General features: G+C 46.0%; 2 protein-coding genes across 2 annotated transcripts; both read left to right on the top strand.

The window, feature by feature from the left end:
• The first annotated feature begins 145,775 nt into the window (after positions 1 to 145,775).
• Positions 145,776 to 513,677, top strand: GEN1 (GEN1 structure-specific endonuclease). Its single transcript, XM_078647757.1, has 14 exons — positions 145,776 to 145,904; positions 161,707 to 161,907; positions 176,821 to 177,007; positions 183,956 to 184,132; positions 251,709 to 251,819; positions 252,830 to 252,903; positions 253,629 to 253,720; positions 305,053 to 305,203; positions 348,540 to 348,576; positions 348,667 to 348,747; positions 410,723 to 410,853; positions 426,150 to 426,211; positions 490,820 to 490,963; positions 510,962 to 513,677. The coding sequence occupies exons 2-14, from the start codon at positions 161,747 to 161,749 to the stop codon at positions 512,701 to 512,703; spliced, it is 3,150 nt and encodes a 1,049-aa protein (XP_078503883.1). The 5' UTR covers positions 145,776 to 145,904; positions 161,707 to 161,746; the 3' UTR covers positions 512,704 to 513,677.
• Positions 513,678 to 566,996: 53,319 nt separating this feature from the next.
• MSGN1 (mesogenin 1) lies at positions 566,997 to 568,936 on the top strand. Its single transcript, XM_078646774.1, has one exon. The coding sequence runs from the start codon at positions 567,130 to 567,132 to the stop codon at positions 567,670 to 567,672; it is 543 nt and encodes a 180-aa protein (XP_078502900.1). The 5' UTR covers positions 566,997 to 567,129; the 3' UTR covers positions 567,673 to 568,936.
• Positions 568,937 to 576,716: the final 7,780 nt, after the last annotated feature.

Raw genomic sequence — 576,716 nt, 5'->3', positions numbered from 1 at the left:
ACAAACCAGTTTTGCCGGTTCAGAAGCCGTTGGCTCCAGCTCTGGTGCGAAATTATACAAAGGACAAGGGAGTCACCATCCCCCTCTCCAGCTCTTCCCTATGGAGGTGCCCCAGAGCTCCTCCAGGTGGCCACTTGATTCTGCCATGTTGAAACTTGGCCCCTGGTAGCATCTGACTGGCTAGGACATCTGAGTAGCGTCCCTGACCACCTCTGATTGGTGAGAGCCCACAGAAGAGGTTCTTCCCCTTTTTGCGGTAACTTAAGGACTCCCCCGGGCGTTGGCCCTTAGATTTGTCCCAACAACAACTTCTGTAACTGACCGCTTGACTTTCAAAGCTTGTTTAAAGACTCTTCTGTTGGTGCACACTGGAAAACTGCTGTTAAAGCCAGGCCCATGACAAGACTGCTCCCGTTAAAAAGAATCCTGCTGCATCTTTGTCCCTATGCTTTCCCGAAGATCTGCAAGATTTCAGGAAAAGGTAAAGAAAGATTACGCAAGTGTATTCCCCTCACAGATTTATATTTACCTAGGACGGTGTGGAGACCAACCCTGGCCACGGGTCACTTAAGAACAGGAAAAAAAAACAAGGAAAGCGACTGCCAGTAGGCCAACAGGTGCAGTATGGGAACCAGGACAGGAAAACCAGGACAGGACCACCAAAGTTGAGACCAGCACCCGCAGTTCAGTTGCAACGCCTGCGCTACACCCTCTCTGCAGCTATCAGTCAAAACCCCGAATGGGTTATCGAATTCCCCAGCAAAGTGCTTCGCCAGCACTTAAGGTTCTCAAAACCCCGAATGGGTCTGTGAGTCTGTCTGACAGAGTGCTCCGTAGCACCTCTGTTTCTCGATCAGCTATTGAGTGCGTTGGGTCAGTGACAGGTCAGCTATTTGGACAAGTCAGACAAATTCTCTAGCTAACCTAGGCTAGTTATACCGTTTTCAGGTCAGTGTTCCACCCCCCAAATGTTGCAAGTGTAAGGATCCCCAATTTCGATTGGACAAAAGAAAGGACAGGTCATCACACCACCTAGGATTTGACTTTCTCAAGCTCAATATTTGCATTTTTCCAGACCGCCCATCGAACTTCAGGTTCTCATGAGGTCTTCACTTTGCGAAACAATGGACAGTCTATCGATAAATACATTGTAGTCTTTTGACTTCTTCTTAGTGGGGTCAGACGAATGTTCCCAGGCACATCTTGGCTGGTGCTTCTATCTGGCTTGGTTTCAAGAACACCGAGTTAATCCTCTGGCTGGAGACTGTCATGAGCAGAAAGGATTTTCAAAATGGAGTATTCCCGTCCCTCATGCCCAAAGATTACGATACATAAAAAGTAAATAGAAACAGCTTTAGAACACAGAAAAAATGAATGCACTGTATACCATGAATCTCTATACTACTCCCATTATTTTATAATGACTATAGCTTTAGTGATTAATGCAGAACGAACAGCATAGCAAAAGCAGCAATGCAAGCTTCAGGCATGTGAGAACACAAAGCAGCCATTTTAGCTCTAGTGCGCAAGTGCAACAGATTCCCACCAGAACTACGAGTACGTCACGTCACATGGGTATGACCGACGCATGCGCAGTAGAAATTCCTGCGTAGCAGCAGCCATTTTAATCTGCAAGCGTATTACTATTAGTAAACACATAAGCAAGCGTCACTGGGACACCCAAAATGTCAGAATAAAGGGAAAATTAATAAGACAAACACATTGATTATTTTAATTAGGGTTATTCGAGGTTCTTGAATACAAGCAAGGCGCTTTACATGCGAATCCTTGCTCCATCACTTCTCATGTGTGCTGCTGGGACTTCCTTGTGACCAACTGTGCCTGCTGCCAGAGGATCCCCGAGGAGGCTTCACTGATTCCTTCTGTCTCTCCATTGTGCTGAGGGCTGGTCCTGACTTTCCCTTCTGCGTTACTCCCACAGATCTTGCTGGCCGGCATGTTCAAGCATGTACTGTTGTTTGCATTTGCCAAGACTTGTTGGTGGTCCTGCCGGCCACTGACCGTCCTGCACTCGTCGACTGGCGTGGGACAGCTCGTGAGAGGCTCCTGGTCTTCGACAACATTTCCTGTTCTTCACAGCTGCTGTTTTCTTCTCACCGCACCTCAGCAAGAACCTTTAACCAAGGTTGGTATCGTGCTCCTGTGACACCTGGTCACTTCTGGGTGGTTTGGACTATGTCCCCTCTGTTTTCAGGTTCTTCTCGTCTGAATTCACCAGCCTCGTCCACGAGACACTGTATCTGTTGAAATTCCAAGAGGTTTCCGAAACCACTCCACCCCTATGCACACATGCTCCCTTGTGCAGGTATCTGTATCTTCTGGGTATCCACGGGTGGGGTGACTCTCCAACCTTCCTTGATCTAAGTGTTCCTTTGGAGTTCTTTTAGAATGGACCTAAATCTCAAACTTTCTAACCATGACTTACCCTGTGTTGTCCTTTGGACGTCAGACCCAGTGTAACCACTCTGCAACCAGGCGCCTTGGAGTCCCTGGCTAATCACCTTGGGTGGTTCCTTGCTTCCCCTGGGGTCTTCCAACCTGGAGTACTAGTTCCATTTTAGTACTGGCCTCGCATCTCACTCTTTTAGTATATGGTTTGGACCCCAGGTTGGGCCCTATGTGTTTTTCTATGCTACTTACCTCTTTTCTAAGTATTTCTTGTGTGTAATTGATACCTCCGGATAGGAGGTATACCAAGTTGGTGTGTAGTAATAAATATAAAGTATTTTTCTAATTACCTGGTGTGGTTCTTTCTTGTGTGAAAAGCTTACTGACCGACAAAAGTGGAACATGCATTTACTTTACACCCTTCTGGATAAGCCTTAGCTGCTCTCCAGATCAACCACTTAACAGCTTTGGATTTCAGGGTCCTAAACACTTTCACTAAGGGTTGTCTGATCTCAGTGCACAGTGCCTCACAATAGGTTAACCCCTTCAGCGCGGCGCGAATTTTCGCATTGTGCTGAAGGTTCTATTCAGCGGTCGGGGTCGTGACGGAGCGGTTCCGTCATAAGCACAGCCCAACCGGCGCTCATAAGTCCAGTGGGTCGCTCACCACTTATCCTACCAGCGTGTAGCCCCGATGCGTTGTGGTCCTTGTAGTCAGCATCAGCGGGTGCGCCTCTGCCTGGGTCTTGAGGAAAAATCAGTCGCGTTGGCCATCCCTGGACACCGGTGTTTCGAGGTTGTTGCCTCTCGTCAGCAGGGAGTAGGAATGTGTGAAGGGGTGCTGCGTAGGCTGCCAAAAATATTTTCAGGTGTGGTACCGCTCGTGGCACGTAGGAGCGCAACCCGGGCTCGTCAGCCCCACCGGCTCAAGGGAGCCTGAGTATACAAGTAAGTCCAGTGGGTCGCTCACCACTTATCCTACCAGCGTGTAGCCCCGATGCGTTGTGGTCCTTGTAGTCAGCATCAGCGGGTGCGCCTCTGCCTGGGTCTTGAGGAAAAATCAGTCGCGTTGGCCATCCCTGGACACCGGTGTTTCGAGGTTGTTGCCTCTCGTCAGCAGGGAGTAGGAATGTGTGAAGGGGTGCTGCGTAGGCTGCCAAAAATATTTTCAGGTGTGGTACCGCTCGTGGCACGTAGGAGCGCAACCCGGGCTCGTCAGCCCCACCGGCTCAAGGGAGCCTGAATATACAAGTAAGTCCAGTGGGTCGCTCACCACTTATCCTACCAGCGTGTAGCCCCGATGCGTTGTGGTCCTTGTAGTCAGCATCAGCGGGTGCGCCTCTGCCTGGGTCTTGAGGAAAAATCAGTCGCGTTGGCCATCCCTGGACACCGGTGTTTCGAGGTTGTTGCCTCTCGTCAGCAGGGAGTAGGAATGTGTGAAGGGGTGCTGCGTAGGCTGCCAAAAATATTTTCAGGTGTGGTACCGCTCGTGGCACGTAGGAGCGCAACCCGGGCTCGTCAGCCCCACCGGCTCAAGGGAGCCTGAATATACAAGTAAGTCCAGTGGGTCGCTCACCACTTATCCTACCAGCGTGTAGCCCCGATGCGTTGTGGTCCTTGTAGTCAGCATCAGCGGGTGCGCCTCTGCCTGGGTCTTGAGGAAAAATCAGTCGCGTTGGCCATCCCTGGACACCGGTGTTTCGAGGTTGTTGCCTCTCGTCAGCAGGGAGTAGGAATGTGTGAAGGGGTGCTGCGTAGGCTGCCAAAAATATTTTCAGGTGTGGTACCGCTCGTGGCACGTAGGAGCGCAACCCGGGCTCGTCAGCCCCACCGGCTCAAGGGAGCCTGAATATACAAGTAAGTCCAGTGGGTCGCTCACCACTTATCCTACCAGCGTGTAGCCCCGATGCGTTGTGGTCCTTGTAGTCAGCATCAGCGGGTGCGCCTCTGCCTGGGTCTTGAGGAAAAATCAGTCGCGTTGGCCATCCCTGGACACCGGTGTTTCGAGGTTGTTGCCTCTCGTCAGCAGGGAGTAGGAATGTGTGAAGGGGTGCTGCGTAGGCTGCCAAAAATATTTTCAGGTGTGGTACCGCTCGTGGCACGTAGGAGCGCAACCCGGGCTCGTCAGCCCCACCGGCTCAAGGGAGCCTGAATATACAAGTAAGTCCAGTGGGTCGCTCACCACTTATCCTACCAGCGTGTAGCCCCGATGCGTTGTGGTCCTTGTAGTCAGCATCAGCGGGTGCGCCTCTGCCTGGGTCTTGAGGAAAAATCAGTCGCGTTGGCCATCCCTGGACACCGGTGTTTCGAGGTTGTTGCCTCTCGTCAGCAGGGAGTAGGAATGTGTGAAGGGGTGCTGCGTAGGCTGCCAAAAATATTTTCAGGTGTGGTACCGCTCGTGGCACGTAGGAGCGCAACCCGGGCTCGTCAGCCCCACCGGCTCAAGGGAGCCTGAATATACAAGTAAGTCCAGTGGGTCGCTCACCACTTATCCTACCAGCGTGTAGCCCCGATGCGTTGTGGTCCTTGTAGTCAGCATCAGCGGGTGCGCCTCTGCCTGGGTCTTGAGGAAAAATCAGTCGCGTTGGCCATCCCTGGACACCGGTGTTTCGAGGTTGTTGCCTCTCGTCAGCAGGGAGTAGGAATGTGTGAAGGGGTGCTGCGTAGGCTGCCAAAAATATTTTCAGGTGTGGTACCGCTCGTGGCACGTAGGAGCGCAACCCGGGCTCGTCAGCCCCACCGGCTCAAGGGAGCCTGAATATACAAGTAAGTCCAGTGTATCGCTCACCACTTATCCTACCAGCGTGTAGCCCCGATGCGTTGTGGTCCTTGTAGTCAGCATCAGCTAACCCCGAATAACCTACACTCTGCTGACGAGGAACAACTATTCCGAAACACCGGTGTCCAGAGTTGGTGCTGCAACCTTGCTACAACACACTTTTCTTTGATATAGCGCACACGCTATCTAAAGACTGCATCTACCATGATGCTCCTGGGGCACACCTGCTGGTGGGTGGAGTCGGAGTGCGACCCATTTTGTACATTTAATAGGCTCCCTCGAGCTTGAGCTGACGAGCTCGGATCCCGCACCCGCGCCGTGAGAGGTATCAACCTGTGAACACTTGGCAGCCTGCACAGCTAACCCCGAATAACCTACACTCTGCTGACGAGGAACAACTATTCCGAAACACCGGTGTCCAGAGTTGGTGCTGCAACCTTGCTACAACACACTTTTCTTCGATATAGCGCACACGCTATCTAAAGACTGCATCTACCATGATGCTCCTGGGGCACACCTGCTGGTGGGTGGAGTCGGAGTGCGACCCATTTTGTACATTTAATAGGCTCCCTCGAGCTTGAGCTGACGAGCTCGGATCCCGCACCCGCGCCGTGAGAGGTATCAACCTGTGAACACTTGGCAGCCTGCACAGCTAACCCCGAATAACCTACACTCTGCTGACGAGGAACAACTATTCCGAAACACCGGTGTCCAGAGTTGGTGCTGCAACCTTGCTACAACACACTTTTCTTCGATATAGCGCACACGCTATCTAAAGACTGCATCTACCATGATGCTCCTGGGGCACACCTGCTGGTGGGTGGAGTCGGAGTGCGACCCATTTTGTACATTTAATAGGCTCCCTCGAGCTTGAGCTGACGAGCTCGGATCCCGCACCCGCGCCGTGAGAGGTATCAACCTGTGAACACTTGGCAGCCTGCACAGCTAACCCCGAATAACCTACACTCTGCTGACGAGGAACAACTATTCCGAAACACCGGTGTCCAGAGTTGGTGCTGCAACCTTGCTACAACACACTTTTCTTCGATATAGCGCACACGCTATCTAAAGACTGCATCTACCATGATGCTCCTGGGGCACACCTGCTGGTGGGTGGAGTCGGAGTGCGACCCATTTTGTACATTTAATAGGCTCCCTCGAGCTTGAGCTGACGAGCTCGGATCCCGCACCCGCGCCGTGAGAGGTATCAACCTGTGAACACTTGGCAGCCTGCACAGCTAACCCCGAATAACCTACACTCTGCTGACGAGGAACAACTATTCCGAAACACCGGTGTCCAGAGTTGGTGCTGCAACCTTGCTACAACACACTTTTCTTCGATATAGCGCACACGCTATCTAAAGACTGCATCTACCATGATGCTCCTGGGGCACACCTGCTGGTGGGTGGAGTCGGAGTGCGACCCATTTTGTACATTTAATAGGCTCCCTCGAGCTTGAGCTGACGAGCTCGGATCCCGCACCCGCGCCGTGAGAGGTATCAACCTGTGAACACTTGGCAGCCTGCACAGCTAACCCCGAATAACCTACACTCTGCTGACGAGGAACAACTATTCCGAAACACCGGTGTCCAGAGTTGGTGCTGCAACCTTGCTACAACACACTTTTCTTCGATATAGCGCACACGCTATCTAAAGACTGCATCTACCATGATGCTCCTGGGGCACACCTGCTGGTGGGTGGAGTCGGAGTGCGACCCATTTTGTACATTTAATAGGCTCCCTCGAGCTTGAGCTGACGAGCTCGGATCCCGCACCCGCGCCGTGAGAGGTATCAACCTGTGAACACTTGGCAGCCTGCACAGCTAACCCCGAATAACCTACACTCTGCTGACGAGGAACAACTATTCCGAAACACCGGTGTCCAGAGTTGGTGCTGCAACCTTGCTACAACACACTTTTCTTCGATATAGCGCACACGCTATCTAAAGACTGCATCTACCATGATGCTCCTGGGGCACACCTGCTGGTGGGTGGAGTCGGAGTGCGACCCATTTTGTACATTTAATAGGCTCCCTCGAGCTTGAGCTGACGAGCTCGGATCCCGCACCCGCGCCGTGAGAGGTATCAACCTGTGAACACTTGGCAGCCTGCACAGCTAACCCCGAATAACCTACACTCTGCTGACGAGGAACAACTATTCCGAAACACCGGTGTCCAGAGTTGGTGCTGCAACCTTGCTACAACACACTTTTCTTCGATATAGCGCACACGCTATCTAAAGACTGCATCTACCATGATGCTCCTGGGGCACACCTGCTGGTGGGTGGAGTCGGAGTGCGACCCATTTTGTACATTTAATAGGCTCCCTCGAGCTTGAGCTGACGAGCTCGGATCCCGCACCCGCGCCGTGAGAGGTATCAACCTGTGAACACTTGGCAGCCTGCACAGCTAACCCCGAATAACCTACACTCTGCTGACGAGGAACAACTATTCCGAAACACCGGTGTCCAGAGTTGGTGCTGCAACCTTGCTACAACACACTTTTCTTCGATATAGCGCACACGCTATCTAAAGACTGCATCTACCATGATGCTCCTGGGGCACACCTGCTGGTGGGTGGAGTCGGAGTGCGACCCATTTTGTACATTTAATAGGCTCCCTCGAGCTTGAGCTGACGAGCTCGGATCCCGCACCCGCGCCGTGAGAGGTATCAACCTGTGAACACTTGGCAGCCTGCACAGCTAACCCCGAATAACCTACACTCTGCTGACGAGGAACAACTATTCCGAAACACCGGTGTCCAGAGTTGGTGCTGCAACCTTGCTACAACACACTTTTCTTCGATATAGCGCACACGCTATCTAAAGACTGCATCTACCATGATGCTCCTGGGGCACACCTGCTGGTGGGTGGAGTCGGAGTGCGACCCATTTTGTACATTTAATAGGCTCCCTCGAGCTTGAGCTGACGAGCTCGGATCCCGCACCCGCGCCGTGAGAGGTATCAACCTGTGAACACTTGGCAGCCTGCACAGCTAACCCCGAATAACCTACACTCTGCTGACGAGGAACAACTATTCCGAAACACCGGTGTCCAGAGTTGGTGCTGCAACCTTGCTACAACACACTTTTCTTCGATATAGCGCACACGCTATCTAAAGACTGCATCTACCATGATGCTCCTGGGGCACACCTGCTGGTGGGTGGAGTCGGAGTGCGACCCATTTTGTACATTTAATAGGCTCCCTCGAGCTTGAGCTGACGAGCTCGGATCCCGCACCCGCGCCGTGAGAGGTATCAACCTGTGAACACTTGGCAGCCTGCACAGCTAACCCCGAATAACCTACACTCTGCTGACGAGGAACAACTATTCCGAAACACCGGTGTCCAGAGTTGGTGCTGCAACCTTGCTACAACACACTTTTCTTCGATATAGCGCACACGCTATCTAAAGACTGCATCTACCATGATGCTCCTGGGGCACACCTGCTGGTGGGTGGAGTCGGAGTGCGACCCATTTTGTACATTTAATAGGCTCCCTCGAGCTTGAGCTGACGAGCTCGGATCCCGCACCCGCGCCGTGAGAGGTATCAACCTGTGAACACTTGGCAGCCTGCACAGCTAACCCCGAATAACCTACACTCTGCTGACGAGGAACAACTATTCCGAAACACCGTTGTCCAGAGTTGGTGCTGCAACCTTGCTACAACACACTTTTCTTCGATATAGCGCACACGCTATCTAAAGACTGCATCTACCATGATGCTCCTGGGGCACACCTGCTGGTGGGTGGAGTCGGAGTGCGACCCATTTTGTACATTTAATAGGCTCCCTCGAGCTTGAGCTGACGAGCTCGGATCCCGCACCCGCGCCGTGAGAGGTATCAACCTGTGAACACTTGGCAGCCTGCACAGCTAACCCCGAATAACCTACACTCTGCTGACGAGGAACAACTATTCCGAAACACCGGTGTCCAGAGTTGGTGCTGCAACCTTGCTACAACACACTTTTCTTCGATATAGCGCACACGCTATCTAAAGACTGCATCTACCATGATGCTCCTGGGGCACACCTGCTGGTGGGTGGAGTCGGAGTGCGACCCATTTTGTACATTTAATAGGCTCCCTCGAGCTTGAGCTGACGAGCTCGGATCCCGCACCCGCGCCGTGAGAGGTATCAACCTGTGAACACTTGGCAGCCTGCACAGCTAACCCCGAATAACCTACACTCTGCTGACGAGGAACAACTATTCCGAAACACCGGTGTCCAGAGTTGGTGCTGCAACCTTGCTACAACACACTTTTCTTCGATATAGCGCACACGCTATCTAAAGACTGCATCTACCATGATGCTCCTGGGGCACACCTGCTGGTGGGTGGAGTCGGAGTGCGACCCATTTTGTACATTTAATAGGCTCCCTCGAGCTTGAGCTGACGAGCTCGGATCCCGCACCCGCGCCGTGAGAGGTATCAACCTGTGAACACTTGGCAGCCTGCACAGCTAACCCCGAATAACCTACACTCTGCTGACGAGGAACAACTATTCCGAAACACCGGTGTCCAGAGTTGGTGCTGCAACCTTGCTACAACACACTTTTCTTCGATATAGCGCACACGCTATCTAAAGACTGCATCTACCATGATGCTCCTGGGGCACACCTGCTGGTGGGTGGAGTCGGAGTGCGACCCATTTTGTACATTTAATAGGCTCCCTCGAGCTTGAGCTGACGAGCTCGGATCCCGCACCCGCGCCGTGAGAGGTATCAACCTGTGAACACTTGGCAGCCTGCACAGCTAACCCCGAATAACCTACACTCTGCTGACGAGGAACAACTATTCCGAAACACCGGTGTCCAGAGTTGGTGCTGCAACCTTGCTACAACACACTTTTCTTCGATATAGCGCACACGCTATCTAAAGACTGCATCTACCATGATGCTCCTGGGGCACACCTGCTGGTGGGTGGAGTCGGAGTGCGACCCATTTTGTACATTTAATAGGCTCCCTCGAGCTTGAGCTGACGAGCTCGGATCCCGCACCCGCGCCGTGAGAGGTATCAACCTGTGAACACTTGGCAGCCTGCACAGCTAACCCCGAATAACCTACACTCTGCTGACGAGGAACAACTATTCCGAAACACCGGTGTCCAGAGTTGGTGCTGCAACCTTGCTACAACACACTTTTCTTCGATATAGCGCACACGCTATCTAAAGACTGCATCTACCATGATGCTCCTGGGGCACACCTGCTGGTGGGTGGAGTCGGAGTGCGACCCATTTTGTACATTTAATAGGCTCCCTCGAGCTTGAGCTGACGAGCTCGGATCCCGCACCCGCGCCGTGAGAGGTATCAACCTGTGAACACTTGGCAGCCTGCACAGCTAACCCCGAATAACCTACACTCTGCTGACGAGGAACAACTATTCCGAAACACCGGTGTCCAGAGTTGGTGCTGCAACCTTGCTACAACACACTTTTCTTCGATATAGCGCACACGCTATCTAAAGACTGCATCTACCATGATGCTCCTGGGGCACACCTGCTGGTGGGTGGAGTCGGAGTGCGACCCATTTTGTACATTTAATAGGCTCCCTCGAGCTTGAGCTGACGAGCTCGGATCCCGCACCCGCGCCGTGAGAGGTATCAACCTGTGAACACTTGGCAGCCTGCACAGCTAACCCCGAATAACCTACACTCTGCTGACGAGGAACAACTATTCCGAAACACCGGTGTCCAGAGTTGGTGCTGCAACCTTGCTACAACACACTTTTCTTCGATATAGCGCACACGCTATCTAAAGACTGCATCTACCATGATGCTCCTGGGGCACACCTGCTGGTGGGTGGAGTCGGAGTGCGACCCATTTTGTACATTTAATAGGCTCCCTCGAGCTTGAGCTGACGAGCTCGGATCCCGCACCCGCGCCGTGAGAGGTATCAACCTGTGAACACTTGGCAGCCTGCACAGCTAACCCCGAATAACCTACACTCTGCTGACGAGGAACAACTATTCCGAAACACCGGTGTCCAGAGTTGGTGCTGCAACCTTGCTACAACACACTTTTCTTCGATATAGCGCACACGCTATCTAAAGACTGCATCTACCATGATGCTCCTGGGGCACACCTGCTGGTGGGTGGAGTCGGAGTGCGACCCATTTTGTACATTTAATAGGCTCCCTCGAGCTTGAGCTGACGAGCTCGGATCCCGCACCCGCGCCGTGAGAGGTATCAACCTGTGAACACTTGGCAGCCTGCACAGCTAACCCCGAATAACCTACACTCTGCTGACGAGGAACAACTATTCCGAAACACCGGTGTCCAGAGTTGGTGCTGCAACCTTGCTACAACACACTTTTCTTCGATATAGCGCACACGCTATCTAAAGACTGCATCTACCATGATGCTCCTGGGGCACACCTGCTGGTGGGTGGAGTCGGAGTGCGACCCATTTTGTACAACCGGCGCTCATGACGGAACCGCTCGGTCATGAGCACCAAAGGGGTTAACACTAAATACTGAGCCAGCCTCCTACAAGAGGATCAAATAAACAATACTACAAAAGTGCACAAGGCCATCATGCTGAACAGATTCTTGAATATCTTAGATTTTAACTATCTAGTCTGAAATTATGCTGATGAAGAACTAGACTTGTGTCCAGCAATGGGTAAGTCCCTGTGCTTTCTGGTCTGTAACTACCTGACAAATCATTTCTGAGAAAAACCCAGACTGGTGTTTTGCAAGTTCACTATGAATTCTAAAGAGGGCAAGGCATGTTCCTAAGTAGATACAAAAACAAGCATTTGCAATGCAATAGGTCTCACATTCACAAGAGTTTGAGCTATTGGCATTGTAAATGACAATGCCTTTTATTTATGTTTTGGGTTTTAAAACATAAATAAAAGACATTGTAATTTCCAATACTAATAGCTTAAACTCTCGCAAATGCAAGACCTATTGCATTGCATTAAAGGGACTTCTAGACCACTTGTTAGATTGTAAATATCAGAGGAAGAGACTGGCCTGCGACGTCTTCAAAGTAGTGATACATAGTGCTGTGAGTTAGATGTGTAAGTGTTGTAAATTACACAGACACAAAGCGTGAAGTGAAAGTCACATATGATCAGAGTTAGAAACACTAGCAAAGCACTCCAACACCTTTCGCTCTGTGATTACAGAGTTGCGGCTCAGGAGGAAGAGCGGGATGGGGCGGCTATTTCCTGCCCTCTCCGTGATTTGAGTGCGCAGTGTGGCATTGCATAATGTCATTATTATCTTTGGCCTAATAAAAAACACTCCACCTGTAGTAGGGCCCTGGCTTCACCTCCTGGTGCATGGCAGGCTGTGCTTTATGGCAGGCATAGAGGGAGGGATGTCTTTGCTGCAGCTCAGGCCTCGTACAGTGCCCCTGCTATTACTAGTGAGATAGAGGCACTGAGGTATTGGTGGTGGTGGTGGTATTGGTGCATTGGTGATGGTGGTATTGGTGGCGGTGGCGGTATTGGTGGTGCTGGTACTGGTATTGGTGGTATTAGTATTAGTAGTATTGGTGGTAGTAGTATGGTGGTATTGGTTTTGGTGGTGGTGGTATTGGTATTGATGGTGGTGGTATTGGTATTGGTGGTGTTGGTATTGGTGGTGGTGGTATCGGAGATGGTGATATTTGTGGTGGTATTGGTGGCGGTATTTACTGGTGGTGGTAGTGATGGTATTGGTGGTGGTGGTATTGGTGGTGTAGTTGCTGTTAATAAAACAGGCTTTTGAAACAACCAGTCAGGTGTATTTAGTACAGATGACATGTAACACAGCTGTGCTGTTGTCATCTTCAGCCCATTAGCATAGGATTATGTGCTACCTGGAATTCACGTGACTTAATTCGCTAATCAATTCTAAATCCATTTTACTTGGAGGGAATTGAAACAGACACAAGATAATGCTGGGTTAAAGTGATTGAATGAAGGCGCCCAGGTTACGGGGGCGGCCGTGCTGCTTAAGAAAACACAAGCGGTTTCAGCTGAAGCAGCGCATGTCCGGCCTGCAGTAAAAAAACTTAATAAAGTAAATAGTGCTCACAGACTAAATAACAGGTCCTGTGTAACAACTGAGGTAAAGGGGTCAGTAGCCATGGGAGGTTACAAATGAAGACATGGCTGTACTAAGGAGGGACTAATAAGCCTATTAACGAATCTGAAGGCAGCATTTATGAAAGACAATGACACAAGCCAATGAAAGATATGGGTGGAGAGTGGGTACAGCTTCTCTCCCATACTCTATTGTTGGTGGTTTTGGTATTGGTGGTGGTGGTAGTAGTATTGGTGGTATGGGTATCGGTGGTGGTGGTGGTGGTATGTATTGGTGTTATAGGCATTGGCGGTGGTGTTATTGGTGGTGGTGGTGCTATTGGCAGTGATATTGGTGGTGGTGCTGTTGTTGTTAATAAAACATGCTTTTGAAAACAACCTGTCAGGTGGCTTTAGTACAGATGACATGCAACAAAGATGTGCTGTTGTCATTTTCAGCCCATTAGAAGACGATTATTATGCTACCTGGAATTCACATGACTTAATTCGCTAATCATTTCTAAATCTATTTTACTAGGGGGGGTTTGAAACAAACACGAGATAATGCCGGGTTAAAGTAGTTGAATGCAGGTGCCTGTGTTACAGGGGTGGCCGTGCTGCTTAAAAAAACACAAGCGGTTTCAGGTGAAGCAGCGCATGTCCGGCCTGCAGTAAGAGAAACTCAATAAAGTAAATAGTGCTTACAGACTAAGGGCCAGATGTAGGTAAATGTAATTTACCGATTCTAAAATACCGAGTCATACCGAATCGGTATTTCAGAATCGGAAAATGAGATGTAGCTACAAAATCGGTAAAATTTACCGATTCGGATTCACTCGGAATCTGAAATCGGTATTTACCGAATCGGTATATACCGACTCGGTAAAATCCGAATCGGTAAACCCATACATTCCAACGGGCCCATGGCCCATAGGAATGAATGGGTATTACCGAATCAGTATTTACCGATTCGGTAAATACCGAATCGGAAATTTGAAACTGACAAACATGTGAGCCTGTGACCCAATCAGGAACTCCAACCACACCCAAAGCCAAAGGTACTGGGGAATCAACCAATCAGAATCAAGCTCCCCTCCCCAGTACCTGGGACTGGCCACGCCCCTGCAGGTGCAGAAACCAACAGTCAGGAGAGCAGGAGGACAGACTGAGGAGCAGGCTTCCCTGAGCTCACCTGTACAGCACCATGGAGAGTCAGGATGCACAGAGGGATGCTGCTGAGCGCAAAAGAAAGATGAAATTCAGCCCTGAAGAACTGCAGGTGCTTGTTGCAGAGGTTGTCAGACATTACAGCAAGATCTTTGGGAAACAATCACTGCATGTTGCTGAGTCCATCAAGCGCACAACCTGGATTGACATACAAAGCAAGGTAAATGCCATTGGTGTCACCCACCGTGAAATAGATGATTTGAAAAAACGGTGGTATGATCTCCGCATCATCACCAAGAAGAAACTAGCTGCCCACCAGAGGAGCTGGTGGAATCCACCCTTGAGCCTGAATCCATCCACGGCATCGGGGACGCTGACAGCTCTGCTAGAGCTGCAAAGAAACAAGGTAAGATGCAAGTACATTGTCATTAACCCATTTACCTGTTCCCCTTACACACTCTGTGTGCCTACATCATACTCCAGAACAGGTTTTACCAATGTTCTGCAATGCATCATGGGAAATGTAGTCATAGGTAGATACCTCTATGCAGTCAGCATGCCATGCAGCAAGGGATGCAACAGACCACTAGCATAAGCAAATAGGGACAGGCAAATGTGCTATAGTAGTGTGTTTAATCAAGAGACACAGGTGAACCACTCCACTGACACAATGTCCATGTCTGTCCACAGGAGAGTCATCGCGCAGCACAGCAAAGGATAGGGAGAAGAGGAGGGAAGAAGCTGGACCCAGCACAGGACACGGAGGGAAGGACAAAGAACAGGCAGCCAAGTCACCTGAGGAGCCAACACCACCACAGCCACAGTCCCCTCTGTTATTTCGGAGTCAGGAGTCAGGAGCGGCTGCACAGTCCCCCACCCCCACAACTCCGTCCCCAGTGCTGGAAAGGGCAAGGCGCCTTGACGTGCCCCCTCCCCGCATACTGGAAACATCCGAGGAGGAAGAGGATGAGGGTGACATGGCCATCAACCCACAGGATTCAGCCGACGCTGAGCAGCTGCCCACTTCCAGAGCTGTGCGGGCCAGTGTCCGAGGATGAAGGCCACGGGAGGCAGATGAAGTGCGTCACGGTCAGGGGGTCTTCTGCGGACTGGAGGCCACCATGGTCAAAGTCCAGCGCCTGCAGGCGAAAGCAACGATGGGGGTTCAGAGGCAGGCACGCACCACCAACAACAAGCTGGATGAAATAGGCAAGGGCATTGTAGACATTTCTGAGAGCATGCAGTCAATGGCATCTGGCATTTCCGACATGACACAGTGCATGACTGTCCTGTGCGACAAGTTGGACAGGGACCATTTGGAGAGACGCAAGGCTCGTGTCGATGTACGGCAGCAGACAAAAGCCCTGAACAGATTTGCTACAGCAACCACCCTGCTGTGCAGATGGTCAGTGGCGATGCAGGATGCCATTGTGCAGTGCTGCACCAATTTATCAGTGGGAATTAATTAATTAATTAATTAATTGTGGGGTTCTAAAGCGCTAGAATCGACTCCCGGAGGAGTATCTCTGCGCTGTAGACCGCAGGGGAACCCGTCCTGGCTTTCCCTGTGAGATGGTCCCTACTGGGTATCTCCAAGGTGAAACCAGGCATCCCCGGCGTATGTGGGGGGCCGTTGTGGAGATGAGACAAGCTAATGCCCAGAGTTGCCGAGTGTGATCCCTGGTTAGAGTAGGCACCGAGGCGAGAATTATCGAGTCCGCTGAGCCTGGTCCACGACCCTGCCGCGTCGGGGATAGAACCCTGGTCCCGGGCCGTCCTCTGCTTCCGGGTCTGCTGCCTCTAACCAGTGAGCCACACCACTCCACAATGGCCAGAGTGACCTCTGCAATGGAGCTCATGCTCGCACAACAGACTGCCACTCGAGGCGAGACATGTGTGGGTGAAAGTGAGGAGTCCACAAGTAGGAGTGGCGCAAGCACTCCTGTACAAGAAGTACGTAGGAGCGGCAGGCGTCATGCAACTGAGACAGGCCACACCGAGAACATTGACACACAGCCACAGCAGTCCCACCCTGTGGTCCGTGGCCGTAAACATTGAATATGCCCTCCACCCAAGGAACAGGTCACGGTTGTGTTAACCGTGACAACACAGTCATGGACATTTATATATCGTGTAACCAATGTGTGCTATCATTGCACTTGCGTAGTGAAAATTAAACTACGTAAATCATGAACTATGCTTGTCTGTGTCTCATTACTCACTCAGAAATATTGCTGTGTGACCTCTGCCCATCTCAGTCTCCCATCTGTAGCTGCTGCTGCTACTGTACCATGGGGCTCTGCCAGTTCTGTGTCATCATCAATGTTCTCATGATGTGTGATCTCCACCTCTGTGCCTTCCTTGGTGGCGAGATTGTGTAACATTGCACAGGTCGCAATGATTTTGCAGCACAGGATTGGGGTGTACTGGCGTGCCCCTTCACTCTTGTGGAGGCAGCGAAACCTGCTCTTGAGGAGTCCAAATGTGCGCTCCACAATGTTGCGTGTAGATCTGTGAGCCTCATTGTACCGCCTTTCACTCCTAGTGGATGGATTGAGGTAGGGGGTGAGCACAAAGGACCGCAGGGCATATGCACTGTCGCCTAGGGGGGAGAAAGATTGACATTAATTGCATGTTCATGATACATTGATCTGCTGTGAGTGTCAGGGTGTGTCAAAGTCATTTACCTAGCAGGTATCCGTTTCCAAATTCTGCGGCAACTAGGCGTGTGTATATTCCACTATTCTGGAATATGTACGAATCATGGGTACTTCCAGGGAACTTCGCAACGATGTCTGTGATGATGTTGCCAGCGTTGCATATGACCTGTACATTGATGGAGTGCGTTGACTTGCGGTTTCTGTATATGTGTTCTGTGGCTGCAGGTGGACAGAGTGGTACGTGCGTGCCATCAATGCAGCCTATCACATGAGGGAAGTGTGCCAGTTGATAGAAATCAGTCTTGGTTTTTGCAAGTTCCGCAGGTGTATCAGGGAATGAAATGTAATGCTCCATCCTCTGCATCATGGCGTCAAGGAACCTCCTGAAGAAGCGGGACAGGCAGCTCTGGGACACACCACCCACTGCAGCTATCACACTCTGGTAGCTCCCGGAGGCAAGCAGGTGTAAGCTACACAACACCTGCACATGGGGTGGGATGGCATGGGCCCTGGGTGTTGGGTGCTCCAGGAGTGTGTGTGGGTCCCTGATCAAGTCCTGGATGGTTTGGGGATGTAGCCTGTACCTCTGGAGTATTTCAGGCTCTGTCAGTTGGAACAGTGTTATCCTCTGCCTATACACTTGTTCCTCCCTTTGCCATTCCCTCTCTTCTGCTGCCTGTAGTCTTTGCCGCCTTGCAATGACGTAGAAAGCCGCCATTATGGTTCCACAGTTGCATTTTGGGACTCTTTTTATGGCCTTCACCTGGTTACCACCTGCATTCAATCCATGGTAAATACCGACTCATAAATACCGAATTTCCGTGAATTCGGTATTTTTGGGCTTTCCTACATCTCCATGGCCATTTTTTACCGTTTCTTATTTATCGATTCAGTAAATAAGAATTTGGTAAATATGAATTCGGTAAATTCCGCCTCTGTAAAAATACCGACTCATATTTACAGAGTCGGAATTATACCCACTCTTATTTACCGAGTCGGAATTATACCGACTCATGTTTTCCGATTCGGTAAATTTTAGGCTCCTACATCTCATTTCATGGATACCGGTCGGTAACGGATGAAATTACCGATTTACGGCCGTTACCGACCGGTATTTGGCTACCTACATCTGGCCCTAAATAACAGGTTCCATGTAACAGCCGAAGTAAAGGGGCCAGTTGCCAACAGAGGTTACAAATAAATACTAGGCGTATTACGGAGGGACTAACAAGCCTATTAACAAATCCGAAGGCAGCATTTACAAAAGACAATGACGCAAGCCAATGGAAAAAATGGGCGGAGAGGGGGCGCAGCTTCTCTCTCATACTCTACTACAGCAGTCTCGCAGAGTGAGCAGCGCATGCGCGCTGCACAAGGCTCAAGCTAAAAAGACCTGCACCACTTTAAGCTGACCACAGCTGCTCACTGTGCTAAAGAAATTATTTGTATTGTAAAACCTCTTCTTCAGCAGGCGGCCCCGTCGACAACAGAGTATTCATTCACAGTAACTGTGATAAAGTAGTGTTTTTTCAGGAAAAAAACGACTATCTTTATAATAATTGTGTCTCCTAACAACCCCACCATTTCTCTGTTCAATGTTAATACTACCCCTTCGCACCACCCTTCCAAGCTCTTTTCCCAGTCCCTTTCTTGAGCACTTGGGCCTACTGTCCTGGAAGATATTTAGGCAAGCTTTTTTGTTTGTTCCTCAAGCTCAGCGAATGTCCCTTGCACACCACATATCTTAAGGCTAGGTCAGGACACACACATTCCTTTTCTCTGCCAGCTTTTCAATCTCTTGTATCTGGTACAGTTCCTACTGGCTCAGATCGAGCAAGTATTATTTATTCCTTTGCTCAAAAAACGATCCGCAGAACCTTTGGTCTTATCCACCTGTCGAGTGATTTTGTTGCTTCCAGCTATCTCCAAGATCCTAAGCTCCTAGACTTCCTGGAAGCCAAACGCTTGGTGGACTAATCTCACTCTGGATTTAGACCCTCCTGCAAGCACGAAAACGGACTTAGTGGCTTTCATAGAACATCTACCTTCCATTCTGGATAACAGTGGCTCAGCTGCATTGTTTTAATAGACCTATATGCAGCATTCAATACAGCAGAGGTCTTCAATCTGTGAGGCGCGATCCCCAGGGGGAACGTGAAGTCCTGGGAAGGGTGTTTGCATTCCCCAGCCTCAATTGTGCCTGGAATCCAAAACATTTGGTCTCGTTTTGAAAAAAGGCAACTGTCCCAGGACGGCTAATTTCAATCTCTAAAATGCTTCCGCTGAAGTTTCAGTAATTGAGTCTCCTGTGCTGTGAAAAGCTCAAGCCAGGGTGTTGGCTTGCCTGAATGAAATGCAAATGTGCACTATTCGTTCATCTGCAAGTGTAAAGGGTGCTTGGGAGCAGTTAATCAAATCACTCCAAGCTTTGTAATGACAAAGATTTGTTTTTTTTTTAGAGGCAGTGTAAAGAGTTAACTGGGCTGTGAAGTGCTTGCTTTTAATTGTATTTACACAGCCCTTAGTACCCCTAAGGAGGAGTTGAAGGGACAGTTATGTAAAAAACAAATGCATTACATATGCTCTGGTATTACTAAAATATACATTTTGGAAACACCATTTTATCGTAAAATTATTTGCACATTTTGTAGCAGTCTGTCTTATACTGTGTGTAATGCAAGTATAAAATAAGGACTGACATTCACAGTGCTTTCTATCAAAGGCTGTGACCACGTAGCACTAAAAATAAACAAGTCACTATTCTCCACTGCACCACCCAAGATTTAATTCTGTGGCACTCTGGTTACTCACAGACCTCTGCAGTGCATTAACTAATAGAGGTTTCAGAGTAAGATCTTTTTAAATGTATTTTTAATTTAAGCTTTCATTATTTTATATGTAGCTACCTGATGGTGAAAGACCTAAAAAAAAAACGTACAGAATATTTTGGGGCTTATTTATGAGAGGCTTACGCCACCAGAGCATCACTTTTTAATGCTCCAGCGGCGCAAGTGTCTCAACCATACCTCTGAGGCGGTGCAAAGTCATCCTTCATGGCTTTGCATGGCCTCATAGATATGGAGTAAGACAAAGCAGCTCACATCACTGTGTTGCCTTAATCTGCATTAAGGAGAGGTTCCATGGGCGTAGCGTGGGGGTTCCCACGCAACAACCATGGATTTTGATGCTGCCCCAGACTTACAAAATCACGTAAACCTGGGGAAGCGCCAAAACCTTACTCATCCCCAGCGGAGGCGTAACGAGGAGAAATGTTTTAATTTCTCCTCGGTTTTTCCTCTTTCCATGTCTGCTGCAGAATGCTCACACAGAAAGAGGAAAATGCCTCTCTGGATCGTTTTGTGACGGACAGTGCCCCTTCCTGCACGAAAGCAATCCTGCCTATGTTGGTGTTAGGCAGCAATATTTGGCCCAACGCTAGGGAAAGGATGAGGAATGCACAGTTTTTCATAAATACAGTGCATTCCTGCCCTTTCATATTAGGGTAGAGCAATGCAGCAAGAAGACTTGTGGGGCTGCCTTACGCCAATTCCTCATAAATGAGGTCTTTTGTATTTAGCTACACCTTTGACCATGCTCACTGACCTTTGGTTTTCTAAACACTGTTGAATATTATTTCCCCACTGTAAAAAATATTTGCTGTGGGAATTGGGGGAGTTTAAGGTTGTTGATAGTTGTCGATGATGAGGAATACCAGGTTCTAGAATTTTTTGTCAGGAGGGGGTCCTTATGACAAAAATAAATTTGACATGGGGGTCTCGGCATCAAAAAGTTTGAAGACCTCTGCTTAACACCATATTTTTCTAGCTGGCCCTTTGACTTGGGTATCTGTTACAATGCTTTCAAATGCTTTCCATCTGTTCTAGCTGGCCAAAAGCAGGACATTTCCTTATACCCTTTAACACCTCTGACCTATCATCTCCACTATGGGGTAACTAAGGGATCCTTCCTGAGACCTACACTGTTCCACAGCTATAGGACCCCTCTAGTTCATCTGGTGCAAACGTCATTGCAGCCTTTCCGGACAATACCAAACTAATAGTCTTGATCACAGACAACAAAATGTTTTCTTACCCATAGTTTTGCAGCTTTAAGAATTTTCTGGATTCAAATGCTGTGCATTAATCTGCCATCTGGTGGATGGGTTCAGAACGCTCCTCTTTTAGTAGTCTCTCTTTTTGTTGTTATTGTTTGGTGTAGACTGTCCACCATTTGGCGCTTGGTTCAGCCTTCTACTGATGTCAGACTCCCAAACAATAACCCCCTGCACGTGGTCGCCATCTTCAGGTTCTTTTTCCTGGCGACTGTCTGTCCATTCCATGTAACATAGGTCTACTTCTGATTTGTACCATATTTATGTTTCATTAATGCCTCTGTTTACTTTGTCTTGCCTATTTTCCTGGGGAGGTGGGTGGGCCGCATGTGAATCAAGAAAACTCTTCAAGCTGCAAAACTACTCCTACCGGTAAGTAACCTTTTCGTTTTGCACTGTGAATCTTTTCTGGATTCATATGCTTCGCATCAATTTTGTATGTTTTTTCACTGTGGTGGCTGGGTTGGAGAGGAGGATGAGCTTGCAAATAAATTCCTCAGTACTCTTTCCCCACTTGTACTTCCTTTTTTTACCTAGATGTTGATGCAGTAGTGATTTGTGAACTTGTGGAGTGAAGGCCATCTGGCTGCCAGACATATAACGCTCAAAAGAACATATGCCAGGAAGGCTAATGTAGCTCCTTTCTTCCTTGTCGAGTGTGCTCTTGGTTTATTCACTAGCTATTTGGCAGCGTTTTTATGACACGTGAACTGTGCGGGCTATTCATCTAGCGATGGTGTTCTTGGTGACACGTTTCCCTTTGTTACTGTCTGCGAATGATGCAAAGAACTGTTTCCCTTTGTCATGCCTGCCAGTTCGCCGGATGCTCCGAGAACCCCTACGAGCTTGACTGCCCGATGGTGCGCATGCGCGAGGGTGGACAAGCAGAGCATAAAAACTAACTTCCGCTCGTACACGGTGCTTCGCGCTCTAGTGTATCGGGACTTTGTCACGTCACTTCCGGGACTCCGTCGCGTCACTGCCGCTGAGCCGCCTATCTCCGTTTTCCTTCGTTCCTAGCTACCTGGACCTGTGTTGCCGTATTTCCTTCGTTGGATCTTTCCTCTGTACAACTAGTTGGGGACCTTGTTCGCTCGATATTTCCAGAGCTAAGTTTCCCCCATTCCTCCTCCGTCCTTTGATACCCGACGTACTTGGAGGTTATCTGAGTTCATATTTACCCTTAGCCGGCGTTCCTCTCCCTGTGTCCCTGGAGCCCCGCCTGTGTCTCGCGGTTCCGCTCACGGGCCGGACTTGTGTTCCGTCGGTTAGCCGGACTTGTTGAGAGCTGGTGTGTGGTGCTCAGTGGGCATAGGATTCGAGGTGGCCCGCTTGGAGGGTTCTTTTTTCTTTATTATTTTTCCTTGTGGTTGACTCGAACTCCCGGCAGTCATCACAGTGCTCCATTCTCGAAGATCTGGTAACGCGCTTTTAGTGCTTCGTTCTTTCTTTGAATATATGGATTAACTTACTTTGTTAACACTAATACTGGTGATACTGTCTTTCAGATGAAACTGCAGATCTGAGAATCATTGTGTAGACAAGTTACCTTTCACAGTGTTAGCCCTGCATTACCTAGTAAGAGACAATAGAATCCAAAGCATTTTTTTACCACATTTGGTGCTAGTGGATTATTAACTATCTGTCCTCTAACCAGGCAGGGGACAGTCCTCTTTTGGTACGTTCACTGAGAGGAGAAGCACATACATTCACTAGTAGGACTTGGAGACTACACTTCCTGCAATTCAGAAAGTGATATTCTCGGCATTTCATGACTAGAGTGAGGTGAATACACATAGGTTGTACTATTCATAGTGCTTACTTATCACTTGTTGATTATTAACCACCACACCTTCTTTCCAGCTACTGCTTCCAGTGTGAAGAGACCAGTCCGTGGAGTCTTGTTCTTCCCTGCCTTCCCTTGTTTTGTTCCCTCCTTTCCCTCCATATCACCATTGTGTTCTAGGGTTTGATAGACACAAGAGGTGTAGGGGGGAAGGGTTGGGCCAGTCTTCGGTTCCTGGCACTCCTGCCGAAACTACTCTGGGATCCTTACAGAGCGCGAAGCCCACGTTGTTTTTTTCGCCCGAGTGCCATGACCGCTGTCACTATGGAAGACTTGGCTAATATGTTGGGAAACCTACAGTTAGAGACCCAAGCCTTATCCAGTAGAGTAGATGCTCTGCATAGAGAAAGAAGGGCTGAATCGGTGGGGGTTTAATGGCTTGCTGGATCGTTCCACAGGAGCGTCAGGAAACTGATGAATAGTCCTCAGCCTTCCCCTACGGCCTCTCGACTCTATCAGACTCTAGAGTATCGAGTGGCACGCCAGGGGAAAACAGGGAAACAAAACAAGGAAAGGTGGGGGTAAGACAAAACAGTTCTCTGTCAATGGCACCACAGTAATGGATCTTTGTGAGTTGAACAGGCTGTAAAGGACAAGATTATTGCTGCACAAGTGACGTAACACTATAAGACATATGATGGCAATATCAACGTTTAACCTACCACTTTGATATACTCGGTTAGTAGGTAATGCAGAGGGATGCATGCAGAGTAGTCCTATCTGCCTTCTATACGTCAGTATACTGATAAAGCCTCTTGTTACACCTGTATAACAGACAAACAAAGCATATATATATATTCCAACCTATTTCCTCTCAATTCTGGATGAGGAATAAACAGGCTCACCAACTTGGTTCAGCAGAAGTAACCAGGAGGGGCAAGTAGGTTACAGGCTATAGGGTCTCTTCTTCTCTACATATCTGTTTGTTTCTGAGGTGTATGTAGCACACGTGTTAAATGGCAGACTGTAATATATTGTAAAGAAACCAACACAATTGGAGAATAAGCAAAAGGTAGCGTAAACACGCTGTTACCGTGATTCAGAAGATTTGAGCCATAAATACACACTGCACAGGGGTGTGGTCCACGCAAATTCTCCCTGGTACAATATGCTCATGAATCAGAGAGCAACCGAGGAGCGACTAATTAGTGAGTAGCCGAAGAGCGACTTCAGCCGCCAAAGTGAATAACTAGTAATGCCAAGCAGAACAGCAGGAACAATTTCGGTTACCTCACGGAACCATAGGACCGAAACTAAAATAGAACTAAATGGTATGCAACACCCTGCTGGGTAACGGGACAAAATCCGGCCACCCAACAAAGCACCAGGTAGAGAACAGGGAAATACAACAGCAGAGCCTGGCTGCGGGGTCTAGAAGCACCAACCTGACAGCGGAGCACCAGGTAAGGGAGATGGAGACGTGTGCAAGGTTGCGCCCGGCTGCGGGATCGAGAAGCACCAACCCGACAGCAGAGCACCAGGTAAGGGAAATGGAGACGTGTGCAAGGCAGCGCCCGGCTGCGGGGTCGAGAAGCACCAAACCGACAGCGGAGCACCAGGTAAGGGAAATGGAGAGGAGTACCAATTACCGGCACACTACAGCACAGTACCAAGAGAACGGAGGACCAAGTTCACACACGGAGAACGCCATTAAACACAGGAAATGACGTAAACGGAAGTCAAGCAAAATCCCAATAGGACGGAACCGGGGCTAGGAACTAGAACGCTAAGCAACGTTCGCAGGCAATGTTGCTGTTTATATAGGGGAGGGGAATGGCTCGAGAATCGAGGCATTACAGGGGGGAGAAGTAGGTGCCGGTCCTTCATCCCCGGTCATACATATAACCAATCCCACAACAGTTCCTTTAGGTCCGCCCGAACGATTTTATGGCGACACCGCCAAGTACGCTGCTTTTATCAGCCAATGTCAGCTGCACTTTATGTGCAAAGCCAGTTGTTTTCCGACTGACCAATCAAAGGTGGCCTTTGTAATATCATATTTGGGGGGGTCAGCTGCCAATTGGGCCATACCATTAATAGATAGGAACGATCCCTTGTTATACGATTACAGTACCTTTAGGAGAGAATTGAAGAAACTTTTTGATAGACATACCTTTACACATTCAGTTGACTCAGAACTATTGTCCTTAAAACAGGGAACAAAGGAGCTTTCCACATATCTCACTACATTTCAAAGGCTAGTAGCAGAGACCGGTTGGCCCAACGAAAAGCGCAGTGCCTTGTTTTACAAGGGGCTACGTGATGATCTTAAGGATGCCTTGTCCCAAGTGGTAGACCCACCTGAAGATTGCCCTGCCCTCATTGATTTGGTAGTAAAGTTAGACCACAGAATGCAAGAAAGAAAGAGAGAGAGAGGACGTGTAGAACACAAGCTTTATCAGAAAAAGTCAGAATCCAAAAAGACAGCAGACGAGGTAGAGCCCATGCAGATTGGAACAGTAAGAGGCCCTTTGAGTCCCGAAGAGAGACAAAGGAGGAGGGATAACAAGTTATGTCTCTATTGTGGTAAGGCTGGACACTTCTTGAGAACCTGCCCCACCAAACCTTTGCAAGCTAAGAAATCGGAAAACTAGAAAGTCCGAGGTCCTGTGAGACTGGGACTTCGGGTACTTCAGGTTTAATAGTCTCCTCTCTTGATGTTCCGACGAACTCTCCTAGCCATTTTTTTGTGCCGGCTCAGTTGATACATGATGACAAGACAGTGAGTGTTCCTGTTATGGTGGATTCCGGGGCAACAGGGAACTTCATGGATATAGAATGGGCTCGGCAGCATTTCATAGAACAGGAACCTAAAGGAGTATGGGAGAGGGTCACTACAGCATGATAAAATCAGGACCCTTCACCCATCAAACGGTAGCTTTGTACTTAATAATGCTACAGAGACATCAATAGAAGTTAGCATTTGACCTCATACAGTCCCCACAATTTCCTGTTTTACTTGGGTTGCCATGGCTCCGCACTCACAACCCCACTATCGATTGGCTCCAGGAAACCTTAGAGTTTAATTCAGAGGTTTGCAGAAAGCATGTAAGGGGATTAGTGGAGGAGAGGAGGACCAAAGAAATGTACTCTTCCTCTGAGACTCCTGCGTTACCCTCAGAATACCAGGACTTACAGGAAATATTCGATGAGGAGCAAGCTACCAGTCTTCCACCCTATAGGCCATATGATTGCCGTATAGATCTACAAACAGGAGCTAAGATACCTTGCAGTCGGGTATACTCGCTCACAGAGAAGGAAAACGTTTACCTACATGATTACTTAGATGACATGCTACACAAAGGTTTCATTCATCCTTCCAGGTCTCCTGCCTCTTCGTCTCTTTTCTTCATCCCTAAGAGAGAGGGGGGCTTGAGGTGTTGCATCGATTACAGGGCTTTAAATGGCATCACGATCAAAAACAAGTCCCCTCTTCCATTAATATCCTCCCTCCTTGACAGAGTAAAGAACGCTACCATCTTCACGAAATTAGATCTGAGGGGGGCTTACCATCTGGTGAGAGTCAAGGAGGGAGACGAATGGAAGACGGCCTTTTGCACAAAGTTTGGGTTGTACGAGTACCTTGTGATGCCATTTGGGCTCTGTAATGTGTTGTAACCTGTTATGTCAGCCATGGATTGTGGAGCACTGTGCCTAGTGCGTTCCACATTCTCCATAGGCTGATGATTCTATCTCCTGGCAGTTGAGAGCTAACCAGCCAGAGAGGAGGCCACTGATTTTTCCACTCGAAGACTATTCATAAATAAAGCTCTTACCTCTCCACAACTGATCTCCATTTACCTTACTTCATTTTGGCGACGTTCTGGCTGAGGTCTTCACAGTGGAAGTGGCTAGAATCCAGCGTGCTGCAGCAGTGTCCGTTTTTCCCAGGAAGGCGTATGGATTACTTGGGCAGTTTTCTACAGTAGCAGTGACCTGTAGCGCAGTGCCATTTCAACGACCCGTGAGTCATATTTTAATTATTAATACTGGCTTATTCCTCACCCAAATTGTTGCCAGCCAACTGATAGCGCAAGCGCATTGACACGCGAACAATCCGTTAGAAACAGCGCGAGGGCTGAAGACAACACGAGGGCTGAAGGGAGCGCGAGAGCCGAGGACTGCGCGAGGGCTGGAGAGAGCGCGAAGGCTTCCCTCGACCTGAGCATAACACTGCGCCCAACTCACTTTGGAAACAAGACGCTAACCGCGTCATCACGCTACTGAAACAAGACCCATCTTCTTTAAAAAAAAAAAACGTACAAACAACGTGGCGGCCATTTTAATTCACCGCAAATCGACTTCAGACAGAAAAATTTACCGATCAGCACCAAAGCATCGACCTCACATCAAGGAATTCTGCATTGTAAAGCATTTAAAAGGTATTCTTTATTTCCTTTTACTTTTTAAACGTTTCCCAATTATATTATTCCAAAGTGAGAAATAAAAAAAATAAAAAAAAATAAAAAAAAAAAATTTGGGGGCGAATATAGCTACAATTCACACCTAGTGTTGTGAGACATCTGTAAGACAACTATGGCAACTCAAAGTTCTGTAGTCACTCCACCTATATTTTTAGCCTCTCCAGGACCACTTGCAATAGAATGGGAGGACTGGTTGCCTATGTTTGAGACTTATCTCGATGCAATAGATGGATCAAAATTCAGTGCTGATAGAAAAAAAGCCTTATTGTTGAATAATCTGGGAAAAGAAGGACAGCGCATTTTCAAATACTTACCGACAGCAACCCTACCTAATGGTAATGCCATAGAGAATGTTTTTGACGAAGCAAAAAAACGATTGGAGATAAGATTTGCCAAGGAAGTCAATTTAGTGATGAATCGTCATCAATTCTACACTCACAAACAAGGTGAGAATCAGTCTATAGACGAGTTTGTGTCCAAACTAAGAGAACTTTCTTTGAAGTGTAAATTCGGTGCCATGACAGACGAAATGGTGCGCGATCAGCTAATTGTACAGTGTAAGTGTAGGAAAACCCAAGAAAGACTATGGGCAGCCAAGAATCCGACCTTGAAAGTCGCTATCGAGATAGCGAAAGTTGTTGAACATTCACAGATTTGTATGCGTGAGATGAGCAAGAAAGATGATGTAGCTCACGCCAACGTTTCTTCAATACAAAATATGGAATCTGAAGTTGCAGCCATATCAAAACCTGGAAAGTATTTTCAAAAGACCAATTTTCAGAGAGGAAGACAGCAATTTAGGTCATGTTACAAATGTGGAGGATCTCATAATCCTGACTATTATAGATGTCCAGCCTCAGATAAAAATTGCTTAAAGTGTGGACGGAAAGGCCACTTTTCAAACATGTGCAAGAAATCTTTCAAACAGAGAGTTGCGACCATTGACAGTGACAATAATACTACATTTGATGACATTGAAGGTGCTTTTGTACCCTCAGATAAAATCTTATGTGTAGATGACCCTAAAGACCAGGTTGGTAGAAGAAATAGACCCAAAGCAGTGTTTAAAGTCAATGGAGTTAATGTAGACTTGATGGTAGATTGTGGTTCAATGTATACTATCATTCCTAAATGCACATTTACTAAATTATGGCCTAACCAGAAATTACTTCCTAGAGACATTAATCCAGGTGGATACCAAGGAGAAACCATTGACATAATCGGATTCATGGAGTCTACCATTGAGTTTAAGGGAAGAACAATTGATGGTAAAGTTTATGTATCAAGAGATGGACCACCTATTTTAGGGTGGGTGCACCAGTTTGATTTATATATTATTATAAATCCTAGAGCTCCTACACAAGTGTTAGTGGTAGAAGACCCTTCATTAGAAGACATTTTAAATGAAGCTAAAGAGGTGATCTGAGATGACTTGGGTTGTTTCAAGGGTTACGTGCATAAGATATTGTTGAAACCCAACGCTGTTCCAGTACAGCACAAAGTGCGCAGAACACCATTAGTAGCTAGAGAAGCAGTTAAAAAAATGCTCCAGGACATGCTTGATTCTGGGGTGATTGAACCAGTTGAGAGTTCTTCATGGGTTTCACCTGTGGTTATCACGGAAAAATCCGATGGCAAATTTAGGTTTTGCATTGACCTCAGGTCTCTTAACCAGAATGTGATTGTAGACACGTACCCTCTTCCCAATATCAATGAATTAGTTTTAGCATTAAGTGGAGGAAAATTCTTCTCGAAGTTAGACCTTAAAAACGCTTACCACCAGATAAAATTACATAATGATTCTAAGTCATTGACAGCATTTATAACCACAGAAGGTATCTTTCAATGCGTTAGAATGCCTTTTGGTCTATGCTCTGCTGCAAGTATATTTCAGAGAATGATGAATGTGTTATTTAAGGGGCTTAAGAACATCATCTTCTTTCAAGATGATATATTGGTATTTGGGGACACGGAGGAACAACACAATCACACACTTCGTGAAGCGTTGTTTAAAATTAGAGAATCTGGTCTCACACTTAGACGAGAGAAATGCAAGTTTTTAGTAGATAAAGTGGATTATTTAGGGTACGAGATCTCAGAACAAGGTGTCAAGCCCAAACAGAATCTTCTGGATGCTATTCGATTAGCCCCGGTTCCGTTAGATAAAGACAAGCTGAGGTCCTTTTTGGGGCTGATCGAATACTATTCCAAGTTTATTAAAGATTTTTCCACAAAAACAGCTGATTTAAGATCTTTGTTGAAGAAGGGGGTTAGTTTCACATGGAAGAAGGCTCAACAAACCTGTTTTGAAAATATTAAAAAGGATATTTGCAGTGCAGAAATCCTTACACCGTTTAATACGAAACTAAAGTCCATACTTACAGTAGATGCAAGTGCTACTGGTCTTGGAGCAGTTTTGGCCCAAGTTCATGATGGTGTAGAAAGAACTGTAGCATTTGCATCAAGAACGTTAACTCCCACAGAGACCAACTATTCTGTTATAGAACGCGAAAACCCTAGCTGCTGCTTGGGCCTGTGAATATTTTAGAACTTATCTCTGGGGAACCAAATTCACACTTAAGACGGATCATAAACCTCTTATAAGAGTGTTGTTACCAGGGGGTGATGCAAAGTGCTCAGCTAGATTAGCTAGGCTAGCCTCCCGTCTCCAGGAGTTTTGTTATAAAATTGAGCACATCCCTGGTTGGAGAAACATCCAGGCTGATTGTCTTTCAAGATTGTCATTAGATTGGGAATCTGTTGACAAGGATGCTGTACTTAAAAAAGAAAACGAAGGGGCTGTCGCTTTTGTTCGGGACGTTTTGAACTTATGTGAGCCTCAAGCTTTAGACAAGGAGGTGTGGATTAATGCCATGCTTGCTGATAGTGCCATGGTGGAACTCAAGGACATGATAAAGAAAGGGTGTAAAAGGGAGAGTACTGTTTCCATTACGAATAGACCTTTTGTTAAAATTCTTGATGAGTTATCGATTTGTGAGGACAAAGTAATTATGAGAGGGGATACTTTTGTTCCTCCAGTGTCTCTCAGATGGAATTTGATCACTTTAGCTCATGAGGGACATTTGGGGCAGACTCGTACTAAACAGAGATTGAGAATGAACTGGTGGTGTCCAGGCATGGATTCTGATGTGGATCTCTTTATTACGAATTGTCAAATATGTAAGGATGGTGAGAAACGTTTAAAAGTTGGGTCGCAGACGTTCCCTGGTCATATATCTGATCCTGGTGTACCCTGGCACACAGTGTGTGTGGACTTTATAGGTCCGATGAATTGTTTGAAAGAAAATTTACGCTTTGGCATTGTGTTAGTAGATGTACACACGAAATGGTTGATAGTGAAATTTTTGAAGGATATAACTACTTCAACTACTGTAAAAGTCTTAAGGGAAGTTTGGAAAGATGAAGGTTTGCCTTCTGTTTTGTTGACTGATAACGGTACGCAGCTGACATCCTTAGAGATGAAAGCGTTTTTGTCTTCATGTGGTATTAAGCATACCCGCACATCCCTCTATAATCCACAAGGGAACGGAATTGTCGAGAGAGCTAACCGTTTAGTCAAGGGCGTAATTCAGATGGCTATTTCTAGTAGTCAGGATGTAAGTCTTATGGTGTCAGATATGGTTTGGGCCTATCGGTCCAGTATACATGGTGTTACCAACAAAACACCCTTTGAGATGATGCGTGGGAGACTTCCTAACACAAAATTAGTTCCCACGTGGTTGAAAGAACTTGTATGTAGTGATGTTTTGCTCAATCCATCTCCAACTCACTTGCAGAGTAAAGAGAGTAGTGAAAAGATCTTATCAAGGATGATATGCCCAGGAGACTGGGTAAAAATACGGTCTGGAAGACCTGGTGTATCGCTTAAGAAATTTTTAGGTCCATTTAGAGTGAAGCTTACGTTACCTTACTGTGTAGTTTTAGAGAATGGTGAGAGGTGGAACTACAGGCGGGTAGCACTGTACCAGAAAGGAAATCAGCAATCAGCAAATATAGATAGGAGCTGGGTAAAGCATAAGAAGAGCAATGGTAGCAATAGTAATGTATTTTTGTCTATGACTGATCGTGATTTGACTCATGATATTAGATCTCATGAACCACACTTCTCTGATAGTGTGTTACAGGGGGGAGGTGATGCATCCGCTTCAGCTCTCAATTCTACCTCTACTTCAGCTTCTGCTTCTACTTCTACTCTCGCTCCTGTCTCCGTAGATTCCAACATTGTGAGTCAACCCATTCAGGAGGTAAGAGTGTTTAGAAACCGTTTTCCTCCTGGTTATCTTAAAGATTATGTAGGCAAATAAATGTACATGCATATTATTAGTCTATTTTATGCTCAATGTGTTATCAAGAGATTGCATTGTCTTTTTGTTCAAGTTTTATTTCACTGTATTGTTTTCTGTAATTTTGATTTATTAAAGAGAGAGGATATGTTGTAACCTGTTATGTCAGCCATGGATTGTGGAGCACTGTGCCTAGTGCGTTCCACATTCTCCATAGGCTGATGATTCTATCTCCTGGCAGTTGAGAGCTAACCAGCCAGAGAGGAGGCCACTGATTTTTCCACTCGAAGACTATTCATAAATAAAGCTCTTACCTCTCCACAACTGATCTCCATTTACCTTACTTCATAATGCCCCTGCGGCGTTCCAGTTCTTCATCAATGAGGTATTATGGGACCTATTGGATGAGTGCGTCGTAGCCTACATTGATGACTTACTAATCTTCTCTTCATCAATGGTAGAACACTCCAGTCATGTTCGGAAAGTATTACAGAGGTTGAAAGATAATAATCTCTATTGTAAACTCGAAAAGTGTGAATTCCATGTTCAGGCGGTAGTCTTTCTAGGTTTTATAGTATCTTCCACGGGGTTACGGATGGATCCGCAAAATGTGGAAGTCATCCATAAGTGGCCCATTCCACGGTGTGTTAAGGAAGTACAAAGCCTTCTTGGGTTTGCTAATTTCTACCGCCGTTTTATTGATGGTTTTTCTAAGATGGTAGTGCCTATCACGGCTTTGTTAAAGAAGGGGGCCCCCTTCCAATGGACTCCGGCAGCCAATATGGCATTTGAATCACTGAAAACAGCCTTTACACAAGCCCCTATCTTGCGTCATCCTAATCCGGCCTATCCTTTTCTAGTAGAAGCCGATGCCTCTCAAGTGGCAGTAGGAGGCATCCTTTCACAAGCAGATCCGGAAACAGGGATTTATCATCCAGTGGCCTTCTTTTCGCACAAACTCGCCCCTGCAGAAATAAACTATTGTACAGGAGACAAAGAATTACTAGCCATTAAAAAGGCTTTTGAAGAGTGGAGGCAATACCTGTTGGGAGCCAATCATACGGTGACAGTGTTAACCGACCACCGCAACCTTCAATTTCTTAAGTCTGCCAGGGCACTCTCTATGAGGCAGCTTAGGTGGACTCAGTTTTTTGGGGAATACGATTTTGTCATCAGGTATCGAGCAGGGCTTAAGAATGGCAAAGCAGACGCATTATCCCGGTTGGGTTTTGAACCTGTTGAAGAAACCCAAGAACCACCTCCCATCATAGCCAGTGATAGATTTATTGGAGGGGTTGTTTCTGAAGAAGAATTTCTAGATAGAGTGAGGAGAGAACAAGAGACAGAAGAGATGGAACAGATCACTCAGACACAAGATGCGATCAAGATTGGAGACTTATATTACGCTAATGGTGGCCTAGTTCTCCCTTCCACGGAGTTACAATATCAAGCTCTTGAATGGTGTCATTCCCATTAATTAGCAGGTCATCCTGGGTATAGAAAAACCTTCGAAGCCTTGAAAAGATACTTTTGGTGGCCAGGGATGGGAAAGGACACCAAGAAATATATACAGACCTGTCACATTTGTGCCCAGAGCAAAAACTCCCACCAAAACCCTGTCGGATTATTGCATCCTTTACCCACACCTCCAAGACCATGGTACTCAGTTTCTTTAGGTTTTATAGTGGAGTTGCCTCGCACACTCAAGGGACACAATACATTGCTAGTGGTGGTGGACATGTTTACTAAATTGGCTCACTTTATACCATTGACAGGGCTCCCTACTGCTAAAATGGTAGCTTCTGTATTTCTGCAACAAGTAGTCAGGTTACATGGACTCCCGTCTGTACTTATTACAGATAGGGGTGCACAGTTTGTGTCCAGATTCTGGCAAGGTTTGTGTGCACTCCTGTCAGTGGATGTAAGACTCTCGTCTAGTCATCATCCCCAGACGGACGGACAGACGGAGAGGGTAAACCGATGTTTCGAACGATACATTAGGTGTCAAGCAATAGAGGGGTACCTCTGTTGCTTGTTGGAGGGCTGCTGCTTGTGACACGGACCTTGCTTCCTTGACCTGTTTTCCGGCCACTTCGCCACTTTTCGCTGGCCCAGGAACCTTGTTGTTCACGTCCTGCCGGGGATCCAGAGGACTTGGCTGATACTGCCTGCACCACCCACGCACGGATAGAGGCAGGACTGCAAGGACCAGCCTACACAGCGGCGCTGATCGGCCGCAGCTGGTCCTCTTCCCGCCCCCTCCAGCTCAAAAGATCTAGCTGTGAGCGTATCCGGTGGGTACCTCTGTTGCTGTTTGGAGGGCTGCTGCTTGTGACACGGACCTTGCTTCCTTGACCTGTTTTCCGGCCACTTCGCCACTTCTCGCGGCCCCTGCTCCGCGGGTGCCGCTCGCTGGCCCAGGAACCTTGTTGTTCACGTCCTGCCGGGGATCCAGAGGACATGGCTGATACTGCCTGCACCACCCACGCACGGATAGAGGCAGGACTGCGAGGACCAGCCTGCCCAGCGGCGCTGATCGGCCGCAGCTGGTCCTCTTCCCGCCCCCTCCAGCTCAAAAGATCTAGCTGTGAGCGTATCCGGTGGGTACCTCTGTTGCTTGTTGGAGGGCTGCTGCTTGTGACACGGACCTTGCTTCCTTGACCTGTTTTCCGGCCACTTCGCCACTTCTCGCGGCCCCTGCTCCGCGGGTGCCGCTCGCTGGCCCAGGAACCTTGTTGTTCACGTCCTGCCGGGGATCCAGAGGACTTGGTTGATACTGCCTGCACCACCCACGCACGGATAGAGGCGGGACTGCGAGGACCCCTCCTGCGCTTTCTCCTTACTAGGAATACCTATAACGCGCACGCGGGACGCACGCGGGACGGAGCACGGAACGAAGCCCGGACAAAGGGCAGACAGTCTGAGACAGTCCGAGACTGACCGTGACTGGACTGGGCCAGGATCCTCATCCGTTGCTTTTGTGGCCCCCTTGTTGCATCCTTATCGTAAGATTTATTGTTGTCAATACCCTTGAGTACTACTTGTGTTGCGCCCTATCGCTAACTGTCAATTTCAATTTAATCTTGAGTTTCTTGTGCAACTGTGCTACTACCCTATTGTGCGTAACATGTCCAAACAAAAGTCATCCTCTGCCTCTAATACCATGGATAACTACCGAGTGCAGGTAGTGAGCAAAATCAATAGCACAAGAAGGATATCATTGGGCTTGAGCTCCACACCCATAATCCCTACACAGAATTCCTCACCAGAACTTAACCTGGTCGAAGCCCCGATACAGGTTCATTGTAGCGATATCCCGGATATTGTATTTTCCCCGAATGACAATTTCAACCAAACCATGCCTACTGTCGTTAATCTGGTCAACGACTCCATAGATCAATCTAATATGATTATAGAAAATTCCCCCTCCTCCTCCCCTGTGTCTATGCCAGCTACTAGAGCAGTTAGAGCATGTAGAAAGGACCAGAAAAAACGTGGAGGGACTCGCTCTAGTAGGAAAAGGATTGTCTCTCCACCCAAAACTATGGCCACAAAAGATGTAACAGGGGAGTATGGTGGGAAGGTGATATTGGAGGACGACCAAATTAAAAAACTTGTGAGTATGATTGATTCCAAGATCAAAAGCATTGTCAAACCGCTGATGACCAAAATTGATCATTTGACCGCTGAGGTAAATAGGCTAGGGGGAATCATAAATAAGACGGTGGAAGAGGTGGGTAATTTGCCAACTCCTGCTCCAAATAGAGTTGAGCCTACATCGAATGTTCCAGGGGCTGAGATAGAGGGCAGGGATAAAGTGGCCCCAATCCTTCAAATGGCCCAACTCCAAGTACCCAACAATGTCCAGGTGATATTGGAGGACGACCAAATTAAAAAACTTGTGAGTATGATTGATTCCAAGATCAAAAGCATTGTCAAACCGCTGATAACCAAAATTGATCATTTGACCGCTGAGGTAAATAGGCTAGGGGGAATCATAAATAAGACGGTGGAATTGGTGGGTAATTTGCCAACTCCTGCTCCAAATAGAGTTGAGCCTACATCGAATGTTCTAGGGGCTGAGATAGAGGGCAGGGATAAAGTGGCCCCAATCCTTCAAATGGCCCAACTCCAAGTACCCAACAATGTCCAGGTAACAACCAACGAAATTCACCCACCTAAATCAACAGGGGTAGGCATCGAGAAAGGCCCGGTCCAACTTATCGTAGAGGCCTCCCCCCTAGTCTTGGTCCTGGCTAACGTACCGTCCTTGAAACCGGGCCAAGTGGAATCTACTAGTTCCCTGATTAGCAAAGCATTTCACTGGCTATCTAACAACATGATGATATCCACATGGGGTAAACAGCAGCTAGCTGAGGAAATCACCATGGCAAGAAGGGTGGATTGGATAGGGAATGGCGGGAAAAAATTCAAAGGTGACTGTGTAGTTCTACATTTTTTAAGCCCAGAAGTACTCCCTGATGTTTTGAGTAATCTATTTCCTCCTCAACGCAGAAGCACAGATATCATTCCGTTAACCTTGGATTTTTTCTATCATAGAGGTAAAATAGGGAACCCGAGTATTTTAAAAACAAAGTGGAATCCGGTGGCACATAAGTGGGGCAGGGTCCCCCAATCTAGCGAATGGAAATCAACCTTGAAAACAGATTTGGGGCGCTGTCAGATCTGAATGAATGCGATTGACTTGAGTCGACTAACAGTGTAGAGTATAACGAATTAGCTGAGCTAAAAAGCATAGTCACTCCCATAAAGAAGGGGCCTGGTCTCACAAATGTTATTTCTTTGATTGCAGGGAATGGGCCAGATGTTGCATCTACTCTAAGTAATTGAAATGAGAACAGACACTTGGAGCCACAGTCTGTCCGCTCTACGGCAGAACCATGTCTCGCTCCTGGACTAATCGCACCCTTACTCGAACCCTTATGCCCCCACCATACTAATCTAGAACTAGAAATAGGGTTGGTGGATGAAATACAAGGCACTACTCCATCTCAGGTTCCCCCTGGTCTAGCAGTGGATGAAGTAGTAGAGTCAGGGCTGTCCTTTCTTTCCTGGAACATTGCTGGAATCACTAACAAGCTGTCATCACCAGAATGGTGTAAATTTATAGACCAATTTGACATTCTATTGTTCCAGGAAACATGGTCAGTGATCCCAATACACCACTTAGGGTACCTCAATTTCCAAATCCCTGCTATAAAAAATCTCAAGGGTCGCCCTGCAGGGAGCCTGATAATTTGGGTTCGTCAAAACTTATGCTGTAGAATCCAGCAAAGGAGCTCTCCACTAGATGATATCTTGTCAGTCAATCTTATTTGGGCCAATGGACAGGGGATGGCCATATTCAACATCTACGCTAGGGGAGTAGCGAGTGGTCAAACATCAGAAGTAATAACCGCTCTCGACCATGAACTTGAAGCTCTTCCAGCACAGCTGCACTTCATTGTTGGGGGCGATGTTAACACCACTTTTGAACCGCTCGGCCACGAAGATGAAATTCTAACAGAAGAAGAGGACAATAAGTGGGGTATCCCTCAGCTAGAACTTCCCGTAGTTAAAAGATGGTCAGCAGTGGCCATTCAACTGAAGGCTCTATGCCTAGCAAGAGGACTCAGAGCAGCTAATGGACGTACCCCTTCAGATCGACAGGGGAACAACACTTTTGATAATGGTAGGTTCTCCAGTCGAACAGATTATTTTCTAGTAGATACTAGAGCATGGCATAGGCTGATTGACATGGCAGTTAAAATCCGGATAGAGAGCGATCACAACCCTCTCTGCATGGTTTTTAAAGCAAATACAGGGTCAAGAGAACTAATTTATGGGGGTGGTAAAATTACCTTAGATATTGTAGCCTCGAACAACCAGCGCCACATAAAGTGGGGTAGTGATCCAGCGGCCTATAGAAAATATATCATAAACAACGCTACCCAACTTCATAACCTATAAACAAAATTCTACACTAACTTATGGACCCATTTATAAACATGACATATTTGGGCCTACTGAATCAGGTGGTCTGATTAAATCTATATACACATTATTTACAAACTATATATAATTTTATACATCTGCGGAAAGAATGTTGTCATTATAACAAATCCTAACTATTTAAACGACCACCATTGGCAATGGGATCTAGCTAATAGTAACCTACACTTCTGAATAATCAAGACCAGCTTGTTTGTCAAAAGTAAGATTTTATTTACTAAATTATGGTATTTCAGAATATAGTTTTATAATTGTAATTTTATTAGCATTAAAGTAAGCATGTTTGTAAAGAATCATGAAAAAATACAATTTAAGTAAGAAATTCAAAGTTTAAGTAAGTATTTAAAAGATTAGCATTTTTAAAGTCTAAGTCCCTAGCTAAGCTAAATAAATGGAAAATAAAGTAAAGTTCTTTGAGGATTCTTACGTGCTCCACGCAAAGTCCAGCAGCACTTCACCCTCATCGGAAAGTCAGAAAGCAGCAGCCAGCCCATCCCTAAGGGCATGACTTTTTATACCTTTCTATGCTAGCTAATCTAAGCGAAGGAAAGTTTTCAAAAATCCACGATGTCCCATTGGTTGAGAGTGACAAGTGACATGTCACCCACATTTCAAAACTTCCATTAGGTCACATTTCTTAAAGACCATTGTCTTTTCCAAACGTGACTTGGAGCTTCCTTGGATTGCAACAATTGTAAATTAATGTTCTCGCAGTGTTCATTTCATTTCCACGTGTGCCAAGTTAGAGCTTACAAAATTGTCCTTTATCACCGGTTTCCGACCTTGGCCACGTCCGACAGAATGATGACAGCATGTCAGATTTGCTTAGTGAATGCAGCTTTGACGAACACTTTTTCAGAATGGGCATCTCGTGACTTTTGCAGAAGTAAAATTCAGCTTTAGCAGACTCGAGCAAACTAGGCCCAAAAGCAGTCAACTTATGCTTTCTAGTAATAAACAAACACAAGAAAAGTATTAATGTAAGAAATAATGTTGATTCTGTATCCACCCTAGGTTTACTAATTAATTAACCCTCCCGATTAGTCTAATGTTACCTAGCAAATGCAAACAAATAAAGCAGCGTTTATATCTACAAGTCTTCATGAATCCATGAAACTTATGAGCACCTAGAATAGTAGAAATGACACCACATAGACAAGGAAAAGCAAAATAAGCATATGCCTCTTTTAGGTTTGCTGCAGTTAGTAATGACAAAAACGAAAACAACAAGTTATTTTATTATTTTGCACGAACAAAAAGATGCAACACTTATGCACGTTTATGAGCACACATGTTAGTCCCCCCATGTGTAAAGTTTAATCTAGGTTGTATTAACACAACACATTACAAATCATTAATTTTATTATTCATGTTATGGGAAATGTGACTTTGCGAGTTTAAACAGAATTCTGTTTTCTATCTCGCTCCATCAACTCCCTCATCTGGTGATTAACAAATCACCACACTACCACCCAAAATTTTGGTAATTTAAACTTCCGAGAAAATGATTCAAATTCATTTGAGTCAGTAATCCTAAAAACCTGTATCTGCATAATCCTCGGAATTTGCATAACGTTCTCTGTGTAACTCCTGTAACTCAATCTCCCTTTCTTCTTCTTTTCTAAGTTTATAGATCCTTTTCTTTTCTTTCAACTGCTTCTTTCTTTTATGCAACAAACAACCTATTTTTGTCAAAATAAAAATGAATACTATTATAATCAAAGGTGCCAAAATCTTGCCAAGAATTGAACTACCAATATCATGAAACCAATTTTTAATTGCTTGGAATCTTTTTGAAAGTTTCCCAGTAAAATCATCTTCTTCTAAAGGAATTATCTCTGAATGCATTTGTGTAATGTTTTTAATGTACATCTCAATATTCTTACTTTCATCAGGTATTTATGTGCAACAATGTTGTACATGTAAAATGCCACAGACTCCTCCCTCTTTTGCTAGGAGTATGTCTAAAGCAAGGCGATCTTGAATCACCATGGATCTGATTGCAATAACCTCAACATTTACTAATTGGAATCCATCAGCTGTGTCTGTTGACAATCTGTCAACAATTGTGGACAATTTTCTAATTCTCCCTGCATTTAGGGTTATACCAACAAAAGGTATCACTGCTTGAAAAATATCTCCCAGAACTTCTGTGAAAGTTTCTCTTTTGACTCTATCTACATAATTATGAATTTTGAACAATCCTTCTGAATCTCTGTCAACATGAAACACTTTAGGAAAAACAATTCCCACATAACAAGTTCCATACCAATGGTCTGGAAGGTTGTAGTAGGCTTTGTCACCACAAACAAAATAAATCCCAGGGAAGATTGGATCTTTTCCACCTTTGAATCCCCAACCTCCCAAAATCTGATAAGTATCTTCACAGTTACTTGCACCTACAAAATAATTATCAAAAAGTGTATTATCTCTTCTAATGCAAAGCTTTCCACTAACTGGTTTATCTATGTGAATTGCAACATTTTCAAGCATTTTGCCATTTAACTTCTCATCCTCTTTCTGCCAAAATTTTGACTTAGTCTGCTTGACTAATTCATTTCTTTTGTAAATTGCTCTTCTCTCCTCAACCATATTCAAAAATGTCTTTCCTTCAGCACTTAATTTACAGGTTAGATTATTCTTGTAAGCATACTCATAAGTGAGTTCATTAGTAACAAGGAAAAATTCTCTCATTTGTTTGGCTTTCTTATGCTTATTTAAAGCATTCTCAATCTTTATATTCGCAAAAATCTCGTCAAAATCTGAATAGCAATATTCTAAACGTCCAGTTTGATAAAATAAGCTAGTTAACACACTACATGTTACACCATATGTAAGAGGAAGCATATTGTATGTTACTCCCTCAGAAACAGAAGCAGGTAACTTTACGCAGACATAGCAGTCTTTTGCATCCATTACCTTAACATATTCGCTCAAAAGCTTTGTGAATGTATTGCTTGAAAAATCACTAATAGATTTATCTTGATGAATGTTAGGCTGATGATCAATAACTTTTGCAGATGCACTATGTTTAGTTTGACTAACCAAAGCTTTGTTTGTCATATTAACTTTGTGTAATTCTCTATTCATCTCTAATGGGATAATCACAGCTAAAACTAACCAGAGCAGAATTAAAATGAGCAGACACACCAGAGTCATCTTACAGCATCTCTTAAAAACAGAACACCTTGAAGTGCTCTCCTTAACATAAGGCATTTTTGGTTAGTTTTGCCTCAAAAAAATTAAAAACAAAATTTATTTTAAAATTTCTAAGAAATAAACTCTAATTTATTATTACCCCCCTTTTAAAATAATTTTATTTTTAAAACCCTAAACAAGATTTCTTCGACCTTATGTCATACATAAGATTTCTTCAACTAAACAGTTTTTCTTCGACCTTATGTCAACTAACAAATTTTCTTCAGCCTTTTGCCAAATTAAAATTTCTGTACTTTAATCATTGTCACTAATTTCCTCTATTTCGTTTTCTTCTTCACTACTACCATAGATATCAATAACAGGTGGAATTACTAAATAAGTCCACTCAGGAGATTTGTATTTTTGGTTTGGTCTTATTATTCTTTTTCCTTTTCTCGACACCACTTCAATTTTCCTTCCAACTCCCACTTCCTTTCCAGGACTCTTTTGACTACTGATTTCTTCAATTTGCTCTTTAGGTTTCTTGATCAACCTGACTCTCAATCTTCCACCAGGCCAGTAGTCTGCTTTTCTCACATATTTCTTCTTTGGTTCAGAAGCATTTGATTCTGATTTCCAAGCCCTTTTCTTTCTGTTTTCTTTTTCACCATCCACGTCACTTTCTTCAGTTTCGTAGTCTGAAATTTCAATCGACTCAGGAACTTCTCTATTCGGCAGTTTCACTCTTTCAGGAACACCCTTCTGATTTCCAATACTGGTACTTGGTAATTCGTCTTCTTCCTCTTCTTCAATTACCTCCAATTTCCCAGATTTTGGATTTCTGTTCCTTACTCCAGAGCTTGTTTTCTGCTTTTCGATACTCTCCTGGTCTGAAACTTCTTTTTGTTCTGCTTCTCTGTCTTCAACGGAAACAACTGAATCCTCAGTTATCTTTCCTTTTAACAGATTTTCTTCACCTTCAGAATCTATTTCAATAATTTCCAAGTCTTTTCTTGTCAAATTTCCATTCACAGGCACATGTTCCAGATGTCGACTTCCCTGTCGATCTTCAGAATCTGGATTTATTTCACCTTCTACTTCAGAATCAGAATCATCTGTAGTATCACTTTCAACATCAGAACTCTCAGGAGTTGGTACTGGAATAGTATGACTAGGATGAATCCAACGTTTCAATCCTTTACATTTTACAGCATTAGTAGTGATCAAAATTATTTGCCTAGGTTTCTGCCACCTAGGAGCCAGACAATTTCTTCTCCGATGTACTTTTGTTCTGACCCAATCACCAGGTCTCAGGTCATGTGTCAAAACTTTTTCATTTGATTGTGCTTCAGTTCCCACCTGATTAGACACAGAAGTCACTATATCAGATAACCTTTTACAGTAATCCAAAATAGCACTGTCATTTATGCTCAACAGTTTACCTACAGGTACAAAAGCTTGTCTCATAACTCTTCCCATTAAAATTTCATGAGGACTCAAACCTGTCTTTTTATCTGGTGTACTTCTTAATGACATCAAAACAAGTGGAAGAGCATCTGTCCACTTTACACCTGTTTCAAGACACATTTTTCCAATTCTGTTTTTAATTGTTCCATTAATCTGTTCAACTACTCCAGATGCTTCTGGTCTGTATGCACAGTGTATCTTCTGCTCAATGCTCAAAGCTTCACAAATTAACTTCATCAGTTTGTTATCAAAATGGCTTCCTCCATCACTCTCAATAGTGACTGGAAAACCGTACCTTGGGATAATTTCTCTGAGCAGCAGTTTTGCTACTGTAATTGAATCACAATGTCGTGTAGGAAATGCTTCTACCCATCTTGAAAATAAACAAACAATCACAAGAACATATTTTAAGCAATTGTGTAAGGGCATTTCAATGAAATCCATCTGTAACCTGGTAAAGGGACCACCCTCTCGACCAATTATTCCTGTTCCCACCACTGATTTTCTGTTTGGATTCATTTGTTGGCATGATAAACACCTTTGACAAAAAGATTCTGCAATTGTTCTGAATTTGGTATTGAACCAAGTTTCTCGGAAAAGTCTAATCATAGAATCTCTTCCAAGATGTGCTGGACCATGATATAATCTGGCCATATCAGCAATCAAGCAATTTGGTAAGACCACTCTGCCATCTTTGTAAACCCACACTCCATCTTCTTCACGTGGTCTACAATCTGATCTTAACCACAGATCTTTTTCCTCATCATCTGCTTCATTTTGTAAGTCTCTAATCTCATGCCATGTTTCTACAACTGTTGTTAGCATTAATGAATTTGAATCAGTTTCTTTACTTCTTTCCCGATTGTATGCATAACCTTTTCTTGCACAAAATTTTGCCGTTTCATCAGCAAAGGCATTGCCTTTTGAGATATAATCAACTCCTTTAGTGTGCGCTGCACATTTGACAATTGCGATTTCTTTCGGCAATTGTATTGCTTCAATTAATCTCCTAATGAAAACTGCATTTTTAATTGGTGACCCTGCTGATGTCATATAGCCTCTCTGAGACCAGAGTTGTCCATAATCATGCACAACTCCATACCCATACTGACTATCAGTAATGATGGTAACTCTTATATCTTTAGATATTTCACATGCACGAATTAAAGCAATCAATTCAGCCACTTGTGCTGAACGTACTCCTTCAAGACATGATGCTTCTTCAACATCTGCAACTGTAAAGACTGAATATGAGGCTTTCAAGACACCTCCTTCAGATCTCAAACATGACCCATCTACAAAGTAGACAAAATCTGATTCTGATAAAGGTCTATCTTTGATGTCTTGTCTTGGTTTAGTGCAAAATTCCATAACATCTAAACATTCATGTTCTATTTCAATGTCATCAATGATTTCAGAATCAGGCAGTAATGTAGAAGGATTCAGATTCAAACATCTTGAAATCGAAACATTATCTGCTCCTAGTATGATTTTCTCATACTTTGTCAATCTGCTGCTTGTCAAATGCTGAGTTTTACCTCTTGTCAGCAATATTTCAACTGAATGAGGCACAAAAACTTTTACAGGAAATCCCATAATGATTCCTTCACTTTGCTCAAGACTAACACTTGTAGCTGCAACTGCTTTCAAGCAACCTGGTAATGCTTTTGCAATGGGATCAAGTACTGCAGAGAAGTATGCAATAGGTTTCTTTAGATTTCCATGTCTCTGAATCAACACAGATAATGCACATCCTTCTCTCTCGCTGCAATACAGTTCAAAATCTTTCTCATAATTTGGCATACCTAAAGCAGGAGCTTGGCATAAGCTCTTTTTCAAGTTTTCAAAAGATTCCATCTCAACTTCATTGAGAATAATCGGATCTTTTACATCAGACTTCGTTAGTCTCTGTAGTGGTTTTGCGATTACTGAAAATCCACTTATCCATTGTCGACAGTAACCAACCATTCCTAAGAACATTCTGACCTGTCTCTGTGTCCTTGGAGGTTGCATTGCTTGAATCATTTTAATTCTCTCAACTGTTACTTGCCTTTTTCCCTTTGCAATTCTGTGACCAAGGTATTTTACTTCTTGTTTGCAAAATTGTAATTTTGCTGGGGACACTTTATGTCCCTCTTCTGCAAGGCGATTCAACAGTATTATTGTGTCTGTCACACAATTTTCTCTTGTCTTTGCAGCTATCAACAAGTCGTCAATATATTGCACCAACGTAGACCTACCTGGTAAGTCTAGGTTTTCTAAAGATCTTTTTAACAACTCATTAAAGATTGAAGGACTCTCTGTATAGCCCTGAGGGATTCTACACCATCCGAGGGTCCTACCTTGGAATCTGAAAGCAAAGATTTCATAACTGTCTGGATGTAAAGGAACAGTAAAGAATGCATTGCAAAGATCAATGACAGTGTACCATTCAGCATCATGTGGAATCTGGTACAGAATTACTGCTGGATTTGGAACCACAGGGCAACATGGAACAACGATTTGATTAACCTTTCGCAAATCCTGTACGATCCTAAATGCTCCATTTGACTTTTTGACTCCCATAATTGGTGAATTACAAGGACTATTCTCCATTTCTTTTAATACACCTTGTTTGATTAATTTTTCAATTATGGGCGTAATACCTTCAATTGTTTCTGCTTTCATTTTATACTGTGGAATGTTTGGAAATTCTATTCCCTGTTTCAATGTAATTTTTACTGGATCTACGTTTTTCATCAGACCCATATCATTCCCAGTAAAATCCCATATATCAGATTTCACTGTTTCCTTGAGCTCTTCAGGCAAATCTTCCTTTTCAAAAGCAGGAAACAATTTTGTTTCTTCTGCTTCCATCATCATCATTGTCATTCTGTACAAACCATCTTCCTCCATTGTTTGTAATTCAACTCCATCAGGAGAACAATATATTCTGCAATTCATTTTACACAGAATGTCTCTGCCTAATAAATTTACTGGACTACTATTACAAACCACAAATCTGTGTTTGTCTCTATAATTTCCAATTTCAACTGGAACTGGATCAGTTAAATCAGTTTTAATTTGTTGATTGCTTACTCCAACAACTTGGATGGTATCCCCAGAGAGAGGTAGGTTTTCAATTTCCACTGATCTAACAGTAGAACGGGTAGCACCAGTGTCCACTAGAAAAGTGATGTCTACATCATTAACTTTCCCGTTTACAAATGGACCGGACTGGTCAACCTCAAGAGTGGCTCCAACAACACACTCTTCCTCCTCTCTCGGGCACCGTCAGCAATAATCATCAGAATCACTGTCTTGGCTTTCTGTTAACAAAAATTGTTGTGAAGCATTTTGCATTTGCACCCTTTGTTGCTTTTGCTGTTTTTGCGGTTTTATTACCTGTTCATTTCCCTGAAATCCCACACTTGAATTATATTTTTGAACTCCCCCACAATTCGGAAATGGTGGTTGTGGCAATTGATCCTGACGGTTATTCACCTGTTGCTGTTGCTGTCGCTGAATGTTTAACTCGTTTAACCCCTGTTGCATCTGTAGCTGTTGCTGCAGGTCAACACCATTCTGCATCTGTGGATTTAATAAGGGATTCTTTAAGTTTTTAGGAGGTTTAGGACACTCGTCTCTCCAATGTCCAAATTCGCCACAATTAAAACAAGGTAATCTTTGTTTCATCTCCTCAATTTTTGGACTAAATTTTCTCGGAAAAATATTACCTTTAAGCTTTCCTTGTATTTGGTTAGTGTTTCCAGTTTGAACAAAATGTGTGTTCTTATTACCCATGCTGGCAATTTGTTGCTCAGCCACTTTTACCTGAGCCCACATGGCTTTTTCTTTGAGCTTCTTTTGTCTCACTTCCAACTCATCACTGCAATACTTAGCTTTTCTCAGAATATCATCCACAGAAAGTGATTGCCATCCTACAATGCTATTCCTGATCATGTCTGCTTTCAGGTTTTAGTCCATAAACAAATCTATAGACAAAATGACTCATATCTTTTTCATCTAATTTTTCATAGCCACTGTATTGTTTAAAAATTAACAGTAACCTCTCATAAAAAGAATGAACTGATTCCTTTGTTTCCTGATTTGTCCTTTCTATTTTAACCCAATCAACTTCTTTGGGTGGAATTTTGTTTTTCATCCAAACGATTACCTTTTCGTAAAAATCCATTACAAGAGGATTTGGAGCACCTGTTTCTTTGATTCGCTCAGGTTCTGTTTTTGGCCAACTTATTGATATTTTGCATTCTGTCCAAAGATCTGATGGTACGACAATGTCGAAAAATCCATCTAAATCAATCCACAGAACTTTTGAGACTTTGATAAATCTATCCACTTGTCTATACCACTCTACTGGTTTCTCCCTCAATTTCGGAAAGTCATTTGTAAATAACAGTATGTCTTGTCTCGACCAAGGGACATGAACATATCCTCCACCTGCAATCTCTCTCATTGGAAATTGTTTTGATAATTTTTCCAATCTTTCATCTTCCTTCTTTTTCGTCCATTTCACTCTCCACTTATTGAGTTCTCCCAGCTTTTTGATGTAAACAATCAAATCTTTTATATGCAGTATTCTTCCCATTGAGTTCAAACTCTCAATATCGCTTTCTGAAAAGTCTAGTCTGTAATGCTTTGCAAAATTCTTTTGTTTACTCACATCAATTTCAAGTTCCGCTGCTAGTTCCTCTAACTGATCATATTTATTTTTAGTTTTCCACTGAATACTTTTACAAATGAACAGTAGTTCATCATCTCGATAATAATTTAAACTATCTGGACCAATTGTTCCAATTATTAATTCTTCAATATTTGCTTTTAATTTAGCCACATCAAGTTTCGGAGTGGTTACCCTAGCTTCAGGGCTTCCTACATCTGATATTGCACCCATTGGTGTTTTTGGAGATAAATCCTCATTAAAGGTTAAATCTGGCATTCTCGATCTCGAAGAGTTTATTTCAGATATGTCTGAATAAAATTTTTCAGCAACTTTTTGAATTTCTGCATTTAAAGGAATAGTTAACCCTGTCTTGTTTGATTCTCTTTGGTCAAATACAGGCTGAACAGGACCAATTGTTACTGGAACTGTCACAGCTTCCATGCTTTTTGTCATTCTTCTAATTAATTCTTCTTTAGAATTTAAATATTCAGCAGAATCAGCTGTCTCAATATTTCTTGTTTCTCTTGCATAGTCTTTTGGAGCTTCCCTTGGTCTTGGAGTCATTGCAAAGTGTCTACCTTCATTTCGAGCATTATCAAATTCTGGTCTTCTAGGAGTTTCAGTAATTTCACAATTATTTGGATAAAGTTTAGGAGTTTCATTAATTGGAGGTGCACTCGGTGAAGTTTCAGTAGAAACCACCGGAGTAGACCATGATCTAGGAGGTCTCAAAGGTTGATTCTTTCTAGCTGTAGTGTATATTTCTTCCATAACTGCATCTTCAGATTCACTTTCTAAAGATTTCCCAGCAGGAGTACCCATAACCATTTCCTGAATTAAATATAATCCTTCACTCATGTTTCCCTGCCTCCACATTCGCAACCTGTCTTCATGAGTATCTCTTCTCCAAGCAGGAGATTTAGAAGGTCTTTTAATTCCACTAGCTTCTCTTTGTAACTGGTACATCTCATCTTCCCACTCAACTAAAGCTTCAAATTGAGTTGGTCTCGGTTTTGGAATAAGAGCATTCATTTTCTCTCGTAAATTTCTCAAGACTTTTACATTAAATGAACCATCATCAGGCCAAGTTAAAACACCGTCGTTCTTTGTATAGCGTTTCCAGCTATCAAACCATAAAACAGTATGATATCCATATTCACCTTCCATGTACGCTGCAGGTGTTTTATACTTATGAAGTAATTTACCACCTCGCGTTTCGATTTTCTTGTCAGGTGAAAATAAATTTTTAAGTTTCTGAAATAATGTTGGCTTTTTCTCAACATGTTTAAAATGATAACTCATTTTTAAGAGTTAAATTTAATTCGCAAAAACGTTCGTAAAATATTTCCGGGATGTTCCGCAAAGCACCAATCCGTGCGCGAAACACACCAACAAGCCAATGACAGTTGAGCTACGTCACTTTTATGCTCAACCAATAAAAATGGAGTTTTTCTGAAGGACCAATCAGCTTACAGGTCGTCAGAAACTCAAGAACCAATCAGAGTACAGTCTGTGACGTAAGTTACCCAATCCCAGCGCGGCTCTGTGACGTACACAGCAGCTGCGGTTTCTCGCTTCTCACTCCTAGCGTTTACCCCTCCTTCACAAAATCTTTTCACAGCGCCATTTTAAGAACACTTTTCAGTGTAAATTAATTCTTAAACAACGACAATAAGGACTCATCTGTTTGTTTCACTATTTAGGATAGTTTACATACATTCAAGTATCCACACTTCGGAATAGTCGGCGCTATTCACACTAAGGATAATTCTCGATTGTCAGTAGAGTAACTCTTACCCCACCCTTCTAACACGTAAAATTATGAACTCGTTTTCCTCTGAACGCACCGCGAAGTGACAGTTCTAAGAGTTCCACTTGAACATAAATTACAAATCAAACTCGCACTTTCACACGGAAAAATCCCTAAATTCAAACACGCATGAAATCCGTACAGGACTCTCACCTGTTTATAGAAATCATGCACCGTTAGCAAAATAACGATGTTATCTGTACAGGACTCTCACCTGTTTTTAGATATAAAACATGTATCCGTACAGGACTCTAACCTGTTTATAGATAATCATGCACCGACGCTACTCTACCCTTCACTCAAGCTCGGATATAACTAATACTCTTATCACAGTGAGTTTTATGGAAGGCGCTTTGTCCCTATTCTCATGCTGCTCTAATTTTTTAGAAAACCCTCACTATACAAGATTCACACCTAGCCCTAACACTGTGCTGCACGGCGACAACACTATGGTACACGGCGATACCAATTGTGATACTCGGCGATATCACTGCAAACAGAACAGATGACTTGCGTGACTAATTTCTCGCCACACAATCTATACCGGTATAGCTTACAGATAGCACGAAAAACAAACTCAACATGTGTTAAAACATCGATCCTATTTCCATACCATAACACCTTAGTAACCCTTAGCAACCAACATTTTACCTTAGTTACCCTTAGCAACCATCAATTTCTGCTACCAGAGAATTGATCCAGCGGCCTATAGAAAATATATCATAAACAACGCTACCCAACTTCATAACCTATAAACAAAATTCTACACTAACTTATGGACCCATTTATAAACATGACATATTTGGGCCTACTGAATCAGGTGGTCTGATTAAATCTATATACACATTATTTACAAACTATATATAATTTTATACATCTGCGGAAAGAATGTTGTCATTATAACAAATCCTAACTATTTAAACGACCACCATTGGCAATGGGATCTAGCTAATAGTAACCTACACTTCTGAATAATCAAGACCAGCTTGTTTGTCAAAAGTAAGATTTTATTTACTAAATTATGGTATTTCAGAATATAGTTTTATAATTGTAATTTTATTAGCATTAAAGTCAGCATGTTTGTAAAGAATCATGAAAAAATACAATTTAAGTAAGAAATTCAAAGTTTAAGTAAGTATTTAAAAGATTAGCATTTTTAAAGTCTAAGTCCCTAGCTAAGCTAAATAAATGGAAAATAAAGTAAAGTTCTTTGAGGATTCTTACGTGCTCCACGCAAAGTCCAGCAGCACTTCACCCTCATCGGAAAGTCAGAAAGCAGCAGCCAGCCCATCCCTAAGGGCATGACTTTTTATACCTTTCTATGCTAGCTAATCTAAGCGAAGGAAAGTTTTCAAAAATCCACGATGTCCCATTGGTTGAGAGTGACAAGTGACATGTCATCCACATTTCAAAACTTCCATTAGGTCACATTTCTTAAAGACCATTGTCTTTTCCAAACGTGACTTGGAGCTTCCTTGGATTGCAACAATTGTAAATTAATGTTCTCGCAGTGTTCATTTCATTTCCACGTGTGCCAAGTTAGAGCTTACAAAATTGTCCTTTATCACCGGTTTCCGACCTTGGCCACGTCCGACAGAATGATGACAGCATGTCAGATTTGCTTAGTGAATGCAGCTTTGACGAACACTTTTTCAGAATGGGCATCTCGTGACTTTTGCAGAAGTAAAATTCAGCTTTAGCAGACTCGAGCAAACTAGGCCCAAAAGCAGTCAACTTATGCTTTCTAGTAATAAACAAACACAAGAAAAGTATTAATGTAAGAAATAATGTTGATTCTGTATCCACCCTAGGTTTACTAATTAATTAACCCTCCCGATTAGTCTAATGTTACCTAGCAATTGCAAACAAATAAAGCAGCGTTTATATCTACCAGTCTTCATGAATCCATGAAACTTATGAGCACCTAGAATAGTAGAAATGACACCACATAGACAAGGAAAAGCAAAATAAGCATATGCCTCTTTTAGGTTTGCTGCAGTTAGTAATGACAAAAACGAAAACAACAAGTTATTTTATTATTTTGCACGAACAAAAAGATGCAACACTTATGCACGTTTATGAGCACACATGTTAGTCCCCCCATGTGTAAAGTTTAATCTAGGTTGTATTAACACAACACATTACAAATCATTAATTTTATTATTCATGTTATGGGAAATGTGACTTTGCGAGTTTAAACAGAATTCTGTTTTCTATCTCGCTCCATCAGTAGCTTAATTGAGAATACAGAGAGGTTGGAGGAGCTTAAAAAAGTGGTGTTTGAAGAAGTGGAAAAGATAAACTTTCACGCTAAAGAGCAAAATTTTCCCGAATTTATGCCTGATGCCCACATGTCCTTTTTTACCAAGCTCCAGGAGTTTTTTAAGAAGCAGATGAAACCAGGAAATGTCCACAATAAATTGCCCAAAACTGGATGGTACAACAAAACCTGTAGAGTAGCCCGCCAGAACCACAGCACTGAACTTCGAAACAAGAATATTCTAGGTGTGAGAAGAGCGAGGGACATATATAGGAAGGTTCAAAAAGAGGCTAAGAAAAAGTGGGATGAGGCTCAATGGTGTGATCTTAAATCCGCCTGTGACGCAAAGAAACAAAGCCAATTTTGGGAACTGGTAAAGTGGGATAGAGGAGGGGTGGCACAACCCCCGCAAAACAATGTAGCAAAAAATCAATGGGTCGACTTCTTCAAACCACAATACGCTTGCGTTTTAGCTGAAGAAGAGTGTACCCTACCTCCCACAGTTTTTTATCAAAGTCAGTTATTCACTATAAAAGATGTCAGCATTACGCTGGATTGCGTGACAGGGGGCCGCGCTCCAGGAATGGACGCCATACCTGCTGATGTGTTTTTAAGTGATCGTCCATCCTGGTGTCAGTACTTTGAGTGGCTAGCTAACTCTGTGGCCAGAGGTGCTCCAATACCGACTTTGTGGAAGGGTGCAGAAATAATTCCAGTTTTTAAAAAGGGAAATAAATCATTACCCAGCAATTATAGACCTATCAGTCTTATAGACTCTGTTCAAAAGATAATAGGTCGATTAGTGCAAAACAAACTGCAAACCTGGATTCATGAAAAAGATATTTTATCCCCTTATCAAGCTGGGTTTCGACCTTGCACAAGCTCAGTTGATCAGGTCTTTTTCTTCATAGCCCTCTACTGGAGGAACGTGATGTTAACCAATGGAACTCTCTACGCTGTTTTTGTAGATTTAAAATCAGCTTTTGATTTGGTTCCTCGTTCCAAGCTCTGGGGGGTGCTTGCCGAAGCAGGGATGGCCCCGGAATTATTGACGCTACTCGTCCGCTTACATGAGAACAACTACGCCAGAATCAGATGGGGAGCTCAGGGTGAGGTGACTGACACATTCCCTGTAGAGCCCGGGGTTCGGCAGGGGTGTGTTTTGGCACCGACACTGTTTTCTATCTACATCAACGGCATTGTAGACCATCTAAGCCGCTCTCCCACCGATGCACTGATTCTGGCAGGGGCACGTGTACCTGTTCTCATGTTTGCGGACGACACGCTCATAGTTTCCCGTACACCGAGTGGGCTTCAGAAGGCAGTCAATGCCTTCGGGGAGTTTTGCAAAGCACGTGGACTTGAGATAAATACATCCAAAACCAAGTTCATGTGCTTGAACCAACGGAACACCTTCAAGGGCTCAATAAATTTCAATGGTATCCCCCTAGAGCAGGTCGAGGCTTTCACATACTTAGGTATAAACCTCCAATCTAATTTGAGCTGGAAGCATCATATTGACATGGCTGTCTTAAAATTCCATCAGCTGGCAGGTGTAGTGGCCCATAAACACAAAGCCTCATTGACCAAGCCTATTACTCCTGCCCTAGAAATTTATAACATGAAGGTGATTAGTGCCTCTTTATACGGTTCAGAACTTTGGGGTTTCTCCAATTTGAAACAACTAACTCTGGCGGAAAATAGTTTTTTTCGCCGTCTGATTGGGGTTCCCCAAAGTACTCCAACCGTGGCACTGGCATATGATCTAGGTAGGAAAAACATTAAAGACTTGGCACGGCTGCGTCCCTTATTATATTGGAGACGCATCATGTCCACTCCTGAACTTGTGCACTATGCATCTGCCCTAAAGGACATCATTAGGGCAGATCGTTTCCACTCAATCCCGTGGTTAAAAGAAATAAGAGGGCTACTTAGTAAGCTGGGATTAGACCATCTGTGGAACTCTCCCAATTTAGGAAGTTTTCCACCAAAGGCTACACTAAAGAATATGTATTGGGAAATGGTATGGTCGTCCAATCATAATTCAGATTCTATCACAAATCTAACAGGACGTTTTTTGGATATAAAACTCATACCACTTTGCGAGCCATACTGGGACACTATTGAAAGGCCATTTGACAGAAAACTGTATTTCCAATTTAGAACTGGGACGCTCCCCACAAAGGCGTTTACCCGCAAATGGTCAGGAAACCAGTACGATAAATGTCCCCTTTGTAAAGATTTGATAGAGAATACAGCCCACATACTGTTTGTTTGCCCCCTTTATGTTAACCCACATCGTAAATGGATAAAACCAGTGTGTTTAAATCTAGGTACGCGCAGGTGTATAGAGGCGCTAAGAATATTGGAATCTGACTGTACACCTTTTTTGGCGATTGCTGTAGTAAAATTCCTAGGTTGGTCATGGACCATACGCACCCGCACTTTACAACATTCAGACACTGTTGGATAAATTTACTGATATTGTTGATTCGTTTTAATTATGCATCTAAAACTGTAAAACGACAGCACTATGTTTAATGAGTTTCTTAAGAGATAATGATCTTAATATTGTTGTAGTATTTATTATATAGTGTAGGATGTAAAAACTGCTTTTATGACTGCTGTCGAATAAAGTTTTGAAAATTGAAAAAATTGCAATAGAATCCATGCAGGAGTGGGATGAATATGTTTGGTTAGCTGAACTGGCCTATAACAACAGTCTGCACTCCTCCACTGATTACACACCCTTCTTCTGTACCGATGGTTACCATCCAAGACTCATTCCTAGCTTCACTAGCACCTCCCCATCTTCCTCTCTATGCTCTACTCCAGCAGCAGAGGAAATGATACAAGACGTACAAAGAATTCATAAGTTCACACACGACAATTTAGAACAGGCTAAGGCAAGATACAAGAAGGGAGCTGATCTTCACAGACGTCCAGAACCACAGTATACACAGGGAGATGAAGTATGGTTATCCTCAAAACATATCAACCTGAAAGGAGCCTGTAAATTCAAACCCAGGTATATAGGCCCTTACAAGATATTGAAGACAGTGAACCCAGTAGCCATGAAACTTGACCCTCCTTCATCCATGAAAATACATCCTGTTTTCCATGTATCTCTGTTAAAACCTGTTGAGCCTGGGACTAGATTGCCGGCTTCCCCTCCACCCATTAGCACTGACAATGGCTTGGAGTATGAAGTTGAAGCTATAATAGACTCCAGACGGGTCAGACGGAGGTTACAGTATCTCATTCATTGGCGAGGGTATGGCATAGAAGAGCGTTCTCGGGAACCAGCCAGTCGGGTACATGCACCTAGGCTAGTCAAGACGTTTCAACGACAACACCCTAACAAACCCAAACCTGTGGGGGGAACAATAGGGGGGGATGTACTGTCACGCCTGCCAGTTTGCCGGACGCTCCGAGAACCCCTACGAGCTTGACTTCCCGATGGTGCGCTTGCGCGAGGGTGGACAAGCAGAGCATAAAAACTACCTTCCCCTCGTACACGGCGCTTCGCGCTCTAGTGTATCGGGACTTCGTCACGTCACTTCCGGGACTCCGTCGCATCACTGCCGCTGAGCCGCCTATCTCCGTTTTCCTTCGTTCCTAGCTACCTGGACCTGTGTTGCCGTATTTCCTTCGTTGGATCTTTCCTCTGTACAACTAGTTGAGGACCTTGTTCGCTCGATATTTCCGGAGCTAAGTTTTCCCCATTCCTCCTCCGTCCTTTGATACCCGACGGACTTGGAGGTTATCTGAGTTCATATTTACCCTTAGCCGGCTTTCCTCTCCCTGTGTCCCTGGAGCCCCGTGCGGGTCTCGCGGTTTCGCTCACCGGCCGGACTTGTGTTCCGTCGGTTAGCCGGACTTGTTGAGAGCTGGTGTGTGGTGCTCAGTGGGCATAGGATTCGAGGTGGCCCGCTTGGAGGGTTCTTTTTTCTTTATTATTTTTCCTTGTGGTTGACTCGAACTCCCGGCCCTTTCACAACTGGCAGTCATCACAGTGCTCCATTCTCGAAGATCTGGTAACGCGCTTTTAGCGCTTCGTTCTTTCTTTGAATATAGGGATTAACTTACTTTGTTAACACTAATACTGGTGATACTGTCTTTCAGATGAAACTGCAGATCTGAGAATCATTGTGTAGACAAGTTACCTTTCACAGTGTTAGCCCTGCATTACCTAGTAAGAGACAATAGAATCCAAAGCATTTTTTTACCACATTTGGTGATAGTGGATAATTAACTATCTATCCTCTAACCAGGCAGGGGACAGTCCTCTTTTGGTACTTTCACTGAGAGGAGAAGCACATACATTCACTAGTAGGACTTGGAGACTACACATCCTGCAATTCAGAAAGTGATATTCTCGGCATTTCATGACTAGAGTGAAGTGAATACACATAGGTTGTACTATTCATAGTGCTTACTTATCACTTGTTGATTATTAACCACCACACCTTCTTTCTAGCTACTGCTTCCAGTGTGAAGAGACCAGTCCGTGGAGTCTTGTTCTTCCCCGCCTTCCCTTGTTTTGTTCCCTCCTTTCTCTCCATATCACCATTGTGTTCTAGGGTTTGATAGACACAAGAGGTGTAGGGGGGAAGGGTTGGGCCAGTCTTCGGTTCCTGGCACTCCTGCGGAAATTACTCTGGGATCCTTACACCCTTTCCTGATTGGTTTTGTTCTCTCCAGGTAGTAGATTATCGTACTACAGGCGCCCAGTGTATGCAGTGACCATAGTCTTTAGTTCTTGAAAGAATCTCAGTATTTTAACTGTTTGACTTGTATGAAAATGTATCTGTCCTTTTGCAGTAAGTGTGGGTTGGTCCTCATGAGTATCCAGTTCTGGTAAACCCACACCGTGGGTACTCCAGAAATCACTTTTGCATAAAAACTAAACTGGTATTGAAGCAAGACAAAATAGAAAAAGAAAATCTTAAGAATTCCTGAGTGTTGGACCTGGCCCTTTTGGCAGGTTCACCCCGCAACTTTTTGCTTTTGCCTAGCCTATTTCTGTAACCTGGTGTTGGTGATTTTAGGTCTCTGCGCACTTTTTCACTGTGGTACAGTGTAAAGTGTGTGAGCTCTCTGTGTATGTGTGGTGAGTGACCTGCCCTTCCTTAGGAATGCATGGGGAATCTGTGTGATCATGGTAGTTCCTGATGTGTGGGGAGTGCAGGGTCGAGTTTGGTATGTGCGAACTCGTGAGATTGAATGCTGCGTAATGATGTATGCGGCCTGAATGTGTCTAGTGGGGAAGTGCCACTTCTAGACCTGGGTGGGGGTGTGTAGTGAGTGTGCTGACACGTGATTGGCTGGAGCCTGGCTCCAGGATGTCTGGATGGGTCTGCCCAGTGTTGAGTGTTGAGATTAGCATGCTGATGTGAGGGTAGGAGTGCACCTGGGTCCTGAATGGGGCTGGGTTTTCCCCACACTATGCTGGCTCCGCCCCCTGTGGTGCGACTGATGACCCTGTCCTCCCTAGTGAATGGGAGGGGTGGCTGGGGAAAACAAAGTACTCCCAAAACCAGCTGCGACTGGTTTCTCCCCCACCCTGCACCTTTAGACATAGGAATTTCATGTATAAAAAGAGGCTGTGACCTCTTCTAAAATGTTCTTGTTTGCCAACTTGAATTCTGTTAGGGCCGTGCTGCTGCTTGGGCCCAGGGGAAGGCTTGCCTCCCTGGGCCCTGCCCAGCCCCTGGACCCCTGAAGGACTTGCTACTTGCTGTTGCCCTAGCGCCTGGGAGCGCTTTCCATTGACCCCTGGCGCATGAGAGCGCTATTTGTGTGCCTAGCGCTTGGGAGCGCTGGTTCTTGCCCTCTAGTGCTTGGGAGCGCTTCATTCCTGCTGCAAGCGCTGAGAGCGCTTTGTTTGTCAAGCCGGTGCCCACCCGGCATTTGGCCCTGCGGTGAAGATCTCTGGGTCCCCCAGCGAGTGCCTACCTAGCTTATTTTCTATTTTGTTCGTATTCTCAAGGGAGCCTACCCCTCGTTATCCCCCCGAGTGTACCGCCGCTGGCCCGGGACCCCTTGTGACATCCTCCCCGGGCCGCGCTAGGATTGGCTGCCGGCCCGGGATTCCCTTATGACGTCTTCCCCGGGCCGTGCCGTGATTGGCTGCCGACCCGGGATTCCCTGGTGACGCCTTCCCAGGGCCGCGTCGTGATTGTCTGCCAGCCCGAGGAGTTTGGAAGTCTGGCCCCCGAAGCACGACGAGGCAGGGTGCGGCGGGAGCCTACTCCGCGCCCCTGCCTCCCCCCGAGAAACTGCCGTCTCCCCCCCCCCGGGCCCCCAGGAGCGAGGGAGAGCCCCGGAGAGCGAGAAGAGACCGGCGCGTCCACAGACCCGGTGAGTGCTGCAGAGAAGGAGAGGAGGGGCGTCGGGGCACATTGCCGGTGCCCGCCCCTCCACTCCAGCGTGAGCGCCTGGGTGCTCGGAGGCCCGTGGGCCCTCCCCTGATGCCAAGTCCCCCGAGAGGGACTGCTCCTATTTTATTGAGAGCCCGAGAGGCTCCACCAGCGGCCGCATTCTTGTAGAGAGCCCACGAGGGTCTTGGGGGCATTTTCGATCCCTGAGCCTAAGAGAGGATTCAACGAGCGGGAGCAGTAGTGTCGGACCCCCGAGGGTCCCGGGGGGGCCTTTTATTACTGAGCCCTGAGAGGCTCTGGGGTGCCACAGTTGCAGGGCACAGTTTTGATTATTCGGAGCCCCGAGAGGCTCAGCAGCGCCTATCTATCTTGAGAGCCCAAGAGAGGTTCAAGGCGCCCCAAGTGTTCCCGGGTCCCCCGTGAGGGACCCCACCGCCCAGTGAGGCTGCATCTTTGTTTATAGAGCACAGAGAGGCTCGAGGGGGCATTTCTTTTGGTTCTTGAGCCCACGAGGCTCCAAAGTGTGGCCCCATTGTTTGCACCAGTTGCCCAGCACTTTGTGGGCAAATGTCACGTTTAGGCCCCTGACATTGGGACACAGGGCGTCCTAGCCCCAACGAGGCCAGAGGGCCTAGGGACTGCCACAGGTTGTGGCTCATGTGAGTTTTTGCGCAATTGCTTGTGCTTGCACCTCTGAATGTATTTTGATGCATCATGCGTTTCCTTCCTTGCACCTCTGAATGTATTTTGATGCATCATGTGTTTTCTTTCCCTACACCTCTGAATGTTAATGCATCATGTGTAATGTTCCTATGCGTATACCCCTAAATGTTGGTGATACTTAGGTGGTTGTTTTTCTCCTAGTACAGGTGTTGCTAGTGAGGTCTTGGTTCCCTGCGCAATATTTTCCTAAGGTGGTTAGGGTTGCGTAGGAGGTACTTACCCGTTACCAGTAATTACTGGTTGTGTGCTACCTTGTTCTAAAAGTGTTCTATGTGCTAATTACTATTCCTAAAAAGTGATGATTCCTGACAGTGGTCCAGGTGGCCCTGTCTTATACATATCCCCTGTAAATTCTGCCCGTGCCTGTTGGCACATTGTAAAATGTGTGTTCTTATCTAATGTGTTTTGATATAATACAAAGGCTATTTTTATATAACCTTGTGTGGAGTTTCCTTTGTGGTGGGCCTTGGGTGTTGTTGCTGGGTGCGCGCGCAAACACTTAACCTACATAGCCTCCAAGTTTAGCCTGGCTGCTCCCATCACGTTACCTAGAGGGTGAGCAGGGGTTATCTTGGTGTGTGACTCCCTTTCCCTGACGTGGAAGTGGTGGTCTCTGACTGACTCTGGCGCAAGCCTTGGCCAGCCAGAGATCCCGTTTCTAACATTGGTGGCAGGCGGTGAGGATCCGGATTTGTGTTTGCGTTGTACCGCAGTGGCAACAGGCCACACTACAAAACTCTGCATTTTAGATAATTACATGTTGGGGATTATTGTTATGATTTTGTTTTTCCTCAAGAGTGTCATTTTCAAATGGTGTTCCTGCGCTTTATGTTTAGTGGCAGAAGAGAGAAAAGGACAGGGCGGGACGCCAGTAGATAGGGAGTTTCTTCCTTGGTCCAGTGTCCAATCCCCATTCCTGTCCCCAGAGGTGTGGATAGAGGAGAGAGAGTGGGTGTGGAGGAGAAATGGCTAGCTCAGGAGCGTGGTTATCCTTGAGTGTAGTATGCATGTCTGGATTCACCAGTAAGGGTGGGATCCGGTGGTGGCAGCTAAAAAAATGACATCCAGTGCATGTGTTCCCCGTCCCGTTCCCGGAGTAATGGTGCCTGTGTCACGTAGTGGTCAGGTTGAGAAATCAGGGGCGGTAAAAACTTTCTTACCAGCCTGGAGGGGGAGTGTGTGGATGAGTGGTGTGTCACACTGTAGGAGTTGGTGTGAGTTCATTTTCTGAAAAGGAGCTTGCACGGGAGGTGAACCTCCAGTGTAGTGTGGTAGGTCCTGCAGAAGCCCTGGAGGAGTAGGTGTGAGCTGGTTGCTTGACAATAGGCTTGCACGGGAGGTGTACCTCTGGCGTGCTCGAGGTCCAGCAGAGGCACTGGACGAGAAGGTGGATGTCTGGTGGTGTGCTAGATGTCTTGCAGAGGCATTGGGGAGTGATTCAAACAGGAGTGGCTTGAGTATCTTCTAGTCCTGATGGGAGGAAGAGGTTCATGTGTAGCCCAGCTAGGTCCCAGTAGAATGGGAAGGGTTTTAGGGGCCCATGTCCTATCTCTGAAGGAGAAGGAGTGGGAGGGACTGCGTGTCTCCATGAGCGACGAAACCCTGTCTCAGGGCCTGGAGGGTTCCCTAAGGGAGCGCCAGGTCAGGGGCCTAGGCTGTACTTACAGGTCATTTGAGGAGGATCTTCCTGTGTCTAGAGGATGGGGAGTTTCTGTAACCAGAACTCCGGCGGTCCTAGTATTGGGCAGTACCGCTCCTAAGTGGAGGGTGCAGAAGTCCTGTTTGAGGAGTGAGAGGGGGAAAGAGTCCCCAGTGGAAGAACCAGTGGGTCAGGGGCCAGCCAGAAGGGCTGGGCCACCAGTGAGTGACCATGGTAATGCCACTTCTGTCCTGGGGGATCTCTGCGCCCTGCTAGGTGGGCAGGAGGTCGCGAGATTAGAGCCAGGCAGACTGTCACAAGACACAGTAGTTATGTGTCACCCTCACAGGGGGGCATGCGTGCTCCCCGTGAAGTCCTGGTTCGCTGGGCATTTGGCCGTCTAGAGTGCTTGTCCATTTGTGGGGCCTCTGGAGGACGTTCACCGAGGAGGGGGGAGGCCAGGTTCAGGTAGCCTGACCTGAAGGGAAGAGTGTCTGTGATAAGGGTCCTGAACAGTTGGGAGGAAAGTGTGTTGCTGATATGCCGCTGGCGTGTGCTCTGTCTAGCCTGGGACATACTGAGAATCCCACTGTGATAGGAAGTACTGTGGGAGAGTGTGTCGCTGATATGCCGCTGGCGTGTGCTCTGTCTAGCCTGAGACATACTGGGACTCACCCTGTGATCATGGAACTGGAAGGGGGTGCAGAGGGAGGGATTCCTCGCCTCTGACCCCGGTGTAGCCGGAAGTTAGATCCCAGGTGGTAGACCAGTTGATGGAGTGAGGTCCTGATCTGGTGGGAGAGTTGTGTTCTGGTGGGTGCCTCCCTGGGAGGGTGCGGAACCCCAGAAGTAGAGGTAGGGTGGGACATTCTTGCCCGTGACCTCTGGTCAGCCTGAGGGTGCGGACCCTAGGTTGAAGGATCAGTGGTAGTTGCAGCTACACTGAGAGGGAGAATGGAGAGTGGCTATTTGGTGCCCGGGGTTACTGCCCCCCACTCCGTGGATTGGTCAGGACCTGTGACATTTGGATGGCCTAGGGCCTGGTCTTGGCCATGGATGACTAGAGAGTACCAGTGGGGTATCCTAGTTGTGCCAGAGAGCTCTTGTTGAGAGAAATCCATGTGGGTTCAGAGTGGGGCAAAACCGGAGGGTGTCCCTGCCGTGCGGGCCCGTGTCCGTGTTTTGTCGCCCAAAGCAGGGAAGCCCATCAAGAGAGTGATTGGTCTACCCTGCGTTTTGGCTGGAAGGGGGTTGTGTTGGACCTGGCCCTTTTGGCAGGTTCACCCCGCAACTTTTTGCTTTTGCCTAGCCTATTTCTGTAACCTGGTGTTGGTGATTTTAGGTCTCTGCGCACTTTTTCACTGTGGTACAGTGTAAAGTGCGTGAGCTCTCTGTGTATGTGTGGTGAGTGACCTGCCCTCCCTTAGGAATGCATGGGGAATCTGTGTGATCATGGTAGTTCCTGATGTGTGGAGAGTGCCGGGTCGAGTTTGGTATGTGCGAACTCGTGAGATTGAATGCTGCGTAATGATGTATGCGGCCTGAATGTGTCTAGTGGGGAAGTGCCACTTCTAGACCTGGGTGGGGGTGTGTAGTGAGTGTGCTGACACGTGATTGGCTGGAGCCTGGCTCCAGGATGTCTGGATGGGTCTGCCCAGTGTTGAGTGTTGAGATTAGCATGCTGATGTGAGGGGAGGAGTGCACCTGGGTCCTGAATGGGGCTGGGTTTTCCCCACACAATGCTGGCTCCGCCCCCTGTGGTGCGACTGATGACCCTGTCCTGCCTAGTGAATGGGAGGGGTGGCTGGGGAAAACAAAGTACTCCCAAAACCAGCTGCGACTGGTTTTTCCCCCACCCTGCACCTTTAGACATAGGAATTTCATGTATAAAAAGAGGCTGTGACCTCTTCTAAAATGTTCTTGTTTGCCAACTTGAATCCTGTTAGGGGCGTGCTGCTGCTTGGGCCCAGGGGAAGGCTTGCCTCCCTGGGCCCTGCCCAGCCCCTGGACCCCTGAAGGACTTGCTACTTGCTGTTGCCCTAGCGCCTGGGACCGCTTTCCATTGACCCCTGGCGCATGAGAGCGCTATTTGTGTGCCTAGCGCTTGGGAGCGCTGGTTCTTGCCCTCTAGCGCTTGGGAGCGCTTCATTCCTGCTGCAAGCGCTGAGAGCGCTTTGTTTGTCAAGCCGGTGCCCACCCGGCATTTGGCCCTGCGGTGAAGATCTCTGGGTCCCCCAGCGAGTGCCTACCTCGCTTAGTTTCTATTTTGTTCGTATTCTCGAGGGAGCCTACCCCTCGTTATCCCCCCGAGTGCACAGCCGCTGGCCCGGGACCCATTGTGACGTCCTCCCCGGGCCGCGCTAGGATTGGCTGCCGGCCCGGGATTCCCTTATGACGTCTTCCCCGGGCCGCGCCGTGATTGGCTGCCGACCCGGGATTCCCTGGTGACGCCTTCCCCGGGCTGCGTCGTGATTGTCTGCCAGCCCGAGGAGTTTGGAAGTCTGGCCCCTGAAGCACGACGAGGCAGGGTGCGGCGGGAGCCTACTCCGCGCCCCTGCCTCCCCCCGAGAAACTGCTGTCTCCCCCCCGGGGCCCCCAGGAGCGAGGGAGAGCCCCGGAGAGCGAGAAGAGACCGGCGCGTCCACAGACCCGGTGAGTGCTGCAGAGAAGGAGAGGAGGGGCGTCGGGGCACATTGCCGGTGCCCGCCCCTCCACTCCAGCGCGAGCGCCTGGGTGCTCGGAGGCCCGTGGGGCCTCCCCTGATGCCGAGTCCCCCGAGAGGGACTCCTCCTATTTGATTGAGAGCCCGAGAGGCTCCACCAGCGGCCGCATTCTTGTAGAGAGCCCACGAGGGTCTTGGGGGCATTTTCGATCCCTGAGCCTAAGAGAGGATCCAACGAGCGGGAGCAGTAGTGTCGGACCCCCGAGGGTCCCGGGGGGCCTTTTATTACTGAGCCCTGAGAGGCTCTCGGGTGCCACAGTTGCAGGGCACAGTTTTGATTATTCGGAGCCCCGAGAGGCTCAGCAGCGCCTATCTATCTTGAGAGCCCAAGAGAGGTTCAAGGCGCCCCAAGTGTTCCCGGGTCCCCCGTGAGGGACCCCACCGCCCAGTGAGGCTGCATCTTTGTTTATAGAGCCCAGAGAGGCTCTAGGGGGCATTTCCTTTGGTTCTTGAGCCCACGAGGCTCCAAAGTGTGGCCCCATTGTTTGCACCAGTTGCCCAGCACTTTGTGGGCAACTGCCACGTTTAGGCCCCTGACATTGGGACACAGGGCGTCCTATCCCCAACGAGGCCAGAGGGCCTAGGGACTGCCACAGGTTGTGGCTCATGTGAGTTTTTGCGCAATTGCTTGTGCTTGCACCTCTGAATGTATTTTGATGCATCATGCGTTTCCTTCCTTGCACCTCTGAATGTATTTTGATGCATCATGTGTTTTCTTTCCCTACACCTCTGAATATTAATGCATCCTGTGTAATGTTCCTATGCTTATACCCCTATATGTTGGTGATACTTAGGTGGTTGTTTTTCTCCTAGTACAGGTGTTGCTAGTGAGGTCTTGGTTCTCTGAGCAATATTTTCCTAAGGTGGTTAGGGTTGCGTAGGAGGTACTTACCCGTTACCAGTAATTACTGGTTGTGTGCTAACTTGTTCTAAAAGTGTTCTATGTGCTAATTACTATTCCTAAAAAGTGATGATTCCTGACAGTGGTCCAGGTGGCCCTGTCTTATACATATCCCCTGTAAATTCTGTCCGTGCCTGTTGGCACATTGTAAAATGTGTGTTCTTATCTAATGTGTTTTGATATAATACAAAGGCTATTTTTATATAACCTTGTGTGGAGTTTCCTTTGTGGTGGGCCTTGGGTGTTGTTGCTGGGTGCGCGCGCAAACACTTAACCTACATAGCCTCCACGTTTAGCCTGGCTGCTCGCATCACGTTGCCTAGAGGGTGAGCAGGGGTTATCTTGGTGTGTGACTCCCTTGCCCTGACGTGGAAGTGGTGGTCTCTGACTGACTCTGGCGCAAGCCTTGGCCAGCCAGAGATCCCGTTTCTAACACTGAGCATTGTCAAAATGAGGGGTGAAGATTGATGGAGCGAGATTCAGAATGATATTTTGTTCTGACTCGCAAAGTTAAACTTCCATAAAACAGTAACTGTATTAACTGGTTTGTGATGAATTATTAACCAACTTAGTTATAAAATGCATATACATAAGAAACACGAGGGACTAAATCATGTGCTCTTTGTTGCAAAAGCAAGTGCATATAAAATAATAAACTAACTTTGTCTATTGTCTTTGTCAGTATAAAATGCGGCTGTTTAACTAATGGCATGTGCTTATTTATGTGCTTATGTTATGTTTTTACGTCTTTTATGTGGCATAAGTTCGTGGAGAATCCTGCGGCCTATAAGAAGAAGGTAGATATGAAATGCAGCTTTGTGTGCACAGCTAGGTAACATAAATTAATGGGTTAATTATTAGCAAAGGGGTGGGTAACAGAATGGGTCTCAATTCTCTAATTAATTGATGTCTTGTGTTTGTTTAATTAATAGTTTTCGAGTGAGGCCTAAAGGCACATTGAAAAGATGGCGTTTTCGAGTCCTGTCCAGAAAAAGCCCTGCATGGAAGTGGAAACTTTTACCACGTTGACAAGTTTTTGCAAACTCAAATGAAATTGTGTTAAACGTGCTCTTGGAGAGACAGACTCAAGGACAGGAAGCGGCAAAGTTTGCCAAGCTAAGGAAGTCACGGACTGTAACTCGTGAAATGTTTCATTTTCGAGGAAGCCAAAAGTCACGTAAAACAGTGGACAATAGAGTCAAAGAAAAGGCTCGATTTTGGTATGAAGATGTGATAACACGTAATGGACTGACATCAGTCAGCCAATGAGGGCACTGGATGGCACGGAAAATTGTACAATTTAGTGAGATTAACTAGACAGAAAGGTATAAAACTTGGCCCCATGGGCAGGAGGGCGCTTCTCGCTTTCCGATTCCTGAAGGGCGTGACGTGCTGTTGGACTCTTTGGCGCACGTAAGGATAACATGCTTTAATGACTTTCCTTTTAGGTGGAGTGAGTTTTAGACAGGGAAATAGAATTTAGGGAATGGAAACTGTTATTTTCTTGAATTCATGCTAACTGATTTGCCTTAAAAGTGTCAGTCTATTATGTTTTTCCCCTTAATAAACGCTGCTTACATTTTGCTAATAAAATAAAGATTTCTTAATGAAAAATGCTCTTTCTATGAATAATAAAGTTAATAAAATTAGATTTTATGAAACAACAAGTTGGTCTTGTTTATTCATGGTCTAGTTATCATCAGCTGATCCATTTACCTAAGTGACCTAATTAATAAGATATATGATTAAAACCATGGTGAGAAATGATAAACTGCAGTTGTATATAAAATTGTGAATAGTTTGTGAATAGATCTGTTTAATTAGGTCACATGATTCAGTTGCCCAAAGATTGTCTCGTTGGTATATGGGCCTTGTGAGTGATTTATGATAAATGGTGAGTATTGTGGAGTTGGGTAGCGTTGGTGAGACAGTTTTTCCTTAGGGACGCTGGATCAATTCCTTGGTAGCAGAGTTACGGTTGCTATGGTAACTGTCATGCTACATGGTAATTACATAGGATCGATGTTTAACATACGTTGAGTTTGTTCAGTTGTTATATGTAGTCGAAAGTTTTTTACCAGCAGTGTGAAAATTCCTAGTTGTGCCGGCAAGAGTAGTGTGGCAGGTGAAGTTGCACAGTGCATTTGTTCTGTTTCAAAACAGTGGTATTTTATCACTAGTGTTGTGGTCGTACAGCACAAGTTTAGGGATTCTAGGTGTGTAAGGTAGAATGTATAGTGAGGATTGTCTATGAAATTGTAGCTTTTGAGTATAGGGACTTGGGGCCTGTTTTAAAACTCACTGTGAAAAGAGTAGTAGAATTTATCCAAGCTTGAGTGAAGGGTAAGGAAGTTTTGTCTATCTTACTGGCGAGTGAGGTTTTCTGGTGTGGGTTAAAGTCCTGCCAAGATACATGTATGCATGGTTAGGGATTTTTCTGTTTTAATGTGTGTAAATGATTTAGTAATATCGATCGAGTCAAACTTTGATTTGTTACTATATGTGCAATCAGAGAGAAACAAGTTCGTTATTACCTGCTAGAAGGGTAGAGTAGCCTTACTTTATCAACGAATTTAAATATTCTGTGAGAATAGCGTCGTCTATTCCACGCAAAAAGAATACCTGAGTGACTGAAAAAGCTATCACTTTATTTTAGCGAAACAGACAAATGGTTTGTTTTTCTGGAGTTACTAACTGAATTCCATTGAAAAGTTTTGTTAAAAAATGGCGCTGTGAAAATATTTTGTAAAGGAGGTGTCAGTGTCACAGCTGAGCGAAGACAGAGAAGCTGCAGCGGCAGTATACGTCACTAGGGTCGCGCTGTGATTGGCTAGCATACGTCACAGTATTCGCGCACTGATTGGTTCATGTGAGTAGGCAAGCTTGCAGCTGATTGGCTCTTCCAGAAAAGCAGTGATTCTATTGGTTGAGCAAAGTAGTGACGTAGCTAACCCGGTTTGGCTTGTTGGTGAGTTTCGCGCACAGATTGGTTGGATTTGCGGAACAATTATTTCCTTGTTGAAAATAATTACGATCTATTATAAAGTAAGCGGAATCGTTTAAAACATGGATTATTATTATATGAAAGAGAAAAAGAAGCTTACTTGGTTTCAGAAATTGAAAAATAAATTGAAACCTGACAAGAAAATTGAAACGCGAGGTGGAAGGTTACTTCATAAGTATAAAACACCTGCAGCTTATATGTTAGGTGAATATGGTTATTATACTTGTCTTTGGATTGAGAATTGGATGAAATATACCAAGAATGATGGTGTATTAGCATGGCCGGAAGATGGGTCATTTAACATTAAGGTTATGAAAAACTTAAGAGAAAAAATGATGACTCTTGAACCAAAGCCTAGACCTACACAATTTGAGGCTTTAGCTGAATGGGAGGATGAGATGTTTGAATTGGAATGAGAGACTAGAGGCATAACAAGAGGTACCATATTGGACATAAATAGGGAAACTCGTGAGGATAGAATGCGTCGATGGAGACGTAATGCATGTGAGGGTCTGTATCCAGCAAGAATTGGTGAGGTAACTAGTCAAAGCAAAACCCAAAAGAAAAATAATAATGCTGAAGAAAGTGAATTAGAAGATGCAGTTTTAGAAGAGATTTATATTACAAAACCGAAACGACCTCCTCCTTATCAACCAGCTTGTACATGGTCTTCCCCGATGGTTCCTCCAGGAACTTCTCCTAGTGCCCCTCCTAGAGAGATTGTTGATGAGACATCACCCAGATTAAATCCAAATAATGCAAAAACTCCTGAAAGAGTAGAAACAAGATCTAACTCCAGTATGTCTGGTGAAAATAGAACTTATGCTGAAATCCCAGTTCACAGAAATGATACCCCAAGAAATGTAATGAGAACAGAAAGATGTGAGGAAATGCCAAACACTTCAGAATATTTCCGATCAAAAGATGAATTAATACAGCAGTTAACAAAAAGCATGGAAGCAGTAACAGTACCAGTAACGATTGGACCTGTTCAGCCAGTATTTGATCAAAGAGAAATTAGACACTCAGCTTTGACTATTCCATTAAATGCAGAAATTCAGAAAGTGGCTGAAAATTTTTATTCAGATTTATCAGAAATTCACAGAGAGAAAACAATGATGCCAGACTTAACTTTTAATCAAAGCTTCTCGAATAAAACTCCATCTGGTTCCAAATCTGATTCTGGAACTCTGGAAAAAAGCACAAATAAAATAGATTTAACACATACCCCACAAAGCTCAGAATTTAAATTACTTGATGTTGCAAAACTGAAAGCAGATTTGGAGGAATTAATTATTGGCACAATTGTACCTGACAGTTTAAAGCTATATCAGGATGATGAATTATTGTTTATTTGCAAAAGCATACAATGGAAAACGAAAACCAAGTATGATCAATTAGAAGAAATGGCTGCTGAATTAGAAATAGATTTAAGCAGACAGAAAAATTTGCAGAAACATTACAGAGTGGATTTCTCTGAAAAAGACATTGAGAACATGAATACCACAGGAAGAATTATTCACATAAAAGAATTAATTGTGTTTCTAAAAAGATTAGGTGAATTAAGTAAGTGGAGAATAAAATGGACAAAGAAAAGAGAGGAAGACAGACGAGAAAGAGGAGAGGTAGTAAATGAGTTTCCAATGAGAGAAATTGCAGGTGGTGGATATGTGCATATTCCTTGGTCAAGACAGGACATTTTATTGTTTACAAATGATTTTCCTCGGCTGAGAGAAAAACCTGTGGAATGGTATCGACAGGTAGACAGATTTTTTAAGGTTTCAAAAGTTCTGTGGCTTGATCTTGATGGATTCTTTGACATTGTTGTCCCATCGGATCTTTGGACAGAATGTAAAATTTCTGTAGATTGGCCCAAGGAAGAACCTACCCGAGATAGAGTAACAGGTGCTCCTTCAGCAGATGTTATAAATCTGTTCGATAAGGTAATTGTTTGGTTGAAGAATAAGATTCCCCCGAAAGAAGTTGATTGGGTTAAAATAGATAGAACAAATCAGGAGCCAAAAGAATCAGTACATTCATTTTATGAAAGATTACTGCTAATATTTAATCAATACAGTGGTTATGAAAAATTGAGTGAGAAGGATATGAGTCACTTTATTTACAGATTTGTTTATGGCTTAAGACCTGAAATTTGTGAAATGATAAGGTCTGGAATAGTTGGTTGGTAATCACTTTCGGTTGATGACATTTTGAGAAAAGCAAAATATTGTAGTGATGAAATAGATGCAAAACAGAAAAAGCTCAAAGAAAAAGCTATGTGGGCACAGGTAAAAGTGGCTGAACAGCAAATAGCAACTTTAGAAAACAAAAATGTTCATCAGAATCAAGGGAAATTTAAAGGTAATTTTAATAAGCCAAAACTGATGAGAAATATTGAAGAATTAAAGCAAAAACTCCCATGTTTTAATTGCGGCGAAATTGGACACGACACAAGCGCCAGAGTAAGAATCCGCCCAGAAATTTAAAAAATGCATCATTAAATCCACATATGCAGAATGAGATAAATCTGCAGCAACAGCTACAGCAACAGGTAGTGAATCAGCAGAGTCAGATTCCACAACCGCCACTTCCAAATTGTGTGAATGTGCAGAGGTACAATACAGAAACGGGATTCTGCGGAGGTGAACAGGTAAACAGATCACCAAGAGTGAATGTGTCAAATGTTTCTCAACAGTATTTGTTGAATGAAAATGGAGGGAGTGATTCTGAGGATTACTTATGACGGTGCCTGAGAGAGGAGGAAGAGTGTGTGCTTGGAGCCACTTTTGAGGTAGATCAGTCTGGTCCATTTGTAAATGATGTAGAAATCACTTTTCTTGTGGACACAGGTGCTACCCGTTCTACTGTTAGATCAGTGGAAAAAGAAAACCTGCCTCTCTCGGGTGAAAAAATTCAAGTAGTTGGAGTAGCTAATCAGCAAATTAAAACAGATTTAACAGAACCAGTTAAAGTTGAAATTGGCAAATTTAAAGATAAACATAGATTTGTAGTTTGTAACAGCAGTCCTGTAAACCTGTTAGGAAGGGGCATCCTCTGTAAAATGAATTGCAAAATATATTGCTCACCGGATGGTATAGAGCTCCAAACTCAAGAAGAAGATGGGCTTTACAGATTAACAATGTTAATGGTTGAAGCAGAGGAAAGTCAATTATTTCCTGCATTTGATAAAAACAAACTTCCTGAAGAATTAAAACGAGACAGTCAATGCTAAAATTTGGGATTTGACTGGAGATGAAATGGGTTTGATGAAAAATGTAGACCCAGTTAAAATAACAGTAAAGCAAGGAGTAGATTTTCCAAACATTCCTCAGTATAAAATGAAAGCTGAAACTATTGAAGGTGTCATACCTGTAATTGACAAATTCATAAAACAAGGTGTTCTAAAAGAAATTGAAAGTAGTCCATGCAACTCACCGATTATGGGAATTAAAAAGCCAAACAGAACTTTCAGGATTGTTCAAGACCTGAGAAAGGTTAATCAGATAGTTGTTCCATGTTGCACTGTTGTACCAAACCCAGCGGTAATTCTTTATCAGATTCCGCATGATGCAGAATGGTATACAGTTATAGATCTTTGTAACGCATTCTTTACTGTTCCGTTGCATCCAGAAAGCCAACAAATTTTTGCGTTCAGGTTCCAGGACCATATCCTAGCATGGTGTCGTATTCCTCAGGGGTATACAGAAAGTCCATCTATTTTTAATCAGTTGTTAGAGAAATCCTTGGAGAATCTAGATTTACCTGGAAAATCGACATTAGTGCAGTATATTGATGATCTCCTTGTGGCTGCAAAACACGAGATAACTGTGTAACAGATACCATTACTCTTTTAAATCATCTAGCAGATGAGGGACATAAAGTGTCTCCTGCAAAATTACAGTTTTGCAAACAAGAAGTGAAATATCTTGGTCACAGGATTGCAAAAGGAATCAGACAAGTGACAATTGAGCGAATTAAAATGATTCAGGGAATGCAACCTCCAAAAACACAGAGACAGGTCAGAATGTTTCTAGGAATGGTAGGTTATTGTCGCCAATGGATTAGTGGATTTTCAGTAATTGCAAAGCCACTGCAGAGATTAACAAAAGCACACATAAAAGACCCGATTACCCTAACAGAAACTGAGTTAGAAGCTTTTGAGCAGTTAAAAAGAAGTTTGTGTGAAGCGCCTGCTTTAGGCATGCCAGATTATGAGAAGGAATTTGAGCTGTATTGCAGTGAAAGAGAAGGATGTGCATTATCATTTCTGATTCAGAGACATGGAAGACTGAGAAAGCCAATAGCATATTTCTCAGCACTTCTTGATCCTGTTGCAAAAGCATTACCAGGTTGCTTAAAGGCAGTAACTGCAACAAGTGTAAGCCTTGAACAAAGTGAAGGAATAATAATGGGATTTCCTGTAAAAGTGAGTGTACCCCATTCAGTTGAAATTCTTCTTACAAGAAGCAAAACACAGCATTTGACAAGTAACAGGTTAACAAAATATGAAAAAGTTATTCTGGGATCAGATAACGTTTTGATTGCAAGATGTGTGAATTTAAATCCTTCCACATTATTGCCTGATGGTACTGTAACAGAATTTAGAAATGAAAATGATATTGATCATGAATGCTTGGATGTTTTAGAATATTGCACAAAACCAAGGCAGGACATTAAGGATGTCCCATTGGCTGAATCAGATTTTGTTTATTTTGTTGATGGTTCATGCTTAAGAACAGATGAAGGTCTTCTCAGAGCAGCATATTCTGTTTGCACAGTTGCAGATGTAGTTGAAGCCTCTTGTCTCAAAGGAATTCGTTCAGCTCAAGTAGCAGAATTGACTGCTTTGATTCGTGCATGTGAAAGAGCAAAAGAATTAAAAGTTACCATAGTGACTGAAAGTCAGTATGGATATGGCGTAGTCCATGACTATGGCCAGCTCTGGTCTCAAAGAGGTTATTTAACTTCTGCGGGAACTCCTATAAGAAACGCTGAATTGATAAAAAGGTTAATCGATGGTATTCAGCTACCAGAAAAAATTGCTGTTGTGAAATGTACAGCGCACAAAAAGGGCGATGATTATATAACAAAAGCAAATGCATATGCTGATGAAATCGCGAAATTCTGCGCGAAAAATAATATGTCAATCAATCGGGAAAAAAAATTAATGAACATGTTTTGAACTCACTTATGCTAACATCTGTAGTTGAGACATGGCAAGGAGTAAAAGATTTACAAGATGAGGCAAATGATGAGGAAAAGGACACTTGGTTAAAAGCAGGTTGCAGACAGAGAGAGGAAGATGAAATTTGGGTTTACAAAGATGACAGACCAGTTATGCCAGATAGCATGATTGCTGACATGGCTCGAATGTATCATGGTCCAGGACACATTGGAAGAGACACAATGATTAGATTGTTTAGGCAAACATGGTACAATCCAAAGTTCAGACTAATTGCAGAATGTTTTTGTCAAAGATGCCTGATCTGTCAGCAAATCAACCCAAACAGAAAAACAGTTGTGAGCATGGGAACCATACGACGGGAGGGTGGTCCTTTTATCAGATTACAGATGGATTTTATTGGCATTCCACCACATAACAAGTTGAGATATGTTCTGGTGATTATCTGTCTGTTTTCAAGATGGGTGGAAGCGTTCCCAACACGTCACAATGATTCGGTTACTGTGGCTAAATTGCTTTTAAGGGAAATGATACTAAGGTACGGTTTTCCAGTGAGGGTCGAGACTGATCGTGGAACACATTTTGAAAACAGATTGTTAAAATTGATTTGTGAAGCACTGAATATAAAGCAAAAGCTTCACTGTGCTTACAGACCAGAAGCAGAAGGTGTTGTTGAGCAAGTGAATGGCACAATCAAAAATAGAATAGCTAAAATGTGTATAGCTACAGGAATGAAGTGGACTGATGCACTTCCACTTGTTTTGATGTCTTTGAGAAGTACTCCTGATAAAAAGACAGGTTTAAGCCCACATGAGATACTTATGGGCAGAGTCATGAGACAAGCATTTGCACCAGTTGGCCAAATTATGAGCATTAATGATAGCGTCATTTTGGATTACTGCAAGAGCCTTTCTGACGTCGTGACTTCTGTGTTCCATCAGGTGGGAACTGAAGTGATAACCAGAGAGAAGGAAGAAGCTCATGATCTGTTACCAGGAGACTGGGTGAGAACAAAAGTACACCGGAGAAGAAACTGCTTAGTTCCCAGGTGGCAGAAGGCAAGACAGGTGATACTTGTCACAACAAATGCAGTAAAGTGCAGAGGTTTGAAGAGATGGATTCATGCTAGTCACACCATTCGTGTAGCACCACCTGAGAATCCTGACAAAGGTGATACTACAGCTGATTCAGATTCTGAAGAAGAACCTGAAAAAGATCCAGATTCTGAAGATCGACATCTGGAAAATTCAATTGCGAATGAGGCGTTGAATGAAGACACTGAAGAAATTGTGATACAAGATTCTGAAGATAATGAAGATCTTCTAGAAAAAGAAGCAGAAAAAGAGTCTGATCAAGTGGTGATTCAAGATCAGGAGAGTATTGAAAAGCAGATTGGAAGCTCTGAAGGCAGGAACGGAAGTTCTGAAACTGGAAAGTTGAAAGTAATTGAAGAAGAAGAAGACGAAATTCCGAGTACCAGCTATAAGGATGATGTTCCTAACAGAGTGAAACTGCCGAGTAAAGAAGTACCTGAATCTAGAATTGAAATCTCAGAAAGTGAAACAGATGAAAGTGACGATGAATCCAAAGTGAGAAGTTCAAGGAAAAGAGCTTTGAGAGCAGAGTGTAATATAACTGAACCAAAGAAGAAATTATCAAGAAAAGGAGATAATTGGCCAAATGAACATGAGAATCTAAAATTCAAATTAGTGAACAGATCATAGGAGCAGGTTAATGAAGTCTCAAGTCAAGAAGGAGACTCAGATAAGAAAAATCGAGGAGGAAAGAAAATAGAAGTGATTAGCAGTAGAGCAAAGAGATTAGTAAAGCCTAACCAGAAGTACAAGTCCCCTGAGTGGACGTACATTATAATACCACCAGTGGTGGAAGTGAATAGTAGTAGTCAGGAAGATTTAGATGACACAAGTGACAATGATTGATTTTGTTTCCATATAAAGTTGAAATTTGTACTTGGCATAAGGCTGAAGAAATTGTGTTAGGTGACACAAGGTCGAAGAAATTGTGTTAGCTGTAAAAACACATTAATGTAAGAAGCAAGGTCGAAGAAAAGCTGTTAGAAAGTAGGGTTGTCTTAAAAAAAAAAGTAAAACAGGGGAGTATATTTATTAGTAATTATTAGTAATTTTTACATTTTTGATTTTTTTTGTAAGGCTCTTGTTTCAGAATAAAGATGCCTTCTAATAATAATTCAAGATGTTCTATATTAAGGAGATGTTGCAAAATGTCTTCTATATGTGTGATTTTAATAGTTTTGGTTTGGTTAATTTTAGCTGTCATTTTTCCTTTCGGTATTGACAAAGAAGAGTATAAGACTAATATGACAAGTAAAGTTGTGGCTAAGCAAGATAACAACAATGTAGTAGACAAGTCTAACAGAGTTATTGAGCACAAACCAGAGATCCACCAAGATAGATCTGTTGGTGATTTTTCTAGTAATACTTTTTCAAGACTTTTATCTGAATATGTTAAGGTTATGGATGTCAAAGATTGCTACATTTGTGTGAAACTACCTGCTTCTGTTTCTGAGGGGGTTACCTATAATACGCTTCCCCTTATTTATGGCATCACTTGCAGTGTTATAGCTAGTTTATTTTATCAGACAGGTCGCTTAGAGTACTATTATTCTAACTTTGATGAAATTTTTGCAAACTTAAAAGTTGAGAAGAGCTTGAATAAACATAAACATGCTAAACAGATGAGGGCATTTTTCATTGTAACTAATGAACCTACTTATGAGTATGCTTTTAGAAATAATTTGGTACAAAAGGGGGTGGTGATGGACGGAGCATCTGAACCAATCAAACGCTCACACCCAGTCAAAAGATCTGGGTTTGATCCATCACCTTTCTTTAGCCCACTCCGCCAGCCCAGTTCAGACATGGCTATATGCAAATCAGTCTGACCCTGTGCCTCATGGGAACAGTCCAGCCCGAACTGCCAAGCCATGCCTTCCCTGGACGGGAAACAAGCTTCCGAGGACTGGTTTCTGGCATTCCAGCCGACTTCAGCCCGGCTTGCTTGAATCCAGTGGCAAAGTGAGCAAGGGACTCACGTCTGAGCATACCCTGCCACACTTATGGCGGCCAAAGCGGTACAAAAGGGGGTGGTGATGGACGGAGCATCTGAACCAATCAAACACTCACACCCAGTCAAAAGATCTGGGTTTGATCCATCACCTTTCTTTAGCCCACTCCGCCACCCCAGTTCAGACATGGCTATATGCAAATCAGTCTGACCCTGTGCCTCATGGGAACAGTCCAGCCCGAACTGCCAAGCCATGCCTTCCCTGGACCGGAAACAAGCTTCCGAGAACCGGTTTCTGGCATTCCAGCCGTCTTCAGCCCGGCTTGCTTGAATCCAGTGGCAAAGTGAGCAAGGGACTCACGTCTGAGCATACCCTGCCACACTTATGGCGGCCAAAGCGGTACAAAAGGGGGTGGTGATGGACGGAGCATCTGAACCAATCAAACACTCACACCCAGTCAAAAGATCTGGGTTTGATCCGTCACCTTTCTTTAGCCCACTCCGCCACCCCAGTTCAGACATGGCTATATGCAAATCAGTCTGACCCTGTGCCTCATGGGAACAGTCCAGCCCGAACTGCCAAGCCATGCCTTCCCTGGACCGGAAACAAGCTTCCGAGGACCGGTTTCTGGCATTCCAGCCGTCTTCAGCCCGGTTTGCTTGAATCCAGTGGCAAAGTGAGCAAGGGACTCACGTCTGAGCATACCCTGCCACACTTATGGCGGCCAAAGCGGTACAAAAGGGGGTGGTGATGGACGGAGCATCTGAACCAATCAAACACTCACACCCAGTCAAAAGATCTGGGTTAGAAATAATTTAACATGTAAATTGAGAGCTGAAGAGAAATCTTTCTTAAACTTGGTTGAAGAGAGAAGGGCGATTTATAAGTGAAACGAAATGCTGAAACAAACCAAATCTAAGTATTGGCAAAGTGAGGATGAAAAGCTAAATGGTAGAACTGAAAATGTTGCTATTCACATAGATAAACCTGTTAGTGGAAAGCTTTGTATTAGAAGAGATACTACTCTATTTGATAATTATTTTGTAGGTGCTAGTCAATGTGAAGACACTTATCAAATCTTAGGTGGATGGGGATTTAAAGGTGGCAAAGATCCAATTTTTCCTGGAATTTATTTTGTGTGTGGAAACAAGACCTACTACAATCTCCCAGACCACTGGTATGGGACCTGTTATGTTGGTTTAGTTTTCCCAAAGATTTTTCATGTAGATAGAAATGGAAAGGGTTCATTTGAAGTTAGCAATCATCTGGGTAGATTGAAAAGGGAAAGTTTTTCAGAAATTTTGGGAGATATTTTTGGTGCAGTAATACCTTTGGTGGGTATAACCCTGAATGCAGTTAAAATCAGAAAAATGTCTACAATTGTTGACAGATTGTCTACTGATACTGCTAGTGGATTCCAATTAGTCGATACTGAACTTATTGCCATGAGATCGATAGTTATTCAGAACCGTCTTGCTCTTGACATTATTTTAGCTAAAGAGGGAGGAGTTTGTGGAATATTACATGTCCAGCATTGCTGTACATATATTCCAGATAAGAGACAAAACATTGAGATGTATATCAAGAACATTACAGAAATACATTCAGAAATTGTACCTTTAGAAGATGAAGATTTTTCAGAACGCTTGAGTAAAAGATTTGCAGCAATCAAAAACTGGTTTCAAGAAATTGGTAGGTCAATTGTAGGCAAAATACTGTGTCCTTTATTAGTTATAGTTTTTGTGATATTTCTGCTAAAAATTAGTTGCATGTCACACAGAGAAAGAAGTATCTTAGGGAAAAGAAGAGGATTTACAAGCGCAGAAAAGAACAGGAATAAGAAATAGAATTAGAAGAGTTTCGTAGGTCACAATATGAGAGTTACAAACAAACAGCTGAATCGAAAGTTTAGAAACACTAATACTGTGATTGTCCAAAACATGTTCAAGGGTTTATAAAATTTTGCTAAAATTTTTGGGTGTAGTTTGGTGATTTGAAATCACCAGATGAGGGAGTTGATGGAGCGAGATTCAGAATGATATTTTGTTCTGACTCGCAAAGTTAAACTTCCATAAAACAGTAACTGTATTAACTGGTTTGTGATGAATTATTAACCAATTTAGTTATAAAATGCATATACATCAGAAACACGAGGGACTAAATCATGTGCTCTTTGTTGCAAAAGCAAGTGCGTATAAAATAATAAACTAACTGTCTATTGTCTTTGTCAGTATAAAATGCGGCTGTTTAACTAATGGCATGTGCTTATTTGTGTGCTTATGCTATGTTTTTACGGCTTTTATGTGGTATAAGTTCGTGGAGAATCCTGCGGCCTATAAGAAGAAGGTAGATATGAAATGCAGCTTTGTGTGCACAGCTAGGTAACATAAATTAATGGGTTAATTATTAGCAAAGGGGGTGGGTAACAGAATGGGTCTCAATTCTCTAATTAATTGATGTCTTGTGTTTGTTTAAATGATAGTTTTCGAGTGAGGCCTAAAGGCACATTGAAAAGATGGTGTTTTCGAGTCCTGTCCAGAAAGAGCCCTGCTTGGAAGTGGAAACTTTTACCACGTTGACAAGTTTTTGCAAACTCAAATGAAATTGTGTTAAACGTGCTCTTGGAGAGACAGACTCAAGGACAGGAAGCGGCAAAGTTTGCCAAGCTAAGGAAGTTACGGACTGTAACTCGTGAAATGTTTCATTTTCGAGGAAACCAAAAGTCACGTAAAACAGTGGACAATAGAGTCAAAGAAAAGGCTCGATTTTGGTATGTAGATGTGATGACACGTAATGAACTGACATAAGTCAGCCAATGAGGACACTGGATGGCATGGAAAATTGTACAATTTAGTGAGATTAGCTAGACAGAAAGGTATAAAACTTGGCCCTATGGGCAGGAGGGCGCTTCTCGCTTTCCGATTCCTGAAGGGCGTGACGTGCTGTTGGACTCTTTGGCACACGTAAGGATAACAGGCTTTAATGACTTTCCTTTTAGAGGGAGTGAGTTTTAGACAGGGGAATAGAATTTAGGGAATGGAAACTGTTATTTTCTTTAATTCATGCTAACTGATTTGCCTTAAAAGTGTCGGTCTATTATGTTTTTCCCCTTAATAAACGCTGCTTACATTTAGCTAATAAAATAAAAATTTCTTAATGAAAAATGCTCTTTCTATGAATAATAAAGTTAATAAAATTAGATTTTATGAAACAACAAGCTGGTCTTGTTTATTCATGGTCTAGTTATCATCAGCTGATCCATTTACCTAAGTGACTTACTTAATAAGATATATGATTAAAACCATGGTGAGAAATGATAAACTGCAGTTGTATATAAAATTGTGAATAGTTTGTGAATAGATCTGTTTAATTAGGTCACATGATTCAGTTGCCCAAAGATTGTCTCGTTGGTATATGGGCCTTGTGAGTGATTTATGATAAATGGTGAGTATTGTGGAGTTGGGTAACGTTGGTGAGACAGTTTTTCCTTAGGGGTGCTGGATCAAGATGGTATGCAGCTGATACAATGTAGGAAAGAACTATTTTATAAAGGGATGGGTAATGAAAGAGAATCAGTGGGATACTGGTAATCCATGAGGATGTAAAGGCATATCTGACCATGATTCACGGAGTTCAGGTTAGAAATCAAAGTGGGACTCAAACATTTCTGGCTACATTTGGGTTAGTACTGTGCTATGATCAAATTTTTCTTGAAAAGTGTTCAACAGATTCCAACTACAACTGTTGAACATCCAGTTTTCCCTGGGTTTCCAGAATGGCTTGGGTTAATTTGGCTGCACAACGGGCACAGTTTTGTCAGCAATATCTCTTATTGGAGTGCTTCTAAGCTTTCATCTGACCACTTATAAGTGTGCATCTTTTCTCCTCCCAGTAACCTCCATAGGCCTGAAGACTGCAGTCGCACACACAAACCAATGGTTGACATTGCGATCAGGTTTGTCAATCCCAGCCTGAAGCACCATCGGATTAGGGAGTGACAAGTGTAGCAGAATGAATTCAACAAGGGCATTGTTTTAGCTGATGGTATAAAGATCTTTTAATGGAGAGGAGAGGCCAGAAGTGCCACTAACATATGCTAAGATAGGCACTCACACACTGAAGACAAGTCTTATACAGGCACATACAGACAGCAAAGATAACTCTATCTTTTCTCATGCAAACATATACAACCAGCTAACACACAAGCACATTAGAAACACACACATGTACGTTCTTCTGCTTGAAAGGTGTCCTGACTGCTAGACCTAAGTGTGTGCAGAAACACACTCCATTCACAAACTCTGCAGCAAACACACAATCTCTGCCATAGACAATGCCATAAACAGACTTCTATCACAGCCAATAATGATTGTGCAATGGCTGCAGCTTTTGCCTAGTCCAAGAGATGGAAACGGTGAGGAAAGGGGCACTGGGTGGCTGGGTAGACTTGATGTTTAAACAGTATAGGGGGCATGCTGCAGACCTAGGGTAGAGGTGGGCGAGCCAACACATTAACAGGGGCAGTTGAGCCAAGAGTTGGCTCTGGCTTGAAGGGCCTGCGTACAAGCTGAGCCTTGAAAATATTTGGCATCTCAAATATTCAAGCAACAAAGATCATGTTAGAATATGATATGGTGTCTTTCAAAATCCCCAAAAGTGCATTTCTCTATTACGCGGAAGCGTTTCAACTTGCTACACCTGATTGTTTGAGAAGTATTTAATAAAAGTGAGAGTTTTTGAACGTGAATTCATTACCATTTCTGTCCCTGCCATGGTGACAGTGATGTTAGTGCAATAAGCGGTGAGTCAGGGTCATGTGTACTCTATATGTTGACTAGATTATTATTATAGATAGATACAACAACATAGAATAGTAAATCAGATAGAAGAGAGGTTTTTGTACAGTGCACATCCAGCCCGCACATATTTGAAGTCAACCTTATCTGTGATAATGAACAACAAGCACTGATAAAGCCAATAGGTCTCGGCAATCCGAGAGCTATTGGCATTGTCAGTATCTTTTACCCGTGCTGAATAGCAGCACAGCTGCTGTTCAGCATGGCTGAAAGTCATACAAAAATCCTTAGATATGGCGGCCCCTTCAGAGTGTTTAAACTAAAAAAAAACATAAGCACACCAGTGAAAACAATAAAGCAGCATTTGGATGAGGGCTATCTGGCTGGGGTTGCGATGGGGCGGGTGGGAGGTGGGAAAGAGGTGACGGAGGACGGAGCATGAAAATACACAAGCAATATGTGGAATGCTTAAACACAAAGAAAAACTTAGCTGCTAAAGCAAGAGCTGTAGATGGACACTACTTAGCCCATGCTATGGGGAAGTGTTAAATACAAGAAGAGGCATGAAGCGTGCATGCCATGGGCAAATGGGGACAAAGGATATGAGAGCGAGCATGGAGTGAGCAAATGGTAAGCCAATGGACAACCGTGGGCAGGGTCCACAAATTGAACACAACACTTCTCTTCGAGACAGGTCATGCGCTGTCTAGATGAGACCTAAAAAGGGGTTTCGGTATTTGCCTAGGAGCACAGAGTTTTGTCAAAGTGGGATTGATCCCAGATTTTTCAATTTCACACTGTGCATTTCAGTCACTAGATGGGTATTTTTAATGACATCAAAGATTAATGTTTAGTTTTTTACTGGCGGCGGGATTAAGGCTTGAGTGACAGGCAGTATTAAGATTTTACTTTTGGCACTTTTACATAGTGCAAACCTTGCCCAAAGACATAAGAGCTCTGGCTAACAAACGCACAGTGCTAACACGTTTTGTTTCTGCACAGGAAGCTTTGCTGATATTCACACGATGAGCAATGGAAATTGGGATTCAAATATGATCCTCATGTTACATTTTCAGCAGCCATAGCCGCTAAGCCACACCACACCATCTCTTGTTAAAGCTTGGCTAGTTTTGGGTTCTGTCCGAACAAGACTTTGAGTTGCTTGTCCAGAGAAGTGGCGAGCCAATGAAAGCTCAAGCCTGATTCTGGGTCAGCTCGAGGACCTGTTGGTACCTTGTGCCTATAACTAGGTGAGCTTTAAAGTGTCTTTCATCCTGCCAGCCCTCCCTCTACCCGGGATTTGGCGTTACAGCCAAAGCTGCAGACTTTGGCACTGAGGAACCAGTTTCGAGTCTCGGCGTTGGCCCACCATCCTTCGATTCTGGACAAATCACTTAATCTGACATATAATTCTTGACTTCTCTGGAGAAGGAGTTGGCAGGAGCATACTATGCACTAGTAGAGTGTGAGCACATCACTGGGGACTGACCAATCACCCTAAGAACACGAGTTCCCCTGTTGGGATGGGTGAGAGAAGGAGGAGCAGGTGCTAGAGTAGGTAGAACACAAGAGTCTACCCTTGTAAAGTGGAAATGGGATTTGCAGCAAAGAATAAAGCACAGGCTTACGGGGGTGTCTAAGCTGAAAGAGGATATGTTGGAGGCTGCGGACTTGCAGACAATAGCCCCTCCATAAGAAGTGGCTGAGATGCAGCCTTCTCTATTCAAAACTGCCCCGCCTTTTGCATAACTCTCTGAGGAAGAGTAGCGAAATACATGGTTTACTGATGGGGCTTCTAGGTAGCAGCAGGGCAAAAGACAATGGCAAGCAGTTGCATTCCAACTTTCTACAGAGTCAGTGTTGCTGAGAGGAGGAGACAATGGTTCAAGACAGTTTGCTGAATTGCAAGGGGTTGAGGCAGTGAATGAGCAAGCCTCTGTTGGAAAAAAAACTTGTGTGCATGCTGACAGTTAAACATTGTCCATCAGACATCTCCCTTGCATCTCTGTTCAAAAATGAAGTGGATCAAATGACCAAAGCACGACAAGTGGTAAGTAATAGAGAAGCTGAAGTACCCGTAGCAAACTGGGCTCAAACCACTTCAGCACATCTCGGAGAGAATGGCGCGTATACCTTGGCACAGCAACTACAAATCCTGGTCTCTAAGAAGCAAGTGCAATAAGCTTTGAAGGAGTGCCCTACGTGTAACCAGATTGTACAGATGCCCTTACACCATATACCAAGCGGACATATCAAAAGAGGCACTGCAGCTGCTACAGTGTGACAAACAGACTATATTGCACCCCTGCCGAAGTAAGGGGGGGGGAAGCTATGCATTGACTATGGTGGACTATGGTGGACACTTACTCTGACCTCATGGCTTGTAAGTCTGCAGACAAAATATCCACTTTGTGGGGGCTAGATTACCTAATCAGACACTAAAGTACTAACAGAAATCTAGACAAACAGAGGCACATATGCAGACTTTACTTGCATGTTGCGCGCTCGCTTGCCTTGCTACTACCTTGCTGAGAATTTATTATTTTAAAAATACTTTGCACTATCGCGCTGCTCGATTCTGGACGCAGACGCTCATTTTTATTCTGGACATCCTTGGGGCGATAAATAGATCTTAGACCTTACCTGCACTATAATTGTTTCTCACCCCGTACTTTGCGGGACACAGGCCAATTCAGGGCTCGTTGTGACCGCATCGCGGTGTTTTGGCCGCCATCTTGGGTGGGGGAGCCAGGAGGTGTCGAATTACAGGCGCCATCTTGGTTGAGGGGCCAGAGGTTTGCCTCGCAGGACTCCCGCGCTTAATGGCATTAAAGATGTACATCAGCCAAGCGCGCAGCGCACGCGAGCTGCGAGCGCGCCGATGGCGCGCCGGAGGTGCGCCAGAGGTAAGCCCGTTTGCGCCCGTTCGCGCACATGTCGCGCTCAGCGCCAGTCATGCTGTCTCTCCAGTCCCATCGCGACAGATCTACTCTAGAGAGGAGCTCATTCAGGTAGACCTGCGTTCTAACAAAGGCAGCGGGTCGGCAGCTATTACTAGCTGCCCGGGGATGCTGTCTTGCAGCCTGCTTAATGTTCGCTCTCTATGTAAACATCACGTGGAAATCACACTCCTAATAGAACTCCATGGCTTGGATGTGTTATTTCTCACGGAGACTTGGACTAGAGCTGACAGAGAGGTAGAACTCGGACTGGCTTGTCCTCCGGGTTTCAAGATCAGGCAAAACCCTCGAGTGGGGGGCAGAGGAGGGGGCGTGGGTTTCATCTATAGGGAAACGCTGGATATATCCCAGCTTGCGGTTAAAGAGGTTCAGGGGTTTGAACTCATGGGTTTCTCTTTAAAAAATCAGAAGGGAGTCTTATATTCGGGTCTGCTATGCTATCGATCACCCAGTGATGCTGTGATAGCCTCTCTTGATTTGATAGACCTTATTTATGATCTTTCAAACACCCATGTCAGGCTTATAGTTCTGGGTGATTTTAATCTTTGGCCCAATGGGCCCGCAGACACATCCTATAATGATCTTTGTCAGGCCTGCAGCAATATACATCTCCAGCAATTGGTGCTTTCTCAAACCCACCTGAAGGGACATACCTTAGACTTGGTCTTTGCGGATGATACCCAGGTTAAGATCAGGGATATAATTACCCAGGGTTGGACCGATCACTCCCTCGTCCTTTTCTCCCTACTTCTTCTAGCTGGTTCCTCTAAAGACAGTGTTCTAGGTACTACTAAATTTAGTAGGCAGTGGTCTAGACTCCTGAAAAACTCTACCCTCCCAGCGTTTCTACCAGGTGGGTTTAGATTGGGGGAAGGGGTAGAGGAGAGCTACCGGAGCCTCTGTCAGCTAATTAAAGAATCACTGGATTAGATAGTCCCCCTGCGGAAAGCGAAAGATAGGCCTAGTCACGCTACTCCTTGGTGTTCCAAAGATCTTCTCCAGCTGAAACTGCAGTGTAGACAGGCGGAAAGAACTTGGAGGAAGCATTACTCTGAGCTAGATAGAGCCCGGTTCAAACAGTCACTTTTAGGCTATAAAGCCCAGATTAAGTGTGCTAAAGCCAAGTATCTTGAGGATATGCTGGCGCAAGCAACTAATAAATCACAGACCTTATTCAAAATCATCAATGATCTTTTCCATCCGGCGTGTGCGACCAATAACATCCCGGCCTCCCAGATTTTGTGTGATTCCTTGGCTTCAGCATTTGAGGACAAGATCGCCACCATTCTGAGTGGCCTGTCCAAGGCAGGGACTCCCTGTTCCCAGTTGGCTTCCTGTACTCCCGGTCCTCAGTCCCTGATAGAGTCAGCGTCTCCGTCAACATCGGGTGCTCCCGGGGAAGCTAGAGAGTATTCGCCACTGGACAGTTTTATCTTTCCCTCTTATGAGGACTTTTGTACTCTGGCCAATGGGGTGTCTTCAGGCTCTCCGATGGACCCGCTGCCCCATAAGTTCTGGAAAGCGTTCCGCGAGGAACTCTTTCCCCCTTTGCATTCCATCTGTTGTCAGTCATTTAGCACTGCCACTGTTCCTGAAAGCTGGAAACTCGCTGTGGTCTCCCCTCTTTTGAAGAAGGTCACACTGGATCCCACCTGTCCAGCGAACTATAGGCCAATTTCGCTGCTCCCATTCCCCGTTAAGATCATGGAGAAATTTGTCACCAAATCCCTGTCCAGTTTTATAGAGGCTAACACCTGCCTGGATGTGGCTAGTTCGGCTTCCGGCCAGCACGTGGCACGGAATCCGCGCTGGTGGTTGTCCTGGATGATCTTCGTTCGCGGGTCAACACTGGTCGGGCAGCCTTTTTAGTGCTGCTCGACATGTCGGCCGCGTTCGACACAGTCAACCATGCCACATTAATCAGTAGACTGGAAGAGATTGGGGTAGCTGGCCGGGCATGGGACTGGCTCATTTCCTACCTTCATGACAGGCATCAGGTGGTGGCCTTGCCGCCTTTTAGATCTGGTACTAGAAGGGTAGGACAAGGGGTGCCCCAGGGGTCCGCAATCAGCCCCATTCTATTCAATCTATATCTCCATCCATTGATTAGGCTGATCAAATCCTTTGGCATCTCGGTCATCAATTATGCCGATGACACACAGCTAATTTTTTCCTTTGAAGGCAGTGATGCCATTTCTAAGGAAACTTTCCATCGCTGCATGACGGCCACTGCGGACTGGTTGAAACACAACTCCCTCCAGTTCAATGGATCCAAAACGGAGGTGTTGTATTGCTCCACGGATCGTTCCCCTCGCTCTTTGCTGACGGGCTTTTGGACTGTTTCCTTCCTGGGCACAGTTGTGGCAGCGGATGCTGCTCGCAATCTGGGCGTTATGTTTGGCCCAAATCTTCAGCTTGACGCCTTTGTAAACAAAACGATTGCTACATGTATGATGTTACTACGTACATTGCGTAAGATCCTTCCCCTGCTTCCGGCACCGGCTAGACCGGAGGTGGTGCGCAGTATCATTCTTAGCAGGCTTGATTACTGCAACGCACTACTTCTGGGTGCCCCAAGCACTTTGATCAGGAAGTTGCAGTGCTTGCAGAATATGGCAGCTAACTTGCCCTTTCTCGAATACGCTCGGCCTCCTCCTCTCTAGCGCTAAAAGATCTGCATTGGCTACCAATTCACCAACGTATCTGTTTTAAGGCATCCTGTATAGTGTTTAGGGCTCTTCACGGACAGGGTCCTGTTTTATTGCAAGAGCTCTTTTCCTGGTACTCGGCAGCTAGACCTTTACGGTCTTCCTCCGCATGTCTGGTGGTAGTCCCTAGAATTCAGAGGATACGGATCCTTTGGTTTCACTGCCACAAAACTCTGGAACTCTCTTCCCCTGTTCCTGAGGAGTATGAATGAATTTAACACCCTCAAGAAAGGGTTGAAGTCTTACCTCTTCCCAAGGGCAGTGTAAATCCTGTGACGGCACATAGCCAGGTAGAGTCGAAGCACCAGGATACCCTTTGGGTGACAGCTTGCGCTATAAAAGTATGCGATACATACATACATACATTTTTCAGGGAAAGCTGTACATGGGTGGGCTCAAGAGCAAAGGGTTCGGTGGGAATTACACATTAGTTATTCCCCACAAGTGACAGGAATGATAGAGAGATATAATGGTTTGCTGAAGGAACAGTTGGAGAAGCTATTAGCACATCATAACTTGAAATGATGGAATAACAAAAAAAGAGCATTGTTTTAGTTTAACATTATGCCAGTAGGCCAGCAGACCCAATTTATTCAAATGACATGGCAGGATACTGACCCTACACCCACCATAATAATTCGGAAAACAGACCCCGAGCCAGACTTCCATTACAAGCCACTCCTGGCAGGCAGCATATGCCTAGACCCATTTGCCCTTGAGGAGGGTGAAATTAAGACAGGACAGACAAAGGCAATTCCCCTAGAGGTAGGAGTGAAAGAGCCAGTGGGAACATATGGCAGGATTGCCCCACAGTCTAGCCTAGCTATGAAAGGAATGTTGGTGTTGGGAGGAGTTACTGATCCAGATTACAGGGGGGAGTAAAAATGGTACTGCTAAATCAGGGAGATACTGCTGTGTTGTATCAAACACATGACAGAGTTGAACAGCAGATCAGTGAGAAAGCGCAAATCCCACAAATAGAAGAAAGAGCGGGACCCCCAGATACTACCCAAAGAAGGGAAGGGGGAATTGGGGGCACTGTAAAGAAGGTGTAGGTGCATCATCCAGGAAATAAGGCAGAAGCTGGAGAGATACTAGGTCAGGAAGTAGGAAGTACATGTTGTGCTTTTGAAACATTCTAATGTGCCTGTATTTATACCTGCATTGAAGCCTACTCCATGATCGTGGGTTAAGAGATCCATGCCCAAAGATGTTGTTCCAGTTCACCCGCATGATTGTAATAGTAGGAGTCGTATCGGTACAGCCAAATGTATACAAGAACATCACCTCTGATCTCTATGTCTTTTTGTGCACTGAGAGCACCATCACAGCTAAAGAAGAGGTGGTTTCACGATGCAACATGCCGGTTCCTGGACGCCAATGGATGGCTGCCAAAGTGATGACTTGGGATGTGACGAGATAACAAATTCACCATACCTTTGGACTAACTGAGCTACAAGGAACACATGCAAGGGTGTAGGTGCTGAAATCTATCATGAACATGACATGCAAATACTGTAATGAAATTGTGCTCTTTTTGCCATCTTTAAAGTGTCACTGCAGGCAGTATGAGCGCCTGAAGGAACAGATCAGTCTGCCAGGGTATAGGATGGTGGTTATCATGCAAAATGGGGCATTGGGAGCCTTAGGTTCTAAATCCCCTACAAATATTTATTATGTAGCTGAGAACGTATGGCTTGCAATTTAGGCAACAATTCTGAGTTAGGTATCGGATAGGATGCAAACAAGCTCTGCATGCAAGTATTATTAATCAGGTCATATTACAGATCAATGTCACCAAAAGGGAATGTTGCACTCTATGATCTACTATCTGCTGAATGGATGTAACAGTTATGGCCCTTACCAAAATTACAAATTAGGACTCATGAACGGATTCATACAAACCATAGGAGAGTAAGTGATGTGGGTTCATAATCTGACCAGCATAATTGATTTGCACAAATTGTACCTGCCTATTAAATTTACCACAGGTAAGATGAATGTGAAAGTTTAGGGGTTATTTCAAATGGGAAGTCCCATTCACCATTAATTTACCGTATGCACATATTGCGAGACTAAATTAGACACAGCTGCTAAATATATCAAAGACATAGCTATTCTTATGACTTGATGGCAAGCAACTCATGCACACTGCCTCTTATATTCAGCAGTTAACAGAGCATCACTGGTTTGACATTTCTTTTTAGTTAGGCACCAGGTGCTACAAGCTATTAGTAAGCACTAAACAGCTGTAGGTTAGAGTGAAGATGCTTAATGCAATATTTACTGAACTCCATAGTAATCTGCCTGTGAACGTAATCAAATGATTTAGTTTTTGCATGCTCTGACACTCATCAAAATGGGTCGAGAGTAGTATTTAGGGAACAGTGTGCAGAAGACATTGTGACGTGAGAGGGTTAATTACCATAGGCAGCCGTTAATGAGTGAAAATGCATGCAGAAAACCTATGTACTATGCTGAAATAGCAGATCATCTCGTGTTTTTGCCATTCCTACTAGGCACAGTTAGATGATGTGCTGCCAAGGTGCTGTGTTTACTCTAAGAGACCGAGGCATGTGAATCATGGGAGACATATTGTTGAGGTTGTACTGACGCTGAACAAGCCTGTGAGTAGTTTCAAAGTTAGGAGGATGATTGGTTGGTACCACTGAAAGCAAGAGTCAGGAGGATCCTGGATTAGTGAAAACATAAATAAAATCACAAGAACCACTGGTGTGGGAAAGGAACATGATGCTGCATAAGCCAGCTTGTAGTGTATAAAAAGGAGGGGTGCCAAAGCCTTAGTGAAGCTCGCTGACTGACTGAGTTGTGCAGATCGGCCATCACGACAACAGCCACAGCCCCTGCTGCACCGTTCCTAGGTGTAGAGTGGTTGGTGTAGGCCTGACACGTGCCACTTGGCTGGTAATGAATGGGACACATACACAGGGTATTGGTTAGCCGGAAAGACCCCGAGCGGTCTTCCGCCTTGTTTATTTATACCCCGGTGCATGCGTGGATGCATGTTCAAAATCGCAACATTGTAGGGGAGAGCCCGTGTGGCTCTCTACATCCCTCCTTCAATTTAGTCTGTGCTTTTCCTTACTCAGAACTTCGCTCTAGGGAGATGTCCAAGCAAAGTCTCTCAGCCTCTGGTTGGGTCTTGGGTTGGATCGCAGGTTGTACCGCTGACTCCGGGCAAACTGAGACACGGCAATCCCAGCCGGGGTTGTCTCTCCTAGCTCACCACTCAGGGATGTGCTCAGCCGGCTGGATTGGGTGAACTTTCTCCGTGATGCCTTGCCATCGGTGATCCTGGGACGGACGCCCCAAGACCCAAACCTCCATCCTCTCCCGTCTCCTGATCTTCTATTGCTTCGTGGCCTGTTGCTAGTTCTCTCGTTCTCTTGAAGCATGACACGTTGCGGGTTACTGACTGTCCATTTCGCCGGGCGGTGACCATGGTCCCCTGAATCTCGTCTACGACCCACACCTCGGGCTCGTAGGGTGTTCGGAACTTCCATCCCAGGTGTCGATCCCGAACCACCACGGTGTCTCCTACTTGTAATGTTGGCTCTTTGGCGTGGCGTGGCGTGCCTCGCTTGCTTTTTGATTGGTGGTTCGCCTCCGAGCTTGAATGGCTACGTCATTCCTATGTCCAGGCACCCACGTGCTGTCTGTCGGGATGCTGTCTCGGGGTGCTCTCTTAAATAGTGCATGGGCAGGAGCACATTTGGTGGTGCTGTGTGGCGTCTGCCGATAAGCCCCTAGTAACTGATCGAGGGCCATTTCGGGATCCTCTCCGTTGTCTACTGCGATCCTCAGGGCTCGATTGAGGGTCCTCATTAACCTTTCAACCTCCCCGTTTTCCTGGAGCCACAACGGGGTGATCTTCCGATGCTTAATCTGGAGGCTCTCAAGATAGTTCTGAAATTCTCTGCCCTGGAAGGGTGGCCCATTGTCTGATTTGATTTCGTCCGGAAGTCCCATAGTGGCGAAGATGCGATTCAAGGCCTTCTTGACTTGGGGAAATGCCGTCAAGGGTATGACTTCTACCACTGGGAATTTGGAGAATGAATCGACGAGGACTAACGTGTGCCGGCCGTGGGGGAAGCTTCCAAAGTCTATGCTGAGGTGGGTCCAAGGCATCTGTGGAGCATCTTCGGTGATCACCGGTGCTGGGGCTGGGTCGCTGCCGGTGATGGTGCAGGCATGGCAGGAGCGTACCATCTCGTCAACTAGACTGTCCATGGCTGGGAACCATACCTTGCTTCTCAGGCGGGCTTTCGTCTTGGCCATTCCCTGATGACCTATGTGCGCCAGCGCTAGTACCCTCTGCTGAAGGCTCTCAGGTATTACGATCAAATGAACTCTGAGGATGACTCCTTCGTCCCCCACGCTCAGCTCGCTTCGGATTTGCCACAGCTGTTGGCGCGAGTGGCTTACTTCCAATCGAAGGCTTTGCGCTCCGTCTAGGAAATGGGCCCAGCGGTTTCCTTCAAGAGCATGACAAACTCTCGCTAGTGTCTCATCTTTTGCAGTCGCTTCCCCTATCTCCTTCAGCGTCATGGTTTCTGGGCACGCTGCCTGCGAGATCATGTGGACGAATACTTCTGCCTCCGTTCCTTCCTCTTGTGGGGGATGTTGGCTGGTGACATCGGGATGTCGGGATAGGTAATCAGCTGGGTTGTGCGCTCCAGGTCGGAAGACAATCCTGAAGTTATACCCTTGTAGCTGGACGGCCCAGCGCTCGATCCGTGGGGGCGCCAGCCTGGAGGACCCCGCGAACAATGGCAGCAGCGGCTTGTGGTCCGTCACCACAGTGAATTCTTGGCCACAGGTGGAAGTGCTGACACGCCCATTTTATGGCCAGGGCTTCTCTTTCAATTTGGGCGTACCGGGTCTCGGTGTCAGACAATGCTTTGCTGGCATATGCTACTGGCTTCCATACCTCCGGTCCGTGTTCTTGCAGGAGTACTGCCCCCAGGCCCACTGGACTGGCATCCACGATCAGCTCCGTTTTGCGACGGGGTTGGAAGTAGGCCATCACGGTCGTGTCCAGGAGATTTTCTTTGATGTCCTGGAAGTCTTTGTTTGCTGCTACTGTCCATTCCCACTTGTGGTCCAATCGCGTGAGGGCTCTTAGAGGCTCTGTGAGAGCTGCCAGGTTAGTTATAAACCAGCCACAGTAGGTGGCCATGCCCAGGAAACTGCGCACTTCGGGGAGACTCCGTGGAGTGCTAGCTGCCTTGATCGCTTCTGCCTTTTTGGAGTCAACTTTCAGCCCTTCCCTCGTGAAGGTGTACCCAAAGAAATCTATCGACTCCTGATAAAAGGAGCATTTCGACCGGTGTAGGGTCAGTCCACTGTCTACGAGTCTTTGGAGGGTTGCCCTCAGGTGTGCATGGTGCTCTTCAAGGGTCGCGGACTATACCAGGATGTCGTCACTGAGGTTGATTACTCTGCTCAGTCCAGATAACACCTCACGTATGGCGTTTTGAAAGACCTCTGCGGCGGATGAGACACCAAAGCTCAGCCGTCTGTAGCGACAAAGTCCGAGATGGGTTGAGAAGGTAGTTATGTACCTACTTGCTGGTTCCAGTTCAAGTTGATGGTATCCCGAGTTGAGGTCCAGCTTCGAGAACCATTTCGCCCCATTCAGGTTGGCCACTATATCGTCCATGGTGGGGGTGATATGTCTCTCCCGCTTGACGGCCACATTGGGCAACCTCATATCCACGCACAGCCTGATCGCCCCAGGTTGTTTTGGTTTGGGCGCTACTACCAACGGGGATACCTTCTATCACTCCAAGGTCTTCCAATTTCTGGAGCTCTTCCTCCACCTGTGGTCTCAGGTTGAATGGCACCCGTCTGTGTTGGAAGGCTACTGGTCGTACAGATGTGTCGATATGCAGCTTGAACTTTCTCCCTTTGAGTTTTCCGAGGCCTTGGAACAATGCGGGGAAGTCCTTCAAGAGGATGTCTGCATGTGCCTGGTGCACCTGGTTCGCAAAGAATATGAGTCCAAGGTCTTCTGCCGTGTGGCAGCTCAGAAGGGTGCCCTTTTTCCCTTCTGTGATGTGAAAACGTGTTTCAGTGGAATAATCGCCATTTACGACGGTCGTCTGGATTACTCCCCTCAGTGGTAGTGGCTCGGTGCCGCCGTATGTATAGATGCTGGCGTTGGAAGGTGCAAGAGGGGGCTTGGGAGACATCTTGTCGTACTGATCTTTGTCCATGATGTTTACTGAGGCCCCCGTGTCTATGAGGGCTTTTACCTCTGTGCCTTCTATGGATACTGAGCACATGGGCGGTGGCCTCCTCTTGGTGGATGCTCTGCTGACGTATGAAATGACATAGACCTCATCGTCCTCATCGTCTTCGTACAGAGGTCGCCTATCTTGGGCTTGACTATCTGGGGGAGGTAGTTCTTGGTCGAGCGACAGCTGTCGAATAGGTTGCGTCACGGTCCTGGGCCTCGGACCTGCTGGTCTGTACTTTCCTCCTCGGCATACTGCGGCGAAGTGGTTTAGCCGCCCGCATTTCAAACACGTCTTTCCTTTCGCTACACACATTGCTGTTGCTGGGTGATCTTTACCACAGTATCCGCATTGGCTCCCTCGGGAGGTGGCGGATCGTGGGCGGACTATTGGGGGTCTCCTATGGATAGCGTCGACTTTCTCCTCCTTGATCGGCGTTGTTCTAGCCATGGCCGGTGCGATCACCGGTGTGCGTAGCACAACCTCCATCTCTTCTGCTCTCGTGTCCGACAGCTCGTGTGAACTGGCTAGAACTAGTATCTCATCCAGCGATATGCCCGGTTGGCGGAGAATAAGCTTTCTCAACAGTTTCGACCGGCAGCCCACTATGATTTGGTCTCGGATTTCTTCCCTCGGGTTGGTGAATGGGCAGGTGCTGGCCAGCCGGCGCAGCCTGGCGTAGTACATGTCCACAGATTCAGACTTGGTCTGCCACGCACTTTTGAACTTGAACTTCTCAAAGTCGTTGTTGAGTTGGGGATCAAAATGAGTGTTGAGTGCAGCAAACGCGGCGTCATAGTCGTGCTCGGGTCCAGTATTGGGGAGCGTTTCAAACAGGTCGTAGATCTCTGGACCTCCATACAGGATGAGAAGTGACCTCTTGACTGTCCCATCGGTCTCCCTGGTGCCTTTAAAGTAAAGGTTCATTCTTCCGACCCACGCTTTCCATCGCGGCGCCGCCGTCGCAGGGTCCGCCGCTTCGCTGAAAGGGGAGATTGGCGCTGCGCCCGAGTGCATGTGGCCATATGGTATGGGTGCGACGGCCCCGGCCTTGTTCTGGCCTGGCGGCGGTGGCGCGACCACCACGGCCGGCTGGGCGGCTGCTGGGGGTTGATTCTGTCCTGCTCCAGCCTGGCTTGCACCCGGCGCTGTATTAGACATGATACCGCTTCGTTGCGGGCCTTCTGGCGCCTAGCTGAGTGGTCCCTGCGCTGTATCTTCTCACCCAGGTAGTTGGATTGGCCAATGCTTGATGCTCTGGTGAAGAGGATCAGTGTGTGGAGGGGCCGTGAATGCTTGAGGTCTCCCTTGCCTGTGCTCGTGCCTGATGCATATGCGGTTGCTCCCCGGAGAGGCTGCGTAGGCTTGTGGTTTTGCCAATGCTTGCTGGAGCTGTGAGAGCCTGGTTGCGGCATCTTGTCCCTGCCTTTGTTTTCGCGGCCTTCGCGCTGGTGGGGGTGATTCTCAGGCCTTCCGGCGTCAGTGCTGGGCTCTGCCGCCTCGTGCCGCGCGTAGCTCCACCCACCTTGCTCCGATCAGGTGCAGCCGGCGTTCGCGGGCCTCCTCGCGCCTAGTTGTCGATCCGGCGGAAGCACTCAGCGCCAGGTGAGCTGTGCGATGGCGCGCATGCAGGGACGAAGGGTAGACTCACCCGCACCTTCCATAGGCCAGACGGCCACGTATAGGACTCTCGGCGAGCCCCGCCAGCTGAAGGCGCTCCCGACGGGGAGACGCGTGGGCGGGCCTCGGAGCCGGGGTCGGGTGCCGATGCACAAGCGGGTGGGCTCCGCAGCAGGAAACCGGCATGCCGCGGCGCTGGAGGCAGGAGCGGCTTCGTCGCACGCGTGCAATTCGACCGGCCTCGTGGCCAGTGTAGAGTGGTTGGTGTAGGCCTGACACGTGCCACTTGGCTGGTAATGACTGGGACACATACACAGGGTATTGGTTAGACGGAAAGACCCCGAGCGGTCTTCCGCCTTGTTTATTTATACCCCGGTGCGAGCCCGCCCCGGGGTATGAGTGGATGCATGTTCAAATCGCAACATTGTAGGGGAGAGCCTGTGTGGCTCTCTACACTAGGGAGGGAGAGATAGTAGCACAGGGAAGCCGACTCCAAGGGTTGAAAGGTCAGATTTGCCTGCACTATTCTGATTTACAGAAATACTTCTATGCTTTTGATTTACTGCAATGACAGTGATTTCAGCTTGCTTCTTTCTTGCGCTATTATTGTGCTAGCATTGCATTATAAATATACACGCAACGATTCTGCTACTTTGTAACCATCATTGCCAAGATATATGTTTATGCTAGTGTTTTATTAAAGTCATATTGCATCCGCTACCGGCGCGTTGCCCCTTACCGAATGTCCTTATTGATTTGTACCTGATTGATATTGTTTGCGTTGGTTGCCAGCAGCCAGTCCATCACAGGCATACACAAGGTGAAATTTTCTTGTACACATTTCTGGTAGATATGTTACAAAAAAAAGCTTTGCATTGTATTGTTTACAAGGTGGAATTTCACATATGAGTATTTGCCGGCATATCTGAAAGCAGTATCAGTTACACAGAGCATCATAATGTCCTTGACTGGTGAAGTGTGGTCCAGAAATTTAACAGGATAACCGAGCCATGGCTTCTACAAGCCTATGCACAAACTGAGCCCTGAAATGCTTGTTACATCAATCATGCATTAAATATCATGTAAAACTATGATAAAATCTCTTCAACGTTTTTTTAAAAGTGCATTTCTTTAACATGCGAGTGTTTCACCTCAACACATTAGAATATATCACTGCATCAAAAGACATTTATTAAGTGATCGTTTTTAAAGAAGTAATTACAAACATTCATGCCCCACACCTGATGACAATGCTATTAGTGAGCTAAAGGGCAGGTTTGTTGGCATGTGCACCCTACATGTGGCCTTGGTTCCTTATACACATGGAGCAAGCTTATAGTCTATTACACTAGAGGGTTTAGCAGCGCACATCCTGAAATTATCTATTTGAAAGTGATCTAATTTGTGATACCGAAGAAAAAGGAGCTTCTGTGAAAGCAAATATTTTCCTAGTATCATACAACTTGATAAAGTTGGGAAACATGGATTCACGCATGGTCTTTTGTTTTCAAATTGTGCAATGTAGCCACTAGAAAGGCAGTCAGATTGGCAAATGGTTCACCTGGCCACCTTGAATGGCGTGCAGAGTCCAAAATAGCACTCCGTCGATAGCCACCACTACTTCCCCTTGCGAGAAGAGTGTGAATTCTGCTGCTCAGAAGCAGCGTCTCCCATGGCAGAAGTATCATTGTTGTGCCCTAAGCCTGGGACGGGAGGAGACGCACTACAAGCTGTGCCAGCTCAGACTGGCCAATTGTCATTCTATACAGAATGACAACAGCTGGTCGACAGGCTGTTCTAGGTCGGGGAGGGACAGCTGTAGCCTCCAGAGTTCTGAGGAGTAGTGCGAGCTGTCGCCAACACTGACAAAAGTATGTGGAATAAAACAGCCCACACCTGGCCTCAGGCAGTGGCACTCAGTCCCCGAATGAATGCCCACCTTCTAAGATGGGTATATCATTCTCGTGCTTCACAAATGTTTTGTCTTTCATTTGTGGTGCGCGATGTTTCAGTGTGGAGGCAGGCCAAAGTAAAATGAAAGCTCTGCAGGTTTTGGGCTCAAGGACCTCAAGCTGAGCCAGGCATATGTCTTGAGCTGTTCAATGGCTCGCCCACCTTTAGTATGAGCCTTTATAATATTGAAGAAGGTCCAAAAGTAATTTTTCTGCATCTATACACTCTTCTTACAGGATAGGCATATAACATGCAGAATATGCTGCTCATACTTTTGCAGTTCTTCTATCCATCTCTTAGCTTGGTGAGCCCAAGATGCAATTTGAGGAGATAAGGAATATTTTCTCTACTACTTGGAAACTTTTGAAGGAGAGGATGTCTCACTTGGGAATATGAGAGTGTTCTTACATTGTCATGAGGGACAGATTATTCAGACTGAAGCTTTAAGAGGAAAGTGGTACTGAAAAGGGCAATACATTTATTGATGACATCTTTTTTTTTAAAGTTTTTTATTGACAAACTGATGAGGAAGACATACCAATATACATATAATGAGACAACCATTGTTTACAAAATAAAAATAGATCGTTCTCAAGACAAGACTTATTTCGGTTTCCACTTGGAACACATTATAACATAATTCATTTTGTACGTGCAGGAGGCAGAACAGCAAAAGAGGGAAAAAAAACGTTTTTACTACAGTATAACAGCTGTCTACCCAAAAACAGAGCGTCTACCAGATAGGGAGTATTACAGTAAGTGTATAATCTTCAAATAATAAAATTACCCCAAATGTTCTCAAATTTTCTTTAATGAGCATGCTCCTCTAGGTTTTGCAAGGGCTAGCTCCATCGAATAAATCTCAATTACTAGTGTCCACCATTCCCAGATGTTAGGCGGTTTGGGGCAGATCCAGGCTCTAGCCAGTATTATTTTGGCACAAGATATAAGAATCATCACCAGAGCGGGCGGAGGTAAGAAGACAGGATAAATGTTGAGTAATACTGTTAAAGCGGTGATAGAAGGCAGCTGGACCTTCCTAATTTCCAAAACTTTGAGTACTTCCCGCTGAGAGAGCGCAAACTGATATAAATGTATGAGTACATCACACTTACCTATAGTAAGCACAAGTCATGATGAGAAATGCCATGAGTGCTAATAGTATCTGAAATTATATTCTAAATGTATAGCTAATATAGAGATTTAAGTAGAAGTGGAACTAATACAGAAATGTGTGACATTATATGATTTTATTAGACGTGATTATTTTGAATCTATGTCGTGTAGCTGTTAACATATAAGATGGTCTGTGGTAAAACGCAGAACGTGGTAGGCCTCAGGGCCAGAGCTGGAGCTAAAAGGGAAGGTGTTTCTTTTCACGACACAGATTGTTTAACGTTTTTGGTCATTGCATTAATGGGCCGTGATTTAGAGTAATGTTTTCTAAATAATAGAATAAGAGTTTAACATGCTTTAATTAAATGAAGAATTTGAATGCTATAATCATAATGTGAAATATTGTAGGCCTGAAATGTTTTAGCAGTGATTTACACGTACATGTCTGGGCTGAGAAATGTTGCAAGCCTTTTTAGAAGTCTATGAGAGTTGGGTTCTTGGCGGCAGATATCTGTCTGCAACAGGAAAGGGGGGATCCAATTATAAGTGAATGAATAGAGGTCTGTTCAGTAGACGGCCCAGACATGGAGGAGGGTTCTGGAATGTTTAAGGGGTATCAGCGGGCCGGAGAAGAGACTGAGAAGCAAGGTCAACTCTAACGTCTGAGGCCCAATACAAAGCATCATGGAAAAAGCCTGAAGTTGCACCACGTGAGAGGCGTTTCGCAAGGGGCGTCTCAAATGTTGTTGACTGTTTTGTATTAGGGACAGCACCCCTGGGTGGAGTTAGAGCAGAGACCTGAGGACCCTTTAGAGAGCGGATGGGTAGGCAGTGAGGGGTCATGACTGGAGAACTTTAGGTTTTCACCAAGAGACTTAGAGTGGGTGACTTCCCTTGGGGGTCATTCATTGCTGACACCTTTGTTAGGTTGGGATTTGGTTAAGTAGGGATACCATCTAGAACAGGGTAGGGAAGCCTAACCTGTGTTTGTTTTCCTCCAACCTAAATGAAGGAGAGATATGCGTCTATGCTGATAGCTTTGCTATTTTTAGAACTTGTGTTAGTGATTTCTGTTGCTCGTCTGAGGGCTTTTCGAGAGCACATGTATGTAATTGGACCTGTGTATCTCGTGAATCTCATTCTGAGATGCTTGTATTTGCAGCTCATTATATCTTTACAATAAACTTTTGAAACCTAGAAGTTGTCCGTGATCTTTGAGAGTAGAGTCCTTTCTTGGGTGAACTAATTTGCAGATAGGTGTACTGTTTCCTTCCAAGACAGGCAATAAAGGTTCAGTCGACCAGATCGAGGTTTGGATCAATAGATATAAGGTATCGATCAAAATCTCGCCCTTTCAGTTGGTAGCTATAGAGGATGGTTGCCTTCTTGAGGACGGTGACCTAGGCCAGGTTAGCTTACCCCAAGGCCCCTAGAAATCGATGATCGGAAGAACAGCCCGCAGATGAAGATCCGGATGACGTGAGACAGAAAAAGCAGCAGTATCAGAGAGAGTGAGTATAAAGGGTTATGCGTGTTAGATTGCGGTGTTTTTGTATTGTATCTATGTTGTAATGTCTGGCGGAGTTGAATGTTTGTAGAGTGACTGTGGAACAGGTTGTGAGCGCGCGCAACCGGTGGAAATCTTAAGTTCAAGGAGAGCTTAAGTGGTTCGGGTGTATCGGACACCCAGAGTAATTGTCAACTAGTGTGAAGGGGGTCATGAGGTACCATTGATCACCCGAGAGACCGAGATAGGGGGAACGTAAGAGTGAGTGCGTGAGTAACGGACGCTGGTCGGAAGTTACTGTGTGTGTAAGTAACCTATCAGAAAGACGATAGACATCTCGTCAGTTGTGTTGACAATTACAGATAGACTGTGGACGTACAGTCGAGAGAAGTGACCGCTTGGTCGGAAGTAGTCATTTTTCAGTGTATGAATGGGACGCATGCATAACCGGGAGACGAGTTGAGAAAGGAGGGGTGCTGCTGCGAAGCGGAGAAAAGAGACGTCAGGTGGTGTCGCGCAGTGATTGGCTGACCGGAGAAAGACCGCGCTGTGATAGGCCAGCTAGCGAACACGTCATACAGGGTCGCGACGTGATTGGCCGACAGGAGAAAAACCGCGCTGTGATAGGCCAAGCAAAAAAAGCCGCGACAGGATTGGTGGATTGTCATCAGGAAGTAAACAGAGTAGCGAGGCTGGATTTTGTGCGCATAATTATGAAGTGTTTTAAATGGTTGAAAGCGCTGTTTAAGAAAGAGAGGAGAGGATCGTATGAAGGGGAAGAAGCCCCGCCGGAGGGTACGCCAGCTCGTTATATGGCTGTAAATGTTGGGTTGCATACGATCCTTTGGATATCAGAGTGGAGTAAGATTACTGAAGGAAACGAGGAACTGACGTTCCCGAAGTACGGGACGTTCAGATTAGAGGTGTTACATCGATTGAAATCAGTCATGACCTCAAAGAGACCCTTGCCTAGACCAACCCAGTTTGAAGCCCTTGAAGCATGGCTTAGGGCAGCGCATGAAAGGAATATGAACAGACGGCAAGAAAGGGTGAAACGCTCGGTAAGGGCAGTACAGGATGCCAGGTGGGATGCGGATGCTAAAAGATGGAGAGTGCATAATTTGGAAATAAATAAACTGTACCCAGTGTTAGAGGCGCCAGTAAATAAAAGCCCCATAGAAGAAGATGACGAGAGCGAAACAGAGGACAGCCTGATAAACAGATTACTGACAGACAGGCCACCCCCGTATAATAGAGCAGGGGGAGAGGTCGAGAATACTGAAGGAGAAAAGGGGGGCAATGCAGGAGAGCATAGACTGCTTCCCAGTTCAGAGTGGGATCCTGAGCCAAAGAAAGAGTTGCTCCAGCCTAGTCAGGTGCAACAGGTAGTCGGTAGGTTTGTGGTACAAAGAGCGCCGGAAACGGAAAGCGCCACATCCTACCCATTACCAGATGCACTACAGGTACCTGTTACCATAGGTCCTATAATATCGATATATGACCAAGAGAGAGCAAAAGGGGAAGAACGGAAACGGAAAGACAGAGAAAGAGCAGAGCAGGCAAGGAGGAACGATACCACTAATTCCCCAAGTCAGATGCCAATACCCAGAGAGTGGAGTACCCCGATGCACACAGCAGGGGACCCAGGAGGAGATCCTGGGGGCCCTAGATGGCCAAAGGATCTGAGGGGATCTGGACGAAAATCCTTTCAAGAGCTAAATGAGTACATGAAGCAGTGGGATGAGGCAGTGAAGGCTCAAAAGTGCATCAATGCTGCAGAAGCAGAAAGGGAAAGTCAGGACAGCAGAGCACGAACTCACTGCGGGGCTGGGGAGAGTAGCCCGGAGTGGGACTGTAGAGGGAGTAGGGGAGTCACCCATTGGGCCCGGAATGGAGGTAGAACAGACCTGGAAAACGGGGGCCCCGGGAGTGAAGGGGTGGCGTGCCCAATACTCAGTGAAGGGGAGAGGAGAGCGCAAGAGTACAGGAACAGCTTTAAGTGTCCACACTGTGTGCCTGGCACCAGAGAACAGAATGGGAGTTGTGAGAGGTCGCACCATAGTCCCTGTGATGACAGAAATGAGCGCAGCCCAGGGAATATGGGGAACCAGGAAGGATCGTATCGGATACTGAGCGATACGAGGCAAAGGGAGTGTAGCGACCAGAGGGAAAATAACAGAGAGATGTGCGGTGAGAGGAGAGAAGAAGACGAGAGTAGGCAGAGAGAGAGTAGGGATAAAAGGCCCGTGTTCCATCACCTTCCAAGATTGGATGGCCGAGCATGGGACCTGGAGAGATGGGAGCAAGGGAGGCCACCCATTAATTCTCCTGAGCCCAAACGCAGAGCTCGAAGTTGGGATGGTAGGGAGACCAGTGAGCCCCCTTCGAAAGACATATTGCGAGCTGAGATAAAAGCCAAGAGACTGGATGTCTCCAGCTTAAGGTCAGATCTGGATGACATGGTAGATGGTACCCTGCCTTTAGAAAGAATGGAAATGTATGAACAGGATGAAATACTGTACATGGCAAAGGACATCACACGAAAGGCGAGAGCAGTCCATGAGAAGTTAGTCGAACTAGCAGGCAAATATATGGTGGACTTGTCAAGAACCAAAGCATTACAGGGTAACCACAGGCTACATTACTCAGATCGAGACCTAGACGAGAGGAGAACGATTGGGCTGAAAACACACATAAGGGAACTGATTACTGGAATAAGGACATGGAGGGCACTAGATAAATGGGAAGAGAGGTGGTCCAAGAAAGGGACCGGCAGAAGAAGCATGATTGGTATAACACCAGGACAGCAGGGAATAGAAGCTTACCCTTTGCGTGAAGTTGCCAATGGGAGCTATGTACATGTCCCTTGGAGTAGGGGAGATTTAGCTGCTTTTACCACATCTTTCCCCAAGTTACGAGAGAGCCCCGTGGAGTGGTACAAGCAAGTCGAGAGGTTTGTGAAGATCTCAAAAGTCCTATGGATAGATCTGAACACGCTGTTTGACATTGTAGTACCAGGAGATCTGTGGACAGCATGCAAGGTTAGCGCTGAGTGGCCCACAACGGAACCAGAGAGAGATGCTAGGACTAATGGGCCGTCCGAGATCGTGATGGCAAAATTCGAGAGAGTGATGACTTGGCTGAAAGAGAAGGTGCCAATGCAAGACATAGATTGGGTCAGAATAGACAGAACGAGACAAGAACCCAAAGAGACAGTCCATGAATATTACGAGAGATTGCTGAAGGCGTTTAAACAGTATAGCGGCTTGGATGTAATGGATCCAAAGGACATAGGGCAATTCGTGTCCAAGTTCGTCCTGGGACTGAGACCGGATATTAGTTTAATGATTCAGCAACACTCGATTTGTTGGCAAAGTAGACCCCTAGATGAAATACTGAGATATGCCAGGTACTGCTGTGATGAGGTAGACTCCAAGGCTAAGAAACTAAAAGAGAAGCTGATGGTGGTACAATTGCAGGCAGCAGGAAAGGGGGGACCGCAACAACAGCAGCAAGGGACAGGTACAGGAGGTAAGAAGCAGTACAGTCAGAACAAGGGTAATGAGGAGAGTACTACCTTCAGACCCAGAGTAGACATAGCTACCTTGAAGAAAACGACTAGGTGTCACCAGTGCAACGAGTTGGGGCATTGGAAACGCGAGTGCCCTTACAATGTAGAGATAGGAGAGCAAGAGATAGAGGAGGAAGAGGTCCAGAGCGCACCTATGAGAGGGGCGACGCCATACCAAGGAAAGGTGCTCAAAGGGGGGGGGGCTCCTCCCCGAGCCCAGTTCCCGCAACCTCCTCGAGTAGGGAGTATGGGTAAGACCTATAGACAAATGCCCCTGTTTGTGGAAGGTGAAGAATGCTATTATGTGGACCCATTAACCGGACAGAGAGTGGAAAGAGAAGACTGCACCCTCGGGGCAGCCTTAGAGGTAGATCAGAGGGGACCCTATGTGGAAGCAGAAGTAGCAGGGTGCCCTACGACATTTCTGGTGGACACAGGAGCCACTAGATCCACGATCAGATCAGCTGCAGTTCCAGACCTGCCTATGTCTGGAGAGACCATACAGGTGGTAGGGGTCGCAAACAGGAGAATAACCAGCCAATTGACAGAACCGGTACAGGTGAAAATAGGGAAGTACAGCGATGAGCACCAATTTGTGGTTTGCGATTCAAGCCCGGTGTGTCTGCTAGGAAGAGACCTGTTGTGCAAATTGAATTGTACTATATATTGTACACCCCAGGGAGTGGAGGTATTGACTAATGATGATGATGCAGATTTCAAAGTTGCAAACTCAAGAATATGTGTGGAGCTGTACCCTACTTTGACAGTAGACGAGCTTCCCTGGGATTTGAGAGAGACAGTGGCATCAGAGGTATGGGATTTCACTGGGGAAGAGATTGGATTAGTCAAAGGGGTGGACCCAGTGAAAATTGTAGTGAAACCGCATGCTGAGTTCCCAAGAACACCCCAGTATAAATTGACTCCAGAAACGATTGCAGGCATAAAACCCGTGATCGAGTCCATGATTAAACAGGGAATACTGAAAGAAATCGTGGGTAGTCCATGTAACTCCCCGATTATGGGTCTGCAGAAACCAAATGGGAAATTTCGGATAGTGCAGGACCTTCGAAAGATTAATAACATAGTCGTTTCATGTTGTCCAGTGGTACCGAATCCATCAGTGATACTGTTTCAGATTCCATTCCAAGCAGAGTGGTTCACTGTGATAGATCTTTGTCAGGCTTTCTTTTCGATCCCTTTGGACGAAGATAGCCATTTTCTTTTCGCATTTAAGCTGGAAAATCGCGTCCTAACATGGTGTCGTATCCCTCAGGGGTATACAGAGAGTCCATCGATCTTTAACCAGCTTCTGAAGAAAAATCTTGAAAGTCTAGTGCTGCCCCAGAAGTCAGTTCTGGTCCAGTACATAGACGACCTCCTTGTGGCGTCAGAAACAGAAGAAGCTTGCAGGGAAGATTCCATTGCTTTGTTAAATCACCTAGCTGCCAATGGGCACAAGGTGTCCCCGGGAAAATTGCAGTACTGCCTGACAGAAGTGCAGTACTTGGGACACAGAATTGAGAAAGGCAAACGAAAGGTGTCACCAGACAGGATAGAGGCGATCATGAAAATGAACGCGCCTCAGACACAGAGAGAGGTCAGGATGTTCCTAGGGATGGTGGGTTATTGCCGACAGTGGATCGTGAACTTTTCACTGAAAGCAAAGCCCTTGCAAAAACTGACGCACAAAGAGGTGAGTGATCCGGTACCATGGGACAAAGACTGTTTGATGGCGTTCCTACAGTTGCGAGAGGACCTGTGTCGTGCTCCGGCATTGGGAATGCCTGATTACAATAAACAATTCTTTCTTTACTGTTGTGAGAGAGAAGGTTGTGCGTTGTCTGTGTTGGTCCAAATCCATGGGAATGCCCGTAGACCAGTTGCTTATTTCTCGGCTACTTTAGACCCAGTAGCCGCAGCGTTGCCCGGATGTCTCAAATCCGTTGCTGCAACGGGTGTCAGCATTGAGAGATGTGAAAATATTGTTATGGGGCACCCGTTAGAGGTGTGCGTGCCACATTCTGTTGAACTGTTGATGACCAGGACCAAAACACAGCATCTGACCAATAGCAGGCTCACGCGCTATGAGCAAGTTATTCTTGCTGCAGAGAACGTGACCCTCAAGAGATGCTCTGTTTTGAACCCTGCTACCTTAATGCCACTTCCAAATGATATTGATGATGATGATGAATATACAGACCATGACTGTCTCGATGTGACTGAACTATGCACCAAACCCAGACCCGACATTGTGGATGAGCCACTGACGGACCCAGATGAAGTTTTCTTTGTCGATGGCTCATGTGTAAGAGACGAAGTTGGGCAGTTGAGAGCAGCTTATGCTGTTTGTACAATTGAAGGAGTTGTGGAAGCTGGGTGCCTGGAAGGAGTACACTCCGCTCAGGTAGCCGAGATTATTGCCCTAACACGTGCTTGCTTAGCAGGCAATCAAATTCGAGTCACCATCTACACCGACAGCCAATACGGGTTTGGGGTAGTTCATGATTACGGGCAGTTATGGTCTCAAAGAGGGTTCATGACTTCTTCAGGCTCTCCCATTCGCAATGGAGAGTTTGTGCGCTTGTTGTTAGAAGCATTGCAATGTCCAGCAAGTATCGCAGTTGTAAAGTGCATCGCACATACCAAAAATGAGGACTTTGTTTCAAAAGGCAATAGATATGCTGATGAAGTTGCGCGGTATTGCGCAGAACAAGGTTACTCTTTCACAGAGGTGGATGTGGGTGGAATAAATGTGAGAACTGAATTAGCCATGATACTGGAAACTGTTGATACTTGGGATGAACTGTCAACCATGCAAGAAAATGCTCCAGATTCAGAAAAGGAAACATGGGGAAAGGCAGGATGTGTAGTGGGTGAGACTCATTTTTGGGTCTCAGCAGACGGCAGAGCAGTGTTGCCCAATGAGATGGTGAGTCCAATGGCTAGACTCATACATGGTCCCGTACACTTAGGGAGAGATGCTATGCTGAGAGTGTTTAGACAGACTTGGTACAATCCTAAGTTTAGAATAGCAGCAGAAGCAGTGTGCCAGCGTTGTGTGACCTGCCAGCAGCTGAATGTAGGGAAAAGAACACCAGTTGCACTAAGTCACATAGGAAGGTCTGGAGGTCCATTCAACAGAATGCAGATAGATTTCATTGAAATGCCAAGATGCAACCGCCTCCGCTATGTCTTGGTGGTTGTTTGTGTGTTCTCCAGATGGGTTGAGGCATACCCTACACGTAGGTGCGACACCCTCACAGTGGCTAAGTTACTGCTTAGAGAACTTATCCCTCGGTTCGGGGTGCCGGCCTTTTTGGAATCAGATAGGGGAACACATTTTAACAGCGAGCTTGTGAAGATGATTTGTGTTGCACTGAATATCGACCAAAAGCTCCATTGCAGTTACCGACCAGAAGCCTCAGGAATTGTGGAACAAATTAATGGCACGATCAAGTCCAGAATAGCGAAAGTTTGCTCCTCAACGACCCTGAGTTGGCCTGACGCCCTGCCATTGGTACTCATGAGCCTTCGTAGTACCCCAGACAGAAGAACAGGGTTGTCACCACATGAGGTGTTAATGGGGAGAGCAATGAGACTGCCATCTATTCCAGCTACTGCACTGTTAAATATCACAGATGATATGATCCTGGACTATTGTAAGGGGCTGTCTGACGCCATGCGTTCTGTGTCCCTTCAGGTGCAGGCTGCAGAGGTTCCAGCGTGCCAGGGCCCTTGCCATGACCTGTATCCTGGGGACTGGGTCCTGGTGAAGAAACATGTGAGAAGAAGCTGCTTGGATATTCGTTGGCGTGGGCCCTACCAGGTCATCCTGATCACAAGTACAGCTGTAAAGGTGGGAGGCCTGCCCAACTGGATACACGCGTCGCATACGAAAAGGGTTCCAGCACCTCTGGAAACAGCTCCTCTCTCGAATGGACGTCCAGCAGAGGACCAAGAAGCCATAGAGGGGGCTAGCCAAGCTGTAGAGGTGCCAGTGGAAGCAGGGAACGAGTCTGACCAAGCTGAGGACGGTCAGTACAACAGCGAAACAGAAGACGCTACAGAAGGAGAAGACAGCTGGGAGTACGAGTCTGACCCTGACAGGTCTGAAAGAGAGCGAGAACAGACCAGAAGGAGAAGGAGTAGAAGGGCACGTGGAGAAGCAAATTGGCCGCAAAAAAGAAGTTCTAGCCTGAGGTCAACTCCAGAAGCAACCCTTCCTCCGATATCAGAAGACTCAGACCCAGAAGAAGGTGCTCAGGGCGCTGAAGCATCAGACCGAAGAAGGTCAAGAAGAGTGCGTGTGCCTAACAGAAGATACTCCACACCTGAGTGGACATATCTGGCGACAAATGTCTGTGAAACCGGAGACAGGGAGGATCCGAGCGGTGGTGGTGTCCAGTTCTGAGCCCATTATCACCGTGGAAATACAACTGTTGGTACCCGGTGTCGAACAAGAAGGGTCACTAACATTCGTGCTCCCCAGACCTCCCCGCCTCAGCAAGTTAAAACACATGTTTCTTACAGAATTGAAATTCCCCGACTTTGGTACCACGATAACAGCACATGAAGAGCATACTCTTCGCATGGAAATATTGAACTATGCTATTGAAGCTGCAACCACAAATCTAATAGTCGATTGTTAAAGGACTTTTGTAAATAAAGCAAGCAGAAGAAAAGAAGATTACCTAGCGCCCAGGAAGCAGAGAATTTTAGGGAACCCCTTGAGTGGATGGAGAAGGGCTAGGGTTGTCTTTTTGAACTGTGAAAGGACTTTTTGCGAAAAAGGCTGTCAGCCTCCAGCTGTGTGGATTCTAAAGACAAAAAAAGGATTGAAAGAGACTGTAAAGGAACGAGAGGAAAAGAACTTTTTTTGCAAAGAGAAAGGGAAAGCTAGATTGTCTGACGAAATGGAGGCCGGCACCCCGAACCGCAGAGCTAAATGTATAATAGGTACACTAATAGTAGGAGTGATAATATTAATAGCTTTAGTGGTAACAATTTCTTATGTAAAGGGACATGAGGAAGAGGTAAAGGTAACTGATGCGAATTCTGTAGTAACACTTACACCCACTGTTGCAGGTGAGAAAAGGGAAAACACTCAAGAGAAAGCGTTATTGGCTGCAGAAGCCCGCAGGTTACATGTAGACGAGTCCCAAGGAGACTTTAGGTCAAATGCTTATGCTAAACTTTTGTATGAATACGTGGATGCCATGGAGGTTAAGGATTGCTACGTCTGCATGCAGTTGCCTGCGTCTGTAGATGAAGGAATTCGATATCATCACCTCCCTCTGACATATGGCATTACATGTAGCTTATTGCTTAGTATATTTTATGAGAGAGATAGTTTTGAATACTATTTCTCCAATTATGATTCTGTGTTGCCAGAAGTCCCGAATTATAAGCAGATGAATAAATGGGATTACTGGAAGAGTGAAGACAGATTGGCCAAGTTCTTCATTCCTTGGATTACCTTAGATACTTCACATGCCCGTAGAAATAATCTGACATGCAAGGTGTCAGAAGTCGAGAAAAAGTTCATAGGGCAGGTGGATGATCGTTACAGGAGACAAAAGATTTTGAAAAAATCAGGACAAGGGAAATTAGATTGGACCGAGGAAGAGAAGTCACATAAGAGAAAGGGTAGTAGTGGTCCAATAGCTTTAGATAAAGCGCAGAAAGGAAAGTTATGTCTTCACCGAGCCAAAACGTATTATGAAAATGTATACGTGGGTGAAGTTGACTGTGAACATGCTTTTAATTTAGAGTACTACACTAAGGATTTCCTGAAGGGAATGCAAGTGATTCCAAATGTGTATTTTGTATGTGGAAGAAATGCTTACGTGAGACTACCTGACAACTGGTATGGATCATGTTACTTGGCAATTGTCTTCCCCAAAATATATCATGCACAAGACTTATTGATCATTGAGGGCCAGACATCATCGAGGGGAAGGAGAGATTTAGGCGATGCAGAAATGGTTGGAGATGTCTTTGGAGCTATGTTCCCTCTTTTGGGAATAATCCTTAATGATGTTAAAATTAGACGACTGGCAACAGTTGTCGACAGGTTGTCTGCCAGCACTGCTCAGTCCTTAATGCTGGTAGAAGGAGAGATGCAATCGATAAGGGCTATGGTTCTTCAAAATCGGCTTGCATTAGATGTCTTATTAGCAAAAGAGGGCGGAGTCTGTAAGGCTTTGAAGGTTCAGGAATGTTGCACTTACATTCCAGACCTTTCAAAACCCCTTGAGAAAGTTATTAAGAACATAACTAATATACACAAAGAGATCGAAGACTTGAGTAGAGAAAATGTCTGGGAAAAGGTGGGCCACGGAATGAGTACAGTTGGAGGGTGGTTTTCCACCTTAGGCAAAAGCTTTATTTGGTATATCCTAAAGCCTATCATCATAATATTGATCTGTGGGATAATATTGTGGGGATTGGTGAGGGTATTCAAATGGTACAGAGCAAGAAGGTCAGAAAGGGCCCAAAGAGAACAGTTGCAGAGATTGGCTGCCATACAAGATAATCAGTACAGGAGCCTGAGAGCTCTGGAAGCGCAGAGAATGCCAGCAATAACTGCAGTTTAAATGTTAGTGATGACCCCGAGAGGTCATCAAAGGGGGGAACTGAGAGAGCGCAAACTGATATAAATGTATGAGTACATCACACTTACCTATAGTAAGCACAAGTCATGATGAGAAATGCCATGAGTGCTAATAGTATCTGAAATTATATTCTAAATGTATAGCTAATATAGAGATTTAAGTAGAAGTGGAACTAATACAGAAATGTGTGACATTATATGATTTTATTAGACGTGATTATTTTGAATCTATGTCGTGTAGCTGTTAACATATAAGATGGTCTGTGGTAAAACGCAGAACGTGGTAGGCCTCAGGGCCAGAGCTGGAGCTAAAAGGGAAGGTGTTTCTTTTCACGACACAGATTGTTTAACGTTTTTGGTCATTGCATTAATGGGCCGTGATTTAGAGTAATGTTTTCTAAATAATAGAATAAGAGTTTAACATGCTTTAATTAAATGAAGAATTTGAATGCTATAATCATAATGTGAAATATTGTAGGCCTGAAATGTTTTAGCAGTGATTTACACGTACATGTCTGGGCTGAGAAATGTTGCAAGCCTTTTTAGAAGTCTATGAGAGTTGGGTTCTTGGCGGCAGATATCTGTCTGCAACAGGAAAGGGGGGATCCAATTATAAGTGAATGAATAGAGGTCTGTTCAGTAGACGGCCCAGACATGGAGGAGGGTTCTGGAATGTTTAAGGGGTATCAGCGGGCCGGAGAAGAGACTGAGAAGCAAGGTCAACTCTAACGTCTGAGGCCCAATACAAAGCATCATGGAAAAAGCCTGAAGTTGCACCACGTGAGAGGCGTTTCGCAAGGGGCGTCTCAAATGTTGTTGACTGTTTTGTATTAGGGACAGCACCCCTGGGTGGAGTTAGAGCAGAGACCTGAGGACCCTTTAGAGAGCGGATGGGTAGGCAGTGAGGGGTCATGACTGGAGAACTTTAGGTTTTCACCAAGAGACTTAGAGTGGGTGACTTCCCTTGGGGGTCATTCATTGCTGACACCTTTGTTAGGTTGGGATTTGGTTAAGTAGGGATACCATCTAGAACAGGGTAGGGAAGCCTAACCTGTGTTTGTTTTCCTCCAACCTAAATGAAGGAGAGATATGCGTCTATGCTGATAGCTTTGCTATTTTTAGAACTTGTGTTAGTGATTTCTGTTGCTCGTCTGAGGGCTTTTCGAGAGCACATGTATGTAATTGGACCTGTGTATCTCGTGAATCTCATTCTGAGATGCTTGTATTTGCAGCTCATTATATCTTTACAATAAACTTTTGAAACCTAGAAGTTGTCCGTGATCTTTGAGAGTAGAGTCCTTTCTTGGGTGAACTAATTTGCAGATAGGTGTACTGTTTCCTTCCAAGACAGGCAATAAAGGTTCAGTCGACCAGATCGAGGTTTGGATCAATAGATATAAGGTATCGATCAAAATCTCGCCCTTTCACCGCCAAATGTCCCTAAGGTTAGGACAAGAGAACAGCATATGTTCCAGATCTGCTGCTTCAGCTGAACATTTAGGACATTTCGTACGATCGCTATGAATGTTGTTAAGGGACCACTTAGAAATCCTTTCCGGTGTGTAATACAACATACAAGTTGTTCTGAACTGTTGCAGCCTTAAACTAGATGATCGTACCGAATTATTAATATTAGATAAAGAGCATATTATCTGTTTAGTTGTTATGTTTAAACCCATTTTACTGCTCCATTTCTCAGCTAGTTTTAAACAGTCATCGGTTTTAAAGGCACAAAGATGCCTATGAGCTTCACTTATAACTGACTTATTTTTATTTGAGTATAAACAATTCCAGATATCACAGTCTGAAATGTCATAGATTTGATTTTTCCTGATCAGAAAATCATGCATTTGTAGATATTTGAATCTCATTGTTTCGGGTAAGTCATATAAAATTTTAAGTGTGTGAAAATCTAAGAACCCTTGTGTGCCATACAAGTCTCCCAAAACGTTAATTCCCTGCCTAGACCATCTAAGGGCCATGCCATCATTGAAAATCCCCGGAAGACCCGGGTTACCCCACAGCTGGAGTTTCGAATGATAGAAGGAGGTCTTACAAAATGTTAATATATTAGCCCAAATCCTGACTATGTCCCGGGCAGTCTTAAATTTCACCCTCTTGTAATAATTAGGGTCGGTAACTCGAAACAAGAACATGTTTGAGTCAGTTTTTAACAAAAATAAATGAAAGAAAAATGTGTCTTCACTATTAAGTAAAGACCGGAGACACCTGACAAATGAAGACCAAAAATATAACTTAACGTCGGGAAAGTTAAGACCACCCTTATCCGTGCTATTTTTTAGGAATTTCAATGATCTTCTAGCTTTTTTGTACCCCCAAATAAAACAGCTAAATATTCCATCTAATTGCTTGAAGAACGAATTATTTAGTGCTAGTGGAATGGAGCGAAAAAGATACAGGAATTTGGGTAACACCTTCATTTTGATTAAATTAATTCTGCCAATTAAATTCAGGGGCAATCTATGCCATTTTTTTAATAATAGAGTAGTAGATTTAATTAGTTCGTTATAGTTAATGTTGTTAATTTCCCGTATTTTAGATGTAATTTTAACACCTAAATATGTAGTGACTTTACAAATCTCAGGGACCGCTACCACTGGTACATAATTAGCTATAATTTGTGTCTTGTTTATATTAAGCTTATAACCTGATACTTTCCCAAACGTACAAGCCTCAGTGGTGATCCCTTGTAGTGCCTCGATGACATCGGAAGAATAGATGGCAATGTCATCGGCATATGCCGTAATTTTCAATACCTGTGAACTGGACCTAAAAGGTACAATTCGGGGTTGAGCCTGAAGAGCAAACAAAAATGGTTCTAATGAAAGGGCAAATAATAAAGGTGATAAGGGGCAGCCTTGACGGGTGCCCCGAGAAATTAAAAAGTCTGAGGAGGTCAGCCCCCCATAGCTGATACAAGCTGAGGGATTATCATATAATGCCTGTATACCCTTTAAGAAGTGCCCACCAAACCCCATTTTCATCATAGCGTGCCAGCGATAGTCCCACCCCACTCGGTCGAGGCGCCTTCCACGCTTTCGCAATGTCGCGTTTTGCCAGCGTTAACCCTAGCAAGAGTAAGTGGCGCTTATATCTATGGCCCCCTACCCCGGCCAGAACATGGAGCAGGGCTAATCTAGGATCCCTCTGAAGTTCCCATGCCAGGACCTCCTCTAGGCAGCGGAATACCCCCGTCCAGAATCTCTGTAGCGCCCCACAGTCCCAAACTGTATGTAGCAATGTGCCCTCCACCATCCCGCAGCCTAGACAGTCAGGAGACGCCACCATACCCGCCCTCCATAAGCGTTGCCTAGTGTAGTATATGCGGTGTAGAAATCTAAATTGAATAAGGCGCAGGTGCACGGAAATAGCCGCCCCCCTGGGACTCTCTAAGGCCTCCACCCAATCCAGCTCGTCTAAATCTCCAACATCCTGTTCCCATGTGGTTTTAAGCCGCTGCACATCCGTGGAACAGTGTCGTACTAGAGTTTGGTAAATGCGGGACACCTTCTTATCGGGCAATTCCCCCATGAATAATTTAGCTTCAAGCGGGCTGAACTCAGGGAGTTGTTCCAGGCCAGCCAAGTATGGCATCAACGCGTGGCGGAACTGGAGGTACTTATAGAACTGAGTATGGGGCATCGCATATTCCTTCCGCAGTGTTTCGAACAACTTGAGGACGCAGTCGGACTTGACATCTCCGAGGGTAGAGATGCCAATCGCATCCCAGCCTCTGAAGCCCGTCAGAGTGTCCATTTGGGGCAGCCTACCATTGCGCCACAGCGGGGTCTCTTGGGTTAGCACACTCCACCAGCCCATTCGGCGTAAGGCTTGTCTCCATACCTGAAAGACCACTTGCGTGACCGACGGGAGGGAATTTCTGAGCGGCGCCGAGTATAATAGCGTGTGTAGGGACGCAGTCCCCATCAGCACCCTCTCTACCGCGTAGGCTGGATCCCCCTTATCTGCGTATCACCAATCATTCAGTACCAGCAGGTGGGATGCCTGATAATATGAGAGCACATCCGATGTGGCCAGCCCCCCGGTGTATGTTGACAGGAAACACGTTCGTAGGGCCACTCGCACTGCACCACCCGCCCACAAAAACCCCGTAAACGCCGAATTGAGGCCCAAAACCAACGGGGCGGAATCACATGGGGATGATTCTGTAGTTGATAAAGCAGGCATGGAAGTGCCACCATCTTGAAGATAGCGGACCTAACCATTATAGTCAGTGACATTTTAGACCATACCTTCAGGTCCTTCCGTGTGCGGTCCCAGACCGGAGCAAGGTTACGCTCATAGGAGAGTGCTGCGTTTTCCGACAAAAACACTCCCAAATACTTCACCCCCTCAAAGGCCAATTGGAGGCCCGATGCCCAGTCCCCAACCGTCAGCTGACCTCCTAAGAGCCACAGTGTGGATTTGCTCGGGTTCATGTATAGGCCCGACGACTCACCAAATATTTGCAGAATGCGCAATAGGCGCGGCCCAGACCGGTCAAGGTCAGTGAGGAAGTACAAGACGTCGTCGGCGTACAGTGCAATTCTATCTGCGTGGCCCGCCGACCACCTGAATCCTTTAAGTTGGGCGTCAATGCGCACCCATGCCGCCAGGGGCTCCATCGCGAGCGCAAACAGGTATGGGGAGAGGGGGCAGCCCTGCCGCGTCCCACGCCGGATCGGGAACGATCGAGACACGCATCCACCCACGCGCACCGCTGCTGTGAGATCTGTGTACAACAGCCGAGTATAGACCAGGAAGCATGGGCCGAGATTGAGGCGGCCCAGCAGCGCGAATAAGTATGTCCAGCTCAGGGAGTCAAATGCCCTGTCCACGTCAGCCAGGAAGAAGGCCGCTCGCACCCCCAAGTGCCCCCAGGCCGCGACCGCCACCTGGGCTCTCCTGATATTGTGGCGAGTGGCTCTCTGTGGCATAAAGGCCGCCTGGTCGGGGTGGACTAGTTCTGAGATATACTGCTTAAGCCTATTTGCTAAGGCCTTGGCCAGTATCTTGGCCTCCGTGTTCAGGAGGGATATGGGGCGGTATGATGCATGATTCTCCGGGGGCCTCCCTGGTTTGAGGAACACTACTACCTCCGCATGACGCCAGTCAGGGGGGAGTATCCCGCGCTCGCATGCCTCCTCAACCACCGGTCGGAAGTGAGGGCCCAATTGCGTCGCGAACCGCCGAAAGAACTCGCTTGGGAACCCGTTTGGGCCGGGCGCCTTGCCGGGGTTCAGTTCGCCCAACGCCGTGGTGAGCTCGTCGTCTGTTAGAGGGCGGTCTAGCAGGTCCCGCACCTCGTCCAAGACGGCCTTCGGTGGTAGGTCGTCTATGAATCGCTGTACGACCTCTGCCTCCAGGCACTCCATGGGCGCATACAGGCCCTCGTAGAACTCCGCGAAGCTCTCGGCAATCGCCACTGGTTCGTGAATGGGCGCATTTCCGGGACCCACTATTCGGGGTAACGGTTGGGCGTGCATAATGCCTTGGCACAACCGATGCAGCATCTTGCCGGACTTGTCCCCCCATTGGTAGACTCGACTGCGTGTGGCCAGCCAGGCTTGTCGGGCTTCATCCATCAGCACTGACGCGTACTGCTGTTGGGCCAGTGTCAGTTGCCGCCTGGCGGGTGCGCCACCCTCCTCTCGGCCCCTACGCTCCAATGCCTCCAACTCCGCCTCTCGACGCACTAGGTCTCTGCGCTTCTCCCGACGCGCCGCCGCACATTACGAAATGTCCACCCCCGTATCGTGGGTTTCAGGGCCTCCCAGACGGTTGCAGGGGATTCCACCGCACCCACGTTAGCCGTAAGGAAGTGAGCAATTTCGGAGGTTATGTGTGTGCGATAGGTATCCTGCGTTAAGTGCCAGGCCGACATGCACCACCGGAACGGCCGTCTGGCGCCCCCCGTATCTAATGAAAATGTTACCAATTTTATCCCCACCCTCGTATTGCGCGATCTTAAATTTATGTATGTTGGCACTGTTTTTTTTGATGAATTTTGCCTTAGTTTCAGATTTTAATTGGCCAAGTTTAAGACCTATTTCAGCAACCGTTGATGAATTTAGTCGTAGTGCTGAAACCAGCAGTGCTTCCTGAGCTGCAATAATGGAGATTAAAAATTCGCTAAATTTGCGACATTCAGAGTTTTGTCTAATCACGTATGCCTGAGTAAAGCCCCGAATGCTTGCCTTACAGGCATCCCAGACCATATTATATGTTGCAGAGTTCTGATTGATTTCTATAAAATCAGTAAGGTGTATTTTTAGCTGTGATATGTAAACAGAGTCTGACACTAAATATCTGGGAAAAGAAAATGGTCTGGGACATGTACGAGTGTGTGGAGTAGAAATTATCAACATTATAGGGTTGTGATCCGAGGAGATTCGGGGAAATACCTCCATTAAGCTAGTGTTCAATAAATTATCGCTAACTAAAGCCATGTCCAGCCGAGAGCATAGTTTATGAGGTGCTGAGTAATATGTGTACCCAGGGATATTTGGATGTAAGTACCGCCAGGCATCATTAATATTATGAATTCGACAAATATCTGAAATAGAAGTTCTGGTTTTACGCATCCGCTGGAAACTCCCGGGCCTGGTGGTATCTAGTTGGTAATCCATAATACAGTTGAAGTCTCCCATTATAATAAGCTCCCCCTCCCAGTCTAAAAGTTTTATATTTAGGTAGTCAAAAACCCTAGGTTCATCTTGGGTTGAACCGTATACCACACATAAGACGTATTTATTATTTTCACTGCTCAATTGAGCGATAGCCCATCTACCATCTCTATCGTGAGCAGTTTGAAAAATTCCTACCCTGAATCGTTTATCCTTAAGAATTGCTACCCCTCTAATTGAGGTCCCAAGAGTAGAACAGATTACAATATCGTATCCTAATTGACAGAGTAGTTTTTTATCCTTGCCAGCTATATGAGTTTCGGATAGTAACGCAAAATGAGGGTTATGTAATCTCAATTCTTCCGACACAAGACGTCTCTTATTTTTACTGTTTAACCCCGCGACATTCCATGCTAGACATCTTAGTTTATGCATTTAAAAAGAAAAACATACATCAAACCAAAAACCAAGTGGAAAACTTCTATCCTTAAACCACACAAAAGTAAATATTTGCTCGTAATTTTATTCCTGATAGCATGTCTCCCCATCAGATTGAAAATACAGTTTTTCAAATTTTCACCCCCCAAAACCCCCCACCCTGCGGAGAACCCCCTCCCTCCACCCCCTGTCTCCCCCCCCCTCCGGGGAGGGACCACCCTTCAGCTTCTGCTGCCGCTGTAGTGGCAGCACCTACGATAGAGCGCCTGGTAGAGACCCCACCTGCCCCTCTGAAAAGAAAACTTTTTTAATCAGAATAATTATTCCTGAGAGCTAGGAGGAAAAAGTAACAATAAATTAGAACCCCTAAAGTTTTCTAAACTTAGTCTCCCTAGCTATTATACCCGCCTGATAGTAGTTCTACCTAATCAATTACTATAGTTTAGGCCAAACTCTTACTCGTACTAGATAAAAATGCCTCGGCTTCTTTTGTATCAGTGAAAAAGTATGTACGCCCGCCTTTAATAACCTTACGACGGGCGGGTTCCTGAAGAAAAACCTGCCCCCCAATGGATTTGATTGGGTCGATCAGTTTACGAAGCTCCCACCGTCTGTCCATAGTGGCTTTACTTAGGTCAGAGCGAGCAAACAAAGAAAGATTCCCTATAACTATAGGAGCATTAGGACGTGCTTTCTGCCAGACAGCCTGTCGCAATAAAAAGTTACCAAAGCAAATGAGGAAAGGGCGTGGAAATTTGCTCTCTTTGTTCTTTTGAACTAATTGTGGGTTTATATAGCGCTAGAATCAACTCCCGGAGGAGTATCTCCGTGCTTCGACCGCTGGGGAACCCGTCCTGGCTCACCCTGAGAGATGGTCCCTAATGGGTATCTCTAAGGTGCGACCAAGCATCCCCGGCGGTCTGGGGGGCCGTTGTGAAGATGAGGCAAGCTAATGCCCAGAGTTGCCGAGTGTGGTCCCTGACTGGAGTAGGCACCTAGGTGAGAATTATCGAGCCCGCTGACCCTGGTCCACGAACCTGCCGCGTCGGGAATCGAACCCTGGTCCCGGGCCGTCCTCTGCTTACGGGTCTGCCGCCTCTAACCAGTGAGCCACACCACTCCACGAGTGGCAAACGGTGTGCCCGTTGGATTTGGGAGTCCCAATCCCAGTCTGCTAAGTCCGGGAAAGCTTTTTGTAGTAAACCAACAAGGAAGGCCCTCGGGTCGGAGCCTTCGGATCCCTCTGGTATCCCAAATAGTCTCAGGTTTGATCTTCTCTGCCGATTTTCCAAGTCCTCGACCTTCAGCTGAAGAGACGTCAGCTGGATATCGTGTTGGCGTACTACAGTATTCATACGTGTAGTCACCTCCTCTACACCCACCACCCGATGCTGCAATTCTTCGATATCCTGCGAAACCCCACTAAGATTAGAGGTCAGTTCTTGTAGAGAGGTCTGCAGTTTGTTATTGTCCTCCCTCAGCTGTAGATAGTGTTCTTGCGCTTCTGCGCGTTGGGTGGTTAATATTTGCAGTATAATATCCAGTTGGGAGGAATCAGTCTCTTGTTTATCTTCGTCTTCAGGTCCCTGAGACATGATTGGAATTTTATCGGTCATAGAAGTAGCTGGTAATGCTGGGGTTAGGGCAGTAGAGGAGGCAACACGTATAGCTAGTGGCTTTGTGTTGGTAGTAAGCTTCGAGCTATTAGATAATAATATTGCTGGCCCGTGCTCTAACATAGGCAACGCCTCTTGTTCGGTTGGTGCATTTAATGATTTGCTTAGCGCGTTGATCTCTGGTGAGGCGGAGCAGCCTAGAGTACCTAAAGTAGGGTCAAAATCCGTAGGACTTGTCCCCGATAGTCTTAGTGTCATACTTTTGACAAGTCCCTTCGCCTCAATCCATTTTCTTAGAGGGCTTTTATCAACAAGAATTTTCTTAGCAGTCAAGTTATTACTTGTAATTAGCCGATTTAGAGTAGTACCAGTCTTCCCCCCTCTTTTAGCTTTAGGCTTGTTTTTCGCTTTGCGTCTTCTTTCCACCAAAGATTTTGTTGTGCTATCAGAAGGGTCGCCCATCTCTTCCTCTGTCTCCACTTCACAATCTTCACAGTCTTCATAGGAGCCTGGGTCAATGTTCTCCTCTTCCACCTCTTCAGTGGTATGACGAGTAGTTTGCCCATCGTGCACCCCTGTGTTAAATAGTCCAATATCCTTAATAGCCGTGCTGGTGGCCAGTCCAGGGTCAGGATCTAATGGTAATTCAGAAAAACCTAAATTCACATTATCTGTCTTACCAGCATTGAAAGCCGTTTTGTTAGCTTCTGCACTTGCCTCTTCATTGGGTTTTTTCAAATCCATACCCGTTGCCACGTCATTTAAGTTTAAATTTAAGTTCATATCTTTAGCCATAGCCATAGCTAGTGTTTCTGTAGTGGATATCTGCTTAGTATTTGAGTTGGTGTGTGTCTTTGTCGAAGCTGAAACATTGTTGCTAGGCTGTGCTACAACTCCTTTGAGTTCCACCGTGGCTGTTACATTTAGAGCAATTGCATCTGCAGGGGAAATTACGCGACCCGCTTCACCCCCTGCCATAAGTCCTGCTGGTGCCCCCGGCTTTGCCCCTGGTTTGACAGCATTTTTTGTGGCATTTTTCGAGAAGGAACCCACAGCAGTCAGTGTAGGGGGTCGTAGTATTTGCTTACCGGCAATCGCATGATCCGAACCCTTGTCTCCCGCCGCCACCACCGCCGCTGCTGCAGAAGGCGTTTCTTTGCTCGCTATTGCCTCACCCTCCGAGGAAGCCGGTAAAGCTGAGGAATCCAATGTAGCCGCTTCTGCTGCCGTTATTACTGCCGCAGTGGGGGGGGCATAGCTACCGTTGTCGTCACGGCCGCAGGGGGAAGGGGCGCAACAACAGCCCCCGAGGTATTTTTACTGTTGCGGGTGGAGCGAGGCGGGTTCTTTGGTGACATTCTGCCTGGCCTCCAAGCACGAACGGACGATTGGAGACCGGACCAGCCAAGCCCAGAGCCGGCGAGTAGACTGCAGATCGTATGCCGAATGTTCCGTGAAACGCCTAGGAGCCAGAGTGAGGTTCTGAAAATCTGGATTCGTATAAAAGTTCCGGACTCGAGAAATAAAACTTCATCGAAATATGACGAATTTGGTATCAAAAGACCGAGAATGACGAGTACATCATGTACATGAATTTTCGGTGTGTTCGAGTGACGATTTCACCTTGAAATCGTCATTTACATTCTGAACCCTTGGCTCCCATTTACATGTTGCCCTCTACATAGGCCTTAATCCAGTTGAATTTGATTCCACAAGGACACATACTCCTTAATCGACTTCTCCCTGACCTCAGTACAAGTTAGAACCATTGCCCCAGGCCGAACTCGTTAGGTCAGTTCCCTCCCAGTGGCTGAGCAAGATAGCATCTAGGCGCAACCAGCCATAAAACCATTTCAGCGCGCACACCTGCCATATCTCGCTCACATCTTTTCTCCACTCCTTTTCTTCACTTACTTTATGATGGGGAGGTGACCGTTTTTATTGGGGGTCCAGCGATATCTGATGAAATGTTGGGCCTTGCCGGATGATTTGTTATGGGCAGCACGACGTGAAATATGTACATGTCATCATGACTCTGCTTTTCTTTTTTGAAACCAGTAACTATAAATGACATACCACGAATTCGAAGAATGTTTGCCCAAGGCCGAATATCATGTATAAAGAGAGAAGCCTGACTTCGTGAAAGTGTGCAGTCTCCTGAGAATATACCCGTATTGTACTTCTAGGACCCTGCTACCTTGGTTGCAGCCAATAAACTAATCTTTGACTTCACCTAGAAGACTCTGAGTTTCTGTAGGTCTGAATCAGGAAGAACCCGAGGTCTCTGGGTGTTGATTCCCTGACACCGCTGGGTTACCGGTTCTGTGCCGGTTCTTAAAAACCCAGTACCTCAGTTGGCGCCCAACGTTTGGGGCGATTCCAGTGGTACCAGTCAGCCTGAAGATCATGAGGAGCTTCGTGTGGAAATTCCGGAGGAGGGCCCACCACCTCATCGACCCCTGCATGTCGACGTGGTCCGAAGGTCTTTGCTGCGAGGTTCCCCCGCTTCCCGACGGCTACAAGGACTGCTGCCCTGGCTGTCGCCCTGATGTTGGACCCTTGAAGTTTTTGGTAGAGCGAAACACTGAGACGAGTCTTCTGGTGACGCCATCGATATTTTCAGTTAAGTATAAGTGGAGCGTCTCCCAGTCCTTAGTTGGACTTACTTTGTGGTATCTTTGGGATACAAAAGGTTTTGTATTGGTACTTGCAAGCACCATAACCGAAGGACTTGTGTATTCACGAGAAATATCGTAATCGATAATCCTTTGAAGTTTTGGAACTAGACTAGAGAGCGAGGATGCCTAGTCTTAGACTTGGGAATTTATTTTGTCTTGGTAGTAATAATAGGGACTCCCGATTGGAGGACTCATGTCCGGTTCCTCCAGTTGGAACTCCGACTTACGAGCTATATGTAAAACATGGGGTAGGCCCCATCACTTACAACGAAGTATGGATTAAATACACTAGGAAAGATGGTGTTTTAAAATGGCCCCAATATGGTAGCTTTGATTCTGAAATCTTAGACAACCTTGAAGTTAAACTCTTTAAAAAGAAAGCCCGGCCGGCGATGTTTGACTCTTTCCGCTTATGGCGCAAAGAAGCCAAACAAAAAGAAATTAAATTAGCTAAGAAAAATAAGAGAGAAGGGGGACTTTCAGTAATGCAAGCTGCTGTGCAGTTTAAAGATAATGAAGAAGAGCAGATGAATGTGCAGTTGCACAGGCAACGTAAAATGGCAATAGATAAGTGTTATCCAGTTTTGCCGTCTCTTCAGCAAGAGGCAGCAAAAGAATGTGAAAAAGACCCATTAATGTCACATTTGCTAAATTCACCACCCCCCTATGCGCAGAATGCCACAGCACCCCCGCAACCTTTAGTTGCACAAGCTGCGCCTCCTGCTCTTCCACAGCACCCACCAGCTGTTCTTCAGCTGGCTCCTACTTCTTTGGTGCAGCCTCCTCCAGGCCCACCGACCACTTCTGTTTCACCTGTGTTTTCTACGATTTTGCCTACTGTACTTTTTACATCTCCTAATGCTCCCTCTACGATTCTGCCTAGTACCACCTCTATTTTCCCTGATACCTCTTCTGCCATCTCTACCCCCGCCTTATCTCACCCCGTTTTTCCATCTGTTTGTCCTTCAGTTTCACCTTCCATTCGGCAGAAAATGGCCAGCACTGTTACTAATCTTCTTTTACCTCTTTTCGGGTCGCCTGCTACGACCCCTAACATAGGAAGAAGACAGTTGCGAAGTCAACTGCCTGATTATCAAGAGAGAGATTCCCTGAATAGTTTAGCTCGGAAATGGGTTATGGACACTGCAAAATATGATGTACAGTCTGTCATGGAAGTCTTCCATCAATGGGAAGCAGCGACACAGAGATATGTTTTCGAACAGATGTGTGTCTTTCTTGGCGAGGATTTGGAAGACAATGATCAAGAATGCATCCCACAAGAAATGTGTCGTGTACGGTTTAAGTTCGGAGAGGGTATGATTGTAGGTCCAGATGTGGAAAAGGCAGTTGAAATGTTATTATCATATCGGAGTAAGGGAAACAGTTCTGGGTCACCATCTGAATGTAATACATCCAGTAGGAAAAAGGCACGACAATACCCTATGAGAGAAGTTCCCCCACAGTGGAGAGAGGGTGAAGCGACTGCTGTCCCACCTGTTTTGCCACACTTCCAGCGTGTATGGGTACATGTCCCATGGAAGCGAGCTGAAGTTTTAGCACTCAAACAAACATTACCAGATCCGCGTAAAAATCCTGCAGGGTACTATAAAGAGTTGTCACAAACTGCTGGGTCATGTATAATGAATTTAGCCGATATCGATATGCTATTTGGGAATGTTGTTCCACAGCCTTTATGGGGTAAAATTCGTCATGTAGATCATGACCAGGAATTAGGTGACACGTGGGCTAATATTACTGCTGCAGATGCCCGCCAAGTTGGTGGTGCCAAACCCGAACCTTTGATAGCAGAACTACCTGGTAGAATAGTAGATTACATGAAAACGATAATGCCTGCAATACGCGTAAATTGGGATAAGTTGTCTGCATGCAAGCAAAAGAAAGAAGAAACTGTTTCAGATTTCTTCACCAGATTTGAAGAAACATTCATTGACCACAGCGGTCAAGATATGACCACAGAAGGTGGTCAGAGATTGTTTGTCGATAAATTCGTGCACAATCTGCTTCCAGAATTGTGTAGAAAATTAAAAGATTCAGAAAGTTTGTGGGCAGTCTCATCTTCGGCCCAGATATTAGCTACTGCACAGTACTACGAGAATAGAGACAAAGATGAGAAAGATAAAGTAGAAAAAAAAACTAGAGAACTCAAAACGAAGGTTTTGCTACAGCAAGCCTATCCGCCACGTGGTGGTAATCAACATAGTAATGGCCAGAATCACTACCAGAATACTTTTCAGCAGCCTCAACAATATCAGAGAAACTTGCAAAGATTCAATTACACTCAACCCCGTGTAGGTCCTAACCAGTGTTTATATTGCAAACAGGAGGGTCATTACAAGTATAACTGTCCTGCCCTATCACAACGTGCAAATGGAATTTCTGGTGTAAGAGGTCGTGGCAGTCAGCAAGCGCCTAGAGGTAGAGGGCGTGGAAACGCCCCACAGGACACACGTCCCCTTCCACCACAAAACTCTATGAACAGGTTTGATCAGCAAAATAACGTATCTGACAGGACAGCTCAATACTACGTTGATGAGTATTACACAGAAAATGAGCAGTGGGAGAATGAGGATTGCTAGGACAGCCATAGACAAAGAGAGGGAGTTGTTTCAGTTCCAGTAGATCAGAGTGGACCTTACGTTGAGGTGATTACATCAGGTGTGTCAGAACCTTTTCTGTTGGATACTGGTGCTACAAAGAGTTCTATTATGCACTCCAAACTCCCTGGCGCACATTTGTCTGGCGAAATGAACGTTTCTGTAGGTTTTTCTGGCGCCCCAGTTAGAAATCCAATTTCTGACCCTTTATCTCTTTCTGTTGGTCCTTGTGAATTCGAAGCACCCCTTATTCTGACAACAGGTTGTGGTGAAAATTTGCTAGGATTAGATTTGCTAAAAAGATTATATGCGACTCTGTACTGTTCTCCTTCAGGAGTACAACTTACTTTAGGTAAGAAAGTGGTTTCTCCCATTTATTTGTCGAGAGATGCACTTCCAGCAGAATTGTCGATTCTCCCAGATATTCTTTGGGCTTCTGGTCCGAATGATGTAGGTCTTTTAGAAATTCCACCATATGTTGTAACATTGAAGTCGAATGTTAAAATGCCACGAATTCCCCAATACAGAATATCTAATGAGGGTGAAAAAGCTTTGCTAGCGATCGTTTACGAATTGATTGAAAAGGATGTGATTGAGGAAACACGAGGCAATGTTTGCAATAGTCCTGTTCTGCCTGTTTTAAAACGAACTGACCCTTCTCAGCCACCTGTGTACAGATTCGTGATTGATCTTCGAGAAGTAAATAAGATAGTCGTGCCACAATTCCCAGTTGTGCCCGACATTACCACATTATTGACTATGATTCCAGCTTCTGCTTCATGGTTTTCAGTGATTGACCTAAAGAATGCTTTCTTCAGCATCCCAATTGCTGAGGAGAGCAGGGATATTTTTTCCTTTAGTTTAGGAGGTCGAAGCTTCCGCTTTAAACGCGCTCCTCAAGGCTACTGTGAAAGCCCCTCAATATACAGTCAGGCTCTGAAAAATCAGCTTGACACGATTGTTTTGCCAAAAAGGTGCCACTCTTGTACAGTATGTGGACGATTTGCTCATTGCTGCAGATAATGAGAAAATTTGTAAAAAGGCCACGTTGACATTGTTGCGTCATCTGTGTAATCTGCATCACAAGGTGTCACTTTCCAAGCTTCAATATTGCCGACAAGAAGTGACCTACTTAGGTTATCTCTTATCGAAGGAGGGAAGGAAACTGACCACAGAAAGAATTCAGGCAATAGCGAAATTGAGTGTGCCAAGAACACAGAGAGAAGTACGTGCTTTCTTGGGCATTACATCGTACTGTAGACAGTGGATTCCAAATTTTTCGTTATTAGCCAAACCCTTGGTGGCATTAACGTGTAAAAATACACCCAATCCCATTCCTTGGTCTGAAGAGTGTCAGAAAAGCTTTTTCGAATTACGCACAGCATTATGCTCGGCTCCTGTGTTAGGTACCCCCAACTACAGTAAGCCTTTCACATTGTATGTCCACGAGAAGGAAGGCTGTGCATTGTCTGTGCTGACTCAGTTATTCGGAGATAGACAGCGGCCATGCGCCTATTTTTCGTCAACTTTGGATCCGGTAGCACGAGCATTGCCAAGTTGTTTAAGGGCCACAGCAGCAGCAGCTGTTTCCATTCGACAGTCTGCTGGTCTAGTAATGAATAATACACTAATCGTGATGGTCCCGCATGCAGTAGACACATTGCTAAATAGGACCAAGACACAGCACTTAACGAGTGCTCGACTGTCCAGTTACGAATTGACGCTACTAGCGAGCCATGTGCACATAAAAAGGTGCAGTACCTTGAACCTAGCCACATTGTTACCAATTGCAGAGGAGTCAGATGCTTCAGAACAGCACGATTGTTTTCTCACAACAGAGGAAGAGATAAAAGGGAGAGTGGATTTGTTCGACACTCCTCTTGCTGAATGTGATGGTACATTATGGGTAGATGGTTCATGCTTTAAGCTCCCAAATGGGAACGTGACTACAGCATATGCTTGTGAGAAGTTGGCCTGATATGCAGTGCTCACTATTCTAGTGATCACTATGTATCAGTCCAAACAACCCTTATTGACGATTGGTTGTAAGTCAACCTTATAGACCAGCTATCCTAGTAGCATGGATACGAGCAGTCTAAGGCTAAGACTCTAGAGGGCGTGTTAAGCCAGCTGTTTTACCATCACATTACCCCTTGAACACCAAGAGAAAGGACACCACACAAGTTGTTATGAAAATAAACAGATATTTATTTATAACAAGACTACCCTGAACTCTTTATGAGTCAGGGAGCTAAGCACACAACAAAACTCTTACGAAAATACTTTAAGTCGCACAATTTACACAAATGCCCTATGGGCACGAAAAACCATATACACAGTAAGTGGAATGCGAACTTGCTAGCAGGTAAGTAGTACTTTTCTAGACTCAGGAATCGCTAGGCCTACAATTCTAAACACTGGGATTAGATGCAGGAGGCCTGTGGACGTCGTGTGCAGAGTGGGAACTCTCACGCGTAAGGCGGGAAAAAGTCTATGGAGGCTAGCAGTTGCAAAGTTACTGTTCTCGGGCGAACCCGACTAGGTGGGTCGAAAACGGGGGTGGATCCGGACACTTAGGGTGTTGGACTATGCTGAAGCACCGGAGTACTTGGTTTACCTAGCCCAGGGGCTGCGGCTGCATAGGGTTGAAGTTGCGTCGGAAACCCACGTTGAAGAACCAGGAGCCTGAAGAAAGAGTTGCTGGCAGGCGGCCAGTGAAGAGAGTTCGAGGAGATCCAAGCCTGGATCAGGAAAGAAGAAACCTGTAAGCAGAGGGGACCAAGTTCTGAATCACTAGCCAGTGATTTGAGTGGGCACCAGGATGGCACCGGACGAAGTCACCTCAGCCAGGTGAGTGGGCGCTGCTGGGCTCTGCAGTCTCTCGGACCAGGAGGCGTTGTCGGCGACCAGGATGGAGGTGCGAGCTGTCCCACGAAGGTTCTTGTTGTCGACGTCGCTGGACCGAGGATTGGGCAACAAGTCTTGGCAAATGCAAGGCCCACGCGGTGGACCTAAAATGGCGTCTTGAGTGGACCAGGAGGGTCCAGGGTGCTCCTCTGTTGGAGGGGAGCAAGGGCTAGTCTGGAGCAACCAGACCAGCAGTAGTTGTCGTCGTGGAGCGTCGTGAAGGGGTCACAAGCCAACGGGCAAGCGACCTGGACAACGCGGTTGGCAGCAAAGAGCAGAAGGGCCCCACGCAGATCTCGTGGATGCAGGGGGGCTGAACTTCGGTGCTGGAGCTGCTCAGGGTCGGGGCTTCTCTTACCCCAAAGCACTCAGTCGAGGGTCACTCGGGAGTCGTGCTGGACAAGCGTCGTGCAGTTCTGAAGATGGCCGGTCCCTCGAGGTCTCGTCGCACCCACGGATCACAGCTGGGCTGATGATGTAGGTTGAGGTCAGAGGTGCCAGGGAAGCCGGTTCTCGTCGTGCTGGAGCAGTCTTGATCCGAAGGAGAGACTGGCAACAAACCGCGATGCTTGGTTGGTGCCTGCTGCTGCAGGGTGACTACTCCTTAGTCACAAGGGAGAATCTTGGGAAGAAGTCTTGAGTTCCTTTCGTGGAAAGTAGTTTCAGGATTCAAAGATGATCTGATTGGGAAGGGGGCCAGTTCCTACCTTTATCCTGCAAAAAGGGGCTGGCACGCGACTAAGTCCTGCCCTATGGGTGGGACTAGGAGGGGGGTGGTTACACCCCTCTCCTTTGGCGGGCTTCTCCAGGCCAGGGGCTGGAGTGCCCCTGGAACTGGTTTCAGCCGGCCTATGCACAGTGAGCACCGGGTTGCCACTTGCAGTCACCTTCCTCTAAAGACCTGCCTACCTAGGATACACAAAATCCTGTCTGGGACGGTGCTGGCACCGCCCCTGGCAGGAAACCCTTTGTCCTTGCCTCCTGGGCTGGGAGGACTCCCAGCAGCAGGAGGGCAGACTTGTGTCTCGGTGGCAGCATCTATTTTGTGGAGCTAAGGCTCTGTCTGACTTTAACCGGGGTTACAGGTTACATACATGTCGTGTCCCTCTAGAAGGGTGGAATGCTAACCCCGTCGCCAGAATTGGCGAGGGGTTAGTATTCCAATTCGTATGACACCTTACTCGACATGTTTTGATAAAGCGATACCAGAGTTGGCATATAACCGCGAGGATTATAATGCACTTAAGAGTATATGGTATGCGATATCATGGAAACGGCTAAGGGATGGATCCCGAAAGCCGCAGACAGGCTCAGCTCATGCCAGAGCACTATCTCACACGATTCCAAGCACTCTGCCTTCAGGATTGTCAAGGCCTGCCATAGGAGTGACTGATAGGAGATCTGTGTGTCCATTTTAGGGTTAGATATAGGTATACTATATCTAAAGCAAAGGGTGATTACACCACCTTGCCCCAGCTGTCGTGCAGCCAGTTGTGTCAGATTTGGATGGCCAGCCAGGGGTAGCATACTACATGCTGCAGCCCCTGGTAGGCCCTGGGTACACCTATGCCCTGGGTACCTAAGGTACACTGTACAGGGACTGATAAGGTGACTCAGTATCCAATTAGATATGTACCTAGGGTACATGGAATCCATTTTACAGAGAGAGCAGTAGGCCTGGGGTCCTGAATAGCAGGGCCCCAGGTCAACTAAGTCAGAAAACCAGCAAAACACCAGGCAAAAAGTTGGGGGCAACCATAGTCAGGGATCTACCTTCCTACATAACCCCCCCCAAACGAAAGGAGATATGGCTATCCTTGACAGGTAAGCCTTTATTGCCTAAGTGGCCATATAAGGAAGTACCAGCACTGGCATGGTTACCCCCTATCTCATGGTCCACTAAGCAATCCCTCACCCTAAGGGTGTCTGAGGGTCTCCACCATAGGGAATCTCTACCTGTGGTGTGTTTTGGCAAAGTAAAAGGCTAGTGCTGAGATGGAGTACTGCAGTGAGGCTCCACTAATTTTGGGCTCAGCTTCCTCCAATCATTATCCACCATAGAGGCCTTTCTTTCCAAGACTGAGTTGTGTTGAGCTCTCAGGGTCAACCTCTGGCTACCTAAAGCTGGAGGCTGAGTCCCTCTGTTTGGCTTACTGGGGGGACAGGTCAGGTTTGGGGCCCTCAGGTCCCAGGTTTGGCTGTGCCCAACAGTGTCCATCTGTGGGAGTTCCCTAACTAGGTTTAAGGGGGATCCCTCAGGAGTTTGTTTTATTTTCACCTGGCTAGGATTACTAGCTTCAGTGCCCTTAATCTGCTGATTGGGAAGTTCTTTTGGACAGGGGGCCCTTTGGGGTCCACCACTGGCCTCCCTGACCTCTACAGCCCTGGGCTGACTGAGGCAGGGTAGAGAGGGGCAGGTTACCTGCTCCAGACTGGGTCCCACCTTGGAAGGGTCCACTGACATCAGGGGTTCTGCCAGGCTAGGCCTGACTACCTCTGTGGCAGTTTCTTCACAAGGGGTCAGATCAGTTCCCTGAGGAGGCTGACCCTTTCCTAAAGTCTGGTGGGAGGGAGATTTCTCTTCCTCCTCAATGCTCTCTGTCTGAGTGGAGTGATCCATAGTTTCAGGCTTCACAACACTATCATCTGTCTGAGTTTGAGCTGTGGCCATCACAACTCTCCCAACCTTTTCAGGAGGGGGCTCAGTTTGGGTGTGGGCTGTGACCATCACAGCCTTTACAACCTGTTCTGGGAAGGAAGTTGTCTGAGATTGGGCTGTGACTGGCACAGCCCTCCTGACCTGTTCAGGGAGGACATCTTGGACTGGGGCTGTGGCTATCACTGCCCCACTAACTTTACCATGGAAGTTTATCATTTTAGAATGGGTTTCTTGCTCTACTTCAGCCCAGGCTGAGAGCTCTAAATCATTCCCCAGTAGGCAATCTACAGGCAAGTTTGGTGACACTGCCACTCTCTTGTGGCCAGTGACACCTCCCCAGCTGAGATTGACCACTGCCATGGGATGATCTCTCTGTACTCCATCAATATTGGTCACCTGGTATGTGGCACCAGGTAAAAGTTGCCTTGAGGGGACTAGACTCTCAGTCACCATAGTGATGCTAGCCCCTGTATCTCTATAGGCCTCAACTTTTATACCATTGATGAGGGGCTCCTGTCTGTACTTGCCCAAAGTGTTGGGACAAGTTGTGAAGTTGGCAAACCCCATGCCAGTCTCACAGACAAGGGTATCTAAGTTTGGGGACCTGGTTAGGCCAGAGTCCCCAGGAACTCCCAAAGTAAATGCACCCAAATTCTTGGGGGCACTCCCACCACCTGGGGGATTACTACTAGTAGTAACAGGAGGTTTGGGAATGTTACTTGGGGGTATGTTCTCCTTATTGTTGTTCTTTGGGCAACTGCTGTCAGTTTTCAAATGACCCACCTGTTTACAGGGATAACAATAAGGTTTCTTCTGGTTATTAGAAGGATTCTGGGACCCACCCCCCTCAGAGGATTTTTGGGGCCCTGATGTGGTTTGATCTGGAGATTTATTCCCACCCTTCTCTTGAGGCTTGGTTGATTCCTTTTTCTGGTCACCACCTTGGTTCTTGGGCCTAATCCTGGTTCTGACCCATTTGTCTGCCCTCTTACCCAATTCTTGTGGAGAGGTCAGATCAGAGTCTACCAGGTGCTGGTGTAATAACTGGTTCTGACAATTATTTAAGACTTGCTCTCTCATAATAAGATTATACAATCCTGTGAAGTCAGTGACCTTGCTACCCAGTAGCCAGCCTTCCAAAGCCTTAGTGGCACAATCAACAAAGTCAGCCCAATCCTGAGACTGAGTTTTCTGGGTATCCCTGAACAGCAACCTGTACTGCTCAGTGGTTAAGCCAAACCCATCAACCAGTGTATTTTTCAGGACTTGGTAATTGTTAGCATCCTCAACTCTAGTAGTGAGGAGCTTATTTCTACCTTTGCCATCAAAGGAGAGCCACAGTATAGCTGCCCACTGACTTTGGGGGATGCACTGTACAGTGCAGGCCCTCTCCAAAGCAGCCATCCATTTCTGGATGTCATCCCCTTGTTTAAAGGGGGGCACTATCTTTGTCAGGTGTTTAGTATCTAAACCCTTCTCTTTTTCTCTTGGGAGATTGCTGCCACCAGTGGGAACTGCCCCACTCATCTGCTGCTCTCTAGCAAAGGCAAGCTTTTCTTTGGCCAGGGCAAGTTCTTCCCTTTCAATCCTCAGTTTAGCTTGTCTCATCCTTGCTTCATGCTCTCTTCTCTGAGGGGAAGTCAATCTCCTTTGTGGAGAGTTCCTTCTCCTCTGAGAAGAGGCATTAGAGTGCAGAGATCTAATGGAGTCCCTAGAAAGAGATCTATCTCTCCTAACTCCAAGGTTAGGCCTCATCAGGGTCAGTACTGGGGGTCCCCCAGATCCTTGCCCAAGTAGGTCTAAGTTGGCCCTAGTGAGTCTGCTGACTAACTCAGGACCCTTGTTTGCCTCACCCCCAGAGAGTTCCTCAGGATCCTCCTCCCCAACTGCATTTACAGTGTTGTGGAGGTCTGGATCACCAAGGTGTCCCTCTAAGGCTGGCATATTCCCATCTCTCTGAGAAATCTTTCTCGCATCATATGTCTCTAAGAGACCTATCAGAAAGGGAATGGTGGGGTTAGACCCCTGTTTCAGTTTCCTGGAGGTACACACTTGTCTCATCTCCTGGAAACTGAGAGCTGCATATCTTGAAGTGACCTGTGGAGGTTCAACTGCCACAAGGGGAGTCTCAGTAGACTCTCCATGGGTAGACATGCTTTTCTAGTGAGGTGTAAGTGGTGCACTTACCTACACTATATGTTTACCTACTGATCCCTTGCTAGAGTTGTAGTTTAGGGTGTGCTAGGCCCTAGGAGCTACAACAGCTGGTTCAGTAGAACTCAGAGTATTCTAAGCTAAGTTATATGTACCTTAGTACTTATGTGATCTTTCAAATGATATTCTTAGGATATGTGTGGTAAAACAACAGCAAGCTCAAATCCCAACCGCTGCTCACCAATGTGAGAAGTTGGCCTGATATGCAGTGCTCACTATTCTAGTGATCACTATGTATCAGTCCAAACAACCCTTATTGATGATTGGTTGTAAGTCAACCTTATAGACCAGCTATCCTAGTAGCATGGATACGAGCAGTCTAAGGCTAAGACTCTAGAGGGCGTGTTAAGCCAGCTGTTTTACCATCACATTACCCCTTGAACACCAAGTGAAAGGACACCACACAAGTTGTTATGAAAATAAACAGATATTTATTTATAACAAGACTACCCTGAACTCTTTATGAGTCAGGGAGCTAAGCACACAACAAAACTCTTACGAAAATACTTTAAGTCGCACAATTTACACAAATGCCCTATGGGCACGAAAAACCATATACACAGTAAGTGGAATGCGAACTTGCTAGCAGGTAAGTAGTACTTTTCTAGACTCAGGAATTGCTAGGCCTACAATTCTAAACACTGGGATTAGATGCAGGAGGCCTGTGGACGTCGTGTGCAGAGTGGGAACTCTCACGCGTATGGCGGGAAAAAGTCTATGGAGGCTAGCAGTTGCAAAGTTACTGTTCTCGGGCGAACCCGACTAGTTGGGTCGAAAACGGGGGTGGATCCGAACACTTAGGGTGTTGGACTATGCTGAAGCACCGGAGTACTTGGTTTACCTAGCCCAGGGGCTGCGGCTGCATAGGGTTGAAGTTGCGTCGGAAACCCACGTTGAAGAACCAGGAGCCTGAAGAAAGAGTTGCTGGCAGGCGGCCAGTGAAGAGAGTTCGTGGAGATCCAAGCCTGGATAAGGAAAGAAGAAACCTGTAAGCAGAGGGGACCAAGTTCTGAATCACTAGCCAGTGATTTGAGTGGGCACCAGGATGGTACCGGACGAAGTCACCTCAGCCAGGTGAGTGGGCGCTGCTGGGCTCTGCAGTCTCTCGGACCAGGCGGCGTTGTCGGCGACCAGGATGGAGGTGCGAGCTGTCCCACGAAGGTTCTTGTTGTCGACGTCGCTGGACCCAGGATTGGGCAACAAGTCTTGGCAAATGCAAGGCCCACGCGGTGGACCTAAAATGGCGTCTTGAGTGGACCAGGAGGGTCCAGGGTGCTCCTCTGTTGGAGGGGAGCAAGGGCTAGTCTGGAGCAACCAGACCAGCAGTAGTTGTCGTCGTGGAGCGTCGTGAAGGGGTCACTAGCCAACGGGCAAGCGACCTGGACAACGCGGTTGGCAGCAAAGAGCAGAAGGGCCCCACGCAGATCTCGTGGATGCAGGGGGGCTGAACTTCGGTGCTGGAGCTGCTCAGGGTCGGGGCTTCTCTTACCCCAAAGCACTCAGTCGAGGGTCACTCGGGAGTCGTGCTGGACAAGCGTCGTGCAGTTCTGAAGATGGCCGGTCCCTCGAGGTCTCGTGGCACCCACGGATCACAGCTGGGCTGATGATGTAGGTTGAGGTCAGAGGTGCCAGGGAAGCCGGTTCTCGTCGTGCTGGAGCAGTCTTGATCCGAAGGAGAGACTGGCAACAAACCGCGATGCTTGGTTGGTGCCTGCTGCTGCAGGGTGACTACTCCTTAGTCACAAGGGAGAATCTTGGGAAGAAGTCTTGAGTTCCTTTCGTGGAAAGTAGTTTCAGGATTCAAAGATGATCTGATTTGGAAGGGGGCCAGTTCCTACCTTTATCCTGCAAAAAGGGGCTGGCACGCGACTAAGTCCTGCCCTATGGGTGGGACTAGGAGGGGGGTGGTTACACCCCTCTCCTTTGGCGGGCTTCCCCAGGCCAGGGGCTGGAGTGCCCCTGGAACTGGTTTCAGCCGGCCTATGCACAGTGAGCACCGGGGTGCCTCTTGCAGTCACCTTCCTCTAAAGCCCTGCCTACCTAGGATACACAAAATCCTGTCTGGGACGGTGCTGGCACCGCCCCTGGCAGGAAACCCTTTGCCCTTGCCTCCTGGGCTGGGAGGACTCCCAGCAGCAGGAGGGCAGACTTGTGTCTCGGTGGCAGCATCCATTTTGTGGAGCTAAGGCTCTGTCTGACTTTAACCGGGGTTACAGGTTACATACATGTCGTGTCCCTCTAGAAGGGTGGAATGCTAACCCCGTCGCCAGAATTGGCGAGGGGTTAGTATTCCAATTCGTATGACACCTTACTCGACATGTTTTGATAAAGCGATACCAGAGTTGGCATATAACCGCGAGGATTATAATGCACTTAAGAGTATATGGTATGCGATATCATGGAAACGGCTAAGGGATGGATCCCGAAAGCCGCAGACAGGCTCAGCTCATGCCAGAGCACTATCTCACACGATTCCAAGCACTCTGCCTTCAGGATTGTCAAGGCCTGCCATAGGAGTGACTGATAGGAGATCTGTGTGTCCATTTTAGGGTTAGATATAGGTATACTATATCTAAAGCAAAGGGTGATTACACCACCTTGCCCCAGCTGTCGTGCAGCCAGTTGTGTCAGATTTGGATGGCCAGCCAGGGGTGGCATAATACATGCTGCAGCCCCTGGTAGGCCCTGGGTACACCTATGCCCTGGGTACCTAAGGTACACTGTACAGGGACTGATAAGGTGACTCAGTATCCAATTAGATATGTACCTAGGGTACATGGAATCCATTTTACAGAGAGAGCAGTAGGCCTGGGGTCCTGAATAGCAGGGCCCAAGGTCAACTAAGTCAGAAAACCAGCAAAACACCAGGCAAAAAGTTGGGGGCAACCATAGTCAGGGATCTACCTTCCTACAATGCTGTCACAACTTTGCACACAGTTGTTGAAACTGCGCGAATACCACATGGTTCAGCTCAAGCCGCAGAACTCGTTGCACTTACGAGAGCATGTGTATTGTCTAGAGGAATGAGAGTGACTGTCTACACTGACAGTCAGTATGCGTTTGGAGTGGCTCACAGTTTTGGACGATTGTGGAGAGAACGTGGGTTCCTGACTTCGCATGGAACTAAGATTCAGCATGGTCAGTTGGTGAATGAGCTTCTTGAATCACTGACGTTGCCCCTGCAAATAGCGATCGTGAAATGTAGTGCTCACAAGAAAGTGACTGATGATGTTGGTCGTGGAAATGCATTTGCTGATGAAACCGCTAAGGAAACTGCAAAGAATGTGATAAGCCGAATGTATGTTGCAAGCCCTGGAAAATGGACTGGTGAGGTTGGAATATGTGAGGACCCGATAAAAAGTGTGAAGTCCATCCAAGCTGAGGCCACGGAGAAAGAGTTAAGCACGTGAAGAGAAAGTACAGGCAGAATGGATGCAAATGGTTGTTGGATTGAATTGACAGAGCATCAGAGATGGTTGTTACCCGATGCATATGTGCCTGCAGTGGTTACAATGGCTCATGGAATGGCTCATATCAGCGTGAAAGGGATTTGCGAGTTGTTGGCCCCAGTGTGGAAGAATTCAGGGATTCCCAAGTGTGCAGAGAATGTTGTCAAGAATTGCATGGTATGTCTGAAGCACAATCCTGGTAGGGGAACCCCAACTCCAGCTGGTCATTTTGCACCTCCTACGTATCCGTTCGAGGTTTTGCAGCTAGATTTCATACACATGGAGAGGTGCAACAACTTAAAATACGTGCTCGTGGTTGTTTGTGCCTTCTCAAGATGGGTAGAAGCCTATCCCCTAAAAGACAATACTGCCTTGTCCACAGCGAAAGCCCTTGTAAAAGAGTACTTCCCCAGGTTCGGAATGCCTAGAATGGTCTGGTCTGACAACGGAAGTGAATTTGTGGGTCGTGTGATGAAAAGAGTGTGTGAAGGGCTAGGCATTAGGCAGAAGTTCCACGCTGCAAATCACCCCCAATCAGCTGGATTAGTGGAATGTTACAATGGCACGCTTAAACTTAAATTGGCCAAAATCCAAGCGAACACAGGTCTTAAATGGCCTGACGCTCTACCCTTAGCACTCCTATCCACCAGAATGACTGTGCATTCGCGAGTGAAACTCAGCCCTTATGAAATAGTCTTTGGCCGGCCAGCCAACATATGGGGAGTGCCTAGGCCCACGAAATTCAGCGAGCTGCAACACCCTATTTTGCTTGATTACTTGTATGAATTGACGGCTAAATTGCGTATTTTATATCAACAGGTCCACAACACCTTGCCTCCGGTCTCTGAGACTACGGGTCACTCCATTGACCCCGGTTCATGGGTTCTCGTCCGCAACTTTCAAAGAACAAGAAACGACCAGCCCAGATGGACCGGGCCTCACCTCGTCCTCCTGTCTACAAGGTCGGCTGTTAGGGTGGAGGGGAAGGCCAATTGGGTCCACGGGATCCATTGTAAAAAGATACCCTTCCCTCTGCCACATGACTCTGTGGAGCCTGAACTACTATTTCTGGACCAGACAGTACCCGGGAAAAGACGCTACAATTTGCGACCAAGAAAAACAGACTAATCAAAAGCGATTCCTTTTTATGATCTGAGAAAAACCTATGGACTAATAAAAGTGTCTTTTTCCCCAAATCCTATTTTTGAAAGTGCAGATCTCCCATCTAGGTAACTTGCTTATTTTTGTTTTTCGAACCGCCATCCAGGTTCCGCTGCTAGGGTCGCGGTTGATTAAAGACTTTTGGGTGCAGCTGACGACGTTAGGTCAGTAGTTCTGGTTGGTCCAAGGGAGTTGCCCTAGACTGACGGAAGCATCCTTTAGCAGAGGCAACCTACCACCGCGGGCAGCACCTTAGAGAGGATGGAGTTTCCTGATGTGGAGAGGCCTGCCAAACAAACGAACTTTAAGCAGAGACTTTTTAACACGATGACAAAGAAAAGTTTTATAATAGTGTGTATTTTTATGCTATCCAGCGTAATGGTCTTTTTGATAAGCTATGTTTTATTCTCTTTTCATGTGACATTTGCGCCCACTACATCACCCATACCTCCTACTACTGTTTCCTCTCATTCTTTCCACCCTCTGCCTGACCACGAATCAAATAGGAGATTAGAGTTCATTAATAACTCCTTCGTTCAGTTATTCCACCAACACCAACTTGTAATGAACACAACTAACTGTTGGGTGTGTGGTCTCATGCCCCACACCACAGATAAAGGTATCCCCTATTTGGTCCTGCCATTTAGTCACAATGGTTCAGTCTGGGCATATAGGACAATGTTCATATATGCACGAGAAATCCAACCCCTACGTTCTGTAAAAGACAACCTCAAGACTAGCGCCCTAGTCAAAGGTATAGTTGACATGATCAAGGAAGTAACTTCTTACGAAGATACCCCGGATGATGAGATACTTGCATATGTAGGTTGGAACGTGACCGGATATGGCACTACATTAAGTGAGAAACAGCAAGCCAAGAGATCGTCCCCTATCTGGATCGTACCCCATCAAGGTCACCTGTGTCTGCAAGGTATTGGCAAGAATCCCAGAGCTCAGCTAGGGAAGAGTATCTGTACAGAAACGTATGTTTTTGGATCTCAGACTTCCCCTGCGTTTTTAGCCGCTAAGGGTACTTATTTCATCCGCCATGATAGAGCCTATACATGGTTGCCCCCTGACTTCTCGGGCTCATGTTTTGTTTCATTCCTGTTACCTCCCACCTACACAGCGGCGGCGGATTACCATCGGACAAGGGTAGTTAGAGGTGTTTTGAGTAAGGAAGACACCGCAGGTCAAGAATTTGGTGACTTTGCAATGGGTTTTCTGCCGTTCTGGGGAGCCATGGCTAACAGCAGGAACATAAGGCAATTGACAAGGGTAGTTGAATCCACCGTGACTGAAACTGCTGGTGCCCTTAGTAACCTGACTGCTGAGCTCCAGTCGGATCGATGTAATACTTGCGGACCGAGGTGGAGTATGCAAATTGATCCAGTCTAGTTGTTGCATTTTCATCCCAGATAATGCTCCAACCGTGTACAGGGCCATCTCCAAATTACATAAGATTTCTGAATCTATCCATGTGGATAAAGGAGATTGGTCGTTAATGGGATGGTTCTGGGAACTGATATCTGCCTGGGGATGGAAAATTCTGATGGTCATTGGAATGGTCTTAGCCATTCTTTTCCTGTTCTGTCTATGCATACAGTGTGCTCCTGCAATATGTGGCCTCTGTGTTACATCATGTGTCAGGAAGCCTGTGTCGAGAGATGAACTAAGTACTAGAATGATGTTACAGCAACATCTCAATGACTTTCGGAATACAGATCTGGACTTGGACTAGCATGAAAATAGATTAATTGCCTATGTAAGGGCAAAAGGAGGGTTTGAGGTTCTGAAAATCTGGATTCGTATAAAAGTTCCGGACTCGAGAAATAAAACTTCATCGAAATATGACGAATTTGGTATCAAAAGACCGAGAATGACGAGTACATCATGTACATGAATTTTCGGTGTGTTCGAGTGACGATTTCACCTTGAAATCGTCATTTACATTCTGAACCCTTGGCTCCCATTTACATGTTGCCCTCTACATAGGCCTTAATCCAGTTGAATTTGATTCCATAAGGACACATACTCCTTAATCGACTTCTCCCTGACCTCAGTACAAGTTAGAACCATTGCCCCAGGCCGAACTCGTTAGGTCAGTTCCCTCCCAGTGGCCGAGCAAGATAGCATCTAGGCGCAACCAGCCATAAAACCATTTCAGCGCGCACACCTGCCATATCTCGCTCACATCTTTTCTCCACTCCTTTTCTTCACTTGCTTTATGATGGGGAGGTGACCGTTTTTATTGGGGGTCCAGCGATATCTGATGAAATGTTGGGCCTTGCCGGATGATTTGTTATGGGCAGCACGACGTGAAATATGTACATGTCATCATGACTCTGCTTTTCTTTTTTGTAACCAGTAACTATAAATGACATACCACGAATTCGAAGAATGTTTGCCCAAGGCCGAATATCATGTATAAAGAGAGAAGCCTGACTTCGTGAAAGTGTGCAGTCTCCTGAGAATATACCCGTATTGTACTTCTAGGACCCTGCTACCTTGGTTGCAGCCAATAAACTAATCTTTGACTTCACCTAGAAGACTCTGAGTTTCTGTAGGTCTGAATCAGGAAGAACCCGAGGTCTCTGGGTGTTGATTCCCTGACACCGCTGGGTTACCGGTTCTGTGCCGGTTCTTAAAAACCCAGTACCTCAAGAGCATCGGTAAAGTCAGTGTACAAGCTTTCTTTTCCAATTTCCAAGTTTTTTTTTCTTCAGGTTTTCCAAGTTTTCCGGGTTTTCCCCCAGCATAAATCTTGAGTGTGCTATCCGTTCCTCCGTTCTCATCAGAGGAGGTGGGGAGCCTCCAGGTTAGCTACCGCTCGGCCGTGTCCTCACTCTGCCATCTTGGACCGCACATTTATTGATGACATCAAACAAATTCATATTTATGTTCCGAAAGTATGGCTTGCAAATTCTTCAAGAGGAAACAAAGAAAAAAACAGAATCATTATAACATGTTTGTGAGACGAGTCTAAAGCATACTGTCCAGGCGACTTAAGAACGGTTTCAAAAGTATTTTGATTAGAGTTCAGTTTTGTTAATACTTTATGGGCTCACAAGTTGTGTTACTGATTGAGTCTTTACATTATCATCGTGAACTGAGTGGCTGTGTGCAGCTGAACATTTTCTCCCTTCTCTCTAGGTTCTGGGATCAGGATGTCGGCTCTCCACATTTTCCAAATGGATCTCGAGAGAAAGATAAGTATCAATAATGGGAAAAATGAAGTCTTCATAAAGAAAAAAATAAACCTCATCTCTAGGCTACAGAATTCCCTTCCAGTATAGTGTCAGGTCAAAGTGCCAACAAGGGATTTTATTTGAGAAATATGATTTCTAATTGAATATATTGAAATAATTAGGTAGTTCAGTCTGGTCAGATCTTGAACCAAATATTCGCCAATTTACACATTCAATAAATGAGCAGAGAAAAACAAAACAAACACGGGGATATCTTTTTGTAAATGTATAAATGTATTTTCATATATAGATCACATTAAGAAGGGTACAACTAAAATGAAAATGAATTCAGCAAAAAACCATGAAGGAGGTATATTGCAACTTATCCTACAATTCATGAATAAAAACATCCATTCCAAAATAGTCAAAGAAATGACATATATCATGATGCAAATAACAATCACTTAAATACATTAAATATTAAGGAAGTGGATGAAACAGTCAACGTTTCGGTCTTCCATGGCGTGAATCCCTCAGACCATCTTCAGGACAATAAATATTGCATATAGCAAAGACTTTTTTTCTGGGAGAGCCAATTTTCTGAGAATGAATCCTGCACAGTGTAACGTCCTGAACGTCTCAGGATCGGTAAACAACACGTTAATGAGGACGCAACCACTTGTGTATGCTTAGATACTTTAATAAAGGCTTCAAAAGAATACAAAGAGTAACCAAAAGATATAGTCACTGGAGGTCTCCAGTCCATCTACGTTACCAGCCCACAGCACGGATGATGGTCTTCACCGTCCTCTGCAAATACACCGATCCCGGCGTATGCCAACAGAGGACAGGAAACGAAATGGCCGGCAATGCCACTCGGTATGCTGTGCGAGGCTCGAAGAGTGATGGGGGGGAAACGAGGAGACAGGGAAACACCCAGCCGGGGTCTCTACCTGAAGGGAGCAGCCGCTCAACCTCTTCCTCGGACTGCACCGGGACGCGGAGTCACCTCCGGGTGATGCGTCACCGATACCCAAATCACAACAAGGGGACAGAACCGAGAGCAGCAGCTCGATCGATCCTATGGACGCCCAAGCCTGTAACGCGGCAAACACCTCCTGGTGTGCGTTACAGCTGGTAGTCCTTGTATCTCGTGTCTGGCTGGGAGCTACGACTCCTACCAGCTCAAACACCCAAGCGCCTTGACTCAGCCGAGTCAGAGCGGAGCTCAATGGTTGTCCGGTAGAGCTTCCGGGTCAGTAACAGGTTGCAGTTGGACAAGACACGGCCCAGGGAGTAACGACTCAACCTACCTCCGTTCTTGTCTGTCTGGAGCACCTCTCCGGAACGCTGCCCTTCACGAAGCAGGTACGTCGGTGAAAACACAATATCCGACAGCGTTGTACCTCCAGGTTCCTCCCTTTATAGGGCGTGTCTTCCTTGAGTTTATGTAACGTTTCTCCCGATTACATAAGGGCGTGGTTTCCTTGAGTTATGTAACGGCTCTCCCGATTACATAAGGGCGTGGTTTCTTTGAGTTATGTAACGGCTCTCCGATTTACATAACCTCTCAACCGCTAAGCATCCTGGGAGATGTAGTCCGTTTCCGCTGGTTACCGTTTCCTCCTCTCGCATGTCAGGAATCCTTGACAGTACATCCTCCCTCTCAGCGGCTCCCCACGGGGCCAGCACTGGCAGGAAAACGTCGATGGAACAAGGAAACCAAGCGCGGAGCATGAACCCCTTCAGCCGGTTCCCATGATTGCTCCTCCGGGCCATAGCCTTTCCACGCAACCAGGTACCACAGCTTCCCCTTGCGCCATTTGGACGCCAGTATGCCCGACACCTCATACTCCACCTCCGACTCCACGCATACCGGCCTAGGTGTCCCAGACGGCTTGGAGGGTGCTGGTTTGAGCAGTGATATATGAAAGACAGGGTGTATCCGCAACGACTGGGGCAAACACACCTTTACGTTCACTGGACCCACACACTTGGTAATTCGATAGGGGCCCATGTACTTGGGATGGAACACACTGTTCTTTCGAAACCTCATGTTCCTTGTGGATATCCAGACGTAGTCTCCAGTGCGGTACAGCGGCCCGGGCCTTCTCTTCCTGTCTGCCGCAGCCTTGTATCTTCTCTTGGCCTCGATCAGGACAGCCCTTGAGCGCATCAACGTGTCTTTAATGTGTGCCACCCTGTCCGCTGTGGCGGGAATCCTGTCCTCTCTGAACGGATGTAGAAACGGCAAGAACCTGGGATGGTGGCCATAGTTGCTATAGAACGGAGATGACTGTGTGGAGCTGTGAGTGGCGTTGTTGTAGGCTATTTCTGCAACCCATAGTAAGTCGACCCATTCTTCCCTGCCCTGGTCTACAAAACACCGTAGATACTGTTTGAGCGTTTGGTTCAGGCGCTCGGTTTGGCCGTCCGTTTGTGGGTGGTAGCTGGTGGACAGGGCGGTCTTGACGTGCAACGCAGTGCACCATGTCTTCCAGAATAGTGCAGTAAACTGCGACCCCCGGTCCGACACGATCACCCCAGGTAATCCATGCAGTCGTACCACATTCTTAAGGAGTAGTGACGCCAATTCCCCGGCCGTAGGGACTCTCTTGCAGGGGATGAAGTGCCCCATCTTTGTCAAGTAGTCCACGACCACCAGTATCGCCGTCATCCCCTGGTCTGCCGGTAGGCCCACCACGAAGTCCAGTGATATGCTATCCCATGGTCTATCCGGGGTCGGAAGTGGATGTAAGAGCCCTTGGGTTCGGCCATGATCGGCCTTCATGGTAGCACACGTAGAACACTCCTGTCCCCACCTCCTGACATCCACTCTCATGGTTGGCCACCAGAAATGCCGTCCCATGCTAGCCACCGTCTTTTCAAAGCCCAAATGACCTGCGCATGGAGAGTCGTGGCACCATATGAATGCTTGTTTCCTTAGCCTAGGCGTGGGTATCAACAGGCACCTGCCCTTCAGGGGTATCCCGTCCTTCAGCTGCCATTCTCTGTGACTGAGGAGCCACCTCCGCCATGCAAATGACCTGATCCCTCTCCTTATTCCCCTCAGGAACGTGTCCGGCTGGATCACCCCCAATATCATTCTCGGGGAAATGATGGAATGCTCGTTCGCAGGCAATGGTTCCTTAACTGCTGATTGACGTGACAGGGCGTCTGCCTTCCTGTTTTCCGTCCCAGGCCGATATGTGATGCGGAAGTTGAACCCCGCAAAGAAGATCATCCACCTCAACTGCCTGGGAGACAGGTGTCTTGTGGCCGTCATGAACTGTAGGTTCCTATGGTCCGTATACACCGAAACCACATGTCGTGCCCCCATCAACCAATGCCTCCATTCGGTGAAGGCGTCCTTGATTGCGAGAAGCTCCTTCTCTGCAATGTGGTAATTGCGTTCGGCGTCGTTGAGCTTGCGGGACATGTATGCAACGGGATGAAGCACCCCTGTGTCGTGGTTGCGTTGGGACAGAATAGCCCCCAGTGCCACATCCGAAGCGTCCGCTTCCACCACGTAGGGGAGATCCGGATCGGGGTGAGCCAACACCGGTGCTTTACCAAAGGCGCTTTTCAGGGCCTCAAATGCTGCGTTCGCTTCAGGGGACCAGACAAACTCTTTAGACTTCCTCAGTAGCTGAGTGATTGGGGCCACCAATCCCGAAAATCCATCAATAAACCGCCTGTAAAAGTTGGCGAACCCAATGAAACTTTGGACGTCTTTCACGCTTTGAGGCACCGGCCACTCTTTCACTGCCTTGATCTTGCGTTCCGCCATCTCCTGACCCTCCGGACTCAGCATCACTCCGAGGAACTCCACCGATGTGACGTGGAAGTCACACTTGCTGAGTTTACAAAACAGCATATTCTCCCTGAGTTTTTGGAGCACTGCTTTGACGTGGTGTACGTGCTCCTCCACACTGGACGAATAGATGAGGATGTCGTCGATATATACAACCACGTATATATCCAACACCTCCCTGAATACCTCATTCAGAAAGTACTGAAAGGCAGCCGGGGCGTTGCACAGTCCGAACGGCATGACGAGGTACTCAAATAGGCCGAACCTGGTCTTAAAGGCGGTCTTCCACTCGTCTCCGTCTCTCATGCGCACCAGATGGTATGCCCCTTTCAGATCCAACTTGGTGTAGATACGTGCTTTCTTGACTTGTTCCAGAAGTACACTGATGAGGGGTAAGGGGTACCTGTTTTTTATTGTTATCGCATTTAACGCCCTAAAGTCCACACAGGCCCTCAGCTCCCCATTGGCCTTCGGGATGAAGAAGAGCGGCGAGGCGGCCGGAGATTTGGACGGACGGATGAATCCTAGTTTGAGGAGTTTATCCAGATACCCCCGGAGATGCACGTTTTCAGGCTCTGTCAGGGCATACAGCCTGCCACTGGGAACGCTGGCCCCCGGCACCAGGTCGATCTGGCAGTCAAACTGTCTATGTGGCGGTAGCACTTCGGCCTTCACCTCATCAAACACGTCCTCGAAACTGTGATAAGCTTGGGGGAGAGCCACATCTTTCTCTGCCGCTGTAGCCACCGTCTGACTCCCGCTATTTCCTGCGTCCATGGGTTCCGGTCGTATGCCACAATGCAGGGTGCAATATGGTGACGTCATTTCGATGCGATGCGTTGGCCAATCCACCGAGGGGTTGTGTTTCTGTAGCCACGGCAATCCCAATATGACCCCGTATTGGGGTGCTCGGATGATGTTAAAATCAATGTTTTCCAAATGGTTCCTCCCATATTTCACCGGGATGGCCCCCGTGTGCTGCCCGATGGGCCCTGTCACCAATCGCCTTCCGTCCACTGCATAGACGTCTTCGGGTACTGCTTTGGGAATAAGCACTAGTCCTAGCCTGCATGCCTCGTTGTAGTCCATAAACATGCCCGTGGCCCCTGAATCCACCATGGCCACAACGGGTATCCACTGGTCGTGCACTCCCACGTGCACTGTGAGAAACAGGTGTCGTTGCCCTTTGGTGACCGAGTTGGAAAGAGAAGGGATGGATGAGTGACTCCGAGATGCCCCTTCATTGGTCTGGGAGTCCTCTAGTTTTCCGCCGGTACGTCCACTACGGCTGTTACCGACCGGGTGGTCCGATAACGTGACGTCTTCGGCTTGGCAGGGCATTCACGTACGTAGTGGCCTTTTTTGCCACAATATAGGCACAATCCTTGTTTACGGCGTGATTCTTTCTCTGTGGCTGTGAGACTCGCTCGTATAGCGCCAATGTCCATGGGTTCCCCCTTGGCTGTGGTGGATGTTTCAGGACTTCCCACCGTCACATACGATGGAAGGGCCTTTCCTTTTCTCCCCTTTCTTTCGCTTAGCCTATGGTCCAACCGTAAGACGAGGTTGATAAGGCCTTCACATGTCTTGGGTTGAGGGTCAATATGAGCCACGGCGTCCTTGAGCTCATCGCACAGCCCTTGATGGAAGAGCGCCGTTTGTTTGGCAACAGGCCACTTGGTTTCCGCAACCAACCTACGGAACGCGTTGAGATATTGTACCAGGTCGTTGGATCCCTGTCTTAACTCAAGCATTTCCCGGTCCGCCGTGTACGAGTCAGCCCTTCGGTCAAAAACCTTCAGGAATTCTTCGCGGAAGGCACCCCAATCACACAAGATGGGGTCGTCCCTGCTCACCAGAGGTACGGCCCACTGTGCCGCGTTTCCAGCCAAGTAAGAAATAAGGAAAGCCACCCGAGACTGACTCGTGGGGAACGCCTTCGGTTTGCACGACAGATGCAGTGCCACTTGAGTGAGGAATACCTGCACTGTGTTGGGGTCCCCATTGTATCTTTCCGGTGCTGCCAAGGGTACGGCGACCGGCATTTCCACCACTACCGCAGGGTTTTGGTTCGTGAGGGAGGAGCTGGGCGTGAGCGGGTCCAACTGTATAGCATCCAGTCTGGCCTTAACATCGGCTGTTTCTTGTCTAGATGCTGCCAATTCAACTTGCACGGCCGCCAATGCAGCCAGCACATGATCAAGGGTTGCCATGTCTGTTTATCGACCAGGAGACAGTTAGTGTAGAGAAAGGTCGGATATTTTGTAACGTCCTGAACGTCTCAGGATCGGTAAACAACACGTTAATGAGGACGCAACCACTTGTGTATGCTTAGATACTTTAATAAAGGCTTCAAAAGAATACAAAGAGTAACCAAAAGATATAGTCACTGGAGGTCTCCAGTCCATCTACGTTACCAGCCCACAGCACGGATGATGGTCTTCACCGTCCTCTGCAAATACACCGATCCCGGCGTATGCCAACAGAGGACAGGAAACGAAATGGCCGGCAATGCCACTCGGTATGCTGTGCGAGGCTCGAAGAGTGATGGGGGGGAAACGAGGAGACAGGGAAACACCCAGCCGGGGTCTCTACCTGAAGGGAGCAGCCGCTCAACCTCTTCCTCGGACTGCACCGGGACGCGGAGTCACCTCCGGGTGATGCGTCACCGATACCCAAATCACAACAAGGGGACAGAACCGAGAGCAGCAGCTCGATCGATCCTATGGACGCCCAAGCCTGTAACGCGGCAAACACCTCCTGGTGTGCGTTACAGCTGGTAGTCCTTGTATCTCGTGTCTGGCTGGGAGCTACGACTCCTACCAGCTCAAACACCCAAGCGCCTTGACTCAGCCGAGTCAGAGCGGAGCTCAATGGTTGTCCGGTAGAGCTTCCGGGTCAGTAACAGGTTGCAGTTGGACAAGACACGGCCCAGGGAGTAACGACTCAACCTACCTCCGTTCTTGTCTGTCTGGAGCACCTCTCCGGAACGCTGCCCTTCACGAAGCAGGTACGTCGGTGAAAACACAATATCCGACAGCGTTGTACCTCCAGGTTCCTCCCTTTATAGGGCGTGTCTTCCTTGAGTTTATGTAACGTTTCTCCCGATTACATAAGGGCGTGGTTTCCTTGAGTTATGTAACGGCTCTCCCGATTACATAAGGGCGTGGTTTCTTTGAGTTATGTAACGGCTCTCCGATTTACATAACCTCTCAACCGCTAAGCATCCTGGGAGATGTAGTCCGTTTCCGCTGGTTACCGTTTCCTCCTCTCGCATGTCAGGAATCCTTGACACACAGTTAATTCAATTTCCAGGGAATTGAATTTTACTCCACAGCTTCAATGTCGGAGTTATCACTGATCCGGTCATTGAAATTGGTACAGCACGATGGTATCAGTTGCAAGGTAGGTCGAGTTTGCCTCAAGATTCAATTATCTGGACAATCGCTATATTCTTGTAAATGGCTCGCGCACAGGCGTGAAGTCTTGGTAAGAATTCTTTGCAACACGCTAAAAATCCACTTTACATTTGCTTAAAACAGAAGGAACGCTGCATCATCAAATCCTTGTCATTTCTCAAAATGGACAGAAAGGTGTGCAGCTAACTTACGTTTCATGTTATCACTATGCAAATGCATGCTTAGTTTATATGGCAGGCTATTTTTGAAAAAGGTGTATATATTCACTGTGAATTCTTGGTAAGCCCACAATAAGACTTTTGAAACCAGACAGTGGTAGGTGAATACCTGAAAAGCATTGACAAAGCCAATACCTCAGCACTCACTTCCTTAAGGAGCGAGCTATTGACTTTGTCAATGCTTCTTTTTTATTAAATAGAAACAGGTGCTCGTGACATAGGGAGCCTGGAATGATTTTTGTCATTCAGACTCTGCAAAAACCACTGATATGCATACGAGTTCTACATTTCCATGAAAGTTTTTGGGAAGTAAGTTGCAACCTTGGCTCGGAAACAGCTGGATGCCCAACATAACATGCGTGGCTTATTGGCCTAATGAATTAATGGGGATGGATTTGTGTCAGACCCCCTGGTCACTGTTAAGATAATGATGTTTCCACTTTTTCATCCTTCAGCAGCCGATAAAACGAAGACAATGGAGTTGAGTAACAATAAACATCTGTGGTTTTTGTACCAAGACACTCTTCCGCGTGGACGTGTTAACACATACACACAGTTCTATTTCTGTAGATAAAGCGCTTCACCACCAATGCTGCAAAAAGCCTGTCCAGGCGCCTCCATGAATCTACCGTTGGACCTGCCAGCATCCTCCATCTAAGCCGCTTTATTTTTTTCTCCGCCATAACCCTGCCCCGCCTGCATTTCCAAGTTCACACCACGGCATTCGGCGTTTAGTCGACTCTAGCCGCTAATACTCCTAAAACACTCGGCATACTCGCATCGAGTAGAACATGTTTGTTATCACTTCCGGGTTCAGTAACAGGCTCTTCCGGAAAGCTTGAGGACCGCACCTTTTGCACAACGTGATTGGTCAGACTTGTCGGGGCGTGCCCGTCTGCTGTGTTGTAGTCTGCCATTGACGGCCCCTGGGTAGGTTTAGTTGAAACGAAAGTCGCTTTGTGATTGGCTTGCCTTGCCTCCAATATTTGAAGTGGTTTAGAGAGTGCAATTGTGCAGAGCGAGGACTAGCATAGCTGGTGGCAATCGAAAAGCGTTGTATGTGCTGCGATCACCGACTTGGGTATAGTTTATTCGAGTGAAACGCTGGCGGTAAGCTGGAAGCGTTCTTTGTATCTTTTAATACTTCTTTAAATTCAATATGGTGAATAATGGCGATAGAAGAAATTCTCTAATTAGATGCGGTCAGTGCAGTGTGTGCTGCACGTGACGTGTTGTAGTATAGGTAAGTGTATTCGTGCTTGGAGTGTGAAATGTTGGAGAGAAGGGTGGTGGTGTTTGGATGCCTGCGGTAGTTACCGAGAACAGTAGATCTTGCTGGACGCATCTTTGCTTTAGTCTACTTGTGGGTCATGTGTCATCCTATTGGATTAAACCACTTCTTGCACTTTACCTAGAGTGCATGTAGTGAGCCAACACATCAGGAAGCAGTAGAATAATCCTTTTTATTAGTAAGTAATCCCGTACATACAACTATGTTCACAGCTGCAGGTGAAACCACAATGCTCCGACATTCCATGACAAAGCATTAATACAAAATCTAATTCTGCATCATACAATTATACTCTCTACATTCTCTAACATTAGTATACAAATAATCCCACCACTACACATCCCCCTTTTTACAAATAAAAAAAATCGAATAATTATACCAATAGTTATCTACTTTAAAAAATGTAAAAAACAAAAAACTGAACACTTATGAAGCAAGACATACCAAATTTGTGTAACTGGGATACACTTGCATAGTAATCACTCACTCGCGCACCAAGTCAAGTTGACAAAAAGTCAACTGTGACAAAGGATAGTCTAAAAGGAAAATTTCAGAGACTTGAAAAATTGGAAGAATGAACTTTCCAAATGGTGGAATGGGGGTTACATTGAAAAGCTAGTAAGAGAATACCAAGGGGCTTGAGATTCCTAATATTTCCCATTTTGATGATCTAAATAGTGATTTGTTGACTGACTTTGTTGTTTGTGCCAGGACATACGGAATAAAGTACTTTGGAAGCACCAAAGACTATATCCCATCATTACAGGTTGATAATGATGTGGGACAATACAAGAACAGATGCTGCTCTGACCCACTCCAGTGCTTTGTAGATAACCGTTTCTGTATTGTCAGACAACATAAGTTATGAACATGATGGTTGTTAGAAATTGCGTTGTTGGTTGAATGGGGTATGATCTCTGGCCGAGCAGCAACCACAATCCTAATTGGGGTCAGAGGCAGGCAAATCCTAAATTAAGTTCTGCTCAACCTCTGGTAGCTTGGCACAGTGCAGTCAGGCTTAACTTGAAGGCAATGTGTAAATATTTGTGCAGCACTTCAAACCGTAAAAGAGTGAAAACACCACACAAAATGATTCTACAGCAGTTTAACACCTTCAGCGCGGCGCGAATTTTCGCGCTGTGCTGAAGGTTCTAAGAAACATGCGTGGCCGTGACGGAACGGTTCCGTCATAAGCACAGCCCAACCGGCGCTCGTGACGGAACCGTTCCGTCACAAGCATCGAAGGGGTTAAATTAATAGCTCTGATTTTAGTAAATTAAAAAAAAGACAAAATTACAAAAATCCAATTAGTAGAACCGGAGATATTGATTTTTAACGTTTATAATGAAAATTAGCACCAAAAAGCACAAAACGCTATTGGGGTCGTGCCAGACCGGGGCAAAGTCAAAAGTTCAGGCCGACCACAATAGAACAGAGACCGGGTACAGGCACCCAGTTAGGCCCGCTGAACAAAGTACCTTAAATCCTGAGTAGAACTAGACTCTAATGTAGAGAATTTATTTTGGGTGTTCTTGTGTTCGTGGTGTTTAGGTTTTACCACCCATTTTGTAGTTAGAACATCACACTCATAGTTTCAGTAAATGATACCTGTACTTTATACCAAATAAAACTCACCTCTATAGTTCTCAAGTTGTCTGGTGTCTCTGCTGATTGTGGGGGTTTCTGAAAACTGTGAAAATCACCATCCTGCTAAACGTTAAACTTTCTAGAAATGAGTTAAGGACTTGCACAGCAATTGTTCTGATTCTAATCAATCGTAAACTCTCTGGCGTGCAAACAGGTGAGGGCGCTGTCTGTACCTTCCAGCGTAAGAATGAACTAATACAAAGCTCCTCCCGTTAGGCAGGAGACACCCTGTTGCACAGCATTCAATTATGACAATAAGTCTTTTCTCTTGATCATTGAGATTTAACTCTTCCTCATAATGGGGTTCCAAAAAATATTTATTGTTTCATCAGAATTTCCACAAAACCAAAGTTCAGTTGTGTATCCAACAACATTATAATCCAGTATAAATCCTTCCCCAATGCATTTCGGGCCGATTTGCTAGCCCTTCCTCAGGGGACAACTCTACAAAAAAGGAATACATCTCCATGTCAATATGGGTGTCACATACAGTTTCTAAGCATTGTCATCAACTAACATTTCATTCATGCCATTGATTAAATATCTGTGAATCATAGCTCAAGTGTCAAATAAACACTAAGGTGTCAATTATACGTGAAAAATATAAGGTAGTACACCAGGTTGCCCGGTGAAATCATATCAAAAGTGTGTTTTCTCGAACGAGTTAAAACAGAATTCTCAACATGCATCCAGTGCGAGACCTCATGCCCCCGTCACCGACTTGTGAAACTAAATCGAGCCCCTGATTAAACAAGGTTACTAGCGTGAGAACGATACTCACGGGCTGTTTCAACGAGCTGCAGCGCGGTGTCTGTAAAATAACAGCACAGCGCGTGTCAACATTACTGCATAACGCTCGTGGATTCATATGTTAACGGGTTCTCCTGAACGGAGTACTCACTAGGTGATGATAGTGGAAACAAGCATGGTCTTCTCTCGGTCGGGAACCCCAAGAGTGAGCTCGGGTCATGGCGTTTTAACCGTGTTGTGTTTACATGCCAAACAGTGAAAACGGACTACAAAGTGAACAAGCGAACAAAAAAACGTGGCGGCCATATTGAATGAGTGAAATATCGTGCAAACGCAAACTTCAAAAGTGTTACAAAAAATCAACAAGAACAGCACATAAATGAGTTAAAAATTCACAAGACATGTGAAAATGCATAAAAAACTAATTGTTCAGAATTACAGATAGCACAAAAACTCCATCCGATCATTGAGACCGTGTGGCTGCATCGATGCCATATAGCGAATCCAAAAATTTTCTCTTTTGAGCAATGTTTGTTTGTTGTTGTAAGTGGGAGTGATTTGTTCAAGTATCACATATTTCAGTTGGGCTACGGAGTGTTTATGTTCAACGAAATGTGTAGCAACTGTGGATTTCATGTTGCCAGTTCTTATATTACTCTTGTGTTCGAGTAATCGAGTCCTGATCTTCCTTTCAGTGTGACCAATATAGCATTTGCCACAAGGGCACTTGAGCATGTAGATTAAATTGCTTGAATTGCAGGTGGCATTCACTCTTAGTTTCACTGGATGACCCTTCATTGGGTGGCTGATGGTGTTTCCTAGAATGCAATTGTTGAAGTTACTGCAATTGTAACACGGGCGTAGACCTCTGAATGTGGTTGGTTCACTATCTTTCATGGATTTCTTCAACATCTCTTTCAAGTTGCGACCCCTGGTGTATGCAAACATCGGTGGTTGATCAAAAATACCTCGAAAATCCGGTTCAAAACTCAGTAGTGACCAGTGTTTGAGAATGATATTCTTGTAACTGTTACTCAGAATGCTATATTTCGAAACCACCACCATTCTGGTGTTCACTGGCTTGACTGTGGTTTGTAACAGTTCCTCCCGTTTCATGACTCCAACTTGGTTAACTGCTGTGTCTAAATTCTCTTGTGGGTACCCCCGATTTCTAAATCTTTCCACCATGTTGGTAACTTCCTGTTGACAGGTGCTCTCCGAAGATACTATGCGTTTCACTCGCATCAGTTGAGACAAAGGTAAGTTGCGTTTTAACCCTGGTCTATGGAAACTTTGGTAGTGCAACAGTGAATTCCTGTCTGTCGGTTTCCGAAAGATCGTTGTGTTCCAAATGTTATCATCACATTGAATTTCCACATCCAAAAAATGTATACGTGTTCTACCAATGTTCCAAGTAAATTGAATTCGCTCATTGATCTCATTCCAAGTTGTTAAAAATTCTGTCAGTTCCAACTCCGTTCCTTTCCAAAGGATGAAAATATCGTCTATAAATCTCAAGAAGATTTTTCCATGTCTGAGCCATATGTTCTGATTAAGAATGTGCGTTTCTTCAAACGCTTTCATCACAATGTTCGCGTAGGACGGCGCGGCACAATTTCCCATGGCAGTCCCGTTCAATTGGTGAAACCACTGATCAAATACCGTAAAATAACTATGAAAAAGTGTGAAGACCATCAGTTCCATCAACAATATTTTCATGTCAGGATCCATGTTTGAGTTTGCCAACTCATGTTCAATCGCCGTAATCCCCATATCATGCGGTATAGATGTATAGAGTGAACACACGTCCACAGTGCACATCAGTAAGTCCTCATCTTTCGATGTTCTGATCACTTCCTCTAATTTCAAGAGGAAATCTGTTGTATCTTTGATGTGTGATCTGGTGTTCAACACAAAAGGTTGGAAATGTCTGTCCAAAAACTTGCCGGTATGTTCATGGATAGAACCTTTGGTGGATACTATCGGTCTAAACGGTGGTCTCGTCGGATGCTTGTGCATCTTGGGCAACATGTACAGAGTCGGTGGTTTAGGATTCTCAGGTGTAAGGTAACGTCTTGTCCGGTCATTGATGGTTCCGTTATCAAACGCCTTTTTAATGATATCCAATAGTATCACCAAGAATTCATTAGTCGGATCAGCTCCCAATGGGGCATAAGTGTTGATATCACTGGTGTGAGCCAATACTTCTTCCTGATAAAACTTAGCATCCATGATGACTAACGCGCCACCTTTATCAGCTGTCTGACACACTATGGTGGAGTTGTTGGCAATCTTAGATAGTGTGTTCTTTTCTGTTCTTGTCAAGTTCTCACGTCTAGGTTTGGTTTGAAACGGCATCCTCGACAAATCTCTTTTCACCATGCTTTCAAATGTATCGATGATTTTGTGACTCATTGGAGCCATGAATGTGCTGCGTGGTCGAAGCCCTCTTAGCATGTCATCCTCAATATCTGGTGTGGTTACTATGTTCTCGAAGTAATGACGCAGTCTCATGTTGCGAACAAGTTTGAACGTGCTCACCTCAAGCTCAAGTGTATTGGTTGTAGTCGTAGGTACAAATGTTTGTCCTTTCTGTAGTACTCGTAACTCTTCCTGTGTTAGTGTCGTAGAGGAGATGTTAATCACTAGGTTATCCTTGGTATTCACCTCCGGCGGTAAGGTTTCTTGGCTTTGGGTGGTTCTTTTGTTACCTCTGCGGGTTTTGCCCCTCCTGGGTCGATGGGTTGATCTTGACCCTCCTCTAAAAAATGCACCGTGGCTGTAGAAGTACCCGGTTGTTGTTCGCTTGGTACCACCTCCGTTGTAACCCTCGTGGTTTTCGTTGTTCTGGTTTCACCCTCTGAAGACGATGTCTCATTTTCTGAATAGGGATTGTAGGTACGATTAGGGCGTCGGCGGGCGTACACCTCTGCCCAAGTGTACACCACGCCGAGCTTGTAATCAATAGTATCCCTCTTGTACTTACGCAACTTGCGTTCCTGGGTTTCACGTGTGTGTTTCTCTAATTGTGCTTTCACATCTTCCAATAAGGTGGCTAGTTCAGTGGGATCCATGGCTTCGTCCAGTTCCGCCCTAAGGGTTTTAATATCTTTGCTCAATTCTTCCAGAGATTTAGACAGTTCCTCCACTATCAACAGGATCAAATCCAATGAACACTTGTTGAGGATGGCGAACCACCGCTCAACAAACTTCGCATTGTTCTTGCATAAAAGAGGTTTTAAAGGAACCCGTAGGCCCCTCGGGATCCGCTGGGCGCGATGGTACCGCACCAACGTAGACGCATGTAATTTCTGGTTGCATTCCTTTTTTAATAAGTAGAGTAGTTGTTTCAGATTACTCTCAGGGCTGCGGGTGCTGGCAGCCGCTATGACCTCTTCCTGGATCGTATCGTAAATTTTATCCGCATCCCCCGCCGTGAAGGCGAAGGTGTCTGCTTTCAAGTCCGTCATGCCGGTTATACTTTCGTAATTCATATTTGAGCTCTGTAGCGTGCCAAGTCCTATGGACAGAAATGATACGATCTAGAAATGAGTTAAGGACTTGCACAGCAATTGTTCTGATTCTAATCAATCGTAAACTCTCTGGCGTGCAAACAGGTGAAACTGTTATTTTACAGACACCGCGCTGCAGCTCGTTGAAACAGCCCGTGAGTATCGTTCTCACGCTAGTAACCTTGTTTAATCAGGGGCTCGATTTAGTTGCACAAGTCGGTGACGGGGGCATGAGGTCTCGCACTGGATGCATGTTGAGAATTCTGTTTTAACTCGTTCGAGAAAACACACTTTTGATATGATTTCACCGGGCAACCTGGTGTACTACCTTATATTTTTCACGTATAATTGACACCTTAGTGTTTATTTGACACTTGAGCTATGATTCACAGATATTTAATCAATGGCATGAATGAAATGTTAGTTGATGACAATGCTTAGAAACTGTATGTGACACCCATATTGACATGGAGATGTATTCCTTTTTTGTAGAGTTGTCCCCTGAGGAAGGGCTAGCAAATCGGCCCGAAATGCATTGGGGAAGGATTTATACTGGATTATAATGTTGTTGGATACACAACTGAACTTTGGTTTTGTGGAAATTCTGATGAAACAATAAATATTTTTTGGAACCCCATTATGAGGAAGAGTTAAATCTCAATGATCAAGAGAAAAGACTTATTGTCATAATTGAATGCTGTGCAACAGGGTGTCTCCTGCCTAACGGGAGGAGCTTTGTATTAGTAAACGTTAAACTTTGCCATTATGTATCCCAAGTCTAATTGGACTTCCTTGTGCTAAAACCTAGTACAAGATAATATGCCTGACAGAAATTTAACACCAGTTATTTACCTTGGATTGGGCGCGTCAACCTACCAGCCTAGGGTTTGCATTTTTTAGGTCACGTCTGTCAGCTGTGAAGACAACACATTTGGAGTGGGTGGTTGCTGGAAGGTATTTCCTCAAATGGTGACTCCACATATTAAAGTAATAGAAAACAAAGATAGTCTTCAGCTGTCATTTTTATGAGGGCAATTCCTTTACATCAACCTACTACTTCCTGTGGAATAGGGGAAGGATTTTTCCATGCCTTATCGTTGTGTGCCTCAGGTGGGTTGATTGAGTAATCTCGTTCTAACACAGATGGTCTCCAGCTTTCTGCCAGTTGTTCATTTGTATTAGGGCAATTCATTTTCAACAGACTACTTCCTGGGGAATAGGGGAAGGATTTTCCCATGCCTTCTCACTATGTACCTAAAGTGGGTTGATGGAGTAATCTCGTCCCAGTGGTCAGCTCTATGAGATGTAAGGACCTGTCCATAGCATTGTAAATAACACAAATTTGATATTCCCCAATTTACCGACCTCCAGCGAGTGGCAGGCGAAGCTAGCCCTGCAAAGGTTAGAATTTGTGGCCTACAGGCCTCCACAGATGATAACAGAGAATGTTGAACTAGTCAGCTGTCTTTTAGAAAGCTGTCAACTAGTCAGTTGAATATTCCCTGTTAAAATCTGTGGCGGTCTCCAGGCCACAAATTCTAATCTTTGCAGGGCAATTCTTTGCAACCATCTTGTTGATCTGTAGCTGGTGGAAATAAAGGCAATTTGCCTCGCTGGGGCGACCAGAAGAGCTGCTTATAGAAGAATTTACAGTCTGGTGCTTGATAGATGGTTGATGACTATTCTAAACTGCCTAACTCCCAAGCACACGTTATGTGTAGAAAAGGTTTCCCCGTTAGTTCAAAGACACAATAATTTCAATACAAAACATAGGCAATTTCTTTTGATCCTTTCTTTTCAGGCTTTTATTCTTTGATTTCAGCCACAGCCAACACGCGTTTCGTCGCAATTGGGGCGTGATCCCGCGACTTCATCAAGGCGAAGTGTGGCTCAATGGTTAGAGCGGCAGACCCTGATGCAGAGGTCTAGCCTGGGACCAGGGTTCAATTCCCCGCCTCGGCGGGTCTTGGGCTCAAAATTCCACGGACCTGATAATTCTCGCCTCGTTGCCTATTCCAATCATGGAGTCCCACTCTGCAACTCAGAGCATTAGCTCGCTTAATCTCCACAACGGCCCCCACAACGCTAAGGATGCTGGCCTCCTCCTTGGGGGTGCCCAGGAGTGGACACCTCACAGGGAAAGCCAGGATGGGTTCCACAGCGGTATTCGTACGAGCGCCTTGAGACCCTTGCAGGTGAGTAGTGCGCTATACAAGTATCAGTTTACAATTTATTTTATTTACAAGGCTGTATAAACAAAAACATACATAATTCTTCTGTATTCATTCTTTCAAAATCTTAATATGTACATTGTATAATAACTTCTTTTCTAAATGCTTAATGAACTAATTATTAAGCACAAGGTTTCATCATCATAATCTACAGTTCTCAATAGTTTGTGTACAAGAGCCTCTAAATGAAGGCATGCCGTAACCAAACAGCGACGGAGAGAATAGAGTGAGGTGCACCAATTGTTTACAAACTCTAAGTGCCACCTTATTGCCCGAGTGTAGGAACAGAAACAACGTGCTATGTCGGGAAATTGTTATTTTAAGAACTATAAGTAAATTGCAACGAAGTGAGGTGCATAATCCAAGTTTTGAAAATGTTATAATTTTTCTTTCTAAAAGCCAGGTGGGTAACACCAATCACAGCAAATGCTAGTGCCATAACCCCAGCGTATAATCCAAATAATATACCTAAATCCTTCAGTGTAGAAATCTGACAGTAAATTGAAATATGTATAAGTACACTCCAAGCCACTTAATTCAATGACCTGTTTCTCTAGCCAAAATTCTTTGTCCTTCTTCAAATAAAATAAAGTAACACCTACTTTGAATGTGGTGATAATTCCAACCCACATTGGGGTTCCAAGTCAATGCGCGTTATTCCAGATATAACTTCAATATTCAACTATCCTTTGCCATTCACGTCGTTTTCTGAAAACCATATGGAATCAAATTAGCTACACTTTTTATGATTAACTTGCACTCACTTGCACCGTATGCAAACACTTCTCAAATCTATGGCCCGTTTACCCGTAATCCGCCTTTCCATGTCCGATTCAGTTCTAAATGCCCACATTCAGTATACTAGATAGACCATATTCCACCCTTACAGACTTCTTAATTGCCATCTATATCCATTGCTACCCACAACGTACATGTGCTGTTCGTTCAATCAGAATAGTTAAAATACTTTCTCGTGTTTTAATGTTATCTAAAGTCATCTAAAATCAATCACGATGTTTACACAACGTTAGGCTGTCTTGATAGCCCATTTACACGCTTTAAAGTTTGGCTATTATATTCAGCTCACTTTCACGTTTTCCCAATCTAAATGCCCAAATTTACCACTAAGTAAACAATCCGTATCTATTTTACAATGCTCCCCGATCTAGATATTTCCTTACCATGAAATTCAAGAATACGGCATCTCATGTAGTATCAGGGCGTCCACCGAGTACGATCGATAGCTCACGAGTCACAGAGCCAACAACGTTTAAACTAACTATTCTGGCGCCGGTTACGCGTTGATGCTACTTCCGGTTCCCAAATGCTGGAAACCAACAAAGGACTAACGTAAGTCACCCAAAGCGGCCGCCATTTTGAAGTGTACTAAATAACTATGGTCTAAAGTGTGTATTGAAAACGTGCCGATACAGAGTTTCAAACATGCAAAATATATTTATGAAACCCAGAAAGAGTAAATAAATATAATGACTAAGTAACACGCGGTGAGCAATATTCACAATAACAGTAATCTCATAGTGTACTTGCCGATCAGTGTAAATATTTAAAACAGTATTTATGGTTTTCCATCAGGTCGAAGTGGTGATAGTATAATGCCAAATATTGTGAAAAGTAATCAATGTGGGGTGAATATGTAGGAAATTGGTATATCCCCTCAAGGGAAGAGATATACAATTGGCAACATTTCACGTGCTTAACTATGTCTATGAGGCATTCTGATTCATATTGATACAGGCTATCTCTACATCAATTAAGGTTGAACAAAAAGTCACATATAAAACATAAAAAGTCCTTACAATCCACCATATATATAAATTCTCTCTAGTGCAAAGATAGGAAGGTAAAGTCGCTACGTTGCATAATCTCTAAGTACATTGACATATGTTACTTTCTATGCATATATAACCTAGTGATCATGATCCATGTAGTTCTTATGTCATTACATAGTCTACGTTGGTTGTACAAGTTAAATGCAAGCACACAAACCTATCCTATAGTGTGGAGCTATGTATCATTTACCCAAAAATTAATGTAACTACTGGTCAATGTTGAGACCGCATTCAGTACTACGCAGTTTTAATATCCATAACGCTTCTCTCCTGCGCAACAATAGTTCCCTATTGCCCCTCTGGGGTGTCTAGGTGTGTGGTCAATGCCGTAAAACTAAAAGTGTCTATTGGTTGTCTGTAGCGGGCATATGGACATATGTGCTGCTAATGGATATCTCATGTCTCCCTGTTTTACTGCCCGTATATGTTCTCCAATCCTTTCTCTTAGTGATCTGATGGTGCTGCCTATATATCTCTTTTTACATTTACACTCTATTGCGTAGACAACAAACTTAGTCAGGCAATTGATATTGGTCCTAATCTCATATCTTCTCCCATTGGGACCATGAAAATGAGTTTTCTTTGGAGTAGCCCATTTGCAAGCCATACATTGGTTACACCCATGGAAACCTATTCTTTGTTGGGTCAACCAATTTTCGTTGAATGGTAATGTGGGGTAACTCGGGCTCAGGATGTTCCTCAATGTTAGACCCCTTCTGTATGTGATGTTTGGTTTCCCCGTTATATATTTGTCAAGATATTTATCCGCTCGTAATAGATGCCAATGCTTCGCCTCAATACCCCTGACCAATTAGTGTATCCAGTAACCATCCGGATTATGTCCGCTTCCTTTGTAGTTTTTTTATGGTCCCTCATTGTGTCTTCTCTTTTTAATCGGTCTATTCTAGATTCTGCTTTCTTCAGGGAGACCGATTATTTCGGGTATTGGAGGTCCCACGGAGAGAATCTCCGAGTACGTAGATGTCTTTCTTAACCCTTTAGTTAGGAACTTACCATCATTTATCAGGGATACTAAACACATTTTGGGCATTATTTCTGACTTTGGCTGGGATGATAACATGTATATGGTTACTCTAGACGTTACAGCTCTTTACACCAGCATTAAGAGGGAGACAGGACTGATGGCAATCAGAAGAATGTTGAACAAAAGAGCAGCAAGTGCATGGAACCACACCGAAATGTTGATCGAAATGGTCGAACTTATTTTGGACAATAATGTATTTTTGTTTCAAGACAAATGGTTTAGACAAAAACAAGGAGTGGCGATGGGCTCCAGATTCTCTCCCTTATATGCCAATCTCTTTATGGGTTGGCTGGAGGAGAAGAGAATCGGGGGCCCGAAAGGCACGCTGTGGAATGACTCTATCTTGTATTGGGGACGATACATAGATGATTGTATTATGATATGGACAGGCACACAGACCAAACTGACAGGCTTCATTGATTATCTTAATGATAATGACTGCAACATTCACTTCACATCTGAATACAGTAAATCTAAAATTTCCTTTTTGGATGTTGATTTTTTTTTATAACAGACGGGAAGATTCAGAGTAGAATTTTACACAAAAAGAACGCTTGTAACTCACTACTACATGCATCAAGTGAACATCCACCACACCAAATACAAGCAATCCCATATGGTGAATTGGTCAGAGTGAGACGCAATTGTAGCGTGGACACAGACTTTGAGGAACACAAAAGAGGTACAATAACGAGATTCCGTAAGAGAGGATACGATGGGATCACTCTAAAGAAAGCTGAATCTAGAATAGACCGATTAAAAAGAGAAGACACATTGAGGGACCATAAAAAACTACAAAGGAAGCGGACATAAAACGGATGATTACTGGATACACTAATTGGTCAGGGGTATTGAGGCGAAGCATATAGAAGCATTGGCATCTATTACGAGCGGATAAATATCTTGACAAATATATCACGGGGAAACCAAACATCACATACAGAAGGGGTCTAACATTGAGGAACATCCTGAGCCCCCCGCATTACCATTCAATGAAAATTGGTTGACACAACACAGTATAGGTTTCCATGGGTGTAACCAATGTATGGCTTGCAAATGGGCTACTACAAAGAAAACTTATTTTCATGGTCCCAATGGGAGAAGATATGAGATTAGGACCAATATCAATTGCCTGACTAAGGGGCTCATTAGGATCGCGGATTTCCCGCATCCTCCGGGCCGGTGGAAGCCACCGCCGGCCCGGAGGATGCGGGAAATCCGCCACGGATGCTTTAAAGACCCACCGCGAAATTAGGATGGCTGGTGGGTCTTTGAATCTGTCTGCCGCTTTTCCGCCGCGGTCGCCTTCCGACCGCGGCGGAAAAGCATTAACATGGCTGGCGGTGTCTATCAGACACCGCCAGCCATATTATGATGGAGTAACAAGTATGCTTTTCCACGGCGGCTTTTCCGCCGTGGAAAAGCATACGGATCTTCACTTCGGGGGCCCGTTGCGGGCCCCTGAGTGAAGGGGGGCCGGGGGGTGCACATGGGGGGTACCTATGGTACCCCCCTGCATTTGCATGAACAAAGCGGCAGGCACCGCGCGGTGCCTGCCGCTTTGTGCAAGCAAATGCCGCGCATGCATTTTTAACATTTTGGCGGGTGCAGCTTGAAGCTGCACCCGCCAAAATGTTAAAAATAGAGGATGTGACCGCCACCCTGGCGGTCACATCCTAATCTGCATGGAGGGACCGCAGCTGCCCCTGCGGACGGTCCCTCCTACTCTATTATGGCGGACGGACTCAGGTCCGTCCGCCATCATAATCGGCCCCTTAGTTTGTTGTCTACGCAATAGAGTGTAAATGTAAAGAGAGCTATATAGGCAGCACCATCAGATCACTAAGAGAAAGGATTGGAGAACATAAACGGGCAGTAAAACAGGGAGACATGAGATACCTATTAGCAGCACATATGTCCATATGCCCGCTACAGACAACCAATAGACGCTTTGAGTTTTACGGCATTGACCCCACACCTAGACACCCCAGAGGGGGCAATAGGGAACTATCGTTGCGCAGGAGAGAAGTGTTATGGATATTAAAACTGCGTAGTACTGAATGCGGTCTCAACATTGACCAGGAGTTACATTACTTTTTGGGTAAATGATACATAACTCTACACTAAAGGATAGGTTTGTGTGCTTACATTTAACTTGTACAACCAACGTAGAATATGTAATGACATAAGAACTACATTGATCATGATCACTAGGTTATATATGCATAGAAAGTAATGTATGTGAATGTACTTAGAGATTATGCAACGTAGCGACTTTACCTTCCTATCTTTGCACTAGAGAGAATTTATATATATGGTGGATTGTAAGGGCTGTTTATGTTTTATATGTGACTTTTTGTTCAACCTTAATTGATGGAGAGATAGCCTGTATCAATATGAATCAGAATGCCTTATAGATCTAGTTAAGCACGTCAAATTTTGCCACGTGTATATCTCTCCCCTTGAGGGGATATACTAATTTCCTACATATTCACCCCACATTGATTACTTTTCACAATATTTGGCGTTATACTATCACCACTTCGACCTGATGGAAAACCATAAATACTGTTTTCAATATTTACACTGATCGGTAAGTACACCATGAGATTACTGTTATTGTGAATATTGCTCACCGCGCGTTACTTAGTCATTATATTTATTTACTCTTTGCTGAGTTTCATAAATTATTTTGCATGTTTGAAACTCTGTATCGGCACGTTTTCAATTCACACTTTAGACCATAGTTATTTAGTACACTTCAAAATGGTGGCCGCTTTGGGTGACTTACGTTAGTCCTTTGTTGGTTTCCAGCATTTGGGAACCGGAAGTAGCATCAACGCGTAAGCGGCGCCGTAATAGATAGTTTTAAACGTTGTTGGCTCTGTGACTCGGGAGCTATCTATCGTACTCGGTGGACGTCCTGATACTACATGAGATGCCGTATTCTTGAATTTCATGGGTAAGGAGATATCTAGATCGGGGAGCATTGTAAACTAGATACGGATTGTTAACTTAGTGGTAAATTTTGGCATTTAGATTGGGAAAACGTGAAAGTGAGCTGAATATAATAGCCAAACTTTAAAGCGTGTAAATGGGCTATCAAGACAGCCTAACGTTGTGTAAACATCGTGATTGATTTTAGATGGCTTTAGATAACATTAAATCATGAGAAAGTATTTTAACTGTTCTGATTGAACGAACAGCACATGTACGTTGTGAGTAGCAATGGATATAGATGGCAATTAAGAAGTCTGTAAGGGTGGAATATGGTCGATCTATTATACTGAATGTGGGCATTTAGAACTGAATCGGACATGGAAAGGCGAATTACGGGTAAATGGGTCATAGAATTGAGAAGTGTTTGTATACGGTGCAAGTGAGTGCAAGTTAATCATAAAAAGTGTAGCTAATTTGATTCCATATGGTTTTCAGAAAACGATGTGAATGGCAAAGGATAGTTGAATATTGAAGTTATATCTGGAATAACGCGCATTGACTTGGAACCCCAATGTGGGTTGGAATTATCACCACATTCAAAGTAGGTGTTAATTTATTTTATTTGAAGAAGGACAAATAATTTTGGCTAGAGAAACCGGTCATCGTATTAAGTGGCTTGGAGTGTACTTATACATATACATGTTTTATTTACTTTCAGATTTCTACACTTTGAAGGATTTAGGTATATTATTTGGATTATACGCTGTGGTTATGGCACTAGCGTTTGCTGTGATTGGTGTTACCCACCTGGCTTTTATAAAAAAAAATATATAACATTTTCGAAATTTGGATTATGCACCTCACTTCGTTGCAATTTACTTATAGTTCTTAAAATAACAATTTCCCGATATAGCACGTCGTTTCTGTTCCTACACTCAGGCAATAAGGTGGCACTTAGAGTTTGTGAACAATTGGTGCACCTCACTCTATTCTCTGCATCACTATTTGGTTACGGCATGCCTTCATTTAGAGGCTCTTGTACACAGATAATTGAGAACTGTAGATTATGATGATGACACCTTGTGCTTAATAATTAATTCATTAAGCATTTAGAAAAGAAGTCAATATACAATGTATATATTAAGATTTTGAAAGAATGAATACAGACGAATTCTGTATGTTTATGTTTATACAGCCTTGATGAAGTCGCAGGATCACGCCCCAATTGCGACGAAACACGTGTTGGCTGTGGCTGTAATTAAAGAATAAAAGCCTGAAAAGAAAGGATCAAAAGAAATTGCCTATGTTTTGTATTGAAATTATTGTGTCTTTGAACTAACGGGCAAACCTTTTCTACACATAACGTGTGCTTGGGAGTTAAGTAGGTTTATATAGAGCTTATGCTTTATTTTGTAGAGTTTAGTGGTTCTCCACACCTTTGAGCACCGTTGACAAAAATCTTCTATAGTTATAATTTGTGTAAATCCACCTAGTGGCGCCAAAATCCCTATACTAAAAACCACGCAGCTGAGATTTAACGATTCTAAACTGATTGTCAAAATGGCATGTCAAAATCTGTTTCGTTTATTATTATTTTTTACATTTTGTTTAATAAAGCTGTCATTATTCACTTTGATCTATTTCAGGATGGTGTTGCTTTAGGAATTTTGACCAAGAACTAGCAAAATGGGTGTCTCGTTTTTGTGGCACATCCTGCAGCCTGTAAAGGAGCACGTCCCTCTGAGCAGTCTTAGCGGAAAAACGCTTGCTGTGGATTTGAGTATATGGGTATGTGAGGCGCAAACTGTTAAAAGGATGATTGGAGTCGTCACTAAACCCTACCTCAGGTAAATTGGGTTGTTACTTTACTACTTTGCATGTGTCAAATCAGTACCATTGCGTGTTAAAGCAATACCCAAACCACATTCCTTGGGCTTTTTCCAAAAAGAAAAGTTGTCTTTTCTGCTTGTGACATTGATGGCTATGTGTTTGTGGGAGGAGATGTATTCTAGGGCCTAAACCTACAGACTTTGGAGCAGACAGACCTAGGTTCTAATCCCTGCTTCGGGCCTATAGTGAAAAACCTTTAATTCTGAGCAGATCACTTAATCGCCTAAAACTCTATGTAAAATACAATGCAATTATAAGTATTGAATTTAAATCAAATGTGTGATTCCCTACTTGATGTGCACAAATGTGTATCTTCTCTAGGTCCCCAAGTATCTCTACTGTTTTGTTGGTCTTCAGCTTGTTTTGCATCACTCAGAACACAGTGCCTCACAGGTGATAGCAAACAAGCCAATAATAGGGATGCATATGCACAAGAGTATACACTTGCCTTTTTAAGATTGATTTCTTTGTCTAGTGATGCTGAAATTGATATTTAACCAGAACCAGTGTAATGTAGCACTTTAAATGCAGTAAAAAAAAATCTTAACACATAACCCAGAATACAAAAATTGCAGTGTTGCTATTAAACTTAAGCTATATAGTTTGCTTGATACCCTCACAGGTGACAAACAACACACTACAAATCCACCTTACATTTGCTTAAAACAGAAGGAACGCTGCATCATCAAATCCTTGTCATTTCTCCTAAATGGACAGAAAGGTGCGCAGCTAACTAACGTTTCATGTTATCACTATGCAAATGGATGCTTAGTTTATATGGCGGGCTATTTTTGAAAAAGGAGTATATATTCTGATTAGTCTATTACACATTCTAATCTTATTTTTCAGATCTATGGTCAGATTGCACTCCTTAGGCCCCTATGCTGTCTCCTTAATCAGCAGTATATTCTAAACGTTTCTCAAAGTTAAGGACAGGTTAATCACTATCTGACTGGCAAAGAAACATTTGGTCTACAACTGTGTACACACCACAGGACACTCATTAAAATCCCAGAGTCTTGCGTGGGATTGTGAACATTACAAGGAATTGTGATGGATCTGGAGAAAAGTGTGATGCATTAGAGTCAAGTGTATTGCCCTCGCACTAAGAAACAGAACAGCTACAGAACGAAATTACAAGCATGCAGACAGAGATAGTGAAGGCATTGTGATACCAGTCCCGGATCAAACAAAGAATGGGTCATTTGGAGAACATCCAAAGGGCAACAACCTCAAGATACTGAGTATTCCAGTAAATACAGAGGAATGAGATCCAAGTGGGCGGTTGAAGAATTGCTTAGTAGAGCCTCTTCAAAATGCTTCAGGAGTCCGTTGAAGAAGGGATACAAAGATGCTGCTGTTTGAAGTCACAAAAACTGTTCTTGAGGGGGGTGTCAGACTCCACAGTTGTGATGTTACGCAGTGTGGAATAGAGGGATCAAATACTACAGGTACCTGTCAAAAGAGCAAAGAGAAGATAAGGAGTAGTTCAGATCCACGCATCCCAGGTCACAGAAGAAAAGAGAGTTAAGGGAGTTAGAACCCCCGAAAGGGTGAATCACAAGGATATGGTACAGACAAAGATCTTATATCTGCCACAATGCTATAAATAGGAGAATTCTAAAATATACATATTGGAAACATGACGCACAGGAGTTGTAAAATACCCTCACTAAGACAGGAGTTCCATTTCCCAAGATAAGTGAAAACAACCTTCTGGAAAATGCTGGTGATGAAGTGACATATTTGGCTATACGAGAAGCACACTGAAAATATCACTGCTGGAAACTGTAGGCAAAGTTTATCCGCAGGAAACACACCGATAGAGGCAGTCAGCTTGGAGATATTGCATGTTATCAGGACAGAAGCCGGTATCAGAAAACCTTAACGGCAATACCATAATCGCTCCCCAAAACTCCAATGCATTTGAAAGATGCCACACACGGCTCGGAGAGCGAGACAGTCACGAGCTGCGATAGGGATCACACTCGTGACAGCCACGCTCTAAGCATCCAACACACCCCCCCTTAAAAAAAATGATAAAACAAAACAAAATAAATAAGTGAATAAACAAGGTAATAAATATGTAAATACAACGTAGACATATTACTTCATAATGAAATCTTTAAATTTGGCAGGAAGGTGATGATCACGTGTGATCCTGTTAGGTACCAACTCGTGGTTAGTGAAAGCAGTTTTGTGGTTCCTCAGATCATCACTGAACTCTACATCAAGAAACACATTACTGTTGGAATCTTCATGTGTAATTAGTGCACCCTTAAATAAAGATATCCTGTTGAGATTCCAAACACTTCCGCCTTCAACTCTGACAGCATTTCTGAAAGTTTCTATAACTATTTTAGGAGCTGACCAAACAGAAGAGCCTTTACCAACCTCTTCTTTCTTTTTTATGCAAATCAAATCACCAATGGCAACTCTCTGTTTACTCACGCTGCCTATTTTTGTTTCCATGACTTCTTTCATTCTCATTTTGTAAGTTTCAACTCAGTTACGAATTAACTCATAATCAATATGCGAAAAATTTTGATCTTCACCCATGTTTTTTTTAACCACCAAGGAGTTAATATAGTGCTTGGTTTACGTCCTCTTAAGAGTTCAAAGGGACTAACTAAGGTAACAGAATTAGGTGCGGTCCTATAAGCTAACAGCATAAATTGTAGTGCATTGCGCCAATTTAATCCCCCCTTAACTGATAACTGAATAGCTTCCTTTACACGATTAAAGCGCTCCACTTGACCATTTGCCTCAAGATGGAAAACAGCTATTTTCCTATGGTTAATACCATACTTCTTAAAAAACAAGTCTATTTCCTTACTTACAAATTGAGGTCCATTATCTGTAATCGTTTCTTGGGGAATGCCTTCTCTGCAAAAGACGTCATTAAGAAATTCTATAATGCTACGTGATGTGACCTCCTTGACCATCTTAACCTCAGGCCACTTCGAGTAGTAGTCTATCAAAATAATGCCAAAACTCTCATGTTTAGGTAGAACGTGAAAAGGACCAATGATATCCAAACCAAGGGCCCGATCACGGTGAATCATTTTTCCGTCCGCCGCTTTTCCTCCGCGGTCGCCTTCCGACTGCGGCGGAAAAGCTCTAATATGGTGGCGGTGTCTATCAGACACCGCCATCCATATTAGGATGCCGGCGGAGACATGCTTTTCCACGGCGGGTTTTCCGCAGTAGAAAAGCATATGGAGTCTGAGTATGGGGGCCCGGTGCTGGCCCCCAGGGGTGTTGGGGGGTGTACATGGGGGGGTACCTATGGTACCCCCCTGCCTTTGCATGCGCGAAGCGGCAGGCAACACGCGGTGCCTGCCGCTTTGTGCATGCAAAGGAAAACATGCACATTTAACCTTGCGGCGGGTGCTGCTTGAAGCAGCATCCGTCGCAATGTTAAATATAGGGGATGTGACCGCCAGGGTGGCGGTCACATTCTAATTCCACGGGAGAGAACGCCGCAGCCCCTGCGGACGGTCCCTCCACCTCGGGGGTGGCGGACAGACGCTGGTCCGTCCTCCATCCTAATCTATATATGCCCAAATGCCCGTCATGAGCAATTTCCACAATCTTGTTCCTTAAAGCAAAGGGGGGTATGACTTTGTCTCCTCTCATAATAAGACCATTTTCAATAGCCAACTCATCCTGAATCTTAAAATAACTCATCATATCTCCCGACACCCTCCTTTGATCTGGCCATCCTTGCATAATGTAACTTTTAATTTTTCTAAATTCTGCATCCTTTCCCATCTCTGAAATCCAGACGTCTTCACTCAAATTATATTGTTCATTGTACAATAAATTAATGTCAGAAGTAGTAAAGGCAACTTTACACTCATCCTCATAGGTATCTATTTCTTTTGCACTAGGTAATCTGGACATGCAATCAGCATGCATGTTGGCTTTTCCCTGCACATACTCAATCTTGTACTGGAATGATTGCGACCTTGAAGCTAATCTAGCTAAACGAGCTGACATAGAACGTCCTCCTCCTGGAGCCATGAGAAAAACGAGGGGTTTATGATCAGTTTTTATAGTAAATTTTGGCCCCCATAAGAAAGTTCTAAAGTGTTCAGCCCCCCACACACATGCTAGGAGTTCTCTCTCTATAACAGAGTAGTTTTTTTCAGAATCTTTTAGCACTCTAGATGCATAAGCGACAACCCATTCCTTATCATTATCTCTCTGTAATAAAACACCCCCTAGTCCAGTATTGCTGGCATCAACCATGACGATACAATTTTTTCCAGATACAAATGGTTTGAGATATGGGGCGTTAACAATGAAATGCTCAAGTTCTCAAAAGCATGAGACATATTATCAGACCAATAAAACTTAGCATTCTTTTTTAGAAGGCATCTAAAAGGATCAATCTTTGAAGAATAATTAGGTATGAATTTTGCATAGAATTCAGTTAGGCCAAGGAAGGCTACGAGTTGTTCTTTTGAAACAGGGACAGGTGCATTAACAATACTTTCAATATGTTTACTTTTGTGTTTGATTCCTCTTCCGCTGATGGTATGTCCAAGATAATCCACATCTAATGCTTCGATTTTGCATTTGTCCAGACGGAGAGTGAGACCCTTCTCGGATAGGGCAGCTATGACCTTCCTCAAGTTATGATCATGCTTATCGTCGTCTTGGCCATATACTAAAATGTCATCTTGGAAGGAAATGGCACCTGACAACCCTTCCAATGTGTCTCTCATTAATCTCTGGACTAGAGAGAGGCTGCGCTGGCAAGTCCAAAAGGCATGCAGCAGAACCTATAGAGACCTTCAGGGGTAATAAAGGCTGTTAAATTCTTAGACTTAAATTCTTAGACTCTTCCGCTAATACAACTTGGTGGTACGCGCTGGCTAAGTCACTTCCTGATGCGGAAAGCCGGGAAGGTTACAGGACGCATTTTAGAATTGTGTTTTTAACTCTTGTATTTTACCTTTGTGATTTCGCCAGCCAATATTGCAGAGTCTGCTTGCTTCCCGACTGCATCTGGCCCCCCCCCCGCAGCCGATTAGGTGCTGCCGCGGGGTTACACTCCATCTTAGCCGCCATCTTGGGGGTAGCATTCGGGTTGTGGTACAGTAGCCTGGCCCCTCCCACCCTCACCTGCTCATAAAAACGCGCCTGAGACAGCGCGCTTCGCTTAGATCGCTTTTCACTTCCTGAGGCAGAAAGCCGAAAAGGTTAGAGGACGCATTTTAGAATTGTGTTTTTAACTCTTGTATTTTACCTCTGTGATTTCGCCAGCCACTATTGCAGAGTCTGCTTGCTTCCTCACTGCATCTGCCCACCCCCCCCGCAGCCGATTAGGTGCTGCCGCGGGGTTACACTCCATCTTAGCCGCCATCTTGGGGGTAGCATTCGGGTTGCGGTGCAGTAGCCTGGCCCCTCCCACCCTCACCTGCTTGATATGGCCATCATAGCTCGGCCATGCCGAAGGCGCGCCAAAGGCAAGCCCGTCTGCGCCCGTCGGTGACCTTTCCGCGGCCAGGGCCAGAGATGCTGCCCGTTCTAACATATCGGGCAAGATTACTTACAGCAGGCGGGAACTGACGTCCCTCAGACCAACTGGGTGCTCTCACTCCCAGCTACTCTCACTCCCAGCTACTCTCAGCTGAATTCTTAATTAAGTATCACTCATGTAAAGCCTGTGGCTTTTCGAGGGACAACCCCCGCGCTAGGCAGGCACAAGTTCTCCTTGAACCCGAAGTGTCACTTATCCTCTCCGCCGGCTTAATAAATTGTCGGTCACTGGTTAAACACTCCTTCGACTTCTCCCAGTCTCTTAGTGACAATGACTGGGACTTATTATTTTTAACTGAAAGCTGGCTAGGCGAGGAAACCAATCCGGCTCTGACCTTGGCCATTTCTGCGGGCTATAGCATATTATGTGCAAACCGTCAGAATGGTAAAATCGGAGGTGGTATCGCCATTATATATAAATCAAAATGGACTATCTCTACATTCCATTATGAACCAATTGACTCTATTGAGGCTCTCCCTTTCTGCATTAAATTTTCCGCATCGATTTCTTGTTCTGGCCTTTTGGTATATCGTCCTCCCAAATCTAGCCCTTCGCATTTACTGACCCTCTCGGATTTTATCCTCCAAGCGAGTATGCGGTATGCCAATTTTACTCTACTAGGAGACTTGAATCTCCATGTGGATGACGCTACTTGTCCTCTTAGTACTAATTTTGTGTCTACTCTGGGAAGCTGTGGTTTAAACCAACTTGTTACTCTTCCCACCCACAAAGCCGGCCATATGCTGGACCTTATCTGTTCGAATCTCCCGGATATCTCGGTCAAGGAACCTAGACCAGTTATATGGTCTGATCATTATCTTGTTCCATTTGTTATCCAATTGTGGCATCATGATAGACCTATTGTTCAGGCTAAGGAATTTGGCAGAAACTGGAGTAAGATCTCCCCAGAACTCTTGCTTGACTATCTCGCTACTCCCAACCCTCCATGTGCCTCCGATCTAGACTTGCGCATCTCTCACTTTAATAATTGGGTGACTACAGCCATTGATCTAGTGGCTCCCCTCCGGCCCATTAAGACCTACAGATCCACCCCTGCGACCCCCTGGTACTCAGATGACCTAAGACAAAAAAAAGTCCGCCTGCAAATCCCTTGAACGCTGCTGGAGATTGACTTTCTCGATAGAAAGTAAACTGAAATACCAGTTGGCCGTTAAAGAGTATCGAAAATTGATCATAACCCACAAAAGAAGCTACCTATCTGAAAGAATTAATAAAGCTCACAATTCTTCTAGAGAAATATTTAACACGGTCAAATCCTTTACGGACCCGCAGGCTCTCTTATCGCCTACCGCCAGTATCTCAATCCCTCTGTACCCTTCTCTCCGAGTTCTTCGAAGAGAAAATCGCTCTCATTTACGCCTCCTTCCCCACCGCTGACTGTCCGGTTATCCAGGAAGTCCAGCCTGCCAACCCTGCCATGACATCTGTCTTTGCAGACTTCTTGGAAATTCCGGAAGACCTCTCCCTCCAGGAATTACTGACATGTAAATCTGAATCTCCCTCAGACCCATGGCCGGCTAAACAATATAAAATCTTAGCTGCTCTCCTTAATCCACATCTTAATCCCATTTGGAATGCCTCCTTGAGTTCTGGCATTTACCCAGACGTATGGAAACATGCCCTTCTGGTTCCTATTTTGAAAAAAGCCAACGCGGACAGAGAATCCGGCCAATTACAGGCCTATTTCCCTTCTCCCTGCCCCGGCCAAGATTCTCGAAAGGCTTGCTCATAAACAGCTGGCAAATTTTATTGAATCTAATGGCCTGTTACATAACTCTCAACATGGATTCCGTCCTGGCTACAGCACGGAGTCGTCCTTGATCGAAATGGCCGACTCGGTACGGTGGTCACTGGACCGGGGATCGAGGGCGGTGTTGGTTCTGCTGGACCTCTCGGCAGCATTCGACACCGTCTCTCACCTGATCCTTCTGAATCGTCTCAGATCCATAGGCATTCAAGGCACGGCCCTCAATTGGATTGCTTCTTTCTTGTCCAACTGCAAACAACAAGTTCATACTCCTCCCTTCACTTCCCTCAGCAGGCCACTTAAGTGGGGTGTCCCGCAGGGCTCCTCGCTGAGCCCGCTTCTTTTCAATGTCTACTTCACCCCCCTGGCCGAATTAATATCTCTGACGGGAATTAAGATGACTTCCTATGCTGATGATATTCAGCTTCTTTTTTCTTATGATGACCCCTCCCCGACCACTTTTGACCCTTTAAAAAATTGTCTCAGGGATATTACGAAGTGGATGGATCTTAATTATCTTAGACTCAACGCGGGAAAGACCGAGGTCCTATTTTTTAATCAACCCTCCCCTCTGGACTCGAATCTTTGGTGGCCAATTGACCTGAGCCCCGCCCCCCTCCCCAAAGACTCAGTCAGAAACCTAGGCGTTACATGGGACAAGTGTTTATCTTTTCACAATCAAATCCAAACTGTCTCGACGGCCTGTTTTGGCAAAATGAGGATGATAAAAAAAATTCATCAATTATTTGCCCAGCAACACTAGGAAAACAATAGTCCAAGCCCTCATTACATCTCATTTGGACTACGCTAATGGACTGTACCTCGGCCTCACAGCGGGATTGTGCCACAGGCTTCAGATAGTCCAAAATGCTGCAGCCCGGCTAGTCAGTGGCATCTCACTAAGAGAGCACATCTCCGCACACTTGCGGAAATTACATTGGCTGCCCGTCCACAAGAGAATTGAGTTTAAAGCCATGACCCTGGCTTTCCGGAGCACAAAAGGAAATGGATCAGCCTATCTTACATCATGTCTTCGTCCTTATCGCAACACCCGAGCCCTCCGCTCCGATTCTAAACTGCTGCTAGTCGTACCGAGATTCAAAAAAGCACGCATGGGAGGCAAAACATTCCAAGTGCGCGCTTCAAGCCGCTGGAATAAGCTCCTGATCTCTCTTCGCCTGATCCAATCAGAGCCTGTTTTTCGCAGATCCCTGAAAACCCTCCTCTTCTGATAAGTTGCCTCTTCCATCGCATCACTGTTTGAGCTTCAGCGCCGGGACACCCCGTTGGGTAGCTGCGCGCTTTATAAAATACACAAATAAATAAATAAATAAGTCAATGCACGAGAATACTTGAGCACCTGCTAAAGTAGATATAAGCACCCAACAGAAACGACCCTAGACGCGTCTTTGCCGGTTACCTGCTGCTGTTTGGAGCTCCCAAGTTGTCCGCTGTTGCTGATTGCTGGGCTTTCCCTCACCACCGCGGAGCCTGCTTGTAGCGCCCAGTGCGCTGCCCTGACATCGCCGGTCTCCTCCCCCCGCTGCAGCCTCTGACCACCAGTGCTGCCGCCGTGCGGGGGAGTTGAGACCACAAGCCCCAGAAGCCTCCGCGACCTGGACGGAAGTCGCGTCGAGGCTGAGCGCGCCAGGAGGCGCACAAAAAGGGGCATCCCTTCCCGCGTCGCGGGACGCGCGCGGGCAGGCGCCGGGCTAAGCCCGGGCAAAGGGCGGGCCGTCTGAGGCCGTCCGAGGTTGGCCACGGTTGGCCTGGGCCTGGTCCCTTGGTTTCCTGCCCCGTGATCGAGGTCTCTGTGCGCTTTCACGTAAGTGTTTGCTTAACTTTGGTCGTGTGTCAACAGCATAATGCCTTCTAAAAAGTTACCCACACCCAGCAACTCTATAGAGAACTACCTGGTACAAGTCGTTGAAAAAATCAACTGCGACAGGAGAGCTTCGCTGGGCATAGACTCATCCACTCAATCCCCTTTTATAGACATTGAGTCAGAGGATCCCTTTGGTCTTTTGAGCACTTTTAGTACAAACAATGATACACCTAATCCATTTCCGGACACCAGTATTATCCACCCTAGTGGCACTGTCGCTGGTCTTGAAGAGCGTAGCGCGCAGGAGGCAGCGCTAGAGTCAACTACTAGTCTTGAGCGTCATATTTCCCCACTAGTACCTGTTCCGGGAAAACGGGAATGTCTAAGATCAGCTAAAAATAAAGTGGCTAACCTCCCGAGGAAGCATTCTGAGGAAGACGAGCTAGACTTGACCAGTGAAGCTTATTTTACAAACGCCCAATTTAACAAATTACTGGCCATGATGGACTCTAAAATCAAAGGTGTGGTTAAGTCTCTGGTCAGCAAAATAGACAAGTTAACATCGGAGGTCAACCGACTGGAAGGTCTATTACAACAAACTATGGCTGAGATAGGAAAACTCCCTGATAACGTCTCTGCTAAGATAGAGGAATCTTTAAATAAATCGGTATCCACAGCTATCAGCAGACTTATTCCTACCCCCGCTTCAAACCCACCACCAACAAATTACATTACTAATAGCACTCCTCCTGGCGCCCCCCTGTTTGCACCGATCTCTGCTGCTGTTGCTGATGACCCATCTACAGAAAAAGGGACTTTCGAGCTTGTGGTTGAAGCTTCCCCACTGGTACTTGTCCTTGCCAATGTTCCTCCTTTGGCTCAGGGAGAGCGGGAAACAACATCTTCTCTAATTAACACATCTTTATCATGGCTAACCAACAACATGGTAATCACTCCATGGGGAAAACAGCAACTCTCCCAAGAGCTCGTCAAAGCCAGAAGGGTCCAGTGGATTGGGGACAGGGTGAAAAAGTTTCAGGGGGAGTGCGTCGTTCTACACTTCTCTGACCCTGGGGTTCTGCCTAACATCCTACCTAACATCCTACCACCACAAAGGAGATCAACCTCTATAGTTCCATTGACTCTGGATTTCTTCTATCCCAGAAAGGGTAGTGGTCCTAATTCAAACATCCTGAGAACCAAATGGAACATTGTGACTAAAAGAGGGAGGAAGGATGTTGCGTCTGTGGATTGGGGCTTGGGGCTGGAAAATCGCTTTTCTGCATTCTCTAATTTAGATGACTGCGACTGACAACCACCTATCGGTAACCCCATCCCCTTGCCCTGCGCTGACAAAAGAACTCCTGACGCAATCAGTAATTTAACAACAGGCTGTACCCAGGGGTATCCGCTCAATGATCCTCCGGGTCCATCAAATGCAATTACCACTAACCAGGCCAATGGGGGCAGGGCGTCACATAAGCCCACTACACACCCCTGTTCTCCTATGACACCTATCTCGAAGGAAGAAACAGGCTGCAAAATTATTAGCTGGAAAATCGCCGGAATTAGTACAAAAAGGAGCGACAACGAGTGGGTCACCTTCGTCGCAAGTCACGACGTCATCGCCCTACAAGAAACTTGGGACCTGTCTTCCAATCAATGGTTGGACGGCTTTGCAGGCTTTTCAGTCGCGGCCCGCCCCAGTGCTGCAGGTAGAACGAGGGGAGGTCTCTCGACCTTTTTTTCTTTAGACCTCTCTGGCACGCTGAAAAAAATTGATTATGATTCCCCAAATTGTCTAATTGTGGAAAGGCAAATCTGCCCATTAAAAAGCATTCTGTTCATCAATTTCTACAACTCTGTCAATAAGGAATTTGGGGGCAATAACATCACCCAACTGGATGCATTTTTAACCGCTTTTATCCAAAATTCCCCCTCCAGCCATGAACTGGTGTTAATGGGTGATTTTAATATTCACCCCTGTAATCTGGGTTGCTCCGCCCTAGGAGTTACGGAGGCTTGGGAACAGGAGGGTCCACACTTCGAACATACCAGGCGTGGAGAGGATCTGGAGGATTTTCTGGCCAAATTTAACCTCCTTGAATTCACAGCAGGAGAGGTGGTTCCTAGAGCATCAACGTTCAAGGGCTCCCCCATGGGTTCTGTCATTGACTATATTTTTGTGACCTCTGCCATTTTTAAATGTATTATTACCTATTGTACTGTGTTTTCGCCTTTTAGCGACCATAATCCTGTTTCCCTGTCCATCCGCTGGGGGGGTGCTTTGGGACCCATGCCAGGGCATTCTAAACAGGGCTTCACCCTTCGCACAACAGACCAAGGCAGGCGTTTGAAATGGGGGAATGTGGTGGCAGATGAGTTTTACACTAATATCGGTCAACAGATTGAAGAGCATATCAAAATCTGCCAAGACCCGACCGTGCCAGGTAATGACACCATGTCCGCCTTTCAATCAATATGTCATGTAGTGGCTGAGAATCTTACGGTATCAAGGGGTAGGGGTGAACAAAAGCCGCATAAATGGTTTGATTCTGCTTGCACCAGGGCCCTTAGAGCCTTAAAAATGGCCCTTAAAGCACAACCTAGGGACAGGGTTTTGGTTTCAGTATTGAGAAAAGAGTATAGGGCCGCCACAAAGTCCAGAAGGGATAGCATTAAGCAGGAGGCATGGGACCAACTAAACGACATTAACATCTTGAGAGACAGCAGGCAATTCTGGGCTGTAGTAAATCACCCTTATTTTTCAGATTCTCCAAATCTAGATACCGATTGTGTAATACCCGATGAGAAGTGGCTGGCCCACTTCAGCTCTGTTTATGGTGAGTCTGGTGCCTGTTCGCTGCCACAAAACTGTGCAGGTTTTGTGGCCACACCTATACAATTTAACAGTGGGGAAGTGGAAAAAGCAATCTGTGCCACAACAAAGAATAAAGCCCCCGGCCCAGACGGGGTGCCAGCTGACTTTTATTTACACTCCCCCAAATTCTGGGCTGGTATCCTGGCTAATGTGTTCACAGCCGCAAACACCTCGCCCCCCCCAAATACATGGGCTACGTCCACCATCGTGCCAATATTTAAAAAGGGCAGAAGGGATGACCCAGGGTGCTACCGGCCCATTTCTCTCCTGGACTCTGCTATTAAGATCCTGGGCAGAGTCCTTTTAGTGAGATTAAGAGATAGCCTGGAGGATTGCGGTGGCCTGGCTGATATACAGTATGGCTTTAGGGAAAAAAGGGGCACGCTAGAACAGTGCTCAAACCTGCACCTTCTGATTTCTAAGTATACGGTGGCCAAGGAGGGGACCTTGTATTTAGCATTTATGGACCTCTCCTCGGCCTTCGACTTGGTCAACAGATCGAAACTTTGGGAAATCCTAACTAATATGGGAATTGACGCCGACTTGGTGGCTTTTATAGCTTCTATGCATCAGGATTTATTCGCTGCTGTAAGAGTATCCAAAGAGGGAATATGCACGTCAAGTTTTAGATCTCTACGGGGCGTTAGGCAGGGATGCATATTGGCCCCCCTGTTGTTTACTATCTATATAAATGACCTAGGCAAGCATTTACTCGAGGCAGCATGTGACGTACCGCGTGTAGGAGAAGCTAAGATCCCTGCTCTCCTATACGCGGACGATGCTGTACTCATTGCACGCACAGGGGTATGTCTCCAAAAATTGTTGGATGCTTTTGGGACTTTTATGGACCGGTTGGACCTGAAGGTTAATGCCTCCAAATCGCACACCATGGTTGTAGGGACACAAGGGAAAAGTGGCAAGAGAGGTACTAAAATCTTCTTTTGCAAAGGGGAGATTGTGTCGGGAGTTCCCGTGTTTCCATACCTGGGAGTGCTTTTTGATTGCAGGGGTACCTGGGGCCCACAGATACGTGCAAAAAGCCTAGCGGTTACAAGAACATCTAGGGCCATCTTAAGTTTTGCTAAAAGGCTGGGACATAGACCCATGAAGGCCATCATCCAGGTTTATAACAGCAAATCCCTTCCTGTGGCCTTGTATGGTGCCTCCTTATGGGGTTACGCACGACTAGAAGAAATCCAGGTAGCCGAAAATAGTTTTTTACGTTCAGTCCTGTCCCTCCCCCAATCCTCCCCGGTTTTCTCCATCCATACAGAACTTGGTTTGGATTACATCCAGGACAAACTGAGACTGGCCCCATTAATATACTGGCTTAAGACCTGGTTAAATCCTGAACTACTGTTAAATCACACGATCATGAGGGATGTGATGAGTTTAGAGTATAGTCACAAGATACCATGGATGGCGTATTTGCACAAATCTTTTAATGAACTAGGTCGTCCAGATTTATTCACCTCCCCTTCGTGTATCACAAAGCAGGATGTGAGTCTTATAAAAAAACAGTTTATGTCTAGGGCATACATGTTGCGAGAAGAAGTCGAATTGTCAAAACCATCTGTTCGAATGCATTATTTGTCACTCCAGTCACCTGCAATTGAACCCTATTTATGTTTTGTCACTAATCCGTTCCATAGATTTTTGTTAACAAAATTCAGATTTAATACTATTCATTTTTATTTGGGCCATTTTAATACCTGGATGAAACCTGAGTTAGCTCCCCCCTGCACTTGTGACAATTTTTCTGTTCAGGACAGTTTACATTTTGTTATGTTTTGCGATTTCTTCTCCGACCAAAGGAAAAAATACCTGCTACCAGTCTTAAGAGAAGCGGGCTTCTCCCAGGTGAGACCAGCCATGTTATATTTAAAATCACTGGGTAACATCTGTATCACTTTCGCCATGGCCAATTTTCTTGTGGCAGCAACCAGAGCCAGAAGGGGCATGAATTTGGAAATCTGATGTACATAATGTGTTTTTTAAATATTTTAACGTACTGATTTTCGTCTAATTAACTTGCTCATAAATGATATTGTTTAATTCCTTTTTAAATTGTAAATAATACTGTTTTTATGTACTTTGTATGATTTTAACAAATCGAATAAAGTTAATTTGACTGACTTGACTGACCCTAGACGCCAATAAAGAGACACTGGAACAACAAATGTATTGGATGATTTATTGAGGCTCCACCCTCTTTCACTTTGACGTCACCACAGCCCCCACACACCTGAGTTGCTCCTCTTTTTCCTCACCATTCTTCAATAATTTACACATCTCTTCATAATGTAGCATCACTTCTGTGGCTTTTCAGACATTCCTAGTGTCTCCTATCTTGTAGGTTTTAGGGGGAACCATAAGAAGAAAGTATCAAGTTGGTGCCAAGTACTTAAGACCATTATTGGACGACTATTGCATTCTGGGTAGATTTGACATTTAAAGAGAAGTCGACCACATTGTGTGACTAATTGTAGAATTCTGGGTTTGAACTTGAACATTCTTTGGATTTCTGGTACTGTGATAAATATGGTAATAAAATATAGGTGGAAACAAAAGGGTAAATGTATCCTTTAATAATAAGCTTTATATCTTTTCTCACGAAATAGCTGACATGCTTCAGTTTTTGTAATGGTCAGGAGCCTTGTGCATTTGTTTTGCTAGGTATTGTTTAGTTATGAGACAGTCAGACCTGTGCACTTATTGGTAAGCTATCCCAGAGTCTAGATTTCCTTTCCAGCACATCACTCATTTATAATAGTTGCAAACTCCTTAGATATTTTCAATATATTCAAGTAGGAAGTCCATGTGAAATTCTTGTTTTGTTCCACAGGAATCTGTTTTTTAGAATCTCCACTTTAACTTTAATGGGTGTGAAACTAGTATTCGTCATGGAAGGGGAAGCTCCGAAGCTCAAAGCTGAAACGATGAAGATGAGGAATGAGATGAGGTTCGGTTCAACCGAGACCAGTGAGCCTTCAAGACCAGGAAGATCTTATTTCATGTCAATTCTAAAAGAGGTTAGTCACGTGAGAAGTTTCTACTTTTCAGATCAACATTGTCTGGAGGAGCACCTTGTGTAACCAACTTAATTTTTCCATCTTGCTGCAGTCTACAATTTTTTCCGTTGTTTGCTTAATTAATCAGCTCTCCTCTCTTTGCTTCTGTATTTCTTTCATTCTGTCCACTCCAGTTCCAGACATCTTTTTTTCCTAAAAATATGACTGTCTTTAATGATGTGCATGGTTTTGTTTTATATACTGCATCTGATTTTGTAAATGTTATAGCAAGTGGTGTGTGTTAGTTCATGCCTGTATCAGAGCTAGAAAGATTGCAGATTGTCTAGTGTGCTGCTTAAATTGCAAGTAACTAACATCACCACTAGCAAATTCATAATGTGTTGTAGTAGTATTAACGTGTTTAATAAGCATAAATATCAAAACTGCAAATTATATATAAATGGATAATGTGTTGAATGAAAAGGATGCACTGTCAGAGAAGAAAGTGACTTTAACAAGTGTTCTAATATTTCTTGAAGTACTTTAGTAAGTGAAAAAGTTGTTTCCCAGTGATCTTTTGACCAGCCAATGAGTAGGATGGGGCGACACCCACCGGTTTATTCCTTTAACTATGCAAAATGAAACTATATGGATTTGCTTTTTGTTTGTGCAGATGATCTGTCTTCCTAACCAGGACACCAAGCCTTTAATAAAATTACATGTGTGCCGTCTCCTTTTTAAGGAATATTCTGGGGGGCGATCCCAGTTTTTGAGCAGGCTGAGGAACAGGGCTTGAGGTGAAGTCAAGAGCCCTACTCCACCGCTGTCATTAACTATCTTGGAGTGCCCACATGCCTGGATAACATTGCTATTGCAAATTATACCCATAAAATTGGGGGAAGCTCACAAAAGTGTGGTGGTGTATTTTTCATGTATTTTGTTGTGTAAATGTCATCCATGGCAAAGTGAGGTCCCCTAAATGCCATGTTGTTGAGATACGATCTATAGAATTGAAATAATTTTCTGTGCATAGCTGTCAAGCTTCAAGATGCTAATGTGCGACTTTTCCATTGTTTTAGTGTACTTAGGAATGACATTAAGGTGTCAAAATCACATTATTGGCCTCTCTACCTGTGCTCACTCCTGAATTTCTTGGCGCACATTGCTATATATAATGGGTGTAAAGCATGTGCTGTAACTTTAATGCACGATATCCAAGGAGCATCATAATATATTCCATGCTATTTAATCTTCAGCTCCTGGCAACAGAAGCAAAGCAAACAATTGTGAACATCCCAGGGTCAAGGGATGACCCAATTGTGGAAGAGGTGTGGCGCCGCGGCCAGGGCGACTGACGCTGGAATCTGGGGACCACGGTTCGATCCCCGGCTCCGGCGGCAGGTCAGCCCAGCACCATGTGACTCTGGGCAATAGCTCGCTTAATCTTCCCGACGGCCCTCCAGCGCCTAGAGACCCTTACGGGTGATTGTGCGCTTTACAAATGTGGACTTTACTTTTACTTTACTTAATTGCTAACTGGTCTTTGTTTGCAGATATTCTAGCAGTCAGGTTTGCAAAACCTATACAGTGTGCACAAGTGAATGGGTCGAATCAACTGACTCCTTCTGCAATACGGGTTGCTAAACAAAGCATAAATCAGCTGTGATGGAAATTGAAAACGATGCCAATGGATTATAACTAAACTACGAGAGGCACGTAGACCTCTGAAGGTGGCCAAACGAGAAGATCGAAGGAATTCCTGGAACATCTTCAGGGCCAAAATACAATTTGATTAAAGGACCAGTAATTCCGTGAGGTTCTGGCATACCATAAATAGCCTAGGGGGCAGGGCCCCCAAAGTTACTTCATCTAACATCCTAGAGTCAGAGTGGTACCTCTCTTTGCATAATTATTTTAACGATCCCCCACAATCTGATCAGAATTATAAACAGACCAATGACATCGAGGGCAGCATGGTCCTGGAGGTTCAGCTTACGTCAGATCTCAGGCACTCCTTCACAGCGACAACAATACAAAAGCAGATTGAAAAGGGGCGCAAGGATGGGCCCCTGTGCCAGGCCGCATCCCACCAGCCCTCTTCAAGGAGGATCTAGCCTTATGGCCACTCAGCTAGCCCCGCTTTACCTTTCCATCTTAGAAAAATGCACCATCCTGGCTTCATGGCGAGGATCGATCCTCGCTCCGATTTTCAAAGGCGGCGATACAAAATCTCCAGGGTGTTACCGCTTGGTCGCCTTAATCGATAATGAAGCAAAGTATTTCGCTGGTATATTGCTAAACTCTCTACGATCATGGGCTAATGCAAGTTCAATTATTCCACCAAATCAAACTGGATTTCATAAGTAACATCGGAACAATGGTCAATTTTATCACACTCTCTTTTTTGATCGACCAGGCGGAATCCAGTCATAGCCCCATATATTTGGGGTACATCTACTATAAATCGGCCTTTGACAGCGTCAAAAGGAAGAAGCTGTGGCAGAAACTGTCCCTACTGAACATTCCAAATAGCCTACTCAGGGCTCTGCAGCTCCTGTACTAGGATACATGGGTCAGGATTAAAATAGGGGACGGCTCACGACTATCACGACCAATTCCACCAACTCAAGGCCTTAAGCAGGGGTGTGACCTTGCTCCTACGCTTTTCAATCTCTTCCTGTCTGATCTTTCAGCAGCCCTCGATCTAGTCAATTCGCATCCACCCAAACTGAGCAGCCTCCGACTATTCAATCTACTGTATGATGACGACCTGGTCCTTCTTAGTCATACTAAGCTAGGTTTACAACGCCTCCTGGATGCAACTGCAATATATTCTAACAGGAATGGGCTACAAATAAACAACAAGGAAACCAAAATCCTTGCGGTCCGTTCATCTGGGCCCGAAAATCCGGAAAGGATTGAAGCAACCAGATGCCACAGTATCTGGAAGTCATCTTTAATAACAACGGCAAATACGCGAACCAGCTGGGAGAGCTAAAAAAGAAAGGAATTGAGTTGTCTTTCGCACTTGGTTCCATCCACAAAAAATTAAATGGGCCAACATTCGCCCCAACCCTCCAGAGAGCCCCGGCAAAGGTCATCCCTACCCTCACTTATGGGTTCTGAAAGGGCGTGATAGCGGGCAACTGGATAAATCAGTTGCAAAAATCTATAGAACAATCTTCCAGCTAGCCCCCTACACGTCACCGGCACAAATCAGGTTGGAATTTGTCATCTGCAGGCAGTCATTGGGCCGTATGGCGACTTTCTTAATAAGCTACCATAAGGCAGTCTGGCCCACAATTTATGGGCCCAGATGAACACAAGTCGATGGCACCATTACCTGTCCTGCGGCCTTACTTCTCTTGGTCTGAGCAACCTCGGGGTCCTAAATGCAAGCTAAAACGAATTCAAGAGTCTAGTAAAACTAAGCGCGAAACGACTCTCTTCATCAGAAGACAGGGCCAGTCTCTGGGCACGGAGCCATGGATGGTTGACCCTACGAACCTACTTACAGCTGAAACCTCAGAGCTATCGAACGACCACCTTCAATTCATGTATTAAGCTCCTGTTCCTGAGGCTGAGAATGGGGGTGCTTTCTATGAACTGCCATCTGCCAAAATGGAAAACAGAGGGGGCTGAGGAAATGTGTCGGCTCTATGGCCATCATAGGGAAGACATAATTTATGTCCTATGCTTGTGCCCGAATCTTTTAGAAGATAGGAGAATCTTATTGCGAAGGGGCTGGATTGAGAAGGACGTTAGATCCTGCACAGGAGCAGTGCTGGCCTGCTTCGACCCTTCGAACACTGCACTCAACTGTGCCTTGGTCAGGTTTATGGATCACTTCTTAAAAAAGTTAGAGGATCTGAGATATTGATAGGCTAGTCGGCCGAGGACTTGAACCACACTGTCTATTTGTGACGGCTGTTTTCTTTTTTTAATTAACACAACTTACTGCATGTCACTGTTAGTGCATCGCTATAATGTTTTACATGTCATAATGACTTATGTCTTTTCAATAGAATTGCAAGGTCTCTCTTACCAATCATTTGTGTTTTTATATTGTAATGAATTTCTGCTATTGTAGACCATTGCAAGGATTTTAACAAATCATGCAATAAATTCATTTTATATCCCCCCCCCCAAAATACATTCCATGCTATTTCATGGGATACGGACAGCTTGGCTCTTACAGCCGCATGCACCTGAAGTTTGCCAAACATCATTACTTATAATTCAGACATACCATCTACAATCATTAAAGATGAACTGTAAAGTTCAAGTGGGATAGTTTTAAATTCAAGGGGAGTTAGTAGTTCCTTAACCCCTTCGATGCTTGTGACGGAACCCAGCCGTCCTGAGCCACGGGTGGCCTGTGCGCATGACGGCTGGGTTCCGTCACGACCCCGCCCGCGAAATGTCCAGCACTGGGCTGGAATTCCTTTCTATTTTCATTTGTTTTTCTAAAAAGTTTTTTATTTTTGACATAATGAAAACAGACACTTTCTATTTTTACAAAAATTGACTGGTGGGTTATATTAGACTGTGATACCTGATCAGGAGATGTGCGTTAATGTACCCGGCCTCTCATGAGGAAGTGTGCAGGGGGCTCGAGATGTATAAGTAGCTTGACAAAACTTTACTAGTGGATTGTGCATCTGAAAATAAAATATAATGAATAAAAACATGCCTCTTTTTGTCGGTACAGTATCTCATACTGAAAGCCTAGTGTGTTAATGCACATGCTGCAAAAATGAGTGTGTGCCAAGCCCCCACACTTTGAAAGAGCCATCATCTCATTGACTCCTCATGAGTAAACTACAAACAGCAGAATGTACTTGACTGGAGAGAGTGCTAGACATGAGGGCCACCAAGCTGCAGCCAGCAGTAAGAATGATGCTGGTGACTGATGGCCCATGGGCCTAAGTGCTGCTTGATTGGACCTTCATGCAGCAGGCCGGGCTTCCACTAGCGTGCGGAGTGTAGGCTGGCTACTTATCTGGTTGTGTTTTGAACTGCACAGTCTGATGTTGTATCCTTTTCATTAGAGGGTCCTGAGCAGTCAGATGGAGCTTAGCTACAGTGTGACTTGAGTCAGACAGTAAGACCCCTCCCCCTGATCTCCGCACACGTCGGCCTGGATACAAGAGTAATTTTTAGGTCTCGCATACACAGCGTGCAAGCGCTGCTTTGGAGGGCCTTTAGCCGCCGCTCTTCACTTTTTCAAGCACTGTGCTCATGCTTGTGGTGGCATCCACCTCGCTGGATCATGTTCAGGGAATCTACGTCGCACAGCAGTCTTCATTTTTGATACTGATTTGCTGTGCTGCAGAAATACAATTTATGACACACTGGTCACCATAGCAACAAGCTCAGGTTGGCAGCTAAGTTAATTGCCTGTGAATGGCATACTCTGTAAACTGAAGGGGGCCTGGGATTTTGGTAATTATTCTTTGGGTGCCTCATGGTACTTGAAATCAGAGACGCAGTCATGCGCAACGTGGACAAAAACGGGAACCCCGGCACTCTAAACATTCATATGTACAATTTTACAATTTTACGTTTAAGTCTCTAGAGCACGGAAAACACCATACAGATGCGAGAAACCTTCTTTCACAGGAATCATGTGAGAGAACAAAATTTGGTCATTAGTTACAATGATTTATTTGCTAATATAAAAAAGAAATTATGTACAATAGCACTACATTCAATATCTTAACATTCACAAAGGAGAGGTTCTGTGATGTGTGTAAAGTTCCAGTTCTTTGTCAAGTAGAACGAAAACAGCCAACGCGCGTTTCGTCACCACCATGACTTCCTCAAGGTTTAGATCGTGTTGACACGGGGGCCTGAAAACTTTTTCTTTGGCTCAAATGTCTCATACATATGGAAACTCCTTGGTCCTTACTCGAATCTTTATACAGGCGGATTCTAATAACTACTTCCGGTCCCCTTCTAGTCTTGTTGGATCCTTGGCACCGAAGCTCGGTTTTCCCATATGCTTATTAGGTCGTAAATACTTTAAATACAGTCAATTCTTTATCTCTTTGACTGATGTTAAATTAGGTATACATCAAAATAAAGTCCGAATTGTTATAGTATTGGAAAATTCAATCGGCAGAAATGAAGTCTACGTTGTGTTGTCACCCGACAGATAGATGTCCAAATTATTTATGTACCATGGTAAGACCATTCGGCAAATAGAGTTTTTCTCTGTCCTATTTTCAAGAAAAAAGAGCTTCAGTATTCAGGGTGCTGTGATAAGACCCTGTGAACGAGTCCGATACGTCCCCAGCAACCTGCGCCCGTCTGTTCCGCCGACGCGTGGGGTTGGCGCATTTTCAGAGGCCGTGCGCACTGGGGGGGGGGGTTTGAATTAACGTATGCTAATTAAATATTACTTAACGTTAAAAAGATCCTTTGAAATTCAGTGGAAAAATCAAAGGTTGAAGTTAATGTTATATCTAGGTGAAACGTTCAGTTATAAACTCTAAAAACAGCTGAATTTCACCAGTTCTTGTTAGTTATCTCAAGTTACTATAACTTGTGCCCTAAGGTAACTAAAGCTCACACGTTCTCCATGCACTGGTTTTACCCTACATATTACATCACTCAAGACCCCTTCTTTGAGAACATTGATAATATCACTGTGCGTGGCGGGGGCATGAGTAATAGTTACCTTAGGGCACAAGTTATAGTTACTTGAGATAACTAACTATAACTGATGAATTTCAATGGTTTTAAAACTGAACATGTCACTTAACTATAACATTACTTTAACCTTTGTTTTTTCAATGTGTGTGTGTGCGTATGTGTGTGTGTCATTTTGTTTGAACATTTTGTGTTCCCAAACACTAATATTGCAGGTTACTGCGGATTTCTATTATATGATGATTTTCCCAATTTTTCAGATGAGTCACTGTTAACTCAAATTGCTGTGTTTTTTCCTTGTCTCTTCTTCTATAGTGTCTGTGCTTGCTGGAGTGTCTGGGAATCCCTTGGGTGCAAGCGGCCGGTGAAGCTGAGGCTATGTGTGCTTACCTAAATGCCTGTGGCTATGTTGATGGATGCATCACTAATGATGGGGATGTCTTCCTCTATGGTGCCTGTACAGTCTACAGGAATTTCACAATGAATGTTAAGGTAAGCTGGGTTCCAATGAATCTCAAGGTGGCTATTAGCAACTGATTGATTTAAATGTGTAATTTGTGTTAAACTTTTCAGCTCCATGGATCCTTTTGAACTTTTTGTGCAAAGTATTTAGAAGGAAATGAACTTAAGTTACAAATTTCAAATGCATGTGGCAAAGATCCAAGCACACACCTGTATTCAAGAGAACCGATTTGCAATTATTGCAGCTAAAAAGCAGAGAAAATATACAAATTAGATAGGGAATGGGAGAGGATTTAAAAACCAATTAAAAATTGTTTTTTTCTTATTGAGGCCTCCTTTGAGATTGTCAGCATTTAATAATCACAGAAATGCAGACATTAAAATTACCCAGTGTTTGCAGTGCTGTTCTCCTCTGTTCTGTTACTAGACGCAGATTAATTCATGGAGAGATGGAAGTTAATAGCTGGGGACAGGAAATTGTGTTTATTGATAAGACTTATTTTAGATAGTTCAGGTGCTCAGAAATGTGAAGAATAGAAGTGCAGAAGTCTACAGAAATAGACTTGTTCTAAGTAATAGACCAAACGAGTGGAGAAAAATATCAAATTGATAAAACAAGGTAAAGTGACATGCTGTGATATATCTGGTCCAAACAGCAATCTAATGATCAAAGGACATAACGACATAGGGCTGACATAACAATGCACGAAGATAAAAAATGTTCCGAGAATAGTGACGCTCATTGCATGGTTTTAAAAATAGCTATTATGTTTCTAGCAATCGTATTTATATTTCATCTCCATGCACTGTGTAATGGTGCATTGAGATGAAACTTTTGCGGATGATCTCAAAGAGGGCTTAATAGTACGGTGCTAAGGGGTACTATGCAATCTGTTGCTATGCCAGTGGAAGAATGTAACCTTCCCTTTCATTGCATAGAGTCTCCTGAACTGGCAATGACTCCTCAAATGTACAGGCCCAGTTGGTGAAGGAAAGATGATTGTGTGTTGTAGGATTCTCGCTGATAGGCATTAACATAGAATGTTCCCACCAGCATGCGGGGACCCCAGCCACTTCTTTCTAGAAGGTAGTATCACAAAATGTTGAGTTGGAGGTGGCCTCTTCAATGTTCTCATACAAATTAGGAGTCACCTTCAGTTTACAACATGCCAACTTTTACTGAATTTGTTTTCTGTCTTGAAATAATAAATTTAATCTGTAGAGAAGGCTACAATGCCAACCTCAGCTGAAAGAAAAAAAACTATGCACTTTTCGGACCTTACTTTTCAGCTTTCCAGTGAGGTAAAAAAAAGAGAAAGGATGCTTGTCATTTTAATAATGCTCCAGGCTGAAAGATTCACATTGTTCCTTTAAGCAAGCACCCATCATGCCCTGCACTGGCAATTTATATTAAAGCCTCAGTTTTTTTTTTCTGGCTTGTACACACTGCATCTCAGGACACTTCATTTTTTTCCAGCTTTGTTCGACGTTTACAGACTTGTGAGGAAATCACCTTAATTTATGTTAACTTCTGTGGATGGATTTTACCTAAAAAATGCCTTTCATCATACAAGCCCACCTCCAGGTACATTTCCTGTAGATGATATTACTACTTTTCAAGATGTCTTGTTGAGAGGAGAAGTGCGATTGACTATTCAGATAGAAGCTACCCAATCTACAGTTTCTGTGATTATGGAGACATTGCAGCCAATGCTTCACCAAAACTACTAGAGCCTTTGGTTCCGGGCTTCGCTGAATAAGCCGGAAAACAAAATCCTTCCTCCAGCTGCTATTACAATGGCTACCTACCCCGAGGCTTGTTAAAAACTATAGTTAAAACCAAATTTTCCCTTGGAAACTCCTTTTCCACTCTTATTCTTTCATACTACAATCATACCAATGGATACCTAATGTTCCACCTGAACATCAGATATACAATTAGAAGCTCTACTCAGTGAGTGTGTAAGCACTTACAAGCATATTTAATAATTCATATCAAAATAAATAAAATGTATACAATAAAAATACTTGTCATCATGAACAATACAATCAAAATGGTTAAAAACACCTGGGCTATAATAGACCCCAATTCGTGAAAAAACAACTTACCTGTACAGGAAAACTACAAGAGACAATGAAATTTATCTTAGAACTGTTAATTCGAGACTATTATAGACAACACCCCGCAGGGGAAAGGGCTTCCTTCTCTTTTTTGAGGCCGCTGACTCTCCTCAAATTTAACAAAGATATTCTGCGTCGAGGCGTTTAGGTGGGCCAGTTTTAATAGAGCCACCTTCTTCAGGACTAATAATTTTCTTCCCTTATCCAAATAGCGTTCTGCTACACTTGTGAGAGACCGGTGCTACAGCACTCGGGAAGGTGTTGCTCCAATGAAATTTGGTAGATGCACACTTCAGTGATTTGAGGTGGTACTGGAAACTTTATCCTTCCTTTGTTTTGGTTGGATGGACAGTATTTTAGCACTCAGTTCTAATTAAATCACCCCCTCTTCGATATTGAATAATGGTGGAGAACTGTCGGTGAGGTCATACATGGACTCAACCAGAAGACATCTTGGTTGTCCTTTAAAAAAAAATAGTGGATAGAGAGCATAGAGTCACTCCTTCTGCATGTACCCCAGAGCGCGATACCGTTGGCTCCATTTATATACAGGCCTTGCTTACTCCAGGGTCTCTGCTTGGCTATTTTCTGTCATGTTAAAAAATATAAACAATCAAATTAAGACTCAGTATTTTCGAGGCAGGAGCTAAGAAGTAAAGAATTGTTCCACTGCACAACAGGAGAGGGAGTTTATTCTATTGTCTTCATTATCCACAAAGTGAGTAGAGGTTTCCGGGTTGTCATTGACTATTGATGAACAACTACAGCAAGAAAATAGCTTTCACAATGAAAACGTTACAGAGAATAATCCCTCTGGTTCAAAAGAATTCTCACATGGTGATATTAGATATGATGGATGCATACCTACATGTGGCAAGTGTCATCAGAAATCTCTACAATTTTGTATCCGGAGTAGTCACTGCCAATTCGGAGTCCTGCCATTTGGGTTACAAGCAGCCCTCCGAGCGTTCACCAAAGTCATGGCACCTTTGGGTTGCTCTTCTACATGATCATGGAATTCCAGTTTATTCATATACGGGTGTCTGAATAATTCATACAGCACCAGAAACAAAATTACTCCAGTTCTTGCAAAAGAACATAGCTATACTTAACCAGCAAGTATTTCTACGAAATTCCCTAAAGTGTCAAATGATCCTGTAGAATGATCTGATAGGAGCCAGACTCAGGACAGATTTGTACAGAGGCTTCCTGCCAATAGAGAGGATGCTTAATTTATGCGAATTATTGGTCATTCTTTTCTCACTGCAGAAAGCTTTAGCATGGAAGCAAGGATGTGAATGAAAATGCAGGGACATCTGTATCTTGCTTCATAGTGCAGAGAGTAAGAACTTTATTATGACACCTGCAGATGTATCTCCCCAGATTACCTCAGGATCTGGAGAAAAATGTCCAGCTAACATCAGAGATCCAGTCATTATTGCAGTAGTGGATGAATCCAAAATATGTACTTGGTGACTTTCCATCGCATTCAGTACAGCCAATTATTCTAACCACAGATGTCAGCACAATCTGGAGGGAAGCTACTTTAGAGGGCCACTATGTTCAAGCAAGATGGACCCTGAAGAAACCCAGCAAATTCTGAGAGCAGTGTATCGAGAGCTGCTCAAGTTTCAGCAGTATCTCTGGAGATCATTGTGTTGATAAGAACCTACAATATAGTGACTGTGGCCTAAATAAATCACCAGACCAGTACCCATTTAAGTCTCTCAATGAAGTAGCATACAATTTGTGAACATGGGCAGAGAAGCATCGATTTTCTTCTTTTTTTTTTGTTTTGTTTTTTTGTTTATAAAGATTTTGTTGAAAATTCCAGCAATTCTACACATTGGTGACCACAGCTATATTGTTACCCTGAGTCACAGCACATGGGGTAAATGAACAGAACACAGCAGCCAATAAAATATAGCGGAGCGATGCACATTTTACATCCATTTCATTTGTAAACAATAAAGTATTTGGTTTATCAATCAGATTGAAGTAAGTCCGGATGTTCCCGAAGATAGTTCGTTAGGGGTTCCCAAATGTCCGATGGCTTAGAGGTAGTTGGTAGTTCTTCTGCATATATCAGGAAGTTATCTCTACAGTAGACAGCATCTAATAGCCAGCACCGAAGAGTGGGGGGCATTTTGCTGTCCCAGTGCATCGCAATCCTGCGTTTTGCAAGCAACAACATTATGGCTATCAGTTTCTTTTTCATAGCTCTAGCAGGTATGCCAAGACCCAATAAATAGAGCTGGGGTGTGCACGGCAGTGTAATTGACATCAGAATCCCCAAATGGTAAAGCACATCTTCCTAGAACTTCTGTACCCTACCACAGTGCCATGCGAGATGAATAAAGTCTGCTTGGTCAATACCACATCGCTTACAGTGTGCATCATCCCGCAGCCCATACTTACACAATTTAGCTGGGGTGTGGTACGTTTGTTGTATATATTTAAAATGTATGATGCGGAGATTTCCGTTAGGCGTGAGCAATGTTACAAGTGTGCAGCAGGAGACCCAGTCTTCGTCTGTCAGTGGAGGATCTATTACTTTATTCCAATTGTCGTGTGCTTTATATGTATCGGCGCAGATTTCAATTTGTATCATTTTATACAGTCGTGAGACAAGGTGGGAGTGCGATGTAGCGGCTATCAGTGACTGCAGAGGTTGAAGGCAAGGGGTTCCATAGGGAACGAGGGGTACAGTTCCTTTACGGCCGCTCTCAGTCTATGATAATTGAACCGAAACAGTGGTGATTGGTTTTTAATATACGACAGATTGTCAGGGGTAATAAAAGTCCCGACAGTATAGAGATCGCCCATCTCCATTATATCCACTTGCTCCAGCAACAGCATACTATTGTATTCTTGTGTGACCGAGATGCCAGGGTGGTTTGCTAGTGGTAGATTTGCAGTGTATAGAGGAGTTTTGTTTGTTAAGTGACCGATACGCTGTCATGCCTGCGATGTTGTGCGTATTGTGTTGATTTCCCGCGTGGAGAGGTGAGGCCGCGTATGAGGAAGGATATGGGCTAGTGGTATCGGATCCGCGTCGGAGTTGGTGGCGGTATTGGTATATTAATAAATAAATATAGCAGTTTGGGTAACAGTACCATTTTTATTAATGATTTTCTATCTGCTAACGAAAGAGGGAGAGTGATCCATCTATTTATTTGCGCTTCCATGCCATCCTCTACAACACCATAATTATATCGAAGTACTATGTCAGCCTCGCGGTGCACCCATATCCCGAGATATTTAATCGGATCTTCCTGCCATATAAGGAGAAATTCCAAAGTCGGTGCTTTTGACTTTACTGTCAGCGGTATTATTGCAGACTTGTCCCAATTAATTTGCAATTCTGAGTGACGTCGAAATTTTATATATTCTCGCAGAAGTGGAGATAGATTGTCTTCGGGATCTCTTAAGTATAATACCATATCGTCCGCATATAATGATATGCTAATTGCTCTGAGATGGAACCGGAGCGCCGTGTGTGCATAGTGCTGTCTTATTTTGCAGGCTAATGGCTCCAGAGCTATGGAAAAAAGTAGTGGGGACAGCGGGCAACCCTGTCTGGTGCCGCGTTGTTTGGATATGACATCTGAAACGTGTCTATTCACCTTGACTCGAGCAGTGGGCTTAGTGTATAGGAGGGTGATTCAGTTAATAAGCATTGGTGGCAGCCCTATTCTTTTTAAAATCGCAAACATATAGGGCCATTCAACTGAATCAAAAGCTTTAGCTGCGTTCAGGAGGACCGCTACCGCCTGCAAATCGGGATTCAGCTGATGTAGCAAGGCAAATATGGTTTGTAGGTTATGTGCGGTCGATTGTTCAGGGATAAACCCTGATTGATCCGGTAAGACTACTGTGGACATAAGTGGCTGTAATCTCGTACCAATAATTTTCGCCAATATCTTAACATCTGTGTTTATTAAAGAGAGGGGCCTATAAGACTCCGCTTTGTCTGGATTCTTGTCTGATTTCAACAAGGTTACTATGAGCGCTTCTTGCAACGTGGGTGGGAGGATCTTATTGTTATAGGCCTCATCGTACATCTCAAGCATTTGGGGTATTAATAGATCCGAATATGCCTTATAAAACTCTCCAGTGTAGCCGTCAGGGCCAGGTGATTTTTCCATTGGGCAACGATTTTATAGCTAGCTGTACTTCCTCCTCCGTGACTGGTTGGGCTAGGTACTCACAGTGGGAGTCAGATAGCCACACTAGCACGATGTCGTCAACGTATCGAAGTATTTCAGATTCCGGTATCGTATGTCTCGTGCTGTAAAAGTCGCTATAAGTATCCACAAACGTCGACAATATACCTTGTGTGTCGTAGTGTATCAGTCCCCTGCTATCTATTAGTTTTGTAACAGTGTGCTGTTTATGCTCAACACCTATTTTTTGTGCCAATATTCGGCCTGGTCTACCTCCTTCCCCCAGTTTGCGCGCTGTAGAGCGGCGACCGATATATTTTATTTAATCTTCTGCGAGTTTATTGTATTTGCTGACCTCATCACGTAGTTTACCTAGTGTGAGTGCACTGTTGGTGGTCTCATAATCTGCCTCCAGTGCCTTTATCCTATCCTCGCAGAGCTGCAATTGGGTTTCTTCTTATATCTTTTAATATACCAGCATTTTTGCTGATGCATATACCTCGCAGTGTTGCCTTGAATGCCTCCTATAGCAACCCGGCGCTGTCAACTGAGTGTGCGTTATCTGCAAAGTAGTCTTCTATCGCCTGGTGTATAGCCTCCTTGTAAATAGGATCTAACAGTGCTGTTGCATTAAAGCGCCATATAAATGGTGGAGGTAGGTATGTCGGGATCAATAGTGTCAGGAGAACCGGCTTGTGGTCCGACAGGGTCTTAGGAAAATGGCACACGTCCTTAGTCCATGTTAAAGTGTGTTCAGTGAGAAGCCAATAGTCCAATCTGGACCAACTGTTATGAACTGTTGATGAGTGTGTGCTCTTTAATGTAGCGGGGTGTCGTACACGCCATACATCACGCAGGCAAAACTCCGTCATGCCATTCATTATAACCCAAACTGCACGTTTATGGTACTCCGTGGTATTCGGTCTTTCTCAGCGTCTAGTGTGAGATTGAAGTCGCCCCCCCATATCAGCTCCAGAGGCGGCAATGTGCGAATTGTAGTGAAGAGTTTCTGGAAGAAGTCAGGATCGTCTATATTCGGTCCATATACATTAATAATACCGACTTTGGTACCTCGCAGTGTGCCTGTAATATTAACAAACCGTCCCTGCGGGTCTGTGAATGTTTGGTCTAATAGAAAATAGGTGCCCTTACGAATAAGGATTGACACACCCCGTGCATATGAAGAGTAAGTTGCTAATGCTGCAAGTTCTGCCCATCTGAAGCCCAATCTTTCAGCATTACGTGGTAACAAGTGTGTTTCTTGGAGTAGTGCTATGTCAACATGCTGTCTATCAAGATGCTGACTCCCATTCCGGAGTTTATCTGCTGATTTTCTAGGACCCATTCAATTCCCTCGACCGGCACCCGACTGCGCTGCTGGTGGCTTTTTATCCTTGATGGTTCCCCGCTACTCTGTGGAACGTGTTGGTGGTTAGCCTACGCATAGGCCCATGTGCCATGCGATAATAGACAACTTCGCCTCTTTTTTTCACATCGAGTAAAGGCATGAATCAATATGTCCTGATGATGATCCCATATTAAGTAGGGATCGAAACGTCGCGACAGCTTACACTTGATGATTTAAATGTTTTATTGAAAAATCACACAAAGTGTACTCTAATATCAATTGTCTGTTTTAATTCTGAATAATTTGCAGACTGCCCTTCCTTGCCTCTCACTTGTATGTATGTCATCTGTCCTCACATATGTGGTAGTTGGACACAGGCTGTGTCCCGCTTGGAAATTGTCCAACAACCTGGCTATATCTGACTATACCTGCTATTAAACCTGTCCGGTTGGACAGTTAATATAGATTTCAATCTTGGTCTATATTTATTTTGCTTCATTCATTCGTGTGGATGTTTGGGACCATTGTCTTTTGAAATATTGTATACTCCCAAGGTCCCAGACCTATTGCTACTTTGGGTTCCCTTGTTCCTTATAACAGTCTATCAAGATAGGCCAGTACTTGTTCTTCTTGGGACTATTTAGGCCTCTAACATTCCAGGTTAAAAATCGTATTGGTGCAATTATGGACGTGCTATGTGATCCATGTAGCTACAATCATGCATAATTGGCCTGGTGTAGCATAGTTTCGGGATTACTCTGTGTCACTTCTGTATATATTACAGAACAGTTGTATGCACTCAAATGCGTATATTTTAACATTCAACAAGGAGAATTTCACCATTTTTACAAACCTCCCATCCCTCCCACCCTCCACCCACTTCGCCAACCGAACCCTGGCAAAGACAAGTCCCATTAACTATTACCAAATACAAAAACTCTTCCTAGGACCCTCCCAATGATTAAGAACCCCTAAACGAGTGTAAAGTTCTGGCGCACACAGGGAGGCGGTATTCACCAGCTAACAGCCTCAGCAATGACTTAGCTGAGGGACCGATCCAACATCACATGTGTTTACAAAGCATAATAGTTACATGTCACCTCCCACTCAGAGCCTTCTAGTCACCCGCATTCCAGGGCATTGGAGATCCCAAGTTTATCCACACCAGAATAGTCTGCATCTGATATATACTGAACATTACTTACATATCTAAAGTGTTTCTTAGCAGCTCTAGGCAATGTTGTTAATACAGTGAGGAATTGTTAGGAGTCCTGCCATTCGGGATTATTAGAGTCTCTGCTACTTCCTGCGTCCCGTTGAGCAGTCTGGACTTTTATTCAACATCCGAAGGTGCGATCTTGTTCAGCGGCCTTGCTCTGTGGAGATTTGCGACGTAGAACGTGCGGATAGTGCCGTTGTAGAAATTTTATGACTTCTTTAGGATCATTGCAAATGGTGCTCTTGCCATCGATGGTTATTTTCAAACGAGCAGGATATATCATAACGTAGGAGATATTGTGCTCCCTTTGTTTCTTTTTCACATCCATGAATTTCTTTCCTGCCTCTTGAACTTGCGGCGTGAAGTCTGGGTACAGAGATATTGCCATTCCCTCGTGAGTGAGGCTCCCTAACTCCCGGGCCTTACGAAGCGCAGCGTCTCTGTCTCTGTAGTTTAACATTTTGGCGATTATGGGGCGAGGTCGCGCACCAGGCGCATGCGTCGGCACCAGGGACCTGTGGGCCCGCTCCACTATGAACACCGTAGAGAAGGTGTCTCTACCTAGTAGTGCGGTTAATAGCGTCTCAATGTACCGTTCCATGTTGCCTGTGCGTGTTGTTTCCGCCACTCCCATGATGCGCAGGTTGCATCGTCGCGATCTGGCTTCCAAATCTTCTGTTTTGGTTAGCAGGGCCTGTAGAGTCTTGTCCACCTTGGTTTGTTTCAGGTCCAGTTGCTGATGGGAGACCTCCATGTCTGATATACGACGTTCAGCCATGTCAATACGTTCTGTATGTTTATCTAAACGTTCAGACATACGGTCTACTCTGTATGTGAGGGAGTCTATTTTTCCATCTATGTTGGATAAAGTTGATTGTATCGTCGTAAACATTGATTGGAAGTCCACCGTCGCGTCTGAGCCTGCAGTGGACGCAGAGTTTGTTTGGCTCCGGTCAGGTGCTTCAGAGTTCATCTCTGGAGCCTTCTGTTGCTGTTCAAAGTTCAGTTTCGGCTGATGTTCGTCTTGCTTCCCCATTGCTCGTCGATTCTTGTTTAGGGGGCCAGTGGAATAGCACCAGAGACGTCACTCAGGCAGCCAAGCACCTCTCCCTCGCAACTATCTCCCCCGCGAATTTGTTAATAACGCTTGGTATTGGAGCGGATCCAAGTAGAGCAGTCTCGAGAGTTCTGTAATTATAGTGCAGTGGCCGCTGGGACAGTCATTACCCCGGGAATGCGATGGGTGCAGAGAGGTTGCACAGTAGGACGGTGTAACTGCCTCACTCCTGGCGCATTGAGCACCCCACAGTCTATTTACATGGCCATTATATAGCAGCAGATGTATGGCGCCGCTTCCCCTTGTTCGGTATCAGGCCTCCAGACCACGCGTAGCCTCACTGCGTCACACTGCCAGTATCGGCTTTATGGCAGTAACAGGAGAAGTGGAGTACTCCCATGTAGGGCCACACACCCCCCAGGCGTAAAGCAGTGGCCGCCGCGGCTGTTGTGCAGGGTTTGCCCGGGGGCCAAAGGAGCACCACCTAGCTCCGATCGCGGGTTCGCCCCGCCGTCCGCGTCTGTCCGATGCGGCCTTCAATTTGCGCCGTGGCGCCTGTCTCCAAATAGCTCCTGAAGGGGGATGGCAGGAAGCTGTCCTCGTGGGTGCCGCTCCAACCCCGCACACCTCAGGGGCGCAGCATCTACCTCAGCCGCACAGCGGGGGGCACCTCCCAGACGGAGCGGCTATGAATGGTCGTGCGCTGTCACCTCCGCCGTCAAGCCGCGCGACAATCAGGGGAAGCGGCAGTCGCAGCTATAGGGTCCCGGGCCACACATCAGCCCCCACCAGTCCGCACCACTCACCAGGACCCGCGGCGCTGTTTGTAGCCTCAGGCCTGGACCGGGTCTATCCGCCTCCGGCTTGCGCAGGAGCAGCAGCGCGACGTCTGGAGCGATACACACGCCTCCAGCTCCCGGCGCCTTCAGATTGTCGTCTGCGCAGCTCACCAGTTGGTTTTTGGGGCAAGAGTGGCGTGCCAGTCTGCTGCAGGACAACTCTGGTTAGCAATTTCAGAGTTTTGGTAGCATATTGGCAGGTCAGTAACACATGAAAAGTGTAGGATGTTGTTCGGTCGGGAGAGCTTGTCTACAGTGCGGCCATTTCCCAGCGTGGCTAGCTCCCCCCCCCCCCCCCAGAAGCATCGACTATCATTTTCATCATTACATATAAAGGTGGAAGACAAACTGGAAGATCACCTAAGCAGGGTGTTTTTCTCCTTACAGAATCGGACTCTATTAAAGACAGTTTTTTAAATATAATTTCCAACAGATTCAGCACCCCGTTTGTGAACTTGTTTGTGTCCAAAACAGACTGCTTACTCCTGAGATTTTGCTTCAGACTCATGGCAAAAAGGGTATGAGGAGTCCAAGCTTCCTTGCTCGAAAGGCCAAAGAAAAACTTCTTCATGCATTTTCTCCTTTCCTGTAGATTCTGAGAATACTGTTGAAAATCTTGAGGTGGAAACGGATATACTGTTGTACTGTTTTGGTCCCACAGTTTCCGCTTAAAGAGGATGGCCCTTCAAACTCCTTGAGTGCTGCCTCTTTTTCCATCTGTCCTAAAGACTCTCTCGATGGGTCGCCTAAACATTACCCCTTTCGGTCTGGACGTTGAAAGGTTGACTCTTTTGCAATAAGGGCTACCCTCTAATATTGGTGAGGTTGTTCAGGACTTAAGAAGACCTTCAACTCTAAAGTCATAAACTAGGCATTGGGGGAATTTTTTGACTCATGGTGTTTATCTCACAGGGCCTCTTCCACTCCTTGCTTGGTGTCTTCTAGTCCTGAATTCTTGCTAGAAGGAGTTCGTAAGAACCTATCTTTAGCAAAGCTTAATTTGCAATCATTATTAATAAAGACTTTCGTGGTGATGCTCTCTGTCTTTTTATATGGAGCTGATGATCCTGAATTAAGACTGTTCAAGAGCTTCTCCATTGCTAGACCTCTTTCTTGTAATATTGCCCCACTTTAGGATCTCCTTTTTGTCCTGAAATGTCTTTAATCTCACCTCATTGAACTCTTTGACAGAGTAGGCTTCATTTTTTTCTTTAAGGGTGTCTTTTCTTGTAGCTTTTACTTCTGCACAATGTTTCTGAACTCTTCTCCTTTTCTAAATTTCTTGGAGGATGAAACCAGATTCATCTTTTCTTTCTAAAGTAACTTGTAAGCTACATTCTTCTCAAGAAATTATCCTTCTTTCTTTTTTTCTCCTACTTTTAAGAATGAAAGAATATTGAATTTGCTGGATGTTAAACATGCTTTGTTGATATAGCCAAATCCAGTAAGTACAGAAAATGACAATCTGTCACTTATGATTTATCTGAGCAAGGTTAGACGGCATCTAAAAAGACTTTGAGCTTCTGAATTAAAGAAATAGTTTTGTTTGCTTACTCAAATCAAGATTTACATGGGGTTCACGGTCTCTCTACCAGAGGCATAGTTGCATCATGTGCAGAGTTATAGGCTGTTTCACTAGAAGAGGTTTGCAGACCAAGAACTTGTGCATCTGTGTAACCCTTTTTGAATTACTATCTGTTGAAGAATGTTCTTAATGAGAGCAAACTTTTTGGTGTAGGAGTTTTGCAATGTTATGTTATGTTAAAAAGACTTGTTGAGCGCACATACACCAAATGGTTTCTTGGCGCGGAGCGGAAGCAGTTACAGACACTAGACGATGAATTCAGTTGTAAGCCTGGGAGAATAGCCATGTCTTAAGTAATTTCCTGAACTGAGTATAGGAGGTGGCCAATCGTAGTTCAGGAGAGAGAGAATTCCAGAATTGAGGTGCCTAGGTTGAGAATCTGAGCCCCCCATGTTTTTTACGTTTAAAAGAGCTGGAGATCAGTAGGTTTTTATTTGAAGAGCGTAAGTCGCGGAAGGGGATACCGTTGTATCTTTGAGGCGATGAAGGCCGGACCACAACCCGAAAGGGCTTTGTAGATGGTGCAGCCCAACTTGAAGAGGCAGCGTTGAGCCACCGGGAGCCAATGGAGGCTCTTCAATAAAGGTCTCACATGATGGCGTTTAGGTAAATAAAGAAATACTTTTATTGAAATTGTTTTGATTGATTCTTGTTTAAGTACTATATTTGAATTAAAGGTGTTGCATTACATTGCTTCTGTTTATTGAAATGATTTAAACTATATTTGTAAGGTTAGATGCGATTTCCAACTGTTTAGGTCAAAGGCCTGGGATGAGGGACGTAGAGGTAAGGACCTGATTGTAGGAAAGTGCCCTTTTTGCATGGATTCCCCTAACATTTTGTCAAATACCCTATGCGCTTTGACTGAGTATGCCCTGGGTCCCTGTCAATCAGGTTCGCAGGGCCTGTGTTCTTCCCCTGACCTGTACCATTGTTTTCACAATTGGCACAACTCCGGCCTACCTGTAAGTCCCTTGTGAGGGGTACCTCTGTTATCAAGGACATGCTAGCCAAGGAAAGGCCACTGAGGGTTGTAACATGTATTATTCTACCCTCAGGGACCTCTCATCACAAACATGCACCACTGCCATTGCAGCCTGCATGTTGTGGTGCAGCTAATGGTGAAGGGTCGACATGGCACACATCCTTGTGTGCCATGCCTGCCCAGCACTGCTTGAGGCCCAGGTAAGCCACTCTTAAGGCAGGGTGCACTGTAACTCATGTGAGGGCCTGTCTATATGATCAGACAGGCCCCTATAATATCTAAGGGCATTCTTAGATATTATAAGTGCACAGTAAAGCCATACTGAGTGTATGGTCTAGAAACTGGTCTTTAGGAGTTTCCTAGCACCATAATGGCTTTACTCAATCCTGGGATGTTTGGTATCAAAGATCTCAAAATAATAAACCTGCACTGATTCCAGTGCCAGATGTATTATCCCATGCACTCAGGAGTCCCTTCTAGAGAGGACCCCTGAACCAAACCAGTCATTGGTGGGTTCCTGATTGGTGCACACTAGCCTGCCACCACAAGACAGGTTTCTGGGCCCCTGGGGTGGAAGCCTTCGCTCACAGGGTCCAGAAACAAAGCCTTTCCTGGGCAGAGGTGTTCACATCACCCCCTGGTCAGGAAGAGCTATCTGTTGTACGGGAGCTTCAAAGGCCTTGCCGTCTTTGCAATGTGACCACCAGCCTCTCCTGCTATAAGGAGCATTCCCCCTTCCTGTCTCAGCCCCTTTTCAGCTGGAAGACAGGTGAGAAAAATCTGGACAGCCCAGAAGGTGTGCCCACTTCTGCCAACCCAACCCCTCAGGTGGGGACGGCAAGGTGAAGCCCACTCTTCAGTGCCTGCCTTCTTGCAGATGGCAGGTACGCTCCAATATTGGTTCTAGTAATAAAAATAACAAAGTAGCCAGTTTTTATTCAAACAGTTGGTCTGGATTCAGTCTTTGAGTGTGTGACATCATTTCTTGCCTGTGTGTGTGTACAACAAATGCTTAACACTACCCTCTGATAAGCCTGACTGCTCAACCACATGACCACAAAAGAAAGTAAGATATTATCTACTAGCCTCTGCTATTCCTCTGGGGATCCACAGGACTCTGTGCACACTATACTTTTTTTAGGTATATTATAAACAGCCACCTTACTACACTGATTACTTACAGGTAATCTTAATTACTCTTAGTCCTCCTCGTCCCAGTCTTCACATCCACCTACAGAATCTGCACAGGACGGTGGGCAGAGAAACAATGATTATACCACATAAATGCTTTGCAGTTGAATGCCGTCCATCAGGCACTGAGGCATTTTCTCCCTTGTTGTCTGCGAACAGCGTGTTGATCCAAACAGACATCACAACCACAATGGGCTACCATCCATGATCCTATCTCTGGAACCTCAAGCAATTTGACACTGGCTGTTGACAAGGAATTTGTCAGTCCAGGCACTCCATCTCCCATGTCTAATCAACAAGCAGACAGCTTGAGCAAATGTTTCTTCCACAATCACAGATAGGCCCTGGACAACGCCGAATTGCAGGATTTCTTTTCAAGACTAAGGTTTTCTGCAAATAGACATGTTCACCTTAACCCAAACTGCAAAATGCCCAAGCTTTGCATTGACGGTGTGGGAATCACATTTTTGGGCAGTGCCTTTTTGAGCCAACACATTTCTTTATGCTTTTGCACCAATTCCACTGATTAGAAGTGTTAACGAGGTTGAAGTACATTGATACAAAGATGATTCTCATTGCCCCAGAGTGGCCAAGATAATGGTGGTTTCCAAAACTACTTCAACTCTCCCCAAAACCTTATAGGAAACTGCCATAAAACCAAACCTTTTTCCAGGGTGCAAAGCAGAAGTTTTCTCCCCGGTATGCAGTCCTTGAGTTTGGCAGCATGGCTTGTGAAGTTGTACAATATTCTCAATAGATAATATGGTCACCTAAGTTTTTCTCAGAATTACATGAACAAGCAACAAGTATCTCTACCGGACACTCCTATGCATTCAAATGGAAAAGATTTATTATATGGTACCTTCGTAACTACCAGGAGCCAATTTCCTGTCAAAAGGATGTGATTATTCCTTATCTGTACATGTCGCCAAGTCAAACCTTCAATTCTCGATTAAGGTCCACCTTACAGCCAATGCAAAAGAGAACTTTTCCAGAAGTCTAAAAGACTTTTTAGAGCGCTTGAAAATTCCTTTTTCGCCAAGGGGACAGCCTTCTCCTACATGGGATCCTAATTTGGTCCTCTCTAAATTGATGGCTCCTCCATTTGAACCTATACTTAAGGCCTTATTGTAGCACCTATCCTGGAAGGTTGCGTTCTCAATAGCAATTACATCAGCAAGGAGTATTAGTAAGCTGTAAGCTTTTCTGTGATAGACCATTCTTAGTTTTACATCACAATAAAGTAGTTTTGAGACCACATCCTGATTTTCTTCCTAAGGTCATTCCAGATTTTCATATTGATTAGGCAATGTATAAACCAGTATTTTGTACAATCCAACATCTCCAAGAGAGAGAGATGCCTCCACTCTCTTGATGTTGAAGGCTTCTAAAGGATTACTCCGAACTAATAACCTAAGGAAAAGAAATAATCTCTTTATCAATTATGTACGCCTACATACTGTGTTGGGTTCCTCCAAACAGATTGTTGCTAGGTGGACAGTATCCTGTCATTATGTGTCATTGCCAGCCAGCCAAACATATCTCTTCCTGCATAGTCCAGGGCGCATTCAACAAGAAGTAAATACACTACAACTGCCTGAATAAGAAATGTTCCTCTAGTAGAGATTTGTAAAATGGTTACCTGGCAATCTATTCACGCTTTCATTACTGTATAGATGAAGAGTTTATGGTAGACACTTTATTAGGGCAAGTAACCTTAAAGAATCACTTTAGTTGAGATCATTCTCCATCAGAGTTTCTCCTCAGCCTTTATGCTGCTGTTGTTTTTTTACTGTTCACAACTGTAGGGATATGGTTGCTACTCCATTCTGCGTTAATGACTATCAGTGAGGATCCTACGATAGAGAAGGCAATGTTACTTACATGGAATCCTAGGGTCAGACATACTAGTTACTGCTTGCAAATAGTTTTGTACCAGGACTTTTGAGACCAGTAAACAATTTTCTGAGCTAATCTATGTACAAATAGGTCAAATTGGAAATCCAGGATTGGAGTGGGTCGCAGTTCAACCTGCCTAATTAATATTCATGCAGTAGATCGTAAATTGCAGCTCACTCCGATTGGAGACCATCACAAGGATTATGGTCTGCTGGGGTAGGAGACCACCATGTCTATGATAGTCTTTCAGTAAAGTAAGCCTATTTTATTTTAAATGCAAGCTGTTATCCTTTAAGGGAAAAAACTGGATTAAAGAAAAACCTTTACTTTTTTCTGAAAAAGTTCCCTGTGAACCACTCCCTACTCCCCAGCAAACATTTGGGGCCAGATGTAGGAGCCAAAATACCAGCCGTTACCGACCGGTATTTAAGAATTGGCATGTAGGTGCATTTATTTTACAGAATCGGTAAATTTACCGATTCGGTAAATCCAAATGTAGGTGGGACTCTTCTGAGTCCCAAAGGCCTTACAGATTCGGTATTTTACCACCCAATTCAATTGGGCGGTAAAATACCGAATCCAGGTGTGCATGCACATGTGTGCATGCACACCTATGCCATGTGGCAGACAGACATGCCCTTAGGGCATGTCTGTCTGCCACATGGCACACATGCCTGTATTCGGGGTGCTAGAGGGTGTCAAAGTGACACCCCCTGCACCCTTGCAAAAATCGGTATTTACCGAATCGGTAAATACCGATTCGGTATTGCCCATTGATTCCTATGGGCTTCGAGGCCCATAGGAATCAATGGGCATTACCGAATCGGTATTTACCGATTCGGTAAATACCGATTTTTACAGATTCGGTAATTCAATTACCGAATTTACCTAAATAGCCCCCCTTCTATTTTACCGATTCATAAATACCGAATCGGTAAAATTCGGTATTTATGAATCAGTAAAATAGAATTACCTACATCTAGCCCTTGGTCTTTTTTACCATTCAAAAAGGGGAAGGTGATCCAAATGGACCCCATGCCTTTTACGAATGGGTTACCACCGCACCTTGGGGGTTATTAACTTTTCAATGGTTTGCAACCACTATTTCAGTCCAAAACAACTGCTAAATATGGATAGGAATTACTGTTTCGAAGGAACGCCTACAACACGCCCTTTCCAAATAGCCATTCCCTATCCATTTCTAAATCAGCTTGGCTTACTGTATTACACCGAGTATTCCATATATTGATTTACGGTATCCATATAAAAAAACTGATAATATCATAGAATCAGAGACAAATTGTCACTATCTTCTGATATGGTGTAATACAGTAAGTCAAGCAGACATGCATTTGCTTTACCATACATTCCACCATTACAATATGGCCCCCATTGTAAATACCGGTGGTGGAGTGCTTTTTTCCCCTCTGTGTAGTCCAGAGACATATAACAACCTACTACTTCTGGGGGTACTGTCTGTGTCATAAAACTACTTCCACACTAAGTTTTTGTAACTGATTACAAGAAAATGTCAGGCACGGCTATTCCTGGCATTTGAGTGCTCTCACGCCATCTACCATACTTGTTCGTTCTGCGACTTGGGAGGGACGGCGAGGGGGGGGGGGAAAGTAGACCAAAATATTTGAGTGTGAAAAAGGCCGCTTTATTAGGAAACAGGTGCACATTACAATATATATATAACCCTGGCAAAGCCTTCCAAAACTAGACCTCACTAAATAAATAATTAACTACAAACCCCGCCCCCACCCCCTCCCCTAAAATTCTTTGGCCCCTCCCCACCCAACAATACAGCATTAAAACATTACAATAACATTATAAACATAACATCATCAATAAAGCATTACATCATCAATAACATCATTACGTCATCACTTAACACATTACGTCATCAACAACCCCAATCACATAATGAAAACCAGGCCCTCGATAACCAAAACCCTGCCTGACCCTTCACCCCTGTCAAGACCCCCCAAAACCTGAACGGTCAAGCAATGACCAACTTCCCCTTTACCTGTCAATCAATGAATCAGACCAATACTCACCAAAAACTTTAAAATAAACCGCACCGAAACAACAAAAACCCCGCCACCCAGAAAGGTAGGGGGGGAAGGAAAACTACACCACCCCCCCTTTCTGCCCCCCCCCCAACTAGGAAGAAAGAAGCAGAGACTAACAAAATTCAACGCTGCATCGTCAGGGATCGTGCCAAAACTTCACGCAACTCCAACAAATACAGGTCCATCCCTACTCTGGAAAGGTGAACACCATCATCCCTGAAAAATTCCACTGTCTCAAAGCGTATCTCTCTATGAGAAATCCTGCTGAAACCAAGGAAACGGCAACATCTAGAAACCTCAGAATTTACCTTTTTCCTGGCTCTGTCTACAGCTCTGGGATTTACCGCTCCTCTCCAAATCCTACGCGGAACTAGTTCAGTCCAGAAAACATGGCAACCAGCCCAAAACTCTTTAATGAGACTCAAATCTTTCTTGATAGCTCGCAACAATACAACACCCTTAGTGGTACAGAGATCGTTCTCACCCAAATGAATCACCAGAATGTCAGGACATAGCCCGCCCACCATACTGTTGTTGAGACATGGAATTAACTCTCTCCAGAGCATACCACCTTTCCCCTTCCAAACAATGTTAAACATGTGAGCATTAAAACCCAACAGCTCTCCAAAGTAACTCTGCGCCGCCTGGACTCGGGCCCATTTCACGAAGGAATGCCCAACTATCCAGACTGTCACCACTGGAGAACGGGGCCCAGCTACTGATCCTGTAAAAGAAAACATAGTTAAAACTTATGGAAAGGAAGATGACGGATGCGCCTCCTCCGCCTGCCCTCTCATGTAACGCTGAAAGCAGTTCGAAGACCAACGCCCCAACCTCATGATATCCCTTTGCGTCCATCCTCTATTAAAAGCTTCAGTTGCAGCACCAATCCGGAAAGAATGTGTACCATATAAATTCCCATCCAGACCCAATTGTTGTAACGCCTTGCGCAAAACCATGTGAAATTGGTATGCTGTAACAGGAGTGTTATTAATATGCTGGAAAACAAGAGAATCATCACCACCCCCTGAAAAAGAACGCCAGCGCCGGGCTAACAGCAAAGGGCAAGTAATCTTAGGAGAGCGCGCTTCCAACCACACTCCTTTCCCCAACTTCTTCTGATCAGTTTTGGAACTAGCTAACCAAACATGCACCCCCTCATCAGAACAAAACACATCACGCCAAAAAAGTCCACACTTACATTTTGAGCCCAACAACTCCGAAACCCTAAAAGCTCCAAAAAACATAAATGCCATTAACATGGAGAACAAGCAAGACTCAAAGTCATCTGTACAAACTGAAGGCAAAATAGCTATCAACCGAGCCAGCGTCTGCCAAGATAACGGGGCCCTTAATCTATTAGAATGACCTTGTTCTCTAGCCCAGCCCTCAAGCATTCTCCTGCCAATCTCACTCGCCGAAGGGGAATAACCCCAAACCAACTTACCCATGAAAGCTATCCTTGCCAATTTTCCTGCAATAGTTACTCTAGTCAGACCTTTATCCATGAGATCTAAAATGAATTTCACCACATCCTCAGAACGACGCCAAATCTCCTAACGCCTGCAAGCGCCGGACTCCAGAAACTCCCTCCAAGCCAGAGAATAAGATGAACGCGTAGACACAGATAAAGAACCTACCACCAGTTGTAAGACCCGACGTTGCCTACGTGCCACAGATGAATCGGCATCGGGGTTGGTGATCTGTCTGCCTCCCTGGCCAGTCCACGGAATCTCCCCCACTGTGAACGAGACAAAGCATCCGCAATGTCATTGTCCACACCAGGAATGTGCAAAGCACGAAAGTGAATGTCGTGTTTCAAACAGCCCAGCACGAAGACTCTCATGAGCTTCAAGACCTGTTCATCCCTGGCGGACTGTCGATTAACAATCTCCACCACAGCCATGTTGTCCACACGAAAAAGCACCTTCTTGTGTGCCAAGACCTCCCCCCACAGAGTCAAAGCCACCAGTAAAGGGAAAAGCTCCAAAAAGGTTATGCTGCGACCACCATTCAACCACTCATCCGGCCATCGTTCTGCACACCATCTCCCATTCCAATACAAACCAAATCCGTCACTGCCTGCTGCATCAGAAAACATTTGCACATCCCACTGGAAGTCAACATCCCGAACCAAAGGTACACCATTAAAAGAAGACAGAAAAAATGTCCACATTCTCAAATCTTCCTTGACACCAGCAGACAAGCGAACACGGTGGTGAGGCAAATGCTGACCTGCAAGGGCCCTGCCCAATCTGCGACAAAAAGTCCTCCCTGTTCTCACCACCCTACACGCAAAATTGAGGTGACCTAGCAACACCTGAATATCTCTCACCATCACTTTCCGTTTTGACAACATGGCTTCCAGCAACTCCAGCATCTTCACTTTTTTATCCTCTGGCAAGCGAGCCCGCATTGCCACAGAATCAATTTCAATTCCCAAAAAGGACAAAACAGTGGCAGGACCCACAGTTTTCTCAGGAGCTAAAGGAACTCCCAGATCCTCCATAAGCCCTTGGAAAGTGTCCAGAGCAGACTGGCACTCCGTGGAGCCCGGGGACCCGACAAAGATAAAGTCATCTAGGTAGTGCGTTACCCGTGAGTGACCAGACTGATGAGTAAAGTACCATTGTAAAAAAGTGCTGAAACACTCAAAAAGAGCACATGAAATGGAGCAACCCATCGGCAATTGTAATGCACGCACCTTTGTCTCGGAAGTGTCCTGGATGCTCGCCGCTATACTCCCTGATTCCCCTTGTCACCCCTCGGAACACAGGAGTATACACTGAATCCCAAGTTGTAACTAAGGGGAACACAGGGGAACAAAACAAGGGTAGGAAGGGAAAAAAGAAACCAGCTTCCTCTGTCTTCTATGGTCTGTGTAGAAAAGAATATGTCTGCCGCTCCTGGATCTCTGAGAAGACAAAATAGGAAAACGTGAAAACCAACCCCCTCCCTTGATTTGGGTAAGTGTGGGTCTATGTGAGTAATACAATCTTACTAAAGGTACCTTCTGTATTGTAAGAAACCACTCGAACCAAAATAGCCAGAATATTCCAGGAGAATCTCACGTGACTGTCTTGAATGTTTCAGCACACCAAGCGTCTAAATGTAAAATACTCAAATGAGGCAATGCTCTATCTTTCATGCATAAAGAAAGGACTGATAATGTCCTACTACTCACCCCAATTCTCTATTGCAATACGCTATACCATGGACCATACGTTTATCAGGAAAACACCGGACTCCTCAAGGAAATCATAGCCAAACACTAAGAAAATCATAAACCTCCACAGTAAGATCACTACTGTGGCAGACCAGTCACAGATAGCTCATAAAGCAGGAACCGTAAATAAACTATAGAAAACACGATCCCGAAACAAGCCGTTTCGAACCGCCTGAGACTTTGCACAAGTACTAACCGCCCACACTCCGGAATGACCGAGGAACCAAGCCTGCTCGCTAACTCCTCGGACGCCAACACTACACCAGTGACCCGGAACTAATACTGGAACAGCCTAGCTAACGCGAAGCACTTCCGGATTATACGGGGCGGGTTATATTCAATTCCTCGGACTTTTGCGCATGCGCGCATACTGCGCATGTGCACAGACCCATGTAACTGCAAGTGCCAACCATTGCCAACCACCGTGTCAGATGTACAGACACTGCTCTCTTAATGCGCGTAGCCTTATTCCCCTCGGTTCCGGCAGGCATGACAGCAATGCCTTGTCCACATACCATTTTCCTGAAAATTGTATGCCCAATAAACTCCAGTCATCTGGATGGACAGGCAGCAGCCGGAAAGCAGACTTAATATCACACTTAGCCATCTCAGCAGCTGCGCCCGCGGTCACAACAAGAGACATGGCCACGTCAACTGAGGAATAAGAGACCGAAGTAGAATCTGGATCAATAAAATCGTTTACAGACGACCCTTCCGGCCATGACAAGTGCTGAATAAGCCTGAATTGTCCCGGATCTTTTTTAGGGATCACTCCAATAGGTGATATTATCAAATTATGGATCGGCCAATCATGAAAAGGGCCAGCCATCCTTCCTTCATGCACTTCTTTATTCAATTTTTCTTGTACCACTGCGCCGTGCTCAGACGCTGATTTCAAATTAGCAGACCATCTCCTTTGTCTGGAACCCATGTAACCCAAATGAAATCCAAATTCAAAACCTCCCAACAATTTCTGTTTCACAGCTTCATCATCATAATCCTGAAGTGCAAGGCGCAACTTTTCCAACTTAACCGGCGTATGAGCCCTTGGGCCCAACACCCGATGACCTCTAGATCCCCTACCCCCTGAAAACTGCTGGGACGTCCCCGAACCACCTGCACCTGACTATTTCCCCTGTTGACCTCCTGCTGGCTTGTTATCCCAGCATCTAGCCAAGGGGTGCCGCTTACCACAACCGGAGCATTCATGTCTAAACTTACAATACTCTCTGCTACAGGACCCTTTGTTAAATTCCCAGCATGTGCCAACTCCAGACTGTGTGTTTGAGCTACTCCCCACCCCTCCCCGGGTGGGCTTGCCCTGAAAGGGCCGGTAAATTAAGGGGAGACCACTGGCTGTAAAAATCGTCTTACCCCCCGATGCAGATCCCATAGTATGCTGCCATAAATCAGTGTCCAGCTCCCCCCACTTAGCCTCCGGATCCCAGGCCATCCTGGCCCTGAACTCCTCATCATATTGGGACCAAGCAAACCCCCCCCCTCCCAGTAAGCTGCGCCTTACGTATAACATCCATGTATTTAAAAAGAGACACGCTGCGCTCTGGACATTTTTCACAATAAACACTTGTATAAATAAGGAATGCAGCCGTCCAATTCTCAATGGTTAACGGAACTCTAGGTCGTTTTGCAAGCTCAAACTCTTCTTCCTTGGACCCTTCTTTGGACCGGACTTCCCGGTGTAGCAGCGTAAGAATTTCAACATATTCTCCCTTCCAAATTCTCTCTTTTGTAACCAACATTAAATGGGCACCCAAAGGCTTTGTGACCCCCATATAAGGCAATTTGTTAATTTTCAATTCCTTGCTAGCCAATGGCTCTTTTACCCCACTTGAAGCCTCAGTGCTAGTACTACTCTCCACTTTACCTGTAATCTCTAAAACATCGTCAGTGCCCACAGCAGTGTCTTTAACGTAACGTCCCTTCAGCAACCGCCCTTCACCAACCCCAACAGCCCCTTCCCCACCTGTGCCCACAGACACCATAGTAGGTTTAGCCTGTGCAGCTAACTGCTCACCTGGTAACAAAGAGACCACTCTCGCAGACTCTGCCTGTGGTGCCGATACCAATATATACTGTCTTCGAGGCGCCCTGACTGACGGGCCGTGTTCTCTTCTCTCCTTTACTTGTCTTTGCACCGCCTGAGCCTGAAAAACACTACTAGACACATGAGAGGGCCCCACCCCTCTACTTCCCGTAACTCTCCTTCTTCGGGACTATCTTCATCATAATCCAGGACCACTGAATCAAGTTCAGCAGGAAACACCACACTACGGGTCTTACCTAACCCGGCATCAGCAATATTACATTTTAATTGTTGTGAAGAACCACCAGGAGGGGGAGCAGACTGTACACGCCTGTAACTCCCCTTGCGCTGACTCTGTGGCTCCATAGCCGACGGTAAGGCGGACCACCTAGACCTACTATTCGTTGGGGCCAGCGGGGTCACGCCGGACCCTCGTGTGCTGACCGCGGCGGGTTCCCTCGGTGGAACAGAGAGGGACGCGCTAGGCATTCTCCTCGGCGAAATTGGACTGGACCACGCCCTGCCAAGTCTGGACCGCCGAACCTATCCCTGTCCTGAAAAGAAAAAGTTTGGACTGGTGTGCTAGGATCCCTAAATACAACACCTGACGCAGACCTTGTCCCCTGCAAAGTAGAACCAACAACCCTCCCTTGAAACCTATCCAAAGAACGCCCTCTAAGACTACCCCTCAAAGGCACCTCCCTGACCGGAGAGTCGCCTATCACCTCTTCATCCTCACTCCAATCCAAATTATCAACCGCCACCGCTGTAGAAGGAGCCCGAAAAGGAGCCCCTGCACGCCAATCTTGACCCTCACCATCCTTCTGTAATCCACGCTGCGCCAAACCTGCAGCACCAAAATGCTCCCACCCAGGAGAACCAAACATCAAAGAGGGGCCTCCTGCACCCCCCGACCAATATGGAACAGCATCCAAAGGCCCCTGTACAGGCCCACCACTTACTTGCCTGAAACCCCTGTCCTGCTGTGACGTTGTGCCAGGAAAACCAACACCCCCTACACTCCTTACCACAGGTTGCCAAACCCCTGCAGAATTACCTACCACTGCCCCTCCAAGCCCCAAACTCCCTGCACCAGGTACATGACCTGCAACATTGACATCACACGAAAAAGCTCCATGGCCCACCAGTGGCACACCCCTACTCTCCCTCTGAAAACGGTCATCCACCTCCATGACCCCAAAAGACCCAGCACCCCCTGGCCGAGAAGCCTCCAGCCCCAAAGCAACACCAGAAACCGAACCCCCCTCCCCCATTTGAGCCCACTCTCCCTCTCCCCTGGAACCCCCCCCACAGACAATGCAGCACCCACAGAAGAACCAGGAGTAGAAAACAATAAAGGGCTGCCCACATTACCCTCCACCTCCACCTGACCAGCACCAACATCATGAGAGGAAAATACCTGACCAACTTGAGGCTCCAAACCCCCAGAGCCCTCCACCCCACCTGATACAAACCTGCCTGGAGCTATCCTTCCCACAACATGTGTTCCTGGCACTAAATGTCTAGAAGGGGTTAATAAAACCCGAGTGCCTGCATCAAATATAAACTGTGTCTCAGCAACAACCAGCTCTGAAGGATTTAAACTGGGCTCAACCTGCTCCTGGCATACCCCATGTAAATCACTAAATTGTACAGATCCCCTGCGCGCTCCTCGCGCAGCAACCACATGCTCAGTCTCCAACCGACGCTCAATTAAAGGGTCTGTGGCGGAACGCTTCTTGCGCCTGTGGTAAATAAATAATTAATTACCGGTACTATTTTTCAGTATAATCAATAAAACAGATAGCTCAATAAATAAGAGTCAGGATTCGAGGTATCTTGAGTCGACAGGCTTTAATCAGGCAAAAAGGACAGGAACAGGACAGCCTGTACGGGAAAGAAATGAAGGCAGCTGCCGGGGACAGGAAATCGGGGCTCGGGACTTTCAGTAACAGTTTACAGTATATATATCAAAACAATTGCATTACATTCAATACAGTAGGCGTAGCAGTAGGCGTGACTCGTAGCAGTCGCGAAAGATCAGGGCAAAATGATGTAACAAGAAGGCGTGTACAGGGCGTAGACATAGACATGTGATGTAAACGTAACAGAAGTGTCATAAATGAGGCGGAAACATGGAGGGGGCTACCTGAGCAGCTGGGACCTCTAACCTAGTGGTGCGCGCAAACGGGCAATGACGTGTTACCAGGGAGAACTGGGGGCTATGACTTCTGCGCTAGAAGAGGAGACTAAAGTCTGGAGTGTCAGAGCGACATGTACCCAAGGCATATCTGGTATCTGGTGTTTAGAGTACATGTTGATAGAATCCAAAAGTTATCAGGGCAAAGGCTAATAGACATTAGGACTGATGCGTGCATAATTCTACATGTATTGTGTGTGCGAGGAATATTCTATGAATATTAATACAGTATTTCTCTTACAAGGAGACAGAAAGGCTAGACCATGACGGAAACTATTGATGCGATTCAGTAGCTTAGGAATGCAGAGAAGGAGGGCTGGACTGATAACTAGAATCATAACATACTCTTGGCAGACTGGGAGGCAGAGCCAGGCCGGGCCGGGCACTGCGTGGCATGAAGTAAGCTAAGGGTCAGGGATGTAGGTGGGGGCTGTATCGCTCCTCAGAGAGGGTTCAGAAGACAGGAGCTGAATCTGGTGTCCGGGCCCTTTTGAGGCCTAGAACGGGGACAATTCAATGAATTAACGTGCACACTGTGAAATGTGGCAACGTAGGTTTACATAGGCCTAATATTCGTTGCTTTCATGATGACTGGAAACTGGCATACTAGAGATGGACACAACTGTAATTGCGTCTTTAATCGATCAGAGGGGAATACATGCATATCGATCATGCACATATAGCATAAGATGGGGAACACGTAGGCACATACAACATGGCAAAATTTACTTTTCCACATTCCCTCCTTGTGCCCTACGTTTCCATCAGGAAACATCAATATTCATGATACCATCTATCATTTCATATAGCATCATTTGCTCGTCTCGAATTGTCTTGGAACGGGGCTTAGGACTGGGGATACAAGAGGTAGCACACATGCCGCAAATCGCAGGGCCACATTGTATACAGAGGCAACAACTGAATATGATCATTACTGCAATACCTAGGAATGACAATACTTTCCATCCCCAAGCAGATATGATACTCCAGAGCCAACCGGACCATGTCCAGGTGCCTGGATTCTGGTGTAACTGATGGGCAATTTTATGAAGTCTGGTTATAGCTGAATAAACAGACGGCGCGTTATTAGGAATAAAAATGCAACAACTAGATCCGATGACTCTACATGCTCCTCCTCTATCGGCCAGTATGACGTCAAGAACGAGACGATTTTGGAGCACGACAAATCTCATAGCAGATTGCTCTTCGGTTAAGTTACCTAGAGCGGAAGTAGTCTCATTCACTACTGCTTCAAGGGTTCTGGTTAACCTACGTATTAGCTTACTATTCTGGATAGGTCCTATAAAGAAGAAGAAACCTTTATTGAAGTCTTGATATTGTTCTAGAGTGGTTTCAGTTTGATCGACAATTGGGGACTCGATCTCCCTTCTATGTCTGACGTGTACTAGATGTGTGTTTCTGTGATAATCAGATGGGGCTAGGAAAACTGGTGGCAGTAGGAAGGCAATATAACATGTTCCATCCCAATCGAGGGGCAGACGAACATATGCGGTCTGACCACAAACAAAATAAGAATGACGTGAGACTTTGAAAATGGATTTCCAACTGTCACTATACTTGATAGTAGTAGTACAATCACTATGTCCTACATGTGCGGAACCATTCTTTCTGACACATAATTCGCCTTTGACTGGTAGTACTGAAATGGCAGGTAAATCTGGAGTAGTATCTGACTGAACATTCAGGACCATGAAATTTGAAGAATAATTACCTAAATCATATACTTCATTTTCTAGATCTAACCCTGTTCTATGGGAGAGACCTTGCTTGTCTGGAAAACATGTTTGATTCAGAAGGGACATATCATTTGAGGATGATGTTAACGTGGACCATGCTCCACACGAACCATTATGTGAAAACGGATAAGGAAAGAGTGGCAGAACTCCCTTCGGAGTCTGGAAAGGGGGGAGTCGACCACACACCCAACAATTAGTGGCATTGCTGGTCTGGTGTGAATAATGCAACATCCAGATGAATGTATTATTTCGCATAGCAAGACGATAGGATAGCTCGTGAGGAGGCAGATCACTAAATGTGTGCTCTACTGTAGCATTAGAAAACATATTTACATGTGAAACTGGAAAACATAAATGTAAAGCATAACTTGTGCAGGTAACCATAAGACTCAAAAATAAAAAAAAACTTAGAACAATGATACATCTTATAGAGTTTTGACTAACTCTCTCACTATGGGGGTCTATCTCATACATGTCAGGGACCTGTCTAACCGTTTCACCCGAGAGGGACTTAGACAATTAAACTGGCTGACTTATTTTACTAGACCGGAGCTTCTGTTTATACTCCTGTTGCGGAGTTTTCTCTAACAAGGGAACTTTGAGTTCAGAGTCAAGTTCAGAGTCTGTTTTTAGGCAGTCTTTAGGAAAAGTCTGTTTACGCACTCCATGGAATTTCTTTATATGGGTCAGGTGGACCCACCCCTTCCGGCCCTCGAGTTTAACGGCGGTCCTTGTTGTTAGTAAGACGAGGCGGGGCTCCTTCCAGCGGGGCTCCAGCGGACTTGAACGATCAAAATTCCGCACCAACACCAGGTCGCCTGGAATGACTTCATGCGGTTTCACCTCGGTGTTGTCTGGAAATGCGGCGGCAACCTGTGAACGACAAGAGTGTAGGGCAGACATCAAGGAAGCTAGGTAATCTGTCAGCATATTACTGGAAACATCGGTAATACTGCGGGGTCTAGGTGTACCCCACATGTTTGGGGGTCGGCCGAATACGACCTCATACGGGGACAGACCTGATCTGGAATGTGCAACCATCCTCATAAAAAATAAAGCAACTGGCAGGGCAACTAGCCAGTCTACACCTTTCTCTTTACATATTTTCGCAATGCGGATTTTCAGAGTCTGATTATGTCTCTCTACGAGACCGGCTGCTTCAGGATGGCGCACACAATGGAACTTCCACTGGTACCCTAACAGAAGGGAAACATGTTTCATGAGCTCAGATGAGAATGGCTGGCCGTTATCTGAATACACGACCCTAGGGAGTCCATAGCGGGGAAAGAATTCACGAACCAACTGCCTGGCAGTGGTCGCGGCTGTGTAATCTGGAACTGGATATGCTTCTGTCCACCTGGACAAAGCGCATACAACTACGAGAACATACTTAAAACCTCGACATCGCTCCATCTGAATATAATCCATCTGGAGGACTTCAAAAGGGTGGTCAGGAGGTTGGAATCCACCTTGTTCCACCGGGACACTTTTACCTGGATTGTACTGACAACATATCATACAGGTACGGACTTTCTGCTTGGCTGCAGCTCGTAAGTGTTTGTTGAACCAAAGGTTCTGAATACTGTCTAACATAGCTTTCTCTCCTAGATGTGCTGGACTATGTGCGGTATTAATAATGACTTGAACCATAGAGTCGGGGAGAAACCATGTGGCTTTTCCCTTCGTCAACCACCCTTGATCTGTCTGGACCCCTCCTTGTTCGGACCATTTCTTGATTTCTTCGGGAGTAGCATGTAACTGTATGTCTATGACATCTTGTGTAGGGTCCTTAACTGTCATACAAGTAGTCGAATCTGGAGTGAGTGTCTGTGTCGTGTTAACTAGAATGTCTGAAGCCTGAGCTGTAAGCTTGGCTGTTCGATCTGCTAGATCGTTACCTTGGGAAATGATGTCAGTAACTTTCGTATGTGCCTTGCACTTCATGATAGCGATAGCTGTCGGTAAATGTATTGCATCTAACAGAGCTTGAATGAGGAGACCATGCTGAATCTTGGTTCCATGAGAAGTCATGAAACCTCTCTCCTGCCAGAGCACTCCAAAGTCGTGTACAACTCCGAATGCGTAACGTGAATCTGTACATATGTTTACTTTCAGGTTCTTGGCACGTATGCAGGCTTGGGTCAGAGCGACTAGCTCTGCTGCTTGAGCAGACAGGGTGTCAATACGATGTGTTTCTATAACTTCGGTTTCAGTAGTCACTGCATACGCGGCTACTAGTTCTCCTGTACTTGTTCTCATACATGAACCATCCACATAAAGTGTCAGGTCGGGGTTAGGTAATGCAATGTCTGTCAGGTCTTGTCTTGGCTTTGTCATAGTGTTGACAACTTCCACACAGTCATGTGTGGCCGGATTTGAAGTAACTGACGGTAACACTGTGGCTGGATTTAGAATGTTGCAGCGTCTGATTTCTATGTGTGGCTGGAACAGTGTCAGTTCATAACCTGTTAAACGTGCAATGGTCAAGTGCTGAGTCTGTGTTCGGTTTAAAAGAACTTCCACGGAATGTGGAACTTGTACTGTCAGGGAGTGTCCTAATACTATGGAATCGCTTTGTCTAATTGCTAGAGCTGTGGCTGCAACTGACTTGAGGCACGCAGGCAGAGCCTGGGCTACTGGATCTAATGTGCTCGAGAAATAAGCACAGGGCTTGTACTGTCCGGCTTGATCTTGTGTAAGAACAGATAATGCAGTACCATCGCGTTCTGTGACAAAAAGTGTAAAAGGCTTACTGTAGTTCGGTGTTGCTAGAACAGGTGCTTGACATAAGGCTTTCTTTAATTCATTGAATACAAGTGTATGTTCCTGGGTCCAAGGGAGGACAGTCGATACGGCTGCCTCCTGTGTCGTTAACTGTATCAGTGGCTTGGCTAGAAATGCATACTGGGGAATCCATTGTCTGCAGTAAGAAGTGAGGCCGATAAAAGCTCGTACCTCCTTCTGTGTCTTGGGCTGTGGAAGACTCGCTATTAACTGGATACGGTCAGGTGTCAACTGCCTACCCCACTTGGACAGCAAGTGTCCTAAGTATACCACTTGCTGGACACAGAATTGTAATTTGGAAGGGGACACCTTGTGCCCCTGCTCGGCCAGAAAATACAGAACTGTAAGTGACGCTCGCTCGCAGTCACGTTCAGAACGGGCCGTGATCAGTAGATCATCGACATACTGGAGCAGGGCAGTGTCAGATGGCATGTGAATATTGTCTAGTTGTCTCTTAAGTGCTTGACTGTAAATACTGGGACTTTCTGTGAAACCTTGAGGAGCTCGTGTGAATTTATAGCTCCTTCCATTTAAACAAAAACCGAAAAGGTACTGGCTGTCTGGATGAATGGGGACACTGAAAAATGCGTTCTTGAGATCGATAACTGTGAAAAATGTAGCTTCGGAATCAATGGCTGCCAATAGGGAAGAAATATCTGGGACTACTGGGTACTGAGGTATGACACATTTATTAAGCTCTCGAAGGTCAATCACTAATCGATATACTGGAGGTGCATTTGGATCAGTACGTTTCAGGACTGGAATGATAGGAGAATTACATACATTGGAGTCAGTTTCTACAACCACTCCTTGAGCAATAAGTTTGTCAATAATTTTGGATAAGGCTGCTACAGCCTCAGGTGGCAATCTGTACTGTCTGATTCGTGGCAAAACTATACCTTGTTTGAGAGTCACACGATGGGGTGTGATGTGCATACAGCCTACATCAGTTGGACCTTGCGCCCATAAATGCTGTGGTACATTCAATAATCTTGGATCAAAATCACGTAATACATAGTGACCTTTAAAGTCTCTGAGGAACAAACGGACTCCTTCTGGGGAGCAACAAATTACTGCACCTAATTCTTTTAACGTTTTAATGCCTAACAAATTTTCTGGACATGATTTCGTGAGTAATAAATCAGTAGTTCGGGACAATGGACCAACTTCTAGAGAAACTGGTTTCGAAATTTCATTAACAATCGGCTTTCCTGAAAATCCAAGGGAAACATTTTTAGAGCCTGAGAGCGGAGCCCCTGGAACCTCGTCATGACTGATAGTAGTCCTACTTGCCCCTGTATCAATCAAAAACTATCTGTCTTTCCCTAATACTTGACTGTGTACATAGGGACCCTCTTGATCTACAGGTATCTCGATGAGAGGCAAGCCTACCTCCCTCTCTAGGCTGTTTCATGAATATGGCTGATAATCTGGATATTCTGTCTGTGCATACTGGTACATCTGCTGTGTAACATGCTGTGTTGCAGCGATAGGCTGCGATGCTGGAACTGTCTGTTGTGCATTCTGGGGTGACTGTGAAGTCTGTGAAACTTGTTCTTGTCTAGGCGGACGTGGTCTTTCTTTAGTTTTACCAGTAGCTATGTTGTGTTTCAGAACTGCACACTCGTTTATAAAATGACCTGGCTGTTTACAGTAATTGCAGGTCCCTTTAACGGGAGCTGCAGGATGACTGACTTGATTCGGACCCCTCTTCTGACTGTCTTGTGGAACAGATTGTGCAACTAATACTTTCATTTTCGTGTCTTTCATACGTCTCCTTTCGTGTTCTTGCTCTTCCCTGATTCTATTCTGGTGATACTGGAGCATCTGGAGCATTTGTGACGGAGTATTAGCTTGCCAACTACTTTCGACTTTCAAAACTCGATTTTTAACTTGTGGACTTGAATTCTCGACTAGTTTGGTAACAAAAAGATGAGGGAACGAATCACTACTCGTCTTCAGACCACTGTTAATAATAAAACATTTTTCGAATCTAGAATAAAAATCACTAGTGTCTTCCTCCTGTTTCTGTTTACAAGCTGAGATTGCATCCCAATCTTCCTTTTTCGTGGCTAGTAACCTTGGCAAAACCTGTATCAATAACTCGGGCAATTCTTTAACTTTACCCCCAAGACCGGTACCTGGTACTCGTGAATTGTCTTCAGCTTCTAGAGCTGTCCAATCTATCTTTTTCTCTCCCACCTCCCATTTTTTTCCTTGAGTTTTTCATATACCCCTGCGGGCAACAGGACCTTTAACATTTTAATAATATCAGGATACGTGTATTCTCCCATACGGAGCATGTCTTTTAATTCTCGGTGGAACCCTGCTGGATCTTTGTCGTGACAGGGAATTAACTTTTTCATCTCTAAGAGTTCCATCTTTGTGATAGGGGTGTAAACAAATACTCGTTCTAGATCACCACCCGTTGTCCTAACTGGGTGTACTTCTCGTAACGGATGCTGTCTATCTATGTAAAATGATCTACTTTCTGGAGGTGAGACATGAACAAAATGCGGATTCAAAAACGTTCGATATTTGTGGCGCTGTTCTAGAATGATACTAATTAAATCATTACCTAGACCTCTCCATCTATACTGGAGTAATTCGTTCAGAACATCATGTAACGGACCTGGATCAGAATGCTGTCCCTCATACAGTGTAATGAGGTGCTGGATCATATACATACCCACCAGTCGCTGCTCGGCTGGGGGCAGTTTCAGAAACATTTGTGCCACTATTTCGTCTGGAAAAGTGGTAGAATCAGTAGTCCATCGGACTGCTGATCGGGCTAGTTCTTGTTCATGCATGGTACTAAGTTCACTATAACCGATTCGTGATTTCAGAATGTGATCGGTAGCTTGAAATACTTGCTCAAGAGAACCTTGTTCTGGTGCTGGAGGAGGGAAAACTTTCTTGTGTTCTAGGTGTGAATGTCGGTCGGGAAGTCTAGTACTACTTACATACGCTATCCTGGAGGGATTCTCGTCGTCTACCTCTTCAGTAGAAGTGTTGTCTTCTTTCTCGGTTACTCGTGCTGCTTCTCGTTTCTCGTGTATCTTTATTATTTCCCTACGGATTTTCTTGTACATACTCTCTATACAGTTCTGTGTCTTGTGTCTTCCCTCGGCTATATGGTCACTCCACCTGGTCAGGACCTTCATTTCTTCCGGATCTTTATCCGGATAATCTTGTTCCCTTATTAAACAATTAATTAAAAACTTTAAAAGCATGAGTTGAATCTCGACTTTCCTTTGAACCATGGCATCGCCAATACTTCCTGGATCTACTCCTGTACGGATGAAACGATATATTCTGTCTAGATATCCTTTCATATTCGGTAGGGTGTCCAAATATTCGGTCACCCGTCTTACACGCAATGAATACAGGACCATATCATCATCGCCTGGGACTGGATCATAACGGCATTCGGTAAGGGCTCGCTTGATATCGGCGACTGACTGAAGTTTGGGCGAACGCTGTAACGCTCGTGCATGTAGCTCGAGTAGCGTGATACGTCTGGGTTGAGGCGGGGTTCCAGGAGGACTTCCCCCCGTGGCCCCTAGACTAGCATCGTCTACGGGTATTGTACGTGCTGGGAGAGTGACTGATGTGGCGAGTACATGTACTGTAGGCTGGACCGGGGGTGCCGTAACAGGTGCTGTAACGGGTGCCCCGGTGGCTGGAGGAACAGGAATTACATTATTTACGGGAGCTGGCGGAACAGGATTTGCATATTCTGGAACTGTGTCGTCCAAATAGGACGAGAGAAAAATATCAGCTGCGGTTGGTTTGTGACGTAGCTTAATCGGAACTAATGGCGGCGGAAAATTACATGGTGCTTCCGGGGTTGCTTTCGGCAAGCCCTCGGCAAGAAGAGGATACATACCCTTAATAAGGGCATTTCTCTGTCTGTCTGACTGTTCGGCTTTAACTTGTTCACCTACTTCGATTAATTCCCTTTCTTGGGCTCTTTCGGAGGATTCCCTACTTAATTCTGTTTTTCTGATTTCTTTTTCGGTTCTTCTGTGAGATTCTTTGCGCCATAACTCGATGGCATCTTTCTGGGACTGTCTGGATTTCTTTTTCCATAATGCTTCTTCTACTCGCATGATGCACTCGGCATCCCACGTACCTGATACAGGCCATCTATATTTCTCTTCTAATTCCTTGGTGTACTCCACCCATAAGTCTAGATATAATATGGCACTTAAGCCATGCTTATGATACATAAAATGACCTGGACTGTCCCTCGGCGGGACAGGAACTGCTTCCTCTAACAATCCCTTTCTGGTTTTTAACTGACGTAACTTCGAGAATAGAGGCATAGTTTAGGCTGAAGTCTGGACACAATACAATACACGATAAACACAATAATAACTGGGAAAACAAATCACTCATACCACGACATTGAAAACACATGAAATAACATTTAAAATAACAGTTCGGACAGAACACTTGAATTTCTTGAGAACAGAACTTACTAGAATAACTAGATGCACTGCTAAAACAGTACGAACTTACCGGTCCCATAAAGAGACACGTCAGGACCCGCATCCACCTAGGTGGACACTTCGTGTTGGATCTGTGTACCCAATTCCACGGACCAGAGACAAATTAATTGACCCTGTCTAGATACTACCCCAGCAACGGTACTCACCGGGCAGCAAGAATGGAAGGCCTCGGACTGGACTGGACTGCTACGACGACGGACTACGAACTTCGGACTTCAGTTACAGGTGGGCCTCCGGATACCTCGGACCTTGGACTCTCGGCTTGGGCTCTGGTCGGGACTCGCCGCGTTCCTCACCGCCTCGTCTGGATGCTGGACCGCAACCTCCGTCTCCTCCGTGGGCCTGAGGGATACTTGAAGCAGAAATATCTGCACGTGCACGGTATGGTTCCGTCACGGCTGCAGAGGATCAGGGGGCCTGCGTGGCTTCTCCGGCGCGTGGGGAAAGGGCAAGTCCCTATTCGGGCGCCATTATGTGGTAAATAAATAATTAATTACCGGTACTATTTTTCAGTATAATCAATAAAACAGATAGCTCAATAAATAAGAGTCAGGATTCGAGGTATCTTGAGTCGACAGGCTTTAATCAGGCAAAAAGGACAGGAACAGGACAGCCTGTACGGGAAAGAAATGAAGGCAGCTGCCGGGGACAGGAAATCGGGGCTCGGGACTTTCAGTAACAGTTTACAGTATATATATCAAAACAATTGCATTACATTCAATACAGTAGGCGTAGCAGTAGGCGTGACTCGTAGCAGTCGCGAAAGATCAGGGCAAAATGATGTAACAAGAAGGCGTGTACAGGGCGTAGACATAGACATGTGATGTAAACGTAACAGAAGTGTCATAAATGAGGCGGAAACATGGAGGGGGCTACCTGAGCAGCTGGGACCTCTAACCTAGTGGTGCGCGCAAACGGGCAATGACGTGTTACCAGGGAGAACTGGGGGCTATGACTTCTGCGCTAGAAGAGGAGACTAAAGTCTGGAGTGTCAGAGCGACATGTACCCAAGGCATATCTGGTATCTGGTGTTTAGAGTACATGTTGATAGAATCCAAAAGTTATCAGGGCAAAGGCTAATAGACATTAGGACTGATGCGTGCATAATTCTACATGTATTGTGTGTGCGAGGAATATTCTATGAATATTAATACAGTATTTCTCTTACAAGGAGACAGAAAGGCTAGACCATGACGGAAACTATTGATGCGATTCAGTAGCTTAGGAATGCAGAGAAGGAGGGCTGGACTGATAACTAGAATCATAACATACTCTTGGCAGACTGGGAGGCAGAGCCAGGCCGGGCCGGGCACTGCGTGGCATGAAGTAAGCTAAGGGTCAGGGATGTAGGTGGGGGCTGTATCGCTCCTCAGAGAGGGTTCAGAAGACAGGAGCTGAATCTGGTGTCCGGGCCCTTTTGAGGCCTAGAACGGGGACAATTCAATGAATTAACGTGCACACTGTGAAATGTGGCAACGTAGGTTTACATAGGCCTAATATTCGTTGCTTTCATGATGACTGGAAACTGGCATACTAGAGATGGACACAACTGTAATTGCGTCTTTAATCGATCAGAGGGGAATACATGCATATCGATCATGCACATATAGCATAAGATGGGGAACACGTAGGCACATACAACATGGCAAAATTTACTTTTCTCCGCCCCCCCTCCCCCGCCTGCCCGTTGACGACAAAGCCGAAGCTAACGCTTCAGCGGGAGCCACACTGCCCGCCCGCACCGCCGAAGGGACAACAAGCGCGCCTCCCGCCTCACTCGCATGCCCCACAGGAACGCCAGACACCGCCGGAGCTCCCCCCGCCCCAACCGCCACTCGCGCTTGCACAGGAGGGGCCGGTTTCCTCGTACGGGACCGGCCCCTCTCACTTACCTGCCCGGAGCGTCTCTTCTTCGGTGAGGAGCACGCCATAACCGCGGCAGAAACACCTAAGGAGGCCTGGCGCTGAGGGCGCGCCGGCCCCCCTCCCACCAACAGATCCATGCGACCTGCTTCGGACAGAAGCCTCATCGCTTCCAGCACTCGATAGTCCTCCATTTAAAGGAAGAAAAAGTGTCAACAATAAACACTAAAGGGGGCTACCCAAAAACTCTTCAATAATCACCAGACAAAAAACGCTAACTATACTCCTAGCCACCAGGTCACCAAACCTAAAATGGTGGCTAGGAGGAGGGAGCACAGGAGTTTATAATTGGGCTGGCAAAAACCTACTAGACCAGCCCAATTCTAGAAACTTCTACCTTTAGCTTAACCCCTCGCAGCCCTCCCAAAATGCCCGGGGGAGGAGACCTCCCTTCGGTCAGCTCCCTCCCCCAAGCCCCCCTTCTGGGTTCGGCACGGGTAAGACGATAGAGCCTGCACTATTCCTAAGCGTCTTTTCGAAACCGGATTTGGTTCGGCCACTGAGTAATTGCAAAATTCTTTACCTTCCTAGACAACTAAATGTACATGAAGCTGAACGCTACCTCACTTATTTCCCATATATCTTTGAAATGTGGAACACTTCTGGGGGTTTTTTAGTTGCATTATTATTTCGTACTATTCCTTAATGATTATCAATTTGTCGGTAAGCACCACAGTCCTCAACATTCGCTTATCTGAAATGTAGGGACCGAAAAACTTTGTGGACATATATACATTTTCCATCCATATAAATAATATCCCTCTCTTTTGCTTTCTCTGTTGTGTTCAGGCAACACTGTGAGATTTAGAAATTGTTGTTCATTAGGAATCCTCGATGCTATAGCTAAACATTACTCCGGAGTTCAACTTACAAGTCCTCACAGGTTATAAAACGCACATTACATATATATGTGCACTGGTGGTATTTTGTCTTTATCTAGTTTCACACAGCAGGATATTATGCAATCTGCATGCACCATGACAATACAAATGTCCACTCTTGTCTACTCCTTATGTGATTCCGCCGAAGAAGCTTTTTTAGCTTTCTAAGATCACTTAATTACACCCGTTTTACGGGCATGTCATGGTAACAGCTCGACACCGATTTTTGCATGAGCTTCAGTATTCCTGTCACGTTCACGGCACCACTGTTTGGCACACACCCCGTTTTTAACTTAAAATTTTACTTTGCCCATTGTCCATTTTTCCTTTATCAGAAAATCCAACTCTCTGATCCCTATATCCATATTACGTATTTTGAATTTTTTGTCTACAGATACAGCATTGATACATATATTTTGTGGCTTCCTGAAGGACCTGGTTCGCCTAAACGTGCGTAGAGAGAATGCAACTTCTGTTTGTAGCCACAATCTTTACATTATGGTCGTTGTGTTAGAAGGAAATATCATGTTTTGATAGAGCTCGATGCAGTTGAATATCGAAGTGCAACAATCTTTCTCTATATATTTGTGTCTGTAGTTTACATGAAGTGTCTGTATGCAGAGCTATATGTGTGTTGAAGATAGTGATGTGGATGGCATGTACTGTTTTTAGGAATTAAATTGAATGGATTCATACATGTATAAAGAAAGCATTTTAATATAGTTTTCTTAAATAATAAACATATTATTCATATAAAGAATTATGCATGTCTTCCTCTATATGTATGTGCCCTCAGCTTTTCTTGTTTAATGAATAGTTGCTTAGGATTTATTTAGACACTGAAGTAAAAGTAAGCCTGTTTTGATACCATTAGAGATTTGGTAAATTTAGAAGTGTATTTTATGAATTGCAATGCATGTTTTATATTCGCATACCATTCCCAAAACACCCCCTCAAATCTTCCCATAAGCCACCTATTTAGGAGTAACAATTCCCCATTTTCTCACCAGTCCCCTGCTCCCTCCCACTTTTACTACGCAATAGTACACTTGTGTGTACAGAGATTTCCGCCGGTGTGGTGGAGAGCTCTGTATAGAAAAGGTATGAGAGGCGGAGGCCTCTGGTGATAGGTTTGTGAATTGCATTTTGTAGTACTTGAGTAGTAATAGAAATTCCAGTTTCTCACTACTACAATATTTAGCAGCCTGTAAAGACATGTTTTCAATGAGGATTGCTGCTACCCTAAATAGCTACTGAACTCCATGAGTTGCCCTTATCCACACTGGCATGAAATGAAGACCCTTCTTTCTCCCATGATTCAAATAGTTCTAGGACATTGAGATAATGTCTGAGCAGATAACCCTAGAATTCCACTCTAATAAATATATGCCTAAAGGTTTACCAGTGTTACATGGTGGCCAGTAATTTTTCTCCTTTGTAATTGCACATCACCTTTCTGGGTCTAACTTTTTACATTTAAACCTGACATGTATAGGCCTATGAAGCAGAGTAATGTGTAAAAGAGTTTAGCTTACACTGTTTTAGAAAGCTTGTTATTGGAATAAATTATCAAATCACTAGGTGGTGTTTCTTTATGGTTGCAATAAAATATTTAACTGCACCTGATAAGAAAAAATGTATCCATGAAGTTGTCCGATTCTAAGATTAGGACTTGAGGACCTGTTCCCTTCCCTACAGTGTTTCTGGGAAGTATCATTTGAAAATGTAATTCTTACCTCTGCACTTTAATTTTATACATTTGTTTGCCCGTAGATACCCTGATTAGCCTGCTGTCCCAGCATTTCACTATGTGAGTTATCAGTGAGGTCTAATTTCTCTGCATTCGTGGCCTCACTGTGAATTTTGTTGGACTGAATCTTGACTATTAGTGTGATCAAAAACCTATTCTAGCATGTTAATAAAGACATTATCGTCCATTTCCTTACTCGCATTGACCTGCTTTCAATTGTCAGGTATTACACATTTTGTCCTGTTGCATTCCAGGAATGTATTTAGGCTCCCTGTTTGACGCTTATCCAGGTTGTGGGTGGTGCTGCTGACATCGGATTATCAGTCATAAATTAAAGATCTGAAGTGGTCCTCCTTCGCTATCCTCCCCTCCCATCTCCACCCTTCCCACTCAGGTTGCATGGAATTGTTCCTCAGTCTTCCATCATGGCTTGTACTGCTATACAACAAACTGTTACTGTAGTTGGGCAGATCGAACTTTGGCAGTAATGTACGATCCAGAGTGCCAGCCTTCCTGCCTGACTGTACCTGCGATGAGCATCTGCACGCATACCTCATGGGTGTGTTAGTTATGAAATAGGCTTCCTGGTGTGCCAGGGAGTTATCTTGCAATCAAACCAGCACGTTGTATTCGAATTTATTCCCTACCTCCAATCTTGGCTGCTCAGCTGCATCATAGAAATTAAATTATAGTAAATATGAATAAAATTACGAAATGATCCGTTCATCTGCATTGCAGAAGTTGGAAAATCATGCAAACATGTAAATAGCATAGTTATAGAAACAATGAAATATCACTTCCACATTAGGCACGAGGGGTTCAATTACTGAAAGCGCCTTCAGGGCTCAACTGATGTTGTGCCTCAGGGCACTTTGCCATTACAGAATGGCCCACAAACGCTTTTACTGCTTCTGTAATACAGATTGTGCTAGCACTAAATATGCACCAGCACAATCTTAAGAGGGTGTTCCCTCATTTGCATGGGGGCGTGTCTACATATAAGTGATTGAACCCTGTGCTACATTACAGGTGCAGAGACAAAAAGGTCTTCTAGAAGTGCACTGACTGTGCATCACACACAGGTGGCTTCCTTATTGTGTCTGTGGTGTGTTGTGTGTAAAGTACTTCCGCCTGTGACTAGGTGGCCGTGAACAGAATAATAGGTGGTCATCAAGAGCTCTTAATGAAGGTCCGAGCCACCTTTATCCTTTGTGCACGTGGCTATCTACATGTCACTGTCCTTTTTCTCTTGGTTCAAACCACGAAACAAAAGTTGCCCTTTGGTTTGGGGATTAGGGTCGGGAGAGAATTATCTTCAACTCTTCCCTATTAAAGCAGTTTGTGGCCACCACACTGATCCCTGGCACCTTCAATCCTTTACTGTTTGTGTTAACCATCGCCTAGCATCCAGGGAAATATGCCTGGGCCTGTCTGGTTCGGGTTATGCCAAAATCCTTAATTTGTTTATACTTGCCAGACCTGAACCTGTAAAAGTGGTGAAAGGAGATGATCATTATGAAATACACTTTCTTCTGATCTGATTGGAGGAGTATTTCCAACTTTAAAGAAAGCTGGCAGTCTTGTTTATTCTTGCTGTCCGAAAGCCTATGTGGAAGTCCTCATTGATTAGCTTTATTCGATTTTTTGATTTAAAATCATAAAAGCAGCAGCAAAACATAAATAAAATACATCAATATTTCATTACATATCAATTGTTAAAAACATGATTAAATTGATAAAACGAATCAGCTAATCAATATAAAACGATTCCCTATCAAGAGGAGCGCCTATATAAAAAATAAGAAAGAATCATACATTCAGTACTATTTAGTAAAGTAGGGATCTAGGGAAAAACACCAAGCAGGGCTCTGTCAGCAGTTTTTCTGATTGATTTGGATGCTTATGGGTGGGCTCTTGTGAGTAGTGCTCAAAAAGTACAGTATTTCAACAGAGGTTCGAATCTGTTAGGAGCTAAAAAGCTAGGGGCATTAAATGCACAGAGTCCCCCGCCCCAAACGTTATGATTCTTTACTGCTGTTCTTGGTGACTGAATAGGTGGAATGCTCGGATAAAAGTCGTGTAAATCCCAAATACGGATTGGGCCATCCCCCTCTTTCTGCTTGCAGGATCGTAAATAAGGGGCTATTTTCCTGTGCTTAAATTTGATTAGCACCAAGTCCCCAGGGATGGCTTTTGGCATTGCACCCAACCACCCCACCCTCCTAACGCTTAGAATCCCCCCATCTAAATCAGGTGGCAGAGGTCTATTGGTCTATAACCAGAACATGACCTTATTGAGCAGGTCTTGACGTGTTTCATGTTTTCCATGATTTAGTGGTGGGATCCCAGAGACAACAGTCACATAAGGGGCGGCTTCAGGGGGTAAGTTAATTTGTGGCATTCTAACAGGTTCGGGTTCTGGTTTAGCCTCAATACGGTTTATTAACGAGTGCTTTATGGGCAGTTTGGAGCCTGTAGCAAAAGGTAATGTTTGCGAATGAGCGTTCTTGCGGGAATTCAGCTTGGGTTTTTCCGGGATAGTGAGGGGAATAGGAGCGTCTGATAATACCGGTTTGGTACTTGATGGAATATGCGTTTTGATTATCAGTTCAATACTAGATAACCTGTCCCCCAGATCGTTAATTTTGGCCACCAGTGTTGATATGAGAGATGTTAATAAATGCTCAAGCTGTGCCAATAAAGTTGGTTGGAGGGGTGATGGACGGTTTTCTACTTTTCCATGCGCCATATCCCCCGACACTGTGATTGAGTTGGAGTGGAGATGAGAGGGACTGGAGCATAATTTTTGAATTTTGGCTTGCTACTTATTTACAATGTCATCATCGTGCTTCCTTTTAGTGTTGGGCCCCCCCGAAAGTACATTGGCTGGGGGTTGGTATTTATTAGAGTGAAGAGGTGAATTCTGCAGGGTGGTGTTTACATCGTCTGGATTGGTGGCCATGCTTATAGTGGGTGATATATCCGGGACATATTTAGTTCCACACAGGGCGTTCAGCTCCTCCCAGATAGACATGTTATGTAGCGAATCGCCACAGTAGGTCGAAAAAAATGTTAAGGGGAGTCCCAGTACCTTTTAGAAGGAAATGTCAGTGGTGTGGCCCGTCCCGGCCTCTGAGGGCCACAGAGGGCCCGCCCTTTGCCCGGGCTTAGCCCCGGGCGCCGACCCACGCGCGATCCCGTGACGCGGGGGCTCGCGCTGGCCTTAAGCGCACCTCCAGGGGCGGGACAGGATGCGCGCCTTCCTAGGCGCAAGCGGTGCTGGGGAATGTAGTCCCCGATCTGCCGCCTCGCCGCGGTGGTTGGGAAGCGGCAGACAGGCAGCAGGCACCGGGGAGGCAGAGAGCCCGGTGTCAGCAAGCAAGCAGCGCTCGGGCTGCGGTAGTCCAGGAACCCAGGTAGTGACCTCCCAGGTCAGTGGCAATTTCAGGTCCCCCGCTCCCCCGGGGCTCGCGCTGGCCTTAAGCGCACCTCCGGGGGCGGGACAGGATGCGCGCCTTCCTAGGCGCAAGCGGTGCTGGGGAATGTAGTTCCCGATCTGCCGCCTCGCCGCGGTGGTTGGGAAGCGGCAGACAGGCAGCAGGCAGCGGGGAGGCAGAGAGCCCGGTGTCAGCAAGCAAGCAGCGCTCGGGCTGCGGTAGTCCAGGAACCCAGGTAGTGACCTCCCAGGTCAGTGGCAATTTCAGATCCCCCGCTCCCCCGGGGCTCGCGCTGGCCTTAAGCGCACCTCCGGGGGCGGGACAGGATGCGCGCCTTCCTAGGCGCAAGCGGTGCTGGGGAATGTAGTCCCCGATCTTCCGCCTCGCCGCGGTGGTTGGGAAGCGGCAGACAGGCAGCAGGCAGCGGGGAGGCAGAGAGCCCGGTGTCAGCAAGCAAGCAGCGCTCGGGCTGCGGTAGTCCAGGAACCCAGGTAGTGACCTCCCAGGTCAGTGGCAATTTCAGGTCCTCATTGGGAATAAGCACTTAGAAGTCACAATACCTTGCAGCCCACAATAATGTCCACAAGTGGCTGGGGTCAAGAAAGCTGTAGAGATGCTTTCCAGACCAGTAGTGTGACATGCTTGTCTCACCCCTGAATTCCTGCTACCCCCAGGGAATGTGATCTGCCTCTTTGAGGTGACAATGATTTTTCTCTTAACCTTACATTCTCGCATTGTGTCCTATTGGCTGCGGCCAAGCGAGTGGTGTCTGTAACCATTAAAGCTATTTAGCCAATACTGTCTTATTTGAACTCGCTTTTCGATCCTGTTTGTAAATCCTATACACAAATTGGAAGTTATTAAGCATTTGGGTTTGGGACATAGTTTCCTGTCTGCACCCACTCACTGCATTTTGGTTGAAGTAGGCCATTTTAAGATATGAGCTTTCTTTTGGGACTTGCTTTCGCCCTACCTGGTGCCAGAAACGATATTGCTGCTGTTGCTGGGGCCGAACTGTGTGGTTCAACCGGCTCCCTCTCCCACACCCGACATCAAACGAAGGAGGCTCCGCGATCTGTGTGCTGGCCCCGGGACTACACCACCCAGAGTCCCCTGAGGGGCGCACACCATCTGCGGCATCGTAAAGCACCTGGAGGCGCTTAATACAACAACTCTGCGCCTCCTGCGGCGCGGGACGCGCGCGGGTGTGCCCGTTTGTGCCCGATATAGGCCGGGCTGCCCCCCCTGACATTTCATGACCGGTAAAACTGGATAGTGATTCATTTTGCTCCAAGGGAGAAGGGTTGTTTTTTTATTTTATTTTATTTTTTATTTTTTTTAAACCTTTTAACTTTTTATTGTATTTATATTGTATGTGGCACGCACTAGTTATCCCATGGCGGCTTCAAGTGATGTAAATGGGGAACGTGCTAAAATGGGTGGTAGTATGGTTGGGACTCTCAATAGCTTCTTTATTAGAGCTTCTTGTGTTATTGATAGGGAGATTGAAATAGTGGAACGGCAAGTATCACTCGAATTGGAGCATTCCATACGTTCCTCGTTGGGGAAATTTGCTAACATCCCCTCCCCGGCACAGCTACCACCAATAGGACAAAACCAAACACTTTCCGACTCAAACCCCGATTTACCCAATAGTGACCTGACTGAAAATACCCCGCCCGTAGGGTTGGCTAGCCCGCCTGCCCAAGCATCCCGGGTCTCTGCCAGATTCACTATGCATCTGGCCTCAAATAAGACAGAGCATACTACAAAGGGTGGCCAGGCCGTTAAGAGGAAAAGGGGGGGGGGGAGGACCTCAGAGATCGAAAAATGTAAAATCTACTAAAAGCAATAGTGGTTCTAAAATAGGGAGAGTGGTGATAGAGAATTCTCCAGCCCCATTTAGTATGACCATTCCCTCAGACCCAGAGATGAGCCTGTTACACTTGGTTAGGGGGGAATCTGGGTCACAAGGCCAAACGGATAGTTTTTGGGTAAGAATGGAGAAACTTTTTCCTCTATTTTATCTCCACTAAATGATCGCCTAAGGTGTATTGAGGAGCACCTCCGTGTACTTGACACAAGGGTGGGCCCAAATCTAGAAGTAAACCAGACAGTGTCCCACATACCTAACAACTGCCCAGCACAGTGTTATATTCTATGTGTAATTGGTATGGCTGTACATTCTGTGCTGTGTATTTGTCTTAATTATTTATATTAATGATGACAGGCTATTGCTGTCATAGGGTTTATGATGTCATGAGATGTAGAATGTTATGTTTCAATGCTGGAGGAGTTGTACTGGACTGGACTTCAACAGCAGATGATGTGCTGTGTAGAGATCTACTTCTTCAATAAATCCTTCACTTCAACTACACCGGTTTCCAGCAATTATTGAAGGTTATTACAAAATTTGGCGACGCGGACTCTACACAGCAGAACCTACGCATCAATCTCTTAATTTTATCATCTGCTGCTCTTCAAGGCCTTTGTGATATCTACTACTCTAACTGCTGTTGTGGACTATCTTGCCATCATCTACTATTCATCAAGGATTTCATCTTCTCCATCAACAGCGTGTTCTGGACAAGTTGACTGATTACAAGTTAAGTCAGTTATTTTCGATTTTTTTTTTCTACTGTTTCTTTATGGTAATTGTTGTGACTATTTTTTGTGCTGTTTCGATCGATACTAGCTAGGCGTTTCTAGCGTATTTTTACTCTAATGCCTTATCATCTAACTCCTGGCAAGCATCTGTATTAGCACTGTGTTCTTTAGGATCTGACAAGCTAACATCCCTCTGCTGGAACTTAGTTTGCGAGTTTAACTTTCATGTACGCTTGCGTGGTTATCAGTAACGGAATTTATACACCGTTGTGTATGCTTGTCGGAGCACTATTTGACTGTCTGCACCAGTGTGCACATCGAAGCGTTTGCCTACGGTCAGCATTTGAGACTGAATTTTCAAATTTTTATTAACTTGCACAAGCGGAGTCTTTACGTTCTCCCTACTGACGGAGCTGTTTGTGACATCGTTGTGGATGTTTGGAGATCGGACTACATGTTTCTTTAACTGTGTGGGCATCGCTACGGGTGTTTGGTAATCGTACTTCTAGTTACGGTAACCAGTTGGTTGTTTTCATTCAAAGATCCCTCACCTGTGACTTTTCGAACCGAACTACCAGCCTGATTCGTCTCGAGCAGATAATTTTCGAACTCCACTGCTTCTTGCTTCTTCTGCTGCTCACGTCATCGGAGTCAACGTGAGTCAACGCAAGATCTCGGAAATCAAGCATCACGCATGCGCCAGATCTGCTTTTGCCAACCACGCTATTGTTGCCAATCAATCCGCCATTTTTTTGGGATTATTGGCAAGGAGCATTCGATGTCATAGTGGTCATTCTTATTGTACATTCTTTATGCTTTTAAAGGTCCATATTAAGTCACAGATTAGATTGTTTAAAGCAGGGGAAAGCGTTTTTTTCCTGTTTTTTTTCCTGTTTTTTTTCCTTTCATTTCTGCATTCTGTGCTTTATTCAATAAGTATGTAATAGTGATGGGCACACTCTAAGTACCAGTCAGTATCATCTAGTGGGCTTTCAATATATTCATGTAGCAATTCATGTGGTATGCTCGTTTTGACATATTTTAAAAGTCAAAAAAGAAGTGCAATCTTCCAAGATCAATTATGCATTTTAATACTGTATTCCACATGTAATGTGTGGATTTTACACTGTTAGTTTATAGTAATCTAAGTTTTTTTTTTTCCTTTACCTAATTTGTGCTTCTCTTATCGATTTAGACTATGTCCTCTTTGCAATCTGTTAGTGCCCCACCTTCATTTCTGGAGACTCCAGGGGAACCCCCGGTGAAATGGGATTTCTGGTTCGATGCCTTTGAAACGTATTTAGGTGCGATTGGTGCATTAAGCTATCGACCAGAAAGAAAAAAATGGTTATTATTGCATTCTTTGGGATTTGAAGGGAGATCAATTTTCAAGCACTTACCTGATTTACCTGATAATGGAGATGATTATCAGTGTACTGTTGCGAAACTTAAAATACGCTTTGACAAGCAACCGAATGTAATTGTTCTTAAACACAAGTTTTTCAAGAGGAGGCAGTCTGAGAGTGAAGACGTAGATGGTTACGTCTCTGTTCTTAGAAAACTTGCCTCTGTGTGTCTTTTTGATAATTTCACAGAACAATTGATTCGAGACCAGTTTGTGGGAAATTGTAAAGACAAACAGATTAGACAGAAACTCTTAACTATGGACAATCCTTTACTGGATGAAACAATTAAGGTTGCAAAGAGTATTGAAACTTCGCACATTTCTCTTAAAGAGTTAGAGGATAAGCCTACCGAAGTTGTCAATTTTGTAGGTGCTACTAAAAGAAATAATCCCAACAGTAAGTCAGTAAAGAAAAACTACAGTGGGTTTTCAAAAACAAAGTCTGAGAACCCCATACCCAACAATGTTTGTCTACATTGTGGTGGTGCTTCCCATGGCAAAGGGGCTAAGTGTCCAGCTTTGAATTCGACATGCAATTATTGTAAGAAGGTTGGACACTTTGCTGTTGTGTGTTTGAAAAAGAAGTTTATAAAAAAAATCCATTGCCTGTGTCTTGGAATCAGATGACAATGACTCAGATGGGGAGTCTATTTCTGTTGTACAAGACAATGTAACATCCAATGATTCTGGTGTGCCACTTACAGGTGATCCATCAACTTGCGTTGACCCTATTGTGGAGATCACTGTAGGTGATAAGAATATCAATTTATTGGTGGATTCTGGGGACAGAATTACAATGATCACACAGAAGTAATTTCATGACACATGGGTGATAGGAAACTTTTCCCACCAGATAGATCTCCTGTCTCGTACGAGGGACATAAGATTGACTTACTTGGATTCTTAGAAGATTTTCTTGTTTTTAAAGGAAGGAAGATTAGAGGTAAAATCTATGTTGCTGTCAAAGGTCTTAACATTTAGGGCTGGTTTCACCAGGGTTTGTTTGGAATGCAACTTAAACCAGGGGCAAAGGAGCAAGTCGTGCTTGTCTCTTGTGTAGCTGAAAATTCCAAATGGTCTAATGAATTTCCAACTGTATTTGGCAAAAAGTTGGGTAAAATTCTGGGGTTTAAACACAGAATAATTGTGAAAGAGGGAGCCACACCAATTAAACATAAACTCAGGAGTGTCCCGTTCAGCGTTAGAGAGGATCTTAACAAAGAGCTCTCTTCCCTGTGTGAAATGGGAATCATTGAACCAACTGATTCCTCTCTTTGGTTGTCGCCTTTGGCAGTGGCAAGGAAACGGGATGGTAAACTGAGAGTTTGTGTGGATCTCAGATCTCTCAACTAAGATATCTGGATTGATTCGCATCCTTTACCTAAAATAACAGACCTGTTTTCAAGTATCAAAAATGCTAAAGTATTTTCGAAGCTAGACTTGGCTAGCGCCTACCACCAGATAGAACTCCACCCCGAATCACGATCATTGACGGCTTTTGTGTCACCCCTTGGAATGTTTCATTATAAGAGTATGCCTTTTGGGTTGGCATCTGCAGCGTCAGTGTTCCAGAGGGTGATGCAGAACATGTTGAGGGGTGTAGATGGGGTCTTGGTCTTTCAAGATGATGTCCTAATTTATGCTAAGGATAATGTGTCTCATGACAATATCATCAGAGAGGTTTTGGAGATTTTCAAGAAAAGTGGTGTTGTTTTGAAAAATGAAAAATGCTAGTTTTCATGTAACTAAATTGAGTATCTTGAGTATTTTGAATGCAACTGTTCCGAATGATAAAACTGGTGTTAAGTCACTTTTGGGGTTACTGGAGTATTACTCTAGATTCATCAAGAATTATGCATCTATGGTCAGACCTATCAGCAATCTTCTTAAAACTTCCACTAAGTTCATATGGTCCTCAGATTGTGACCGTTCATTTAAGGAAGTTAAAGAAGCACTTAAAAAAAGTAATGCTCTTTCACCTTTTGATCCTGAGTTATCGTGTTGTATTACTGTTGATGCAAGCAAGGTGGGGTTGGGTGCTATTCTAACTCAGCAAGCTGGTAATCAAGAAGTTACAGTTGCTTTTGCTTCAAGGGTGCTCAGAAGTGCAGAAGTACAATACTCCGTTATCGAAAAGGAATTACTAGCATGCTTATGGGCAATTGATAAATTTCGCCCATATGTTTGGGGTAAACGGTTTGATTTAGTCACGGATCACAAACCTTTAGTATCAATATTGTCTTTAGGACCAATTAAATGTTGTACACCTAGGATTACTAGGATGATCAGCAAACTTTTGCAGTATCAGTTTAATATCACGCACATTGCTGGAGGCAAAAACATCAGGGCTGATTATCTTTCACATTTCCCTCAATGTTCGGATGGTGGTGAGGGAACAGCTTTTCATGAATTAAATGATGAAGATGATGAGGACTGTTTCGTAGCATCTGTAGATGTTCCCATTTTGGCTGTTGGATCCGAGGATGAGTGGCCTTTTCGGAGGATAGCTTGTTACAGGATGTGTGTGTGCATGTTAAGAATGGTTGGCCCATGGGAAATCACGCTACGAATCAAGATGGCCGCGTAAGCTCCCGGCTCCGCTGACCTCCGCCAGCAGCTCGATTATCCTGTCTTCAATCCTGACCTTACACCTGATTTCCTTGTTCATGAAGGTCTACTGCTTCTAAAGGTGCAATCCCGAGATTTCTACCTCCTCGGCTGACGAAGATACGCCGTGTTTCCATTCTCGGCCTAACAATGTTGGAAGCCGGGGCCTCGATTTCTAGACTATCCGGGTCAGAGTTGAACAACATCGGCCGTGAGACCTGGACTGAGCCCGGTCTCCCGAAGAGTGCCTGAATTGTTGACTTTTTGTGACGATCCTTTGAACGATCTACACCGAGGACACACCAGCGTGCCACGCCGGCTGCTGTGGTGGGGGTCCGGTGCCCGGAGACCTTGCTGCCCTCCCGGGGTCGACGGGCTGGGGCCCTCTCTGACGGCGAAGGTGTGTTCTGTAAGACGAGGAGCACCCATTACTTGATATCAGATTTGCGTGGCCTGCGACTCCGGAGCAGCCGGCCTCCGGGGTTCAAGTCCGGCTCTGTCGCCTATTGAGAGGGGATGGAGCGGACGGAAGGCGCGCCATCGCTGCAGGCCGTTGTGGCCGCCATTGGGGCGCTCCGTTCGCACACAGTCGCTGTGTTCCGGACACTGATGGTGAAAGTGGACGGTATCCTGGAACCTGAGGACGACACCTCGATTGGTTTCCAGCTAGAGATGGTACCAGCGGTGCATTGCACATCAGAGGTCGAGGTCCCCGTGCATAACCCGGAGTTCATGAACCTTGACGGTCCCCTATTACCGACAAGCCAGCCCGTGCTTCTCGCTAGCGTCTCTTGCCTGATCCTGCTGCCGCCTAACGCGTCTATAGACGGTCTTCCATGTGGCTACGAGTTCCTTGGTGATGGTTTGGGATACTCGCTGTTTTTGGACACCTTTCCTCGTTCGAGCCGTGAACTTTTATCCTGTATTCGATCCTCCTGTGCTGACAAGAACTTTTGTGGACACTTTGCCTTTTCCTTCAAAATGGCGGCTCGAGTGGCAAAGACTCTTATGACGGACCGTACTGGCCAGGGCTGAACTTTATCGCTGGGTTCCGATAAAATAGCTTTTAGCGATGCTGGGGTTGTGCCTATATTGTGACGAGAATTGGGTGGTTGTTGTTTATCCTCCCCTGACTGGTTTGTATAATTGCTAAATATTGATTTTACCATGTCTCAGGGTGGTCGCTGTTGGCGGGGGGTACGGGAGACCGGGAGTGTGTTTGCTTTCTCCTCCTCCGCTTTCTCTTTTCCCTTCCTTTAGGGTAGTTCTTGGGCGACAGGCACGCTGCTAGTGGGGTTAGGCCGTAGCCATTGCAGGGGTGCAGGGTGGGGGGTTAGGGGTGGGGTTTTTTATTTTGCCTTCTTTTGTTCTATGGCCCCTTTTGTCTTTTCTTTTTCCTTCTACGAGAGATGGGCTGTTTATTTTTCAAGAATCCTTTATTGTCCGGGTGTCTTCGCTGGCTTAATTATCCTGTAACATTGTGGACAAGGTCACGCGGGTGGGATTGCTTTGATTGCTTAATAGATTGCTTATTTCCTATTTCCGTTATGTGTACCCTGATGGGCCTTTTACTTCTTACAGTGGTTATTGTTTGTATATTTCCCCCGCCTGGCCCTGTTCTGTATTTTACTGCGAAACACCTGATATCTGTATTGCCTGCTCTTGTCTTACTGTTAAAATAAAAAAATATATAAAAAAAATAAATAAAAAAGAATGGTTGGCCGAAGGAAAGGGTTCTTGCTTGTGAACTACAAGCTTATTGGAAGGTTGAGTCAGAATTATCTATTGAGGACAATTTATTAATGAGGTGCGATAAATTGGTTCCTCCACATTTACTTAGACCCGTCATTATCAAAGAGGCTCATGAGGGACATTTAGGAATTTCTCTCACAATAAGGAGAGTTCGTGAGAATTTCTGGTGGCCAAGAATGGATATTGAAATCAAAACCACAGTGGAAAATTGTTCTGTGTGTTCTTCGTCAGAGAAAACGCTCAAGGTCATTATGCCACCCTTGACCCCTGTTGAGTGTCCTTCTGGCCCGTGGGTTAAAGTTGGGGTTGATATTATGGGCCCGTTTGATATTTTACCTGTGAGTATGAGATTTATCATAGTTTTGATCGATTATTCCTCTAAGTGGCCGGAGATCAAGGTTGTCAGGGAGGCCAGTTCTTTAAGCGTTATCAAGTTTGTGAAGGAAGTTTTTTTGAGGGAAGGGTTTCCTCAGTTTTTAGGTTTTGCCTTAGCAATGCGTACGAAGTACGCATGCGCTAGCAAAACCTATTGAGTTGAATATATGATAGATGACCCGCCTCTGCCTCTCATTGGCTAGCTCCATAAATGGAGGCTAACCATTGGGAGACAGAGGCTGTCAATCGCGCTTTCTCGAGAAAACGCGATTTAGGGGCGTTTCTCGGGCTTTTTTAAGCCCCGCCCCTTTGTCCCGGGCCGCGCTGTCATTGGCTGCCAGCCCGGGACACCCCCGTGACGTCATCCCCGGGCCGCGCTGTGATTGGCTGGCCGGCCCGGGACCTGACTTGTTACATTGGTTTTTACCTCATTTTCCCTTGTGAGTTGGCAGGTATGCCTCTGTGTACTCACCTTTCTACTTAGGCTATCCACGGGTGCTATGTAACGCGGAGCATTAAGAGCTCCATTGAAGAACATTTTTTTAAATGAAAAAAACTCCAGTGATCTCTGGAGCTTCTCCTCAGCCCCATGTCTACTAGCATAAAGTACAGGCTGTCAGAACGGCAGCCACTCTTAGACTGAACTGCCCAATGAAAGTACTGTTTCACCTGCGACCAATGACTGCAGGGAAACCGTGGGCCAATCAGAGCCTGCAATGCTGCCCCGACGGAAAGCGAAGGTTAAAAACGAAAGACTAACGTTGAGGTCCCCGTACATCAAAGGGCGGTAAGTGGGCGTGCTCAAGGGCAATCGGAATCGGCGTTGATCGATTATTTATTTTATTATTTTATTTATGCGTTTTTATATAGCGCGGACTTTACCCGAAGCTTGTCCAACGTGCAGTCATAGTTCATATGTTCGGAACCGTACACGTTTCGCACGTACAGGTTTATGAGCTCCGTAGTTAGCCACCTGCATTCTTCAATACTGAAGCGTCTGCAATAGTCTTCTTCAGACACACCGCGTTCCTGGTGGAGCTCTGGGCATATGTAAAGCTAGGACGAGTGGGGTACAGCACTCAGCAACAGAACGTTCCATTGTCGTAACCACGCTGTAAAGGACGTAGATTTGTTTCTGTGGCGCGGTCTAGTTGTCGAATTGGTTGGTCTTAACTACATTCCATTGGATGCTACGGGAGGTTCGTGCATAGGGTGTGACCAACAACACACTAGGGCGTACCGTACCTTCGGAAGGGAGAAACGGTGTTTTTTTGTTCTGGACCGGTTTCGCTTTTAAAGTATAGTCACCTTGTAAAGTTCTCTCAGGAAGCGGACAGTTAGTATAATATAATCGTAATAACAACATAAAGAAACAGGCGTCGCGTCCTTCCTGCTGTCTTTGGCTTCCTGCTGCGTGGGAGAGGTGTGGCGCCGCGGCCAGGGCGACTGACGCTGGAATCTGGGGCTCCGGCGGCAGGTTAGCCCAGCACCATGTGACTCTGGGCAATAGCTCGCTTAATCTTCCCGACGGCCCCCCAGCGCCTAGAGACCCTTACGGGTGATTGTGCGCTTTACAAATGTGGACTTTACTTTTTTTGCAATTGTCGTTGAATTTGGGGTCTAAGATCCTATGGAGAGAGGGGCAGACGGCTACAATTTACCCATCCAAAAGGATCGACAGGTGGTGCGCCTAAAAAGCAGGAATCGGATAAAGAAGAGTGAAACAAGAGAGCAATGTCAAGCGGTTGGAAATGATAACATGCGTTCATCTTTTATATGTTGGTGACTCGTTGACTAGACCCTAAACCTACACAGACATCCCGTCACTCGGGGATACATTAGCTTTTTTTATTCTGTAGATCTTCATTTTTTATGTGGAGGGGTTTGGAGAACATAACCGAAATGCACAGTTTATTCATTTCTAAATCCTAGACTTTTCTGGCAAAATATAAAAGTGGGTGTTGCATCGGGTCATTAAACATACTTTGTTGAAGCAGTTACACAAAGTGTGGTTTAACATCAGTACCTCACAAGAAATGTATTCCAGGGTTTTTCAGGGTGCCACTTCAATAAACTCCTTTACCAAAGCAAGAGTTTTTTCACAGTAAGCATCTTTGAAACTGCCAAGCGAGCGATGATCTGCCCTGTCATGCTGTTTAGAGGTATTTTTCAAGAAGGTTGGATTTTAGGAGGCGCATAAAATGGCTGGAGGAGTTAGATAGCCTCATGTACAGGTAAAGAGTACCTCAAATGAGACGTGAGGAGAGGATCCTTTCTTGGTGTCTTGGATTGGGAGGCGATAATATTATTTCCCAATCAGACGGGAACCCATGGAAAAGCACTGTATTTTAAAGTTATTTATTTAGACGTGGTGCCTTATAAGTTATATATGCAATTTTATAACTGCCCCCCCCCTTTAGTCGGGACCCACTTTGCAGAACACAGAACATAATTGATGTGGGCATATTTGCATTATAGTGGGATTAAACTTGTAGCTGCATGTAGAACACCTTTAAGAGGTGCTAGGTTCTTTATAGTAGTGTGTAAAGGGCCTTGCCGAAATCTAAATGTGATGCTATGAGTTCTTGCACTGTTATTTTACATCTTCAGGTTATAAAAATGTTTGCATCTACAAAGTAGTTAATGCTGGTAAAATTCCACCTTTTGCCAGATTTGTAATATAAGCGTATTTTTTTTTGTCTGCTGCCAATCTTTGAGACTTGCTAATTATTGGATTGTGTGTACACAGTTCTCATTCATGTATTAGGTTAGGGTTCTTGAGAAAAGTAGACTCTCAGCTTTAAAATCATTGCGTTTTAAATGTCTAGCCATTCTTGATTTTGGTTAGAGAAAAAGACCACACTGAGTGGTCATAATTTCATGTTCAACTAGGTTCAATCCACATTAAAAGAATACGTAGTTCTGTTAGTAGAGGTCCAAGGGGCTCAACAAATATATTAAATAGTAATGTAGCTAATATTAAACCTTAGGGGATTTCACATGTTACAGGAGCCGGTTTAGAGAGAGCCTCATCAATTTTTACACGTTGGAACCAGTTTGAATGGTAGAATTCCAGCCGACTTAATACAGCATCACTGGTTTCTAGCCCTTCTATGACTATGTCTAGGGTGATTTTGTGATCCATCATATTAGTGGTACAAAAGGGGGTGGTGATGGACGGAGCATCTGAACCAATCAAACACTCACACCCAGTCAACAGATCTGGGTTTAATCCATCACTGTTCTTTAACCCACTCTGCCACCCCAGTTCAGACATGGCCATATGCAAATCAGTCTGACCCTGTGCCTCATGGGAACAGTCCAGCCCGAACTGCCAAGACATGCCTTCCCTGGACCGGATTCAAGCTTTCTAGGACCGGTTTCTGGCATTACAGCCGTCTTCAGCCAGGCTTGCTTTAATCCAGTGGCAAAGTGAGCATGGGACTCATGTCAAAGTCAAAAAGGTTTATTTCATAATTATTACAAATTTCACATGATAAAATAACAGTACAAAAATTAATTAAAAAAATTCTGGTCTTGTTGCTACTCAGCGTCTAGGAAATGGTATAAAATCCGATATTTAAAAACTTTCGTCCGGGGCAGCTCCAGCCGTCTCAGGGTCTCAGTCAGTTTTTACTGTTTATAATTTCCATGAGAGACCCTGGAATTAGGGTGGCCCTAGTGGCCCACCTCCTCAGTATTCCCCCTGCTCGACTTGACCTAAGCATTTTCTCACCTCTGCCAGGAATTTGACTCCCCGGCATGCCAGAATTATGGAGGAACCTCCCATCCAACTTGTTACTGCGTGTCTGCTGGATCGGATGTTTAGCTCGTTTAAAATGGGTTTCAAATATCGTCGCCTCTGAGCCATGAGTGCTGGACATACACAGAGAAAATGGGCTAGGGTTTCGGTTTTATAACCACAGAGACGACATTGCTCCGTCTGTTGAGAGCGTTTCCAGGACGGTAATAAATCTTTCGAGACATGCAGACCCATCCGGTAATCTGTAAATGCTCTTTTTAAATACCCGCTAAAGTGAGATGAGAGATATGCTTGAGGTTTTAGTGCTGTAAAGGAGTTAATGATGGTCCAACCATGCCGACGTTTTGCAAGTGTGTTTTTATCCTCCAGAAAGGATTTCCTTTTTGCTGCCACGTTGGCTGATCTGCTTAAGCATGCTTTGTCCGTCCCAGTTTTCCATGCTGATTCCAGCTCCAGCTCTTTCAGACAGGTTTTCAAACTCTTTCACCAGGTGCTCGGGGTTTCGCTGTACGCCTGTTTTTTGATTTCTTCCCAGCTCAGCCAGTCCATTGTATCTGGGTCTGCAGAGCGAAGTTTGTGACAGAGCTTCACAAAGCCGCTCATGCTCCGGAATTTCTGATTTTGCAGTCCAAATTCAAGCCTGACTTGTGATCCTGAGGCGGATTTTGGGAGGTTGAAGACAGCTTTGTAGGTTTTGATCTGTAGGTCATTTAATAGATCGGCCTCCTTGCCACACCAAGTTACTAGACCGTAGGATAGGGTGGGCATGATTTGGGCTGCCATAACTTTTAATAGGTGCTTGTAATTAGGGCAGTCCATTTTTTTTAAGCGAAGATTAAAGATTGGGCTTTGGCTTGTATTGCTGCTTTGTGCTCCTTGTGTTTCGCTCCTTGTGATATTATTGTTCCGAGGTACTTGTATGACCCTTGTTCTTCCACCGTTACCCCATTCGCCATCCATTTATACTTGAGCTTTTGTGGATCTACTAGACAGACCACTTTTGTTTTTTTGGGTTTAGCCTGCCGAAGGCTGCGCTCTGCGCAGCTTTTCGGCGCAGGCGAAATCCTTTGTTTACAATAAGGACTTCGGGAACGTCCCCCGGCTCCCATTGGCTAGCTCCATAAATGGAGGCTAGCCATTGGGTGCCGGATCTGTCCGTCAAGGCCGGACCAGATTCGGGGGTGTTCCCGAGAATTTTTCTCTTTTGGCCACGTCATGCGGCGGTGGGCGGGGCTTTTTTTTTTGGCTCGTCGAGGTTGTTTGGGCCATTTGGCGGCCTACCGCCGGCCGAGAAAGTCCAGGTGAGTGGTTCCTTTCCTGTCCCCCCTCCCGCTGTCCGTTCCTTTCCCGCCCCCCCCTCCCTCCCGTATGCCCGTTCCATTTTGTAAATGCTTGTTTCATCCTTCTTAAAGCCCTGCTCACTGATTAGATGCAACTTGTCTTGAATACGAGAAACAACAACCTCGACAGACTTCAGTAATCATTTCGCATCGCGCCCCAGAGACGCTTTCGACAGTTTATAACAAAGGCATTTTACGCTAGGAGAAGAGGAACCTGGGTAGTGTAGTTCACAGAGATTAACCCGCCATAAGTTATTAAAGAATAGATCAATACGCGCCGCCCGGGCATTTTGACTCCGTTTCTTAATATTATGTTCCTTGCATCCCAGGGGCTGTCTAACCAGCTCTATCTACACCAGCAGCTATGAAGAACGGGCTTCGTGTCGACTTTGGCATTTCACGTGGCGGATTACACTCCACCGCAGCTTCTGTCTCCATGTCCATGGCAATAACTGACAGTCGAGTGACCTCGCAATAAGCGCTACTCTGATTGGACGAGACTCTTGCAAAGTCGGCGTCTGATTAGAGGGAGTGTATCGAGTACCGAACAGGCATAGGTGGTGGAACTAATAAAGCAACCAGCAGGGTAAGTACTTTCTCTTCCTTTTTGGGGGAGAACTCTAAAAACGTACTCCTCAGTTAGATTACAGTGGACAGCCGGTGTCTACATTGTTTGTATTTGAATACCCAGAGAGAAGCCACAACGCATATGTTTTCGTGCAGGCCAGGCCGCACAGCAGAGCGCCAGATGTCCAGCCACAAGCTTCAAAACAAACGTTCGACCAGGTCAGGCAGGCAGGCAGGCGCCTGGACTGTTCTCCAGCTAAGGCAGCTTCCAGCCCCCCTTACGAAGATACGCTTGCTAGGGTATGAGTTCCTGAAGCTGGCTCGTTATAATGTACATAAACGTATCGAGAGCCATTTTCCTTATTACTATTAACTTTCGCTGTTTGATTATCTAAAAATACTTGAGACAGCCCATTTTGCAATTCATTTTGGAAGTCAAAGGCGGTCTGTACAGTAACCAGTTAAATGCATTGTGTACTTTTAGGGGCTTACCCGCTTTAACTCCAAGTGTATAATGCATTGGCTGCAGTAAGAATCTTGCGCGGTCTCGGGTTGAACCATACTTTTTTCAGTGAGTGACTCCACCAATGATACAATACATTTGGATAGCAACGTGGATTTTATGCCACTCCTAGCTATGTGATTGATTACTGTAATAAATAACCCTATCAAGGATTTTGTGGTTAAGATTCATCCTCCACGCAAATTCAATATATTGTATTGTATCGCAACATTTATATAGCGCTTACTGCCCCTATGTGGGACGCTGAAGCACTTGCCTACATGGGTAGCACTGTGTAGGGTGTGTGTGGAAGTGTGTTTTCTTTGCCTTGATTCTATGAGTGAAGTGTTTCCGTGTCATGGATGATGACCATTGAGGAGCGGTTATGTCATAGGACAGAGCACTTAGCAGAATGATGAATGAAGAGGTGTGAGTTATGGTTTTCAGTTATGCTTTTAGTAGCTTACCAGTTCCATTCATAGTATTTCTTATTATACTTAGCTGGTTGCTTCACTAGGCTGTCCATTCTGGGATATTTTCTCTCCTGTTCTGGCCAGCCAATCAAGCACTGGACCTTCACTCCTGCAGTAGCTAGAGGGCCCAAGGGAAAAAAAAACACCCTCTAGGCCATGGGTACTCACAAACTTGCTCTCGGGGTGCCAAATTTACAGTGTGGTTTGCGGCCGAGGGCCGCACCGGTGGGGGCGGGGTCAGAGGGGGAGGGGGCGGGGCAAAAGCAAAAACAAATTTTGACCATGAGGTTAAACACAGGTCCCTGCAGCAGACACCTTCGTCCACTGAGCCACCAGACCCAGCATACACACATCTTACTCTCTCTCTCTCCCTCCTTCTCTCTCTCCCTCTGTCTCCCTCCCTCTCTCCGTCTCCTTCCCTCTCTCTCCCTCCTTCTCCCTCCCTCCCTCTGCATCTCCCTCCCTCTGCATCTCCCTCCCTCTGCGTCTCCCTCCTTCTGCGTCTCCTTCCCTCTGCGTCTCCTTCCCTCTGCGTCTCCCTCCCACTGTGTCTCCCTCCCACTGTGTCTCCCTCCCACTGTGTCTCCCTCCCACTGTGTCTCCCTCCCACTGTGTCTCCCTCCCACTGTGTCTCCCTCCCACTGTGTCTCCTTCCCACTGTGTCTCCCTCCCACTGTGTCTCCCTCCCACTGTGTCTCCTTCCCACTGTGTCTCCCTCCCACTGTCTCCCTCCCACTGTGTCTCCCTCCCACTGTGTCTCCCTCCCACTGTGTCTCCCTCCCACTGTGTCTCCCTGCCTCTGTGTCTCTGTGTCTCCCTCCCTCCCTCTGTGTCTCCCTCCCTCTGTGTCTCCCTCCCTCTGTGTCTCCCTCCCTCTGTGTCTCCGGCCCTCCCTCTGTGTCTCCCTCCCTGTCTCCCACTTTCCCTCTGTGTCTCACTCCCTGTCTCCCTCCTTGTCTCCCACTCTCCCTCTGTGTCTCCCTCCCTGTCAGCCACTCTCTGTTTCCCTCCCTCCCTCTGTGTCTCCCTCCCTCTGTGTCTCCCTCCCTCTGTGTCTCCCTCCCTCTGTGTCTCCCTCCCTCTGTGTCTCCCTCCCTCTGTGTCTCCGTCCCTCCCTCTGTGTCTCCCTCCCTGTCTCCCACTTTCCATCTGTGTCTCACTCCCTGTCTCCCTCCTTGTCTCCCACTCTCCCTCTGTGTCTCCCTCCCTGTCAGCCACTCTCTGTTTCCCTCCCTCCCTCTGTGTCTCCCTCCCTCCCACTGCAGAGATTAAGCTAATGGCAATGTAAATGACAATCCCATTTATTTATCTGTTTTCAAAACCAACACATAAATACACATTTTGTCATTTACAATGCCAATAGCTCTAACTTTTCCAAAGGCGAAACCATTGCATTGTAAATGCTTTTTGGTTTCTGACAATGGCTCCCAGTTTGTGAGTCAGGAATTTGAGTGTTTTCTTAAAACACCTCAAAGGTTCTTTATATTATCCACAAGGTAATGGTCTTGTGGAGAGAATGAACAGAGTTATTGGTGAATGTATTAAGTGGGCTGTAAAGGGTAAACATGATGTTTTGTCTACTTTAGAGAGCATGGTGTGGTCCTATAGAACGACACCACATTCTACCACGAAATGCTCTCCCTTTGAAGTTTTAAGAGGAAGGAAGGCCAATACTAGTTTCCGTCCTGGATGGATGAATAAGTGGATGGATTCTTTGTCTGATATCGAGACAGTTATGGAGAGTGTGAAAGCTAATGTAGATTCCATGCAAGACAAAGAGAAAAAATGGTTCGACAGGAAGAAAGGTGTTAAAATAGTTCGTTTGTGCGTGGGTGATTTTGTAAGAGTCAGGAATCCAGTGCATGTTAGGAAAGGAAAAGGTAGGTTTAGTAACCCACTGAAGGTTATTAGAATTGGGAACAACTGCGTCCGAGTGGACGGTGGATTTTGGTGGAACGTGTCTAAGGTGGTCAAAGTTGAGTGTGATGGTAACAAGTTACGAGTAGATGATTACACTGACCACTCTAACTTTTCTGCTCTAAAAGGATATACAGATATTGTTCGTTCAAGTTCTTCTGTACTAAGAAGGAAACGTTCTAGAGTACCTGTAATTCCTCGAAGGTTTCGTGATTAGTTTATTTTAGTTTTTGCATTCTTATTTTCCATTTCATTTTATCATAGAATGTTTTATTTGTATTAGGTTTCCTTTGTAGAAAAGGAGGTATGTTATATTTAGGCTGTCCTGTTTTCAGTTTCTATTTTTGGTAAATTCTGGTGGGGTTTTTTCAGTGTTTTCAATATCTTAAAAAACTGTTGTTATCAGTGGTTACACATTTTCAAGGCACTAAAAACAACAGAAAAAGTGTTTTCCGGTGTTTATGGAACGTTTTGCTTTTATCATTGCTTTATTTCTGCACTGAAAGAACATGGTATATAGACAGTGTACGTATAGTGTATATGAGGTCCAAAGAGATTTTTGCAAATTAATCTTATTGCAGTACACCATACAATACTTCTTCAGTGAGTCTTTGGTCATGTGCGCTCGTGCTTTCCTTCCCATGTAAACGTCTGTGAAAAGGCCCTCTCAGCATTCATAGCCCCTTGGGCTGAGAACTGTCAGCTAAGGGACACAGTTGGGATGACTCTTTCTTTGATGCCACATAAAGCACGAAATGATAAATATTTGCGTTTTAGTTTCTGCACATAAGAAAACAGTGCACCAGAATGTACTAAAAAGTCAACAGCATCCCTCATTAACTCTGAAGATTTCAAAGATTCTTTCAGCATACCATCTAACAAGTGGCAAGGATCTCCTACAGGGAATCACTTCAGCTCGGGTATCAATTTTGACAGGTCATCACACAAATTTTTATATACGTAGCTGAATCACTACAAATACACACAATATCACTCCAATCTTTGTTGAACTTGCAAAAAACCTTTTTTGCAGAGCATAACAAGTGACACTGCGTTCCATGCTTTCCAAAAGTCTGGTGTCACATTTTCACCACTATCCCAGATGCTTGGTGATATATATACTTGTCACTATACCTTGTATTTAATGTTTAAAGACTGAGGTGTTGGCAATTCACCTACTATTGATACTGACCCACTAGAAACTATGGTCAGATGTATTAAGGTTTCTTACCCATTCTCTGTGGGTAAATGTGATGACACATATTAGGAAACATTTTTATGAAACTAGCCATTTTACCTATCAGTGAAAGAATCAAATGCAGCCAAAATATCAAATGTAAGTTTGATATGTCCTGATTCTCTACAGTTTATAAAATAATTAAACTAAACCTAAAACCTGATTCTAACCCCTGCATCTTTAGACCAAAGGCCTTAAAACTGAAAAAAGTAAAAGGAAGAAGAAACAATATTTTAGTGGCATCCCTAAAGAACAAAACTCAAGCAGAATAATGTTAGCCAGTCTTTCTTACTGCTAGCTTGTATTACAAAGTTACATTTTATTGACCCCTTCAGTAAGAACAAAATGACTCTTTCACTTTCTTTTTCCTTTCTTTGAATGGTATTTAGTTTGTGGTTGTGCAGGTGTTTTTTCAGTGTTTATATGTTTTCACCGGTGAGGGCTATTTTTCTTTCAGTGTGGTTTTATCAGTTATTATAGGTTTAAACCTAAAACCCCACAGCCTAGTTATATTCTATGTGTAATTGGTATGGCTGTACATTCTGTGCTGTGTATTTGTCTTAATTATTTATATTAATGAGGACAGGTTATTGCTGTCATAGGGTTTATGATGTCATGAGATGTAGAATGTTATGTTTCAATGCTAGAGGAGTTGTACTGTACTGGACTTCAACAGCAGATGATGTGCTCTGTAGAGATCTACTTATTCAATAAATCCTTCACTTCAACTGCACCTGTTTCCAGCACTTATTGAAGGTTATTACACACAGACACCCTTGACACTCAACCCTGGTCTATTACTTGAGCTAGTTGGGGGAAATACACAAAGCCCACCGGACAATACACAATTAAAGAGGCCAGTTGTTGCACCTGCCAGAAGAGTGCCCGCTTCCAGTAGCCATGGGGCCCAAGACCCCCAAATTCCGGATCATCAAGTGGATAGCACTCGAAATATGTTGTGTTCAAAACTGGTAGAAATGAGACCTAATGTAACAGTTTTGGACCTCCCCCCAGATTGTACGCCCTACGTAGTGGTCCTTGCGGGGGTTCCCGATTTGGGTACAAACACCACAGAATCTTATGAAGAACTTACAAATAAGTCTACACATTGGCTGAATAAGCATAGGCCCCTTCCCCTACATGTGTCTAGTGAGATCATACTTGTACGAAAAGTAGGCTGGGTTGGGAGGCGTGAGAAAATAATGAAAGGAGATTGTATTGTGCTAAACTTTAGAGACATGACCACAGTAAAGTATATCTGTGATTGGGGAAGAGTGGGCATGGCCACCGGTATTGAATCCTATCCTCTCTCCTACTTTTACCCGATTCAAAATCTCGTGGTGAGAAAGCGTGTGGTGGAAGCACCTCTTGCCACCCGATGCCCCGATAGGAGATGGGGAAATGATTCCATCTATAACGTCCCAGTAGTGAACAGATTTGGAATACTGGATGAGGTGGATTGACTTGCCTGTTCTAGCACCCAAACCCCACTCCTGGTCCCGGATGGCACTGGCCCACCCCATGGGAATGTCACATTGGATGATACCCATTTGTCAAACCAGAACCTTATTAACCAAAGGCATGCTAGCCCCCACTGCAATAGGAGAAACCACCCCCTGGCAACAGTGGGGGGCATTAGAACGGATGCTGGCGAGCCCATGAGGATGGATTTTGGGTCCCCTGAGTATGGGTGCATTAGCATGAGTGGGATGTCTAATACAGATCCTCAATATGTCAAGGTTCCCCCCCAGCCTAGACAAACAAGTGAAAAACACATGCTCACGTTGGCCTCCTGGAACATTGCGGTTCTAAAGAGTAAAACATCTATAGTTGAGTGGTCAGACCTGGTGGAGGAACACGATATATGGACTTTCCAGGAGATGTGGTCTGTTGACCCCATCTACCGCCCAGGGTACCTAAATTTCCACAAAGCGGCAGTAGGAGGGAAGATAGGTAGACCATCTGGGGGTTTAGTTATCTGGGTCAGGCAACCTATCAACTTTAGACCATTGGAAATTGCTGTAAATAGTCCAGATATCCTTGTTGTAAACCTGCAACGGCCAGATCAGCAGGATATCCTTATTGTTAACGTGTATATCACAGGACAGCCAGGTGGGCGTGGCTCTAGCACATCTTTGGATCTGTATACTTTCTTTGATTCTGTTAGGCTTGATTGTTACACGATAATTGCTGGGGATTTTAATTGCTCATTCGAGCCCCTAAACCTCGATGGGGAAAATCTTTTGTCAGAGGAGGATGTCCAGTGGAATATTCCTCCCCTTGATCTTGAGCCAATCAAGAAGTGGACAGAATCGGCCCTGCAGTGGATGGGTTTTTGCCTAGAGCGTGGTTTTAGGGCAGCAAATGGGCGATCCATCTCTGACAAAAACGGTAGGGCAGCCTTTGATAATGGTATATATATAAAGTTGAATATCCTTATCAAGATTGAGCAGTGGTCATTTTTAGGGGATATGAAGATTCTGGATCGCCCAGAGAGCGACCATAACCCACTCCTATTGAGCCTCCAACTTACCTGAGGCCTAAATCGTACTAACCAAACTGAGATAGCTACTGCGGAGCCCTGCTTACTAATGACCTATGCAGGGTTCGCTGGGAGAGGATTATTGATGATCCAGGGGTTCTGGAAAAGATAAAGGTGGAGGTAATACGGTCTCTGGGTGTTTTGCGTTCACTTGAAACCCAGGAAGATATAAATGGGAAACTAACTTCTTTACACAGCGAGTTATTTAAGGAATTAAAATCCCACTTTACTAAAATAAGCAAATCATTAAAACCCACATGCCAACCTCCTAGTAAATCATGGTATAATAAATCATGCCGTGAATCTTACAGTCTACTGGCGATAGCAATAAGGTCGAAAAACATGATAGACATCAGGAAGGCCAGGTTAAATTATCTCAAAGTTATAAATCGTGCAAAAAAAGACTGGGATGAGAATCATTGGCAAGAGCTTTTAGATGCTAGCAAGTTGAAAAATCTGACAAAGTTCTGGCATATAGTCAAATGGGGAATGCATCTCACTCCCAAGTTCCTGCCAATCATGTCTCCACCGAGGACTGGGTTGAGTATTTTGGTACTCAGTTTTTAGGGTTGGATTTGGAAAAATCATTGTCCCCCCTACGACCGCCGCCCACCTCTCAAGTCTTAACGTTTTCCAGTAAAGAGGTTGAAGATGCTCTAAAAAAGGTTTCTTGTTGAAAAGCCCCGGGATTGGACTGTATCCCAGCAGATCTCTTCAAATACGACCTAGTTAACTGGGTGCCCTACATTGTATTCCTTGGAAATGCTATTGCAAGGGGGGCATGTATTCCGGATTCATGGCGAGGAGCTGAGATTCTGCCAATATACAAGAAGGGGGATCGTTCCATCCCGGGGAATTATAGACCAATCAGCTTGATTGATTCCATTCAAAAAATTGTAGCAAGGTTGGTTTTAGCAAAAATCCAGAGCTGGATTGAGCTTGAAGACATATTGTCTCCTCTACAGGCAGGGTATAGATTATGCACAAGCACCATTGAGCAGGTCTTTAGGTTTTTATTGCTTTATTGGGGAGTAGTAACTTTGGGAGGTGGCACTATTTATGACGCCTTCATAGACCTCAAGTCAGCATTTGACTTAGTGCCCAGGACTAAGTTATGGAGGGCCCTAAAAAATATGGGGATGCCCCAGGAGCTCTTAGATATAGTGATCTAGCTACATGAAGCAAACTTTGCACAAGTTTGCTGGGGAAAGCAAGGGCAGGTTACCAACAGATTTGCAGTGTCCCGGGGTGTTAGACAAGGGTGTGTACTAGTGCCAACCCTGTTTTTGTTGTTCATCAACAGGGTTGTGCAGTACTTTTCTGCTTTTCCAACCGATGCCCCCTCTCTGGATGGCATTAAGATTCCGCTACTTCTGTTTGCGGTTGACACCCTAATATTATCAAAGACCCAGATGGGGCTGCAAGCGGCCCTGAATAAATTTGAAGAATTCTGCTTTGATAACGACCTATAGGTAAATGTAGCAAAAACTAAATGTATGATCCTTTCAAAGAGCAGGTCAGTGGTTGGTCATGCTACAATGAATAACATACAGCTAGAGCAGACCAATGTTATGACCTACCTGGGGCTTGTTTTGGAGAGTAAACTAAGCTGGAAGCCCCAAATTGATACTCTTATCTCTTAAGTTTGCCCAGCTAACAGGGAGCTTAGTCAAAGAACAGAGATCCTCGCTGACAAAAAGGATAGGTCCCGCTTTAAAGATCTATAATTCCCGGATAAGTTTAGTGATCCTGTACGGAGTGGACCTCTGGGGTTTTGCGGACCTTTCCCAGTTAGTTAAGGTCCAGAACAAATTTTTACGAAATCTAACAGGTCTCCCTCGCTCTAGCCCATTGAAGCCACTATTAATGGACTTGGGATGCCACTCAATAGAGGATGTGGCACGTTATAAGCCCGTGGCTCTATGGAGGAAGATCTGGACAATACCCAAACTGGCACCTTTTGTAAAGGCAATTCTGGATGTTAGATCTGTTCTGAGTTCGGGTAACATCTTATGTTCAGACAAGTAAGAATCCTCCTTGAGAATATTGGATTGTGTAACTTGTGGCTAGATCCTGCTAATAACCCATTTCCCCCTAAAAAAGTCTTTAGAGACCTATATTGGCTATCAGTCCGCCAAAAATATATTACACAGCCCAATGCTTCTTCTTTGACTGGAATGTTCCTTGAGCACAAACTTGACCCATCAATAGAAGACTATTGGGACACTATCACCAGGACTAGTGATAGGAAGTTATACCACCAGTTTAGGGTTGGCTCCCTACCAATAAAAACATTTACAAAAAACTGGAATGGTCAGGAGGATGAATTTTGTCAATGGTGTACCGATCAAAAGGAATCAATTGCCCACATATTTTTGATATGTCCCGCCTACAGAGCCCCACGGAACAAATGGCTTAAACCTATTTGTCGGAACATTGGTACACGGGTTGGGATAGAGGCATTGAGGATCCTTAGGATCGACACAAAGGAACCTCTGGTAATAGCTGTAGCGAAATTCTTAGGTTGGATGTGGATCATTATGGCCAAACACTAAGATATGGGTTGGTCCTGTACTATCCTGTAATGTTCATATCGTGAAATAGTATTACATTCCTTAATCCACTATATGCTGCTATATTCTATGCTGCTAGCACCTTTTATGGTACAAATTGTTTTAAGTGTACACATAGTTTTAAACAATTTTTTTTAAATTTGATGTGTATTATATGATGTCTTATTTTTATGTTTGTGTCTTTTATGATGAAATATTCGAAATAAAGACTTATGAAATTATTGATATGGCCTTCAAGTTTGATACCTCCGGGGAAATTCAGCACCTTTCCCTGCTCATTGATTGATTGAGATAAAGTTGATCCTGAAATGAACCCCTTTACCCCTAGCATTGGTCTTTGGTTATCCTATTAACCAGACTTTACAGTTGCTAAGAACTAGTCTTTGCCACACTGAACTCTTTTTGTCCTCAGTCGGACCCCATTTCCAGGTTTCAGTGGTCAGTTTCAAAAGTGTATAATTTTGGAAGACTGTTTTCACTTTGTACTCCGAAGTGTGGTCTACAGCCCGTTTAATAGCTACATTCTGCACCAATAGATTCAGAGTTATGAGCATGAAAATACTAAAACAAGGCAAAGAGTGAAAAATGTTAATTAGAAACCTTTTGGTTGAACTAATAGCCTTCTTTGAGTTTGATTAAAATAATAGCAGTGAAAATTATATTGATTTGTCTGGCTGTGGATTTTATCCACGTTTAATTATTCCCAGGACTCCGCTCTTGTTTCACAATCTCTTTTAAACAGTAGAGATGTGCGCTTTGTTCTAGTTCTGTGCAGTAGGAGCTCATGCTGCGGTGGGGGGTAGTCTGGCTTTCATGTGTATTTCCAGACGTTTTGAGATCTCCTTGGTCCTATCTGGCACTGCAATCAATATTGTACATTTCTAGATTGAATGGCAGATAAAATGCTTATTGTTAAATAATCCAAATGTCCTTTTCTTTCAGGACCCACACGTAGATTGCTACACCATGGCATCGATTAAAGAGAGATTAGGCCTGGATCGAGATGCTCTCGTTGGAATTGCTATTCTTCTTGGCTGTGATTATCTTCCAAAAGTATGTCATTTTTAGTTTTTACATTTCTTTGTGTAGTGTATTCTTGTTATAATAATGGGTTGAAATGCCACTTAATTGATATGTGTTCATCTTGGGAAGTGCCTCCTGTGTATCTGTGTGTACAGCAAAAGGCTACCTAAACAGTGCATCCCAGCGAGGAAAGGAACAGAGAAGTGGATGCCAAGCAAACAGTTCCTCAAAGGCCAGTGTCAAGGCCCAAGGTGTTAAATGAGGAATGCATGCGTTTGTTATTATATACTCTCCCTAGAGGTCCTTGCGCTCTGCCAATCTAAGTTGTTATTTATTTCTAAAGTGCCCAAAAGTAGAGCAGGAGGTAGATCTATATCCTTTCTTTGACTAGACTGTGGAACTCTCTACTTGATTATCTCCATTTTTAAAGCACACTTAGAGACTTTTCTCTTCCGTAAGATGTAACTAGCTAAGTCTTGCTTTCTATCGTAGCCCAGCCCCAGGACGATTTGTTCGCTATAAATGTAATTTAATTTAAATTTTTGCTTATTTTGTATTAGCAGCACGGAAGACACTTTACCTATTTTTAGGTGCAATATTTTGCCGTCTCTTGGTAAATTGTTGAACATGATGTTTTTGAATTTTGGATGTTTACTTGTGACGGTTAGATCTATTGCTCGGGGTAATTCTTATGTACTTTGTGCATAAAATTGTATTTTGGTCATTTTATTTTTATGTATGTATGTATTTTGAGATTTTGTTTGTGGGACCTCTTCGGAGTTGCGTAGCATAAATAAAAAAGAAACTTATTAATTCATTCATTCATACATTCATGAGATCTTGTCTTCATACAGCTGCAGTGGCAGGGTCCTTTCTCTATTCTTCATAAACGGCAACGATATCCTTCTTATCATATGTGAAAGTAACTGATGCACCGAGAGCACCACAGTGGCAGTGCTTAGTAATCTTTTCTATTTGCCACTTCAATAGTTACTTAAGTGACGAGGCTTCTGATATCTTAACTTTTATTTGTTTCGAAGGGCATTCCAGGAGTTGGGAAGGATCATGTTTTGAAGCTAATTCGGATGTTGAACGGGCAGAGTATATTGCAGAGGTAAATATACGAGTCAGCTCTACATTTTCGATCTGATCAGTTTGATCACATGAAATAAACAGCATGGGTTTCTTTAATGTACAAGTGGCAGATTTTCTACTTGGAGGTAAATGCATATGCTAACTCACCACCTATTTACATATTTGTACTCATACACTGATGGGCTGTAAATATAGTCTTGCAGTTTGTTTTTCTAAAGATTTCAGCATTTGTTGCTTCATGGTGTTCACTTGCTTGTATGTTCTGTCTTTCATGTTCTTTAGCTTCTCTTTGTGTGGACTTAGGCACTTCACTTCTTGCAGCCTTGCTCTGTCACAGCTTCATTCAAGTGATGCATGCACTAAAACCTCTAACTTGCACTCACAGACAAGATAACGGTATGGCAGTGGGAGGCTCTTGAACCTCCCTTTACAAGTTACACTAACTAGAGGTTCAACAACAGATCTTACACTTCTGCCTTATCGAGCAAGTCATTACTTACTATACATATAATTACTTAGCTTTTTACAATTAAATGTATGCAGCACATAAATAAATAAGGTAAAACCCACTGCATATGAGATTCAAAAGTGCAGAAACATGAGTAACTTCAAAATTAAATATTGATCAGACATCCACATCGTCTGTAAATAATTCCCATCAGGCCAAAATTAAAGGAATAAAGTGAAGTACCCGATGCAATGAGTTATTGCTTGTATTGCTATATATGAATGTTGTTCTTTTAGGTTTGATCATTGGGCTGAACAGTTTGAAAATGGCAGAAATTCAGCTAAGGCTTTGAAGAAAGTCGCACATTGTCCCACATGCTGTCATCCAGGTATGTGCCATTATTACCATAGGACTAATATGCAACACATTGTTATTGTGTTCTTGTTGTCTATTAAAGTATCTTACCTTTATATAATTCCTGGGCATCGCTATGTTGAAAGCTGTTTTTCATGAGTGGGTACCTGCATAGAATCCTGCCAATAATGCTTGACAGTCAGCATTTATTTTGCTATAATATTTCTGTAGGGACTATCTGTCATGTTTTAATAGACCAAAAGTCGAAACAGTCTGGTTTACAAAGAGGATCTTTCGCTCAAAAATTTATTTTTAATCCTCCTTAGTGTTCATGTCCGGAGATGAAAATGGATCTATCCAGAACGCTGAGAGTTTGAAAAGAACTCTGTGCATGTAGCTTAGTATGAAAAAGCAGTGACAAGGGGTGCCTGGAATGAAATTAATGCAAGATGGGCTTTTAGAAGTAATACAGACTTGTTCAAATCACAGTTGCACAAGCAGAAGGGGCTTTTCTCTGCTGGTTCTTTCACAAGAGAAACTGATGAATTTGTAGAGTGAAGTTACTGATCATTAATGCACACTGATATCATTAATTTTAAAATTAGTTGATTCAATAAATCTGCTAGATAGACTCTTTTGAGGATCTTTATTCAATGATGTCAGGATTTTTTTTGTAGTCAGTCAGAAACATTGAGAGTAAATGAAAGGAGTTGCCTAGACTGGACACAAACTAGAGACAGCTTTGTATGTAAACAAAAGAAAATCAAGGCAGCATTCACTCCCTGAAACTATGTTTCCTGAGTGTGAAGTACATCATGATGGCTCTTGAATACTACCACCTTTCATCTCTGAGCAATTTTGAACATTTGTGTGAATAGACTTGGAAGATTATTTTATTTCGCGCTTGCGTGCAAACTCTATCAGCATATGTACATCATCCTCCCGTGCCTAGGACTGTGTCAGCACTGTGGAGCGACCCTTGACCTTGCCTGGTAAGTCGCCCCCCCCCCCCCGCTGCAGCTCCACCAGCGCCTGTGCACTGCATCCTGGTCTTGCTGCCCATTCCTAGGCGCTGTTTTCCTCGCCCCCCATGCCCACTGCTCTCTTTCCCGCCGCTGCTGCCCCTGCGGCCCGCGCCCATTCAATCCCCTGCCTCCGGCCTCCCAGCTGCTCCTCCCTCCCAGCTCCCCCTTTAAATGGCGGCAGCTGCGCGGCCGCGCATAAGGCAAGCCCGTCCACGCCCAGTGCAAGAACCCCTGGCCCCCGCGAACACCACGACACCAGACTCCACTACGACGCCAGCAGCCTCCACGCACTCAACGCCGGCCGAAACCACACCTGCTTCCAGGCCGCTCTGAAATGGACCCACGGACCCTTCTCCTGCCGCACCTGCAGCTTCACCTGCGACAGAACCACCAAACCTCCAAGGACTGGACCCATCCACCTCCGCTGCATACTCCTCAACACCCGCTATGCACGCAAACAAGCCGTCGAGCTCTGGGATCTGCTCGACACCTCCGCCCCAGACGTTGCCTTCCTGACCGAGACCTGGTGGAAAGACTCCTCGGCGCCGACATCGCCATACCCATCCCGGACGGCTACAAAATCACCCGCAGGGATCGCGCCAACGGAACCGGAGGAGGAATAGCCATCAAGTCCACCCTCAAGGTCGCCACCCACGCAGATGACACCCTCAACACTGCCGAACACCTGCACTTCCAGATCCACACCGACCCCAACACCACCCTCAGAGGAACACTCGTCTACAGACCCTCGGACCCCAGGCTCAGTTCAGCGACTCCTTCGCTGACCTCGCCAGCACCCACGCACTCGCTTCCATGGACTACATCCTCCTCGGGGACCTGTTTTCCACCTCGAGAACAACAACGACACCAACTCCGCCACCCTGATCGCCAACCTCGGCCTCAAACAACTCGTCCCCGCACCCACCCAGGCCGCCGGCCACATGCTGGACCCCATCTTCTCCTCAGGCACCCACGTCGTCTTCGACCACACCACCAAACTCCACTGGACCGACCACCGCTGCATTAATTTCACCTTCAAGAAACCAGCCATGCACCACCGCACCCAACAGCTGCCTCACCGCTGCTGCAGCAAAGTCACCGAAGACCGGCTGATCACCATCCTCACCCAGAACCCACCCACCGACCCCACCAACCCAGACTCGCAGCCCGCAACCTCAGACAGTGGATCGACGACTGCGCCAACACCCTCGTCCCGCTCAAGAAACCCTCCAACAGCCATGCCAGCAAGAGAGCAACCTGGTTCACCGACGAGCTCCAGACCTCCAAACACGCATGCCGGAAACTGGAGAAAATATGGCTCCTCGAACGCACACCGAACAACCACGCAGCCCACAAGGACGCCACCCGCAGACATCGCCACCTCATCAGATTAGCCAAGAGATCCTACTTCAAAGACCGCTTGGACAACAACGCACACAACAGCAAAGAGCTCTTCAGCATCATAAAGGAACTCTCCAACCCCAGCGCCAACGACATCCCACCCTCACAAGAACTGTGCGACTCACTAGCCATCTTCTTCCACCGCAAGATCGCTGACATCCACGACAGCTTCAACACCACAACCGCCCCTACTACGCCAGACTCCACCTCCCCTGTGAACACCACCAGCGCCATGCGCCTGACCTCCTGGTCCAACGTCAATGATTACGAGACACGCAAGGTCATGAACTCCATCCACTCAGGATCTCCGGCAGACCCGTGCCCACACCACGTATTCAACAAAGCAGACGCAGCCATCACACCCCAACTACGGAAGATCATCAACATCTCTTTCGAAACAGCAACATTCCTGGAAATCTGGAAGCACGCCGAAATCAACGCCCTCCTCAAGAAGCCCAAGGCGGACCCCAAGGACCTCAAGAACTTCCGGCCCATCTCCCTGCTCCTGTTCCAGGCAAAGGTCATCGAGAAAATCGTCAACAGGCAATTGGCCCGCCACCTGGAAGACAACAACATCTTGGGCCCATCCCAGTCCGGATTCAGACGAAACCACAGCACTGAGACGGCCCTTACCGCTGCCACAGACGACATCAGGCGCTTTGACTGGATCACGTCCTTCCTCTCTGGCAGAACCCAGAGCGTCCGCCTCCCACCCATCCAATCCAAAGCCACTGACATCATCTGCGGCGTCCCCCAGGGCTCATCCCTCAGCCCGACGTTGTTCAACATCTACATGGCCCCCCTCGCACAAGTGGCCCGCCATCACAACCTCAACATCATCTCCTACGCCGACGACACCCAGCTCATTCTCTCCCTCACCAAGGACCAACACACCGCCAAAACCAACCTCCACGAAGGAATGAAGGCCGTCGCCGACTGGATGAAGACCAGCCTTCTGAAGCTGAACTCGGACAAGACGGAGGTCCTCATCCTCGGCTTCAACCCTTCAACCTGGGACGACTCCTGGTGGCCGACGACACTGGGGGCAGCCCCGACACCCACCGACCACGCATGCAACCTGGGAATCATCCTCGACTCAACGCTTTCAATGACGAAGCAAGTCAACGCCGTCGTAGGTACTCAACCTCGGACCCACCCCCTCAGCCTGGGACGACTCCTGGTGGCCGACCACACTGGGAACAGCACCAACACCCACCGACCATGCACGCAACCTAGGATTCATCCTCGACTCCTCCCTCTCCATGGCTAAGCAGGTCAACGCCGTCTCCTCCGCCTGCTACAACACCTTCCGCATGCTCTGCAGGATCTACAAGTGGATCCCGACCGAAACAAGAAGAACAGTGAGGCAGGCCCTCGTGAGCAGCAGACTGGACTACGGCAACGCACTCTACGCAGGAATCCCAGCCAAACACCTACGACGACTACAACGCATCCAAAACACCTCCGCCCGACTGATCGCCAACGTCCCCTGCCGCAGCCACATCACCCCCCACCTGAGAGACCTACACTGGCTCCCCGTCGACAAGAGGATCACCTTCAAACTCCTCACCCACGGGAACAAAGCACTCCACAATGCCGGACCAGCCTACCTTAACAGCAGACTCAGCGTCTACACCCTCACCCGCCAGTTCCGCTCTGCCAGCCTCTCCCTCGCCGCTGTCCCTCGCATCCAACGAACGACCTCCGGCGGCAGATCCTTCTCCTACCTCGCCGCCAAGACCTGGAACACCCTCCCTACCCACATACGGCGGACCCAGGACCTACTCGCCTTCAGAAGACTCCTCAAGACCTGGCTCTTCGAGCAGTAGCAGCACTCCCCCGCCACCCCCCCCCTCCCCTCAGCGCCTTGAGACCCTCACGGGTAAGTAGCACGCTCTACAAGTGCTCTGATTGATTGATTGATTTCATTATCTTATCATCTTCTCCCAATTGCTATCTAAACAGAATGCAGGATTTTGACGAACTTATTGCCAATGGGGTGCAATATTTCAGGTGTAGGTCAAGCACATTTGAACTGAATTTGGAAAGCTGCTTTCATGTCTACTAGATTTTATCGACAGTGTAACAGTAGTTCTTCCCTGGAGTGGCAAAATTGATAATCAAATACAGCACTCTTAACAATGTACTCGAAAGTGACAGAGGAATAAACTTTGCGAGCAGGACAGCAGTGACTTTCTTTCTTTGTCAGGTAGGATTACGGGAACCAACTCTAGCGCACGCCAAGCACTTGCGCTAGCTAGCTCATGGAGCGACAACTCAATTTAGCAAGCTAACTTTTTCTTTTTTGAAATACTGTAATATGCCATAATAGCCGTTTGTAACCGGGGATTAATGTGCACCGAGCAACGCTACTCCGGTAGCATTGTTCTAAAACGCATATAAGTTGCCTTTGCTGATATTACAGTTGGTATGCAAACTCCTTTGAGAAGTGCCTACTTGCTGCCCACAAAGTCTCATTGGGTTAACTAATGTATTGTTGTTAAATATGACGCCTTTCACCAACTTATCAAATAATGTTAGTCTCAATATGGTTTTGTCGTTTGGCTTACAAATAGACGGTCAAAATTAGCAACTAAAAATTCTCTAGCTGACATGTCATGGGCTTTGGCCTACATATATTGTTATAACTACTTTGTTATTGTTCCCTACGGATCATATATTAAGGACAAATTATAAAAGGTCTGATATTAGCATCTCTACCTTGGAAAAGGTAACAAGGTTAATGAGTTAGAGTGCCATAGGCCCTAAATAAAATTTTGTTATCAAAACTCATAACAGTTCAAATTAGTCTAGTCTACTCTTACTAACCCTCGCGAGCTTTAAGCTTGTTTTTTTTATATGACTATAATGTCTTATGATTTTATTTGGAATTTTGCTTTTCCAGTATGCCATATACTTTCATTAGGATCAGAGCGATGAACAATATAGTCCACCTCTTGATATCTCCAAATTCTAAATACCAGGAAAGGTTTTAAAACGATCAAGTAAGGAAAAGGGTAAGAGGGAGGGAACCGAAGAGAGAAGAAAAAAAAACTGAAATGGAAATCGAACAAGATTAACAAATGAAAGAAGCCCTACTCTCATAAATTATCTCTAAAGCGTATCAGATTTACCTGAGACTTACTAGAGAAATCATCTTAGCAACCTCTGCGTAATCAAAACTCTTGTGATTACCAAGCATTATATTCCCTGTCTGAACCTGTGGATACAAAAATAAATAAGCCTGCAAGCCCATACTACATAGTCCACGACAACTCATCAAGGTAATCGCAAAAATTCCTCATAGATACCCAAACAAGAACAGCAAAAGGTTTATGTAAATTTCTGCAAAACTATTGGAAACGTTCCTCAACACATTGTAAAAGAAAAGTATTTCACGATCAATGCTGCCACCATTGATATAATATTCATTGGTTCATCATCACCTAGTTCAGTCTTTTACTTGACTATGTTAAGCAATTAATTCTCATTGCATGTGTCCCAGAAGTAAAAATATTCAAAGGGCCAGAAAAATAAAGAGAACCCAGTTGCTTTTGAACACGCCTGACCTTTACTTCAACTCTGCAGGTCAAAAGAATACAACTTTTTCCAGTCTGCTGATAAGGAATAAGTTTGAAGAAGCTGAGGGAAATAAGAACACTGCTACTGACCTAATTTATTAACCCAGGTTCACTTTGATCTGATGGGGCAGTGCTTCTTGCACATTCTTCAAATACCATCTTTATAATAGTTTATACTGGTAAGGTTTGAAGGTGCTAAGATGTTTGAATCCTTACAAATTCTGCTTTAAAAGGAATTTAAAGATCCTTTTCACTGAAGGTTTCCTTGAGCACGAGCCTGGTCCATGATCACAATTTATTTTGTGCACTGTGCTTCACAAAGAGGTTTTATATCTTGTGAAGAGTTATGTATAATTTTGTCAAACATGTTCTATTTTAGCCTTGAAAAAGCCCTCGCCTTGCAAGCAATGAATGTGCTGCTTACGCCTAAACATCTTTTTTCTTTCTGTGTTTGAGGTGACTCAGTTTACATTCCATTGCACACTTGGTACTATGCAAGTACTCAGAGGGATTCTTAAAATCGCTCACTAATTTCTCTGCCTAGAACAGTACCTTTTCTGGGTCTGAAGTATATACTTTCAGCTTGTTGGTATGCATTACTACTTTATTACTGTATCCGTGGGACTGGGCAGGGAGCAGATCCTCATCCATTATGAAATGTTATGCTAAAGGTTCAGTTAACAGATCAGAGAGGATCAGTGACAGAGCACCACTTTGTCTGATTTCTAGATGTGAGTTACTGAGTCAAGGTCCCTCTTACCTTAAACTCTGGCTATGGGAGATCTATACAAAGACTGCGCTGCTACAATTAAAATACCTGCAAAATTAGGATTCCGCATTTCCTGCCCCATAAACAACCAATCTCTCTCTCAAGACCGCGACCTTCCCAGAGATCTGGAAACACGCCGAAATCAACACCCTACTCAAAAAACCTAAAGCAGACCCAAGAGACCTCAAGAACCTCCGACCCATCTCTCTGCTCCCCTTCCTGTCCAAGGTGATCCAGAAAACCGTCAACCGACAGCTAACCCGATACCTCGAAGAAAACAGAATCCTGGACACTTCCCAGTCAGGGTTCCGCAGCAGCCACAGCACTGAGACTGCCCTCATTGCTGCCACCGATGACATCAAGACCCTGCTGGACAACGGTGAGACCGCAGCACTCATCCTCCTAGACCTCTCTGCCATCTTCGACACCGTCTGCCACCGCACACTACGCTCAAGCCTCCACGCCGCAGGGATCTGAGACAAGGCTCTTGATTGGACCACCTCCTTCCTCTCCGGCAGAACCCAGAGCGCCGCCTCCCCCCATTCCGTTCCAAAGCCTCCGAGATCATCTGCGGCGTATCCCAGGGATCTTCCCTCAGCTCGAAGCTGTTCAACATTTACATGGACACGTAGCCCGACAGCACGACCTCAACATAATCTCCTACGCCGACGACACTCAGCTGATCCCCCTCCCTCACCAAGGACCCCATCACCGCCAAAGCCAACCTCCACGAAGGAATGAAGGCCATCGCCGACTGGATGAAGACCAGCCGCCTGAAGCTGAACTCGGACAAGACGGAGGTCCTCATCCTCGGCTCCAACCCTTCAACCTGGGACGACTCCTGGTGGCCGACGGCACTGGGGGTAGCCCCGACACCCACTGACCACGCACGCAACCTGGGAATCATCCTCGACTCAACGCTCTCAATGACGAAGCAAGTCAACGACGTCTCCTCCTCCTCCTTCAACACCCTCCGCATGCTCCACAAGATCTACAGATGGATCCCGACAGATACAAGAAAGACAGTCACCCAGGCCCTTGTCAGCAGCAGACTCGACTACGGAAACGCCCTCTACGTGGGAGCCCCGACCAAGCTCATCAAACTACTACAACGCATCCAAAACGCCTTGGCACGACTGATGATCGACGTACCACGCCACGGCCACATCACCCCCCACCCGAGAAACCTGCACTGGCTCCCCGTCAGCAAGAGGATATCCTTCAAGCTCCTCACCCACGCACACAAGGCACTCCACAAGACCGGCCCAGCCTACCTCAACAGACGGCTCTCCTTCTACATCTCCAACCGCCAGCTATGCTCTGCCGACCACTCACTCGCCACCATCCCGCGCATCCGAAGAACAACTACCGGTGGGAGATCCTTCTCCCACCTCGCCGCCAAGACATGGGACACCCTCCCACTGAGCCTACGACAGACCCAAGACCTGCTGACCTTCAGGAGGATATTCAAGACCTGGCTGTTCGATCAGTAGCGCCCCAGCGCCTTGAGACCCTCGCGGGTATGTAGTGCGCTTTACAAATGATTGATTGATTGATTGATTGATTGAATTGACTTTGTTGAAAGCCTTGACAGCATCAGTGGTGCCAATTACCAGCAGAGCACAGTTATCAGCCCCCACGGTAAACATCAAATCAACTAACGAGTGGGACCCTTGAGATATGAGACATCTACTTGGGATAAACACTTTCTCATCCTTATAGATTAATTATATCTCCAGTGACCTTGCTTAGTCACTTTTCAATTTCAATATAAAACAAATTAGGAAATAGTCTTAGTATTAAAAAAATAATCTGTTTTGTAATCCTAATTCAATGTTGAAATAAGTGTATATGACTCACACAGCAATTTATTTTTATTTCCTTCAAAACTAATGAAGTGATGCCTTGTCCTTTGCGATTGTGGGTTTATTCCGAGGCATAATGGGGTTTAAACAGTCATACTAGATGGAGATCACTGGCACAGAAATAATGGCTTGTTTATATCCTTTAATTTGAAAGTGGTCGGGCCCCTGTCAGGCGACCCGATCTCAAACGTGCCCATTTTTTTGGTTAAATGCTAACTTTGAATTCTAGTTAACCGATAATTAATTCATCTTTAACCACTTGTTTTTACATTTGTATGAATAGACTATATTCGTCATTGTATGATTTGTATCATATCAACAATCATTTTCTGTTAATATATTTCTTAATACATTCATTGAATATTGTGTTAACAATGCTACTTTTTCAGCATCGATTACAGAGTTTCTTGAATTAAGCCCAATGCATTTCGTGACTTAGCGTCCCTTCGTCAGGGGCGAACCTGTAAATGAATAGATAAGTACATTACATTTATCTGCCTTACTTTTTGAGGTTTATATCCTTTGACAGCCTATCTAGGCCCGCTCCCTTTAGCTCTTTAAGTCGGGCTATTGCTTCACATATCGCCACACCCACAATAAGGTAATTCAAAACATTTGACTGTTCTGACACAAATTTGTTTTGTCCTAGTCTTTCTAACAAAGCATTGACTTTTTCTTTAAAAACGTACTCTCGCGCTATAATGCTTGACAAATATTATTAAAAGCACCCTCAGTTTCGCTTCCAGAGAACACATAGACCTTTGAAATTATGTCTGTAACTTCCCAATCTGATCTCACCTTCCAGGCAAGAATATGCTGACCCAGTGTCCTCCCCATATTGCAGTATACTGAAATCTTCTAACTTACCACAGTAGGCGATTACTATTATCTAGCTTACTCCTATACTACATTTGAAAGTATTATAGCCTTAGAGTTATGCGAGTATGTATGTATATGTATGTATAAATAAATTAAAAATATATATATGTGTGTGTGTGTGTGTGTGTGTGTGAACGTATATTGACAGAAAAATAAGAATTTCTGACACATGCTGTTGCTCTTCTGCATGAGCCATGAAAATCTGCAGATGCATGTCTCTGTGCCAGGAACCTTTGAGTACTTTATTGATGGATTCTGGGAAGGACTTCTTAGGGAGAGTCCTGCTTCTAGGTGGCTATTTTTGTTAATACACTACTGACAGTCCACTGGTCCCCAGTGTTCCACAGAACATGAGGTCATCCCAAAGGCTGATTGTTAGTGGCTCAGCACATTTTGATTTTCCAGCATGGAGGATCTTGCATAGTCAAACAAGTCATCCTATAATTGTGAGTGCATATATCCTCCTAGCAGTCCAGTTGAGTCTTCCTTTCCTCTCTTCCAGCTTAGATGCATAATTTCTGAAAAGGTAGGTATGGGTCATCAGGTGGTTCCTGGCAAAAATGTGACATAACAAGAATATCTGGCTACGGGTGCTGTTAGTCCCAAAAATAATTTTTGGCCTTCTTGACAAATTTTTGAGACTACGCTAGAACATGGAACATATATCACAGAGTTCAGATTTCTAGACTTCCTGGCACTTAGGACCCAGACAGTGTGCCAAACCAAGACAGAAAACCACTTGGACTGCAACCACATCTAGGAATGACCATATTTTGTGTGGTTTGCCCCCAGATTTTTACCTTGACTGTTTTTGCTCCTGGAGACCTGTACATGTGCTCCTCCTTTTTTCCACAAAATGAAATTGGTATAAACCTAATTGGTATATTCAGCTTGCATATTAGTTCTAGTATATTGTACAAAATGTACCCAGGACCTTTGCGTTAAATTACACTCATGGACTGCAGCACCTATTGTGCCATCCTTTACAGTGACAATCTAAAACATGGCTAAATGCTTTGCAGTGTAGCCTGGCTGTAGCAGTGTAAAAACTGAAATTCGACCTATCAAAAGAAATCCTTTTGACAGGTCAAAAACCTCTCTTTTAAATATTAAGTCACCCGGGGCGTGGCTAAGCCGAGCTGCGAGATGGCCGCTCGTTGAGTGAGCTCCGCCGGCTACACCAATTAATCCTATTTATAATCCTGCTCCTGGCGCCTGCGGGCCCCCGCTCCCTCGGGGTTTGGCAGAGGACACCTCCATAACTCCGGAGTGTGAATTTGAGACGCACTGCAGCAGCGGTCCCGACACCGGAGCCCTTCAACACTCCGCCGGCTGGACAGCCCATCCTGGCACTGGGCGGAAGTGCACATCCCTGGGCGGCGCGACGCACTGTGGCCCGAGGCTTTGGAGGCCCTGGCGGGCCGGAGGTCGTGGGCGCGATAACTTATCGGCGGCGGCGCCGCGACTGAGGACGTCTCCTAGCGGACCCCTGCTGAGCCCTGCACCGATCGGGTGAACTTTGGGCGGAGTGGAGGCGATCGGGGGCTGGATCCCTTGCCTGGCTGCGAACTCGCCTGCGGAGCGCAGTCCGGACCTGCTGCCTTAGTGGAGAAGACGTGAGGCGATCGGACCTGCGATATCCTGGTGAGCGCCTGTTCCTACCCTGCTGTGTCCACGGGCGGTGGCGGCTGGGGTGCAGCGAGAAGCGCTACGCGCGGAGGGGCCCCTGCTGGTGTCCTCGATGCCCTACCTGCTCCACCTGGAAGAGGTGCATACTCACTGCTAAGCCCATAGGCGTGCTGCCAACCCGGCCACAGGACTCTGGGGCTCCAGCCCTGAGCATATACCTCGGTCACCTGCCCTGCCGCATTTTGGGTCTCGGCGCCATTACCATACCCCGGGCACTCGGCCCGCCATCTTGGACCTGCCTGGCACGCTGCTTGCATAGTGTGCGGAGAGCATTCACGCAACTGGGACCTGTACTCCAGGCTGCGGATCCGAGCTGCCTGGGACTGCCTCCGCAACCCCTGCCTCCCACGGGTTGGTGCTCCTGCGCTGCACAGGGATCCCTGCGTTTCTGGACCGCCCTTTGTTACTGACAGGCAGCCACGATGGGGAAGAACGAGGCCAAACAACCCAAGATCAGCTTTGATAACAAGCGCACTCCGAAGGACCCTGCGGCAGAATCAAGTGGCGCCACGGCGCCGTCACATGGGCTACCGGCCGATATTGACTTTGGGGCGCTAATCATGGAGGTGAGATCCAGCCTGAAAAGTATCGATACTAAACTCGACACCATGTCTGCGCAATTGGAATCCGTGAAGACTAAGGTAGACGCACATGAGACTCGGCTTGACTGCTTGGAAAACAGGCAGACTGAATGCTGTGAATTCCAGCAGCAAGCCAAGAAGCATATTACTTCTCTGGAACGAGAGTTGGATGTATTGCGAGCCAAGTCGGATGATTTAGAAGCACGCTCCCGAAGATCCAATATACGCATAACGGGAATTCTGGAAACTACGAATTTCGACAAAATGGAGACCTATGTGGCGGGCCTTTTGCATGAACTCTTCGACCCGCACCTATCCCCAGTCTTCACGGTTGAGAGAGCGCATCGATCGCTGGGGAAGAAACCACCGACGGGTGCTCCACCTCGGCCAATCCTCGCAAAACTGATCAACTACCAGGACAGAGACTTGGTCTTGCGCCTGGCGAGGGAGAAGGGCAAAATCACCCATAAAGGTAATAACATTTCCTTTTATCCGGACTTCACCCCCCTGGTGCAAGCGGCTCGCAGGGAGTTCCTTCCGGCGAAGAAACTACTGCTGCAGGCAGGCGTGCCGTACTCTCTGCTGTACCCTGCAAAGTTGAAGGTGCTGCATGACAATACCACCCACTTTTTCACGGACGCTAAGTCGGCGCTCAAGTTCGCCAAACACATCGGCGGGGCGGGGTCCAGGAGAAGATCGCCCAGACATGAAGATACGTCAGAACAGCTAAGTGACAATGACTAACTGGTGGTCTGGAGGGGGTACTTGGATGTCGTGAGTTCGCCACCTCAGACTTCGTGTGAGTTGGCGCGGATTCACTGGGTTCATTGCTGATACATGCTCCCTGGGAGCGCAATGGGTGGAACTGGATCCTGCCCCGGGACTCCTGGGTGTGCTTTGTTGTGCCCTACTGAGTACAGTCATCCTGGAGGTGATGCGGCTGCTGGATCCCGTGGGGGGGGCTCGTAGAACTCATGGAACCTTATCCCTAATTGTAGCCACCCCGTTTACACGGGGCTGTTCGCTGGGCATACCACGCCCCATGGGGTGCCTCCCGCTGTTTTTGCTGTTGGTTCTAGGTTGCACCTTGTGTGCCTTGCTATGGGGTATTTCACGACCTGATTGGGAGGTTGCTGAGGGTGGGGGGCAATGGGGAGGGTTTGTTGTTTTGTTATTTCTTGTTCCGACATGGTGCACAGAACTGGCCGCTCTGTTTTCATTTTCAGGTACGCGATTCGTGGCAAGGAGGTATGGGGTCCGTTATGGGGGTGGGGGGTGGGCTGGGACGTGGATGGTCCCAACACTGGAAGTCTTCAAATATGGGTGGGATTAAACTTTGGACCTGGAATATTAGAGGCCTCGGGGACTATAGGAAGGCCCGCTTGATGCATGGCACGTTGGCCAGACATAATGTTGACGTCTGCTTCCTGCAGGAGACACATATTAATACTACTCCCTCGCCAAGGTTGAAGAACTCTAGGTGGTCTCAGGTGTATTCTTCTGTTTACTCCAACTATGCCAGGGGGGTTGCTATACTTGTGCGCAGGGGGTTAGACTGGCGGGAATATGCTCACGTGTACGACGTGAATGGCAGATACGTGATCTTGCATGGCGCCCTGCAGGGGCGGCCTGTTGTGCTGGCAGCTGTTTACGGCCCTAACGTAGATGACCCGGACTTTTTTAGGGACGTGTGGGCGCAGATTGCTTTGCTTGACTGTTCGTCGGTGGTGTTGGGGGGAGATTTTAATGTTGTGCTGGATGATGATATGGACAGACGTGGTGTGAGTAGACCTATGCATGCCCGTGCGCGCCAGGCTCTCCTTGACGTGATGAGTGAGGGATTGTTGTCGGATGTGTGGAGGATTCGGCACCCTGATGTGAGAATGGGGTCCTGTTACACGTGCCATAAAGCGGCTTGGTCCAGATTGGATTTCTGGCTGGCATCTTCTGAGGTTGCTACATGGGTGACAAGGGTCGAACTACAGGCTAGGTCCCTATCAGATCATTCCCCCTGTGAGCTTGAGCTACGCCTTCCTGATACCATTAACAGAGCATTCACGTGGCGATTGCCCCCACACGCACTCACGGACCAGGTGTTCGTTGAGGAGATAAGAGACGACATTGTTAAATACTTTGCTGAAAATGCGGGTTCCGTCGCCTCAGAGGCTGTTGTATGGGACGCCTTTAAGGCAGTAATAAGGGGCCAGTGCATAGCGAGGCAGGCGGGAGTGCTACGATCGATTCGAGACACCCTGGCTAAACTGGAGGGAGAGTTGCGAGGGCTGGACGCGGCCTTTAGCTTGGCCCCGACATTAGAAACGGCAGGTGAAATCAAAACGAAGCTGCTTGCCTTTCGGGAGGAGGCGGAGAGGGAGGTGCGGTTTCTGGGGAAACGTGCTGAGGCCCGCAGATACGGAGAGGGAGATAGGCCCAGCAGAACCCTCGCCCGGTTGATAGAATCTCGGGCACAGTCGCACTACATCCACACTATCTATGACAAAGAGGGGAATTTAGCTGTGGGCCAAGAGGCTGTATTGCGTGCCTTTGCTGACTTTTATGCGTCTCTGTACGCCTCTAAACAACCCACCGCCCCGGCCTCCTTAACTAGCTTCCTCGATTCCATTGCACTAGTTTGGTTCAATAGCAATCACAGACAGTACATGGACTTGCCTGTTACCGTCCAGGACATCGCTCAGGTGATAAAAAGCATGCCGGCTGACAGGGCCCCTGGCCCTGACGGCCTGACAACGTCCTTTTACAAAACCTATGTTAATGAACTAGCGCCGAAACTACACTCCGTGTTTGTGGAGGCCCTTGAATTGAACTCCCTGCCTGACTCCATGCATGAGGCCTTAATAATCACTCTTCTAAAACCTGACAAGGATGAGATGCTCCTGGACTCCTATAGGCCCCTCTCCCTCATTAATGTAGATGCCAAAATATATGCTAAAATAATCGCGGACAAGCTACAACCGATGTTGCCGATTATAGCTTTGCCTGATCAGTCCGGATTCATCCCCGGTAGAGCCACGTCCCATAACCTCAGGACCATTTTCTCGGTCCTTCATTACCTACATCCATCTGTGCAGGCGGCGGTGGTGTTTTTGGACGCGACCAAAGCGTTCGACTCTTTGGAATGGCCGTATTTATTCAAGGTGCTGGAAAGAATGGGCTTCAGTCGCAATTTCATGACCCTGATCAAATTGCTGTATACTGGACCCAGAGCCAGAGTGCGTGTCAATGGCCTGGTGTCCGGATCCTTTAATATAACTAGAGGAACCAGACAGGGGTGCCCACTGTCCCCCCTCCTCTTCGCCATCGCGATGGAGCCACTTGCGGCTCGGATACGACAACATCACACTGCGAGGGGCATCGGGTTTAGTTCTCGGAGCCTTTTGATCTCGTTATATGCTGACGATGTGACCTTGTATATTATCAACCCCAAAGACAACATGAACCCGCTGCTCCGAGAGTTTGTGAGGTTTGAGGGCCTGGCGGGAATATCCATCAATTGGTCAAAGTCCGTAGCTTTCCCATTAACCGATGGGACGAGCCAGCCATCTGCAGACTACCCTATACGTTGGGAAGCTGAGGCTGTTAAGTACCTGGGGATTTGGATTAGCCGGGATGTGCAAGAACTATGGTCTCTGAACTTCGGAAAGGCAGTAGATTGGATGGAAGGGAAGATTGAGGTTTGGAACAAGCTACCTTTGTCCCTAGTCGCGCGGATAGCGCTGGCAAAAATGGTAATTCTTCCCAAATTCCTGTATCTGTTTGTGAACATCCCGCTGCCCATGACATCACACTTCCATGCGCGAGTGCGCTCGTTGCTGTTGAAACTGGTTTGGGCTGGAGGCCAAGCGAGGATCTCCTGGGACCTGCTCACACTCCCACTTAGGCAGGGGGGCCTCGGAGCTCCCGACTTGAAGCTATACTCTCTGTGTGCACAGGCGCAGTTTCTGCATTTTTGGGCCTTCCCCACTCCCTACCAACCGCACGTAGCGGTGGAAATGGCTGCGCTGGCCCCGTTGCCCCTGCGCGTGGCCCTGTATGGGAAGGTTGCGCGCCCTTCAACGGAGATCGACACCGTAGAAATGGTACGCTGGACCTGGCGAGAACTGCAGAGAAGAGCTGGCCTCTCCTCCCTGTATGCACCTGCGATCCCACTGCGTGGGAACCCACTGCTGCCCTGCTTAGCTGCCAGAGGCGATGTTCTCACGCTCCGGGGGCAGAGGCTGCACACATTCGCCGATTTGTACCCTGAAGGCACCTTTGTCGAGTTGCACACGGTTGTTGGGGACCACCCTGAATCTTTTGCGGACACGCTACTGTACCACTCCCTTAGGGAATCATGCAAACAGTTGGGACCCCACTTCCCGGAGGAGCCGCGGGCACTGGATGCCCTACAGAACCTGCTGTCGAAACCCTCTCCCAAAAAATTGGTATCAAGGCTCTACAATTGTATGCAAGAGCAGGCCCCGGTAACTGTGGCTACCGCCAAGGATGCTTGGGCTGCGGACCTGGACGTCCCCCTCACAGATGATATATGGAAGTACTGCTGTGTACAACTGACTGCACTGTCCCCGAACTACCGGCTGCGGCTCATTCACTTTAAATTTTTACACCGATACTACCGGACGCCGATGCTACTTCATCGCATGGGCATCCGTACAGACGCGTCCTGTTGGAAGTGCGGGAGGGCAGAGGCGTCCTTCATACATGTGGCGTGGAGCTGCCCCAAACTAACAGACTTCTGGACGGATATCTTTGCTGCTATCAACCAAATCTTGAGTAGGACCGACATGCCGTCGCCGCTCCTGGGCCTGCTGGGCTACGTCAAGGACACTGACCCTTGTGACAGAAAACTGCATGCACTCCTCCTCCTCTATGCTAAACGACAGGTTGCACTACACTGGGGCAGGCGGGCGTTGCCATTGTTCACTGGGTGGGTCGGGGATGTCACCTATGGACACACGCAACTCACTCACTACTGGGAGACCATGCCCACTGCCTCTAGGCCGAATGACATTTGGGAGCCCTTTCTGCGATGGACAAGAGAGCGGGCGGGATCGGAGGTATCTGGAGGGTCGCCTGATGTGGGTGTCTCGGATGATATGGGCTGAGTGGTTGATGTGAGTGTCTGAACTGACTTGGCACTGCTGTCCCCTTCTGGCACGGTCACGCCCTGGCTCTGTACCACGCTTGCCCTGCTGTCCCTCCTTCACTTTGTACTAGCAGCGCGTCCTGTTCCCCTTTTTGCCTTCCCTTAGACCACTCGTCCCGACCCCTTGCCTTGCTAAGATATCTCCCTTCCCCCCCCCCCCGAGTCACCCCCCCCCCCTCACTACCTCCGCCATGTATGCTAGCTGCCAGCCTCACCTCCACTACTGCCACGGATCGCTACCAGCTGACGGACACGCGCGGCCCCGCCAAAGCGAGGGGAACTGCGTGGTTGACTTACTATGTTTGCACCACTGTTGCGTTGTTTACGTTTCCTTTTTTTTCCTTTTCAATTTTGTTGGGGAAGGTTGGGTGAAAACGGTGCTACTAGATGTGTGCTTCCCACTTGCTGTTTCTGGAGTTGGGGCCTGCGGATTGCCCCGAGACAGCTTCCACAGCTCCTGTTATGGTCGTCTGTCTACTGCACTGGAAAAATGTAAGATCACTAACTGTGCTACGGTTATGTTGCTCACGTATGATACATTGCAATGTTGGACGCCCTGCTGAGAGCTCGGAGCTCCACAATAGTTGTACTACTGTCGACTGTTATCCTGACTTGGATGATGTGCACACCTGATAGCGGCCTGCCTCCGGGTTGTTGGCGTGACGCAGTGTAACCGTTTGTCCCTTTTCTCATAATAAATGTCTTACACCAAAAAAAAAAAAAAAAAAAAAAAAATATTAAGTCACCCCATGTAGGCTTTTAGTTACTTACGAATAAAATTTATTTTTGAGTCAAACCAGGACAATTTTTAACATTTTTTTGCACTTAACACTGACAAACCAGCTCCACTGTATTCCAGGTGTTGTAGCACACCCTGATTTCACTCGGTCATCAGGGTGGACCCCGATGATGAAGCATGTCACCACTAGGCTGGTGAGTGAGTTTTTTTTTTTACAAAAGGATGAATTCTTTCCTTTTTTCAAACACACATCCCATTAAGAATCTATGATTCTCTATGGCGATACTCCTCCTTTGTTAATTATAATACTGTCTTCTAACCAGTCCATAGCTCTACCAAAATTGGCCTGCCATAATTCAGATAGGTCTCTACTAAGATAAATTCCCAAGTATTTTACTAGTCCCGAAGCCCACAGGTATGGGTACTCTGTGGGAAATAAGCAGTGGTGTCTGTCAATGGAAAAAGTATCGACTTGTTCTAGTTGATCTGGACGCCGGAGAGACCACTGAAACGAATTAGCTCGTGAATTAGAGGGGATAAGTTCTGCTCAGGATGGATCACGTAAAGTGTGACGTTGTTTGCGTAAAGGGATATGGTCAGGCTATGTATTGTGAATCCAATTCACCGATTGGCGTAGTGTTGGCGGATATGCGCGGCAAGGGGTTCCACCGCGATCACGAAGAGCAATGGCGAGAGGGGACATCCCTGCTGTATGCCCCTACTGACTGGGAAAGGGTCTGATATTTTTCCATTTTATCGTATACATACGGTGGGTGACATATATAGGAGGCGCACTTGCGTGTGGAAAAATAGAGCCAAGACCCATTCGCATCAAGAGTGGGAACAGAAATCCCCACTCCAAAGTATCAAACGCCTTGGTGGCATCGAGCAGAGCGGCCAGCGCTGTTGTTTGTGGATGTAGATAGTGCATTACCGTGAACATGGTCCAGAGGTTATTCGCTATGGAGCAGCCCGTTACGAACCCGGATTGATCTGGTCGAATCCTTACTGGCAGCAGTAGTTGTAGTATGTTTGCAAGGATCTTGGCGAAAATCTTATGGTCAATGTTTATAAGCGATAGGGGCCTACAAGAATTGCATTGATCAGCATATTTATCGGGCTTGAGGAGTGTGAAGATTACTGCCTCATGCATGGAGGAAGGCAGTGAGCCCACCTCCAGCGCATTTTGAAATACTTCCAGAAGTCTGGGGATTAAGAGGTCGGAATATTCTTTATAAAAGGAGGCAGTCAGTCCGTCCAGGCCCGATGATTTAGAAAGCCATCCTAGGTTGATGTCATCAAAGTATGCTTGTATTTCAGGAGCGGGGATCGCACGGCTGGTGGAATAGAGCTGAGTGAAAAAGTCTACCATGACACTCGAGATCTGGAGCGTGAGAGCATCTCTGGCCTTCTGAATCTATCAAGCTTGCAATGTAGGAGGACGGTCTGGGTTTTTGAAGCAATCTGGCTAATGTCTTGCCTAGACGGTCCCCCTCGCCGTATCTACGTGCCAGTGTTTCCCTACCCAAGAATTTGACCTTCCTATCTGCCTCCTCCTGGTATTCGGTAAGCTTTCTACGGATGTCTGCCAATACCTGTGGGTCATTGGATTGGTGAAACTGAGTCTCTGGCGCGGAAATGTCCGCCTCAAGCTTGGAGAGCGTGCCGCGGATAGCTTTGAGCACCCCATGCTTCTTGGCAATGCACTCGCCTCTAATGACCACCTTAAAGGTGTCCCAAAGGGTGGCGGGGGACTGTACCGATCCAACGTTAAATTTAAAGTAACAAAAGGGGGTGGGGTCGCACACTACTCACACACCGGCGGTGTCGCCCCTAAGGACTCTGGTCAATGTAGTAAAGGGTTCGCGATGCATCATCTTTCGATCTTCTGCTATCTTCGCTGTCTTCGCCATCCCTGGACACGTGTTTTGGGGTATCACCCCTCGTCAGCAGGGATAGGCCGTGTACTGGGGTTGCCGATGGCTGCCCATATCTGGCATGTATAGTACCACTCAGGCGCGTAGGTGCGGGATCCCAGGCTCGTCAGCCCACTGCTCACGGGAGCTTTAAAGTTACAAAAGGGGGTGGGGTCGCACACTACTCACACACCGGCATTGTCGCCCCTAAGGACTCTGGTCAATGTAGTAAAGTGTTCGCGATGCATCATCTTTCGATCTTCTGCTATCTTCGCTGTCTTCGCCATCCCTGGACACGTGTTTCGGGGTATCACCCCACGTCAGCAGGGATAGGCCGTGTACTGGGGTTGCCGATGGCTGCCAATATCTGCCAGGTATAGTACCACTCAGGCGCGTAGGTGCGGGATCCCAGGCTCGTCAGCCCACTGCTCACGGGAGCTTTAAAGTTACAAAAGGGGGTGGGGTCGCACACTACTCACACACCGGCGGTGTCGCCCCTAAGGACTCTGGTCAATGTAGTAAAGTGTTCGCGATGCATCATCTTTTGATCTTCTGCTATCTTCGCTGTCTTCGCCATCCCTGGACACGTGTTTCGGGGTATCACCCCTCGTCAGCAGGGATAGGCCGTGTACTGGGGTTGCCGATGGCTGCCAATATCTGCCAGGTATAGTACCACTCAGGCGCGTAGGTGCGGGATCCCAGGCTCGTCAGCCCACTGCTCACGGGAGCTTTAAAGTTACAAAAGGGGGTGGGGTCGCACACTACTCACAAACCGGCGGTGTCGCCCCTAAGGACTCTGGTCAATGTAGTAAAGTGTTTGCGATGCATCATCTTTCAATCTTCTGCTATCTTCGCTGTCTTCGCCATCCCTGGACACATGTTTCGGGGTATCACCCCTCGTCAGCAGGGATAGGCCATGTACTGGGGTTGCCGATGGCTGCCAATATCTGCCAGGTATAGTACCACTCAGGCGCGTAGGTGCGGGATCCCAGGCTCGTCAGCCCACTGCTCACGGGAGCTTTAAAGTTACAAAAGGGGGTGGGGTCGCACACTACTCACACACCGGCGGTGTCGCCCCTAAGGACTCTGGTCAATGTAGTAAAGTGTTCGCGATGCATCATCTTTTGATCTTCTGCTATCTTCGCTGTCTTCGCCATCCCTGGACACGTGTTTCGGGGTATCACCCCTTGTCAGCAGGGATAGGCCGTGTACTGGGGTTGCCGATGGCTGCCAATATCTGCCAGGTATAGTACCACTCAGGCGCGTAGGTGCGGGATCCCAGGCTCGTCAGCCCACTGCTCACGGGAGCTTTAAAGTTACAAAAGGGGGTGGGGTCGCACACTACTCACAAACCGGCGGTGTCGCCCCTAAGGACTCTGGTCAATGTAGTAAAGTGTTTGCGATGCATCATCTTTCAATCTTCTGCTATCTTCGCTGTCTTCGCCATCCCTGGACACATGTTTCGGGGTATCACCCCTCGTCAGCAGGGATAGGCCGTGTACTGGGGTTGCCGATGGCTGCCAATATCTGCCAGGTATAGTACCACTCAGGCGCGTAGGTGCGGGATCCCAGGCTCGTCAGCCCACTGCTCATGGGAGCTTTAAAGTTACAAAAGGGGGTGGGGTCGCACACTACTCACACACCGGCGGTGTCGCACCCAAGGACTCTGGTCAATGTAGTAAAGTGTTCGCGATGCATCATCTTTCGATCTTCTGCTATCTTCGCCATCCCTGGACACGTGTTTCGGGATATCACCCCTCGTCAGCAGGGATAGGCCGTGTACTGGGGTTGCCGATGGCTGCCAATATCTGCCAGGTATAATACCACTCAGACGCGTAGGTGCGGGATCCCAGGCTCGTCAGCCCACTGCTCACGGGAGCTTTCAAGTTACAAAAGGGGGTGGGGTCGCACACTACTCACACACCGGCGGTGTCGCCCCTAAGGACTCTGGTCAATGTAGTAAAGTGTTCGCGATGCATCATCTTTCGATCTTCTGCTATCTTCGCTGTCTTCGCCATCCCTGGACACGTGTTTCGGGGTATCACCCCTCGTCAGCAGGGATAGGCCGTGTACTGGGGTTGCCGATGGCTGCCAATATCTGCCAGGTATAGTACCACTCAGGCGCGTAGGTGCGGGATCCCAGGCTCGTCAGCCCACTGCTCACGGGAGCTTTAAAGTTACAAAAGGGAGTGGGGTCGCACACTACTCACACACCGGCGGTGTCGTCCCTAAGGACTCTGGTCAATGTAGTAAAGTGTTCGCGATGCATCATCTTTCGATCTTCTGCTATCTTCGCTGTCTTCGCCATCCTTGGACACGTGTTTCGGGGTATCACCCCTCGTCAGCAGGGATAGGCCGTGTACTGGGGTTGCCGATGGCTGCCAATATCTGCCAGGTACAGTACCACTCAGGCGCGTAGGTGCGGGATCCCAGGCTCGTCAGCCCACTGCTCACGGGAGCTTTAAAGTTACAAAAGGGGGTGGGGTCGCACACTACTCACACACCGGCGGTGTCGCCCCTAAGGACTCTGGTCAATGTAGTAAAGTGTTCGCGATGCATCATCTTTCGATCTTCTGCTATCTTCGCTGTCTTCGCCATCCCTGGACACGTGTTTCGGGGTATCACCCCTCGTCAGCAGGGATAGGCCGTGTACTGGGGTTGCCGATGGCTGCCAATATCTGCCAGGTATAGTACCACTCAGGCACGTAGGTGCGGGATCCCAGGCTCGTCAGCCCACTGCTCATGGGAGCTTTAAAGTTACAAAAGGGGGTGGGGTCGCACACTACTCACACACCGGCGGTGTCGCCCCTAAGGACTCTGGTCAATGTAGTAAAGTGTTCGCGATGCATCATCTTTCGATCTTCTGCTATCTTCGCTGTCTTCGCCATCCCTGGACACGTGTTTCGGGGTATCACCCCTCGTCAGCAGGGATAGGCCGTGTACTGGGGTTGCCGATGGCTGCCAATATCTGCCAGGTATAGTACCACTCAGGCGCGTAGGTGCGGGATCCCAGGCTCGTCAGCCCACTGCTCATGGGAGCTTTAAAGTTACAAAAGGGGGTGGGGTCGCACACTACTCACACACCGGCGGTGTCGCCCCTAAGGACTCTGGTCAATGTAGTAAAGTGTTCGCGATGCATCATCTTTCGATCTTCTGCTATCTTCGCTGTCTTCGCCATCCCTGGACACGTGTTTCGGGGTATCACCCCTCGTCAGCAGGGATAGGCCGTGTACTGGGGTTGCCGATGGCTGCCAATATCTGCCAGGTATAGTACCACTCAGGCGCGTAGGTGCGGGATCCCAGGCTCGTCAGCCCAAAGTCAAAGTAGTTTTCAATAACAGTGTGTATCTCCTCGCAAAAGACTTGATCTCTGAGCGCGTTCGGCGGGAGACGCCAGGAAAACGAGCGTGTTGGTGCTTGCGGGGTGGAGTGTCAGCAGAACCGGTAAGTGATCTGAGAGGGTATGTTGAAGGTGGGAAACCTGAGTTATCCATAGATGCATAGTCTTAAATATCAGCCAATAATCAATCCCTGACCATGTTTTGTGCTGCAGGGAGAAACATGTGCCTTCACGTGTGTCAGGATGAGAATCTCACCATTTATCTACAAGGAGGTTGTCTGTAATAATTGTGGTCAGCATAGATGCCGCTTGTGGGTGTGGTCGTCTGGAACAACCTGCCCGGTCGGAGTCACCTGTTAGCGGGACATTGAAGTCTCCGCACCAGATTACTGTTTGCGGTGTGGTGTTTGTAATTTTTTGCCAGACGGTTGAGAAGAACAAGCATTCACAATGCAATGGTCTCGGCATTATTAAAGGTAGAGCTATTGGCATTGCTCATGACATTTTTTTTCATTTTTTTTTTAAAACATAAATAAATGGTATTGTCATTTACAATGGCAATAGGTGAGCATTAGAGAGTAGTAGAGAGTATTTGCGGTCACAGAGCCACACACACACACACACACAGAGCCGTGCACACACACACAGACAGAGCCACACACACACACACACAGAGCCCAACACACAAAGCCCCCCCCACACACACACAGAGTCCCCCCCACACACAGAGTCCCCCCCACACACAGAGCCCCCCCACACACATACAGAGCCCCCTACACACACACAGCCCCCCACACACACACACAGAGCGCCACACACACAGAGCCCCACACACACACAGAGCCCCCACACACACACACACAGAGCCCCCACACACACATAGCCCCCCCCACACACACATAGAGCCCCCCCCCACATACACACACATAGAGCCCACACACACACACATAGAGCCCACACACACACACACATAGAGCCCACACCCACACACACATAGAGCCCCCACACACACCCAGAGCCACACACACACACACACACAGGAGAGCAAGCACAGCGAGGGGGCAGGGAAGCAAGCACAGAGAGGGGGCAGGGAAGCAAGCACAGAGAGGGGCAGGGGAGCAAGCACAGCCAGGGGAATGGGGAGCAACGACAGCCAGGGAAGCAAGCACAGTCCGGGGGCAGGGAAGCAAGCACAGCCAGGGAAGCAAGCACAGCCAGGGAAGCAAGCACAGTCAGGGAAGCAAGCACAGCCAGGGGGCTGGGAAGCAAGCACAGTCAGGGGGCAGAGAAGCAAGCACAGCCAGGGGGCAGGGAAGCAAGCACAGCCAGGGGGCAGGGAAGCAAGCACAGCCAGGGGGCAGGGAAGCAAGCACAGCCAGGAGCCAGGGGGCAGGGAAGCAAGCACAGCCAGGGGGCAGGGAAGCAAGCACAGGTCGGCTCCCCGTTAGAACCATGAAAGAGTACATATATCTGTACATTGGCCCAACGCAGCCAGCATGTACCTTGACTTGTTTATTGGTCTATATCTGGCTTTAACTGCCTGCCGTGTGCATTGGCTTAAGGTGGGTTGCATCTGCCTTGCCCTGTGTATTGGCCCGGGGAGGGGCAGCGCTACCTGCTGTTTGTGTCGGCCCAGGCTGGGGCTCCAACTGCCTCGCTATGTGCATCGGCCTGGGTCAGGCTGCAGCTGTGTTAGCTTTTGTCTTCGTTGGCTCGGAAGCGGGCTGCGACTCCTGAGGAAGCCAGCCTCGTAGCAGCAGAAGCCACTGAGTACCATCCTGACAGTCCAAGGCAGCTACGCTCAGTGAAGACACGAGCTTTGCATGACGTCCATGGTGTCCATTGCTGAGGCAGCATATGAATACCACCGGCCACCATCTGCGGTCAGAAGCCTCCCCGAAAACACTGAGGTGAGTGCGAGGACTAAAGACTGTTTTTCTGTCCAATCAAGCGACGGGTAAGAACTAGAGTGGACAACAAACTGACTGCACATTTTATTTGTGGGAAACGTAATTTGCACCTGAGCCTTATTCGTGCTCTACAAAGCTGGCTAGGGACAATCTTAGACAGGGTGACCCGGGTGACAGAAACATGAAGAGGAGGGACAGGTTTTAGCCCCCACAGTGAGTTGAGATCAGGGGCATCACTCTGTATTTGTCATTGATTTGTGTAGTGTTAAGTACACCTTTGTCCTTAAAAGTACTTTTTTCCAAAAACAAAAAAGGTAGGCTGGGATTTAAAGTTAATGTTGGTCAACAGTCGAGTTGTGATCTTGTGTCCCCACGCTACCTTCCTGGGTAGCATGTAGGGTCAGGGTGGGGTGGGGGGGGGGGCGGCACGAGCACAGCGAGCAACAGGGGGGTCAGAAAAGCGAGCGCAACGAGAGTCAGGGGTGGGGGGCACGAGCACAACGAGGGTCAGGGGGGCGGGGGGCATCGAGCACAACGAGGGTCAGGGGGGCGGGGGGCACGAGCGCAATGAGGAACAGCGGGGTGGGGTGGCACGAGCACAACGAGGAACAGCGGGGTGGGGGGGACACGAGCACAACGAGGAAGAGACACACATGAATGAAAGAGTAGAAGAGGTGAGGAGGAAGAGACACACATATAAAAAAAACAGGAAAGCGAGAGGCAGTCTGAAATCACAGCAGTGGAAGGGACAGAGATAGTCGAATGAGAAAAAGAGGAACGACAGAGACGCTAACGTACTAAAACAGGGGAGAGGGTGACCAGACTGAAACCACTACAGACAAACAGCCATGGCAGACCGGACACACTGTACAAGAAGAGACACAGCAACAGACTGAAACCTGCAGAGAAAGAGACACGGAAATACTGAAAACGCAGTACAGGGAGAGACGCGCGGACAGACGAAAACCGTGACCATTCAGCAGACGAAGAGTCTGAAACATAGCAGAACAAAAGAAAACCACATAGAGAAAACGCAGAAAGGCAAGAAACAAGAGAAATACCGAAACACCTCAGAGGAAAAGGCACGAAAACAGGTTGGAAGCACAACGGATGAAAAGACGGGCGAGTATAGAAAAGACACATATTGAAAACGGAAAAGGGAAAGGAGCCCTTGACGAGGCTAAACACGCAATTCATTAAGAGATAGGGAGAAACAAAAAACCTCAAGAGTTACATACTGAAAGAAAGCAGGGTTGGAATTCACAAAAGAACAGGGTAAGGAATAACGAGGAGCCGGTAAAGACAGGCAAATGGGGACAACTGCTATCGAGGAAATGCGCAACTAAGGGAGAGGGCGAGCCTTCATATCTGAGTGATAACTTTTTAACATTTTCTTGCTGAAAATATCGACGGTACTCTACCAACATTTATTTGAGCGAATTCTATAATAAAAAAGTGCAAATTCAGGAAGTGTGTTCTGTTAAATATATTCAGTTCAATAGTGTGACGATTATTCGAGGAATTAAGTGCAGTGAGCTTTAGAATTGGGGCGAGTGGGGTACTACTCATGAACTCATGGAAGAAAAAATTGCACGGCCACCGACTTCCCAAAATAAATTAATGTGCTCTTACAGAGGGTTTGTTAACCTAACCACTGTGCAATGCATTTCTTTGCCTTGTATTTTGAGGCTATATTGAATTAAACAGAGACGCCTTCTCATCTGAATAACCGCAAATGTGATAGCTCTGTGGTCTTTGCCGCGCAGTAGAGAGGAGCATTGATGTCATCACGGGACGCACTCTTCCCAGTGACTGGCCGGGACCGGTGTCGGGTCATTCAGTGCCCTTGGAGGGAGGGACTAAACACGGCTCTGGGCACTGGCCAGTCACAGGAGCCTCAAGCACCAGTGTCCAAGGTTAGCCACGCGCTACTGCCCTCTGGGCACCGTCAGTCTGAGAGACGCAAGCACCAAAGCTTCGGGTTTGGTGCTTGCTGCGGCTCCGACCTGTCAGCGCTGGTACAGTTCCCGGGTTAAGTTTTTTCAAGTGAATTATTTGGCCCGCGCCTATGCGTTCAGTTTTTATATTCTATTATTTTGTTGTTGTCAGGTGTTTTATATTTGAGGGTTTCTTATTAACTGTTTTCGCAGAGTTTTATTCACGGTTTTACTAACTTTATTTTTAGATTTTAGCTAGCAGCTGGTTGTTTTAACAATTGTGTAATTCCAATTTTACATCTACATGCATGTGTATATTTCCTCGGTGGTTTCGCCTCCCCGTATTTCCTGTACTTCATTAGTTTACTGTCACTCTGAGTCATTAACCCACATTTATACGCAGGTACATATATATTTGCATTTAACACTTTTGTGCGTGTCTCAGTACTGCAACCAGTGTTACATTCTCAAGCCATCTCACCCCACATAGATTAGCATTAAAAAAAGGAGCGCCCGCCCAGTAAGTGGCCCTGAGTGCACGCGCTCGACTGCACCCTGGAAATAGAGCCATTGATGTGTGACGTGGCTGGTAGCATCCCAGGTACACATACCCCCGGTGGCCCTCGTTGTGGCACGAAGATAGTACTGCCAGCATGTACCGAATGCCTCGTTGCTTCATGGCGCACTTCTGCCGTTTCTAAACCACCGATATATCATATATCGCCATTACCCAATTTATGGTCATTTACAGACCTGAGAAGAATTGATGACTCAGTTGGCCCTAACTAGCCGTATATCACCGCAGGTGTCAGCGGCCCCTGGAATGACGTATGTTAACTGTGTAATTTTCGTTAAATATACATTCTGCTTAACTAGGCGCGTGATAATTACATAGCAGTGGCATCGCTCACCCCGACATGACCCAAACAGAGGTTTCTGGCAGCAGCGACTGTGTTCCGTTTATAACGCAACCCCGCCTTTTGTGCTTGTCTTGTGTGACGTGTCCACAAAACACGGCAAAGTGTCGCCATTGAAAAGCAATGGGCCGGTGTTATTTGCACAGTTCAATAGATCAACACAGCACGGCCCGAATGCCAGTAATCCCTTGAGACCTGTAAAACAAGAAAAACGGCACAAACAGGGAAAAAAATGGCGGACGCAAAGCTCCGAAAATTTCGGAATCAGGGGCGTGTTTTGGCGTTCTGAGTGACGGGTGACGTCACAATCGAAAGAACGCAAAAAAACACGCCCCGAATCCGAAAGAGACGGGGCTTTAAAGGAGTGACGCCCGTCTCCTCCAATGTCTGGCCTCCGTTTAGGAAGCCAGCCAATGGAGGAGAGAGGCGGGTTCAAGCCCCCATACTCCAAAACATTAAATCTCCTCCCGGAGACTGCGCAAGCGCAGCCTTCGGTCCTCGACCTAAAAAGGGATTGTCAACATTGGGACCGTAAACATTGGAGAGAGTGATGAGATGGTGGTGTACTTTGCCTGTGAGGATAAGATAGCACTCTTCAGTATCACATATACAGTGGTCTGTGGTCCACACCAGAACCTAACGAATTAGAACACACACACCCCACGCGCGTAGTTCGAGTAGGAGGAGGTATACGTGAGCCCTCATCCCCGAGTGAGGATGGGGGGTGGTAGCGTAGCGTTCTGGAGGTGTTTCTCTTGCAGGAGATAGGTATCTATGGCGTGTTTGTTTAAATAAGCGTGTACTAGGCATATCTTCATGGCATCATTAAGCCCTCGTACATTGCAGGATAGAAGTTTAATCACGCTTGTTTAACCATGGCTGGCAGAGGGGGGTCTTGATAGTGTGTGCACGTTTGTCTCGTGTTTGGGATGACGGATGTGGAAATGAGAATGGGTGACTCTGTGCCAAAAGTTTTATGTCAACGAAAAACATAATGGAACAATTCCCCAACAATCCCTCCCTACCCAAACCTCCTCCCACACCAACCCCCCAAATAGGTTGAGATATCCCCTCTCATGAACAAAACTTCTGGCAATCATCGGGGGGGGGGGGAAGTGGAGACTCCACGGGATCTACCCACCAAAGGCTGGGTGGCTGAGCAAGTTATCGAAAACAAAGACCATCTATCCCCATCCCGCCCCCAAAAATAAATTTCTTGCGACAAAACACTTAGCTGTGACAGCGGCTCGTTTCAGTGTCCCATAAATCGTGACAGAAACAGCATCCAGTCGCTTTGGTTCAGTTCATGGTCGGGCTCCGCGACTACTGTGGTCTCAGTCAATTGTTATTGCTCAGCCGAGCGTCAGCCGCGGAAGAACTGGCACGGGATACAGAGGAGCCGTCCTTGTGGTGTTGCTGCTTCGCGAACTTGAGAGCCAGTTTTGGATCCATGAAGTGAGACATCTGCAGCGGGAAACGTCTATCTCTCATCCGTTTAGTATCTTTGGGTAACAAATGGGTTTCCTGAAGCAAACAGACATCCCCCTCAGCGTTTTCTAAGAGAGAAAGTATTGCAGCGTGCTTAACTGGGTTGTTCAACCCACGCACATTCAAGCTTACAATTTTCAAGCTTACAATTTTCAAGTCCCTAACCATCAAACCTGAAGTGGGAAATCAAGACCTCTAGCTGCCCAAGCCTACCCGAGCCAATACCAGTGCAATTCACCCTCCTTGATCCAGGCCCCTGCCAAACCTGCCTGGGAACTGTTGCGGCGCCCCCAGAGACACTTGGACCGAATAACTGACAATCTTGCCTACGATCTGATGCGAAGCCCCAAAAACCGCCCCAAACCCCCCCAAGACCCCAAGTCGCAAGTGAAACATAACAACAAAACCAAATAGAAAAAAACGAAAATCCAGTGGAGTGACAAACGTCCGTCTGATAGGTCAAATGTTCAAGAGGACATGGCATACCCCCAACTTGGGCCATACCGTACAGAGGAAGATGTGGTCGAGTGCAAATAACACCGGCCCATTGCTTTTCAATGGCGACACTTTGCCGTGTTTTGTGGACATGTCACACAAGACAAGCACAAAAAGCGGCGTTGCGTTGTAAACGGAACACAGTCGCTGCTGCCAGAAACCTCTGTTTGGGCCATGTCGGGGTGAGCGATGCGACTGCTATGTAATTATCACACCCCTAGTTAAGCAGAATGTATATTTAACGAAAATTACTCAGTTAACATGCGTCATTCCAGGGGCCGCTGACACCTGCGGTGATATACGGCTAGTTAGGGCCAACTGAGTCATCAATTCTTCTCAGGTCTGTAAATGAACGTACAGTGGAGAGACACACAAATGACATCACATCTCATGGCAAGCGCTCATCGCCTCCGGGTTGGCGTCTTCGGGACTCCCTTTTGCACACGGAAGAGGTCGCTACTCGAATTCGGAATACTATAGTATACTACCTCGCGGACAATGACCAAGTGGGTACTCCTCTCCCGGCAGTATGGGAAGCCTTGAAACTAGTAGTGCGAGGTGAATTTATCGCGATTGCAGCATCCTTTACGTGGTTACGAAAAGAAAAGCGGGAAGAACTGGAAAGTGAGGTGGGAGAACTGGAACCAGTTCACAAACGGACCGCAGCCCCCAGAGTCTGGAGGGAGCTGGAAACGCGGCGACGCATAAAGAAGCAAACTAGACTTGGACAGGGCAGAGGATGCCATCCTAAGGCTACGTCATAAATTCTATCTCAGCGGGGACAAGGGAGGGAAGATGTTGGCACACAGACTGCGGGCGCGAACACAGATGACCGATATCCAATCTATTCGAGATTCGAATGTGGTGGAGAATAACACAAACACCCTTATTGTCGACTCCTTTCGACAGTTCTATCAATGCCTTTACACGAGGGGGGCGGCCTGCTCACATACTATAAAAGAATACTTGAACTCTTGCGAAATCACTCCTCTGTTTAAATCATCGGCTGACACCTTAGACTCGGCCATTCAAATAGAGGAAGTCATTTCAGCGATTGCACACTTGAAGTTAGCCAAATCCCAGGGTCCAGATGCCTTCCGAGCACTGTTTTACAAAACATTCTGCATGGAGCTGGCTCCTCTTTTAACAAGGCTTTTTAACTCTTTCCTCGATTCTCGGGAGGTGACACCCTCAATGTCCGAGGTGGCCATTTCTGTCATTCTTAAACCTGGTAAGGATCCTAAGGAGTGCGGATCGTACTGGCCAATTTCACTTCTTAACATCGATGCAAAGCTATTCGCGAGTATATTGGCATCGCGACTTAGTCCCTTGATGGATGGCCTTATTGACCCGGACCAATCCGGCTTTATCCTGACGCGGCAAGGAGGGGACAACACTAAACGGCTCCTCCACCTAATAGACTTAGTTCACCTGTCCAGTACTCAGGCCTTCTTGCTTCCAATTGAAGCAGAAAAGGCCTTTGACTGCGTCAACTGGGACTATTTATTCGCAGTCTTGCGGGCTTTCAGATTCAGCGATAACTTTGTCCGATGGGTTCAGTGTCTTTATGCCTCCCCGTAAGGCTGCGGTGCGGGTGAACGGGTGTAAATCGACTCCCTTTTCAATTTCTAGGGGAACGCGGCAAGGTTGTCCCTTGTCCCTGCTGCTATTCGCGCTCTATATGGAACCTTTCGCCCAACGCATACGATCCAATCCTGACATTGTAGGTATCAAATTTGGCGCGGACACACACAAAATCAGTATGTACGCGGACGATGTTTCTCTCCCTCACGCAGCATCAGTCAACACTACGGCATCTATCGAGAGAGCTCCTTGCTTTTGGTGATGTCGCAGGATTCAAAGTTAAATTTTCAAAATTGCAGATCCTTAACGTCTCTATTCCTGAAGCGGAGGTCCAGGACCTGCAAAAGGATTTCACCTTCCAAGGGGCTCACAAAGACATCACGTACTTGGGTGTTCGGCTGACCTCCTCTATCTCTAAAACTTCGGCCCTTAATTATAAATTATTGTTGGAGCAAACGGCCAAGGCATTGCCGGCCTGGTCCCGTCTAAATCTGGCATTGTGCGTGAGGTTAGCAGCAGTGAAAATGACTCTGCTCCCGCGCATCCTATACATCTTTCAAATGCTTCCTGTGAGTCCCCTGACAGGCACCCTTCGAAAATTGCAGGGGCTCCTTAACAGGTTCCTGTGGGACAATGAAAAGCTGTGGCGGGCGCTATCCTTAGTTACCTCTCCGGAAACTAGCGGTGGGCTTGGCTTTCCTCTTGTGAGTGCTTATTACCAAGCATCCTGCCTTTGCTACATTACGGAATGGAACAGGCCCTTATCCAGTAAACACTGGAACTTTATGGACCAAACGGTGGCTGGCTGTAATATCTGGCGTGAGCTGTGGCTCCTGCGCAGACACAGGGCCTGAGGCCTATATTCCTCTCCGGTCACATCGCCGACCCTTAAGGTGTGGGACCAGCTAGCACGCCAGAAGGGATGGACCACATTCCCCTCCCCTATGACCCCTATAGTGGACAACCCCGATTTCCCACCTGGTTGTGCGTCACCAGTCTTCCACCGCTGGAGGGAGGTGGGTGGTAAAAGGGTGGGTTCTCTCTTTGACCTAGACGGCTTGATTCCCTTTCTCCAACTGCGAAAGGATTATTATGAATTCCCAGATTCGGACGCTTTCCATTACTCACAGCTTGCACATTGGGTGACACAGCCCACACACTTTGCTCTCATTTCCTGCCCCTTGACCGCTTTTGAAAAGTGGCTGGTCTGTAAAAAGGATGACCGCAAAGTCATATCTGAACTGTACGCTATGATTATTGCACGCCCTAAGAAACAACGCACAAAAGCACAGGTTCGGTGGGAAACTGAATTAGGGCGGCCCTTAACGCAAAAAGAGTGGGAACACATCTTTTATCGGGCGCATCACACTGCTTCCAACTCGGCGGGTGCGGAACCTTCCTATAAAGTGGTTACTTATTGGTATTATACCCCAGAGCGCATCAAATCGTGGGATCGAACTAAGTCAGACCTCTGCTGGCGGGGGTGTGGTCTTACTGGCACTTTGGTACACTTGTCCGAAACTGGTGCGGTATTGGACAGCAGTCCTCGACGACCTTGATGTTGCATTTCAGATTACATTTCCACGAACACCTGAGCACACATTGCTGGGGCTTCCTCACTCTGGGTCCTTCCCTTTGCGATCACTGAGGGGTACGCAGATTTCCCTGGCACTGCTTGCTCCAAGGCAGGTACTGCTAGCGCAGTGGGGGTCCTCATGAGCTCCAGACCCCAGAGATTGGATCCAGAGGCTATGGCATCTCTGAGCAATGGAGTGCCTTTCGCTCAGTGTAGATGGGAAGGGCACAAAATATGCAACAATATGGGCCCCATTCTTAAGACTCCTTACCAAGGACATGAGGGAAGTTACATGCCCGAAATACTTGAAAATCTTACAGCTTATACCACTGGAACCACTAGGTGCCTCCGACAAATAGTCTGAAAGTCGCTAGCCAGGGACTGGCTGCTAGAGTGCGGTAGAAGTGAAGGTCCTGAACTGATGCGGAGGGGAGGGGAGGGGTGTGGGAGGCTAGGGTGGAGTGGGGTGGGGTTGTTTGTCTCATTTTCTGTTTCATTTTGTACTCTAAAAGTGGTATAGTAGCCAAGTGCCCTATCATTGTGTTAGGGACTGACTCTTATCGCAGGGTCGCCCTCTGGGTTGTAGATCTAAATGCTGTGTAATGTCTTTGAGATTACGCTCTGCCGGCGCCCTGATGTAGGCAGTTAAGCTGTGTATTACTGTGCTTCTACCACGCAATAAAAACGATTGATTCTAAATATAGTTTTATGATTGAGGTTGTTCTGCATATCATGGTTTATGCTAATGAGATTATGTTTCACTCTGTGATTTATGCCCCTAATGTGAGTTATACTTAGGAGGTTAGGGTCTACTGTGTTTAGACTTGTGAGAGGATTGCATAAGGTGTTTATGCTGGTGAGGTTGGTGCAGAATGTAATTTGCGCCTGATGTGACTGTGCATAATGTAGTTTATGTTAAGGCTGATGCTAAGTACAGTGATTACCAGTGTTTACTGGTTGTACATTTATGATCTAGTTTACTTTTACTAAGTTCACTTTGTGATGGTTCTGATAGTGGTCCATGTGGCCCTGTCAGGTGTATATAATCCCTTGTAAATATTGCCCAGTGCCAGTTGTCACAGTGTACAGTATGTGTTAACTATTCTAATGTGTTTTGAGAATACAAAGGCTATTTTTGATATCACGTTGTGTGGAGTTCCTTTTGTAGGGTGCCTGGAATGATGTGTGCGTGCGCAAATGCTTTACACATTGCCTCCGGGATCAGCCTGTCTGCTCGTGCCAAGCTACCAAGGTGGTGAGCAGGGGTTATCTTTGGCGTGTAACTCCCAAGCCCTGACTAGAGTGGTGGTCTCTGCCTGGCTTTGGCGCAAGCCTTAGCCAACCAGAGATCCCATTTCTAACAACGACATTGCGGTCTCTATAGTTCAGGAGCCTCGCCACGATAGGCCTTGGGGGGGCCTCCGGTGGAGGTTTTGGTCCTAGCGATCTATATGCCCTTTCAACGATGAAAACCGGTGACAGATTGGAACCAAAAAGGTCTCTCAGCATAGTCTCCACAAAGTCCTCCATCCGAGAGATAGCTGTGGACTGAGGGATGCCCGTTATGCGAAGATTATTTAGTCTGGAGCGGGCTTCAAGATCTTAATTTTTCTGTTTTATAAGGTCCAAAACGTTTTCCATTTTCAACAGATGTTCCGCCGCGGCCATCTGATTATCTTTAGTCTCACAGATTCTGGCCTCAACTTGCTCGTCTGGTTTTGTGCTCATTCACCCTGTTTTTTACTCTATCCAGGCGAATGGAGAGTGCGTCTAGTTTGGCATCTATTTTGCGCAGGCTTGATCGAACGTCCAACATTATGGCCTTGAGATCTTGCTCCTGCTCCTCCGCTGTGTCATCATTATCTCGAGAGGGTGGCGTGGTGTTTTCTCTCCTTCATTGTCCGCTTGCCGTGCACCGCGTGTTTTTTCAAAGAGGAGCTTCGATTGTCGTCCCTCTGTCTTCCCCATGATTATGATGGCGCACTTGTCACAGTCACCCGTCCACAGAGAATCGTCAGGGCTCCCGTCTATTGGCAGGCCGTGAGCCCGGCGTGATTGTTGCCAGGAGTTCCCAAGTTCTCCAACGTCCACACGAGTGTAGAGTGTGTGTCGGCCTCGATGAGGAGTGAAACCACTGTTAGAAGTGGGGCTCTCTAGCTGGCAGAGGTAGGTACCTTTGACCAAATAGGGACCCTTACTTCTAGTCAGGGTAAGGGGGTGCACACTGTTGATAACCCCTGCCCACCCCCTCGGTAGCTTGGCACGAGCAGACAGGCTTATCCCCAAGGCAATGTATAAAGTTTTTGCACCAACACCCACAATAACACTGTGAAACACCAGAAATGGACACCACACAAGTAGTTATAAAACACTAGATTCTTTATCTGAAAATTAGGCAAGACCACATAACAAAAATGCCAACATTCACAATAAACTCTTGTTGCAAAACAGTCCCTTGTAGTGTTCTTTTGGTTTACAGTTCAGTTATTGTCAAGGATCTTTGGTAAAGATATAGTCCCAGCAGAGGGGACTCAATGATGCAGTTTAAGAATTCACACGGGCGTCCCAGTACCGCAGCTGGTATCTGAAATGCTGCGCTCGATACCAGCTAGGGACTCTGACCTTCAATATGGCCCCAGTTGCCCCTTATTTGCACAAAGAAACAATCGTAGCGCGCTGCCGGTGTGCTCCTCTCAGGGACTCCCAACCCGTGTAATTAACACTTGTTCCCCATATGCAGAGGCCTTGGAATCTGGCGTGTTACCGCCAACTCTCCTCGAGGCAGTGATTGTTCTTCTCCCAAAACCTGGTAAGGACCCCACCTCTTGTAGCTCGTATAGACCCCTTTCCCTGCTGAATCTCGATTACAAAATCCTGGCCAAATTTCTGGCCATCCGACTCTAGCTGTTGATGGAGTCCATCATTTCACCGGCTCAGTCGGGATTTGTCCCACACCGCTCCACTTCCTTGAATTTGAGGACACTGTTCGCTGTCTTGCATAGAATAGATCCCTCCACCCCGGCCGCGGCTGTTCTCCTGGACGCTGAAAAAGCATTTGACTCCCTGGAGTGGCCTTTCTTTTTGTTCATTATGCGACGTATGGGTATGCCTGAGGTTTTTGTGTCCACAGTGGCCTTGTTGTACCCGGCGCCCAGGGCCCGGTTGCGCTTAACCGGTACTATCTCCGAGCAATTTTCACTGTCGCGCGGCACACGCCAGGGGTGTCCCCTTTCCCCGTTGCTGTTTGTCCTTGCAATGGACCCTTTGGTTCGTCACTTCCTGGAGAGACATATGCACCGCGGTCTCCAGTTCCGCACGGGACCGCTTTTGATATCTCTATACGCAGATTACACTATTTTATATGTTAGAGTCCCTCAGGTTAACCTGGAACCCTTGGTGCTTGAAATAATTCGCTTTGGGGAGTATTCCGGCCTATGCATTAATTGGCACAAGTCCGTCATCTTTCCGCTCACCCCCGCCACCGTGCGGTAGACTTGCGCCTTTCCTTTGGAATGGAATGCTGAGTCGGTCAAATATTTAGGAGTGCATGTCCACCTGGACACGGTCTCCATAATCAGATTGAATGATGGTCAGGCTTTGGATTTTTTGGAAGACCATCTTGAGCGCTGGATTTGCCTCCCTCTATCCATGGCTGGTCGGATAGCCATAATAAAAATGGTGGTTCTCCCTAGTTTTTTATATCTTTTTAACAATATCCCGATTCCACTCACCAAGATTTTTTTTTCCCAATTGCGATCCTTACTGTTATGATTGGTTTGGGGAGACAGGATTCCACGCGTGTCCTGGCGTGTCTTAACGCTCCCATATGAAAGGGGCGGTTTCGGTGTCTCGGACTTTGATCTCTATTTTTTAGTGGCGCAATATTCCTATGCACATTCCTGGTTTCATCCGGACGCCCGTATTCTGTATTTGAAACCTGAGGCTGACCTGATGCTTCCTGTGCCCCTTCCCAGTGTTCTCCCCAAGGGTATTCCTCGTGATCCGCAAGACTTTCAGACTGTCTCGTCCACTTGTTGGGCTTGGGACAGAACGCGCAGATTGCTCTGTCTAGACCGATTGTACTCTCCCGCCCTCCCTTTGCCCAATGCTCATTGGCTTCCTATTACCGGTGAATCTGTGGTGCAGCGAACACTGTCCAAATATCAAATCCATACCGTAGGCGACCTCTTCGCCGAAGGGCATGCCTTTTCAATATCAGAAGACCAACGTTTTGCTGACCGATCATTCATGGATTCCTTTGTATTGACTAGAGTATGGTCTATGATGCGAGCGGAATTCCCCACATTTCCGGTTCCCCCTGTTGACACCACGCCGCTTACGTTTATTATACAAAGCCAGACAGGGTCACATATGGTTTCTAAGCTGTATAAATTATGTGTAGCCTCGCTTCCCTCTTTGGACTCTAAGACACGCGCCGCATGGGAGAGTGATTTGGGTAGGCCAATAGCGGATGATCAATGGGCACTATGTTGTAGAGCCACAAAGGATGTGTCCATCAACATTAGACACAAACTCATACACTTCAAGTTCCTGCTACGGCTTTATCACCCCCCCCCCCGCCCTTTCACACAAGATTGATCCCTGCAGGCCTCACTGTTGTCCCAAGTGTAGGGCTCCCCAGGCCGACTTTGCGCACCTGTCATGGACCTGCCCTTTTCTCTATGACTATTGGGCTCAGGTACATCGCATCTTCGGCGACATACTGGGTATTGAATTAATCCCTACCCCCGAAATAGCTCTGCTGGGCTATGTTGCCAACTTCCCACGTTCAGTCCGCAAGCTCACTGCCCTTGGTTTTTTGTTAGCAAAACGCGAAGTTGCATTGCTCTGGTGTGCTAAACGTACTCCAAGTGCACAATCTTGGCTCCGGAGCATGGCGTTCTGTAATGTTAACTCTGGAATATTCCACACACGTCCCTCTGGCCTCCCGCCAGGTTGACATCTGGGGCCCATTCCGAGCGTACATAGCCAAGATAATGGAGGAACAACAATCCCAATCTATGAGCTCCATTGTTCCAGAAGGGGTAGGGTGAACATTAGTATGGAACTTTCTCACTGCTGTCAATTCTGTTTTTGGTATTCATTGCAATTGACGTGTTAAATGTGCATGAACATTTTTTCTAATGATGTATTGTGACGCAGGACCCGAGGCATTAATTGCGTGCCTTTCCTTTTTACTGTCAACGTTTTGTACTGTTTTGCATTGTTATCGTCACAGTGTCATACCTGATTTATAATTATGTTTGATTATACTCAATACCCGAACGAATATTACGGTAATGGTTTGGTGCCACGATACGCTCCTCCGCTCTGATGTTAATGTCCGCCTATTATGATTTGTTGTTTTGCTACATCCTTGTAACAATCGCTTGAATCGATCTCATTTATTTTGTTTATTGAAAATAATAAAAACAATAAAAAAAGAAAATGAACACTTGTTCATCTGCGCCGCTCGCGGCTCCCTCTTCCCTTGTTGACTTCGATTGATCAGGCTGAAGTCAATTACCTTGGGCGTGTTATGTTATGTTATGTTATTTGAATCTTGTATAGCGCACGGCTACTCATAGAGTGTCCCGGTGCTTTATTGTAACTGAAATCACAACATAACAAGGAAAAACAGAACAGAAAAGATAAAAGAGAACCTAACTATAAGATGAAACTGCTACCTACAGGGTGAAGAGCCACGTTTTAAGGCCCTTCCTGAACGCCAGAAGATTGGAGGTACTACGCAGTGCCAATGGCAAGGTGTTCCACAGCTGCGGAGCCAGCAGACTGAAAGACCGACCTCCAATGCGTGCCCTTTTTATCCGAGGGACCACGGCCAGACACAGCGACTCGGACCTCAGAGACCTTGCCGGATGATAGAAGGAAAGCCTTCTCTGAAGGTATTTAGCTCCAGAAGCATATAAAGCCTTATGCGCCAAGGTCAGCGCCTTAAACATTATCCGCTTCTGGATCGGGAGCCAGTGGAGTGACTGCAGTAGGCCCGAAACCCTAGCACGGCCAGATAGTCCATAAATGGCCCGTGCAGCTGAGTTCTGGACCACCTGCATCCTTTAGAGCAGATACTCTGGCAGGCCCAGATAGAGAATATTAGAATAATCCATTCTCGAGCCAATTAAGGCCTGGACCGTTGTTTTCCTGTGCTCCTCCGATAGTATAGGCAGGAACTTACGAAGCATCCGAAGAAGCCCGAAACAAGTGCCAACCAGCCCTAGGATCTGGGGACGCAAGGTTAGACCGTCGTCTATCTTAATTCCCAGGTTCTTGGCTATCCGGGAGGAGGCTGCCGGAGGAAACATGTTCACAGGCCACCAACTTCGCCAGTCTGGATCTGTTTTGCAGCCAAAAAAGAGTACCTCCGATTTATCCGGGTTGCACTTGAGGCTGTTTAGATGGAACCAGTTAAAAACAGCCCCAAGGCAACCCTGGATACTCTCTCCATCGAAATCCGCTCCCTTCTGACAGGTAAAAAGGAGCTGAGTGTCATCGGCGTACGAGACGATCTGGGCCCCGAAAGACTCCGCCAGGGGGGTCATAAAGATGTTAAAAAGAGTCGGGCTCAACACTGAGCCCTGAGGGACTCCGACCCCTAATGACGGCATCACGGCAGAGCTAGTGGAGGCCCAGACCGCGGGGTAAGGAGGTCGCCGCTTCGTTGTTGCTTCGAGGCCGTACAGCTCTCCTGGCGTCTCCGGCTCCGGTTGCAGTGTTAAGCGCTGGGCCAATCCCAGCGTGGCTCCACGGGGCGAGCACCCTGTGACGAGGCACCTCTTCTTCTTCGCTGGGTCAATCCCAGCGCGGTCCCACGGTCGAGCCTCCGGTTGCTAGGCACCTCTTCCTCTTTCTAGGCCAATCCCAGTGCGGCGGAGAGGTGACGTTGTAGGGGTTCTGGGCCTGCGGCGGTGAACCTGGAAAAAGCTTCCTTGGTTGCCTAGCAGCCTCTCCCGCTAGGACCATTAACAGGGCAGTGAAAGCGATGACGTAGGCGGGCCTCAGTGTCGCGGCGGTGAACCCGGGAATTCCAACAGCCGTGGGTTTCTCGGGCCGGCGGCGGTGATTGGAATCTGGCCCAGATACTTTCGGCGAGACGGGGGGCTGGCAGAAGCAAGATGCCGGCTCTCCCAAGCCCCACAGATTATCGTGCACGTCAGGCAGGCAGCACGAAGGGCTCACCCCGGGCCACAGATTACCGTGCACGCCAGGCAGGCGGCACCAAGGGCTCCTCTTCTGGGAACTTTTGTGAACCTGTGTTCCCTAAACAGGAGGCCAGCTCTTCTCATACCCTTGGAGACTTTAGTCAGACACAGCAGACAGCAATGTCTTGGTTTCAAGCAGGTGGGGGGGGGGGGAGACACATCACACCAAAAACAGAATTGACAGCAGTGAGAAAGATCCATACTAATGTTCACCCTACCCCTTTTTCTCTCCTTCAGTTGAATCAGCAAAACTGCAGGTCAGCCCCAGAGCACACAGCAAGGGCAGTCGTCCTCCTTAGTTTCTTCAACTGTCCTTCTTATGGCAGAGGTTCTTCTTGATTGTAGAAGTCTTTGGCAAACTTTTATATCTGAGTTTCAACAGGAGGCCAGCTCTTCTCAGGCCCTTGGAGACACTTATTCCTGAACACAGCACACAGCAAAGTCCTTTCTTCAAGCAGGTGGGGGGAACACAGCACACAGCAAAGTCCCCTGTCCCCTTCCTTAGTAGTAACAGCAAACTGTAGGTCAGCCCCAGAACACACAGCAAGGGCAGTCTTCCTTTCCAGTCTCTTCAGCTGATCTTCGTTGGGAGGGATTCCTCTTGTTGGCAAAAGTAGTCTAATTTTACTGGGCTTTCAGCTCTTACTTTTATACCCCTAAAGTCTTTGTTCTTACATGTGTGAGGGGTCCAGGATCCAGTTCTAGGTGCCCTCTGCCAGGGCATGTCTTTTTCCTTTGTGAGGGTGGGCCAGGGCTATCAGACGCACCACAGGAGGTGGAGCCAGCATTGTAGGAGGCAGGCACAGCCCTATTCAGATCCAGGTGCTACTCCTCCCCACCACTCTACATGTAGATGGGTCTATTAAGCCTAGTGCTGACTCACCCAGTCTCCTGGAGCCGCACCCAGCCCCTGTCACTCACAACCCAGACAGTCAATACACAAACAGGAGAGGCACACAGAAAGGTTGAACAGGAAAATAGCCACTTTCTAAAAGTGCTATTTTCAAACACGGAATTTAAAAAACATCTTTCCTAAAAGATGCGTTATCAAATTCTGAGTTCAGGGATACCAGACTTCATCTTCCCATCTTGCTCCTATGGGGAGATATGCAGGTACACATGGGACACAGCATTCCCCATTCTATCTTATGGGCAAGATGGCCTTTCAATAGTGAAAAACGAAATTGGCAGTATTTCACTATCACGACATGTTACCCACACTAGAACATGTCCTACCTTTCACATACACTGCACCCTGCCCAGGGGGGGTACCTTGGGGCTACCATAGGGGTGTCCGATGTGTAAGAAAAGTGAAGGGTCAGACGTGGCAAGTGTGTACACTGGCCAGGACAACATGGCAGTTAGCAATTGCCCACAAGCACTGCGGTGGTGGGCCTGAGACACCATTTTAGGGCTACTCATGTGGGTGGCACAATCAGTGCTGCAGGCCCACTAGTAGCATTCGAATTACCAGCCCTGGCACACTCAGTGCACTTTACTAGGGACATACTGGTAAAACAAATTTGCCAATCATGGATAATCAAGCACAATAACAATTTATAGAGAGAGCACATGCACTTTAGCACTGATCAGCAGTGGTAAAGTGCCCAGAGTCCTATAGCCAACAACCACAGGTCAGGATACATAAAGGAGGAAGAAGCAAAAAGTTTTTGGATAACCCTGCAAAAAGGGCAATTTCCAACACAACCCCCTTCTAGCTTAAAGCCAGGGTTGACCAAACGATACCTCAGTGGCATTCCCTACTTGGGGCGATAGAACACAGAAACTGGCCCGAACAGCAGGGAACTATTCCTGTTTGACGCCTTCCTGAACCCAGTCGGATCCCTTTATCTTTACTCTCAGGGCCCACTAGGCTAAACCACAGGGGACCCTACTCCTCACCTGGGGACCCCATCTGTGCAGCACCTAACCTTACTTCACTCACAGATGCGTTCACACTGGTAGACAGTACCCATCTGGCCAGCACAACGGTGTGACCCAGCCCACCCACAGAGTGTGACTCCTGCCCTCTTCCGGGGGCAACTCTGTCCACCAAGACAACCAACCACAGTGGCCACTGACAGCTGTCAGTGATGAGAGCCAGGCCTCATGCCTGTCAGGCCTCTCTAACCTCTGTGGCATCAGAAAGTGGGGGGCAGTAGCCCCAGGTACCCGGCACCCTTTCTCTACTTTCCCTTCTGCCAAGTCAGGTATGGCATCCTGACATTGGACCGCCAGCCCATGGTCTGCACCCTCAGGCTGACCAGAGGTCACGGGTGAGGCTCTCCTCTCCCTACCCCTCCTTCTGGAGTCCTGCCCTCTCCTCCCAGGAGAGTCACCCCAGAACACAACTCGCCCACCAGTTCAGGACCTCTTTCCTGCAACTGGTCTCCCAACATAGGGTCTAAACCCTCAGGTTTCACCGAGGTCAGAGGCGAGGACTCCCTCCCTCTGCACCCCCTTCCAGAGTGCTGCACCCTCCCCACTGGAGTGGTACCCCTGGTAGCCAAACCGGTCAGGACACTGATTACTGATATCCTTCCCTCCAGGTCAGGCAGATCCTGAACATGGCCTCCCAACCCAGGGACTAAACCCTGTGGTTGAACACTTGCCTGGCACACCAGGACTTCTTGGGATTCACACAGTACCCCCGAGGGTAACACATGACTCCTGTGTCGTGTGACAGTCTGCCTGGCGCTGATCTCCCGACCCCTGTCCGTCTGACAGTGTGCAAAGATCCCTCAGGACAGAAGTGGTGTTGCCATGGTTACTCCTAGGAAACTCAGCCCTTCTGGCTGGCCCCTGACCCACTGGGGAACACATCCCCCTCTCACCCCGGACTTCTGCACCCTCCCAAATGGAGCGGCACCGCCAGACACCAGAACAACTGGAGCTCTGTTTACAGAGGCTCCAAGTACTCCTGACACTAGGAGATCCTCCTCAAATGGCCTACTAGCACCTTCAGGAACCCTGCAGGCCCTGAGACTGGGTTGCGGGCCCCTTGGGACACACAGTCCCGCTCTCACTCCTTCCCCACTGAGACAGGACATGAGCCCCTACACCTCTCCCACTACGCTGGGACCTAGCTGGGCTACACTGAATCTCTTCCACCACACAGGACTGGAAGATATCTGATCCACTCCTTTTGGGATCACTCGCCAATGCCTCTTCAGACCCTCTGAAATCCACCAAAAGGTCTGCCTCCAACGCAAGCTCCCTGGAATCAGAGAACTCACACTCCACCGGGTGTTGGCATAGCTCTGGAAAACAGGGACTTAAAATATGCTCTCCAACAAATTAATCACACAGCCCCCCACAGTCGTTAACCAAGCTACCCTCTGACTCACCCTCCAGTGCCTCACACCACTCTCCTGAGATTGGCAAGACAGTGTCTGACTGTCTCTGTCACTCAACCCACACTCTTCTGGGCGGTCTTCACACTCACACACCCCAGTCGCTCCAGTCGCCACGTCCCTCCTCACCTGCTAATTAGTAGTGCGCGGGTTTCGATCAGCAGGCACTGCAAGCAGAAGTCCCAGCAGATGGTAAGCAAACCCCAGCCTCCGCCTGCTTTGTGAGTGTCATGCGGGCTCCAGGCAGTCGGCCGCTCTCCAAGGCACCACTCCGGCCGTACAAGCCGCAGCTCGCCGAGGCCGTCTCACCCGCCGAACGGCGAGATCAGCCGCGCCGATTATGGCGATGAGGCCTCCACTGCGTTGCTCTTGAGCTGCTGGGCAGTCGACAGGCACAGCGGGCAAAAGCCTCAGCGGGTGGCACGCAAGCCCCAGACTCCGCCTACGATTTCAAGTAGCTCTTCGGGCTCCAGGTAGTCGGCCGCTCCACGAGGTACCGGGCCGCACCTACAGGCCGCATCCTGCCGCAGCCACCAGCCTCTCGGTACCTCGCTGGGTGTCGTCGTGTAGGGTCTTGAACCGTGTCTTGGCGCTGTTTCTGGTATTTGTAGATCGTTATGGGGCAGACATGGGAACGGATGGCCTCCGTTGCAGCTGGAAATGTACGGATAAGTGCTCAGCCGGCAAAGCTCGCTTATGCAGCGGCCATTCCGCACCACCGCCGAAGTCACGCCCCCAACATGTACAAACAATGTTATCATGCCCTTTCATGACTACCACCCAAAAGTTATATTTCTCTTTGGAAGGCCTAGCTGTTCAATGTAGAAAACCAGAGTAAATATTAAAAATCCTAATACTGTATCTTGGGAATGGAACTAGCTAGAAAAATAATTAAACAACTATTTTTAATAGGTATTAAAAATCCCATTATGTAGACAGAATATCGCTGATGTTCTGTATCTACGGGGAATATTCTGGATACTGAATCAATTGGGGTAAATCAATGCTTTTCCCACTGGCTGGGGGCGACCGAGCTAACTTCTAGTTGTATGGTGCCAGTCAAGGTGAAGTGTTTTACGTATTCAGTAATATTTATAACAAGAAATGCTCAGGAGTTCCATCGCCGTAACCTGGGTTCACAGTTACACAGACTCATCGTAGATGCTAAGCACTGGCAGACCCTGCCTCTCACTCTGATGGGGCGGGCAGCTTTGTTTAAGATGATGGCCCTCCCCCGTTTATTATGCGCCCTGTAAAATACGCAGTATGACTTACCTCCACTGTTCTTTCAAAGAGTAGATGCAGAGTTGCGATCCTTGTTGTGGGGCAGAGGTACACCACAGATAGCGCTAAGCAAACTGCAGAAAGGGGTCTATGATGGAGGATTAGCAGTACCGGATATCCGAGGCTACTATTGGGCAGTTCAATTAGTAATAGTAAATGGGTGGATGTTCGGGGAGCGAACGGAACCAGCATACAGGGTAGACAGACTAGCCGTCGGCAAGGGAGGTCCTCGATCAGTACTGTACACCAAACAACTTGTGATCAATTTACCACGACACACTCAGACTGTGGCATTGTCTTGACATGCTGCAACAAAATAACTGGGTTGGGAAGGAAAGCTTACATGAATGACCCCAATCTGGGACAGTATTCGGCTGAAAAAGGAGAGTGACCTATGGGGGGTTCTCTAAATGGGAGCTGTTGGGCCTTGAGACTTTGGGAGACATATGGAGGGGTCAGGCTTACATCACATTTACAACCCTGCAAACTGAATTTGAGATGGGGAAAAGGGAAATGGTTGCGGTACTTGCAGCTATGACATGCCCTACGAAATTATATCTGTGAAGTGGAGACGTTGGAAGGGGCCTCACCTTTAGAAAACCGAATACTGACTGAGCCATTGCTCGAAAAAGACATTTCCTTTCTATATAAAAAAATAATTAACAACGCCCCTGAAATATTGGGTTCATTGAGATCAACTTGGGAGGGTAAGATTGGCCCGCTTGAAGATGGGAAATGGATGGAAGCATTGCAGGGCCCAAGAGAGGTGGCGAGAAGGGCAAGATTCAGACTAATTCAGTTAAAGGTCCTTCATCGAGTACACTACCCAAGAACAGTGCTATACTGAATGGGGCAGAGTGAGGATACACAGTGTCTGGGAGGGTGCAGACTGTAGGGGACCTTTTACCATTTGATATGGGACTGCCCAAAGTTACAAGAGTTCTGGCAAAGAGTCGGAGAAGTGCTGGCAGCAGTCACGGGCGTAGATGTGCCGCTGGCACCTAAATGGTTTCAACTTATGACCACTGGGGAGGAAGACTGGCCGAGACGTACATGGCAATGGTTGGCATTAGCAACGGGAATCGCAAAGCGAAATGTTGCGAAGAGATGGGGGGGCAGCCGACATTCCGAAAATTGGGGAGTGGAAATTTGATTTGGACTGGTGCTGGCAAGTAAAACAAACAATATACAAGAGCAGAGGGTGCCTAAGGAATTGGGAGAAGATATGGGGAGCCTGGCAGACTTGTAGAGGTTTATAAGGGAAGTAGTGTAGGGACTGTCACGTAGTGAGTTGCTATCGTAAAGAACTATGTACTATTGGTTGTACAGAAAAAGAAGATATGGTAATCCGATGTAACTGTTTCCTGATTGTACTGATTACTGACCATGTATTAATAAAAATAACTTTAAAAAACAAATCCCATTAAGTGATGAGGTCTGATTTTTTATAAATATTAAGGGAAAGTAACACTTACAAATTTCCCAGGGGCTAATTCTGCGTTTATCCTTCCACTTATGCAAGCCTAAATAGGTGTGATAAAATTGGTGTGCATTTAAATAGGTTTGAAAAAAGTAAAAAGTGCCTGCCAGAAGCAAACAGTAGGCTAACCTGAATGGGGGTAGAGATGACTCCTCTGGTCCAGGCAGAATATTCCCAGTGGGAATGTGAGCATCCTTTTTGATCTTGCTGTGTCAGATCCGGTTTGAATATTAAAGCCTGCTTGACATGTCTGCTGGGGAACAGGATGCCAAAACAATTCTTGTGCATCCACCTTAAGGATCACGAAAGTCCTACACTTCTGACGCTGGCTTGTATGTATAAAACTTAGGGCACACTTGAAAGGAAGGGAAACAGTATGCAAATACAATTAGTGTGTATCTACTGCCTGGTTGCTAATAAGAAAAACATGTGTTCTACCAACTTCTGTCTACAGATTTATTGTTGGTACAGTGACTACTTCAACCTGGATTTTAGTGTTAGATCTGGGTGGACATTCGGATTATCTTGTACACTCACAACACACATACCCCCAGAACTAAGTTTACTGTGGCCAAAGACATTCACCTTCTTGAAAATGCCCAAATTGTTAGGGTTAGCCCAGGAACTTTTATTCTACTGGTTAGGGGGTGCCCAAGAATCATTCCTGACCACTAGCTCCAGCCAGGTATAAATGTGGCAGCTCCAGGCACCCACCTCAGAACATTTATGGACCTGAGGAAGAACGTTAGAGGACTGAACCTTTGTCTGTTAACTCAGAGAAGCCTAAAGGACTGGACCTGCTCTTTCGTGTACCCTGGACAAGAAAGTGGATTCCACTGGTCATACGGCTGACCACCTCTTCGCACTACACGGATACAACAAGCTCCAATGGTCCTTTCCTGTAAATGTCCAGCCTGCCAGAGGCAACCGGACCTGGACTTAGAATCTGTCTGTCACCATTTGAGTCTCTACGTGCCTTCCCTGGGGTCCAGTGGGTCTTTAGAAGTTTCCTCCTATGGTGGATTGGGATGTAAAGGACTGAAGCCAAAAAATGTAATCTTTAACCAGGATGAACTTGTTTTGTTTGTCAGACCCACTATCAATCGCTGTCAAATTGCACCTAGGTCCCGGTCTACAATTACCAGTAACTATCACTGACTCATCATTCTTCTTACTGTTATACTTACTTAAAACTTGAACATATCATATTTTTGGTTCCCTTTATTGGATTTTTTTCATTTTGTTTAGTGAATTTCCGTGTATTTTCTGTTTATTATGTTGCATTTTGACTTTATTACCGTTTTGGTACACATTACCCTAAATTAAGGCTGTTTTCCTCAGGCTAATTTAGTGACTTTTAGGATTCACTCTGACGAGGGTTGTGATGAATCCTTGAGGTGGGTGCCCACCTCAAATTCTATTTCTTACACCACCCCAAAAGTCACTGAAGATTACTACAGTGATATGTGTTTCAGGTAGCAATCCCAAGACATTGCGGGGCTACTTAGTGGAACTCCAAACCCTCTTTTTTTCAGGAAGACCACACTAAGGACTAGGAAACAATGGAATCATATTGAAGATTTATTTTTAAAAATCCAACCCTCTCTTAGTGAACGCAATAGGAACTGAAACCCTAATAAATACAAATAGAATGGCTCTAGCAACGTATGCTAAAAGGCTTAAATACGGGAAAATACCAACATATTTGCTCTGTACTTTTTTAACAATCCTACCCTCATTCTGCTACTGCTAGACACTAAGCTAATTATAGTACAACAGAAAATAGAAAGTCTAATTTGAGTTTGAGATGGTTCACACCTGCATACTTGTCTGAACAATAAGGTTTGTGTTCAGAATAATTGCCCTGCTAATCTCCTCATACGAGACTAGCTATGCTGAGAAGCTCAGCGAGCCAAGGCTGAATGCCTCCCTCTCCATAAGCCTTCAAATTGAAATGTGATCGGATTCTGCACAAAATGACCTGGTGTCGCCTGTGTTGAAGGTTCCTTTCTAGCCCTCAGTTCTTGTAGTTCGCTGTTCTAATCTCACTTCCACATTGTTGAAACTCTCAGAATAAACAATTACCAGAGAGTGGCCTGATGCTCTTTTACTGATATCCCTTAGTTATCAACCTTTTAGAAGCACTACAGAAATCAATAACATTTGACCTAGAACAGAATAATCAGCTTTTAGATAAAATACTATGAATATATTCAAGTAAACATGATTAGCACATTTCAAAGAAAAATAACAAACTAAATGTGCATTCTATATTAGTCACACACATTCCCTTTTCAGTGATTTAGCACATGTAACTCAAGATGGGGACTAAACAGAAGAGAAAAATCAACATAATCTTGACAGTTCTTCTATAGTTTAGTTTCCTTTGTTTCATACCTGCAATGGTCAAGTGTTTAGTTACCATATCCAGAGTATCTGCTGTAGGAGTTGATCAGATCTTGGGCTATCCGTTTTGCCCCAAATCTCAGTGGTTGATGCTGGACTTCGAATGTTGGCTTCACAGGTATACTACCATTTGAAAACTTCTTCTAGTTTTCAGCTTGAATTGGTTTTAATCTCCTATTGCCCATAAGTGCTTCTCTGACATTGAATTAGCATCATACAATACTGCCTTTTTTAGACCAGTTTTCTATGTCAGGCGAGCAGGTCAGGTTCACTGTCTATCAACTGAAAGGCCTTAATTTTTTTTTTTTTGCGCAGATCTTGTTGTCTCAAGGATTATCCCTTCTATTCTGGTAAAATCTTTATTTATTTAAAAGATTTATAAAGCGCACAGCTACCCAACAGGGTTTCCTGGCGCTGAGCAGGACAAGGCCATAGTTTGTTGGGGATGAGAAATTAAACCTGACTATGAAGAAAAGTCTTCAACTTTTTACGAAAGACTAAGGGCCAGATGTAGGTGGCCACGGCCGTTACCGACCGGTAAATGGGTTTTTGGGATGTAGGGGGACAATTTTACAGAATCGGTAAATTCCCAAAGGCCTTTCAGATTCGGTATTTTTCCACCCAATCCAATTGGGTGGTAAAATACCGAATCCAGGTGTGCTTGCACATGTGTGCATGCACACCTATGCCATGTGGCAGACAGACATGCCCTTAGGGCATGTCTGTCTGCCACATGGCACACATGCCTGTATTTGGGGTGCTAGAGGGTGTCAAAGTGACACCCCCTGCAACCTTACTGGAATCGGTATTTACCGATTCTGTAAATACCGATTCGGTAATGCCCATTGATTCCTATGGGCTTCAATGCCCATAGGAATCAATGGGCATTACCGAATCGGTATTTACTGAATCGGTAAATACCGAATCTTAACGATTCGGTATTTACCGAATCTGTAATACCTTCTCCCCCCCCCCCCTCTATTTTACCACTTCTTAAATACCGAATCTGTAAAATTCGGTATTTAAGAAGTGGTAAAATAAAATTACCTACATCTAGGCCTAAGAGAGACCAACAGATCCTGCGTTCCAAAGGAAGGGAATTCCACAATTTAGGTCCAAGGAAGGAAAACGAGTGGCCTCTCATACAGGTTTGCCGCACTCAGGGAACCGAGAAAAGAGAAAGGCTGGCTGATCTCTGTTTGCGGGTTGCTTGACAAGGCTTTGTATGTACAAGGGGGCCAAGCCATGCTGAGCTCGAAACTTATAGCAAAGGGCCTTGAACTCAATATGTTTGTTTACCTTGAGCCAGTAAAGTTGATAGAGCAGAGGGGAAAGAGAGGCAACCGAAAAAGCAGACGGGCCGGCACGTTTTGAATGAGCTGGAGACGGTGGACAGAGGCCTTATACGCGCCCAAATCCAGGACATTACCATAATCAAGTCTGGAGATCACCAAGGTCTGGAATACGGTTCTTTGGGCTGCAGGTGGAATTATCCAGAGGATTTTATTTAACTACTTGAGGGCCGCAAAGCAAGCTAAGGTGACTCCAGACACTTGCGCTCCGAGAGAAAGCTTACTGTCGATGGTAAAACCCAAGTTCTTAACCTTCGAGACCGGAGCCGGAAAAGGGCCTAAAGAGGCAGGCCAATGGCTAGCTCCCCAGAGCGCGGGATTGTTCCCCAGGATGAGGACCTCAGTCTTAGAGCCGTTCAGCTTTAAAGCATTTAAAGCAAATCTTTCCTTCCACTTCATGTTGTGAAGAAGGTAGTTCTCATTAAACGTATAGTGGCGCTTTCCTGGATGCTCACATCTGTTTATCCATGATCAATAAAAACCTTACAAAAATCCGACTGACTCTTCAGCACGTTTAAAAAAAAAAAAAACAGCTGGTCGCAAAGCAATGATCGCTTGCTCGACTATGTCATTTGCATTTGAATGTTTCATTAGTCCTCTCGGCCAGGCAGCTTTTGTAAGCAGTTTTCAATGGGTGTTTGCTCAAGGTTTGATGCATCGTGTGATCAGATTGTAATGAACAGCAAGCAGCTCCTTTTTTATGGATTATTGTAACCTGATAAAGAAAGGTGTAACAGAGGGAAGGCTGCCATCGGTGAGTAAGATAGGTGAGGGTGTTGGAGCAGATAAAACAGGCATTCCTCCATAGTAAAAAAATAAAATAAAGTACATGTTTTTACACTGGGAAAGGCTGACATCAGCTCTTTATATTTCCCAGTTTGAGGAATCCTAAGACTGGAAGAAGTTCTGTGGTTGAGATGAATAACAGACGCTACATACAGTAAATCCTTAAAATATTCAATTAAATTGCCCATGGGTTTTCTGGATTATGCATTAAAAGCAAATCCCTTTCTCTCTGTTTGAGTGGCTTTTGAGGCATTATTAGAGTGAGGACAACCAGGCTTGTGGTGTGAATCATATAAATAATTAGATAAAAGAAACTAGGACTGGACAAAAATCAGAAGCTGCTTTGTTCCAACACATTGCATTGGTATTTACATCATTCATAATGTATTTGCTTATGTTATATATTGTTATACATCCTATATTTCCCATTATTATATCTGATTCGCGAAGTATGATTCTGCATTTTCTTCTGAATGTAGTGTCTTGAATATGTAATAAGTCAGTCATATGTCCATTAGGCCTTCTGTCATTGTTATTCATTCTTCAAGCCCAAACACATATATTGCTGCTAGTGTATGCTTAGACAGCAGGATCTAATTATTAACTTTACATTTTCTATTTATCTGTAGGTTCTGCAAAAGAACACGAGAAGCGTGGATGCATGCTTTGTGGAAGTAACCTGTACTGTACACCCAATGATTACAGTTACCTGTGCCCATGCCCTTGGCACCTGGCACAGAGAGAAAAGAAAGCAAATGCTTTTGAGAACAACATTAAACGGTAATATTAACTTGCACACTTTTATGGTAGAAGAAAAGGTGCATACAGAGACACAGACTCTATAATGTATAGAGGGTAGGAATTGTTCTTGCATCATCACAGGGAGGCTGACATATTATTTATCGGGTCCATTTCTAATTATTTTTCCGTGATCAGTTATGAGAATCTCTGACTTGAATTGTATTAGTTGGCTACAGGCTGTAAAATTGTAATGGACTTGCTAAAGAGAGGTAACATTCATAAGGGTCCCTTGAAAGATTTTTCAAATATTTAAATAAAGACTGGACCCTCAAGCTTTGCCACCTTGTCATGTGTTGGCTGTTAGTTTTGCAGTGGTCCACCCTCATTTCTCTTACACACCTCCATTTTAGTTCTTCTTTTTCTGCCAACCAAGGTGTTTTCTCCAGAACTGGATCTTTCATAGATTCACATATTTGAGTCATTCATCAGGTTGGGAACCCAGCGCTACAATGAGAATTGCCTCTTAGTGTAACTGATACTCATTTCTGGGATAAAATAATTTTCCCATGCCTGCCTTGAGATTATTATTATTATTATTTATAAGTTATTTATAGCGCTAGCTACACCCGAAGGTATCTGAGTGCTTTACATACAATGCAAGATCATTAGATTGAGGTACATGCAAAAAAACAGACAAAATCGTTCGGCCGCAGCTGTAGTTACAGTATGCAGACATAGGAACCACTGGAGCTAAAAAAATATAAATGACATAGTGGACCACTGAAACACTAATTTAATCGCTACAACTTGTCAAGGCAGAGTGGGTGTGAGCTTTGGGAACATAGCTCAGTTAGGGTGAGCAGTAGGTGTTTAAGGTCCCGTTTGAAACAGGTAAATGAGGTGTTGCAGCACCTGTCACTAGGGAGTGAGTTCCATATTGTCGGAACATTTCCAGAGAAAGACCGTGTCTGGGAGGATTTATTTTTCAGTTTTGTAGGTATGAGAAGCGCGTGTAAGCTCCTTAGAGATCTGGCTCTACCAGCTTCTGAAAGATTGTTCTCCATATAGTTGGGGTTATGTGTGTGAAGGGCTTTGTGGGAAATGTAAGCGGTCTTGCAGAAAGATCTTCCTTCGATTGGGCGCCAATTGCGGCTCTTGAGGGCTGGTGTGATATGCTCAAACCGATTGCAAACGGTTATTAGCCGGGCTGCCACGTTGAGAACTGAACTTAAGGGGGCCAGGTGAGTTTTCTGAGTTCCTGTAAGGATGGCGTTACCATAATCCAGTTTAGAGAGGACAAGTGATTCATTCCCCCTGAAGATTTTAAGACAGTAATGTGTGTACTGTGTGTTTTAGTGTGAGGAGTGCTCCTTTGGCTGAGGTATTGATGTGGGCTTTCAAAGACATGTTTCTTTTCAGGGTGATACCTAAGGACTTAACGGTGTTGGACAGTGTTAGCGAACAGTTTAGTTTTTCCAAATTCTTGAGTCATGCTTTGATCAATAGCAGGTTATTTTTCAGGGAGAAAAGTAGTAGTTCCATTTTGTTGAGTGGTTGATATTAAGCCAAGTTTGTATCTTGATTAGTGTAATATTCAGATGTAGGATGTTACTGGGTGATTTAATTTTGTAATAGAGTTGCGTGTCATCAGCATATAGGTGATATTTGACCCCTTCTTGGTTGAGGATAACCGTAAGGGGCTCTATGAAGAGATTAAAAAGGGCCGGGGATAGAGTGGAGCCTTAAGGTACACCATGAGGAACTAGTGTAGGTTTTGAGAAACAGTTGTTGATTTTTCTTTGGTGTGAGCAATGTTGCAGGTAAGATGTGAACTATATTAGGACTGTGCCATTGATCCAGTACGGTTCTTGAGTGTCTCAAGTAAAGCTGGGTAATTTACGGTATGGAAGGCAGCTGATAGGTCAAGTAGGATTAGGATGCATGCACCACCTTCATCCAAGGATCTGCAAATGTCATCCGAGATATTGAGCATAGCAGTTTTAGTGCTACAGCCTTTACTGAACCCAGATTGGAAGGTGTCATGGAGGTTGAATTCTTCTATGTGTTGGTTTAGTTGGTTATTAAAGTCATTGAGGTCGGCACCTAGGTTTTTTTTTTTTTGATTTAACATTTTATTGAGAAAGAAAAAAAAAAACAACAGCAGAGTCATCATACAGTTGACCAAGCCATAAAATACAGAATCAAGTATATCAGGTATGTACAGGAAGAAATCACTTTAAAGATCATTACATCGTCTCGATCCAGCCTTATCCATTGCCATTTCCACAGAGGCGGAGGTACAGATCTCTCCTCTACACACGTTCCAGTGTCCCCACTTTGTATCCCACTTCTTGGGGCACCCTCTGATCTTAAATACAGATTTCTCGGCTAGCATGCATCTATCCATTTCGGCCACCCAGCCCACCAGGAGAGGCCGCTGGGGGGCACCTCAATGCATCGCCACTGCGCGCTTCACTAACAAGAAACCCAAGGCTACCCACTGAAGCTCCAACTCCGTGAGGTCTGTAGGACCCCATATATTAATAATCCCTTCCTTAGGGGAAAGAGGGATTGTCTTTACCACCACTTCTGTCATTTTACGAACCGCCCTGTCCCAAAACTGCTGGATAACTGGACATTCCCAGAGGACGTGGTAAAAGGAGCCAGGGAGGCCGCAGCTGCGGAGACACATCTCATCTGGGTGTCTTCCCAACTTGGCCAGGAGGGGGCAGACATATATGTTCTGTGTAGGATTTTCAATTGGATCAGCCTGAAGCGGTGGTTTATCGCTATTTCCCTGGGGGACATCAGTGCCGATCTCCAGTCGTCATCATCTAGGTCTCCCACATCACCCTGCCACTTGTCCCGTAGGGCCTGGAATGAGTTGGGCAGATTGCTGCATAGTTTGCGATATGTCCAGGATATTGCCTTTGTCTGGAGTGGCTCTGAGAGTAGCCTATCTTCTAGGGGAGAGGCCTCTGGAAGAGAGGAGAGGTCTGGTACTGTGGTAGTGATAGCATGTGTTATTTGGAGGTACCTAAATGCCTCGAATTGGGCAAGACCGTGTTTCTGTTGAAGTTCGGAAAAAGTCAATAATTTCCCCTTGTGAATCAAGTCCCCAAGGGCGGAGATGCCTATCGTGTCCCACCTGTCAAACCCCTTCAGATGACAAAGGGAACCCAGCTTGTGTGAGGCCCAGAGCGGGGTGGCCTGGGTGAAAACGTCAGACCAACCTAGGCTCTTAGTAGCCCGGTGCCAAATAGCAATGGTTTGTGTCATGGGTCCCACGTAGCGGTTTCTGGGAAATTTGCCATACTGGGCGCCTAGATATCCTTCTCGCCCTGTCTGATAGCGCTCTAAATGAAAGGCAGGGTTGGTAGGCGAGCCATAGATCCAGGAGTTAGTGGCCACCAATTGGGAGGCCCAATAATAGAGGCGCATGTTTGGCAAGGCGATACCTCCATCGTACCATCCTTGAGTCAGTTTATTCAGAGCAATTCGAGGTGCCTTGCCATCCCATAGGAGGAGCCGCAAGTCGCTCTCCAGCGGACGGAAGAAGGAGTCGGCAATTGGGAACGGGCAATTTTGAAGGACATACAAAAAATGCGGGAGAGCCAACATTTTGGGCACCTAGTTTTTTGAGTATGGGTGTTATTGGCCTAGTTGGAGGCAGTCTGGAACCCTGCCTGAGTTGGTGATTTTAGTCCAAAATGGGGCAATGATATGGTTGAGGTTTTGAACTATTATGGAAGGCATATGATCCGAAGTGTGGGATGTGTGCTTCAACTTTGCAATTATATTGAAGATTTCACTTTCAGTCCTAGGTTCAAATTCGGATCAATTCGCTTTGTTTTTCAGTTGAAGGAGATCAAGTTTGAAATTAATTTTCATAGAGGCCATACGGTCCTTGGTTACATCAGGAGGGGGTACTGCCATGTAGGGGGAATGAGGCAGAGGGGAAAGTTGGTAGGGATGTCAGATTTGTGACTTGAAAGAGGGATTGTTCAATTTTGGCAACTTTATCAGTGAAGAAGTTGGCAATTTCTTCACTGCGTTCATTGGTGGCTTTTGTTTTGTGTGGGGAGGAAAGGGTAGTTTTCCGTTTAATAAGGTTGAAGAGCTCTCTGGGTCTTTTCTTAGCATGGTCAAGTTGGCTGCGAAAGAAAATGGCTTTTTCTCTGAAGATGTGTTTCTTGTAGGAAAGCCGTGCCGTTCTTAGAAGTGAGAGGTGCACTGTAGAGGGGCTTTGTCTCCATAACATTTCTGACTGTCTGAGTTGTCTCCTCTCGTTGTTAAGTTCTGAGTTAAACTTAGATTTAGATTGGATAGATCTAGACTGTCAGTTTGAGCTGTGCCATTTGTTCTAGAGCAAAACACACAAGGTGATGGACGGAATGTTGCTTCAACTGGCTTGACAGTTCGGGCTGGACTGTTCCCATGGGGCACATGGTCAAGACTGATTTGCATATGGCTGGGTTCAACATGGAATGGCATGGGGAGCAAAAAACGATGGATTTAGGCCCAGATCTCTGTACTGGGGTGAATGTATGACATTGTTCTGCATTCTGTCCATCAACTGTTGTTTTTGCATTTGTCACCCCGAGTGGGACAGGTATGCTCAGATGTGAGTCCTGTGCTCTCCATGCCACTGGAATCAAGCTATACTGGCTGATGAGGGCTGAAAGCCCGAAACCGGTCCTAGGATGCTTGTTTCCAGTCCAGGGAGGACCTGGCTTGGCAGTTCGGGTTGGACTGTTCCCATGGGCACAGGGGCAAGACTGATTTGCATATGGCTGGGTTCAAACTGGAATAGCAGGGTGAGCAAAAAAATAATAGATTTAGGCCCAGATCTCTGTACTGGGGTGAATGTATAACATTGTTCCACATTCTGCCCATCAACTGTTGTTTTTGCATTTGTCACCCCGAGTGGAACGGGTATGCTCAGACGTGAGTCCCGTGCTCTCCATGTCACTGGAATCAAGCTATACTGGCTGATGAGGGCTGAAAGCCCGAAACCGGTCCTTGGATTCTTGTTTCCAGTCCAGGGAGGACCTGGCTTGGCAGTTCGGGCTGGACTGTTCCCATGGGGCACAGGGTCAAGACTGATTTGCATATGGCTGGGTTCAAACTGGAATGACATGGTGAGCGAAGGAACGATAGATTTAGGCCCAGATCTCTGTACTGGGTGAATGTATGACATTGTTCTGCATTCTGTCCATCAACTGTTGTTTTTGCATTGTTCCAGAGCAGCAGGTACCGCTGTGTTGTAGTGGGCAGTGAGGTCATCAACTGTGTGAGCGGGAGGATGGTGCTGTAGTTGGGCACAGATCCTGGTCTCCAGTTCTGTCATTGAGATTTGTTTTAAGTTCCTGGTTCAGTGCTTGGGTCTGTCGGAGGGGGTCATTTGGGATCTGAGTTAGATCTCTATATTAAACTGTATGAGATGGTGGTCTGACCAGTCAATGGGTGTGATGGTTCAAAGTGAGACAAGATCTTTTTTGGTGATAATAGCATCTAGAGTGGAGCCTTTGATATGAGTCGGTTCATTGCAAAGTTGGTTGAGATATTCATTTCACAAATGTTAGTCAGGCTGCGTACTGTGGTATCTTCAGAATCGTTCCAGTGAATGTTGAAGTCACCCAAGAAGACATCCTTTGAGTCAGTTAGGGAGAACCGTGTCAGTAGGTCAGTCATTTCTTCTAAGAGGGTGGTAGATGGTGTGAAATTTGATGGGAGAGGAGCCTTTGGCAGTGAGTTCTACTCCAAGGTATTCGAAAGTCAAGTATTTTATGGTCTTGAAAGTGGAGAGATTGATTCCATCTTTGTGGATGATTGCTAATCCACTACCTTTCCTCTTTTGTCTGTCCTGTCTAATGATGGAGTATCCAGGAGGTGCTAGCAGGTCAAGTATGGGGGTTGAGTGTTCGTTAAGCCATGACTCGGTGATGAATGCAATGCCTATTTATGTATCAAGAATAGATTTGGCGATATCTGTGGCATGTTTAACTGCTGATCTGAGGTTAAGGAACATTCAAGTTAGAGCCCTAGGACCATTATTAGTGGTATCAATTGTCTGAATAGTGGTGTATTGAGCTGGTGGCCTGAGCGAGGTGATCATTCGAGGGATTCTATTAGGTCCCATGATAACTGGAATTGCAGACGGAGGCTTATAAACTATTTTCTGGTTCATTGTAATGTAGGATTCGCAGAGTACATCAGCTTCACAAGCTGATACAGGGCTAAGGGCTCGGTGAGGTCTGTGGGACGATCGACTCAAGGTAATAGAGGTCCAGTAGGTATGTTGGCTGACAATTGGAGAGCCTATAAGAGTAGAAAACTTCTCCATGTCCGGGGTGTGGTAGTGGGAACACTTGGCCTGGAACGCGAGGTCTTTCTTTACTAGCGAGAAGTCTTTAGCTAGGGAATCAAGTTTTTCTTCTGGTCATTTCAGGAGCTGAGTGATTCTGCCAGTGAAGGTTTCAGTTCTGAAAGTGGACTGATAAGCGTCGGGTCTTGTGTTAAAGGAAGGTGAGTGAGCTATGCTATAGAGAAGGTCAGTGTCATTGAGGTTGGAAAGGCTGTCAGTTTGTGTGGGCTGAGTCGTGTCTGCATTAGGAGAGAGGGCAAGAGTCCAAAGGGTACTCCGTTGTGAAAGGTCTTGAATTGGGGTTGGTGGACACTGGCTCATGGAGTGAGTAAGCGAGTTGAGTTGCCGTGTGTTGTTTGGTAATTGTGGGTTCGATTGAAGTTATTTTAGATATGACTTGTTGGAGGCTGACGTCCATGGGGGCAGTCGGGTTGCTCATCTTGTCAGAGGGTGCAGCAGTGGTGCATAGCGAGTCAGTGGAGGCAAGAAGGATTGGGGTTGTTGGTCGGGGTGAAGGGGGAGGCGACTTTGGGGCACAAGGTCATGTTTGGTTAAAAAATCCACAAGTGAGGGAAAGTGTCGGTCAAAGATGGTGAGGTGACAGTCTGAAGCTTGTATAAGTATGTTCCCTGTCCTAAAAATAAATGGAGATTTCCCCCTCAAAAGGTTTGTGAGAGGGAAGCAGTGAGGTTGGTTCCATAGGGGATTTTGATAGATTTAGTAATTTGTAGGTGGAGAAGGAAGGTGTTTCTCCACTTTGCAGACCCTTTACTGTAGAAGATGAAGTCGGTCTTCTTGTTGCCGTTGCTCCGACTTTGGTTTGTATCGACTGTTAGGGTTTCCGGAAGTTATGCAAGTAGTCTTTGTTTGAAATTCTTATTTTGCATTATTCGAAAGATTTTTAGGATAGCTTGCACCCCCATGAGTTGGGGCCATATCTCTTGATCGCAGTGTTGCTGGGTTTGTGGCGGAGCATAGCAAGAGATGTTAACAGATTGGATATGGTCAACCAATCAGATAAGGAGAGTTAGGAGTGTGTTGGTAACTTCCAGGCTGGTAGGGGCCGCTGCGAAGGAGTAATGCTTCACCATGAAACCAACAGTTTAAATAATTTAAAGCACAGTGGCACTTCAGTAATGAAAGTAGCTTATTAGATTGTCAAACAGGGATGGGTATCAGTGGTGAAGATATCATCTTGCTATTCTAGTTTTTCTACATACCACCAGCTAAATGTTGATAAGCTATCACAAATGAAGACATAAAAGCTTATAGGAAGATCCAGACAGAGGGTTAAAGGAAAAAAGTTTCACAAGAAAACAATGTGGGTCGGTGATTCATAATTAGGCCACAAGGTGGAGCTCCAGGCTAAAGCAGGATCAGAGCATTCTATTAGTTTGCCGTGAAAAACAGATCTAGTCTGGTGTCGTTTGTTTCTTGAAAAGTAGGGAATTGAAGAGATAAACGGTAAAGATGGCTCCGATGGGATCTTCCCATTGGAGCTAAGGATACTAAGGAGGGGTAACAAATCAAAAGGGGGTGAGCGACCTAAGATTCAGCTGGACTCCATCAAAAGTCCCCGAAGGAGGGTGCAGAGGTCAGCAATGTGGAACGATAATCCTAATTATTTGCATGCATTAACCAACTCCATCATCGGCCCACGAGTACTAACAAGCATTTGCAATGCAATAGGTCTTGCATTAATTAAGTTTGAGCTATTGGCATTGCTAAATATTGCAACACCAATTGCAACAAAAGTCTATAAATTGTAGCTAAAAAAAAGTGTATTTATTTTTGTAGAAATGGTGGCATGCTGCGCTTTAGATGAATGTTTAAAAGTAAAGTGCGCCATACTGCGATTGCCACAATAGGTATTTGTGGGTGCGTTAACAATTGATGTGTGTACTGATGGCTGGTGGTGTGTGTGCCTGTAGAAATTGTGCACTGATGGCTGGTGGTGTGTGTGCCTGGTGGAAGTGTGCACTGCCAGCTGGTGGTGTCTGTGTCTGGTGAAAGTGTGCACTGACAGTTTGGTTGTGTGTGTGATTGTGTGTGTGGTTGTGGTTGTGTGTGATTGTGTGTGTGTGTGTGGTTGTGTGTGTGGTTGTGTGTTTGGTTGTGTGTGTGTGTGGTTGTGTGTGTGTGGTTGTGTGTGTGTGTGACAGTAATACTAAAAGCATCTCAAAATAAAGGAACACAAACATCGAGTTTGTGGAAAGAGAAAGCACGCTCTAAGTCAAACGGGCAGCAGCAAAGCATTAACACATGTTCTTTGATGTTTGATGTTCTTTGAACGAGATCAAAGGGGCACCGCGAAAGTGATCGCGGGCGAAAGTGAAAGTGATCGCGGGCGCTTAATGAGCCTGACGAAGTTTGCCATATAGTGCATCTAATCCTAAGCACGCGCCCGCGCACATGCACTGTAGCTCTAGGCTGGCCATGGTTGCATTTTTTGAGCCCTCACTAAAAGTCTCGCCAGACCAGCGCTTGTGCTGGGTCAGTCGAGGCCTAAAACGCAAGGGACATCTGACTGTTGTGCAGGGTGTCTGCTGTCATGGTGTCACAAACAGGGATGGGTGGCAGAATATATAGCTGAGGTATGTGCATTAGGTTACACAGCGTGGGGGGGTGTATCATTATAGCGCCTCTTTTGTGAAAACTGCAATGCTTACCAAAGTCGATGGAATCAGCACTAGGGAGGCACTCACAGCAATGATGGCTGTGGGGTACTGGTTGCACTGAGGGTGGATGGGGAGAGAGTTAGCACTGTGTGCCTTGCAGAGATGAGTTACAGTGAGGAGTGGGTTTTTTGCAACTGTGGTTGATGGAAGAGGAGCTTGCCACAGCTACAGAGGAGAGAGTTAAACTGCTGCTGGTTGTGCATTCAAAGGATTGGGTTGTTATGCCACAGTTGTGAATGCTTAGTAGTGCTACAGGAGGCACGATTTCCACGCAGTTTCAATTGGGTTTGTGTGACATTGTGTGATTACCTTGGTGTAAATATGTTAATCTGTGATTCACCATCCTTCTGGCCCTGGATAGATTGCCCCACCCACCCACCCCTGGGAAGTGACGCTATGGAGTGTAATCACTAGACGTACATCAGAACCTCAGGAGTTGCTTTTCCTCGCCTTGGTAGCCGTCACACCCGCCTCATACATGAAGTGTTTTCCTGTTGTCAACATGACTGCCAGACCACCTCCAACAGGTGCCCATGTTGGAAACCGGTAAACAGTTAACACATTTAGAACCCAAAAAGGATACCAAGTTTGGGAATGGCAGGATAGAAGGGCTCCTAATGGGCTGATTTTGATGCAGCACCACGTGTCGATTTAGCTTTTCCTTCTTATCATAGTTTGAGGTCAGGCAGCAGTAAATAGTTCTTCCTGGCCATATGTAGTAAAAAAAAAAAAAGTCCCAGCACACAAGCGTAAGTAGATAGCTGGCATTTTCGCCCTTGGTGAATCAACCTCTAAGTGCCTGTGTTTATTTTCAGTGACAGCCCAGCACCCAGGCAGTGGAATTGGAATGAGGGGAGTTAGAATGTTGCAACCCACCCGCACATCTAACAGTTCATCTGCAGAAAAACCAATAAATAGCCCTGCGTTCTCCAACGATTAACTCCTGGGCTACTGGTAGCTCTCCCGCTACCTGTGAGTAGCTCTCCTGTGTACAGCACAGCCTACTGCCCATCTGTTTATTCAACAGGCTTTCTCTTGGACGCCTTCACTTGCGCATCTCTGGGCTTTGTTCTGTGTCATGCGGCTGGCGGGGTGTACTCAGTGTTTCTCAGCACAAAATAAAAGCACAGCTTGCCAGGGTTCCAACCTTACAACACACCCATTAATAAACAACTGAGCTCCCCATATACTCACTTCCCCTGCTGTTCACCACCATTCATACAGAGACCTGGCTTCAGCCTGTAAGGATTGCAGAGAGCACGCCGTAGAGGTAGCAGTACCCCTAGGGCGGTAGCTCCCTTACAGTACACTGCAGTGTACCCAAAGAGCTGGAGGATGGTGCGTCATTGGGCTGTGAGTGCGCCTATTCATTAGCTGCGTAAGTTACAGCTGCTCCGGCGCAGCTTTCATGGACTCCTGCTCTTTTGTCTTTTCTTGATGTGTGTGTGCGTGCGTATGAGATACAGCTTCTCTGCTTCATCTGTTACCTTGTTAGCAGTGCAACTGCACTCCCTGGTTCCGTCCCCCCGTTGCTTCCTAGGTACCTCGGCAGACCCGGGGCAGCCTGTGCCCGATGCCTGTGTCTGCAGTGGGTGCAGTAGAAACAATCCAGCCAATGCTACTTAGAGCTGCAGAAGAGCACCGGGGCTTGAATGACGTCTCATGTGGTCAAAGTGGAACAGCAGTGGCAGAACTGGGAGATGCCGGTGGTAGGAAAGGGCGGGCCCCCAGCTGTAGGAAATAACTGACATATGAGAATCCAAAGCCTTGAACAAACACTTGCCTGAAATCACATTTATGAGACTGGAAAAATAAGAAAAAGAGGGTGCTCCTGATATCGAATCTTCGGTATGGAAATTAACATTTGTTAAAAATACAAAAGCTTTCTACAATTTAGAGTAACAAGCCGTTACTAAGCTGTGGTGTGAGAAGAGACTGGGTTCCAATTAATTTCATGGCTGACCGGATGCACACCTTCCAACTTTATTGGCCTAGGCAGTGTGAGGGATAAAGAAAAGGTAATCTGCTTCCCTGTTTGTGAGGTGAAACACTTCGTCATCTGTCTTTTCCTGCACTGGGGTTTGTGGTTCCGAGCTCGCACACCTTTCACTTTTCGAGGGTTGAAGAATAACAGTAGCGTCTTTGATATCTGGTTTGCCAAGAACTCTGGAAATGAACTTTCCGGGAACGGAGGAATAACAAGCACTGGTGGTGCTGCCCACGGCCCGGTGTTGTGTGGTAACCCAGACCAGATTACTGTCTGAAACCAGGGTGCAGGGGGGGAATTGAGAGCTGTAATTGTTCGGTACTAGACTGCATACGGGCAGGTGGTTTTCACATTACTCGTGTTAACAGAGCGATGCACGGGGGTCATGACACAGTTTTTTGGCCAGCTGCCATGTCTAGGATTAGAAGGAAGAATTTTTAGGTCAGCTGTGAGCCTGACCACGCCTCCTCGTTAATTAGGGCAATGGACACAGAATGTCCCTGATTGCGCAGTAATATTTCCGCCCCCTCCCCCACTGAAGCTCGGGATTGGTGACCCATCCAGGAGGCTGGGATGCTTTCGTTGGTATAGAAAAGTCGTTACTAACAAACAGTTCGCTTTGGCGAGAGGTTGTGACAGGAGTTCACATCCCCGCACACCTTTGGTTATTACTCTGCCTCTGTCCTGGTGCTTGCGCCATCATCAGCCGCGCGCTGGGTCACAAGAAGCGCTGCCGCCTGGCAGGTGTGCCGAGCAGGGCCCTGGGGGGCTGTCCCGGGCCCTGTCTGCCGCTGTCTGAGCCCGAGGCGCTGCCCTGGCACGTGACGCGCTGTAAATCTTCCCACTCACTTCAGAATCACGGTGCCATGGTCTCAGGTTGGAGGGGGCAAAGTAGGCCGCTCAGACACAGCGCCATGCAGTGGCTGAAAGGGTATTCTTTATGGAGATTATGCTGTGGCAGCATTTGTTTAGCGTTTTATATCCCCGAAGTGCGCACAAGCAGCAAATTAAGCTGCACCAACAACCTGTAAAGGCTTCTTTACATTAGAACACAGACCGCGTGCATTTCCAACAATTACTTGTCACGGACATGGACCTAAGAAGGAAAGCCTCACACACACTCTCAATCTGCAGCTAAATAACAAGGCGTTGGAGCACAGGAAATCCAGCGAGGGCCGGCAGTCCAGGAGCAGCGGCCGCCGGCCGGGCGAAACCGAAAGCAGCCTGGGCTGAGAGTGAGAGGGCGGGGGCTGCCCGCGCATGCGCACTCTTTGCTATGGAGAACGAAGTCCGGCAGCTGAAGTTCCGGTGCCAGGAGGGTCCGGGTGAAGACTAGCGCTGAGGAGCTCCCATGCCGAGACAGACCCAATAGCTGCCGAGTGAGAGAGGGACCCGGACGACGCGGAAAGAGCCCGGTGAGTGTGGGAGGGGGAATGTGTGCGAGTGTGTGTGTGTGTGTGTGTGTGTGTGTGTGTGTGTGTGTGTCTGTGTGTGTGTGTGTGTCTGTGTGTGTGTGTGTGTGTGCGCGCGCGCACGTGTGGGCTTGTATGTGCCTGCGTCTGTGTGTGTGCCTGCCTGCGTGTTTAGGTGGGAATCTGAGGCAGGGGATGTGCACGGCGCCGGGCTGCGCGTGCGCGCCCATGAGGTTAAGCTGACGCGCGTGCCCGACCCCTGTCTCAGATTCCCAGGAGACGGGTGACTATAGTTGTCGAGCTGGATGCATGATTCGCATGCTTTCTCCAGCTCGACCTAAAAAGGCTGGGTTAGAAAGGAGCAAGTGACACCCCGTCCCAGATTAGATTAGCTCTGATGTAGTGTGGACTATACTTGTAGATCGACCTTCCCCAAGATTCGCCATCCTGTGACTCTAGCTGGCAGCAATATTTGCCTAGTTTGGGACCAAGTGGTCTTTCACAAAATATAACCTTCCTTGAACTCTTCCTGGTTTTTACAAAATCGGCTGTGGGTGCTGACACTCTGTTTTGAGAACCCACCATTGAGCTGCTTTCTGGATTCCAGGGATGTGCTGTCAGTGTCATCCCACCCTGTTACTTTCCCTTTGTCATCTGCCATAAGCCATGAGTCTCCTGTCCAAATTCTAAATGCTTTAGGTATTTGAAATGTAAAATAGCTTGTAATGTTAACACATAGGGCTCAGTCTAGGTTTAGGATCCGGCTTCCCCCCTTCACACCTGGTGTTAAAATGTACCTGCTCTGCATCGTAGGCACTCAGCCTCGGGTATGTTCTGATCTCAGTAACTTGAGGGATCGCTCCAGTCAGACACAGCTAGGTTTACTTCCCACGTGACATAGTAAGCCAACAATGGCTGGTGTTCTTTCTCCTCCTTTGTTCTAATTGATTGTCCCAGGGTGCTCACAGATTGTCCTCTCCTTTCATTCATTACAGATTAACACTCTCTACAGCAAGGCGTGTGGATAATTTTGTTGATGTAGGGAATCTTTTTTGGAATTGATTGGTTTGGTTCATCTTTTCAAGTGGTAAGGCCATTGGTATAAGCACTTTATGACTGATGCAAAAGGCTATTTCATCTTTTGACTTTGCTGGTTTCCCTGATCACAACTATTGAGTTACAGGACTAGAGTTTTCTTTTTCTCCCTCGAGGCTGTTGGGTGTAGTTAGTTGTCACAAGTTGGGAGTGTTGGTCCCTTCTGTTTTCCCAAAAGTGGCTCACTTCTGGTGGTGGTAGGGTATACATAGTTTTTGGTACTATGGCATACGTCTTTCGTGACACTTCTGCATACTTATACGTTTGTCACACCCAGCTCATCTGCATCCATTTAGTTACTTTTATCTTTGTTTTTTAATGACTAAATTGACTTAGTTTACAAAGGAGCTTGATACCACATTTTAATGACTGAGAGAACAGTGGGTTTGGGAGATATTAAACATATTGACTTTCACCTTATCTCCATGATCCAGTACTATGCTACCTCTAGTTGGACCACAGACCTATTGCGCACGGTGGATGTCTTTATCAAAGTATTCAATGACAAGGACAATGTTTAAATGTACTCACTTGGCAACCTAGGCGCAGCCTGAAGTATGTTGTGATCTCCATCGCCTCTGGCAATCATTAATGGAAGAGCTGGACAAGGATACTGCATAGGTCATCTGACGCCTTGGCAAGGTGGGCAAGTAGACCGTCTGTACTATGGTAGTGAAAAAAGGACAGTTGATTGGAGCCTTAACAAATCGATACAGTTGGAATGGGGTGGTCATAGAAAAAGTTCAGCTCTGCTCTCCATTACTGACCAGGTCCTTTGAGGGCCTACAAGCACAGTGGAGCACCTCACGCTCACTACCTCCCATGCTCAAATACTATTCCATTTTGTTGATGCCAGGGGGCAAGCACATGCTGCAGAATATATATTACACAGTGGTGATAGCCATTATGTAGTTCAGTTTCAGTCCTGCTTTCCATTGAAAAGGCGCTTTTTGAATTGCCTATAACTTTTAACACCCTGGGTGGATTTTCACGAAACTTGGTAATCAGTGAAATGATTGTTACACACACGAAGGAGTAGAAAGAAGTGATCAAAAGGTGGCACATGCTCAGTGGAGAAATACTGTCTTCACTCACAAAATTGTGACAGGCTTCATCATTGGGCTTGCTTCAATACACCCCTGTGCAAACCACTGCCTGGGGTGGAGCTCCACACCAGGCGTTGGTTTGCGCGGGGTGTATTTTGGATCACTTCTTTCTACTCCTCTGTGTGTGTAACAGTTCTGTGATTGGGGAGGTCGGAGCAGTGAAATTTTGCCTCTCCCCGCTTCTGTATGTGTGAGAATCAGCGAAATCAGTAAGCAAAGTTTTGGCATGCCAGGTTTACTGACGATCCATCCAGGAGAAAAAGTAAAAAGGGGGGGGTGCTGAAAAAAATATTTATTTCATATTTAGCTCCCCTAGAAAACATTTGCCATTCTCTACATCCAAAACATCTAAACGGAATTAAAGGAAACTGATCATGAATGCAGAACTTCACTCATACAGATGTTTTTTAGGTCTCGCCTGTCGATGCGCATGCGCATCGAGCTTGCGAGACTATGGGGGCTTAACCACTCTTTAACTAACTTGCAAGGAATCGTGGCGATTCCTTGCAGTGCCCGTGACTTTTAAGCTCAATGCGCATGCGCTTAGAGCTTAAAAGCGCGTGCACATCTCACAGCCTCCCCCAGCTCCGCCCCCTCCTCTCCTGCCCGCCGTGTCGCATTTCTCCTCCCCCCACCCCTTCTCTCTCGTCCAGCCGTCGTGTTTATTTATTGTTTTACCCGCTCCGCCCCCTCCCCTGCCCGCCGTGTCGCATCGTCATGGCAGCTTTGAAAGTAGGGGCAGAAGAGCGCCACTCTCTCTCCCAGCACACCTCCCCCTCCAGCATCCACTCCCCCCTTGTCTCTCTGTGCCCGCCCCCACCACTCCTAATGAGCTGCTTGTTTTCATTTGCAGTACACCATGTGTGCATTTACTTTCATAACGGTGGCTCACCGTTTTAACTTGTTTTAATTTCCCAATCTGACCAAAAGGTTTGCCGATGCCTGACGTGCTACTGACCTCTCCACAGCCATCCCTACCTAATGGAGTACATGCTTGAATATATGTATATAGCCAGGCAAATTTTTTTACCCGCTCCGCCCCCTCCCCGCCGTGTCACGTCTCTCTGTGCCCGCCCCCACCACTCCTAATGAGCTGCTTGTTTTCATTTGCAGTACACCATGTGCGCATTTACTTTCAGAACGGTGGCTCACCGTTTTAACTTGTTTTAATTTCCCAATCTGACCAAAAGGTTTGCCGATGCCTGACGTGCTACTGACCTCTCCACAGCCATGCCTACCTAATGGAGTACATGCTTGAATATATGTATATAGCCAGGCAAATATAAAGTACAACAAAAAAAACATTTGTCGCATTTCTTCTCCCCCCTCCCCTGCCTTCCCTCCGTCTCTCTTTTTTTTTTTTACCCAAAACATTTGTCGCATTTCTCCTCCCCCCCCTTCTCTGCCTTCCCTCTGTCCTTCAGTTGCTTCATGCCTTTGCTTGACCTCTTTTCCTTCATTCTTTTCGTAACCTCTACTCCTACTCCGCCTTTCAGCATCCTTTCATCCCCTTCCTCCTCCCCCTCACTTCAGCCCTCCCTTCTCGTTTCCTCTCTCTTCTAAACACGTCATTCGTCCCTGCCTTCAATATCCTCTCTTCTTTCCCTCATCCGACACCCTCCATGTCCATATTTACCCTTGCCCCCTTCGCCCCCTTCCCTCCCTGCCCCTCCCCATCACTGTTGGCCACACCATTGAATTGAATTAATTCCGCCATGCTGTTCGCAACGGGCCCACCCCTGCAGCAGGCATTGCTTGAAATCAAAGGCGCTTGGAGGTCTCCACGGGGTTCTCTTTGTTTTCCGCCCAGGCGCTGCTTTGATCCGTGGCTGATTATTATGAGAACCCGGAGGGGCTCCTGGCCCCCAGCGTTAAGGGCTCCTCGCCTGCAATCGGATACTTTTAGAGTCTGCCCTTTAGTTTTCACAACAAAGCAAAGACAACCCTGAAAATGTCCATGAAGTATAAAACATCTTAATGTAAATTGTCCGGCAAATTCCCACTGAACACCACCACATCCACCATCACCACCACATCCACCACCACATCCACCACCACATCCACCGCATCCACCACCACCACTTCATCCACCACAACCACATCCACCGCATCCACCACCGCATCCACCACCACATCCACCACCACATCCACCACCACATCCAACATCACCACCACATCCACCACCACATCCACCACCACATCCACCATCACCTCCACATCCACCATGACATCCACCGCCACATCCACCACCCCATCCACCACCACCACATCCACCACCACCACTGCATCCACCACCACATCCACCGCCACCACATCCACCGCATCCACCACCGCATCCACCACATCCACCATCACCTCCACATCCACCATGACATCCACCACCACATCCACCACATGCACCACCACCACATCCACCACCACATCCACCGCATCCACCACCACCACCGCATCCACCACCACATCCACCACATCCACCATCACCTCCACATCCACCATGACATCCACCGCCACATCCACCACCACATCCACCACCACCACATCCACCACATGCACCACCACCGCATCCACCACCACATCCACCACCACATCCACCACCACATCCACCACACCCACCACCACCACATCCACCACCAGGTGCAAATGCAATGTTCTTGGATTTTCGTCACAATAAAATACACTGAACATAATCTTCAAAAAAAAATTAATTTACAAACGTTTAAGCTATTGCCATTATAAATTACAATAAATGTTATTTAAGTATTAATTATTTACAAAATTAAAAGCCATTGTTATTTGCAATATCAATACATCTAAGTCACGTAAAGACAACACACATTGCATTACAAATGCTATAGGTGTCACATTTGCGAAAGTTCAAACTATTGACATTGTAACTGACAAAGCTATTACTTTTGCTATTTTCAAAACCAACACATAAATAAAAAGTGTCATTTACAATACCAATTGCTCAAACTTTCCTAATGCGAGACCTATTGCATTTCCAATGCTTGTTTTGTTTTGTGTAGATTTGTTCAGAAGTTTTGGAGATAGTAGCGTTTTCAAAAAGTGTTGACCGGGCTTTAAATTATTAACACGTTTGTATATCTCTGCTGTTTAAACTTGTGACTTAGTCCTGCCAATCACATTTTCAAATTATAAGACAATGTGATTGGCTGGATTGGGGTTCATATTAGTTTTTGGGCCATTCCATTGCAGTGGTAATGAGTACCTAGTCATGCTGATAATCCACAGCATACATGGAAATAATCACTACATTTGGTATATGAGTTGGAGGTCACTCGCTATCTTGTCCGCGCCCAATTTAGGGGCTGAATTCAACACCTATTTTGCGCCTGACTCGTAAGACTTATGTTTGGCTATGCTTGGAAGGCAGGAGGCCCTGTTCCAAACCCCAAGTGAGCAGTGGTAGGTCTTTCTTTTTAGCGATATCGTCTTGCACTATCTTGTTCCCGATTGCATCTGGAGGTATGTAAACATTATAGAGTATCCACTTCCACATGCTCTTTACCTTTCTCATTCTGAAATTACATTTGCACAACTTGAATGTATTCTGATTTGACTGCAATTGAATCGTGTGAAATTCCATTTTACTGCCATAGGGGTGCTAGGACCGCTAACTACCTTTGCCGCTTAAACTAATCCCTGTAAATTTAGATTCCGAAATTTTGAGAAGTTGGTTCTTTGTTTTGACCAGGATTCTTGGAAGCGAATTAAATCGTAGATATATATTAAATGCAATGTGTCCTTTTTTGTTAAATAGTTTTGAAATTCCTGCAATATTCCACACAATGAATTTGAATGGAGACTTTTTGTTTAGAGAAGATGTCTGTAGCATTAGGCTTTAATGAACTATAGTTTGCCTTCTAGTTAGGATAGAGCATTGGGAGCGTGATTTAATATCGAATCTACCCTCTTCCTGTTAACCTCTGAGTTGCTATTGTTCATCAAGGTTCCTCTTCCCACAAATAGGATCTGTGTTTTCCTGACCGTAGACCAACATTAAGTTCTGTGCGCCAAGATACTCCTTGGAGTGAAAGCTGCGCGGTAGAAATGTCCCTTACATTACATTTAAACTAGAGTCAAAATGTTCCTCTCTTCCTGATGTTTCTTTTAGCAAACCCTGCCTATGCATATGTGGTTTTATTTTGGGGTCGGGAGTGGTGTTTTGGGTTATTTTGTGACCATCTCAGTACCGTGGTGTACCCTATGGTAACTGGTCTGCTTAAGTCAATGTCTCATCCCAATAAGGTCTCTTTGGCATAAACTCACTCCGTGGTTGCTTTTCTTTCCAGACTACTTTGATCGACACTCCAGCTTCCATTACCTGTAGTAGGGGTTTATTATCCTCTGTGTACATTCAACACACTTGGTGTCTTCTGAGATGATATAGGACTGCTCACAAACTGATGTTATTAGCTTTAGGATAGCACTTCTATTCAAACTGTCTCAAGTGCCTTCTGACATATATTTGGGAGTGAATGTTAAAATGGTGTAGTAAATACGACGAAATATGTAAAGATAATTACAAGAAGGCTAAAACTATTTTTTTTAATAATTATTGCACACACTAAGATTACCCACTTTTCTAAAAGGGTTTGCCAAGCCTGTATCCCCCAGCGATGAACCATCAAAATCATGCAAACCTCCATCTGTGGACCGAATCAGTCAACCTACTGTGGTTTTCCGAGAACACTACAATGATCTGAAAGGGTTCTTCATTGAAAAGATATAGTCAAACAAAGAGGCTATCACAGAAAGCCTTACGATTTGGATTAAAAGGTTAGAGGAGAAAGGAGCAAGGCTACATAAAGTTAGCTACATGTTCTCCTTTAAATCAAGAATCCTTGCTACTCCTGCTGACTAAAATGCAATCAGGCTTCTCCCGAGATCCTTGTCTGCGTAGAGTCATGCAGGCTCCAGCCCAGGCTTTAATGACACCTCTCACTGACGTATTAAATTCTATCTTGAGAACGGGAATAGTTTCTGATAACTTTAAAAAAAAGCCATAGTACTACCATTATTTAAAAATAAGTGATTAGGAGGAGCTTAGCGCGCACCCAAGATGGTCGCGTGAGCTCAGAGCTCCCGGACCTTCGCCACCTCCATCGACTATCCTGCAACTAATCCTGATTTGGACGACGGGCTTTTGTGGTCGAGAACCTGCTGATCACTTATCCGTTTGCGAATTTCGATTTGGTCTCCGGGAACCGAAGATATGGATTTTTGAATATTTGCGGCCTGCTCCATGGCACTGCCCCGGGCTTGCCTACTCTGCCAGCCGGGTAGTAATTGAATAACAACGGCCTGCACTAACCTCCCTTGCCCGGTCTTCTACTTTCAGTTTCGATTCTGACGATACTACGTCATTGACCTTGCCTTGGTCGCCCTGGTTGCTTGCTTGACTCAACTATTCGCAACATCGCTCGGAGATCCGGACTTTCATTGCTCTTTGCCTAGTGACTGGTCCTCACTTTATTCTCTGAGCTTCTGCGGGCACATCGAGTGTAGCCATTTTCACTAGGTCTCAGAATACCCTCCGGGGCACACGACCTAAGATGGCCACCAAGCCTGAAGCAGAGAGGCGCAAGACCAGAACGGCAGCTCGAGGAGGTTCTGTCCAATCCAATGTCATGGACCGATATACCCTCACTAAGAGCTCTCCGAGCGGAATGGCTAAACCCCCGGCCGGCATTGAGGACGAATCCCTGCTGGGTGATGACCCGTCGTTGAAAGACGTCATGTGCGCCATTGCTGGGATGAAGGCCGCGATGGGACAACAGTATGAGGCCCTAACCCACAAGCTGGACACTGTTGCCATAGATGTCACTCTGATCAGGGCGGATCTTGCAAAAACCAACGAAAAGGTCAAGTCTCTCGACCTGAAGACTACTAGTCTTATCACCGACGTCTCTGACCTACAGACGGAGGTCGGTAATCTGAGATCCGCCCGTGACTATCTCTCCCGTCGCTTGGACGATTTTGAGGGCCGAGCACGACGGAACAACGTCCGACTGGTCGGTGTCCCGGAGAAGACGGAATCGTCAGCTGTGGACCTACTGGTGGAGGACCTTGTCCTAAATCATTTAGCGCCCAAGGGCCTGAGCAAGTTTTTTGCAGTAGAACGGGCCCACCGTGTCCCGGGTGGCCCGCCCAAGTTGGGTGCCTCTGCGCGCCCCATCATTGCGCGGATTTTCAACTTTCGTGACAGAGATGTGATACTGCAGGCTTCCCGCACATCAGGCCCCACGGAATATGAGAACGCTGCGGTCAGCTTTTACCCGGACTTCACCCAACAAGTCCAGAAGCAGCGTCTGGGATTTCAAGGAGTGAAGAAGAGACTGAGAGACAGGGACATGAAATATGCCATGCTTTTCCCGGCTCGATTGCGTATCGTCCACAACGATAGAACATTTTTCTTTGACCATCCTGAAGCGGCTAATGACTGGTTGGACTCGCTGCCTACGGGACGAGGGCGATTTGAACAATCGGAACCTTCCGGTGGAGCGGAGGGTGGCCCGACGGAGCAGGAATAGGGAGCGACATCGGCTCCCGGACCAACGTTTTGACTTTCGGCAGTGGTTTGATGCTATACTGATAATGATTGCTACTCCATTGTCTTACTGGGGTGTGGGTGAGGGGCGGGTGAGACTTCCTCCTCTGGGGTTCTTTTCGTAGATTAGTTGTATGTTAGGGCGACAGGCACGCTGCGAGTTGGGGTGGCTTTTGAGTCTAACGCAGGGGTGCGGGGTGGGGGGTATGATGTTGTTCTGGGGGGTTGAGAAGTTCAGGGATGTGTTTCTTTGTTTTTTTCAAGGCATAATGCTGATGATCTTCTGTGTTGTGGTGTCGCGGCTGGTGTGGGGGGGGACTTGGGGTGGACTCTGGGATGGGGGTAGGGGACTACGGATACTGTGTTGGAACGTAAATGGTCTGGGAGACAGAATTAAGCGGGAAGTGGTCTTGCAGTTACTGAGACGCTTGTCCCCTGATGTGGTTTTGCTTCAGGAGACGCACTTGCTGGGTAATACGTGCCACGCCATGAATAGGCGTGGCTATCGTCTCATTGCACACCCAGGTTTCACTTCTGGCTCCAGAGGGGTGGGCATTCTAATCCGGACCTCCCTCCCCCTCGCTGTTGACGACATTATACTTGATGATAGAGGGCGGTACGCCGCCATTGTGGGGCGTTGGGAGGGTAGGGTGGTTACATTATTTTCTGTTTACATACCCCCAGGTCTTCAAACTACGACCTATGCAGATCTGGGAAGAGTGATTCTGGGAGTCCCCGAGGGTTTGCTTGTCGTCGGGGGAGACTTTAATTCAGTAGTATCTGGGATGTGCGATCGTTACCCTCCCCGAGTTCTCGCTAAGTTCCAATCCTGGCTTGGGGACTTCATGGAGGCGCTGGGGCTGACCGATTGTTGGCGCTTACATCATCCTGGGCAACAACAGTATACCTTTCACTCTGGGGCCCACGGCAGCCTTTCGAGATTGGATTATGTTTTGATGCCCTCCTCCCAGACTTCCCGTATAGGGGAGGTGAAACATCTTGCCAGGGGTATTTCGGATCATTCCCCACTGTGGTTGGTTGTGAACGCACATGGGGGATCGGAGGGTCGAGTGGCCCCGATCAACCCATGGTACCTCCGTGATCCTAAGATTAGAGCGGAACTACTTAAGACAATTGATCAATACTTTGCCGAAAATGTGGGGTCCGTATCCTCTTCTGTCTCCTTGTGGGAGGCGTACAAAACTGTAATTCGGGGGCAGGCCCTCTCGTCGATTGGCAATGTTAAGAGATGTAGACGAGAGGAGGTTGTTCGTCTTGAGACTGAAATTACCGTTCTTGAGGGAGAGTTTGATGCTGGGGTCTCCCCTGAGAGGCTTCATCTGTTGGACCTAAAACAACATGAGTACAGAGCTCTGGTGACTGATGCAGCGAAGGAGATGAGTCGTGAACAGCAGGGACGTCTGTATGATGTGGGAGATAAGGCTGGGAAGTTGCTTGCTTGGTTGGATAGGAGAGAATGCGCGAGTCGAGTGGTTCCTGTTATAGTTGACGCGAATGGTGAAAGTATCACGGACCCTGCTGGGATTGTTGAGAGGTTCGCCGATTATTTTCGGGTAGTGTACTCCCCTGTGTCCGATAGACCGGAGCAGGACTCCCACATGCTTTTACGCGATATCTCGCTACCATGCTTGTCTGATTCAGAGAGGGACCTGCTGGAAGCTCCGCCCATGGCGGATGAAGTTGCGACCGCTATCCGTTCGATCCGCTCCGGGAAGGCCTCGGGCCCTAATGGACTCCCTATAGAACTCTACAAGCTCCGTCCGGATGTGCTGGCACCATATCTGCGATCTATGTTTTTGGAATCACTGGCGGAGGGGTTTCTTCCTCCTGACCAGAGATTGGCTTCCATAGTGGTTATTCATAAAGAGGGTAAGCCACGTGACCGCTGCGAATCATACAGGCCTATTTCCCTAATAAATGCTGAACCCAAGATCCTGCTTGCTTGCTAATCGTCTGGTGACTGTTATAGGCGATCTGGTTCATCCAGACCAGTCCGGATTTATACCACATCGCAATACGGCACTTAATCTTCGGCGCTTGCATGGAGTCCTCGCGCGAGCGGGGACATTGAGAGAGTCGGCCGTCTTGGCGTCTTTGGACGCCACCATGGCGTTTGACACGATTGAATGGCCCTATCTTTGGGCGGTCCTTTCCAAATTCGGGTTTGGGCCCACCTTTATCCGCTGGGTTCGATTGCTTTATGCTGATCCCTTAGCCCAGGTAGTGGTGAATGGACGTGTCTCGGCCTCCTTTGCTCTCGGTAGAGGTACGCGCCAGGGCTGTCCTCTGTCCCCACTCTTGTTTGCCCTTGCTTTAGAGCCACTGGCGGCTTGGCTGCGATGGGAACCATCCATAAAGGGCATTCGATGGTCTCCGGAATTTGAAGACCGTGTATCTCTGTATGCAGATGATATCCTTTTGTACCTCACATCGCCCCGAAAGTCGTTAATCGTCCTTTTCGACGTTTTGACTTCTTTCCGTAAGAATTCCGGCTTAGTTATAAATTGGTCTAAATCTTGCGTTTATGTTCTCTCCGGTGATACTCCTCTCCTGCCCTGTGATTGTCCTATTCCGGTGGTACTAGATGGTTTCAAATATCTGGGAATCTTTGTCACCTTGGACCCCACATTTCGGTATGAGCGCAATCTGCTGCCCCCTCTCAGACGCCTTCGGGCGGATGTCGGGACTTGGAGCAGACTCCCCCTTTCTCCCTTGGGACGAGCTGCGTTGTTTAAGATGATGTCGCTCCCCCGATTCCTTTATGCGCTTCAAAACACGCTTGATGTAGTGCCAGCGGAATATTTTCGTGAGATTGAGAGTCTACAGCGGCAATTGTTGTGGGGGGGGCCGTCCTCGCATCACCCTCTCGAAGCTTACACTCCCTTGGTACGATGGCGGCATCGCTCTCCCGGACATTCGTCGCTATTACTGGGCCTCTCAATTGGGGGCCATCAACCATGGCACCTACACTCCCCCACTAAACCCGGCTTTTGCGATGGACAGATGGTTGCTACCCGGTGGGGACTACAATAGGGCTCTATATGCGAAATCAGCTGGCGAAACTCTTACGGGCCCCACCAAAACAGCAGTGCAGGTGTGGCGTAGAGCTACGGCGGCCACGGGATGGGCCGACAGGCCGACCCGGGCTACCCCACTATATGCTTCGGATAAACTGGGCTCCCTTTGGCAATCGAAGGGATTTGATCGGTGGGACATGATCGGGATCAGTAGGGTAGATGACGTATGGATCAAGGGCAGGGTCAAGACGTTTGAGGAATTGAAAGTTGAGTATGGGCAGAATGATAAGGAATTCTTCAGATATGCGCAAGTCCGGCATGCGGTCTTGTCTGTTTTCCCACTAGGCTCGGATGTGCCGGAGGCATCCCCGCTCGAGGATCGGATTCTGGATGGTCACGTTCCTGATAGCACGATCTCGCTAATTTATAAAAAGTTGATCAATACCAGGACTGATCTACTAGATAGTCTTCGAGGGTTGTGGACCAGAGATGGTCTAGAACTCGATGATGAGGACTGGCAGTCCGCGATTTCTTCCCCGAAGGAAGTGGCTATCCCGGCACGTCTTCGGTTCGTCCAACTAAAAATTTTGCATAGGGTGTATGTGACTGGCCCGCGTCTGGTTCGAATGGGATTTTCGATGGATGGATTGTGCAGGCGCGGATGCGGTATGGTGGCTACGTTCCTTCATATTACCTGGGAATGCCCTGCTGTGCTACGTTATTGGAACCGCGTGCATGAAGTAATGAGTGAGGTCACGGGAGTGCGATTAATGCCTGAAGCGCGAAGATGCTTGTTGAATGTCTGGGAGCCGAATGACTACAATCAAGCGCAGCTCCGCTGGGCGACCTTTGGCAACATGGTTGCCAAGCGTGATATTGCCCAATTGTGGGGCGCTCAGAAGCCTCCGACACTTCTGGGGTGGACACAAAACATGGATTGGTGCATGTTTCGAGAAGAAACTGTGTATGTTTCCCGTGGCAAACCAGGCAAGTGGGGGAAAGTGTGGACCCAATAGAACGCATACCGTGGAGCTATATGCACTCCCCCCAATGTCGGACTTTGATGCTGATTTGTCTTCCTCCCAACCTGACGTTTCCTCCGCAGGAATATAGTTGTTTTGTATATATTTTGGTCTCCCCTCTCCCCCCCCTCTCCCCCCTCCCAATTATTGATTGCACTACTGCTTGATTCCTCAATGTACACCCCCCCCCACGGGCCACGTGATGACACGTTTTAATGTACTGCCTTGTTTTGTATTGTTCTTTTTTTTTTTATTTTTTTTTTAAATCAATAAAAAGTTTTCAAAAATAAATAAATAAATAAGTGATTATCCAAAGGTTGTATGGAACTACTGCCCTATCTTATCGCCTTACTGCACAAACTCATGGAATCTTATGTTGCTCAGGAATTTATTATGCATCTGTATAATTCTAAGTCCTTTGACCCTCAGCAAGTAGTTTTTTGTACTAAACATAACACTGAAACTGTGATACTATCATTCACTGGTGACTTTAGATAGGACTTAGGTGTGGGCCATGTCTCTGCCTTAGTCCAGCTTGATTTGTCTGTAGCCATAATGTGTTGCCCTGCTGTGCAAGGGCTGCTGCCATTTCTAAAATGGCACATAAATGGATAGTTTTATTTGTAAATAACAGAACTCCAGCAATCCATTTGACCTAATTTAGGGCAGCAGAAGTTAAATTTGATTATAGGGTTCCTCAAGGCTTGTCCCTTTCACCTCATCTGTTTAGCATTTACATTCCACCCGATAAAGGAACTGACTAATAGACGGTGTCTGATTTTTAATTGTGCTGACAACTCCCAGATTTTAATATGTTTTGTGGCCAAGCTGCCTCACAGCCCATAATTCAAGATATGGTGCCCTCTATCAGTGGCTGAATAAGGAGTAAATATTTAAAGGCGTAGAAATCCGAAGTAGTGGTTTTAATGGCAAAACCGCAGCCTGGTTCAATCTTTACTGGCCCAGTGAAATGGGACCAATGGTTTTCAACCTAACAACAAAGTACTTAAGAATAGTAGTAGACTAATAGCATTCTTTAAGACCACAAATTAATGCTGTGGTCTGAAAATGTATTTTTTATTGTACGCATTGTCATGAAACTACAATCATTTTTCTATGTATGCAATGAGGACTACTATAGCTGTCATTGGTGGGAGATTAGATTACACATACTATACTTACCATGGCCTTTTAAAATGAGATATTGCAAGATTACAACAGCTTCAGAATGTAGCGGCCAGTGTTGGTATTCACGATCCCTTGCAGATCACACACATTACCTCTTCTGAAACAGCTCCATTGGTTACCTGTGAAGCAGCATATTCACGTTAAAATTTGCTCCTTAGTTTTTAAAGCTTTGCAGTGCTGGAGCCCACAGGTTCTAGGTCCCGCTGCATACACCAACTGGTCCAGGAAGACTTGTATCTTGGTACCGTAGAGGATGGGAGGAGGTCTTGAGCCTGTTGCGAAAGACCTGGGACTTGCCATCGTCTCCGGTAATTCACCAAGCCATGAGACGGAGAGACTGAGCCATCACAAGGCTGTGGTGATTCCGCAAGGGATCTATCAGGTTATCTGGATATCAGGGTAGAGGGGTTGGAGAATCCCAATAAATAACTGGATACCAAGCTTGAGATTTCCATATGAGTGTCACCAAAACTAGGTTCGTTTTTGCCTCTGGACTTGTGCTGATAACTCTTTACTGGATGACTTAAGGAACTGTAAATCATTTCTCACTTTTTGTAAAATGTTGAAAACGTGGCTATTTAAAATCTGAATAGTGGGAAAGCAGATCTGTGACTGCCTTACACCGGGAAATCCTTTGGGGTAGCTTTATGATAAACGAGTTATCGTTAAAAATGGGGTAAATGTGTACCCCTGCTCCAGGATCCAATCCCGCAGAATTGCATCCATTGCTACCACCAGCAGGTCCAGTCTCCAATTGATGAACCAATCCAGCTGGTGGTCTAGGCAAGACGCAAAGAGATCCACAGTGAACAGGCTCCATCTGCTAACAAGAGACTTGGGAGAGTTTGTTGTTAAGTTTCCACATGCTCAAATCTTGGAGATATCTGGAGTTCCAGTACGCTACCTTATTGGAAGTACCCAAAAGGTGTTCCGCCATCACCGGTACCTTGTGGGCAAGGCAGTATTCCCAGAAATTTCTGGCCAGGTTGACAAAGCTTTGACTCTCGTTCCCCTTAGACGTTTGGCGTAACGGACCGCGGATACATTGTCCATCTCAAGGAGGACACAACATTGGATTATGTCTTTGGCCCAACACTGGACCGAAAAAGAGCCTGCCAGAATCTCCAGGCAATTGATATGAAGGACTGTTTCTTGAGAAGACCAACTTCTGCCTGTGGATAACCCCCCATAGCAGGCGTCCCAGCCCATCATACTGGGGTCCGATTCGATGATATGGTCTGGGCTGGAGGCGAATATGGCTCTGCCGTTCCACAAGTGCATGTGGGAGAACCACCACTGCATCTTCTCCCTTGTTTCTTGGGTATGGAGCACCAGTTCCAGATAAGACAGACTGAGTGGTCTGAAGGTGGAAAGCTATCAGACATTGTAGGGGAAGATAACATAGGGGTCCTGGAAAGATCATCTGGATGGTGGAAGATAAAAGGCCCACTATCCGTGCCACTTGGCGTAGAGACACCTTGGTTTCTGCAGGAAATGTTTATAATGTCTGCCTGATCTTCAGCAATTTCCTGGAAGGAAGTCTGAGGGAAGACTCTACTGAGTCGATGACAAACCCTAGGAAGCTTAGGGACTTCTCTATATTTATGATGAAGCCCTGGGTTTCAGGGTTTGAAACCACCATCGCATTACATCACCAGACAAAGGTTGCTTAGAAACCCACAAGGATGTAGGTGGGAGGTAGTGATGGCTTGGTTTGCTAGCATTTGCGAAATGTCCTCATCTATGAGGATGGAGTCTTGTTGAGAAAACAGAAAGGGGCGTGGACGATGAGGTTGTGAAGGGAAGCCGTAAAATTGTATTTCGAAACATTGTCTGGTCTGCAACACCCATGCGTCTGAGGTAACCTCCCTCCAATCAGTCTGCCCCCACCTCCACATGAGAGGAAAAAGTCTGCCCTCTGCAAGCACCTCTGGAACTGCTGAGGTGGGTTCCACCTCTGGAGGGATAGAACCCACCGAATAGACTGGAGTCTTTTCACTGCATCCGTCTGCCTTGACCTCTGAAAGGGGGCTGTGCTGCGGGGTGGCTAGTATTGCGAACCAAGACCGATTCCGATGAAAACCCTAGGGTTAAAGATGCGCATGATAGAGGCTTGCACCTTATCTAGGGAATGAAAGGTGGACCCTAGTACTTTTATGAAAGGGTCCCCCAAACAGAACCCCCTGGGCTACCTCCCTTGCCTCGGAGGTCTCCAGGTCACTCAGCTTGGGTGTGACCTTGATTAGAAAGGACCGGTGGCGCACCATAGACAGGGCGCAGTTGGCATTGCCTAATAGGATTATCATCCTTTGGGCCTTAGCTGACAGCATCTCAAGAGAAATAAGAGACCTCAATGCCTTGATGTCTTCCACCATGTCTAAAATTTTTGTGAGGGACCCTGTCACGCCAAGGAGCTTGTTTTGGCAAGCCTGCCATGACCGATCTATGCCCTTTTTAGGGTCCCACATGTACTTGCCGAGGAAGGTTGCCATTTTGGAATCCACCTCTGGGGTGAGTGCAACTTTACCTTCTAGAGAGGGGTGGGGACACTCTCCCTCTCCGCAATTTCAGACCTCTTTGTCAAGTGGTTTCCTATGTCGGCTCACCACATAGGGCGCCACTTTGGAAGTTGGAACCCACTCGGATGCATCAGGCTGTCAGGATCCAACATGTCTCTGTCCGTTAGTGCTGGGGAGTGAGAGGCCAGAGGAGAAACCTCAGATGATGAGCGCTAGGGGCGGAATTGCTCGCCGTGCACGTCTGACCCTGCCTGGGAGCGATCAGCATTCTGGTCTGCATACAAAGGGACAAATATATCTTGGTTCCCTGCAGCGAGCGATAGTGTGGAGTTATCAGGATGTAGGGCATCCTTGGCCAGGAAGGCCTATTTATGCCTGTCAAAGGTGTCAGTATCTAGATTTTTACGTTTTGGCTCAGCCTTGCCAGTCAGAGGGATGGGAAACCCACAAGGTTGTTCGTCCATGGGGGTGCCAAAGCCTTCCCTCTCGATCAGGGGTAGAGTGCAAGCCACCGCCAGCCACTCAAGTCTCCTCTCGAAGTGCTCCATGGCATATGACACTGCCTTGTAAATAAATTCATCCACTGCTTTGCAGAATTTGTCATCCATTGGAAAATAAGGACCTGCTCTTCCTCCATGAAGGAGGTCTTTCTTCGTCCTGCATAGCAGGGTGTTTGGGCGCTGGGTGAAGTGCAGGTACATTGGTGGATAAAGTATTGAAGAACCAAAGTAGAGCAGCATGTAGAAAAGTTATAATAAATGTGTTATAAGGATTTGTGTTACCTTATATATATATAGTATAACCAAAAAGACATTATTGTCTAGGCGAGCCCAAAAAAATGAGGTAATCTTCCCCCAAGACACCTACTCGCCATTGGGATACCTGGACTGGGGACTGGTTGTGGGTCCCCAAAAGTGCCTAACCGCCCAATAAATCATACTATTTTACTGACCGTGCAGTAGACTGCGTTATTAGCGTTGTGCACAAGCACTTGTGAGCGCTTTACAGACCTCGCACTTGTAGAGGCTTCACGGTCGGCTTCAGCAGTATGCTTAATTGCTCCCTTGGATGCGCATGCCGAACGGCAAGCCGACGAGGAGCGCTGCACTCTAGGGTAGTATGCAGGGCCCTCTTTAGAGTCAGCGGCACACATCGAAAGCCACGCCCATCACTGAACGTTTCACGAAGGGACGGAAAACGGTCTGCGAGCCAAAATAACAAGGATTACTGAAAAGTTAAATAAAGAAAAAGACAATTGAGCAATTTAAGCCCAGGGAGTGGTCGGTGAAAGCGGTGACCACCCAACTTACGAGAGCGTTACCTCACATTACCTCTAAACTCAGGAGCGCTGCGTTTCGCACCACAAATCCATAAGCATTAGAAAACCCCATCAAGGGCCCAGCAAACACATTATTAAACGCATTGCCTTAACAATCAAGACAGAAAGATTGTTAAACTATACAATTATAAAAATAAAGGCAGTTTCAGGAGAAAAAACTCAAGACTTGACCTGATGACTGCGGAGCTGTGAAGAAAGAGGGAGAATAAACGGTGATAAGGGCCATTATCTGGATGAACTGTTTAATGATTGAATGTTTTCAAGATTGTTCTTTTATTTCTACCTTCCCTGGTGTTTATGGAAAAGGTAGTTTGTTGATTTGTTGATCTATAATATTCCTTGTGGCAACTGTTAATAAAAGCGAAGAAGGAACAGCATAATCCTCATTTACAGTCCTGACATAAAATGTGTTGCGTTGTAATACACAGGTTCCTTTATGCAAGGTTCTGCAGCTGTGATTCAATGTGTTTGACTACAAAAAGCAGTTGTTTTCTGTTTGTATTTGCGTGCAATGTTTAAAGGATGCTTGAAATTTGGTGGTTTCTTTTTATTATTGTTAAGGTAATAACAGCATTTGTAGCAGAATTCCATCTACTTCTGACACTATCCAGCAAACCGAATCTTTCTTTGCCATGTGTACGCCTTTTCCTGTTTTTTTCCACAATGGAGCTCTTCTCTGTTCAACTGTGCAGGAGGGAACGAGTTTGTGATGCCAAGTAGGTGCCTCACTGGGCTGTTGAGTCCATTCACAACCTGCTCCAGGCTCGCTGCCTAGATAGTAGGAACAGTGACGCAGTTACGGCCACACGTAACTTGATGTTCATACACCACCAGTTGCAGCCATTGGAGGGTAACAGATTGGTCTAGGTAAAGAATGGGTTGAAATTACAATCTAAGTGAGCACCACAGTGTAGTCAACCTGGCTGGCTATCATTATGATCAGGAAGCAGAGAGGGCAGCTGCTGTGCTTCCTTGTGCATCACTTGGAGTTCTGGGTGAGTCAGTAGGGCGCGAGCGCAATCTGACTTTCGTTTGGAGTCAGAAGGAAATGAGAGGATGTTCGGATTCTGGGTGCTGAATATGTCTGTCTACCTATCTGAAACCCACCCCTTACATCCTTTTGGGCAGGCTGTGTGCATATAAAGATATTTTGCATGAGTTACTTGTTGACATCCTCTAGGTTGGTTGCAGACCCCGTTGCAGACTTTTAGCAGGGGGGGCTTATTTTCTGACTCCCTTCAGTTTCTCATATTCCTGATCCTCAGAATGAACAAGTAACTAATGCAGTGTGGCTCATCCCACCCTATGTCACTTATGAATGTATATTGTGTAATTCAAATACCTTTCCCTTGAAATGCGGAGTTCCTCAAGGATTGGCACTCAGCCCCAGTCTTTTCAATCTCTATATATGCCCTCTCACTGAGAATGTACAAGCTTTTAGTTTGTCAATTGTTTCTTATGCAGGAGATACCCAAATAGCACTAACCATTTCATCAGAGCAGTGCCTGAAATCTCAACAACTTGCACCCTGCTTGTGGGAAGTGGCCCAAGTCTAGCATGTCTCTATATGTCACATTTCGAAGGACTATTCATTCTCTGTCCAGAGAACCCGTACAAACCTAACATCCTTCTTTGGCAGTGCTATATAAATGACATACTCATCTTTTGGAAAGGGAACTTGCCTACATGTGAGACATTTTGCACCGAGTCAACACCTTAAAACCCTACCTGAAATTTTCAAAAGCAATCACTGAGAAGGAACTACCGTTCCTGGATCTTTTGAGCAGACAACAAGCTAGTAGTAAGCTCATATATACAAAACATACAGACAGGAATAGCTTTCTACTTCACGATAGCCACCTCCCAAAATCCCTTCACGACAACCTGCCATATGGATAGTTTCTGCACCTGCTACGCATTTGCAACAGACTAAACGGTTTTGATATACAGGCAAAAAAGCTGGGCGTAGATATGGACTCAAGAAAATACCCTACTGAATGTGGAAAAACTGCACGTGAACAGGCTAGGAATTGTAACAGACAGACTCTACTAGAGCCACGCACTAGACAACAAGACAGGACTCGAACACGTATCACTACCACACACCCCAGTCAAATAAGATACGCAAAATAATTAAGAAATACTAGAAATTCCTACAAATTGGGCAACTATCATGCATTTAAACAAACTGCTAATCTGAAGGAAATGCTAATACACACATGCCTATGAGACCAAAAGGGGTCAGATCAGAGATTATTATGGGATCTACCCCCTGTAAAAGGACATTTTCCATGTGGATAATGTGTTGCCTGTACTTTCACAGAAAGCTCTAGGGAGATACCTGTGAAGACTAATTGGATGTGGACACAAAAATCACACACCAATTGAAACACAAAGAACTGTGTCTACTTGATCACTTGTCCATGTTGTAAACAATATGTAGGAATGAACACACCCCCTGTAAAATTGAGAATACATGAACTCCGGCGGCAGGTTAGCCCAGCACCATGTGACTCTGGGCAATAGCTCGCTTAATCTTCCCAACGGCCCCCAGCGCCTAGAGACCCTTACGGGTGATTGTGCGCTTTACAAATGTGGATTATTATTATTATGTATGCTGCAAGAAATCCACTTACAAAAATGACACACATTTCCTCACTGAGGGACACACTGCAGAGGATATATGATGGAGTGTGCTAGAAGCATACCCGAACATGAACCAGCGTGCCCTCTTTAGAAGAGAACAATAATGGATATTCCGCCTTTCATCGAATATCATCGGGCTCAATAATGAAATTTCTTTGCCCGTAATATAATTTAGATCACAATTAGTGAGTGACACATGTAGGTCTACATTACCATCGTCACTCACATAATAAACAATTGTTCAAAGGAAAACATTTCTTTGACTCACTCCAGAGCTTCGCAAACTCAGTGAACAGAGTTCCTTAATCCTGGTTGCAAAATTGAGATGCGAGTACAGAAGAGCGATGCATCGATGTTGAGCCTGCAGTCAAGGTGATGTGTCGATTTTCTTCACGCAGTGACGTCAGTGCGTTGGGTCCGTTGAGTGGTTCGCCAGTTCTGAGTGCGGCAGTTCTGAAGGTGATGTGCCCGGTTAATTCCACACTGAAGGGGCGATGCGTTAATCTTCTCCAAGTATTGGCAACACTGCGTTGTTTCTGAAGTGGTGGTTCCGGACGTACGGAGGTGCCAGGTGTGATGCGCCAATTCTATGATCGTTCATTTCTCTGGTGCAAGTATCTAGGTCCACTTCCAGTGAACCAAGCACAGGAGCAGGGGCAGAGACTTTAATAGCCCTGAGTTACAAACAGGAGGCAAGCCAACATGCCCTTGGAGATCCCTTTGATTGCCAGGCTGAGTCCAGCTCTCCCTCAGTAAGGTCAGAGAGCAGCAGGCAGCACAGCAGAACAGCAGGTCTTCCTGATCAGCAGCCAGCAGAGTGTCAGTCTGTGATGCAGCAGAGCAGTTCTTCTGAAAGAGGTCAGCTACAGGTCCAGGTGTATCTGATTCAGTGGGGTCAGAGCCAGAGTATTTCGACCCAGTTGTGCCTTTGAAGTGCGGATGACTTCAAAGAAGGGTCTTTGAAGTGCACAGAAGCCCTGTCTTCCCAGCCCTGGCTCAAGACTATCAGTAGGAAGTAATCAACCCTTTGTGTGGGGACTGCCTATTCAGGTGTGTCAGCCCCTACCTCCCCTCCTGCCCCGAAAGAGCCATCAGAATGCAGAAGGGTACATAGACACACCTAAACTTCCTGTGTTTGTGGTTGTCTAGAGGAAATACACAAAGTGTAGCTGCCACTCACCCCAAATGTGTATTGGAGAAAGGCTGCAGGCACACAGGGCTGTAAGAACAGGAAAATGTCTACTTTCTAAAAGTGGTATTTCTAAAATAGTAATTTTATATCCAAGTTTACCAGTAAAGAGGATTTATCATTACCATTCCAAAGATATAAAGCATGGCACAGCTACTCCTTTCTAATCAGGAATTACAGCCTGGTATTAAGGCATACTCAATGTTTGCCTTTGAGAGGAGTAGGCCTCGCAGTAGTGAAAAACTAATTTGTATTTTTCACTACAAGTGCATGCAAAACTTAAACGTACATGTCCTACTTTTTACTTACATAGCACCCTGCCCTGTGGGTTACCACGGGCCTACCTCAGTAGTGACTTGTGTGTAATAAAGGGGTGTTTTAGGCTTGGCAAAGTGTAGTATTCCATGTTAGAATTGTTCTTGTACATTTCTACTGTAACATTCTCTGTGTGTTCAATAGAACAGTCTCTACTGGTATTCTGCTGAAGGTGGTTGTTCAAGCTGTCTCTCTCAATAAACTTCTCAACTTCTACTTGGCCTGTCTAAGCTATTTACTACATAAATTTGGCGACGATCGGGATCTATGATCTGGAAGGTCTAGAAAAGAACCACGCGCTTCCAAGGATTTTTTTTAAAGAAGGAAGAAGTCAAGAGATAGAGACAGCGTTCGCCTTCACAACTCAAAGAAATTCAAGGTATTTTTTTTTTTTGATGTGTGTATAGAGATTGCACCAGCGGCAGCCTGTTCTGTTTATGTGCTTTGATTGCACCAGCGGGAGTTAAACTTCAACCGTGGCTCATTTTTTTTGCTCTCCCTTCTCTTCATTCCCTTACACGGAAGAGTTTTGGATTTTGGTGTAACGCTGTTCCGTTGGGGCGTAAAACTAGCGAAAGCGCTTTGGTTTAGTTTTAACCTTCTGCTTTTTCACCGCGCTATTAACTTAACTCGCATCATTTGAAATGCATCATTTGAACTCACCGAGGCTTTAGAACGCGCGCTCCTGCCCGCGCCTCTCCAACTGGTTTGTAGTGAAGTGTCACCACACGCGTCAGCTTTACAGCGTCACCACACGCATCACGTCTTTACGTGTGCGTTTCAGCGGCCATCTTTGTTAGTCACTGTCTCTACAGCAACAACTACGATCCAGCAAATCAACTCAATACAGCCTTTATTTCCCTTCGTTTTCACTGGAAATTACGATGATTAACAGCGTTTTTTTTTTTATTTAACAATTTTAACATATAAATTTTGGTACACATTGGATACCTTATGCTGCATTAACTACTCTTCTCCACAGACTACGGTGACTACCTTTATTATTTTGTGGAACCACTTTTATTGTATGCTTATTGTTTTTTTTCAAAACTTAGGTGGTGCAGGACTCAAGGAATTAGAAAACGTACTCCCTGTTGAAAATGTAGGTGCTGGCGATTTAAATATTTTTGAAATTGTAATAAGACAGTTAAGTGTTAGATTCGGAAGAAAAATCAATACTGTAATGGAGAGATTCAAATTTTATTCCAGAGTACAAAAAGAGGATGAATCTATTGAAAATTATGTAGCTGCTTTGCGCACTTTGGCTGGGTCTTGTTCTTTTGATACTATAAATTTTGAACAAGTCTTAAGGGATCAAATTATGATGCGCACAAAGAGTAAGAAAATCCAGGAACGCCTTTGGATGGGTACCGAGTCTTCTCTCAGTGCCGTGTTAAATATTGCCAAAGGTATTGAACAATCGGAATTGTTCGTGAATGAAATTAGGGGCCAGGATATCAAAAGTAAGGTAGTGATTCCTGAGGTATCTTTAGTAAAAAATTTTAGTAACTATAAGAAAACTTTTGTGCCTCCAAGAAAAGATGTTCCTGGAAGGGAAAACAAATTTTCGGTAAAAAACCCCAAATTATATGTTACAGATGTGGTGCCAATGATAATGTAGGAAACTACAGAGGTTGTCCTGCTTGGAACAAGATTTGTGTGAAGTGTAAGAGACCGGGTCATTTCAACAAAATGTGTAAATCTTCTCAAAAAGTAAATTTTCTGTCTTATGAAGAATGTGAAGACATAGAACAACCCTCTGAAATCAACACTTAGTTGTGTGTTGGGGATTCAAAATGTAAGGGTTTTCCCACTGACATTATCATTATCAATGGGGAAGAAATATCTATGCTCATTGATTCCTGTGCATGGTACACCATTATTGGCAAAAATGTTTTTAACCGATATTGGAGTTCCACTAAATTATTACCACCAGATGTACATCCTGGTGGGTATTCTGGTAAGAAAATCGATCTTGAGGGGTACATGTGGGCTGATATTAAGTTTAAAGATAGGACAACCAATGGAAAGGTATACGTTGCCACCAAGGGGGCATCTATATTGTGTTGGCCTCATCAACACGATTTGGGCATTAAGCTTGACCCTAATGCCTCTCCTTCTGTATATGTGGTTCCGCCTGAAAATGATTTTATTGTTCAATTGAAGAACAGATTTTCTTCAATCTTCACTGATAATTTAGGAGTTTTTGTAAATTTTAAGCACCGTATCATTCTCAAAGAATCAGCCATTCCCATTCGGCTTAAAGTAAGAAATGTTCCGTTGGCCTATCGTTACAAATTCAAAGGGATCTTGTCTGATCTTGTTGATAAGAAAATCATAGAACCTGTTGAATCCTCTCCATGGTAGTCTTACATGAAGAATCTAAATTTTTAACTACATTTATCACACCAGAAGGTATGTTTCAATATTGCCGAATGCCGTTTGGCTTAGTCAGTGCGGCTTCTGTTTTCCAAAGACTTATGAAAACTGTTTTGGAGGGTTGTGTGGGTGCTATCGCCTTTCAGGATGACATTCTCATATATGGCAAAAACTATGAGGAGCATGATGAGAACCTAGAAAAAGTTTTAAAATGTGTCCAAGAAAAGGGTCTAACATTAAAATTGTCAAAGTGCAAATTTAGACAAAGCAAAGTCGAATATCTTGGTCATGAGATTTCTTCTCAGGGTATCAAACCTAAGTTCAATCATATCCAGAGCATTTCAAAAGCACCAGCACCTTCGACTAAGGAACAGTTGGTGTCATTTTTGGGGCTGACTGAATTTTACAGTAAGTTTGTTCAGAATTATGCCTCAAAAGTACATCCTTTAAGATTGTTGTTAAAAAAAGATGTAAAATTTGCTTGGGGCGATGACCAACAATCTGCTTTTGATTCATTGAAACAAGAAGTTGTAAATGCTCCTTTCTTAAGATCGTTCGATTTGGGTAAAGAATGCATTGTATGTGTTGACGCAAGCAATGTGGGTTTGGGTGCTGTGTTAATATAGAAAGATAAAGGTGATGAATATGTGGTTTCGTATGCTTCCAGGACTTTGCGGGGTGCTGAGTACAACTACTCTACCATTGAGAAAGAGCTTTTGGCATGCACTTGGGCTTGTGAGCATTTTAGACAATTTATTTGGGGAACAAGGTTTTGGTTAAGGACTGACCACAAGCCCCTTATTAACATGTTGGCAGCTGGTGGTGGTAGAACTTTAACCGCGCGTTTGGCTCGCCTAGCTGTGAAATTGCAGGAATTTCAGTGTATTGTGGAGTATATTCCTGGTCGTTTGAATGTACATGTCGACTGCATGTCCAGGTTACCTTTGGTCAATTCCATTAGTGCTGACCAATCCGATTCAGATGTTGTTTTTAACATTGATGATGTCAATGAATGTAACATTGCAGGTCTGTCTAATGGCATTTCTGAGATCAATTGGAGGGAAGCTATGAGTAATGGTACCAGTTTGTCTTGCGTTGTGGATTATTTACAACATGGTTGGCCCCAGGAAAGGTATTTATCTGGTGGTGATCTTTCTTTCTTTAAAGTTAAGGATGAACTTCTGTTTGATCAGGGTTTCATAATTAGAAGCGACAAGATTGTTCCGCCTTTTGCCTTGAGAGAAAAGATCGTTTCTATGGCGCATGAAGGCCATATGGGGATGTCTAGTACCAAGAGACGTATTCGTGAATTTTACTGGTGGCCTGGGGTTGATAAAATGGTCGACAAATGGGTTAGTTCTTGTTCTCCTTGTGCAAAAAGCGACAAAACTGTTAAACCATTGTCGGCAGACATTTCTCCCATTGAGTTTGTCACTTGTCCCTGGAAAAAATTGGGCATTGATATTATTGGACCTCTTGCTTTGTCTCCCAACAAGGATGTGTTTGCTTTAGTATTAATCGACTATTTCTCGAAATGGCCTGAACTTAAGGTTGTGGACAAAGTTGGTTCTACACAGGTCATTCAGTTCCTAGATGAAGTTTTTTGTAGAGAAGGGATTCCAGCTGAAGTTGTGTCTGATAACGGTCCACAGTTTGTCAGTAAAGAATTTGGGTCTTTTCTTGAAAGATGTGGCTTTGTGCATAAAAGGGTGTCAAATTACAACCCCCAGGCCAATGGTCAGACGGAACGATTCAACAGGGTTATAAAGGAATCAATCCAGTTGGCCATTAAGAGTAATTTAGATTGGAGGAGAACTTTGCGTGCTACCTTGTTGTCTTATCGAACCTCGCCCAACTCCGTTACAGGTTTGTCTCCTTTTGAGATGCTTAGAGGTAAAAAGCCTGGTTCAAAACTTCTTCCTTGGTGGATGAAAGTTAAGCTCCCGTATGAAACTTCTTTTGACAGTGATAAAGTAAAAGACAGGGTATTGAAATACCAGGAAAAGATGAAAAACAATTTCTTGTCCTTAAACAGCCGTTGTAGGAAGATCAGAGTTGGTGATTTTGTTCGTGTTAAGTTTGGCAGGTTTGTTGGGAATAAATGGAACAAATGGTCTGATCCTTGCAAGGTTACAGAAATTTTTTCTAAAGCAGTTCGTGTTGAGGGGGGTAAAGTATGGAATTTTAGAAGAGTGTCTCTTTGTAAAAATTTGAGTTTGGAAGGGGATCAACGATCAGCACCTTCCTCTAGTACCCATGTTTCCAGTACGGATTACATGTCAAAAGATACTGCTGTGCAAGACCATGTGCCTTATTCTGCAATGATTGACACTTTTATGTGTGAGAGTCAAAATTTGAATGATTCTATTCCTGCTGTTAATACTTCTCCTCAAGATGTTTTTACCAGACAAGTTAATGTGGGTAATGATGATAACACTATTTCTGAAAACACTGTTTCACGAAATAGTGATGTTACTGACTTAGTTCTTAGGAAGAGTTCTCGTGTTAAGCAGATTCCTGTGAAATTACATGATTACTTGTGTTGAAGTTTTCTTTTGTTGTAGTTTTCCTTTTGTTTCTTTTCTTCTCTTTTCTTTTTCTTTATTTTTTTAAGGGGGAAGGTGTGTAGTATTCCATGTTAGAATTGTTATTGTACATTTCTACTGTAACATTCTCTGTGTGTTCAATAGAACAGTCTCTACTGGTATTCTGCTGAAGGTGGTTGTTCAAGCTGTCTCTCTCAATAAACTTCTCAACTTCTACTTGGCCTGTCTAAGCTATTTACTACATAAATGGGTTCAAATGCCTAGTCTAAGTGGCAGTAAGTAAATCTGCTCTCACAGGCTCTGCAGTGGCTGGCCTGAGACATGTTGAAAGGGATACTTGTGTGGGTGGCACACTGAGTGCAGCAGGCCTGCTAGTAGTATTACATTTACAGGCCCAGGTATATTGCATACCACTTTTCAAGACACAAGTAAATTAAATATGCCACTCTGTGTCCTAAGCCCAACAAAAAGAATCAGCAACAAGCATTGGCATAGCCAATAGGTCTCGCTTTTGGGACCTTATAAGTATTTAGTTATGCAGCACAATATCCTAGTGCAACAACATCAACTGCTGCATGGCTAAACACCTATAAGGTCCCAAAGGCGAGACCTATTGGATATACCAATGCTTGTTGTGATTGCAATCACAAAAGTCCTGGGCCTCTAGTTCAAGAATCGTTTTATGTAGGCCCACTGATATATCTAGAATGATGTAGATGATACCTCGGATAATCGCCAAAAGCTTTATTTTTACGTTTTCAATGCTGCTGCTTATTATTTCTTCTTCACAGTTACTTTTGTCCCCCATTCAACCCCAATTCAGTCTCTGGCTGTGAATGTCTGGTTTATTTTAGCTCCTCACTAACATTTTGGTGGTCAGCTATATTTTATTTATTTAACCACTTGGATGCTAAGGTGTTTTATGGCTTCCCATGTAATTTCCATTGAAGTCAATGGAAACTCCATGACGAGTTACCCTTGTCATTAGCACTGAAGGGGTTAAAACAAATGGAGAAACTTTAAATATTGTGAAAGAGTCCCTTGCTCGTAAAACATGTTTCCTAACGTCAGAAGGGAAGCAGGAAAACTTCCCCAGGGCCCATGTGCTATAGGCGCCAGTGGCATGTGTCATAATCGCAGCCTTCTTCATGAAACATTCCATGCCCCCAATCCACGTTTGCAGCGGATTGGCTGTGGGCACATGCGTGCATAAGACTCCTCTCCCTCTACACCTCACTCATCCGTGCCCTCCACCTCTGGTGAGGAAGAGAGAGGGGAGGAAGGAGCCTGAAAGAGGAAAGGTTCTAGAAAGAGGGGTGACTCGAAGGGAGAGACAAAAGGTGTAGAGAGAGGAAGAGGGTCGGGAGGTGGAGAGAAAGAGGGTAGTCAAAAACAGGAAGTAAGAGAGCTGTGAAAACGGGAGAAGAAAGGTAAAGAGACAGATGTGTTGAAGTACGTTGTATTGGAAACAGGAGAGTGGGTGGGGAGAAGCGGGTAGCTAAGAGGCGATGTACAGGGAAAGTCAAAACGAGAGTTCATTAGAGGTAGAAAGTAAACAACCTGGAATAGAAAGGATGAGAGGGAAAGGTAGAGTTAACAAGAAACAAACAAACAGGGGAAAGAATAAACAAAGGAAGAATGCGTAAAAGCTAAAACTGCTGACATTGGAGTTGGGCTCGGCGTCGGCTCAACATCCTTTGAGACTTAACATATCACTTAATGTCCTCGTGCTCGCCTAAATCGAATGTGTCCTTGTGTAATGTAATTGGTGCTTATGTAAAGCGCTCCAAAACGTTCGGGTCGAATTCGAGCTATATAAAAGTTGCAACAACAACCAAAAATTACGCCCAACAAAATAACTGAAGGAAGGAACTAGAATGCCGTGGTGAGTCATAGCAATCACCTGAAACCCGGAAAGGTGAAGCAGTGCTTAGGGAGAGTGAGCCAAAGCAGGAGGGTGTTGGGAGACAGAGGACAGAACAGGCGCCTCCCAAAAACAATGTCATGTCAATAAAAATGCACAAAAAAAACGAGCGAAATCGGAAAAGCGAAGGGGAGTCAATAGAGCACATTTGCAAAGCGGTGAAATGTATATCATTGAGCAAACAAAAAAACACGCCAGATAACACTGATGACAGCATGCGGCGTGATTCATTCACGTGAAAATGTATAGATAAATCATTTTGCATAAGTTCCTAACAAATGGTTTGGATCAGTTTTGGAATACATCCGAGCTTTATTGGCTTTCAAAAATGTGGATAGAATACACATTCAGGCGACATAACACTAATAATTACAGACCTGTTTACAGAAGGGAACCTTCTAAAAAGATGGCGCTGTTTACAACAGCCTTGGACCAAGGAAAATACACCAACTTCAAAGAGGTTTTTGTGTGTCGTCGGTATTAGGTGCAGCGCGAAAGCCTCCATTGTCCCGCTCAAGAGAGAAGGAGGCACCAGCTGAATTTTGTTTTATAATTAAAATAACAAAGAGAATCGCACCGGCACCCGGTGGGTCTAGGAATGCTGTGCAGTCATGAAGCCCGCTCGGTTATGCAAATCAATATGAAAAAAAACGCAGGAAAGAGCAAGCTCCGATTCGGGACCAGATTATGTGCTGGTGAGTTCACGCAACAAATAAAATGTCAATAATGAAGCAAAAGACACAGTGGATTACACAGCGGATTATGTGCCGGCGAATTCATACAAAGCAAAAACAGAAAAAACAAGCAAAAAAAAAAAGTTTCACGGCCTTCCGGCCGTGAAAGTGAAAGTACGGCCGGCCGTGAATAATTAGGGGAGGAGCAGCCAGGAGAGAGCAGGAGCGGAGGCGCCAAGCTGGGGAACAGATGGCTGGCGAGTTGATGCTGTGCACGCGCATTTTAGGTCAATGCGCTTGCGCATTGACCTAAAAGCGCACAGGCACAGCACCAAATCGCCAGCTAGTTAAACCTCTGTTTAAGCCCCTTTATATCTCGCTCCCGCTCAAAGTGAAAGTACGGCCGGCCGGCCATGAATAATTAGGGGAGGAGCAGCCAGGAGAGAGCAGGAGCGGAGGCGCCAAGCTGGGGAACAGATGGCTGGCGAGTTGATGCTGTGCACGCGCATTTTAGGTCAATGCGCTTGCGCATTGACCTAAAAGCGCACGGGCACAGCACCAAATCGCCAGCTAGTTAAACCTCTGTTTAAGCCCCTTTATATCTCGCTCCCTCTCAATGCGCATGCGCATTGAGATAGGTCGCTCGACCTAAAAAGGGGAGGTAAGTAGGTAAAAAGTTTGGGGGAAGATCACCCTAAGGCTGACAGGAGTAACACTCACAGACCAACATGTTGTGGGATTTCAGGAGATAAGAGTACCCACTCTAAATATGTAAACAACAGCAACTCTTCCAAGCATGTGCTAATCAAAACAATCATTACAAAATGTTCATGGTCTATTAGTTCAACTTTTGGTCAAGCAATGTTGAACTAATAAATCATAAAAAATGTGGTAAATATTATTTTGATTGCATTTTATTGATCAGGCTTGGAAGTCGTTGGTTACATAAATTGTGACTAAAACAATGGACAATGGTGGGTGGGCTGGTTGATTTATCCTATATTGTGACTGCAGCATTTGCTACACAGTTAGGCATTTTCTAAGCTTGCCTCGTAATTTACAGATCTCTTTCAAAATGTTTTGAGTTAAAATGGATGAATATATCACTGCCAAAGAGAATACCACATAATTTGCCTTTTTTGCTGCATAATTTAGATAACCACGTGACATAATTTGGTCTTTCATGACATTTAATCATAGTAACCCAGGCAGTGATTAAACTATGTTTGGGGCTGTCAATATGATGATGAAATTCCTATTTCATAAGGAACCATGAAACTTTTTGTGCAAACATGTAATGTATACATATAGCATTTAAATGTTCATGGAAAATGTCAGTTTAATTTTATCCAAGTCAATTTTGTTCTGTTTGCTTTTCAGTAAAGCTCGGGCATGTGTAGGCTTTCCGTTCCGAGAGGTAAATAAAAAAGGCACATAATTATTTTTCATTTAGTTGAATTTGAAGAAAACCCCTTTTGAATGTGTTTTTCGTGTTGCTTTTTTCAAGGTGATACATGAATTTCTGGTTTCTAAAGACAAGCTGACTAAAAGGATCACCTGGTTGCGGCCCAATATATTGTCTTTTCAGGTAACAATTTTTTGGGGATATATTTGCAGTTGAACAATCCATAAATGAGGGCACATTGTTTATGTTGAGAAACTTATATTACATTTTGGTTTGAAGACCAGCAAGTTCTTCACAGTAAATTGCAGTAATGAACCTGGTGAAGGGAAAAGGAGCGGAGTGCTACCTCTTGGTATGTTGGCAAAGGATGTTACCTCCTGGGGGCAGACTCTAAAAATTTCGAGAAACATCTTAAGCATTACTTTCCGTAATTCTTCAACAAAATTCCATCATAGATACTTGAATGTGATAGCCTGCCTCCAATTTGAGTAATGTGGAAGATTATGCCGTTTTTCAACGCAGTGACCTGAAAGTGAAACATGACTGGGTGATACTCAACAAATTATATTACTTCCCTGCAGAGTACCCGCCTCTGATGTAAAGGGGGTGCACTCAAAGTGTGCCTCACCCATAGTCCATTCATCCGATTATGGAGTGTCTGCCAGTTGGAGATATCTCACTTATCATTGTTTATCCTGTACCCCTGGACCACTGTTGGCTGCCCCTCTCAGCAAAACAGTGCAGTCTTCCTAAACCATGATCCCCACTCCACCATTGGTGTGAATGGAGTCATTCTGTATATGAACAATGGGAAGGCACTTCCAGTTTCTGTGTCCTTGGAGTAGCCCTTGGCCTTTGTCTCATATACCTCATCCTTGTGCAGGTTCTGCATTTACTTTTCTTCCAGCCCAGAACCATTTATGGAGACAGAAGAATGCCAAAAGCTTCAGCTGTGTCCAGATTGTATTTATCTGCATCCAGCTCGTGGTCATACACAAAGAAAGATGATTGACATATCTCTCTGTCTTAAGCCTCTCTTTGTGGCCCGGTGGAAATCTGGGATCCACTTCCACCTGTATGCCGATCATACCCAAAGCTACTGGTTGAAGGTAAATTGAATCTGAAGGTTGTATCTCTGGACAATATCGTATTCCTGTCCTACACATTGATAAGTATTCATTCATGGATGTCAAATCCCCACCTCAAACTAAACCCTGCGAAACATATAATCCTTGTGATCTCTCCTAAGAAAACCAGTCTTTACAAGATTGGATGGAATTCCTCTCAGCCTTGGAGTGTCAAACCTCCATTGACACAACGCCAAATCACTTGGCTTCACCCTCAACTCAGCCTCCAGAGTCACAGCACAGCAATAGTCGAGAACACTCGATTCCAACAAAGGCTGCTATTGGGAATTGAGCTGCTCATATCACTTTAGGACATAAAATCAGTTGTACGTGTGTTGGTACTTTCAAGACTTGACTACGGGATCTCGATCCTCTCAGGCATCCCCATAGTCCACTCAGAGCAGTTCTTCATATTGCAGCCCGCTTTGTTACCAGTCACAAGAAATTTGACCACATCGCTTCCATCGTGCTGACCCTCCAATGGCTTGGTGTTGTGGCGAGAGCCCAATTTAAAACTGCCTACACCAATCACACAAAGCACAACACCACTCTTCGCCTGCGTACATAACAAATTGTGAAAAAAATGAAAAAATCTGGCACAAAACGGGGTTCAAGAAACACTGAGTCTCTTCTTCTCGAAACCCCCTAACTGCAAAGGAGAATGATTCATGAACAGTCATTTTCCAGAAACTGTACTAGAGTTTGAAACTCCAGACCTCCTTATGACCACATGCCATGCTACCTTCAAAAAAGATCTCAAAGCTCTAGTCTTTAAAATGGACTTATGTTAACATTCTTTTCCTCCCACTCGCTCATGAATGTCTGCTTAGATTTATTCCGATGTTGTATCACAGTTGTACTCCTGCATTGATTGTTTCGGATCTGCACTCATGTACAGCTTTTCTGACTCTTATTCATGATACAAATTTGTATCCCTAATGTTCTCCTGTTCCGATTGTTCTCTAGTAAAGTGGTCTGATGCCACTAGGTCATGTATGTGCATATACAATCTCAACAACAAATAAATTAAGCTTCAGCCAGGGTTTGGCTTTCTTTTGCTGACTTCAAAGTGAGAGAATGTATGTGACAGTCCATCCTGCTGAGTACCCATGTGAATGGACAGGCTGTCGGATGTTATCTTATTTAGCATACAATAAAAATAAAGCTGTGCTCATATTTCAGAATACATCAGAATGAGAAAAGTAGAAATGAGGTTTTTTTTTTAATTCTGAAGTGTGCTGGAAACATATTTCAATATTATCAAAACTAATCAATACATTAGGTGACATTTCCACACATTATATTTTGTGCACAGTAAAACTGTGTCTGTGCAAATTTTAATGCCCATTTTCAATTGGAAATGTGTTGTCTGTAATGGCAGTGTGCTCCCAAACCATGCATACTACACTCTATGCACTCCACTTTACACTACTCGACTCTACAACACTCAGCACCACTTCACTCTGCCCTTATTTATTTTATTTTTATTTATTTAGAGGATTTTATAGGGCCCGAACAAGACCCTTGCGGATATCAGAGCGCTTTACAATGAACAAAGTTGATTATAACAAATGAATAGTAAGACACAATATAGAGAACAAGCATAGGATAAGTAAAATAAAACACACGAAAGTCGTAAAAAATACCAAAGCATGGGATCATAGTTGTTCCAGGAACATAAACAGAGAGTCTCGGAAGAAAGGGGTTCAGGGCCGGGCAGAGTGGTCAAGTAAATTTTGCCATGAGAATCGCTTTTACTTCCTTTTTGAAAGATACAAAAGAAGAATTCAATCTGGTTTCAGGGGGAAGAGAATTCCAAATCCTAGGCGCCATCCCAGAGAAGGAACGTTTATATGTGTTTTTTTAATTGAATCTTTGAGGTTTCAGGAGAAGGTTATCTGTACCCCTAGACGACCTTGAGCCACCAGAAATTGTCAATTTCTGTGCGAGATAAATGGGTGCCTTGTGGTGTAAGGCCTTATGTGTAATGCAAGCAATTTTTAGGTGAATTCTTGATGATTCAAACGGGCAACCGGTTCAAAGCTTTTAGGTCAGGGGAGATGTGGGAAAGTTTTTGGGAACCGGTGATGAGTCTTGCCGCAGAGTTTATTGATGCTCTATGGGGAGCTGTAGATGCTTTTGGTAGGCCGCATAGAGAGACAATACCGTAATCCACACGGGGATAACTAGCGCTTGTACAGTCTGTTTGAAATCGTTGACTGGTAAGAATGGCTTCAATTTTCTGAGAATGTTTAACTGGAAGTTTGCTCCCTTTGTCGCGTAGCTAACGTGTTTCTGCATGGTGAGATTGCTGTCCAGAGTTATTCCCAATGATTTTGCTGAATCCACAATAGTTGGATGCACGTTGAGTGCAGTGAGGTGTTGAATTAAGTTTTGCATCAAAGGGATTTTAGCGGGGGAGGCTATAAGGAGAAATTCAGTCTTTAGAGCGTTCAGTTTGAGATGATTTTCTGCCAACCATGTTTGGGTGTTCATGAGTGTGGAGTTAAGCTGTTTAATGTCTTCTAAGGTGTTAATCTTGAGATACAGTTGTGTATCATCAGCGTACATATGATATTGCATGTTAGTCGTTTGAAGAATTTCGGGGAGCGGCTCCATGAACAATTTAAACAATGTCGGTGAAAGTGAGGATCCTTGGGGGACGCCCAGCCTTACTGGAACTGGGTTGGAAAGAGTGTTGTTAATCTTGAATTGTTGTGTTCGATTATGAAGAAAAGAGGTAAACCAATTTAGCACTGGTCCTGAAAGACCCATCTCAGTCTGAGCATTTCCAGCAAACTCTTGTGTTTGACCGTATCAAAAGCTGAGGAGAGGTCCAGCAGGATGAGTAGGCATGAGCCGTTCTGGTCCAGGATTTGAAGTGCATCATCAATGATGTGAGTCATGGCTGATTCCGTACTGTGCCCTGCTCTGAAGCCTGATTGGTAGTTGTCAAGGAGGTCAAAGTGAACAATATGTTTTGTTAGTTGGTGGTGTACGCATTTTTCAAGGAGTTTGGCCAGGGTAAGGATATTGGATATAGGACGATAGTTGTTAAGATTCGTGGGGTCAGCTGTTGGTTTCTTAAGGATGGGTGAAACTTGACCGACTTTGAGGGTATCTGGAATTCAACCTTGTTGGAGTGAACTGTTGATGATTTTGGTCCATAGCGGAAGCAGCCATGGGGTAAGGTCTTTAACAGCGCTAGCAGGGAGCGGATCGATGAGGTGGTTGGAAGGTTTCAAGGCATTTAGAATCTTACCCAAAGCCTCTTCCGAGTAGGTGTCAAAGGACGACCAGGCGGCATTGTTCTTTGGGACACACTTTGAAGGGATTTGGTGTGTAGTAATTGGAGGTGGCTGGAGGGGTTGTGATTGTGACACCGTATAGAGTAATCTGTCCTTTAAGAGATCACTCTTGATTTTGAGGGTCTTCTGAGTGAAGAAGGCGGAGAATTGTTCCCAGTTGGGTTGCGATTGGGCAGCGTCTTGTAACCGTTGAGGGGCGTCCTTGGATTGAATTTTGATTAGCTCAAATAGTTTTTGGGGGCGATTTCTAGCTTGGTCTAGTTGGTGTTTGAAAACGTCTGCTTTGGTGCGTTTAATCTTCTTGTAATAGGCATTTCTCTTTTTCCTGAGTGATTTGAGGTGAGTAGTCGATGGGATAGATCTCCAGTTGCGCTCAACAACTCTGAGAGAGCGTCTATCTTCGTTGAGTAGGCTATTGTACCACGGTTTTGAATCTTTAGTGGAGACTCTCTTAAGTTGAAGAGGGGCAACCTCATTGATTATTGCGGTCATCGAGTTGAGGTAGTGGTTGGTGAGATCATGCACGTCTGTGGTGCCAGCAGGAGGCAGTAGAAGGTTGTAGCTTGAGAAAGGTAGAGTGTTTTGTGTTGAGTTGTTTCATGTTTCTTTTCCAGATCTTTGGTTTCGTGGCCTGAACTGAGTTAAATTTGACTGTTTCCTTGATAAAGAAGGTAATGATGTGGTGATCAGACCAGTCGCAGGGTTGTATTGATTCCAATTGAATGACGTCAGTTTTAGAGATAATTAAATCCAAGGTTGAACCTTTCTTATGTGTAGGGCCATTGCAGATTTGGGTCAAGGCTAAATCATCCAGGAAGCTTCTGAGGCAGTTGACAATTGTGTCGTTGGTGTCATTCCAGTGGATATTGAAATCGCCGAGGAATATTTGGTTGTTTAGGGTACCGTTATTAGTTGAAATCATATCCATGAGTTGTTCCGAGAAAATGAGATTGTCACCTGGAGGATGATAGATGATGTGCAGTGAGCAAGCTTGTTTGCCGTTGCTGCTGAGGTCTAGGCAGAAGTATTCGCAAGACGTGAAAACCGGGGATGTGGCTCTAATTATCGTGATGTCACTACGGTGAATACAGGCAATACCTCCTCCTATCTTACCGATTCTGTCTAATCTGATGATGTTGTAGTTTGGGGGAACTAGAATGTCCATCAGTGGGGTAGAGGAATCAGTTAGCCAGGTTTCAGTTAACAAAAGCAGGTCTAGTTCCTGTGAACTGATGAGCTCAGCTATGTCCGCAGCATGTCTGGAGGCCGATCTACAGTTTAGGAGTGTGCATTTAAGACTGGGAGTAAGGAGAGAACAGAAGGAGTCTTGGGTGAGAGGGATGTGTCTAAGGTTGCTCTGGACGATCCCTCTATTATTATGTCTGGCAACTCTGAGTGGGTTAGGGAGGAGAGTAGGAATGGTCAACTGATTTGCGGTAGTGCAATTATTGGGAGAGGGTTTGTAGGATTGAAGAAGAGCTAGTATATCGCTCTCGGAGAGCGGATTGACGCTTCGCTTAGGACGAAAACGTGTATTGAGGAGGGGAACTGAATTCCAGTTGGGTGGAATGAGTTTAGGAGAGTGAATTAAATTGTGTGATCGGTAGTCCCAGTTAAATGCTCTTGAGGAGAAATTACGCCCAGGTTGGATGGATATCGGGTCCTTGAAAGATTGTAGTTCCTTTTTAATCTGGCGTAGAGCCAACATTATTTCCACAAATCTAAGGTCGGGGTCAGGTGTGACCAGGGTAGAAGGCTGTGTTCTGCATGTGAGGGGCTGCAGAGGTGCGGGTAAGGCGAATGTTGAAGGTAGTATTGTGTGGGAGGGTGGATGAGTGGGGGGCTGTAGAGGTCTGGGTTGAGGAGGTGGGTGGTTGTAAGGTGGGTGAGGAGGGGGACGTAGGGGGCGGGGGATGCTCGACCGGTAACGTGTTGTCATCGCGGTAGTGTGGGGACAAGACCTGTCCCAACCTAAGACTATGGAGGAAGTGGTTGTTGAGAGGAGAGTATGTATGATGAGAATCATTATAGGGTATAGGTGCCGAGACCAGCGGATGTAGGAGGGTGTAGGTGGCTGAGAGGGTGGGGAGGCTTGCTGTAGTGTAGGAGTGGTGAGGGTGGATGAGAGCAATGGGAGGTCAGAGGATAATGCGTGGTTGTTAAGTTCTTGTGGGGTCAGGACATGTGGCAAGGCATAGCTCCGCGTGGGGAGGCTAAGACGGGGTGAGAGCTTAGGAGGAGTAGCAGTGGAGTGTAAGGAAGACGATACAAGAGGGATGTTGGTGTTAGAGTGGGGGAAGCTGTCGTCTTGTCATGTAGGGGATCAGTATCCGTTGATGGGACAGGTGCTGTGACGGTCGTGTTGAGAGAATGAATGTGTGGGGTTGTAGGGGTGTTGTGGGGTGTGGGGTTAGTTGGGGTCGTCTGGGTGTGGGTAACGTAAGAGTCAGACGCAAGATGTGGACGGGGAGGACATTGAGGAAGGGGCGGGGGGGTTGGGGGACTAAGATGTCAGAATGTTTGGGTGAGGTGACTCCCTGTGCGAAGGTACTTGAAGGAGATGTAAATTGGGAACCCCCATGAGGTTTGGACTCTAGGTTTTTGATGAAAGGGAAGATGTTGTCCATGAGAGAGAGAGATTGCGGTCTGTGGCTTGGATAAGGATCATACCGTTATTGTAAATGGTGATGGTTGCTGTCGCCTGGAAGAGCTGGGAGGGCGAAATATATAGACTAATGCCATGCGTGGTTTTCCTCCAAGAAGAGATAGAGAGTGAGGTGAGGTGAGGAATGCTTTTCTCCATTGGGCTCTTTGTTTTGTGAAGAGAATGAGGTCTGAGGTTGTAGTTGTATGTATTTGTATGTATGTATGTATTTGAGCTTGTAAAGCGCACTGCTACCTGTCCGTAGGTTTCCTGGCGCTGTATAACTCTGGGGAACCCGTCCTAGCTTTCCCTGTGGGATGGTCCCTGCTGGGAGTCCCCAAGGTGGAGCCAGGCATCCCCGGAGTTGATGGGGCCGTTGTGTTGTGTAGTTCCGTTGTGAGTAGAAAAATAATGATCGGCAAAGAGTGTTTCAGGGTGCTGTTTTATAAAATTATGTTTGAATCGTTGGCGGATTTTTTTGTGAGGTCGGAGGGGTAAATTATGTTGTAGGAGTGAGTGCCTGCGGGTTCCATAATACGGGTAGAGGAGAGTCGGTGAGGAAGGGGGGAGGGCAGTCCCTGAGGAGGTGGTTGTGGGTAGAGTCACGAGGGTCTTGGATGTGGACCGGGCTGCGGGATGTGGAGAACCGTCACTGAAGCGGAGATTGTGGGTAGGAAGTGTCGGGCTGGGTGGCGTGGAAGCGACAATCGTTTCGGAGAAGATAGTGGGTAGATAAAAGCATGCTGGGTGGCGAGGTAGGCAAGGTTAGCAAAGAGCCTCTTCTGGATACCGGAAAGCTAGGAGGCGTGCTGAAGGAGAGTGGGAAAAGAAATCCTAATACATTTGGGCCATGCTATAAGAGTCTGCTGTTGTTAAGACAGACTGCTAAACTGCAAAACCTGAGTAAAATAGGAATCAGAAAAATCCAGGCTCGATCAGGAAACTAGGCGCTAAATTTCTTCTGTGGTTATGTAGAAGGTTAGTTACGGAGTGTGCATAGACATATAAATGGGTGCTTGAAAAACATTGCCCCATGTAAGATGGCTGCCATGAAACTGCAAAACCGTGGAGTGGACCTATAACTCTTTCAATGTCCCAAGCTACGCTGTTGCCTAGTCCTCTGTCTATTTCTATAAGCAAAACAAAGAAACTGCAAAACTGCGAAGTGGTCCTATAACTCTTTCAATGTCCCAAGCTACTCTGTTGCCTAGTCCTCTGTCTATTTCTGTGAGCAAAACAAAGATGGCATGATTAACATACTGAGTAAATAAAGAACGAGTAGTCCTGTCTCTATTTTCATTGATCAGCCATTTTGCGGGAGGTATCAGGGTTCTCCTATTGACCAAATCCAGAATTAAATGGTCAGTAGTACACCACGTGGAGTGATGACAGTGTATATTTATGGGTCCTGGTGGGAGATAAAGATCATATTTCTCGCAGGACGACACTTCCAGGCAGCCCTGTGCCTCCTGGTCAGGAAGCCCTGAGGCAAGCAGACTCGGTCCGTCCGCTCCAGCCTGCAAAACTCAGGGTCCACAGCTCTCTCTACGGACTTAGGCTCGCCGACTTCCCTGGGCAGCTTTTCAAATCAGCAGCATTCTAGCGTACCGACTCTCCTCAGACATCTGCCACGTGAGCCAGACTGTGTGAGGCTTTCTCTCACACTAACCCGCAGCCAGGGAGGGCGGTGGGCAGATGCGCGCAGGCCTACCTTGCTGTCTGGATATCCCTTGCTGTTAGGGGAACAGGCCCCTTCACTGCAGCTGCTGGCTGATGACTTCCTCAGGTGAAATCCGCTCCGGTGCAAGTAATCAACCGGACTCTCCTGGCCGCAGCGAAACTGCAGGCAATTTGAAACTCCTCTGTTTCAAACGAGATTAGACGTCAGTACCTCCCGAAAACACTGCAACCCCCCTGCTGCAGAGTCCCACTCGTCCAAGGTGTGGAGGGGGGGCGCCACGCAATTCGCGGCCAACCGGAGACACCAGCCGGTGACTCCTGCAGAATGAGGGGATTAGCAGCAACAAGAGTCCAGCATTAGTCCGGTGGGGATCCTCCGTAGCCGTGCAGCCGTCCCTGTCCTTAGGTGCCAGGATCTGTTGACGCGCCAGATGGAGATGGAGGCTCGGTAAGTATATGATCCAGTTACTCTTGTAATAGTATGACACTGCTCGCCACTCCGAACTCCTCCACTCCACACTACTCTGCTCCATTCTACATGCACTGCACTCCAATATACCCTAACTCGATTTATCCCATCCCATTCCTATTATAATCTACCCCACTCCACTCTGCCATTCCCATCTCCCATATCCTAATCCACCCAATCTGCTCTACTCCACCCTAGTCTACTGCCGCTTATCTCCACTGCAATCTACCCTACTCTACTCCAATCTACCTTACACAGCTCTACCCCAATTTACCCCACTCTTCCCTACTCCAATTCACCAAATCTACAGGGCTCCACTCTACTGTATGCCAATCTACCCCACTCCAGTCTAGCCCTCTCCACTCTATCCCAATCTACCTTGCTCCACTCTACCCTACTCCACTCCAATCTATCCCACTCCAATCTACCACATTCTACTCTAATCTCACCCAATCTACCCCATTCCAGTCTAGCCCAATCTACTCCACTCTACCCCACTCAACCCTATCCTACTACAATCTTCCCAACTTCAAACTACCTGGCTCCAATCGTTCCCACTCCAGTCTACCCCACTCCACCCCAATCTATCTCACTTCATTCTCATCTACCCTACTTTAATGCACCCAATCTACCCCAATCCAAATGCTCCACTCCACTCCCCCCACTACAACCTACCGCACTCCATTCCTATCTGCCCTACTCTAATCCACCCAATCTACCCCACCCCAAGTACCCTGCTCCCTCCACTCCAATCCAAACCACTGCATTCCAATCTACAATACTCTAATCCACCCCATTCCAAGAGCCCCACTTCACTCCAATCTGCCCTGCTCCACTCCAATCTACCCAAGTCCACCCCACTGTTCCCCGATATACACCACACCACTCTGATCTACTGTACTCCTAAATACCGCAATTCACCGACAACTACTATAGTCTACCTAATTCACCCAAACCAACCCCATTCCATTCTATCCCACCCCTTTCCACTCCAATCCACCCCATTCCACTAGTCTATCCCACTCAACTCCAGTCTACCCCACTCTTCTCCAATCTACCCCACTCTTCTCCAATCTATCCCACTCTTCTCCACTCAGTCTACCCCACTACAATCTACCCCCACTACCGTAAACCTATCTAACCTAATCCACTGTACACCAATGTACCCCACTCTACACCAAGCCAATTTACCCCACTCCACGCTACTCTAAACCAACGTTCGCCCTTCGCGCTAACCCAGTCTACTCCACTCCATGCACCTCCAATCTACCCCAATCTACTCTACCAGAACCTATTCCACTTCAGTCTACCCCGCCCCACTCCCCGCCACTAACGTTTAACTATGTGTACAACATGGCTAAAACATATTGCCAAAGCCAATAGCTCTCGCATAGGCGCGACATATTGGCTTTGTCAGCGCGTGTTTTAATCACTTGTGCGCGTGCTTCCTGGATTGTCTAGGTCTCACTGACGCCCAAAGAAGTGGAACAGGGACTGACAATTTTACCGGGTTAAACTAAGTTGTTTTGAGTCCCAATGAATGACGTTTCAGGGGCTGGAATCGGTTTACAGAGTTCTCGCTCCAGTTTAATGTTTTTACAGGGATGTGCGCGGAAGATTGGATGTTTATAATGTGTGGCGCCGCGGCCAGGGCGACTGACGCTGGAATCTGGGGACCACGGTTCGATCCCCGGCTCCGGCGGCAGGTTAGCCCAGCACCATGTGACTCTGGGCAATAGCTCGCTTAATCTTTCCGACGGCCCCCCAGCGCCTAGAGACCCTTACGGGTGATTGTGCGCTTTACAAATGTGGACTTTACTTTACTTTTATAATTGGTGTGTAGTGATAATTTAATTTGCTGGTCTGCCGGGAGGGCTTCGTGCCTCGCCGCGCACACCTGCGTTCCACACCCCCGTGCTACTGCCCAGGCCTCGTTTAATGCCCGCCGGCTCCTGCCCGCGCTGCTGTCGCCATGCGACATCTGGCGCTCACGTGCCAAACCGGGCCTCTGGCCCAGGTCGGCACAGGTGACCAGAAGAGCATTTTCACTTTCACATTCCTGCTCTAATTTTGTGACTGGGGACTAGTGTCGCTGGGTCACCTTCCTGTGAGGAGGACAGTGGCGCCTTGCAGTCTGGCTGCCGGCGTGTGAAGATTGGAGCGCAGGGGTCGTGGGTTTAGAAACGCGCCCAGCACTTACGGCGAAATATATGGGCTTGTCTACTAGCAGGCCGTCTCCCTTTCATTATAGCTGCTATATTTTTAAACCACCCCGCTTCCTGCAGCCCCTGAGATTTTACTCTGAATCGGCACAGCAGCGCGCTGTAAGGTATTCTATAGTGCTTGTTTCACCCAAAGGGTGACTCAAAGCACTCAAACTTCGTACTCCAAGATTAATTATGAAAGTGAAATTTAATCTTTCTTTAAATGTTTCAACCAACATGAAATACCACCATTTAATAGATATTTTGCTTTAAAAATCGTGGCTTAATACCGCGCTCCAACGGAGAATTTTAGGCTCTCTAAAATAAGTCAGCTCAAGTTCGTAAAGTCGCCCACGTTCGTCAGGGCATTGGGTTCGGGACGCACGACTGATTCTCGCTGAGTGCTGGAAGGGGGTAGTGGCAGGCGGCGCGGTGGATTTCTGGTTTCCCACCGCGGGGAGGTGTAAGATGTCTGGCTTGTGGCCCCAACTCTAGGAGCTCCGCTGGCTGGACCGAACCTTTCCGGTCTGCGGGGTATCCATCCATGGAGGGAAAGATACAGGACTATGCCCAAACACGGACGAGTGGGACATAAAATCCTACACAAAAAATAAAACCCTTCAGACCAAAAATCTTATTTTTCCAAACAAATACATTTTAATACGTGCAAATGCATGAAATTACATTTTTTTTAGCAAATTAATTTGATTAAAAAAAAGGAATATGTTTTAGAAATTGCAATTGATACCAACACACATTTGCACAAATAATCTTTAATGCGCAATCCAGATTTGAAGAGGGTTAACTCGTTTTCTACAGTTTTGCTAGTCCCTCGAGTCTCCGATACCTGGAAATACCTCTCGCCAGAGCTGTAACCCGAGTCACGCGCGGCCCAGGGCTTTGCAGATGCATGAATCAGCGCATCAGGGGTACTTTGTTAAGCTGGTCCGTATCCTCCAAGTAAGAATGTTCTCATTAATGTCTGATCTCTGTGCAGCAGGGCGTGTCTGCTCCTCTGTGGCATTGACTACAATATGTGTAGAGGATGCACAGCAGGTAGTTCGATGGGAGGATAATTCTGGGAAGGGTGCACTCCTTGGTGTCGTTTCCGTCTCAAAACGCCCACTTAGTAACTGAAAGGTCGTGTACGCATGGAGCATGCAAGTACATCCCAGGGAGGCACTCCGGGGTGGCTCAAAACAAATGATTCCACTATTTGTTTGAAAGTATTTATTTGTTCATTTCAATGATATTGAAAATCATATCAAAGTGTTTTTAGAATACTGAAGGACATATCGTTTCACGCATATAGCTCCGATGCATTTCGGGCTCAAAACGCCCTTTTTCAAGGAGCGCTGAAAGAAGAAGAAATTAGCGCGGATTAGGGATGTGAAAAACGGGACACGCGATTTAAATAAAGTGAAATAAATAAAGTGAAATAAATAAAAAAGTCACCAGTGTGGGAGTTTGTGGAGTTACTGTGTCTGAAGGGTAAAAGTCGTGAGTAGCAAGAAGTATGATAGTGGCTTTAAATAAAGTGAACTGTGGCATTGAAACATAAGGTAGGCATGGCTCCAGACACCCACAGAGCCTGAGCATTTCTGCTGCCGTCTGTCTACATTACAGTACTGGCATCGTACACTACTGGCACCTTTTTATTTCCAAACAATGTTGCAATTCAAGCTGAAAACTTTGATTTTTTGCGTGTTTTCTAACTGACGCTTTAAGGCGCTACAAGATAAACATAACACCTCGTCATTATTTAAGGCCATCTGCTGTAAGCAATATAGATAAACAATTTCCAAAGTGTAAACCTTTTTATTATCACTAGCAAGTTCCCACTAGATTACTTTTTTCAATGTATTTTCGGAACTCCTAAATCATTGATAGAAATATCGAGTTATTTGGCAGTAGGCATAGAAAGGAAAGTTATACCCATCAAAGCCAGCTCAAGATACATCATTTCAGTTGAGCTGGAAGAGTTTACGCCAAGTTATCGCTCCCATTAAACAGATTCAATATGACAAATAGAAATAAACGAAGAAAGCAACCTTGCTTCTGTACCATACAATGCAACGGGGACACAGTACCAATATACACCGTTATAATTGAATGAACTTTTCCTCTTCCCTGTGCATTAAAAACATATAAAAAGGACAATTCTTATAGACTTTGATTTTGAGAACTGAGAGGAATCACGTGGGATCCAAGACAAACTATTTAAGATGCTTACACCAAGATATGTGTATTCTTTTACCACCTCTAATATCTTCCCGTTAAAAAAACCAAGATCTAGGAAACCTGATACCTCGGGCGCCCATTAGCATAACTTTGGTTTTCCTTTCATTTACAGTAAGATGATGCGCAAAAGAAAAAGAGGCTAAATATGACGTTTCTTCTGTAAGGAGCAATAATACTAAACCGTCTGCATACATTAGGGTGGAAATCTCCCTTGATCCAAACTTAGGAGGATCAGTAATCACCTGCTTTAAATTAGTGGAATAAGCGCTATATAAATGGAAACCCTTTCTTCTATCCCTCTAATATCCTTTCCAATCCAAATAATAAACTAACATGCCCACCTCGCAAATTAATTTCATATTTACCTAGACTAATTCACCACTTATCCTTTTTTGGTTCCACAATAGCGTGCTTCTCGACAAAAAGCCCTTCAACACCGCATATGGGGTAGCAAGCGCTATATAAATGCAAACCTTTCCCTCTTCTATCCCTCCACTATCCTTCTCAATCCAAATAACAAACTAACATATCCACTGCTCAAATTAATTTCATATTTTCACTATACAAATTCAACACTAATCCTTTTGGGTTCTGGAGTAGCGTTCTACTTGCCAAAAAAGCGGTTCCATATTTTCACTATACTAATTCAACACTAATCCTTTTGGGTTCTGGAGTAGCGTGCTACTCGCCAAAAATTGGTTCGATGCCTCGTCAGGGGTGGTAACTGCTATATAAATGCAATTTTAATACAATACAATACAAAGGAGCCAAAATACATTGCCAACAGTAATTTTATCAGAATACTCATTTCCAGAGCCCAAATAAACTCTCATCCAGTTATCTGGATGAGTAGATATGACTGGGAACAACAATTCAGAGGGGATACCCAGTCTCACAAGTTTATGCCAAAGAATGGAATGAACAACAGAATCGAAAGCACTGCTGAAATCGACAAATGCCACGTAAACCCTCATTTTACACAACCTTAATACTTTTCACCTACCATATATAAACACTAGATATTATCCATGGTGGAACATGCTTTCCAGAAGCCTGACTGCTCAATAGGCAATAACCGAGCAGACTCCACCTAGAAATCTAAATGACTTAATAGACATTCAGTGAAAATCTTCCCAGTCACAGTGCCGTAGGGTGATAATTTATAGGAAGATTACGATCCTCTTTTTTTTGTAAAGGGGTAGGATGTTACCACCTTTCCAAGACGTTGGGACTGTTTTTAAACAAAATTCAAGCCGTGGCTTCAGGATACAAGCCCATATATACGGAGCGACTTTAATAAGGCAGGCAGGTATACAATCAGCTCAGAACATTTGGAAGAATCATTTACGTTTGTATCCTCAAAGAGTGATAATGAACCATCCAAAGAACCTTTTACTCCCATTACTACCCTCTGAAGAGAGGAAGATTTCAAGTTATGAATCATAGCCTGATTGTTTCACCAAGCCAATCTGAGCCAGCCCTCCTTTCACACCTGCCCAGGCCCCTTAAGACTTTGCTCGGTGCACCCCAAATCATTCTCCTCCATCTTGTGAGCTGAAGCCCACCTGTGCTTCCGATTGCAGTGAGTAGAGTCCAGGAAGTGGTAAGGAGGCAGACTAGTGCTGTCTCTTCCCTACAAAACGAGTTCCCTACCTGTGAGTGCATCATCTTTTCTTTTTAACCACTTGGAAGCTCATCATATTCTGCTGCTGCGCTGGGATTTACAAAAACCCATTATTCATGACGAGCTGGGCTCGTCATGAGCGTGCTGGGAGGCTACTGCATGACGAGCCCAGCTCGTCATGAGCGTCGAAGGGGTTAAAATGTCTTTAACTGTCTTTGCCTGTGGCTGTTACAGTTCATAATTGTAGTTTTAACCTGCCCGCTATTGCATAATTTGTCACCTGTTTTGTGTTTAAACTTGTGGTTTTTCCTGCCCTTGATTGCTTCCATTTAACCTGTTGAATTGTGGGATTTGCAGTCCAAACTCTGTAGTCTTTCCCCCCTCATTCCCAGTGACTACCAGTTTTTCCCTCCAAATTTCTCCTTTGCTCTGTGCTAAGACCTGTATGTTAAGCAGTGCACCCCCAGCCACCATTTTGTGTTAACAAGTCAGTGAAACCAAGCAGCAAGCAGGGTGCTCTGAGACAGCAATAATCTGCTGTGTGCTGTTTAAACTGTATTTAATAGGGACTGTGCACTTCGTTTTTTGGCCAGGAGAGGGAGTAAAGTTTTATTCAAACATTGTTGTTACAGGATACATTTGTTAGGCCCTTGCCTGCAGAAGTCCAAAGTGTGTATTGAACCTGTCTGTCTCCTAGGAGATTTCTGAATAGAGCATCAGCCTCCAACTCCCTGGCCAGCAAACCTTGTCTGTGGTAGCTGGAACCTTATATAGTCTTTATATAGTCTGCTATTGTTTGGTACATGTACACTGATTGGTGGTTGTATCTGGTGTTTCTATTGGATTAGGGTTAGTGTACTCATTGGGTGGGATTTGAGGGTTCTGATTTGTTCTGGGTCTGTGATTCAATCAATGTAGTGTTGGGACTAGGGCTAGGTTAGGATTTCTATTGGATGTAGGGAATAGGGTTTCCTGTGCCATTGGTTGCTTGGACTTGGGTTAGGACTACTGGTAGAGCTAGAGCCTCTATTGGACATAGAGATCAGGTTTTTTTTTAAAGCTGACTGGTAGCTTGGACTAGGGCTAAGATTGGCTGTAAGGTCCTGGTCTCCTACTGGTTCCAGATTTTAGGGGTAGTGTTGTGATTGTATAGTGTTAGGGCTAGGGTTACCATTGGCTGAAGGGGTCACCTGATTACTAGGGCAATTAAAGGCCAGGCTTACGGCGTCTCACCTAAGGGCGGAGAGGACAAGGGCAGTTGCCTGTTTGAGCCTGTTAAGGGTGGAGAGGACAAGGGCAGTTGCTTGTTTGGGCCTGTTTGAGTCTGGTCGGGACCAGGGCCAGAAATGCTGCCCATGTTCCCATTCAGTAATACCCACCCACAATTTATTTTCACTATAGATATGTACTTATCTTTGTGTATTGCTTTGTATAAACATGTAGAATAATTATGCTGTTAACAAAAAAAAAATCTTTGGTCTACATGTACTTGCTTCCATTGTGCATCTATGTACCTCCATGTACTTGGATCTGTGTGTCTGTTACTTTTATCCTGACAAAGCATATCAAATGCACTACCCTATTTCTTATCCTGTACCTCTATCAATATCTTTAATCGACATATACTTACCTCCTTTATGCATCTATATCATTTCAATGTACTTATGGATCTATATATTTATCACTTTCTTCTAACTTGGAATTTGTTTTGTTATATATATATAGGTCTTCTATAGCGCGCGGCTACTCCGAAGAGTGTCCCGGCGCTTTGTACTATATGACCTAAGGAAAGAAACAGACAAACATAACAAGAAAAATAGAAACAGGGAGAATAAAAGCAGGCAGGCACAGTACTGAGTAGGGTAAAAAGTCTCTAACCTGTAAAGAGCCAAGTCTTTAAACCCTTCCTAAACGCAAGTAAATTAGGCGTGGAGCGCAGGAAGGGGGTTCCACATCTGAGGAGCCAGCAGCCTAAAAGAACGTCCTCCGGTACGAGCTTTTTTTACTCGGGGGACTATGGCCAAAAATAGGGACTCCGATCTCAAGGATCGTGCCGGATGGTAGAAAGCCAGCCTCCTTTGCAAGTATTGAGCTCCCATGGCATGCAGAGCCTTATGGGCTAGCGTCATAGCCTTGAATATAATCCGTTTCCGGATGGGGAGCCAATGTAAGGCTTGCAATAGGCTGGAGGCGCTGTCTCGCCTATGAAGGCCAAAAATGGCTCGAGCGGCAGCATTCTGGGTCACCTGTAGACGTTGTACAAGGTACTCCGGAAGGCCGAGGTATAAGATGTTAGCATAATCCAATCTGGATCCAATGAGGGCCTGAACAGTTGTTCTCCTATGTTCCTCCGAAAGTAACGGGAAAAACTTCCGGAGCATCCTAAGAATGCCAAAACAAGTCCCTGTAAGAGTCATTACCTGGGATTTGAGCGTCAGTCCATTATCAATTTTAATTCCCAGATTCTTGGCTGACTGGGAAGAATGAACTGGCGGGAACATATCAGCAGGCCACCACCCATGCCAATCCGGATCAAATGAGCTTCCGTAAAAAGTATCTCCGATTTGTCTGAGTTGCACTTGAGGCTGTTTAGCTGGAACCAATTAAAAACAGCCCCAAGGCACTCACGGATACACTCTCCATCGAATTCTTCACCCTTCCGGCAGGAAAAGAGAAGCTGGGTGTCATCGGCGTAGGATACGATCTGGGCCCCGTAGGACTCCACCAATGTCGCCAAAGGGGTCATAAAGATGTTAAATAGAGTTGGGCTCAGCACAGAGCCCTGAGGAACTCCGACTCCCAGAGGCGACATCTCGGCAGATCCTGGGGGGACCCAGACCGTTTGACGGCGGTTGGTTAGAAAGGAACAAAACCAGTTGAGCACCGTCCCCCTCAGACCGATCTCATAGAGTCTTAGAAGGAGATCCTCGTGGGGGACGGTGTCAAAAGCCGCCGACAAGTCCAACATGACCAACATCACCCTACCTCCAACATCCAGTGTCTCCTTAACGACCTCCGACACCTCCAATAACGCTGTTTCTGTGCTTAGATAGGGGCGGAAGCCTGATTGTGAGGGATGTAATAACTCATGGGACTCCAAGAAATTGGAGAGCACACCATGTACATGTTTCTCCAAAATTTTCGTAAATGCCGGAAGGAGCGAGATGGGCCTATAATTGGCAGGGACTTCTGGAGCAAGGCTCGGTTTTTTAAGGAGAGGAATGACAATGGCCTGCTTCCAGGACTGCGGGATAAACCCCTGACTAAGGGAAAGATTCAGGACGGGGTTGACTAAAGGGTTAACAGTAGTTGCCATTTTTGCTAGGAATTTAGCCGGACAAGGGTCACGTGGCGATCCAGATTTAAGATTCGACATCATTGTTAGTGACGAAGACATCGTTAGTGGCGGAAAAACCGCCAACACAGGGCCAGGGGGGAATGAGTGGACTGGTCCGTCCGGAAAGTTCATAGAATCGACCGTCGGCCTACTGGGAAAAGAATCCTGTATCAGCCTAATTTTTGTAGTGAAAAAATTGGCTATAGTGGCCGCACAGGTCTCGGACGGAGCTTCCTGAACCGAGTTGGAGTGCGAGGTTGTGAATTCCCTAACAATCGAGAAGATCTCCTTACAGGAGTTAGCAGCTTCCTCGATTCTCCTAGCGAAGTAGCATTTTTTTCCCTGCAATACTAGACGATGGTGAGATTTGATCATAGATTTATAGGTCAGCCTCGCCTTGGTGTCATACTGAGCCCTCCACATCCGTTCGGCAGCTTTACACTGCCTACGGGACTGCGCCAGCACTTCAGTGAACCATGGTGCCGAAACCCGTTTCACGGTAGTTCGAGGGGGGAGCAGAGGGGCAAGCTCATTCAACCTATCTATAAGCCAGGTCTGCAAGATGTCTAGGTCATTGTCCAGGTCACCGGTGTAAGAGACGGGATGGATCTGGAGGGCCTGGGCTAACAACTCCGGGGTCACTCGATGATATGCCCTAAAGGCACATCCCTGCTGTCTCAAGGCATTAGCTGCTGGTTTCTTGGTGCCTAGTATTAAAAAATGGGCTAGTCGATGGTCGGACCTTAATACCGGCAGCAATGCCGTTACCTCAACCGAGAGAGTAGAGAAAATCTGATCTAATGTGTGGCCTTTATCATGGGTTGGTCCCGATAAATAGGGGGACAAACCCAGAGACGCCGTGATCTCATTCATCTTAATAGTTTCCGGATCAGAACAATCTTCCATATGGAAATTGAAATCTCCGGCAAGTACACAATGCTCTGCTCTCAAGGCTAATGTAGAGATTACAGACTGGAGTTCCTCAAAAAACGATCCTGTGGGTCCTGGAGGTCTATAGACTAAAAGCCCCTTGATGGATTGTTGGGGTGAGAGAGAGAGGGAGAAAGCAAGGGATTCGGCGCCCGTGATGGTCTCCGTGTGAATGACGGAACACGAATACATTTTTTTCACCACTAGGGCCACACCTCCCCCTCTGCCCTTCTCTCTGTCTTGCCTGAAGATATTATAGTCCGGGGGAATCGCAGATACGATGTCAGGGTGTGATGACTCATTCAACCATGTCTCAGTCAACATCAGACAGGCAGGTGTTTCAATGGTCAGGAGATAAAAGATCTCCTGAGCATGTCTGTGGACTGATCTAGTATTCAGGAGCATGCAAAGATGTTTAACATTGTGCTCCTACTTACTAGATATGAGGGGGGAGACATTTGTGGGATGCCAGTTACAACCCGGACATCTACGCTTGCCTTTATAGCGGCCGGGGAAAACCGCATGACAGAGGTCAGCAGGATTATTAAAAGAACGAAGCTCCTGGGACGAATAGGATAGCATGGTGACAAAAATAGAGTGTATAAGGAAGATAGCAGTCTACCACGCCAAGCGCCTCCAGGACGCTGACGGGCGCAGACGGGCAGGACTCTGGCGCGACTCCGGCGCAGGTCCGGCGCGTCCGCAGTACGTGTCCGCTGCGCGGAGATGTGGACGTTCTTCTTATAGCGCTGCTAGACCGCGAGAACGTCGTGGCCCACTCCCAATATGGCCGCCACGTCCAGATCCCAGCCTTCGGCGTCAATACTCGGCCGAGGGCGGTCCGTGGGTAGGGGAGGGGGAGAGTGACAGCGAAGCGCTAAGAAGCGCTGCAACAATCTCGAGTCCCTACTTCTGCAGCGCCTATGACACAAGCGCGAGTAAAAGCATACAATTTAAAAGGATCTCAGGCGCTTATTAATCAAGCACAAGAGTCAGCAGAGTCTGCAGCGCCTATAACACAGGCGCGAGTAAAAGCATACAATTTAAAAGGATCTCAGGCGCTTATAAATCAAGCACAAGAGTCAACAGAGTACAAATTCATACACAATTTTTAAAGTAGGGGAAAGAAGAGGGCGAGACCTCCCGGCTTCCGCCTCAGGAGGGAAAAGGTCACAAGATGTTAGTCTAATTTCCAGTGCACTACCCTATTTCTCAGCTTATACTTCTCTCAATATGTCTTCTAGCCCAAATTTCTGACTCATCTCAAACTACTTTCTACCACTGTTTCCAGTGCACTACCCTATCTCTCACCCTATACATCTATCAGTATATCCTCTACATCCACTCACTCATTTATCCCAAACCCCATACCACTACTATGATCCCCCAAATAACCCTTTCTAGACTCTCTCCTACTCTAACCCTCAGTGCATCATCTGACACCTCTTTTACTAAACTGATGCTCCAAAACAAGTCTCTCTAAACTCTTCCCTATGACTTCCCATGCAAAAGCCTCCTCCTACTGCTATGACCTAAAAAGAAATAATTAAAAAGTCCTTCACTCTTCTATGCCTCCACTATCCTTTTCAATCAAAATAACAGACTAACATGTTCACTTCTCAAATTCCATATTGCACTATACTAACCACTAATCCTTTATGGGTTCCAGAGTGGCGTGCTACTCGCCAATTAAGCGTTTCAACACCCCATCAGGGTCACAAGCGCTATATAAATGCAAACTTTTTTTCCCTTTTCTACCCCTCCCCAACCCTTCTCAATCCAAATGACTGACTAACATATCCACCACTCAAATTAATTTCATGTTTACACCATACTTCTTCAACATTAATACTTATGGGTTCCAAAGTAGCGTGCTACTCGCCAAAAAAGCGCTTCAAAACCCCATCAGGGGTAGCAAGCACTATATAAATACAAACCGCTTTCCCTCCTCTATCCCGCCACCTACCCTTCTCTATCCAAATAACTAAATAACATATCCACCACTCAAATTACTTCCTATTTCACTATACTAATTTGCAACACTAATACTTTATGGGTTCCGGAGTAGCGTGCTACTTGCCAGAAAAGCGCTTCAACAACCATCAGGGGTAACCGGTGCTATTTGAATGCAAACCTTTCTTCCCCTTCTATCCCTCCGCTATTCTTCTCACTCCAAATAACTGACTAATATCCAACACTCAAATTACTTTCATATTTCACCATACTAATTCACCACTAATCCTTTATGGGTTTTCTGGAGCCGTGTGGTTCAACACCCCATCAGGGGTAACAAGCGCTATATTAATACAAACTTTTTTCCTGTTCTTTCCTTCTGCTATCCTTCTGAATCCAAATAACTGACTAACCTATCCCCCACTTAAAATGTACTTGCATGTCTCAGTATACTAATTCCACACTAATCCTCTATGGGTCGCGGAGTAGCGTGCTACTCACCGAAAAAAGCGATTTGACGCCTCGTCAGGGGTAGTAAGCGCTATACAAATGCAAGATTTTTTTAGATTCCTGTTCGCAAGAGAGGAGAAAACATTTGGTAAAGTTCGTTTCTTAGAAATGGAAATAATCCATGAAGTCATTTTAGAAATGGTTAAAGGTATCGATGATACAAAATGCTCACTGCTGGAAGTTTGATAGGTGATCGTTCTATTCCGCAGTTCTTTTGAACACAGGGACATATCCACTTATAATTGTAATCCAAACGTGCTCAAGTAGCACAACCAGCAGAAGCTTGCCAACACAACCCGCCCTGGAAACAAACTGAAGATACCGGGTTTGTTGCAGTGGGCCAAGTTCCCTCAAGAGAGTCTAAAAAAAGAATGGATGATGAGAACTATTCTGGCTTTAAAAATTAAATAAATATTCATAAATCATTAGGAGGAGAAAAGATTACGGGCCAAAAAGAGACCAAATAGCCAGATAGCCAACAAACAGCAAGCTCCACTACAGAAACAAGCTGCACCGATCGAACACCAGTTGCCTCCGCTCACTGCTGAGAGCCGCCGGCACCTAGTGCTCAACCGCTGGGTGGTGCAGGATATGGGATTGTCTGACCTTAGCTGCCATCAGCAACCACTGCCACAAGCCGTCAGAAGCTTCAGGCAGGTACAGGTACTGCAGAAGCACACCACATATTGAACACAGTCGCAAACATCTGCAACTGCTATGGGTGTGGGTACTGCAGCAGCACATCACGGTATTGAACACAGCCGCTGCCGTCTGCAACCTGCTGTGGCTGCAATGTGGACCAGAGGGGTCCAAGTGATCCCCTCCCCACCCCCAGTTTTCAGGGGTACTGGGGGGTTTAAAACTCCTATCCCCTCCTGCCCCCGTTAGACCTCTCTGTGGCCTCCTTGCGCCTCGAACAAGCTCATCCTACGCCAGTCAATGCAGCCCATGGCTGTGTGCTCGATCAGCAAGTAACAATGTACACGCTCTATTGCGTGGTCGAACTCACAATGTTGGCACAGGCAATGGAAAATGCAACCAGGGAAAAGGAGCAGCAATTCAAGCCACCATCCATGCTTCTCTTCAGAGAAACCCTACACATCCCAATCCTATGAGTGGGCTTAAAGGCCTCCATGGCTGCGGTGCAGTATCTACAAGCAGGGGCACTAACAACATGGCTCCTGCCAAAAACTCTGTGATTTATCTAGTGCACTCTCAGCTTCCTTTTGGGAGAGGAGGGCAGAGGGGGCAAGGTGTTTGGTATCAATCTGGGACTGCACCTCCAAGTGGGGATCGGGCATCCAGGGTGGCACACAGCTATGGTGTCCCCAGATAACCTTTTTAAACGGATATCCATGCTGTTCATATGGTACAGGTGCATGGACAATGCCTTTCCTTATTTTCATGAGGGCCACACCCACTTGGAAATAAGGTATGCTGCTTTCACACCCGCAGCCACTAAATGTGCCACCATGTGTTAGTTAGTACATAAGGGACTAACAGCCATCTATGTAAAATGTTTTTCCTGATTCTGAGAACTTACCTGCTCACTTATACTGAATGCCCTAGACAAGTCAAAAATCTAAATCCAGTATTTGTAAAGTGCGAACAATTACCCAAAGGTGCCAAGGCGCTGGGGGCCGTCAGGAAGAGTAAGCAAGCTATTGCCCAGAGTCACATGGTGCTGGGATGACCTATCGCCGGCGATCGAACTGTGAGCCCCCATGTTCAGGCGTCAGCTGCCCTGTCCGCTGTGCCACACCTCTTCTCAACAAAATGATTTGGTTAGAGGGCGGGGGTTGGGGGTTTAGATGGGGTGTTGCAGGTTGTTGCGCAGGAGTTTGGAGGATGATGGCAATATAGCATGCTCGGGGAAGCATTGGGGCGGTGCTGGACTGGACATTGCCGGTGCACTCTGCCTCAGGTGGTTTTACTGGGTGTGTTTCTGAACTGAGCCTAGTCTTCTTGCACCCATTAAACATGGGTGCGTAAACATCAGTCCATTCAGTACTTGCTGGAGCAGTATTCCTCCCCACTCCTCCAAAGGATACCATTTTGGACAACTCGTAAACTGGTCCTGCCTGCCTTATAATAAGGCTCAGCCATCAATCCCTTTAGGTTTTGCCTGCACAGCACTTGCGTTGTGCTTGAGAAATCTATTGTTTTCAATATAAACTTAACAGGGACTTACATCCCACCTCCTCTCTTTCCTGGCTTCTCATTGTTTCCTGAGTGTGCCACTTATCTTTCCTCTATTTCTATTGGCTGTAGCATATTTTATTGAATTTACCAATGTTTGTTCCTCATCTGCTTCTCTTATCAGTTTCCCACCACCGAAATACCGTTAACATCCGCTTTAGTGGAACTATATTTCCATAAAGTTTTACCTTTTACTCTTGCAGCATATGTATATAACAATTTATCACCCAGAGAGTTTAAGTGATTTGCATAGAATCACAGGATGTTACCGGGCGCCCCAGTAACTTGTACCGGGATCTCCAGCGCTGGAGTCAGCAGCTCTGGAAGCTGCGCCACATCCTCTTCTCTCCCGTGTTATCTCTCAGGGAGCTCTTTCCTTCTCCCGGACGTTGATTGATGAAAACAGCTCTTTATTAATGACATAGGCGAAACCGATGCATTACCAATGCTAGTTTTACGTCTGATGTTAAACTTCAGTTCCCTGTGACCCAGTCTAGCTCTAGTTCTGTCACTTTTTCTTGTGAGGACAATCGGAATTATGTGGCAAAGGAGGTTGAATTGTGGAGTAGGATTAACTAAAATATTTAGTTAGTGGTATATTAATAAGTAAAAGACTGTAACACATCATCTCATTGATTCTAGTTCATTCACATGCACCTCCCCACTGGCCATTCCATTTCAGATTCACGTTCATACTGTGCTTTCTTGCAGTCTGTTATTGCTGACAGTTTACCACCACCATTTCTCCTATTTCACATGGTGTCCTCTCTTTCTCTGTACCCAACCCTTCCTCAGCACTTTGAATCAACCCTTTAGCAGCTTTCGTCATATAGCATATTGTCCATGTGACTTTCAACCAGGGCCCCATCTTGCATCCTACTTCCTTCTGTGCTGTTCCCTTCATTTCTCTAAATAACCACCTCAACCCCCTTGCCTCACCTTTGCTGTGAACTAATCTCCCTCATGGTATGTCCACGCAACTTTCACCAAAATGTGTTCAGTTTTTACGTCTAGCTTGGCAGCACAGCTGAAGACTTGTTGTTACAATTTCTTTAACCCCTTCCATGCTCATGACGAGCTGGGCTCGTCATGAGGTAGCCTCCTCGCACGCTCATGACGAGCCCAGCTCGTCATGTAACATGCGCTTTACAAAATCTCAGCGTGCGAGCGGAATTCCGCCCGCACGCATGCGGTTAAAATATACAAAGAGTGGGTTTTGGCTTAGCTCAGATGAGTATTACTGCCTCACCTCATGTTACTGACTGTTTGGTGTATCATTCCGCCTCCTATGGATACATGCATTGCAATACCCGAGAGACTCTTTTACATCTTGAAGTACACTGAATCAACAAACATTACATTCTTTATCTCATAGATGCATTATATACATAAAGCAAATGATCTTTTGTTTTGCTCTCCAACAGTTTTTTTCATTGTTTAAACAGGACTCAAACTGCAGGCCTGACTTGTTGGCTTTTCCAATACTTTTTTTCTTTACACATACTTAAGTGGTAAATGCTGATACACTAGCAACTTGTCTCTAGTTTCAACTCATCTGCCTTCTACCAAGTATTCCAGTGTCTCTACACCTGCATATGACCGTGGTGCTACACCCATCTGCTCAGTTTGTGTCCTAAAATGGAGCATGGACCCTAACAGCAAGTTGCACACATAGGTCGCCTTTGTGTTTGGGCCTTTGCCAACTGCATCTGACCATGTCAATAGAGCCTTTCATAGTAAGCCAACATCTCATCCTTTCCCATTGTTTGCATATTCAGTATTAGACCGTCAGAGGTTTTGGGTGCTCTAATACGCTTCTGTGTGTTTTTTATGTGTTAACCAGGCCACAACGTGCCCCCATCTGTTCCCCTTCCATATACTGCCTGGCCGTCAATTCTTTATTGTTTAATAATCTGATGAATCTCACTCACACTATGTTCAGATCTTACTTTCAAGTGTGTCTCCGCAGTTTGTGCTCCTTGCACGGCTTCAGTATCCAGCTTCCTCATCTTCACTTCTAATTTGAGTAGTATTGAGTAGTTATGACCCCATGTATAGTTGTTATGCGCCTGCCCTGTATGAACACCTTAAAAGCTTCCTATTCTAGCAATGTGTTGCTAGTCAAGTCAGTACTGTCCAGAATATATTGTTGCATGTGATAATTAAGACAGAGTCTCATAATGAGGCTGCCTGCACCCTCCATGAGGATGCAGGTTATGTGCATGAGTGGGGGACAGTGATCTGGGAGTTTTCGTGCCAGGTATTCAGCATAAGGTGCCTGTCTTTCTGTCTGCTTGAACTGCACGTTTATGCCCAGTATAGAATGCAGGGCGAGCATTGCATAGGAGATGTATACGAGTATTCTGCTGCAGCAGCGACAGTGTGCAACGTGTGTTAGTTAACTTCCAAAGACTAAGCCATCTTGGGCAAGCCTCTGATATTTTGGCAATCAAAGTGTCAGGCAGAGGGGGTCCAGACCTGTTTTTCAGTGTCCTGTACACTATTAAAATCACCTCCCCATTTGTCAGAGTTTGAATGAATGGAAGTGTGTGATTTTGCAACAAGTCAGAGAAGATGATGCAATATTGGGAGCGTACACATAATTTATCAAACGTTGTCTGACATTAAACAAATTATCAATCTTCACAGATCATCCTTCTGTCTGTTTTTGACTAGATGAGCCACATAAAATGCTCAATGTCTTATCCAACGCTTCTCTAAATATGTGGTATAGAAGAGTTGACTTTTCTATTTCTTTGGAGCCCTCTGCTTGGATAGATGTGTTTACCTACACCACGTCTATGTAGGTAAGCCTGTATTTCATCCTCTTCCTGTGATTACACATTTCCTTTACATTCCAAGTTCAGAATTGGTTTGTGCTAGCATTAGGCATGTGTGATAACCTTAATCTGATGCTTGAGTAATAGCCACATTGCTGAGAATTCTTCTATGGTCTTTTGAGCTGCAGGCAGTAATTTTATACTACACTCTACAAATACCTCCTCTCCTAACCCCATCGCACCAGACCGAAGTTCAAAACTACCATCACTTACAAAAGCTTGACATTTCCTAACAGACACCCATGGACCTCTCTGGAGACCTTGAGGGCTTGTTTTGGTTTGGGGATGATAACCTCGTTGTTGGAAAAGCTATCTTTGCCATCAGAAGTGCTGCTGCTTGCAGGAAGCCCTGATTCTGCATGTTTCTGACTGATGTTAGAATCAGATTTCACAGTCTTGGCATCAGGAGTGTCAATCTTTGGAAGCTGAAATTATTATAGGATATCTTGGATGGTGCAGTCAGGGAGATCATAAGCTCAATGTTTCTTATTTTAAAAACTTTTTGATTATGTATAGAGAATGGACCTATCTGCAAGGGCAGTGGAGTACTTTACAGATAAAAGTTGGTAATTCAGTTAACAAGTAACTGTAAAAATGGGATTTGGATAGAGGAGAGGGAACCTAGAATTAGAACAGAGACTGTTCAGTCAATTCGAAGATACAGAAAACTAGGCTGGAAAATGTGTTTTGGACAGCTACGTTTTGGTTCCTTTCTGAACTAAAGGAGTTACAGGTTCATTCTGAGTGTGTCAGGAATAGAGTTCCAAAGTCTAGAAGCCAGGCAAGAGAATGTTTGATTTTCTGATATCATGGCTGTGACCTATGGAGGGAGATTGGAATCTCTCTTATCCATGTACATTGCAGGAACAGCCAAAGTGCAATAATCCCTAGGGACTCTAAGATTAATCGTCTTTGACCGAATAAGATCCGCCACCTTTTTTGTTTGGTCAGTGTTAGATTGTTACATGGACTACCTGTGGCTTTTTCTCAGTCTCCAGGCTGCGTTGCCTATTCCACTGTGGTTGGTTTTGTAAAAATAAAGCTTCAAACATAGGTAATCTCAATTTGACAGAGTGTTTAATGTAAAATATCAGGAAACAAAGGAAAAATGTAATAGACAAATTTAATTTTAACTGAGCGGACTCACACTAGGAAATGGTTATTTTGATAGATCCTCCTAACCACAGCTTCCTCTCCTTGTGAATAGCCCCAGGCACCATACTGGTTCTGAAGCATTTTCTCAGCAATTCCCTCGCTTGTCGGTAGGTGGTATTAAGTGGGTTTGTGTTGAGTTCACCCTACCCCGGAATGGATGTCAAGGCACACACGCTGTTTCAGTGAATTTCTTTCTGCATCTTACGACACTGATCCAGAGTTTGCTCCCTTGAATTCTGTCAGGCCAGACCGACTGTTTCACACAATTATTTCCAGTGTGTAAGGGACACGCCCTCTCCGAAAATGACAGGTTTTAAGCCGTGCAAGGATTAACACAAATAAATGTCAGTGATGGATCCCAACAAGCTCTATATCTGGTGTCTTGGCTCCAAACATGAATCAACATCATGTGACAATCGGGAAAAGATGAATCCTAGCCCAATCGACACAGCAAATCTAAACTCTGCATAGCAGAATACCATCACAAAATGAAGAAGGCCTGGTCTGGGTCAACATCGAGGACACAGACGCTCTTGGGGCTGCTCTTGAGATCATTCATCTTCAAAGTAAAAATCTTAAGGTAACTCTAAGAAGTCAAAGAAACACATGAAGTTGAAGCACAGCTCACCTTTGTCCTGCCACTGACACACCAAGGAACCATGCGACAGCCCAGGTACCTTCAAGCTTCAAACTCTGTTTCCCTTCTCAGAACTGGCCCTGCTCTCATTCTAATGTGCCCGATGCACCCCGGCCATCAGCGACTGTCTGCAATTTCAAGGAGGCCATGTATGGAATATTTGATACCAGACCGGATCCCTCTGGAGCGTCTTTGGGGCTTAGGGATCTAAGGTGTTCTCCATTCGTTTATTGCCAATGGATTTGTCCCCAACACTCAGCCCAGTCTCAAAACCTGCCTCAGCTCCAGGCAGAGCGCAAAGCCCGATACCATTTAAGGCACCACAACTGAAGCCACAAACCTAGTTTCGATGCTGACACTGATGGCGCCAGAGTGGGACCCTGTAGTCCTTTCGGACACTCAGAGGGTTATTCACCATGGCCTCAACTGAGGCAGCAACCACCCAAACATCATGACCATTCTAATTGTGAGGCTTTACTGCACCAATACAAAATGCCTAATCCTGAAGATAAGTAAATCCATATCTACGAGAACCTTTTTTTGGGGGCCCACAGGATGCCAGTGGACTCTCCTAAAAAGGGGAACCCCCTCTGATTATTCAATTATAGGTCTGGGAGAAAAGGGGGACAACAAGAACCAAACAAACTCTCAAAACCTACCACCTGACATATATTTCTTTCTTTTAGGGCTACATCGGCTCCAATGCGTTAATAACATTCAATCTGAGACATGATGTATGCAGCAATTGTTACTTTATCAAAACATTTGTATTTTTTTTTAACACAATTTATTTCATTGTCTGTATCAAAAAGGTTAAAAGCCAAACATTATATTTATAATTCTTCAATTTTTCCTTTTTTTACATATGTGTTATTAATTTCATAGGTAGGCACATTTCTTAAACATTTTTACACAAAAAATAAGATTTTCTCTGTCGAACCCCTGTAACTCCACCACACACTCAAACTAACCTCTCGCATCCACACTCGTACTCGCTCGTACCATCCACACTATCAAACCCACCCAAGAACACATACAAATGATGGCCATACAAGGAACAAAGATGTTTAAGGACTTGATACATCCACTGTCTATAGCCTCCATTCGCCCACATTGGGTACGGCTACAGAGTAACCTTCCTTCTTTGCCACAGTTATACGGAAGGCAGCAGAGGTACCAGACCTCACCCTACCAACTACAGAAGTAAAGACCAATGTCCTTAGAGAGGGCCTTCACCCTGGATAGACATCTTTCGAGTCTCTTCTGCCTTTTAATGAAGCTCTGACATATACACTGATGGGCGCCAGGGCATAGGCAGGATCTTTCCCCCTGTTAATAGACGGATTGAAAGGTGAATTAGGCCTGCTCCTGTCGACCCTGCTTTCCTCCTCCAACACTCTGTTCCAAAGAGCATTATGATGCAGGCCTTTACAAGTAGGTTAAACTCAATTTCATTTCCGACCACGCTGCCAGACAGTTAAAATACATGGAGGCATTTGAATAATAGATGTTCTTCTTGAACAGCCTTGCCCTCATATCAGTAAACACCAGTTGCCTCTTGAGGAGATACTTGTATACATTATGGGACATGGTGCTTTACAACGTGACAACCGCCCAAGATCATACAAGGCCCAATGTCCAACACCTTATTCAGGATGGTCCCGATGCAGCGAAGTACTCCATCCAATTGGGCCTGGGCACTACAGGCTGCATAGAAGGGGCAGTCTGGACCAGCATGGTGCGGTGGCACCATGCTTGGATTTGCTCCACAGGCTTTTTGAGCAACAGCCAACAGTCTCTTATGGCCATTCCTTCGATGGGACTTGTCTCTTTGTAGACAAGGCTGACTCAACCATGGAGCACTTTAAAGAGAGCAATGCGACCGCGCATACAGCAGTTTCCCCACAGTTTCACCCTTTTCGAGGCTTCAGAAGGAGGTTCCAACAGAGGCAGCATCACACCTCGCATCAGCAGCCTTGGGCCTCTCAAGACTGAGGCCGAAAATCCGGCCATCAGCTTCCAGGCCCTTAGGGGCCTCCCTCCGCAAACACCGCAAAACCACGTTAATTTTCCCTCAGTGGCACACAATCACCCGCTACGAGGTTGCATCGCCTTTTACCTCCCCCTGTGGTGGAGTATCACATGTGACCAGTGGGTGACCCAGTTTGCCGGCATTTGTATTCCTTTCCCTTTTGACCGACCCTCCACCCACTCCAGACATAACTCCTACTACACCACAATGCCTTCCGGAGGACCATTTATCCATTCTCCAAAGTGGAGTGAAAGCTCTCTAGGCCAAGGGAGCTACAGAGAGGGTGCTGGCATCAGGAATCAGAACTGGATGCACTTCCTGTTCTTTTCTGGTGCCGAAAAAGGACAGAGGTCTCTGCCGTATCCTCTGAATCTCTTCTTCCAGAAGAAAAAGATCAAAATGCTGACCCTGGTTCAAGTTTTGTTTGTTCTAGATCCAGGAGACTGAATAGTGGCGTTGGACCTGCAGGACCCCAATTTCCATATCCCTGTCCTGCAGTCCCACAGACGCTCCTGCAGTTTCTGGTAGACCACAAGCACTCCTAGTTGTCTGTTCTCCCCTTCGACCTTACCAGTATGCCTTGGATGTTCCGGAAAGGGATGTTGGTGGTCGCTGCCCATCCGCGTAGGTTGGAAATACCAGTCTTCTTGTACCTCTGACTGGCTGCTCTTGGTGGGCTTGCCTCCTACAGTCTTCAACCACCTTCAGACGACGGCCAGCCTGTTGACATCATTAGGTCTTTTCATCAACATGCCAAAGTCACACCTGATTCCTTCACAACAGCTTGCCCTCACTGGAGCCATTCTGGACACAGCTTTTTTGAGGCATTCCTCCACCTCAACGAGACCAGGTCATTCAAGCTAGTTTCAACCCTTGACCTGAGTCTCAATTCGAGCACTCGGAGACTCCATGGCCTTCTGGCCTCCTGCTGGTGGACCACGCCATGTGGAACATGTGGGCTCTATAGTGGGACCTGAAGTCTCAGTAGGCTCAGCACCAAGGGAACCTTTCAGATTCCATCCTAATGCCAGACCACTTCCGATTCCATCCAAATGCTAGACCACTTTTGAACCGGTGACATATCCATCTCTCTGTGTCTCCCCCAGAGGCGATGATTGTGACGGATATTTTGTTGCTGCTTTGGGGAGATCACCTCAGAAAGGTGGAGATCAGAGGACTCATGTCTTCTTTGGAAGCCTGTCTCCACATCAGTTTGCTGGAGTTGCGGGTGATTAGCTTGTCATCAAGGGTGGAAATGGATCCAGCTTCTCCACAGACAACATCACTGCCATGTGGTACTTCAACAAACAGGGTGTAGTGGGGATGTGCATCCTGTGCCAGGAAGCCCTGTGCCTCTAGAAGTGGTTGAAAAGGAAGGGCACCTCCCTGATCGTACAGAACCTGGCAGGATCTTTAAATGTCAGGGCAGACAAATTCAGAGGTGGCAGTGGGCATCTTCCAACAAACTGGAGAACCTTGCTTGATCGTTTCGCCACCACAAAGTATGTGCATTGTCCAAGCTTTTGCACGTCGAGTTCCCAACGCGGGTCTCTCTCGGAGATGTCTTTCACCACGCGTGGGGATCCCAACTCCTATGCGCTTTACTACCCTGTCCAGAGAGCTAAAAATGATCAGGAAGGATGGTCCCGAGTCATCCTAGTGTCTCCGGACTAGACAAGGAGATTGTGATATTCGGAACTTCTAGCAATGAGCAGCTGACCTCCGATCCGGCTGCCTCTTCAGAATGTCCATCTATTGCATCAGCAGGGCAGGGTCTTGCACATGAGCCTATACAACCTACACCTCCATACTTTAAGATTGAGCTGTGGCAGTTGATGGCCTTCGATCTTCCTGGCAAAGTAGTTGGTGTCATATTGGCAGCCAAGGTGTACCTCCACCAGAACTGTTTATGCTGGATGCTGGGAGAAGTTATCCTGCAGCATACAGCCTCTACAAGCACATTTAGATAATATACTGTTATTTCACCTTTCTTTTGCCCAGCCAGCCCTTACTGTGATCACAGTTAAATGTTACAGACCCACCCTTTCATCCTTTTAACGTATACCTGAGCACCCACCTGTTTTTAAATCACTACTTGTGAAGCGTTCCTTGAAAGAGCTGACTCATATGTTCCTGCCAACACCGTTTGCAATGCTGGAGTGGGGTCTTACTTTGATTCTCGACTTTATGTTTGTGCACCCCATTTCAGCTGAAGCACAGTTGTTACTTATGTTGCCTGATTCTAAAAAAATAAAACATTACTCGTTGCGGTCTACTTCAATTTTTCGAATAAACAATCTACAAACCCTGTCTGTCCAGCAGCTGTATACAAGCTTTTTCCCCAGACAGCCTGTTCCTTAGAACAAAAAACACCTTTCTTGCAAAGGTTGTCATTCTCTTCCACAAAGGGCACTCCATCACTCTGCCATCTTTCTTTGCCCCTCCTTATCCATTTAAGTAGGAAGAACCCCAAGAGGGCCCTGAGCTTCTACGTCGATCGCATCAATTTACATTGGGTGGGCAGTCAACTCTTTGTGGGTTTCTCTGGGGCGAAAAAGAGGAGAGCAGTAGAGAAAATGACCATCTCAAGATGGATTGTCTTGTGCATCAAGACCTGTTTTGGGCTGACCATGAAACAGCCTCTTGATGGCCTACTTGCTCATTCCACCGGGGCAAATGCTGGTACCCCTGCGCTGGTTCGTGGTGTTCCAGTCTTTGGCATCTGCCAGGCTGCTACGTGCGTGTCAGTTCATACATTCGCAAAGCATTACTGCCTGGATAGCCAGGTCTGTCGAAACAGGCACTTTGCCCGGTCTCTGCAGGATCCCCTGGTCTGAGCTATTCCACAGACCCACCATCTGGAGAGGTACTGCTTTGATATATATTCACAAGGTGGGGAATCTGGGGTTAGAATTATACATCAGAAATAAGTTATTTACCTTTGTTAACGCTCTTTCTGCTGGATATCTGCAGATTCCTCACTGATCCACCGTCCTTCCCATTCTGTGGAATTTACTCACCTAAAGCTATTCCAGCCTAGAGATCTGCTCACTGGCAAGAGCTGATTTCTAAGGGCTCTGCGTCTGATGGCATGGACATAGATTAGAAAGACAGTGATGTCAGGGTGAGGAGGTGGTGGCTATTTAAGTGCCCCAGCGTCCCATCCGAGAGGGACATAACATACCAAAGATAAGGGAAAAGCTGGAAAAATTCTTAGGTACCGTCTGACCTCTGGGGTGGTGTTACGTAGGTGAGCAATCTGTGGTTAGCTACAGTATCCACCAGAAAATGCACAAGTAGCTTCTTTATTTGAAAACATGCACATTTTAACCTAGTATATATACATTTTCGTCTAATACAAGTCAATGTGAAAGGATCATGGGACAACAATTAGTTCTCTTTCACAGAAGCTTATCTAACATGCCGGTGCCTGAAACCTTTCATTCAATGAAACACTCAAGGCTCTTGAAGGGAAGATAATGTTCATATCCACAAATATTGAGTATTCTTCTTGCAATAGCCATCTTCCTTTTCCAGGTTTGAAAACAAGGTTACACTTGCTAAATTATGCAATATACTATATCTGGGATTATGGTTCCCAGGGTCTTCCTTGGCCCAGAAAGGCTGTCAGCATATGCAATGCTCTGCAAAGCTTTAAACCGGAGGAAAACAATTGTTTCCTAATGTGCACACAGGAAATGCATGCATAGTGGTGTACTACATTTTCACATATTTCTCTTTATAAGTATACCGAATAAAACAATTTCGCCATATAAATATGTATCTTTTAATATAGGATAATACAATATGTTTTAACAAGTGAAAGAGTAATTTATTTGCAAAAGACAATCTACTGGCCAAAGTTCTGCCCATTCCCTCTGTCATTGGATCTGTAACAAAATGTTAGACTTCCCGATCAATGATTTTTCACTGGAAGAAGTAACATTTATTTTAATCCAAGTGAACTGAGACAGCATTTAAAGTCTCGGGATTGGTTCCGCAGCAGAGACGTCTGAGAACTGAAGCATCTTACTGTTTTCCATGGTGTATGGGCTGTTCATTCAGCTAGTTGGAGTTGTGTCGGAAATTGTCCTTTGCTGTGTGGTCATCCTGGATTTTCGCCTTTTGTTGGACCCTATATTTTTGCTGACGTCAGAGCTATGTGCACTTTATCCCTGCTAATCAGTTGTAAAGTGCCTATGCTCTCCTTTAAGCATGGTTAAATTGACTTATTCCTGATTGCCACACTTGCCAGAAAGTCCCTAGTATGTGGTGTAAAAAGTTCACCGTGGGCCGGGAAGTTAAGTGACACTTGTACACTGCAGAACATATTATGACATCCACTATGGTGACCAGTGTAAACATGGCTTAATGTCAACATTGTGTAGCCCGACTGTTGGTAACCCGACGAGTCACCCTAATGTAGGTGTTTTAGCACACAAAGCAGGGTGCAGGGTATTTGAAAGTTCGACATGCAGGAAATTAATGTTCCCATATCCCTACAGTGACAAGTTCAAAAAGCTATTTTTAATATTGTATCTCAGGAATGGGACCAATTAGAAAAATAATCAAACGACTATTTGTAATAGTTATTAAAAATCAGAAATTACCATTGAACTGGATTCTTGATAAGTATTAAGAAAAAGGAGATTTTACAAATAACATAAGGCTCTGCTAGCTCTCACCTTGTACTCGTGTGAAATGCCTCCCAGGCGCTTACAATTGGCTGTCCTTAAAGGCAGAGAGAACTACACATAATATGCAGGGTTGGGGCTATGGGCATCCTTTTGACAGTACAGTGTAAAATCCTGCATCACAGGTATGTTGAGAGAGAAATGTAATATTTGGGCTGAACTTGAAAGGGAGAGAACAGGATGCCAAGACAATTCTTGTGGATCTCCTGTTTGGTTGCTGAAGGACGGGACCCTGATTTTGCCCTACCAGACCTCAGCCTCTGGGTTTGTTGTGAATACTGATCCTACTTCAAACTGGATTTTAATGGTAGCTGAGGGAGGACACTAGGATTACCATATTAGACTTCCCCCATATATACCCAGTCATCTTTAAAATGCCCTGACACACGGCACTTTGGGCCTGTTTGTGGTAAGGCAAACAGGAACGGCTGAAAAAATGGGTATGCTTGGCTCAACAAGTTTTGACCCCATTGATTAGGAAGTGCACAAAACTCCCAACCACTAGCCGGTGCTAGGCATAAATGTTACACCTCCAGGCACCCACTTCAGAACATTTTCTGGACCTATGGAAGATCAGAAGAGGACTGGACCTGCTGTCTGTGTCCTAACGGGAGCCCTGAAAGACTGGGCCTGCTACCAAGACAAATAAGTGGCCTACAGAAGAAACAAAAAAATGGGCTCCAAGGGACAGTTTGCTGACCTCCTTTGTGGCTGCCTGGAGGCAACAAGTTGTAAGGGGCCTTTTTCTGGACATACCCAGCTAATCAGTTGTAATGAAATCTTGACTAAACACTGCTGTTGGCCTCTGCCTGACACACTGTGATTCTCCTGTGGTCCTTGGGGCTTTAGAACAGTACTTCTGTGGTTGGTTGGGACTTAAAAGACTTTAGTTAGAAGGCACATTCTTTGACCAGGATGAATCTGGGTGATGTTTATTACATGCGTCCGATCGTGCTTAGGTCTCGGGCTACCGCGACTTTTGACCATCATTAGCACTTTGTAGTTTTCGGTACTAATACTACTTAAAACTTTAAAAATTCATATTTGTAGTTCCCCTTATTGGAATTTTGTCATTTCGGTGTCATTTTGTTTGTTAAAATTTACTGTCGTTTTCAAATTCAGTTTCGTTTTTTTTATTGTTTTGCATTTTGAGTTTTCTGTTTTACTACTGCATAATTTACACATTGCCCTATTTTAAGCCTTTCTGCTCTGTTCCACGGTACTAGGTACTGAGCTCAGGTTAATTGACTAGGGTGATTTGGAGGGTTCAACCTAGCAACAATTGTGATTATTGGTTGAGGTGGGCAGTTGCCTACCCTAAATAATAATAATCTACTTTCTTACAAGAATATTGTCTTGATTCTCACTCTATTTAATTTACTCGGCAGGCTATAATTGGATGAGGAGCAGGGGGAAAAGGGATTGAAGGGTTTGTGTGATGCTGTCAGAACTGTGCACTCATTCCAGTGAGAAAAACTTTGTGACTCCCAGGTGGAACTTTCATGGAGAGCAAATTTTCTAAATACAGCTCAATGCTGGGTCCCTCAAATCTTTCCAATCATGAGGACATTTGTTTGTTTCTATGGGATCATCCCTCAGAATCCCTCCCCCACCAACATCCCTCACCCCACCCCATCCCTTATTGCAGACTTTTTTTACTCGTTCCTGCACACAGGAGCATAATGTTGTCATTGTGGAGTCAAAGTCTGTGACTGTCAGACAGCCTGGTTTAGTCTGGTCTAAGGCTAATGTGCCTACCTTAAATTCCAAAGCTTTGCAAGTGTTGCTTATGGCTGACAGGATGGCAACTAGTTTGTCTGTTGGTGAAGAGCCTTTCATGTTGGCCTTCTGATGTGCCCTAGGAGTACGTTTGCTTCTGTGCCCTGTTGTTTCTGAGTTACTGGATTGCGTAACCTTGAGCTATGACAGTTTACGGTCTGATTATGATTTCACCCCAGGAGATCCAACTGAGCAGGGCCCAATGACTATGGTAGAGGCTGGGGTAGGGGTTGAGGCTGCCGCAGTACAGTTTGTGACGGAAATGAGATGAGTGCCTTCCCGGTCTACCCGTCTGAAAGAACTCAGCCATATTTGCTAAACCGTATAATGCACCAGGAGGCACAATTAATCGAAACCATGGGGGCATGATATTCTCAAGATCTGTAGATTAGTCCACTTACATTGCCCAGCTCAGTTCTTCCTCATGCCCGATAAGATCAATGTGCATGCATGTCCACTTTATGTTCCCTTTTTTTTTGTGATGCAAACTAAATTGCCATCAGAGCTCGTCCAATTTGCATAGGTCCTGCACGGCTCGGTTATCCGCTTCCTACCACATGAATTTCAGTCATCCCAAAAGAAATGGGATGTATCAGGAGATAATAATGGCTGTGTAAGAATGTGAGATGCACATCAAGTTGGCTGTCTTGCATGACTATGCCCCCTCCCTTCTTCTTAAATTAGAGTTTAGAATCTTACATTTGTCTGCACACCTTCCTTGTTTTAAAACACAACCCAAAAAATGCCAGAGCCCATCCTGCTGTCAGTGTGCCCCTTTAACATTCTACATACATTTCTGATTGCTGTATGCTTAGCTCCTACTCTGTCTTCACTTTACTCATGGTTATAGTTATTTGATTGGCTCGTGCTGTGTCACAAGTCTTTGTTTTATTTACATCTTTACCTCGCAGCTTGTTGATCTTGAAAGGGATTCTGGTTCTTAGATTCCAACCAGACCATTCTCGGGCAATTGAATTTCGTCTCGGAGAGACTCAGTCAAAAGCTAGCAGGCACTCTCGCGCTTCTTGCGCTCGCTCAATAAAAATTAAATTTCCATTTCATTTGCCCCAGGGACTCTTGGTGGCTAGACTTGCCACTTACCACAGATTTGGTGATAAGTTTAATTTTCGTGTGGGAGAGTGGAGAGGGAGAAGCTTGTTGTGTCTGAGGAAAGCCAGGGAGGCAACAGCATGTTTGCTTCAAAGAACCTTCTCTTTAAAGACATGAGAGCGCATAAAGCGAGAGGCCGCATTTCATTGATAACCTTGGCATAGTTGTGGAAAGGCACAATTTGCATTCAAGGAAACAAGGGAGCCAAGAGACCGTTGGCGCATATATAGCTGCTATGAGAGATTTGGCTAGCAGTGCTAATTTGAGACTAGTATCGATCACTATTTAAGGACCCAATAGTAATATTTTTTCGAAAAAAGCACATAAAGGATTACTGGGTTACACCAACCTGACCTTAAAGCAGTCCACTATCTTTGCCAAAGGGTCCGAAAGGTTAATTGTATCTGTTAATGAGCTGGCTGTAGAAGGTGAGGCTGCTGTTGAAGTGAATGTGGAACAGGGACGCAAGGGATACAAATAAAACAACAGAGAAATGTTTTATTTTTTTTTGTTTTTGTTTGGAAGACCTTTATTGCACATTGTACGTATACACAGCGGTGTGCCTACAACCCACTGCTGGGGCCGGCCGCAATCGGTGTACCACACAAATCATACGAGCTTGATAGCATACGCCAGTGACACAAGTGCAGGAGTCCAGAAGTCCTAGCTCATGAAGGCACTACAGTTGATCCAGATGCAATATTTACAGCACACCCTTAGAGTGCGGCCGTATCGCCCCCATGTGATCTCGGTCTAATTTTCAGTTTTGCATAAAGAAAGGTAACATCAACAAATCCCAACCCCTCCCCCCCCTTCTTATCCTGGTTTCAGTGAGTAGGCCAAGTCCGGTAAGCATAGTGTGATAGGGCAGCCAATATATCAAATGTCCAACAGTGCATCCCCAAGGTAGGGAACCTTTACCCCCTTCTTGTAACCAACCAGAGGACGTAGCGAGGCTCGGGAAGTGATTCATACCGTGCCAGTCTTAGCAATCCACGACATTCCCCCTGTCATGTCCACCGCCCAGTCGCCCTTCACCAAATACAGGTCAATCCTAGTAACATCTCAGGCAGCTCCATCCTCACCGTCTGACAGAGCAGCATTCGCACTCTCGTCGCTGTCGGTGTCTGTTAAGGACAACATATAAAGTGTAAACGGAGCCCACACATCCCTCGGGCGAGATGCCGTAGGTAATTCGTCATAATAACAGTTCAATTGGTCTCTGCAATAGGCCATATCCTTCAGCCACAGGTGCACCTCAGGCGCTCTCCTCCCTCCCCATACCATAGCGACCCTCCTCCTAGCCAATTGAAGCGCCAGCACCACCAGTCGCCGCGATGACGCAGCCACACCAGAAGCAATGCCCAAAAGACACAGGCGCACATCCAGCTTTACCTCAGTCGAAGCCATGACAGTCAGCCTTTCAGTCACCTCCTTCCAAAAATCGTAGACTCGTGAGCATCCCCAGGCCAGGTGTACAAAGTCAGCGTCTTCAGCTCCACACCGGACACATTGAGCAGTGGACCTGAGCCCATAACGTACCAGTTGAGCCGGCGTATAGTACCACTGTTGTAGAAATTTATAATGCAGAAGGCGGAAGTTGCCATTTATCACATACCCTCCGGTCATAGCACAACATTCATTCCAATCTTCATCACTCAGCGGTTCCGGGAGACTCCTATCCCACCTCGCTCTCGCCAGGGTCGCCCCTCCACCTTCATCTTCCTGCGCAGCTTTATATAGTTTAGATAGCAATTTAGACCTGTCCTTGGCCGTATATAGCAACTGCAAGGCTCCCAGGGCCACCGGTTCCTCCGGATACGTTGGGTATAAGTCACGCACGGCAGCCCGAAGCCTGACATACACAAAGGTGGACATAGTAGCATTCGTCGAGCGGGTCGTCATCTCCTGAGATGAGAGAAACGACGCTCCCGGAAATAGGTCTCCCATAGTCTGCAGTCCAGCCTCCCGCAGGATCTGCAGCCCTCCAGGCTCGCCCGTCACGGAGATATCCGAGTGATAAAGCAGTGGCATAGCCGGGGCGTATAGCGGTAATCTGCCAGCTCGTTTACCCAGGCTGTCCCATGCAGTCGCCGTGAGCCGCACGGTATCAATCTCCCCCTTCTCAAACACCGAGTGCTTATTTACGATCATAGCCCTTAATGGAGACGGCAGAACCGCGCTCGCTTCCAGCGCTACGTGCGGGGTGTATGGTGGAGCATTGATCCAGTAACTCGCAAAGTGTGCCTGTGCACAAAGATAATAAAGTCTCATATCCGGCAGGGCGAACCCACCCAGATCGTATGGCTTGATCAGCACCTCCCAAGTCACCCGTGGCTTCTTACCGGCCCAGGTGAGCGCTATCAATAGGGACCTTAGTCTCGCAAAGAAATGTGACCTCAGCAGGACTGGAATGTTTGTGAAGAGATAAAGAAATTTCGGTAGTACTACCATTTTGATCAAAGACACGCGATCCGCCAGGGTCAGTGGGAGACGAGTCCATCTCGCCACCTGGTCCTCTAAGTTGGAAATGGCAACGCCGTAGTTGGCCCGTATGACTTCTTGACAATCCCTATGCACCCAAACGCCCAGGTATCTAACCGACTCCGTCGCCCATTCTAGCGGGAACTCCAATGGAACCCGATTAGTGACATCCGTGAGAGGCAGCACTACAGACTTGTCCCAATTTATGGTCAGTCCTGAGTGACGGCCGAATTTAATGAACTCTCGAAGAATGTTTTCTAGGTGAAGCGCCGGGTCCCTGACATATAGGACCATGTCGTCAGCGTACATTGACACAGCCAACGATCGGAGAGGGAACTTCAATGCTGCTTCCGCATATCTCTGCCGCAAGACACAGGCCAACGGCTCCATCATGATGGCAAAAAGCAGGGGCGATAGAGGGCAACCCTGCCTCGTCCCCCTCTGAATCGGAAAGGAGGAAGAGACATGACCATTGACTCTAACTCTTGCCGTGGGTGCAGTATACAACAGGGCAATTAGTGACGTGAAGAAGAAAGGCACCCCCATCCGATGTAGAACTGCCAACATATACTTCCATGCTACTGAATCAAAGGCCTTGGCGGCATCAAGCATGACCGCCACCGCGGCTAGCTCTGGCTTAAGGAGATGTAGGACGGCAAATAGGGTCCTCAGGTTGTGAGTGGTGGACCGGAGGGGGATAAACCCTGATTGATCTGGTAATACCATAACCGGCAGGAGGAAACGTAGCCTCGTGGCTAACACTTTGGCAATTATTTTAACATCAGTGTTCATGAGTGAAAGGGGACGGTATGAATCGCACCTATTCAGAGGCTTCCCCGGCTTAGGGAGCGCCACCAAGAGCGCCTCCCTCATAGTCCCCGGAAGCCGTCCGCATTCAAAAGCCTCTTCCAGGACCTTTGCCAACTGCGGAATTAGCAAATCTGCATACGTTTTATAGAATTCGGCGGGCAAGCCATCTGTGCCAGCCGCCTTCCCATTCGGGAGAGCTGCTATTGCATCTCTAAACTCAGCCTCAGTAACGTGATGCATTAGGAATTCCTGTTGATCCCTGGATAGCCACACCAGTGCCACATCCTCCAAGTACCGCGTTATGTCTTCCTCTTCCGCCGTTTCCCTGTGCTCATAGAGCTGCGCATAATGTCTCGAAAAACAAGCAAGTATACCATCCGTTGTAGTCACCACATCTCCCTGATCTTCAACTTCCAATACCGTGCAGTGTCTTGCCCAAGGTTCTCTAATCCGATCAGCAAGTCCCTTACCCGGTCTACCCCCTTCTCCATAATACCTGGCTGTAGCACGTTTGGACAGAAATTTCACCTCCTGGTCTGCCAAGTCATTATATTCTGTGACCTTCGCCCTAACATCCGCTAGTATCGTGACTTCCGCCCCCTCCTCCAGTCTGCGCTCTAAAACCAACAACTCCCTTTCTAGTTTGGACATAGAGTCCCTGATGGACGTGAGAACCCCGGACCGCAATCCAATACACGCTCCCCTCACTGAGACCTTAAAGGCCTCCCACACTGTAATCATACTGTCGACAGAGCCCACATTGTTCACAAAGAACTCCTCAACTATCTGCCTCAGACGTTCACACAACACCTGATCAGTTAACACTCCAGGGGAGATTCGCCAAGTAAATGGAGCAGGGGCATGCGTAGGTATCCGCAGCTTCAATGTAACAGGGGCATGGTCGGAAACCGTACGGGGCAGATGTTCTGTATTCAGCACCCATCCACTCACATCTCGGGTCAACAACCAATAATCTAATCTCGACCACGTATCATGCGCTGATGTGTAGCAAGTTCCCTCCCGCCTGCCAGGATTCCGCAAGCGCCAAACATCCAAAAGTTGCAGCCCATTCATACCCTCGCTCACCGCATCCGCCGCTCTCTTACGCTCATATGGCCGGTCATGCCTCTTATCCAACTCAGAATCTAACGTAACATTCCAGTCCCCCCCACAGAGGATAGCCGATGGTGGTAGGCTATACAGCTTGTTCCAGAGTGCAACGAAGAAATCAGGGTCATCTATATTAGGGCCATAGACATTTAGAAGAGTGATCAACGTGCCACTCAATTTACCCTGCACGACAATATATCTACCATCCTGGTCCACCTCCTCGTGCAGCACCTCAAACGGGACATTCTTTTTAATCAGAATCATTACCCCACGGGCATAGGAAGAGTATGCCGTGGCCCACCTCGCCCCCGCCCACTGTTTGCCCACCATCTCGGCCGCTTTACCCTTGAGATGCGTTTCCTGCAGAAACGCCACCTGTACACCATGTCTGTTTAGAAAGGCAAGCATTTGTCGAGTTTTCTGCGGCTTATTAAGTCCTCGCACATTCCATGTAACACACGTGAGAGTGCCCCCCCTATCCATATCGCCAAAGGTAAAAGCAACCCAACAGTAAGTTCCTCCTCGGCAGCCCCCACCCGCTAGACCAGCCCTCAATTTTCACCAACCCGGAGACAACACCAATGGCACTGTTTGAGGTCCCAAAACCCCATCTGAAGCCCCATTCACAGCCCGTAGATTCTGTAGACTCATTCCCCTTGACCAGGAAAAACAACAACATCCCAACAGATTCCAACACCCCTTCCCCAAACCCGTCGCCCACTTCAGCACTCCCAATTTGCCAAAGCCTCCCCGTGTCCCCCCCCTTTGCAACCCCCAACAATGCAAACAGCCATCTTCGGGGATCTCCCATATCCGGGGGCGTAGTGGCGCACCACTCTCGCCAGAACTGACGAGAGCGCAGACCATTGCCGTTAACAACAACCCCAACCCCTCCGCCCACACCCACGGTCAAAGCATTAAACATGTTGGTAATCATATAACAGTACATTGCACTGGGCGCCCCCGGAGGCGTCCATATCCAATAGAGCAGCGCCTGAATCCAAGAAAAGCCACCGCATCCGGCGTTTAGTCACGTAGAGCTCAATCGGGCCACGTTCAGCCAAGGTCAACTGGAGGCGAGCCCCCATTGAAGCAACATGTCGTCATTAGCAGGGCAGCGCCAGCCGGAGCAGTCCCCCTCCCGCATCATGTAGAGCAACAGTACAAAGTGGACCAGGTGCTAAAACACCCGGACGGCTCTCAGCAAGTAATAAATGCGCAATACCAGAGGCGACCCAGTGCAATACTCCGCAGTTCCCCCATCACCGCAGCTAGCAGTGCAATGCAGTTCAGGCTTCCTCGTCCAGTCTTTCATCATCTCCTTCATGACGCCCAGTCGGTTCTTTAGCACGTTTTTTCAGTTTTTTAGCATAGTCCATGGCTGCCTTTGGCGAGGAGAAGATCTTGTTATCCGAAGGAGGCCCAATCCGAAGGCGCGCGGGGTACAACATGGCATAAGCTATGGTCTCGGCCCTCAGCAACTGTTTCACCGCAGCGAATTCTTTACGTGCAGTCTGCACCGCCATGGTGAAGTCGGGATAAAACTCCAGTTTGTTACCCTGGTATTCTATGGAGCCCTTTTCCCTGGCAAGCCGTAGAATAGTGTCCCGGTCCCTGTAGTTCAGGATCCTAGCCACGATAGGCCGCGGCGTCGCTCCCGGCGGAGGCTTCTTAGCCAGAGACCGATGTGCACGTTCCACAATGAAGACACGAGACAGCTGGTCCGCCCCAAAGATGTCGACGATCATACGCTCCATGTAGTCCTCCATGCGCCCCACGTTCGTGGATTCTGGCAAGCCCGTGACGCGAACGTTGTTCCTCCTGGACCTCCCTTCTAACTCCTCATTCTTCGCTTGTATGACCGCCAGCACTCTTTCCATACTAAACACTTTGGACGAGACCGTGGCCAGGCCATCTTCCGTGGCGGAAACTCGCTGTTCCACCTCTCCCATCCGCTCGTTTTGACGGTCAAATTGCGTCGCCATTTGGTCAAGTCGGTGATTTACTGACTCCATGGTGCCCTCAATGGATTGTAGAGTCTTCTGCATAGCCACCAGTGTGGATTCCAAATTAGGCGTACCCCCGACGGCCCCAGCCGGGTCAGCGTCCGCGGGCGCCTGGGAGGATGTATGCGCAGTCTTTTTCGCCTCGAAGTTGATTTTAGGCTGGTTTCTCTCGGTCCTGCCCATGTCTGCGATCGAGCTCAGCGCGGTCCAAGGCACAGCTACGTAGAGCAGGGACTCCAGATAGGCTCTCAAAACTGCAGCAGAGGACCCACCAGTTGCCTCACACCGTAGAGTAGGCCCAGGCCCAGGCCCCACAGTCACTTCCAGTCTAGCCCAAGCAGCTCAGGCACCCCGGCGGGTAAAGCGCGCCAAATCGATCCCTGTGCAGCTATGCGGTGCAAATATGTACAGGAACTCGCAGGACTAAAAGCAACGGAGTGGCCGCCTTGAGAATGCCTCCGGGTCCGAGTCCCCTCCCCGGCAGCACCGATGGTCAGGATAGGCAGCGCTGGATATGCGCCGATCACCGGAGCTCAATGTTCAGCAGCCAGGAGAGAAGAAGCTCCAAAATGGCGGGCGCTCCGCAGGTCAGTAACTCCAGCGCAGCAGGCCTCCCAGCGAAATGTGCGTAGCGAAGAGATCGCTCCTCGGCAGCCCAGGTCGTGGCCCCGCTGAAGCACTTGTCCGTTCCGGCCACTCTGCCCCTCAGCCGACCCTTTCCCCAGCCCCCCCGGCCCGATCCCACGCGGCGCGGGCTATCGCGGCCCGGCACCACCTCCGCAGCCCCGGGCTTGCGCAACGCCCCGCCCCACTCACCGAGACCAGCAGGGCCGAGTCCAGGCCGTCCGATGCGCCGATGCCGCTCTAGGAAGATTCCGCCGTCGCCTCCGCTACACCGCCTCCGCAGATACAAAGCGCCGCCTCCAAAGCACCAATTTCACAGGTAGCAGCGGCGACAAGGGTCCGGACCACAGCGGGACCCGCCGAGGCCGCAGTTTTCAATGTCCCGGCCCGGGACCGTCCAGCTCCAGGCGCCCGCAGCACAGCCTCAAACAAGGCACAGAGCGCTCCAGGGAGCCCCCGATGTCAGCGGAGCAAGCTCAGCCGGAGTGCAGGGTAAAGGCGCCGGGGAAAGCAGGATAAATGAGCGGATTTTCAATGGTCTTGGCGGAGCCTCACACGAGTGCGGCCATCTTGCCCGGCGCCCTCTAGCGCCCCCAACAGAGAAATGTTAAAATAAATAGTGTTAAAGATGCAAGTCACTAAATCATATGGAAAATACCTCATTGTGTCCTGCTATGTAATAATTGTACAAAGTAGTGTTATGTGACCAGGTTAGGCCCATGTAATGAAGCGACTCATTTCTTACATTGTCCTCTTTTTCACAATAACATTACTTCTGTGACCTTTTCCACATATTCGCATGTGTGACAATTTTGTATTAATTTCTCTGAAACTACTTCTGTTTACACATCTGGTTTTGCATAACATTATCACGATGCCTCGAACACCAAGTGCAAGGCCTTTACGCATGAATGTACAAATGTCGTTCTATCTTCAGCCAGGGGGCGACAGGGCTAGCTACATATCCATAACTTTGCTGATCTATACGTACATCGTAAGGATCCTTTTTATTGTAAATAATCAGCATCTAATTGGATTAGTAGAGGAGGCACATCAGATGACACTTGGGGTCCCTGCATTCTGAGACTTCACCATGCAGCGGTCTGACATCTCCGTGAGGGGTGTCCAGTTCGTGACAGATGGGGTTCTACATTCTCTCGCCAGGTAATAGGGTTAAATCGTCCCTTTGGGGGTTTCTTGACTTTACACTTACAACACTCTAGGCATTCACAGAGTAGGGTTTGCATAGTAGGAGTATGCCTGATCACTACCTTGTTTTATATTTGATATGCCTGCATATACACTCTGTTTTAGCACCATGGTAGAACGGTATCTACTTTTAACTCTTTTGTGGCTTATAATCACTTTCATCTGCTTCGTTCTACTGATTATCGCAGCAAATGTATTTTATACAAGTATACCGTTGGTTCATTAAATATATTGGAAATGTCCCAGTATGTATTCTCTGTATATTTCTCAGAGAACAAAAGAGCAGGAGTGACTGAGTGAGAGGTTCTGATCTGTTATCGCGATAAATGAGGGGTCAGGGTTGTCATGTTCAGTGGTTGCCAGAAACCATTCGCTCCCAGTTTGGGTTACCAGGCTTATGGTGGCACTGTGAGCTTGCTGGTCTCTAGACCGACATATCCTGCGGGGGTGCTTGAAATCAGTTTAGGCACCTCACCTAAAGTTTGTTCTCCAACAAACACGCAGGTCCCACAGATTAGTGGGAACTACATGACATTGGGGAGCTCAGAGTGTGTCGAGCCGGAAAAGATCCTGTGTAAATTAGTAGTAAAACAGAGAACGACAGAAATGTGTGAAGCAGGTGCATTTGTGTGCATGAGAGATTTTGAGTTTCCCCGGATTAATATTTCTGATACCACATCTAACAATTATTGGTGAAGATGATCTTGAAACTGAAGATTTGGGATAAAAGAGTGTAATCCCCAAGGGTTGCTTTAAAGAAAGTTTAGAATTTAGAAATAGGACTATTTACACTAAAATAGATGTGGAAGAAAATGTGAAGGTTAATATAGGCGGGATTGGTTAAGCAAGGTTAGGCATAGTTTTAAGGCAAGGAACACATTCTCCAGTGATGGTAGTGGAGTAAAGTGATTTGGATTTAAGTAAAAGTTTAGATAAACATAGTTATGTGTTTGCACAGAGATTGGTTTGCATAACAACCTTAGGGTCCTTGGTATCCCGGAAGGGATTGAGGGTCAGGATGTCAAAATGTTTATTGTCAGAACCTTCGAGAAAGCCTTCCCAGACATCGCCGGTTGGAACTGGTCCACTGAAATTCAGAGAGCACATAGGACACCCTTCAAACTGAGGCAAAATGCCAGAGAGGGCGATAAGCCTAGAGCGATCCTAATCTATATAGGTAACTTTCTTCTCCGCCAGTCCATATCAGAGAAAGCGCGGCCAGACGCCAAAAGAACCTTTGAAGGAGGGTCCTTCTTCGTAAGGCCAGATTTCTTCCACTCCACCGTGGAACGGCGCTGGAGATTAAGACAATTAATCAAACCTTTCCAGGACAAAAGAGTGCAGGTTTATCTCATCAATCCTGCTCAGTTAAAAGTAATTCATCTAGGCAAGACCATGTACTTCTCCTCGGAAATCAAGGCTCAGGAGTTTCTAGACTCTTTATAGCACGTAACATGACCTATATAAGCCAACAAGGGCTAAGGTCTTAATTTTTGACATTGACTGAAGTCTAAGGCTAAGCTTAGTTTAAGTTTGAATCCCACAGAGGTAAGGGCGTCACGTTATGGAGGTTTACGGTTACACATAAGGTCGAGGCTGAGGTCTGACAAATAGATTGCACTGTGTCCGCTGCTGGGCTGCATCCATCACACGCACAGACCCAGTCTGCGCGCCTCACCTGGGAGTGGGTTGGGGTCAGGGGGGTGGGGAGGGGGGGGAGTCTCGAGGGAGAGGGGGAAAGGGGGAAAAAGAAGTAAAAAGAAAGTTCATGCAATAAATATGTTTACTGATATAACTGAGATGCTGAAAGTGGTTATGCATATCGGTGCTAGATTTAGGATAAAATGTGATTGGTTAGTATGTTGGCTTTTTTCTCTCCAGGGGTATGTCAAGGATTAAGCTAATTAGCCTCAACATAGGAGGGCTGAACGATTGGAAAAAGAGGGAAAGGTTTGAGGAGTATGTTAAACTAATCAGGGCCGATATCGTGTGTTTACAAGAGACTCACCTACCCTGGAAAAAGAAACATTGGTTGAATATAAGGGGGTATGAAATTTTATCTTGTTCCTCACAGACTTCAACTGTTAGGGGGGTAGCTATTATAGGCCGGGTAGGTCTGGGAGGAGTTAAAAAATCAAAAGCTGATCCATTGGGCAGATGGGCAATATGTGAATTGAAATTAGGCATTACTCTATGCTCAGTGTATGGATCTAATCTGGATGACCCGGGGGTGATGGATCACATCGAGAGGGAACTTACTAACTGGCCATCACCTATAGTAATGTGTGGTGATCTCAACATCTCAGCAGATTTTACAGGCAACACCCCATATAGTGGCCGCAAGCCCCGGGTATTTAGGGCGGTATCCTCCATAATTCATTCTTATGGGTTGAAGGATGTCTGGGGCAACCAAAAGAAAGATGAACCCGGGTTCACATATTTCTCACACCCATTTAATAAACACACAAAACTGGATTATTTTTTAGTATCAGCTACACATCTTAGTAATGTCGAAATTTCAATGCTCCCTATGTTAATATCGGATCATAATCCCCTTGTCTTGAATATGTCTGTTAATAAACCAAGGGAAAAAACCAGACCCTGGACCTTTGATAGAAAACTCTTAGCGGATAGCAATTATATAACGCATATAAAGGGCTGGTCCCAGTCTTTCTTCGATGCAAATAGATATAGTGCATCCTGGGGCATGGTTTGGGATAGTTTTAAGGCTGGTTTGAGAGGGGAGACAATCAGCTTCTCTGCGCGGCTGTGGAAAAAAGTTAAGGAAGATAGAGAGCGTCTCTTGGCTAAATTGGCGGAGGCAGAGGAACAACATAGGAGAGACGTATGCCACGGGATCCAGGGGACTCAGAGCCTAGAAAGATTAAACAGCATAAAGGCAGATATCCAGCGGCAATTGGCAAAGAAAGCTGCAGCAGAGTATCAGACCCGTAGAGTTGGTATGTATGAAACAGGCGAGAATGCAGGTAGGGCTCTAGCGCTACGGATAAGACAAGCCACATCAAAAAACATTATTACTGAAATCAAAGAAGGTGAGCAGACCTATAAAAAGCCAACTGAAATTCTGGAAGTCTTCAGGAGGTTTTATCAGGATCTCTATAAGGAGGATACAGATCTAGTCTATCCGGGCACAAATTGGCAGGATACAGGTATCAATTTGATGCCTAACGAGAGGGAATCTTTAGAGCAGAATATTACTATGGAGGAGCTTTTTCAGGCATTAAAAGATTTATCTGCAGGTAAGGCAGCAGGGCCCGATCTCATACCTCTGGAAGTCTATAAATACCTGAGGGAAGAAACGGCACCTCTCCTGTTAGACCTATTCAACGGGGTTATTAATACAGGTACCATACCAGAATCCTGGACTAAAACCAACATAGTGGTTTTTCACAAAAAGAGCAAATCGAAGGAAAGTCCGGGCTCTTATCGGCCCATATCGCTAATAAACAGCGACAACAAACTATATGCTAAAATACTGGCTACACGGTTGGGGAGGATTATCGCGGGCCTCGTCTCTCCCTGGCAGCATGGCTTTATCCCTGATAGGGGTACCACTGACCATATTAAAAGAGCTATAACTCTGTTCGACATGCATGCTGCGGGGGAGGGGGGGATTGCGATGATCCTCCTCGACGCAGAGAAGGCGTTCGATCGGGTCAGGTGGAGCTTTCTCTGGAAAGTGATGGCTGGTAAAGGATTTGGCCCTAGATTTCTGCAGGCAATCAAGGCCATGTACTACAATCCAACAGCTAGTATTCAGCTAATGGGCGAAGGCTCCAACCAGATCCATATTTCAAGAGGGACGAGACAAGGGTGCCCGTGCTCACCCATCCTATTTGCACTGTATATAGATCCCCTGATTTGCCACATTAAGAGCAATATCAACATAAAGCCAATTGTTACCAATGGATTTGAAACTAAAATCCTCGCATACGCGGACGACATAGCTATCACCACTGTTGATCCTGCTAGTGCTATGAGGGAAATAATTAGTATTACTTCAGATTTCGGGAGGGCATCTGGATATCGACTTAACGTGGCAAAAACACAGGTATTATGTTCAAGAAATACAGTCAAACTGGATAATAGATATGTGGATTCAGTAGTTTATCTAGGAATTACAATCAATGCCCAGACACAGGAAATCATTAAAGATAATTTTTCACCACTGCTGGCGAAAATGAAACAGGACTTAAAAAGAATCGATACCCTCCATCTATCAATTATAGGCAGGGTCAATGTCATTAAAATGACAATGTTCCCGAAGATCTTATATAAATTTAGGTCCATCCCCTTCAAAATAGATGACATATTGATCAGGGAAATGGAGGCAATTTTTATGAACTTCGTTTGGCAATATGGTAAGGTGAGGAGATCAATTAAATTGATGTCTCTACCCCAGGGACAGGGTGGATTAGGCATACCTAATCTAAAATTATATAATTGGTCTTGTCTCCTCACAGATATGGCTATACTCTTTTTTCCTGTTGACACGATACACTGCCAGCGTGGTATTCCATCTATATACCAGCTAGCACTAGGGAACGAAGCATATGGGGCATTGCTAAGGAATTATGATAAACGTTTCTTCAAGGCCTCAGGCTATAAAATACTGGAAGATATTCGGGTGGTATGGTTGGCCATACAGAAGAATCAGAGCATCCCGAAGTTTAACAAACACACTCCACTCTGGAAATCAGGGCTATTCCCGCACTTAAGCAGAGACGGCTCCTGGAGACATTGGGAAAGACAGGGAATCACCACATTAGGTCAAGTGATGATAAAGGATGTTCTGAGGCCCCTTGATCTTCTGAAGTCACGATATTCACTTCAAGGCTCCCAAGAGTTTCAATACATACAATTGACTAACACAATTAAATCAAAAAGACCCACCATAAACATATCAAAAGACTGTACACTTTTAGATTACATAAAGGGAGGTGGTCGTCGTATAAGGAAAATATATGCATTATTCTTGGGAACGCTACCAGATGATATGCTTAAGACAGAGGCTACCTGGGTTGGAAAATTGAGAGATCCCGATATCGATTTAGACAGAGCCATTCTTATGGATAAAAGGTTCCTACGATCCTCAAACTTAAGAGCACAGCACTTTAAAACCTTATTCAACTTATATTATACACCGGCAAAATTGTTCGAATGGGGAAAGAGAGCGGATAACAACTGCCCTAGATGTGGTAATGGTCCTGCTGATTTACTTCATATGTTTTGTAGCTGCGAGAAACTAGGGCCAATTAAAAATGAAATTGAAAAGTTTTTAGAGGGGCTGCTAGCTGTCAGGATAGACCTATCCCCTACACTCTTAATAATTGGGTGTGACGCCAAATTAGGTTTAAGTGTAGAGTCAGAGGCACTTGTTTTTATAGCAACAGCTGTTTTTAGAATATTAATTGCTGCTGCATGGAAGGACATTGGGGCTCCAACCTTTCAAATGTGGATTTGTAGGCTGCTCGGGATTCATAATATCGAGTCGGAGCTGTATGCACTGAAGGGAGTGAAATCCAGGGATATGGGACTAAGGATTTGGTCGCCCGTGGCATCATGGAGGCGGTCAAAAACTGAGGGTCAATAGTTTTTAACACCCATGGAGATATTCCTTGATACTCTTAACATATTTACTGTATTTAAGCCCATACTCTCTGTTTTAACTTGTTTTAACATCTTTCTTTTACAAGTTGAGATTCAATTATGCGTATTTAACATTCTGTATGCATATCTATTTGGTATTTCTATGTCAATATGTTCTTTTTGTTATGTATAGAAATATTATATTGTCATGAACTTTCAATAAAAAAAATAAAAAAAAAGAGATTGGTTTGCATAAAGGGATTCGAGAATAGAATTATTTTGAAAGAAAATGCTATACTGGTCACTCACAAAGTGAGAGGTGTACACTTGAGCACCAGGAAAGCACTAAAGGAATTGTTTGGCGATTTGTGCAAACAGAGTATCCTTGAGCGTGTGAACGCTGAGGAGTGGTTGTCCAAAGTGGACAATGTTTTTAGTTTTGCTTGTAAATTTTTCCTCAAAGTGGTGCACTATGCCTTTGTGGGTTGGGCAATGATAGATGTAGCCATTCAGTTTGTAAGTAATGTTCTCTCTTTAGAGGGAAAACCAAAGGAACTGATTTCTGACAATGGTGTGCAATAAATATTTGAAAAGATGTTTTAAAAAAAAATGATGTGGTGGAAAGCTTTACACCATTTTATTGTATAGAAAGTAATCTTATGAACTGGTCAAATAGATTTCAAATAGACAGTACACAGACATCACCGGCTTGTGGTAGAGATGTTGAAACATGTATGAGAGAGAAACCTTGGGCTTATCTTAACACACACATTCCACTACAGAAGAAAATGCCTTCATGCTATTTAGGAACCAAGAAGGAAGAATTGATATTGCTCCTGATAGGCTGTATGAGAAAGATTGTACATGACACAGCAGGATCTGGAAATCGCAGGTAAATGTTTTCGATGCTCAGCAAAGAAAGAAAAATATTTATGACATTACATTTGGAGTTGTCGTAAGGTGCATTAAAACAGTTGTGTGGGTGTTGCTCTTGAAGAAGAATAAAAGGGGATGTAACACAGATTTTAAACTAGAGGGACCAATTATGGTGCAAATATAGATGTGCATTCTTCTGTTTTTATAGATGATGGGAAATGGGGGCCCATTTGTAATCTTGTGGTGATAAAGGATACCCAAATCAAGAGTTTAGAGCATGTAAACATGAAAAAGAATTAAGATGATTTATTATTGGGTGTTTGTTGGGTGGAAGTGAGTTTTTTCTGCATGAAGGAGGAACCTTGATTGGGACAACAGAATTGGTCACCATTGAGAAACAGAGTGATTTGTTTAGAGAATGGCATGAGTAGTTTGAGGGACTAGAGTTGATGAGTGAGTTAAGTAACTCACATACGGTTACAAATAATGACAGGATAGTAGTCAGAAGAAGTTAGAGCTAATAATAACAGCGCGCTGCAGTATATACGAAGTATGGAAGAGTGTCTAAACATCCTCATCACTTAAAATATTTTAAACTATATTGATTCTGTTTTGTTGTCAATATGTTGTGTCTTCAGTAATTATATATAGATTTTATTTTTGGTTATGTTTATTGGTTCAGCCTGGGCTGCCTCACAAGACCGTTATATTTGCATGTTTACCTCGTGGCTTGTCATTGACTGGGATTCTGGTTCATGGATTCCAAGTGGGCTGTTCTCAGTCAGTTGGATCCTGCCTCTAGAAGTGTAAAGCCTATTCCATTTCGAATCACCTTGCCTTGGAGACTCTTGGCAGCTAGCTTTACCGCTCACAACACCTCCCTATGAAGGTAGAGTTCAAAGGTGAGTTTACATCTTTATTTATTACAGCCCTGAACATCACTACTTCTTCCTTTGCTCCAGAAGGACTCCCAGTATCCTTTACAAATATCACATTCCAAAAATATGTTCCAAACGTTAATTGGCTACTTAGATAAGGAGGTTCTGGAATCCAACACAACATATCTTTCCCCTTAGCAAAACAAAATGTAATATAAGATACTTTACTAAAACAGTTATCATAATTTAGAATAAAATCTTTAATGCGTGTAGAACGTGGAACAACACAACAAAAAAGTCCTTTGTTACTCCTATCACTATGTTTCTGTGTTCTGACACTTTCTGTTGAAGTCTCTGGATGGTGCTGCCGTCTCCGGAAATAAATGTATCAAAAGTATTCTCAATCTCACCAGAAGCCTCACTTCCACCACCATCAGTATCAACAAATTGAAATTCCTTCTATTCTTTGACTCACACTTCACTTCCTGATTTGCACTTCATATTACACTTAGTCAACCTCCCAAAATGCCATAATTTTCTATTACTCATCACTTGTAAATGTTCATACAATCTTTGTTCCCTTTCCTCTTCATACAGTACGTTTCACTCTCACAAACTCCTTACGTCCACATTCCTTATGCCCTTTTTGAACCTTACCAATGTTTCCTTCACCATATTAACTAATGGTTCCACTTTCTTATTCCCTGCCATCCAGCTCACATTGGGCCATATGTAGGTAATCCAATTTTACTGATTCTAAAATACCGAATTTTACCGATTCGGTATTTCAGAATCGGTAAATGGTATGTAGGTATTGATTCGGTAAATGTTACCGAATCGGTAAAATTCAGTAAATACCGATTCGGTATTTACCGATTCGGTAATTCCAATTCATTCCTATGGGCCTGGAGGCCCATAGGAATGAATAGGAATTACCGATTCGGTAAATACCGAATCGGTAATAAGGGGAAGACTACCAAGGGTGGCAGGGTGTCACATTGACACCCTGTTGCACCCCTGAATAGTGCATGGGTGCACATGTGGCACACATACATGCCCTAAGGGCATGTATGTCTGCCACATGGCACTGTTAAAAAAAAGCCTAAAATTGATTTTTTAACGTTTTTCGATATATATATATATATATATATATTTTTTACGTTCTAAAACCTTTATTGATGGAATATGCATAAGTGTACAATATATGAAGTGAGAAATTATCTGCACAGTAATAACACATTCCAATGACAGTATCAACGTTGAAGTTATCTTGTTAAAGGCATAGGCCAAACATAAAACTTGTAGTTGGTGGTAAATAACGAATCCTTAAATGAGGAATGCACTCACTTGAGTGCTCCCTACATTAGGGATTCGGTAAATTACCAAATCAGTATCTTAAGGATTCAGTAATTTACCTATTCCTTAAAGTACCGATTTGGTAAATTACCGAATCCTTCAATTTGGCCTCCTACATCTGAAAAGCCTAATACCGGTCGGTAACGGCGGAAATTCGGTAAATTCGGCTGTTACCGACCGGTATTAGGCTACCTACATCTGGCCCATTGTCTTTAAAGAAAGGAAACCTACCACACATGATAGTGAAAGGGTTCTAACTAGTAACTGATTGAGTTATGTGCGAAACACAAATACATCGCTTACCTTCAACAGTCCTATTTTTCACAACGGTCTTTGACAACTGAAGGAGCTTATTTTCACTCCATTTTTTCAAAGTTTGCCTTGAGTGCCAACATTTAGTTATGGGTAACCCCTTATGCGAAGAATTATATACAATATTTCAGTACCAGAAATTTGACATTGATACTGCCAATATACTATAGGTGGCCCAGATATCAACAATTACCTCAGTATTTCTGAGTCCGAATTTTCTCATGGTTTGCTTCCTCCAACCCCCTCAGCCCCAATATGCCATGGCTGCCCTCTCTATGGCAAAGAAATGCGTCTTGTATGCCAGCACCAGCATTTTGCCACAGCTGTCCATTTATATCAAGTATTAGTTTCAGTATTTCAGAGCCTGTGCTGTGCCCTGGGTGCCCTCTCTTATACCAAGAATTACCTTCAGTGTCCCAATGGCAGGATTTCCCCACAGGTTACCACTTGCCAAGAATTTCCCCCAGTATGCAAGTAATAACATGTTTCCACAGGGCGAGCCCCATACCAAGAAATGCTTCTAGTGTTTTAGAGCCTGCATTTTCGATGGCTAGATTCTCTTCCTTATGCCACTAATTATCTCCAATATGCCATAGGCAGGATGTTACGTTGGGTGCTGCCATAAGCCCAGAATTGTATTGTGTATGGCATGGCCAGCGATAGACTCATAATCCTAAAACACACAAAAATAATACTCTCTTACTCACTCACTCTCTGACTTATACTCATTCCTCACATTCTGTCTGTTCCCCCTCACACAAACTCACACTCTCTCCCATAATCATTCTCATTCCCACTCAGTTACTCACAAAGAAAGCTACTCACTAGTTCTCACTCTCACTTACAAACACACTTACACACACTCACCCTTTGATACTCGCCTATTCTGGGCCTTTAATCAACTACCAGCTGCACCATTGATAGCTACAAACTTGACTCACTTAAATGCTGTCTTATAATCACTAATCACTCACTCCTTTGAATGCACTCGCACTCCTCAACTCACTCACTCCTTCACATTCACTTATTCATACACTCAAACTCAGATTCTCACTTTCACTCTCATTGATCTTCTCAAGCACTCACACAGTTACTCTTATCACATTTACTCTGTCACTCCGAAGCACACTCACAAACACATACACCCACATGAAGAGTGAAGCACTTACTTACCGTGCTTCCTTTGCTTGCCTCTCTGAGGATCCATGGCAGTAGCAGAGCAGTAATCTGGTGCTGGACATTGGAACAGCAAGCCATGTTTCCCAACGAGGACCCAGACAGAACAGCAAGCCCTGGTTTGAAAAGGAGAAAACATACCGCAGACCTTCTCCCAGCTTCTTGATAGGACTGGATTCACAGCCATATAAGAAGTTGGGGCACTGCTTGGGATCCTGCCTTTGCTGCTCTGTGTGGCTCCTCATTGGCCGCAGGTTTGCACTATTGTGCACCTTCACAGCCACTGAGGCATGTGCAGTATGTTTGCTAAATGAAATGGGTTGCGCATGTGTGAGGGTATTGTGGTTGAACTACACCCCTCACATGTAAAATCCAGATAGATATTCACATATGTCTTTTAAACAACACTCTAGCTAAATTATGCCTCAGTCCCACTCTTCTTCCTGTCATCAGGAGCCTGGAGACAAGGCCAGACGGGTTTACATGCGCACCGGCAGTGTGTATGAAAACATGAAAGTGTGTTTTCATGAATACTGCTTAGTTAAATTATTAGCAGCAGAGGTAAGTGGCAGTACGTGGCCCCTCACAGGAGGCCACTCATTATAACACTGCTTAGAAGTAGTTTTATGTGCTGTGCTATTACATTAAAAAATTTACCGACATTCTCTGTCTGAAAACGAATGATTCTCTTTGGGATGCCTTCTCTCTGGAAAATACTTTGCAAAAACGTTGCTTTTTTATTTAGCCAAAAGTAAAACATACATTATATGAATACTATAGAAGTGTAAACAATACATAACTCTGTAGTTTTTTTTGGGACTTATACAGAAGTCCAGTAAAAGAGGGACCAATTAAATCAGATGTTGGAAAAGACAATCCTAGTCACAATTTAGAGAGCAAAATAAAAGTGGGGGGCTGTGGGGGGTTCTTCCCCTCTCCCTTTCTTTTAACGAAGGATCTGACATATAGCCGTAACATAGCATAATAAAAAAAAAATATATATATATATATATATTTTTTTTTTTCTCTGGACAGTGCCTCATTACCCCCATTGAAGACCAGTCCAAATCCAGTTGAATTTAAGCAAAGAGAGCAGCCCTCTAGCTTTGGCCAAGGCGAGTTCCATCTCATATGTCTGTCTAAGTAAGACCCAGAACTCATTAACACTAGGACTGGTGTTATCAATCCAGACTCTGGTTTCACAGAGCCGGGCACATGCTATAATAATAGTAGCCAACAAGTTAACGTAGCTAGCCGCCTCACTTTTGATCCCAAGAAAAATTTCTTTCTCCGTAAGTTGATAGTTTGGGCCAAGAAGTGAACTAAGAATACTTGAGACCCCACTCCAAAACCTATTTAACCTTGGACGAACATATGACTGAGGTCTGCAGCATACACTTGACACTATGGACAGAATGACTTTTCAGAAGATTGAGAGGCCCACTTAGATATAATCTCTGGTGTATAATACAGCATGTATACAATCCGATGCTGCTGCATACTTTAGATTAACCGATGTTACCCCTCGATCTAATACCACCATGGGTTCTTGTATTTCCTCTGCTAATTTAGCCGCGATCAGTAAGCTATCGTCACTGGCACTAGCCAAAAATTGTTGATAGGATAGACCATTGGCCCCTCGGACAAAATACGTATATATGCCGGACAATATACCCAATGAGTTCGGCATTGATAATACCATTTTGCCTTGTACAAAAAAGGCCCTAACCTGCAAATACTTTAAAAAACGTATTGTGCACCATGCCAAACTCGTCTTTAAGCGCAGCAAACGAACAGAACCCGTCCATCATAAAATTGACCCAACCGGGTAATGCCCTTGCATTGCCAATCATTCCCAATGAGATCCTGAAATATAATGGGCAGCATAGGATTACCCCATAACACCATGTGTATTGATGTAGTATAGGGAGCGAATATTGCTGACGGATATCTTGCCTATTTGGCTAATGTCTTTAACTACCTTTAACGTCACACGTTTGTAGTAGTTGGGATCAGAAGTTTTATACAGCATGAACCCGACCGATGAGCGGCAAGCTAACTGATAACTCAGGAAGGCAGGGTCCGCGTCCAGCCCGCAAAACAAGCCGTGAATCGTCCGACAAAAGAAGCCCAGAAATAAAGCTTAAAATCTGGGACCTTCAAGCCCCCACGTACATGTAGTAGTTTCATAGATTTGAGAGACCTTCTAGTATGCCTGTAAGCCCAAATAAAGCTGCCTATAACACTATCTAATTTATTAAAAAAGGACCAAGGCACCCGCAATGGTATTGAGCGGAAAAAATATAAACATTTAGCGGGAGTCGATGCCAACTGCGCAGTTTAGCCGATACTGTCTTCAGGAGAGGTTTGTAGTTCAAAGTTACAATATCGTTGATCTGGCTACTAAGACAGACCCCGCGATAAGTTGCTGTTTGTGTGACCCCTAATGCTGAAGGCAAGGCATCTGATTGAGAATGGACAATTGTATGAGTTTTAGCCAAGTTCAACTTATAACCCGAAAAGGAGCCGAATAACTCTGCCTCTTGTGTAATGTGTGTAATAGCTTCTCCAGGGTTAGCAGAAAAGACTGCAATATCGTCGGCATATCCAGTAACCTTAAGTACCATGCCATTAAGGCATACAAGTGAGATCCCTCCAGTGAGCATCAAATGCCTTATATATGTCTCTATATAGAGGGCGAACAGCAAGAGGGACAATGGACATCCCTGCAGTGTCACCCATTGATCGTCAAAAATGGCAGATGTCATACAATTCAATTTTATTGTGGCTACTGGTTCCTTGTACAGCTTCTGGCAGAAGCAAAAACTTTACAATAGTATCTGCATCAACTATCTCTTCTACTTCTAGTTCTAGTCATTTTGAAAATGAATCCATCAGTATTAAAATGAATAGTGACTTTCTATCTTATCCCAGATGTGGGCCGGGTACATCTACGCCCACTGTTTCCCATCAGGACACCTAATAGGGATTAAAGGGTGAGTTCATTATGACCTGAGTCTTGTCAAAACTGGCAGTCTATACCCTCCCTCGCTAACTGCTGTATATCATTCTCTGCCCCAAGGAAATCTGTTCATAACATTTAAAACCATCAGTATTATAAACTTACGTTCACAACTTTGCTTGGTTACTCACATCATTAAGTTTTAGATTGAACACAACCCTCCCTCCCTCCCTTCCCTTACCTTATGCTCTTGTTCAACCCCAGCATGATCACTTACATGCACACTGACCTACATGGCTCCTCCCGCCCTCGGGACAAACACAGCTGTCGGTGCAAACATCCAAGATGTAGCATTCTACGAAAGTAACCAACTTTAATACGCACTCGTAAACATGATTCACTCAGCTTGCATGTGCTGTATGAGCTGGGCATCACTTTAGTTTAGTTTTTAGAAGCGTATGCACGTCCTACTATTACCACAAGATGGCACAAGGATCCCATGAGTTGGTAATACAAAATTAGTGTAGTAAACAGCTACCACAAATGATTCTTTGGATGTAAAATAGTGTATTTCCCTCATCTTACCACATAGATTCTCGCATGGTCAGCGACTAGCTGCCGCCTCCCCCCCCAATCCGGCACCCAACACCCAGGAACGTGGACACAAGACATCTTTACTTTTTGGAAGGCGGGCGCTAGTCGCCCGGCCGTATTTATTAAAGTATGAAATTAAAAAAGGTTTTTTAATTGCATCATCAACAATTTATACAAAAATCAGCAGGACATTTAGATACATAATTCTTCAACAAGTTTGAGAGCCTGACCTTAACAAAAACTCTAATACATGTTGTTTCCTAACCGAGACTAAACATCCTCATCTTGATTTTTGTACATTTCTGGCCATATGGCAGGGTCACTACCGGTGTCAGGTCCTACAAGCTGCGCCTCCCCCTGAGACGTGCGCATGCGCAGTGTTACCACGGGACTTGCCCGATCTACGCCCAGAACTCCATTTACCCACTGAAGGAGGGCCCTTACTCTGCGCCGGTGGCGTCATGAGTCCACGCGCGCGGGGTGGCTACCAGCCTAAGGAAAGCGTGAACTACTCCTACCCGCGCTCCTTTGCTTTGCAGCATCCATTACCTTGCCCCTGGAGTTCTGGGAGTGGCCCGCAGGCCCCTCCCCCTGGGCGGGAACCTCCATAGGATGATGCCCGCCCCCTCAGACCCCAAATATGTGCTCACCGATAATGACCTTACCGCATGCCCCATACCTAATAAATACGACGACCTATGGGAAAAATTCTAAAGGACAGCTACACTGGCTAATAAATAACAGTATCAACGTATAGCTACAAAGGGAAAAAAGGCCTAAAGACACTTGGCATCAAATACAATTCATTTCACACATGGTTTGCTAAAAAGGGGAAAAATTCCTAAACAAAAGCATCAACAAAATATACCAACAATTCCATTTTTACTACCCTGTGAGACATGTGGACAGTACCTTCAAAACTTACCAGTCAACCAGACATAAGAACTGCTACAAGACTTTGTTCCAGGGGATGGTGGGTGGGAGAACAAAGAAGCCCCGAGCGCGGGGCACACCGTTCAGCGAGGGAGCGTCCAGGGACAAGGGGGTCTCCTGGGCGCTCCCCACCTCTTTATTCCCGAGGGGCCAGGCGGCCCCTCCTTTAGCCCGCCCCCCCTGACCCGGACCTTCTACCTTGGATCCGGGTCAGGGAGGCCGCCGGCCAATCGGCGGTGGGTCGCGCCCCCAGGGCACGCCCCCACCGCCGAGTGACAACAAAGGGGGAAAAGGGGGGGGCGACGGTCGCCGCGCCGCCATGCGTGCGGGGGGGCCGAGGGCCCCCCCTTTTCATTTGCTCTGCAACCACTTGGTTGTCACCTTGGATGCAGTTTTAAACACATTTTGGGGTATTGTATATCTGGTATTTTAATTTGGTGTTTTAAAAAATCAATTTTTGTGAGTATTTATCGATTTAAAAAGTAAGTATTCCGTATTTAATATACTAAATTGATGGTATTATTTTTACCTATAGCGTCTAGTAACTAAGACGGGGGTACTTGATTGTCATATGCACAAAGATAACAGAGTAAAATCGTAAACTGTACTTCACAGGACATTCATTATGAAGTGTAAACAAAACACATTAATACCCATGCTTTATTATTTGTTTCCTGATTTGCTGCTTTCCCCATCAAGAACTCACTGTCCTTGAGTATGTTACTTTGATTTTTCCCTCCAACAGAACTTTGCTTACAACAGAATGGAGTGGCAAAGGCACTATTCCTGCGAGAAGGTGTTCGTGCTGATGACGTACTACGACATGACGGAGCGAGCTGCAGGCAGGGTGGATCCGAGGCAGCTGCAGGCGACAAGGTAACTTCATTACATTACATTAGCTCGAGGACTTCCTGAGAGTTAATTCAATGTACGCATTGGCGCTACCTACACATCCCTGTGCCACCCCCTCTAGCCTGTGGTACAGGTAGGTGTACCACCTGGCCTTTTTTCCCAGGCATGGCCTGTATGATTTAAGTCCAGGCTGGTACAAGTATTTAGAAAAGCAGTGAAAATCAGTATTTCTTCCTTTCTAAAACCTAAACCTAAAATAGTGAATAGTAAGAAATGCATTTAAAAAGTATTTGATTGCTGTCTAAATAGTTTAAAAAGGATTATTGCAGCAAAATAAGGGAGAAGTGCCTTGCTACAAAAGAATCCTGACAGTGTAAAACAAATTCTATTACACCTACTAGGTGTTGGCTGTTCCAGAAGAGTAAAACTTAAACCAAAAGCAATGGAAGCCCTTGCCACAAACTGTTTTATTTTTAAACGACTTTATTTTTTTTTTTGCAGAGTTTTATATAGCGCGAACTAGACCCGAACCGAATCAGGTATCAGAGCGCTTTACATAGCACCAGTTACGTTACATGAGGACGGACACACATTCATTTTAGGCACGGGGAGATTAAGTGATTTGCCCAGAATCACAGGAGGTTTTGACTTGAACATAGAATTCTGAAATTGATGCACTACAAGCATGTACTGAGTGACTTAATTCGATGGCAGAAAGATTTAATGACAACCTAACTACAATGGCGGCTGCCTTGTACCGAGTGTGGTGTGGCGCACATTTTTTTTTTTAATAGGCCTACCTTGGTGAGTTGCAGCGCGATGTCCTCCTTCTGGTGTTTTCACAGCAAGCTCTAAAGCAGGAACATGAACTACCCAATCCTGGTGCTACTTTAACAGCATAAAAGCAGCACCAGGATTGGATAGAGTGGGCTCTCCCAGCACTCCTTAGAGCGCTGGAGGCCTGCACGTTCTCTAGCCTAGCTATCTAAGACAGCTGGGTTTGAGAACTTTTAATATGCGCATGTCTGGCTAATCGGCCCAAGACAGCCGGCCAAATAGGAACGCAATTTTTTTTTCCCCAAGTCTGTTTTTATTTTAAGAGTTAGCACCCATATCAGGGCCATACAAACACAGCGATAAGCCTACAACCCCATATCCGGGACGGCTGCGAAAGCAAACGACATTCAGGTCATAGGTTTTGCGCACAGAAACAGATTTACACAGCGCCTTGCCTACAACCCCAACTGGGCCGCCGCGTGGCATGAAATCAGCTATGGTATCGATGTGGCATATAGGTAACCCAAATCACAGAGCCATTGGGAATGGACTAACGGGCAACTAGCCCAACACTTAAGGGCGGCCCAACGGGGCTCAGCGATCATGTAGAGAGGTCGAAGACAGAGAGGAGGAGAGAAGAAGGTGAAAGAGAAATAGGAGAGATGAGAGATAGAGAAGGGACAGTGAGGACGGGGCGTGGATGCGTCATGGAGGGGGGCCAGCAGGGAGGAAACGTCCCATGTATCTCCAGTGTCGTGTAAGATGCCTAGGGGAGGAGCCTGTTGGAGTCTGAAGGGACGACGGTGTCGTCAAAGAGGCGCATGGTTCTGAGCTTGGTAGGCATGTGGCGCCCGTGTTCAATTGAGCAGAGGTAGAGCACTAGGGGCCGCCAGTCCACCCCAAAATGCGTGTCGCGCGCATGCAGTCGCGCTGTTAGAAGTTCCATCGCTAGAACGTGCCAAATCTGTACAAACCAGGCTGCTATGGGTGGAGCTTCGGGTCATTTCCAGTATCGGGCTACAAGCTGCTTGGCCACCCCCAGCATTTGGAGCGTCAGAATTCAATCGCTGCGGGTGAGTGCCTTGAGGGTGGCAGGTCTAATACCAAGTAGAATTGTGCTCACGGTTTCAGGTAGGGGGAACCCCAGCACCACCCTAATGTGGCTGAGAACCTCCTTCCAAAAGACGGTCAGGATCGGGCACGCCCACCATATATGGATGAAATCCCCGGATGCAGACTGACACCTCCAGCACTTAGGGGAAACCGTGGGGAACATCTTATGGAGCCGTAGGGGCGTATAGTACCATTGGGTCAGGAGTTTGTAGGCATTTTCCCTTTGCGGGATGCTCCGGTATATCTTGGGGATATCCCTCCAGAGCCTGTCCCACTGCAAAGGTTCAATGTCCGCGTCCACCGCCAGCTGCCACTGGCGCTGGTATGGGCGGGAGGGCACAGTCAGCGGGTGTTGCAGGATGTGATAGATATGAGAGGTCAGCCTCTTTAATCCCCCAAGGGAGCGCGCCAACTTTTCGAAAGGGGTGAAATCTCGTGTGGCTTCCTGGCACATTGTCCCTTCAGAGACCCAATGTCGCAGCTGTGCATATTGCAGTCTTGCCTCTGACGGTACGCGGAACTCCTCCCGACAGTGGTCAAAGGATTTGAGTGTGCCCCCGTCATAAAGATCGTAGATCACCCTGTAGTCTCATTGCGTCCATTTATCAAATGCTCGAGATTGATGCGGCGGTGGGAAGTGCAGGTTCCCCACTATGGGGGTATGCGGAGACGGAAACGTGGTGAGTCCCTTGGACACGGCTACGCTGTCCCAAATGTCTAAGACTGTCCTCGTAGGCACTGCTATATAGGCGCCTTTGGAGCGGGCTGTCCGGTGTAACCACGCTAGGTCCCAGATAGTGCGCCCTGTTACTGCTCGGTCCATGTGTAACCACCCTTTCTCGCTCTCTCGCGCTGCCCACTCCACCACAAAGCGCAGGTGGGAGGCCCAGTAATAGTGCACTAGGTCGGGGCAGGCTAGACCCCCCCCATCCCGTGGTGCCATGAGGATCTTCTGTGAGAAGCTGGACCATTTTCCGCCCCATATGAAGGCTCAGCCCTCCACAGGGCTTGGTCGCCCCACTCACTGCTGCCGCTCCTGCCTGCCTTTGCCGCCTCCTGCCTGCAGATTCCTTCGCTCGCTGCCCGCTGCTCCTGGTGAATTTCCCGCTGCTCCTGGGAATTGCCCACTGCTTCTTGGAATTCCCGCCACTGCCTCCCTGCGGCCCCGCCCCCCTGTGATTCCATTCGCCACCCCGCTCCGCCACCCAGCTGCTCCTCCCTCCCGGCTCCTTACTTATGACGCCCCCAGAGCGACCGCGCAGCGGATGCGCGCAGCGGGAGCGCCGATTGAGCGCCGAAGGTGCGCCAAAGGAAAGCCCGTCTGCGCCCGTCCGCGCCTGGCCCGCGACCAGCGCCAGGACCCCTGGCCCTCCCCGCCGAGGCAAGACGACCCGACTGACCTACGACGCCGCCACTCTCAACGGACTCAATGCCGGCCGGACCCACGCCTGCTGCCGAGCCACCCCGAGATGCACCCACGGACCCATCACCTGCTGCACCTGCAAGTTCACTTGCCTACGAACCTGCCCCGCATCCGTCAAGACAAACACCAGCAGCAACCACCTCAAGTGCATCCTGATCAACACCCGCTCCGTCCACAGACACGCCGTGGAACTCTGGAACCTCCTCGACGCTACATCACCGGACGTCGCCTTCCTCACGGAAACCTGGATGAACGCCTCCTCTGCACCCGACATCGCCATCGCCATCCCGGACGGGTACAAGATCATCAGGAGGGACCGCATCAACCAGACCGGAGGTGGCATCGCCATCGTCCACAGGAACACCATCGGCATCACGACCGACGCCAACGACTCCTTCGCCGCAGCCGAACATCTCCACTTCCAGATTCACACCGACCCTAAGACGACCCTCAGAGGCACCCTCGTCTACAGACCCCCGGGACCACGCACACAATTCAGCAAAGACATCACAGACTTCATCAGCCCGCACGCCCTCCCCTCCACTGACTACATCCTCCTCGGGGACCTCAACTTCCACCTGGAGAACAACAAGGACCGCAACACCACCGCCCTGCTGGAAAACCTCGCCAACCTCGGACTCAAGCAACTGGTCAACACCCCCACCCACTACGCCGGCCACACGCTTGATCCCGTCTTCTCTTCCAGCAAGTACATCACCTTCAGCCACGCCACCGGACTCTACTGGACCGACCACAGCTGCGTCCACTTCAGCTTCAAAAGATCCACGACCCACCACCACCCGCAACAGGTACCTCACAGGAATTGGAGCAAGATCACCGCAGACCAGCTCACCACCTCCCTCAGCCAGAGCCCACCCGCCAACACAACGGACCCCAACGAAGCAGCCCGCAACTTCACACAGTGGCTGACCGCCTGCGCCGACGACCTCGCGCCACTAAAGAACCCTCCCAGCAGACCCAGAAGCAAGAAGGCATCCTGGTTCACCGACGACCTCAAGGACTCATAGAAGACCTGCCGCACCCTCGAGAAAGCCTGGCTCCTCGACCGGACCACCGACAACATGACCGCCCTCAAACACGCTACCCGCAAGCACCACCAGCTCATCCGCACCACCAAGAAGAAATCCCTGAAGGAACGACTGGACAACAACGCCCACGACAGCAAAGAGCTCTTCACTATCGTCAAGGAGTTCTCCAACCCCAGCACCGGCACCAACGACATCACTCCGTCACAAGACCTCTGCGACTCCCTCGCCTCGTTCTTCCACCGCAAGATCGCCGACATCCACAACAGCTTCGGCGCCCCACCCACGCACCCAACCGTCGAACCAACGCCCCCCACCGCCACTCTGGACCACGGTGACCACCGAAGACACAGCCCGCACAATGAACACCATCCACTCCGGATCACCGACCGACCCCTGCCCACACCACGTCTTCAACATGGCCGACTCCACCATCGCACCCCAACTCCGGAACATCATCAACGCCTCCTTCAACACCGCCACCTTCCCGGAGAGCTGGAAGCACGCCGAGATCAGCGCCCTCCTGAAGAAACCTACAGCGGACCCCACCGATCTCAAAAACTTCCGCCCCATCTCGCTCCTCCCTTTTCCTGCTAAAGTCATCGAGAAGATCGTCAACAGACAGCTGACCGCCTTCCTCGAGACGAACGGATCCCTCGACCCCTCGCAGTCCGGCTTCAGAGCCAACCACAGCACAGAGAACGCCCTCATCGCAGCCACCGACGACATCCGGACCCTGCTCGACAAGGGGGAAACAGTGGCCCTCATCCTCCTGGACCTCTCCGCTGCGTTCGACACGGTCTGCCACCGCACCCTAGTCCAGCGCCTCAGCAACATCGGTATCCAAGAGAAGGCACTGGAGTGGATCATCTCGTTCCTCGCCGGAAGAACACAAAGAGTCCGCCTCCCCCCGTTTCGCTCCGAGGCCACCGAAGTCATCTGCGGCGTCCCGCAAGGATCTTCACTCAGCCCCACCCTCTTCAACATCTACATGAAACCTCTCGCAGCCATCGCACGCCAGCACAACCTCAACATCATCTCTTACGCCGACGACACCCAGCTGATCCTCTCTCTTACCAGAGACCCCGACACCGCCAGAACCTGCCTACATGAAGGGATGAAAGACGTCGCCGAGTGGATGAAGGACAGCCGCCTGAAACTGAACTTGGACAAGACGGAAGTCCTCATCCTGGGATCTTCGCCCTCCGCCTGGGACGACTCCTGGTGGCCCCCAGCCCTGGGCACCGCACCCAAGCCAACCGACCACGCACGCAACCTGGGCTTCATCCTGGACCCCTCCCTCTCGATGACCAGACAAGTCAACGCCGTCTCCTCATCGTGCTTCAACACCCTGCGTATGCTTCGCAAGATCTTCCGCTGGATCCCGACCGAGACCAGGAAGACTGTCACCCAGGCACTCGTCACCAGCCGACTGGACTACGGAAACGCCCTCTACGCCGGAACCACAGCCAAGCTACAGAAAAGACTCCAGCGCATCCAGAACGCCTCCGCCCGACTCATCCTGGATGTCCCCCGACGCAGCCACATCTCCAGCCACCTGAGGAACCTGCACTGGCTCCCCGTCGACAAGAGGATCACGTTCCGGCTCCTCACCCACGCACACAAGTCTCTCCACGACCTGGGCCCCAAGTACCTCAACGACCGCCTGACCTTCTACACGCCCACCCGCCAGCTACGGTCCACCAGCCTCGCCCTCGCAGCAGTACCACGCATCCGAAGAGCCACCGCCGGAGGAAGATCCTTTTCTTACCTGGCTGCCAAGACTTTGAACTCCCTCCCCATCCACCTTCGGCTGACCCAGGACCATCTCGCCTTCAGGAAACAACTCAAGACCTGGCTGTTCGAGCAGTAGCATACCCCTCCCCCCAAGCGCCTTGAGACCCTCCCGGGTGAGTAGTGCGCTATACAAATGGCATGATTGATTGATTGATTGATTGACGTGAGTTCGCGTTGTAAACTCCGTATACAGTGAAGCGGGATCGGGGTGGGAAGACATTGAAACACATACAGGATTTTGGGAAGGATCGACATCTTGACAGCGTTAAGTCTACCCAACCACGACAACATCAGGGGCTTCCACCTGCGCAGGTCCTCTAGGACCGCTTTTCGGCATTCCCGCCAATTCACCGATGACCATGCGTCCAAAGAGGGGGTCAGAAGAAGACCCAGATATCGGATATGATGTTCGGCCCACTGGTAGGGCGCCGCATCTTTCAAAGAGGGTATCTCCTCTTTCGGTATGGTAAGATTAAGGACCCAAGACTTGTCATGGTTGATCTTGAGGCCAGAGGCCCTCTCATAGAGACAGAGCACCCTATGCAGGGCCAGAAGCGACTCCCGTGGACGCGTAAGAGTAAGTATCAGGTCGTCCGCAAACAATGCCACCTTATTGTTTCGCCCGCTATGTACGACTCCATGGATGTCCGGCTCTCGGCGGATCATCTCCGCAAGGGGCTCTACTGCGAGAGCAAACAGCAGGGGTGAGAGGGGACACCCCTGTCTGGTGCCCCTGTGGATTGGCAGCGATGGTGTTAGGTGGTCATTGACCCGGATCTTGGCCTGTGGCCGTACATACGGGGCCATGATCCTTGTAATCATCTTCGGGCCCAGACCAAATTTGTGGAGTACCGCCCTGAGGAAGGTCCAGTCCACCCAGTCAAATGCCTTCTCCGCATCCAGCGATAGGAGGCAGGCCGGGATTTTCCAGTGATGCACCTTCCCCACGAGATGTGCAAGCTTGCGCATGTTATCCGCTCCCTGTTGGTCACGGATGAACCCGGCCTGGTCAGAGTCCACAAGCCCCGGCATATAAGGGTCTAGGCGCTTTGCTAGGAGTTTGGTGTATATTTTAAGGTCAGAATTCAATAAAGCTATAGGGCGATAAGATGCACATAGCGCGGGATCCTTCCCAGGTTTCGGTATCAACGCAATCTCCGCCATACCCATGTCGGGGGACGGTCCCTCATTGTCAAGTCAAGTCAAGTCAAGTCAAAGAATTTATATAGCGCACTACATACCCAGAGGGTCTCAAGGCGCTTAGGGAGGGGAGGAGGAATACTTGTCAAATATCCACGTTTTAAGTTGCTTTCTGAATGCTAGGTGGTTCTGGGTAAGGCGAAGGTAAGTGGGGAGTGAGTTCCATGTTTTAGCTGCCAGGTATGAGAAGGATCTACCTCCCATGGTGGTCTTGTTGATGCGAGGTACAGTGGCGAGGGCTTGGCTGGAAGAACGTAGACGGCGGGAGGGGGTGTAGAAGGACAGTCGTGAGTTGAGGCATTCTGGTCCGATATCGTAGAGTGATTTGTGTGCGTGGGTTAGCAGTCGGAAAGTGATCCTCTTATTGACGGGTAGCCAGTGGAGGTTTTTCAGGTGACCAGAGATGTGTTCGTTACGCGGGATGTCTAATATGATCCTGGCTGAGGCGTTTTGGATTCGTTGGAGTTTTTCTGGAGTTTAGCGGTAGTACCTGCGTAGAGGGTGTTTCCGTAGTCCAGTCGGCTCGTGACCAGAGCATGGGTGACTGTTTTTCTGGTTTCGGTGGGGATCCAGCGAAATGTTTTTTTGAGCATGCGAAGGATGTTGAAGCAGGATGAGGAGACGGCGCTGACTTGTCTGTTCATTGAAAGTGAAGAATCCAGGATAACGCCTAGGTTCCGTGCGTGGTCTGTCGGGATGGGTGCTTTTCCAAGGGCTTCCGGCCACCAAGAGTCGTCCCATGCAGAGGGGGATGTACCTAAGATGAGGACTTCTGTTTTATCTGAGTTCAGTTTCAGACGGCTGTGTTTCATCCATTCGGCAACTTCTTTCATTCCTTCGTGTAGGTTAGTTTTGGCGGTGCTGGGGTCATTGGTGAGAGAAAGGATCAGTTGAGTGTCATCCGCGTAAGAGATGATGTTGAGGTTGTGTTGGCGGGCGATGGCCGCGAGGGGGCTCATGTATACGTTGAAGAGGGTGGGACTGAGTGAGGATCCTTGTGGTACGCCACAGATGACTTCAGTGGCCTCGGACTTGAATGGTGGAAGGCGGACTCTCTGGGTTCTTCCGGTGAGGAACGAGGTGATCCATTCAAGTGCTTTTCCTTGTATTCCGATGTTTCTGAGGCGTTGTAAAAGGGTGCTGTGGCAGACTGTGTCGAAGGCTGCAGAGAGGTCGAGGAGGATGAGGGCGACTGTGTCTCCATTGTCCAGTAGAGTTCGAATGTCGTCTGTTGCTGCGATGAGGGCGGTCTCAGTGCTGTGTTTTGCTCGGAAGCCAGACTGTGAGGAGTCTAGGGATTTGTTGGCTTCGAGGAAGGCGGCGAGCTGGTTGTTGACAGCTTTCTCGATGACTTTGGCCGGGAAAGGAAGGAGCGAGATGGGGCGGTAATTTTTGAGTTCGGTAGGGTCAGCTGTGGGTTTTTTCAGAAGGGCGGTGAGTTCAGCGTGTTTCCAGCTTTCCGGGAAGGTGGCGGAGTTGAAGGAGCAGTTGATGACGTCTCGGAGGTGCGGTGCTATGACGGAGTCTGCTTTGTTGAAGATGTGGTGAGGACATGGGTCTGTGGGGGATCCTGAGTGGATGGAGTTCATCAGGCGGATGGTGTCCTCAGTGGAGATTGGGTTCCAGTCGTTAAGGGTGTTCAAGGGGGGAGAATGTTCAGCATATGGTTGGGTGGGTTGGTCTCCGGGTTGGTTGTCGAAGCTGTTGTGGATGTCTGCAATTTTGTTGTGGAAGAATAAAGCCAGGGAGTCGCAGAGGGTTTGAGAGGGGGTGATGTCGTTGGAGTTGGCCGAGGGATTGGTAAATTCCTTGACGATGTTGAAAAGTTCCTTGCTGTTGTGGGCGTTGTTGTCTAGTCGATCCTTGAATGCTGTTTTCTTGGCCTTTCGGATTAGTTGGTGGTGTGTGCGGGTGGCGTTTTTGAAGGCGTCCTTGGTGCTAGTGGTTGGGTCTTTTTTCCAGGCCTTTTCAAGGGAGCGGCAGAGTTTCTTGGACTTCTTAAGATCATCGTTGAACCATGAGGCCTTCTTGCTGCCAGGTTTGCTTTGACGTTTTTTCAGTGGTGCTAGGATGTCGGCGCTGTTGGATAACCATAGGGTGAAGTTGGTGGCGGCTTGGTCTGGGTTAGAAGAGTGGGCTGGGGTGTTTAGAAGGAGCGATGAGGAGATCTGGTCGATGGTGATTTTGTTCCAGTTTCTTTGCAGAGTTGGTTGGGGGTGGTTGATGGGTTTCGGCTTGTTGTAGGTGAAGTGAACGCAGCTGTGGTCAGTCCAGAGGAGATCCGTAGTGTGGCTGAAGGAGACGTGATTGCTGGAGGTGAAGATAGGGTCGAGTGTGTGACCTGCGATGTGGGTGGGGGAAGTGACCAGTTGTTTAAGTCAGAGGTTGGCGAGGTTGTCCAAGAGGGTGGTGGTGTTGCGGTCGTTGTTCTTTTCAAGGTGAAAGTTGAGGTCTCCCAGAAGGATGTAATCTTTGGAGGGGAGCGCGTGTGGAGTGATGAAGTCCGTGATGTCTTCACTGAATTTTGCGCGGGGTCCTGGTGGTCTGTAGAGGAGGGTGCCTCTGAGTGTGGTCTTGGGGTCGATGTGGATCTGGAAGTGAAGGTGTTCAGAGTTGGCGAGATTGACGTCAGAGCTGGTTGAGATGTGGATAGATTTTTTATGGACGATAGCGATTCCTCCTCCTGTGTGGCCGGTACGGTCCTTGCGTGTGATCTTATATTCTTCAGGGATGGCAATGGTGATGTCTGGGGCGGAGGAAGCGTTCATCCATGTTTCTGTTAGGAAGGCGACGTCTGGAGAGATGGTGTCTAGTAGATTCCATAGGTCAATGGCGTGCCTGTGGACCGATCGGGTGTTGAGAAGGATGCATTGTAGGTGGTTGGTGTCGGGAATCTGAGGTGTGATCGTAGCGGAGTTGGTGACGGTACCGATGAATTTGAAGGAGTGGCATGAGAAAGGTCCATGGGTGTGTCCGGGGGCGGCTTGGACGCAGTTGGGGGAACGGCCGGGGTTGAGGGCTAGGAGGGTGGTGGCATCGTAGGTAGTGCGGGAGGGCTGGGCAGCGCGAGGGACAGAGGGTATGGCGCTGGGCGCGGTCCAGTCGCGGACGGGCGTAGACGGGCTTACCTTTGGCGCACCTTCGGCGCGAATTGGGCGCGAACGCTGCGCGTTGTCTGTAAAAGAGTTGAACAGTCTCAGAAGGTAAGGTCTAAGCTGGGACTGGAATGTGCGATAAAAAAGACAAGGGTAGGCAGTCTGGTCCCGGCATTTTTCCCAAGGGGAGATCTCTAATTGCCACCGTGACTTCCTCTTCGGTTATGGAGTCCTCCAGCTCCGCCGCACACACCGGAGGCAGCGGCGTCCCTTCATAGTTGTCAAGGGCAGCCGCAATTGCGTCTGCCGAGACGGCCTCCTTCCGGAACAGGGCGGTGTAATAGCCCATGAAGGCTTCTTGTTTACCCCTCTCCGAGACAGCCCTGGACCCGTCCGGAAGCTGGACATTTGCTATGTGGGCCTTAGCTGCACGTGCTCTCAATCTCCCCGCCAGCAGGCGCCCCACCTTGACTCCTCCCTCAAAATATCTCTGCTGCAGTGCCAGCAGAGAGTGTTCCGCCTTGTTGGTGCGTAGAAGCCTAAGCTGTCCCCTGAGGTTAGCCAACCTCCCTCTCGACACCAGTGTCGGACGTTCCCGATCCTGTATCTCAGCACTTTTAATGTCCTTCGTAAGGTCAGCTTCCAACTTGCAGGCTTCACGCCTCTGCGCTATCGTTAGGGAGGTGATGTGACCCCGGATCGTGGCCTTGAAGGCATCCCATATCACAGGGAAGGGCGTCTCCGGGATGTCATTGCAAATAAAGTAAGAATCTATGGCCTCCCTAATGCTTTCAACATCCGCGGCGTCTCGAAGGATGCTCGGCGGTATATACCAACGTGTCTCTCGGGTGGGGCATGCGGTCGGGTCCTGTAAGAGCAGCTCGACATGAGCGATATATCCGATATGGAGGCCCCCAGTGTATCCCGTACCAGATCAAGTGAAGTAAACAAGAAATCTATGCGGGAATAAGACCGGTGGGCATGGAAGTAAAATGAATAGTCCCTCAGCCCCGGGCAGTGGTAGCGCCACGCATCAATTAACCCCAACTCCTCAATCTGCGTGCGTAACGCAGAGGACATAGCTCCGGTGCCGCTGAATGAGGCATCGCTACGATCCATGTCCGGATCCCAGACTAGATTGAAGTCCCCTCCCAGTATCAAGGACGGGTCACCACATGGAATCTGTTCCTGCAGAAGCGTCTGGAGGTACCTGTCCTGCATCTGATTGGGCGCGTATATGTTATATAGGGTAAACTGACGCCTCCCCATGTGCACCTTGACTTTAAGAAAACGCCCATCTCCACCCCGAAAGGGCTTTGTGTCCCCCCCGCCTGAAGCCAGCCCTGCACAATGTGGCCACCCCCGCTGTTTTAGTGTCAGCAGCAGCCCAAAACTGAAGAGGATACTTGGGATGTGACATGCGCTTCGTGTCTGCCTGGAGCAAGTGGGTTTCCTGAAAGAATATGATATCAGGGCATTGCTGGAGAAGGTAGCGCCATACCTGCCTACGCTTGTTGGGGGAGTTTAAGCCCTTAACGTTAAGCGTCAGGACTTTTAAAGGTCTGGGGATGTTCACAGCCATATCGTGCAGTAATCAGGGTTCACCCACGCTTCCCACTCCCACCATTGTGAGGGAAAGGATATAGGGGCAGCTCCCCCCTTCCCCATCTGCCCAGGAGATTGTAGCCGCTCGGTCCCCACCCAGTCGCACACAAGAAGGGGAAGAGAGAGAAGAAAGAAAGCCAGAAAGGAGAGAAAAAGGGAGGAAGGGAATAGAAGTTCCATAGGCGGCCAAGCAGGCCTTTCAACAAGAGAGGTCAACAGAGGCCAACAGGGCCACAGCATACTGTCCCAGTCACAGGGCATCCTCTACCCAAGGGTTCACACTCACTCAGAGATGTCACTCCCTAGGGGAGAGTTAGGGGGTATCGACAGGAATCACAGGAGCTAAGAACCCCGGAGCCCCAGCACCCCCACCGCCCAAATAGGAGCTGGAGTGTATTGTGCTTACGTTCAGTCATGATTTGCATAACTCGTGAACGGGACGGCCACAAGGATGCCACCAAGGAGCATTTCCGGCCCAGAGTCCCTGCGGGTCACAGAGGACTTTGGTGGCCGTATGAGGAAGGGCATCTCATAAGTCTCTTTAACGTGGTAGAGTCCCCGGCGTGGAAGTCACAGGAACAGCAGAGGACGTTTAGTGATTTCATGGGGAGGGGCTTGTTGTTAGTCCCTGTAGCGTTGCTAAAGTCCATTTAACGAATAAACCTAAAGTCTAGCACTCCATCCTATGTATGGAGTAGGAGCATGTCAGCTTTGCAGAGTTCAGGTAGACATCCGGTCATTTGCGACAGACCCAGGGTACCAGGGGCATCTTTCGCAGTGGCGCGGTCATTGAGGCGCATTTCATCGTTAAGCACCAGGTCACGGGGTGGTCGGATGCGGCGGTGATCCCTCGCGCTCCCCTTCAAGGGATCGGATGTGTGCTATGATGCCTTGTTTAGCCTGTGAGGCGGACCTTTCATCCAGCGGGGGGGAGCGGCGGCGGCGTTGCACTGTGGTCCAAGCCGGTCGAGCTGGGACTCTCTCCTGACGCCGTGGACGAGAGGGGCTATGCTCCAGCGACTCCGGTAGCTTAAGAAGTTGCACCGCTTCCCGAAAGGACCTTACTACTCTGCGTTTATCCTCCCAGTGGAAGATGAGGGCGAATAGATGGCCCCATTGGTAAGGGATGTTGAGGGCCCGCAGCTTCTCCGTCACCAGCCTGAAAGCCCTCCTTCTGCGCAGGGTGTTGGGCCCCAAGTCTTGAAAGATTTGGATTTTGTGGCCGTCATAACTAAGATCTGGTTTGTCTCTTGCAGCCTTCAGGATAGCCTCCTTCTCAGTAAAGAATTGCACTCGTGTCAGAATGACCGGGAGGAGGCTGGCCTCCCCGCGGGCCCAGACACCCGATGGACCTTTGTCCAAAGCCGGCGGAGAGGCGGCCACATCTCCCCAGACCTTGTGGAGGAGTTGTGCCACATAGGTCATAATGTCCTTTCCTTCCGCTTCGAGAGGAACCCCCGAATGCGGAGATTGTTCCGACAGCTTCTATTTTCAAGGTCCTCCTGCTTGACTTGGAGCTCTATGTTTTGTTCCTCCAGCGCCGCAAGGCGTTGCCACAGTTGCTCCTGGTCTGCCGTGCGTGCATCCACTATTTTCTCAAGCCCGTCTACCCGGTCTCCCAGATCAGTGCCCTCCTTCCGTAGTTCCTTGACGCAAGAATGCACCTCGGAGCGTAGGGAACCTATCTCCGTCTTGAGCTCAGACATGAAGGAGGCCATGAAGGCCTGGGTCACTGGCAGCGAGTCCTCAGAAGCCTGCGAAGACCCTCAGTAGGCGCCGTCGCTCCAGCCTTGTCCCACATGGCCACAACCGAGTTGTCTCTAGATGTTGTCGCCGCTTTAATTTATTATAAATATTAAAACAGCTGTTAAATTATTCTGGTAGGTTATCCCAAACCTGAGTTTCTGTACACCTCTTCATGCTTCCTCCGATCCCTAGATCTATCTTGAAGTTTTGTGTCCCCACTGGATGCTCTGTGATTCACTAAACCATCTATGAACAAACTGCTGTTAGTTCTCTGACCTAATTAATCTAGCCATTGAGGGCCCTTTTCAACATCTGGACAACCAGTCTGCTGTTCCAGCAAAAGTGACTAGGGCTTTCCATTTCACTCTATCTTTTAGCTTTGCTGGCTAGTTGCTGAGATCTTAGATTATTGACATTTGAGGGTTTCTAATGACAACCTGGGTTTTCTACAAGCTTCTAGGAGGAGGTCTACAGAGATTCTATACAATACTAAGTGGCTAAGATGTGGCAGTAGTCCTTGACATATTAGGTGACTCTCATTGCAACTTTGGTTCACATCTGCCCATGTCTGACATATAAAAGGAAACATTCTTGGTATAATGAGGTAAAAAGGGAAGGGTCTATACGAATTTGCTTGATTAAGGTTTTCCTTCTAAAACCTTATTATGAAATGTCTTCATTTCCTTCTAGTTTGAAGGCATCATCCTGTGTAAGATTACAACTTTATGCTTTGAGTCTTGGCTTGTAAGCAGTTTGACAAGTAATGCCAAATTACTACTTAGAACATTGTTTTGTTTGATGTGGTTACCTCCTGCAGAGTGAAGCAGTTACAGGCTACATTGTGTCTTCTACTCTTGTTTATAAACAAAAGGAGCTCCCCTGTACTCCTCATTCATTCAATATTGATTACATAATTTTACTCCTTGCGTTTTTATTGCATCAGGCTCCAGATGCAGAGAATTCCTTGCATTGTTTGGATGTCAGGAGAAGCCCAGAAGTAAACAAATGCCTTTTCATCCATCTGGCTTTTCTTTATCTACGGAGGGTCCATTCTTGACAAGTTGACCTCTGCGGTCAATTGCACCTTGCAGTCTTCTTGTATATCAGAATGTTGTAAAATTGTTGGTCTTCCTCTTCAAGACTGCATCAACATGCATGCACTCGGAGCCAAAACAGTATTTGTCACTTTCCAACCTCGTATCCCAATGGATTTCTTCTGCAAAGTATCCACATTGCCTGCTACATGTATCCTGGAAACACAAATCTTTGGATATTGGCTCTTGGACTGACTTCCATGTCAAACAATCTCTTTTTCGTAAATAATTAAACCATGTTGAATTCAATTTATAAAAATGTATTCCTACATTTTGCAACTGATCTACCTGGGCAAAGCTTATACTTATGACTTGCACACATTCCTCCCAATCAAAGATGGCATGATGCATGTTTTAGTGTTTAGAAGCCATTAAAAGGCATTTCTTTAAAAAATCAAGCTAATATGTATATTTTTTGCTACAGGATTGTGAAGATGCGAGTAAGAAATGGCATACCTTGTTTTGAAATACAGTGGGAAAAGCCAGGTTTGTAATTTTGTATTTTGCATATCCGGTTTTATTAATGATTAATTTTATTCCAATAGTAAAATATATTTCATAATCAATCACTTTTACATTGTTGCGCTTGATCTTTTAGCTACGTTAGAATAGAATAGATTTTATTGAGGTTTTGCACTATGTAAAACAACATCATCTAAACATTACAAAATAAACCCTCAAGCTCTTGCTCGCCATCCACCCTCCCACTATACCTCCATTTTTAACAACTTAAGTTGTTATCAATCCTTCAATAAGGTTCATGAACACTTTTGCTTAGGCCTGCAAAATATTATTTTCTGGGGTAACTGTAACGCCTTCTCTTCAGACTTTCACCTTATTTATTATGTTAATTCAGCTTCCTCGATCATTTAGGGTAAGTAAGCTCCAAACATCCTTGGGATATTTATCGTATTAGTGGCACTCAAAGATGTTTAAACACTTTTCTAGTCTTCAGCCAGCACAAACACTATCTTTAAGGTTCCCAAAAAGAAAGACAGTGCAGTTAACTTTTTATGGTAGGTGTGAGAAATTGGGTTATTGGTTGAGGGGGATGATACCCTACTCCAGCAAAAGCCACAATCCATGTCAGTATGAAGCACAAAAAGTCTCTAAATTAACACATGCTTAGCGATAGCCTGGCACAACAGCAGTCAAGCTTAACTTAGAGGCAATGTGTAAAGTAATAAAGGTGAAACACAACACACAATAAAAATGAATTCTTAAAGTGAAACATAAAAAAAATAGCACCTTAAAGATCAAAGCGTCCACCTTGGATTATGGCCAACCTGCTTTCATGCCTTGGTCCCAGGATGTCTGCGGCACAAATGGCTAATGTAAAGTTATTTGTGTGAGGGCTGGGGCAGCTGCTTTGAAGTGCAGAGCAGAGCCCCCCATCCTGCCAGCACACAGTCCCCCTATTGTGTGGGGAGCAATACTCAAAAGCCAACTCCGCCTAGTCACGTGACCCAGGAAACAGCCTAGAAGCACCAAATGATTATGAAGTGGCATTTTCAGAAGTATAATTTAAATTCTGACTTTACTATTAAAGAGGATTTTAAATTACATCTCCTTTGACACCAAACATGATCTTTACACCTGTTTCCAAACAAACGTTAACACTTATTAAATGTAATAATGTAACCCAATGTTATGCTATGTGAGGGGTGGGCTTCCCAGTAGTGAAAAATAAAAGTGTGAGTTTTTCACTACCAGGACATGTAAAACTTAAAAGTACTTGTCCACCGTTTAAATACAATGTACCCTCCCCCATGGGTTGTTTAGGGCCTACCCTATGGGTGTATTAAAAAGGACCCTGGATTCCAACTAGTCCAAGGTTGCTCTACAATTGGTAGATCTCTCCCTCTCAATTAAGAACATGTAATGGATTTAACCATTCAGATCTAAAGAGGCAGCCCACTTTTACAAAGGGTCCTTACAGAAGCAACATCTATTACTTTTTCTTAGATCTATGTTACTGGCTTGCACTGATTGACATGAGGGTTGATAACAGATATGAAAGCAATCACTTTCCCCTGCTCCAAACTCTCAAGGACAACCTCGTTCCAGCAAACCCGGCCAAAAACTTGGCCATAGGGGCTTTGGCTGTCACTAACAATAGGAGAAACATCAGATGGGATGGTATGGTATTGTTTCAAACCCTGATGCCTTAAGTAAAATATACACTCACTTAGAGCCCTTTCTGATGTTACTAAGTAATCACCACATTAGCCCCATGGATGTATTAGAACTCCATGGTGATGTTTCACTGTTCTCAAGAACACTTGTTTCACCAAAACCATAAGAAATACCAACCACAATCATCCCAACAATCACTCTTGGTATAAAAAAGAGTGTAGTGACGCAAAAACCTCCTTTGTTAAATCCATAAAAAATGGCGAAAAATCATTAATCCAGGAAGCAGGGGCCAGGTATAAAGTAACCCACTAAAATAGCAAAAGAACCTGGGATTCCCGAATATGGGAGGATGCCCTAGAAGCCATTCGGCTAAAAATCAAGCCACCTTCTGGCATATATTTAGCTATGAAAGTAAATAGAGTATAATGCATCACAAAACTAATATTCTTTTCATGGACTGGATAGCCCACTTCCAATCCCGCCATAGTAAGGGTAAACTCATTTATACAGAGTGGGACTTGTCTGCCCAGGAGCTGTTGTCCGAAGACCAACCCAGCATGGGACGAAATTAATCTTGGCCATGGCAAGAACCCGCAAATGATATTCTGGTATTTACCCTGGGGAAAACACAACAGACTATCCTCAAACTGACAACTGTAAAGGCTCTTGGGCCAGACAAAATTCCTGGGGATCTGTTTAAATCTGTACCTGAAATCTGGGCACCATACTTAAACCGCATCTGCAACTCTGTTGTGGCAGGTGCACCTATCCCAGATTCCTAAAAGGTAGCAATAATAGTTCCCATATACAAGAAAGGCGTGAGATTGGTCCCGGCAAACTACCAGCAAATAAGCCTGATAGATATAGCCCAGAAGATCCTTTGCAACCAAGTTCTGAGCCAATTGAACATATGGCTGGAGAACAATAATATTTTGTCCCCTTTTCAGGCAGGCTTCCACCCAAAAATAAGCACCGTAGATCAGGTTTTTAGGTTCTTAATGCTGAGCTGGAAACTGTAGATATCACTGGAGGGAGCCTTTACGTAGCATTTGTGAACCTCAAGGCTGCCTTTGATATTGTCCATAGAGACAAGCTTTGGGCTGCTTTGAAGTTTAAGGGCATCCCCGTGCTACTGGTAATTATTGTGAGATTACACCCTACAAAGTATACCCAAGTAAGAGGGGCTCAGAGGGTGAATTAACAAACTGTATCCCAGTAGACAAGGGTGTAAGGTAAGAATACGTCCTTGCTCCAACACGCTTTCTACTTTTAAACAATAGTTGTTTCGAATTCCTAAAAGGGTGCTTAAAGGATTCCCCGGTCCTGGGTGATGTTAATTGTTATTGGGCGACAACACCCTTCTGGTGTCAAAAATCCCTAAAAGTTTGGAACTATTGTTAGAAAGATTACATTGTTTTGCACTACCAACGGGCTAGCGATAATGCTGACAAAACAAAATGTAAGGCTATTCATCCCCACAAACCATTCCGAGGAACAGTTAGATTAGGGGGAATCTAATCTGGAGAGAGTCTCTGACTTCGACTACCTGGGCATAAACCTGTCCAACACCAGCTGATGAAACAGCCAGGCCGTCAAGAGTGGGTTACTTCTTAACCATAGGGCTAATGACACAGTGAATCTTGCTAAGAATACATATTTTCACCCATTGTCCTCACTACTGGAAATTTGGAGAGCCCAAGCCGTGGCTGCGGCTATCTATGGCTCTGAACTATGGGGCTATAGTAATGTCAATTCGCTGGGTGTTGCTGAAGACAGGTTTTTGCGAACAGCACTTTGACAACCCCAAGGCACTCCCCGGGCTGTTTTTTAGAGTGAACCTAAATGTTCTACCAATCAATGCCACAGCGAGACTAAAACCAATTTTATACTGGCTGAGATTATGGTTAGTTCCCGAACTGGAATGCTTCAGGAATGAACTGAAGGACATCCTTCTATTCCCCAGGTTTGTCAATACCCTGCAGTGATTAAGCTATATCAAGCAATCCATTTCTGCATTGGGGGCCTCTTATCTCTGGCAATCTCCAGAGGGCATCTTTGCTTCCTCTGTAAAGGGCATCAAAGATGCTTTCTGGATTAACGAATGGAGGAGGGTATTGGAAAGCACCAGCAGTGGCAGTCTAGCTGACTTTTTACTGCATCACAAATCTGAGCCAAGGTTTGAAACTTTCATGGACCAAATTAACCCGCCATTTCTTAGATCTCTGTATATAATATTTACTTTGGGTACTTTGCCCCTTGCATCCTTCATGTGTAATTGGAGATCTCACTCCGATGGTAGTGCTGCCTGCTCGGCCTGTGGAGCAGTGCAGGAGACAGATGCCGACTTGCTCTTTTTTTGACCAGCATACACCAGAAAATGAAGACGCTGGATTGTCCCCTTGTGCAGACACCTTGGAACACTGCTTCATAAGCAAGCTTTGCCTATTTGCAGGTCAGACAGAGGGTCTTGTGTGGTATTTCCAACAGCGAAATTCTGAGAAGCAGTCTGGCCTGTTAGTACTAGGATATTCATGCCAAAGCCAGAACCTAAACATTGAGTTTATAAATCGATTATAACTATGATAGCTACAATTGCACACTTCTGCCCTGCTAACTATCAAATACAACCTGTCAAGAAAGCATTTATTTATAGCAAAATATTGATTTTATGCAGATCCGCTTTAAAATTGTGTTTTAAACCGTGAAACTGGCATTGCTGTATAGATTTTATTCAATAAAAAATGTAATTGTATTGATTTGTTTAATATAAAATGGGTTTCCTATTTTGTGCTGCTTTTATGGTCGTCAACCGAAATAAAGTATTCAAACGACAAGTGGCCACTTAAGTGGCACCATAAGTGCTGACTGCCCACTAGCTCACGAGTAGTATTTAATTTACAAGCCTTGGGTATAGGGTATACCACTTTTCTAGAAACTTATAAGTAAATTAATTATGCCAATTGTGTTTAAGCCAATTTTACCATGTTTTAGTGAGTGAGCTCAAGTATATTAGCACTGGTTAGCAATGGTAAAGAGCACGGAGTCCTAAAAGCCAACAATAACAAGTACAGAAACAATGGGTTTAAGGCAAAATGTTCGGGGTGACCCTGCAGAGAGGGACAAGTCTGACAGTAGATATTATGTCCTTTTCTTACAATGCCATTAATGAATCTGGTTATTGGTAATGTACTGTGCACTACTCAATCTATTACACTCTTGATTCCTATCGAGATTTCTTTATTTCTTTTTAGGTCTCACCTGACCCAGCGCATGAGCTGGTCTGGCGAGACATTTAGTGAGGACTCAAAAAATGCTACCATGGCCAGCCTGGCCAGCCTAGAGCTACAGTGCATGTGCACGGGCGCGCGCTTAGGAGCCGAGGCTCCAAATGGCAAACCTCGTCATACTCATTAAGCGCCCGAGATCACTTTCGCCCGCGATCACTTTAGCAGCGCCCCATTGATGTTCTCATTCAAAGAACATCAAACATCAAAGAACATGTGTTAATGCTGTGCTGCTGCCCGTTTGACTTACAACGTGCTTTCTCTTTCCACAAACTCGATGTTTGTGTTCCTTTATTTTGAGCTTCTTTTAGTATTACTGTCACACACACACACTCACACACACAACCACACATACAACCACACACTCACACACAACCACACACACACACAACCACACACACACAACCACACACACACAACCACACACATACAACCACACACACACACAAACACACACAACCACACACACACAACCACACTCCCACACACACAACCACAGCCACACACACAACCACAGCCACACACACAACCACAGCCACAAACACACAACAACCACACAACAACCACAAACACACAACCACACACACAACTCCACACACACAACCAACCACACACACAAAACCCCCCACACACCCCCACACACAACCACACACACACACACCCACACACAACCACACGCACAACCACACATACAAACACACACAACCACAAACACACACACAACCACACACCCACAACCACACACAAAAACACACACAACCGCACCCACAACCACACAAACAACCACAACCAACCACACACACAACCACACACACAACCACACACACGACACACACAACCACACACAAACAACCACACACAACCACACACATACAACCACACACACACAAACACACACAACCACACACACACAACCACACACATACAACCACACACACAACCACACACACACAACCACACCCACAACCTCACATACACACAACCACAGACAACCACACACACATCCACACTCACAACCACACACACACACAACCACACACACATAAACACACCCAACCACACTCATAACCACACACACACAACCACACACAACCACCCACACACACAACTACACACACAACCACCCACACACACAACACACACAACCACACACACAACCACACACACAACCACACACACACAACCACACACACAACCACACACACACAAACACACACAACCACACACACTTAAACACACACACACAACCACACACACACACAACCACACACACAACCGCTCCCAACCACACACAACCACACCTAAACCCACATGTACAACCACATTTACAACCACACAGCCACACATAAACACAAACACACACAACCACACCCAACCACACACACGACACACACAACCACACACACAAAACCACACACACAACCACACCCCCACACACACACAACCACACACACAACCACCCACAACCACACACATAAACACACACGCAACCACACACACAACCCCACACACACATACACACACAAACACACACACAACCACACACACAAAAACACACACACACACACACACACACACAAACACACACACACACACACACAAACACACACACACACACACAACCACACTCATACAACCACACACACACAACCACAGCCACACACACACACACAACCACACACACATAAACACACACAACCACACACAAACCACACACACAACACACGCAACACACACAACCACACACACAACCACACACACGGAACAACACACACACACAACCACACACACATAAACACACACAACCACACACAACCACTCACAACCACACACAACCACACACACAACCGCTCACAACCACACATACAACCACATATACGACCACACACACACACAACCACACACACAAACACACACACAAACACAACCACACACAACCACACCCCCACACAACCACAACCACACACACATAAACACACAAACACACACACAGCCATACACATACAACCACACACCCAAACACACACACAAACACACACCCAAACACACACACACACACACACACAACCACACACACAACCACACACACAACCACACACACAACCACACACACACACAACCAACCACCCACACACACAACTACACACACAACCACCCACACACAACCACCCACACAACACACAACCACACACATAACACACACAAAAGACACACAACCACACACACACAACCACACACACACACAAACACACACACACACAACCACACACCCACACACACAACCACCCACACACACAACTACACACACAACCACCCACACACAACCACCCACACAACACACACAACCACACACACAACCACCCACACACACAACTACACACACAACCACCCACACACAACCACCCACACAACACACACAACCACACAACACACACAACCACACACATAACACACACAAAAGACACACAACCACACACACACACACACACACACAACCACACACAACCACACACACACAATCACACACACACACACACACACACAACCGCTCACAACCACACACACAACTGCTCACAAACACACACAGCCATACACACAACCACATATACAACCACACAGCCACACAACCACACACACACAACCACACACACACAACCACACACACAACCACACACACACAACCAAACATACAACCACACACACACACACAACCACACTGTCAGTGCACACTTTCACCAGACACCATCAGTCGTTAGTTCACGCTTTCACCAGGCACAAACACCACCAGCCGTCAGTGCACGCTTCCACCAGGCACACACCACCAGGCGTCAGTGCACGCTTTCACCAGGCACACACACACCTCCAGCCGTCTGTGCACACTTTCACCAGGCACACACACACCACAGCCGTCAGTGCACGCTTTCACCAGGCACACACCCCACCAGCCGTCAGTGCACGTTTCCTCCAGGCACACACACACACCACCAGCCGGCAGTGCATACTTCCACCAGGCACACACACCACCAGCCATCAGTGCACAATTACTACAGGCACACACACCACCAGCCATCAGTGCACTCATCAATTGTTAACGCATCCACAATTAACTATTGTAGCAATCGCAGTATGGCGCACTTTACTTTCAAACATATTCATCTAAAGCGAAGCATGCCACCATTGCTACAAAAATAAATACACATTTTTTTGGCCTAAAATTGATAGACCTTTGTTGCAATTGGTGTTGCAATATTTAGCAATGCCAATAGCTCACACTTAATTAATGCGAGACCTATTGCATTGCAAATGCTTGTTGTTTATGCCATAGAAACCTTCTTAGTCCATTGCCTCTGCATCATTTATCAGAATACCTCATGCCCATGGTCGATAGGTTGTGCCACCTGAAGAGAATTTGTGGAGGCTTTGGAGCCAAACATACCTACTTGTGCATGTCTTCCAAGAATTCAGCTCAGGTGTACAAGACAACCACATCTCGTATGTTGGCATTGCTTACTCCTACCAGGGCCTTTTAAATTCCACTCTACTTTTGTATAGAATCAGGTCTAATTTGCACAGGTCATCAATGGCCTGCAGTAACGTTACAGTGTGTAAGGGGTTTATGTGAGTTGACCATCAAAAAACTCAATGGACCAATCAGCTACTGAAGAAACTGAAATTAAATATTGAATCTTTTTTAACCAGGTGCCATAGTCATCTTAAAGGGGGTTTCAATTCGAAGTAATTGTCTCCAGCACAAATTGGTTAGTGATGTTGTAGGGTTGTGTCCTCTTCTATTTGCCCATTTTCCCATTTGTTAATCTTCGATCTGACCAAATAAGATGAGCAGGATCAAGGCCAATTTTGGAATGGTCTGATTTAATAGTCTTATATCAGACTCACCGGCAGGATCATGAATCAGTACTTCCCAATTGACTTTATATTTATTCCATTATGTAGTTTTACTCTTTCTTAAAAATATGAACTATTAAAGATCGATATAGTGGGACCAAGGGTACTTCAAATTATGGTGTAGTACCCCACAGGTTTGACCGCTAGCATTGACTGCCAGTATTTGGCAGCTGGGCAAGAATATTTCCAAAACATAGTCAATAAGCTTGATTAGTATTTGTTACTGATAAAAGACATCGTTGCATGCTACTAGTTGATTCCGGACACCTAATAAAGAAAGATAAGTTCTTAGCAAAATGTGTGTAGTTTAAATGGTTTGTGAAAACGTCAGTTTCTTCAAAGGTAACTACGTGAAATGCACCTTTTGCAAAAATGTAACCCAGAACTATAAATCAATGATCTAGGAAAAAAAATATTTGTCCTGTTATTAAAAAATAAAATGTAGAATTATGTTAAAAATAATTTAATCAGGATTTCAAAGAAAACGGCGATTCTACAATTATCATACAGAGAGAATCTTGATTTCATTAAAGACAACGGAGGCTGACATTATGCAAAAACTTTTATTGCTCCCAGGACATGCAGCCCTCTAAAGTGTAACAAAATACATCATAGAAAGAATTCCAAATAACATCAACAATACACCATGGCAACCAACTATCTTCCTCTTGGATCTGCGAACGAATAAACAACTTCTTCCAAGATAAAATTACGACTTTATAAGGATGAAGACTCTGAAATAGCAGAAAGAAATAATGGTAGAGACAATGTTCGAGGCATGTGGGCTGCTAAATTCATATCTAGTGCATAGATCGCCGCCTAGTGTTGGGTCCGGATGATTGCACATTGTTGTCCTGGAAGAGTCTTCGAAGTATCACGAGATAGGTGGCTCCTCCCCTGGACTACAGTGCGCATGGGCATCGGCTCCATCCCCAGATTGGTTTTTTCCGCCATTGGGTTCGGATGTGATTTCGACGCCTCCTTGTCGGAATCGAACACTTACTTCCTTAAGGCCAAAAGGCCTTCGATACTCGCGTCGGTATTGTTGCGAACGGTCCCGAGCATCGTCCGACTCTTCGTGTCGGACTTCTGGGGAGTTGCTACTCTTCGGACATCGAGGCCCTGTACTCGCAGCGAGACACCGACGACATCATCATGGAACGGAGTCCGTTCAAGCGCTGCCCCGTGTGTGGGTCCAAGTACCCACACATCGACGTGCATCCAGTTTGTAATAAATGTCTCTCGCCGGATCACGACGAGGACAACTGCATGGCCTGCTCCAAATTCAGGTCAAAGAAGACACTCAAGCATCGGCGCGTGGCGCGCCTCGAGGCCTTGCACGCAGCTCCGGCACCCGACGACATATTCGACGACCCCGCAGAAGAAGGCCTAAGCCATCATCTTCAAATTTCACCGCCATCAACGGAGGTCGAGGCCGATCCAGACAAATACATCGAAGGACAGAGCCAAGACCTTGAATACGTCGATGAGGTAGGGGACGACGACGAAGAAGTCTATGGGGCCGCGGAAGATAGCTCAGAGGAAGAGCTATGCCCCGAAAGTTACTCGACTCAGGCTCAGGTCACGGGATCGCCACTCGGCCTTACCCACGACCCTGCACCGATATCCCCAGCCCCGCCTTCGGGCCCGGCCACGGATACACCGGAGGAGCCGTTGTTGCGCGTATCGAAACTGAAACCGCAACCAGTACAGTCGACAACATCTAAGATGGCCGACGTCACGCCTAAACCGAAACCGAAACCTACGGTCTCGACAACATCTAAGATGGCCGAAGACACGTCGAAAACGAAACCGAAACAAACGGCTTCGACGACATCTAAAATGGCCGACGTCCCGTCCAAAATTACGAAGCCGGCTCCGTCTAAGACTCCGTCGCCCTTAGGCCCTACGAAGCCGAAGAAGGCCGTCGAGTCACCGGCGCCACACGCGGTGGCCAAGGACACGTCCTCGAAGAAGGTAGTCCATCACGTCTCGACGGCTGGAGCGTCAACCTCCAAACAGACGGTCGAAGCGAAGACCACTAAAGGCCAAGATCCGAACGCCGGAGCCATTACTCCTCGGCACAAAGACACCGGATCTGCATCGACGGCGTCGGCGCCTAAGAAAGCTGCAGGGCAGCGAACCGTTGGAGTCGAGGATTCATCGGTGCCTTCTTCTGCCACGCCGAAGGCCTCCAAAGCGGACGGACATGAAGCATCGGTCGTCAAACCCTCGGCTTCATTTACTAAACAGGTCACCGAGTCGCTCAAGAGGATTCAGGAGAAAGCCCTGCCGTCGACAAAGACTGCGCCATCGGATCCGAAACCGATGGAGCCACCTGCCAAAAAGTCGACGAAACTTATCTACACACTACCGCCAAAGGTGCCACCAAAGGCGTTTGCACCCCAAACGGTGCCGAAGACCTCGGGGACTTCGGCACATTCCACGTCCAGTGCTATTTTGCCTCGACAAACAGCATCTGAAGACGAATGTGAGCATTATATCGATGCCCACACAGGGATAATGACACTTTATAAGAGAAAGATCACTTCCCAGCCACTGGAGTCATTTGTAATTCCACTGAAAAAGAAAAGGCAAACACAGGACATACCTGCCCTTGTTGAACCTCTGCAGCCTCCCCCAAGGAGGAGTCCAACACCTTCCCCCAACCAATCAGGGGGTGAGGATGATGACCAGGATGAACAATACAACTTCCCTACTGGCAATGACCCTGATGTGAATCAGGACTCATATGACGACGCTGGGGACCAGGGAAGTCATCAGGTGGTGCAGAACCCACAAGGTTTTGGGGCACGTACATCACCAACTGAGGATTCGGCAGCTTTCAATGCTTTAATTGAGAGGGCAGCTGCAAATCATAATGTAGATATGCATGCTGACCCAGTGGAAGAGGATTTCCTGTTTGACACTTTCTCTGTCTCCGAAAGAACAGTCAAAACACTTCCTATGTTGAAAGGTGTCCTTAAACATGCGCCAGAGATCTTTAAAGAACCTACAAGAGCGAGAGTGGTAAACCCACGTATTGAAAAAAAATACAGGCCTGCGCCTGGGGACCCTGCCTATATTCGGGGACAGTTGCCTCTGGATTCGTTGGTGGTCGCAAATGCCCGCAAGAGGGCAAACTCCCAAACAACTGGTGAAGCTCCTCCCCCAGACAAGGAGTCGAAAGTGCTTGAGGCATCTGGCAAGAGGGTGGCTGCGCAGGCTGCTAATGTATGGCGTATCGCAAACACACAGGCACTGTTAGCGCGTTACGATAGGGCGCATTACGACACCCTAGAACAGCTCCTTCAACATCTGCCTGATGAGTATAAAGAAGCTGGAGAAATGCTCATACAAGAGGGAAAGCTTATATCAAACGCTGCAATAAAATGCGCACTTGATGTAGCGGACACAGCGGCTAGAGGAATTAACACTAGCGTCATGCTAAGGCGCCAAGCCTGGCTTAGTATATCTGGATTTAAGCCTGACATCCAAACTACAATCCTCAACCAGCCCGTCAATCCTGACAGACTGTTTGGTCCAGATGTAGACACCACACTTGAAAAGATTAAAAAGGACAACGAGACTGCTAAGTCCATGGGGGCACTTCAATCACAACAGTTCAGGGGCAACACTTTTCGTCGCTCAGGTGCGCGTAGTGTTACCAGAGGACACATGGGATAACAAACACAATTCACGAAAGGTGGTGCGCAATCCTCGTACCCCAAGCAAGGTAGAGGGGGTTACCGAGGTAACAGTGCCAAAGGCAGAGGCAGAGGAAACACCAACTCCCGTTCCTCTGCCACAAACAAACAGTGACTCCCTGTCACTGCCCCCCGACCATCCAACACCTGTCGGGGGAAGACTCCAGCAGTTCCTGCCGGTTTGGTCGTCCATCACCACGGACAGGTGGGTGAGAAAACTAATCCAGTACGGGTATTGTTTGGAGTTAACATCCACTCCTCCCAACATTCCCCCAAGACACCGTCCTATGTCGGCAGAGCACTTGCACTTATTGCAGCAGGAAGTGCTAGTAATGCTGCAAAAAGGAGCAATCGAACTCGTGCCAGTGGAGGAGGAAGGAACAGGGGTCTATTCCCTGTACTTCCTCATCCCAAAAAAGGACGGATCCCTCAGACCCATTCTGGATCTACGCCCTCTCAACATGTATATACTGTCAGAACATTTCCACATGCTGACACTGCAACAGATACTTCCCCTTCTAAACCAAGGGGACTTCCTAGCAACCTTAGACCTCAAGGATGCTTACTTCCACATCCCACTCCACCCGTCCCACAGAAAATACCTCAGGTTTACCATTCACAACAAGCACTATGAGTTCAAAGTGCTACCCTTCGGAGTGACTACTGCCCCCAGAGTGTTTACAAAGTGTCTGGCGGCGGTGGCGGCGCACCTCAGGAGACAGAACATACATGTATACCCGTACCTCGACGACTGGCTCGTACAAGCAAAGTCGGAAACACAGTGCGCCTCACACATGTCCCGCACTATTCAACTCCTTCACAGTCTGGGGTTCTCGCTGAATTACCCAAAGTCGCACCTTCAACCAGCCCATGTGCGGCAGTATCTGGGCGCGACAATAAACACCCTGACGGCTATGGCTCAGCCAAACGCAGTCAGAATCAACAGCATTCAGTCACTGATCCAAAGATTCAGACCGCAACACTCCCTGCCAGCGAGAGTGTTCATGCAGTTGATAGGCATGATGGCCTCCTGCATCTTCATAGTCCCGCACGCAAGGTTGCACATGCGCCCCCTCCAAGAATGCCTAGCGAATCAATGGACACAGGCTCAGGGACAACTGACGGACCTAGTGTTGGTGACCGGTCGAGCATATAACTCTCTGCATTGGTGGAATCCACACAACCTTTGCAAGGGACGACCGTTCCAAGAGCCTGTGCCACAGATTGTCCTAACAACGGACGCATCTCTCCAGGGGTGGGGAGCGCATGTGCTCCACTACACGGTGCAGGGACTGTGGTCAACCCAGCAACAACGATTGCACATCAACTACCTAGAATTGATGGCAATCTTCATGGCGCTCAAGTCCTTCAAAGTACAAGGTCGTGTTGATCCGGACGGACAACATGACAGCCATGTACTACATCCAAAAGCAGGGAGGTACTCACTCGCCACAGCTGTCTCATCTGGCTCAGAGCATGTGGAAGTGGGCCATTCAGAGGAACATCTTCCTCATGGCAGAACACCTCCCGGGCAAGGACAATCAGATGGCGGATCTGCTCAGCAGGTACAGCCATCAAATGCACGAGTGGGAGATATATCCATCGGTGCTCCACCCGTACTTCCGGCAGTGGGGTCATCCAGAGATAGACCTATTTGCCACAAAGGAAAACGCAAAATGCCAAAGCTTTGCCGGCAGGTTCCCTCACCCGGAATCGCAAGGGAATGCGATATGGATGAACTGGTCAGGCAAATTTGCGTACGCTTTTCCCCCAGCGCCTCTCATTCCGCTAGTGGCAAAAAAGCTAAAGCAACACTCGATGACTCTCATCCTGGTTGCTCCAACATGGGCACGCCAACCATGGTACACCACGTTTCTAGAACTTTCCGTGGTACCGCATCAAAGGCTACATCTCACATCCCGGCTCTTGACGCAGAACCATGGCGACATTCAGCATCCAGATCCGCAACAGCTCAATCTGGCGATCTGGCTCCTGAGGTCTTAGAATTTGGCTACCTAAACCTGCCTCCAGAATGCATGGACATCATTCGGGAGGCAAGAAAGCCCACAACCAGGGCTTGCTATGCGGCAAAATGGAAGCAGTTTGTCATCTACTGTACTGACAACAATATCAACCCGCTAGATGCATCCATTCCTAACATCATCTGCTATTTGTTACATCTTTTACAAATGCAATCTGGCTTATGCTTCCATTCGGATACATTTATCCGCCATAGCGGCTTATCTCCAAAATAGGCAGCACCTCTCCGTTTTCAGGGTGCCTGCCATTAAAGCCTTCCTGGAGGGACTGAAGCGAGTCATTCCTCCGAAAACACCACCAGCTCCGGTGTGGAACCTCAATGTGGTCCTCACGAGGCTGATGGGTCCACCCTTCGAGCAACTGCACTCCTGCGAAATTCAATTTCTAACATGGAAAGTGGCTTTCCTCATTGCTATTACATCGCTTAGGCGCGTTAGTGAGCTGCAGGCGCTCACAATCCAAGAGCCTTTCATCCAAATACATTCAAACAGGGTGGTGCTACGCACTAACCCCAAATTCCTTCCTAAGGTGGTGTCACAGTTTCATATCAATCAAACTATTGACCTACCCGCATTCTTCCAAAACCCACGAACGGTAGCTGAGCGAATGCTCCATACACTGGACGTTAGGAGGGCGTTGATGTACTACATTGACAGAACACAACACTTCAGGAAAACACAACAACTTTTTGTTGCCTTCTCAGCACAGCACAAAGGCAACCCCATTTCCAAAGCGGGAATAGCCAGATGGATTGTTAAGTGCATCCAAATCTGTTATCAAAAAGCTAAGCGCACTTTAACAATACCCCCAAGGGCGCACTCCACACGCAAGTTGGGGGCGTCCATGGCTTTCCTGGGGAACATTCCTTTAGAGGACATTTGCAGAGCAGCCACATGGGTCACACCGCACACGTTTACCAAACATTACTGTGTGGACGTGCATTCCAAGCAGCAAGCAGCTGTAGGGCAGGCTGTTCTCAAGACACTTTTTCAAGCTTCTGCAGCTGGCACGGGCAACCGCCCTTAATGGGGGGACTGCTATGTATTCTATGCACTAGATATGAATTTAGCAGCCCACATGCCTCGAACTGAATATGCTACTTACCAGTATGCATCTGTTCTTGGCATGTAGGGCTGATAACATTCATATCGCCCTCCCTCCTCCCCGTTGCCCGTAGCGGCTGCAGACACTATCTTGCATTCATCATTAGCATGGACATCCTTTACACTATTTCACTCCATCTCTGCCACAATGGCTAAAAACAATCTGGGGATGGAGCCGATGCCCATGCGCACTGTAGTCCAGGGGAGGAGCCACCTATCTCGTGATACTTCGAAGACTCTTCCAGGACAACAATGTGCAATCATCCGGACCCAACACTAGGCGGCGATCTATGCACTAGATATGAATGTTAGCAGCCCTACATGCCAAGAACAGATGCATACTGGTAAGTAGCATATTCATTCATATACGTATTAAAGAAAGAAATATGGGAACGTAGAAGTAATCCATGTAAATAACATTTAAAACAACCACCAGGGAGTGGTGGGAGGGATAATGTCAGCCTACTTTGTCTTTAATGAAATCAAGATTCTCTCTGTATGATCATTTCATTACAAGACCGGAGGTTACATTATGCAAGTTTAAAGCTCTGCAAAGCTATGTTGCTTACATGTTCTACAGGTTTAAGATAAAATTGAACAAAAGTGGAGGAATTTGACCAATCTGCTGCTTTGCGGATATCTGAAATGGAACCACCATTCCAGAAAACCTTATTGGCCTGATGTAACGTAAACAACATAAGTCTTTGAGTTGAATCGAAAAGGAGTTTATTTGTGAAATAAGTTGAAAAAGTATTAACCCACAAGAAAGGAAAGATCCAGATGCGATGCTGTCGAGTCCGGTGTTCAAATCATAATGACACGACTGCAACGCATCTGGAATAGAACATAGAATATGGAATACAGACTACCGAATACACGCGAGCAATTAAAGATATACAGATACAACATCTCCTTTCCATAAACAAAACAAAACAAGTAAAAATAAATACAAATAATAATCATTAAACTTTGATGGATTTACAATATTTCTTTTACAATTAATCAAGTTAGAATTACATCTTGGATTAGCAAAAATTAATACTAATAATATTCATTAAACTTTGCTGGCTTTACAATATTTCTTTTACAATTCATCAAGTTAGAATTACATCTTGAATTAGCAAAAATTAATACAAATAATATTCATTAAACTTTGCACGCATTACAATATTTCTTTTACCATTAATCAAATTAGAATTGCATCTTGGATTCGAAGTGATGTCCAATTAGATCTCATCAAACTCATTAACAGAATTTTTTGAAACATCTTGTTGATTATGACCATTACTATCATTCTTCTCATTTTCATTTTGAACACTTCTGCAACATCAGAAATGTTTGTTTGTTTATTCAAAGACTTTCTTGGATCTTTATATGAATTTTCTTCAAAACACAAAAATTATGAACTTTCCAAATTCTCCTTCTCACGTATTTTTTTTATAATAATGTCTTTTTGAAATAGTTTAATCTTTATGACGGCACTCTTGTTCCACCAACCTTTATTTTTAATCATCACAGATGAACTTGTAAATCTTACAATTTGTTGTGAAGAACTATATTTGGATTCTCCTATATTTACTTTTTTGGGTTTTTTAATAATAACCCAATCTCCAGTTGCATATTCCTTCTTTACCTGAATAGGCATTTTTGATCTTCATTTGTATCTTTTTTCAAAATGATTTCTAACACATTCATCAATTGATCTTTCAGATTTATAATCTTCAATTTTTCTTAATGAAACCACACCGTTATCAAACACAGGTTTTACCACATTTTTTGCATCTCTACCTTTCAATAAGAAAAAAGGCGTAAAACCTGTGATGGAGTGTGGAGTATGTAAATAACTCCAAACTTTCTCATTAATATGTCTTCTCACATCTAAACCTGAAGATAAAGCTGTTTGAATTCTCTCTTTGAAAAATGGATTAGCCCTTTCAACTAAACCATTTGCAGATGGAAAATATAATGGAGTTTTCTCATGCTTAATATCATACTTTTTTAGAAAATCAACCATTTTTTAAAAACAAAATGTGTGCCGTTATCAGACACTAATTTTTTGGGAAACCCTTCAACACAAAAAATCTTATCTAAAAAATCAATTACAACATCAGTTGTTGGAAAACTAACAAAATCATACACAATCCACTTTGAATAATAATCTGTTAAAACAATTAGATATTTCATATCTCCACTCAAAATATTATACGGCCCTGAAAAATCTATTGCCAATTTTTCCCAAGGCTGATCTGGCAATGTATTAGTTGATGTAGCATTTTTTGTATTCTTCCAATGTTTATCTGATAGTAAACATTCAGGACATTTGTTTACAAATTGATCCACATAAGAATCCATACTTGGCAGCCAGTAATATATATTTTCTTATTAATTTTTTAGTTCCTGACATACCAGGATGACCAATATGTGCTTTTTTAATCAAACCATCAAAAAGATTCTTTGGCGGAACAAAAAGTCCACTTCTTGTCACAATATCATTTTCTATACTTAACTCTGAAGACACTTGTTGGAACGGAACCAAATTTTTCTCTTAACTTCTTAATGGTGGCCACCCATTTGTAATATATTTTTTTACTTTGAACATCATCATTCTTGTATCCATCTATCCAATCCTTTTCAGAAAACACCCCCATTGAATTTTCCGAAGCATCTATGGCTGAAACAACAACACATTCCTCATCATTAAATTCAGACTTTTCCATTGTGTTGTCAACTGGCAATGTAGATAAGCAATCTGCTCTAAAGTTCGCTCCACCAGATATGTGCTTAACTTCAAAGTTATATTCCTGCAACCTAGAAATGATTCTTACTAATCTTGAAGATGCTAAACCACTTCCATTTCCATTAATTAAAAATATTAATGGTTTATGATCTGTTAAAAGATCAAAATGACTGCTCCATAAACAACTTTTAAACTTCTCTACAGCCCATGAGCAGGCTAATGCCTCCCTCTCTATGGTACTATAGTTTGATTCTGCTTTGCTTAATGTTCTTGAAATAAATGCAATGGTATTTTCTTTCCCTTTTACATTTTGAGTAAGAACACCTCCAAGTCCTACAGAACTTGCATCCACAGTAACTGTGCATTTTACCCCTGCATGTATAAGGTTGTAAAGCTGGTGCATTTTTAATCATCTATTTTATATTTTTAAAAGCTTCATTGTGTTCAATTCTCCAATCAAATTTCTCATTCTTTAGAGTCAAACATCTAAGTGGCTCAACAGCAAATGCATAACCATGCACAAAACGTGCATAGTACTCACTGAGTCCTAAAAAGGACCTAAGTGAGTCTTTATCAACTGGTGCAGGTGCATTTGTTATCGAATCGATGAGATTTTGTTTTGGTTTTATACCTTCTTTTTAATAGAATGTCCTAAATACTCGAATTCGTTCACTAAAAAATTACACTTATCTTTTGACACTGTCATACCTCTTTTATGCAAAATACTAAGAACTCTATCAAGAATTTTATTATGCTCTTCAATGCCTTTTCCAGAGATGAGAATGTCATATTGGAATGCTTGTACCCCTTTGATGTCTTCAAATAGTGAGTCTATTAGCTTCTGAAAAACACTAGCTGCAGAAGCTAATCCAAATGGGAGTCTCATATATTTGAAGGCACCAAAGGGTGTTACAAAGGTAGTGAGCTCTTGAGATTTTTCTGAAAGAACAACCTGATGGTAGGCTGATTTTAAGTCTATAAGCGAAAAATGTGTAGATTTCCCCAATGGCCATTAACATTTCTTGGATAAGAGGTAACGGGAGGCAATCCACCAAAATGTGTTTATTATATGAGCGTAAATCAGCACACATGCACAATTTTCCATATTTTTTTTTGTTGCCAAAACCACTGCCGAAACCCACTGAGAAGAATCAGTGGGTTTGATGATCCTATCTTTACATACATTTTCTAAAAGTGTTCTTTCAATTCCTGCCTAATACTAAGTGGAACATTTCTAACCTTGCGCTTCACAGGTGATGCACCATCTTTTAGCTTGATCTCATGCACAACTCCTTTCACACATCCTATCTTGTCCTCAAAAACTTCTTTATACTTATCTAAAATCACATCTAAATCACATGAAATATTCTTGTCAATGCACATATCGACTGATGAAATAGGAATAATCCCAAGAATTATTGGAGTATCACTCCCTGATTTTAGCATTATTCCCATTTTTCCTAAATCACGCCAACCAATTATGGGGCAGATGTATCAAGCGTTTTGCGACTCGCAAAAGCCGAAATTCGCAGAATTTCGGCCTTTGCGGATCGCAAATGGTCTTTTTGCATGTTTTAGAATGTATCAAAAAATCGCAAATTAAGAATTCGCAAAGATTTGCGATTCCTTAATTTGCCATAGCATTTAAGGAATCGCAAATTTTGCGATTCCTTAAATGCTATGTATGTAGCATTTTTCTTTTGCGAATTTTGGTTAAGGAATCGCAAATTACCACCAACTTGTAGTTGATGGTAATTTGCGAAGTCCTTAACAAATGCACAATTTTGCATTTATTAAGGTGGCATGTGACGCACACACATGCCCATGGGGCATGTATGTGCGCCATATGCACACACATGTACATTTCAGGGGTGCAGCAGGGTGTCTTTCAGACACCCCTGCACCCTTGAAATAATTCTCAAATTGCGATTAGCAAATTGCGAATTCGCAATTTGAGAATTACTTCACAATCATTCCTATGGGCCTCCTGGCCCATAGGAATGCATGGGAATTTATTCCTTATTTGCGAATTCGCACGGAATCGCAAAAATATAGCTATTTTTTTCATACATTCCATTTTGCGATTTCTAAATAGCGATTCCTTAAAAATCGCTATTTAGGAATCGCAAAATGAAATCTTGATACATCTGCCCCTTAATCTCTTCCTCTTTTTGCTACATAAACTTTAGTTGTTATTGATCTACCCAAAAGTTCTACCTTTTCATTAAAATATCCAACCATATCAATTTCTTGCCCTCCAAACACTTTAGGATTAACATCTGTAATGAAAAGTTCATTATTAAAACAATTCTTATAATAAGTAGTGTCATCCAAAATAGTTATTGGCGATCCCGAATCAGCCATTACCTCTAATTTGACATTTTCTATTGTGGCTTCACCTAGAGGTGCCTTGAATGAAACATCAGAATTAATTATATTAACTACAAGATTATTAATATCATCTTGCAATTCTTCTATTACATTTACACTTGTGTGAGATACATTTCTGTTTTTAAAATTAGTTTTGCATGAACTTTCAAAATGTCCAACTTTTTTACATTTTTCACATCTTTTCCCATGTGCTGGACAAATCGGATTATTTCCAATATGACCTTTTGATCCACATCGATAACATATCAAATGTTTCTTAATATTGAATTTTTCCTCTGCCTTTGCTATTTTCCTGTACTTTAGTTTTGCTAGAGACAGCACAAATTGAATCAGAATTATTCTCAGTTCCAGATATAACTTTCATTGATTTGATTTGATTTGATTTTGGGTTTTGTAGAGCGCATAGCTACCCTAGGGCATCCCAGCGCTAGTGACCACTGTCCTGTGGGGTGAGGAGTCAGGATGGAGGACTCAGGGGAAGAGTAGGGTCTTTAGTTGTTTCCTGAACCTGAGGTGATTGTGTTCTTGCCTCAGGGGGAGAGGAAGGGCATTCCATAGTCTGGGGGCATTGTACGAGAACAGGCGACCGCCTGTTCTGGACTTCCTGATTCTTGGAACGTTTGCGAGGGAAAGGGAGTTTGATCTTAATTGTCTACTCGACTGTTGTTTTGTTACCAGTGGCCTCAGGATGGGAGGGCCTTCGTTGTGCATAATTCTATGGGCTATGCACAGGGATTTAAAGTTGACCCGTTCCTTTACTGGTAGCCAGTGCAAGCTTCTAAGGGCTGGTTTGGCCGAGCTCCTTGCGGCGGTTCCTGTGAGGATTCTGGCGGCCGCATTTTGTGCACATTGAAGTCTGTGGACTACAGAGGCTGGGGCCCCCAGATAGAGGACATTACCGTAGTCCAATCTGGAGTTCACCAGCCCCTGCATTAGGAGCTTCCTGGAATGGAGGGGGAGTAGATGTAGAATTTTTCTTGCCATCTTTATAAGGCCGAAGCAGGTTCCCGCGGTTTTCCGAGCTTGAGTCCTAAAACTGAGCTCCTGGTCCAGCCATATCCCGAGGCTCTTTACTTCGGGCTTAGGGGATGGCGGAGTTCCCATGCATGGTGGCCAGGGGAGGGGAGTGGGGATTTTCTTAGGGTTTCCCAGGAGGAGTATTTCTGATTTCTCCCCATTCAGTTTTAATCGGGAATCGCACATCCATTGGTGAACCTTTTCGAGACAACTGGATAGATTGGGGAGAGCGTTGTCAGACTGGTTGAGGGAGACGACGAGCTGGGTGTCGTCGGCATACATTATTGATTTAATGCCAAAAGGTTTGACAACATCCTCGAGAGGTTCCATGTACACATTAAAAAGTGTGGGGCTCAGGGAGGATCCCTGGGGGACCCCACACTTGAGTGCTTGAGCCTTGGAGGTGGAATGCCCATCTGCTACTTGAAACGACCTGTCTTCAAGGAAGGATGAAATCCAGGCTAATGCGGAGTCCTCCACTCCTATCAGCCCAAGACGGTGAACAAGGGTTGCATGGTCCACCGTGTCGAAGGCGGCACTCAGGTCGAGGAGGATCACTGCCACTGATCCTCGTACGTCCAGTATGCCCCTGGCTTCTTCGACTACGGCTAACAGTGCGGTGTCGGTCCCTTGTCCTGGTCTGAATCCTGTCTGGGACTGGCGGAGAAGGTGATTGGTTTCTAAGAACTCAGAGAGATGTTGGTTTGCAATGCGCTCGGCGATTTTACTAATAGCCGGAAGCAGTGAGATCGGTCTGAAATTAGATGGGTCTGTGGGGTCTAGATGCGGTTTCTTTATGAGAGCCTTGACTGTGGTTTTTTTCCAGTTTGCCGGGACTGAGCCGTTCTGGAAGGAGGCGTTGATCAGGTTGGTGAGAGGAGGGGCTATGGTGGAAGCAACTAGCTTTAGTTTACTGATCGGAGCTGGATCTGATGGAGCACCGCTTTTGACTTTATGTAGGACGTTAAGAAACGTTTCGATGGTGATTTGAGGGAAGGAGGATAGCCTCGGTGTGTTTTGGCGGGGGAAAGGGTTAGGGCTTCCTAATGTGATCGTGGCAGGCGGGAGGGAAGTCAGGATTTTTTCGATTTTTTGAGAGAAAAATTCGGCCATCTGATTACATTTTGCGCCGTCCAGGTCTGGTGGTGACGGTGGGTCCTGAATTTTGGTGAGGAGTTTAACTATCCTGTAGGTCTCTTTTGCGGAGTTTGCCGCTGAGGCTATTTGCTCTTCGAAATAGGAGGCCTGGGCTGATTTAAGAGCGTTTTTATAGAGCCTGATGTGGATTTTATATTCACTTCTGTCTTTCGCGTTCCAGTTCTTTCTCCATTGGCGCTCTAGCCTTTTGCCTTTCTTTCTTAATTCGCGTAGTTCATCGGTGAACCACGGTAGTTTGGAGGATTTCCTGGAGGAAGGGAGGGTTTTGAGTGGCAGGACTGTATTAAGGGAGTCGCTAATCCATTTATGTAGCTGGATTTCAGCTTTAGACGGATCTGGGTCTACTGTAGGTAGAGTGGAGGACAGAGAGCGTTCCCAGAGGGTTATGTCTAGTTTTTTCCATGGGCGTGACTGGGCCTGTGGGCGAGGAATATCTACCATCTTCCCTGGAAGTTGGAGTTTAAAAGGAATCATTGAAACTGATGATCTTTCTATTTCAATAGCAATGTCAATTACTTCATTTAATGTGGGGTTTCTACATGCCAAAAGACGTTCCTGAACTTTTTTTGAGAAACAATGAAAAACGAGCTGATCTCGTAGATATATATCAAGCATTTCTCCAAATTCACATTTAGATGCTAAAATGCGTAAGTTCGAAAAATAATCTTCAATGCTTTCATCAGCCAACTGTTTTCTTTTGTTAAAACTGTGTCTTTCTACCATAATATTTGGCTGTTCAAAGAATCTCTTTTCTAATCTTTTTACTGCTTCTGTGTAAACATCCCACGGTATAAACTGTCCAGCAGGTGGTTCACTTTCAGGTATATTATCAAAAATGAGCGTAAATCAGCACACATGCACAATTTTCCATTTTTTTTTTTGCCAAAACCACTGCCGAAACCCACTCAGAAGAATCAGTGGGTTTGATGATCCTATCTTTACATACATTTTCTAAAAGTGTTCTTTCAATTCCTGCCTAATACTAAGTGGAACATTTCTAACCTCGCGCTTCACAGGTGATGCACCATCTTTTAGCTTGATCTCATGCACAACTCCTTTCACACATCCTATCTTGTCCTCAAAAACTTCTTTATACTTATCTAAAATCACATCTAAATCACATGAAATATTCTTGTCAATGCACATATCGACTGATGAAATAGGAATAATCCCAAGAATTATTGGAGTATCACTCCCTGATTTTAGCATTATTCCCATTTTTCCTAAATCACGCCAACCAATTATGGGGCAGATGTATCAAGCGTTTTGCGACTCGCAAAAGCCGAAATTTGCAGAATTTCGGCCTTTGCGAATGGCAAATGGTCTTTTTGCATGTTTTAGAATGTATCAAAAAATCGCAAATTAAGAATTCGCGAAGATTTGCGATTCCTTAATTTGCCATAGCATTTAAGGAATCGCAAATTTTGCGATTCCTTAAATGCTATGTATGTAGCATTTTTCTTTTGCGAATTTTGGTTAAGGAATCGCAAATTACCACCAACTTGTAGTTGATGGTAATTTGCGAAGTCCTTAACAAATGCACAATTTTGCATTTATTAAGGTGGCATGTGACGCACACACATGCCCATGGGGCATGTATGTGCGCCATATGCACACACATGTACATTTCAGGGGTGCAGCAGGGTGTCTTTCAGACACCCCTGCACCCTTGAAATAATTCTCAAATTGCGATTAGCAAATTGCGAATTCGCAATTTGAGAATTACTTCACAATCATTCCTATGGGCCTCCTGGCCCATAGGAATGCATGGGAAATTATTCCTTATTTGCGAATTCGCAAGTGCGAATTCGCAAATAAGAAAGATTAAGGAATCGCAAAAATATAGCAATTTTTTTCATACATTCCATTTTGCGATTTCTAAATAGCGATTCCTTAAAAATCGCTATTTAGGAATCGCAAAATGAAATCTTGATACATCTGCCCCTTAATCTCTTCCTCTTTTTGCTACATAAACTTTAGTTGTTATTGATCTACCCAAAAGTTCTACCTTTTCATTAAAATATCCAACCATATCAATTTCTTGCCCTCCAAACACTTTAGGATTAACATCTGTAATGAAAAGTTCATTATTAAAACAATTCTTATAATAAGTAGTGTCATCCAAAATAGTTATTGGCGATCCCGAATCAGCCATTACCTCTAATTTGACATTTTCTATTGTGGCTTCACCTAGAGGTGCCTTGAATGAAACATCAGAATTAATTATATTAACTACAAGATTATTAATATCATCTTGCAATTCTTCTATTACATTTACACTTGTGTGAGATACATTTCTGTTTTTAAAATTAGTTTTGCATGAACTTTCAAAATGTCCAACTTTTTTACATTTTTCACATCTTTTCCCATGTGCTGGACAAATCGGATTATTTCCAATATGACCTTTTGATCCACATCGATAACATATCAAATGTTTCTTAATATTGAGATTTCCTCTGCCTTTGCTATTTTCCTGTACTTTAGTTTAGCTTGAGACAGCACAAATTGAATCAGAATTATTCTCAGTTCCAGATATAACTTTCATTGAAACTGATGATCTTTCTATTTCAATAGCAATGTCAATTACTTCATTTAATGTGGGGTTTCTACATGCCAAAAGACGTTCCTGAACTTTTTTTGAGAAACAATGAAAAACGAGCTGATCTCGTAGATATATATCAAGCATTTCTCCAAATTCACATTTAGATGCTAAAATGCGTAAGTTCGAAAAATAATCTTCAATGCTTTCATCAGCCAACTGTTTTCTTTTGTTAAAACTGTGTCTTTCTACCATAATATTTGGCTGTTCAAAGAATCTCTTTTCTAATCTTTTTACTGCTTCTGTGTAAACATCCCACGGTATAAACTGTCCAGCAGGTGGTTCACTTTCAGGTATATTATCAAAAATGTCTCTACCTGCATCTCCTAACAAACCATAAAGTACAGCTTTTTTCTGTCATTTGAATATTCTTTTCTATCTATAGCAATAATATAGCTTTCAGAAGATTTGAACCACTGTTGCCATCTAACAGGTGGTTTTCCTGCATTCTGTAGAAATGGATTAATTTGATAAGGCTGAATCTGGTATGCCATACTTATTTAAAAAAAAATTCTTTAAGGATTCACAAACAAGTTGTGAAACACATTGCTCTCACCTTTAAAATTCAAAGTTTCTTATCCTTCCTTAAAATTTGGAATTTTCACATAAAGCTCTTTTCTTAAATAAATATCCTTCTTTAATATTCCAAGGCTTCGTTAAATGTGACTTTGTTGAGTTAAACGTGTCTGTTTTTAACTGTTCCTCCGTGTATCGGTAAGGTTGCTAGGCTTTTACTAGGATAAACAAAATCTAAGATGACCGGCGTGGCTTGAGGCGTCAAGATGGCGATCGCACTCTGAGAGTGCTCCGGACCCCCTCCGTCATCCGCCTCGCATCGGCCCACTCTCTCTGGCCAAAGATGCCCCGGAGTTTCTGAGACACACTCTGCATCCTACCTGCGCTGCCTTCTTCCGTTTTACTGACCTGCCTGGGGCCTGAGCCGCCCTTTCCGAGCTTCTGATCCGGCCGGGCTGCATCGCTCCCCAAAATGGCGGCTCCCTCGGCCTGACCTCGCGGCCGAGAGCTCGGACTGGTGTCGCCCCCTGGGGCCTCTGGCGGTGGCGTCCTGCACGTGTGGCCTGCCCCACCCGCCCCGGAGCCTGCGGACACGTGTGGGCCAACTCTACCCTGCGGTGGCGGCGACTGAGCAGTGGAGCGACACCTGCGCCCCCCCCGGCAGCTGAGACCGCGGCTGGACGGCACCGGGTGCGGCTTTCCCAGCCCCCGGAGCCGCTTTAAGGCCTAGGCTGGCCCGGGCCGGACCAGCGCTTCACCGCCTTGAGGCACGGGGTGATCGTGAGCCACCGGGGGCGCGGCCGGTGGAGCGGCTATGGAGGGGCCTTGCGCCTGAGACGTCCAGAACCACGGCTGGCTGAGGTGAGGAGGTGTGGGTCTGGGCGCGCGGGCCTCCGCTCCCTTGGGCCCTTCGGTGGCCACGTCGGGCCGCGGTGACGCTGGCCGATGGGACCGAAACAGCCTATGAGCCTGTGAGGGGCTGGTTTGGGTAAGTGGGCCTTTCGGCGGCCGTGTCGGGCTGCGGTGACGCGGGCTGGTGTGTTTGGCACCTATGAGACTGTGTGCTGAGGTGCTGGCGTGCTGGCCGGACCGTCTGGGGGCCTGAATGTTTAGACACCACCTCACGTCCAACTGAAGTGCTTCTCTCTCCCTCCACTTTCACAGCCTGTAAAGTACCATATACCCTCTCGCTGCCTTGGGGGTGCAGGAGAGGTGGGTGTCTGAGACCTGCGACGAGGGTAGGCGGAGTGCCCGGGACTGCTCAGCGTACAGTGGCTGAGGTACTAGTTTGCTGGCCGTGGTAAAGTGGGCCTTCTCCCTTGCTCGCCTGATTCTGGGATCCCGGCAGGTCTCAGGAGAGGCCGCTGCGGGCCGGGTTGTGCGCTTCGAGTGGGGGTGGGGCGGATTGGCTGCTGTGTTGGGTGGCGCACGGGTGTGCCTGCCTCCCCTTCCTTTCCCTTGGAGGCCAGGGCCTAGCAGTTGCGGCCGGTGGGAGGCCATGAGGCTGTGCGCCCACCGAGATTGCCCCAAAGGCCGACATCGCCGCTGAGAAGTGGGAGGAGGATCGACCGCCACGCCGGGTGGTGGGGGACCGCGACAGAAGCGCTGGTGCACCCCCCACCTCTCCCCCCGTCACGGACCCACACCTGCCTTGTCGGAATCATGGGCAGAAACCGTGCTACTTCGGCCGCCACCTCCTCCACCCAAACAACACTGGACCAATATGCCAAGCCTGATCGCGAACCAGCAGTCGGATCTACGGTTGCACCTGGGGCGGCCGGGGGAGACCTCTCCACAATCCTGCAGGCAATCAGTGCCTCCCAGGCCTCAGCGGAAACCAGGACTGGGGAGGTGAGGGTCGATGTGGCACTGATCAGGCAGGACCTCCGCAACGCAATGGCCCGCATTACAGAAACAGAGTCCCGTATTTCCATGGTGGAAGACGACATAGGTACTCTTAAATCCCAGGTGGCCCGTCTGCAGTCGCAGACGGCGGAGCTGCATCGAAGATCCGAAGATGAAGAAAACAGGGCCCACTGCTCCCTTGCTCCCAGACCCCCCCGGAGCTCCCGCTCGCCTTATTATCCTCCGCATCCTTAACTTCCGGGACAGGGACCCGATCCTGGAGGCCGCCAGGGCGCTGGGTCCCTTGCACTTCCAGAACTCCAAAATCATGGTCTTCCCAGACTACTCCAGAGAGGTGCAAACTCAACGCCGGTCCTACGACGAGGTCAAACAGAAACTCAGGGCCATGGGCCTCCGCTATGGACTCCTTTTTCCGGCTTGCCTTAAGGTGTTTTTCCAGGACAAGACCTTCTTCTTTGACACCCCACAGGCGGCTTGGACCTGGTTAACGGAGGAGCGCCCCCTCCTACCTCGTACGGCCACCTCCCCTGTCCGTAAAACAGCGACCCAGCCCGGCCAGGAGATGCCCAGGTCGCAGCGACGCAGAACAGGATCCAGAAAACGAGGCAACCGCCCGAGAAGGAATTCTCAGTCACCGGGGGCTCGGCCCCGACGCTCCCCGACTCCCAACCCGAGCCAGAGGGCTTCTTCCCCCGCCCTGGTGTCTTCAATTATCGACCTGAGCAGCGTCCAACGTTCGGACGTCACTCGACGGAGGGCCATGTCTGACTCAAACCTGTCTGGAAGCCCCGTGATCCGTGGCTCCGGTGGGGAGGAGGCGATGTGACCCGTTCTGCAAGCGGCCTGCCTCCACCCGGCCTCGGGCCTGTTGTACCGAGCCGTCTCCGGCCCCATAAATGGGGCCCTCTCCTGGCTTCTCGAGATGATCCGGCCAGGGATTACTGCTTCCTAACCATCCTGAATCTGTTTTATACTGTATCTCTTTGATATCCACTCCAAGCTTTGTTATTGTGGGCATGCATCCGTATACATGGATGGGGTCCACCTTAGCCATGCTCTTGATTGGCTTTTGCTAGTTGCTAATCGTTTTAGAATAGCGAATCACCTCTTGGTGGGGTAGTTAGTTGTTGGGGGTTTTTAGGGCGACAGATGCTTCCACTTCAGAAGTGTAGGATGGGGGGAGTTGGGGGGGACGGGAGGGACGGGGGACCGTTGTTCCTCGTCAGTTTATTTTGTTTAGCCACCTACGGGCAGCTGGTCGCAGTTCTCCTTGAGTCTCCCAGGAGTTTGTTATTTTTAGCCGCCCACGGGCCGCTGTGATTCGTTCCCATTGGTAGCCACATGTTTTCTCTTCCTTCCTCAGCTGGAGCACAGACCGTCACCTCCTCTAACTTTGTCTTTGAGCCCTGGATCTGGATGGCGATTCCCCTCCGACCGAACATGGCTTTCCGCATGCACCCGCATCACTCAAGTCTCATCTTATTCCATGCCCTACGCCTATAACAGACCCCTCCACATTCTATCCTGGAATGTAAATGGCCTTCTGGACCGCATCAAGCGTACCGCTGTGCTTCTTGCAGCCCACCGCCACATTCCTGACATTTTACTTCTCCAGGAAACGCATCTTCTGGGCTCGTGTTGCCAGTTCTTAGCCCGCTATGGGTTTGACCGGGGCTCCCCTTTACCTTGGTCAACGTCGACTGACGCGCAGGGGACGTTTGTGGCTTTGTCGGGGGTGATTGAGGGAAATCCCGTGAACCTCCTGTGCACCTATGTCCCCCCAGCGCTCTTGACACCCACCCTTCGGCGCCTCACGCAGGTGATCTCCTCCCTTCCCCAGGACCTTATTGTCGTCGGGGGGGACTTTAATGCTGTCTTGCAGCCCTCCCGGGATGTGACGGGTATTCCGTCAGCACACCAGTTGGCCTCCGCGAAGAGCCTCGTCGGATGGGCTTCGGCTGTGGGTCTCTGCGACGCCTGGAGGGTGTAGAACCCCCGAAGGGAACAATACACACACAGGTCGGCCGCTCATCATACCCACTCCCGTATAGATCTTGTCCTAATGCCCGCCACAGATTGCCAACTGGTGTCAGGGCGGAGATTCTGCCCTGGGGAATCTCCGACCATACCCCCATCTCTCTCCGCATTGGGTCCCCAGTTGCAGGCCCTAGGGCGGTCTGGCGACTAAACGCTTGGTTCCTGCAAGACTCTGCATTGGTGGAGTCCCTCGGCCAGGAACTGCGTCACTACTTGTCCACTAACACAGGCTTGGTCCCTTCGCAGGGAACGCTCTGGAAGGCTGGTAAGGCGGTGGTTCGAGGGGTGGTCAGGGGGCTAGTCCACATCAAATGCGCGGACCAAGTCGCCCAGCTGGTGCAATTGGAGTCCCGGGCTGTACAGCTGGAGCGTGCGCAGCTGACCAATGGTACTAACGACTCCTCTAGGCAACTGCCATTGGGACGAGATTTGGCGGATCTCCCTGGGGTCAGCCAAAATGCTCTGGCGCTCCTCGGTGGCACGTAACTACGGCTGGGGGGACAAAATTGGTAAACTTCTCCACAATCTGGTGTCATACCCCAGGACCAACCGTATCATCCCGGAGAACAAATGTATGGTCTAATTAGTGGGCAATATGCAGACAAAGATCGTGTTGAGTACAGCAAACTGACTCCGGACTGTTGCTTTAGCGCTGTGCGTCTCCATAGAGATGCACAGCGTGCGAGTCCGAGTCAGGCCTTCATGCTCCCAAATTTGTGCTTGGCGGGTCACAATAAGAGCACGGAGCGCTTAATTTGTTTAAGTGGGTCACCTCCGGGGGAGCCGGAGTGACCCGGAAGTAGTGCACGATTAATCCAAAGGCAAAAGGCTTGTGTCCCGTTCAAAACGCGCGTATGGGGTTTGAATATAAACACAGAGTCGCGTCAAAGAAAGGGGTGAACATAAAAACTGATGGAGGTCGAAACGGAGGTTTATTCCGTTACGATCATGTCTCGGAGAAGAAGGAGGAAAAAAGAAAGATCAGAGAGTAAGGGAGGTCTCCGAAGGCACTAATACTGATCTGGTATGAAAAGAAGGATTTAAGAAGACGAGTAAGACAAAGGGCCCGACCGTAAATTGGAAGGGTATCCTTGAAAGGTTGTAAAACTTACCTTTTGTTAATAAGAAAGAAAGTGCAAGATTTAACAGACTAAAAGGCACAGTCAGTTATAAAAAAGTAGTATAGACATTTCAAATGTTTGTAAATATTAAAACTACAGCCATAAGTGGTAAATAAAACAGTCTAAGCAGTTTTAAATATCAAAGTCATGAGAGACAAGAAGAAGTTGTACTTAACTGTCCATGGGCGGGGGGCGTGGCCAAGTAGCATGGCCGACAGGACGTGAGCTCCGCCAGCTCCCATCTCGAGGACCCAGTTATCCTTTCAATAGATCCTGCCTGGGCTGTTTTTTCCCGGATTTACATGCCTGAAGCTTCCCTCATGTTGGGGGGACCCCCGCGCTGAAGCGGCGGCTCGAGAGACCCTTGTAAACTGATCTGGAGATACTGCGGGCGCTCTGAGGGCTCCGGTGCGACCTACCTGAGGCCGTGGTCTGGGCCTACGCCGGAGCATTGCAGCGGAGGCGGCCCGTTCATACGCGGCTCCTGACCGGCCCAGAGTCGGAGCCTTTCCTTTTGAGGGGCTGCACCTGGAAGGCGTTGGTGTACGGCCGGGTGTCACCGGGCGGCCTTGGCGACCTGGCGGACCTTGGACCCGGGAGGCGGACTCGCGGCGTTCACCCCTCCTCCTGACGCTGCAGTGGAGCGGAGCCTCCCAACGGGTGAGCGCCCCTGCGGTGAACTTCTGTCTACTCTTTGGGGCCCCGGGGGGGTGTGGCGCGGCCTGTGGCAGAACGGGGTGTTAAGCATCAACGGACGGGCACGACTGGATCGCCGCCCCTCCCCCACTGGGCCGCCATCTTGCCCTTCACCCGAGGCGCTTGTCTCTATGCGCCACAGAAACACACTAGCTGGAGGCCCGCTGACCGGCGCCGCGCTGCCACCGGGCGCTCCCTACGGAAGGGCGCCCTTGGAGCCTTAGTGGTCGTGCCGCTGCTTGTGGGGGTGACTGACGACGACTCGGGCGCCCGCTCGGCGCGGGGGCCCTGCCATTTGCATCAGCCAGATTGCCTTAGCTCCCACTGCCTGTTCCGTCGGGTGGGTTGTGCGCCACTGGACGCTCCATTATTAAATACTACCCAGGGAGCTGGACTGTGGTGCGTGGGGTGAGCTGCCTCTGCGCCCCTGCTTGGCCCGGCTGCACCCCTGTTCTATATGGTCACCTCCCGAGTTGCACCTGCTGGAAGCTACCTGGTGGAGAGCTAAAATCACCTGACATTTCCGACTCCAGGACGTCCTTGCACTGAGTGCCTGCCCGGGGGTGGCTGGGGGGAACCCTCTGTGGCGCATTGCAAAATGTGTGCGACTTTCTCCTCCTGATGGCGACCCGTAAGGAGAGGACCTCGAGGTCTTCCCAGCCTAACACCATTGTACAGTATACTACGCCGCGCCTGCCATCACAGAGGATTATGCGGCAAACGGGTCCGGACGACGGTGGGGATGGTCCGGTAGAGCCGACCCGTGCGGAGATATTGAAGGCCATACAGGGATCCCACTCTGCCCTGGAGAGACAGATAGAGACTGTTTCGATAGATGTCAATCTGCTGCGAACAGATCTCCGTAAGGTCGCGGACAAGGTCACAGACGCTGAGGGTAATATCACTCACCTGCAGGGGGAGGTTGCCTCCTTGCAGAAGTCGGTCGCACACCTTACAGCCACTACACGAGCGCTGGAGAGAAGAGCTGAGGACGCGGAGGGAAGGGCTCGTCGCAGCAACATCAGGGTCCTGGGTGTGCCGGAACGACTGGAGGCGGGAAATGCGGAGCGCTTCCTAGAGACCTGGATCCGCGTCCAGCTGTGTCCGCAAGGCCTGTCCAGTGTTTTCGTCATCGAACGGGCGCATAGGGCCCTGGTACCCCCTCCGCGCCCGGGTGAACCCCCTAGGGCTCTAATTGCAAAGATACTAAACTACAAAGATCGTGATTGTATCTTGAATGCGGCAAGGGAAGCGGAGTCTCTCACAATCGAGAACAGTTGAGTGTCCATTTATCCTGATTATACCCAACAAGTGCAGGAACAGCGGAAGTCCTACCTGGGAGTTAAGCAAAAACTCCGGGAGATGAAGATTCAATACATGCTCTTATACCCGGCTAAACTCAAGGTGCTCTCGCAAGGCCGAGCGCACTTCTTTGAATCCCCGGCAGAAGTGTGGGAGTGGCTGGAGATAAGGGGGGACGACCTGCCCCCCGGTGAACGTGGTGGTCCCCGTGAGTCGTGGGGGACCCGTCCCCACCGACGACGTCGGGGCAGAGGGAGACGCCGATCTGGATCATGGGTTTCTGTGGAGGCCCGAGTCACGGTGGGAGCTGATGGTGCTCTCCGCATGGGATTGTCATCGACGGGAGCCGCTCCGGAGTCCCCCGGAGCATCCGCCCCTGGAGAGATTTTGGTCCCAGATACCCTGCAGGACACTATGCCCGATACAGACTCTACGGCTCCGGGGATCCCTTAAACTGGCCTTTCCGAGCCACGGCTGGAGGAGGCCCCAGCTTGAGGTACTGTCTTGTTTATGGTTTGATGTACTTTGAAGGGCCTTCCATTCGTTCATTGGTGGCTCACTGATGCTCCTACCTTGTACTGGGAGCCCTTGGCTGGCTGGGTGGAACGGAGGACTTGCATCCCACTAGACAGAGGTATGAAGGGTGGGGTCTACATTTCCTGGACGGAGAACCGGCCCGACCTGAGGCTGATATCGGCAGACATGCCTAGAGATTGTCCTGCGAAGCTGGGTCCCATGGGGAGCTGGGAGGGGGCCGGGGGGGGGGGGGGGGGTGGAATTGGTTTGGTTGGGTGTGAGTGTGTGTTGAGTGGGCTGAATGGGGTGGCTGTGTACGTCTGGCACTGGCAGGGGAAGGGCGGGGTAGCATTTTTGGTTGTTGCTGTCCTTTTGCTCGTGGGTGGGGGGGGGGGTGTTTTTGAGGGGGTTCGGAGTTTGAGGGTTTTTGGAGGGTGGGATGGGGTGAGTGCGGAATATGTTACTGGCATTAACTATATTGTGATTCAGGTTTCCATGTGGCTGGCTGGGTGGGCTGTTCCTTCCGGTCTAGCCGGTGTCTGGGCCCGGAGGTGGCAGTGTCGCAATGTATGCATCACACGGCCCGTTCGGGCACAATCTCCGACCATGGGTTTTAAATTCTTAACTTGGAACGTGCGCGGTTTGGGTACTTGCACCAAGAGACACAGGGTCCTTTCCTTCCTCAAGCGACATGGGGTCTCTGTGGCGTATCTTCAGGAGACCCATTTAGATGAGGAGGGTGCTCAGCGGCTGTCCAAGAAATGGAGAGGCCAGATGTTCCATTCCTCTTTCTCCACGTATGCCAGGGGGGTCCTTATCTGGGTGGCGCCTGGGATTCCCTGTGCTGTCCAATATGTTGAAGCAGACGTCGAAGGCAGGTACCTGCTGTTGCGGATCAGGCTAGATGACAGGGAATTCTTACTCTTGAACTCCTATGCACCGAATATCGATGACCCAAACTTTTTCTCCCACCTTCAGGATCTCGTTGTTTCAGACGTAGATGCTCCCTTCCTCTGGCTTGGGGGTTTCAATTGCGTATTGGACCCCGAAATGGACAGACATCCTCCTCGCACTGGCACGAAGCCGCGTATGACGCTTCCTGAAGGCGCCCGTATGACGGCGCGCCTTCAGGAAGTCATGCACAATTTGGGGGCTGTGGATGTGTGGCGCATGAGTCACCCCACACAGAGACTGTATACTTGTCATACCCCGACGCACGGAACACATAGTAGACTGGACCGCGTCCTTGCGGGCAATCTCGCTCCGTCTCTCACTTTGACGGTTACACACCAGGCCCGCTATCTGTCGGATCATGCCCCGGTAACATGCATGGCAAAGTGGGCTGACCAGGCTGCCCGTCCCCGTACCTGGCGGATGCCGATGGACATCCTCCAAGACCAGGTGGGAAGAGAACATGTGGCGACTGCCCTATCGGGCTACATAGATTTGAACTGGGAGAGTGGTGACCTCCCCTACTCCACCAGGTGGGAGGCCCTGAAGGCGGTGATACGCGTAGCCTGCATGAGCCTCACATATGGGGTCCGGAGACAGCTACTCTCTGACTTACAAGATGCTGAGAACGTGCTCCAGCACTGTCAGACTCGGCCGGATCCTGACACTTCGGATCAGGAGGCGGCGAAGACGGCCCAGGTGTCTGTGCATGACATTCTCACCCGCCTTGATAAATACACGTTGGGCCAATATAGACAGCGTCTCCAACGCGAGGGTGACAAATCTAGCCGGCTGCTGGCCTGGATTGTTCGACGGGAGTTCGCACCTGAGAGGATAGTTGCCCTGCGGGCCCCACCTGGGAATATGGTGCACTCGGAGTCTGCTATTCTTGAGGTCCTCCGATCCCATCTGGAGACCGTGTACGCAGCTGACCCCTCGATCACGGAGGCTTCCTATCGGCCCTATCTTCAGGACTTGGATCTCCAGACCCTTTCGAGGGGAGCGGCGGAGGAACTGGATGCAGGGTTAACGCTTCAGGAGATCAGTGCTGCGTTAGCCGCCCTGCCACGGGCTAAGACCCCAGGTGGAGACGGTTTCCCGCCTGAATTTTACCACTCGTTCGGTGAAGTCCTAGCCCCCCTCTTGTTGCAGGTTTATAATGAAGCCCTGGAGTCTGGCATTCTCCCGCCCACTATGAACCAGGGAGAGGTCTGTATGATCCTGAAACCGGGTGGGGATGGTTGTGATCCCGCAGCATTCCGGCCTCTCACCCTGATCAACACGGGTGCAAAGATCCTCACTAAACTGTTGGCTTCTCGCTTAGCCCCCCACGTGGCCCACCCAGACCAGTGTGGGTTCATCCCTGGCCATAACACGGCGATGAACTTGCGGCGTCTGAATCATATCCTCCATGAGGTACGTGGGAGGGAGGATTCTCACGTACTGGTGTCAATCGATCTAGCTAAGGCTTTTGACACGGTTAACTGGGGGTATTTACTGGAGGTGCTCCAGAGGACGGGGTTCGGGCCGGTGTTCTGTAACTGGATCCGAGTGCTCTATAGGGCACCCCGGGCTAGAGTTCGGCTTGGGTCGGCCCGATCTGAGGAATGGCCCCTGGGGAGGGGCACCCAACAGGGGTGCCCCCTCTCCCGCTCCTGTTTGCTCTGGCAATAGAGCCCTTGGCGGTTTCCGCTCGCGCCGAGTTGGAGCAGTGGGGCATTAGGGTGGGCGAGACCACAAACGTGATCTCCCTCTACGCCGACGACGCTCTATTCTATTTGACGGCCCCCAGCGATTCGCTTCCCACTTTGCTGCGGACTATGGACCGCTTTGGCGCAGCCTCTGGACTGCGCATCAACCCTGGAAAATCTTTGATTTTCCCGCTGGCGGGCTGTGCTGCCGACCCGGACGTTGCTCCCCCGTGTCTAGGACTGAGATGGGAGGGCGAGGCGTTCCGCTATCTTGGCATTCAGGTGGCCTTGACCGATGAACACCTTCTGGCCCGCAACGCCGACCGAGTGCTCAAGACTCTTCACCAGTCTGTGTCCTTCTGGAACACGCTTCCTCTCTCTCTTATGGGACGTTTGGCGGTCGCCAAGATGGTGATGCTCCCCAGGATGTTATATATCTTGCAAAATACCCTGTGCCCGCTTCCCCCTCGAATATTTCGCACGCTTGACTCGCTGCTCACTTCTCTGCTTTGGGCGGGCGGGCGTAGCAGAGTTGCTCTACGCACGGTGGTCCGGAGTTGGGAGGAGGGGGGCCTGGAGGCTCCGAGGTTTGACCTCTATTACTATGCTTATATAAATAGGGGGGTTTTGTCCTACGGGTCCTGGCTGGACAATAACATTAGTAAAGAGAAAAGAGAGGTGCCAGGGCTCGAATTTGAAACACCAAAACTTATTTATTCAGCTGGTGTAAACCTTCCTTTCAACGATTCAGGAGGCTGTGTATTTGTCATCTGTTACCGTATTCAAAATATACTCAATCTTATACAATTTTCAGAGTGAGAAAACATTCCTTAAGCTGTGGAAACAGTTTAAACACATTTTTACATCCATTACAATACTTTCATTATAATCAAAAACAAAACAAAGCAGAAAAAATTCTTCATCAATATTTACATACAAAACTTTTTGGTACATAAAATAAAGAACGGCGAATCATGTACACCTAGGTTCATTCGGGTACATTTGATTGTGAATACATTGCCCTATTTTATTTATGCGTCTCTTTTAGACAGCCAGATAGCCGACGCGTTTCCAAACCCTTCTCTCTAATCAATGGGGTTCTTCATCAGGGCTGGGCTGTGTACCTGTGGTGTAAGATTTAAGGGACATTTAGTATCTCCTTCTCTCTAAATCTATATCATCTATTATATGAACAGGCGAAGCCTTTACATTGATTTTACCTGGTTTCGCATTATTCTTGGGCGATGTTTTTCTGAGCGGGGCATCAAGTAAAACTTAAATTTTTCACCACTACCTAGAAAAAGTGAGGGTAGGCAAAAGTTGTAAATTTTTGGGCTTCTATCTTTACTTGTTACCTTCACTACATTTATAGAGCACTGACACTTACTTTTATGTCTGTTCGTGTGGTCCTTCACTACGTCAATATCACCATGTTTAAAAATTTGGCTGCGCGTTCCGCGGTGCTTGTTTGTCTGTAAGTCAGAAATTAAATATCAATTCATGTTCGGAAATGCTGTGAGACTGTGTATGCGTGCATTCTCTGTTCTGCTTACTTGTGCGTATAGCGGTGGAAGACCCAAGCGTTGCTATGTTTCTGCCTGGTTGCGCTATTACCACTCGACGATAATTCAAGTTTCTAAAAGAAAGGAGGGAGGGGGGGGCACAACAATGGTTGCCATTACTCTGCGGTCAAATTTCTTTAAGTTTAGAGCTTCGGTTCGGTAACCGAAGAGAAGCTTACCCTGATTAGTGTCTTTAGGCGCCGCAAATTGGGGTCTGCACGCCGCGTACATCTCACTCCGTTTGTTGATCTCCTGGGCGGATTACCACGCTCGGCGAGGTGCGGTTTCCCATTTACATATGCTGCTAAGCATTGTGGGATATGTAGTTTTGACGGATTTTCCGCATGTTTTTTAAAGAAGGAAAGATTTCTGAAGGTGGTCATTATTATAAGTGCAGTGCTCTAATTCTGATTTTCTCAAAGTGTATGGTTTGGAAGGTGGGGTTCACAGAGGGCTCAGTAATTGGACCTTTGTAGTTCGGACATTTCGTTCAGGCCATCCATCACACAATTATACTTTAAAATTAGATGTGCTTCTTTTTGAAGTAACATGGCATCGATGTTTCCTCCTCTTGGGGGGATTTTCATGGCTTGCAGGATTGTCCATTTAAAATCTGTCTCATTGTGATTTAGTTCAACAAAGTGCTGGACCATGGGTGCGGACAGCACTTTGTTTTTGATTCTTGATCTGTGTTGAGCTATTCGTTGATTAGCTCTCTGTGTGGTTTTCCCTATGTACAACTTGGGACAAGGGCACATTACTGCGTATATGACGTTGGTCGTTTTGCAGTTTGAGAATACTTTGTGTATCCATTTTATATTATTGAATAGGAATTCTTCACCTTCCATTGTATTGGGGCAAGAGACACACGAACCACATTTATGGTGGCCTGTTACAGGAGGTAGTCTCCATAGCGTACGTAAATCGGTTTTTGCTTGACTGATGCCCAGGTCGGCTCTGACTATATGTTGCGCAATACTTCTGTTCTTTTTTAGGGCAAACAATGGCTCCTCCATTGGGACTTCTGAATTCTTGATTAGATGCCAATTTCTTCGAATAATTGATTTCAACTTGTTCGTATAGGGCCCGAACGTGGTGACACATATCGGCCTTTCGAAGGGTTTGGTTTCTTTCATAGAGTTCAATAACTCCTCCCTTGGTGTGTTCCATGCCCGTGTGGTGGCATGTTTCAAAGGTTTATGAGGATAGCCTCTCTGTTGCAGTTGGTCACTTAGTATTTTAGAGTGGATCAAAAAATCTTCCTTCCTAGAACAGTTCCTGCGGATTCTCAACATTTGTCCGTACGGCAAGTTGGATTTTAGGCTTTTGGGATGGTAACTTGCATAATGCAAGATCGTGTTCTTATCAGTCTCTTTACGATGCAAGGTAGTTGTCAATTTGTTTTCACAGGGAAAAACCACTACATCAAGGAAAGTCAAAGATGTTTTACTAGATGTTACTGTGAATTTTATATCCGGATGTCTGGTGTTTAACCACTGATGGAATTGGGCAAGCATTTCTTCAGACCCTTTCCATTGGCACCAGATATCATCAATGAAACGATACCAATTGGTGATGTTCTGTAGAAAGGGGTTGTTCCGGTAGATGTAACGCTCCTCGTACAGGGCCATGAAAAGCACCGCCATTTCTGGGGCATAAGGACACCCCATGGCGGTGCCCTTCACCTGCACGTAGAACGTGTCCAAGAACCGGAAGTAATTCCTTTTGAGTGCTATTCTCGCCAAGTCGATAATAAAGTTTGTGGGGACTCTGTGTGGTCTGGGTCGTGTCTCAAGGTAATACTCCATTGCTTCAAGTCCCTCCTGCTGGGGTATTTGAGTGTATAGGCTGGTGACATCAAAGGATACCATCATTTCTTGATCCCCATCAAATGGGGTCCCTTCTATCTTATTGATAAAGTCCCTTGTGTCTTTCAAGTATGATTTTACTTCGGGTAGAAAAGGTTTTAGGAATACATCCACGTACTTCGCCAGCGGTTCCAATAATGAATCGCACCCGGAGACGATAGGTCTCCCGGGAGGTTCAGTCAAGCTTTTGTGAATTTTCGGAAGAAAATAAATCACTGGGATACGTGGGCTCTTTTTGTCTAAGTATTGGAACTCTTTCGTTCCTAGTATCCCCATGTCTCGGCCCTCCACTATTTTGTTCTGGATCTCAGCTTTAATTTGTGGAGTTGGATCCTCCTTGACTTCTCTATACCATTCAGTGTTTTGAATCTGGCTGTTGGCCTCTGCAATATATTTCTGTCTGTCCCAGACCACAAGTGCACCCCCTTTGTCAGCGGGTTTTAACACTATCGAATCGTCTTTACATAAGTTATTTAGAGCCATATGTTGGTCCCTGCTAATGTTCCTCTTGAGGAACATTTTTTGTTTACTTAATTGTGTGATGGAGGATAGAACGGCTTGCTCAAAGGCTATTATTTCCTTGGGGATTGTATATGGTGGGGGCACGAATGTGGATTTATTGGATAGATTAGAGGGTTCATTGACTCTATTGTCTTCTCTGTGATAAAAGAATGCCTTTAGTCTTAGTTTTCGACAAAACTCCAAGGCCTCAATCTTTAGATTAGTAAGGTCAGTGTGTGCTGATGGCACAAATTTGAGTCCTAGTTCCAATACAGATTTTTCATGTACCGTTAGTTGTTTGTTGGAAATGTTTACTATTGAGGTCAGGTTTATGTTTTGTACTGGGTTCTTCGTGTTCGCATTTCCCATGGTTGGGGCTGCGGTTTGAATCTTACTCTTCCCCTTCCTTCGCCCTTCTCTAAAAAAGGACTTCTTTTAGACGATCCCTCTCTGGGGTCTGAGTCGTTGGCTGATTCGGAGGATGAACTCTCAGAAAAAGTTGTGAACCTGTTCTTGGACCTCCCCTGGTACTGTGAGAGCGCTCGTCGGGATTCCGTTTGAGTGTAATAGTCCTCTTTGAGGTATGGGTAGACTGATTCTATTTTGAAGGCCTTGACGTCTTTATCGAATTTGTTGGACCTAAAGTTAATGGTGTTGTCTCTAAATGTGGCAATTTCTTTGTTGATTTTCTCGAGTAAAGCCTTGGCTTCGTCTACAGTATGATTGTCCTCTATTGCTTTGATCAATGCCTCTATCTCTTCCTGTTCTTTCTCACAAATTCTCTTCGCTGTTTCTACTGTATGGACCATGAGGTCTCTACTACATTTTGTCGCAATATAGCTGAAACCCTTTTTATATAGAGGGTCCTCTGTGAACACCACCGGTACGTTTTTGACTTGAAGACCCCAAGGGATGGTGCCTGCCTTGAGGTGTTCAAATAAAAAATGCCCGTGCAATTCCGTGCGGGTATGTTTTTTATGTAATCTTAGCAGTTTGTCACTTTCGTTTTGTTGTTGAGCATTTGTGCTAAGTTTTATGGCGGAGAAAGGAGATGGTCCTGAAATTAAATTTTTGATATGTGCCTCAGAAAAGGACAAGGTTTCCTCCTCTGACATGTTACAACAAGTTATGTTCTATAACCTGTTGTGGGTATTATTCAGAAAAATGTTCTGACTTTTTTGTCAAAAACCCACGCAGGCTTCTGCCTGCTCTTTATGCTTATATAAATAGGGGGGTTTTGTCCTACGGGTCCTGGCTGGACAATAACATTAGTAAAGAGAAAAGAGAGGTGCCAGGGCTCGAATTTGAAACACCAAAACTTATTTATTCAGCTGGTGTAAACCTTCCTTTCAACGATTCAGGAGGCTGTGTATTTGTCATCTGTTACCGTATTCAAAATATACTCAATCTTATACAATTTTCAGAGTGAGAAAACATTCCTTAAGCTGTGGAAACAGTTTAAACACATTTTTACATCCATTACAATACTTTCATTATAATCAAAAACAAAACAAAGCAGAAAAAATTCTTCATCAATATTTACATACAAAACTTTTTGGTACATAAAATAAAGAACGGCGAATCATGTACACCTAGGTTCATTCGGGTACATTTGATTGTGAATACATTGCCCTATTTTATTTATGCGTCTCTTTTAGACAGCCAGATAGCCGACGCGTTTCCAAACCCTTCTCTCTAATCAATGGGGTTCTTCATCAGGGCTGGGCTGTGTACCTGTGGTGTAAGATTTAAGGGACATTTAGTATCTCCTTCTCTCTAAATCTATATCATCTATTATATGAACAGGCGAAGCCTTTACATTGATTTTACCTGGTTTCGCATTATTCTTGGGCGATGTTTTTCTGAGCGGGGCATCAAGTAAAACTTAAATTTTTCACCACTACCTAGAAAAAGTGAGGGTAGGCAAAAGTTGTAAATTTTTGGGCTTCTATCTTTACTTGTTACCTTCACTACATTTATAGAGCACTGACACTTACTTTTATGTCTGTTCGTGTGGTCCTTCACTACGTCAATATCACCATGTTTAAAAATTTGGCTGCGCGTTCCGCGGTGCTTGTTTGTCTGTAAGTCAGAAATTAAATATCAATTCATGTTCGGAAATGCTGTGTGACTGTGTATGCGTGCATTCTCTGTTCTGCTTACTTGTGCGTATAGCGGTGGAAGACCCAAGCGTTGCTATGTTTCTGCCTGGTTGCGCTATTACCACTCGACGATAATTCAAGTTTCTAAAAGAAAGGAGGGAGGGGGGGCACAACAATGGTTGCCATTACTCTGCGGTCAAATTTCTTTAAGTTTAGAGCTTCGGTTCGGTAACCGAAGAGAAGCTTACCCTGATTAGTGTCTTTAGGCGCCGCAAATTGGGGTCTGCACGCCGCGTACATCTCACTCCGTTTGTTAATCTCCTGGGCGGATTACCACGCTCGGCGAGGTGCGGTTTCCCATTTACATATGCTGCTAAGCATTGTGGGATATGTAGTTTTGACGGATTTTCCGCATGTTTTTTAAAGAAGGAAAGATTTCTGAAGGTGGTCATTATTATAAGTGCAGTGCTCTAATTCTGATTTTCTCAAAGTGTATGGTTTGGAAGGTGGGGTTCACAGAGGGCTCAGTAATTGGACCTTTGTAGTTCGGACATTTCGTTCAGGCCATCCATCACACAATTATACTTTAAAATTAGATATGCTTCTTTTTGAAGTAACATGGCATCGATGTTTCCTCCTCTTGGGGGGATTTTCATGGCTTGCAGGATTGTCCATTTAAAATCTGTCTCATTGTGATTTAGTTCAACAAAGTGCTGGACCATGGGTGCGGACAGCACTTTGTTTTTGATTCTTGATCTGTGTTGAGCTATTCGTTGATTAGCTCTCTGTGTGGTTTTCCCTATGTACAACTTGGGACAAGGGCACATTACTGCGTATATGACGTTGGTCGTTTTGCAGTTTGAGAATCCTTTGTGTATCCATTTTATATTATTGAATAGGAATTCTTCACCTTCCATTGTATTGGGGCAAGAGACACACGAACCACATTTATGGTGGCCTGTTACAGGAGGTAGTCTCCATACTATGCAGCGCAGCTCCTGCCAGCGGCACGGTGGTTCGCTGATGAGGATAACTGGGAGCTGCGACTCCTAATGGGAAGAGCAAACGAGAAGGCTCTGAGAGAGGCTCTGATGCAGGGAAGGGGAGCAGACGAGGCCTTGCCCTATGTGGTGCTACACACAGCGGGAATTTGGCAGCGGTTTGTGGAGAAGGTATTGAGGCGGGCCCCCTTCCATAGGGAGCTGCCAGTGTGGATTTTAGCCCCCGGTGCTCCGAATGGAGGAGAACGTGTCCTACCGGGAGTGGCAGAACGGAGGTTGTGAGACCTTGGCGGATCTCTATCCAGATGACTCCTTTGTGTCCTTTGAACGGGCCACGGAGTCCTTCGAATTGGGCAGGGGCAATATCTGCATTACAGAGGGCTCCAGGAAGTCGCTAGAACAACGTGGCCTCAGTTCCCGGAGGCACCTCCGCTGACTCACACCCTCGACATCCTCTTATCGTGTGGTAGAGGAAGGAGGTTGGTCTCCCTCTTATACTCAGCCATGCGGCAGGACTCGGCCCCACCGACCACGCCGTCCTGGGCGGCCTGGGAGGCAGACTTAGGGTTGGCCCTGGAGCCGGGACAACGCAAGCGAATTGGGCTCCTGACCCGGAAAGTCTCGTGTAATGCACGATTCAAGCTGATCCACTTTAACTTTGTCCACCGCACCTATATGACCCCGGTCTCTCTGAATCGCATTTCTGCGGATAGGCGACACAACTGCCCTAGGTGTGGAGCCGAGAGAGCTGGGTTCTTTCATCTAGCCTGGGAGTGCCCACTGGTCGGTAACTTTTGGAGGGAGGTGGTGGACCATATTGGTCGTGCTACAAAACTCCGGATTACTCTGGATCCGCTCCATTGTCTCTTGGCACTGGTACCCAAGCCCAAAAAGAGGAACCTGTACTACAAGTTTCTACAATATTGCTGGTGTTGGCAAGGCGGCGTGTGGCTATAACTTGGATGGGGCAGAGGGCTCCCGAGATATCCCTCTAGCTGAGGGATGCTAGAGAGTGGTCCCTGGCTGAGGAGACGCATATGCAGCGCGCACGCCGTGATGGAAAACTTCAAGATGATTTGCTTGCCTGGAGGATGATGTGTGCGGAGGGGTTGACGGATGTTCACCCCTAGGGGGTCTGGTTCCGAGGGTGACTGGGAGGAAGACGGGTTGGAGGGCCCTGGTCCAGGGTAATGCCCTGCTAGACGCGCGCTAATGTTCCCTGTTGTATATATCTGTGATTTGCTTTGATTCCCGAAGGTCTACGTCTGGATTAGATGCCTGCACCTTTCGGGCGTCACGTGGATAGCCTGACTTTTCTGCACTCTTTATTACTGATGCCACGCACGGGGGGTTTGTTGTTTTTTGTTCTATGTTAAGACTATGTTTTACTGCAAAGAGTATTTCCCCAGTGGGATGGGAGTGGGATTGCATGGAGACTTGGGAGAGTGTAAATATCTGTAAGAATCAGCGGATACAGTGATGTATACATATTGTTCATGTATGGCTATGATTCCTTGAGACATGCACTGACTTTACGCCGCCCAACCTCCAGGATGTGGGCCCATATGGCTGTGTTTTACTCTGAACATTGCATGTAACTGCTCTTTGGCCCTCGGTCTGCCTGAGAAGCAATGAGGACCTGTGCCTTCTATGTTTCCGCAATAAAAATATGTTACACATTTTTTTTTTTTAAACTGTCCATGGGCAGTGAATAAAAGAGGAAGATAGTTGGTTGCCATGGTGCATTGTTGTTGTTATGTGGAATGTTCTTTCTATGATGTATTTTGTTACACTTTAAAGGGCTGCATGTCCTGGGAGCATTAAAAGTTATTGCATAATGTAGCCTCCGGTCTTGTAATGAAATCCTTGAATTTGGTCAACTGTTGTCGTACAGGATATCCCTGAGCTTTGATTTGTACAATCCTGGTGGATTCCTGGGTAAAGGTCTGTATTAGCTGTGTTAGATCTGGGGGTCTCTAGTTGGCAGAGGTAGGTACCACTGTCCAAATAGGGACCCTTGCTTCTAGTCAGGGCAAGGAGATAACCCTCTGAGATAACCCCTGCTCACCCTCTAGGTAGCTTGGCACGAGCAGTCTAGGCTAACCAGAGGCAATGCGTAAAGTATTTGTACCAACACTCACAGTAACACAGTGAAAACACCACAAACTGACTCCACAACAGTTTAGAAAAATAAAGGTATTTTTAATCTAAACTACACAAGACCAAAACGACAAAAATCCAACATACACAGTTCAAGAATATGGTTTCAAGAAGAGTTCTTAAGGTTGCGTTAAAATTCTTCAAGTTGCGGCAAAAATAACCACAGTTGCGTGAAAAGTTCACAGTTGCGTCACGTTTACTCACAGTACCTTTAGTTGCAACAAAGTTCCAAAAGCAGAAGCTGGTGCGGTGGAAAACAAGCGATGCGTTGCTCCTGAGACCCTGGGGAGGCGATGCGACAGCCCCGCTGCAGCAGCGGGCGTGTTGCGACGAATCCGGTCTGTATGGGGAGGAAGGCCACTTGTATGGATTCCGGTGCGTAGGTTCCGTAGGAAGTCTGTTCTCGCAAAGGCACGATGCGACGATCTCGTAGGTGCTGCGACGATCTCCGGGGCGACGATGCGCGGTCCAGCGGCGATCCTTTCTCTCGCAGCTCCTCGATGCGATGATTCTGCGACGACACTCGCAGCGACGTGATGCGGTCCGCAAGCAAGCGGTGCGGCGTTCTAACCCAGCGACGACAGGCTCTGCGACGATACTCGCAGCGATGTTCGATTCTCCCACACTGGTCTGGTGCGTCCCGCAAATGAAGGATGCGACGTCTCTGGCAGCGGCGTCAGGCGCTGCGACGATCTCGACCTCCGTAGCGGCGGGAAACTTCTCGCACTGTCGGGGATGCGCTCCGCAAGCGGGCGATGCAACACTTTTCAGTTTCAAAAGTCACTCAAGCTTAGTTTCAAGCTCCCCAGCACAGGTCCAACCTCCAGAGGCCCCACAACTGGATCAAGCACTCTAGGAGGGACAGAACTCTCTCAGCAGAGTTCAGGGAAGCTGTGGGTGAAGTCCTTTTGTTCCTGGGACTTCAAAACAGGGAGCCAGCTCTTCTCAGGCCCTTGGAGATTCCTTCAAGACAGGGGACACAGCACACAGCAAAGTCCTTCCCCTCTCCTTGGCAGCAAAGCAACAGCAGGTCAGTCCAGCAGAGCAACAGCAGGACAATCTTCCTTCTTCAGTTTCAGCTTTCTCCTTGGCAGAGGTTCCTTCTTGATTTCCAGGATGATCTAATTTTCTGTTGTTAGGGGTCCTGTACTTATACCCCTAAAGTCTTTGTTCTCTCTGTGCATGTGGGCCCTGAGCCCGGTCTGAACCAGTTCTGGGTGTTTCCTGAGTACTTTGTTTTGCTGGCTTCTGACTTCCTTTCAGAGTGAGGGGCAGGGTCCTCAGCTGCCCAGCAGGGGGGTGGAGCCAGCATTGTGGAAGGCAGGCACAGCCCTATTCAGCCCAGGTGCTAACTCCTCCCACTACTCCAGTTGCAAATGCAGTCATTCAGCCTAGTGCTGACTCATCCAGGGGAATTCCCGCCTGGGGAATTCCCCAGCCCCTGTCACTCTCAAACCAGACAGTCAATACACAAACAGGCCCAGGCACACAGAAGGGTCAGACAAGAGAACAGCATCTTTCTAAAAGTGCTGTTCTCAGACACAGGATTTAAAAACAACCTTTCCTAAAAGATGTGTTATTAAATTCTGAGTTCAGGGATACTAGATGCTTATGTCCTATCTTGTTCCTATGGGAAGAAATGCTGTAACCACTGTAGCCAGCATCCCCCATGTTAATCTATGGAGCAAGATAGCCTTACAATAGTGAAAAACGAAAATGGCTCTAATTCACTACCAGAACATGTTACCTGCACCAGTACATGCTCTACCTTTCACATACACTGCACCCTGCCCAGGGGGGTACCTTGGGCCTTCCATAGGGGTGACTGGTGTGCACAAAAAGGGAAGGGTTAGGCCTGGTCAGTGGGGACACTGACCAGGAGGACATGGCAGTTCTAAACTGCACACAGGCACTGCAGTGGCAGGCCTGAGACACCATTTTAGGGCTACTCATGTGGGTGGCACAATCAGTGCTGCAGGCCCACTAGTAGCATTTGTCATCACCAGCCCTGGCACACCCAGTGCACTTTACTAGGGACTTCATGGTGATACAAATATGCCAAACATGTATATCCAATCAGAATAATACTTTACATAGAGAGCATATGCACTTTAGCACTGATCAGCAGTGGTATAGTGCGCAGAGTCCTATGGCCAACAGCCACGGGTCAGGAAAAATAAGGGAGGAAGAAGCAAAAAGTTTGAGGATGACCCTGCAAGAAGGGCCAGTTCCAACAAGCTGTATTTATATTTTATAAATAGATTTGTTCAGGTTTGAGGTCTGGCTTTTAAGACTGCAGCTGTTTACTCGACTATTGTGTTTCCTAAGGCATTCATTCATAATATACACACGTAGAGAAACCTTTTGTCTGGTGGCTTCATTCATTGATCTGTTAGCTTACCATTCACATTCTACTTTCTTCTCATTTCACATTGTTCTCATCTGCCTAAATATAGTTTATTTCCCTTCAGTGATTGTGATGGTTTAGTGTTTGTTTTGCTTTTTTAATATATTTTTTATTTTTTCTTGTTTATGATAACTTTAAACGCAGGTTATTTATTTTGCCTGCGCTTCAGGTGCCTAGCTACATGCTCACTCTTTTTTCTGTCTCCTTTTTGTAGTTGCTGTTATAAAGTATTTAAGTGACATTGTAACATGCTGCCTACAATATGAGTACCCCCGGACACTCCCAGAGTAGGTGAATGAGTGTGCCTTTTGCCCCACATTGGCGCCAGCAAGCATCGCTGCGGGCCGGGGTCTCCCTATGAAGTTGCACCGGGGTTAAATACCAATAAGTGGTAAGTTTGATAGCACCTATAACATAGCGAGCACAGAAATGGCTATCAAACTTACCACTTATTGGTATTTAACCCCGGTGCAACTTCATAGGGAGACCCTGGCCCGCAGCGATGCTTGGTGGCGCCAATGTGGGGCAAAAAGAACACTCATTCACCTACTCTGGGAGTGTCCGGGGGTCACAGCGTTCTGGGCCTCAGGACTATCCAGCTATCCAGTTCAGAGTAATAAAGGCATAACCGAAGTCAAGGACAGAATATGGGGTAAAAGTCACACGTAGAAACCTCATCACTTAAAACACTGTGAAGCATTACCCGTCAACCTTCCTTAGTTGTTAGCAGGTTCCCAATTTTGGACCATATTTGTCTGTGTTGTTGTGTCTTGACAGTAAAATAAAATATTTTTTCTTATTCACGATAAAGCACTGTCTGGGGGGGGCGTGGCCATGAGCTGAGCATGGCGGACGTGCTTTAGAGTAGCTCCGTCCACTGCCCGACATACAAGCGAATTATCCTGCCTTCCAGTACTCACCGACCGCCCATTTCACCCCTATACTGAACCGGAGCCAAGGGGGTACCTGGACCGGCAATCGCTATCTGCGGGGTCCCCCCTGTGACCGGAATCGAAGATCGGCGGCAGTGCGGCCTAGCGCCCGACCGGCAGCCGCGGACCACAGTAGGAGCGCCACGCTGCCAACATAGAACCCGACTGCCTGGATGCCTGCGGGGCGCGGCCACACGGAACGACACTGAGTGGCGGGTAAGCGACCCCCGAGAACCGGAGCACTGTCATCGCTAGCTGAGCTCTGGGACTGACGGTGAAGCGGAAAGGAGGTGTGCGCTGGGCCGAGGGAGGTGCAATCCGGGCGCCACACAGAGGCGGCGCCCGTAAGACGGAGACGGCGCTGTGGCGGCGGAGACCTGACCCGCTCTGTCCTCGGCTGCGAGGCTGGAGGCCTACCTGCGGCGGTCCCCACCCGCGGAGACTGACAGTGAGCCCGGAGCCCGGCGCCCGATTCTCCGGCTGTGGGACAACTGCTGGAGCCCTGCGTGAAAGACTGTTATCCGCCACAACCTGTTGCGGCCGCCATTTTGTCTCCGACGACACCGTGCCTACCATAGGGGTGCCAGTGGGACTGATAATACACGAAATTTAAAGCGCTGCACAGTGCCAGAGGTACGGAACCGGCACACGGTGCCACGCACGACTGGGCGAACAGAGCACACGTGTCTCCATTGGAACTTGCATCAGGTTGAGGCAGCACACGTGGCAGTGGCAGTGCCAGGCTCACCTACGGGGATAACCAGCCTTGAATCTGCGGGCAAAGCCACAACGGGGTGTACCGGCGCAACGCCAGACGAGGACTCGGGCTAGCTGGATACACCAGTAAATTGCTGAGTGAGACACAGACACCTTCAGAAGCTTGCGACGACCACATCGCTGCAAAGCTACGGAACATATGCCCATATACATATATAGTTGCATATTTAGTGACGGCGTACTCTGAGTGCGCGGCCCGTAGAAGATAGATACGTATCCCCTGACACCGGACGCACGAGTAGCTCACAGAGGCTGACGTCCTGCCAACGAGAGCCATGGAAAGGAACAGGGCTAAGGCGCTAGACACCGGCGCCAATGCTGACCTACAATCTACGGGATCGGAAGATCCACTAGCCTCCTCCAATGTGGAGATCATTCCACCGACGGGTAAAACTACCCAGGACGCTAAACTGGACCTTATACTGGCCGAAATAAAGGCTTCCAGGGAAGCACTGGAGCTGCGTATGGACAATATGGCGACTGGCCTGTCACTCCTACGGGCAGATCACAATAAACTGGCAGAGAAGGTCTCTGAGCACAAGATCGCGCTGGATGACCTAATCCCGCAACACACTGTTCACTCCACGAAGTTAGAAAGTATGGAAAAACAGATCAAGCTGCTGTTCGACAAGGTGGACGACGCGGAGGGGCGCTCCCGCCGCAACAACGTGCGAATTTTGAGAATTCCGGAGCGCAGTGAGGGGAGGAACCCCACTCAATTTGTGGAGGACTGGCTGAAGAAAATTGTAGGCCCACAAGATCTTACTCCGCTGTACAGTGTAGAGAGGGCGCACAGAATGCCGGCGACGCCACCTAAGCCTGGGGCACCACCGAGACCACTCATAGCGCGTCTGCTACACTACAAAGATAGAGACTCAGTGCTAAGGGTAGCAAGGGAGAAAGCGCCGCTACGATACGAGGACAAAACCATATCAGTGTACCCAGACTTTACCCCGACGGTACAGAGAGCCAGATCATCGTTTCTGGGGGTGAAGCGCAAGTTACGAGACAGAAACCTTAAATATGCCCTGTTGTTCCCCGCTCGCCTCAAAATAATACATGGCAATAAATCTTACTTTTTTGACTCACCTGAAGAAGCGGCAGAATGGATGGAAGTGACACTTACACCACCAAATACCCAAGACCTATTTGAGGACGACCAGGGCGGTAGACCTTCCCACCAGGAGCAGGGGCACAAGTCTGACGTGACGGAGGAACACGCGAAAGGATCCTCGGCCAGTGGAGGGACTACGCCGGCCAGGTCTGGGGGAACTGCGAAGATTGGCCACCTGACAGAGGCCGCAATAGCAGCACATGATGCCAGAGGACACTCAGCTGCGGACAACCGCTCGGACACGCAAACGGAGGTGTCGGGATCAGCCGATAGCCTGCAGCTCTTCCCTAAAATCACGGCACAAGTGGCAAATGAACTCTGACTCCGACATAAGAAGCCTCCGATTGGTAAAGTATGAATTTGCACGAGGGGCGGTCGTGGGTGAGGGATACACCAGCTAAGAGCGTAATAAAATACCACCAACAAGCTCTGGACTGGTGCGAGTGGTCCCCTCTCCCCACCACATAGACATGTTTTGGTTATACCATTTTCCACGTTGGACGGTAAGGTTTGGACCCCGAGAGTTCTTACTTTGGGACCTGAGAGTTATGGGATTACTAGTTGGTTTGGCACAGGGGTCATGGCAGAATATATTCGCACTCCTAGTGTTGCAGAGCCCACTGACATTGCCTGCAAAAGACCGAAATGGGGACTCTTAATGAATACAAAATGTGCACCAGGAATGTTCGAGGCATGGGATCCGTACATAAGGCATTGACTGCTGGCGCAACTCAACCGAAGGAACGTTAAGATTGCCTGCCTCCAAGAGACTCATTTGAACAATGTGGAGGGTGGGAAGCTACTTAAAAAATGGAAAGGGCAATGGTTTGCTACCTCTTATTCTGTATTCTCGAGAGGGGCAGCTGTGTGGCTGCGAAACTCTGTCCCGTTTAAACTGGTGGAGAAACGACTGGACACGGAAGGTAGATATGTCTTTGTCCGTGGGATGCTGGAGGGCTCCCTTGTGGTGATAGGCAGTATTTATGCTCCCAATTCAGGTCAATCGGACTTCTTATCTAACGTCAACAGAGTAGTGGCGGAATGGGCAGACTATCGTTGGATAATAGGCGGGGACTTTAATGCTGTGTTGGATGTCTCATTGGACAGGTCACATCCACCCCTACAGGCCACTGAGAGTAGGAAACAAGCAGATGCACTGACGCGGTGGGCCGGGGGATGGGGGCTGGCGGATGCATGGAGAAGTAAACACATGCTAAGTAGAGAATACACCTTTTACTCGCCACCCCACAGATTGCACACCAGGATAGACCACGTCTTTTGCACTAAAACACTACTGGGGGAGGTCGCCTTGGCGGAACATATGGGCAAGACTCTGTCAGACCACAACCCGGTGGAGGTTACGTTCCATTGGGGTAGAATTCCAACACCAATACCTACATGGCGTCTCGCACCAGACCTCCTGGAGGACACGGTCTTTCGCACAACACTTGCAGACGCCATAACATCCTACTTTGACACTAATACTGGTTCGGCGAGTTCCCGCCAAGTGGACGCTTTCAAAGTGTCCATTAGAGGCGAGGCGATGAGTACACGAGTGGGTATGAGACATATTGTCATGGAGAGGCTCCGAGAGGTGGAGGGGAGGCTGGCTATGCTTGCACAAGCGGAGAGGGCCGGACCCCTGCTAGCTCGTATGGTACAGGATGACCCAACACACCTGCCAATACTGGAGGTAATCGACCAGGGGGGGTCCCAAACATCGACACAACTAGGCATTAACACCGCATTTAGGACATACTATGAAACCTTATATGGCCCACACAGACCATTGTCAGACACGGCATTTGAGGAGTTCATGGAGGGGATAGACTTGCCGCGACTTGTAGACCATCAGAGCAAGGAGCTGTCTCGCCCTATCACGGTTGCGGAGATATGCCAGGCTATACGCGTGCTACCGCGGAATAAGGCGCCGGGCACGGATGGCCTTCCGGCCGAGTTCTACGGTGCTTTCATCGACCTTGCCCCGCGCCTCCTGGTGGTGTATCGAGAGGCGTTACAAACGCGGGGCCTCCCCGCAGACATCACTTCAGGCCCTAATAGTGTCACTACTGAAACCGGGCAGGGACGGCCTACACTTAGCTAACTATAGACCCCTCTCCTTGCTAAACACAGATTATAAAATATTGAGTAAAATTCTGGCATCGAGACTGGCACAATATGTACCGCGGCTGATACACCCTGATCAGTGCGGCTTTGTACCGGGTAGGAGCACTGCCATGAACCTGCGGAGGCTCAGTCAACTTATGCTCAGCGGGCCGGAGACGCCGCGTAGGGAGGGTTGTATTTCCCTGGACCTGAAACAGGCCTTTGACTCCCTCAGATTGGACTACATGTTGGCGGCTCTCGCACGTTTCGGAATTCCGCCCGAATATATCGCATGGGTTCAATTACTATACTCCCGCCCAACAGCTCGGGTCCGTACGAATGGCTGCATTTCAAAGCCCATGGACATAGTGAAAGGAACAAGGCAGGGATGCCCACTGTCCCCGCTTTTGTTTATACTGGCGTTAGAGCCATTGCTCTGCAAACTCCGGAGATTGGCACAACACAGGGGCATACGTAGGGACGGAGCGACTCATGTGATATCGGCGTATGCTGATGACATTATTCTGTACTTCAGAGATTTGGGGGGGGGGGGAGACTGGACCCTGTACCCGACATATTCAAAAGCTTTCGCTCATTATCAGGGCTAACTATAAGCGAGCCAAAATCCTACGGGTTCTACTTCTCAGTAACGGAGGCGGAGGCCCAACTGCCCTTCGCACCGCATACCTTCCAAGTGGCGGAGACAACCTTCCGCTACCTCGGGATACAGATTTACAGAGGCGCGAGGGACATGCTGGATGGCAATCTAGGGAGAGCAATCACAGCGCTGAAATCCCAGGTGCTCTTCTGGATGGCACTGCCGCTATCGGTGTCGGGCAGGGTGACCATATCTAAGATGGTGGTACTACCCCGTCTCCTTTACTATTTCACAAGCATGCCATTTATGATCCCCACCCATATGTTTAAAACACTGAATACCCTACTGACCGAACTGGTATGGGGCTCTGGGAGGAGACTAATTAGTTTGGTCAAGCTACAGCTTCCCACTGCGGCAGGCAGTATGGGTGTACCAGACCTCCAGGCATACAACTTTGCCTGCCAACTGCAATGGCTATCCTATTGGATAGCCGGGAGGAACTTGCACAAAATCAATGTTTCCGAGGCGGACTGGAACAGGGGGAGTATACACACTCTGTTGTTGCCAGGGGCGGAAATCCCCAGGTTAGCGCCTCCACTACTTAGACTTGCGATTACATACTGGAGGAAGGCGGTGAGATATACATCCCGCACGACCTCCTACGCCCCCACGATTCCACTACTAGGACTCCTGGTGGGATTGAGACCACTCTCGAATCAAACGCTTACGGAGTGGCACGAGGCGGGTGTAACAGAGGCAGAGGACTTATTTACTGACGGTAGGGTCTTGTCATTTGAAGACTTTCGCAATACACACCACACATCGGGAGGGTCATTCCTGCTACATGCCGGGGTGCGTCGATATATCACACAAGTGTGGGCACCAGACGGAAAAGAGCCTCCCACAAACCCACTACTCACCATGCAGTACCTAATGGGGTCGGGCAGTCATCTAACAAGATGGCTGACACACGGTATACGAGAGGGCAGGGCAGTCTCGCTACAGCCACTGCGGGACAAATGGGATCAGGACATAGGGAGACCTGTCAGGGACAAGAAATGGGACATTATACTCGCATTTCCGAAAAAGGTATCAAGAAACCCGAAATTCAAATTCATACAGCTTATGATACTGCATAGAGCATACCTGCCACCACACCGCATACATGCAATGTTCCCCACCGCAGCAGACACATGCCCCCGGTGTGGTGCGGAAGACGCGAGCCTGATCCATATGTTCTGGGAGTGCCCTAAACTGGGATACTACTGGACGACCGTACATAATGATTTGGCCAGACTAGTCTCCTCCAAATCATACGCTGCACTGGAATACATGTTATTAGGGCTGGGTCCTGTAGAACGAAAGAGGAGTGTAGGCACGCGCTTCACTGATCTGGCCCTGTTACTAGCGAAACGCACTTTAACGATGAAGTGGAAGTCGCCTAGGCCACCAGATCCGGAAATGTGGAGGGCGGAGGTAGTGAGGTGGGGAAAGGCCGAAGGCATGACGTTACAACGGGAAGAACGTAGGGGACTCAGGAAGAACCTCATATCACTAGACTGGAATACATTAATGGGGTCGTTTGAGGCAGGAGGAAGTGATGCATCGGACACCTCTGTAGTGGTGGGTTGATAGCTCCGGAAATATGCAGACAACAGGTGCTACCCGCTCTTTGGTCGAGACCTGCACATGTAACGAATGTTGTAACTATCTCTGGGTGCACGGAATGGACACAACATACAAGGAAACTTCAATATAATCCACTATAAGGTTGTACTAGATACATTACAAGTAATGTGATCACATGAAGTGGGCTAAGAAACGCGATCGTTGATATATGACCTACACAAGTGCCTAGGCTGGGAGGGGGGCGTTATGTTGGGATTGTTTAGTAACATATAAAATGAAAAAATGTCTACTTGATGTAAAGAAATGGTGTTTCAATACTCACCTGATAAGTGAAGTTTGCAAATGTAATTGCCATGACATGACATTATCTTATTATACTGCCAATAAAAAGATTTAAAAAAAAAAAAAGCACTGTCTGGGCAATGTACTTTTAAAAGTACAGATAAACGCCACATTTCGGAGTAACATGTTGTACTCCAGCCCACCCTGACCGAAGACGAATCCTCCTCCCAGAAGCGCTGGGAATCTGAACTGGGCCGCTCTCTCTCCCGTGGGGAATGGCGCGACATACACCACAGAGCCAGACACAGCACCTATAACATAGCGAGCACAGAAATGGCTGTGTCTGGCTCTATGGTATATGTGACTTTTACCCCAGATTCTGTCCTTGACTTCAGGTATGCCTTTATTACTCTGAACTGGATAGCAGATCAAAATGAGTAATTTAAGTAGGAAGCTGCTATCAACATCATTTGGACCAATTGCATTGATGACTATGTAAAGGACTCTATTCAAGGGCTGTGTGGCGGCACTGTGGTTGCCCGCTCACTGCTTCATTGCCTGCATGGCCCCAGCTGCTTCCAAATGTCTCTCCTGTTTACTAGAGCCATTGTGGTTGGGCCCGGATGAGTCGCAGTCCCAGTAGCTGGGGTCACAAGCTCAAATAATATACCCCACCTAAATGAGATAAGAGCCCACCTCTTCTGTTACTTGAAAGGGGGAGCAGCTCTGCAAGCAGCTTAAGCAGGAATTTCCAACATTTCTTACTCAGATCATGTTCATGGAATGGGGTGATATGGTTTTTAGGTCTTGCACTGCGAACCGATGGCGAAGCGATCGTCGATGCGAGACTCAATTGTAATCATTTCTGCTTTCAAGGAGTCAAGGGAGACAGGAGACAAGTGATGTGCACGCGCAACCTTGCGGACTCGGATCAGGTCGCGCACACTTCCTGTCTCCCATGGCTCCTTGTAAGCAGACGCACACACATACAGACACCCCCCCCCGCCGCGCACACATACAGAGACACACCCAACCCCCGCCGCCGCCGCACACACGAGCGCACCCTCCAGCACAATGACATTTTCCTCTGAGACCGCCTCCCCGGCCGCTTCGTAGCTGTAGCATGACTTTCATTACCGTGTTTGCATCCTTTCACCTCCTCGTCTGCTGACCCTGGGAGCGCTGAGTGCTGGCCGAGGCACGCGAGCCTCCTCTCCCCAGCGTGCGCGCTAGCTGCGACGCCTCCTGTCTCCAGCGCGCGTGCCACCTGCGGCGCCTCCTTCCCCCAGCGCGGGCGCCACCTGCGGCGGCTCCCCATGCAGCAGGCGCGCAGCGCCGATAAAGAGGCTGGCTTTGCCTCCTCCCGCCTGATGTCCGTGTCCTCGTTCTAAGATGAAGTTGGAGAAACGCGATAGTTATTGGACTGGCGAGCACGTGTGCATCTTGCTCCAGTGATTACTAAGTTGTCTGAGGCTCTCTATACTCGCTCCGTCTCGTCTTTTTTGTTTGTTCTCTCCTTTATGAGGTAAGTTGTGCCGTGTCTTTGTTTTCGCCCCCTCCCGCCCGCTGTCCGTGTCTTTGTTTTCGCCCCCTCCCGCCCGCTGTCCGTGTCTTTGTTTTTGCCCCCCTCCCGCCCGCTGTCCGTGTCTTTGTTTTCGCTACCTCTCGCCCGCTGTCCGTGTCTTTGTTTTCGCCCCCTCCCGCCCGCTGTCCGTGTCTTTGTTTTTGCCCCCCTCCCGCCCGCTGTCCGTGTCTTTGTTTTCGCTACCTCTCGCCCGCTGTCCGTGTCTTTGTTTTTGCCCCCCTCCCGCCCGCTGTCCGTGTCTTTGTTTTCGCCCCCTCCCGCCCGCTGTCCGTGTCTTTGCCCCCCTCCCGCCCGCTGTCTGTGTCTTTGTTTTTGCCCCCCTCCCGCCCGCTGTCCGTGTCTTTGTTTTCGCCCCCTCCCGCCCGCTGTCCGTGTCTTTGCCCCCCTCCCGCCCGCTGTCCGTGTCTTTGTTTTTGCCCGCCCGCTGTCCGTGTCTTTGTTTTCGCCCCCTCCCGCCTGCTGTCTGTGTCTTTGTTTTCGCCCCCTCCCGCCCGCTGTCCGTGTCTTTGTTTTTGCCCCCTCCCGCCCGCTGTCCGTGTCTTTGTTTTTTCCCCCTCCCGCCTGCTGTCCGTGTCTTTGTTTTCGCCCCCTCCCGCCCGCTGTCCGTGTCTTTGTTTTCGCCCCCCTCCCGCCTAAGCACTGTGGGATTAAGTTGGGACAAGCTTGGTCCCTTGGCCTCTGAACATGGGCATGGACGCCCATCTAAGATGGCACTGGTGGAAGGCACAGTAAGTTGATATGATGTCCCGCCCTCCAAATAAGTAGGGGAGTAACATCAAGCCTGGATATTGATACAGTCGATACTTGATAATTAATCTGTGTGGGTTGATCTAATTGAATTTTTCCTAAAAGGCCTCCATGACATAAGCCTTCTCTGTTTTCAGCCAGCATACATGGGAAGGCATTCACCTTTCCCTGCCGTTGTCCATCCACCTTCTTACTTGCTAACTTTTGATTCCATAGATTGGTGTGCAGCACAAAATCCTTCCATACTCTGGAAGGGACATACTAACTGGCATCAGGTACTGATGATTTAGTGGGAGCATTGACACCCTCTCCCGGATTGACCCGCTGCGGGCACGTATGGTTTGTAAGCGGTTCACTAGGTGTTTCGTTTAATGATTTTTCAGTGTCTGTTGGATGACGAGCACTGTGGTTGGACACCTTGATAGCTTTGTACGGAATAGCTGGTGTCATTGTAGATGCAGTTTTATTGGTGCGCGGGCTGAGCTTTCCTCCAGGGAGGCTTTTACCTGCTTTCGCGCATACATTATCACATGGGTTTTGGAGGCTGTCTGCAGCCACCCCAGCATTTTGAACACAGAAGTTGAATGCACCGGGCATGGACAGTAGGTGATACTCACATGGATTAGATTTCATAGTATTGGGGCACTTTATAGATATTTGGCATGTTTTGTAAATGTCATTTTAGCTCTATGCGAACATTGGTGATGTTATTCTTTGTTTTCATTTTAATAAATGTGTAGGCACGTGACCATGTTGTTGTCCTGAGGAGGCCTTTATACATGGCCCAAACGTTTTGACATCTGATCATAGGAACACAACAACATAATCTTAGAAACATAAAGGATATATGTCAGGATAATATTATACCACCATATTTGGCTGTTCATGTACCTTCAGGATTGGTTGCCGTTTGTGACCAATAGGCTGGAGTACATGGCGAAATAGGAAAGCGAATGCCTTGGCATCAAATGATTGAGCAACAAGAATAAAGTGTTTTTGCACTCTTTATGGCAAGCTTAATTTTTGATTATAGTTTGATTAAATAAATACATTTTCTAGAATGGCTCGTGGTACATGCTGTAATAATATAATATACGTAAATGTTAAAATGCTTTGATGTATGGATGCAAGAGGATCTGTGCAGCACAATTTTACCCCTATTTGGCCCAATTTCGGGCCCCTCCCGCCCGCTGTCCGTGTCTTTGTTTTCGCCCCCTCCCGCCTGCTGTCCGTGTCTTTGTTTTTGCCCGCTGTCTGTGTCTTTGTTTTCGCCCCCTCCCGCCTGCTGTCCGTGTCTTTGTTTTCGCCCCCTCCCGCCCGCTGTTTGTGTCTTTGTTTTCGCCCCCTCTCGCCCGCTGTCCGTGTCCTCGTTGGACTGGCGAGCACGTGTGCATCTTGCTCCAGTGATTACCAAGTTGTCTGGGGATCCCTATACTCGCTCCGTCTCGTCTTTTTTGTTTGTTCTCTCCTTTATGTGGTAAGTTATGTGTGTTCTAAACAAACAATGGGCACTTATGTGGGTTACTAATGTTCTTTGATTGCATTTGAAAGACCCTGAGCACATTCTGCAACAGAGCTGCCTGGTGCGTGTGACGTCTTGCATCGGCAAGTGTGACACCTATAGAATTTATAATGCAATACGTGTTGTATTTACGTGACTTACATGTATTGCTACTACAAATAAGAATGGCTTTTATTTTTTTCAAATAAGTAATACTTAAATAAAAGTTATTGTAATTTATAATGGCAATAGCTTAAACTTTCGTAAATAACTTTTGTGAAGATTATGTTCAGTGTATTTTATTGTGACGAAAATACAAGAACAGAAGTGAAATATTAACATCTTTTTGTGACATTTGTAATAAAGCTTGAAACATTGAGAGAACATATTTGAACCAGTCGTTGTCGAATGGTTGCACAGATTGATGCTGTGGTGCTGCTGAGTGATGCTGTGGTGCTGCTGAGTGATGCTGTGGTGCTGCTGAGTGATGCTGTGGTACTGCTGAGTGATGCTGTGGTGGTGCTGAGTGATGCATTCTTGGCCCTTAGTGATGATGTGGTGGTGAGTGATACTGTGGTGGTGCTGAGTGATGGTGTGGTGGTGCTGAGCGATGCTGTGGTGGTGCTGAGCGATGCTGTGGTGGTGCTGAGCGATGCTGTGGTGGTGCTGAGCTATGCTGTGGTGGTGCTGAGCGATGCTGTGGTGGTGCTGAGCGATGCTGTGGTGGTGCTGAGCGATGCTGTGGTGGCGCTGAGTGATGCTGTGGTGGCGCTGAGTAAAAAATTAATGCAAAGCATTGTCATTTACAATGCCAGTAACTCAAACTTTAATGCTGCGAGACCTATTGCATTGTAAATGCTTGTTATAATTCCATACACAATACAGTCACTCAGTGCCTACTTACCAGCTAGAGCCAGGGCACCCAGTGGACTGTAGCCAGTGAAGAACCTAAGCAGTACATAAGGATGGTGCATTCATGGTAACAATAGGTCATGTGAGACTTCACAATATTACTTGCTGTTAGTAGGCTCTGAATATCTTTTCATCATGAATAGGCATACTTAGGATTGAGATATAAGTAATTTATTTAATCATTTTATTAAAATCCGTGTCCTATCCTAATGCATAAAATGTGTATAGTTCTAACTATAAAAATAAACAAAACAATGAAATTGATTTATAAACAGTATTTTAAAAAGAATTGCAATATTGTAAAGGTGGTTCAAAATTCATAATTCTCCTGCATGAAAAGATGAAGTCAACCTCTAGCCTCTAACTGCACCATTCTTGCCTCTAGCTAAACTGTCTTAGCACCGAAAGGGCCTCTGCGTGTTTCTAAGGTGGCTTGTAACTTGTTTACCTCAGTTGAACATTAGAAGTGTAAAGAAGGTCACTGTCCATCTCTGCTTTGTAGCTATGGCACCCAAGCAAGCCGATAGGGCTGGGTTGGCCGGTGGGCTTCACAAAGGGGTTTTACAGCTTTTGCTTGCTCAATGTGATCTCCTAGGAAGTCGAAGATTTCCTCACTTCCTTCTACTTGTCTGTTCACAGCTTAAACACTTTTCTTATTATTTTGAAAAGGGCAGGCCTCACATCGAATAATGTTAAAATGCATGAATTAATCTATATATATAAAAACGAATGTATGTCTGTCTGTCTGTTTGTCCTTTATGCATTACTACATCATTCATCCTATCGCCATGAAACTTTGGGAAGTTGTTGAGTACACTCCCGCAAAGGTTTCTGGCATAAATCTTTTTTAAATATCGGCCCCCCAGGGCCCTCATAATCTTTCGAATACTGATGTACGCACCAGACGGAAAAACCAAAAATCGTGTATCCACAAGCACTCGAATAAATAAATAGAATTAAAACAGCATTCATCCGATCACCAGGAAACTTTGGAAAGTTGTTGAGTACACTCCCGCGAAGGTTTCTGGCATACGTTTCTTTTAAATATCGGCCCCCCAGGGCCCTCATAATCTTTCGAATACTGATGTACGCAACAGATGGAAAACCAAAAAATTGTGTATCCACAAGCACTCGAATAAATAAATAGAATTAAAACAACACTTTGAAATGTTTTCCATATTAAAATGAATACGTTTCCTTGAATTTCCTTTCTTCGGAGATCGCAGCAACGCGCGACTGGTAAGCTAGTATATAAATGTATATTAAAGCAAATGTTATATGGTATACATAACGCAACAATACTAAATAAAACGTGCATTTATAAATGAGAAATTTATAATGAATATACAGAATATATGAAATGTTATGACGGGTACATAAACAGAGAGTGCAACTTTTATGTCAGGGGGACTCATAGAAGTACTTCTTTGTGGAAATGTTGTAGGATGCAAGTGAATATATTCAGAGATCCAGTACGTGGGTTAGCAGAGATTAATTGGGATGCTTTTAAGGCAACACAGCTATAGCTGGGCTGGAAAGGGACAGGATCCTGTCAGTGCGTGAGCAGTCAGACCGCTCTGACATATGGCTGAGCTTATGCTTCTGCCGCTTCAATTACCCTGTCTCAGACAGGAACGGAGCCCTTCATGCCAGCAACAACGGTGCCAATTTCCTCCAGCACAGATCCAACCAGTGCCCTACCACTGTCACTCCACTTTCCCTTGGGGCAAGCTGCCTGACACATTTTTCCCAGATCGCCTGTAGTCCAGGGGTGGAGCCTCCACTGTCCACCAGTCGCCCCAGCAAAAGTATTGCTGCAAACATCTGTGTGACATGGGGTTAGCGGGGACTCACATTGACTGTGGGGGTCTGGTTCCTGCATTCTGGTGCTGAGTCTGACTACAATCTTGAATTTGACTGCGTCTGTCCCCCTGAGGCATCTTCTACACCTGATCGGGTACCTCAATGGGGTAAGTAGCACCAGGGAAGGGATTGATTACACCTCTGCTTTGCGCCCCAGGCTTGAGATGCTGAACACACCTGCCGTTGCTCTCTTTCCTTGCTCTATCCCATTCAAGCAGTGACCATCCCTGCGGCCTGCAGGAGCATCGGTTCGTGGCAAGGCCACCATGGTTCACAATATATAATTTTTAATATCGAAGTGGCAAAATATCGAGTTTTAAATATCGAGTGGACATAATATCGAGTCACAAAAATATAGTGGTGCAGAATATCGAAAATCAGGTAAGAAATATCGATTGTCATATCGAAGTTAGTAATATCGCCAGTCATAATATAGTTGTTAAAAATATCGATTTTTTTTAATGTGTGTTAAAAGCATGTATTATTTTTGTAATGTTTGTTTGCATTTTTTTAAAGTAATGAATTTAATGTTATTTAATTTTTGCATAATTTAATTCTGTTGTGGGTTTATAGGGGAATAGGGTGGGATGTAATTTAATTATAGTAAATGAAATAATAATTTTTAGGAATTATTAATTATTTATAATTTTATTTTGCGTTTTAGTTCTGTAGCGGGTTGTGGGTTTATAGGGGAATAGGGTGGGAAGTAATTTAATTGTAATTAAATACATTTTTATTTTTATTTATTGGTATTGATGAAAAATTTATTGTTAATGAATTATTGGCAATTCATTTTTATTAATTGATAATTGTAATAATGTATTCAGAGCGGGTTGTGGGTTTATAGGGGAATAGGGTGGGAAGTAATTTAATTGTAATTAAGTAAATATTTGTATTTATTGGTATTGATAAATAATGTATTGTTAATTATGAATTGGTAATTAATTGGCAATACATTTTTATTGATTCATTAAGAATGATATTAATTGTATTCATTTATTATTCTAATCTTGTGGGTTTATAGGGGAATAGAATGGGAAGTAATTTAATTGTAATTAAGTAATTATTGAAAATATTTTTGTGTATTGATAATTTACAGTTGATTATTAATTGGCAATTTATTTTATTACATATTCATTTTTTGTATTAAAAATTAATTAATTATTCATAGGTACTTAATTTTTAATAATTAATATGTATTGGTATTTATAATTAATTATGTATTAAATAATGTGTAATTGGTAATTCATTTTTTATAATTTTTAATTGGTATCGATAATTAATTTATATATATATTTTATTATTAAATCATTACTTTCCCTACTGTTGCACTCACTGGAGTGGGAATAGTAATTTTTACCCATACGCTATCCAACACTTTCCCTACTGTTGCACTCTCTGGAGTGAGAATTGTAATTTTTACCCTCTCGCTATCCAACACTTTCTCTACTGTTACATTTGGCGGAGTGGGAATAGTAAATTATTCCTACCCGCTCTCCAACACTTTCCCTACTGTTGCACTCACTGGAGTGGGAATAGTAATTTTTACCCCTACGCTACCCAACACTTTCTCTACTGTTGCACTCTCTGGAGTGGGATTAGTAATTTTTACCCCTACGCTATCCAGCACTTTCCTACTGTTGCACTCACTGGAGTGGGAATAGTAGTTTTTACCCCTATGCTATCCAACACTTTCCCTACTGTTGCACTCTCTGGAGTGGTAATAGTAATTTTTACCTACCCGTTATCCAACGCTTTCTCTACTTTTGCTCTCACTGGAGTGGGAATAGTAATTTCTACCTACCCGCTATTCAACGCTTTCCACTGGAGTGGGAATAGTAAATTATTCCTAAGCACTATCCAACACTTTCCCTTCTGTTGCACTCTCTGGAGTGGTAATAGTAATTTTTATCCCTACGCTATCCAACACTTTCCCTTCTTTGCATTCACTGGAGTGGGAATAGTAACTTTTACCCCTACTCTATCCAACACTTTTCCTACTGTTGCACTCTCTGGAGTGGGAATAGTAATTTGTACCCTCCCGCTATCCAATGCTTTCCCTACTGTTGCACTCACTGGAGTGGGAATAGTAATTTTTACCTTCCCGCTATCCAACGCTTTCCCTACTGTTATTTTTTTGTTTTAATTACATTAAATATTAATTTTTAGGTTATTTAAGTATTTTTAAGTATGTTTTACTTAATTATATTCATTATTTCATTATTTTACATTTCTTCTAAGACATTTAATACATTCGATATTTTTACAAACTATATTATTTACAGCGATATTTTGGATTCAATATTTTTGTACTTACCTGTTTGTAGATAGGAAGTCGATATTCTGTCATTCTATATTTTTTCATCGATATTTTGGCAGGTCGATATTTTGCTCCTCAATATTCTGTCAGTGATCCATCCAGGACACTGCACAGCTCCTCACAATATGGTAAATGCTCTACAGGTTCCAGATGGCGCACTGTATTGGAGATGCAGGCAAGATTATGCATTGTTAGGGTGCTGGAGGGTAGCTAAGTTAAAGTAGGCCCGCTATGCTGGTTGATTGGCCATGCCGGTCCCTGTAATCATTGATCCAACAATAGGTGTAAAAATAAGGTTTTCATATGACTTTTTAGTGTTTGTTTGTATTTAATCGTGTTCTTGTCTTTTACAGACCACTTTGTTTTTACGAATGAGCAGGCTTCAGACACTTTTGTAGTGTCGATAGAAGAAGAATCGCTTTTCCAAGCAGCATACCCTAACATTGTGTCAATGTACAATAAAGAAAAGTTGGAAGCTGATGAAAAGAAATCAAAAGGTAAAACTACTTAAAATTGCATCCATGTTGCCTGGCAGTAATATTCAATAAATATTTTCTAGATTCTAGAAAGTTACATGTACCATAGAGTTGCACAGTTCAACATCTGTTCTTTCCCATTTCTCTTATATTCAGTTATTTCCAAATTTGCTTAGATTTAATTCTCTTTATTTTAATAAACGTGGTACATTTGATTTAATCAATTTTACAAACCAAATCTCTTTGAAGAACCTATTTCAAATTGTGTTTTGAACTTGTTAAAGAAAATATAATTTTGAGAGTACTGGGCACTTCAGTTTTCCACAGCTGTGCATGCTTCCCAAAATAGTCCACTGGTGTGAAATAACGACCATGGTAATTTCCTTTAAAAATGTTTAAGCATCACTCCTCTTTATCCATCCTCAATGAGCCGGCCTCAGTGTGTCTTCATTTCCATTTGCTTGTCTATGGAATGCAGAGCAGTGCAGCCCGTCTATCCATCCAACCATTCATTCATTCATCGGGAAACTAGGGTCTAGAGGCAACACTGCTGACAGTGGATCTGGGGCAGCTAGGCTTTCCCCGCACTGTGTGATCTTGGCTAAATCAATATGCAACTGTGCTTGCTGACTTATCCAACACATCACAGCCGTAAACCATTTTAGCGTCACATGAAGGAAAATAATGAGACATTTATGCGGCAAAGATCTTAGATGAAGTCGCAAGCAATAGCAAGTAGGCACTCAAGGCGCTACAACAGGCAGGAACATGTGCCAGGCGGCTTGTCGTTCTTCTGCTGCTTGGTATTCTATCAATAACCAGCAGTACATCTCAGTGGGTTCAGCGCTCGCTGCGGTGATGCGCGGGCGGGACCCAGAGCATCAAGAAGGGTAAAGATGGGTCAGACACTCCCAGGCGGAACGGCTCAGACACTAGCTGGTACAGCTTGTGACCTCTGAAAGGAAGAGACATTCATTCCTTACAAGGTGCAGTCTGACAACTCCTGCCTTGAAGCAGCTTGAGACCGATGGACTGGGCGAGTGATCTCACCGGCCAGGAGACAGCCCCAGATATTCATTCCTTACAAGGGAGAGTCTGACCACTCGTGCCTTGAATTGGTTTGAGACCTATGGACTGGATGAGTCATGTCATTCACATTAAACATGGGGCAACATGATATTCCTGGATGATACACGCTACTAGAACTTGACTTGAGACATCTGTAGACCTATAAACTGGGTGAGCTGCACACAGTTGAGACAACTCACACTGGCAGAGACATCTCTTCTCTGAAACTAGTGAGCCACTCCCACCTAACAAGCGAAAGGATGTAAACCTATGAACTTAGTGCCTTTCACACACCTGGTATGGGATAGCCAAAGGTCTGCAGATTCGAGGAGTCAGCCGAGCGAGGTGAAATACTTCCATCAGAAAAAGGTCCGATTCAGATCTGGTGTCTGCTCCGAGGTTCTTGCAAGAGGCATGGGGCACCTTGAAATCCTAAGACTGCAGACGAGTTCTCACCTGGCATACATTACAACATGGGATCTCTGTACCGGGTAAGCAACATCCACCTGGCAAGAGACCGCTTGAGAACTACTGAACAGGGAAGTTACTCACATCTGTCATGGGAAAGCTGGCATTTTTGGAATTTCTACTAATACTCTTGGGAGACTGTCTTAAGGGGATAATAGACAGCTAAAGTTGTGTCCCTTTCCAAGACACTGGTCCCTATGATATGGAAGCAGCCAGATCGGAGGACTGCTGTCACTGCCTGGCAGTTGCTGTGGTGCAACTCCAAGCATTCATTGTCTATGTCAAAGTGATACAGGGTAGTTGATTTTGGGGTCACCATGGTGGGAGATGATATGGCCTCTCCTAGCACCCAAACTCTGTGTCACTAGTCCACAGTGAATGGTCGCAAAAGTCATCCTGCGGTGTCAGCCAGAGAGGGCCAATACTCTGATGTTCCACATTTGAACCTCACCAACTAGGTCATTCAGAAATCGACTCAAGGAAAACGTGCTCCGACCTAGAACAAGCATTGGCAGAGCCAATAGGTCTCGCCTTTGGGACCTTATACGTTTTTAGTTATCCAGCACAATATCCTTGATGCAACAACATCAACTGTTGCATGGCTAAACACTTATAAGGTCCCAAAGGCGAGACCTATTGGCTATGCCAATGCTTGTTAACAGTGTGTTTATAGGATTTCATTGTGGATGTCTTTATATCCCTTAGTGGCTAGTCCAATTTTTCAGTGGGGCCTCACCGTTGCCCCTTTAACCTCATTAGACACTTCACTAGAGATATCCCAGGAACAGCCTCTTTCTCTTTAATCACAAGAGAACTGCTCGGATTTCTGTACATGTGGCTTCATGCCTTACTTTTTATGCTAGTCTTTGAGGTGGTTGGTGCACCTTACTCTGGTTGAAGAGGGTGATATCCTTTAACCTCCTTAAACATGTAAAGCTAGCAACAGACTTAATCTATTGCCTCGTAAAGGCATCTTGATTGCATACATTTTTTAGAATACCAAGATTAATCCAAGGTATTACTTAAGTGGCTTTATAGTTGATAAACAGTAGTTCTGAATACATTTCTAGACATAAACCTTTACAAACTTTACCTGCCAAAGGAGATGTTATAGAGGACAGTTCTGGCAAAACGTCTGTCCTCCCTCATGCTGAGTGTGATGTAGACTTAAGATGGTGTTTGTTTACACAATTCAATTATTATTTATTATGATTTAGAATTTCGAAGAATTCCACATAAAATACATAATTAAAACACAATTCCATACACCAAAAAATTCTAATAAAATTACAGATTCTCATTTTCATTTTAAAAAGACATGAGCTTTAGGTAATAAAGTTACCGTATATGGATTGTTACCAGTTTATACAGATTGTTTAAGCTACTTCTGTTTCTAAAAACATTCAATTAAAAGAGAACAATTTTTCTATTCACTAATCTATACTTTGCAGTGGTCAACTTAATTACAAGGCAAATGGTCTTTCAACATATACACACTTATTTCAAATACAACAATAGTTTATAATCTAAAAATAATTATCAAACACACGACATTTGAAAAGTTTCACATGTTTGGTTGTAAACATAAGAACCTAGACTTGAGGGCTGAAGTCAGAAAAAAGTGCAAGTGCTCTGTGCATCTTCTTTTGGAGAGGCTTTCCCACTTAATACTAGCAGCAAAAAGTTTTTATAAGGTGCGCAATAAAGTGCTAATGCTCTGAGCATCCTCTATGGAACACTCTTTACCAACAATTAAGTAGCAGCAAAAGGTATCTTGTGAAGTGCACGTAAGAACTTGAGCAAGACAACTGACGCATCGAAAAAAGTGCAAGTGCGCTGTGCAACTTTTTGGGTAAGTATTTCCCAACCACCCCTAGCAGCTGGGTATTTTTATAAAATACGCAATAAAGTGTAAGTGCAAGTGCAAGTGCTCTGTGCATCCACATAGAATGGTCTTACCAACAATAGCTAGCACCATACAATTTCTTTAAAAAAAGAAAATGCACATACACAGGTGTAAATTTAACTAACCTTCAAAATAGCCAATGACGGGAAAATACAAGTGCTATAGACATTCAAATCACAAGACCTTTTTACGATCTTAATAAATATTTTAAAATTCTGTAAAAAAACGAAAAAGTTTAAAACACATCAATTCGGATGGAGGGGACAGAAGGCAGTTACGGGCCTGTTCTGCTGTGGAGATGTTATACTTTAAAAAGCCAATCCTTAAATGTCTACGTTGTATTGAGTGGAGTGCAGGGCACACAAACAAAACATGATTCAGATCTTGTATACCAAAATTACATAGCTGACAATACCTTTCGTTTTTGGGAATACCCTCCCAGGAACCTGTTACAATTCTTAGGGGTAATACATTCAATCTTAATAACAGGATCACCCTACGTACTCCATGTTTCAGGTTCCATAAGACATAAGGTTGGGGATTTTTAACAATGGTACTCCTGACAATACAATCCATACTACTGTTCATTGAACACAATTTAGAAACTCTTTCACAAGAAACCTCATATATTGTTTACTTAATTATCTTTTTTAAGGCTGTTTTACATAGAACCGCTGCCCCATCCATATCTAAACCAAACATTCTTAATGCTTTTAAATAATTTCTAAAAATAGCACTTTTTCCCAACATATTTACAAATATTTCCCTGTGCAACGCTGCCCTTAGTGAATTGTCAGGACCATTTATCAGAGCATTACACCACCTTAAGCACGCGGCCATTGATAACACATATGTGGATAGGAGACCAAATTCGAGTCTAAGCGCTGCAATCGGCGCTGCATGGCTTAGGTTACATATTTGGCGCCAGACCTTTCCTTCCACTTTCTCAAATTTGGCCCACTCTTGCGCGTCTATTGTTTCGCTAGCATAATTCAGGGTTGGAGGGATCTTTATTTTATAGACTGAAATAATATGTGAGAAATGTCTTTTCCCGCATTGCGTGTAAAGGCGATTAATTGCTGAAGCTTGTGAAATCGCTTTACCTTTGCACTGATCCATGTGTCTATTAGCTGAACACCTGTTAGTAAATAGTTTTCCTAAACATGGGTAAAAGGTTACTACTTCCAGTTTTTCCTTTCCCAAAAAACAATTAAAATGTGTTCTGACCTTACAGCCTTGATAACTAAAAATCATAACTTTACTTTTTAAAGATATTTATTTTTAAATAATACTCTTTAGTATACCAACTAGGTCGGTCAGTCGTCTTTGCAATCCAATTGGTGTTAAACCCATTATTATTGCATCATCTGCATATAGCAGACAACTCAGTTTTAGGTTACCTAATTGGGGAGGGTCCCCTTTACTCTGTCCCACTCTACTCGGCAGATCATTGATGTAAATGGAGAAGAGTAGAGGGGCCAGGAGGCACCCCTGCTTCAGCCCATTGTGTGTTCTTATTTTCTTTGAGAGGCCCTGTGTCCGCCCCAATAAAACCTTTGTCCAGGACGAAGAATGGAGAGCAATTATTAATCTTAGGAGGTTCCCTGGTATCCCCATTGTAACCAATTTCCTCCACAGCGTCCCCCGGTCTACCCTATCGAACGCTCTGGAGAAATCTATAAAGGCTGAGTATAACGGGACACCCCGACCCACTGGATATTTTTCAGTTAAGGTTTGCAAAATAGAAATGTTATCCAGTGTGCCACTATTCTTACGGAATCCTGTCTGTTCCAAAGGGATATAATTATTTCAGAATGCCCACTCTTGCAAGTGGCCAAGGATACTCTTTGCGCACAGTTTCCCCGTTGCATCTAAAAGAGAAATTTGTCTAAAACTGGCCGGGGAGTTTTTAGGGCCCTTCCTGTATAACGGGACTAATATACTTCCCTTCCAAGATTGTGGGATATCCCCATCATTATAACAATGGTCAAACAACAGGTGTAAAAATGTTGCCCAATCATCACAGTCCTGTATTATTATGGCTACAGGAACATCATCTGGCCCCATTGCACTAGAGTATCTTGCCCCTTTAATGTATCCTTCAATCTCCAAACAAATCGGTGCTCCCACATCACCCCCCGTTAATGAAGTATTAACGGCCTTTTCGATCTGATCAACTGGGTGATTTGGCGCATATAGCTGGGAAATATAGATAAACCATTCGGATTCTGGGATTAAAATGGGTTTAGATTTTTCTCTCCCATCACAGAACTTTGCTATCAATGCCCAATACTTTCTAGTATCCCCAGATAAAGCCACTTCTCGTAAGTTAACCCATTTTTCGTCCTCAGCCATCCTCAGATCTGATGCTATTTTCCTTTTCAGAACCTGTTTTAGCCTATATATCTCTCTCTGCCTTTGTAACCTGGGCTCTCTAAATTGATGTCTAATTAAACCATTAATCTCCTTGTTCAATTTTTTAATTTCCCATGGTATTATTACTGTTGGGGGGACTCTCGCACCTTGCTTATTCCTTCCTAATCTTCTCATTTCTGCCAAAACCTTCTCATACCTCAGTACCGGTGTCTCCGGACTTGGGCTAAAAGCAATATTCTTGAAAACCCTCTTAAAGTTTGGAAGCGACTTATATGACCAGCAAGTATGGCCATTATTTCGAGAATAAGTGACGTTTTCACTCCTCTGATTCCAGAGTTCAGGCTTCTCAATTTTTATAACCATGTTTGCCTCTAGAATGTTATGGTCACTCAACTTTGTGGGGAGTACCTTAAACTGTGTACATGCACTAAACAATTGAAAGGAGACTGCCATATAATCAATTAAAGAGTGGCCATATGTCCCATTAAAGGTATAAGCTGTGGGAGAGTCCTCCGGGAATCTACAATTTAAAAGTACAAGGTCTAGATTCCTAAAATTTTGCAAAAGGGAAAGGCCACGTTTATCAGATTTTAATTGGCCCGGAAATACAGACTCTGGGATAGCCCGCACCTCCTCCAGGTCCGAATTAGAGAAAGACAAGACTGCACTATTACATAGCTTGGCATTAAAATGTCCTACCATCACTGTACTCCTACCATCATTCTTCAGTATTACCTAAACTTTGCACAAAAGTGCAAATGGAATCGACAAATGGATTAGACGCCCCCCCTGGGGGAATATACACATTTACCAATAATAGAAACATTGCTTGCCCCAAGTTATCTACTCCTATTTTCAGCTTTGCACAAATACAGCAATTTGAGGGATGCTTATAGATCACAGGGTCCCATGCTATGTCACAACTGAGTAAGATGGCTAGGCCTCCACTTGCATGCCCTTTTACAGATTTTTTTGCTGTGCTACAGCACACATAAAAGTTCTCAAACTGGAACTCTTCCCCCGCTCATGTTTCCTGGGGTCTAATTCTGCTAAAGCTTTAAGCTTATAACTTGATTTTCCTAACCCCGCAACATTCCATGATATGATGTTCCCCAAGTGGCTACCCCCACTCTGTGCGCATTGTGGTAAATGTTTTTGCCCCATTCCGAGCACCTGCAACCCAGCTCCACTTTGTTACGTCATCCTCCCCATTTGCACTAGGGACCCACCGAACTTCAGGTGCTAAAATCTTGATTTCATTAACACCCGAGTTTCTTCCTACTGTTATTTCTATGTCCTCATACTTTTTGAGGGTGTTTACACTCCCGTACTCAGTGGAGCCATTCCCTTGCGCCTGATACATTTTTCCAAGACTTTCGGACGGAACACTACAAGGGACTACACTAGGGATCACGTCTATTCCTCTTTTCCTAAAACCATCGACGTTTGCTAAAACCAGTGCTGACACAACCCCTGATGAGAAAGTAGCTTTAGTTCTAGGGGGTGCACTCCTCCAATCTAAGTGTACCAATTCAACATCTTTGCTGGTGATTAACCCTAGGTCCTCTATTTCAGTCAGTATCTTAAGGAGGGCACTTCTATTCAATAACATTGGTTCAGCTTCGAACAGGGAGCTAAAAGTTAAAACCCTACTCACTTGACTGGCGCCTGGACCAATATTCCTTATTTGATTTATACCTAGTTGTCCCAAGGTTAATCTCTTTCTAACTTACCCCCTTTACTATTAACAGCCGTAGTCACTCCCCACCCCCCACCTATCCCCTCGCTGGACTCGTGCCTCATGGGTGATAGATCCTGCCTTCAGGGGAGATGTACAGCACCTCCAGGAGCTATATTTGGATCTATTACAGGGCAACCTAAATTATCCAATATAAGGTCACTGCTTGTGTCATGATTTAGCCTGCTTTCTTCCCGACCCTCTTGGTTCGAAGGGGCGATCAACACTAAATCCGAGCAATTCGGCTGTATATCATTTTCTTGCCCATGTTTTTGACTCGCATTCAGTGTAGTTTGGCCCAGAGTCCTTATATTCTTTTTGATAATGGGGATGTAGAGCTATTTGCTATTTCACTTTCAAGATGGAACCGCAGTTTTTTCTGTTTACGTTTCGGGAAACGGCGATTCTTCATCTTCTTCTTCCCCCTACGGCCATTTTCAGCGTAACCTTTACTCACTATGGAGACCTCTCCCAGGGGTGCACTAACTAAGATGTTAGCTGATTCTTCAGGTGCCTGAAGACTTAATTTTTTTTAATTACTTTTTTTTAAATTGGGTAAACACGTAATGGGTTAGTAGTTGAGAGTACCTTTACTTCTAAATTTTCCATTATTGTAGTAACATGTGCACTCTCGAGAAGATTTGCTCAAGACGAGCTTATAATTGGCTTTTCGGGAGAAGCATTTTCGGGACCCACAAACATTTCTTTTATTTCCCCTCCACTAAATTTGGATCACTTTTTTGTATCCCATTATGTATTTGACGTGCTTGACTAGATACTAAAGGAGCCTTTTCTGGGTTCGTTAGGGCTTGCTTAATCTGCTTAAGGTCTTGAACCCCTACCAATATGGGCGAGAGAACTTCTTATATGTGATCAGTATTTAATGTGCTTTTTTCCAGCAAAGATAAGATTGCGGAGAGGGTTCTTTCTAATGCATAAAGAATCTCCATATTCCCCTGTCCAAGCATTCTCACTTACATTCAAATAATTTGTTCCCGTCCCTTTATCATCCCCCTTAACCACTGAGACTCCTGATATCCTTTCAACAGAAAGATCTAATAAGTCAGCTGCTTGGGATAGATTAATAGGAGTACTGCTATACATAGTAGGCGTACTGCTGTACATAGTAGGCATATGTGTTTGAGCTCCTGCTGGAGCCGGATACGCTTCAGAAACCGGGTACAATTTTAGATCCATCTCCATATTACCAGACTTTTTCAACTGTGTCATTAGATCTGCATTCTTTTCCATTTGCTTAGCAATGGACGGTAAAGTATAATACTCCGTTTTTGCCTGCCCAGATCTGAGGCTGGATTCCATCCGCTGTTGTGCTTTAAAAGAAAGATCACCTGATTGAGACGATAGGAAACCAGGCACGGATCTCTGCGTGCCGATTGACTTATCCAAAAGAGATACCAATCCTGCCAATGGGGATAATATAGTGACTTCCTTTTTTTCAACGTTCATCTCCAGGGGAAGGCCTTCTACTTTGCCTGTCGATGAGTCGATTTCCATTTCCGGAGAGCTACCCTCCCTTTCTATTTGTTGTTCATCGAGTTCACGTGGAGGGTGTAATGCATCAATTTCACCCCCATAATTCTGATGAATGATTACAGCGTGGTAGGGAGCTTCCGGGTTTATACATCGACTCTCCACCCTATTCCCTGCTATTACATCGTTGTCCATCACATCTTCACCGGAAACCTCCTTTATCTCTTCCTCTTTTAACCCCTTTCCTCGCTTTGAGCATCTTACCCCTTTTGTAAACATTGACATCACAGATGGGTATGTTTTCAGTAGTGAGAGGTGAACCCCGTTTCTGCGGCGAAAAATGGTTTTCTGGAGCTTAAGGGTACTCTTTTCGCTCAGATTACAGCTTTCTGAGTCAACTATTGATTTTGATTTTTTATTTGACCGCAAACACCTAGATGGCATTACCAATACTTATATGACTTAGAAAACTCCTACTACTTGCTACTTTTCCGCTTGCAGGTAAGTAAAAGGGTGGAATAGGTTAAAAAAGTAGGAAGGTTAGGGGTCTACCTAGGTTAGGGGTCACAGGGCCAGCTAGGGGAAGTACTCGGTAGCCACTGCTCTTAATTATTCTCTTGCCTCTCTCCAAGGGGTTTGTTTCCTCAGGCAGTGTTCTCTCCACTCTGTTGCTGCTCTGGGCACAACATAATTAACTAGGCAATATGGACACAACCCCACACAGCACTGCACCCGAGGCGCCGGAGAGCAACACCCACTGTGTTACGTAAAGCCACAAGACTCCTACACTGGGAAACATCAGAGACTCATGCCCACTGGCTCACACAAGCTCCCACCGACACCCTCAGCAAACCACAATTGCTTCCACGTCGCACCAGTGTATCCCCAAGACACAAGGGGACAAAGGAGATACTCCTTCGGGAGTCGATTCTAGCGCTTTAGAAACCCACAATTAATTAATTAATTAATTAAAGGGGGAGAACACCCTGCCCCACCGCCGTACTCCGCTGTGCACTACGCTCTCCTGCACGCGGTCAACGGCGATTGGGACTGGACGAGTTTGGCTTTTGGCGGCTCCTTTTGGCTCCGTGTGGCTCCAGTGTATGCTTCACTGCCCTTCACTGGTCCCCCTCGCTGCGATGGTCTTGATGGCAGAGATAGTGGCAATGGGGGCGGCTTGGCAGTTGTGGAGGTTGCAACCGTTGCGCTTAGGCTGTCCCCTTGCTTTGATAATGTCAGTGGTAGCGGTGAAGGCAATGAAGGCAGCTTGGCAGCTAGCCGCGGAGGCTGTGCTAAAATCCTCAAGCACACCTCAGGCTGCTCACGACTCTTACTCTCCCCCGCCTTGGCCTCACCCTACCGCGTCTCACCTCACCCGCCTGACCTGCCTCACCTCGCTTTGCCTGCTCCTTTTGCCTCGCCTTCACCACCTACGCCGCGGCCGCTCACAGCAAAGGCACGGGCGCAGGCAGCGGGACCGGCGGCACAGGTGGCTTCTCAGTGCGGCGGCACGGGCACAGGCGGCTCAGTACGGCTCTGTACAGGAGCTCAGGAGCTTGTGTGCTTCAGGAGTGCACCGGCCACAGCAGAGAGCACCGGCACCAGCCACAGCAGAGAGCAGCAGCAGCAGCAGCAGCAAAAGCACGGAGTCTGGATTCTGGATTCACTTAAAACGGTCTGAAAGAATGCATTAACATGTTTGTTTACACAGATTTACATGTCAAGCCCATTTTAGGAATATACGTTTTATTTTAGTGTCTTTATCAGGACAGTGTCCTTCATTTGACATGACAAACTTCACTGGCTATTTGGAAAATCAGTGCGTATACACCTATTTTCATTTTTTTGAATGGCCGATTCACACTCTTTCCCCTCTAGCTCCTTATAAAAGGTATCTCATGTGACCGGACTGCTTTTCTGCTTTGTTTTGGTGAGCAAATGGCATTGCACTTGCATCCTGGCTCTTTCCTAGTCATAACTTGGTTAATATCCTGGCAGAACGAGAACTTGAACTGAATCATTAAGCTGTTAATTTAGGTATTTAGGTGCCAGTCCCATGCATGTGTCTCTGATGTGGCACTCCCCTCTTCCCTTAATTAATTTGTGGCTTCTTCATCAATTGCATTTTTTCCATATAATTATTCTGGATCAACCTACCACTGATGTGCTAAGTGATTTCCTACCTGGGGGCACGGTCCCAACAACATCTGTGGAATTTTTTGCTATCTTTTTACTTCCTAATATTTTTCCTTCTGTTCAGTTGGTAGAATATACCTCTGAGTTCTTGCCTTGAATCATGTGTTTCATGTCACTGACAGTTTACATCAGCAGACTCACATATCCACGGCACCTTCTATTTATATAAAGTCAACTCCTGTATGCCTGCACTTTGTGTGTTACCATCAGTATGAGGGATCTGCTTTACTGGTAGGAAGAGTTTAGTGGATTTCATCATTAGAAAGAAAATTAAGGAAAATTAGTACAGTGTCTTGAACACTGGATTTGGTATGCATCACCCTTTCAACACATGAAGTACCAGAGCAACCTATTCTGGACCCTCCACCTGGAGCTCCAGGGAAGGTAGACCACAAGGTCAACAAGACTTTTCCTTCTGGTACAGGACAACCTATTTCAGCTGCCCCCTGTTGTCACAGCCCAGGAATGGAGCATCAGGCACCTTGTAACCTAGCAACGAAACTGTCTTCTAAACTTGAGACTGTGTTGCAGCTTCTGTGTGAGCCCAGCTACTCTCTTCGATGTGCAGATGTCTCAAGTCATAATCGCATCACAGGAGCAAGCCAGTTACTTTATCTGAGAAAGGTGTCTCGAGGACATTGCACCAAATAATCGAGCAAATGTGCCTTCTAGGGTGTTGGTCACCAACAGGTCTGGAAAGAGCCTTGCGGTAGGAAGTGCAGTAGCCAGCCTTGTCGAGTGGTTGAGTAAATCACTTGTCACACTGTAACCAAATCACAAGAGAAGCAGAGGGACCAGAGTCCCGGACCCTCCTGAGTTCACCTCTCTGGCCAAGGACTGCAGCAGTCTCAATGGGACGTTTCCTGACTCCTGTACCACACTACATCCAACATAACACTCTGCTTATCCAGATGTTGAAGGATTACAGGTTTGCAGTGTTTTTTCTGGTGCAACCGAAAGGCCACCTGGAGTTTTTATCAGTGCTTGTGCTCTACCTCCTCAGAACTAAATATCTTCTCTGGATTCTCCTCTGACTGTCACTCTCTCAGGGAAAATGGCCTTGATGGTAGAAGGCTCAGACTCAGTCAGTAAGTGACAAACTTCTCCCAGATCCCCCTCAGTCTTAAGTGCAGGTTAATGTTCAATGCTGCCCTTAATTGTCACCTTGGACTCCTCATCTCTGAGTGCAGATCTGTACATTTAAGAAGTAAGCTGACATTTCCTAGCCTCCTGTGCAAGTGCAGATCGCCATACTAGTGCAACATGAGGTACAGCTCCTAAGAATTCAGTGCCCTAGCCTCAATTGGCACAGCTGATCCAGAAAAAAACACCACAAAGACCTGATCAATGCGGGCTTAACTTTTATCATATATAGAATTGGGAGTGGGTATTCTATTTATATACCCCAACAACAAACCTTATTCTCTTTCATAGGTATTGTCCCAAATTCTTATAGCCCAAAACGTTGTTGCTCTTCTAAAAAAAAACTTTAAGGTTGTCAGTCACTGTGTATCAAAAATACCCCCACTGAAACAGGTGTATATCCAACAACAAAAATTGTGAAAAGGCGAGATACCACCTCACGTGCACTACACCATGGGAGCTTACTGGTTGGTCCTCACCATTCATGCCCACGTTTCTCATCATAGGTAGCTTTCTCACCTGAAAAAAAAATTGTGTCCAGAACAAAAAAGGTGAAAAGAGTGTTTTGTGGGGGGCGGAGCTTGCTCGCGACCAAGATGGCCGCTTGAGCCTTTCGTTCCGCAACATCGTCCTCCTATCCTGCAATTATCCGACGGCTTGTCTTTCTTATTTAGTGTGCTCTTTGACTTCCTTATGTCTCTCGATGTCCTTCTGTGCCCCGGGAAGCCGGAGTTACGGAGCTCTGCCTCTGCCCGGCTTGTGGGCCTCGGATCCCCGGGTTCGCGCAGAACAGTGACACGCTGAGGGCTGAGAGCCGTGCGGCTCTCAAACGGACTGCCTGCCGCGAAGGCGTACACGGACCTGCTGCAACTTACCGTTGGACAGGTGGGTGCTCGTAGGGACGAGCGGCTGCACGCATATCCATCCGGTGCCTCTCGGGGCCGGTGGGCGGCCCGGTGCGGGCGGGGGTGCCGATCTCGGCGCCTCAAGGGACTGCCCCTGCTGTAAACTGGCCAGACTGGTGCGCTGCGTGGATCGGAGGCCTCCCGCAAGGTAATCCTCGTGGGGACACGTAAAGCGCCTGATCGGCGGATCCGCCTGCTTTCCCTGGGCCCCCGCCATTTTGTCTTGCGAGGAGCTGATTGGATCTACCTGGCCCGGCCCAGATAAGCTGTGGTGACGACTGAGGAGTGCAGAGACTGGCTTGGGGGTCCTGAGGCGGCGCGACAACCTACAGATGGGAGCGGACTGGCTCGTTGGTCGCAGAGGGACGGGGGCAGTGCGGGGGTCATTGTGGCTACGGGGCCCCCAGGTGCGCCCTATATGCAATCAGAGAGTGCGGAATTGAGTAGCACAAGAAGCTCGACGTGGCAGGAAGAACGGACGGGTCGGTCGGTCCTCTGCAGTGAAACCCTAAACAATGTGAGTGGTCTCCAGTGTGTGGGGTCGTGGTGCCTCTGCGAAATGTCGCAGACCTGAGGCGGCGATGATAAGAGCCTCCCTGGTAGAAGCGATGTGCCCACCTGCTAATATTTAAGGCTCTGGGTGAGAGTCCCTGAAGCAAGGAGCCAATAAGCTGCCCAGTGCTCCAAAGGAAGAGCCTGACGACGTGTGCCATGTCCGGTAGGCATCTTCATACTGCCACAGCGCCCGAGATACTGCTCAACACTACGAGTGTAGGCATTGGTGGTCTAGGGCAGCCGGGAGTCCCTCACGGATTTTCTTGCTAGTTGGTGTTCAAGCTGTGACGCGGCAATACAACAGAGCTCTACCTGGTACATTCTCCTGTTAGTATAATGGGCAGAGTGGATAGGGCGCAGCCCAAACTCTCTTTCGACCAGAAGCGCTTGAAATCCCATGATGCCTCTACAGACTAAGCCGCCAGGATGCAGAACCCCGCGGCTGATGGCCCTAGGCCTGACATCCGTGGCATGCTCCTGGCCATGGAAAAGAGCCTGCAAAGCGGCATCACCTCCCTGGGTACGAAAATGGACGCACTCTCCTACAGGATGTACAGAATGGTGAGTGATTAGACAAACATGCCGAACGGCTAGACATGTCAGAGCGGAGACTTACCTAGGTGGAGGAAGCGCACACCAGGCTTGATACTGATCATAAGCAGTTTGGAAGAGTCCTAAAAGTCCTTCAAGATAAGACAGAGGACTTGGAGGCGCGATCGCGTCGCTGCAACCTCAAGATCACTGGCCTTCCACAGTCCACCTCGACTGGCAACATGGAACAATTCATAGAGAAGCTATTGGTCACCCTGTTGGGGTATGGGGCCTTTTTCGCTATGTTTGTGGTGGAGAGGGCACTCCGTTCCCTGGGACCTCGTCCGCCCCCGGGGGCACCACTGCGACCGATTACGGATCCGAATTTGTTGCAAAAGGCACTAAAGAGTTGGTCCAAAGAACATCGCCAGAGTCCAGAACGGCAACTGCTCAACAAGGCGGCGGGGGGCTCCCTGGATGATCAGGACTAACTGTGACGGACTGCTGTTGTATGATAAGTATGGCCCTGGGGGTTGGGTTTGGGGGGGTGGTCCTCCTGGTGTCTGAGGTATTGCTGCTCACGACCCGTGGCGGCCTGTTAACCTTTGTCCCACCCAGACCCACTTAGGTTCAGGCTTGAGACTTTGCACTCATTTTGCTGGGGTTGTCGCCCGCCAAGTTGCTACTAGCAGATTGAGAGGGGCTCACAGGTGGGGAGCACATACAGATTATCTTGGGACTCTAGACGTGGGAAGATCTGGAGTCTTGGGTCATTTCTTTTAGGCCTCAGTGAGGATATTGTATCCCCCCCCCCTTTTTTTTTGGTGCTCGGTGCATATTTAATGGGCTGTGACCATTGGGAGTGCTAAGCTGTCTTATAGTTTGGGACGATGTGTGGCGGGCGGGGCTGTTTAACGTTCCCATTGTTTCTCCTAGCTAGGAAGAGCAACATCTGCCTGCGAGTGCAACACACAAGGGTGGGTTTTTTGTTGATTAGGGGTTGGGGTTGGGGTGGGAGGTGGTTTGGATGTTCTGGGGGATGCTTCGCGACCGAGTTTGGGGTGGTCTGCTGTGGGTGGGGGAGGAGGGGACAGTTTTGTTGTTTTGGTAGTTACAAATTTTATGTTGGTCTATACAGACGTTCATTCTAACCATTGGTTACACAGGTCTAATCACACGATCAACACCACCCCATACGATGGTGGGACCCAGTGAGATACAAGAGCAGAAGTCACTAGATTCTCTACGCGCCCTTACATGGAATGTCCGGGGGTTAATGACCACCGTAAATTGCCCTGATTCAGGAGACACACCTCCCACTGAACAGCATATTATTGCGCTGTAGAGGACTGCAGGACAACATAAACGTCTCTGGTTTCACCACACATGCCAGGGGGTTACTGACGTGGGTTAACACTAAATCTAACTACACACTAGCTCAATTAGACTCGGACGCGAATGGCTGTTATGTGATCTCCAGGTGTCAGGGGAGGGGATTGACTTGATTATAGTGAATGTATATGGCCCTAATTATGACTGGCCGGAGTTCTTTACAACACTTACAGGAGTAGTGACTAGGTTCCCGGATGCACAATTCCTCTGGGGTGGGGACTTTATCTTGGTCAGGAACCCTAGTTTGGACAGGTCTGGTGGCCCGATGGGACGGCTTACGCGGCTGCTAGAGCACTTGAAAGCGCAATGGTATGCATGGATCTTTGTGATGTGTGGCGTACACGGCATCCAGACACAGGAGGCTACACGCACTACTCCGCTTATTATAATTTGCACACTCTAACTGATTACTAGTTGGCCTCCTCGACGCTTATTGACCACACTCGGAATGCTTGATACTCCCGCGTACCCTATCGGACCATTCTCCCCTGCTGCTGATTCTTGCCACACCCAGGAAGATTATCTCGCCATTTACATGGCGATTTCCTCCTTACTCCCTGCTAGACCCTCTAGAAGAATTGCTGAAGCTATAGAAACTTTTTTCCCCATTAATGTAGGGTCAGTGGACAGTTTCCAGGTAGTATGGGAGGCGCTCAAATTCTATATCCGGGGAGTGGCCATGGCCAAACAATCGGGGGTTCTCATATCGATTTGCAAGAGACTCTCAGATCTGGAAAAGCGATTGGGCGAACTGGGAACAGCGCCAATTAGCGAGTTCCAACGAAGCCATATCGCGAAACATAAAAGAGTTGTTGGGAGAATATCAGGAAGCTGCAGATAGCAAATTGAAACACTTAGGCAAATATGCAACAGCGCGCACCTACGGGGAGGGGCACAGACCTGGTTCTGTGTTGGCGCAGGTATTGAAAAATAGGCGCAGCAGAACGTTGTTTACTGAGCTTAAATCAGCGGAGAGGGAGCTGTTGTCTGAAGAAGTGGACATAGCAAACAGGTTTAGGCAATATTATGGGGAACTATACACTTCCAGAGCTTCCGGTACGGAGGAGCAAAATCCTCGACTATCTTGAAAATATTAAACTGCCATTTCTCACAAACACTCATTGTGAGTTTCTCATGAGGCCAATTGAAAGGGACGAAATGTTACTGGCCTTGTCGGGAATGAAGGCAACCAGTGCCCATGTGGCGGATGGCCTGACTGTAGGCTTTTAGAAGGCCTTTTCTGACTTAATACTCCCCCACCTCTCCACACTTTTCGATGACGTGCGTGTCCGGCACAATGCCACCCTCCATGAGGGAGGCGGTGATTGTAGCCATCCCAAATTTCCGCAGGAACTGTCCCATGGACAGATTATCTCGCATAGCCCTGGGGTGAAATGACAGGTAGTGAAGAAGTGAATTCCTGTCTGTAGCTTTCTGATGTACAGGGGTACAAAGTTTATCATTGATTACCACAATATCCAAATCCAGGCACACTGCTTTCTGGTTACTAAATGTCCAAGTAAACCAGAGGCTTGTATCCAGACTGTTAAGGCAGTTCAGAAAATCAAGTAGCCCACTTTAGGCTCCAGACCAAATACACAACACATCGTCTATATACCTCTTCCAGAGGCGAAAATTCCTCTGGGAGGGATTAGACGGGTGATAGATACAATTATCCTCAAACTGGCCCACATAAATGCTGGCCAGACTGGGCGCTAAGGTTGCACCCATTGATGCCCCTGATACTTGTAGAAAAAGGTATTTTTTGTAACTGAAATAGTTGCGTGTCAGAGCTATTTCGATACACTGTAACACAAATGACTGGTTGTACCATACTGCACCTAACGCAGTTAATGGTGTTTCCCCTTTTGTATCACTCAAAGGCAGACACCCAGGCTCTAAACTTTCACCTAACTGGTTGCACAGGGGTAGGCCAGTGTGGGTGCAGAGCGAGAAAATAATCGAAAGCATTAAGCAACTCCAAAAAGGCTACAAGGCCAGGTACGGCAGTAAACCTGGGGTTTTCAGACACGATAGGAAAATTGGAAACGTAGTTGTAGTCAAACTACCTAATCCATATAAAGGCAAATACAGTAATCATCCTAATCCTCTGGAAATGGGCCAGGGCCATAGGAATGTTGTAGTTCTTGACGATGGGAGGACCTGGAGCGTGGACAGGTTGTCTAAGTGTCATACCATTCCAAGTACATAATGTAATTGGTCTAGTTGTTAGTTTTAATAATGAAACAGATAGAAGGATGTTCTTTCATAGGACCGAAAGTGTACCTCAATGGCACAAGGAATATGTAATTAAGTAAATCCACCTGGGAGTGTTATATTGCTTCATTGTATTCTGTGTACTGTAAATAAATATACTCAAATATACGAAATGCAAATCTCTTCAATGACAAAAGTATGGAAAGAAGATGTGTTGCAATTAGACTACATATTATTCCCACACCTCAAGTTAATATTGTTTGCTGTATAACTAGTTCTTATTAATGCATTGTGCCCTTACCACTCCTGTTAATGGTTTCACCCGCATCCATCAACCCCCCTATCCCTTACCATTCTCCACTGCTGCATTTCACTGTGCTGACAGTTAGAATCTTTGCTGTGAAGGAGACATTGGAGGGTCGTATTCTGTACTGTGTAATAAAACGTAGCCAAATTTACTTGGGGAAGCACTTCTTTTTAAAAATTACTAAACAAACTACTTCCTTGTAAGAAATAAGGGCTCACTTTACAAAAGTTGAGGATGCTAACTTTAAAAGACATCTGGCTGTGTTTGTGGATGTGAAAGATGCTTACCTCCACATACTGCCCCTGTAGGAACAACACAGTACCCCCATCGTATTTTTAAGTAAAAGCAGGACTGCTAATATGGGACTCTTGTATTTGGTCTCAGGGTTGCCTCATGGGCCATTACCAAGATTCTGAACATGGTGGATGTATTTATGGGGAGCGAGACTCTAACCCAGAGAAGGCTCATCTAAACCTCTAATGCACTGGGGGTGTAGCTTGTGCCCTGCAATCACATGCTAGGCAGAGGCTCGGGTCGGCCTGATGGCTTCGTACCCCTGTGCATTTATGATTGCTAAAATATGCAGTTTAATAAAGCTTTGCTTGACTTGAGATCAAGTACAGAACGGGCTGAGAGGGCTTAAAAGTAAATACAAGTAACTGATTATGAAGGGAATCTTGAACCTTTATCACAGCACAATTCCTTTTATATGACCCGCTCCCTATCACCACTCTATGCATGTGTATGATATGGGTAGATAGTGAGAAAAGGAACTGAGAAAGGAGAATCTGAGAGCATATACACTTTTTAGGACTAGCATTGAGCTAGCTTTAGCTCTCTTGCAATAAAACAAAAGTCATTCATATATATACTCATCCAACTAGGGGATTTAGGTCAGCCCACTTCATCCATGATTCAGCTGCCTGTCTTCCACATTTTCCTTCAGCCCGGCACAGCAAGGAGTATGGGATGTTGGGTCAGACCACTTCAGCCATTGGCTATCCTGACTGTGAGTGACAGCATTTTCTTGATCACACGTCCTGTAAAATGCACTTCAGTGCAATGGTTGATGGGCCGTTTGCTTTGGCAGTGCTTTTTTTTTTACTCTTTATCGTTTATTTCCCATTCTTTATCGTTTTTTTTGGTCATCCATGGGTGATTTCGCTATTTATTTATCTTCAGGTTACAATAATTCAAACAATATAGCACCTTACTTTTTCTTACAATATGAAACAAATTTTTTTGCTATGTGCTTTAAAAAAGAAGTGATCACCACTTATAGGAAGTATCATGTTTTCTTCATTTTTGTGACACATTCTTGCAAACACTGTTTTTTCAAGTAACAATTGCACATGGTTGCCAAAGCCAGACCATTTGGCTTTGCTTATGTTTGTCTTCTTCTGCTGTGAAAGATGCTTCTAGGCAAGCATGGAAGGGAAGGGCTTTCAAATTAAGTCTGTAAGGATCATTGCGCTGAACAACTCGTGCTTAATCACTATTATAGGACCAAAATAATACATTTAATAACAGTCACCAGTAAATGACCGGTCCTAGCAATGACCCTTATTAGCATGAAAATAAACATAGGACTATTCCCTCCCTCTACCAGTCAACAGAATTGCACTTTGCCGGTATTTTTGATGTTGCAAGTATTGTACTCATTCAAATATAAAAATATATTTAATGTGCATTTAATTAATCTGTGTGCTTTGTGTTTCTATGTTAGGTAAGAAAAATAAAACCAAAGACAAAGGAGTGTCCGATCAAGATGATATTGCTGAACTCATTTCGCATATGAATTTGGACCCTAAAATCCAAACCTTTCCAAGTTGTGATTCAGAATCCCGTTTGATGCCACTGCCGAAAGAGTTTTCCAATGCAGAGACTGAAGCAAGTTCTCTTCCCACCAGTTTGGAGCTACAAAATGATTCCCCGGCTTCAGACATACCTCACTTTAAAACAGACTCTGCCTCTGAACTGTTTCTGCCAGACATAGACTTGTGCACCTCTGAACCACTCTTGACGGTTACCACGGCAAGGCAATTTCATGCACACGTCAAGTGTTTGGCATCACCAACCAAATATGTCTATCATGGTCTTGAAACACCATCACCAAGTGTCTCCTCTGTGATTTCCGAGCTGCAATTGAGTAACATTGATTGGGACACAGAAGTCTTTGTTCCAGATGCTGACGTAGGCACCTCACATTTGCTTAAAACAGTGGAATCTGCAAAGCAAATTTGTCATTCCGACAACCTTTTGGCATCACCTGCCCATGTCAGCAAACTGTGTCTTGAAGCCCCCTCGCCGAATGTCACGTCTGTGATTTCCGAGCTCCAGCTGAGTAGCATTGATTGGGAATCCTCCTCCTTTTGTAGCTCTCCGCAACTAGAAGCTCCTCTCAGGCCTGTTTCCAAAAATGTGCTTGATAAGAAAGCGGCTCCAGGTTGTGGTAATTCTACAAATCAACAACACAATAAGGCAGTTAAGAGCAACACAGGAAATACCATTCCTCTCTCAGTTCATCAGGCACCAGCAGACATGAATGGTGGCACATGTGTCTCTAGTGATAGCTTCGTGGTGAGGCAACCTCTCGAAGAGCGAATCCTTTTGAAGAATGGTTGCCAACTGTCTTGTCCACAACCCAAAAAGCAACGTGATTTGAATGCAGTTTGCCCAAAGCTATTGTCTCTCGCTGAATGCAAAAAGCAAGCCTCCAATTCTTGGAGTGGAAACATCTCTGATCTTCATTCACTACGCCCAGGGGAGGCACCAGCACTGCCACCAGGTAAGCCCTGCCAGAGATCGCTGTCCCAAATCCAAGTGGGGGACCCATCAAAGTTGGCAACTGCTGCTCAAATCTTTGGGAATAAGACAAAGTCAAATATGTTAAAGCCAAGTGTTCGGCGAATTGAGGCAATAAATGCAAGAAAACTCTTGGTAAGCACGTCATTAAAGATGCCTGCCGTGCAGGTGAAAGAGGTGACTGCTGTGGATGCAGTTCCAAAAATATGCAAAAAGACTGGCCTGAATAGCATGCCTAAGAAGAGTGTCTGCCGCAGTCCTCCGCGTTCATCTAGCGAAGACAGCGACATTGCGGACATAGGCATCAAGAAGCAGAACTTCAGTGTTAAGGGGCACTGTGAAAACCATGGTCCTGCCCAACTACCGTCGACAGATAACTGTGCAGAAAGGTTGGCCCTCAGGATTGCGGGGATGAAAATAGGTGATGGTAAAACAGAAAGACCAGGTTTGCAGGGTTCCAGAAACCGTTTTGTCTTTGACAATGCATCTGTATTATCTGTTAGGAGTGCTTCAGTTACCACTGCTGAGAACACTTTCCAGAGAGCTCCCCTCAAGGAACTGCAGTTATCCCCAGGACCCCAGAGTGCTGACAATTCACTAATTTCCGATAGCCCCCTCCCTCTGAGTGAGAGAATAAAGATGAGACTTCTGCAGAACACTTGAAATATTACAAACTATAGTGCTCCAGAATGGGTTGTGTGGTATTCTAGCTTTTCAAATCCCTCTTCTGTGAAGTCTTGTATATCTGTAAACAATGCACATTGATATCAGCAACAGCCCCCAAGTGACTTCGAGTCATCTGCCACTGTATATGATTTGCATTGACATAAGGCATTGTATACTTTGGCTTCCAGCATGTTTTGTGTGCAAAACAAGCCACAGACAACTGTGGATCAGCTCTCACTGTGCAGCTTAGTTCAGAGATAAGAGATGGCGACACGTGTTTCGCTAAAACCATTAATGCTGTTGAAGAGAAACTATTTTCAGGGCTCTGACATGCTGACAACGTGATGTTAAAAGTCTTTCTGCCCGTCACTGCGCTTGTGCTGTCTACCACAGTGCTAGAAAGCACCTATAATATACACACGAAAAATTACTCCACAAGACTCTATGATGGTGCAAATCTTAAGATATGGCTGAGGAACATTTGTGTAATAAGTTGGACTATATCTGAACTAGGGCCTTGTCATCTTAGTATGTGTTACTAAATCAACAACTAGGATTTTGCATTCTAGAAACACAAAGGGCATATGATTCTCTAATCGCATCTAATTTGTGAAATTATGGCAACGTGCTCTTTTCCGTTTTATATCTGTGGGGCAGTCCTCGTGATATGCAGGTCTAGAATGAGTGAGGTGAGCCTCACTGAGGCACACTACAATTTGCGAATGGTTTTGCAATTATTAAAATAACAGTTTTTGTATAAATACGAAGAAGTATTTTATATCTTTTTATGTGATTGACTATTTTGAGTCCCTTAGGTCTCCCTATTGAACGTGTGTGTACTATTTTTTGCTGCTTTATGTAAACACTTTTTTCCTACTGTGTACCTAATGAATTATCACTATATTTGTATATGAACACTTTCTGTTGTTCAAAAATATATACATGTTACTGTAATAAAAGTATGATTGTCATTTTTTTTTTTTAAAGGCTATGCAACAGATTTTAATAGTTTTAAGTTACTTATTTGTCCAAAACTGTAGCCGTGTGAAAGGCAGCTGCATGTTTATACTATGATTAATTGTGCAGAGACTTATTGTGGCAACACAGGAAGGAGAGGCCAAGGGCATACAACTACAGGTAACCTTCAGTTGTCATTTCGTGAACTGTTGTTGGGTAAGAAACTTAATTCATCTACAATTGTTGTGATGGTATAATCAGTAGGCAACATTTCATTTCCATAACTGATAACATTTTATTTCTAGAGTTGAAACTGTTACAACACAGTAACTGCAAAACAGGTTTTCCTTTGATCCAACCTGTGGCGAGTACATGACTAGATAGCTGATGAGCACTGGGCAAAGTAGATTAATCCCCTTAAAAGTAAATGGAGCTATACTGGGAGGCTTAGGATCGAATGAGGAAGAGAAAGAGAGCGGAGAGACAAAAGAACAGCTGAATGATACAGTAATCAAGCTTACGGCAAAATAGCCTCTCTATTATCCCACGCCATGTGCCTTGATAATCAGTGGCAATACATTATTGATCATTCTGATTCACCCTCACTCAAGGTGACCCAGGATTAGCAAATCTCTACCTTTAGTGGCTCCTCGTCTTCAATATCATAGAGGAAAGTTTTGGTTGCATTCACATTCATGGTGGTGAATTGTTTACCTTGGTGCAACATCTTCAGTCTCACTGGATAGGTGATGAAGATCTAAAATTCAAGTCTTTCACCTCTTTTTTTGGGCAGCGGGGATTTTTCCACATCAATACCTTGGGCGTGGGTCTTGAAAAGAAGAATATAGTGATCTGGGGGAAACAACATTGTTTTTCTATTCACAATAAGTAGTATCCTGCCCCCCTTGCAGAACTCAAAACAATCATTACTGTATCTCCAACGTCCTCACACCGTTCGGATATTCACATCTACCACCAGCGAGAGATGTCCCTTACCCTATGTACATGGAAAGGCCTGAGCAAGCCCTCCATCTCAAGCTGTACACTGTCACTTTGTATGTTAGGTGGGACTCCCAGAGCTCTCTACACTGATCCGTTTTGCAGATTATCCATCATTTCCATTCTGGTTTTCCTCATTCCAGTTTTTTATCTTCCAATATGAATTCTTCATCCTCCAAACTAATCTGCAGTGAAGCACCCTTTAGTTCCTTTTGATGCCAGCAATCTTTGGGCGTAAACTCCTCCCAGTAAACGGTATTATACTTCACAATTAAACTAGTCCAAGATGGCCTCTTCTGGCAAGTTTGTCACTCAAGCACAATGGGCTAGTGTGGCAGTGAATGTGATCCCACCAATGGCCTCTGGAGGATGCAGTCTTCAGCTCCTGTGCAACACTTCTCCACCACATCGCCTCCCTTGCAATCATTCATACTAGAGTTGGAGTCCTAGTATCCAGTTTCCCAGTGTGACACTGCTGCTCCCACCAAGATTGCCCGGTCGCTGCTGATCAACTTACAACATCAGTTCAGCACCCATCACCCCCAATTCAAGTAGGGGTTGTGGGGAAAGTAGAAACCAATTTACCACCATTAGCCACTCCTGCCAATTCCTTTAAGCATGGGGTTGGGGTATTCTGTCACACTGCACATAAGCTCAGAGGAGCTTTCATTAAAATTTCTACCAAGATGCAATTGACAAAACTCTTTTCTGCATATGTCCTTAGTATTCCGCATAAAGTGCCACGGTTCTGCTACAGGAAGACCCCAGGCCCCAGCTGGCTTTGCTGCCCTGAGAAGTTTTTAAATTAAAGAAATCATAAACATTGCAACCAAAATGACTGAATTTCTGCCAAAAGAAAATGGCACTAAGAAATAACGGAAGCTCAAATATGAAAAACAATCATTCATATCTTTGACTGGGTTCGAAATTTGCTTGGTTTACAGAGCTCTTGAGTACATGCCCCCTTGGTCATTGATTAGAGATTTTGGGATGTCCATGTTACCTGCGGTAAACAAAACAAAATAATTCTAGAGTGTCTGTTAGGCTTTTGAATTTGGAGTTCTGTTAAATAATTCTAATTGCAGATTCCTCACCATAGAATATCCCATGGTACAATATAGGATCTGGGGATTTGTCATAGCAGTGCTCCTGCTTGCTGCTAAGTGGCATCAAGGGGCACCATGCTGACTCCATACGTACCCTGAAATGAAAGCAGTACCCCATATAAGTATCAACCTTGCAGTTTTTTGTGTCCGTGCCTTCCGACACTAATTCAGAGCTCTGCTCCTGACTTTCCGTTTTTTTGACAGATCCAAACTTCTCCACAGTGTGCTAGGGAACAATGATATGTTGGTCTAAGACCCACAAGAAGTGTCTGTGGTGCCTGGGCTCAGGACATGATTCAAAGTCTTGTGATAAGTACACCCGAAGGTTATTAGAGATTGTAGTGCGAAGCTCTATGCTGCCAAAGACAAAAAGTTGCAAACCTTGCTTAATCCTGCACCAAGCACAGCTAGTCTCTACTGATCATTGGGTCGCTTCTGTGACTGCTCCATTTATTGCTCTTAATTCAGATGCAAGCATAAAAAAGTGAAGCTAGACTCAGCGCTAAAAGATTCCAAAGAGAAGGCACAGTGTCATTGATATGTCAGTCGCACACCATTCAGGTCATCAGCCACAGAGCAAATCCCTCAGTTGATCCTGACACGCCCTGAGTTTTCCAAACTGTTGTTGACCCAGCACTAGATCTAGTTCAAGGCTGCCATTCTGTACATTTTCAGTGCTCTTCTGGCGTCATGGGTTGTGCTTTTGAGCTCCAAGAATCAACAGGCGCCTCAAGTCAGGTTATCACCAGCGGGTCCCTCCCGGCATTGTCTGCTGCATCTAGACAAATTAGTAGACCCGAACTGATCCTGGTATCATCTTCCACACAGCCCCCAAGATCCATGTTGGTATCTGGCACCTAAACACCGATGCTTATGCCACCGATGTAAATGTGGGTGTACTTGTAAAGCGCACTGCGACTCCATGGAGTATCCTGGCGCTGAAGACCGCTGGGGAACCCGTCCTGGTTTTCCCTGTGAGATGGTCCCTTTCTGGGTATCTCCAAGGTGAAACCAGGCATCCCCGGCGTCTGTGGGGGGTGGTTGTAGAGATGAGGCAAGCTTAATGCCCAGAGTTGCCGAGTGTGTTCCCTGGTTAGAGTAGGCACCGAGGCGAGAATTATCGAGTCCGTTTTGACCCTGGTCCACGACCCTGCCGCGTCGGGAATTGAACCCTGGTCCCGGGCCGTTCTCTGCTTACGGGTCTGCCGCCTCTAAACAGTGAGCCACACCACTCTACCGATGCCAATGGATGATCTCAAACCGACATTGGCTAAACCAGTGTTGCATTATGAGATTATAAAAAGTGCACTGTTGGTCTTGGCCCTTTTTTGCAGCGTCATCCCTGAACTTTTTGCCTTCCTCCTTCATTTTGTCTGACCTGTTTTTGTTGGTTTTATGACTCTGGGCATGGAGGTGCGGCCACTGCTGATCAATGCTAAAGTGCATATGCTCTCCCTATGGTAAATTGATGTATGGATTAGTGATTCCATAGTTGGCTTGTTTGTTTTACTTGTCAGACCCTAGTACAGTGCACTTAGTGTGCCCAGGGCTTGTAAATCCAAATGCTGCTAGTGGGCTTGCAGCACTGGTTGTGCCACCCACAGAATCAGCCTGTAAAAGTGTGTCTAAGGGCTGCTATTGCAGAGCCTGTGTGCAGTCTGGTACTGCCATGCTGACTGGACAAGTGCACCCACTTGCCAGTCCCTAAACCTTCCCTTTTCTTCATATCAGACACCCCTATGGTAGGCCCAAGGGCATGGTGTATTGTAAGTATAAGGTAGGACATGCCCTGGTGTGTGTGGCATGTCCTAATAGTGAATTACAGCCATTTTCGTTGTTCACTATTACAAGGCTACCTGTTCTCCATAGGCCAGAATGGGCAGTTAGATTATTACATCTTATAATCCTAACTGACTCAGGGAACATGGTGGAATTTCGAGTTTAGTATGCCTGAACTCACAATGATAAAATACATCTTTTAGTGAAGTTGGTTTTAACATTCTGTGTTTGAAAATACCACTTTTAGAAACTAGGTATTTTCTTGTCTAACTATCCAAGCCTGCCTCTGCTAGGTTGTGTATTCCTTGTCTGGAGTTTGAGTGACAGGGCTGAGGAATTCCAGGAGGCCGGGTGAGTCAGCGCAGTGGTGAATAGAGAGATCTGCATCTAGATGGGAGGGAAGAATTGCACCTGGAACCTGAATAGGGCTGTGTCTTCCCTCCACAATGCTGGCTCCACCTCCTGTGGTACGTCTGATGTCTCTGCCCTGCACTGTGAAAAGAGAGAAGGAGTCATGTAAACAGAGTGCTCCAGAACTGGTTTGGACTAGGCAAAGGCCCCTCTGCCCTCAGAGGAGAAAGGATTTTGGGGTATAAGTAGCGGGACCCTGATCCCAACAATTTAGATCACTTTTTGACAAGAAGAAACCTTTGGACAAGAAGAAACCTTTGCTGAGGAGAGGAACCCGAAGAAACTGAGGAGAGACTATCCCTAAGCTGAAGTGCTGCTTGGGGGATTGGCCTGCAGTGGTTGCCTGACTGCCAAAGAAAGGAGAAAGGACTTTGTGTGCTTTACTCAACTTGTAAGGATCTCCAAGGGCTTTAGAGAAGAGCTTGCCTCCTGCTGAAGTCTCAGGGACAACAGACTTCAACCCCCAGCTCCCTCTGAGTTCTTTGGAAGTGCCTGCTGCTGTTTTGGGTCTTCTGAGGGACTAAGTGTCGCAAGGAGCTGGAAGCGCGACTCAAGCGGGAGAAGCGTGTTGCAGCCGCTGCCGTCGCATTGTGGATGTCGCCGCTGTAGCTGTCGCATTGCACCGCATCTCAAACGTCCCGCAACCCCGAAGAAGCGTGTCGCCATCTCTGCCGTCGCATCGTGGATGTCGCCGCTGTAGCTGTCGCATTGCACCGCATCAAGAGAAGCGCCTCGCATCCACGGAGAAGCGTGCCACCGTCGGAGCTGCTGTCATCGCATCACAAAACAAGGGTGTCGCAGTTGTCGCATCGAGCGTAAGCGCCTCACATCATCGGAGAAGAGTGTCGCCGCTGTCGTCGCATCACGAAACAAGGGTATCGCCGCTGCAGCTGACGCATCGAGTCGAGACTTCTCACAACATCGGAGAAGCGTGCCGCATCAGGAAGAACTTGACATATTTATTTCTTTGCACCGGATCTTTGCCGCACCTCCATCTCTGCAACACTTTTGTTGTGGAAGCGTGACGCATATTAAGGTACATTGACTCAAAGTGTCGCATTTTAAGAACTAAAGAGAACTAAGCTAAACCTACCATTTTAAGTACAGTATTGTGGATTTTTGCCTTTTATGGTCTTGTGTTAAATCTATATAAAAGATACTTATTTTTAATATTCAACTTGTGTGGAGTCCATCTGTAGTGTTGTCACTTGATTACTGTATGTGTTCACAAATGCTTTACACACTGCCTCTGAGATAAGCCTGTCTGCTCATGCCAAGCTACCAAGGGGGTGAGCAGGGGTTATTTTAGGAGTGTACCCCCTTATCCTGACTAAAGGCCGGGGTCCCTATTTGTCACAAGTACCTACCTGCGCCAACTGGAGACCCCAAATCTAACACACACCCTGACTTTAACATTGTGCCTCTACCACATTGTAGCTATCTGCATAGGCTCCATTCTGTTTTGACCCTGATTCAGACTCTATGCCAAAGCAGGGTACACCCCAAGATGTTAATGACGATGATGATGATGTGGAGGAGGATAGCTGAATCCACCCTCATTACACTGATGATACCCTATACCTGGATTTACAAACAGCCATGGCTCTCTCCCCTGAGACAGAGCTTCTCTCACTACATGGGCCACCAACAGAATAAAGTGCCTTGTTCGCAGTGGAGGTTTGGAGGGCAGCTAAAGTACCAGAATTGTAGCTGCCCATGCAACATGTGGGACCTGCCTCCCAATCAATGATGCCTTCACAGATACTCTTGTGGCTACCTAGTCGAAACAATGTTCTTGCCCTCTTCTGAAATGGCTGGTGACTACACATCATAAACCATCATTTGGTTACTAGGGCTTTCTCATCAAGCACCCCCAATCTGCACTGCCTAATTGTACAGGCCTCAACCGCAAAGTGGATTTTAGCTCATTTCCAATCTTGTCTGCCTGACACAGAATCCAAAAGGATTGACATCATTGGCAAACATGTTTTCCTCAGGCAGCTTGGCACCGCACCTTGTAAATGTGGTCTGTCTGTTGGACTTATACACACATGGCTTTTGGGATAGAGACAGCAAGATGTTTCCAGCGGTCCAGCAAGATTTTGAGGCGTGTTGGCTCAGACAATACATGATGGGCAGGACTTGGTCGAGTGTAATCCTAGCCCTGCCTATAGAAGGTTGGTTAATTGAAAAGCCAGATCTTCAGCTTCTTGCAAAATTCAAGGAGAGAGGAGGATGCTCTGGTGTGGAGTGGGAGGCCATTCCATGCTTTAGCAGTGATGTAAGAGAACGCCTCCCATCCTGATCTGGTTCTTAATCAATCAATCAGGGATTTATAGAGCATAATACTCACCCGTGAAGGTCTCATGGTGCTGTGGGGTGATTCGGGCAGCTCCAAGATCATCCGAAAAGCCAGGTCTTGAGGTCCTTTCTGAAGATTTGTAGTGTAGGGGTTCGTCTGATGCTGAGGGGAAGTTTGTTCCCGATCTTGGCCGCACTGTAGCAGAAGGATCTGCCCCCCGTTCTGGCTCTGTGGATGCGGGGGACCTCGGCATGGGCTAGGTCGGCTGAGCGGACGTTTTTCTTCGGGGCGTGGAAGGAGATTCTTTCGTTGAGGTATTGGGGTCGGTGTTATGGAGGGCTTTGTAGGCGTGTGTGAGCAGTTTGAAGGTTACTCTCTTTTCGACGAGGAGCCAGTGGAGGTCGCTGAGGTGTTGGGTGATGTGGTCATGTCGTGGGATGCTGAGGACGAGTCTGGTTGCGGCGTTCTGGACGGTCTGGAGTTTGCAAAAGAGTTATTTGTTGATTCCGGCGAGGACGCGCTTCCATAGTCCAGCCTGCTGGTTATGAGTGGGAGGGTGACAGTCTTCCTGGAGTCGGTAGATACATTTGAAGATCTTGCAGAGGGTGTTGAAGCATGTGGAGAACACAGCGTTGATCTGGCGGTTCATGGCGAGTGAAGAGTCGAATATGATGCCGAGGTTAAGGGGGTAGTCCATGGGGGGAGGGTGGTTGGGTTTTCCGAGGGCGGGGGCAATCAGGTGCCGTCCCATTCGGAGGGGGCGGAGCCAAGGATGAGGACTTCCATTTACTCCAAGTTGAGTTTAAGGCAGCTGCTGCTCAACTAGGATGCAACGTCCTTCAATCCTTCCTGGAAACTGTGTCTGGTAATGTTAGGTTCCTTGGTGTGTCATGTATTCCTATAGGTTCTGAATCGATCCCCCTATTCCTGACCCTATTCTGGTTAAACTAACTATCAAGTTAACTAACAGTCAGCCCATGAGGCAAGAAAAGCCCCCATGATGCAGATACCGTTATCTGACGCAGTCACACTACGGCACAGGAACGTGTTATCTGATTAGGTCATAACGCGTGAGATCTAATTAGACAAGCGACATCCGTGCGGCCATTGTTTTGATTTCACAGAGAACTTCAGTAAAAGAATGTGCTAACGAGCAAGTCGTATGACATCTTTATTGACGTATCTATGTCCATCCTTACGTCAATCTCGGCACCTTTAAGGTATAAATATTGCCGATCTTGCCCTATGCAAACACACGCGTGGTGACGAGACGGAGCAGCCATACTTGCCGAAGCCAAGAGCAGAGCAGACCCCGCTGGCAACAGCCCCGCCTTCCTGACGCGCTGAGAGACGCGCTGCTATCTCCTGCCGAGAGACCCAGCACCGGCGCTTTCGGGCAGCCCTCGCAGGCGGCCTGGAATATCGAGAGCAGAGAAAGAGATACCATTCCTCATTCATCCTAAATTCCAGGTACAGAACTGAATAACCCCTCACAGAGAATTCTTTTAGTTATTCACTTGGCAAAACAAACTTAACTTAAACTGTAACTTTCTATTCCCGCCCACGCATTAGACTTAGGTCAGGTACACGGGGTAGGCGTATTTAGAAACACCAGTTGAGTACGTTTAGTCAAATGTATATGTGTATGTAATATATTTTAATCATTTTAAACATCATATGGCTCAGAAACCATATCAATGTTTCTACAGTATTATTTTATACTATTGCTTTTAATGTATGCACTTTACTTAACTATAAGTATCGCAATAATATCGATCCATTTCTCTTGTACGAGAAAAGAGACTGATCAATAAATAACACCTTTTTATTGAACACGCCCGTCTCTTCCTTTTCTCTACAATCTGATGAGACTAAGAATGCACGTACTGACTGAGTAAAATAATTGCCTTGTGCTCACACGACTCTGGAGATACACTCTTGATTAGGGGAGAGCAAAGTTGTCATGTTCTATGGTTGTCAGAAACTAAATCCCTTCTTGTCTAATCAGGGGAGTTAATTCTTTCCTGAACATTCGAGAAAGTTTCTAGCGAACTCTGAGCTACGCTGGCAAACCCAAAACTTAAGTCTAGTATCGACAGTAGTAGACCTAGTTAACGTCTGGCCTATGCCTTTACTGCTGTAGGTATTATTCCAATGCGCAGAGCCTATTGGGAAGATAGGAACTACACTACATGGCGCCCAACGCGTTTGGAAAGGGCGATAAAACTAACGTAAGACATTTAGAGTAACTCAGTCGTGCTTTCTCACTCAGACCCCTTTTCCCAAATACTCCAAAGACGTCTGGAGTGGGTGAAAGGTAATATCCTCCAAAACCTCGCAGGAGGGAACTCCTATGTATGGTTCTTGGTATAGTCAACGTTGAAGGATAAACAGTTCCAAAATATTGTGCATCTAATCTCTGTTTCCATAAGAAACCTGATCTGCAAACAAAAAAAAATAACCATCCAGTCAGTAAAATGACAGACAGTGATGAAGAAAGAGAGGCAGTTAGATTAGCAACTGAACTCGCAGATGCTGATGCTACGATGCAAGCAGCAGACGCGGATATAATACTCATTCCGGTCATCAAAAGGAGATCTATAACTCTAAAACTTATAGAAAATGGACTGACACCCAGAGGTGGCACAGTCATATTCGTAATTGAGGCACACGAATATCGGCAGACAGAGGTATATTATTCATGGATACATTTTCCAGCAGCTAATGCTGTAACAAAGTACTTCCACTATTACAAAATAGAGGAACCACCTGAAATGTACACTCCTTTCGAGGAGGTGGAAGTACCACTCAAATTCCAAGAGCATTTGCTCTTATTTGATGGCGCCCTAAAACATAACAATCACATCACCAGGCTCGGTCCTTTAGGTAGACCAGGAGCAACGTGGCCGGTCCTAGCCGGATACACACCACATCCAGACATCGAAGGGATGTCTACAGGAGAGCTGTTAATACAGCTAAAACAATTACTAAAAATTCATAGACAATTAGTACAGTATGTAATGCGGACTTCAACAATTCAGCCAGCGATTAAACTTCCACAGCTGACCCCTCACCAGGGGAACACAAATAAAATCACACCACAGAACATCCAATCCTGCCTAGGGAAAGTACCGGCTAAACGGGAACAAATACCATTCTGGTTGGCACAGAAAATCACCCAAATAGAGGCGGTGTTTCCTGACACCACCCCGCTAGAAAAACACAGGATTCTGACTATATGTCTCCCAATGGGAATCGCACCACACATAGAGGACTGTGACACTTGGGGTACAGTCTTTGCTTCAATCTACACAAAAACGCACGGTGTTCCATCCATTTCGGTAATACCAGATGTGCTAAAACAAATTCAAGATGAATACGGTCCAGAACCAGCTTTAACTCTTGGTATGAAACTACTGAAAGACTTCAAGCAGGTCTCGGCTATATTATTAGCCAATATAAAAGGTGAAGCAGCAAACGTGGCGATCCGCCAAAGGTTAAAAGAGACAGATATAGCAGACCAACCAGCTGAAATTGCCAGAATCATAGAAAAATCCTATGAGGAACTAGGTAGAGATAGTTTAGGTGGAATACCAGTAAAACCGCAACTGACTGAAAGTCCAGAAAAAATATTTTTTAATAATTCACCAAAAAAGAACTGGGATGGAAGCAAACAATCCAATCCTAAAGAAAAGAAATTCCAGTCCAGAGGAAGGTCTCCTAGGCGAAGAGAAAAATCTCCAAACCGAAGACAGAGGTCACCGCAGAGTGACCCCTCTGGGAATAGATATAACCTTAGAAATAGGGATAATATTAAAAAACCTGATAGATATCAAGACATTGATACACGTCCCTCTCAATCTTTTCAGACTTCCTCGCAGAAATCGGAAAGAAGAGGACGATCAGAACAAAGAGAAGAGCACGCCAAGTCCAAAGACAAGGAACCTGCTCAACTAAAAAAGAAATTACAATTTCCAAAAAAGAAGGTAGCCAGTATCAAGGTAGTTAACAATGCCGAGAATACTGAGGACACAACTGAAAAACGGAGAGTGGGCTCAGACAATGCTAGACAGCGCAGCAGAGGTGAGCATAGCTCGCAAAGTCCTTATGAATCATCTGGAGACAGTGGACACGAATGAATATCTTCAAGTGGAAACTGCGGACACCAGAGTTAGCAAACCCCACAAGATATACGAGATAACATTACGTATAGAGGGAGATAAGACTAGGAAAATAAGGGGACTATTTTGGAATAATCTCTCCAAGGGCTATGATATCCTTCTAGCTGAAAAAGACTGGCCACCAGAGTTTGTCAGGGAGTGCCCTCATGGCGAAGAGGTAATTATGCCTGCCTTCTCAAATCAAATCCCGATTCATAAAAAATACACACTTGCTAGAAAGTGGGCAGTGGCCTTAGCACCTGCTTTATATAAAAATCATGTAGGATGGGATGAGGATTCTCCTCCTCACAAAATCCAGTTAAAATCACAACCTACTGCACAAAGGCAGTATCCAATTAAGCAAGAAGCTAAAAAACAGGTAAATGAAATACTAGATCAGCTAGAATACCAGGGGGTGATTGAAACTTGCACCTCACAAATGAACAATCCTTTGTTTCCGGTCTCCAAACCAGACAATTCATATCGTCTAGTTTTGGATTACCGACACCTTAACACATGTTGCAAAACCTTTGCAGTGCAAAACTCACACAGTGCTGCACTAATGAATAACATAGTGCGCAAAAAATACAAAACTACCTTGGACATCTCCAATGGATTCTTTTGTCAAAACATAGCACCAGAGAGCAGATATTTAACTGCATTCTCAGTAAATGGCACTCAAAAACAATTCTGTCGGTTAGCCCAGGGGTACAAGAACAGCCCGGGGGTATTCTCAGCGAGAGTAACAGAATTACTACAACTATATGATGATGAAGCATTATCTTATGTCGATGACATTTACTTAACAGACGATGACTTGGATACTCACTTGAAAAGAGTGAACACCATAATACTTGGGTTCGCAGCAGAGGGTTACAAATTCAACTTTAAAAAATCCAGAATTGCCCATCTGACAGTCCTATTCTTAGGATATGAGTTATCAAGTGAAGGTAAAAGCCTGGCTGACAATTTCCTAGAGAAATGTGCCGTAATCCAACTCCTAAAACACTAAAAAACATACAGTCAATTCTAGGCTTCCTAAATTTCGGAAGAACATACATTGCAAATTACGCAGACAGGGTCAAACCCCTTTATGATCTAATTAAACAAGACTTTAATAGATCCAATTGGACTCAAACACACACAGAAATTTTGAGATCCTTACAAACAGACATGCTAATTAAAACAAAATTAGAAACACGTGATAACACACGCAATCTTGTGATTCGAGTCATCCCAGGGAGATGCGGATTCACATACCTGACCTCTAATGAGGGAGAAAAGGTACCAATTGCATTCAAATCACACTTGTACACTAAGGCTGAAATGAAATTTAGCCCAACGGAAAAAATTCTTACAGCAACACAGACAGCTATAGCAAAAGAACGAGCCCTGGCACAAGGTAAACGAATAGTAATCGTGACACCAATACCAGCCTTAGAGGCGGTAACAAAGGCAAGCATTCCAAATGCTAAAGCACTCCATCCGAGATGGATACAATGGGCTAACTCTCTTGCTGCAACAGACGTGGTGTACGAATTTGATCCTTACTTAAAAACACAAGAATTTCTCCAATATGAATTTGAATGTCCTCCGCCAACCGAAATTCTGCCTCTAGATCGCTACGGCTGTATAATATATACAGACGGATCAGCACAACCCGCAGTAGGGGGTAAACAAGCTTACAGTGCTGCGTGCGCGATTGTTAAAGGTCGTTGGCACGAAGGGAAATTTAAACCAACCCTCACTAAAACACAATCCCTAGGAGATTGTACAGCTCAGCGAGCTGAACTACTAGCATTCAAGATGGCGCTTGAAAATACCGATCGAGAATTCCCTACACTCTTAGTGTGCGATTCGTATTATTGCGTTCAGTCTTATAATGAATACTTGCAGATCTGGCTTCAGAACGGTTTCAAGGATGCGAAAGGTGGCACAATAAAGCATAAAATGCTCTGGGAACAAGTAGCTCTTTTACAAAAAGAACTACCAAAGACTCACGTGATACATACACTGAGTCATCAACGTGATGGCGTTCACGTTGCAGGGAATTCATTGGCTGATGAGGCCGCGAAGGCAGCTGTGCAAACGGCTTCCGTAGCTGCCGTCACCCGGTCAAAAACAAAAATAGACAGCGAAATATTACAAGCTGTCAGCGCTTCAGAAAAGGTTTCGATAGAACCACTCCCTAAAGGCTTTTCAGTAAAATACTCATACATAACTGATGCAAACAATGTTCCTTTTGCTCGAATCCCTGGAGTGGGGGATAGGGCAATTCCAAACATGGAACATAGGTTAGGACTAATAATAGCGGCACACGAAGGGCTTGCTTCTATCCATGCTGGCGTCTCAGCCACAGTATCGTTATTAAAACAGAGATACTGGTGGCCACAAATGAGAAGACAAACAAGGAACTATGTTCTAGAATGCGAAATATGTCAAAAAATGAAAGTATCAACGGTGAGACGTCCAGCGCAGACGCCCCTTCTAATCTCGGATAAACCATTAGCCTGTGTTTATCTAGACCACTGCGGTCCCTTACAAAGGGATGGTAAATATAAATATATCTTGGTTGCAGTGGACTCATGCACGAGATTTATATGGATGTGGCCCCAGCGAACGGCTGACGCCAGAACTGTTATAAAAGGAGGCAAGATGGCGGCCGTCACTGCGGCCGTGTGAGGTGCTGCGTCGTTCCTCAGTCGAGCTCCCAGTCTATAGGGGCTTTCTCCTGTCTTCACCGGCCTCAGCTGAGTTTATCGGTCTGCTTGACGGCAGCTGGACGTGGTGTGAGATTCGCGGGCTTTCAGCGGAGCTGCCGAGGTACATGACGGTTCCTGCGTTTGGTACCTGAGGTCGGAGCTGAAGTGCTGTTCAGCTGTGGTTTCCCGAGAGCCGAGCTGCAGAGCTACGTGACGGGGGACTAGATTCTGGCTTCCCGCATTTGGTGTCTGAGGTTGGAGGTCGCAGCTGAAGTGCTCACCTGTGTGTGGAGCTGAACCGACGGACGGAGGTAGGAGCCGGCGCCTTGCTCCTGAGCCATTGCTATCGCTGACACAAACGGTGCCTGGTGGAATTGAAGCGCTGGGCTGCAACTCGGTTTGGTAGGAGAAACATTGTATCGAGTGTGTAAAGGCATTTAAAAGTCATTACCGTGTAAAGAAAAAACATTACCAAGCCATTAACAATTTAAGCTAAACTTCAGTGAGACTTTAAAAAAAAGCTTAAAAAAAAAAAAAAACTGGTGTGCACATAAAAGGGGAAAAAAGGCTTTTTTTTGCTACATAGACTTTTGCAATGGCACCAAAGGGAAGGGGAAACTCAAAAAACAAAGGTGGAGGAGTGGTTGATACTCCGGCTGGAACACCTGTAAGGAATGAGCAACCTGAGTTGAATGGTGGAGGAGTAAAATCGAGAGGAGTCACCTGTAAATCTAAGGTTGCTGAGGCAGAAAAGCGACAGAACCTGACAGTTACAGATGAGGTAATAGGTGGAAAGATAAACGCAAGAAATGTAAAACCTCATTCTACTGTTCAGCCATCTGCACAAAATGGGCAAGGAGCCTTAGGGGATTTACAGGTAAATTATAGAGATTCGGCAGCCTATCAGCCGCAGTTGCAAGGAACACCAGTTAAACAAAAGACTACCGCTGTAGCAGCAATTTTTGATAAAAGGCGGGGGGGTCGCCCAAAACAAACTATGGACATTGATACTGAACCCACCAGTCAGATTAATACGGGGAAGGCTGTAGTAGAGGATGGAATTGAGGAAGACACTGTTGAGTCCGCAGGAGGTGTGACTGCTCAGATTAGCGCAAAAACTGCATCGGATAAAGATATCGAATCTGAGGTAGAAGGGAAATTCTACTCAATGTCAGATTTAACTAACTTCTCCGATAAAGAGCAAGAAATGGATAGCGCCAGTAATCTTGGGGATTGGGCAGATCTACCTGAATACGAGGATGGAGAAGACCCAGAGTCATTTCAGACCCAGGTTACAGTAAGAAAGGGGAAAGATACTGGCGAATTATTACAAGTAGCCCAAGAACAATTATTTGCCCAGATTAACTTGGATGAAGAGTTGGAGGATGAGGCTGTTACACTTGGACTTATATACAAGACCATAATGACTCATCGTAACGAGACAAAAACAGAGGGTCTGCGAACGCAAGGTGCAGTGAAGAAATTACAGAATAATGTTCGGCGCTTAATTAAAACCTGTGCAGAAGTTACATCTCGTGTGGTGGAAGTGGAAGAGAGAGTCTCCTCTGTAGAAGATACTCTGGGGAAGCAACAAGTTATTGTTGAAACTTTACAAAATGCAAAAACTGACATAGACTGGAAGCTCACAGACTTAGAAAATCGTTCAAGACGCAATAACCTGCGAATTTTGGGTGTAGCAGAAACAAGTGAGGGGACAGACCCTCGCAAGTTTGTTGTGAAATTGTTTAAAGAGGCTTTTCCCGAATTATCTAGTTGGGATTTTGAAAGGGAGGTGATCCGGGCGCACAGATTTCCTTTTGTGGCACGACAGCGTGCGAGGGATAGACAGACTGCCCAAAATATATATCCAAGGGCTATATTGATTTGTGTGAATAATTATTTGTTGCATGAAGCCCTCTATGATCTTGCCCGGCCTGGAAAAAAGCGCAATGCTATGGGCTGTGAGTTTTTTGTGCGCCTGGACTTTTGTCCGTCTACGGTAAATGAACGATGGCATATGCAGAAGTTATTTACTCCCTTTCAAGCTGCAGGTGCCCAAGTTTTTTTGCTTAACCCTTCCAAATTGAAAGTTATCTTTAATGGGCAGACAAAGTTTTTTATGTCTAGTCGACTGGCACAGAAATATCTGTCTAGTATTAAAAAGAAGGAAGGTTGAATTAGATTTTGGCTAAAAATGTATTAATAGGAGAAGCCGATTTGATCAGATATGATGTTTTAATAATCTGAGACAGAACAGATAATTGTTAGTAAGTATTGTTTAATTTGATGGGCAGGATTAATGTCCCCCCTTTTTTTTTTCTTTTACATTGTATCTCTCTTTATAAATAGATGGGTCTGTAGAGACTCTTTTGTCGAGTAAATAATGATTTAATACTTTTATTTAACGTTTAAAAGTTGATAGTATTTGACAACAACTGTAAGAGAGTATTATATATTTTGGGCTGGGAACTCGACAAGTGGGGAAACGGTTGACGCATCTCAACATCACAGAGGACTATGTCCTTAAGCCTTTTTTTTGGGTGGTGTGGGAGGGGTTGGGGGGGTAGGTGGAGGTAGGATGGTGATGGAAGCGGGGGGAGGGAATGGGGGGGTTAGGGTAGGGTGGGGAAAAAAAATAAAAACAGAGACCTATCATGTAGAATTGGCTGGACAAATTCTTTGCTATCTGTTTCACTGTTTAGATGAGGGAGGATAAAATTATTATTGGCACTTGGAACATATGCGGCCTGAATGATGCTAAAAAGAGGGCTCTTTTTCGTAGAATGGTTGATTTTATGCATGTTAATATACTATGTATACAGGAGACACATATTCCGTGGGGGAAGAGGGATTGTCTGAAAGTCCCTGGTTTTGAGTTAGTAGTCTGTTCTAAACAGACATTTATGGTTAGAGGGGTCGCAATATATGTAAGGTGTGGCCTATCTAAATGCAAAAGATCATTAGCCGATAAAATGGGTAGGTGGGCGATAGCAGAACTGTGCATTGGGGGGAAGTGGTTAACAATTTGTAATGTATATGGATCGAATGCAGATGATCCCGCAGTGTTTCAATTTCTAGATGTTGAGTTGGCAGCATGGCCTAATCCATTATTCTTGTGTGGTGATATGAATATAAATATGCCAAGTGGTATTAATTTTTCTAATACTAATACTTATGTTGGGAGAAAACCAAAAGTCTTTAGGGCTCTTCAATCTCTTCTTCAAGAGCATGGTCTTATAGACTTATGGTATCTTCATAGGAGAACTGAAGATGGATATACGTTTTATTCTATGCCTCATAAAAAAAATTTTAGGTTAGATTTTGTTTTTTTATCTAAACAATTAGCAGCGTCTAGCAATGTTTCATGTTTACCACGTTTTCTTTCAGATCATAACCCTTTGATCGCTCAGTGCCCTTGGTCTTATGTTCGAAAACCACCAAGAGATTGGACTTTTAATAGGAAGCTTCTATTTGATGAGGGGTATCGCGTACATATTAGGAAATGGTTAGTTCAATTTTTGAGTATTAATAGAGGATCTGCTAGAGACCAAGTGGTTTGGGACACTTTGAAGGCTGCATTACGTGGGGAGACCAAAAGTTGGTCTTCATTTAGGTGGAAAGGAGAGCAAGAGCGGATGCGTAAGGGAGTCGATGCGCTCAGAGATGCTGAAACAGAATTGGCCGGAAATGTCCGGAATGGGAATGATACAGATCCCTGTTTACAAAAGATAGCAATTCTTAGGGCTGCTCTGTTGAAGCCATTGGGGGAAGATCTTGCGTTAAAATTTCTACAGTATCGTACAGAAATATTTGAATTTGGGGAGAATTCCGGTAGGGTCTTGGCTAAGAGGCTTCACCAGCGGAATATTCAGAGTCAGGTAGTGAGAATTCAAGATGAATATGGGGTAACACATGAATCACAGGAAAAGATTAATGAGGTTTTCTTAAGATTTTATTCTTTATATAGAGAGGATATCACTAGGTTTAATATTGAGAGAGCTGCTGAAGCTTATTTGACAGATTTACGGACTGCTGTTATCACCTCTGAACAGGCAGAATTTTTGTCCCTACCCATCCAATTGGAGGAGGTTGAGATGGCGTTAAAGTCATTGGCTAATGGTAAGGCCTGTGGATCAGATGCTGTACCTCTTGAGTTCTATAAGTCTTTTTTACCTGAAATTGGTCAGTTTTTTTTGGAGGTTTTAAGAGCGGCCCAGAGGGGTATGATACCAGAATCATGGCAAAACACAACTATAGTTTTGTTTAAAAAAAAAAGGCAAACCTGAGCTGTTACCATCATCATTCCGACCTATTTCTTTAATCAATAGCGATTCAAAAATTTACTCAAAAATAATGGCCAGTAGACTGGTACAGGTGATTATCCCTCTGGTTTCAATATTTCAGCATGGGTTCATACCTGGCCGAGATACTGCTGATCATGTCAAACGGTGTATTGCATTACTTGATTGGGCCCAGGTTACTAGATCTCCTCTAGGGTTGATCCTGTTGGACGCCGAAAAGGCGTTCGACAGGGTCTCCTGGGGGTTTTTGTAGGCCGTCTTGAGATGGAAAGGTTTCCCTAAAGAATTTATACAGGCAATTGACGCAATGTATAGCTCTCCTAGGGCTCAACTTCGCATCTCTGGTCAGCTGACTTGCTCTTTTCCTATTTTTAGAGGTACGCGTCAGGGGTGCCCATGCTCCCCCTTATTATTTGCTCTTTATATAGATCCCTTTCTTTCTAAGATCATGGTCAATCGGCATATTAAACCGATAAATGTTAATAATATGTCGTACAGTTTATTAGCATACGCAGATGACATTGTAGTTATAACTTCGGAAGTGTCTTCAGCTTTCAGGGAAATTCAGTTACTGGCGGAGCAGTTTGGGGGACTGTCGGGCTACAAGCTCAATGTTTTAAAGACACAGGTGATTCAGACACCAAGTATGGCTATTTCTGATGCCCCAGTGGTCACGGAAGCTATATATTTAGGGGGGTGTATAACTTCTGCAGTGGAGAAAATATCGGATCTAAATATCATACCCGTTATAGATGAAGTTAATAAAAAATTGGAAAGATTAGATAGTCTTCACCTTTCCTTGTATGGGCGGTGTAGTGTCATTAAAATGCTAATACTACCTAAGTTTATATATTTATTTAGGACTGTTCCTCTCTTATTTTCTCAAACCTCCTTGGCAAAAGTGGATAGAGCTTGCTATAGATTTTTATGGGGGTATAGACGCTCACGAAGGGCAGCCAAATGGATCTACCTTCCTAGGGATCGAGGGGGTTGGGCGGTCCCGAATATCATTTACTATTATTGGGCTGCAATGCTGCAGGGAATGGGTCTATTGCTATGTGGCGACAAAGCAACTATACCAATATGCAATTCTCCCACTATATATGAGATTGGGTTAGGCTCAGCTGCAAAAGGTATATTACTTGAAGTACTGGAGCCTAGCTATTATAAGAGGACCCGATTTAAGGATTTGTTAGCAGCATATTACGTTTGGCAGAAGATTAGGCGGAAATTAAACATCCCAAATGTGAATGTATACACATCGTTTAGTGCTACACGAATATTTCCTATTATATTTCAGGATAATGTCATGTACCGATGGCAAAATAAGGGTATTGCTGTGCTCGGTGATATTACAGAAAACGGCTGTGTTCTATCATATAGTGAGATAAGGGATAAATTTCAGTTATCACCACGCGATTTTTTTAAGTACCTCCAAATCCAAAGCTTTGTACAAAAAACTCTTAGGTCAAATTCTTGTATTTTGGAGGAAGTGCCCATAATTGAGCTTATAAGCAAGAGATCTAGAATTGGTATTTTATATCATTATGTTCTATCAACATCTCCTGATGATTTAATTGTTCAAAATGATTTAAGTTTGGTGATAGAACTTGCCAATCAGGTTATAGTATCCGGTTCTTTAAAAACTCAGAGCTATATGGCAATGTTAGACTTATACTATACGCCTGCCAAGATAGCAAAATGGGGGGCCACAAGAGGTAATACATGCCCGCGATGTGGGCTGTATGCAGCTGATTCTGTTCACATGTTCTACTCCTGTTTATCGCTCCGGTCCTTCCTAGATGACATTGAGCAGTTTATTAATGTTATGCTTAAGATTCAGTGTGTAATAACACCGGCTTTGGTGATGTTTGGTGTAGATGTGGGAAATATCTCAATAAGCAGAAACACCTACAATGAATTAGCCTTAATATTTATTGCTATGTCACAGGCCCGGTTATGTATTACCTCACAGTGTCTTTCCCCGGATGCACCAACTTTTGTGCAGTGGCGGGCAAGATTACTTGCCATACATTGTTTAGAATTCTCAGTATTTTCTTGCAGAGGGGGGAGACGCAGGCAACTGGCAACTCAAGTCTGGGCACCTATCACCGAATGGATTGATTAAATTGTCCTTGATAGTCGGATAATATGTTTCTATGTTTACTCTATTCATATGTTCCTGAAAAGTGCCTTTTGGGTTGTATATTTTTGTTGTATTATCCCTCACATATAGGGATTTAATGGTTGCTGTATGTATATGTTTTTTCTTTTTTTTTTACTTTAATTGTTCTGCTTTAGAATTTTGTATAGCCGATTCTGTAGTTTAATTGCTTATCTGTATTGTTTAAAATCTGGTCTCAATAAATAATAAAAAAAAAAAAAAAAGAACTGTTATAAAAGATTTGCGAGTCTTTATCGGCACATACGCAATTGGCATGCTGCATTCGGACAATGGTCCTGCTTTTAGCTCTCGGGCTTATAAGGAGGCCATGGTCAGCATGGGCGTGCAATTGCGGTACTCTTGCCCATTTCACCCTGAGGGGAACGGAATTGTTGAAAGAAAAAACCGTGACATAAAGCAATCTATAACGGCAAAGGTATTAGGTTCGGGAGCTGGGTGGGTCAAACATCTAATAAGTGTCCAACGTAGTCTAAATAACTTGCCAAGAAATTCTCTGAAGGGATTCAGTCCGTACGAATTATTATTTGGAACTAGAATGATTATCTCTGACCTCGACAGTCAGACTTCAGTGGTTAAAGAAAAAAGCTTTGATGTCAAAGACCGTTTGGCTATTTTGCAGGACTTAAACAAAACAAGAAAAGACCTGAGCAACATACAGTTGAAACAACAGCCAACAACCACTGAAGAATCACCACCTGTCCCAGCAAGACCTGTCTGGATTCCAAAAGTCGGGGATCTAGTCAGGGAGAAGATCGCGGTAAAGAAGGAATTTGGGCCTTCTTACAGAAAAGCAGTTCCTGTCTTGTCTGTCAACGGGACAAGATCAGTTGTACTACCGCCACTTGCTGGTAAAAAGGAGAACCGAGTTGTATCCATCGACCTGGTAAAACCACAACATGTGGCCGATAACAAACAGTAGGCCAAGTGGACTCCCAATAAGTAGCAGAACACCAAGGTTTGCTACCAGTACAGAGGTCCTAACAAAGAGGCTCATCACATTCGAAACGCCTACAGAATAACAACAAGGACTATGCAACAATGCAATAGAACTCAGACCTCTGAAAACCCAAATAAAAACATTTAGCAGAGACACACCAATCTACAATGAAGTACCAAGTGAAAATGCAAGAAACAAAAATCCTGAAGCAATTGGAACAATTGACAGAACTGCATCCGGCTACTTCATAAACTTCGATGATTCCTCTGAAAGCCTCAGTGAATCAAAGACACAGCCATCATCAAAAACCTTTAAAGACAAAGCTAATGAACTTTTGAACCAACTAAAAGAAACATATCTGATTTCTCCATGGATTGAATTTTGGGTGGGTTTTGGTGCATTTATCCTCATACTTTGGCTCATCATGGTATTAACTTTGGGACGCTTCATTGAGGGAAAATATGCTAAAATGGACACAGCAAGTCAGAACATCAACTTGGTCCTCAAACCACACACATCTTCACACGTCGAGAAAAGAGAACTTTCTTCAGCCAACTTCACAGCCAACCCTATACCTGGTGGGGTAGCCTGGGACAACACTGACTATGAAATTTATGGTCCGGTCGAGATCCTGAAATATCCACACCAAATTAAGATCTCATTGAGTGACTTTGCAAAACCAAACTCATTTGCCGATGATTGGGACTTCGAAAGCATTAATAATATGATGTCTGATTTAGTAATGTCTGCTAAATTTACCAAACATGATTATTTGCAGGGTTCTACAAATTATGATAGTATGTATTGCTATAACCACTATGGTAACCATTTTCTACATAGATCTGCACAACCTAGAAATGTTTTAAACTATAATCAATGGGAACATTGTGCAACACCTCCAAAAGGGAGCTCTAGAACCGTTTATGACAAATATTCATATTTTTCTGGCTTTAACACAAGTAATGCTGAAACATTTTATTTTAAATTGTCGAACAAGACAGGGACCAAGACCATGATAACCAACACAAAATTGATATATTCAGACTCATTTTTTGAAGAAATGAATACTTTTGGATTTGATTATTGGGACAAAAATGTTGATTTGAAAAGTGTTTGGGGTACAAAAGAATGGCAAGTAAAGGGTTTAGAAGCTTTGTTTAGAGCTTGCATGATCCCAGAACAAATGATATTTTTAAATGACACTGTTCAACAAACCACCTGTCTTGGCCTAGCCAAAATCAAAGATTTAAATAAACCGTCTATTCCAAAGCCAACAATGTTTAGCAATAGCTCTGATACAGATGAAGAGATAGACGTAAACCATATATTAAACCAAAACAGAACACATCTTGATTGGAAACAATGGTTGATCTGGCCCACAGATACAAATAACTGTCAAGACAGATTCCTGAATAAAACACAGGGGTTCAAAATGACCAGGCCAGACCCTAGATATCCCCAAAGACATCACCCAGGGATAATAACAACCTACAGTGTGGGCAAATTATGCCTTCAATGGCTACAAACTTCCACACTGCCTGAAATTAAGCAACACCTAAATTTACTTACTGATGGTGCTGACTTGCGTGATTTCATAATGGGACCACGCAAACAGCGTCAAAAGCGTTTCATAGCAGCCTCTGTATATGCAGCATACAATGAGGCCTGGAAGGTTAATCAAATTGAAACAGCAGAGAGAATACGGGAAATTGACCGTATTAATTTGGAAAAATCACTTTCTGTAGTGGACAATGGGTTAATGACTCTGTCCTCCAGAATTTTTTCATTGGACAGCATTGTGTCTTCAGCAATCAATATATTATCGCAAGACTTACTGTTATTACAACATGGTCAGTCACAATTGCGTTCTATTGTACAGCTTGGCTGGACGTTACAAAATCTGCGTTCAGGCTATGTGCCTTGGCGTTTAATCAACACAACGTCGCTATTCCAAATCTTTAACCTTACTGATAGACAAATCGGTATGGCGCAAAAGGGTGCTGATTATACAATCTTGAGCATTGAAAAACTAGAAAGATTACCAATGACAATGTCAGAACGACCTGTCAGTGAATGGATAATACACGGAATCATAAATATTCCAATCTCAACCTTCAGGTTTCAATACTGCCAAAAATATATACAGGCTGGCATGTACGAGAAATTGGGAAAGGGGTACCTTAAAACAACTTGGAACCTGCCCTATTCACATGCATGTGTCAGTAATAAAGGACAGAAAGTGTTTCTTAGTGGCAACAATTGTGCTATGTCACTAAGCGGCACGCTTCTGTGTAACGGAATTAGTTTGCATGGAGCCTGTGAAGGGAATTCATACAACCTTTCATGTCACCAGCAAGGCACACCTGCAACTGAAATAGAACCATTCTTTCAAAGACTCTATAATGGGAGTTACATTCTTATTGTAGACCGCAGATGTTGTAGTCTTATGCCCGGGACTCCTTATCTAGTAACTACGACTGCGAAGGTCAAGTGCTGTGGACGCTCATTGTTCCCCAGCTCCTTCCCAGACAGGGAGGCAAGGGCATGGCCCGATTTGAAAATTACTTCTATTCGAATAGATACTTTAAGCAGAATGAAAACAGTGCTTCTTCAGACGCCTACAAGGCTCACGTCATCTAAAGAAACGTATGATCTACAAGTCGCAAGGACGACTGCAGGGATACATACATTATTATCAACTAATTCCCCCGTACATTTCGCGGAAATCCTGAGCGAAATCTTAAATATTTATGATACCACAGGGGTCTCAAAGGTATTTAAGACAGTATTTTCGATGGCATTAACACCATTAAAAGCCATACTGGGTATTTTTCCAGATTTCGTCCATTCGATTTTTGGCGGACTTCCCCTGATCCTGGGACTAATTGCAGGAATCCTATTCTTAGTCCTTATTTTTCGTTATGGCAACCCATGTCACAGATCAAACTCTCGCGACAATGGAAGATACAATCCTAGCCATTGGATACCGGGACCGGATATCAAAAATCCTGGGACTCTCCCGGCTTAGAGACCTGAACATGACTTGGTTTCTATCATTTCGACCAATGTGGCAAAGGTGTGTTTTACCTGTGTTGAGGTGTCTGCTAAGCGGAGAAGAATGCGTGTTAGATTCGCATTGCTGATAAGGCATACGACGTTCTCATAACAAATCAAACCTATGACAACCTGGAAAATCCGTGCGGCCATTGTTTTGATTTCACAGAGAACTTCAGTAAAAGAATGTGCTAACGAGCAAGTCGTATGACATCTTTATTGACGTATCTATGTCCATCCTTACGTCAATCTCGGCACCTTTAAGGTATAAATATTGCCGATCTTGCCCTATGCAAACACACGCGTGGTGACGAGACGGAGCAGCCATACTTGCCGAAGCCAAGAGCAGAGCAGACCCCGCTGGCAACAGCCCCGCCTTCCTGACGCGCTGAGAGACGCGCTGCTATCTCCTGCCGAGAGACCCAGCACCGGCGCTTTCGGGCAGCCCTCGCAGGCGGCCTGGAATATCGAGAGCAGAGAAAGAGATACCATTCCTCATTCATCCTAAATTCCAGGTACAGAACTGAATAACCCCTCACAGAGAATTCTTTTAGTTATTCACTTGGCAAAACAAACTTAACTTAAACTGTAACTTTCTATTCCCGCCCACGCATTAGACTTAGGTCAGGTACACGGGGTAGGCGTATTTAGAAACACCAGTTGAGTACGTTTAGTCAAATGTATATGTGTATGTAATATATTTTAATCATTTTAAACATCATATGGCTCAGAAACCATATCAATGTTTCTACAGTATTATTTTATACTATTGCTTTTAATGTATGCACTTTACTTAACTATAAGTATCGCAATAATATCGATCCATTTCTCTTGTACGAGAAAAGAGACTGATCAATAAATAACACCTTTTTATTGAACACGCCCGTCTCTTCCTTTTCTCTACAATCTGATGAGACTAAGAATGCACGTACTGACTGAGTAAAATAATTGCCTTGTGCTCACACGACTCTGGAGATACACTCTTGATTAGGGGAGAGCAAAGTTGTCATGTTCTATGGTTGTCAGAAACTAAATCCCTTCTTGTCTAATCAGGGGAGTTAATTCTTTCCTGAACATTCGAGAAAGTTTCTAGCGAACTCTGAGCTACGCTGGCAAACCCAAAACTTAAGTCTAGTATCGACAGTAGTAGACCTAGTTAACGTCTGGCCTAGGCCTTTACTGCTGTAGGTATTATTCCAATGCGCAGAGCCTATTGGGAAGATAGGAACTACACTACAGGTGAGGGAGAGGGGGACCTGGGTGTCGTCGGCGTAGGATACTATGCTGAGTCGGTGTTTTCTGACGATGGTTGCAAGGGGGGCCATATAGATGTTGAAGAGCGTGAGACTGAGGGTGGATCCTTGGGGTACTCTACATCTGATCTGCGTGGGTTCGGAGAAGAAGAGCGGGAGTCTTATTCTTTGTGTTCTGCTAGAGAGAAATTAGCAAATCCAGTCCAAGTCAGTTCCCTGTATGCTGGTATCGTGGAGTCTGGCGCCTAGTGTGCGGTGGAAGATAGTGTCGAAGGTTGCTGAGAGGTCTAGTAGTGTGAGGGCTGCAGTGTGGCCTTGATCGAGGAGGGTGCGGATGTCGTCAGTGGCGGCTATAAGGGCGGTCTTGGTGCTATGGTTGCTGCAGAATCCGGATTGCGATGAGTCGAGGATGTTGTTTGTTTCTATGAAGTGCATTAGCTGGGTGTTGATGATTTTCTCGATGACTTTGGCGGCGATGGGGAGGAGAGAGAGGGGCCTGTAGTTTTTGAGGTCAGTCGGGTCCACGGAGGGCTTCTTCGGCGCATTTCCAGTCATCGGGGAACATGCCTATTTCGAGGGCACAGCTGATTGTCCGTCGTAGTTCTGGTGCTATGGCAGAGGTGTGAAAGATGTGCGGCAGGCAGTGGTGAGTGGGTGCTCCGGAGTGGATGCTTTTCATAGTCCCTGCGGTATCTTCTGTGATGACAGGGGTCCAGGTGAGGAGGGTCGGCTGGGTGGCATCGCTGGTGAAGGGTGTTGGCTCAGTTGTGGTCTTGGTCGTTGAAGTTGTTGTAGAGCGCGCTGATCTTGTGGTGGAAGAATTAGCTGAGTTTGTTGTAGAGGTCCTGGGAGGGAGGGACGTTGGTGGTTTTGCTGTGGGGTCCGGTGTATTCTTGTATGATGGTGAAGAGTTCCTTGGAATTGTGGGAGTTGGAGAGGAATCTGTCCTGAATTAAGTTTCTCTTTGTTGATCTGATGAGTTGGTGGTGTGCCGTGGTGGCGGCCATGTAGGCGGTGCGTGCTTGTGGGGTTTTGCTGTTTCTCCAGTCTCTGGCACGAAGCGATTGGATTCTGTGGTTAACCAGGTGGCTTTTGTGTTGTGTCGTCTGGAGGGGGGAGAGAGTGTTGGTGCAGTTGGCGATCCTTTGGTGAAGGTTGTTGGCTGCAGTTTCTTCATCTGTCGTGGTAGGGGGAGGAGCTCGGCTGAGGGCGGAGGTGAGGTGTTCTTTGGTGATCTTGCTCTAGTTACTGCATGGGAGGCGTGTCCTCTGCTTGTGTGCAGTTGGTTTCAAGAAGGAGAAAGGGATGCAGCGGTGCTCCATCCAGAGAGGTTCCGTGGTGTGGCTGAAGTGGATGTTGTTTCCTCCGGCAAAGATGGGGTTGAGTGCGTCCAGCTGTATGGGTGGGGGTGGAGACGAGTTGCTTCAGTCCAATGTTGGCGAGAGTGGGGTCGCAGAGGTTGTCTAGGTGGAAATTCAGGGCTCCGAGCAGTACGTAGTCCATGGAGGCGAGGGCGTGGGGAGTGATGTAGTCTGCGATGGTGTTGGTGAGCGGGTCCTGGTGGTCTGTAGGCGAGTGTTTCACGGAGTGTCATTCTGGGGTTGAGCTGGATCTGGAAGTGGATGTGTTCCATGGTGGGGGCGAGGCGTCGTTTGAGATAGAGGTTGTCAGTCGGAGGGTGCTTTTGTGGACGATGGTGAGGCCTCCTCCTAGCCATTTGGGCGGCCTTTCGTCAGGCTCTTGTATCCTTCGGGGATGGCAGTAGCGATGTCTGGAGCAGAAGTGGCGTTGGTCCAGGTCTCTGTGAGGAAGGCGCTTCGGGCAAGAGTCTGTTGAGGAGGTCCCAAACTTCTACTGTGTGTCTGTGTAGGGAGCGCATGTTGAGGAGGATGCAGCTCAGGGGTTTGGGTGCCCTGGCGTCCAGTGGGTTGGCAGTGGCGGTCTGGGTCCCGAGGCGGGTGAAGGTGCGGCAGCAGTGTCGGCAGGAGGACTTGCCTTGGGAGTTGCTCGGCGTAAAGAGCTGGTAGTTATTGTATCCAGGGTTGAGTGCTGGAGTCGTGGCGGTGGAGTTTCGGAGGGGGGCCAGGGTCCCTGGCGTTGGTCACCGTTGGTTCGCAGGCGGCTTGCCTTTGGCGCGCCAGCAATGCGGCCGCCATTAAGGAGGGGTCGGGGAGGGAGAGCAGCTGGGAGGCGGGAACTCGCAAAGGCGGAGGGGCGCAGGGACAGCAGCGGCGGGGTAAAAGGCAGAAAAGGGCAAAACAGAAAAATAGGCAAAAAGAAAAAATAGGCGCAAAGACAGAAACACCAGAACAGAAAAAGACAGAACAACAGTAAACAGAAAGAGACAGAACAGGCAGACAGAGCGGACCAGCAGAAGATCAGGCTCTTCCACTGGACCACCAGGGATGAGGTGCAGTCAGGAGCCTGCAGTAGAGGAGTGCCTTGAACACCTACCTGAGTCACCAGAAGGTGCTGAGGGCAGTGCCTTAAGGACGGAGCTGTGTGAGGGGAGAGCAGTTACCATGACCAGGATATATGCGTTGGATGAGTGCATTTTAGGAGTCCTGTGGGGCGGAGGTGTCTGGTTAGTTGGTGGAAGGAGATGCAACTGTTCAAGGTAGGTAGGGCATAAGTTGTGTAGTGTCTTGTATGTGTTTATGAGGAGTTTGAACTGAGTTTGTGTGTTGGGAGCTAGAGGTGCTCCAAAAAGGTGTGATATGATAGGAGTTCTGTGTGAAAGGTTGAAGATCAATTAGGCTTTCGAGTTCTGGGTGGTTTGTAATATTCTCCTCAGATGCTTGGTGATCCCTGCATAGAGGATGTTCCCATAATCCAACCTGCTGGTGACTAGGGCATGAGTGATCTTCAGGCTGTGGAAGCAGGTTGCAGTGAAGGCGTTGACTTGTGCGGTCTGCCTAGAATCAATGTATATTAACATATGAGCACTAATTACATGCCTCTCTAGTTATAAAAGCACCCAAGTAGATTGACATTTAAAAGAAATCTCAAAACCTCTCACTCAACATATCTCGAATGGTGCTGTTACCTGCTTGCTTGCTCATATTGATCACAATGGCTTCTCTGGCAATGCTGCTAGAATGTGGAATACCCTTTCTCTCATCAAACATGATTGTTCTTTTAAGATCTTAAGGAAAACATCTGCAATGGGATTCTTCAACTTCTAATCGTTGCAGACATTGTTAGTGCAGCTCCCCGCGCTACGTTCCTTTATTCATTGGCGGATCTAGTCTCTTAATACTCTCCTCTAAATATGTAAATGTTTTTCTCGTGCTAAAGTACATATCAGATTCTCGTTAAAGTTGCAGTGTCAATCTCTGTCAAGCTACACATTGTTCCCCTCTTTCTGTGCTTCCTGTTGCCTGTCATTATTACTTTCCTCACCCTTGTGCCCATACTCCCATGTGTTAGACTTTTACATTTCCATTTTTAGCTCAGATGTTGACCTTTATAATGTCAGCAGCATCATGTGTTTGTTATTGTTTGCATGGCTTCAATTTATACTAACCGTTTTAGGTTCACAGCAATTTCTTTTACCACTTGCCCTGAATGCTCAGGGCCTTGTCACCCTGTTGCATGCTCACTAGGATTTTTTGCTGTCACTATTTCAGTCAGTCAGTCAAGAATTCTTTATTTCGGCCAATATGACCATAAAAGCACAGGTAAAAAAATACATCACGATTCATATACATACATTTTTAAGGGTAAAGTGCATGTGCAATATCAAAGAATTCCATTTAAAAATAATTTATTGCAATAAATACATTAAAATAAACATTAGCAACATTTGGGGTTTAAAAAAGATGGGGTTGATGCCAATATAAGGTCACAGAGAGATGCTGGAGTGATCAGATTAAGCAGAGCCTGATTTTAAAATAGCTCAGCGCGCACACCACATGGAGAATAGGTATTGGGAGACAGAATACACAATGGGCATACTAGTATCCTATTCTAAAATCGTATAGGCTTCCGCACAATGGTTTGTTCCAAGGTTTCTACATATCTGTACTAGCCATCGGCGTCTAGCCTTCTTGTATGCCGGGCAAAAAAAAGTACATGTTGTGTTGTCTCCGAGATGTGGTTGCAAGCTGGCAACCATGAGTTGAAGTGCCCCCCCCCCATCCAGTTATTTGTGAAGGTGCAAATCGGCAATGCTCCGTGCCTGAATTGTAGGTACAGCTTTTTCGCAAGGGGGGCTGGATGACATCGAGAACAGGTTCTAGGCTATATTGCACTCTAAGAAGGATGTGGTAATTGTATCCGTTTCGGAATTCCTCTTTAACTGATTAATTTTGTAATCCCTAAAGATCTGTGACAGGGTCCTCCTGGATCTTAACATACTGCTTTCTTCAGCATTAGCCCATAGGTCACACATCCCCATAGCTTATAAGGAGTTTTTAATATACGCCAGCCATGGGATTTTGATAGCTCCTTTTAGGCTCAGCACTTCCTTTAACTCGAGACTAAAAGCTTCTAATTCTGGGGTACTCGATAAGCGTCGCCAATTTAGTAGGGGTCTAAGGGCAGCTTCCTCTGCAATTGGACCAACGCCAAGATCCATTCGAAGTGGCCTAAGCGGATTACTTCTCGGGAGGCCTAGGAGTTGCCTAAGAAAAGAATTGTCATTCTTAGATAGGGGGACCGATGGCCCCAGATTTCTGCCCCATACAGGGCTGCCCCCCCCTTATTTGTGCTTTGTAGATTTCCTTCACTGAACAACCGTTTTATGGGTACACTTCCTGAGAGTTTTGGCCAACCCCCCTGTTGTCTGTGCCAGCTTAAGGCTGGCCTTCTTTATTTGTGAGCTCCACTCCATCTTCTCAGTGAGTGTTAACCCTAAGTGTTCAAAAATGGTCACTTTCTCTAGAGGTTTCCAGTCTAGCTGGGGGTTTGGTTGTGTGGTATTTCTTACGTTAAAAGCCATATATTTATTGTTATTGTTCGCGTTTTGTGTGTTTATCTCTAAACCCCTGCTTTTACAAAATGAATGGAAAATATCTAGTGCCCTCTGTATTCCCATTGGGGACTTAGATAGTAAGAGGGTATCATCGGCGCCCATTTCTAGTAAGATGCTCCACAATGTATCCCTGGGGACCAGGTCAAATGCCGATTTTAGGTTGACAAAGATCAAATAAAGACTGCCACCCTCCAGAAGTACTGTCTTCCAGTACACGAGTTGCAGCCTAAGAATTTGATCTCTTGTGGACCTACTTGGAAGGGGCCGAGTATGGAGTAATCCTCCATCCAGCTCGCTAATCGACCCAATAGCACTCGTGAATATAACTTCTGGGTACCATCTATGAGGCTTATTGGGCGATAATTTGAGGGTAGCAGTGGTGAGCCCTTCTTATAGATTGGAATGAGTTCCGCCCCCAGCCAGGTCTTGGGGATTGGCATTCCCTGCAGGATAGCATTAAACAGAGTTCAAAGGTATGGTACCGAGATTTTGGCTCATTACGGAAGAGGTCACCTGGGATCTTGTCTAATTCCGGTGACTTAGATGGAGAAATCCTATTAAGGGCATCTCCTATCTCTTTTAGAGAAATTGTTGGAACAGCAGAAATAGATAACTGCAAATGGGGGCACTCATTTATATCCCACTCAGCTACACCCTCTACCCTTTCATATAGAGGTTCAAAGTGGGCCCTCCAAATTACTGCCCCCAGATTTGGTTCTATTGCCAGTTTGTCATTTGTGCAGCCAGTATTTACTAAATTCAAAATGCCTTCATATCTCTCGTGCATAAGGCAATTTTTAAGCTGTCCCATTTATCTTCCTTCCATTGTTTCTTGGCCACATTAATTATATTTTTGTGGGCTGATCGTTTGTCTTTTATTTGGGCTCTATCTTTGGATTTGATAGCTAGGACTAGTGCTTGCTTAGCCTTGCGACAATCGCCATTGTACCAAGGGTGACCTGGGGTTTCCTTTTAACTAGATTTTGAAATAGGGAAGAAGATATTTCCCAGATCAGATACTAAGCCTTGGTGATTGTTCGCAATTTCATTTAGGGCACTGGTAAGAATAGCAATTTCACTAAATTGGGTTGCAAACCTTAAGATATGGAATTACAGTTTGGTAGAGGGAGGCTAGCTTTTCCTGGGATTCACAAAATGCTCCCCATTTGACTCTCCTCCTGCAACTAGATAGAGTTAGCCTGGGGCTGGTTGAAGGTTGGCCTGTATTGGCAAGCCTAGGGCTAGGCAGTATCATCTCAAGAGTCAGGGCGTTATGGTCGCTGTCATATCAAGGGACAACCTTTAAATCAATCACCCGCTGCCAGGATTTAATGTCCACCAGGATGTAATCTAAAATTGAAGAGCTTCCTGGTCTGTTATAATTATGATTCGCCGGGGAGTCAGATTTTGTGTGCCCATTACCGGTCCTGATGGAGTGGTTCAGTGTATTTGGAGTACCAGTGCAGTCCAGGCCCGGGTTGCCGGGGCACTTGGTTCTGGTATGGCCCAATACTGGTCCTCCTCACTGACATCACCCCCAATTAGATCTTTCAGGGGTTCATACTGGCAGTCTACCATACCTGTGTATATTTTCTTTCTGATTGCACAGCGCTTAGATGTGCTATTCTGATTCACTATGGCCCTTAAAGTCTGTTGCACTTTTATTGTGTAACCTGTATAGCCCTGGATACTGCAGACATACTGTTCCATTACTGACTGCTCGTTGCTACAAATTTGTGTGTACATTTTCCCATTGTAAATCGTTATCCTTACTGTACAGCACATTGAATGCCTGTTCAAATGGAGTTCACTCCACGAAGGAGCTCTCGTCAGTGTTGTTTTCATGATGAACTAGTAGGTTGTGGTGTGAATCAGCCCTGCCCAGGGTTTCAGCACTATTGGGAAAACTTTAACCACCAAGAAGTCGGTTTTAATATTGGTTCAACTTATATTTACATGGCAGAAAACAATTTATTGAGTTGGAATCATGAAGATTTTCTGCAACCCCCCTCTTATGTGGAGTTCCAAAGGGTTCTATCCTCATCTCCATATATAACCTTTTTTTAGAGCTATTGGAAGTACTCCTTAAACAAAAGGACATTTATATCGCCAGTATGCATATGACAGCCAAATATGTTAGGTTGTCATTAAACATTAATTCTCCCTGCACCTCATTCAAATCTGAATATCGTCAGTATACCTTACACTCTGCCTCTGCCATATCTGTGGACGTTCCAATGGATTCCTCATTATCTTTCAAGGATCACATGAAGAATTACATACAAATAGCATGCTTCCAGCTTACATTACTGCATAAAATTAAGCCGGTGCTCCTAGCTTTGCACCACCAATCCACAGATCAGGTCCTTATTCTGCCACACATTAATGAAGGTAATGCTCGTCTGACTGGTCACCCTAAATCCTCATTAACACCAGCCAAATATTGTTTAATCCGGCAGCTCAATTAATTACTAACCAAAGCAAGTTTGACACATTTCCCCAGTTTAAAGATATGTATTGGCTCATTCTCGTTGCCAGAACTTTTCAGTGTGTGTTGAAATCATTCCTGTGGTTCTTCCCGATTTTAGAGCTACTTCTGTTTCTTCAGGATGGTTATGTGGAAGTCTATTTAGTATAGCCATCTGCTGCTCTGAACAGCTACTAGTACCTGAGCCACCGTACGTTTTTGCAAAGATCCAAGGTAGGGCAAGCCCTCCACCTGTTTTCTTCACAAAGAAATAAGGGGAGTAATAGCCTGCTCTCTTGCTGGGATTATGGTTGGCTCAATAGCTCCTAAAAAGAGGACCCTTTCTACCTTCTGCAGAAGCTCTTGGGAAGCTATTCAGGGCAGAGTGCGCTTGGAAGACATTGGTTGCGGCAGCTGTAGAGCATACGTAATCTTTACCACAGACCGGACATATGGTGTTCTCGGTTCAGAAGAGGTAGAGGAAGGTAACTTTTAACCTCCACATTGAACTGGAGTGATCCTCCTAACAAGGTGCAGAGGAGGATGGCTGATGCATGGGCATGCTGCTGTCTCCTCAGAGACCAGGGAGCAGGTTGTTCTTCCCACAGAAGTATGTGCTCTTTGCCTGCCTTCTCCCCGAGTAAGAGAAGTCCCTGACCAAGGTCTTTGCGAAAAAGAACGTCTTTGCCTTAAAAGACTGGTGCCCGTGCACTGGTTGTTAAAGAGAAGGGGGTCCTGGTGGTATAACTTGGGTGGCGATTTGGCTGTGACTGTGCCCACCTTAAACTGCTGTAGGACCTTATCCGTTAAGAGATTAGAGGTCTTCCAGTGTTTCAATTTCTAGATCAAAAGACTTGAGCCACAGCTGCTCATAATTGGCCAGATTTGATTTCAAGTTTCTGCTACCTTTGTCATTGGGGTACAGCTGTTTCTGTACTGCAGCTTCTTGGTCCTGGTGTGTGGGCCTGGTGTTTTAGGAGTTGGAAAGCATATTTGGGAATGGTGGGATTTGTGTTGACCTACAGTATGAAGTGCCCACTATAATGGTACCTTTTGTCTCATACGTCACCACTCACTTGTCCTCCTTGTCCCTGTGAGAGTATATTGGTTTGCCCTTCTGAGAAATTCCGATATCCACTACAGACTGAGTGGGTGGATAAACACGATTTCCTCCATGTATTCTCATGCCCGCTACTTGGGTACCTAGTGTTCAACCAAACTTCCTGACATTCTCCTACTGGTTTAGAGCTTCCTTGAATATGTTCTGGAATTGACTCACATTCTAGATTTATGTCAGGTTTTGTGGCAGCTGTATATGCTTTTCTCACCAAAGCCTTATTCCTAGTAGTCCTTGCTTCGTCTCCACCTTTGCAGGCCAAAGATGCTTGGAGTAATCAGCACACCAGTGGCTTGTAGATAGCTTGATCACATCTGGTAAATTGATTACACCTGAGGAACGTGATCGCTATGAGCTCTTTTAAGTCCCTGATTCCGCTAGAATAGTCTTAATAATAATAATAATAATAAAGAAGTTTATAAAGCGCCTGGTGACGCCATCTCGGTGTATCCCCGCGCTGTGGCGATAAGATACGTACAGTGGTTGTGGTAAGCTCCTCTGTCCAGCAGTGCTTTAAAGACTATACAGGTGGGTTTTTTAAAGTTTTCTAAACTTGACCTCTGATCCTTCCAGTCTGAGGCTAACCGGGAGACTATTCCAGTTGCTGGCCGCTACCAGTCTGAAAGAGCGGCCTCCCAGTTTTGCTCTTTTCACGCGGGGATCCTCAGTAGACCCGCTCCTGCTGAGCGTAGGGCTCTGTTTGGCTCATATATGTGCACCAGGTCTTGGAGATAGGATGGGGCCTTATGCCATATAATCCTGTGGCATATTAAGAGCGCTTTGTACATAACTCTTTTTCTGACCGGTAGCCAGTGTAGAGCCGCAAGAGCAGGTTTAGAGGCTGCTCTTTTTGGGAGTCTCAGGACCAGGCGGGCGGCCGTATTTTGAAGGACTTGCAGGCGCCCCATATTTTTTTCTGAGGTACCTAAGAAAAAGACATTTCCGTAATCCATACGGGAAGTTACCAATGCTTGAGTCATGGTGCATCTGGCCTCCAGCGGAAGTAGATCAAGGGTGTGGTTGAGAGTTTTTAGCACCCCAAAACACTTTCCCACTAGTCGGTGAATGTGGCCGTCATAAGATTGTTTGGGATCAACCCATATTCCCAGGTTCTTTGCCTCCTTACAGGGAATAGGCGTTGGGCCAAGCATGGCGGCCACCAGTCCGCCGTCCATCTTGATCTTTGTAACAGTTTGTTTCCTGAGTTCCTGACTCCTGAGCTATTGCCGAGTTTACAAACTCTAGAGCTATAAACAAAATCCTTATCCCTTAAACTAGCTCTGCCCTGCAGTTCATCTGTGTTTACTTGTTTCCTGGGCTAGCACTCTTAGCGTATCCTTGTTTCCAACCCCACAGTCCCTTTATTATTCATGTTTTTATATGTATGCCTTGCATGCCCTGTTTGTTGGTTATACTATATCCTGAGTTGCCTCTTGAGTATCTGTTCCTTCTGCGCTTTGACTTTCTTGTTACTGTGTGCAGAGCTTCCACATAGGACCACTTTTCGTATCTGACTACGTGTGTGATATTGGGCAACTCTATTACCGGTATTCTTGGGGCAAACCTATCATCAGTATTCTCTTCACTTTGTCTACCTTGCTACCAGTCGTTGCCAAACAGACCCTTGACATGGATTCTGAGATTCCCAGGTAGAAAGAGTGGACTGTGCTTGGCAGGCTCAGCGAAATTTTTATTCCAAATCTCCTGTGACTGCGTGAGGAGCAGGGGGGGCTGCTGTGGTAACTAAATCATAGAAGTCTTCAGTTTATGGCAAGCTTACCAGGGACAGGCCCTCGTATTCATGGGTATAGGTCTGCATGTCATTGTCCAGATTCGTGCCTGGTTTATCCTGGCAAATCTTATTGTGGGGAGGGTGCCCTGGAACCGTGAATTGCTCACTCCTCTAAGAATCAGCTGTTGCAGTTTGAATCAACATTGGGGCTAGCACCTGGATTTCATGTGAATTTGCAAACGCAGTGAGGGGGAACAATGCTTTGAGCTGCTCCTCTTGCCTCCGTAGCTGCACTAAGACCAACATGATTTTTTTATTGAAAGTTTCCTTATCTGCATAACATTAGTACATTTGGATCGTCATGTGCCTTGAAGCGGTATGTACAGCTAAAATATCTGCACAGACAAATCCTCTCAAAATTCAAAAATGTTATCAACTGTCTCATACCCTCTTTTCCCCCCACCCTTCATGAGAAGGCCACTCTGATCTTCACAAGTAGAAACAAGAGCTGCACTTGGACCTGATCCAGAAACCCCACATGGATCTTTCCAGCCATCAATTTCATATCCAGGGGTTTGAGGACAGTATCAAGAAGAGTATGAAAATACAATTTGCAACAGAAGTGGTATGCGAACACGTAATAACCTCTTTCAGGTTCAGAAGATCAGACATGTCAAACCTGTCTCCCATGGAGTCTACAAACCATGAGTGAGCAACAGCCAAGGCAGAGTATTTCTGATAGAGGCTTCTTACAGCAGATTCCTCACCTTTTGAATATTCCCCCAGGTGTCAGACTGGATCCGGAAACTTGTGACCAGTACTTCTGCACACTGGTAGGTAGTGCCATGTGGCTCTGCACTGAAGCCCTTCCACGCCAGAAATGGTGTGCCAGGCCTATATAAGTGACATTCCAACACACTAACGTCAGTTCCTTTCTTTCCGCACCACCAGGTGCTGATCTGGAGCTACCTCTTGCCCTTTGAGACCTCTTTTCTTTAAAAATACTTACAGTGTGCAAGGTAAATGTCACCTGACAAAATGACATGTTTTAAACCCTGTAGGGACTATCGCAAACAAATGTCTGTGACAGTTCCTCATTAGGTTGGCCTATGGTGCCTGGGGTCGCGCCATGTTTCTAAGGCCTACAGTTACTGCCCGTCTGTCAACTAGAAGGCCTTCCCACATTGTAGCGAAATTCTCTGTTGCCAAGCACTGTAAGGCTCCTAGATGAGACCAGTCCAAGTCGAAGTTTCAGCATCGTTTCCAATTCAGAAGTTGCAGGAGTCATTTCCGAGGTCGGACGTCATCACCCTCCAAGTCTTTGGGTACGTTGAAGAAAATACACAAAATGTTTACGTGGCACTCGGCCCCTTCCTGCCACTCACAAGCTCCGTAAGTTGACCAACATCAGAGCCCATCTCCCTGCTTGGCCCAAAACAAGAGTTTCCTGGACAGTCTGCGACACCGACGTAGAACAAAGATATGCATTGCCCTCTTCAGATCCTTACCAGCTCCCTCTGGTGCACCTTTGTGTCCCAAGAAGTCAAGAGTCCCTATATTTGAGGAAATGCTGGCAGGTTTGCCCTTTGCGCCAGGTGGACCCTCAGAATCCACCACTGGTCCTCCTCCGACGTCATGCTCCGAGCCAGTTACTAGAGCCTCGACCCCGGAGAACGAGGTGCCCATTGTACTCTCTGAATCAGTGCCCTATGTACTCAGCTGAGGCTGTGCTAGGCTTCCTTAGAGGGTTCACTGCCCACACGACTTGCGACCTCTACAAGGAAGGGCACATGTATTGGATTCCTTATGTGGCACATATTCTGACCATTTTGCACTGCAGATTATGAAAGTGGACAACCATACCAGGGGGAGAATAGGTAGCTTGACCTTCAAGAAGTCTGTGGCCTTGATACTTACCCTGAATCGGGACTCCTCTCACCCCAAGATCCTGCCACTGAGGAGAGCAGTTCTTACACCATGGTCAGGCGTAGGGCAGTTAAAGTTCTTGAGTCCAGGCCCCCACTTTAGAGGTCAAAACCTATGTTCTAACAGAAGTGCTGCAGCCAGGGCAAACATTTACTAAGTCCCTCTTGACCTTCAATTAGGAACTTACAGATACCCTTTTGCGGGCTTTGGCCAGACCTTGCTCTGGCCATCTGGTTAATCACCAGATTGTGTGATGCTACCGCCCTACTTCAGACAACCCTGCATTTTTGTTTCTGAACCTCTCTTCTGAAAGCTTTGGTAAGAGGGTATTTTCTTCCTCCAGCTTGGCCCTCAGATTTGTAAATGCCAGCTGCTTCCGGGGATGCTAGTTCCATGCTCTTTGGGATTTGGTGGCTCAATTCCTCTCAGTGGTCCCAGAAGATACTCGACCTGACCAAATCCAAGCCACACCGGACAGCCATGATAAGGCTAAGTTCACAATTCCTGGCAACTTGGACACCACCGATTTATTTGGACGTGGCATTGGCACCAATGTCGCCATTTGCTGCCACACCTGGCTGTGGTCAACCATTTTTTCAGGCGATGTCCAATCATCCATTATGGACTCGCCCTTTGCCAGGACTCACCAGATTTAGGGGCAAAGCAGATTCTTCCCTGGAGCAGTTCAAAGAAAGCCGTGCCGTAGCCTGCTCCATGGGCTTATCTGCCTCGCCAGGTGCACCAGCCCTACCATTGATTTTGTGGCTTTGGCAGAGGTAACCTATACCGTCAGCCAATTCAGCCTCAGCAAGGTGCCCAGCAGTTTCGGGGCCGCAGCACCAACTGCCCGGTAGTCAGGGTCAGTGTGGCTCAGTCCACTGCCCACCTCACAGCCACATCTGACAGACCACTTTAGGTGGCCCTTAGTGGAGCACAGCCACCTCTTGGTTAGAGACAGGATCCAATTATTCTTGACAAGTTGGCAGACCACCATATCTGACAGGTGGGCCCTGAAGATAGCCTGAAAGGGGTACACTTTACCTTACATTGCCACCCCACGGCACGGGTCAGTATCCCCATCACCATCACCAGAGGTGGAAAGTTGAGGAATCTTAGGTGGAAGTTTTTCTTCCTGTGCTGCAAACTGTCTTTACAGCTTTGTTCAGTGCTTAGCTTGTAGAACAATGAGTGCCGGCGCCCAGTGCTATGCTCACAATCATGCTGCCACTGCAATTGAATGTTGGCCCGCTGAATACCAAGGTTGTGTACTCCTATATCCACCTAAAGCCTGTTGAATCTACTGCCAGACACTCCTTGCCACTTTATCTCACTCGTGCATGTTCCTCCTTTCTCCCTTTGTAATGTTTTTTTCCATCTTTTTCTTCTTCCAACTTTCAGTTGTGTGTGTTTTTCCCTCTCTCGCACTCGGAATTGTCTGATACTGAAGAATAAGTGACAGTCCCCAAAAATTTGTGCTGGTGACCCCACCAGCAGCCCCTGGCTCAAGTTAGGCACTGGCTTTGTTTATAATAGTCTGAAGCAGCTCCAAGTCTTGGTAATGATCCCTCCTATAGGGTCGAAATGTTGCTCCGCTGAAGGAGCCTCTGGGTAAGTTTGTTCAGAAGCACGCTTCCCCTCCATCATGTCACACAAACTGATAGGGATAGTGCACACCTAAACAATAGAAGGGAAACCAAGGCATTTACCATCCTGTGTCACTGCCTAACAACGCCGACGCGAGAAAAGTAGACCGCAGGTAAACTGTAAGAGGACCAGCGTTAAAGTAGAATTATTTCCGTCCGTTAATGAGATAACATTGTGGGAGCTGAACCCCAATAATTCGTCCCCAGTAGATCTACTGGTTAGAAACTACACATCATTTGGAAAGCACAATTTTAGTAGAATTAAACCGAATAAAACATTGGAAGCGTAAAAACTGATTTCTAGATCAAAAATAGGACAAAAAGTGAGTTTTGATTACAGAATAGTCAGACTACGGTTCATAGAAAAATGCATGAAATACCATGAAGGCTCAATTACAGAATTACAAATAAGGCAAATCCCTAGTTAGGCAGAATGTAAGCAAGAATTTCTAAGTGTCCAACTCATAAAGACGGGCAAGGTCCATAAAAGAATCTAAGTCATATTGACATAGGAAATTAATTCTTCAAGTCACACAGTCCTAACAGCTGAAAAACCCATAGGTTCAAAAGACAGAAGAGCGCAACAGGAACTCCAATCCTCAAGCCTGAATTTTTATACGTAAATCACACTTTCTATAAATACATTTTGCAAAGTCAGCATAGTATGATCACAGTGACAAATCAGAAACAGCCACATAATATTGTAAAGTTTCAGTACTAACCCATTTTTAAAGTAAGAGAAATTTTCCATCTGCTCTCTAAGGGCCACATGCATCAATGTAGGATTTAGCATTTCCTAAATTGCGAAAATTAAGGAATCGCAATTTAGGAATTGCAAAATCCTATGCATCAAGAAATCCTAAACGTTTTTAGGATTCCTTAATTTTCGGTATTTGCGATTCCTTAATTGCGAATCGCAATTAAGGAATGGCATTACATTGATTCCTATGGGCCTAGAGGCCCATAGGAATCAATGCCGTTTTGCACTTTTTTATTTTGCGAATCCCATTTGTTTGATGCATTGCAAGGGTGCAGAGGGGGGTCCAAAGGACCCCCCCCCCTGCACCGCTGAAATGTATTTTAAAGTGCATGTTTCACACACACATGTCCTAAGGACATGTGTGTCTGTAACATGAAAGTTTAAAAAATGCATTTTTGAGCATTTTCATAACTTTTCGCAAATTACCACGAGGTTCAACCTCGTGGTAATTTGCACCCCCTAATTGCTAATTCGCAATTTGAAAAACAATCATGCATTGCTTTTGAGGAATCGCAAATCTGCGATTCCTTAAAATCAATTGCATTTTTGGAAATCACTAAAAATAGCGAATTTCACAAAAATGTATGATGCATCCCAAAAACTTATTTAGGAATCTCAAACGGCCGAATTTAACGATTCGCACCGTTTGCACTTCCTAAATAGGTTGATGCATGTGGCCCCTAAGCACCTACACTCTGGAGATGATCAACACAAAATGAAACATCCCTCTAACAATGGCTTAGAGAATGTGTACATCTACACTAACACTTCCATCGAAAGTCGTTGAAAATGATATTGTGTATTGTACACCGCTAATTTGTTTACGTAATTCTATTGATGCATTGCGGAATCAAGGGGAGAGATGGCTTGCAGCGGGACACTGATTAGGAGAGGGAATAAGCAGGAGCAAGATGAACAGAACAACGGAAACTACATTCATATTTAAAATAATGGCCTCTTGCACAAAAATGAGGCATACCTATTCATCAAATAACCAATGGAGACGGGCCACTAAAGAGTGACTAGTTAACTAAGTAGCGTCTGACAATACAGGAATTGTTTAAAAGAACCCTCACACACCAACCTAGTTGGTGTCATGCTTCATCATTGGGTTCCCAGTTGGATAGCCGAATGCTACCCAACTGTGCTGCGACACCTGATTACAGTGGAGCTGGTTTTTGGTTTTCTGTGTGATGATATAGTGAAAGTGGTGATGTTAAAAAACCTCTGGGAAACTCACTATACAATACTTTATTCCCAGTGGCCCAGGGTATGTTTAAAAATTAGGTGGATAATATTACAGGACTATATTTAAGTGTCTGAATTATCCTTAGGTCAGGTCGGCATGTTTCAGCTCATCAGCAAAATTCAATTGCGCTTTCTTCAGGACCTTATCAATATGGTGAATAATGTGCAAGAGTGAAAAAGTGAGTGGTAAAAAAGAACCACGTGTGTAGCGCATATTTACAAACTCGCTAAGGTGTGTTTACCATGCGATGATGAACTAACCATGATTGTTGGTTCAGCTGTAAAAAATCCCTGTGGAGAGAATAATGACAAGACAGAACAACATTTAACATATAAAAGCATGTTTGTAGATTGCAGTCACATCCAAAGGTGAGATACACAACCGGTTTCACTCATACGTGCAAAATCATTCAAATCAGAGGTAAAATAAACAATTAAAAACAGTGCGTGCTCGCGACTTTTGTGAGCATGCTAGCGGTGTTAGCAGGTAATGGATTCATGCTGCACCGATTTGTCCAGTTGCAGCAGTGAACTAAGCGACGTGCCTTCGCTAAATAAACTTGCATGCTTGTGGCCCTAATCGGTGAGCATGTCAAAGTGAGGGGCTCAAAAGTGAGTGGCACGCTTAAATTCGTGGCGACCTGTTACGATGTCCTCCCGATTCGGGTGCAACTAAAGCGGCCGTGATTAGGCGATCGGTTTGCGCATTTTAGGCATAAGACAAGGCAATATAGTATTTACGTAAGTCACGGGATTCTCATGGTCATACGTGTCCAGGGCGGGAAGAGCTCCTAATTGGTACTCTTAAAAAAAGGGGGGTGCGTATTAAAATAATGGAGTATAGATGATAACAAGTCAGGGCATTGTAATAAAGTGGTACCTGAATGGACCACTTGTCGTTTTTAAAAGGAAAGTTCTTACTTTGCCTCGGCGCTCCTCCTGTTCTAAACCTACTTCGGCGTCCTCTGGAACAAGATGATCGCTGCTAACCGTAGGGCGCCGGTATAAGAACGCTATTTGGGTGGGAGCTTTAGAGGTGAATTGGTGGCACCTGCGTGCAAAAAAAGACTGAAGTGTTACCCAATGTGCAGCGCGCCGCACGTCTGGAGTAGAGGCCGCCGGAAGTGACACATCCGTGATGACGTGTACGGCGTTAGTGTCTATGGGGCATATTATCAAGGCGGTTTATCTCCGCTTTTTTGGCTTTAAAAGCCAAGAAAGCGGAGATAAAATTATCTCCCTATTACCTAGCTGTCGCTAACACCAGTAAGCGACAGCTAGTAGGAGATAGCGACCATCTTGGGCCCCACTTTGCATGTCAGTGATATTTATCACTAATGACATGCAATGTGGGCGTGCCAAGATGTTAGCGACTGGAAACAGTCGCTAACATCGCTATCTCCTATTACCAACTTTTGGAGATATTCGCGCTAAGCGCGAATATCTCCAAAAGCTAACACCTGCCCTGAGCAGTTCTTAGCCATGTTATCCAATGGCAGGTGGATAACATGGCTAAGAGCATTAGCTCGGTAAAGCATGAATATCGCTGACTTTTCAGCGATATTCATGCATTGCGGCCGTTTTTTTATCGCATTTGCGATTATCTGCAATAAAAATCGCCGCAGCTCTGCGGTAAGTTTTTGTCTCTAACCAAGCAATAGCGATAATTATCGCTATTGCTTGGTAATATGCCCCTATGTTCCTGTGGGAATGTCTAGAATGCTAACCTGTTTAGCGCTGTACAGTCTGAGGTGAATGTTGTCTATGGCTACATGACGCCCAGTGACAAGGGACACTTAAGTAAAGTAAAAAGCTAAACTTGGGCCGTATGGTAATCGGTTTAATGTTATTGGAGTCTATTTAAACACTCTAGGATTTTATTGTTTTAACAAGATAACGCATATTGTGCAAACTATGCAAGGTGCCTTTTAAGAAAGGAGTCCTGTATGTACTAGTTCCTTGTCAATGACTTTCCCTTAGTGTTACATCTTAAATGCCTTAATTATTGCTACCAGGGGTGAAACACCATGTTGTCTTGGGGTGTCTGTTACTTATAAGTAAGTGCCAAGAATGCTTTGATACATGAACGCGGTGAAAGCGGTTTGGAATGCAGTCTTTTTTACATGAGAAATGTCAAGTGATCAGTGCATGTTTCTTATTCAATCAGTCTTTAGGTATGGGTGTTTTTTCATAAGTCAGTGCCAAAACCTTAGAATGCCAAGTCTAATGGCACAAGCTAATCCTGTAGTTTGAAAAGTGTCTATCTATTCAAGCTATTCCACTGGATATTGTCATTGAAACCTCCGTGATGTGTAGGTAATTGGTAAATCCAACGTTGTTCTTTTTCTAACAACTGTTGTTGGATATTCGCACTCTTTATTCTCAGATGTTCAATTATGACCCATTCCATGTTGTTTGTGGTATGGCCTTGTTCCAGAAAGTGGTTCGTCATCCGTGTTGTGTTTCGCTTGCAACGGATCGTACTTCTATGTTCACAGATTCTAGTCTTCACTTTTTGGCTTGTCATGCCCACATACCTGAGGCCACATGGACAAGCGATCATGTGAATTGCGTTGTCAGTGTTACAATTGGTGGGTGTGAGAATTTCCCACACTGTCCCTGGTTCCAAGTTCACGGTTTTCACTGGTTTCGTCAGATGACAGATGCAGTCACCGCAGGGGTAGTGGCCAGTGACCCTAGGGAGACCCCCCACATTGTGTATGGTGTTCATAGGTACATCCACTTGGGGTGGTCTTGTGTGAACTAAACTGTCTTTTAGGCTTCTTCCTCTTTTGTAGGAAAACATGGGTTTCTCCCATTGGGGCTTCCCAGTGTTGAGTATTTGCCAATGTTTTTAGACAATTAAGGCCACTTGGCAAGATACTGGGTTATATGTGGTCACACAAGTGAGCGGTACTGCGGTTTCTTCCTTCAGTGTGCTCTCTAAGAGGCTCTCTCGGTTTTGATTGCGGGCCCTTTTCCTCGCTTTGTTCGCAATCCTGTCAGGGTACCCTCGTTGTTGTAGCTTTTTGGTTAGGCCTTGAGCTTGTTGTTTAAACTCAGCTAAGTTGCTGCAGTTTCTGCGTAGTCTCAGGTATTGCCCTACTGTAAGTTCTCCCTTAAAGTACGGGGGTGGAAGCTGGTAACGTGGAGCAGCAAATTCTTTGCTGTCTGCTTGAAATGGGTCTAGTTTCAAGCCGTCCATTGACATGAGTGATGTCCAAGTCCAAAAAAGTGATGCTCTTTCTGCTGATAGTGCTGGTAAGTTTTAGATTGGAATCACACCCGTTTATCCAGTTGAGGAAATCACTGACTGAACCTTCAGACCCCTCCCAAATTAGGAAGACGTCATCTATGTACATTTTATAAAATAGGATGTGTTGTGACAAGCTAGTTCCAGGTTGGAACAGATGTGTCTTTTCAAAACTAAAGACGTACAGTCCTGCCACCCTTGGGGCGAAAGTGCTACCCATTGAAGTTCCGTACGTCTGTAGGTACAGTTGGCCCTCTTTTGTTTTTTTGGTAGAGTTTTATATAGTGCGAACCAGACCCGAACCGAATCAGGTATCAGAGCACTTTACATAGCACAAGTTACGTTTTTTTTTTTACATGAGGAAACACACTTTCATGTTTTTTAGGCACGGGGAGATTAAGTGATTTGCCCAGAATCACAGGAGGTTTTTGGCGTCGTTACCGAGACTCGAACTCAGATCCCCAGGTCCGAGGTCGAGCGCCTTAGCCGTTATTCAAAGTAGTTTTCTTTCAGTGTAAGTCTAGCAGAATCGAGGATGGATTATTTAGGGGTCACATACTCCCAGGTGCCTTCATTCAAGGTTGTTTCCAGTACTCTCATCATGTCATCCTGAGGCAAACTCGTGTAGAGGCTTTCCACTGCAAGGCTTACCAAAAAAGATGCGTTGGAATCGAAAGGTAGATCCTTTATTTGTCCCAGTAAATCTTTAGTATCTTGTAAATAAGTTGAAGTGGCTTTAACTAATGGTTGTGAGTAAAAGTCACAGCATTTAGAGATGTTCTAGTACTGACCCTATTCCGGACACTATAGGTCGACCAGGTGGCAGCACTTTGTTTTTGTGCACTTTAGGGATAGTGTAGAAGTATGGTATTTTTCCACTCGAAGTAGTGAAGAATTGCGCCTCCTTTTTGCTAATATTCCTTAGGTTTTCTGCATTCCTCACTAGCTCATGGATGGTGCATATTAGTCTTTCCGTGGGGTCCTCTTGCAAGGGACGGTAGTTGCGCCTGTCGCTTAGTAAATGCAAGCATTCCTTTTGATAGTTGTATTTTTCTTTTCACACTTGCCCCCCCCCCCCTTGTCTGCTGGTTTGATGACAATGTTATTATTGTTCCTTAGGGAGGACAGTGCTTCAAAATCCCCTTTGCTCACATTTTTTAAGAGCTTTTTTTCTTGGAGATCTTCAATGTCTTTAGAAACTGCTTGCTCGAACGTGACCAGTTCACAGGGTATTGAGCTTGGCGGAGGTATGAACTTGGATTTGATCTTAAAATTAGTGTCTCCATCTTTTTGTGTTGGTGTTGCCACAGTCTCGGATTGATTTCCAAAAAACGCTTTCAGTTTCAGTTTTCTGAAGAAATCGGCCATTTCTACATGTAGGCAGAATTTATCAAGATTTGCCGTTGGTACGAATCCCAGACCTTTATTTAGAAGGTCTCTTTCGTTTTCCGTTAGAACGTGTGTAGAGAAGTTTGTCACTAGATCATGCTTGTGCTCGGACCCGCTTGCTGGTTCTGGGATTTGCTCCTGGTGTGTGCCCCTTGGTTTTGGTCGTCTTCCCAGTGGACCTGTTGTTGTCTTCTGCGTCTTCCCTGACCTCTGCGTCCATTCCCTAAAAAAGGGAACCGGGGGGGAGGACTAATTCATATATGGGTTTTGCATTGGGCCAAACGGGTTTCCAGCCGAACATCATTTGAGGGAAACCTTGTTGGTACTGCATGTGGTTCCCTGGTGGTCCTTATGGCCATGGTTGCTGCCAGGTGTTCGGTCTCCCTCTTCCTCACTGTTGATTCCGATATCTCCTGGTGCTAGAATTGCTGTTGTATGAGGAGTCATCATCTGGGCCTCCTGAAGAATCATTCCGTTTGGGTGGTTGGTACTCCGCCTCTGAATAGGGGTATGCCTTAGAATAGGAAAAAATGTTACGGTCCTTCTGGAACTTTCTGATTTTCGATTGGGTGAGATTTTCCCTATACTCGTGTCTCCTTATTGACCTCGTCCACCCTCTTTTTTATAGGCGGTCAGAGTGGCCTTGAATTAATTTTTCGTCGCTTGTATTTCAATGATGATGGTGTCAGAAAGTCTCTTCGCCGTTTGTATAATTAGCACGATCCAATCTCTTGTGCAGTGCCATGCAATCTTAGCCCAATCTCAACGGAATGCTGGATCATTTAGAAAAATTCTGGGGGCATTGGTGACGATTAAGCCTCTTGGTGCTGTGTTACTCCTGAGGTATTCAGTGAGGATCACACAGTGCAAGATTGTCCTGATGTGGTTTTATTTCATTTCAGAAAGTGTCTCCCAGTCTGAGCTCTGGGCTATTGTCTTGGCGATGTTGAGATCCACCAAAAGAGGTGCTCCTGACAAGATGTCATCTGTAACTTCATCAGCGAAAGTGAGGCCCTGGTGTTCCGCCATGTTCACGCTTGTGAATGCGGATCCAAAAACAAAAATTACATGACATTATTTATAATTCTAAGTGGCCTAGGTAACTTCTTCCAAGTGCAACATCATTAGTTCATCGGTTATGACTCTGCATCATTAAAAGCACTATGAAAAATACTTTTCACCCAATATTTGCATATTTTCGCAAACGCTACAATCACATACAAACACAAGGACAGCCACCAATGGAAAGCAGCTTTGTGGCCCCTAGCAACTACAGCACCATAGGCGGCACTAAATTATCGCTACGGGTTGTGTAAATATTATAGCCTGTTGACCATTGCACTGCGGAAAAAGCAAATTGATCTGGCAAGTAATTCACAACACTGTCCCTGAGCAAGATGGGGCAGAAACTAGCAGGGGCTGCCTCCCAATCGCTCAGCGAGGGAGGCAACATTGGACTCCTGACCACAACATCTAAATCCATGCTTTAACTATGTATGACTTTTGACCAGCTGCTGTAATTGTCTCAAGCGATAAATCCTGCACACATCTTCAGATGTACATGTCCGAGTTTAATCATTGTAATTGGAACTCTCTGTAACCCCTGTATACTGCAACTGTTGTAAAGCGCTCTGATGCTTTCGGGCCATGTCTGCACTATATAAAATTAAGGAAATATGACATAAATAAATGCAAATAGTAAGTCCCTGAAACAAACTAACATAAATATTTAAAGCACTTTAATCAAAATAGGAGAATGTGTTGGAGACCGAGAAAAAATCAGGAAACCTACAAGTCCTGCCTATATGCACTTCCTGTGCCACAATATTCGTGGGGCTTGTGTTTAATTTTTCTTTAGGATGAGAGAATGTTATGCACGAACCGCGGAGTAGCTAGCTTTGTGAGGACTCTGGTGAGGAAGACGGGCAAGGTATATAATGATGCAGATGCTGCAGCATATGCATCTCATGGACATACCTGTAGCGGAGATCCACCTCAGCATCGTCATCAGGCTTCTAAATGTTCTGCAAGTGCTTGGCCTGATGCATGATAGATGGGCAGGACTTGAGGGTCTGGGCTGGAGGGAAAAGCCGAGTGGAGCAGACTCATGGACCTGGTCAAATTTGTTGGTACCAACTGGGGTAACTCACAGCTTGAGATTTACACTACATCCTCATCAAAAGAGGAAGAGGGAACTGGACCGTCGCTTCTGTTTTTATTGAATGTCTTCTACCCTTGGTCTGACAAAACCTCTCAATAGCAAGATTCCTTAAGGTGGTTACAGCCAGGCCACACTTGTGGATGAGAAACTACACAGAATGTCCTTTGTTGCATACAGCGACACACTGACTCCAGGACCCTAAAATGTAGGGCATTGCTGCCTCGCCAGCAACCAATAGCTACCAGATCTCCTCTTCAGCCCCACCCCTCCTCAACGTGTTACCATCATGGCACACACACCTGACTCACACCGGGCAGCTTATGGGCGAGAAAAGGAAGGATCCAGGATATTGGGAGAATAGGTCGCTTTGCAAGACCTAACCACAACCTGAAAAATTAAAGGGGTGGTCCCAGGGCTTTAAGTTGGCCAGGCCCTGCCGGTGCTCAGCAACACCAGTTCTAAAATGTAGGTGCTAAGACGGGTCTTTGTCAGGCTTTCCATTTTTTCCCTCATCCTCAGGGTGAGTAAAAAAATCTTAATTATGCAGCCGTACCACCCTTCACTGTCTTTGACCTAACTTCAAAAAGACTTGTTATAGTTCTTTCACAGTCTCATAATTTCAGAACTGAAGCATTTTCAATGTTATATACAACGAAGCAGTAGTTGTTGCCAATTTATCTTATGCAACTTACAACCATTGACAAAGCCAATAGTCCTGGCTTGTTGTAGGTGTAATGTTACTTGAATTATACATCCAGTATGAACAGAACAGCAATGTCCATGCAATGTTTTTAAAATACATGTCATTTTATATTTTTGTTTTATATATTCCGATTTTGTATTGCATTGGTTTTAATTAACTGTGCTAATAAAATACTTACTTACATCTGGATGCAATGACAAAAGCAGAAAAATACCAGTGGGGCGGCACACTATGCTAAGCAAGGATTTTTAGCTTACATGTTTTAGGCCATGCCCTTAATTACATTGGTATAAAAGGGGGTGGTGATGGACGGAGCAACTGAATCAATCAAACACTCACACCCAGTCAAAAGATCTAGGTTTAATCCATCACCATTCTTTAGCCCACTCTGCCACCCCAGTTCAGACATGGCTATATGCAAATCAGTCTGACCCTGTGCCTCATGGGAACAGTCCAGCCCGAACTGCCAAGCCATGCCTTCCCTGGACCGGAAACAAGCTTCCGAGGACCGGTTTCTGGCATTCCAGCTGTCTTCAGCCCGGCTTGCTTTAATCCAGTGGCAAAGTGAGCAAGGGACTCATGTCTGAGCATACCCTGCCACACTTATGGCGGCCAAAGCTGTACAAAAGGGGGTGGTGATGGACGGAGCATCTGAACCAATCAAACACTCACACCCAGTCAAAAGATCTGGGTATGATCCATCACCGTTCTTTAGCCCACTCTGCTACCCCAGTTCAGACATGGCTATATGCAAATCAGTCTGACCCCCTTTTGTACCGCTTTGGCCGCCATAAGTGTGGCAGGGTATGCTCAGACGTGAGTCCCTTGCTCACTTTGCCACTGGATTCAAGCAAGCCGGGTTGAAGACGGCTGTAATGCCAGAAACCGGTCCTCTGAAGCTTGTTTCTGGTCCAGGGAAGGCATGGCTTGGCAGTTCGGGCTGGACTGTTCCCATGAGGCACGGGGTCAGACTGATTTTCATATAGCCATGTCTGAACTGGGGTGGCAGAGTGGGCTAAAGAACGGTGATGGATCAAACTTTTCCTCCACTTTTCCTCCAGTGATGATCATGCATGTCCACTGGACTGCCTAATCATTTTATTCTTCCTTTTAACATCTGAGCTGAGCTCGGAAGGTTACTCCCTTTCTTATTAGTGAGGGTTCTAGTGCTCCCTTAAGGAGGCTGTGTGGTGACTGGCAGCGGTAGCAGTAAATTCGTAATCGTGGGACAGAGTCCTTATCCCCTATACACCATTACCTACTGCCTATCTCTAGTTAAAGGTCAGAACAGTTCACATAAGTGACTCCTTGCATGAATAATGTGTGGGCCACTAATTGATTTGGATGACTCTCAGGGACTCTGTTGCGTTGGCGGTAAAAGAGACAAATGGGAAAATGAAGCGAGAGACAGAAGGGCCTAGCAGAGCAAATTCGGAGGGGTTTTCTGGATGAAATTTACCATAAATGAAGACAGGCAGTGTTCCAGGTCGAAAATGAAAGGTGCCTGACAGCCGTAACAAGCAAAATTGGAATGGTTGCTTGCATGAGAGGGGTTGAGCCAGAAGGAAGTACTTTCGCAGAAAGGATTAGAACTGGATACATTTTGGGCCAGAACTATATAAAAAGCAATATGCAAAATCGTCTTTCCAAATATTCACAGGAGGTGTATATCACTGTAGAGATTGACAAGCTTCTGCAGTCTGTCCTCCGTGAATGGTGAGATTTTCAATTTGTTAAAGTTTCAGATGGTCATGAGTTCAGAGGCATCATAGATCTGACCAGAGAGTAAAATGACGTTATCATGGCTTCGTGGATGAAAAAAAAAAATAATAATTAAAAAAAAAAAAAAATGAAAAATGTGTCCTCGTGTAACGTAACTGGTGCTATGTAAAGCGCTCTGATAACTGATTCGGTTCGGTTCAAGTTCGCGCTATATAAAACTCTAAAAAAAAACCTAAAAAAAAAACCAGATCTTTTGACAGGGTGTGAGTGTTTGATTGGTTCAGATGCTCCGTCCATCACCACCCCCTTTTGTACCGCTTTGGCCGCCATAAGTGTGGCAGGGTATGCTCAGACGTGAGTCCCTTGCTCACTTTGCCACTGGATTCAAGCAAGCCGGGCTGAAGACGGCTGTAATGCCAGAAACCGGTCCTCGGAAGCTTGTTTCCGGTCCAGGGAAGGCATGGCTTGGCAGTTCGGGCTGGACTGTTCCCATGAGGCACAGGGTCAGACTGATTTGCATATAGCCATGTCTGAACTGGGGTGGCAGAGTGGGCTAAAGAACGGTGATGGATCAAACCCAGATCTTTTGACTGGGTGTGAGTGTTTGATTGGTTCAGATGCTCCGTCCATCACCACCCCCTTTTGTACCGCTTAATTACATTGGCCACGCTCCTTTGAGAGAGACCCCCCCCCCCAGTTTTTTCACCCCCTTAAAGCCCTAGGTGTTCCCCAGCATCCCAGCTCAGGGTTGCGGTTCCTACCTACATACAGTCTGCCTACACTACTGCCCAGCAAGGGGGTGGACAAACAAATGCACTAACCTCAACACCAGGACAAGGGCGCACACTGACTGGACTACGGCAACGCACTCTACGCAGGAATCCTAGCCAAACACCTACAACGCATCCAAAACGCCTCCGCCCGACTAATCGTCAATGTCCCCCGCCACAGCCACATCACCCCACACCTGAGAGACCTACACTGGCTCCCCGTCGACAAGAGGATCACCTTCAAGCTCCTCACCCACGCACACAAAGCACTCCACAATGATGGACCAGCCTACCTTAACAGCAGACTCAGCTTCTACACCCCCACACGCCAGCTCCGCCAGCCTCGCCCTCGCCGCTGTCCCCCGCATCCAACGAACGACCTCCGGTGGCAGATCCTTCTCCTACCTCACCGCCAAGACCTGGAACACCCTCCCTACCCACATAGGGCAGACCCAAGACCTACTCACCTTCAGAAGACTCCTCAAGACCTGGCTCTTTCAGCAGTTGCAGCACCCCCCTCCCCTCAGCGCCTTGAGACCCTCACGGGTAAGTAGCGTGCTCTACAAGTACTTTGATTGATTTATACGTAGATGCGAGACTAGACTCCACACAACAATGTGGAGATGAGGGTTTTTTGGATGTGTATCTAAAGAAACCTCTGTGAAATAAACATTCTGGTGAATGGCTAACGTCTTCACATGGCGTCCGGCAAGGACGAGCCCTCTTTTAGAAATTTTATTATTTAAATACAGGGTCTATACATTACATGATGTTATGAACTTTTGTATCCAATATGGGATTTCTCGATGCTGTAGTTGGGTTGGGATTTTCTTAGACCTGTAGAAAATGTAGATGATTATGAAATGCCATGATAAGGACATTTGCAGATTGTGTATAGGTTTTAAGGACAATTCTCCTAGTATTTATAATGTATTACCGGCTTACACATGTGGGCAAGACAGATGCTGAAGGTGGCTGAACTGGTCCTGGCAGTGAATGGAGTTAGCTCGTCGACTTTAGCTTAACCTATCTGGAGAATTTCGGATATTTTGGTGTTTTTAATAGTGCTCACGAGATTCCTTCAACAGAAATCTTTCTGGTAATGTGCAAGGTTGTTATTAACAAAAACATTTTTGTTTCTAGCTCAAACGGTTCAAAAATTACTAAAAAACGCAGCGGGACATGTGCGCAGCGAAAGGCCATTATCAAAGGTTGACTGGTTACCTTTCTGTTGTTCATTGCTATATTTGGGTGTTAAACTTGTACTAAATGAGGTGCACTTTATGCCCAGACAGTGTTAACAAGTATAAAAATTTGAAAATAATGAACTAATAATATCATAAAAATGCTGCATAATTTGCCTTTTCTTGCCGCATAACTTAGTCAACCCGAACGCATAAATTGGTCCTCCCCTGCCAATTCCAGTGGCCTTGTTCCAGAGCCAGTCACTTCTTCAAGTCGTCATGAACTTGCCATTAACTTACTCACATATTTAAAAAAAATAACCACAATGGAGCAAAATGCACCTCACAATAAAACCCATGCCCTGTGCGTTTATCGATTTTACTTTTCTTTTTCCTGCTAACTTCAATTAGGTGTACGCCAATTTTTCGGCAGATGAAGCATATGTTTGTGTGTTTAAACGTTAACTTCATTCCTAGTGACACCGCGAATACATTGCAAAATTTTGGAGAGTTGCAATATGCTCCTGGGTTTGCATCGCGCGGTCGGAGTTCCAGGTGACAGAGGTAGAGATAGATGTTCGTGTGCTGAGGCATGAGAATGTGTGTTGTGGTACGTACGTGCATTGTGGTACCGCTGTTTTGGAGTTCTCCTGGTCTGAAAACAATTCATTTCGCTGGCACATGATGACTAATAGGTGCATTTTGTTTGCTGGCAGGTTTTTTAAAATTATGTATTTAAAGTCCATAAAATACATGGAGAGTAAAAGGTGAGAGCGCCCATTCTGGAGCAAGCCCTTTAATTGGCTTCCTGTGCAGCGGCACGGCCGTCATCTGCCTGACCGGCCCATGTGAAGGCATTTGAGCTGGGGGTCGATAATTCTCAGTGGGGAGAAGGTCACACCTCGGGGGGTTTATTTTTCACCTTGGGCCTTTGATCTTTCCTTTGAACTCCACTGTTCCAAATCACGGGTCTTCCCAGGGTGCCCGTCCCTTCATAAAAAGGGGTTCCCCGCTCGGCCGACGTCAGAAACCTGAACTCCTGAAGCAGTTTGACATCTACCGCCGGCGGCCTTTTACCACACGGTATCCGTGGCTTGGCTGCATACCTATTCTGTGCCTGCTTGGACACTGAGGCTGCAGTCTGCTGCACGGCGCACATTGTGCATAACTGCTCTTCATCAGGACGCGGACTCTTCTAACCTTGTTTAGCGCTCCAGCGTGGAGGCCATGAGCCTAAGCATGCAGCAACTTGAATTTGGCCAGGACACTGACCCGCCCTATGACCCGGGCTACTTCTCTGCTTCCTGGGACTGGAGGGGCATGTCGGACTTCTATGTGCGGAGCCATCCTTCGCCCCCACACAGCCTGTCCCCGACAGTCTCGTTTGGATCTTGCTCCTCATCCCCTGAATCCTCCTATCCGCCATCTTCCTCATCCTCCGGCCCAGGGGGCGGGCCTTCCTTCGGGCAGACGGACAGCGGGTATATCGACTTCCTGTCCGGCCTCAGCGGAGACTCAGAGGCGAGCCCGGGGCGCGCGAGGAAGCGGAAAAGGCCCATCTCCCCGGAGACGCGCCACAAGGCCAGCGAGAGGGAGAAGCTGCGCATGCGCGGCCTGGCCGAAGCGGTGCACGTGCTGCGGGAGTCCCTGCCCCCGGCTTATACCGAGGGTCGAGGCGGGAACACCCTGACCAAGGTGCAGACGCTGCGCTGCAGCATCCACTACATCAAGGAGCTGATGAAGCAGCTGGGCGCCGAGCACAGGGCCTAAGGCTTCGAGGCGCACGTGCCTGCCTCAGACACATGGACTGCCCCCTCCTTAAAGAAGGACAATGTATAACAGGAGGTGGAGGGCTGCAAGGTGCCCCGGTATGAAAGCGCACATCTGCCTCGAACCCTAGGACAATCTGACTTGTGCCCCTCCTAAATAGACTGTTAAAAGTGGAAAAACAGAGGGGTACGTTTACACAAGGACCAGGGAAAGAACCACCTGAGGAGCCCGGGACTGCTGCTTAGAGAGACCGCGGAAAGCTGATGGGGGATGGCCAGGGCCTCGAGATCGCAAGCACATGACACGCCCGTGGCCGGATCCTCGGACCACCGGACTCAGAGCCATGACAAACATGGGACTGAGAGACCCAAACCAGAGGTTCTGGACTTCTCTCACAGAGAGAGGCATTGGCACAGCCTGGTGTCCGATAACTGGAGGGCTGGGGCTCGGAGCATTACAGACCGAAAAAAGTTCAAGAGAGCATTGTTCACCCTCCACCCCATGCGGATAGAATGTATGCATGGGTGTACACTGCAGAGTCTCAGCGCAGCAGCCAAAACATGGACAATCTATGACTCGTGGGCTCTTTGCCAAGCTCCCCGGAGAGACGCACCGCACACCGAGCGATGCTGCCACCCCGTGCCAGGAGCTTTTGTCAATCCACTTATCACAGGGTCTACCCACAGAAGCGTTTGGACTTGCACATAGTTTGCTTTACAACCAGGTCGGATGCCTTTGTTTTTTTATTAGAACATTCTACCCTATTAGAACATTCTACCCTCATGGGGTGGAATGTTCTAATGGATTTGTGGAGCCGCCAGAGCTGGGCACCGGCCATTAAAGGTCCGCTCGGTTGTCGAATACTAGGGCCTTTAAAGCTGCGTTGGTACTGTGGGCTATAAGGCCATGTTATAGAATCTCTGACTGTACATTTAGTTTCAAGTTAGACTGGAAAATGTTTAAACAAACAATTCAAGTCGTATTACACTGTCCCTGAGCAAATCAGTTGGTCTTGGTTCATTGATATCCGTTTTACTCCAGCGTGATCAGCAGGGAATGATTATTGAACAACCACTTTATGAATGCAACTCATGCATCTGTACGACCCTTTACGCCTAAAGCGGCGTGCAGGCCACTGGAAGTTCTTTGCAGAACGTAACGAGATTGTAAAGTGATTTATTAATAATTTGTATATAAATGCACATATTGACTTTAACGAACGAATTCCGTTTGCGTTTTCCTATGCCTTAGATGGCTTTAGAGTTGTGACCACAATGTAAATAAAATATTTTGACTTTAAAATACCTGTTAGTTTTTTTTACCGAAGGGTTAGAAGGACGGGTGAGAGGGTGGGCGTAAGGGGGGCGAGCGGTGGGAGGAGGGGGTGGTTTGGAGAGTAGGGTATTACCTATCCGAGTGCCATTTCTCTTTTTCATGAAGCACAGACACTTTATGTTGTGCATATCCGTCCTGCTGCTGCTATTCGTTGGAGACAGGTGGGGTAGCTCAGCGGGTTAATGTACAATAGCTACGGACGAGCCTACTCATACGTTTTTATTTCCCAGAGGTTGGCAACATGTGTAGTATTATTTATTCATGCGGCCTGTGGCAGCTTGACTGCATGCACACCGAATATTGCGGCGCAGCAAACAAACATAAAACTTGTTTCAGAGAGACTTGTTTGTCAACAGTTTATCATTATCATAAGCAGGCCTTGTGGTACCCGTAGCAGATGCTGCTGTGATCTATAGGTTTTACCTGCACAGTGTGTTTACATTCAATGCAGCTATTATGTTTTCTCAATAATGTTGCAGACATTCTCCAGACACCAACCTCTCTTGCTCAAGGCCAGATGTACGCAGCTGCCGTGGTTTGTGCTGTATAACACCCGATCGCTAGGCGTGTCCTTTTTGCATATCTATCTGCATAGTTCCTACGAAGCCACTCGTGTGGCTCCATCGGTCAGTTCTGGCTTAGCAGGAAGATTGCATTCTGGGACTTGTAGTTCACATTTTAGACATGTGCATCCTGACCTGCAAAGTGCTGATTGTTAAAATGCCAGGACAGGCTTAAGTGTGTCGCATGTGTGACACTGGACCGCTATACTATGATCACTCGGATTTTGTCACTGCCCCATTTAATTTGTACCCCGTAATCACTAACAACACGTGCTGATGTTTTATACTCAAAAAGGTTTGACTCTCTTGTTTACTGACTTTAACCGTGTTTGCGACAATACGTGGCCATAGGTAATAAAGCTGACTCGCAAAATGCTGACAACTTAAAATATCAGCTGAATTTGTCAAGGAAAGGATGTTTTGTCCTTCATTATTACCTATGACTTTTTTTTTTAAATATTGATTTTTTTTGTTACATGCTTGTTTAAATCTAATTGTACTGTAATAACCACTTAGTGCCCCTCAAGCTTCATATTCTTGAACCCTTAGAACCCCAAACTACCCATTACTGCTTCCCTTCCATGAACCCTAGACCTCTTACAAACTTCTTCACGCATCCTTCTCAGAACTTTAGAAACACCTTACTTGCCCTTCACGCTACCCTTAACTAAACTCTAAAAATTCTTTACTGTCTAAGCTACATTCCCCAAACCCTTGCTAATACTTGATGCTAGCCCTTCCTGAAACCTAAAAACCCCTTGCTTTCCCTTATTGCTATTCTAACTTGAACTTAAAAACCCCCTTACTTCCCCTTAACTCTATCCTTCCATGAACCTAAAACCCCCAAACTCTTACTGCTACCATTCCCTGCACCCTAAAATCGCCTAAAGACCCATTAATTGTACCACTCACTGAACCCTACCAACCCCTTACTACCCATAACGCTGCCCTCCCCTAAATCCTAAAAACCCTTAAGTTGGAGGATGCCCCCTTGTCACAGCTCCCAGTACACTTACGTGTGCTTTGCACAACCTTCTTCTATTTTTTTTAGTCTACATTTTTTATATCTGTTTTTAAGGACACTTGATTTTTGACACAAGCTTTCTGCAGTCTCCTTTTTTTTTTACCCACATTAGTTTTTACTGCAATCCCAATGGGTCCTTCTAAGACCATCTGGTGATGTTCCTATTGAGGTCGGGGGAGTCTACCTGTGCACCTGTTGTTTCCCATGAGAAACTGCACATGCACCATGGCGCACAAAGGCTTTGGATGAGTGTCTCGTATTTCTTTTAAGTTCCGGTGTCATCCATTGTGTACACGGGCACGGCCTGCACTGCACAGACTCCCGGCACCTTACAGGTGTGGCCAGCCTTGAATGCGCAACATTCGGTAAGATGTCCCCTGCATCTGGAAGCCTGTGAGAAATATGTTTTTCATTAGTATTACCTGGACGGGAAATGTGTAATCGATATGTATACAAATATTGTTCACTATTGTTCACTGCCCATGGAGTCACGGGGGTCAGGCTATTGCGCCACAGATGAAAAAGAGATAATATTGAGCAACACGCCAGGCAGCGTTGAGAGAGCAGTAGTATTAAAGTGGGGGTGCACGGTGTGACACACGTTACAGACCTGTGTACAGAGTGTGACACACCAGGATGGACAACGACTAGAGAGGACTGTGGGTGAAACGTGAGGAATGTCATTCAAACGCGTCCGGATACACTCACGGGTAATAAGCTGCGCGGGCAAGGGACGGGAAGGGGGATTGGGGCTTTAAGATTTCAGGACCCTCCCTCCAGAACTGATAGCTCCTGACTGGGTCCGGTCCGGAAGGTCTCCTCCAGCCAGGTACTTTACCGGGGGTCCCATTAAGTCTCGTTAGGCCACTGAAGCTGCGCCGTACAAATCTAACGTTCTGGGAGAGGGGTGGGCGAGGAGGGGTGGGGGGGGGGGGGGGGGGGGAGTTGAGGGGAAGGGCTAGGGCGTCTCAGTCAAGAAAAGGACAATACAAATATGTGAAATGGAAGATTCATGGGCCTCTCATATTCTCCGGGCAACCCCATCATTTTGCATTAAACGTTACTGGGATGGGGAGGGGAGAGGCCACCAGAGGGTAAGTTTGGTCCCCTTCCATGGCTGGAGGTGCGCGAGGAAAAAGCCTTCGCTCTACAGTGGCTGCAAGGGAGTGATGTGGTGTTCATTTGTTCCTTGATTGGAAGAGGGAAGAAGAGAAGGGGACATGGGGCATTCGGTGTGTGGCTGTAATGAAGGGTTGGTGGAAGCTTCTAGGGGAGTAGTGGTCTGGCTGATGGCGCTGGTTGTAATAGATCAGGGTTCAGGGATGCTGCACTGGCTAAGGCTATTTGATGGCTACTGTAGAAGGCACATTGGCTCAATGTGGAAGTGATGACTTCAGCAGAGCAGTGAAGAGGGAAATGCAGGCATATATGACAGGGTGCTATGGACGTTATAGCTGTACAAGGCCCAACTCATATGAGGGAGTATGTCTCGAGGACATGGGGGCATATTACCAAGCCTGGCGAAATGACATTATCGCCGCTTTAGCGGCCTTTTTCGGCCGCTAAGCGGCGATAAATCATCGCCCTGTTAGCAAGCTGTCGCTAACTGATGTTAGCAACAGCTTTTAGGCGATAGCGAGTGGTTTGGGGACCGCTTTGCATGTCAGCGATGTTTATCGCTAATGACATGCAAAGTAGGCGTACCCAACCTGTTAGCGACTGAAAGCAGTCGCTAACGTCGCTATTGCCTATTAGCAAGGCAGGCGTAGCGATGGAAATATTCCCGCTATCGCCAAAAACTAACGCCTGCTCAGACCAGTTCTTAGCCATGTTATCCAATGGAAGGTGGATAACATGGCTAAGAGCATTTTGTCGCTAATGCGTGAATATCGCTGTATTCTCAGCGATATTCACACATTTCGCCTGATTTTTATAGCTTTTGAGATAAACCTTGCTAATAGCAAGTTATCTCAGCGATAAAAAACGGTGATGCGGGGCGATAACAATATTGCCGCTAACCCTACTTAGCGATAAATATCGCTATTTGTTGGTAATATGCCCCATGGTTTGTTTAGCTAAGACGGTAAATTTGAAATCCAGTCCTACTCAACACAATTAAGGATGTGTAAAGTGAAAACATGGGTGAAGCCAAGAACATTTCTCTCTTCGCAATAGTGGGGGGGAGTCTGTGGCAACATGTACTATCCAGATTAAGTGCAAACCTGGCTCAATGACCTGAACATCAATAGCTTTGAACCCCAATTTTCACACAATGCCAAGTCACTTGGACTTAACACAGCCACCAACCTCACCCTCAGTGAACACATTGCCAAGAACACAAAGACAGCCTAGTACCAAATCTCTCTACTGAAGAAAGCTAAATCCTTCCTGATGTTCAAGCTCTCAAACCCTTCCATCTGGATGGTGTAAACACCCTGCTCCATGGCTTCCCAGCCTCCACACAGACTCTCCTCCTTTATGAATATTATAAACGCTGAGGCAAGCTTCACCCAGGACCTGAAGAAATATGATCACATCACCCTATGGAGTGACGATGCTCCTAATGGAAGTCCACTGGCTATCCTTTGCCAATCCGCACCATCTTCAAAACCATCTGTATCCTTAAAGCCATAATTACCTGCACCCCATCCTATCCGCCTGAAAGGATGGAGCTCTTCTTGGGAGCCAAGTCTGGACCGTCTTGCAAGAAGAGCTCCAAAAAAGCTCAGTACCAGCTGCCCAGAAAGGATAGGAAGTAGTGCAAGAGGAGCAGGAAGGAGAGTTATGCCACCATATCTCCTGGGTCTCAGTGCACCTATAGCCAGAACACATCAGACTGGAGATAAAGAAGTGTAAACAAAAAAAACAAGGTAACAGGCCTTCCCCATCTTTGCACCCATGATCTTGAACAACATGTCTGCAGCCCTCAGGTCCACCCAACCCTGCTCCTATTCAAGAAAGAGTTTAAGATGCACCTCGTTAAATAGCTCTACATCATGAAGTAGTAACAGTCCACAAAGCAGCTACCGCTCCAATCCCTTGTTGACAGCTTCCTTGCTTTTGATCCTGTAAAGTGCTCCACTGCTTTTAGCGAGGTTCGATCTTTACAAATACCACATACATACACTGATTTGTTAGATTCCAGGGATCTGCCTAGGCAGTTTGCCCCACTACCGCTGCCTTTAGTTCTGACTATTAGCAGGGAAACACTACAGTACCCCTACACCATCCATTCCTTGCTCACTCGTAGTCTCACAATAGACTTGAAATACAGCAGTGCACTATGGAATTAAAAAGGCTGCTGGCAGCTTGTGGCCATGGCTAGGCGTGGGGATGAATAACTGCTGTAATACAGTGATCCATTTGACCATCTGTTAGACCTGGCACCATTGGCGTGGGTCTCCATTCCATTTTTCTTTTGCCTCATGTATTTTTGCTGGTGTTAGATGCTTTGGGCACTGTGTCACTGCTGTTCAGTGCCACAGTGCAAGTGCTCCTTATTGTAAATGAATGTATTCATTGGTGATTCCATGACTGACTGTTTGGTTTACTTGTCAGACCCTAGTACAGAGCACCAGGGGTGCCCAGGGCTTGTAATCCAAATGCTGCTAGTGAGCCTGCAGCACTGATTGTGCCACTCACAGAAGCAGCCTTGTAAAATTTGTCTAAGGTCTGTCATTGCAGAGTATGTGTGCAGTCTTTTTTGAAATTTTTTATTTTTAAAGTTTTATATAGCGCTAGCCTGACCCTTCGGTATCAGAGCGCTTTACATACACACAGTAAAAAACAGAAGGACATTACATTACATAGTAGGCCGGCAGTAAGGAAGCAAACATACAAGCAAGACAAAAATACAGCATGGGAAATATATATGCAGTGCAGCAGAGGGGGAGAGAACAATAAAAAGAAAAAGGTGAAAATGACATAGTCCGGTCCCCACTATCCTAGAATGTCCAGAGAGAGGGGAGACAACTCGGCTATAGAAGTCTAGGTGAGTTGACGTTGGTCAGGAAAGTATTTGTTTAGGAGATGGAGTTTCAGGTCCCTTTTGAAGCAGGAGAAGGAGGGGTTGCATCTGAGGACTCCAGGGAGAGCGTTCCATATCCTGGGAGCGTTGCCAGAAAATGATCGGTATTGGGTGGTTTACTTTTCCAGTTTCGGAGGAATAAGAAGGAGTTAGTTGGAGATTCTCAGCGTTCTGGATTGACCTGCTCTTACCAGTTTGTTGTTTAGGTAGTTGGGGGCAGGAGAGTGAAGGGTTTTGTATGTGATACGGGCCAGCTTATAGATACACCTCCCTGCCATGGGAAGCCAATTAAGGCAGTTGAGGGCTGGACTGATGTGTTCAAATCTTTTAACTCCAGAAACAAATCGAGCGGACATGTTCCGCACTGCCATTAGAGGGGCATGTTGACTGGGCAAGTGCACCCAATTGCCAGTCCCCAAACCTTCCTTTTTCTTCATATCAGTCACCCCTATGGTAGGCCCAAGGGCAGGGTGCATTGTAAGTATATGGTAGGACATGCCCTGGTGTGTGTGGCATGTCCTAATAGTGAATTACAGCCATTTTCGTTTTTCACTATTGCAAGGCTACCTGTACTTCATAGGCCAGAATGGGCTGTTAGAATTATTACATTTTATAATCCTAACTGACTCAGAGAACATGGTAGAAATTCGAGTTTAGTATGCCTGAACTCAGAATGATAAAATACATATTTTAGTGAAGTTGGTTTTAACCATCTGTGTTTGAAAATACCACGTTTAGAAAGTAGGTATTTTCTTGCCTAACCTTTCAAGCCTGCCTCCGATAAGTTGTGTATTCATCTGTCTGGAGTTTGTGAGTGACAAGGCTGGGGGATTCCAGGAGACAGGCTGGGGCAGCCCAGTGGTGAATAGGGAGATCTGCATCTAGATGGGAGGGAGGAGTTGCACCTGGGACCTGAATAGGGCTGGGACTTCCCTCTACAATGCTGTCTCAACTTCCTGTGGCTTGTCTGATGTCTCTGCCCTGCACTGTGAAAGGAGAGAAGGAATCTTGTCAACAAAGTGCTCCAGGGCTGTGCCTTCCCTCCCCTGTTCTGGCTCCACCTCCTGTGGGGCAGCTGATGTCTCTGCCCTGCTCAGTGAATACAAGGAAGGAGTCCTGTAAACAAAGTGCTCAGGAACTGGTTTGGACTAGGCAAAGGCCCCTCTCCCCGCAGAGAACAAAGGATGTTGGGCTATAAATATTGGTACCCTGATCCCATGACATTAGATCACTTTTGGACTACAAGAAGAAACCTTTGCTGAGGAGAGGAACCTGAAGAAACTGAGGAGAGACTATTTCTAAGCTGAAGTGCTGCTTAGGGGATTGGCCTGCAGTGGTTGCCTGAATGTCAAAGAAAGGAACTTTGTGTACTTTATTTTCAACTTGTGAAGGATCTCCAAGGGCTTGGAAAAGAGCTTGCCTCCTGCTGAAGTCTCAGGGACAACAGACTTCAAACCACAGCTCCCCAGAGTTCTTTTGGAAGTGCCTGCTGCTGTTTTGGGCCTTCTGAGGGACTGCGTGTCGCAAGGAGCTGGAAGCGCGACTCAACGAGGAAGAAGCGTGTCGCCGTCGCTGCTGCTGCCGTTGCACTTCTGAACAAGGGTGTCGCCACTGGGGTTGTCGCACTGCATCGCATCGAGAGAAGCGTCTCGCGACGAAGAGGAAGCGTGTCGCCGTCGCTGCTGCTTGCCGTCGCACTTCTGAACAAGGATGTCGCCGCTGTAGTTGTCGCATTGTGCGAAAGCTTCACGCAATCGGAGGAGAAGTGTGTCGCAGCTGAAGCTGTTGCCGTCGCACTTCTGAACAAGGGTGTCGCCGCTGCAGTCCACGCATTGAATCGAGAACCTCTCGCATACTCGGAGAAGCATGCCGCATCTGGAAGATCTTCACGTCTTTATTTCTTTGCACCAGAACTTTGCCGCATTTCCATCGCTGCGACATTGCTTGTCGTGGAAGCGCAACGCATCGTAAGATACATTGACGCAAAATGTTGCATCTTAAGAACTGAACTAAGCTAAAACTACCATCTTAAAGTAATAGTATTGTGTATTTTTGTCGTTCATGGTCTTGTGGTAAATCTATATAAAGTATACTT

Source organism: Lissotriton helveticus, chromosome 6 (assembly GCF_964261635.1).
Source record: "Lissotriton helveticus chromosome 6, aLisHel1.1, whole genome shotgun sequence".
Classification (NCBI taxonomy): domain Eukaryota; kingdom Metazoa; phylum Chordata; class Amphibia; order Caudata; family Salamandridae; genus Lissotriton; species Lissotriton helveticus.
The sequence above is the reverse complement of the archived record's forward strand: the minus strand, read 5'-3'. Positions and strand labels throughout refer to the sequence as shown.

Excerpts from the sequence above, each read along its gene's own strand:
- GEN1 (XM_078647757.1), top strand. The coding sequence starts at position 161,747 with ATGGGTGTCTCGTTTTTGTGGCACATCCTGCAGCCTGTAAAGGAGCAC. Across the intron at positions 161,908-176,820 it reads GTCACTAAACCCTACCTCAG|GAATCTGTTTTTTAGAATCT; the intron begins GTAAATTGGGTT and ends TTTGTTCCACAG. Across the intron at positions 348,577-348,666 it reads TAGGCTTTCCGTTCCGAGAG|GTGATACATGAATTTCTGGT; the intron begins GTAAATAAAAAA and ends GCTTTTTTCAAG.
- MSGN1 (XM_078646774.1), top strand. The coding sequence starts at position 567,130 with ATGAGCCTAAGCATGCAGCAACTTGAATTTGGCCAGGACACTGACCCG.